The following is a 413,357-nucleotide window of genomic DNA, read 5'->3' on the forward strand; positions in this document are numbered from 1 at the left end:
CTTCTTTCTTTTAAGAGCAAATAATTACTCCTTTGTAATTTACATTTACAGTGTGCTGCAGGATAAATCAGTATAAGCCAAGGAAAAAGAAGTATAAATATATTTCTTAGTGTGAATGGGCTGTTTAATATTACCATGTGCGCTAATTAAGTTGCATGTAACACAGAGAGCACTTTGACACTATTAAACTTAATGACCCTCTGCTTAAAGAGGAAAGACACATTTACAGTGAAATTATAGTCTGAGCTGTAATGCCTAGCTGGAGGAATGCCTTCAAGGGGATTGTTCCCAAACGCCTCAGAGCACCAGCTTTGAAATAACAATAATGCGCAAGTGGCCACACTGTCCTTTAAGCAATTTCATTGTTTGCAAGGATATTTCTTCTACCCGTCCACACAGCAGAGTTAAAAGAGCAGCTCATAAGGTCTGGAGTTACCCTGCCGATCCTTGGAGCCCAGGATATATTCGGTAGCCAAGGAAGCCTTCAAATTCACTGTCTTGTATTGAGTTCCTACGAAGGTCATCACTTCCACACATGATCTCAATTAATCTTCCTGACAACCTCTAAGCTATTTTTATAGCCTTTGGATAGATGAGGAAACTTAAGCAACCTGATTCATTCCTCCATTCATTGCAACAAATCGGTTTCAAATGTCTGCTTTGTATCAGGCCCTGTTCTGAGCACTGGGGGGTCAGCAGGGAAAAAGACAGTCAAAGCCCCTGTCCTCATAACACTGACATTCTGCTGGGGGATCCACATAAACACAAAGACAACAGCCCAGGCTGGAATGTACTGGAAGAGAATAAAGCAGGGCACCAGTTACAAGGGAACTCACAGGGAAGGAGGCCTTTCTTGAGAGGGCGTTGGCAAGAAAGCCCTTCCAAGGAGACATTTGACCAGAGGTCTGAATGCTGAGGAGTGGGCCGCTCTGGGAAGCGGTTTCTGGGTAGGAAGGTACAGCTGGTGCAAAGGTCTGGAGACAGGGCTGTACTTGGCATGCTCGAGGGCAGGGAGGCCAGAGTGGAGGGGGAGTGTTCCGGGCGGTCTCTCTACCGGGATACAGACGTCAGGCAGCTCTGCCTGCTTCTAGAACCCACAGTCCTGACTGCTGTGGTTCACATCCTCGTACCCAGAAGATACAACACAGGGGAACCTGAGCTGATTCCAGCTCTTCTGGGAAGATATGAGCTTCCCAGGAATGTCATGGAGGAAAGAGGACTGGGTGGAAACAGGTTCTTCAGGCCCCAACCAGGTAAGATTTCATTTTATCAGAAGGTACTGCACACAGGGATGCCTGAAGGAGCACAGTGAAAAATCTGGGCAGAGCACAAGATCTTTCATGCCTGTGGGGTGAACTGTGTGCTAACAAGACTCATCCGTTCATTTAAATGATATTATAAGGCATCTATTGTGCACCAGTTGGGTGCTGAAGCTGGCCCACAAGCTCGATGCCGCCCCCATCTGCACAGAGCCGACAGCCTCCCAAGGCCCAGATAGATGTGCTAGAACTCTATTCACCGGGAACCTACTTTTGTCTCCCTAACTCGGGATACAAAGGCCGGTGGCAAAATAAGTTTGAATCCAGGAAGGAATCAAAAAAGCAGCTTTCCCAAGCCATGTTGGGAGCAGCGGCCCTGAGGCATTTCCAGCTTCGTCTGTCCACCTACAGGACGGTGACTGCAGAGTCCCCACTAGCAACTGCCAACAGAGGAAGAGGGAAAGGGAGAGCACTCAAACATTTTCTAAGAATTTTGCGTTACAATTCTGGAACAAAGCAGGAATTCAAGTTAATCCTTAGTTAGCCAGAGAATTAATCAAAACATTGTCCTCGGGGCGCCTGGGTGGCTCAGTCATTAAGCGTCTGCCTTCGGCTCAGGTCATGATTCCAGGGTCCTGGGATCGAGCCCCGCGTCGGGCTCCCTGCTCGATGGGAAGCCTGCTTCTCCCTCTGCCACTCCCCCTGCTTGTGTTCCCTCTCTCGCTGTGTCTCTCTCTTCAAATAAATAAATAAAATCTTTAAAAATAAAAAAAAAACATTGTCCTGCCTCCTTGTTTATAGATTGATTGAATTTTTATTAGAAGTAATTGTGCCAGGGCACCTGGGTGGCTCAGTCATTAAGCGTCTGCCTTCGGCTCAGGTCATGGTCCCAGGGTCCTGGGATCGAGCCCCGCATCGGGCTCCCTGCTCGGCCAGGAGCCTGCTTCTCCCTCTCCCACTCCCCCTGCTTGTGTTCCCTCTCTCGCTGTGTCTCTGTCTGTCAAATAAATAAATAAAATCTTTAAAAAAAAAAAAAAGAAGTAATTGTGCCGTGTCCAACACACCCATAAAAAGTTTCAGTTTCTAAGCATTAATTCTTTGAGTAATAGGGATGGTAGATGGCAAATAGCAAAGGAATGTCTTTTAATCCCCGTGCGTGCGCACACACACACACACACATGTCTAAATCCCGCTCCCTAGATCCTGGGTTTAGGTATCTTCATCTCACTGAAAATGCAAAAACTGATCCGAGCCTGCAGGCGAGGCTCTGCAGATAGAAGAGGCCGATATTTTTTTTTTAAGATTTTATTTATTTATTTGAGAGAGAGAAAGAGCACAAGAGGGGGGAGCGGGAGAGGGAGAAGCAGACTCCCTGCTAAGCAGGTAGCCCGATGCGGGACTCGATCCTGGGACTCCAGGATCATGACCTGAGCCGAAGGCAGTCGCTTAACCAACTGAGCCATCCAGGCGCCCGAGGCCGATATTTCTAATAAGATCTTCCTTACCAGACCAAGAGCAGGCCGGTGGATGGGACCAGAGTATTCCCACATTGCCAGCTTAGGGAGAAATGAGATGCAGGAGAAAAGCAGTGAGGCAGGCTACTGAGGAGTGGCAGAGGGAATGGATGGAGAGACTGGGGTGGAGCAGAGGGGCCTGAAGCAGGTGATGGCAGGAGGCTTGGCCACGTCACATTCACCACTCTGGGCGGGATCAGCTCCCAGGCTCACCTGCCCCAATCCACAGCCACTAGATGCAGCGGACTGGATACCTGGTGCAAACTGGAAGGCTGGGCAGGGCAGGAGTCTGGCTTCCCAAACCTTCCACCATTTTGGGGGACATACGGCAGGCCCCTGCTGTTTCCACATGCTCTGGGGTGGGTCCAACGGGGCATCTTGGCAGAGGCAGGTGAACTTCGAACAAACTGGATATTCAAACTGAAAAGAGACAGTTGAAACCATAAAAACCTGAGATATTATTAATTGACTCCTTTAAACTTGGTCCCTTGCCAGCAGAGGGAGGTTATGAGGGAGATCGGATGGGTTATGGGAAATAAAGAAGCTGCATTTCTTCACCTTCTGGGTGTGGCATTCATGGATTTGTAATCCCAATACATTTTCTATCATCTCTCTCCAAGAGAGCTCTAGATCATGGCTCTTTTTTTCAATATAGTTGATTCAGTGCCTAACCCAAACCTCCAATAAGCAGTGACTGAATGTATGAATGAATAAATGAATAAATGAGGCCAACCTTAATCCCTCCATAGCTAATCCAAATGGCAATGCTGGAAATCAGAAGCTTACGAGGAGAGAACTTGTCAAGAAGTCAGACAACAGTCATAGCCAACGTTGGTTGAGCTACCCTATATCCCCTCCCCTTTGTCTTACTAATATGACCTTAGTCTGGGCAGCAGTGTAGCCCATTAGAATACCCCCTCCCCAGATTCCCAAGTAGCTGGAGATGGCCAAGTCACCAGTTCTGTCAACTGAAGTAAAGAATGGGGCTTCCAGGAAAAATTATTGCTTTTCCGATAACAATGGACAAATTCAGCTGGTACATTCCTTTTTCCTCTTCCTCTTCCCTCTTCTTCCTAACTGAAATGCAGAAGCGATGCCTGGAGGTGCCACAGCCATTTTGTAACCATGAGGACATGAGGACAAAAGTCACATGCCAAGGATATCAGAACAAGGAACCAGAAGTCTGAACCCTTGATTCTTCCTTGAGCAGCTGCACCAGCCCTGGACTGCAACCTTCAGAACATATTCTCCATGAGAAGAATAAGCCTTTTTTTCTAGATCTACAGATCCCATATCATACTGAGAAAGAATTCAGGGTTTCATAAACTTGTGGGGGAAAAAGTTACATCTTTTTAACAAAGCTCTAACATTTTGTATTCCCTCCCGTAATGAATGTGGGCAACAGACCAGAATAGTATCAGTAATGCCTGTGACTTTGTCAATAAAAATCACAGCCATTTTCATTTAACATTACAATTGTTGCCTTTATTTTTATTTATCACTTATACTTACCCCTATGTTGAGATTCTGGTGGTCTATTTAAGTTATTTAATGCATCCATAGGGACACCTGGATGGCTCAGTTGGTTGAATGTCCGACTCTCGGTTTTGGCTCAGGTTGTGATCTCATAGGTTGTGAGATGGAGCCCTGAGTGGGGCTCCCCACTCACTGGGGAGTCTGCTTGAAGATTCTCTCCCTCTGACCCTCCCCCCACTCACACTCTCTCTCTCTCTCTCTCAAATAAATAAATAAATCTTTAGAAATAAATCAATAAATGGTGCACCTGGTGGCTCAGTGGGTTAAGTGTCTGCCTTCAGCTCAGGTCATGATCTCAGGTCCTGGGATTAAACCCAGTGTCAGGCTCCCTGTTCAGCAGGGAGTCTGCTTGTCCCCCTCCCTCTGCCCCTCCCCCCTGCTCGTGCACTCTCTCTCTCTCAAATAAATAAGTAAAATCTTAAAAATAAATAAGCAAACAAATAAAAGCACATATTTCACTATATCCCAGATTTGGATTTTGAAAATTATTTTGATAACTGTTTCAAGATAATTGGCTTTCTTCATAGTCTTACTTTTACTTTATTTTATTTCATTTCATTTCATTTCATTTTATGTATGTAAAAAATCATTCTTCCACAGGACTCCCCTGACTGCCAAAGAAGGTCATGGCTCAAAAAAAGGTTCAGAACCTCAATTCCATTGAACTAAGCACCGTGAGCAGGTTTCTTTGCATGGGGCACAACAGAAGTCCTAACCAATCCTTCCATTTCTCCTAGCTGATGCATGGGCAACTCTGAGGGATGGTAATTTCTAGAACCAAGAGTAGAGACACATGAATAGAGAACAACTTTTGCAGCTCATTTCCCTTCCACCTTAATGTTTTTCCTACCCCAAGAGTTCCCTGTTGAAATGCAGCTACCCTGGAAGATACAAGAGGAAGGTACCCAATGTCTCCGCCTCCTTTAGTAGTCTGTCTCCCTGCAGCTGGGCCTTCTTACTACTCACAGGATGACATCCAGCCGATGAGGTGGAAAATGACTTCCTTCCTATCCGTGCGTGATCCCCCAGGGCCAGAAAGTTTTAAAAATTAGTGGAGGCTTTAGCCTACCTGTGCTATCGTCCTTGGGCAAGCCTTCCCCTTTCTAGCCCACCTCCACCCTGTGTGAGCCTTACTGGTAGTTTCCATGCTTTACGGTGGTTGACGTTATGTCTTTCCGCTGTCATGATTTATACTCTGATGGTTATCTAGCTTGGCACACCCAACAACTGAATGACGTGCCCTTCTTCACAGCCACCAGTTTGCCAGAGCCATTTGTCCAGACTACAGCCCTTGGTTCCTTGTGACATGACTCCCATGGGCTGACTGGGAGGCCAAAAAAAATAATGTCTTATCTATGAGTTGAGCAAAGGTTGCCCCTTGTCTGTGGCAACAGAACATCTGTCCCAGAGAGATGAATTGATGACCACTTCCTCATTCATAATGATGAGAGCCAATCAACTTTCTTTTCCTATTGTGTTTGGCCATTAAAAAGAGCCAGAGCCCAAGATGGAAGAGCCAGTAGGTCTCAGACACCAGGAGAGGCCTAGCGTTGGCAGTGGCTGGGTGGCATCAGACGCCTGTGGAGTTAAGGTCATCTACAGCCCCCAGCCTGGGATCCCACGGCAGACACTGCTTTCATGCTTCTTAAGGACACTGAGTCTGCTGAGAATCCCTCTCAGAGGCTTCCTGGGCTTTTGTGTAGTATCTTGCACCTGGAGTTAGACTGTGAGTGTACTCATTATCTGTTCCTGTGTAAAATTATGCCAAAACTTGGTAGCTTAAGAACATAAGCATTCTTGTGGTTGGGAATCCAGGTACAGCTTAGCTAAGGGCCCCTGCCTCAAGGTCCACCACAAAGCTGTGACCACGGTGTCAGCTGGAATTCCTCATCTTATGGCTGAACTGAGGGAGGACCTGGTTCCAAGTTCGTTCACGTGATTGTTGCCAGAATTTAGTTCCTCGTGAGCCATCGGATGAGGGCCTCAGTTCTTCACAGACTGTTAGCCAGTTGTTGGCCACATGGGTGTCTCCATAGAGCAGCTCACAGCACGGCAGCCAGTGTCCATTAGAGAGAGCAAGTGAGAGAGGGTGAGCAAGAGGGAAGCCACAGTCTTTTTATAACCTGATCTCCAAAGTGACATCTCTTCACTCTTGTCAAATTCTGTGCATCAGAAGCAAGCCATTGGGTCCAGATGGTGCTCAAGCAGAGGAGACTATGTAAGAGCATGAGTACCAGGGAGCAAGGATCATTGGGGGCCAGCCAATAACTGCCTACCACAATGGGGAGTTTTGTGAAACTGTCCATACTTTAAGCATGCATTATATTTCTGAACCCAGTTTCCTGTGCTTCTATCTCCAAATTGCAAGTGTATTGTTGCCCAACCCCAGGGATTTTTAACCTAAAATCCATGGGCATTGGGGGAAGGTTCTACGATCTCCTGAAACTGTAGGCCAAATGTTGGATATACATAGATCTTTCTGGGAAGAGGATCTGTAGTTTTACATTAGATTAGATTCCCAAGTGGAATCAAGACTCCAAAAAGATAAAAAAGACACTGCCCATAATCTTTGTGATCTGTGTTTGCAAAATGCTCAGACTTGATCAGAAGTCCAATAGAAGAATTGGTAAGCCAAATAGCAGGTCAGAGTTGGCAGGACTGAGCTGGCCTCCCCAGAGGCTATCTCATCCAACAGGTAGAGAAAAGGAGCCCTGGGGAAGTGAGAGAGACAGGTAAAGACAGTGGGCCAGGGTCACAGATGATCTGTCAGGGTTGGAGGTCAGAGTTTGTTCTATTTTCCCTACACTACTGTTTTTGCTGCACGATCCAACCAAGGAGTGGCGCCATGCACTTTGATGGCCACCCAGCAAACATGGATCTTTGCTAACAAACCCATATAAATGTTGCCACACAACTCAGTGTGCTGGCCTATAAAATCCATTCTCAACTCTTTGCTTAGACCTTCCTTCTTTTTCCTTCAACTTGTTTGAAAACCCTTGCTTTTTACTTAGAACAACTATTCACTCTCCACAGAACAGGAAATGAAGAGGAAACTCATACTGTTTAATGACGGGAGGTAGAGGGCTGGAGGTGACAACGGGCACCCTGATGAAGCCACTTTTGCAAAGACAGCCCCTCTAATCAAGGGATCATAACCGGTGAGGAGTAGAGGCTGCATGGTGCTTTCACTCCAAAGTCTGAACTTTTAACCACTGAGAGACACAAGAACACCAGTGGAAAGCCCTGGAACCCCGGGACGCTGGTGTGAGTCTCTTCTCCCTACCACACCGGGTTATGACTTTTAGCAACTGCCTGCTCTCTCAAAGCCTCACATGAGCAAGACAGGCTTGCTCAAAGGGGCTCAGAGCCACACACCTGCTGCCCTCCGCCCCAAGCCCCTCCACACGCACCTGTGGCAGACACCGCTAGTCCATCATGGCACCTGGGAGGACATGTGAGCGAGGCCTGCGATCCATTCTTCCCTTTTCAAGGGATGCCTTGGGAAAGCAAGGAAAGTGACCCAGTCAAATCCCCTCATAAACATGCTGGTGACTGACCTTCTGGAAAACACAGATGATGTGTTTACTGGGAGAGAGTCCTCCCCCATGGAGTGCTTTCAGTGGGATGCACCTGAGGCGTCTGGGTTGCTTACAGCAAACAAATCTGAAATCCCTGGATTTATGGGGTGTACTTCCCCGGAAGATGTCACTTAACCTTAGTATTCACCGGAGTGTAAAGTAGAAATGCTTCGTGATCAAAATAGCTCTCAGATAAGTGTTGCCCCAAAGGCATTGCTTCATTTGTGAAATCTGGAGGAGGGAGCATTCTTATGTAGCAGGAGAGGTCCAGCCTCTCCCTGTTTCCCCTGTGCCTGACAATAACTTGTGTCCTTAAATTGTCAGTTAAGTTGCATACTAGGTAAGAGAGCCCTGATTCTCCGCAAGTCTGACTTGGCATTCTAGTCTTTGCGGTATCTCAGGGGGCTAAAGAGAGTTTGATCTGTAGAGACTCTGGGAGAGGACTGACGGTGACCTGCTTGGAGTCAGGACCCTCACTGCGTCTCTGTGTGGCGCACTGGACCTGATCATCAATGTTCACGGGATGACTGACGGTTGTTTCACCCCAAGAATTGACTTTTGGGCCCCTGGCTGTTCAATAGAAGCAATCAGTGATTACACCTGAGAGAGCAGGAAGAGGAATCGGATAAGGGGAAGAAGTCATGTGGAAAGCTGTGTATTTCCTCAAACCCATTTTGAAAACTTTAAGCCGCCACCCCGAAACCCCTGCCAAAGTGATACAGAGACTTGGTGCTAAACGCCCTTCTAAAGCAGTCCCACCAGCCCAACACATTTATTCTCTGCCACTACAATAAATAAAGGATGACTTTTAAAGGATTACATTGGTGACCGAAGCCATCATAATCCACCAGGTCGAACTTGGGAATTTTGTGGAAACAGCCAACATTTGATGCATGTGAGCCCCACAGAAATAAGCGCCCACAAAGCTCACCAAACTTCTTCTGTTAAGATACTTAATACTGTTGGGGCACCTGGGTGGCTCAGTCGTTAAGCATCTGCCTTCGGCTCAGGTCACGATCCCAGCATCCTGGGATCGAGCCCCGCATCGGGCTCCCTGCTCGGCGGGAAGCCTGCTTCTCCCTCTCCCACTCCCCCTGCTTGTGTTCCCTCTCTCGCTGCGTCTCTCTCTGTCAAATAAATAAAAATAAATCTTTAAAAAAAAAAAGATACTTAATACTGTTCCTTTTCCCCAAGGCAAACTAATCATTAACGTGGGATATTAAAAAAAAAGAGTCAGAAATGATAAAGAAAACACAGCAGGTTTTGTCAGCCCCATTTTTCTGGGCTTTGCACATCTTTAATGCAGAAGAAGAAAACAATGAACATGTGGCAAAGAGAGAGAGGCTCAAGGAAAAGAAAGAAATTTAACATTTATTGGGAAATAATTTTCCACAGCATTATAATAATCCATTAACCCCAGAACAAACCCAGAGTTAATGGTTATTATCATTATGCAGTGACATATCGCATTTTCCAAGGCAAAACCATCTAAAAACAAGGGTGTCTCCCTCAAAGCTCTTTGAATGCTCATTTTTGGTGAAATAAAATCCATTACCCAGAAAAGGAAATGCCCAGTGCCAACCACAAGATTGTGCTTGGGTCCAGGTCTGGGTGTCGTCGCACACCTATTTTAATAGGAGAAAAGCCCTGAAATTGAATTACTGCCTGGAGGTTTTGTGCAGAATAGGGAAAGGACCTTGTCAGATCACATTTTGTATGTTTTATAAGGCATCTCATAGTATACATTTAAATCTCACAGATTTTATGCTGGGGCACCAGAGGCCCCGGGCCGTGAGCACTGAGGTGTTAGAGGACAGAGACAACAGTTAAACAAAATGCCCACTCTTCAGTCTCTGTCATAATTCTCTCCACTTATAAAGTGACATTAGAAAAATAAAAGGCTGTGTGGGGGCACCTGGGTGGCTCAGTCATTCGAGCATCCAACTCTTGGTTTCGGCTTAGGTCATGACCTCGGGGTGGTGAGATGGAGCCCTGAGTCTGGCTCCGGCACTCAGTAGGGAGTCTGCAGGAGATTCTCTCCCACTCCCTCTGCTCATGCTCTCTCCCTCTCTCTCTCTCTCAAATAAATAAATCTTAAAAAGAAAAAAGACTGTATGAGAGACAGAGACAGAGAGGCAGAGACAGAAACAGGGAGAGTAAATGTCTCCTGTGAGGGAGGGTGGAAAGGCAAGCCTGGTTTTATTTCTCAGTTAATTATCTAGATCAGAATTTCTCAATTTTGACACTACTGATAACTCTTCGTTGGAGGTGGCTGTGGGGCTGTCCTGTGCACTGTAGGATGTTTAGCCACATGTCTGACCTCCACCCACTAGATACCAGTAGGGGAGCAAAAGATTTTACTTGCTGATAAAAACAAAAACAAAAAAACCTCATGAAAGAAACACTCCAGTTTTCTACCAAATACACATTTCTGTGTGTGAATGTTGATGTGTGAATGTTGATCCTTCATCTTATGAACCAGCTGAAGACCAGGTAAATGCAATGAGGATGGCAGAGCAGAAAGGAGAAAAGAACCAGGGTCTTTAAAGATGTCTTTGAGCCCCTGGGAACCACGCTTCTTGGACTTCTTGTTCCTTGGGAGATGAAATTTCTTATTTTTAAGTTAGGTGAGCCTGTGGCTTTTGTTACTCATAGCTAATGTCACTTCATCTACAATAGGGCAGAAAATAGAGTTCTCCAACCTAAGAAAGTGAGTAGTCTGAGAAATCCTGTGATGATGGATCACAGGAAATCCTGTGATGGCAGTGATGACAATTGTGATGATGGCCATGATGCTGTTGATGATTGTGGCATTGGCGATGGTAATGATGGTGATGGCCATGGTAATGGTGGCGATGGCCATGGTAATGATGGCGATGGTGATAATAGTCATGGTAATGATGGTGATGGTGATGGTAGTGATGGTGATGGCCATGGTTATGGTGGCGATGGCCATGGTAATGATGGTGATGGTGATAATAGTCATGGCAATGTTGATGGTAATGATGGTGATGGTGATGGTAGTGATGGTGATGGCCATGGTTATGGTGGCGATGGCGATGATAATGATGGCGATGGTGATAATAGTCATGGCAATGTTGACGGTAATGATGGTAATGGTGATGGTAGTGATGGTGATGGCCATGGTTATGGTGGCGATGGCGATGGTAATGATGGCAATGGTGATAATAGTCATGGCAATGTTGACGGTAATGATGGTGATGGTGATGGTAGTGATGGTGATGGCCATGGTTATGGTGGCGAAGGCGATGGTGATAATAGTCATGGCAATGTTGACGGTAATGATGGTGATGGTGATGGTAGTGATGGTGATGGCCATGGTTATGGTGGTGAAGGCGATGGTGATAATAGTCATGGCAATGTTGACGGTAATGATGGTGATGGTGATGGTAGTGATGGTGATGGCCATGGTTATGGTGGCGATGGCAATGGTAATGATGGCGATGGTGATAATAGTCATGGCAATGTTGACGGTAATGATGGTGATGGTGATGGTAGTGATGGTGATGGCCATGGTTATGGTGGCGATGGCCATGGTAATGATGGTGATGGTGATAACAGTCATGGCAATGGTGATGGTGATGGTAGTGATGGTGATGGCCATGGTTATGGTGGCGATGGCGATGGTAATGATGGTGATGGTGATAATAGTCATGGCAATGTTGACGGTAATGATGGTGATGGTAGTGATGGTGATGGTGATGGCAATGGTGGTAAGGCAGGCAAAGATCATGGGAATGGAGATAGTGAGGTCAGCAGCTACCATTTGTTGACCTTTGTACCAGATCTACTTCTGACTGGGTCTCTCGATTTCTTGGGTTGTTATAAAGAGGAAAAGAGATAGTAGATGCAAAAGCTTCTAAAAGGATTAAACCAATCATTGCATTCATAATCCATTTATTAAATACTTACTTAGCCCTACACTGTGCTCAGTGCTTTAAGCAGCTATTTTCTCACAACAATCCCATAATAGAGAGTCTGACTCCATTTTTTATGTCTGTCCACTGACAGCTCTCAGGCCCCCATCATAACAACTTCTCTTTGCTCCACACCTGGGTAAGTCAGTAAAAGCTCAGACACTCCTTCTCTTGGTCCAGTGGGGAAATTCAAGCCATGCAAACTCCTCCCCATTTATGGAAACTCTTACCCCAGCCCCATCCACTGACCACAGGGAGAGCCAGAAGAGGCACTGCCCCTTTCAGCCATTTTTAGACCAATTTAGGAGCTTGTCCTGCCCTCCCCCCAGAATGTCTCATGATGCAATAAATATTTCCATACCCTTTTGATGCATCTGTGACATCATCAGTCTCAACATCTGAACCAATTTCGGGTTGTGGAAGGTTGGTCTTACCCTCTGCACAAGGAAAAAACAAAATAAACCTAATGAGGTAGAGAATGTGATTATTCCCATTTTATTGATGAAGAAACAGAGGGTCAGAGAGGTAAGTTTACTTGCCTTGCATCACGTAACTAGTATATAGCAAAGAAAGGGATCTGTCTAACTCTAGGACCTGAGCTTCTAATCAACCAAGCTAAATTTTCTCCACTTCTGGGGCTGTTTTAAAACATGGAACAGGATACTTACTGTGGAGGATCCTTGAAAAACAGAAAGCATTTGTTCACTTTCTCATTCTTTCAGTCATTCTGTAAGTAGTGGTGCCCCTGCTACATGCCTTGCTGTGGTTAGGTTTTGGGGACAAATATTTGGACAATTAGAGGCACTTTGAGCCAACTAGAACCAAATGCTTTTCTAAATGAGGTTATAGGATCCTGAGGCAAAGTAGAGGTCAACTAGGCCAACCACCTGTGGAAGATGCTCAGAAAAAAGTTGGCCAAAATAGGCAAACAGATCAAGAACAAAGGACCAGGGAGGACCATAAGAAGGTAACCACAGACCCAAGCAAGCATCAGGCTCCTTGCTGGAGCAGGACACAAAACCTGGACCAGGAAAGAAATTCATTTGAATGAGTCATTGCCTAAAATTGCTGATGAGAAAGTCACAATAATCCTCAGCACCATAGCTTGGGTCAGGAGATTGCCTCACTACTCTAATTAATGAAATGAAGAATTAATTTATAAATCAAATATTCATATTAAAAATTCAGAGGGCAGCAATCAATATTTTTCTACTTATGCTACATTCATCTAATTTTCTGTAATAAATGACATTAGGAGATGATTATTGGTAAATTAACAGAATATCCAATTGAAACACTTCCCGAGAGTGTTTGCCAATTTGGAGGGCTCATTTATGGAAAATACAAGGCTTGGGTGGATCCTAAGGACTGTGGAGTAATTGACTCCTCATTGAGCAACAGAGAGCTTCAGTTTGAATGGCAGGGTGACAAATCAACCAGAGCCATTTAGAAAATTAGGGAATGTGTAGAAATATATACTTTTTTTTTTTTTACAAAATTGATCAACTCTTGTTTCTCCCCATCCCTGGAGCCTGGGTCCAGGATTGACTTTGGCCACGCCAAATGAATGCTATTTCCCAGGGTTTTGAGCCTTCGGCGGGTGAAGCAAGGACAGAAGGAGCAAACGGAGGTGCATTATCACCTCAGCCACACTGGCACACTGACCACATTGCCCCTGCCCCTTGGTTCTCATTCATTTCCTAAGCTTGGTTTTTAAGCCACCCATCAATTCTGAGAACTCAAATGTCCTTCTAATAAATTCCTTTATGCTGAAGGTGGCCAGGGTCCGTTTCTTGCTGGCAACCAAGAATTTTGACGGAGACATAAATAACCTGAGGGAAGAGATAAAGTGTGCATTAATCAAGTTTCCTCTTCAGGTTAGGCTCTCTGAGTAAGGTAAGAGGAGCTTGCTTTTAAAAAATATGGGAGAAGGCAGCAGAAAGCTATTTAGCTTTGATAAATGTGGGGAGTGTGGTTTGGAGGGCACCTGTCTCCAACTGAAATGGGAACAGAAAGAATTATGACGAGAGAGAGAGAGGAGGGAGAAGAGAGTCAATCCATTTAAGCAGAGCACGTGGAATGAAGTCATTATCCAACAAACAAAGGGTAGAAGTGCTATTCAGGCTGGTGCAATTCTTTGAGGCCCCTACTTAAAAGAATGATTAGGATGAATGGCAAATATATAGGTTGGGGCAAGAATCAATGCAGTACTTCTGCCTGAGCTTGAACATCTGACAAGTGCTGACTTTGCTCATGGGATATGCTTCTCTAGCAGGGCTCCCTTTGCAAAGGTCCCTAGCAAACTGATGACACACAGTAGGTGTTCAATAAATATCTGTTGACACAAACAATGAATCATGGAACACTTCATCTAAAACTAATGATGTAATATATGGGGATTAACATAAGAATAAAAAAAATAAAAAAAATATCTGTTGAAAGAATGGGCAAATTGTGATCCCAGAATTATGCCTCTTCTTTGGAAAGGATGAGAGGTACCACCTCCAGAAAATGGTCATGCACCATTCAAGAACACTTACCATCCGTTTAAGGATATTCATTCAATAATTTCTTTCTTTTATAGGTTTTTATAGCCAACCTTCAAGATGGCCCCTAACGATTCCTTCATGCTGGAATTCAAGCCATGTCTGCTTCCCTCCCACACTGAATAGAGCTGAATAGGGCTGATGTGTATAATCAATTGGACATTGCAGAAATGATGGCATGTGACATCCAAGACTACATCATAAAAGACACTGCAGCTTCCACCTTGCTCTCTCTTGGGTCACTTGTTCTGGAAGAAGCCAGCAGCCATGACGTAAGAATACTCAAGCAGCCTTATGAGAGGTCCTCATGGTGAGGAACTCAGATTTCTTGCCAACACCCAGCCAGCTATATTAGTGAGCCATCTTGGAATCAGATTCTCCAGCCCCAAACAAAACTTCAGAAGACTATAGCATCATGAGGGGCCATGACCCAGAATGACTTAGGTCACTCCTAAATTTTTTACCAATAGACACTGTGTGAGGTAATAAATCTTATTACTGCTTTGTTTGACCAATTTTTTAAAATTTATTATTGAAGTATCATTGACATACAATGTTATATTAGCTTCAGGTGTACAACAGAGTGATTCAACAATTTCATACGTTACTCAATTTTCACAGTGATAAATGTAGTCATTTTATTGCTGTTTTAACTGTTTAGTTTGAGGGTAATGTGTTATGCTGTAAGAGATAACTAATGTACTAGATACGTTACAATCCATATAAGAGAGTGCACAGAAAGGAAGAGATATGGCATGACTTTTTTGGTCTACTCAAAGTGTCTCATCCATCCCCAAGTTTCATTCCTCATGAGCAGGTGTCTTGAGAAACAGGGTTTTACCATATGGCCAACTCTGTAATCACCAGAAAATGCCCCTCCTGGGGGTGCTTGGGTGGCTCAGTCAGTAAGGCGTCTGCCTTTGTCTCAGGTCATGATCCCAGGGTCCTAGGACCGAGCCCCATGTCGGGCTACCTGCTCAGCAGGGAGTCTGCTTCTCCCTCTCCGTCTCCCTCTCCCTCTGCCACTCCCCCTGCTTGTGCTCGCTCGCTCTCTCTCTCTCTCTCTCTCTCACTGTTCACTCTCTGTCAAATAAATAGATGAAGTCTAGGAAGAAAGAAAGGAAGAAAGGAAGGAAGGAAGGAAGGAAGGAAGGAAGGAAGGAAGGAAGGAAGGAAGGAAGGAAGAGAAAGAAAGAAAAAAAAATCTTTCCCCTCCTAGATCTGCTTCCTTATGTCCTTCTATCCCACTTTCCCAAAGGCACATTTCCTCATGTTTGGCTTCCTGGGTGAATTGTTAGCCATTCTTTATCCATCTAGTTCCACTGTCAGATGGGGAATGGGACCTCCAACCCTAAAAGTGGAGAAGAGGAGGAAGCATTTTCCCCAAAGTCTCTACTCCAAGTGGAGAATCAAAAACTAAAACTCAGACCTTTCACACAATGAAGATTGACCCTCTTTCTTTCCAACATGTCTCCTCTAGGTTACTATACTCACTATGTGGCAAAAGGCTTGAGAGTATCCCGTGCCTGAAGCCAAACACCTGGTTCCACAGTGAAAATGATGCCATACTCCTTGCTTTCCTCTTCTCTGATTAATTCTTTAGCTCAGTATTTCTCAAGCATGTGGATCCCTAGGCTCTTGGGATTCCCAGGGGAAAAAAATATATATATAATTTCTGCAGACAAAAAGTTAGAGAACTGCTGTATTCTGTGGCCCCCTCGTGGAGATCCACAACATATGTTCCTGCCCTCCAAAGCAGTGTTTCATGAAGAAACCTCGTTAACCCAGGAATTCCCAAATGTGCCTGGACACAGAATATTTCTTCTTGTGTAACATGAGAGGCTGTGGAATTAGCATTCAACAGAACCTTTTGGGAAAAGACTGTTTTAGCCAAAATGTTGGCTTATTCTCCTTTTTCAGTTCAGATTTCATGGCGAAGGCAAATAATGAACATTGGATGAGGAGCATCACTTGCCAGGTAGATGGATTTCAGGTGTGCAATGAGAAGACTTGGGGTGTTTTATTTTAGAGTTTTACTTATTTGCTTACTTTTTTTGGTAAAAAAACTTAATATTCACGAGAAATTGTAAAAATAGTACAGAGCTCCCATGTATACCTTACATAACTTAATGATAATATCTAACATAGCCATGTCATCAAAAAACTGACATTGGTGCATTACTAACGAAGCTATTACTCAGATTCCACTCGTTTTTACATACACTTTTTTTGGCAAATAGATTTATGACATTTTATCACATGTAGAGGTTCATGCAACCACCCCCACAATCAGGATTCAGAACCACAAAAAAAATCCCTCATGCACTCCTTCTATAATCACACCCTGTACCATTCCTAGCCCCTGGCAACCGTCACTAAAATTTTGTCATACAAATGATGACAGAAGTGTGACAAAGGAGTCTATGGCAAAATTATGACAAAAGAGTGTTAAATAAGGTAAATATATGTAACTCTTGTGGATGGTTTTTTTTTCGCTCAGCATAATATCCTTGAGATCTATCCAAGCTGTTGCCTGGATCAACAGTTCATTCCTTTTCATTGCTGAATACTATTCTGTTGTATGGATTTAAAACCATTTGCATAATCATTCACCTGTTAAAGGATATGTAGGTGACTTCCACTTATTGGATATTACCAATAAAGCTGCTATGAACGTTTGTGTATAGGTTTTTGTGTGAATATATGTTTTCATTTTCCTGGGATAAATACCCAACATGTAATTCCTGGTTTAGATGGTAAATATATACTTAACTTTATAAGGAACAGCCAAATTGTTTTCCAGAGTGGCTGTCTCATTTTTCATTCCCACCAGGAATGTGTGTGTGATTCACTTTCTCTGTAACCCTTCTCATCCCTTGGCATACTGTCAGTGTTTTTTATTTTAGCCATTCTAGTAAGTGTGTCATAATATCTCATTATGATTTTAATTTGCATTTGAATGATGGAAAATTAGGTTGAACACATATTCATGTGTCTATTTGATATTTGTATCCCCATTTGGTGAAATGTTTGTTCAAGTCCTTTGTCTATATATAATGGGATGATTTGTTTTCCTTACTTTTGAGTTTAGAGAGTTCTCTATACATTTCAGATACAAGTCCTCTAGCAGATATGTGACTTGCAAATATTTCTTCTCCTTCTCTTGTCTTTTCATCTCTTACCAGGGACTTTCACAAAGCAAAGCCTTTCATTCTGATGAAATCCAATTTTTCAAATTCTTTTTTCTTTAATGGATTTTGCTTTTGGTGTCATGTCTAAGACCTCTTTGCTTAGCCTACGTCACAAAGATTTTCTTCTAAAAGTTTTATGATTTTACATTTAGATCCAGGATCCATTCTAAATTTTTATACAAGGCATGAGATTTAGGTCAAGATTTTTTTTTTTTTTGCCTAAGGATGTCCAATTGTATCGACACCATTTATAGAAAAGACTATTCTGCCATTTTGCACCTTGGTCAAAAATCAATTGGCCATACTTGTGTGAGTCTATTTCTGGAATCTATTATGTTCAATCAATTTATGTGTCTGTTCCTCCTTCCATACCACAGTGCCCGAGGACTGTATTTGTATAATAAATTTTAACATGGACACAGCCCACTTTTAGTCCCAACTCCTTCTCTTACCATGATGATAGACGAAGTAATATCTTCCAAAAGATGTCCACATCCGGATCCCCACAAGCTGTGAGTATGTTACTTTGACAGCAAATGGGACTTGAAAATGTGATTAAGGTGAGGAACTTTAAGATTGGAGATTATCTCCGATTATCTGGGTGGGCCCAAATCTAGTCACATGAGTCCTTAAATAGAGAACCTTTCCCAGCTGTGGTCAGAGAAAAACATGAGAACCCGGAAAGGGGTCAGCCAGATGCTACATTTCTGGCTTTGAAGATGGAGGAAGGAGACCATGAACCAAGGTGGCCTCCAGATGCTGGGAAAGCAAGGAAGCAGATCTCCCCTAGAGCCTCCAGGAAGGGATGCAGCCCTGCCAACACCTTCACTTTAGACCTGTGTTGTACCTCTGAGCTACATAACTGTAAGATCATAAATTTATGTTGTTTTAAGCCACCACATTTGTGGTAATTTATTATAGCAGCAATTAGGAAACTCATACACTTATCCAAATGTGGGACCTCGGCCACGTCACAGAATGTCACTTTCTGTTTCTTCATCAGCGAATGGAGATAATATGGCCCAAATTTAGTACTGATGTGAGAATTGGAAATGTAACGTCTAAAGTGCCAGGCACACTGTAGGCACTTATATATGACAGGTCTCTTCCTTCCCCTATTTCAGGAAGAAAGAAAGAAGGAAAGAAACCATACAAAAGAAGAGATCGCTGTGACAATAAGAGCTAAATTAAAATGGAAAGAGTCCATTTACATTTTCTGGACATCAGTCTCTTCATCTATCAAATGAGGATAATAATACACTAAAAAACTCCGGTCACTGACCCACCTCGCCCAGCCCACCCAATTAACTCGCACCCTCAGGCTCACAGTGATGGCTGCCCATGGCATTCCGAACATTCTCAGCAGCATTTAGGGTGCTGTCTGACCCCTCCAACCAATTCCCCACTTGAACTGATGTTCTGATTAACCTCCAACCGCAGGTCTCAATTATACCGGGTGAGAAGCCTCCTACTCTAGCATGAGCCATCCCGGGGCATTATAAACCCCATTCGATGGTCATTAATTAATGAACTGTTCTTAGTCACCGCAGGACCGGTATTCCAGCTGTGAGCACTTACAGCTGCTGCACGCGCTGGAAGCTCAGGGCAGGTGGAAGCCAGTACTTGAGCCTCTCCAGGCTCACCTGAAGCGTCCTAAGTGGGGCTTCTTTCCGCAGAAGATGAGGGACAGGTGCTTCTTCACTGAGATGTGAAGGGCCTTTCCTAACTCTCCTACCTCGCGGCCCTTTTATCTTCCTCTTTCCCACTGACTGTGACCCTGGCCTTGCCAAGGTCAAGCAGGAGAGAAAATATATTTAAATGAGCACATGCCAACAGTGCTTTGAAAGAAATGATGCCCATCCCTCATGCCAAAAGATCCCATTCAAGGTGTGCATCAGCCCTCAGGTGCACGAACGCACCAGAATGTGGCTGAGCGCTGTGCTTGTTAAAATTCTGAACTTTGCCCGTTTTTTGTTTCGTGTGTGTGTGTGTGTGTGTGTGTGTAATAAAAGCCCAGATGAGGAGAAACAGTTTGGGCGTGTTTACAGTTTTTGTTTTTGTTTTTCTGGAGGACAGGGCCATGTAGCTTTTAATTCTCCTCTATCTGTTTACATTCCCACTTTCTGCAGTAAGTATGCCTTGCTTTATGAAGAGAAAAAAAGGAGATAAAAAATAGTTTTCTTTAGAAATAGTTCAGGAAAAAAATAAAAATAAATAAAAATAGTTCAGGATGGGGGCGCCTGGGTGGCTCAGTCGCTTAAGTGTCCAACTTTTGGTTTCGGCCTGAGCCAAAACCAAAATCATGATCTCACGTTGTGGAATCGAGCCGGGCGTGGGGCTTCACACTGGGCGTGGAGTCTGCTTAAGATTCTCTTCCTCTGCCCCTCCCCACCTCCCTCTCTAAAAAAATAAATAAATAAATAGTTCAGGATTGCGGGAACTATTTTCCAGAAGCCCATTTGTACAGTGTAAAACATATTGGGCACGTGAAGAGCCCCCCGGTTTGAGCTAGGTTTTGTAAAGATGGAAGCCTGATTTGCAGGTACCACCACCGTGTGTAGGGCTGAAGGAGCGCTTGCCCAGCCTTTTCCTAACCAGTGGCAAACATACCTGAAGTTTCCCAAACTGCTTTCAGCCAGAACACCTGGCTTTTAAGGCTTCCCATCCCCCAAGAGGAGTCCAGCCTGTTTTAAAAAAAAAAAAAAAAACGCCTGGGTGGCTCAGTTGTTAAGCATCTGCCTTTGGCTCAGGTCATGATCTCGGGGTCTTGGGATCGAGCCCCACGTCAGGGCTCCTTGCTCCACAGGGGAGTCTGTTTCTTCCTCTCCCTGCTCATGCTCTCTCTCTCTCTCTCTCACTCTCTCTTTCTCTCTCAAATAAATGGATAAAGTCTTAAAGAAAAAAAAAAGCTACCTGAAAACCTCCCCTTGTCCAAACATCGCTGGTTTCCTCCTGCCTCGTTCTGCTTCAGTTCCTTGAACAGAAGAGCACGTTGGCAGCCGGGGCGGAAAGCTAAGCCCTTGTGAACACCTGGATAGCCGCTAAATCTGATAAAGGGGGGCTGTGTGTGAAGAAAATAAACCCAGCAATAAAACATGTGTTTGACAGAAGGAAATTGTAACAGAAACGGCTTTGGTAATAATTACTCCCAACACTTGAAACCATCCAGTGCTGTGAGCAAGCATCCTCTCAAATATTTGTTCTTTTTTTTATTTATTTATTTATTTTTTATTCTTATGTTAATCCCCATACATTACATCATTAGTTTTAGATGAAGTGTTCCATGATTCATTGTTTGTGCACAACACCCAGTGCTCCATGCAGAATGTGCCCTCCTCAATACCCACCACCAGGCTAACCCATCCTCCCACCCCCCTCCCCTCTAGAACCCTGTTTGTTTTTCAGAGTCCATGGTTCGTCTACCCCTCCGATTCCCTCCGCTTCATTCTTCCCCTCCCGCTACCTTCTTCTTTTTTTTTTCTTAACATATATTGCATTATTTGTTTCAGAGGTACAGATCTGAGATTCAACAGTCTTGCACAATTCACAGTGCTTACCAGAGCACATAACCTCCCCAGTGTCTATCACCCAGTCACCCCATCCCTCCCACCCCACCCCCACTCCAGCAACCCTCAGTTTGTTTCCTGAGATTAAGAATTCCTCATATCAGTGAGGTCATATGATACATGTCTTTCTCTGATTGACTTATTTCACTCAACATAACACCCTCCAGTTCCATCCACGTCGTTGCAAATGGCAAGATCTCATTCCTTTTGATGGCTGCATAATATTCCATTGTATATATATATACCACATCTTCTTTATCCAGTCATCTGTCGATGGACATCTTGGCTCTTTCCACAGTTTGGCTATTGTGGACATTGCTGCTATAAACATCAGGGTGCACGTAACCCTTCGGATCCCTACTTTTGTATCTTTGGGGTAAATACCCAGTAGTGCAATTGCTGGATCATATGGTAGCTCTATTTTCAACTTTTTGAGGAACCTCCATACAGTTTTGCAGAGTGGCTGCACCAGCTTGCATTCCCACCAACAGTGTAGGAGCGTTCCCCTTTCTCCGCATCCCCGCCAACATCTGTCATCAAACATTTGTTCTTAATGTTTGCACTTTGTAGGTGTGGGCAGAGATAGAAGAAGCAGAACAGGAAGCAAGAGAACTCGCTTCCATTAGTGGCATAAGGGACGGGATCCCCACTAAGCACTGGCTGGCCTTGGTCAGCTGACAGGAGATGGGGATAAACTAAACCACTGGCCAGGGGCTGGGAAAGCGAAATCTATGCATCACCTCATGCATTTCATCCCACTGGGGAACGTGGAAAGATAACCCCCCCAAAGCATGGGTGAGTCTTGACCTCATCCCTTGAGCGGGATTTCAACGTCAGGATACACTGGTGCCCGTCTCCAGGGAGGAACATCAGGTAGCCTCATGGGGAGGAAAGAACCCCTAACTGGGAGTGTGTGACTTTGGGCAAGTCCTTTAATTTTTCTCCCTCACCTGTAAAACAGAAACAATGAGCTAGGAATTTCCTGTATGTTGAGCATCAACCATGCACCAGGCAGCAGGTTAATATCTAATCCCCCAAGCCCTAAAGGCCGGTGAGGAGGTTAAACAGCTTGCTCTGGATCCCACCGTCAGCCAATAGTCAAGCCAGGATTTGGTCTCAGGTCTCTCCAACCCCAAAATCTATGCTCCTGAATACCAGGTGACAATGTCTCCTGCTTCATGGGGGTCAAGTTGAGTTAATGCCAGTGAACTGCTGTGCCAACCATAAAGTGATAATCAGGTATCAGGGCTGCCTGTTGTTATTATCAATGGCCAACAGAATTACAGAGGCTAAGGCCATTGCTTCTAGCAAATGACAGTCCAAAGCAGACCAGTGTTGGATACACCTGTTTGTAATATCAACCAAAATATTGACAGGTGAGGGAAAACTTCAGAGAAATGGAAAGGGAAAGTGGAGCCCAAAGAGACAGCTGACACACCCACTTATTTAGGTCCTGTCTGCCCATCTGCTGAGATCTCTGCGCTTTGGCTGGTCCCTAAGAGATTAAGACTCACGAGTGAGCGTTGGCCAATTATATACATGGAAGCCTTCTAATGGGGACAAAACCTGTCAATATTTTCTCTGAACAACCATTTCTCATCAAGATACTGAGACTTAGTTAAACTATTATCCTTCAACAGAAACTCTAAACAGGACCCAAGGTGAAGAGTTTACTTAGCTCTCTATGGATTTAGGTCAAGGTTGGCGTGGGCAGTAGATTTCAAGCATTGTGCTGGTGGCCAAGGGCTCGCAGAGAAGCAGCGGAGAGTGAAGACAGGGTTGGGACAAAGATCAGAAATGGAGCCAGAGCAATGGGTCGACCGCAGTGAGTTTTCACTCTGGGAACATTTATTCACTCTGTCGGTGACAGGGACCCTCCTGAAGGCAACTGGACTTTGGGTCAGAACCTCTGCAGAGCCCAGACTCATCCTAAGAGAGAGAAGAGGGGATGCAGAGTGCTTTCTCCCAGAAATTCTGCTCCCTGGCTCTAAGTGCTAGAAATGTACTACCCAGCCCAGCTGGGGGAATTTTAGAGAATTTCAGCAAAATGGAATTCTGAAATCTTAGAATCTTGGAATCATAGCCTCTTAGAATGAATGAATTCCAAAAATTCCTCCAGGGCATGGATCAGTTCTTATTTTTGCTCCCTGGGCACCTGGCGCAGACTTGAGCACAGTAGAGCTAATGAAATTTTTTTGTAACCTTCATATATTCAGGGGCCTCCCTGGCCAGTCTGCATAGTCATATGCAAATAAGCATGGTCCAGCTTCTAAATGAAAATTTTTAAAGAACTCTTCTTATTTGTGTTTCTCAGGAAATCTGAGAGGGCCACCAGTTAGTCATCCCCAAGTACTTGTGCCTCTTCTCCCCAGTTTCTCACACCCAACAACCTCTCCAGACATTATCTCCCCAACTCCTCCACACCCAAGCCTCGAGGATATTTTTTCCTCTCTCCCTCCTTTACCGTCATCCCCAGCCCTTTATACCATGTTTCAACTCAGCATCTCCCCTAAATCCTTCTCCCCTTCTTCTCAGGCAATCTCTCCCTACTTTTTCTTGAGATTATATAAGCTGTGAGAGCTGGGATGGCAACCACTGAACCCATCTTGGACAGGCAAGGGGAAGGTTTCAAAAGTTAAGGAGGCAAATCAGGGTGGCCAGGTAAATGTAGCAGGAAAGACAAAGCAGAAAACACTCATCTCCACCATAGTTTGATGAAATACCATCCCGCAGGTTGATAAACAAGTGGATAACTAGGACGTCAGAGTCTGGAAGGATGCAGACCTCACCTCCTTATTTCCTCACCCTCTACCAGCGTCAGGAGTCTTCTCTGTATTATCCAGAGTTTATCCAGCTTCCAAGGCTCAGTCTGGGGAGGGAAGCCTCGGGCAAAGCCAAACCCACAAATGCCCCAAGTGGGCCTGACCTTCTCCTCTACAGAAGAGTCCTGAAGAAAGGGCGAAGGAAGACCAAGAAGCACGTAAGGGAAAGGAAGGAGGAAGAGGAGAAGGTAGGTGCAGTGTTGCCCCCGCCTGCGCCTGGAGCCTCGGCCCATGAGGCACAACGCCGCAGCCTGTTTGGGCAACAGGTCATCCAGGGTTTGTGACCGCGTCCTGAGCCTGTGGCCTTCAGCGCCTTCACCGCCCTGCTGCCACCATGAAAGGCAAGGGTACCTGTGGATGCTCGTCCTCTTTATTTCCCTCCTTTCCCGAGACCTCGCCTGTGTGCACCAGAGCCGCGGGCCTGCAAGCGGGCTTCACTTGAGGTGTGCGGGAGTCCCCTGAGACTCGCCCCGGAAGGCCGTTTTTTAATAAGGGCGCCAACACCTCTCTATTGTCCCTGCTCCCCGAGGAGAGAATCTGGCATCATCTCTCAGTTCCGTAAGCACCTTCTTGCTGCTCACGGGCAAAGATTGGTTTTCTGTGCCCAGAAGAGCATGTCAAGAGGTCACAGATTTTTTTTTTTTAAGATTTTATTTATTTATTTGAGAGAGAGCACATGAGAGGGGGGAGGGTCAGAGGGAGAAGCAGACTCCCTGCCGAGCAGGGAGCCTGATGTGGGACTCGATCCCAGGACTCCAGGATCATGACCTGAGCCGAAGGCAGTCGCTTAAACAACTGAGCTATCCAGGCGCCCCCACAGATTTTTTTTTTTTAAGCCTCTCCAGCAGCTCTAGGGGCTGGAGTGATCTGGCTCTCAGAGGCGGCCACGGGCAAGCGCTGGGGAGGGGAGTGAGTGGTACCGCTAAGCGTCTCGGGGACTGGAAGTATGCTCTTCCTTCACTGGGCTCTTGGGCAGCCGTCCAGTAGCACCAGCTGCTGCTGGGGAGACGCTGCCCTAGCAGGGAGAGGTAGCGTGATTGCGCTGGGTACCGGTGGGGGCGATTCAAAAGGGAACAATGGGAACACTTGATCCAATGGCTTTGGGAAGGGCAACGGCTGCAAAAAAAAAAAAAAAAAATAGAATGTTTCTCTTTGGGGCAAAGGTTAGAGGAATTCATAGGTTTTGATACAGAGAACTGAGGTCTTATCTTGTTAAGTGTACTAAGGTGCAAATTCGAGATGACCTCCACGGCTCCCTAGCAGGTAATATGGTTCGAGTACCTGCTGTGTCATGGTCCCTGTACTTTGTGCCATGGGCCGTGGACCACCCAGGGATGGATCAGGCATAAATGAGAAGCTGCTTAGTGGTGTCTCTCATCAGACAGGGCTCCGTTAAGCATGCTCCGCCATTCACTGGCTGTGTGTCTTTTTGTACATTACCAAACCTCTCTGTGCTTCAATTTTCTCATCTTAGACATAATGCCTGTCTTCCTGGTTAGTACTTGGATGGGAGACATAATGCCTGTCTCATACTTTCTGGGGATTCAGTAAGGAAGTACATTGTATAGAGCATAGCTCAAAAAGTCAGTGCTTAAAAAATAGGCGTGACTAATTTTAGTAAGTTAATTTTTAATGAAGTCCAAGGCAGACTCTACTTAGTACTACACTGTGAGAAACACGAAAGGAAGAGAGACAATTGCATGCGAGAGGGGCAGGGAGGCCTCCCAGATGGGGAGAGGCCTCAGCTGCAAAACTTACCACGCCTGTTCCACTAGAAGGTCCTGATAAGAAGGTATGCGCTCCAATTTTCACACTCATTTTTTTTTTTAAAGATTTTATTTATTTGACAGAGAGAGAGACAGCGAGTGAGGGAACACAAGCAGGGGGAGTGGGAGAGGGAGAAGCAGGCTTCCCGCGGAGCAGGGAGCCCGATGCGGGCTCGATCCCAGGACCCTGAGATCATGACCTGAGCCGAAGGCAGTCGCTTAACCGACTGAGCCACCCAGGCGCCCCTTCACACTCATTTTAATCAAAAGCGTTGGAAGGATGAGAGAAACGGCCACAGATTTACCAAAAAAAAAAAAAAAAAGATTACCAGAGATGGAGATCATTTTAAGAGGCAAAAAGAATCGTTTATAAAGATCAATTATTAACTCTCATCTATCATGGGATCTAAGATACACCATATTTCACGGAATCTAAGACACACCACCGAGAAAGAGCAAAAGCTGGGAACTGAACAATAACACAGTGTTTTCATAACAGCAATTGTTAAGATGTATCTGATTTCAGATGTTTTAAAAGGTTAAAAAAAAAAAAGCTCCTGAGAATCAGTGAAGTATCATATTTGCCATAGTCTATACTAGTGAGGATGCATTTTAAAAGCATTTTTCCAGGGAATCCCCGAAAAATAGGTATCATGAAGTCCATTTGACAGATGAGGACCCTGAGGCACAGAGCAGTGAAGTGATTTGTCTAGGGTCCCGTACCAGGAAATACTAGAGCTGGCAATCAGATTCAGAGCTGCCTGACAGAAAGGCCAAGGGTTTATGCACTATACTATACACGAAAGACCTAAAACCCACTATACTATGCACGAAAGACCTAAAACCCAGAGCAGCTGGGTGAGAGGGACAGAGAGAAGTACGTGGACCAGGTCAGAACTGAGAGAGCCCTGAATGCTGGGGTTAGGACTGGCCATCCCCTCCAGGATCATGCACTGAGCCTTGCCGTATGGCAGACACTATGTTGAGCACTGGGGGGGAGGGAGCCCCAAGTAAGGAACAGACCAGATCTCTGCCTTGCAGAGCTCACAGCTGAGCAAGGGATCGGCATCTGACTGGCCCATTCAGGGTGACAGGTGCCAGGATCAAGGTGTACAAGGGGCGCACATAGGAGGAAACTTTGACCCAGTGCTGGGGGATCAGGGAGGGCTTCCCAGAGAAAGTGACACGATGATCTGAATAATGGGTCAGAAAAGGAGAAGGGTATGGCACCAAGCATCCTATGTGCTCACCTACATTTCCCAGCCTCCCTTGCAGTTAGGTTGGAGCCACGTGACCTATTGTGGACCAAAGAGGGGAAGGAAAGATGACCTGTGGCACTTCCAGGCTGGGTTAGTTAAAAGACAGGTGCCTCCTCCAACTTCTTTTCCTTTGTGCCAGTGACTTGGGGGCCACCTCTCCGAAGGGAAAAGGACCACCCAATCCATACTGCACTTCACAGGAGTGAGACGTAAACGTTAAAGTGTTAAGTGACTGAAATGTAGGGGTTAATTCATTATCACCGCATAACCTAACTGATCCTGATTAATCCAATAGGAGAGAGATTTCCATGCAGGGAAAACAGAATGTGCAAAGGCCAGAACGTGGGGACTTGGAGGAATTGGACATTTCCTCCAGCTGCAGCACGCGCGCCAGGGGCCGGTGGCAGGAGATGAAGCTAGAGAGGAAGGACTGACTGCCTCCCAGGGCCCTGCAGGCCACATAGGAAGTCTGGGCAGCTGTGGTTCAGAGAATGGATTAAAAGTGGATAGAGACCAGGCAGCAAAAGCTGCAGAGCACGACTCTAAAGAAACAGACATGAGAAATACAACATGGAATCCATGCAGGGGGCAAGAGAGACAGCTGGGTCAAAGTTACCTCCAAGCTCTTGAGCTTGAGACACCAGGACGATGGTGGTGTGCTCAAAAGAACGGGGAAATCCAAAGACAAACTGAGCTGTGGAGGATGCTGACAGGCATTAAAGGATCATCGTCCAAGGGAATTCAAGGAGCAGGGCTTTTCGGGGCAGAATCAGATTCGGGAGCTACCCTCTGCTTGCTCACTCCTGGGCTGCGATTCCTTCCTGCTTCTCTCCATTCACAACAGGTTCAGCTAGACTTACTCTCTACATGAAGGCTTCTTATGACGGCCTGGGTTCTCCTAAATGCTCCGTAAAGACCAGTTAATTGCACTAATTTATCTATCAGGTTTTCTGGAATGAGCATCTAAGACATAATTAGACAATTGTCGTTAAACCTATGGAACAGCTCCCTGAGAGCAGTCAGCAAGGAGACGGTGTGTTTTCCTTTGTGGTTGCCACCTCAGATGGCTTTGGGAAAATATAAAGAAACAGGTACAGAGGTGTCGGAGAAGGGCAGGCGTGCTTGCAGGCCTCAAAGCTACCACCTGGTGAATTGTTCCCTAGAGAAGAATGTGCTGCGACCTGGGGGTGGTTTGGTGTGCTGGAGCGGACTCCTACCAGCTCTAAAATTAAATATTCAGGATTCCCGCAAACTGGCTGGTAGCTCAAAGTTGGCCGTGGTGAGAGTACTTACAGCACAGAAATCAGCAAATGCTACAAGTCAGGGCTCTTCATGGAAGGAGCGGGGAGCCTGTTAACCAGCATGCCACTGGTTTATCCTGAAGGAAGGTTGCAGGAATGTGGGAATTGGAAAGCTATGTCAGTATCTGACTCCCCTCACTTCTTATAGGAATATCCACGAGCCATATTCCAGTTCCAATCCATCAAATGCTCTCAGTCCTGTCTCCCAAATATATCTTCATTATCTGGCACCTGCTCCCTCACCTAGCACTCCTCTCCTTCTCACTCACTATGCTCAGAACATTTCCAGTCTGGAACTTTGCATACTCTGGTCTGCCCTCCTAGAAAGTTCTTCCCCCCATAAGGAGTGACTGAGCTCTTCTCATCTTCATACCTCAACTGTAAAGTCACTTCTCCTCAAGACCTCCCCAGACCACACCTTCTAGAACAGCACTCCCTATGTTATTTTTCTTTTTTTCACTTTGTCTCTTTCAAAGCACTTGTCACACTTTATCTTGTTGTATAACTCTTTCATTGACTTTCTACCAGACCACAAACTCCAGGAGGGCAAGCTTGTTTTCTACCCTATTACTCATGCCTCCCATGGAGCCTGGCACAGAATTGGGGACCAAAAAGTATTTACTGCAGAAACACTGGATAAAGATGCACACACCCCAAATTTTATAGTTGTGAGTGATACCAACACCCCCTTTTTCAAGGTCTGGTCCTCCTTAAGGTTGGAGGGTATTGCTGTTAAAAATTCAAACCAATGGAACTTACAAGATGGATAATTTCACTGATGCCATAAGCCCTCTCTAGTGGCCAGATGGAAGTAAGGTGGTGATGTTTCCTCCCCACCCCTCCTGTATTGGAGGGCATTTTAATGGAGTTACTGAGCCCACCTCTTGCATGGCATTATTTCACAATTTTCTCTCTTCTCCATGACAGCCCAAGGTAAAATCAAGGGGAAGAGTTTTCCTGCCACTGTGACCTTCACTCCTAAACCTGAGGTGTTTGTTTTGACAATCTCTTCTTTCTCTGAGGCCTCCTAACATCATAGAACACTCGGGACCTGCCTCAGAGGTACAGAAGGATTTGGGTTTACTAGACTTGGCACCAAGGAAACCACTTGGCTCCTCCCATGTGTCCCACATGAGCACAGATAAATACCAAAATTACATACATCAACCACCTCAACAAGGGAAATGTTTTAAGGCAGGAGAATGCAGGGATTACTGGCTGACTCTTCTCAAGACCTAAAGCCAAACCTCACAGTGGGGTTGGGGACAGGGATATGAAGCAGTGTGGCAGACAGAGCCTCTGGTGACCTCCAATGACCTCCACCTCCTGGTATTCATGTCTTATATAATCCCATCCCCTGAGTGTGGATGGAAACCGTGACTTGCTTCTAGCCAAAAGAATATGGCAGATATGAAGGAATTTTGCTGACTTAAGGTCCTAAATCAGTTTGAGTTCATCAAAAGATAGATTATCCTCAGTGGGTCTAATTTAACTGGGCAAATGGCCTTAAAACAGAGATTTCACCCTCCTTGGGGCAAGAGATTCTCCTTGCTGGCTTGATGAAGTACTATGGTGAGGAAGCCCATGTAGCAAGGAACTGTGGGCATTCCCTAGGACCTGAGGACAGCTTCCAATCCACAGCCAGCAAAGCCCTGGGGCCTTTTGTCACACAACCTCAAGGAAATATGTGACAACCTTAGTCACATCACAACATGAATGAGCTTGGAAGTGGATTCTTCCCCAGCGGAGCATCCAGATGAGAATGCAACCCACATAACACCTTGATTACAGTCTTGTAAGACACTGAGCAGAAGACCCAGTTAAAATGTGCCCACACTCCTAACACACAGAAACTTTGAGATAGTAACTATTTGTTGTTTTAAGCCATTAAATAGGTGGCAATTTGTTATGCAGCAATAGATAACTAACACAGGCAGTGAAATGAGATTCATTAATACCCACCCTCTGTAATGCCCTGCTTGTTAACCCTGCTGTGGGTCATTTCTGCTCCCAGATGAAACATTTCAGGTGCTCCCTAGGGTGTAAACTTGGACATTCATCTGAGTACCCACGATGTACCAGGAACTGTGTTGGGGACTGAGGATTCAAAGTGACTATAATATTGTCTTTCTTTCAAGGAGCTCACAAACTAGGTAGACAGATAATGCAAGTCACTCCTCCATCAACACATGCTTACAGAGGGCTGACACTGTGTCAGGGACTGTGCTAAAAGCTGTGGCCAGAGAAGGATAAGGATCTGCTCAGCTTGAAGTGTCAGTCAGATTATGGAGAGCTGGAGGCAGCTTATATTGGCTCACAAGAGCCAATTATTAAATTTTCAGTAATCTTGTGACCCAATTGTTAAACACAGCCATTATGAGAAGTTAAATTATTTAAACTTACAAACTAAATAAATTATATTTTAAAAAGGTGATACATACTCAAAACTCATCAGTTCCTATTTTTCTACATTTCACTTCTATCTGTGATCTTGAAGTTGTAGGCCAGTATTGTCTATGTAGGGTTGAAATGCTCTATAGTTGGGTGCTACCGTGCATGTCCTCCCAACTCCACACTTAGTGATTTTGCAATGGCAACTTCAAATTGGCCATAGTGTTTGTTTATTCCACAGAAACTGGCACGCATTACAAATTTGAGCTTGATTTACTGCTTTGTTGATAGTCTAGACCCTAGACTTAAGGAAGTGATGGAGAAATGTTCACAATGCAGCAAACATTAAGTGTGCCATGTGCTGTAGCTATTGCATTTAAATTGAACCAAAAAATCAGGAGATATTCTTCCAGTATTCAAAAACTGTTATGTAATTCAGCAAAGGGGTCACTCGTGTCATTGACAATCAAGTGAAGTTTTGACATACATCTTCAAAGTCACTTTTATCTTACTTATTAATGTAAATGAAAATATCAACCAAAGTTCATGACAGAACTACACTTACTTATCCAAGGACATGAAAGACCTCTTTGCTGAATCAGAAAGTGATCAAATATATATTCATAATCTAATGGTATCAAATCATGGTTGAATTGCAACCAAAAATTGGCTAAAACAAGAGTCGGCAAAAATGGAGGAAAGCTTTCTGTGAGAGTCAATAACCACATGAAATTTATAAGAAAGAGTATTGTGGGGGCGCCTGGGTGGCTCAGTCGTTACACGTCTGCCTTCGGCTCAGGTCATGATCCCAGGGTCCTGGGATCGAGCCCTGCATCGGGCTCCCTGCTCAGCGGGAAGCCTGCCTCTCCCTCTCCCACTCCCCCTGCTTGTGTTCCCTCTCTCGTTGTGTCTCTCTCTGTCAAATAAAATCTTTAAAAAAAAAAAAAGAAAGAGTATCGTGTGTTATTTTTATGTAATAATAAGTGTGTTTGATACACATCATTTATACCAGTGCAATATAATAAACCTAGTTATGTATAGGTGTGCCTACATTTTTTTCTGAAGAGCTAGTTGTGAAATGTCATTCAGCACATCGGCTGGTAGAGACAAACACAGATGACTATCAGTGAGTTGAAAGCAATTGTAAAAGTATGAATGAAGATGTGATGCAGTAGCAGGGAGTGATTTCTCTTTCTAACTGAAAGGGTATGAGGGGTGATTTTTTGACCCAAGTCACTATTCTCAACTACGTTGGGAGGGTGTGGTTCAAAGACTAAGGTGAGACACCAACTCTCCACATTACCCTCTCCCCAGCCTGGGCACAGGCTGGCCCAACATTGTGTCTCCTTCTGGCTCAATAAGGAAAAAGGCATTTGGAAAGTTGTCAACCAAGTAGTTCCCTTTGCTGCTCCCTGTCTGAGTCCCAATTCCAGACCTCTTTGTGACCTGGGAGATGGGGTCATGAAGCAAGTCCTCAGCATCCATCAGGAAGGACCTCCTGCAAAGAAGAAGGACAATGGAGTCAAGGGTTACAAAGAAAGACATCACAGCTTACAGTGAAGGGGGAGGCTGGATCTTTCCCAGCCATCTTAGTGAAGACAATATGTGAGCAGGTTGGGAAAGCATGGAGAACATAAGGCCTCATCCATATCCATGATGATGATGATGATGAAACATCTGTAAGAACTGGGGGCGGGGTGGGGGGGGATTCTTCCATTTCATTTTACTTTCAGATTTTTTTTGCTATTAGATTGTTTCCGCTGACTAACAAGAAACAAATTTTTCATTGTTTTCACGAATTTTTATTGAGTTTCTACTATATTCTAGGGGTGAGAATTACAGCAAAGGACAAGAAAGACAGTGATAAACAAATGGCAGAGCCCCTCTTTTGGCACCCACCCCAGACTGTGTCAGGAAGCAGATCTATTTTTGCTTTTCATTGTACTCAGGGGTTCCAGCCTGGTGTCTAGCCCAGAGAAGGTACTTATTGAGTATTTATGGGTGAACAGCTGAATGGATGAATGCCACAAGGGGGAATCCTACCACCTTCCCTTCCCCATTCCAAAGGTGCCTGGAGACAATCAGAATGAAGAAACTCCCAAATGTGCTCAGCGTCTGCTTTCCTGCAGGCTGGCCCTGAGAGAAGACCCACCAGTCCACATCCTGACTGGCCCACCCACTCAGAGCCCACTCCCTGGGAGGGAAGCTCCAGGTCACACCCCACCCATGCCATGGCTCCCTGGACTTCTGCAACCTCCACCTCCTCCACAGTCACTGGTGAAAACAGACCCCATGGCAGAAGGGCAGGTTGGAGCCAGCATGGCTGCCTGGAAGCTGGGAAGGGTGAGCCCTCCCCTCTGGAGTGAAAGGACAGTAGCTGTGAGCCCCAATAAAAAAGTGATGACATGGCCATGAAGGCCAGCGGCTTCCTCTACAGACCAGCAGGCTCCTTGCTCCACCTGAGCCCTCCCCCGCTGCGTAAAAAAGCAGGGCAGCCTCCTACTTTTTAAACCTATGCCCCCACCCAAAGAAGACACCATCCAAGGAGAACTCCACCCAAGGAGGAACCACCCAAGGAGGAACCACCCAACGAAGATTCCACCATCTTGGGGAATGGGGCACTCAGCTGGAAGGAAAGGCCAGCGGAGAGGGACACAGAGTATTGATAATGAACTTTATTGTGATGATTATAAAGTGATATCTACTAGGTGTAGAAAATGTAGGGGGAAAGAGAATTGTGTCAAGAAGAAAATTAAAATTGCCGTAATCCCACTTGTGAGAGACAACATTGTTGGTACTTTGCTGCATTTCTTGCAACCTTTCATCTATATGTGTCCATGTCTTCACAGTGTTTAATTGAAATCCTTCACAGAATACTGTTTAGAAATCTGTGAGCACGTGGGAAGAAAAGGACATGCCAGATCCTATTTCCGCAACATCACTAAGCCCCTCCCCACCTCCATTTTTTGGCAACCAGGAAAGATGAAGGGAGCTCCAGAATTATGGCTGGTACTGAAGTTGAATTATGGTTAATACTGAAGTTCTCCTCCACCCTGACAAGTGGTTTGGAGTGAGATTTAACTTGATTTAGAAAAATAAAGAAATATGACATTTCTTACACCTGTGGTGTGGAATAAAATTCATACCAGCTGAATGGATGAGTGGATTGACGGATGGCTGCCTGGATAGCAGGCAAAAAAGAGAAGTAATAGAGAAATGGAAAGAAAAAGAGAGAACAAAGGAGACACACACATATATGCTTGTATGTGCATAGAATATTCTAGAAGGATACTTAGAAATTGTGAACAGTAGATCCATCTTGGAGAGTAGGTAAAAGTGGGCCTTTAAATGGTTCTTTTATTATCTCTGCACTGCTTTGAATATTTTACCATGAGTAAGCATGACTTTTCTAATTCCTAAAACATTTGAAGTGATTTTCCCACCTCAGATATTATGAATACGTTAGGTTACATGGCAAAGAGGATTGAGGCTGCAGATGGTATTAAGGTTGCTCACCAGCTGACCTTAAAATAGGGAAATTATCCTGGATTATCCAGGTGGGCCCAGTGTAATCACAAGGGTCCTTAAAAGTGGGAGAGGGGTGAGCAGAGGAGAGAGAGAAAGATATGTGAAGATGGAGGAAGGGGTCCCAAGCCAAGAAAGTAGCCTCTAGAAACTGGAGAAGAGAGAAAAGCAAATTCCCCCCCAGGAGCCTCCAGATAGGGATGCAGCTCTGTGACACCCTGATTTTAGCTCCGTGGGAGCCGTGCCAGACTTCTAACCTGATCCTGCTGCCCTCCCCCTCCCCCACGCAGAGTGACCCACGCAGTGCACAGTGTGGCCGGGCTGCCCGTGGACCAGGCCTCCGAGCCCAGGAGCTTCTGCGCCAGCCGCCCACACGGGTCCTGGCATGGACAGAAAGACTTCCATCGCCACAGCTCATTGCTACAGCTGTTCAAAGGAACAGCGGCCGCACTAAAAGAAACGAACGGAGGCATGAATTATTAATGCTTGCCAACAGCCTCTCTAACGCTATTAGTATTCTGTCCTTCGCTGGGCCTCTCATGCCAAGGCGCTGATTTTATTACATAGCAGATCAAGGCACAAGGCGCACGTGGCCACACTGGATTTGGTCAATTAACGAGGGCGAGGAAAACTATAAATTATTCGTCGTTTCCGGTGGCACCACGTGGCATAGTCATGTTTGTGCCTTTCCCCCTTGGTTTCGACCCACACCTGGCTTCCTTTTGTTACCGAGGCCCGTGGTGATTGTGAAAAATGCTGGCGCGATCTGATGCTGAAGGGAGTATACAGAAATCCCAGCCTAGGTCCTGACCCAGTTTCTTCTCAAAGATTAGAACTAGAAAGATCGTAAAGCACCTCTTTTGTCTTTGGGCACCCAGCAGGTTAAATACAGCCCACGCAAACACACACACACCCCTGTGTACCCCTGGGCACACAGGCACACATGCTGACGGGTACCCAAGAAACAGACACGTTCACACCTTTTGGGCACCCACATTTGGATACACACACAGTGAGGCAGCTCTGCCGCTTTATCTCAGACATGTGGGGAGTGTTGGGGGGCAGGTTCTGTTCCTTTGGGCTTTTCTCTCTGAGTGAAGCATTCTAAATCAGAAACTACCCCAGCTCTGGGGAAATAATCTTCAGATTAGTTTCTCTGCCTGCCAGGAACAGAGGGCCAGGCTCGATTTTTATAAAAAGTGCCTTATTTCAGGAAGTGCTGGAGGGGCCCTGGGTGTTCCGGAGCCCCTAAGAAGGTCCCAGCTGGTGACCCTGCAGCTCTCAGAGGTGCGGGTGGGTGGGTGGTGTGTGTCCCTTCCCAATTTCCCACTGAGCTGTGAGCTGTGTCAACAGGGGCAAATTACTTAAACTCTCTATGCCTCAGTTTCCTCAATTTTAAGTTGTAGGTAAAAACAGTACTTCCCTTGGAGGGTTGTGTTAGGATGAATTCTGGTTATGCATGTACCTTGTTTAACGGAGTGCCGTGCAGATAGTAAATGGTCCATAAATGCTGATTCTGTGGCTATTTTCCCTAGAGCCACACTCATCTAATCCCCCTATGTTTTTTTTTTTTAAAGATTACATTTGGGGCGCCTGGGTGGCTCAGTCGTTAAGTGCCTGCCTTCAGCTTGGGTCGTGATCCCGGTGTCCTGGGATCGAGCCCCACATCGGCTCCCTGCTTGGCGGGAAGCCTGCTTCTCCCTCTCCCACTCCCCCTGCTTGTGTTCCCTCTCTCGCTGTGTCTCTCTCTGTCAAATAAATAAAATCTTAAAAAAAAAAAAAAGAGTACATTTACTTATTTGAGAGAGAGAGAGAAAGGATGAGCAGGGGGAGAGAGAGAAGCAGACTCCCCACCAAGCAGAGAGTCTGACACGGGGCTTGATCCCGGGACCCTGAGACCATGACCTGAGCCGAAGGCAGATACTTAACTGACTGAGCTGCCCAGGATCCCCTAATGCCCCTAGTCTTTAGGAACACAAACATACCCCTTAAAGAGAGAGTGCCTGAAGAGGCGGTGCTCAGAACTTGGCTTTCTATTTGAACAGCTCTTTTCCCCATGGTTTTGAAAGCCCCTTGATATTCATGTTCTCCTTTTTGCCTCAAGAAACTTTGTGGGGTAGAAAGGCTGGAATTACTGGTTCTATTATTTAAAAAATGGAAGAAATAAAGGTGTACAAAGGTCACAAGATATACCTGTAAAATTTCATTGCAGTGTATTTATAACTGCACCCACACACCCATACACACACCCACACACCCATACACACACACACACACACAGAAATCATCAAACACCCAGCAGTTGCGGAGGGTAAATAAAGGTGGTGCTTTGTAAAATGCAATAGTGTGCAATCATGAAGAAATCAACCTTCAAGTTTCCAATGACGTGGGCAACGCCTCGGCTCTAATGCCAAGTGAAAAAGAAGGGTCCAAACCCGGATGCACAGGAAGAGTTCCATTCAACAATCAGGAGGAGGAAATAGGCCAAAATATTAACATCACTCCCACGAGAGGTTATACTTGCCTGATGTTTTTTCCTTGATACTGTTCGGTGTTTTCCAAAATTTCCATGACAGGACTGTATTATTTTTCTAATTAAATTTAAAAAATAAGCTATGGAGTTCCAGTTGCTCCCCTGGGGACGTGCGGCTGGCTGGCAGCTGAGCCAGTGCCCTGAACCTGTCAGCAATGGGAGGGATGGTGACCATTCCCTCCTGGTCACTGGGTCAGCCTTCGGCACCAACACTCCCCAAGGAAATGAATCAACCATCACACACCAATAATTGCACTTCTAAGACCTATTACCGAACCCTGAATCCAGACTTGACACTGACCCCCACTCCTGCAGCGTCATCATCTGAGAGACAGAGAAGGCTTCCCGGCCCTTTCAGCAAGAAAAGTCAAACTCACAGATGATATTACGCTAAAAATCCTGTGGTGCACACAGGAACCAGCGCCAGTGCTGAGGCCCTGCTGGTCCCTCTCTGAGTGAACGCTGGAGAGTGTCCCCTGGGAGGCCTGCCCAGGCTGAGGCTTCAGTGAGGGATTTGCCATTGGAAGGAAAATGAAGCAATGATTTCATGATGGTTATTGACTTCTCCAAGACCTGAAGTCCTTGGGGAGACTGTCCCGGGCCTTCTCTTCCTCCCAGGGCTATTGCAAGGTTGCCTTTGACCCAGAGTGGGGGAGGGAAGGCCTGGGGTCTCACAACTGCTCCTCGTAGAGTAGGGGTCACAGCTTCTGGGCCCTGGACCGGGGCTGTCCCTATTGACACCAATGCAGAAATGAGCCGGCACTCATTCATTCAGCAAACCTTTACTGAGCATGTGCTGGGGGCACCAGGCATTGTTGTAGTGAGCAGAACCAACGAGGCCCCTGCCCTCATGGGACTCACTTTCCAGTAAAGCAAGACCGGTGACAAGTGAACAAATACTTTGTATTTGTACTTTGTAAGGGCTTTGCACTTTGCACTTTGAAAGGGCTACAAAGAAACTGAAAGAGGATGCCTGGGTGGCTCAGATGGTTAAGCGTCTGCCTTCGGCTCAGGTCATGATCTGGGGTCCCGGGATCAAGCCCCGCATCGGCTTCCCTGCTCAGCAGGGAGCCTGTTTCTCTCTCTGTCTCTGCCTCTCTCTCTTTTTTTCTGTCTCTCATGAATAAATAAATAAAATCTTTAAAAAAAAAAAAAAAAGAAAGAAACTGGAAGAGGATTGCCCCTGATGTTAGCAGAATAGCGGCCTTGGAAGATGCCCCCGTCCTCAAACCCAGAGCCCCGCCAACACGCGCCATTAGTTACACAGCAAAGGGAATTAAAAGTTGCGGATGGAATTAGGGTTGCTAACCAGGAGACCTTGAGACACGGAGAGTATCCTGGAGGATCTGGGTGGGCCCAGTGTCTTCCCGGATCCTTAAGAGTAGAAGAGGGACATAAGAGAGGGAGGAGGTGGGACACAATAAGGATCATTGATCAGACACTGCTGGCTTTGAAGATGGAAGAAGGGCAGGGGCGGGGGTGTTGGGGGGTGTCCGGGAGGCTCAGTGGGTGACGTGTCTGCCTTTGGCTCAGGTCATGGTCTCAGGGCCCTGGGATCGAGCCCCACATGGAGCCCCCCGCCTGAGCGGGGAGTCTGCTTCTCCCTCAGCCTGCCGCTTCCCCTGCTTGTGCACGCGAGCTCTCTCTCTCTGTGAAGTAAATAAATACAATCTTAAAATATATATATATATATGGAGAAAGGGGTCATGAGCCAGAGAAAGCAGGCAGCCTCCAGAACCTGGAAAAGAATTCTCCCTGGAGCCTCCAAAAAGAACACAGTCCTACCTACACCTGGATCTTAACCCAGGGAGACCGGTCAGACTTGTGACCTCCAGAACTGTAAGATGATAAACATGTGTTGTATGAAGCCCCTCGGTTTCTGGTTGTTTGTTAGGACGGCGCCTCACAGCTGCCTCCTCAGAGAGGCCTTGCCCGATCACCTGCTGCAGGGCGTCCTCCTGCTCTCTGCTACCCGCTGCTGTTCCCTCGCAGAACTCAGTGCAGCTTGCATCAGTGACTCGCTTGTTTACTTGGGGAAGCAAGGCCGAGAACCTTGACATGGAGGTCAGGCCTGAAGGATGAACACACACCAGCCGCGGGCAGAGCTGTGTAAGCCGGGGACAGGGGTAGAAAGAAGGCAGCAGCGGACTGGGTTTAAGCAGCCAGGCCTAAACCCAGTCAGGATGCAGGGAAGGGCACCCCCACTTCGCTTCCTGGGAACCCACCGGGCACCAGAGCTGCAGGCCCGGGGGCTCCCCACTGGGCAGCAGCCACTGCTCTCCCCTCACGCCAGCTCCTGGGCACTTGTCCTGGTCTCCTGACCGGCTGTCTGACCTCAGGTGCTTGGATAGTCATTGCAAGGGGGCGGCACGTCCTTTCTGGAAGCAGTCAGGGCGGAAATCACCAACTCCAGCAGCACCCTCTGCCAACGAAGAGGAAGACCCCCCCCCCCAGCCCCCAGGACCCTACGTGGAACGCGGTGCCTGCTGGGAAAGAACTCACCCTAAGGAACAGAGTTCTCTGGAATGAGAACCATGAGTAGTAGCAAAGCCTGGGGGTGCTGGGTGTGGAGCGGGGGACACCGAGTCCTAGGGAGAGAGAGAGGCAATCAACACTACATTCACTGTTGTGCTAATATTCTCCCACCTACTGGCCCTTCTCTCTTCCCCTTCCTCCCTCCTTCTTTCTCCAGCTTCAACCTCTAACTCGTGCCCCAAACGAAATCCAGATTCTTTGACTCAGACCACTTCCTGTGCCACGTCAAGGGGGTCCGTTGTCCATCGTCCAGGCTCCCTGTCTTTAGCTGCCTTGACCTCCCCCACCCACAGTGTGCGTCTCCTCCCCAGGCTCACCTCCCGCCTGCTTCCTCCAGCAGGAGCCACCCTGGCCTAGAACCTCCGAGCAGGTGACGGGCACTTCATTAACTCACGCTGATTGTCCCCTCTTCACCCCCAGGGCCAGGAAAGTGTGTCAGCAGGGGTTGGTTTGTTTTGGGAGTGGTGTCATCTTGCGTTCTGTTTTCCTTTCTCAGGCAAGCGATTGTGGCATTTCATTCCTGGTTAAAATGTTCAAACCCCCACCCAGACCTTCCTCTGCGAAGGCTGGGAGCTCCGTGGGGAAGAGACTCTCACAGCCCAGGCCTAAGCCAGGGCTCCAGCGGCTCTTCAGCCAGACAAGACTGTGAACTCATTTCCTCCTTTGGATGAATTTCCTCCTTCCTGGGAAGATTGTTTAACAGGGCAGGGAGAGTTTATAGCAGGCTTCTTTGCAGGTGGGGCAGAGCCAGGGCAGAACCAAGAGGAGCCGGCCCACACAAGGTACCCACGAGCCACTTGGTGCCTGTCTCTGGGCCTGCTGCAGCTAGAGAACCGGCCTGCGAGGACCCAGCCCCTCCGAGATCCTGCCTCGCTCAGCAGCTGGCCCAGGGGGGTGGCTGGCTAGGTCAGGGATCCAAAGCACCAGTGGGAACATCTGGCCTTCTCCATCAAAGCAGGGAAGTGGGAGCCCTGAGCCCTCAGGTATGTTTCCACCAGCATGGAAAGAGCTATACTTCTGGGTCCACATTATTGAGAGAAAGGAAGATAGAAGCGGGGTGGGTGGAAGATGAAGGAGCGAAGGAATGGGACAGGCAAGTCAGGGATCAATCCCCTGCATTGCAGGCTTTTTTCCTCCACCACAGGGGCCCCTTGGCATTCATTCATTCATTCATCTCTTCATTCAAAAAACATGGTTGAGCATCAATCAGGAGCCACAGCGATATTTTTTTTTTTAAGATTTTATTTATTTGACAGAGAGAGCACAAGCAGGAGAGAGAAGGAGAAGCAGGTTCCCTGCTGAGCAAGGAGCCCGATGTGGGACTTGATCCCAGGACTCTGGGATCATGACCTGGGCCGAAGGCAGCCACTTAACCAAGCGAGCCACCCAGGCGTCCCAGGAGCCACACCGATATTTAAAGGATGAATGAAAAAGGCCCCAAACTTCATTCTTCTCTGAACATAATGATCTGAAAAGTCACAACAAAGGTGCGTGGTCTCAAGAGATTTTCCAGCTGTGTGATTTCAGGCGAGTCCCTACCCTTCACTAAACCTCAGTTTTCTGATCTATAAGATGGGAGTGAAAGTCTGGCTATCCCCCATTGATCCCTATAGTTCTCCATCTAGGATGGCAATCACAGAAACACATAAAATAGCCCCTATTATGTGCCAGGCTCTGGGCTAAGTGCTCTCTATGTAAAAACACACTGAATCTTCACATCACCTCTCTGAGGTAGGCACCGTTATCATTCCCAGTTTGCAGATGGGGCACTAAGGCACAGAGAGATTATAGAACTTGCCTGAGCAAGTGGCTGCAAAATGTATGCCCCCGACACTAGGCAGCACCGCCTCCCTAGTGCAGTCGCTTCGAAGTCCGTGGCTGGAAGAGAGATGGTGGAAGACTACCCTTCCGGATGATTCATTCAGTGAGCATTAACTGAGCACTTCCTGTATGTCAGTTAAACAAGGATACAATGATCAACCAGACAGGATTTTTAAAAAAACAGGTATGGGGGCTCCTGGGTGGCTCAGTTGGCTTCGGTTCAGGTCATGATCTCAGGGTCCTGAGAACCTCAGCGAGGAGTCTGCTTGTCTCTCTCCCTCTGCTCCTCCCCCCACCCCCCACTCTGTCTCTGTCTCTGTCTCTCTCATAAATAAAATCTTAAAAACAAAACAAAACAGGGCGCCTGGGTGGCTCAGTTGGTTAAGCGACTGCCTTCAGCTCAGGTCATGATCCTGGAGTCCCGGGATCGAGTCCCGCGTCGGGCTCCCTGCTCAGCAGGGAGCCTGCTTCTCTCTCTGACCCTCCTCCCTCTCATGTGCTCTCTCTCTCTATCTCATTCTCTCTCTCAAATAAATAAAAAAAAAAAAAAAAAAAAAAACAAGTATGGCTCTAGCCATCAAGTGAAAAACAATTTGCACAGTCATTTCAGAACACTTTGGACATGTACCATAAAGGAGGTAGGAGTAAGGACAGACTTCTCGGAGATTAAATTTGTGGAGGAACGCCAGTGGGAGGAGGAGGGCCGGGGAGGTAAGCATTCGGCACACTGCAGACTCTAAGAGAAGGGGGAGAGGGAGGAAGAGCGGGCAGTCCCGCTGGGAGAGGGCGGGAGGTGGCAATGGGAGATGAGGGCAGCAAGGTGCTCACGCCCACCCAGGCCGAGCAAGTTGTGGAGTTCAGCTCTACCCAGTGTTTGCTCTAGTTTCTCTGTCTGTCGGTCCGCTCCAGGGCATCTGCCAGCTCCCGGTTCAGGCTGGCCACGGCCTACCTGATGCCACGCCAGGCCCACCAATATTAGATGGGCGGGTCTCCTGTGAGGAGGGGCGGCTGCCACTGGGGCTCTGTCCTATGGTCATCGTTTACACCCCTCTCTCTGAGCTCTCCTCCACGTTCACACACGGCCCCCGCCACTGCATTCCAATAGGAATTTGGAAGGCTGCAGAGCCGAGGGTTATTTCCTGGGGTGCAGGATGCCGCAAGCCACGGTTTGCCAACGCGTGCTTGGGCTGGGTAGTCCTCCTCGGGTGAGACCAGCCTGGCTACTGCTGGGCAGGCCTGGCACAGCTCCAGGCCAGCCTGGAGTCCCGCAGCATAGGCCCTGTGGAGAGGGCAGACTCTTCTTACAGTTGGTACCAATCTCTTGCTTTGGGAGGGCCCGGGAAACAGAGGTGGGAAGGCCAAGGTCTGCTCCCCAAGGGCATAGCCTGGGGAGACAAAGATGTAGAAGTCATGGAAAGAGCACCACCTTTGGAGTTTGAATCCTAGCTCTGCCTTTTTCTTGCTGTGTTACCTTGGGCAAGTTCCCTCACCTGTTTGTGGATGTAACTGTGGTTGAAAATGAGAAAATCCTTGTGTATCAGGTGGTACTCTGCTGGGTGCAAGTGACCAAAAAAAAAAAAAAAAAAATTCAAACCAGCCCAACAAATAAAGGACCTATATTGGCTCACATAATGGAAAAGTCCAGTGATCCGCTGGCAGGCAAGGCTGGATCTAGGGGCTCGATGACATCCCCAGGACTCTGACTCCATCTCTGGGATCCTTTCCTCCATGTTGCTTTATTCTCAGGCAAGCTCTCCCCACACAGTGGTAGATACCATTCGACATCTGTAGTTCTAAGTCATCTCAAGCCAGCAACCCCAGCAGAGAGGCAGATCCTCTTCCCTGGCAAGTCCATCAAGAGCCCTGGGAGGGCTGTGATCTTCTCAGCATGGGTTGCCTGCCCATCTCTGTGACCAAGAAATGGAGTTAGGCCTGGGCCACGTGGCCACACTTGGAACCAGGAATGGGACCATCCCTAGCCAGTTGCATGGCAGGGAGCAGAGGAAGGGAGTTTGGCGCCTGACGGAAAATCAGGGTGAGCCCCAGGAAAAGGGGGAATGGGTGCTGGAAAGATGACCCAAGCAGCGGGTGTCCACCACAGTCTGGCTCTAAGCATCCCTACTCCATTTAATCACAGCTACTAAAGTAATGGATGGCAATATTGCATCAGCCAATTCACTTGTGTGACCTTGGGCAAATCACTTAATCTCTTTAAGCCCCTCGCGGGTAACATGAAGTCAATAAAAGAATCTGCCTCACAGTTCTGTTGGGAAGATTAAGTGGAAGGACACGGGGCTCAAAACTGGCCAACTAACAGTATTAAGACTTACTAGAACCATCACTATGATTATGATTAAGATTATTTCTCCTTCAGAGATGTCTGGATCCCACACGTCCCTGGGGAAGATTTATCTCCTAAAGCCTATTCAAAACCCCATTGACGTCATTGTGGAGACTGCCATCTTGTTAAGAGGCCAAGACCCAGCTCTCTCTGATGGAAAGGAATAGAATCGCCCACTGGGTCTGAGGGGAATTTCGTCATGCTTGACCTGCTGAAGTGATTCAGATAGGCCAACGGCAGGCCATGGCTCAGGGGCTGAACCCAGACGCTCCAGGCAGTCCTGTCACGATACAGAAGCCCTCTCTGGTGACACACAGCCAGACTCTCGGCAAAGAGAAATTCTCATGGCACAAACTGTCCTCTCAGGCTAATGTACCCAAAGCTGCCTAGCAGCCTGAGATTACCCCATCCCGTTGGGGAGGGAAAGGGCTGCATGTTTGGCCAGACACCTCCTCCTTACTCTCGTTGCTCTGTCAGGGCCTGGAGGAACCCATTCCCAATCCAGAGCATACTTTTCTCTCATTCTGGAGGGATTTCTGCCTCCTTGGGGGGTAGGGTGGAGGGCACAGGGGCATCCCCAAGCAGAGAACAAGGGGGCCTACTTGCTTAACAACTGTCGCTTACAGAACATTTCCTCCATAGCAGGTATTGTGTGTGCGGTGTATTCTCCAGTTTAATGTTTACTAAAGTAGGGATTGTGATGGCCACATACAGATAAGGAAACAAGCTGAGAGGACTGTATCCACAGCTCCATGACAGGACCCAGATGGGGCACCAAAGCCCGCCCCCCACCAGTCAGCCACCATATTAGATAGACTCGAAATCCCCAGGCCAGATGAGGCCTCTGCAAACCTGAAGGTGCAAATATGGCTAGAGCTGCCATTGACTGGGAGCCTCCCGAGTGCCGGGCACTGAGCAAGTCACCTTCAGATGATAATCCAGTCCGCTGAATTTGGAGCAAAGTCCAAGGACAGGCGGCTGAGCCGTGCTAAGCAAGCAAGGGGCTGGTAGATCCGCCCCTGGGGAGCGCATTGGCTGCTGGGTGGGAAGAGGGACAGAATGATAGGAACTCTCTCCTATCCTACAGAAGCCTTCCTTCTCCACCACCAACAGTCGAGCCAAACCCAGGCAGGCTGAAGCTCAGGAAAGGGAGCACCGGAAATCATGTCCACCTTGGGCTGAGAGGAGCAATACCCAAATCAGGGTTGGACAAACTAAGGCCTAGGGCCAAATTCAGAGCCACCTGTTTATATAAATAAAGTTTTATTAGAACGTAGCCACATTCAGGGGCGCCTGGGTGGCTCAGTCGTTAAGCGTCTGCCTTCGGCTCGGGTCATGATCCCGGGGTCCTGGGATCGAGCCCCGCATCAGGCTCCCTGCTCGGTGGGAAGTCCACTTCTCCCTCTCCCACTCCCCCTGCTTGTGTTCCCTCTCTCGCTGTGTCTCTCTGTCATATAAATAAATAAAATCTTTAAAAAAAAAAAAAAAAGAACGTAGCCACATTCATTCATTTACATACTGCTGCTCCTGCCTTTCCACCGCAAGGGCTGAGTTGAAGAGCTGCCGCTGAGAACATACGGCCCAGAAAACCCAAAATACGTCCTCTGGTCCTTTGCAGAAAACCGCCCGGCCCCAGGCTAGAGGAGTCAGACCCGTGGTTAAGAATGTGGGCTCCTGGGCTCCTCCCTGGGATCCTTTTCTTCCTCTGCCTCTCACCAGCTGTGACCTGACACTCTGTGCCTCAGTTTCCCCAAATTCCTCATTAAGCTGCTGAGGATTAAAGTACTTAAAATAAGGAAGTCTTGGAGAAGCAGCTGGTACGTGTGTTTTTTTGTCTTGTTCTGGGAAGCATCCCAGGAATGTGGGGAATAAGAAACCTCAGAATCCCGGGCCTCCCACCCCTCCTTGCCTGTCCTGCTGTGCGGCCTCACGTGGCCCAGTAATTCTACCACTGGCCAGAGCTGGACAAACCATTAAAACCATAAATAAAATTAAAACAGGGCATAATGGAAATAATGGGCTTATTTCCTTCTGAAATAAATGTCATTGGCACAAAGTGGTCAAGCCACTGTCCTTATTTGCAGTTTCTGTCTGTCTGTGTTGGTGACATGATCAGTAATTGCCAATAAATACCAGGGGTTTACAAGAAGGACCATTTAGAGAATGAAAGGCAGCCTCTGGTTCCGCTGTTTGCGGCACACGGTCAGGATTCAGGGTGGCCTTCGGGGACGACTGGAAACTCAGGGCAAGTGGCAACCGGGTCTGGGCAGGACCACACATGTCCCCTGGTCCCAGGTAGGACTGTTAGCAGCACCTGACTCCCGTGTGTATGTGCACGTGCCTGCACACATGCGTGGCCTCGTGCTAGTGCATGTGTGTGTCTGTCAATGTGTCTGCCACTCTCAGTCTTTCAGGGTCTCTGCTTCTTTTTCGTTCTGTCCTGTCCCTCTCCCTCGGTCTCCTTTATGTGCTGAGTGTCTCCCTCAGGCCCTGTGGCCCCCTCTGCAGCCTCCACCTCCCACCCCGGTGCATGCAGAATTCATCCCTGTCCCTTGCGGGGAATCCTGCCTGGGGGCAGGGGGTGGGACAGAAAGAAGCCCATGGACGAGCAGATAGTGCCCCATGGCCTTTGGAGACAACATTTAGTCCGCAGAATTTCCAGGGATGATGAGGAAAATGGCCTGAGGTTGCATTTAGCCAGAAGAGGCTACTTAGATTCTAAAGTCTGAGCTTGTCCTCTGGACAGAGTTCACTTTGGAGAACACTGTGCGGCGTGGGGTAAAGGAAGAAACCACTTAGATGGAGGGAGCATCCGTGGTGTGTTTGGGGTCTTTTCTCCCTTAGTTTCTTTTTTTTTTTTTTTAAGATTTATTTATTTATTTATTTGAGACAGAGAGAATGAGAGAGAGAGAGCACATGAGAGGGGGGAGGGTCAGAGGGAGAAGCAGACCCCCCGCTGAGCAGGGAGCCCGATGCGGGACTCGATCCCGGGACTCCAGGATCATGACCTGAGCCGAAGGCAGTCACTCAACCAACTGAGCCACCCAGGCGCCCTCTCCCTTAGTTTCTTTCCCAAACAGAAAGCCACTCGCTTCCCTCTAAGGACACGTACTGCACACCTACTATGTGCCTTGGAGCTAGCATCAGGGACATGCATGAAGAGGGCCCTCAGGAGCCACTGCCTCGAGAGGAAGCTGGCCCCCAAATTAGGCTGACATGAAGCATGACCATGAAGCATGAAGGAGGGATTCCTTAATGGAGGAGCCAGGGGTCAGGGAAGGCTTCTTGGAGGAGGTGCTACCTTCTCCACACTGAGCTGAGGTTTTATCACTGGCCTGGTTTAATTCTTCCTGTGACTCCCTCATCACCCTCAGAACAAAGCCCAAGATCATTATATGTGCCCAGCCCTTAAGGGCTAATGTATAATTAGCCTAATGTATAATTAGTCTAATGAACAGTCCCCTTCTCCCTTCACTTTGGTCTCTACAGTCAGAGTTTTGGGTTCTGCCTCTCCTCTGAGCATCTGCACATGCTGTTCCCTCTGCCTGGAACACTTTCCAAGAGAACTCCATCTGCCAAGATGCCACTTCCTCCTGGAAGTCTTCTCTGACAGCCCCCTGGCCAGGAGGTTCCCTGAAGGAACCCTACCTGAGCACCCACTCCCCTGCACCATCCACATACCTGTCCCTCCCACCTGACGCTGTGTGTTTCCAGAAGGTGAGAACCTTATCAGTTCTCTGCTCTGTCCCAGGCCCTCAGCATTATGATGGCACAGAGGAGCGTCTCAGGAAATGTAGGGTGAATTATTGAGTTGGATTTTTTTTAAAAAAGATGTCACAGAGGGGCACCTGGGTGGCTCAGTCGTTAAGCATCTGCCTTCGGCTGAGGTCATGATCCCGGGGTCCTGGGATCGAGCCCCGCATCGGGCTCCCTGCTCAGCGGGAAGCCTGCTTCTCTCTCTCCCCCTCTCCCTCCCCCTCCCCGTCTTTGTGTTCCCTCTCTCGCTGTGTCTCTCTGTCAAATAAATAAATAATCTTATAAAAAAAAAAAAGATGTCACAGAGATCCCCCAATAACTCCTGACCAAGCAGAATCGGAGGCCTCAGACCTGCTCAGCTTATGACCTTGTGCTGTCTCAGACTTGTCTATGAGGAGAGAGAGGCTTCCTCACATCCAGCAGGTTTCCTCTGGTTCCAGAAGGCCAATGCTGTGCAGAGGACCCCGCTCCCAGTCCACCTGGCCCTTGCCCCACACTGAGAAGTCCCCACTCTTAGGATGACGCAGCTCACGTACCAGTCCCTGGACTCCGGTGGGAAAGAGTCCGAGCCCTCCTCTGCTCCTCGCCAGAAAAGGCACTGTGCTGGCTTCATTAGGTCTGCCGTGGATAGGGGTCACGGAGTAGCTGCCCAAATGCTCATCTGGGCCGTCCCTGCCCCAAAAGTTCCATTGCTCAAATGAAGGGAAATGTGAGCCTTCATGGCCTGGGGATAGGACCTGTCCTTGATACAGAATTATCCTTTGAGTTCCAGTTAAAGTACCGACTTTTTCAAGAGTCAAACCTTACTCCTAGGCACACGGAGCTCCCTTGGACCCAGTGCCCTTCCTTGTTGGAATCTGGTGAGCGTGGGTCAGCCTCAGGCCTGCCAGATGCTAGTGTGGTCCCCCATCTGCTGACCGCAGCTGAGGGTGTGACTCTCAGCTCTGCCCCCATAGCTGAGACTGTTCACTCACCCCCTCCAGGCCTCGGCTTCCTCCTCGGAGAAGAGGAGACAGTAGGATCCAACTCACGGGGTTGCCGCGGGGATTCGGCAAGACATATATGTAAAATTCTTAGCCTAACTCCAGCCGCACGGTAAGCACTCAATACGTGGTAGCTAGTTTTATTATTTTCTTGATAATTTATTATTTTGATTATTAGCTAAAAAGTGAGTTTGGGTGTCTTTCTGCTCTGGAACTCAGGCAGTCATTTGAGGTATGGGTCCGGGCAGAGTGGGAAACCTGATTGCCAGCAGGGGCTGGGAAGGCTGAAGGGCCAAAGCTAATAGGAGGGCAGCCCGCGAGCTACAGTTGTTGCTAATTGCAACCTGATTTCTCCAAGCTCCGGATCAGGCCTCCAGCTCACGCCTCCTTAGAAATGACCTGCTACATGGAGAACACAGTTGAACCTGTGGCTAATGCCCATGTCAGGGAAAATGCAGAGCATGTTCATGGAGCTCTTTCCATTTTGCCTGTGGCTTAGGGCTGATTCAGAAGTGACTGTTGGCTGAGCCTGGATCCTTATGATGAGCTAGGAAATAGCTTCTGAATTCTGTCTTTCCAATGACAAAGGGCTGCTTGGGTGAGGACCTGAGGCCGAGGAGGAGTTGCCCGAGTGGGTGAGTCAGGGAAGGGCAGTCCACATAGAGAACAGCATGTGCAAAGCTGGTGAGGGAGAGAGCCTCATTCAGGGCAGCTCTGGGCATCTAGAGCAGAAAGTGAAGTGGGGACAGCAGATGATGAGGTGGGCAAGGAATCTTGTGCCAGGGTGTAAATCATGCAAGGCCTTATAAGCCACGTGAAATACATTGGCCTTTATCCTAAGGGCCTTAGGGACCAGAGACCAGACTTAAGCAGGAGAAATACCCATTTATTTCTCCATCAGGGTGCTTTCCTCAACCCTCCTAGCCTGGACAGAGAGTAATCCTTTCTCCATTCATCTTGGCTCTGGGACAGGTCATGGCTGAGCTCAAAGGCACCTGAGTATAGAGGACTCCAGGAAACAGGAAGAAACTGATGTCCCAGCTCTTATAGGACCATTAAGAAATGTCACAAACAAGCAGGCTGTGATGGCATTTTGGTTCCGTAGGAAGAGCAAACATCCGGATAGGAATCCTGCCAAGGAGGTGTTCTAGCAGGAAGCGGCAGGGTGAATGGGGCCTGCCAACAGGGAGGAGGGATGGGAGGGATGTCATCAGGCCAGCAAAGCCCTCATAGGCAGGCGGCCTCCCTGCCTGACACCCCTTTCAAGACAGGTAGATGGCAGCACCCTCATTTTACACGGGAGGAAACCAGGGCCCAGAGAGATGTGCCCCAAAACACACAAGTACCAAGTGACAAACGCAGGTCTGTCTGATGGACCCAAAGTGCATCCTCTTTCCTGATGTCACACGCTTCTTCCTCCCTGGTCCTCTCAAGACCAAGGCCACAAGCACTGCCCCATGCTCAGCCTGGTATCTGCATCTTCTGGCAGGACGTTGGAGTAGCTGAGAAAGGGGCTCCAGCAGCCTCAGATTCACAGACGTCCAGCTTAGAGTCATCAGGGAAAAAATAGCTTCTCTCTCCCCAGTTTCCAAGATCCGTCCCAGGAAAAACTCTGATTGGCCTTCCTTGGGTCACATGCCCCCTTATGACCCAACCCCAGAGAAATCACAGTGCACTGACTGACCAGCTGCTCTTGACAGGATGGGGGGGCTGTGATGGATTTCCCCTCATCCAGGACCACAGGTAGGTGTTTAATCTTGATTTGGGGGGGGGGTGTCAGGAAAGGCTTCCCAGAGGAAGTGACTTCTCCACTGAGACCTGAAGTCTAAGTAGGAGTGTTCTAGGCAAAGAGACAGACAGGGACTAGCAGTACAAAGGCTCAGGGATGCTTCAGAGCATGTCTTGCTCATAGCCATACCCCCTGCCTAATGCACAGCCTGCCTTCCCGTGACTGCTCAGAAACTGCTTCAGAAATGAAATCCACAAGTGGCTGTGTGGCCTTAGACAAGTCACTTGCCCTCTCTGAACTTCAGCTTCCTTCTCTACACAGTGGTTTCATTGTCCTAATGTTTCAGGACTATGCAAGACAGTTCATTCAGGCCCCAAATATTCATGGAGCACTTCCTCTGTGTTCAGCGTTGTACAGGGCCTGCAGAAGACCAGGCCTGCCCTAGAAAAGGAAAGCCTGCTCGTGGCTTATGTACACGGCCAGACCTGCTGCCAGAAATCCAATGGGGTCCAAGGGGAGGGACAGGACAAAGGGAGAGGCTCGGGGCAATGAGGGTGGGCCATGGGTTCTGCCTTCCCCCTCCCCACCCCTCCACCTCCATCCCCTCCTTCCCACCCTCCACCCTCCCACCCCACCAGCCCTGTGACCACATACCACCCTGGGGCCACCATATCTGTGCAAGGGCAGTCAGACCTTTCTCCCCTTGCCTTTGCCCCACAGCTCTGTAACCTGAATAACAGGTTGCAACAGACATTCTTGCAGGAACAAGAAGAAACTTTTCGGTTTGAGTGGCTACGGAGGCAATTCTTGCCCCACCCTGCGTACCAGTCCCAAGCGCCTTTTTCCCTCCCTCCCCACCCCCAGCAGACCGGGTCCTGGAAGCCAGGACGCTGGAGCTAAAGCCTCCAGAGCACCTACGGGCTGGCAGGGTGAGCCGGGTGGGGACTCAGGAGACTGGAGAGCCCTGCAGGTGCTGAGGGGACAGTTGGGGACTCAGCCAGGAGGGACACTGAGCTGGAAGAGCCCTCACCACCCCTGCCCCTCCCCCCCCGCCTCCCCCCCCCCCCCCCCCCGCCGCCCTGAAGCCAGAGTCCCTGCTTGACATGGGCAGGACAGCGCGAAGCTAGCCCCTTACCCAGGTATGTATCCCAGCCTCTATCTCTGTCCTCTCTCGTCTCTCTCTGAATGGCACTGTCTTTTTCTCCCTCTGAATCTGGGTGAATGCATGTCCTAAGTATTTGCTCTTTACCTCTGCCCCTTTATCTGTTTTCCTCCTCTGTCCCTGCCTTGTTCTTTCTCTGTGTGTTCCTCTGTATCTCTGCCATCCCCGCTTCCCCTTGTCCTTTGTCTCTCCAAGTTCTGTCTCTGGCATGCTCTCTGTCAATATCAATGTCTGTCTAGTCATCTGTGCACCCTCATCCACCTGACCCTGTTCCCATCCTTCCATCCTGTCTGGCCCCCAGCTCCACGGGACATCCTTCCAATGTCATCCATGGGCCTGGGCTCCCAGACTCTAGGTCAGATCCCATGAACATTCAAAAGCATACTCTTGTATCTGAACAAAAGTGGGGGGGTGATAATTTGAATTTCAGGAAGTTAAAGTTCTATAAAATCTCTGTGGGTGGGGTCAGGCACCAGCTCACCTTTCTTTCCTGGAAGGACCTAGACAGCAGGCCAGAGTGGGTGGGGACATTTTCATACTTATCAAAAGGAAATGTAGATTTGCTCTTGCTTTTGTTTAAATATCAAGGACTGACTCAGCCCAACTGTTTCAGTGGCAGGTATTAAGCCTCGGGTCTCTTATCTGGGTCCTTGGTGGTTGGGCTTTGGAGGCCATGTCTGTTGAGATGGATTCTCAGGATAAAGAAGATTCTCGAGTGGGGAGTGGAAGAGTAGTGGGAGCAAGTCCTTGCAGTCAGAGCTGCTCCAGCTGGCTAGAGACTTGAAACAGTTGCCACCAGCCTTACCCTCCCCTCCCCTAGGTTTCTAGAGACCTACTGGGGGTCTTCACAGCTGCTGAATCACTGGTAACTGCCCAGCACTTCGGGGGTGGCACAGGTGAAAGGTGGGACCTAGGGCTCGAGAAGGGATGAAACTCCAGTTTCAACTCTCCTCTGGGACAAAAGGCCCTGGCAGTGGGACCCTGTGGGGATTGGGCAGTGGAGACCTGCATCCAAATCCTGGCTGTGACCCTTACAAGCTGAATAACCCTGGGCTTAACCATGGTGAGTCCTGGCTTACCTACCCCTAAAATGGGGAAGCATGAGGATTAAAAGAGGTATATGCATATATAGCACCCCACGCAAACTCACCTGTAATGTGAGCATTCTCATTACTCTTCATGTTGGCACTTCAGCAGAAATCACTTGAGCTTTTGTTTCCTGATGTTTTACTGGAGTTAGCCAGCTCAATGTCTCTCAGCTGGCTGGAGGGATGGAGGGATGGACGGATGGAAGGGTGGAAGGGTAGAAGTATGGACGGGTGGAAGGATGGAAGGATGGATGGATGGATGGGTGGATGAATGAATAAATCAATCCTCCAAGAGACAGTGGCTGGCAGACTACACCTTCCTCTACCTGCCAATCTCTGTACCCAAGAAAGACATGTTGAATTGAATATAAGATTCTAGGAGCAAAAGTGAAGGAAAGGTGGAGGCAGAGAGTGAACAGATGGCAGATGGTGAGGAACCAAACTGAAAGGTCTGTGATCTCCTCAGTCAAGGTACCTGTCCCTAATCGTGCATCTTATTCATTTTCAGACCCCAGGTGCCAGTTTCCAATTTGATTTCCTTCTCTCCACGGGCTAACGCTGACCCCAAGCCGCTCCTCACCTGGACAAGATGAGAGTGTCAGGTAGGGGCCATGTTCCGAGGATTCAAAGTCTCAACGTTGAGGTCTGATATGGGTTTAGGAATCATTTTTTCTATCAGGAATGCAGTCAGTCCCTAGACTCAGAGGTTGTTTGACTGTCTATGCTCTCAAATGTTCAGACCAGACTAACTCCAGAAGGAAACCCATCCAGGGGGAGCCTGGAAGAGGGGAAAAGGCAACTTGCTGCCCCTAGGCTGAAGGGCTGGAGAAGCTTTGGCATCATGGGGACTGACCCAGTTCAGAGCACAAGTTTTAGAGTCAGCACACGTTCCTGGGTTCAAACGCTGCCTCTGTCACTTACCAGCCAAGTGACCGCCTCCCTGAGCCTATTTCCTTATCTGCAAAATGGGAATGATCAGTAGTACCTGACGGAGATTTACCATGAGGATGAACTGAGATAATGTGAACGGATACCCAGGGAGAATTCTGGGTGCCTCCCACCACACTGTCCCCCAGAAGATGAGGGACCCCCCCAAAGACCTGAGCCCTGCCCCACAGGATTCAGGGGGCCTTCTCCCCCACCCCAAGTAGCCAGAGGCCAGCATAAGACCCCAGAGCTGAATTCAGGGCCACGCAGAGGTCAGGGGCGGAGCTAGAGAACATGGCTTGATGGCAGTGGGGCCACCGAAGTCCCTGAGCTGGGAGGCATAGTGGAGCCCGCTTCTGGCCCTCTTGGGAGAGTGAGGGAAGGGAGCGAGACCGGGAGCTCTGGGAGCTCTGGAGACCAGGAGTCTGTCCTGTGTGGGGTCGCTCCCCATTGATGCAGAAGCAGTCAGGCTGTGAGGCCAGGGAAGCCACCTCAGCAAGGCCAGCGTGTGTTCCTATAGACAGCATTGTGTGGTTATTTGTGGCTGCTTTCAGGGGGAGCAATGGAAAATGTGAGGGACCAGCCCCTGCCCCAAGCCACTCTGGAGGCTGCCTACTAGTGACAACTGTCACCTCCCTCCCAACAAGCTGTGGGTTCAGAAGCGAGGCTGTTGAACCATGTCCACTCTGTGACTGAGGCACTCCTGCCCAGAGAGGCTGAGCGTCTGCCCGAGGTCCCACAGTGGCACTGGCTGCCTGGAGCGCTGGACGCAGCCTTCCCAACTTCTGTGGCGGGGCTCACCCCTCGGGCTGTCAGCAGCAGAACCTGCCTCCTGTTTTGCTGCCACACACTCAGGCCTCACCACAGGGTGCTGGATAAAAGTGCAGATTCCCAGGCCTCACCCCTAAGGAGTCTGTCTCTGGATGGCTAAGTGGAGCCCAGAAAGGAGCATTTCTAACCTTTTCTCCCAGTGGACCCACTTTGGGAAATGTGGCCACGTAATCCTGCAGCATGATCTCACCATTTGGTCATTGCATGGATTCACACATGGTCTCACCCCGTGGTCTCCTGACCTGGTCCAAGGTGTGGGCTACAACACGGGGTCTCCTGCTGGGGTCTCATGACATGGTCTCACTGTGGGGATTTGGTAAGGACTCACAAGTGAACTTGCTATGTGGCCTTGTGATGTGGCTTCATGGCAGGATCTCCTTGCGCTACAGGTATGCTTCGCCTCCTGGCCCTTATCTTTGCCCTGGTCGCCACATGGATCTTTATTAGCAGCTACATCAGCTTCAACATGAAAACTCTCCGTCTGCCCCGCTGGCTAGGTGAGTGGGGATCACTGCTGGGTGCAGGGACTGTGGACCAGGACGGGGCCAAGGATATTCCTCCCTCCATCTATGGGTGACCCAGGAGACAGCCAGACATGGCAGGGTGTGCACAGCCTTTGGGACTCCAGCCTTTGTGGGGGTGGAGGCTTCCAGGAAGGCTGGAGCCCATGGGGAGCAGAGAAGTGTTCCAAGGCCCTGGCTATAACATGTGCCTGCATCAAGGGCCATTTTGGAAATGTGATTCCAAGAAAGAAGAAGGACAGAGGGAGGAAGAAAAGAAGGAAGGAGAGGGGAGGAAAAGAAGGGAGTCAAGAGAGACAAAACTGAGCACTGAGTGGCATCCAACTGCAGCTGCTATCACCTCTTCCTGAAACACTCTTCACACAGATGTTCCTGTAGGCAGCTCTTCTCCAACTTCAGGTCTCTGCTCAAATGTGACCTCCTCAGAGAAGCCTTACCCAAGAACCCCAGCTGCAGCCATGCCCCCTCCCTCTACTTTAGCCCCTATATCAGCCTATTTCCTTCAGAGCTTCACCATCAGCCATCATTAGGGTGTTTATTTATTTGTCTATTTGGTTGTTGTCGATCACCATTCCCTAGAATGTAAGCTTCTTGAAGGCAAGGATTTTATCTTGTGTACCTCCATTTCTCTAGCCTCAGTGCAGGGCAGATGCTCAGTAAACATTTGATGAATGAAAGAAAAATGAATGGATGGATGGATTAATGATGGATGGGTGGATTGATGGATGGTGGATGGAAGGGTGGGTGAATGGATGGATGGATAGGTGGGTGGATAGATGATGGGTGGATGGATGGGTGGATGGATGGTGAATGGATGGGTGGGTGGGTAGATAATGGATGAATGATGAATGCATGAATAGATGAATGGGTAGATGGATGGTTGGGTGATGGATGGATGAGTAGATGATGGATGGGTGAATGAATGATGTATGGATGGATGATGGATGAGTAATGGATACCAGTTACTTAATGCATAATCTCACATAATCTGCACAAACGGCCCCATGAAGTGATCCATGGTGTGGTTGTGGAGTGGGTTCCTACATGACCTCATGGTGTGGTTTTATGTGTAGTCTAAGAAAAGAGAAGCTCAGGGAGCTTCAGGGAGATGAAGAAAGTTGCCCAAATTTCCCTTATAGATGTCAGCAGGAATGGAAACCCAAGTCTCTCAGGTCCAAATCCTTTCAAAGGAAGGAAAGAAAGGGAAGGGATTTATGTCTCTGCATTTGTCCTCCTTGGATTTAGAGAACGACCTCCACTGACATAGTCAAACTTAATAACCTCTAGTGGCCCAGGCTAGCTCACAGCTTCACAGCAGTGAGAAGCCAGTCACCCCATAAGAGGAGTCTCCGAGATCCCACACCTCATCCACTTCTTGTCAAGCATGGCTCACATCAGGATGAATTATACAGACCCATGGTGGCCACCCTGTCCCCAGCCCCAGGGCACTGCTCTTACAGAGATGGACTTGGCTGTGCTGACAGCCTGGGAAGAGATGGGCCCAGGTCAGTGTAGGAGGCTCAGAGCAGAAGTGGAACTCAGGGGCATCCTATAGAAGAGAGAGTCCCAGCCTGAAGTGAGAGAGAGGACAGTGTTTGAAAGTACACCCCAGAACTCAGCTACCTGAAGTCTGATGAATCAGTACCTCCAACCAACAGTCATGGAGCAACAATTCTGTATTAGGTCCCACGGACCGCAAAATGAGAAACATGTGGCTCACGTTCATGGTCTGAGTCGGGCACACAAACAGGCTTGATTACAGGATATACAAAAACAAAAGTGATGATCCAGAGTCTTGAGAAATGCTTACAGTGACAGGACAGATAACCAATGGGAAAAGTGGCCTTGGAAAACCATGAATGTTCAGCCACGGAAAGGAGTAATACTCATTTTCTTCAGAGGTTCCTAGCCTGGCTGCACAGACCCCCCACCTTATTATTTAATGCATTAATATAGGAGCACATATATTACTGTAGCACAAATTTATGTTTTAATATTTTATTATTATATTGATATATAGTTGGTTTCCATTCTAATCTATTTTATTTTATGCATTTAATAACATGCTCTGTTAGAGTAGGTAGTGCTGTGTGCACGCACGTGGGCGCGAAGGGGGGTGGCAGCAGTGAGGGAGGACTCCCTGACAGGATGGGACTTTTAGAGCTCAATTTAACATCCTCCACGGGAGGAGAATGCTTGGCCCAGCCAATGCCACTTCCCCAGCCTTCAGCAGGGGGCGCCCAAAGCACCTTCTCGCTAACCAGATTGTGTCCTCTGTCCAGCAGGTTTGGAATCCCAGGCAATCCGTGAGTATCACCCCAACCCTGCCTTTGCCTTAGGGTGAGACTTCCCAGGGCTGCTCCTCCCGGCCCTGCAGGCCCCAGAGAAATCCTGGTGTCCAGAATATGCCCAGCTCTCTCCTCCCATGGCCCCATGGTACCTTCTGAAGCCCCCAAGCCCTGTAGCAGTAGAGGCCTCCTCTCAGCCATTCAGACTGATGGAGATGGTTCAACTCTCCCTTCCCCAGCACCCCCCACCCTGCCATGCAGGCTAGATTGCCTCCCTAGTCACAGCACCTGGCCCTGCACAGCCACCTCCCCACTCTGACCCCCACTGAGCCCGAGTCCTGAAGATGGGCTCTTTGCTTATTATCATCATGCAGACCCCAGGCTTGGTTCACAGTTCCTGTTCCAGAGTACCAAGGGCCATGTGAGGCATCCAGGCACTCCCAGAGGCATACAGAAGGGGGTGCTGATTGTCTGTTGGGGTAGAAGTACCCAATGTGCCAGGAGAGATGGGCAAAGTGTTCTGGGCTCCGGGAGGGCTACCCCCTTCCAGTGGAATGAGGTCAGAGAAGGCATCGGGGAGGGACTGGCAAAGACCTAGAGGCACGAATGTGTGGGGCTGCAGGGGAGATGGTGGCTGGAGAGTCAGGCACTGGGAAGTGGGAATGCTGATGCCTCCAGTGCTGGATACTGCAGACGTCCGAGCAGGGCTTCAGCAAAGACCCCAGCTCCCAAAGCGTGGAGAAGGTGGAAAGGAGGGACAGTTATGATGATGATAATAGTACAATGATGGAGGGCCTACTATGTGCCAGACACCATATTCAGAGCTTTACAGGCATCTCATGCAATCCTCACCACTGCCTTGTGTAGGTGCTCAGACTATCCCCATTTCATAGGTGGGCAAACTGAAGCTCAGAGTAGAAATCTCTTGGCCAAGGCAACACAGTGGTACATAGTGGAGCAGGAGTTCACCTCCAGGCTAGCCCAGAGCCCACCCTCTCCACACCTCCTTTCAAGAGGCAACATCTCCGAGTCCCCCTTCTCCCACCCCAACATAATAGTGACTGAAGAAGGTCATAGTTCCAGGAACAGAATTTTGCCTGAGAAGGGCATGGGAGCCCCTGTGCACTGTGGGATTACAGAGAGCAAAGACCATAATGGATGAACGCAAACCATCCGCCCCACACCTGCGACTCCATTGACCTGAAGCCTCCTGAGTCATATTCTGAAGTAGACACAGAGTGTCACAGCATCTCGGTGCAAACACTCAGGCATCATCTGCTAGGGGCATGGCAAAGCCAGGCACACGTGCTGCCTCCCGCCCTGCCCGCTCTCCTGGTCGACACTGCCAGTCCCAGCCCTTGCCCTCCAGGCCCACAGGTAGCCTCTACAGCTCTATCATTAAGCCTCTAATAGCAGATCCACTGACAGTTCAGAGAAAAGCTATTTGACAGCCCTTATCCTAACCAACTCCCTCGTTTTACACCTGGCAAAGGTAAAGGGAGAGATTCCTGGCGAGTCACGCCTCAGATAACTGAAGAGCAGCCCACATTTCCTGACTGCTCCCCATCCAATGCTCAGCTTCACATCCTCAGCAACAGCACTAGGGGTTCCCAGAGGGCTTGGGTCTCAGGGTTTGAGGCAGCTGGTGGGGGCAGCCCCCCAGCTCGAACCCAGAGAGCAAATCCCCTGCCTCCCAGTGGTTGAGCCCCCTGGACATCAACCCCTTCAACCAGTAGCTGGACCGTGAAGGCTGGATGGTCAGAAAATCCATTCTGGAAAAGCCTGCTTAAGCCAGCCTGTTGACATCAGGTTTATCAGACTTAGCTGCAGTTGATTAGGCTCTGAGCAAACTCTAGGATGGTGTCCAGGGCCTGGAACAATCCCTCTATCATAGGTGAGAACGTCTGGTCTCAAGAGTAAACTGGCCTCTCCATGAGGGGACAGGGGACCAGAGGTTAGGGCCCAAGGCTCATAGGAGAAGAGGACCTCTCCGCACCCTCACCCTCAGCCTTCATCCTCACCTTCGGGCAGGTGCTGGGCCTCCTGAGAAGGGCCCTCTCCAGACGGTGGGGAAGGGGAGTCAGGTCCCCACGTCTCCAGCCCTCTCTGTCCTGAGCCACAGGCCTAGACACCCACTCTCCCCTTAACAGCCCCTTGCGGGTGTCTCAGCTCTTGGCCATCACTCTGGTGACAGTGTCCTGGTTTGAGCTCTGGTTATACCTGAAACTCGGGGGGGGAGGGCGGGGGGGGGCACAGGGCAGAGAGCCTAGGATAGGCATTCCACTCAGGCCTCCCGGGCTACCCACTTGGTGAGGGTACCCTGGCCGGAGTGGCATTCACTCCCAGGAAGGAGCACCTTTACCAAGTCTTGCACCAGTGGACTGTGTCCCCCAGGAGGGGCACTTTTCCCTGGTGCACATAAAGGCTCCCTAGAGGCTGGCAAGATCCTCATCACCCTGACCACATCGTTTCTCCCAGCCTGGAGCCCGGCCCTGCCCAATGCTCTATGCGTTCATTCCGTGAATATTTAGTGAGTGCCTACTATGTGCCAGGCACAGGAGTTCCCGGCACGATTTAACAAGATAATAAATGTAAAGTGCTTGCCACGTGCTCAGCACACAGCAAGCCCTCGGCGTCCGCCAGCTTCTGTCAGGAAGGCTGTGCGTTTGCTCCAAGCCCGGGCTGCCATAGCCCAGCCAGATGCGTGGCCCGGGGCTGGAGCAGAGACGCTGCCCGCTCATGGCTTTCCCTTTGCAGGTGAACTTTCTCTAATTCCATGTTTACCCAGTCCTCCCTAATGGTACTTTCCAAACTGTCAGGTGGTGGTAAAACACACACACAACACGCATTAATATAAATTAGAACCTGCCAGGCTGTAAGCGCTGGTGACGGATATCCCAGCTCACAAGGAGTCCACGGAGGGCCGAGCATCGGCAGCTGTGTTTGGGGGTCTTTCATACATCCCCCGCCTTTCTCGGGCCTCCGGGTCCGCCCTGTGAGGGCCACGTGGAGAGGACGCGGGACTTAATTAGAACCAGGCTCTGCGCGGGAGCTAGAGCTGCAGTGGAAACCCTGAAAAACTCGAGGGCGGTCAGACACACAGCCGGTGTCCTGCGTCTTCGACGGGGATGGCTGGAGGCCCCATGTGCGCCCAGAAAGGGGCAAATCCCCCGCCACCGCCACCCCACCCCCCACCCCCGCCCACTCAGGCGGTCTGCAAAGGCGCCTTGGGGAGGTAGGCCTCTGCGCTAGGTCCGGAGCCTGCCCCGGCCCCTCGCCTGCTGAGCCTGCCCCCCCCCCCAGCCCCTCGCCTGCTGAGCCTGCCCCCGCACCGGCCCCTCGCCTGCTCAACACCCCCCCCACCCCCGGCCCCTCGCCTGCTGAGCCTGCCCCCGCACCGGCCCCTCGCCTGCTCAACACCCCCCCACCCCCGGCCCCTCGCCTGCTGAGCCTGCCCCCCCCCTCCAGCCCCTCGCCTGCTGAGCCTGCCCCCGCACCGGCCCCTCGCCTGCTCAACACCCCCCCACCCCCGGCCCCTCGCCTGCTGAGCCTGCCCCCCCCCCTCCAGCCCCTCGCCTGCTGAGCCTGCCCCCGCACCGGCCCCTCGCCTGCTCAACACCCCCCCACCCCCGGCCCCTCGCCTGCTGAGCCTGCCCCCGCACCGGCCCCTCGCCTGCTCAACACCCCCCCACCCCCGGCCCCTCGCCTGCTGAGCCTGCCCCCGCACCGGCCCCTCGCCTGCTCAACACCCCCCCACCCCCGGCCCCTCGCCTGCTGAGCCTGCCCCCCCCCTCCAGCCCCTCGCCTGCTGAGCCTGCCCCCGCACCGGCCCCTCGCCTGCTCAACACCCCCCCACCCCCGGCCCCTCGCCTGCTGAGCCTGCTCCCCGGCTGGCCGCTCCCCTGACTCCTCCCGAGCCCCTTCCCCAGCTGCCTCCACCAAGGGTTGGTCTGTTCCCTCCACAGCGGTCGTGAGGACCAAGTGTGGTCTCAGCAAGCCCTGCCCGGACAACTTCTTTGCCTTTAAAATCAGCAGCGGAGCCGCTAACGTCGTGGGCCCCAAGATGTGCTTCGAAAACCTTGTGTACGTTTCTTGCGTTTCCTTTCTTTTCATGGTTCATTCGGAAATTCGGAGGCTGCAAGGGCAGGCCCTGTGAGCGGCCCACACCTTCCACTCGCGTCCTTTTCCTCTGGGTGGAGGAGGCACAAATAACAATTACCCGGACAGCTTCCTCATCCGCCAGCACCTCCCTAAATGCTTCCCGGCTTCCTCTCATTCAATCCCCCAACCCTCCCAGAGGTGGGGCTACAATTATCCCCTTTGCAAAATGAGGAAATGGAGGCTCAGACAGCATTACCCAGCTGAATGGTGGCAGAGTTAGGATTTTGAACTGGTCTGCCTGACAGCCAAGCTCCTGGGCTTCTATAAAGGGGAATGCCTCTGGGGAGAGTTCAAAATCAAGACCCAGGCATCAAATTCAGATGCAGCAGATGCCAGGGCTTCCATCCAGGTACAAGACAAAGACTACCCATTATCCAAACCAGATGGTAAAGGCCCTGGGGCAGTAAGTTTATCCTACAAAAGGAGCCAGAGACTGATGGGGTTTTTTATTTCTTTATTTAAATTCAGTTTAATTAACATACACTGTATTATTAGTTTCAGAGGTAGAATTTAGTGATTCATCAATAGCACACAACACCCAGTGCTCATCACATCACGTGCCCTCAATGCCCATCACCCAGTTACCCCCTCCCCCCCTCCCACCTCCCCTCCAGCAACCCTCAGTTTGTTTCCTATGATTAAGACTCTTATGGTTTGCCTCCCTCTCTATTTTCATCTTATTTTTCCTTCCCTTCCCCTGTGTTATCTGTTTTGTTTCTTAAATTCCACATGTGAGTAAAAATCATATGGTATTTGTATTTGACTTATTTCGCTTAGCATAATACACTCTAGTTCCATCCACCTCCTTGCAAATGGCAAGATTTCATTCTTTTTTATGGCTGAGTAATACTCCTTTGTAGATATATACCACATCTTCTTCATTCATTGTCAGCGGGTATCTGGGCTCTTTCCATAGTTTGGCTTTTGTGGACATTGCTGCTATAAACATTGGGGTGCAGGTGCCCCTTCAGACCACTATGTTTGTATCCTTTGGATAAATACCTAGTAATGCAATTGCTGGGTCGTAGGATAGCTCTATTTTTGACTTCTTGAGGAACTTCCATACTGTTTTCCAGAGTGACTGCACCAGCTTGCATTCCCACCATCAGTGTGGGAGGGTTCCCCTTTCTCCGCATCCCCGCCAACACCTGTTGTTTCTGGAGTTGTTAATTTTAGCCATTCTGACTGGTGTGAGGTGGTATCTCATTGAGGTATTGATTTGCATTTCCCTGATGCTGGGTGATGTTGAGCATTTTTTCATGTATCTGTTGGCCATTTGTATGTTGTCTTTGGAGAAATGGCTGTTCATGTCTTCTGCCCATTTCTTGATTGGATCATTTGTTTTTTGGGTGTTGAGTTTGATAAGTTCTTTATAGATTTTGGATACTAGCCCTTTATCTGATATGTCATTTGCAAATACCTTCTTCCATCCTGTAGGTTGTCTTTTGGTTTGTCATCTGTCTCCTTTGCTATGCAAAAGCTTTTTATCTTGATGAATTCCCAATAGTTCATTTTTGCCCTTGCTTCCCTTGCCTCTGGAGATGTGTCTAGCAAAAAGTTGCTGCGGCTGAGGTCACAGAGGTTGCTGCCTGTGTTCTCCTCTAGGATTTTGATGGATTCCTGTCTTTTAGGTCTTTAATCCATTTTTAGTTTATTTTTGTGTGTGGTGTAAGGAAATGGTCCAGTTTCATTCTCTTGCATGTGGCTGTCCAGTTTTCCCGACACCATTTGTTAAAGAGACTGTCTTTTTTCCACTGGATATGCTTTCCTGCTCTGTTGAAGACGAGTTGACCATAGAGTTGAGGGTCCATTTCTGGGTTCTCAATTGTGTTCCATTGATCTATGTGCCTGTTTTTGTGCCAGTACCATACTGTCTTGATGATGATAGCTTTGTAATAGAGCTGGAAGTCTGGAATTGTGATGCTGCCGGCTTTGCTTTTCTTTTTCAACATTCCTCTGGCTATTCGGGGTCTTTTCTGGTTCCATACAAATTTTAGGATTATTTGTTCCACTTTGTGAAAAAAGTTGATGGTATTTTGATAGAGATTGCACTGAATGTATAGATTGCTGTAGGTAGCACAGACATTTTAACAATATTCTTCTAGTCCATGAGCATGGAAAGTTTTTCCATTTCTTTCTGTCTTAATTTCTTTCATGAGTGTTCTATTGTTTCCAGAGTACAGATCCTTTGCCTCTTTGATTAGGTTTATTCCTAGGTAGCTTATGGTTTTGGTGCAGTTGTAAATGGGATCAATTCCTTAATTTCTTTCTTCTGTCTCATTTTTAGTGTATAGAAATGCAACTGATTTCTGTGCATTGATTTTATATCCTGCCACTTTGCTGAATTCCTGTATGAGTTCTAGCAATTTTGGGGTGGAGTCTTTTGGGTTTTCCACATAGAGTATCGTGTCATCTGCAAAGAATGAGAGTTTGACTACTTCTTTGCTGATTCGGATGCCTTTTCTTTCTTTTTGTTGTCTGATTGCCGAAGCTAGGACTTCTAGTACTCTGTTGAACAACAGTGGTGATAGTTGACATCCGTGTCCTGTTCCTGACTTTAGGGTAAAACCTCTGTTTTTCCCCATTGAGTGTTGTTCGCTGTGGGCTTTTCATACATGGCTTTTATGATACTGAGGTATGTTCCCTCTGTCCCTACACTGTGAAGAGTTTTAATCAAGAAAGGATGCTGTACTTTGTCAAATGCTTTTTCTGCATCTATTGAGGATCATATGGATCTTGTTCTTTCTTTTATTCATGTGGTGTATCACATTGATTGATTTATGGGTGTTGAATCACCGTTGCAGCCCAGGGATAAATCCCACTTGGTCGGAGTAAATAATCCTTTTAATGTATTATTGTTGGGTCCTGTTGGCAAGTGTCATGGTGAGAATTTTTACATCCATGTCTATCAGGGATATTGGTCTGTAATTCTTTTTGGTGGGGTCTTTGGTTTTGGGATCAAGGTAATGCTGGCCTCATAGAATGAGTTTGGAAGTTTTCCTTACATTTCTATTCTTTGAAACAGCTTCAGAAGAATAGGTATTAATTCTTCTTTAAATGTTTGGTAGAATTCCCGTGGGAAGCCATCCGGCCCTGGACTCTTGTTTGTTGGGAGATTTTTGATGACTGCTTCAATTTCCTTGCTGGTTATGGGTCTGTTCAGGTTTTCTAGTTCTTCTAGTAGTTTATAAGTGTCCAGGAATGCATCCATTTCTCCCAGATTGCCTAATTTGTTGGCATATAGTTGCTTATAGTATGTTACCATTTTTTGTATTTGGTGTTGGTTGTGATCTCTCCTCCTTCATTCGTGATTTTATTTGCTTGGGTCCTTTCTCTTTTCTTTTTGATAAGTCTGGCTAGGGGTTTATGGATCTTATTAATTCTTTCAAAGAACCAGCTCCTAATTTTGTTGATCTGTTCCACTATTCTTTTGGTTTCTATTTCATTGATTTCTGCTCTAATCTTTTTTTAAATTTTATTTTATTATGTTAGTCACCATACATTACATCATTAGTTTTTGATGTAGTGTTCCATGATTCATTGTTTGCCTATAACACCCAGTGCTCCATTCAATACATGCCCTCCTTAATCTGCTGTAATCTTTATTAATTCTCTTCTGCTGGGTTTAGTGTTTATTTGCTGTTCTTTCTCCAGCTCTTTTAGGTGTAAGATTAGGTTGTGTACTTGAGACTTCTCTTGTTTCTTGAGAAAAGCCTGTATTACTATATACTTCCCTCTTAGGACCACCTTTGCTGCATCCCAAAAGTTTACAACAGTTGTGTTTTCATTTTCATTTCTTTCCATGAATTTCTTAAATTCTTTAATTTCCTGGTTGACCCATTCATTTTTAGTAAGATGCTCTTTTAACCTCCATGTATTTGTGTTCTTTCCAAATTTCCTCTTGTGATTGAGTTCAAGTTTTAAAGCATTGTGGTCTAAAAATATGCAGGGAATAATCCCAGTCTTTTGGTACTGGTTGAGACCTAATTTGTGACTCAGTATGTGATCTATCCTGGAGAATGTTCCATGTGCACTTGAGAAAAATGTATATTCTGTTGCTTTAGGATGGAATGCTCTGAATGTATCTGTGAAGTCAATCTGGTCCAGTGTGTCATTCAAAGCCCTTGTGTCCTTGTTGATCTTCTGCTTAGACAATCTGTCCATTGCTGTGAGTGGAGTGTTAAAGTCCTCTACTATTAGTATATTATCAGTGTGTTTCTTTAATTTTGTTATTAATTGGTTTATATACAGCTGCTCCCATGTTAGGGGCATAAATATTTACAATTGTTAGATTTTCTTGTTGGATAGACCCTTTAATTATGATATAGTGTCCTTCCTCATCTCTTATTACAGTCTTTGGTTTAAAATCTAATTTGTCTGATATAAGGATTGCCAACCCAGCTTTCTTTTGATGTCCATTAGCATGATAAATTGTTCTCCACCCCCTCACTTTCCAACCTGGAGGTGTCTTTGGGTCTAAAATGAGTCTCTTGCAGACAGCATATTGATGGGTCTTGTATTTTTATCCAATATGATACCCTATGTCTTTTGAATGGGGCATTTAGCCCATTTACATTCAGGGTAACTATTAAAAGATATGAATTTAGTGCCATTGTATTGCCTGTAAGGTGACTGTTACTGTATATTGTCTGTGTTCCTTTCTGGTCTATGTTACTTTTGGGCTCTCTCTTTGCTTAAAGGATCCCTTTTAATATTTCCTGTAGGGCTGGTTTAGTGATCACAGATTGTTTTAGTTTCTGTTTGTCCTGAAAGCTCTTTATCTCTTCTTCTATTCTGAATGACAGCCTTGCTGGATAAGGTATTCTTGGCTGCATATTTTTCTCATTTAGCACCCTGAATAAATCATGCCAGTCCTTTCTGGCCTGCCAGGTCTCTGTGGACAGGTCTGCTGCCAGCCTTATTGTCTACCCTTGTAGGATAAGGACCTCTTGTCCTGAGCTGCTTTCAGGATTTTCTCTTGAAACAGGTGTTTTAATAGGGATTCTGGGGTGCCTGGGTGGCTCAGTCAGTTAGACGTCTGCCTTTAGCTCAGGTCATGATCCCAGAGTCCTGGGATCAGATCCCACATCGGGCTCCCTGCTCTGCATGGAGTCTGCTTCTCCCTCCATGCCTCCTCCCACTCGTGTTCTCTCTCTCTCTCTCTCTCAAATAAATAAATGAAATCTTAGGTTCAAAATCCCTATTTTTTTTTTTAACTCCAACTCACTTGAGCAAAAGAAAGAACTTAGTGATTCCCATATACAAAATGCACAGATAGCAGGCTTCAGGATCAGCTGGATCCAGAGGTTTAAACCATGTCATCAGGGGTCCCTCTCACACCATCTTTAGCTCTGTTCTCTTTTGTTAGACTCAGTTTTCTCAACATGAAAATGGGTTGCTTTCTGTGAAGGAGGGAGGCCACTGGCTGGCTGACATATCAGCCGAAGCTGGCACCCCACTGGGAAGAGAACTTTCCCATCCAAATTATCCCTATAAAAGTCCCAAGACTGAGTTTCATTGGCTGACCTGGGTCACATGACCATACCTGGCTCAGTCACCGTGAGCAGGGACACAGGATGCTCTACTTGTCCGGGCCTGGAAGACCCGAGGTCAGTCCCAAGAACTACCTAGTCTGAGAGTAGAGAAGGACGGTTTTCCCAAGAAACACCAGAAGACCGGGCTGTGGATGCTAGGCAGGCAGCAACACAGCCGGACCCCACCCAGCAGTCCCAGCCTCTGCGGGATGGCAGCAACGCTCTGGTTTCTGCCTTCTTCCCAGCAGCTGGGCCTCACTGCTTGGGGGAGGTGGGCCGGTCCCACCTCCAACACCTCAGAGCCCCCGGCAGGACCTTGCCTCTTTTCCAAGCAGACTGTTCTCGTCCAAACATGCCATGAGCATTCCTCAGAGAATCCAGCCCACCGCTCGTTTCCAGGAGAAAACAGATGGCCCAAATTATTCTGTGTGTTTCCTAATGCTTCTGCATAGCGCCATGTGGGCCCCCTCAGAGTTCCAGAGTCACAAAAGCAGAGTGTTCGCTCCACACTTGGGACCAACTGTTGTATTTTGTTTTTCTTCTTCTTGTTCAGGATCATGAGTCCTGTGAAAAACAACGTGGGCAGGGGCCTGAACATTGCCCTGGTGAACGGTGAGCTGTTGATCCACCCCCCAGATAGCCCCCACCATGCTCTTAGTACTGCAGACGGGGGCTATGGGAAGGTAGTTAACATTCATTCAACCAGTACTGGCTCAGCTCCTACCACGTGCCTGGGGCCATCCTCTAGTGCATGGGAGGGGAAGCTTGTGGGGACAAAGAGTCTAAAAGACCTGGTCCTACTCTCCAGAGTCCTGACCAGGCCTCTGCTGTGTGCAGCTATCCCAGGAGGATATGCTTCTCCTGTGAAGCATGACCCCATCCTCAAGGCCATGCAGCCTAAACCAACACACATGAAACCATGGGGGGACAACCACCAACAATGTGAGGTGATGAGGTGATTGCACACGTTCATTCATTCATTCAACAAATATTGACAGCAGCTACCCTGTGGTCTCCATGAAGTTGACTGCCAATCCAATGGGGTGAGCATCTATGAAGGAGAAGGAAGCACAGCCCCGAGAACTGGGACACAGAGCTGGGGATGGGGGTCATCAGGGGAGGCTTCCAGAGAGAGGTGTTGGTCAGCTGAGCCCTGAAGGATAGTAGGGGTTGGCCAGAAAAAAAGTAGGGGAGGCTCCTTTGAGGCTGGGGCAACACTGTGCAGGGAGCAGAGAAGGAAGGAGTGGGGAGAGGGATTGGGGGCCACACAGGGTCTTTCTGGATGCACCAGAGAAGGAGGGATGACAGGTGCAGCAGGGAAGGGGGGCAGGCAGGATGGCAGGGTGAGGGGCTAAGCATCTTGCTAAGAAGTATGGGCTTGAAGCTAAGGACAATAGGGAGCCTCAGAAAGGCTGTGAGCAGGGTGTGAGGGCCTAGCCCTGCATTCCAGAAACTTCCTTCCAGCTTGGAGTAGGGAGGCTGGAGGCAGGGAGATGTGGAGGGAGGCCCACAGCCTCACTACCTTGCATGTCTTACAGGGAGCAACTACAGGCCAAGCCTGAAACAGGGACACATTTCAGGAGGGGGTGGGTTTACAGGGACAGAGTCAGGACCAGGTGCTCTGCCCTGGCCAAGACCCTCCTCTCTGCCTTTGGAGAGGCATGGATGAGATGGAGAGCAAAGGCCAATTCCCTGAATCTAAGAGCCACTTCCTGGGACAGAGGTCAGGGCAGGTGGACAAAGGGCACAGCAGACACTCAGGACGGGAAAGGCCAAGTGTGTGTGTGTGTGTGGCGTGACCATGTGAACACACTTAGGAAGTGACAGGGATTGGATTGGTTGCTCCTAGGGGAGCCATCTCCCTTCTGCCAAGAAATCCTGCTGAGTCGGGGGAAAGGTCAAAGCCTGGAGCAAAAATGGAGCCTTACCCAGAGCAGGAGGTGAGAAGGCAGCCCTGGCCAATTTCCGGGGAGCTCGAGAAAGGTGGGGCCTGGGAGGGGCAGGAGGCTGAGCAGGGCATGCCCCCTCCAAAGTCTTGAGAAGGAGGGTGAGGCCTGATTCACTCCATTGGCAGGTCCTTCCTCCCGGGAGGGCACAGCAGCTGTTCTACCTAATCCCCACTCACCTCCCATCCCCGAACCCTCCCCATTGGGCAGGAGGTGGCCCTGGCCACAGCCCATCTGGCTGAAACCTGCTGGTTCTCTCCTCCCTGAAATGGGCCACTGCAGAAGAAGACCTCTTTGAATAGTCTCCCAGGAGACAGGCTCAGACTAGGGCCTCCTCCTCTTCCCCTCATAAAGCACAGACAAAAACAAGCATCAGTAACACCAAAAGCTAACATTTATTGAGCCTTCGCTCTGTACTATTTCATTCAACCTCCTCCCCATGCCAGAGTGGAGTTGTGCATAGTATCCCCATGTTCCAGGTAAGAAAGTGGAGGCTCAGAGAGGTTAGGCCACGTGCCCAAGGTTACCCAGCCGATAGAATCATCTAGATTTGAACCTGGATCTGATTGACTCCAGGTGTAATCACTCAGCTGAACTAACTTCCCTAGACTAAAAACCTCTCGAAGCATCTACTGCATGCTAGCTGAGAAGTCCAAGGAATCCTCCTCAGGGCCTCAGGGTCTCGTCTGTATATTAAGCCAGCAAGGATTGCTAAAGATTGGTGGTTTTCGGTCTTTTAGGGGGCAGAGATTCCTTTAAGAAACTGTTCAAACTATACCTCCTCCCCCTAATTCCAGAAAAATATACAAATGAACATGATCACAGTTTGATGTGTGCATAGACCCCCACCCCTTTCCAAGGACCCTACACTGGTGGCTCTGAGAATCCAGGAAGGGCTGCAGTGTAAACCCCACCCACCCACCCAGCAGGAGAGCCTCCACTATCTAGACCCCTGTCCCTACCCTCTTCAGGGATCCACAAACTGGCTTGGGGGGAAGGGACCCGGGGAGAAAATATAGAGCTGCCATCCCCTCTGCAACACCCCCATCTAGTGGCAGAGAGTGAGAACTGCAACTTCCCCCAAACACCTGGTTCCCTGTAGGACTTGGACCCTTTGCAAAATACACAAACACAATCCACATGACTGGACTCAGAGCTTTGAGTACATTCAGCCCACTGCAAATCCCTTTGCCTTCAAGAGTTGGAGGATTCAGATGTCCTATTTAGGAAGGAATAATGATAATGATTGCAGTTATTCTTATTACTGTTTTCCAGCTAAAATTTGTCTTGTATATTTACTACCTAGTTTAAATACATCTCCCTTAGTTCCCATAGCCCATTGTTCAGATGCAACAATTGAGGTCAGAATACTAAGCGGTGCGTTAGGAAGTGGCAAGGCAGAACACAGATCCAGATTGGTTGGATACCGTTCAATTCCAGAGATCCTTCACCATTTTGTCCTTGTACCTCTCAGATCAGCCCAGAAGTTACTGGGCCCCTACTCAGTCCTGCATGCTTTCTATAGGAGCTGACTTGACTCCGTTATTATTCCATTTTTAGATCTTAGACTAAAGAGTAGCCATTTTCTGCAAAACAATAGACAGGATGACCTGTTTCAGGAAATCACAGTTTTGCGCTCTCATCCGCAGGAACCACAGGACTAGTGCTGACGCAGAACTGTTTCGACATGTACTCTGGAGGTAGGCACCTCTGTTAGCACTGAGGGCACAGGGTGGGCTGAGCTCCTATGGCGAAAGAGCCATCAGAGTGCTGGGATGCTCAGCTCTCGTCTCCAGAGGAGATGACCAGAAAGAAGCATGGTAGGGGTGGAGGACCATCCTGCTGTCTTTGAAGCTCCTTTCTGCTGTCTTATTTAGTTGGGCTCTCCTGGCTGCCAATCCTGAGACCAGGAGTCAGGTGCAACGGTTTATTTGGGAATAGGTGATCTCAGGAAATGCCAGCAGGAAGCGAGATGGAGAGGGAGACAGCCAGAACAGTGTGTTACCAGGCTGAATGCTGCAGGCAATTGGAACTCGGGAGCTGGTGTCAGGTACATGCCTCAGATCTCAGAGGGGCAAGGGAGCTGGGGCACTCCCACCCCTAATTCCTTGGCACTTCCCACATGCCTGGCTTGCCCCAGGGCACAGAGGAGGATCTGGAGGTCAGAGAGGACCTTAAGGCAAAGAAACACTGGTGCTGGCAGTTGGAGGCCAAGCAGGTGCGCACTCAAGTGCTAAGGACAAGGACACACGGCCCAGTTTGCTAGGTAAAAGGTATTTTAAGGCCACAGGGGTGTCTCTTGGGCCCAAGGACAGGACAAGACCTCCGAAGGCCTGGAAGGGATCGCTCTGAGGCTCCAAGCTCTCTGCGTCTTTCTGCAGACCTCTTTTCTTCTCTGTCTGCATGCACGGCCACGCTTGCTGCGCTCTGGGCACGTGACCACCCCACTGTCCTCCCCGCCCTTAGCACAGCCTGGGGACCGGACCCTGCCCTACCTGGGCTGGACATTCCCACCAGCAGCAGCTTCAGCCCCAGGCTGCCTGGCCAAGCCGTGCTGGGGGCGGGAGTCTCACCCAACAATCCTGCCATCTAAAACACAGTGGAATCCGTCCCAAACTCAGTATGCCACCCACTGCCTAGCTGGCAACCTGCCTCCCTCCCTCTGGCCCGGGAGCCTCACCCAGGGGTAAAGAAGCAGCAGGGTGGCCCTTGCAGGCAGCAGACGTCTTGGTCCTGCAAGGACAGGCTTCCATGGGGACGGATGAACTGAGCTCAGCCCCCTTCTGAGTTCAGCTCAGCTCTGTTTCCCTCCCCTGTGCCGTGATCTCAAGGCCAGCTCTGGGCTCGGGCATCACTACGTTCCTGTGCCCACCTAAACACAGCCCCAGAGGGGACAAAGCCAGGCAGTAAGAAAGGGAGAAGCGCTCTTGGCTTTGCAAACAAAGGAGGGGGAGCTGAAAGGTGGGCAGTGGGAATCGGGTGCCCAGCAGTCACAGCTGGGAACGTTGGGAAGGTGATCTGCAGCACTGACTGGGCTTGGAGAGAGCAGCTGGTGCCCTGTCCTGGGCCCAGGGCTTCAGAGGGTCCCCTGGATCCCCTGATGGCCATCCTCCAGTGAGTCCCACCTTACAGGTAGGGTCTGCAGGGCCCGAGGATGTGCCAACTGGCAGCCTGCATCAGGGCCCATGCAGACCAAGGGCTGGCCAGGGCTTGGCAGTGGCTGGGGTGGTGGGGGGAGGACGGAGCTTGGACGGGCAGGCTGAGGGTGTCCACATGCAGGCACGCGAGGGCCCTCCTGGTGCAGGACAGAGCTGGAGACAGGTGAGGAGACTGGGGCAGGCTGTGGGCTGAGGGCTAGAGACCGTCATGTGTCCTCTGTCCAGGACCCTGCACGTGTTCGGGGTGGCCCGGGGCCAGGTTTATGGAAAAGGTCCAGTCTCTGGAATCAAAGACTTCAGGCTGAGGCAGGTGTCATCTTGTGAACTTCAGTTTTGTCATCTGTAAAATAGAGGTAAACCACTGTCCGCTTCAGGAGACGGATCTAGGGGATTGGGTAGGAACTGGCACCAATCAGTGGGAGGGGCCCAGGGTGCATTCAGCCTTCTCCCTTCCCTTCCGTCCTCCCTCCCTCCATCCACATGACTCAGAAGCAAGGAGGACACTGGCAGAATGAAAAGGGTTAAAAAATTTATTTTTATTTTTATTGTTTTAATTTAAATTCAACTAACATATAGTGTATTGTTAGTTTCAAAGGTAGAGTTCAGTGATTCATCAGTCTTCTATGACACCCAGTGCTCATTACATCACCCAGTTACCCCATCCACCAACCCCCCCCCCCCCCCCCCCCCGCCCTCAGCAACCCTCAGTTTGTTTCCTGGAGTTAAGCCTCTCTTATGGTATGTCTCCCTCTCTGATTTTTGTCTTGTTTTATTTTTTCTTCCCTTCCCCTATGATTCTCTGTTTTGTTTCTTAAATTCCACATATGAGTGAGATCATATGATAATTGTCTTTCTCTGATTCACTTATTTTGCTTAGCATAATACCCTCTAGTTCCATCCACATCGTTGCAAATGCAAGATTTTTTTTTTTGATGGCTGAGTAGTATTCCCTTGTATGTATATATACCACATCTTCTTTATTCATCTGTTGGACATCTAGACTCTTTCCATAGTTTGGCTATTGTGGACATTGCTGCTATAAATATTGGGGTGCATGTGCCCCTTCAGGTCACTACATTTGTATCTTTGTGGTAAATACCTAGTAGTGCAATTGTTGGGTCCTAGGGTAGCTCTATTTTCAACTTTTTGAGGAACCTAGATACTGTTTTCCAGAGTGGCTGCACCAGCTTGCATTCCCACCAACCGTGTAGGTGGGTTCCCCTTTCTCTGCATCCTCGCCAACACCTGTTGTTTCTAGAGTTGTTACTTTTAGCCATTCTGACTGGTGTGAGGTGGTATCTCATTGTGGTATTGATTTGTATTTCCCTGATGCTGGGTGATGTGGAGCATTTTTTCATGTATTTGTTGGCCATTTGTATGTCTTCTTTGGAGAAATGGCTGTTCATGTCTTCTGCCCATTTCTTGATTGGATTATTTGTTCTTTGGGTGTCGAGTTTGATTAAGTTCTTTAAAGATTTTGGATACTAGCCCTTTATCTGATGTCATTTGCAAATATCTTCTCCCATTTTGTAGGTTGTCAAAAAGGGTAAAAAATAATTTAAATTTTGTATTGCTCTATTATGAACATGGATGTAACTATGGCTGATGGGGACCCAGAAACAGAAGCATTTGAGGACAAGTTGCCCCTTCCCACAAGAGATAAAAGAAGGCAATGACCTCTTAAAGTGAGAGGATAATTAATAGAAGGCACACTTCATTTTTTTTCCAAACATTACTGTCCATCCCAGACAAGAACAGATCTTGATATCTGGAGCTAATGGCTCCAACTGATTTTCAGAGTTCCCTCTTTTATCTCAAGAGTTCAAGGGCCATTTCCCTAACAGAGCCTCTGTGGTCACTGACTACAGGCCTCTGTGTTACTGAGCTAGTTGGCAGCTGGCCTTGCTTTCAGGATTTGATTCTTCCCCTAGGTCCAAGGGATCACTGGGGAATACTAAGAACTGGCTCATCTTCATGGGTGTGGGCCTGTGGGCAGGGCAGCCATACAGTCCTGCGCCTAGAGCAAACTCAGGTTTGGTGATGCTCTGCCTTCACCTGTCTTGAAATTCTTAATAATTTTTTAACAAAAGGCTCCACATTTTCATTTTTCACTGGGCTCTGAAAATTATGTCACTGATCCTGCTGATAATTACAATTCCATTATAGTGCACTTTCTGTATGCCCAGAGTCGTCATCACATTTGCTGTCTACAAAAATGCTATGGGCAGGGCTACGAATCATCCTAGTGTGACAGATGTGGCCCCTACTTTTCCCACTAGGCCAATCTTGCCCATACTTCCTCAACCATTCAAGAGCCCCCTGCACAAGTTACACCATATTCAGAGTATCATCTGAATTATTAGTATTTTCCTTTGAATAAACTTATTTTTTTTAACCTAAATAAATATCTTAAAAGGAAATTATATCACTGCCCTAAGTTACCAGTTTTTATGCAGGAAAAGTGACCATAAAAATAAGCACAATGGAAACAAACCCATGTCCTTGAAGCAAGCTGGGTGCTGATGCCTCTGCCAGGCGCTGCACCTAGGCCTGCTCTCTGGTAAGTGCAGAGATTTCACAAGTGCAAGGAGGTGTTAAAAATGCAAAGGGAGGTTTGCTCCTTGGCATAAGCTGGAGAACTGTAGGACACTGATGTTCTCGCTCAGTGACCTGAGTTGCCTGTGGTGCGGTGGATCTCCTCTAAAGTCAGCACAGACAGGTTCTTAACCAGTGTAGAAGGAGGTAGCAGGGGGTGTGCAAAGAGCCTAGAGTTCCTGAGACATGACTGCACTCCATTCCTCAGGTACAGGTCCCCAAGGGCCCTTAGAACAATGTCTCTCAGTCCTGGCTGCACATCAGAATCTCCTGTGGAACTTTTGAATTCCCAGTGTCCACCCCTGACCACCTGCATGAGGGCACCTTTGCTTCATGCACTTTTCTCTCCCCTGGACAAGGGCTGCAGGGAGCTTCACCCAAGGTGTCGCCTCCTGCTGGCCCCTGAGCTTCAGGTGGACCTCCGTGTCAGCCTGCCCCCGGTCACTCCTGGATCTTCAGGGCAGTAGCAGAGAATGAGAATGACCAGTGGTCATTTCCCGTAAATGACCAGCACCCCATTTTTCTTCCTCCCCCAGATGTTAACCTCCTGGTAAAATTCCTTAAAAAAATCCCAGAGGGCACGCTGGTGCTAATGGCCTCCTATGATGACCCAGGAACCAAGTAAGTGGGAACGTCCACCTGCCCGGCCAAGGGTTGAAGGGAACCAAATGCTTTCAAGTCCTAAGTGCCTTTTCCCTGCTCTCCCGTTGGCTCTGTCTTCTGGCAGCTTCTCCTAGGGAAATAACCAGACCAGTGCATGACGACATGTTCATGGAGGCTCATCACAGCCTCGGTTACAACATTGGAAAGCTGGACACACTGTCCCTGTCCAGTAAAGACCAACTAGTTACAGAAATTATGACACATGTTGATATGTGACATTATATGTACATAGAAGAGGATCTACATCAAAAATGATGTAGAAAATAATTTAAGGATATGGAAGAATGCTCACCCTTCAGTATTAAGTGAAAACAAAACATTATAAAAGCATTGGTATGATCCCCTAGTGCGTGGGGAACAAAGATACTAAGGAAATACATTAAAACGTTACAGTGATTATGTCAAGTGGGGTGAGACTGTAATTTCTAGTTCCTCTGTGATGTTCCATATTTTCCAAATAAACATGTATATTTGTAAACAGAAGCAAACCCAGACTAGTGGCCACTCGGCCCTGTTCCTTCTGAGCACAACCCTGCACAGCCCAGCTGCTGCATCTGGAGGCAGGTGGGGCAGAGGGTAGGCCAAGTGCTTGAGAACCTTGCCCCTCTCCCACCCCTCCACCTCACTGTCCTCTCTGGTCCTCTGCAGAATGAATGATGAGACCAGGAAGCTCCTCTCCAGCTTGGGCAGTTCCTATGCAAACCAGCTGGGCTTCAGAGATAGCTGGGTCTTCTTAGGGGCCAAAGACCTCAAGGATAAAAGCCCTTTTGAGCAGGTGAGTTCCTGGCGGCCTCCCCGTCCCAGTGAGTCAGGTGGGGGTAAGGTGCCAGGGATGGATGGTCAAGGACTAGGGTGGCTTGGGAGGGACAGTGTGGGGACCTCAGAGGTCAGGGTGGCCCAACTGGCTAATCCCCCAGCAGGAAGTAGCCTTGACCATTTTGCAAAGATCTGGGTCATATATAAATGGATAAGTACCAGAAAGGAGAAGGAAAAGGAGAAAAGAAGGATGAGGGAAGTGAGGAATGGGAAAAGAGAAAGGAATGTAGAGATGAAGCCTGCATGATGGGTAGAGCATGGGGCGGGATGTCTGGCTTCTGGTCCCAACGGAAACCTAAGCCAAGCCTCTTCTCTCTCTCTCCACACCCCTGCCCCGGGCCTCAGGCTCCCCACCAGAGGGGAGAGGATAAATTTGCATCAAGAGGACGACACAAGGGGCACCTGGGTGGCACCTGACATCTGCCTTCGGCTCAGGTCATGACCCCAGGGTCTGGGATCAAGTCCCACATGGGGTTCCCTGCTCAGCAGGAGACCTCCTTTTCCCATTCCCCCTGCTTGTGTTCCCTCTCTCACTGTCTCTCTCTCTCTCAAATAAATAGATAAAAATCTTAAAAACAAAAAAAACACAGGAGAGCCCACCTGAGTACATGGAAGGGGTCAGGAGTGGTCCATGACATGTGGTTCCACAGTCACTACCCAGGCCCCAAGTAGAGTCTGGAGTCTCAGGAGTGCTCAGGGGAGGAAAGGGGAGTTGATGATGGGGTGGAGCCTCCAGGGAAATGCTGCACGTTCTCTCCCTGTCCCCCATCTGTGCATCCCCAGCTCAGAGCAATTCCCAAATGTGGGAGAACTAGCCAGATCTTCCCTGGCCTGATGTAGTCCATTGTCTAGTGGTGAGAATATTCAGCTCTGCCCAGATTCCAAGGCAGGCAGCTAAGAGTCGATGATTCTGACATACAGGACTACGGAGGAGAGTGAACTCTATCCTGAAGGCAGTGGGGACCCATGGAAGGCTTAAGCGGAAAAGCAATAAGAGCAGATTGATATATAAGAAACACTAGCATTCAGCAAGCACTTGCTGCGTGCAGGCTCGGCTGAGCAAGTTACCTGCAGTGCTTTCTTTAATTCCCGCGATGAAGTAGGTACAATTCTGCTCCCACCCCACAGTCGAGGATCTGGAGCCAAGGAGAGGTTTTAACCAGCTTGTTTGGATCTGATGCGGATGTAGCTCTCATCCAGGTCTGGCGGCCTCCACACAGATTCCCGTCCTGATGCTTTTAGCACAGCCTCCCTGGCCCAGCACAGGGAGAAGGCAGGGAGGAGGCCCAGGCAGTAATCAGACCTGAGGCACAGCAGCCTGCAGGGGAGGGGCTGTGGGAGGCAGGGGAGTGACCGCCTCAAGACGCTAGACTCCAGGTGCGGGGACCACAATGGGCTGCAAGGGTTTTTGCCTTGTCTGGAAAATGCTGGCTTGATTTGTATGTGTGAGTTTCTAAGAGAATGAATTCAGGTGGTTAGAAATTCCTTTTTTTAAATGGTGATACAAAGTAGCTTGTGCTGGAGTAGACAAGGAGGGAGCCCTCTGTTTATAGCCTCCAGGTGAAGAACACAGGCAGCAGAGTGGGGTTCCAGAGCATCCCTGTGCAAGGAGGGGATGGGGAGACCCATCACCCAGAATGAACTGGAGACCACGATGTGAGCGGAACCATTAGGTCCTTTGTTCTCACACATGTGGTTCTGGGTTTTAGAGACATAGCATCTAGAATTACTTTTATCCCTAAGGGTTAGCCCCAATTATTCCTTTTATCCCTAAGGGTTAGCCCGGGTAGATTTTGCTATTTACATTTTTTTCCTCCATAAACTAAGCCTAGGCACTTTAAACACCATCTTAACTGATTTTATTCTCTCTATATTTATTATTAATATTACACAGCGGTTCTGCCCCAGGGTTACTTTAGCCCTCTGTGCCTCAGTTTCCCCATCTGCAGAATGGGATGGTAATGGTATGCCCTTCTTAGGGCTATTGTAAGGAATAAATACATAAGGCACTTTGTACCTGGCATAGAGCAAGTGTTCACGAATTGCCTCTTTTCATTGTTGTGCTGGTTGGTTGGGGGTGTCCTAGAAAGGCTGATGGAGAATTTGGCAGAGGAGCTAACGTTCTGCAAGCCTGCCCCCCAATGCTTGGTACCCCACCCCCCCAGGGCAGGAGGCGAGAACTGAGCTCTGATCTCCTCTGTAAAACCCTGGGCACGTGGCCGTCCCTCTGCACCTCAGTTTCCCCACCTGTGAAAGGGGCTGGTCCTATCCCACACCGCCGCCTCCGCATGGGGCTGAAGCAAGGGCGAAGTGAGTGAAGGCAGGAGGTCTTAAAGCGCAGTGAAAACTCAGGTCTGACTCCTGAACAGCCTCCCCCATGGTCCGCGTTACTCTTTCTCTCTCTCTTCTCTCTCTCTAGTTCTTGAAGAACAATCCAGACACGAACAAATATGATGGCTGGCCGGAGCTGCTGGAGCTGGAGGGCTGTGTTCCCCAGAAGGTATTTTAGGGCGGCTGCAGGACCCAAGAAGCCTCTAGCTGTCCTAACATCAGCTGCAGCGGGGAGAAGGAAGCCAGGTGGCCTGTGGAAAGTTCCCTGGTGGGGAGGGAGGTCCGCGCCCTCTGCACACCTCCCTTCTCCGGAAGCAGCGCCCTCCCAGCCAAGGTGGCCAGCCATCAGGGGTCCTTCTGGAGCCTGTCTGCTTTCCCTCGAAGCCACGGTCGCGCCCAAGGAAGGACGTACTGCCCGCACCTGCGGCACACCATTAAATTTTATTTTTGCTGATTTTGAATGAACTCTCTGACCTTCTGATGTGCCGCGTTTCTCCCTGGGATCGAACTGGCCCAGGCCGGGTTGGCTCGGGCGCAAGCTGGGACGAGTCGGTGACAGCTTCAGGCACCAGGTTAGGCTGCTGGAAGACAGGCTGATGTCCTAGGGATTTTGCCAAAGGGTGAATGAACGAATCATTGGCTCCCAGCATGAGATGTAAGACCCCCAGGAGCAGAGAGAACTGGAGGACGGGACACGGAGCATGTTTTCTTCCTCTGCTGCTTGCATGAGAGCTGGAGGCTCCAGAGCCAGAAGGGCGTGGGGCGGGCACCATGTGAGGAAGGCTGGGAGGAAGAGGCAGGCTGCTGGGCAGGCTTCAGGGAGGACGTCCTGGCCAGCTTCGTCTTCGAGTGGTTCCCCAGGAGCTGCCCCTGAGATTTATTCGGGAGGTGATTCTGGAAAACAGTGGGGGTGGGGAAGGGAAGGCAGCCAGTAAAGGCTGTGTGGTCGACTCTCCTAGGGCCGTGGGTGAGTGGAGCTCAGTTCCTGGAGGACCCCCAGGAATCAGTGTAGAATACACACATCAGAGATTTCTGAGCCAGGGTGAGGGAGCTGAGCTGCTTGTGCTGGGGGGCTGCTAGTGTTGGGGCTGATGGGAATTCCTGGGCACCTCTTGTCTGCCCTACAGAGGAAAGCGTGGCCGTCCGTGGCTGCACAGTGAGTCCTTAGCCAAGAGACGTTGATACCAGCCACTGGAGCCCACGGAGGTGGTAAGGCCCAAAGGATATGGTATAAATACCCTGCCGGGGGTCTCTGAGAAGGGCCATGGGTGGGGTGCCTAGACTAAATCCTGGGAGGGGGACATGGAAGCAGACAGGACTGGTACCTGGGCTCCTGGAGTGTGGGCCAGTAAGACTGCAAAGCTCCCGCAGAAGTGCAAATGCCCTGAGCCGTGGGCCAGCAGATGGGTCCTGTGCACACCAGTGAGGTGGGGCCCTGGGCACAGTCAGGGCTTCCAATGTGCCAAGAGGGTCTGGGGTAGAGAGGAGGACAAGAGTGTGGGACCCTGCGGGCAGAGGACACGATGGGCTGGGACTTGGGCTACAGTTGCAATGGGGTTGAGATCAGTGTTCAAAGCCCGATAGGACAACTTGGAGCAGGCTGGGCTGAGGAAGTAATTCCATTACCCATTTTTCCCAGTGCAGATCACTCTCAGGGATTAAAGGGGGAGTTTGCTGGCAGCCCCCACTAACTCCTATACAGACACTCCATTTGTGTGGTGTAGGATGCCTGGCGGCTACATAAGCAAATGAATGTGCTTCATTCCTGCCCTTTTGTTCCCAGTGGCAGGGTCCTCTGTTCACACCTGACCATCCGTGCTAAACAGGGCCGCCACTGAACCCGGTCACTCTCCCTTCCCAGTCCCTGGGACTGAATGGTGGTTTTCTGCAGGCCCTGGACCCTGATGGTGCCACTCCTTTTCTCTCGGCTGACTCACTTCTTGTTCTACTCTGTTGCAGGTAGTGTGGTGGACAGAAGGCCGAGCCTGGGTCTGAGTACTGGCTCTCCACTGGCTAGCTGGGTGAGCAGATGCCACCTCTCTGAGCCAGAGAGCTCCCCTGTGAGAAATGGGGGATTCGATCCATCTCGGGGGCGTAGGGGCAGGAAATAGGATAAAATATCCACAATGCCAAAAGTTGTCAAAGAGAAAAAATATATATATTTGTATGTATATGTATGTATGTTTGGGAAAACATCTGGCCAGATACCCACCCTGGGAATGAAGAAGGGGACAAGAAATTTCCATTACTACCATAAACACCTTTGTATGTTTGGGATCTTTCTTTACAACAAGGAAGAATACCTTATAAAATTAAAAGAACCAATAAGGACTTCTAAAGTGAGTTCAGGGCCAGAAGTAGGGGTAGGCAGAGCTCTGGGCAGTGGCCGCTATTTTAAAAGGACATGGGGTGGCCTGCTGGTTGTAAGAGAAGACTCGTGGTACTTTTCCAGAAGCTGTCTTGCATAGCACTTTAAAGAAGATTGAGAAAATGTCAACAGGATGAATCAGAATTGGGGAAAGGGTCTCCTGGAGTGGGGGAGCACAGCGGAACGGCTGGTGCCCACCCAGGCCCCCTCACCCAGTTTTTGCCTCTAGGAGTGCGTCTATGAGCCTCTTTGGAGAACTGCCCTCGGGCTACTCGTTCTTAGCTCCCAGAGGCAGAAAAGAGAGGCCAGGAGGTGCCAGAGTAGAGTAGAGCTGCTGACTGCCCAGCTGGAGTGTGCAAGCCCAGCTCCCTCTCCTGGGGCTGGACAACCAGGAGCTACAATCTACACTCCACGGTTCCCGTGGGATCAAGCTGGGAGTGGACCTGAAAGTGTCCCTTTGCTTGGTTGTGTCCCCTTCCCTATCCTCCCCTACCACTCCCCTACCTGCATCCTTAATCACCTGCATGAGAACACTCACCCGCAAGTCGGCTTCTTGGGGAATCCATCCTAAGAGAGGCAGCGACCATGGCCAGCCAGATGGAACTGAGCTTGGGCGAGGAGACAAGACCACCTGATATGCAGGAATTGTCATAAAGAGAGTTCCCGGTGAAGAAAGGCTCAGAGTGAGGAAGCCGCACTTGCCCCTGCCACACGGGACCTGTAGGAGAAGCCACCTGCTGTGCATGCTTGAGAACACGAAGTGGGTCACGCCCCCTCCCCTCCTCAACCAGGGGCAGGCCTCAGTTGGCACATCCTCCACATGATGGCAGGGAGCCCAAATGACCATCAGTGGTACCACCAAAACCTACCAAGGAGATGGCACTCTAGAGCCAGCCCCTTCTAGGTCCTCCCCCCCGCCCCACAGGGTGGGCGTCACAAAGTGGCAAATACCCATCAGATGCTCAACACCATTTTCAGGGCACTGTGGCCACTACGGAGACCCCCTCCCCCCCCCCCCGCCGACCCCCTCCAGCTCAGAGTTAGGCAAGACAGTCCAAGAAAATGGCTGTAGAGAGTTGGGTCTACAGCCCCCTTATGAGACTGTTTCCTAGTCAGTCATTACCTGCTACACAAGAACTGGGTAGGCACTGGGGATACCATAGTGAAGAAAACCAGACACAGTCCCTGCTCATAGTCCAGGGGGACGAAGATCAAGAGGCAGTAGGACTTGATAAAGGCTATGTTTGGGGGCGGGGGGCAGGAACTGCAGGATCAAGGGAGGCATCCTGGAGGAAGCAGCATCTACACTGAGCCTGCAGGAGGCACAGGAGTTCACCAGGCAAAGAGGGGATCCCGGAGGCCAGGCCAGGGAGCAGCATGAACCAGGCCTTCAAGCTGGAGAGGCCTGGAAGGGGCAGAGGTGGGTAACAAGGGCTGAGCGGGCAGGGGTGACAGGCTTAAGGGTCCTGTGGGCTGGGTGCAGGGGCTTGGACTTTGTCTAGGGGCTGTGGGGACACATGGAGAGATTGAAATTGGGGAATGAGCCAATCAGGTTTGTAGTTTTTGAAAATTCCTCCCGGCTGCTGTATGGAGAAGGGAGTGGAGAAAGGGAGGCCAGGGGAGTAGGCTGCTGCCTCAGCCAGAGCGGTGCCCTGGGGATGGAAAAAAGAGGACCAGTCCCAGGGATATTCAGGAAGTAAACCGGACAAGACTTGAGGACGGATTTTTCTCACCATCGGGGTGGACAAGACTTCAGGAGTCTCTGCAATCTACTCATGGGCCTCAGAATTTGGGACTCCTATTTCCCTATCCTCTCCGCATCAGCCCACCACTCCTCTTTCCCGAGACTGAGGATGGGGAGGCAAAGGGGGGCGGGTGTGCCTCTGTTCGCGCAGCCCCTTTGGGGCTTTCCAGCAACTGTAATTCTGGTCCTCACCAGTAGGTGGCAGCCCAAGATAGAAAGGGAAAGGTAGCAAGGTTACCCCTGCCCACCCAGTTTGGGGAAGGGTGCTGTGCTTAATGGACAGGATGCCTGGGACTTACGAATGGGCGATGGATTTACTATCACATTATTAACAGCATCACAACATCAGCACCTGGCTTCTAGGGGGAATTGTGGTTATATGCTCTGTGCAGGGCTTTATATGCATTTCATCCTCAGCCCCATGTGGTGGCCCATTGTTGTCTCCTTTTACACGGGAGGAGAATGAGGCTCAGAGAGGCCAAGAGACTTGTGCAAAGTCACACAGCTAAGAAGCCTCAGATTAAGGGTTGGAATCCCAGCCGATCTACATCACTACAGGAAACACCCTTCAGAAATACTTGCCCTGAAACCACTCAGGGGTGAACAATGTTTTCTCCCTCCTCCTCCTCTTCCCCTTCCTCTCCCACATCCACTCCTCCTCCACCTCTTCCTCCTCCTCCTGAATGCCTCTGGAGACCTTTGAAAATTGCTCAGAACCTCTGAGTCAACATTCTCAAAACCTTCCCCCATTTTGTAAGCCTTGCTTCCCTCTACAAGATTGTGGGTCAAGAAGGAGCAGGTGTTTATGTCCATTTCACAGATGGAGAAAGAGAGGCTACAAGCTGTGCCCAGGCCACACAGTGAGACAAGGCAAAGCTGGATCTTGACCCCGCCCGCCCAACTGTCTTTTCATAAATCCTCTGTGTCTGCATCCCAATCACCTCCTTGGTGGCAGGCCCTGTGCTGGGCTCTGGAGCCACCACCCCCACTCCTGCCTAGGGCATGGGGTCCAATTCTTGCATTGCAGACCCACATCCTGCCGGGAGCTGGGCTTCGGACCTTCAGCCAGTCGAGGGCTCCAGTCAACTAGGCTTTTAGTGAAGCTCATAAGTCATATTTCAGCAGGACTCCAAGCAGATGGGGAAAAATTAATAAACGGGTAAAATTCCTTTTCTCTCCTCCCATCCCACCAAGAGCCAAGCTGGTGGATAATTATGGGATGGCTGCCAAAGGAGTTTGATCTTCAAGGTTGACGTATGGCATTTTTACTGCTCTGGCTGACAGCCAACTTAGTCACTGCCCTTTACAATTTTGTGGGTGCTCTCCTTACTGCAGGAAATCAGAAGCTGTACCCCAGCCATGACTAAAACGGAGAAAGGGAATGGGGGGGTGGCGCTGAGGCAGGGGCTGGACCCAGGAGAAGGAGCAAAGGAAGAAGCCACATTTTTGCTTGCCCGGAGGAGACAGGACTAATATTTGCCATGCAGGGAGCTCTTGCAATGAGCTAGGGCTGTGTTAGACACTCTACATACTTAGACTATTTCATTTCATCCCCCATCATGTACTCACCCACTCCACCAATATTTGTTGTGTGACTGCAATGTGCCAAGCTCTATTTTACACCAAGGGGCTACACTGATGAACAAGACAGACCAGGTCTCAGCCTTTGTGGAGCTGCCATTCAGGTGCAGGAGCTGAACAATAAACACAGATAAAACATCATTCCAGTTGCTGATAAATGCTATGAAAAAAATAATTAGCCCAGGAGGCTGGTTTGCATAGAGTCAGGGCAGGCTTCTCTGAGGAGGTGATAATGGAGCCTGATGGATAAAAAGGAAAGAATCATGCAAGATTAAAAAATGGAGTTGAGGGAGAGAGATGGGAAACATTCCAGGCAGCAAGAACAGCAAGTGCAAAGGCCCTGGGGTGAGGAGGAAGGGGGTATGAAAGAATTGTCAGGGAGAGAAGGAAATGGGAAGTGAGGTCTGAGAGGCAAGCAAGACTTGATGGAACAGAACTTTGGACCATGGGGAATTTGATGCTATGGGCAAAGCTGGATCTAGAATACCTCATCCTGACCCTTCACTACCAACTGCCATTTCATAAATCATCGGTGTCAGAAATCATCACCACCTCCTAGCCAGGCAATGTGCTAGAGGAAAGGGAGGGCTGCAAGGTTCCCCCTGCCCAGCCATCTCTTAAGAAAGGGTGTTCTGCTTAGACCAGTTACTGGGGACTTGCCAGTGGGCAGTGGTTTCATCCTGAGTAGCCTTGACCGCATTTTAACTACAGCCCCTAACTTCTCTGGAGAATTGCTGTTGTCCAAATCCTCTGCTCAGAGCTTTACTCAAGTCACCTCATTTCACCCTCAGGCCCCCATGGGGTTGGGGCCCACTATTTCCCCCCTTTGGTCAAGTGGGGGAGTATAAAACGGAATGACATCATCGGATTTAGGCTCTAACAGAACCGTGGCCCCAGCAGTATGCACCTACCTCTTTCAGCCGCAGAGCAACCCCGCACTGTGTGATTATAGCAACACACACGCACAGATGAAGAAACTGAGGCTCCCAGGGGATCATGCCCTACCCCCGGGTCACACAACTGTGAGGAAAGAGCTGGGATTCAAGCCCAGCCTGGTTTCAGCCTTAACCTCGTCCCATGCTGGCGATAAAATGAAGGAAGGAGGGGTAGCAACTGAGGAGGAGGGTAACTGCTGGGGGAACTTTGAGAACTTGGCTCTGAGCCTGGAATCCGGCCTCCAGATATTTTCCTGGCCCAAGCCCAGCCCAGCCCTCCCTGCCGGGACTACTGTCCTGGTGAATGAAGTACTTGGCTCTCAGAGTCTCTGCTCTGGGAGAGCCCTTGCCCCCAAGTGTCTTAAAAGATCTAGTATTAATGGGGGCTGTCCCGCCAGAGGTTCACATCCCCACACAAGCCTGCCCCGAGCCCCACGGCCCGGCTGTCCCACGCAGCCTCCCCTGTCTGGGACCTGTCTGTGGATCAGTGCCCAGCCTGGCAAGAAGGCCAAGTCCTGCCTGCTGGGCCAGCCAGAGGTCATCCGCTGTACCCAAGCTGCCGGCCGCATGGTGAGAGGACCGCTTTGCTTCTCTCCCCCCTCCAACCTTGGATGCCTCAGTTTCCCCTCCTGAGAGAGGCAGGGGTATAAGAAGTGAGCAGCTACAGGGACCACAGGACGTGTGAGCCATCTGGAGACACCGTGCCCCTCTGACAGGATGAATCACCCTAAGCCTGTCTGAGGAGCTCTGGGCTTAGGAGCAGCTGTGAAAGCCTCCTTTGTGCCTGAGGAGAATGAGCCGCAAGAGCACGGGGGACCCTGGCCTGGGGAACCCCCTGGGCCCCGGCTCCTGAGAACAGCATCAGCAGGGAGGACCCCCAGCCTGGCCCCCGAGGCCCACGCAGGCCTGGTGCCCACTCCATGCCATGGGAGCGGTCCATGGGAAGAAGGTAAGAGCCCCCGAGGGTCCTGCCGGGTCCGTGAACGTGGGGAGGGAGGCTGCATCTGGCAAGTGGGAGCCCTCCCCCACCCACCTGCAGGCTGCATGGGGCCTCAGCCAGGCACTGCCCACCCGCCTCCCTCCTTGAGCTCACAGCCAAGATTTGCATCGAGAAACCTGCCTGGGCTAAGGACAAAGCCTTCTGATCTCTCCATCTCAACAGACCTGGGGGCTGTCCACTCTCACAGGCTGGTCTGACAAACACACACACCTCTCTACTTCCGCACATACAGGCTCCGTGGCCGCCCCTTCCCCGTGTGCCACAGGAGTGTCTGTGGGCAAGTTACTGAGGCTTTCTGTGACTCATTTCCCCATCTGTAAAATGGGGGCAAGAGTCACTACCTCAGAGGCTTTTGGTGAGAATTAAATGAATTAAAATGCATGTAAAGTGTTTCGAATGGTGCCCGGCACACAGTGGGCTATATATAAGCTATGCTCTGTTATTAGAATTCTCTTCCTCTCCCTCTGCATCACCTTCTTCATCTGGACTCTCAGTTGGGGATTTGTATGTATAGCCTATGCGGTGTTTCTGAAAATGTGGTCTGTAGACCCCCTGTGTCTGCCTTAGAGAGGGGGCATGGGAGGGGGCTGGCTCAACAGTCTCCTTGGGGCCCCCCCAGACCTCTGGGATCAGGGGAAAGGGGAGGCAGGGCTCCCCAGGGATTCTTAAACAAGCTCTCAGCCCACATCGCCCGGGACTGTGATCCCAGAGGTGTGGTCAGGCTGCCTGGGGCCCTGCTCCTTACTGTGCCAAGGAGCTGAACCCCTCTGGATCTCAGCTCCTCCCCTGTAGAGTAGGGCTGGTCCCCACCTCCCGGGAGGTGCCATGACATGATGCTGAGGACGTGCGTAAAACGCTGCCTGACACCCAATAAACAGGGGCTCTAATGCGCAGACGGCTCGTGGTTCTGCTCGACTCTACATTTTCTGCCAACCCTGCCCATCCCACAGTTTTCAGATTTTAAGTAAGACGCATCATGGACCCCCATGGAGGAAGCTTTCTGGACCTCAGTTTCCCCATGTGGAAAATGAGTGTTGGGTGAGATAACCCCTGGGGTCTCCTTGCGCTGGCTTCTGCTTCCCACCACCTCTGTTTCAGGTACAATCAGGTCTGGGATCTCCTGCCTGCCCTCAGCAGCCCCAGCAGCATTATCCTAAAAGGTTGATGTCCTGGGGCTGTCCTTCTCCCTCCCGCAGTGGCCAGCGTGGGTCACCTGCAGTTAGGGCAGGTAGATGATCTTTGCGCCCTGGCCCCACCCAACCCTTTGCAGGAACTCTCTTCCAGCTCCTCTGCTCTCCCAACGGAGAGTGAGCTCAGCCTATAGATCCTGCCTGAAATGTAGACATGCAGAGAGTCACCTTGGAGAACAGCTTCCCAGGCCTAGAAAAGACCCTGACAAGGTCTGGCCTAGGAAACGCAGACAGCTCATGGACTGCCTCTCCCTCTTCTCTCACCCACGACAAGCATCACAAATCAATCCCTGCACCCTTTCCCACTAGGCCCAGATGGCCTCAGAATCCTCCTCAGCACAGCAGCTTAGGAGGCCCCCTCCAGTCAGAACGAGCCCCCAGACTGGCAGCCAGGCCTATCCTGGCCCAGCCCCTCCTCCCACCCTTCAGTGGGGGGAAGGTCCCAGAGCAGAGCGAATGGGAACATGAGCTCTGGGGTCAGAGTCAGTTCCTCCTCACATACCCTGTGACCTTGGACAAGACAAGGCACCTTTCTGAGCCTCAGGTTCTGCCTCAATAAACTAAAGATAATAATCCTTCTCACACTGTCGTAAAAGCTAAATGATATCATGCCTGGGGCCAAATAAATGCTCAGTGAACACTGACTCCGTCTGGGTTTGATCCTCTCATACCTGCGGCCTCTTCTGGGCTTCACACCCTCCGTTTGAGCCACCCAGGGCACCTACTATCACACCCCACGGCCGATGAAAACCCTGAGTCGGGAGCAAACACGATTTCCCCCAGTTGCTCAGGGGTGGAGCCAGCCCGGAGATAGGCTGTGAGCATGTCCAGGCCAGGCCCTTTGTGGGGCTCCCTATCTGTGGATCACCCCCCACCCAACTCCCCACATGCCTACTGCTCTGTTTCTGGAGGCAAGAGCCCAGCTGGTCTCTGTGGGATGTCCGTGACACGCACTGGCCTGTCCTAGAAAGGTCACAGTGCTGTCCTTGGGGGCTTCTCAGACCCCCTCCCACACTTAGGGCTTAATCATAGTTCTAGTAAAAAGGTCTGGAAAGCCCCTGATGATATGGTCCAATCCCCTCCCTATTGTACAGCCAGGAAGACTGAGGCCCAGGGCGCCTGGGTGGCTCAGTTGGTTAAGCGACTGCCTTCAGCTCAGGTCATGATCCCAGGGTCCTGGGATTGAGTCCCACATCAGGCTCCCTGCTCTGCGGGGAGCCTGCTTCTCCCTCTCCCACTCCCCCTGCTTGTGTTCCCTCTCTCGCTGTGTCTCTCTCTGTCAAATAAATAAATAAAATCTTTAAAAAAAAAAAAAAAAAAAAAGACTGAGGCCCAGAGAGCAGAAGGACTTGCCAGGGCCATGCAGCCAGGGTCAGACCATTTCCACAAGGCCCGGCAACTCCAGGCCCAACTCTGGAGGCACACAGGAAGGCAGTGGGTCTCCTTCCCCAGCGCCATGAACGGTGGGACCGAGCCACCCTCAGAGAATGCACTGAATGCACAAACGTCCGCCCTTCATTTGCTCAAGCCCACATTTGTCCATAAGCCTTCATTTGCTCCCACCCCAGCCTCCCATTAACAAACATTAACTGGGTACCTGTGCTGGGAGCTGGGCCAAGGAGGGAAAGGCATCCCTGCCCTCAAAGCAACTCTCATGGACCTCAGACCCCAGCTGACGATCCACGGAGACCAGGGGTCAGGGCCCTCCGTCCTCAGTCCCCCGTCAGCAGCCAGTGTCCCTCCCTCAGGAAGGGGACAGGCCCACAAGCTGTTCCAGGCAATGCCTACCCAAGTCCAGCTCCCCAGACGTGATCCCGAGTCTACCGCTAAGGCTGCCAATACTAAAAACAGATACTAAATGATATCCTGGTATCAGAAAACGTTACTAGTAATAGCACACAATGCACCACAAGCTTCCGCAAAGATTCTCTCAGTCAGTATTCCCACAGCTCGCTGAGGTGGATACTTGCATTACCCAAACAACCAGAGGCACAGGGAGATTAAACGAGAGCTCAAGGCCACCCGGCTAGTAAGCAGTGGAGTCGAGATTTGAACCAGGCAGTCTGAAGAGCCTGGACCCCTCGGCCAATGAACTGCTCTGCTGGCGTGTGTGAAGGTGGGCTCTGGAGCAGGAAGCACAGGGTTCAGTCCCACCCGGGTCCCCAGTCAGGGCCACCTGCTCATCCTCTCGGAGCCTCAGCCTCCTCATCTGCTACATGGGATCGTGATTTCCCCACGCACACTAGGATGAGCTGAAGCACCTGGCACAGAGTCGGTGTCAGGGAATGGTGGGTCAAGCTCTTAACCCCGCTCTGGAAGCTGAAGGGGGAGCTCCAGCAGAGAGGGGGCTGGCTGTGCCCCCCAGATCCCCACTGGAACCCCTTGAAGGTTGGACACTTAGCATGCTCTAAGACATCTCTCTCTCCAAACTCCGCACCACCTGGGTTTTTCACTTCACTGAATGAATCCTGTATTCTGACTCTGGGCATTTGCCAAGTCACTCATCGCTCTGCATTCGTCTTCATTAGAAGAAAGTCTCCTTGACGGAAACAAACGGAAAAAAAGATGAGAGATCCAGCTAAATTTGATAAATGGTCTGAAAGGGAGTGTTCGTTCTTTCCAAGTCCAAAAGGCGCCCATCTGGCTGGGCCCCACTGGCTCCCTGAACAATTATCCCTGCCGATGATGGATGGCTCCCGCTCAGCGGCACCCACTCAGCGGGGCGTGAGCACCTCGTTAGGAGGCTTCCGTGCCCCTGCCATGCCGCAGCCCCCACTCTGCCCACCGCCTCTGACTGCTTCTCTGAGGACAGCTGGGGGCCAGCGCCCCCACTGCTCCCCTCATCCACACATGCAGGGCACACTCCTGGGGGTTCTGGGAGGAGAGATGAGCACACATGCTGTAATCGTGAGCACAGACTTTGTCATTCAGGTCCAGGCTCCCTCTTTTGACTCCATCTGTTCACCCCCTGCATGATCTCCCTGGCCTAAGCAAACTGCTAAACACACTGTCCGCCCCTTCACGGTGAGCTAGCCTCTCCACCTCCTTCCCCACCCTCACAATAGCCTGGCCTGGAACCCTGCAAAATGTTGGAGCTGAAATTTCTTCCCCGGGAAAGCCCAGGGACAGAGGGTGAGGTCTAGGAGCTGTGGAGCTATGTACTGGCAGCAACTGAAAGGGGCATTTGAAAGCAGGCAAAGAGACCTTGAGAAACAGGGAAAGGGCGCTTTTCCTGTTCCCTGAGGCCTCCCAGTGGGGCTTTCCTTCTCCTCTGCCCTTGGCTTCCCCAAGCTGGGTTCAGAAGCTGAATGCCCTGGGCTGCCCCAAACAGATGCACAGGCTGGGCACTGCACAAAGGTTAGCAGGGGTGGAATCCGGTCCACTCTCTACCAGTGGAGCCTGGTACCCAGGCATTAGCTAGGTCTGCCCAGAGGAAAAAATGCTGCTTTTTTATTTCACAGTGCCATCACTCTCAGCACTGCAATCACCTCTTCTAGGACTAAAACTTCTCCTGTCCATCCTTATGGCTGGAAGTCCAGCTTAGGAGGGAAAGAAATTGAAGGAGAAAGAAAGGAAGAAAAATGCCAGCTCAGCTGACCCTTCTTCTAGGAAGTCTTGCCTGAGTGGATCTCAAATGTCTACTCAGGGCAAGAGGCTGAGGTGGGGGTGAGGGAGAGCAAGCTTGTCTCAGGGCTGTATTTGCATGAATAGGCTACAAGTTTTCCTAAGCCTGGAGGATCACCAGGGATAGCTGGGAAGGGGCCGGAGAGATTAGAAGGGGATAAAGCTCCTTCAGACACCCCATGGCACCACCACTCCCCCCCACTCCGAGTTCCCCAGACTAGGGCAAATCCCATTATGCTCTCAGCACTCTCCCCACCACACTGATCATGGCTGTAATTTCATCTTTAGTTCTGTGATTTATCCAAGAAGGAAGGGAGAAGGGGTTTGGCCTGTGGCTCACCATGTCCCCAGCACCTAGCATATCATCAGTACCCAATAAATTGAGGAGGGAAGGGAAAGAGAGACAGACAGCAACTGGGTCTCTGGGGGGATAACTCGAGGGTAGAGATGAAGGCCAAGCTCACGGAAGGATCCACGCAGAACTCAGGCTGCAAGGAAGGACATAGGCTGGACCCCTCAGTTTCTCCCACACATCCCCTCCTTTCCTTCCAATAGCTTTAAGACTCTGACCCAAATTCCCACATTCTCCACCTCACCTCCGGCTGCCCACCACACACACACACACACACACACACACACACACATTTTCCACCAGTACGACTTCCTGGCCAAATGCAAACCTCATGGATTGATTGTTCATCATTCATTCAAAAAGCATTGGCTGGGCACTATGGGTACCAGGATCCCAAGCACAGGAGACAGAGCAGTGGACAGGACTCAGGCCCTGTCTTTGGGGTGCACAGCCCAGCAAGAGAGAACTAAGTCACTGGGGATGACGGGGCAGGGGCCAGGTGCTCTGATGAGGGAAACACAGAGGAGCCGGGACACAGGAGGTCCACAAAGCAAGAAGAGCAGTCAGGAAGCTCCCAGACGCCCAAGCTGTGATCTGAGGAACAAAGGGTTAATGAGGTCAGGGGACTAGGAGAGGCTTCCAGGGGACACAACAGGACCTGCCAAGGCCGGGAGGTATGAGGGGCATAGCACGTCCCAGGAACTGAAAGAATCTCTTGGTCTGCAGCAAGTCTTCCTGGCCTGGTAGGGCCTCCTGATTCCTGGTTCTGGGCTTGGGATCTGCTGTGGGGCTGGTTCAAGCGGGGCCCTAACTCCCCATTCCCCCCTCCACCTACCCTTCCACTCACCTTGCCACAACACTCTCCCCCCCAAAAAACCAACTATGTATCTGCTTTAGACTCTTTGGTCAAGGAGAACATTCTCTTTTTTTCTCGCTTTTGTTCAAGTATTCAAAAACAGCTGAGAACCAAGCAAGAGAGAGATGGAGAGGGAGAAAGAGACAGAGACTCAAGACACAGAAGCCACCAACAAAGTCCCTGGGAGCAGAATGAGGAGACCCCACGACTATCTTCCTGACCTCCGCCCCTCTGCTCCCCACACCCTTTGGGTGCCCCTCTGGGCCTCTTTTCCACTCCCATGTGTTTTAATGCCTCCAGACAGGAACAGGGGAGAAGGATCCAAGATGGCAGGCTTTACCTCATGCTCAGGCCATGAGGGGCAAAACTTTTCTGGGTAATAGATGGAGGACATTATTTTCATTCCTTCCTTATGTCACCCACCTCCTTTCAGTCCTATCTTCCCCCTCCACTAACAAGAAAACGTCTTTACCTCTGAGGCCTTGAGTGACCCTGGGCAAGATGGTCTCCCTCTCTGGGCTCGTCTCCCCCCCTGTCAATGCAGGGTTGGTGGCTGTGCTATACGCATGGGGTTAGGGGCAAAATGAGGCAGTGAGAAGAGGGGAGGCGGGAGGATGACGTGCCAGGCCCCCACGCACACGCGGGCAGTAGCCCCTCTCTGCCGCCTGGCCTGGGTTGTCTCCCCCATTTCACTGAGTTGAGGCAAGGTGGCCTTCAGATTCCTCCCGCACATGCCAGAAGGCATGCCCTTGACTTGGTCTCTTGCAGTGACCTTGTTGCACAACACAGCTCTACCCTGGCCTGCACCCAGAAGCTGGACTGAACCCACCCCACATGGTTCTGCAGCCTAAGGGGTCACAGGCCTCTCAAGCCTCCTTCCTTCTCATCTGTAAAATGAATACTTCTTGAAGGTAAAAAATGAATGCTTTCCAACCATTGAACTCCTCACCACAGGCCTAGCCACATACACATCGATGTTCCCACTTCACCAAGGCAGAAACCCAGACTCAGAGAGGTTGAGTTCACCGCTCAAGATCACACAGCAAGCCACTGCCAGAACCAGGACTTGAATCCAGATACATCTGGCTCCCCAGCTCACGGACTTATTTTTCAAGTGTCTGGATGAAACTCTGCCTCTCAAGCCAAAAGAAAGCTTCACCTTGCTGTGTAGAGTTACTAGCAGGTGGTGGCTCCCGTATCATGGGGAGCCATGCTGAGAAGGGACCTTAAAGTTCAGGAGAATTTAATTTCCTTCATGAAAGGGCTTGGAGGTGGAGTAGGATGGGCCAAATCAAAAGCTGGCTTTGGGGAAGGCAAGAATCCAAAAACGCAGCTCCCTCCCCGGGCCCCAAGGATCTGCTTTCAGAACACTGTGTCTCCTGAGCTGACGTGAACGAGGGGCTTTGTTTAAGTGAGAGATCAGATCTCAGGGCCTGGGGCACAGGGAAAGGGCGGAGGAGCTGGAACTTTCCTTTTGTCTTCTAAAATCTAAGCGGAGGCCAATGAAAACAGCAAGACGGCCAAGGAAGCTGGGAGAGCTAGGCTTGGTCTTGGTGACACCTTGCTCCCATAGAAACTCAGGATAGGGCATGGGGTGTCCCACAAGGGATGTCATACCCAGAACCTGCAGAACTCAGCTAGAAACTGGGCAGTGGTGTTTTGGGGGACCACCCAGGAGTTTTTCCTTATGCGCTGGAGCTTTGGGGAATACTTTGGGGTCATTTGGGGGTTTATGATGTGGCAGATGTCTGTGGAGAGTCCTGCTGTCTGGACCTGCAGACCCCAAAGCAGCCAGTTTGTGAAGGGCCCATGGTGACTCTGTGTTCACAGCTGGGCAGCGCGGAGGGACGTACTGGTTTCCCAGGGCTGCCTAACCAGCCACCACAAAGCAGGTGGCCAAAAACAACAGAAATCTATTCTTGTACAGCTCCAGAGGGTAGAAGCCCAAAATCAAGGTGTTGACAGGGCTGTGCTCCTGCGAAGCCTTGAGGGGAGAATCTTTCTCTGCCTCTCCTTTAGCCTCTGGTGTCGCCAGCCACCCTTGTTCCGTGGCTTGCAAATGTGTCCCTCCAGTCTCTGCCACAGCCACTGGGTTAAGTGGCATTCTCCTGTGTCTCGTCTCCTCTACAGATAAGGACACTGGGCATACTAGCTTAGCGCCCGCCCTAATGACCTCGTTTTAACTTGATTACAAACAACTTCAAAGACCCTGCTTCTAAGTAAGGTGACATTCACAGCTATGGGGGGCTAGGATTTCAACATACCTTTTGGGGGCACAATTTAACCCATAACTGTGACCCTCACCCCACTAGACCTCTACTCTTCTTTTTAAGATTTATTTATTTATTTGAGAGAGAGAGCAGGGGGAGGGCAGAGGGAGAGAGAGAATCTCAAGCAGACTCCCCGCTGAGCACGGAGCCCGATCTCACAACCCTGAGATCATGACCTGAGCTGAAACCAAGAGTTGGAGCTTAACCGACTGAGCCACCCAGGCGCCCCATGGAATTTTCTCTTCCCAGGCACCTACAGGTATACGTTCGTGTAGCTGGAACCCAGTCGTCCACTACCAGCCGCTCTCCAGGGACCTGGAGTTCACTCTAGCTCCTGTCTGCTGCGGTGACTTCCCACACGGCAGAGCCAGCGCAAGCTATTTGGATTCAGAATCTAATCGTCTATTCTCCTGGGTAAAACCCTTGGGGAACAGATACATGGAAGTCCACAACCACCAGGCCCTCCGTGATCCCCCATCCGGCCTGGCCTCCTAGGAGGCTGGCTCTCACTCACTCTGCTTCTCCGCTGGGCCAAGCTCTTCCCCACCTCGGAGCCTTTGCCTCTGCTGTTCCCTCTGCCTGGTGCTCTCTTCCCTGGCTCTTCCCACAGCTGACCCATGCAGGGCTCAGCTCAGAGAGGCCTTCCCCACCACCCACCCCCCGCAGCTAAAGGATCCCCATTTTAGTCCCCAGTCTTGCAGTTGCTCACAGAACTTACCACCATCCGAAATTACCTTCTTTGGTTATTTAACTGTTTCCTATCTGGCTTTCCCAGCCAGCATGCCAGCTCTCCAAGGGCAGGGACCTTACCTGTCGCTCACTGTGGATGCTCCGTGCCTAGCGCACCTTGATATACAACAGGTACGAGTGGATGCATGAATCCAAGGCCGGCATCGAGGGAGCTCACTCCTTCATTCCATAAACATTTCCTGAGCATCTGCTCCAAGCCAGAGGCTGCATCAGGCCTGAGGAAGTCATCACCTGCTCAGGGAGACAGACAGCACGGGCCACAGCGACTGACAGGAATTAGGAAACACCACCCTTCCTCACAGGCCTTCCCCATCAGCTCCCAGAAAATCAGAAATTCAAATTCTGCTCTCTACAAATGACTCCGCTAAGATGGCAGGGTGGAGATGTCCCCAAGGACCAGCGGTCCCCTTCCTGATGTCCCAACACCCCCCCCCCAGAAGCCCTCTACCCCCCGCCCCCCGCACACAGCCCTGGAGCAGAGGAAGAAAAAACAAGATCTCCAAACGATAGGGATATAGTTTCTGCCAACCAACAGGTTCAGAAGTGGATGGCTAAGTCCGAGGGCACGTGCGGGCTCACCCGCAGGGGAGGCAGATTTCCTCTCTACTCTCTTCGGGTCTCCGGCTGAGCCTGAGAATCCAGTCAACCTGAGACAGATTACTAGGTGAAAAGCTTATGGATTTTTACAGGTACCTGAGAGTCCCCACGGGAAAACAAAGCCCCTGAAAGCAGGTTAGGCCCAACTACTTACATCCCAGGCTGAACAAAGAATAGCAATGGCGGGAAAAACACATGAAACACATGGAGAGATTAAAGGAAGACAAGGGTTATTCTAACTCTCGAGATTTGTTCGTGTAGATTTCTCTCTGCTCAAATCCCCATCTCTGGTGCTAAGAATGTTTCTCTCCTCCTGGGAAGGGGAGAGCATCTTTCACATGGGAGTTTTATCTCCTGCTTTTGGGGAGACAAGGGGAGATCAGAGCACCTCTTCTGTACCTGCCGCTTTTCAAGTGTCTTTAGCTCAAAATCATCCTTATGCCAAAGTGGCATATGTTGGGGTGGCCTACGCTGCCACCCTCCACACCTTTACTGGATAAAGCCAGACTGGTTACAGCAACTTACATGCCCAGGGGCAGTGTGTAAGTGTTCGAAGCCCCACAGCCTCACTGACACTTTCTACTTTTCAAGCTTTTTATGTGAAACTGACAGATATATACTGGTGTCTCATTGTGGTTTTCACTTAAAAAAAAAAAAAAAAAAACCAGCAGACTTGATTTAAAAGGTATCTTTAGATACCTATGAAATGTTTTCAAGCACTCATGGAGTATTTACAAATGTTGACCACATTGTAGGTTACAAAACAAATCCAGATACCCTACACATCATAGTGTAGGTCTACCACATAACTAAAGGACGGTAACAAACAAATAAAAAAGAAACTAAAATATATTTGGAAGACAGGGAACACTTCTAAATTGATCAAAGGTATCAGGAAATCCTCAGACCTGAATGGGGGTAAAGATACGGTTTATCAAAACACAGCTAACCCAGCATCTAAAGAGAAGTTTGCAGCCTTAAAAGCAGATAGAAAATAAGGCTGAGATATAATGAGCCAAATGTGAAAGTTAAGAAGTTGGTAAAAGAGGGGCGCCTCATGGCTCAGCTGGTTAGGTGACTGCCTTCGGCTCAGGTCATGATCCCAGGGTCCTGGGATCGAGCCCCGCATCGGGCTCCCTGCTCCGCAGGAAGCCTGCTTCTCCCTCTCCCACTCCCCCTGCTTGTGTTCCCTCTCTCATTGTGTGTGTGTTTCTCTCTCTCTGTCAATTAAATAAATAAATAAAATCTTTAAAAAAAAAAAAAAAGAGGTTGGTAAAAGAATAGCAGAACCAACTGAAAAAAAAATGTAGAAGTACCAAGAAAATAAAAATAAGAGCAGAAACAAAAGAAGGGGATACAAAGGGCCTTTGTATCTATGTGATACAAAGATCAATATGGCTCAAAGTTGGTTCTTTAAAGAAGATAGCAGATATGACTATGATATGGCCTGTAAGATTTTAAACTCTCTAGAAACATCTAGAAAATACTGTTGAACAACTGGCTCGAGGAGAAATAAGCAACCTGAATAGCTAGTAACACTTAAAGAAATTGAGCCATGGGTTAATCTTCCCATAGAAAAACCATGAGACCATCAGTTTTATAGGTGAGCTCTATTGAACTTTAAAGGAATTCATCAGTTTGGTTTTATACTCTGTCTTCGGAACAACAGAAAATAAGAGAACACTTCCCACCTCGTTTTATGATAAAATAAATTTGATATTGGGGCACCTGCATGGCTCAGTGGGTTAAGCATCTGACTTTTGATCCCGGCTCAGGTCTTGATCTCAGGGTTGTGAGTTCAAACCCCACATTGGGCTCCACTCTGGGTGTGGAGCCTACTTAAAATAATTAATAATAATTTTGATATCAAAATTAAACAAGCACAGTGAAAGAAAAGTAAATTACAGTCCAATCCACTCATGAATATTGATGCAAAAAAGTCCTAAGCAGGACTCCCAGACCCCCACAGCCAGGCCCTGGTGGCACCAGGATTATTTTTAGCCCACGGACTACACACATCTCCTCTCGGTGAGTCTAGTCTGACTCACAGCCAGCCAGCCAAGCAGCTCAGGCCTGAAATGGCCATGGGCTCCCTCACCTCTGAATCCTGCTATTCCAGAGCCAGGCCAGAGTAAGTGGAAAGTTCCAGTGGCAGTTTTTCCAGGGATGTCTCATCCAGGCTCAGCCAGGTTAACACTGGAGAGAGGGAGAGACGTCCCGGGGTGACTGCACTGGTCCAGTGCTGCCCCCTGGCACTGTGGTCTGCGGGCACCCCTCTGCCCCTGGCGGGCTCTGCCTGCAGCCGGGAGCCTCCGGGCAGTGGACCCCTGGCCTGCCTCCCTGGGAGCTGAGCCAGAGGCTGTCTGCGGCAGATGTGACACATACACCTCAGACTGGCCATAAGGGCTAAAGTTTCCTGCCTTTGCCTCCTGCCTGGCAAAGGCTCCACCATCTCAGAGCTCCTTGGCAGGGCTGGGTAGAGAGAGACTCCTTCAAAGAGCAGGGCCTCCAAGCTCACCCCTCACAGGGAGGTAATGGCCCTGGGGCTCAGGGAGGGGGGCATGCTTTCCCGTCAGTCCCTTCTTCATGGGCACATAGCATTCCCCTGATATAGACACACCACAATTTGCTTGAACAATCCTTGACTGGAGAGTGTTTTTTATTCTTCCACATCCTGGTAGATATATTTGGATGCACATCCTTTGTCCTTTCCTTGAGATAAATTCCACTTTAACGCTCATGGGTGGGTTTCTATGAAGTTGGGTGCAAAATGCAGTGTGCACCTGGGGATGGACAGACTTTCCAACAAGAGGGAACTCAGCCATCAGACCCTTAAGGGAACTTGTTTCCAAAGTCAAGAACCTCTGCTGCAGAAAACTCAACCTGCACAGTGTGACTTGTCTCCCCACTGCCTTCATCCTCACCCAGAGCAGTTTGACAACTTGGACCACAGGGCTTCCAACTTCATTTCAAGGAAATGATAATTTCCCATTTAGTTAATCATGATCACGTGACAGGCACCACCCAAGTACTTTACACGCACCATCCCACAACAACTCCACAAGGTTGGTACTGCTGTTATCCCCATTTTACGGAGGGGAAACTGAGCTCAGAGAGGTTAGGTAACTTGTCTAAGGTCACACAGCAGGTCAGTGGTGAACCCAGGAATCAGACTCAGGTGGCTGTCTCAGAGCTCACTCTCTGAGCCACGCACTTGCCCGAGCATCATCGCCCAGGGCTGGGGGGATGGCATGGCGGGGGCAGGGGGGCATCCCAGAGCCCAGGAAGCCAGCCCTGAAAGCAGCAGTCCCCTTGCTCCTCGCAGTCAAGCTGTCAAGGCACTCTGGGCTGAGTTTCTGTCAGAGTCCTGCCTATAGACAGATGCTGCAAAAAATCAAGAGTATCTGCCTGATAGAAGGAGCCATCCAGGGTGGGCGAACCTCAAGTTCTGGCTGGTCCTGCTGGAGCTCTGCCTGCTCAGGACAGCCCCGTCGCTGGGAGGACAAGTGTGGCTGTCAGAATTCTGCTGCTCTCAGACTGGGAGGAGGAAGTAGAGTGGAGGGAGAGGATGTTGGGGGCTTTTGGGCAGGACCCACTCTTTCCGCCACCTCCCTTCACACTGGGGCGCTTGTCTGCAGCAGCCCAAACCAAAGGCAGCACTATCCGACAGGAAGGAGCCAACTCCAAGGGCTCGGGGAAGGCCGGGGTTTCCTTGAGCGAAACCAGCCACAGCCCTGCCCACCACCCAGGTGGAAGGGAAGGTGGCCTTTGGAGATTCAGTAAGTCCTCTGGGAATCACATCAGTGATAAAGTTATTAACAGCTGTATTTATTGAGCAATTCCATCCGCTCGCCACCACTTTGATTATCCCCATTTTTGAGAGGGGAAACTGAGGCTGGGAGAAGCTAGGCAGGTGACAGAGCTAGGAGGTGTCAGAGTAGGAATCTACACCAAGGCGGTCCAACCCCAGAGCCTGCAGCCTTCTCCCTCGACCCCTCAGCAAACCCAGGGAACTTGGAGGAAAGTTCTAAATTAGGGCATCTGCCACCAGAGGGTGAGCTCCCCAGGGGCAGGGATCAGGCCTTCCTCCCCGGGACAGGCTGAACCTCAGGGATGAGGGATCCTGCACAGGACAAACCTGGGATCAAGTCCCTGTTGGCCACGTGCCAGCCGTGTGGCCTTGGGAGAGCCACTTGAAATCCCTGAGCCTCAGTTTCTTCACCTGTGAGTGACAACTAACGACACGATTTACTTTGGTGGCTGTAAGCAGCGAAAAGAATGATCTGGTGCAGTGCTGCCCAGATAAACGGACGTACGTGGTCATCATTAATGCTGTTATTTCCATCCTGCAAGTGACTCAGCTCTCTCCTCATGTTCATTACCAATCAGAGTCTCCGAGAGGGAATGGCCTCAGGTTGCCTAGCCCCCACCAAGACTACTAATGATGTCACAGTCCTATCAGCAGCTAAGATGAATCGACTGGACGCTGTGTGCCAGGCACTGGTTCTAATCTCTTTACCCGTGAACTGGACAACACGCAGCCCTGGGGGAGGGCAGCAGGGAGGAGAGGCAGAGGTGGCACGGGAAGGTCACACATGTCCCCACCAGCAGATTCCAGGCCCCAGTTTTGGCCCCACATCCATGTCTGAGACCCGCAAAATGACTTCTTCTCCTCACCAACCCCTCAGGTGGTTCTGAGTGAGGACCCAGTGTTGGGGTTGCTGCCAGAGGGCTAGAGAAACAGAAAGAGGATGCGGGGGGTGGGTATTGGGAGAAAGCTGCCTCCAAGCCACCCAGGCCTAGAGCAGGGCTCAATACTGTTTGTTGACTGATTAATATTTGCTGACTATAACGTAAATGAGGGCTCCCTCTTCAGAGCACAATGGCTCAGGGATTAGGCTCTACCAGCCATTTTTTATGTATACATGGAAAGAAAGACTGGAAGGATATATACCAAAGGTTAATCCTGATTATATTAATTGGGGAGGAACAATGAAGGGATATAATGGTCATTTTTCTGTAGGTTGTTTGTTGTTGTTGTTGTTGTTTGCACTTGCTTCATTTTCTATAATGAGCAAGTATTAATTTTATGCCAGAAGAAAATAAACATTTCTGTGAGCTTAGGACTCATTCAATTGTACAGAAGAAGAAATGGAGGCCCAGAAGAGTTAAGCCATTTGCCCAAGGCCACACAGCAAGACGGGGATGGCTGGGACAGACCCATGTATGCTATCTCAACCCCTATACCCTCTGGGAACTCAAGCCCTAGGACCGGGACATCTTCAGCTCCTGTGTGGTGAGGCCTCATTTGTCTTTTTTTCACCACCGTACCCTGAAAACACCCCACCCCAATCCTGGCAACTCCTGAGAAAGTCCCCTGAAAGAACCAGAGATCTCTGCAGATCTCAGGAAAGTGATCAACGGAAAGAAATACATATAAGCCCCCATTCCAGCTTCACGGACTTGCCGCTTATTCATAAATAAAAGAATGCCCAGGCTATTTTGGGCACCTGTAATTTTCTACTTGAATAACCAGGGAAGTGGCCGCCTGCCCGCCTCTCTGCCCTGCTCATGGTGCCGGAACAGAGGAAACGTGATCTCCATTGGCGTAATGGGATCTGCAGCCAGGTCTCACTGCTGATTTCCTTGCCTTTGCCCCGTTCCAGAAAGCCCAGGTGTCCCCCATACCACGGCCACAAGAGTCTGGGGAGGGAGGTTCCAGGCCAGATTTGGATGCTATGGACTTGGTGGTTCCTTCCAGGTGCAGGAGGCAAATCTCAGCTCTGCCATCAGCCAGATGTGGGACTTGGGCAAGTGACTCAACTTCCCTGAGCCCCAGTTTCTTCATCTGTAAAATGGGGATACTTATATCACTTTGCAGGTTTGGTATAGATGAGGTGCCTGGCTCTTAGGGTAATTGTTACTTAACGTATGAGGAAGGAGCTGTTCTGGAAAGAGCCCCACAGAGGATTCCCAGGCTGCTGTTTACTCTTTTGGTTGCAGCTAAGGGGGAAGGAAAGATAATTTACCAGTTCTTGTAGCTGAAAGTCTAGGAGTAATGGCTTCAGGCAAGGCTGGATCCAGGGTCTTAAATGAAGTCTTCAAGACCTGGTCCCCCTCTTCCTCATGGCTCCACTTTCCTCTGGTCAACCTCATTCCTGGGCCAGTCCCCCCTCATGGAAACTCCCAACAGGTACAGGCTTATATCATTCTTACAGCTAGAAGGGCTTGAAGGCTGGAGGGGGAAACAGGTATGGGGGGGAAGGGTGACTTGTGATAAGTCATTGGAAATGAAATTGAAAGAGTAGGTTGAAATGTAGGACTGGAATGCAGACAGAAAATACTAGCCTGAAAAGAAAAATACAAGAAAAGACAAGACTAGCCTTTACTCTGTGGTCCAACGTTCTCTAGTATGTTCCCCAAGATTTTAATAGGTGTTAGATGAGCCAAGGGTTTCAGGGCCAAAGACTGGGTCAAGCCCAATTAAACAGGTTTCTTTCCTATAGAGCCTCTGCATGGTCACACTTGCAGCTGTGAATCTCCAAGAAGAGATCTGTGGGTTATAGCATTCCCTAAGTTCTTAATTCTACCCTTTGGGAAGGGCCACTCTGGGTCACAGGGAGCCCCCGAAGTCAGTGGAGCAAGAGAATAAGACAGCAAAAGTGTTCTGGGAAGAATACAACAGAGGCCCCATAGGCGACAACTATAATCCTCCACACAAAGGGTGACAACAGCCAGAACAGGGGGTCAGTGGCAGAAACAGGAATAAAGTAGACAGGGAGGGATGGGATGTAGGAAGATATGGGAGCTGGCTCAGAAAATGCTGCCATTTTGCTGATGGTAACAGTGAAATTTAGTTTTGATTTTAGCTTTTCCAATGACAGCAGGACAGGGACAAAACATGGGCTCTGGCGTCCAGCAAACTCTTCAGCAACTTGCCCCATTTTGCTGGTGGGGCAACTTACTGTACCCCTCTGAACCTGTTTCCTTGCTTCTTCAATGGGGATAGTAAGCCCTTCTTCCCAGGGTCCTTGTAAACTTTCCAAGACAAATGGAGAGAGAGAGAGAGCCCAGCTAGGAGTTGGACTTCCCCTTCCGGCCATAACGAAGGACTTGGTACCAGCCCAGCCCTCCCACCAAAAATAACGTAACACTTGACAAAATCAGAGATCAGGCAGCAGACAATACGCACTGTGATTCTGAGGGAGGGAAACCTCACAAGGTGAGCCCCTCATCACCTGGGCTCTTGTCCTAGGAACAATTTCCTGAGCATGGCACAGGGCATTGGAGCTTAAGCAGAGCACCTCAGTCCCTCTGAGCTCAGGAGGCAGGGACCAGAGTTTGGGCAACTGAGACAACAGAAACAGAAGGAATCTGCAGGACAGGACACTGGAGAGGAGAGAGCTGCATAGCCAGGGGGCCCCAGAAGTCTGTGTGGGGGAGCCCCAAGACCCACAAGTCCTTGCCCAAAGGCTGGGCTCTGCTTGCACAGGGTGAAACTACCCAAGGCTTACCAGAGAGCAGCTGTTTTGAGGGTGGAGAGCAAATAGATCCTGTGGGGCAAGCAGGCTGGGAGACGTTGGAGAAACCTTCATCACAGGCTTCAAACTGAGACGCCAGAAAGCCTGCACCCTAGAAGTGAGGACCACGCTCTGGTGTAGGTGCTGCTCGAGACCAGCCCCAACAAAGCCCGAAGCCAAATCCTTCTATATCCTCAGAGGACAGAGTGTAAAGGCGAGTCCTGCCAAGTTCGGGAGGCTTAGGAGATAGCTCCAGCTTTGCATGAATCCTCCCTAACAAAGTGTAAAATGAGGCACATGGGATTTCAAAAGGATCAGCCAGTAATCACGCTGTCTGCTAAAATAAAACTTAACACTCTTCAGAAGAAAACAGAACCCAGATTCTATAACACATCACACACACACAACATTTAGTACAAGATCAAGATTTTCTAGACATGCAAAGAAACAGGAAAATGTGATCTTTAGTCAAGAAAAAAACAACCAGTAGAAATGGACCCCAAGATGGTCCAGAGGTCAGATTTAGCAGACGAAGACCCTAAAACACCTACTCCAGTTTGGGCACCTGGCAGATGCCCAATTAATACCAGCTGCTCATCTCCACTTGAGCAAAGTAATCATTCGTCCCCCAGAAGGCTTTGAAACCCAAGGATTCATAAAGGGGAATGCATGGTCCTCATATACTGAGGAATATGAGGAATCCTGTTTTACCCACACAGGATTCAGAGAGTTGGGGGGGCAGGGGCTGCCTCGTGCATTAATGACACACAAGCCATGACCCTGCCACCAGCTCACTACGTGAGTTCCTCAACTCCCCGTGCCTCAGTTTCCCTGTTTACCTAATGGTAATTAGATAATGATTACCTAATGGTTCTGAGTTTATCTGGCCCAGGAGCTGTTTTCAGCTGGGATACACTCTGAGCTGGAGGCCTGGAAGAACCAGTAGAAGGAATTGGATCCACATCTAATACCTTGGGGGAAACACAGGCTGGGATGTCTCTCTCCCAGTTATAATGATGTGAGGCTATGGGCAGAGCCTGAGCTCATTTTCCAAAGGAACCTTTCTTGAGAAATGTCTCCTGGCAACCAGCTCCGCCAATATACAATCTTCAGGGCCCTCTGCAGAAACACAAAGGCCTTTTGTGGCTCCCTTCTTCAACAGCCCAGGTTAGAAGTGCTTCTCAACCCAAGGTGCTAATGTGAAGCACAGAGAGCAGGTGGAGGGGGCACATGGTGGGGTAGGGGATGTTGGGAGGGCATCCACCCACAGCCTCAGTCTCCTTCCTCTCTGAAATTGCCAGCAGTCTGGCTTTAGGGCTCAATACAAGAGCTTCAGACCTGAGTTCAAAACCAGGCTCCGTCTCTTACCAGCTGAGTAGCCTTGGGCAAGTCACTGAACCTCTCCGAGCCACAGTTTTCCCATCTGTAAAATGGGGATAATAACATGGAGGAGGTTAGTGCTCCACCCAGATCCCCTGTACTCGTCCAGCACACCCAGCTGCCAGGTGCTATGAGCGTTGGCAGCTAACAGATACACTCTTCTTAGAACGATTAGCTGATGGGATGTGACTCACCCAGAGGTACTTGGGAGGTTGACCCGATCTGCCTGGTTATCCCTTCCCATGTCCTACAGCCAATGACCAACTAATGTAGAGGGATAAAAGACCAGTCCTCTTGCCTCAAAGCAGGACAACCCGGTACCATGTAGAGTCCAGACTTCCCCATGGGGTCAGGCTGAGACCAGACTTCAGCTGAACCCCCCCCTTTGCTGAATTTCTCCTTCCCCATCCTGCTTTCCTCTCTTACTCCTTCACAGACTTCCTATGAATGCCCTCCCCCAGTAAATCACTTGCACGGAGTCCCCATTTCAGGCCCTCCTAGGAAATCCAAAGACATGAGAGTATCTACGTCTCAGGCCACTATGAGGATCTGATGAAAGAATGTGCATCAAGTACCAGCCAATGCCTGGCTTGCAGTGTGTGCTTAATACATTGACATCATTATCCTCCTCCTCCTCATTATTATTATTGTAATTACAGACAGCCCTGGGATCAGAGGGGGCTTCTAAAGTGGACAAGAGTTGGGGACAGTCTTGGTGTGAGGGGACAGTTGCACTTAGACTGGCTAACATAGTTGAGACAGAGTTATCAGCTTTCTTTGCTTCCTAAATAAATATTAATATATTATTTTTCCTATTATAAAAATAATACAAGCTCATTGCCAAAAAATGAATAAATAAACCCCTCAGCAATGCAAAAAATGACAAAAATGAATGAATGAATGAATGAATGAATGAATGAATGAATAAAATTTCCCACCACTTGAGTATAATCACTGGAGACATTTTCCTTCTACCCTTCCAAACATTTCCCACAAAAATTCACATAATATACATATGTAGACACACATACACACACATATACATGCAGACATATAATTGATATATGTAACATATGTATATGTATATATATAATATGTCCTATCTATAGCATAACACTATATATGTAATAATATACATATAGCTAATTTTGTTACTGATAAAAATGGAATCACAAATACTATTTTGTAACCTGGTTTTTTTTTTCCACTTGATTTTCATATACAGATAGTGGGCATCTTCCATGTTAGTAAACATGAGTCTACAATATCAGTTTTAGCCAAAGATTGTTACCTTCTATGGAGATAACACAGTTTATTTTAATCAATTCTCTACCTCTGGATATATACCTAGTTTCAATCCTCTTACTATCATGAACAACGCTGGTTAATGCAAATCCTCGAGCATGTATCCTTATGCATATGTTTGGCTGTTTCCTGAAAACAAATTCCTAGAAATGGAAGAGTATAGATATCAGAGTACACACGTTTCCCTGCAGGATGACTGTCCTCTCAACACTCCCTCCAGGAGGACTGGCGTGTCCATTTCCCCGCACGAGGTATCCAACGGTCTCCAATACTAGGTACCATTTTTGTTTTAATTTTTGCCAATCTGATAGGTGACAAATAATACTGCATTGTTCCTTCAGTGTTCATTTCTTTGGTTTCTGGGGAGGCCAACCATCTTTTCTTACACTTGTGGGCTGTTTGGATTTCGCCTGCTGAGAATCGCCATTGTCCAGTCCTTGGCAAGGCCCTTCTAGATATCTCCTCTCCTCCCCCTTCCCCACCCAGATCCACAGGCTCAGTGGCTCCCCTAGAGTGTTTCCTACAGGATTTTTCTCCCAAGAAGGCAGAGTTTTTGCCCTCAGACTCCAGCAGCCAGCCAGAGCTGGGATTAGTAGGGATCCAGGTCCCTGACTCCCGGGTGCCCTCTTGCCAAGTCCCCTCTCCTGCCCTCCCCTCCCCGTCCATGTCCCTACACCAAGGAGACCTTAGAAACCAGATCTGCTTAAAGAGAAACTTTCTCCAAAATTCCAAACCCACCCAGCAAATGCATTCCGGAGGTGATTATTAGCAATGGTTTGAGGAATCTTGTCAGAAGAACCTACTAGAACATTCCTTTAAAGTCCAGTGATCCTGAGAGGTTTAAAAGGAGATTTTACATATGCCAAGATCTTTCACAGTTGAAAATACCCCAACCATTACCCCAGCGATACCACTGGTAAGATTTTTCCCTCTGGCGGGTGAACTTACCCATATACAGAAAGACGTGTGTTAAGTGCTCATGGAAACATTGCTGACCCTTGAGACAGCCTTGAGATATCATAAAGTGACAAAAGCAAGTTATGGAATAGTGCATTTAGTCTGACCCCTTTCCCACTTTTCAAAAGGATAGATCAGAATGGTCTGAGATGTTTAATGAAAGTGGAACCAATTCCTGTGTGGGCACATAAGAAACTTCCCACAACGGTGTCACTGGGAGGAGGATTGGGGTTTAAAGTATTTGGAGATTTTTAGGTCCCACTTTATACCCATCTTCATTATTTAAATTTTAGCATGAATATGTTTTATCACTATGTAATGAAAAACCTTGAAAGTTTAAAAGTGAGCCTACGACGCATCATTGTGGTAACAGTCTGACTGTCGACTAGCTTACTGAATGTCAAATATGTGCTGCCACTGTACATTCTCTTATTTAGTCTTTTTTTTTAAGATTTTATTTATTTATTTGAAAGAGAGAGAGAATGGGGGGAGGGGCAGGAGAGGGATAAGCAGGCTCCCTGCTAAGCAGGGAGCCTGACACAAGGCTCGATTCCAGGACCCCGGGATCATGACCTGAGCCGAAGGCAGATGCTTAACTGACTGAGCCACCCAGGCACCCCTTCTCTCATTTAGTCTTAAAACAAGTCATATTTTGGGGTGCCTGGGTAGCTTCATTGGTTAAGCACTTGCCTTTGACTCAGGTCATGATCACGGGGTCCTGGAATCGAGCCCTGTGTCAGGCTCCCCGCTCAGCAGGGAGCCTGCTTATCCCTCTCCTTCTGCCCCTCCCCCATTCTCTCTCTCTTTCAAAAGATAAATAAAATCTTAAAAAAAAAAAAAGCCCTATTCTGATACCCGTTTTATGCATGAGGAAACTGAGTTAAGAGGTTTGTTAAGACCACATCTGATTATAATAGTTGTGGTTCTTGCTGCAGAGCTTGGTTCCGGTGCCCGAAAAGAGAGCCAGCTGTGTGTGGGCTGTGTGAGAACTGCTGGGAGTGGGTCCCTCCTGGTGAGCTGGCTGGTTTCCCACTGGGACAGCCGCTCTGTCACCTGCACCCGTAACCCTGCAGTTTCTCTCCTTCTCGTGACCCGACTGTTTAAAGTCGCACTGTCCAATACAGGCCACCTAAATTAATTAAAATTAAATAAGACTAAAATTTCGGTTCCACAGAAGGACTAGCCACATTTCAAGGGTAGAACAGCTGCATGTGGCCAGGGGCTACCATACTGTCAGCACAGATACCAAACATGTCCATCACTGCGGAACATTCTGTTGGATAGAACTGCCTTATCACAGCATTAAAGCCAGGCTGACCTGGGCTCACCCTGCTCTTCCGCTTACCAACGGGGTGCACTGCACAGGTTATTTGACCTTTCTGAGCTCCAGTGTTCTCATCGGTAAAACAGGATGACCATACAGCTACCTCACTGGGCTGTTGCAGGGGGTTACTTGCAATCATGCCTATTGCATGGTTGGCCCAATGCCTGCCACATGAGCAGCTCAAAGGGTAACAAGGAGGGTAGGACTCTGCAGTCAGACAATTGTATCACCTTGGGCATGTCACCTCACTGCTCTGAGCCCCAGCCTCGTGGGGTGAATGGCACCTACCCTGAATGAGTGCTGTGAGCATGAGAGCATATGATTGGTGCTCAGGGAGGGTCAAGTACCTTTTCCCCTTTCTGAAAGGGGGTTTCCTCTGTCAGACAAACCATTTCCATAAGACCCAGAAGTAAAATACTCCAGAAGAAGGAACCCAGAAAGCCAATTTACCAACAAAAGAAGGCTCAACCAAGGCACCTGGGTGGCTCAGTCAGTTAAGCTTCTACCTTTGGCTCAGGTCATGATCCTGGGGTCCTGAGATCGAGACGCGTATCGGGCTCCCTGCTCAGTGGGGAGTCTGCTTGTCCCTCTGCCCCTCCTCCCCCACTTGATCCCGGGGTCCTGAGATCGAGACCCATATCGGGCTCCCCTCCCCAGTGGGGAGTCTGCTTGTCCCTCTGCCCCTCCCCCCCACAGAGAACATGCATGCATGCTCTCTCTCTCGCTCACTCTCTCTCTCAAATAAGTAAATAAAATCTTTAAAAAAAAAAAAAAAGAAGGCTCAACCTCCAAAATAAAATGATCATGGGATATTGTTTGTCATCCACCAGATTGGGGGAGGAAGGAAATAGTTTGAACATTTTATTGAAGAATAACATACATACAGAAAAGTGCACCTATCCTAAGCATGACACTCAATGAATTTTGAGAAACTGAAAATATTTGTGTAGCCACTACTGAGATCAAAAAACACACATCAACAGCATCCCAAAAGCCCCCTCATGCCTCTTCCCATCCCACTATCACCCCCCACTATCCTGACTCGTAATACCATAGACTCATTTTCAGTAGACAAACCTAAAGATTCATAACACCCAGAGTTAGTGAGAGTGTAGACAATCCAGTAATCTCAGACACTGAGGGTGGGTGTGTGAAATGGTACAGCCATTCTGGACGGTAATTTGGTAGCATCTGCTAAAATTTAGCATTGGCCCGGCATTTCTACTTCATAGTGTCTGCCCTAGAGAATCGCCCACATCCACGCACAGACAGGCAAGCACATGGATGTTTGGAGCAGAATTATTTGTAATAGCGACAAATTGGAAAAAAAACCTACATGTCCAGCTAAAAGGGATCGGTTGGGGAAAAAAAACAACTATGGGCATCACACTATATTTTACACAGCAGTAGATCAAAATAGTGAAGAGGATGCCCATGTATTGCATGGAAATATCTAGAAGACATATTATAGAGTTTAGAAAGCAAGCTGCAGACAAATAACCAAAACATTCACACACACAGCATCAACAACAAGTGGTAAGTCTGGGGCAGGGGCGCGATGGGGTTGAGAGGGGGCAGTAAGGAGAAATGTTACTCTTCAATTTATATGCGCTTAGGTTTTCCAAATGTTTAAAGCAGCAGGTTTACATTTATATATCTAGTACTTGTGTGAAATACTTTAAGAGCTTTCAAGGATAATGAAACAACCACAAAGTCCAGGCCAGGAGAGGAAGGTTGCCCCTCTGGCTCCTGGGGGAGGGGGGGTGGCTCCTGGCCCCGTGCCCCAGCTTGGGTTGCGGGAGGGTAGAGTTCCGGGTCTCTGAGGCCCGAGGGGCTGAAATGAATGGAGCTGTCAGAAGACCCTGGAGACCAGAACCACGGAGTCTTCCTTTGATGGAAGACGGTGCCCTGGTTACCGCACTCAGCTGAGAACCCAACACCAGTGTGACTAAGTGGACCCCTGGGAAGGAGCAAGTCCCGGAGTCTGGCCCTCTCCAAACAGTACCCAGCACTTTAAAGGAAGGATTGCTGGGTTTGATTCTCTCCACTCCTGGGCGATGGAGGACAGGGAGGCGGCTTTGTGAGTGTGAGGTGCTAAGGCAGAGGTTCAGGAAACACCCGGTGACACCCGGTGGCCATGCGCTCAGGAGTGGGGAGCAGGATTTGGGGAGCAGCAACCAAGGGTCCATATTAAAAATATTCCACCTTTAAGAATTAGCTTTGGGGGCGCCTGGGTGGCTCAGTCGGTTAAGCGGCTGCCTTTGGCTCAGGTCATTATCCCAGGATCCTGGGATCGAGCCCCGCATCAGGCTCCTTCTTCAGCGGGGAGCCTGCTTCTCCCTCTCCCTCTGCCTGCCACTCCACCTGCTTGTGCTCTCCCTCTCTCTCTCTGTCAAATAAAAAAAAAAAAATCTTTAAAAAAAAAAAAAAGAATTAGCTTTGCAGGGGCACCTGGGTGGATCAGTCAGTTCAGCTCAAGTGGTGATCCTGGGGTCCTGGGATAGAGAGCCCCCCGACGCCCTGTCACAGAAGGGCTCCCTGCCCTTCCCCCAGCTCCTGCAGGCACTCTCTCTCTCAAATAAATAAAATCTTTAAAATAAAAAAAAGAATTAGCTTTGCAGGGAGGCTGGCCCAGCTGACTCCATAGAGAAGGGTTCCTTAACGTCTCTGAGCCTCAGCTTCCTCCTCTGTAAAATGGGGTGCAGGTTCTTGCCAACACACACACACACACACACACACTCAATTCGTGAATGTGGCAAAGACTGCAGACTCCCGAGTCAGACTGCCTCCAGTCTCACTGCAGAGCTGCTACTTGCAAGCTGTGTATCCTAACCTGCTCAGGCCCGCAGCTTCCTTCCTCATCCATACGGCAGGAGCCCCCCTCTCCCCTGAGTTCAAAGGACTATCGTGCAGCTTCAGTGCGACCACATTGGTAAAGTCTTTTCACAGAGTTCGGCTCTAGGATGTGCTCAGTAAATATGTGCGACAATTTTAAACTGCTTTTCCATGCTAAGCACCTATCTAAGTGCCAGGAACCATGCCAGACATTGAAGACACAGACCTGAATAAGTCACAGCACCTGTGCTCGGGGTGTTTCCAGTTTAATCGTGGAGGGGGATAAATGAGGACACCCAGAGACACACTTCCGTCTGACACGCTCTAGGTTACGAGGACAAATACTCTGAGGTCCTACCCTCATCTCTTCCAAGGTCAGAACTCAGGCCCCTCTCTGTTCATCCAAGATGCAATTTTGCTAATACCTCCTTTCCCTCCCCCACCAGTCCAAAGGATTGGGCACAGAAGTGACCTGTATGTGTTTAAAACAAAATTGATGTTGTGAAGATGTCAAAAGCACAACACACAAACTGATAAAATCACTGGTGACAGTATCTAGTAGTGGTAAATAGTCACCTATCTTACGACCTGCAATTCCACAGCTGGGTATTTCCCCAACAGAAACCAGCGCTGTGTGTACCCAAAAAGTCATAGAAAGTTGTTCATAGCAGCTTTATTAGTCATAGTCTAAACTGGAAACCACGCAAATGTCCAACCACAGGGGAACTGCTGATACAGATAACAACATCAATGAATCTCAAACATGCTCTCGAGTAAAAGAAGTCAGACCCCAATGAGTAAATGTTCCATTCATATGAAGTTCTAGAACAAGAGAAACAAATCTATGGTGGCATCATTTAGAATTAGTGCTTACGCGGGGAAATGGTGGCCAATGACTGAGAAGGGGAACAAGGGAGCCTTCTGGGGTGCAAGGGGTATTTTATATCTCGATCTTGGAGGTGGTTGTTTGGGTGAATACATATGTAAAACTTTGTTGAGCTACACACTTAAAATTAGTGCATTTTATGTATATGTGTTATATTTCAATTTTTAAAATATTTTCAGACAAACAAAGCAAGGTCCCTTAAGTGTAACTTGGTGCATGCATCCTGTGGGGAAGACTAAGAAGGACGTGTGATGGGTCCATAGTCTCCTTGACACTTCTAAAATACGTGCATCAGTCTCCAGGGGAAGCAGCAGAGCAAAGTGGAGGACACAAAACTTTGTGGGATAGGCTCATTGAAGGTCACCAAGGACCAACCCCGAAAAACTTTCTCAACAATCAGGGCATGAAAAAGAAGCAGGTGGTGGCCACAGTAAGGTCAGGAGAAATGCAAATGCAAACACACGGAGTTGTGTTCAGCCATAGTTGGGTATGTTGTTCCCTACACAATAGTATTTCCTCTGGAAAGTGTGTGTGTTAACTTTCACTAACCAAAATTATAACTAAGTAGCATATTCCAACCCTGAAAGTGTGTGAGCAAATGAGAATTGGTTTATTTATGAGCACAGTCCTTGAAAAAGACTATCAATGACCAGTAATGTGTCAGCAAATTCAATTCAGCTTTGCCTTTGCAAGGGGTTGCATGCAAGTGGGGTGTTTTTTCACTCACCAAACTCCAGTCATTGAAGGGAGAGAAGAATCTGTCTCAATCACTGATGTGTTACTGGACACGGGATGGCCTGATTTTCCAACAAGTCTTTCATGCAAGGGGGGTTGGCGAGCGTGCAAGGGACAATTCTTTGAACTCCAGATCTGGGAGCTGCTCCTTATGAAATTCTGGCTTTGTAATGCTAATCTTGCCCTTGGGCCCCAGCCCCACTTCCCAGGTCTGTAGGGAGATGTGAGAAGAAGCTCAGATCCCCTTCGAGCCCTCCGGAGCAGGTTCTTTTTCTATGTCCTGGAATTTTGTTCCAGAGATGAAGTTACTTGTCTTCTTAATCCCTTTGTCAAAAACCACAAAAGAGGCTTGGCCAAATCCCAAACACCCTCCCTTTCTATGCCCCCCAGGGTGGCAGAGTTCAAGATGGGAACACCCTGGGGAAATGTCAACACCCCAGGCCCTTCTGTGCACCTGAATAATCCCTGGGCAGACAGCAGGGTCCTCCCTGGGTTCTGACCCTGGCTTGCTCTTTGGAATTGCCCGCTTCCCCATACAGTCCAGAGCTCCCTGTGTGGGTGCACACACTCATTCACTCATTCACTGCATTCCTTCTTTCAACAAATCCTTATCAGACATCCAGGCCAAGCCCAGCTCTGGAGTGCGCCCTGGGGAGACAGCTGCGAACCCGGTCCCCCCCACTCAAGACTTGTACAGTCTGATGGGGGAAATGGGGCTCAAACAATAACTCAGTGGTGAAGAGTCATATAAGGGAAATTTGGGGTGCTGGAGCACATGATTGAGGGGGACCTCCTTGGGGAAGTGGCATTTCAGCTGAGACTTAATGGATAAGCAGGAGGAGCCGGGCAGGGCTGGGGAATACACAAGGGTTGAGGGACCAGCTAGTGCAAAAGTAGGAGGTGAGAAACAGCACGGCTTTGGAGAACCCAACAGAACTCTTAGTGGCTGGAGTGTGAGGTGTGAAGGAAGGTGGCCCCTGTTTCCTGCTGACTTTCCCTCATGTGACTGCCCCTGCGTCCCTTCCATTCCAGCCACCTGGCAGCCTTGCTCTTCCCTGAGCCTTCTGGCACACTCCAGCCTCAGGACCTTTGCTCTAGCTGTTCCCTCTGTCTGCAACACTCTTGCCCAAAATATCTGTCTGGCTAATTCTCCCACTTCCTGCAAGTTTGTGTTCACATCCCACCTTCTCAATGAGACCCTCCGGGCAGCCAGTTATTACTACATACGGCCCCCACTTACCACTAACCTTCTCCCCCCTCCTCTAATTTCCCTCTTTTCCATAGTACCTGTCACCTTCTAACATACTATCTACTTTACTTATTCATTCATTATGCTTATTGTCTAGCTCCCCCACTAGAAAGCCAGGTCCACAAGGCCAAGACCTTTGTCTGTTTTCTTCACTAAGGCATCCCAAATCCTTGAACATATGAAGGAACAGATAGGTGGTATTTGAGAGGGTGGCAGGTAGGGTCTGGGTTGCAAGGCCTTAAAAGCCAGGGTAAGTCATGTGAGTTTGATCCCAAGTGCAAAGAGAAGGTACCAGAGGGTTTTCAGTAGGGCAAGAGTGGAGTCTGAGTTACATTTTAAAAGCTTGCTCTGGAGTCTGTGTGAAGAAAAACTTGAAAGAGGGCAAGCTACTGCAGGCGTCCAGGCACAGTGGTGCCTGGGCTAGGGTTGGGGCATTGGAAGAAATGGATGGATGGAAAAGATGGCAGGAAGTGGACTCATCATGCCTTGGTGATCTAAGCACTGTGGGCTTATGACAGGGCAAAGAAGAGCCCCAGGCTCCTGTCTGAGCCACAGGGCCAGAGTGGAGTCATTTGACAAAATGGGGGGACAGGGGAGGAACAGGTTGGGGGGCTGGAGTGATCAATAGTTCTGTCTGGACCATGGTGAGTAGGGCCTATTAGACTTTCAAGTGGACATGTCAAGCAGCCTGTTGGCCAAAGTTTAAGCTCAGAGTGAAAGTCTGGATTGGAACTATGCATTTGGGGATCATTGGCTTAGAGTTGTTTTTAAAGTCATGACAGTATTGGGGCATCTGAGTGGCTCAGTCATTAAGCGTCTGCCTTTGGCTCAGATCATGATCCCAGAGTCCTGGGATTGAGCCCCTCATTGGTCTCCCTGCTCTGCGGGAAACCTGCTGCTCCCTTTCCCACTCCCTCTGCTTGTGTTCCCTCTTTTGCTGTGTCTCTCTCTGTCAAATAAATAAATAAAATCTTTAAAAAATAAAATAAAATAAAGTCATGACAGTATATAGAGAGAAGAGGTCTAAGAACTGATTTTGAGGACCAAACCTGGAAGCCTTCTGAGTTGGCCCTTGAAGGATGAAGAGTTTGCCAGGAAGGTAAGGAGAAGGTAGTTCAGGTAAAAGCAACAGCAAGGATAAGAACTCAACATAAAAGAATATGGATCTCAGTGCTCTTTGAAACTGTCAAGGTCATCAAAAACAAAGAAGGTCTGAAAAACTATTACAGCCAAGAGGAGCTCAAGGAGACCTGACAACTAATGTAACCTGGTATCTTGGATAGGATTCTGGAACAGAAAAAGGACATTAGGTAAAAACTAAGGAAACCTAAGTAAGGTATGGACGTTAGTTAATAATAACGTGTCAATATTAGCTCATTAATTGTAACAAATGTGCCATACTACATACATCTACATCTACATACATATAAGATGCTCACAGAAAAACTGGATGCAGAGTATAAGGAACTCTCTGTACTATCTTCTCAATTTTTCTCTAAATCTAAAACTGTTCTTAAAAATCTATTTTTTTAAAAGAGCATGTCTCATAAATGGCCACAACATGCACGTGTGCATGCATATACATACACACATATTCTAAGGATGATAGTAATTTGTTTCCCTGGAGAGGAATTTGACCCTGATCAGTCCCTCCTGTGGGAACTCAGGGACATTATGAATATCTCTTCAGTCCTCCCCTGCCAAGGAACAGGGGGTCCTCACTCCACCTACTTTCCTTCTGTTCACAGAAAGAATACTCTCCTCAGGCCATATTCCATAATGAAAATGAGAAGCAGAGACTAAATGGCTCAGGTAAGTCAGACCCACCTAGAATTCCTCAGGAGTGCAGCCAGAGTTAATCCTTTTCAAATGTTCTGTAAAAGCTCATTACTTAGTCACAATTTTCCTGAACACCCCACCTTGTTCAACAGCTAGCTTTGTTTCCCCCCTGCAGCAAAAGCTTTGGCACCATCTGAGTTCCAATTTCAGCTCCATTACTAACTAGTTATGTGATTGTGGGCAAGTCACTTGAACCTTATTTTCCGTCTCTCTAAAAGGGGCATAATCATACTTGATCAAAGAATGGATTAAATGAGATTAATAATAAATTATATATAATTTCATCCTCTAAAGAATGGCTATGAAATAGTCAATGTCAAATGTCTGTGATTTTGCCTGGCACTCATGATGGTTGGTTGTTGATGAGACATGATCATCTGACCAATCAGTGACGTCCCCAAAGATCAAAGTGTGTCACTTGGGTCCTTGGGACTGGGGGTGGTAACTGAAGAGCAGAGAAGTATAGAGATCTCTGAGTCACAGCAGAAGCTGGGCCTGGAAAGTGGCAAAGGACCAACTAGAGAGGACTTGGCTGACAGCTGGCCTAGGGGGCACCAAGGCTGGAGAGGACACAGAGGCACAGGGAGACAGTACTGATTTGCCAAAACTCCAACAGCCCGCTCAAGATTCTCTGGCGCACATAGGCACAGCCTTGAACAGAGGCCATCCAGTACCCTGGACAGCTCCAGAGGGTCTATAGATTTCAGGGGCACTAGTTTCGTGAGTGGAGAACTGGATTAAGTCTTGGATCTTTCAACTAGCTATGTAAGCATGGGTAAGCCACCTCACCTCCCTGAGTCTCAATGACTTCATCTCTCAACTGGAGATAATACCTACCCTTCAGCACTTCCGTGCAGCGTAAATGAGATAATAGAGGGGCAGCAGAGCAGAGTGACCCAAGTCTGAGGTTGGACTACCAGAGTGTGTCCCAGATCCATACTGTGTGATCCCAGGTAAATTGCTGACCCTCTCTGAGCCTCAGTTTCTTCATCTGCAAAATTGGAAGGCTAATAGACACTAATTCATAAGATTGTGAAGTTAAAATGAGATAGGACATAAAGTACACAATGAATGTTAGTTTTTATATTAGAAGAAACAGCACAGCACCAAACAGAGTAGATAATCAAAATTGTCAGTTTCTTATATCTTCCAAATCTGCCTGGTTGACTTTGCTTCTCCACCTTTAGACTCTTTTGGTTGGTCCTCCCATCTCTGGCTATTAAAGGAATTGTACAAACTGGGAGAAATCAGTCTAGTGGAGTCCCACCACATCTTGCCTCCTACAGTAAAGCTCCCTGCTTCTCAGTGCCACCTCACCCCAAGACACTTTTTTTAATACCAGTATATAGTGTTTGTTCTGCCCTAGCCACTGTTCTAAGATTATATATAATGCATATACTGACTATATATAATATAGTCGACTATATATATAGTCAGTATATAGAATACATATAGTCAGTATATAGAATACATATACTACATATACATACATATTACCCTCATAACTCTGTGGAAATAATAAGTACTGTGGTTATCCCCATTTTACAGATGAGAAAACTGTGGCTCTGAGAGGTTAGGTAATTAAATCGTGGGATCACACAGTTATTAACTGGTGGCACTGGGACGTGATCCCAGAGATGCCACTTCAGAATCCCACACCTGCTTGTAGCATTCAACGAGGCCAGCGGCCAGGGAAATGAAGAAATGGAGAAGAGTAGGTGGGAGACCAAGGCCAGAAATCAGGACATCGGGTTCTCCCCTGGCCCTGGAACCCGGGGGTCAGGAGTCTTCACACCGGACCCTGCTGTGCGGGCAGGCTACCTGCCCTTGTCCCTGCCCTCTATCCCTCCCCCGCGGCGCCTCCTCGCCGGGCGCTCCCGCCTCGGTGGTAACTCGATCTGCAGCAGGGTTTGGGCCTCGGTTCGCGCGTCACCGCTGCGGAGGCGCTCCGGCTCCAGAGTACTATCCTCCGGTGCGCTCCCGGTCGGCAGTGCCGGCTCCACAGTCGGGCGCACAGGCGCATGGCGCAGAGGCTGGGCGAGCGGCCACGGGACCCCGCCGAGGCCACGGGTCTCTACCGGGCCGTGTTGCTCCGGTCCGGTAAGTGAGGGCAAGGCCTCCCCGCCCCTACGTCGTGGAGAGCTCGAGAGGGCAGGGCGGGCACCCCGCGCTCAGGCTGACCAGCCCGCCGCGCCGAGCACCTCGGTCCCCCCTTCATTGCTCTGCTTTCCTCCCTTCTTTCATTCTTTTAAATTACTTTTCCACGTTCTCCTTTCATTCCTTCTTTCCCTCCTACATTCTTCCTTTGGGGGACCTATCATTAGATATATCGCTTTATTCCAGTGTGCGAGCGTGCCCCCCCAAATACACACATACACACTCACCCCGTTTCGTAACTACTGAAAGTGCGGCAAGGTTCCATCTCCTGGCGGGTCTCCAATGCGCGCGAAGGCGTTTGTGAGCGTGGCAGAGGGGCAAATGGGTAAGACCGGAGTTGCTTGCAGTGGGGCACGAAGAAGCACAGACGCATAGCCGCTGGTCATGTCCAGCGAGGTATTACATTAGCGGCGGAAGGGCAAGAGAGCAAGTTAGAGGAAGGGGAGAAACCATTTTTCTATATATTATGCATGTAAAGAGAAAAAGATTTAGAAGGAAACATACGGTGGTTATTTTCAAGGATGAGAGTTGGATGACAAGGTGTTTCTTTTTTTCTCTCCTATTTGCCTTTTTGTTTACTTCTTTGCAGTAAGCACATACTACTTTTCTACTCAGGACAATAAGAGATGTTTTCTTTAGGAAAATGAAACAAACATGGTATATAGTCCGTGTAAAAATAATTGGGAAAACCGAAGATGTAGAAAGAAGAAAAGGAAGGTGTGCAGTAAGCGTTTGGGGCGGCTCCCTCTGGACCTTGTGCTTGGAAAGAGAGGTTTAGGGAAGGTGAAAATCCTTCTCAAGCGAGGTCCCTGCCAGTTGGGGTAAGTGATTAGAAAGTGTCAGGGGACTTGGGCTCACGGGGCAGCTACGATCTGCCGATCTGCCGTGGGCAAAGAGCCCGCCCCACCCAGTGGTCCTGCGGCCGGACCCCTGGAGCCAAAGGCGCGAGGGGAGTCATTGGCAGCACGTCTGCACGGGCCCCGACCCACCAACTCCCCTGACCCTCCCCCGCCCCCCGCGACGTCCGTTCTGGGACCGACTGCCTCTCTTACTTAGACTGGCTCCGCCCTGCGGAGATCCCCACACGGAGCTACTGCTTGGGAACATTGAAACAACGGTTTTCTTAAGTCCAAAAGCAAGAACTGGCGAAGACTTCAGGACTCCCGGCGCCTTCCTGGGGGAGGGTCTTAAATCTGGCTGAGCTGGGGCAGGCAGAAAGGGAGGAGCTCTATAATTCCATGAATCCGATTTCAAACCCCAGCTCCAGCGATTTTCTCGCAAAGCACTCTTAAGTGTTCCCATCCAGTTCCTATCTTCTCACAAAGATGAGGAAGGGCTATCTAATCTGAAAACGCTGTGCTCCGCCTAGCCCGGAGCTGCAGCGATGAGCCTCATTCAAAAGGCAACATTTTTCACTAGCAACCTATTCAGAATAGCAGACGTATCAGAGTCATCCCACGGGCCCTACTTGCCTGCCCTGTATCTGTACCACTCGCAGCTACAAGCCAGGGAGGGGGCAAGGCCTTTGACTTTGTGCTAGGCACTGCTGGCTCATTCATTCTTAAGTACCCTACAAGGTCACTGCTAATTGTCATCCCCATTTAACAGATGAGGAGACTGGGCTTTAAAGAGCTTAGCTGCTCGCCCATGGTCCTGCTAAGAGAAAGCTTCTATCCCACTATGGGGTAGAAAACACTTAGTGGCAACTTAGGTCCATCCAGGCCAACTTCTGCACACCTCCTGAGACTAGTAATAATAATGGCCAATAATGCTGATCACCTGTTATTGCCACTCGCTTTGCCAAATGCTGTACATCTGTCAACTCATCAATGTAATTCCGTTATTCCTCCCACCAATATATACTGACCACCAGTATGCACTACCCCCATACAAGGCACATGGATGTATTCATAAATATAACAGATATGTCCCTCCTCTCAGGGAGGTAAGAAGTATTAACCTCCTTTTTTTTTTTTTATGTTATGTTAGTCACCATACAGTACTTCATTAGTTTTTGATGTAGTGTTTCATGATTCATTGTTTGCATATAACACCCAGTGCTCCATGCAGTACGTGCCCTCCTTAATACCCATCACTGGGCTAACCCACCCCCCCAACCCTCTCACCTCTAGAACCCTCAGTTTGTTTCCTGGAGTCCATAGTCTCTCATGGTTCATCTCCCCCTCTGATTGCCCCCCCTTCATTTTTCCCTTCCTTCTCCTAATGTCCTCCATGCTATTCTGTATGTTCCACATATAAGTGAAACCATATGATAATTGTCTTTCTCTGCTTGATTTATTTCACTTAGCATAATCTCCTCCAGTCCCATCCATGTTGATGTAAAAGTTGGGTATTCATCCTTTCTGATGGCTGAGTAATATTTCATTGTATATATGGACCACCTCTTTATCCATTCATCTGTTGAAGGGCATCTCGGCTCCTTCCACAGTTCGGCTATTGTGGACATTGCTGCTATGAACATTGGGGTGCATGTGCATGTGCATGTGCCTAACCCCTATTTTAAACATGAGGAAATTTAGGCTCAGAAGATAACATGGCTTGTCTAAAGCCACACAGCACATCAGGGGTGGAGCTGAGATTCAAACCCAGGGCCACGTACCTCTAGAAGCACTACTTGGTTGTCTCACACATGGAAGAGCAGGAAGTAAGAGTCAGGGTGAGGATCCAACTGGGCTATTTAGTGAAGAGGCAAGAGAGCACCCCTCCTTTAGGAGCCCCCAAGGATGGGGTTATGGAGTCAAATCCAAGGTGGTAGCCATCCGTTTTCATTTACAGTAGTCTCAAGTCATGCACCAAGTAATAGAACACTTCTAGAAAATTGTTCACCACAAATTATTTTTAAATAATTTTTTTAATATTAAAGTATTACATGTTCACCATGAATATTTTGGGAAATTGAGAATAAAGAAGGGGAAGACTTACCCACAATCCCACTAACTGTAAGCAGCTACTGGTAACATTTGGGGCTATCTCCTCAAAGTCTTTGCTATGCATAGCTTGTGTGTGTGGTTGTGTTTGTTTTACATTGTTTCACATTGCTGAGGTCCTATCAACTCTGGTCTTTAATCCCACTTTTTTCATGTGGATGAAAATTTTTATTGCTTTTAAATGGGTTATCAAAATAACAGCGACCACTTTGGAGCCCAGACTCTGCAACAGGCAGTGTGAAGACATCCCATGTGGTATCTCCTTTATTCCTCAAAAGAATGTCTGCCCCATACAGAGATGAGGAAACGAGGAGTTGAAGGTCACCTAGCGGTCTAGCAGTGGATCAAGGAGTGGTATCTGCACTGACACCACAGTCCATGCTCTTAACCACGGAGCTAGAAGGGAGTAACTCATGCTTGGCCATACCCGGGAAGCTACGCAGCGCTGTAGTAAAGGTCCCCCTGAGGTTCATTACCTACATCCTACCTGGAGCTCAGGCTGGGTGTTCAGGAGGGAGGGAGGCATCTCTCTGCAGTGTGGACAGAGGAACCGCTCCAGGTGCCCGTGGATATCAGCAGTAGCGGGGGCGGGGGGGGGGAGGAAGGGGGCAGCCATAGCCTCCATCCCTGCCTGCAAGTCAGGGTTGCCAGATAAAATGCAGGATACCCAGTTAAATTTGAAGCTCGGATACACAACAAATAATAGTTTAGTGTACATATAATCCAACTATTGTATGGCTATGCTTATACTAAAAACATATTCATTGCTTATCTGAAACTCAGATTTAAATGGAGCGTGCTGCATTTTTATTTGCTATATCTGGGAACTCCACTGTCAGCAATCACGGAAGTTTGCTTGGCTTGACAAGCTATGGTCTGCCCAGGTTCCCCACTCTCTCTCGCTCTCTCTCCCCATCCTTAGCTCCACTGTCCATCTTTGGCCTGGCTATGAGTTAAAATGTGCTGGGGCTAGGGGGCACCCCAGGGCCCCTCTGCAGCTAAGAGACCAGATTCGCCAGGCTTCACTGCCGCTGAGTGGAGAGCCAGCTTTCTGAAACAAAACTTAGTTCTTCCCCTATCCCGGATACTTTCCCGTTTGCACACTTGAAATCCCTCCACCGGGTAAATTCTTCCTGGTTCAAATCTGTTGTAAAGGCAACTCTCATTCCTTTTATAATCTCTCCACAGATCCCATGACAAGTTTTTCTGCCAATACAGTTTCTACCCCCCTCCGCGTCCTTTCAACTGAGCATGCTGGGGGTGGGGAGGAGGTTGGATCCTAAGGCTGTTTTGTGGGTGGCTTCTCAGAAACCTCATTGAGGCCTTGAAAAGGGACCCTGGAGATTTAGACTGAATACAGTGCTGAGGAGGAAGTTTTGAGTTGCCATGGGAACTTCTTGTCTGATGTTTGTGCACCCAGATAAGCTGCTCCAGGCGCCTGTGAGCTTGGATAAAGGGGAGCAAAAATGAAAGGAAAGATGTTTTTGGAAGTTTGTTGTTTTTTTTACTGCAAGCTGCAGCCCCAGCCCACAATGGAAGCAGGAAAATTCCCCAGCTCTCACTCCTGACTGCCTCTCCTGGTCTTCACTACCCCTCTTCCTTTTGGAGCCTAAGTTCCCAAGAAAACAAACTTCAAAGGGACAAGAAGGGAGTGTGGGAGGAGTGTGCTGAACGTATGGGATTCCCCTTCAGCTCTTCTGGGGCTGAGCAAGAGGTCTGATCTCCAGGCCCCTGGTATTCCGGAGTCCTTCCTTTAGGGAGAATGGGAAGGCCTCCAGGGAAAGCTCCACCCACCAAGGCAGGAAGCAGCAACTGGAACTGAATTCCACGGTAACCTGGAGTAAACTCCTAAAAGGCTCATTTGCCTGGAAGGCCTCTATTTTCCAATATGCAAAACGGACATGACTGAACCAGATGTGAATCATAACTATAGGTGGTCAGAAAAGGTTGCTCTTTCTCATATTTTTAATCTTTATTGTTTCCTGAGAGCAAAAGCAATGTATGCTTGGTTTTCTGTTTAAACCACAAACATGAGAGAAATATTGTGACTAAGGAGAAGGGCCTGTAATTTCATGCCATAGAATAGTGGTTCTCAAACTCCCAGAGATAAACAAATCCCCAGGGGGATGTGTTAAAAATCCAAATTTATGGGCCCCTCCCTCATAAGTTCTAATACAGCAATCCGGGAGATGGCCCATTTTAATTCCATTTTAACACTCATCTCACAAATGATGGCTAGTCATGACATTTGAGATACATTGATCTAGAACATTGATCTTCATGGCCTTGCAGCCAACCAAGACCTTCACCAAAGGGGCTGGTGCCCAGAGACACAGCTGAGAAGTAAGACCATTTCTCTTTTGTTTCCCTTGCTGTGGAGCTAGGGGCCATGTGGGAGGAGGTGCAAGGGCCAGAGGGCCATGGAGCCCCGGGGCAGGGGAGCTGAGCTTTTGGAGTTGGGGGACCCAGGCTCTGTCCCCCACCCAAGTCCACTTTAGCAGTTCATTATATATGCCTCCAGACTGGTCCTCTAGGTACTATACGTACTAACTTCTGAATCTTGAAAATTAAATAAATAGGAGTGTCAATGTCTTTGGTGTGTATAAGTCAACAATAGTTATTGAGCACCTTGGTACTGGGACAGGGAATACTAAGAAGGATAAGGTAAAGTCCCAGCCCGGCAGTCTGGTGGGTGAGCCTGACGGGTTTGTACACAGGTTGGACTGTGAGAAGAGCTTTAATGGAAGAGACATAGTGAGTCCCAGCTGCCTGGGGAAAATGGCGCCCAAGCTTGGGGGATGCCTGCCCACCCTCCTTGGCTCTCCATTGCTCTGGGGCTGCCATCAGAGTCTTCCAATAAAGAGAATACAAAGTAGAGATGAAGGTCATTGCTGGCATGGGGACTCTCAGAGTCTGCTCCCCTGGAGTAAGCTGGAGTAGGGGGCTCTGTCTTCTCCAGGTGGGGAACGGAAGCTGTCAGTTCCCCAGGCTCCCTCCTCTTCCCCCTGCTGCTGGAGGGCACCTGGATTGGTTCAGATCAGCCGCTATGGGCCCTGGGAAATGCCTAGAAGAACCATTTGCACAGTGAGACAACATGTGGCAACAAAGAGTGGCTTGACAAGAATTTAATGGCAGTCTTTCACCACCAGAATTTAGTAAATTAAGCCACAGCAGGATAGGAAGTCTGGGGAGGATACCATTCAAAGTACTTCAAGAGAGGCAGAATTTAGGAAGAAGGAACAAAATGGAACATGTGTTGTTTCTGGAAAATTGTTTTATACCCAAGAATTCATGACCCTCTAGGTTTATTTAAGCGGCTCCAGAATGGCCGGCTTGGTCAAGCCTCTCAGGCCATGCACTACCTGCCCCCTACTTCCCTGTTCAACCCCAAGCCCCACCTCCCCCTCATGCCAACACTCCGGCCCCACTGGCCTTCTTCCACCATATCAAACTCACTCCCACCCCGGGGCCTTTCCACTGGCTCTGCCCACTCCCTGGAATGCTCTCGTATGGGAACGGACATCACAGTGCTGACTCCTTCTCACCACCCAGGCCTCCCTAAAAGGTCAGCGCCTCTGTGTGCACCCTTCCGGAGCTCAGCCCCTCCCCTCCACCTCACCCAGCCTTACTTTCAGCCCGACTTTCATCACAGGTCAAAGTTTCTGGTTTGTCTCCTTTTTAGTCTGACCCCCCCTACCCATGAATACAGGTTCCCTGAGCCCGAGGCTGTCATTCACACTGTACCTCCAGCACTGGGAACAGGGCCAGGAACACAGTAGGTGCTCAACAAATGTCAGTCAAATTAATGACATAGGCCAAAGAGGGCACAATGCCCCTATTCATGGTTGATGTACATCCTGGGCTCCACGGCCTTGCAGCCAAACAAGACTCTTCACCAAAGGGGCTGGTGCCTGAGCCCCGCTGGGCAGACTCCAGGGCCTGCTCCGGCCCAGATCCCACCAGCTTCTACCTTCCTCACACTCTCAACTGTGCAAACTCCCGTTGCTCCTCTCTGAAGTTCATTTGAAGTTCAGAGTGTGGAGTAAATAAGATGTATGGAGATCCTGACCCAGTGGATGACCAAGAACTGAACCCATGTCTGTTCGCCCTCCCTTCCCACCTCAGAGCCCGGTTTCCTCCCAAAGCCTTGGGCACTGCGGGGGGGGGGGCCGGATGCTCGGCTCCCCCTCTCCTGGGGAGGCTCTGGAATGCACTCTCACTGACCCTCCCATTGGAAACAAGGGAAATGCCTCTGTGCGAGCCACCCAGCTCAGATAAAGCTTGGCAGGGTTCTCCGTCTCCACAAGCGGACCAAATAGGTATTTACTTGTGCCTCTCGGGCATGTGGCTTGGACGCGGTGTTCCGCATTGTGGAAGTGGCCGCGCACCAAGTGAAATATCTGTTACTATAGTAACAGTTCCTTTTTATTGATACCAGAATAAACAGGAATGCAGAGCTGCCTCACTCACTGGCACACTGCAGCCGCCCGCCATCCCCAGGGTTGTAAGAACCGCCCTTCAGAGGCGGCCCTCCTTGCTCGCCTGGGACTTCCCAGCGGAGTGAGGGACCCAGCCGCGGCTCCCGAGTTCCCTGCCCTGCCCGGAGACGCAGCTGAGAAGTAAGACCATTTCTCTTCTGTTTCCCTTGCTGTGGAGCTAGGGGCCGTGTGGGAGGAGGTGCGAGGGCCAAAGGGCTGTGGAGCCCCAGGGCAGGGGAGCTGAGCTGTTGGAGCTGGGGGACCTGGGCTCTGTCCCCCACCCAAGTCCTTTATCACACAGAGTAGCGGGTTTAATCCTCATTACTAGACAGACAATAGGCCGGGGTGCCGCAGGGCTGAAGTCAGAGACCCCAGGTCTTGGCATGAGACAGAGCTCCCTGCTTCAATTCGAGCTCCTTCCTTCACTGGCTGTGTGATCTGGGGAAGTTAGATGACCCCTCAGAGCCTCCCTTCCTTCATCTGTGGAATGGGGTGGCCAACAGTAGCCACCTCCCCAGTCTGTGGGGCCAACTTCCCCAGCTCTGGCTGCAAGGGGCTTCGCACACAGGCAGCCCACGTGCGTGGTAACGTGGTAACCGCCTGGTGAATGTGGCTCTAGCCCCTTGCAGGAGAGGCAAGCCTGGGACTGAGATGGAAATCAGGGGTTTGGTGTGTCACTTTTTGGAACTGCTGCCAAACCTGGCTGGTTCCCCCGGCTGTGAGCAGCCCCAAGAGCTCCGTCCCCAGGGGCTGGGATCCTGAGTGGCACTTAGCTCCGCTAGTGGTAAGTACCTGCCAGGATCGATCCCCTGGAGGCATATTCCCGAGTAGAATGGCTGGCATCATGCCACTGGTGGGCCGGCAGGAATACCTGGCCTGCTGACACTTGCCCTCCACTCTGCACCAGCCTGGCTAAGGGCCTTCCGTGTCCAGCTCCGGACTCTACTATGGAATTGATTCAAACCCCTGAATGCCCACCCAGACCTTCTCCTCACAAGCTGGGAGGTCACGGTGGACTCAAGGCAAAATGGTTAGGACTTTTGAACCATTTCCCATGGGGTGGGCGGGGGGGGGGCGGGGAGCTGCCTCCAAATGAACAAGGAGCTCTGATTCCAGGCAGGGGCCACCAAGAACATTGTTCTTCGGTCTCCGGTCAGTGAAACACAAAAGGGCACATTCCCTACTGGGAGGAAAAAAAGCAAGAAGGGGCTGGGAAATCTGGTGGCCGAGGCTGTGCTTGTCATTTGCATTGAACATCTCTCTCTCCTTTGCCAGTGGTTATTTAAAAAGCCTCTCTCCTCCTCTACCCTTCCCACCTCTTGAAGTGTTGAGGCAAGAAGGTCCCAGGTGTGTTCTGAACCCGCAGCTTGAATGGTAATAAGGAACAAGGGTGCAGGGAGGGAGAACAGGGAAGACTCTGACCAACACCCGGGGAGGGAAGGCCACCAGCTGGCCCCGTCCTAAACAAAGGCCAGCCCCTGGGCAGACAGGCCTGTGGATTCTGGCTCAAGCCCAAGGCAGTGAGGGCTGGGCTGGGGCTCCCCGGTGAGTCTGGATTTCCCTTGAGCTAGGAGTTCTCCAGCTGCCAGACCTCCGGCACAGCTTTCTCATCTACAAAACAGGCATAATAAAACAGTACAGCTGACAGCCTCCCAGGGCAACTGTGAGATCCAGAAGCAGGTGAGTGAGCCTTCACCGAATGCTGAATGCTCACCACAGGTCCCCTCAGGAAAGGAGGGAAGTTTGCCTTCTGTGAGCATCACTGTGCCAGGCACTGGACTAACCACGACATGCACATTTTATCGTTTCACCCTCTAAACAGCCCCTCAAGTAGGTATGGCCATTATCCCCATTGAACAGAGGCTCAGAGACGTGAAGCTATTTGCCCAAGGTGACACAGCAAGTAAGGAGCAACCTACCATGTTCCAAACCCAGTCTGTCTCCTCCAAAACATTTGCCTTAACCTTGCAGCTTGACTGGCTCATGTGTCATGTGTTATAACTGATGCCATCAAAGACAGAACCAGAGCCACCAGGGCAGAGAGGCAGATGAAGGGGACATGAAGGCCTTAGACAGCTCAAGATCCACTGGGACCTGGGTCTCCACCACTGCCACTTCCCTTCAGTCTCTCCTCATTGCTCTCCTGTGGCCAGGGTGGTTTGCTCAGTTTCAAAGCCACCACTCTAACATCAGTCATACATGCCCCAGCGGCGGGTGGGCTCAGCCTGGGAGCACTTACTGGTTACTGATCCCAGCTGAGCCTTGCCTGGCATGGGGCTGGTGTCTGCAGGGCCCCTGGGGAGGAACTGTGGGACTTCTTGGGTTATCAGCAGAAACAGGGAAGAACCAAGGGAGAAGCTGCCAATCTCTCCCCTGACCTTTTACTACCCACCCCACCCTACCCCCAAAGATGCCATCCCACCGTCTGCAGAGTAGGCGAGATTTGCCCATCTCGCAGTCATGCAAGACATTCAATTTAGCTGTCACCTACTGGCTGTGCCTGCCCCTCTCAGCTCATCCCGTCTTCACAGCATCATGATTTTACACAGGAAGCGAGTCCTCGAGATTAAGACCCATCCAAGGTCACCCAGTGGCTAAGAACTATGACCTTAACCACACCTGCCCACCATAACCGGTCAATCAGGCAGCTGAAATCACTCAGCAAAGATTGATTTTTTTTTTTTTAATAACGCCATGGTTTACAAAGCTGCCTGACTATTGGAATCATTGGGGGAGCTTTTTAAAATCCCAAAGTCCAGGCTGCCCTCCCAGGCCAATGACATCAGAATCCCTGGGGTACCACTCAGGCATTGGTATTTTTAAAACTTCCTCTGGTGATGCCAATACGTAGCTAGGGTTAAGAGCCACTGATGAAATCAGTGCTGTTTTTAAAGAGGATAAGAAAGCTCTAAGACTAGGACTGGAATTTATTAGTAATTGTTAATAAGAGCTAATAGGGTGGCCACACTGTGTAATTCCAGGGGCTGCACTCATAGTTCAATTTACAGGAGTGAGGCCCTACAGTTGTGCAGTGCACAACCTGCCTTGCTGTATTTGGCTGCCCAGCTAAGTAGCTCTATTGAGCTTCAGCTCTGTGCTATGTCCCCTCGTTTATTTGGCAGCAATGTCATGAAGAAGGACGCTGAACAAGGGCAGCTGTTGCACCTTTTGGACTCTGCTGTTCTCGCAAAAGCAGCCATGTAGACCGGAAGTAATGAGTGGGCGAGGCTGTGTTCCAAAGCGGTTGAATTTGGTCCAGAGGTTTAGTTTGTGGACTCCTGCTGCAGAGGAGAGGTAAACTTGCCCGAGGCTAAGAAGGGACAGAGCCAACATTCAAATCCAGGTCCCTAGGGCTCCGGTGTCTATATACCTAAGCTTCATTCCGCATTTCTTTGACAAGCAGTGAAGGATCTTCACTAGCCTTTTAACTTTCCCCTCCATTGGCCTGTTCCTCTTCTCTGCCACCTCTTCCCTTGGGCCTTCATCTCTGTCTTTTCAGAGGCGACCTCACACTCTGCCCCCATCATCAGATCTGAGGGCCTCTGATCTCTCAGGACACCCCAGCTGCCTGCCAGACCTGGCCAGAGCAGCCCGGGGATTGGACCCCAGCTCTGCTCAGGAGGCCCACCTGCCCCCTCCCCCCAAGGGCAGCCCGGATTTTCTTGGCCTAGCATCTGGGCTTTGTTGAGCAGCCCCTGTGGTTGCAGCACCTGTGTGAGGCCCTTCTAAACGGGGGAGGGGGGCTCTTAATTAAACTAAAAGGCAGGAAGGCTGGCTTAGTGGCTCTCTGAGCCCTGGAGGGCCCCCACACGCGTGTCCACAGACCTCACACCTGTCACTTCTGGAGCTGGCAAAGGCAGCGGTTTTCCCAGCCTGCAGTTTTGGCCGGAAGAACCAACACATCCTTCAGGATCCCTGCCTGAACCACCTCACCGCCCAAGGCTCAGGAGGACACCAACCCCACAACTACACGCTGATTTCATTTAAAAAATAAAATAAACAAACAGGCTTGGAGCCAGAGCTGGTCACTGGTTGGACCTGGGTGCAGGACTGGCTGCACACATAGAGGGTCCCTCTTCCAAGCAGGACTCAGCGGAAAGGGTCCCGCAGCCACGGTGCAGCCTGGCCCCAGTGGGCTGGCTGGTGACGTATGGGGTGAAGAGTCTCAGCCACGCCAATCAGAGGCTTTTCCTCTGAAATTTAACAGGAAGGAGAGACAGCGAGTGCCCCGTGGAAGTCAAAGAAACCAGAGTCCTATAAAAATTTCCCAAAACCTGCTGACAGTGTTTCCCCCACACACCAGAGAGAATGACCTTTTTAAAAAATCAAATGAGACGCGCTCTTTCCCCAACTTGAACCCACCATCCACCCTCACACCAAACACTCTTCCCGTCACTCACTCACGCCACTCCAGACACACTGTGCTTTTTTGTTCCCTGAACAGACTAAGCTTGTTCAAGGTACATGAGTCACACAGGCTGTTCCTTCCCTCTGCCCCAAACAGCCTCCCCTCCTTCTTCTCAATCCTCAGATCTGAAATGTCACCTCCTCAGAGCGACCCTCCCAGTGCACCTGGCTGAAGGTGGGCCCTCCTGTTAGTCTCTATCCCAGGCCCCCGGTTCCTTCAGTGGGCTCGTGGCAATTTGCAATCATTTGTTTTGATTGGTATGTGTACATGTTTACTGTCTGCCTCCCTAATAGAATGTCAGCTCTGTGAGAGCAGGAACCTTGTTTGCTTAGTTCACCTCTGTGCGTCCGGTATCTACCATGAAACCTAGCAAATTGTAGGAACTCAAAACATATTGTAGAATGAACGAAAAATTTTATTGTGTACTTCCTCAATGGTCATTCCTGTTATGCAGGAGCTCTTGGTTTTGTGTACTTACTTTGTATCTGGCCACGCCACTGAATTGTCTCATTAGTTCCAAGTGTTTTTCTATTAATCCACTTGGGAATTCTGGGTATGTAGTTGATATCTTAAGCAAATTAATTCTGCCCTCCCTTTTCCTAAAGTTATACAATGTATTTGTTTCCTGCCTTATGGCTCTGGTAACATACAATATAGTTAGTTACTTCAAAGATGGTGTGACTCATGAAAATTATGACGTTCTGGAAGGTTGGGGGACACAAAAGGACTACAGGAAGGATTAGTAACCAAGGAGCTGCAGCAGTTACTTAAGTATGGTGTGATAATGGGCTGGATAGGATGAGAGCTGAGCACTTAGGAAGTAAAGAGGATAGCTGAAAATTGCTCAGATAAAGGTTTGGTGGGAACTGGTAATGGGAATAGGCAGCAGAAGGGGGGGAAATTCCCCAAACTCCAGTCTGAATCAGGGTATTCTATTGCCCGTTGGTCCCGGACAACGTAAGCCCCCAGACTAAGAAAGTATGCACATTTTTAGGGGCACCTGGCTGGCTCAGTTGGTAGAGCATGCGACTCTTGATCTTGGGGTCATGAGCTCAAGCCCCACGTTGGGTGTAGAGTTTACTTTAAAAAAAAAAAAAAGATGAGGGAGCTGATATAGCCAATTGTTTATTTTGTCAAGTGCCCATTTTTAACTATCAAATACTACCACAATCTCTAAAAACCAAAGAGTTGGGAAGGATAGAACCTGAAAACAAACAGCCTTATGAAGAAAGAGAAGAAAGATAATTAATTAGAATTCATCATTTTAGAAAAAGTTCTGAGGATGTGAATTCAAGAAAAAAAAATTAGCAGATATGTTTTATGCTCTGACACTTCATCTGGCTACTTCCAAAATATCTTGTAATAATTAACACTTTTTCCAGTTTACACAGCACCTTTACAAATGTGATCTCACTTAATCCTCCAAACAGCACCCTGCAATGGGTAATAATAGAAATGCCAAACATGTGTCTGGTAAGCCACCATTTACAAAACATAATCTCCCCTTTGATGCCGACATTCCCTGACATGTCACCTTGCAATTTACACCCTACCGCCCCCCTCCTCCTGCATTTTCCAACCCCACCGAGCTATTACCTACTTGCAGGTTTTTGTGCACACCACCATCCCTAGCTAGTTTACTTGGAGAACTCCTATTTATGCCGCTGCTTGGCATATAGTAGAGGTTCAAACTCAGAAAAGCAGGTTCTGTTCATGAAGGGAACAGAACCAGTGCCTCAATTTTCACTTGAATTACTAAAAGAAGCTGATGGCCAGGCTGTGTCATCCCCTGGAGACTTCTTCTTAAGAAGTCTTCCTTTCTCTGTCTCTGTCTCTGTCTTACACACACACACACACACACACACACACACAAGCTTGCTTTGAGGCATTGCAAGAATACAGAGCCAACTTGTAGGGGAGGGAGCCCTTCGCCTGAATTTCAAGTAAATTGACAAATTTCAAGCTGCTGTGGGGGAAGTGAGGCCATCAAGAAGCCCGATATCTGCATTAAAGATGACAACCATCACTTTGTAATTAGAGACATAGCCATTCTGGGATTTCATACTTTCCTCTTTGATCTGGAGAAACTGAAAAGCTGGATGCTTCCACAGAGAATTTGGAATGATGGAAAAGGAAACTGGACAATACGGGGTGAAGATTCCTTTTGATCACTATGTTCATCCAAATTTAACAAGTGCATACTGCTCTTTTTAAGTATCTTTTCTTTTTTTGATTAAAGCCCACTGAAAAACAGAAACTCAAACATAATTCTTTTAAAAGGATATCATTTTCTCCAGTCAGGCCAAAAACATATGCATGTGTCAACCCATATTTTGTACCCCAGTATCATTTCACCCCCACACCCCACTTTACAGACAGCATCTCCAATCCTTACAACAACCCTGTACACAGGTTCAATTATTTCCATCTCACAAATGAGACCAAGGCTCAGAAGGTCAGGTAGTCAGCCCAGGACTGTACAGCAGCAGATGGCCAAAGTCCATCTAACATCAAAAGCCTTCATCTGTGCCCCACAGGGGTGGGTGAGATTGTAGACCCCGCTCTGACCAACCTCCACCCCCACCTGTCTCTACAGCCTCAATGTACTCAGAGATCCAGAGGGAGCGGGCAGACATCGGGGGACTGATGGCCCGGCCCGAATACAGAGAAAGGAACCCAGAGCTCATCAAGCCCAAGAAGCTGCTGAACCCTGTGAAGGCCTCCCGGAGCCACCAGGAGCTGCACCGAGAGCTGCTCATGAACCATAGAAGGTGGGAATGGAGCTCGGTTGCCTCCGCCTGGCAAGCATCTCCTCAAGCCTGCTGGGCCTTGCAGAGGTGTTCCTTGTAGAAGGCCCCCATGGTCATGCTGGGTCTCCCGGAGGCTGAGGAGGGCTGAGGGTACCCCACATAGTCACCCACACAAACTGTGAAGGTCTAGTCACTGGTGGTCCCCAAGAGCCCTGCTCTCCCTCCCAGCTACCCACTCATGCCTGCCCTCCACATACATTTACTGAGCACCTACTATGTGCCAGGCACTGTGTCCAGACCTGGGGTACAAGAAGGAATGGGACCCAGTTCCTGCCCTCACAGTGGGGATGGATGCATAATCACATGCTATAATGAGGGTATAAATGGGCCTGGGAGCTCAGAGGACGCACCTGGGAGTGGTCCAAGGTGACCTCACGGAGGAGAGGATGCCTCAGCTGAAGCCTGAAGGGTGGGCAGGAGTCAGCCAGACTAGGGGTGGGCATCAGCTGGTGGAAGCAAGTATGTTCCCAGCAAAGGGAAGAGCATGTGCAAAGAGACAGGAAACACAAGTAGCTCAGGGTGTTTGCAGCATTGACTTTGAGGTTGGCCAGAGGAGATGTGTTGACCAGGAAAGGGTCTCAAGCAGGGGTGTTACAATCACGGGGAGAGGGTGGAGGATGAGTGGACCAGGGAGACCAGGGTGCAATGAAAGAGTCAGGCTTGAGGTGGCAGGTCTGGGACTCAGTAATGTAGGGAATGGGGAGGAGGCCTGGGAAATACCGCCCAGCTGGCTAGCACCAGGAGGAAGGCAGCGGCGCCCCTGAAGCTCCCTCTACTGGCATGTTCTGGTATTGGCGGGGGCTAGGACTCCTTCAATTTTCAGCTTTGTGCAAGACCTTCCAGCAGGTGTCATTTTCTATCTTCCGTGGGCTCTTTTTTTCTTGCTTAGTATATCATGTGCATTTTCTCCAAACGTTTTTTAGTGTCATCCCTTTTAATGTCAAAAGACATCACCACCGTAGAAAAGACAAAAGCCTAAAGACAAATCAGGGAAACATTTGCAATATAAAACCCACAAAAAATATGTACATATCACTTAAAAATCCATATGGAACAAAAAATGAACAAAGATAGGTATAGTCAGTTCATAAAAGAAGAAATGCAAATGACTGGTGCACATCTCAAAGGCTGTTGTTCCACGTAACTAAGAGAACACACACATGAAAACCAGATCTTATTTCTTGCCTACCAGATTCTCAAATATAAAAAGACTGGATGGTGATGGCGGGGAGAAATAGATGCTCTTGTACACTGATACAGAGTATAAGTTGGAGAACCTTTCCTAAGGGGCAGATGGAAATATGTATCCAAAATCTTTTAAAAGAGCCTGACCCAGCAATCCCACCTCTAGAAACTTATCCTGGGCACATAACCAGAAATGACATAAAATCTGGTCTCTGCCATCAGACAGCCTGAGTACAAAGCCTCCTCACTCAGCCCCTTCGCAGCTGTGACTTGGGCTGGTGTCTTAAGTCCTAGGAGCCTCCATATAAGGGGTCAGGAATGGGACCCCTTCCCGGGGCTGCCAGGGGGCTGTACAACACAAGGGCATAGGTTGGTGTCACTACAGGGTGCGGCCCTGAGGCTGGGGTGGGGGGAAGTTGGGGTCTCCTGACGGCTCCCCCCACCCAGGGGCCTGGGCGTGGACAGCAAGCCGGAGCTGCAGCGTGTCCTGGAGCACCGCAGGCGGAACCAGCTCATCAAGAAGAAGAAGGAAGAGCTAGAGGCCAAGCGGCTGCAGTGCCCCTTTGAGCAGGAGTTGCTGAGACGGCAGCAGAGGCTGAACCAGGTGGGTGGGAGTGCCCAGCCCTGGCCCCAGCCTCCTCCGGGACTGTCTCCCGGCCCCGGGGCAGGAGCCTGCGTGTGGCCGCGGCTGGCAAGAGGGAGGAGATGACGCAAAACGAGGACTCAACCAGCAGTCCACCACCGGCCCAAGTCCTCACACTGCCACTCCCTCTGCTGTGTGACTTTGAGCCAGTGGCCTCCCCTCTCTGAGCCTCAGTTCCCTTATCAGCCCAATCTATCGCATGCTGATCCTGATTTCATTCTCACTACCACCCCACGAGCCAGGTGGCTTTCCCATTTTAGAGACGAGGAACCTGAGGCCCAGCCGAAGCTAGCGATTTGCACCAGGCTTCACAGGGAAAACTTAGTCTCATGCTCTGTCACCCCAGCTACCAGGCTGGTGGCAAAGCTGATCCCCAGTTCTGTTTCCCCAGGGAGGATCCCTGGTGCAAATACTGTGGTTTGGGGAATAGGAATTCCACCCCCCAACCCACTTTACACCTCTGCTTCTTCTCTCCATTAGCTGGAAAAACCACCAGAAAAGGAAGAGGACCATGCCCCCGAATTTATCAAAGTCAGGGAAAACCTGCGGAGAATCGCCACGCTAACCAGTGAAGAGAGAGCACTGTAGAGCAGGGTCGTTGAAGCCCCAGCCTGAGCAGCCCACCCCTGGCCCCCATGCCCTCCTCCAGCCCTTCTGCATCTGGCAGCCCTGGGCCCCCAGCCTGGGGACATCTGTGATATTCATGCTTGCTCTTGTGAAAATGTCCCAGAGGGCCTGGGCCCTCTTTCCCACCCACCAAGAAGCTGGGAGGCCCCTAAGCTCCCAGGCTTTTCCCTCTGAGCACTCACCGAAGCTGCTGCCGAGAAAACGTTCCCAAGGTACCTCTCCCTGAAGGAGCTTCTGAGCTCTGCTGAGATTTTTCTGGCAGAATTGGGAAGGCGAGAAAGGCCCCTCTTTGGCCTGACCAGCCCTCCCTTTTGCCCAGGCCCCACGGGGCCCAGCTCCCTGCTCTCAGAAAACTTCCCCGACTGTGGTTTTCCCGGCGGCCAAGTGTGGGGCAGCTAAGCAGAGCATCTCTGAACACCTGCTCTGAAAGCCAGCAGAGGGGATTGTGGTTCAAGTGCCGCTCGGGAGGAAGGGCGGGGCAGCTCACGAGGCAGCCTCAGGGCTCACATCCTGCCAGGCTGCAAGAGTACTAACAAGGACAGCTTCTTGGAGTTTGCCCGCTTCCCCCACACCCACGCTTTTGCTTGCTCCTCTCCACAGCCTCCCTGTCTGGGCCTGGCAACCACATCTAATGAGGACCGTGGCCTTCCTGCTCCCAGAAGTCCAGAACAGTGCTTCTCAAACTTGATTGTGCCTACGAATCACTGGGGATCTTGTTAGAGGACCACTTCTGATTCAGTAGATCTGGGGTGGGGGCTGAGATTCTGCATTTCTAACCAGCTCCTGGGCTGCTGGTCTGAGGACCACACTGTAAGCAGCCAGGGACAGTAAATACTGGAAACATCATCCCCGAAGCCGCCTCTGCCCCCCAACTGCCATGAACCTCTGCCCTGGGGGTTCCCCACCCTGCCTCTGCGGCCCCAAGGGCTCTCCATTATCCACCCCATTCCAGGGCCCCCAGGCCTGGGAAGACATTTGCCCAGCAAATTATGTCGGTTATGTAATTGCCATTGTCACTGGAGAGGTATATCGTTGCCAACCTGCATTTTCTTACCCCACCGTTCTGATGCACTTCTGGCCAAAAATATATATATATATTTTACCTTCTCCTGAAACCTATGGAGAACAAATATACAGTGATTTCCGGTGGGCTTCTGGAAATACTAACAGTGGTCTGAAGACCCCACCGCTACCCTGATAGACAGGCTCCTTTGAGTCCCCATTTCCAGCCCCTGCACCCACTCCCTGCTTGGTTTCCACCACCTGAGCCAGCTCCAGTGAATTCACTCATTCTTCCTCAAAAATCCCTCCCCACATGCGACTACATGTTTCAACCTTTTGCCTCTAGCCCATTGTTAAAGATTTAGAGAATAAACCAGGCTGGTTTCTTCTCCCTGCCCCCACCCCGTGAAGAATAAAATCCCTGCCTCTGGTTTTGCAAACCCATCATTTAAGGTGATAGGGAAGTTCTAGAAAAGCATCTCCTTACACTGCCCCCCCACCCCCACCAAAACTGCCAGAAAAAGCTACTGCTGGGATGCTATTTTATTCTTGGACTAAAAGTGGGATGTTCAGGAGGAGAGGGGTCATCCTGGTCTTAACTCCTAACTAAGTGGTTTGAGGATGACCAAAGACGTGCCCTTTTCCGGGGTGGGGTGCCTGCCAGTGTAAATAGACATACTGTCTGCGTGTGCGCATGTGTGTGTGCACAAGCATGCGCGTGTATGTGTGTAAATCAGGCTCTAAAAGGCTCTTGAACGTGTCTTGGTGAGAATGTGGTAATGCTATTTTAGATGTCTGCCAGGTGAGCGCAATCCTAAAGCCCAGTCCCCAAATAAAGACCACCATTTCCCCCAAAGAAGTCTCCCCCCTCAGTCTACATGTTGTTCCGACGTACAAAAAGAAGCAAGACAGAGCATCCAGGATGGAGGAGGCCCCTCAGAGAGGATGGCTGAGATTGCACTCAGTGGTCCCCAGAGCTGCTCCATGGAGGCGGCAAGCCATGGAGATGACACTCCACATCGTCCGGTGGAGCTGTGGCAGCCACCCGCGTGCACTCCCCTTCTCTCTAGCTGCCTCCCACTGTGGAGGCTGTAAATCCCAATTCCCACGGTTCCAGCCTCCTTTGCAGCTTGGTGGGGGGGAATGTGACCAGGTATGGCCAGTGAAATTTAAGAGGAAGTCTACAGGGGCTTCTGGGAAAGTTTATGCTTTTCTGATGAAAGAGGCAGATGTGGGTAACACCTCCCTGCCCCTCCATTCTTCCTGCCTTGATGGAGGATGTGATGCCTGGAGCCACAACAATTATCTTGCTAACATGAGGAAAAGGCCAAGAGAATCTCAGAGCACTGTCCCTGTCATCATTTGACCAAGCCCAATGCCAGTAGCCATCATCCAGAATTCTTGTAAATAAAAAGAAAACCCTCTTTGTTTAAGCCACTGTTGGTCAGTCTCTGTTACTTGCAGCCAGAGTATTCCTGACACAGAAGGCCAGCCCCAATGCCTAGAATTACCAGCAGACTGTACTGAACATCCAGATTCCTCTTTCCCATTAGAAACCAATTGGAGGGGCACCCTGGTGGCTCAGTCGGTTAAGCATCATCTGACTTTTGACTTCAGCTCAGGTCATGATCTCAGGGTCATGGGATCGAGCCCCACATTGAGCTCTACACTCAGTGGGGAGTCTGCTTGAGGATTCTCTCTCCCTCTGCCCCTCCCCTACCCCTTGCACACTCGCACTCACACACACTCCCTCTCGCAAATAAATAAATAAATCTTAAAAATAATTAATTAGTTAGTTAAAAAAAAAGGGGGGGGAAGGAAGAAAGAAAGAAACCATTTGGATTCGGATCCCCGGCAGCAATGCCTAAGATCTGTTTTTCTGCATCTTCTCCACATAGCCCACGCACCAGTCTGAGAACTGGTGTTTGGGCATCCTTAATTCACACATCATTCAGTACGGATGTGCTGAGGGCCTGCTCCGTGCCAGGAAGCATGCCGTGTGCTGACGGCACAGTGGGAAACAAAACGTCTTGATGATTGCCGAGGCCGCCTCCTCCGTGGTCTCCCTGCTTCTGCCCTGCCCCCTACAGCCTATTCTCAAGAGAGCCGCCAAAATGAGCCTGTGAACATCGAAGGCAGGTCTTGCCACTCCTCTGCCCAGAGCCCTCCCTTGCCCCCCCCTCCCCATAGCGGCCTTCCCACCACCCCGAGGGCCCCGCCTGTCCCGCTCCCTCTTCATCTCTGGCCTTCTGCCTCCTGCCCACCTCCTCACTCACACAGCTCTGGCCGCTGGCCTGGCCTCCTCACGCCCCACGTCCCACAAGGTGCCTTTTCATCTTCTTCCCTCAGAGAAGCATACAGGCCTCTCCCCCCACATTCTCCAGGTGTTTTTCCTATGCTCTTTCTAAATGAGGCCCTCCGTGGTCAACCCATCTGAATCCCAGCATCTCCTACACATTTCCTATCCCTTGCTTCTCTGTCTCACCATTTGCCACCATCAAACACGTATCTTACTTGTCTACCTTGTGTGTCTCCCTTAGCGATAATGTCCGCTCCATGAGGGCAGAGATGTCTGTCTGTCTCGTTTCCTGCTGAATCCCAAGTGGCCGTCCTCCCTGCTCCTTCCCTGCCAGCAGGTGGCCTGGCCTGGGCGAACCTCTGGCAGACTGGGACCCAGGCACAAGAATCCAGCTTTGAGAAAAGGCAGTGGCCAGATAGTGCATGGGACTCCAGGCACAGAGCAGGTGCTCAATTCATGTTTGTTGAATGAACGAATAAGTGAGAAAGCCCTTCTCCGGCTGCAGCACCCCCAATCTCCCCCAAGGTTCGGCCCCTCCCACCACCATCGCCTACCTACCTCCTTCCTCCACAATTTCCCCTGGGGCCCAGAGATATCAGTCTGGTCCAGAAGCTTTCCTCCGGCCTCTTGGGCTATTGTCAGTACACCTGGGCCCGACCAGACCGGCATTTGTGCCTACAAGACCAACATTGAAACTGTGTGGCTCCTCAGTGTCACCCTGTGCGCATCCAGGGAGTTAGAACATCCCTGAGGGCAGAGGTCGGGTCATCACCGAGTCCTGGGGACCCTGCAGAATGAAAGGAGCCCTGACATCAGACTCTGCCCTACATGGGGAACCAAGAGCAGCAAGCCCATTCTCACTGAGCCCCCCCTGCCCCTCACACCTGCCAGACCACAAGTCCTAGTCTGGATTTGGGGAGAACCCTCTTCAATGGCAGATGGGCCCTAAATACGCACCTGGGAGACAGACAGAAGACCTCATGAGGCGAAGGGACCCTCCCTCCCTGATTCTGCATATGTAGCCCAGGGGAGCCCTCAGAACCCAGGAGCTTTTGTGGGGCAGCCTCATCCCACTAGGGATGGTACAAATGCCAAGCTCCGTGAGGGCAGGGACCCCGGCTGATTCTGCTTCCCTTTGCCAAGGCCAACCCAGGTGTTCCAAAAGTTGTGAGTGGGTGTCAGTTATGATCATTGCTTTTATGGAAGTCCACCAGCATCACCACCCATGATAACTCGATGTCATTCTCACTATTTTGCAGACTAACCAATGTTTAGGTAAATTAAAAGACTTGCCTGAAGTCACAAAACAATGCTTGGGGAAGGACGAGATTCCCACAGAGCCGTCCGTCTGCAAAGCGCACATTTTCTCCACGACAGCGAGTCCTTGCTCCTAGGAAGGGCTCAGGAGGGCCCTGTGCCATTCTGACCCTTTGTCATGAGATTAGATGACCTATTTAACCTTCTCATTGTCTGTCTGAACTTGAGGGATCTGGCCTCCACCCATAAAAATAGACTCCAGCCAATACAGCCTGATGGGAGTTCTGGGGTGAGGAACGTTATGCACCTGCCCCCCCAAACTAGCCATCAAAGTGGGATTCCTGCCCCTTGCAGGACTGGACCTTTAGCCGAGCAGTAACCTAAACCATCTGGTGTTTTACTGCCCCCACCTCCAGACCTGTCAACCCCCAGCCACCCGGCTCCCACCAGGGCCCTGCCTCATAAATGCCCTTTTTGCTGGGCCTCACAAGAACAGAATCCATACCTCCCCATGGCCACTTGCCCTCATCTCAGCCACCAGACGATTATCTGAGTTGATGATGGGCAGGCGCTCACCTAGAGAGGACACTGAGTGCCCATCTACTTCTCAGAAAGGACTCCTAGAGAGATGAGCAGGATTTCCCAGTGAAGGACCCTAACAACTCCTCTGGGCTGCCTAGCAATAGCTAAGTGAGCTGGAGCTCCCCCTTCCTAGGGAGGGGCTTCACATGGGACCAGGACACTTAAGCTCACCCCTTTGGGAGCCTGACTTAAGATGTGCATCCCCCACTGCAAGGCTTACTTTAGGCTTACCCCATAAAGATAGTTAATCCTGTGCCCAGACCTGTATTCAAGCCCCAGCTCTGACAATCACTACTTGTTTTGTGTTTTTTTTTAAGATTTTATTTATTTATCCAACAGAGAGAGACACAGCAAGAGAGGGAACACAGGCAGGGGGAGAGGGTGAGGGAGAAGCAGGCTGCCCACTGAGCAGGGAGCCCGACGCGGGGCTCGATCCCAGGACCCTGGGATCATGACCTGAGCCAAAGGCAGACGCTTAATGACTGAGCCACCCAGGCGCCCCGACAATAACTACTTGTCAGAAGCCTGGAAAACTTGCTGGACCACATTTTCCACATCTGTGACCAGGTAATGGTATCTATACTTTAATATTTGGCATCTGCTCCGGGGACTGGGCTATTCATACTTCCCATGAATTCTCTCATTGAATCCCCCAGGACTGGCATTACCTCCATTTTATGGGTGAAGAATCCAAAGTTTAGAGAGGCCAAGCCACTTCCCGAAGGCACACAATCAGCAGGTGGTGGGAGCGAGATGCAAACCCACGTCTGCCTGACTGGAGCCAGCACATTTGTCCTCGCAGCATTTGCTGGTGGAGGCTGCAGGGATTGTTTTGCAAAGCACCCACATTCGGAGTTTTCCCATCTGTCGCCAGAAACATCCTGCAAGCTTGCAGAGGCCCTGTGGCCTTCCTCCTTCCTTCTTCCCCGACAGCAGGTGGCCCAGCCCTCACCAATCTGCCAGACTGGGCCCCAGGGACAAGAATCGAGGCCCATCTCACTCACCACTTTAAGAAAAGACAGTGGCCAGTGGGATACCAGGGTTCACATGCCTGCCCTTGGCCCAAGACATTCCGGGAAGGAGCAAGAAGGAGAGAAATACGCATTGAGCATCTACTGTATACCTGTCAGGTCCTACCATGTGAGAAACCAGACACAAAATGCCTGGCCCTGGGGCCTAGCTCATTTCAAAGGATGGAATTTCCTTCTTTCTCTCTCTCTCTCTCTCTCTCTCTCTCTCTCCCCCACTCTCCCTTTTAAGGAGATCCTGACAGGTGGCCCAGCATGACTATGAGGAGTCCAGGCTACAAAGTCAGACTTCAGATTGGGAGGCGGGGTGGCGGGGGTCCAGCTCTGCCACTTGCCAGGTAGGTATCCTCCGACAAATTATTTAACATCTCTGAGTTTCTCGTCTGTTAACTGAGGGTTCCAATAGTGCCAGCCTCATGGGTAGCTGAGAGGACAGTGTTTTTTGTTGTTGTTGTTTTATTTTTTTTTAAAGATTTTACTTATTTATTTGACAGAGAGAGAGAGGGAACACAAGCAGGGGGAGTGGAGGAGGGAGAAGCAGGCTTCCCGCCGAACAGGGAGCCCGATGCGGGGCTCAATCCCAGGACGCTGGGATCATGACCCGAGCCGAAGGCAGACGCCCAACAACTGAGCCACTCAGGCGCCCTGAGGACAGTGTTAACGAACATAAAATATCTGGCAGGGTGCCTGGCTGGCTTAGTCAGAAGAGCATGTGACTCTTGATCTCGGGGTCATGAGTTCGAGCCCCACGTTGGGTGCAGAGATTACTTAAATAATTAAATTTTTTTTAATTTTTTAAAGAGATTTAAGGCATGATGCTACCATGGGGACATGGGGGGGAGGTGTGAGGCGCCTTAGTGAGCAGATACCCATCATCACAGATGGGGAGACCAAGACCTAGGGGAAGGGGGCACCTGCCCAGAGTCACCACATCTCAGAAGTCCTGCCAAAACAAGTGCTCTGGCTCTCTTGACTTCTTTCCCAACATTGTACACATGGGGAAAGAGCAAGAAAACCAGGTTCAAATTCCAGCTTTGCATCATACGTATTGTGTGAACACCTCTCTGGGCTTGTTTCCTCTTCTGCAAAATGAGGAGGGGCATCCTACTTTCCGGTGTTGTTATGCAGGGGAGGTGAGGGGACCTATAAACATCCCTGCCCCCCACTCACAGAGACCTGGTTCCACGCTGGGTCCCACCCCGAGCAGGGCCCAATGCCCTACGGGTGCTCTAAAATATTCACTCTGGGAATGATGGTTAGAGGCATACGGGTACTAATGCTAAGCCTAAGACAAGCCAAATTTTATTTTATTTCAAGATTGTATTTATTTATTTACTTACTTATTTTAGAGAGAGACAAAGGGAGAAGCAGACTCCCCACTGAGCAGGGAGCCCGACGCGGGGCTCGATCGCAGGACTCTGGGATCATGAGCTGAGCCAAAGGCAGACGTTTAACCGACTGAGCCACCTGGGTGCCCCAAGACAAGCCAAATTTTAGCACAGAAACATAGGGAAAGAGAAAAATCATTCACCTTGCAGAGCAACCCTTTCATAGAAGGACCACCTGTGGGGAGCCTTTTAAGCTCAGATCAGGAAAGGCTGCAGAAAGACCAGGATCACTTTGGAAACCCAGCTGGGTACACAGCTTTTTGGTACAAGTAGGCCCAAAGGAATCCCCAGCTTTGAGACTGAAGGTCTGGGTCTCATGTCGAGGTATACAAGTGTGTGCAAACAGAGAGGACACACAAACACACCCACTCCCACCTTTTAAAACAATGCCAAAGCTCCAAAGTCTTCACTGTCAGCCCGTGTTTATTCACTCATCCACCAAATATTTGTTGAGCACCTACCCTGGGCCTGACCCTAGTTTGGGAATGGGACTGTATTGGTGACCAAGAGCGACACAGTCCTTACTTTCATTGGTGATTTACACAAAAACCAAGAGTTAAAGAAAAAATACCCACCACTATAGTGAGTGTGCCAAGGGTGTGGTGTCTTATTCTAACACAATCAATGTGTGGTTTTTCCACACCAACCACCAATTCCCCAACACCAATTGGGTGTTCAACAATTCAGTTCAATTCTGACACCAGCTCTTGGGGTTAGTGTAGATCCCACAGGCTTAAGGATCAGTCCCACGAGAACTGCCCCCACCTCAGACCACAGCTGCACAACCCAGGGGCCACCTCTACCTCCGACATACCGGCTATAAATTCAGGGGTTCCCACAACCCCCACCCTGGGTTCAGTAATAGGCTAGAATGACTCACAGAACTCAGGAAAGCACTTTACTTACGTTTATCGGTTAACTATAAAGGATACAACTTGGGAACAGCCAATTGGAAGGGATGCAGAGGACAAGGTCTTGGGTTGGGGGAGGGACTAGAGGCAACATGGAGCTTCCCATGCTGCCCTCCCACCAGCACCTCCCTGTTTGCCAACTCTCCCTAAACCCCGTTGTTGAGGGATTTTCCCAAGGTTTCACTACATAGGCATAATTGATTAAATCACTGGCCACTGGTAATTAGCTCAAACTGCAGCCCCTCTCCCCTCCCTGGAGGTTGGGTGGCGAGGGCATACCGGGGAGAACTGAGATTTCCAACTGCTCTAATTAAGGCTTGATCTTTCCAGCAAGCAGTCCCCATCCTGAAGCTATCTACGGGCTCCTGGCCATAGATAAAAAAGGATATAGTCTTACCTCTTAGGAGCTTGCAAAGGTTCTTAGGGGTCCTGGGCCAGGAACTGGGGACAAAGACCAAATAGATGAGTTTTGTAATATACCACAAGGGACCAAAACTTGGAGCCAAGAAAGCAGGTCCTGGAGCTTCTGATCCAGACTGCAATGAATTCCCAAAACAGTGTGGTGAGATGAAAAGATAAAAAGGATCTGGACAGGTAGGGCCTGGGAGGCCTGGGAACAGCGGGGGCAGGAAGAGAGGGCAAGGAAGTTTTAAGTTCCAAAAAGTTATAAATTCATTAGAAGTGATTGTGAGTATCCCATCCAGGTTTTCCTGCTCATTCCTCCTGTGATGATTGTCTCCCCAGAAGCCCCCAACCCCAGCCTGGATGCTTCCCAGGGTCAGAGGTTTTTCTTTTGTTTTTTGCTTCCTGCTTAACAATATGGATTGATAACAAAGCAAATCAATGCTTCCCATACAACCTAAACCCTCACACACCTGCCCATAAATACCTCCCCAGCAGACTGCCAATGAGAATCCGAAATGCCACCATTAAATGTCCCTCTGGGGAATTACGAAACTCTGTCATGGGGCACTCAGAAAACAGTCATAATCTCGTTACAAATACCAGGTGCTTCACAGTTTACCGAGAGCTTTCCTCTATAGCCCGTGAAATTACAGACAAGAGAAGGGAAGCTCAGAGAGGCAAAGTAACTCTGAGTCACATCTGGAAGTTCTGAGCCCCGGGCCTCTGGACACCAGGTGGGGGCTGTGGTGTTTGCTCGTGCTCAGGGAACCGGGTAAGCATGTTCTGGGGACCTGGGTCAGGCCCAGACAGGCGGAGAGAGGAAGAGCCAGACGAGTCTCAGCAGTTGACACTCCCAAAGCAGTACCCCCCCAACCCCACCCCCAACCCCGGGAAGGCCTGGGCACTGGCCCAGCAGGTCACACCCACCTGAGGGAGAAGGGGCACACGAGAGAAAAGCAGGGAGCTCAGCCAGGGGCACCTGAGAGCTGAGAGCTTGCCAGGCACTGCCTTCAATTTTCCATGTTGTTCCAGCCCATTCGAGGGGAGGAGAAATGGGCTGGGCCACCCACAAGAAACCTAGTGCGCAGCCCCAGAGGCCTACAGGCAGACACCACACCAGTGGGACAGGTGAGCTGGGCCCGGGGACAGGGGAGGGAGTGGGAGGCCGCTGAGGACCGCACCACCTCAGGCCTGACCCTCCCCGTGCTCCTAATGACTCTGAGCACTGCTTTCTTTCATTGCATGTCATTTCAACCCCTATTTACCAGACCCTGCCCGTGGGCTAGGCCCTGTGCTAAGTGTTAGCATAACTTGACAAAGGCCCCTGCGCCCTTGGAGTTTACCCTGTAGTTGGGGAGACATCAATAAACAAGAACGTAAGTGAGTAAATTATCTTGTACGTTAGGACAAAAAGTAGAGCAGAGTGAGGGGGATTGGGAAGGCCAAGGGAGGGGCGCTTGGGGTTTTAAAGAGGGCAGTCAGGTGGGCCTCACTGAGAAGGTGATACTGAGCAGCAAAGACTTGAAGGAGGTAATAAGGGAGCCAAGAGGACACCCGGGGAAAGAGTGTTCCAGAAGAAGAGTTTGAGTCAGAGGATACAACCTGGCAGAGGTGGGGGGCGGGGGAGGCCTGGCACGTCCAGGCACAGCAAACAGGCAGCAGCAGTCGGGGGGAGTGGGGCAGGAAGACAGGAGGCCAGCTAGGTGGCCTTGCAGGGGTCCAGGGGGCAGACAAGAGGGGCTCCTTAAACGTGCCAGGCCCCTTGTCAGCACCCCCATGGCCCTGCCACCCACTCAGGGGGTATCGGTTTGCAAGCCTGCATAGAAACCCCACTCGCCGCGTGCAGCTACACGACCTTACAGAGTCTCCTTCCTTCCGTTCCTGGGCTCCCCGTAAAACGGATAGTAAGAGTAGATATCTGTAGGGCCGCGGTGGCTGCCGGCGGGAAAGACAGACCAGGTGCCTCCTGACAGCTAGATGCGTGGGATCCAAGGGACAGTGGCGCTGGCCACCCAGGCACTTGGGAGGGGCACGTTCGAGCAAATAAGGCATTGCTCCTATTGTCTACTCTAACAGCACCCAGTGGGGCAGCAAAAAGGGCACTCTGTTCCTGGGGTGGGGGGTGCTGCCGTCAGGAAGTCTCCTTGGAGGAGGTGTCCCTGGAGGCTGGGTCTCACTAGGAACGCGGGGGGAAAGCCGCAGAGGCAAAAGGGAGGAGGAGAGGGAGGGGAGGCCCCAACCTGGTGCTGGAGTAGCTGATCCAGGGCAAGGGGCAGGTGGGCAGGAGGCGGTGGATGGCGGGAAGCATGGACTCTCTCCCACAAACAGTGGGCGCCAAGGGGCAAATTCCAAGCCGGGGTGGGGACACACTGTGACTGCAGTTGAAGGGCTCGGCCTGGCAGCCAGGAGAACAGACAAGTGAGACACTGAGGCCCAGTGAGAGATGGTGGTGGCCTGGGAACAGACATGGGGATGGAACAAATGGATTTGAGATACTCAACAAATAGACGAGGCAACCTGGTAGTTGCCTTGCTGTGGGGGAACAGGAGCTTCTGAGAGTCTGAGGGTTTGCTGAAGGACACGGGTCCACTCTGGCTGCAGGGGGGCACACAGGGGTCCCAGGGGGAACACTGCCCAGGCCAGAAGCAAGCTTCCTCCCCCCAGCTCTGCGGTACCCCTCAAGGCTCACAGAAATGGGCTGAATGAGCCCAGGACTCAGGGGACCAGGTGAATGGGACCACAGGTCCCTACAGTGAGGCCCCCTGGCAGGGCCGTAACATGAGAGAGCATGTGCTCTGTGGTCAGACCCTGTCCACCTCCTGGCCGCCTCCAGCTGTGTGGCTAGAGGCCAGACATGCTCAAGGTCACCAGATATTTTTGCATGTGTGACTTGAATTGACTTTGTGAGAATTTCCCCAGGTAACCCTTGTAAGACAGGTTGCAGTGGACAGAGCTCGAGCCCTGTGATTGGATCCCATCCAAATCTCGACAAACAGGTACTGCGCTACCATTTACCGAGCAATTCCTGCATTTGTGGCCAGCCGAGTGCCCGCAGAGAAGGGGGTGGGGGTGCAGAGGCACACAAATCTTTCAGGGGAGCTGCTTTCCTACCCGCAGCAGCCCCTGGAGGATGCTCAGCTCTGGGCACTTCCTCCTGCACACAGGTTCTTAGCACCACCCAAGGCTCCGAGCAGCTAGGCCAGAAGTACCTCTCCTCCGGCAGCAGGCAGCTCCAGGCTAGGATGGGCAGCCCAGTGCACCGAGTGTCCCTGGGGGATACCTGGAGCAGGCAAGTGCACCCCAACATAGAGAGTGAGAGGTACATACAGTCCTTCAATGTGGAAAGGCTCATCAACATCCTGGATGGAGGTGCCCAGAACACTGCACTCCGGAGGAAAGTTGGTAAGAGGAAGCTGGGGAATGGAGCCTCTGCTTTGTGCCCACATGCCTTTCTTGGAAGAAGAGTCTTTCACTAGCAGTCCCACCTCAAATGACAAATCTTGCTTTCAAAATTCCACTGTTAGAGATTCATTCCTTTGGACCGTAAGGACATCTTTAACAAGTCCGTATTTCCTGAGCCCATCTGAAGGATAGAAGAGTCTTAGGCAGCAGAAGACCTAGATGCTGGTCCTTATTCTGCCACTGCATGACTTTGTAACCTTGAGCAAGTCACCTTCCCACCTCAGGTGCTCAGTCATTACATCTGTAAAATGACAATAATGTCTGACTTCCTTTCCACGTCCACAAGGCAAGAGGGTAAAAAGATCTGAAGGTGCCAGGAGCCTCATTCCAGTCTCTAAGCTCTCTGTTCTCTGTCTTTGGAAGAGAGCATCATCCACAGTGACCCGGAGTTTAGCCTCAAGGATAATTATTTCATGACCCAGAATGAACGTTATGTGGCCGCCGTTCAGAGGAAATTTCACCTCCAGATAACAGCAAAGCGCCTGGGCTGGTCGGAAAACAGTCCTGAATTCTATTACGTTTACAGGTACTCACTCCCAGGGCAGCCCCACCAGAGAGGAATTCACCTGGGATCATTTGGAAAGCCTTAACGCCATGAGCGATTTTCCCCACCTTTAAAGGCAATAGCTGTTGGGAAGCCAGGATGGCAGATGCCCCTTCCCTCCTGCACCCTGCCAGACTGACGGTACTGGGGTCCCCATCTCCGGTGGGCTACTCAAGCACCGTGTCCTTTCCCCCCCAGAGCCCTTTCTGGAGAACTGGCCTTAAATCTACACCACGTGTTCCTGAAATCCCTCAGGAGCCTGGGCTCAGAGGAGCAGATTGCCAAATGGACCCCACTCTGCAATAAATTCCAGATCATTGCATCATATGCCCAGACAGAATTGGGACACGGTGAGCCAGGGTTTCTGCGTGCACGGTTCCAGAAAGCCCACTCACAGCCGAGGAGTCAGAGATTGTGTATTTCATATGGAAACATTCCAGCAGGTGGCAGTCAAGGGTCTCGAAGGAGGGGGTTCCTTTTTCTAATTTATACAAACACACCGTGTGAACTAGCATGCGTGGGGCAAGGCGTTCCTTCTGGAAATGTCAGCAAGCATTCCTTGTCACGGGCTGGCCATGTGTCCCCCACACAGCCCACGGGTGAAAGACAAGAAACGCCTGTGCGTACAGCTGGGAGCTCCCCCGACTGCAGACGGGGCTGGTGCCTGGCAGCTCCAGGCCCACCAGGATGCTGCTCCCCAGGTGAGATTCCTATCCTGACCTCTTGCCTCACAAGCTCCCCTCAATTCCCAGGGACGAATCTTCGGGGCCTGGAGACTGAAGCCACCTATGATGCGGCCACCCAGGAGTTTGTGGTGCATAGCCCCACGTTGACGGCCACCAAATGGTGGCCTGGGGACCGTGAGTATCCGTCCGTCCCCCCAGCCCTATCTGTCCCCAAAGAGATCAGAGTTGGACAGCAGAACAGCACCAGCTCTGAGGTCCACCAGACCTCAGACTGATTCCCTGTTCTAGGCTGGTGACCTTGAGCAAATCAGTGCAGGTTCTTGAAGTTCAGGGTCTCACTCTGTCAACAGCGGGGGATGGGAAGAATTTCATCCGTGAGTGGCTGAGAGGCCCCAACTTTGGAGTAGCTGAGGAAACCACCCAACCTGTGGGTGATGAGGGCCAAGGCCTCGCTCACAGGCACCCTGCCCCCACACAGATACACGCGTGCACACACACATCACATACGCACAGCCTAGTCCCAGGCACTCTCACCTCCCAAGTTAGTGATTAAGCTTGCCAATCCATCACCCAGTTCACCGATCACCGCCCCTGCTCCAGACACCCAGAAAGGCTCAGCCTCGGTCTGGCCACCGGCGCCACATTGCCTTCTGTGGCCACCAGGTGGCGACCGCACCGTGCTTCCCCCAGGCTCCGTCTTTGCCCAAGAGGGGGTCATGCCAAGGCCCTATTCCTGGGATGTGACAACATACCTGTGAGGGCATGTCTGTGGCACTTGAGGACCCATTTGCTGAATGCTTCCACAGGGGGAGAAAATACAGTGAATGTCAGGAGTACAACTAAGCAGAGAGAAACAGAGAGGCCAGGGACAAGCAGAGAGGGAAAAAGATTCAGACAAAAGTCAGAGAAATAAGGGATGGACAGGAGAGACAACGAGAGAGGAGAGGAAGGGAATGGATGACCGCAGTCAGAACTGCAGAGAAAAGAAACCAGCCTTGGCAATCAGACAGACTTGAAATCCCAGCTCTGCCCCCTCCAGACCGGTGACCTTGAGGGCCTCATTCTCCTCTCTGAGGCTCAGTTTCCTTATCTGGGAAATGGGGCTCATCATACCCGCCCTACAAGAACTGGAAAGCACCAGCACAGGGTCCAGCACCACCTGGATTTAGATAAATGATAATTATCTGTATTCATTATTATTAAGTGGACGATAGAGTGATTCATTTATAGATTTTTGAGGACAGAAAAAAAAAAAAAAAAACCCTGCTCATTTTACAGTGCCTTTTGCAAAACACTGCTAGATTTGTTTGGTTCTTTGGGAGCTGTTCCCCCTCTCTGGGATCAGTGACTCTTCGAGGCCCCTGGGTTGGGGAGCAGCAATGCACACCTTTCCCTGTGATCAGGGACCGGTTTTCTCACCACGGATCCTAACATACATACCCCAGCAGCTCTGACATAAAGATCCTGTCTCCCTGATTCCAAAGAAAATGACTCAAGGGCACACACTTCAGTCAGAAGACTTGCAGAAGAACCAAATTTTTAAAGATGCCAAGCTTTCCCAGATTGTTTAATTTAGGCTATTTTCATTAAAATCCATAACCTTTGTCAGCTTTGCCTTTGAAAGGGGGAGCATCTAGAGCGTGTGGAGGGCTTTGCACCCCTCCAGATCTCCAGCCGGCTCCTTGAGCCTCCCTACCCCCTGCCTGTGTGTTATAGGCTGGTTGCTCCACATATGTGACATTTAGACAGAAACCCCTGCACCTCCAGCCACCAAATGGCTGTCCATAAAGCTCTCCAACCCAGACACTCATACTAAAGCTCTCAAGACTGTTCCAGTCATTTCCAAGGATGAGTCAAGGCCATGTGAGCCACGGGGTATCCTGAAAAAGCATCGCTTTGTTGCCCAGGATGTTACCTCTCCTCTGCCTGGCCCTCCCTGCCCTGGGTAAACCCCCTGGGAAATAGCTGTACCCTTCAGGCTCCTTGTGCATCCTCCCCTGACCCGACCATTTGAGGCAGATCAAACAATCCCCATCCTGGCTTCACGGGGTGCCCTGCCCTTCCCCGTGCCACCACGCTGGTCCTCCTCACCCATTTCAGACTGGACCCACATGCAGGTTCCTGATAGGGAGAGTTAGCCTGCCTGCTCCATACACCAGGGTCTCCTACACCAGAGATCATGCTGGGTCTCTCCTCTCTCTGCCTTCAGTGGGACGGTCAGCCACCCACACCTTGGTCCAGGCCCAGCTGATCTGCTCAGGAGCCCGACAGGGCATGCACGCCTTCATTGTGCCCATCCGGAGCCTCCAGGACCACACCCCACTGCCAGGTAAGCCCACGTGGCTCCTAGGACCACTGCCAGGAAGAGAGCCCACCAGGCCTCCCTATCCTGAGGCCCCAAGGTAATGGGAGAAGCTGGGACATGTCTCCCTTGGGCAGGGATGAGTCCAGTTGGGTAGACCTGGTGCTAACTGGCTGGGTGAACTTGAGCAAGATTCAGCACCTGTCTGACCTCAGCTGAAAAACAGGTGTAATAATCCCACGTGACAGGCTGCTGTGAGGCTTGGGGGAGCTAGAACGTGGGTGGAGGGTACCCGGCACACGAAAGCACTTGGCTCACAGACGTTCCCATCTCCATCTCCTTCTAGGAGTCACCGTTGGAGACATCGGGCCCAAGATGGGCTTTGACCACACAGACCACGGCTTCCTGCGACTGGACCACGTGCGGGTCCCTAGGGAGAACATGCTGAGTCGCTTTGCACAGGTGGGAGTCCTGGGAAGGCTTGCTAGCCTACGCTGCCTGGAGAGGGGCAGTGGCCTCCTGCAGACTGCTGCTGGCTCTGGGTCTTCCCCCAAAGAGCAGAGTTTGGGGCACTCCACCCCCACCCCAAAGAGCCTCTGGTATCCCACAGATCTGGGTAAAGCCCCAGTTTGGGAGCTGTGTGACCTTGGGCAAGTCACTTGATCTCTCTGAGCCTCAGAGTTCTCAGGGGTAAATGCTCAGAGCTTCGTGGGATGGTAGAGCAGTCATAGGGTAGGGGGGCAAAGCGATGTGAGAGAAGGGAAGGGCTGAGGGTGACATGCATATTCACCTACAGTGAGGCCTAGACAAGCAGTCACTGACCAGACACCAGCCGAGTGCTGGAGGAAGGTCTGGAGGTCCCCAGGCATTCCCTCTAGCTATGGATTTGGAGGAGGTCCTGGGTGTCTCCGGAGAGGAGCTGTGAACCCAGGCACTTGAGAAGTGACTGTTCAGCAGAAAGCACAGGTGTGTTAAGAGCCAGTGTGCTCTGGCGGGCGGTCAGCCACCTGCTCCCGGTGAGTGGTCTGAGGGCCGTGTGCCTGGAGGGGATGGAAGCCCACAGTCATGAGTGTAGGACAGGCTGGGGAGCCCTGGCTCAGGCCCGGCACACCCTTCTCTGGTCCACCAGGTCTTGCCAGACGGCACCTACGTCAAGCTCGGAACGTTGCAGACCAACTACTTTTCCATGGTGGTGCTGCGGGTGGATCTGCTCCTGGGCGAGATCATCCCCCTGCTGCAGAAGGCCTGTGTCATCGCCATCCGCTACTCGGTCATCCGCTGCCAATCCAGCATCCGGCCCAGGCAAGGGGCACCCGCCGGCTGACCACGACAGACAGGGCTCCCTCTCCATCCCACAGTGCCTGTCCCCTGATGCCACCCCTTTGCCCGAGTGGGCCCTGTCTATGGGGTCTCCGTCAGGCTCCCTCGAGCCCTGGCTGGTCTACCGCCTGACCTGTGTCGGTCAGGGCCTGGGTTTCTGTGTGATCATGGGTCTTTGACCCTGTACCATCAGATCTGTCTGTCCGAGTCCAGCTGGGCTGTGACTGGCTGGGTGTGTCTGGGTCGTCAGCTGGTTGCCAAAAGGTGGGTGACTGTGGCTCTTGAGCTCGGTCAGGGCGTGAGCGATCGTGTCTGGGAAAGCCCAGCCGTCACACTGGACGGTGCACGGCTGAAGCTGGTTCTGTCCGGCTGTGGCTGTCAGCATCCCCACGTGGGGCATGTCCAAGTCTGGACCATTTTGTTCACATGTGGCTGCATCCAGCGGATGCTCCCTCTGCTCCATGGGACTGAATAGCTGACTGTACTCTCTGTTGTTGTTTGAATATTTATTTAAGTAATCTTCACACCCAATGTGGGGCTTGGACTCATGACCCTGAGATCAAGTTCCACATGCTCCTCCCACCGAGCCCGCCAGGCACCGCCATACTCTGTTTTTTACTGTGTGTTATGTGCACCCACTCGTGTGCGTGCCTGTGTAAACACACGCGCGGTTTCCAGCAAATGAAAATACAGGCTACCAGTTAAATTTGAATTTTGGGTAAACAGCAAATAATATTTTAGGATAAATATGCCCCCAATGGAGACATGCAGCCAGGATGTCGCAGCGAGGAGCTGAGCATAAGGTGCTAGTGTGGGAAGAGAGGGTCGAGTCCTGACTGACTGAGGGATGGGCTTCAGCCCGGCAGTTCTTGTCCCAACTCTGCTTAAGTGACCCTGGGCAAGTCTTTTGCCCGCTCAGGGCCTCTGTTTCCTCCCCTGGAATGTGAAGAGAGAACTTCCAGTCTAAGAATCCGGTGATGCTTTATGCCGTGGGCTCAAGGATCCAGGAGTCTAATGCAAAATGGACTGAGGGTCAGATGCCGGACAGACCTGGGGGACACACAGCTGGGCCGCGTGCCAGCCATGGGAGCTTAGGCAAGTCGCACCACCTCTTTGTCCCTCAGTGTCCTCACCCACAACACAGGCATGACAGGAGCACTCTTTCAGGGCAGTGTGGAGAGTGAAATGCAACGAAGCAAGCCAGGCCCAGAGCCCGGGGTCCCTTTCCTCTGGCAAACCCAGGGCACCGCCACTGGCCTGGGCTTCAGATTCCCCCTGCTGAGGGACTCTTCTCCGGAGGACAGGGGTGCTGGGGAAAAGGTGCTGCTGCTGAAGTCCCATCCAGAGCCCAGTTTTCTGGGTTCCACAAGTGTCCCAAGGATGGTTATGATAGTGTGTGTCTGAGGCACCTTGGTGTCTCAGTCGGTTAAGCATCCAACTCTTGGTCCCGGCTCAGGTCATGATCTCAGGGTCATGGGGTTGAGCCCCGTGTTGGGCTCTGCACTCAGCGGGGAGTCTGCTTGGGATTCTCTCTCCTCTCCCTCTGCCCCTTCCCCCACCAATAATAAATAAATGAGGGACTGCTGACCTAAGATTCTCCCCAACAGCCATGGGAGGCTTCTCACAGTCACGCTTTCTTTTAATCCACAAATTGTTACTCTGGTCCCCTTCGTGCTGGACACAGTCTCAGGCACTGCAGACATAGCAATGGACAAGGCCGTCCCTGCCTTGGGATTCCGTCAGACCCAAGTTCACATCCTCAGAATTACTGATTAGACTTGATGTACCCCCCAGCACATACTATGTGCACCTGGACAGTGACAGGTCCGGTTTCAAATCATCAGGGGTACAAGACCACAAGCCCTCACTTGAAATCCTTGGGACCAAATGTGTTGGAATTCAGAACTTTCCAGATGTCGGTAGGATAATATGGTGCACAGGCTGTGATTTTGTACACGTCCCCCGTAAGGGGCAGCACCTATCGGCAAACCTGTCAATATTTCTATAGAGAAATGTGTGGATATTCATGTTAGATGGAATTTTAAGATTATTACTAACCTCATGTCAGTTCAGGTCAAGTTTTGCAGTGAGTTATAAAAAACGATCAGTTTTTAAGTCTTTTTTTGGTCCTGGGGATATGGGAAGGTGGAGGGGGCAGGTAGCAATCTTCTAAACCTTCTGCTTTTCCTCCCCTCAGCGACCCAGAGGCAAAAATCCTGGACTACCAGACACAGCAGCAGAAACTCTTCCCTCAGCTGGCCACAGCCTATGCATTCCATTTCCTGGCGAGCAGCCTCCTAGAGTTCTTACGTAGCTCCTACAATGCCATTCTCAACAAAGACTTCAGCCACCTGCCGGAGGTATCTGCTGTCTGGGGGGCAGTGGGGGGGGTGGCCGGAGCTGGGAAGGTGGCTGAGATTGTTCTGCCCACTGGGAAGCAGCCCCACTCCTGTTCCCAAGGACTCCTTTTACTCCCTCCCCCCAGCCTTCCAATATCCCCGGGGCACCCAGGGCGAACTGTACCCCCACATATAAATCCACCTACATCTGGCCTCCAGAAAGCTCCAAAAATGCTAGAGGGAATAATCACACATTATACATAGAACACAGGAGCACAATCCCTGGTGTGTATGTGAAACCTAAAAAGCTCTGAAATATTACAGAAAAATTACAAATTACACATTTGGTGGCATGGTAGGACCTGAAGTGATCTGATTTATCCCACTGGATGTGTATACATTTTGCAGCAGAAATACTAATGAGTTTGATCACTAAGGCTGCCCCAGACTTTTCTGGCTATTATATATAATCTGCCTTCAATGCCCTGCTTTAGCTTTCTAAAATTCAAAAAAATACTGATTCTGAAACACATCTGGCACAAGGGTCTCAGATGAAGGATTATGCACTTAGATATACACTAAGGTTTCGTCCACCAGACCCTGTGCTTTATAAGTAAGCACTGCTTCATCAATCCCCAATTGTGCCACTGGCCTCATTTATATTCCCATTTTACAGATTAGGAAAGTGAAGCACAGAGAGATTAAGGAACATGACCTTCCTCCCAAGGACTCAAGAGTCTGAAAGATGGGTAAGGGCTTTCAAGAACCGAAAGCTCTAACCAGGTCTGCTGCCTGGCAGCCCCTCCTGCAGCCCAGGCCAGTGGGTTGATGGTGGACCTCCACGGTCACAGGCCAGCTCTCCAAAAACTCCACTTGCCAGCAAAGTCCGTAACTCCTAAATGATGGTGAGCCCAATCCAGGAAGCACCCTCTTCCCGAGATCCTGGAGACACTGGCCTGGTCAGTTTTCCTTTGTTTTTACTGCCCTGCAGCTACGTTGCCTCATCGTATGACCTTGGGCAGGTCACGTAACATCTCTGAATCTCAGCCTTCTGGTTCGTAAAGTTGCAAGCCGAGGAGATCATTCTTACTCACAGGGTTGTCATGGGCATACAGCAGGTGCTCAATGAGCGGGAAGCATGGTTGCTCCTGGAGGGACTCCTTACTCATCCTGATGCCCTGTTCTTGCAGCTTCATGCACTGAGTGCAGGCATCAAGGCCATGACGTCAGACTTGTGCCTCCAGGGGACTGAGCTGTGCCGCCAAGCCTGTGGCGGCCATGGCTACTCGAAGCTGAGCGGCCTGCCCTCACTGGTCAGCAGAGTGACAGCCTCCTGCACCTATGAGGGTGACAACACCGTGCTCTACCTTCAGACAGCCAGGTAAGGCCCCTGCGTGGGCTGAAGCAGCGCCCGATGCCCACGGCCGGAACAGGCACCAGGCAACGCCACACGGAGACCAACTGACTCGCACAGTCTGTCTCCAGTCCATCCGGAGCTTTTCGCGGGCGGGACAAGAGCACAGCTTTCCCTTGCTTCACATTCTTCAGGGGCTCCCCACAGCTCATGGGAAAACCACTGCACCTGCCCTGCGGAGTCCTTGCGGCTTGCCCCACCCCCCTCCCCGTCTCCCTTCCCATCGTGCTCTCCCTTCCCCTGGGGCTGGACACGGTTCCTCTTTCCCATCACTGGCTCCCGCTAGCTTCCCTCCCCTGAATGCTCTGTCCCAGCCTGCGGGGCCGGCTGTAGGCAGCTCCTCTCATCCCTCAGGTCCCCACTTAGATGCCCACCCTGACTGAACACGCCATCTCCAGTTGCTCCAGCCCTCCCACTCAACCCAATCTGAGAGGCTCTTCTCTGTGAGCCAGAGTGTTGAGGGCCTTGCTCACCGCCTGTCCCTGGGCTCAGCACGGGGCCTGCACGCAGAGGTTCCCACCTGAGAGGCAGGCAGGCAGGCAGGCAGGGATGCAACTGCAGGCTTCTGTTCACTCTCTTCTGTGTGTGGGGGCTTGACTGGCAAGGCCTTTCACGTTCATAATAATATTATGGGAAGTCTTTTCAAATGATAAGGAGGATACAGTATCCTGTATTAGACACTCTGTACCCCACCATTATAGGAGCATTACAGTATTTTCTCGGTTTTCACAAACCTTCTATCAGGTGACTATTATTATCCCCATCCAGAGATGGAGACACTGAGGCCAAGGGAGGTGAAATAATATGTACACGTGTCACAGAGGTCTCAGCAGAGCTGCCCGGGGAATCCAAGGATGGCTGAGCCCAGAGCCTATAACCACTGGGTCATCAGAGGAAAGAAGCAGAGAGTCACCTGTAACTCTCCACTCATGTTAGCATTCTTACACCTATCCTTCCTCAAGTACAAAAATTTAATTTCCGCCGTCACTGTACAATTCAGCACGAATCCCCAAATCCCAAGATCCTAACCAGAAGAAAAGATTGTTTGCTCAGATACCAAAAGGGTTTATGTTCAGGATCTGAGTGTCTATCAGGAGGGGCCAGGCAAGAGCCTGCATGGCCCTGGTTCTCCCGTAGGGAGTATAAGAGTGCATGTTCCTGGGCAACAGGGGTGCTGGGCGGTCCCACAGGGCTCCCCCCTGCTTACCTCTTCTACCGCCCCCCCACCCCCGCCCAGGTTTCTGGTGAAAAACTACCTGCAAGCTCAAGCTCAGGCAACCCCAGGTTCCACACTGCAGAAGTCTCTGCCTCAGTCTATTGCATACCTGACCACAACTGACTTGGCCAGATGCCCAGCCCAGAAAGCAGCCGACTTCCTCCACCCAAAACTCTACACCACGGCCTGGGCACACGTAGCAACCAGGTGAGCAAGAAATTAGCCATTCCACCTGGGGGCAGGCTCTTTCCCACACTAGGGCCTTTGGGGCGGGCGGGGTGAGCATTTGTGGATACTCCTCTGAAAAGCACCCCCTTCCCCAACCTCAGTCCTCTCAGTTCCTGCCACCATGAGCAGAGAAGGGGAAGCCACATCCATGAGCCACCATCACTTCCCCATCCTGGCCGAGCTAGTAGAAGGACATCACCCCTCTTGCCAGTGCAAGGAAATTTTTCTTTTTTTTTTTTAAGTTGTTTTTTTTTTTTTTTTAATTTGAGAGAGAGATAGAGAGAGCATGAGACCACGAGCAGGGGACAGGCAGAGAGAGAAGCAGACTTTTCGCTGAGCAGGGGCTTGCTCTCAGGACCCTGAGACCATGACCTGAGCCCAAGGCAGCTGCTCAACCAACTGAGCCACCCAGGTGCCCTGAACTTTTTCTATCTTTAGGTTCTTACTGTGATTTGCAATGCAGTGAATGTGCCCCATTTGTAAATACCACAAATGTATCAGTATGTGAATAATGGTAAATAATAAAGTAAATACCAATACTGTATTTAAAATAGCCCACAAACTAAAAGTAATTTTCAAAAAAAAACCAACTACATCAAGGGATAGGATTAGTTTATTGCCAGGGTCTATCTAGTGGACTCCAGGGAACACAAACAGGACCAGGGACTCAGGCATTCTGTCATTCAACAAATACTGTTGGGTACCTCCTGTGCGTCAGAAATGTCCAAACATGCCAAGGGCTGGGAATAAAAAGAGGTCCTGGCCAAACACAAACACCATCACAGAATAGATAGAGAGATGGAAGTACCTAAGAAATAAACCTTCTGAACTTCTACCCAACTAAAACACCAAAACAACCCGGAAGAAATAATTTCAGCATATAAAAAGGTCTTATACCCCAACCTGTGGTCCAAGGGATGGTTAATAATTATTTTAAGATCACAAGCAACTTTGGGGGCGCCTGGGTGGCTCAGTCGTTAGGCGTCTGCCTTCGGCTCAGGTCATGATCCCAGGGTCCTGGGATCGAGCCCCACATCGGGCTCCCTGCTCCGCGGGAAGCCTGCTTCTCCCTCTCCCACTCCCCCTGCTTGTGTTCCCTCTCTCGCTGTCTATCTGTCAGGTAAATAAATAAAATCTTAAAAAAAAAAAAAAGATCACAAGCAACTTTGGACATTCATGTATTTATTCCACAAATACTAAGTGCCCACAGTGTGCCAGGCACAATTCTAGGCACTGCAGATCTATCAATAAACCAGTTATAAAAAGCCCAGGCCTCAGAGAACGAACATTTGAGTTGGGGGAGGTGTCGAGAGCCCGATAAGGCTGCTCAGGGTAATTAAAATGCCATTATATTGATTTTTGCTTGGAACTCAAGGTGACATCTGCTTATCTACTCCCTGATGCAAAAAAATAAGTATTGCTTAATAAATAGTGTGTTTTGCAACAGAAATCCCAAGGGTCATGAGTGGATGGGCAGGGAACAGAAAATAAAAGAATAAAGGTTAAGTAAATAGCCAATGACCAATTTAGTGGTTTGGAGAACAAGGGTTATTTTTCTTTTCTAGCCTTTTAAGGTCCCTTTGGTAGAACATGGAACTGGCTGGGGTGACTGACAGGCGTCACTAGCCTTTCCGGGAAAACCATTGTCCTTGCTCAGCTACAGAAGTCGGTCAACAGAATGGCCTGAAAACACTGACATCAGGATGGTGTCTGTATTAGAAAGGAGGGTCAGTGCCTGGCCTAGAGCCCCGAGGCTTTACAGCTCATAGGTTAAGATGGCTCCACCCCTCACTAGCTGTGTGACCACCCCCCCCCCCCGCCCCCGGACAGGTTAAGTGAGCCAGTCTGGGACTCAGTTTTCCCCATTGTAAATTGGTTAAAGCCTACCCTTAAAAGGGTTAAAGAGAGGGGCATCTGGGTGGCTCAGTTGTTAAGCATCTGCCTTCGGCTCAAGTCATGATCCCAGGGTCCTGGGATCAAGCCCCACATCAGGAAGCCTGCTTCTCCCTCTCCCACTCCCCCTGCTGTGTTCCTTCTCTCGCTGTGTCTCTCTCCCCGTCAAATAAGTAAATAAAATCTTAAAAAATAAAGGGGGGGGATTAAAGAAATAATGTATAGTCAACATTTAGCTTTGCAATACAAAGCAAAGGTCAATGAATGGACATTACTGCACTTCTACTTCTGAGGGATCCCCAGGCAGCCTGAGACCAGGCTCCATCAGTCTGTTTCCCACTCAGTCAGGAAGTTGAACCTTTTTTTCTTTGGCCGTCAGGCTCATAAAGGACTCAGTGCATCACTTAGAGACTGTGATGCAATCCGGGGCTGACTGGGATGAGGCATGGAACCAGACCACTGTCATACACCTCCAGGCTGCTAAGGTGAGCTGCCCGTCAGCTGAAGCTCCAGCTGAAAGGGGCCCGTTTTGTTTCCCCCGCAGGCCACCATGCGGAGAAAATCTGAGCGCTGCCATTATTCCCCAGCCCTGCTCAGTGGCTGCCCTCATTTCACTTCCAAGGCTTTCGTCCAGGCTATTTTAATTAAAGGACTTAACTCCAAAGCAATCTTGCTGACAGCTCTTAGGGAAAAATGTAATGAGGCAGTGTTACTGGATTTGCTTCAGGTTGTTCAAATATTTCCTCCCACACCGAAAAGCAGGTCAAGTCTCCTCTTAGCCCCGCAGGCAATCCTTAGATGTCTGATTCAGTTCTACTCTGTTTTGTGTTTGTGCGTAATTCACATTCAGTCAGCAAATATTTGAGCACCCGCTCGACACCAGGCATCGGGCTAGGGACTGGGGGCTCCATGGTGCCCGTACCCGTTGCAGTCAAGGCAGCACAGTGACGGAGACACAGGCTGCCCGGGATCCCAGAGAAGTGCAGCTCTACCCGGCATGAGGACCAGAAAGGCTTCCCAGAAAGGGCACAGAGGCCAAGACTTCAAGGATGAGCTGAAATTAGCCAGGTAAAGGGTAGAGGCTGTGGTTTGGGAAACGAAGGTTTCCTGGCAAAGGGAATAGCAGGTGGAAAAGGAAGAGGCAAGAAAAGGGGAGGTGCTTGAGGAAGTACAAATTTGGGTGCTAAAGGAGGAAGACTGAACCCAGGAGAGGTAAGCAGGTAGGGGAGGAGAAAAGATGGGCAAGGCCTGGGACCTTCTGCATCACTGTGAGCAGTTTGGTTTCGTTCTCCTTGCAGACTTTGTACCACGGGAGTGAGGTGATCAGAGTTTCATTGTCGAAGAATCATACAGGCTGCCTGGGGAGCAATGGACTGGAGGCTGGAGGCCAGTTAGGAGCAGGCAGCAGCAGTCTGGGCAAGGGCTGAGGATGGTCCTGACCATGAACTTGGCAGAGGGCATAGAGACAAGTGGGAGGATGCAGACATATTAAGGGCATAGAAGATAGCAAGAGCCTTCAGAGAGTAATGGGGTGGGGAAGAGGTTGACTCCTGAGCTCCAGCTTAGGCACCTGGGACTCTGGTCCTACCTACAGCTGCAAAACCAAGGTGAACACTTCGATCCTCAGGCATCAGGCCCAGGAATTGGCCGGAAAGCCTGAGGAATGTTTTCTAGCAGCCCTCACGGGGCAGGCTGGGCGTGAGCGCCACCTGGTGACCCGCCCCCTCTACCACATCAGCTGGTGCTGGTCTTAACGCAGCCACCATCCACGGGGCTGTCTCCCGCAGGAGCACGCCCTGCTGTGCTAAATGTCCTATCAACACAGAGGGGGGTGAGCCAAGGCTGTGTTCTCACCAGACTACCACAAAAGGAATCACAGCTGCCCATTATGCATCCATTTTCTAAACCTATGCTCTGCCTTCCAGTGGACCAGACACTGCATGCCAGGTTACCTCATTTAATACATACCACCCTGGGGGTGAGAGTAGCATAATCTCTATTTTAAGGATGAGGACATAGAACTCAAAGGAATTAAGTCCCAGAGGTAGAAAATAGTTAAGATGCTTTGCTTTCCTTTCCCCCACAGATGCAAGCTGTGTCCTCAGAGAGCCACTGTGTGTGAGGGAGGGAGGTGTTCCCCAAGTTCTACAGGCACCAAGGGTGGGAAGCTCTGCCAGCCTAGAGGAGAAAAGCAAGTCCCTTCTCCTCTGGCCATTGTAAGCTGAAGAAGAGTGGCTTCCTGGGGAGATGGTGCCCTAGCTGACTCACCAAAGTCATAAGGGGCAGGGAGAGCTGCAATTTCCGAGCTTCATGCTTTGGAAAAACCATCTACTCTACAGAAACCTTAAGCACCCACCAAGTCCCATCTAGAAACCATAAATATGCAGGTAAAGAGTGACAGCAACACAGGGGAGTGGGGAACAGTGGCCTAAGTTCTGTTTCCAGCTCTGTGCATGACCTGCCTCTCTGAGTGACCTCAGGTGTCCTTCCTTCTCTGGGCTGTAACTTCCCGGTCTGTAAAATAAAGGGGCATGGAAAAGACCTTAAGGCTCTGATGGGCTCTGGTCCTATAATCTGAGACCCTGCTCAGGAGAGAGGTCCGTCCCCTAGGAACACAGGAGCAAATGCTGGTACCCATTCTAATACAGCCTCAGTCCAGGTCTGTCAACACCTGATTATGCCTCACGGGGGCAGCCTCAGCAGGCTGGTGCAGCTCCTGCAAGTACAGCTCTGTGCACATGCAATAACCCCTCCTGGCCCCCCTGAGGAAACTTCTTTGAACCCTCAAAACAGTCTAAGCCTTGCTACTTCAGGCATTACTAGGAAATCTGCATTTTCACAAGATGCCCAGCTGATCTGTATGCATGTAAACATTTGAGAAGAGTTTTATTTGCTGTCCTTCCCTCCCCGCCCCCATGGAATTCATATACCTAACCTGATAACAATAAAACAATAATGCGCATTTATCTTGGGGAGAAGGGGAATATTCAGAATACTCAACAACCAGTAGGGCAGAGGCACAGGCCAATCAGAAAGGACTTCAGGCCTAACGGAAGCAGGAGCCTGAAAGCCTCCTGCTGGGTCAGGCATTCGTCCTTTATTTGCCGAACTGTGGGGAGGAGGGGGTCCCAGGGAAGGATCCTGGCTGACAGAGATGGGGGTCTCACTCAGTTGAGCGCAGTGGTCACTTACCAAATGGTACCAAAAGTTTTATAATTTTTTTTAAAGTAAGCTCTACCCCCAACATGGGCCTTGAACTCATGACCTTGAGATCAAGAGTCATATGCTCCACTGAGCCGACCAGGTGCCCAAAAGTTTTATTTTAACTAGTGACAAAGCCAGACTGTTGGATATGGGCTAAATAACAGCCCTGCTTACCTTGCAGAGTTTACTCTCTAGCTGGGATAAACTTTTTTTTTTTCTTTTAAAGATTTTATTTATTTATTCATGAGAGAGAGAGAGAGGCAGAGCGAGAAGCAGGCTCCCAAGGAGCAGGGAGCCCGATGTGGGACTCGATCCCAGGACCCTGAGATCATGACCTGAGCCGAAGGCAGACGCTTAACCATCTGAGCCACCCAGGCGCCCTAGCTGGGATAAACTTTATGTCCATCGTGTACCTCTGCTTTCTCACCCCAAGACACACACAAGCACACACACACACACCACTGCCTTAAACATGGCAAACAATAAACAGCTGTTTTCTTAAGAAAAGTGGTGCAGTCCTCCACTGTCTCCAGGCCAGGCTCCAATACCCCTGTATTCTTTCTACTTACAAACCTCCTTGAAATTTCCCCCAAACAAAATGAGTAAGCCAAGGGCCAAGTCCCAGAGCCCACAAGCCCCCAGCAGGGGCACACACGCACGCACACACAAGCATCGAGACCCACGGTGAGCTCGGAGCACAGGCAGCTGCTCGTCGGCCCGCAGGGAAACACTTGGCCACAGCGAGCTTACTCCAGCAGTCTTGCCCAGCCTCCAGGATAACTTCTGAAGTCAGAAACCAGAAGCTGATGGATCTTCGTGTCTTTTAGGCACACTGCTTCTATCTCAGTGTGAAGAGTTTTACAGAAACTCTGGAGAAACTAGAAAACCAACCGGCAGTTCAGCAGGTGCTCAAACGCCTCTGTGACCTCTATGCTCTACACGGCATCCTGACTAATGCCGGTGACTTTCTCCACGATGGCTTCCTGTCTGGGGCCCAAGTAGATGCGGTGAGAACTGCCTACCTGGACCTGCTCCGCCTCATCCGGTGAGTGGCTGCCCTCAAACCATGGTAATCTTCAGAGAATAGCCCGAGACCCTTTGTTCACTTCCCACTCCAAAACCTTGCTAAATGGGGTCCGGCAAAAGCAGCAACCACCCTGGAGAGGTTGACACTGTAGCGTGATTCCATCCACATAAAGCATGATGGATTAATGAAAGAAAAAACAATTAGAAATAAAAATGCTTAAAAACAAATGATCTCAACTGAATACTCTTCAACATTGTAAATAGGAAGAGTATCTAAATGAAGCATCCTACCATATTCATAAGATGTACTAATAATATCAATGAGTCTTAATCATAGCTAATATTTAAGGAACACTTATATGTGCCAGGCATTATGCCAAAAGCTTTCACATACATCATCTCATTTAATCCTTATAGTCTTTTGAAATGAATACTATTTTTTTTTAAAGATTTTATTTATTTATTTGAGACAGAGAGAATGAGATACAGAGAGCATGAGAGGGAGGAGGGTCAGAGGGAGAAGCAGACTCCCCGCGGAGCAGGGAGCCCGATGCGGGACTCAATTCCGGACTCGATCCCGGGACTCCAAGATCATGACCTGAGCCGAAGGCAGTCGCTTAACCAACTGAGCCACCCAGGCGCCCGAAATGAATACTATTAATCTCCCCTATCTTACTGGGGAGGAAATTCAGGCTGAGGGGAGTAAGTAACTTGCCCAAAGTCTCACAATCAGCCAGGGGAGGAGCTGGGTGCAATCTGGGGCCTGTCTGACCCCTGAGCATATGCTCTTAAACTGTATTAAAGTTAAGGTGGGGGCGATTGTTTATTTCAAATATATCCTTCTCTTTGTTGGATGTGCTTAGGCAAACTCTTACTAAGTGGACTAAACTTATTTTAATTCTCCCTCAGCTTCAAGATTAATTTTTTTTTAAAACCCGGGAATTCATACACAGATTCATAAAGCAATAATACAAATAGTTCTTAAATGCAACATAATGCAGTACAGTTAAGGGTCATGACATACTAATGCAATGCTTTCATTCTGTTACATCATATATAATCTAAATGATCACTTTAAAAACATCGAAATTGGGCGCCTGGGTGGCTCAGTTGGTTAAGCGTCTGCCTTCAGCTCAGGTCATGATCCTGGAGTCCCGGGATCAAGTCCCACATCGGGCTCCCTGCTCAGCAGGGGGTCTGCTTCTCCCTCTGATCCCCTTCCCTCTCGTGCTGTCTCTTATTCTCTCTCTCTCAAATAAATAAAATCTAAATAAATAAATACATACATACATACATACATACATACATACATACATACATACAAACATCGAAATCAAAGCCCCAACCACAACAGGGCACTGGAAGAAAAACAAAACAGGGTAGTCACCATTGTCGATAAGATAAAAATGGGCTACTTGAGAATGCAACCTTTTCTGAGAAAATAGGATGACTGTTTTATGTGGGGTGGTGTGACATGTGTATGTGTGTGTGTGTGTGTCTTTTCCCCTAGAATCTCCAATAGTTCATATTATCTGTAAGACTAAGATAAAAAGGCAAAAGATTTGAAATTTAAAAAATAAACTACTTGTGACAAAATTCAAAAAAAAACTAGATCAAATTATTTTTATTTCTAACAACATGCAACATGTTACAAACCATTTAGGACTCCATATAAGCACCTAACAGATATTCAGTGGTCAGTAAATGTTCAATTAAATCATCAAAAACTGTCAAAAATACATTTTATACAAGTATGCCCTAGGTATTAAACTTTCCCTAATATAGAGAATCCAGTGGTGGGAACCATTAATAGCAGAACTGAGTATTGCACAGTTCAAGCCCAAGTGTATCTTAATCCTGAAATGCTCGGCATTTTATTTTATTTTTAAGATTGATTTATTTGAGAGAGAGAGCCTGAGCAGGGGGAGGGACTGAGGGAAAAGGAAAGGGAGAGAATCTTCACGCAGACTCCCCGTGAGCACAGAGCCCAGTGCACAGGCTCCATCCCAGGACCCTAAGATCATGACCTGAGTCAAAATCAAGAGTCAGCTTAACCGCTTAACCTTAACCAACTAAGCCACCAGGCACCCCTGAAATGCTCCGCATTTTAAAGCACATGAAGACAATAGGATACAAGCCTTGACTGACAGAGATGATAAAACACAAAAGATCACCCTAACACCTCATAAGCATGATTTTTTTTTATCTGCAATGCCATTTCTAAGTGCTTGCCTTGGCGCCAGAGACTTACAACTTAAGACCAACAGCACTGACACAGATAGGCAACTTATGCATGCATCTAACCCACAACACTTGATTTACTCAGTTATGGTTCTTAAGTAACAATCTTCCTATCACTGCAAGGGAGTTAGGTCTGTAACAGACTCCATGCTTGTAACAATTCTGTGTCATAAGTCCCTCCCTTGATTACTTAGTATCACCCTCTGATTTCTAGATGACAAATGAAGGATGGCACACTATTACATGTGACACTAAGAACCAGCTCTCTGTGTAATGGTAATTGACCCAAATAGTTTATAGTTGTTTAAGGGGTTGCAAAATCTCAGGTGGGGGACATACAGGTGAAGATGGCAGATTGATCATATGCATTTACTTTTGTTCCCTCCTGAAACCCCATGAACACACCAGCTAATGGTTGAAATTTTTAAAAAGGTATAAACCCACAAAAAGAAAAAGAACAGGGGAGGAAACATGAAAATAAGAAAGTAGATGGACAGTGACTTAGCAGATCTGAGAAAACTGGATCATAAACCAAGAGTGGGAAACAAGTTATACCAAAGAACCCCAAGAACTAGCAGCACTGTGTACCTCTGGCAAGAGGGGTGAAGGTAAGTCCCACAGGATGGGCCAAAAGTCTGTTTCTAGAAGGAGCTTAACTCCCAGCTCCCCTCCTTCTCTGCAAGAGATTTGAGATTCTCCTTGGGGTGCCTGGGTTGCTCAGTCGTTAAGCATCTGCTTCGGCTCAGGTCATGATCCCAGGGTCCTGAGATCGAGCCCCACATGGGGCTCCCCGCTCAGCGGGAAGCCTGCCTCTCCCTCTCCCACTCCCCCTGCTTGTGTTCCCTCTCTCGCTGTGTCTCTCTCTGTCAAATAAATAAAACCTTAAAAAAAAAAAAAAAGATTAAAAAAGAGATTTGAGATTCTCCTGACTCCACCCTGGCAGAAGGGTACACAGACGGCCTGTGGGCCAGGGAACATCAGGCATAGTTGAGAATGAGGCTACCCTACAGAAAACAGGGGACTGAATAAATGTTTATAGGCTAAGTGCTAACCTAAGCCCCCTCCACCAGCCCTCTTTCCCCCGGTTCCCAGAAAACTGGCAGCCAGGCGAGTACGCTACAGGAACATGACAGCGTGCTCCTTCTCTGGAGAATCTGACCAGCCCAAAGGAGAGAGAACTGGAGATACTGACACCATGGTCCCCCCAGTTCACTCCAGAGTGAATCCCACACATTGGCAAGCATGCCCAGACTTGTAATCAGATAGCTAGTGCCCCATTCTTAGCTACGATCAGAGACTCAAGATCCCCAGACACCTGGGGGAAGCCCCAACATAAAACAGAGACCCAAACAAGCAAGAATGAAACAAGTTGGAGGGAATCTTCAGGGTGAAGGAATCTGTTTTAAAAGATCAGTAATATCCTCAAAGAGTTAAGAGGAGATATAGCAACGACAAAACAAGAATGTCATTTCTTAAAAAGCAATATTCAGAAAAAAAAAAAGTTCTATGAAACTAAAAAATGATAGTGGAAATGAAAAACTCAGTGGAAGGACTGAAAGAGAAAGTTACATAAATCTCACAGAAAAGAAGGCAAAAAGACAAAAAGATAAAAATTAGGAGAAAAGATAAAAATAGTAAGAAGACTGATCCTAACTGCCCATCGTCTGAAAAAGAGGTCTAGGAAGAGCAGACAGAGAAAATCGAAGGGAACAAACCATTAAAATAATTCAAGAAAATACTCCTCAAATGAAGAACACGAGTTTCAGACTGAAAAGGCCATAGATGTTTACAGACTAAAGGAGACACACACAGAAAAAATAAGTCAAGTATCATACAGTGTGCAAAATGGTAAATAAATGCTATGAAGAAAAGGAAAGCAGGGAAGGGGTCAGGAATGCCAGGAGTGCAATGCTGGGGCGGGGGGGGGGGGGGCGGGGGGGGAGGAACTGTGGTTTTATTTTATTTTTTAAAGATTTTACTTTTAAGTAATCTACACCGAACATGGGGCCCAAACTCACAAACCCAAGATCAAGAGTTGCACCTTCCACTGACTGAGCCGACTGAGCCAGCCAGGCACCCCAGGGAATGTAGTTTTAAATAAGTCAGAGAAGGCCTCCCAGGGAGGGTGATGTTTGAGGAAAGATCTCAAGGGCTGGGGACAGGAGAGGAGCCATGGGGTTGGCTGGGAAAGGAGCACCACAGGCAGAGAAGTCCAAACATTGGAGGCCAGAGCATGCTTGGCACATCCATCCAGAGAACAGAGAAGAGAACAGTGACTGAGGTGGGGAATGAGAGCAGAAGTCAGAGTTAGGGGTGTACTGGGGCAGGGGCGAAGCGGGGTGGAGATCATTGCAAAGACTTAAGATGTTGGCTTTTACTTTGTGTGAGAGTGGGAGGGTTTTCAGCGTTTCAATCGCCTGATGAATTTTTCTAACGGATCATTCCAGCTGCCATATTAAGAACTGACTGGGCAAGGGGGATGACTACAAAGCAGGGAGCCCAGCTAGGAGGTTACCTCAAAAACCCAAGTGAAAGATGATGTTGGGTTAGACTGGGTGATAGCACCGGAGGTAGTAGGAAGTGGCTGAAGTTTGGATATATTTTGAAGGTAGAACAGGATTTGCTGACAGATGTGGGGTGTAAGTGACAAAGAGGAGCTCAGGTTTTTGGCCAGGACAGAGTTGCCATTTGCTATAAATGCACCAGATTTGGGCAGGATGCACAGGAGAAGGTGTAGAAGATCAGGAGTCTGGCTTTGAACATGTTAACTTTGAAGGGCCTGTTAGAAATCAAGATGTTAATAAGCAGGTAAGTGAGACTGGAGAGAGAAATTTGGAAGTCATTAGCATATGGCTGGTATTTAAAGCCATCAGAAGGATATCACATGGAGTGACTGTATAAAGAGAAGAGGCCCCAGTACTGAGTCTTGGGACCCTCCAAAGAGGATGAGAGGAGGTGGCCTTGACAAGAACTATTTCAGTGGTGCTGTGAAAGTGAAAACCTAAACGGATCTCATAAGAGCAATCTAAAGAGGTGGAGAAGAAAAAACAGCAAAGCATAAACAAGCACAACACTTTTAAGGAGTTTTATCATAAAGGGGATCCAAGATCTAGAGTAGATGATGGAGAGGGAAACAGACTCAAAAGTTTGTTTTTAAGATGGGAGATAGGACAGCCTGTTTGTATATGAAAATGATCCAGTAGAGAAAGGGGATTCTGACATTGTAGAGAAAAGGCAAGAGAATTTCTAGAACGTTGTTCTCTAGTAGGCAAGAGGGGAAGGCATCTAATGGTCGAGGAGGGACTGGAGTGAGCTGGGACCCTGGACAGCGTACCTGTACTAAAAACAGAGAAAGCACGCATAAATGCATGGGTGGGAACTTGTGGATGTGCTCTTACCGCTTCTATTTTATCAGTGAAATGGGGCGAAAAGTCATCTAAGTAAGAGAGATGGGGAGGTGGGTAGTGTGGGTTTAACGATCAGAGAGAATGTGTGAAATAATCATCTAAGAGAATGAGAGAGTAAAGGAATTAGAGCAACGTCATATGATCGCTAGGCAGCAGGAAGGGCCCACCTGAGCCCCTTTTACACCAGTCAGTACTGGTTTCCCAGCCACCTATAGCTACAAAGGTGGTGGCAGAGAGTCGATGAAAAACTGCTGAATGTGTTCTTGAGGGAGTGAATATAACAGACCATGAAATTTCAGCTGAATAAGGAAGAAAGGGAGGCCACCAGGAGGATGAGGGACGTGAAGTAAGTGGTGGGTGCGGGTAGGGTCAAAGAAGTGTGAACAGCCCTAAATGGAAATCCTCTTGCAGTGATGATGAAGGGTTGCCCAGAGAAGATGAAAGCTGATAGGTACAATATCCCCATCAGCTCAACTGCTTTGTAAAAGGAGGGCTAGGGAAAAGCAGAACCAATCACAATGTTATGCTTTATATTCTTTGCTAAAAAAAAGGAAGAGAAGCATGTGAACAATTTTTTAAAATATTTCATTCAATAGGCTAAAACACATTTTGTTGTTTGGAAAAGAAAAAAAGGGGGGGCTATCAGAGTCAGAACTCTAGAGGGAGTAAGCTAACAGGGCAGGAGCCAGTGAAAGGAACACACCTCACATCACGGAGAAGGTACAGATGTGGAGGACGGCGTCCTGGGGTGGGATCTCGGCGGAGACTGACAGAGGGAGGCTGCAGAACAAGGTCAGCAGGGAAGATCCCAGAACCGAGAAGCCACATTTTAGAGGAATGAAATCACTGAGGATGATGACAGAAGTGTTGTCGAGAGAAACAGTGGACAAGCAGGTAGATCACTAATGGGAAGGACATGGTAGGGACACAGCTCAGCTGTGGGCAGAATACATAAAGTCACAATAATATACACACATACAGCCATCACAGTGCAGGCAGCGAATGTAAGTCTGACCGAAATCGTAACTATACTGGGAGCAGGAAGGCCGAGGAGAAGAAGCTGGGGTGGGCGGGGGGGATGACACAGGGGTGAGGGTAGGGGACCAAAAACATATCCTTATCTTTTTGTAATGGAGAGCTGACAGATAATATCTAAAACAGAACAATCAAGAAATAGCAATCCAAACAAGATAGAGACATTCAAAAAATATCAGCTAAAAGACTGAAACTGATTCCAGGGGTGGGGGAAGTAGAGGTGCGACAGGGAGGTGCTGATTTTAAATAACAAGCCTTGAAGACTACTGGACTCTTTATACTTGTATATAGAACAGATCAAAAATTAAAACTTCTAAAAAATTAAAGCTGAGTTGTTCAAAAGTGAATAATGAAGCAACCTCTAATGAGGTGTTGTTATTCACCATCCCTGATTAATTAGATTCATAAGAGCAATCTAAAATACTCACAAACTCTTGTTTTCTCTCACAGGAAGGATGCCATCTTGTTAACTGATGCTTTTGACTTCACGGATCAGTGTTTAAATTCAGCACTTGGCTGTTACGATGGAAATGTCTATGAACGTCTGTTCCACTGGGCTCAGAAGTCACCAACCAATACTCAGGTAGTTAAGTAGAACACATTATAAATTATGTAAGAGAGCAGAGAACAAGCAGTGAATACACCTCCATGTTTTCTCATTTTAATTGATTCCTATTAGGTTGGAAATCGATTGGCATAGCATGTCTGTTGAAAATATTTTGAGAATACATAAAAGAAGCCAGGAGTGGGGATGTGGCCTGGCAGGAACTCTGAGTCTGGACTGTAATCAGCAGAAGGCATTGCTCAGAATCTGGTAAAGGGAATCAGGAGGAAGGTCCAAGCTCTAAATTATGGCTTGACATACCCAAGGGCACACACACATAGTGGCAAACTAGCTTTTAAGTAACAAATATAAGAAGATAAATCATTGCTGTGATTTAACCATCTTATTTTCAGCCTTTTAACTCTCAGTTTTGTGTTGATAAAAATGGGTATTCAGAGGGGATAGGATTCAGGGGATGGGGGATCACTCTCAGATGTGACTGTCTGCTGGAGATGCCTCCTTCCTCTGCACTCTGAGGAACACAGTCCCAGGAACAAAGAAGGCTGCTGACGGGCCATCGGCAGCCCAGGAAAGCCGTATAAATGACAACTACAAAGGTTATGGCAAAAAGATCCCCAGCTGTCCTAAGAGAGAACACCAGAACTCTATGTCATTGACAGAAGAGGGGAGGACTCATAAAATCCTAATGATCTAGAGCCAGCGTCCCAGACTCTCTGCTGTAAGCCTCACTGGGAAAGGTTATGAATGTCAATGACTACAATAACTGGATTAATGAAATAAACCCTATATTTAGAATTTGATAACCAATATTTAATAGAAGATTTGATACAGATAATCAAAACAAAGATAATCTATAGATACACAACAGATTACTTTAAGCTCTATAGTGCAAATACGTTACTCAGATAGTGAAGCTTACTTTTTTACCCCTTAGGTCAAATTTCAGAAAAGGTGTCTTAACACCTCATAAAATTGGCAACTCTCAGGCTTTCATTCACACTTAGCATGGTGTTAGACTTGGTCTTCACATTTTGCATCCTGTCATACCTCATAGCTTAATTTAACATGATTATCTAAAATTACAACGCAACTGGTCACCTACAAGATGCTTGTCAGATAGAAGGCCAATCCATTTTGGTCATTCCCTGTCTGCAGGGAGGCATCCTTTTAACTTGACAAGAAAATATAAAGAACTTATCCAGAGAAAGTATGATACATTTATTGCTTAATACAGTGAAGCTACTTCTGGCATGTTACTTTTTCTAATAATTAGATCTCCCTACTTTCTATTATTTAAATCCTGGCATAAAACGACAGCAGTCCTCCTAATCCAGATGCGCTCCTGTGGTCTAAGGATAAACATATGACGCTTCATCGAAAACCCGACCCTGTTGTTAACAGGGGCCAGCAAATGCTGACATATCTAGCTCAAACCTGCTTACCTAGCAATACAAGGAAATATGCCAGTTCTGATCCCTCATCTTCACTAAAGAACACAGGGAGTTTTCTTGCGGTTTTGTTTTGTTTTTTTTTTTTACTTTGTTTCTAATCTTCACTTTAAAAGCATTGACTCTGGATACTATATGAGGGCAGGCTTATGTAAATGAGGGGCATGACTGGTCCACAGCATCAACAGAGCTGGTAAAATGTTGATGCACTTCATCCCATTCACTCTTCTATTTTTCCCTATCTCCTGCTACTTGACTGTGAACAAGGATGGAGTCTTCCTCTTCCTAACACCAGGATCTGTCTTGGAGTAGACACTTTGCAGTTATGGAATAAATGAACATAGTTTTATGACCCACACAGTGAGATGAAGAAGCCGCTGCAGACACAGAGCTGCAGACTCTGACCATCTTGGCTTACGTCACCTTGCTAAGAAGGGGACAGGTATAGCAATGTGGCTCTTCCATGCACAGCAATTTGGGAATGTGAGATTATCAATAACCTTGGAGAAGTGTTGCCAGTTAGTTAAAATGACAGTCGGTTGACTACTGATATACAGCCACATAATCTTACATTACTGACTCCTTGAGAGCCTACCAAAATAGCACTTTTAAGGTGTATATATATATATATATATATATATATATATATATATATATATATATATATATATTTTAAAGATTTTATTTATTTGACAGAGAGAGACAGTAAGAGAGGGAACACAAACAGGGGGAGTGGGAGAGGGAGAAGCAGGCTTCCCGCTGAGCAGGGAGCCCGATGCGGGACTCGATCCCAGGATCCTGGGATCATGACCTGAGCCAAAGGCAGATGCTTAACCGACTGAGCCACCCAGGCACCCCAAGGTATATATTTCTAATCTGCTATAATCTTGAAGCTGCAGTAAGAGACATTTTTTCCCTCATTTGCACTAGTAGAAGAAGGCACACGGCAGGTATTTCAAATAAATTAAAACAACAGTTACGTTAAAACATGCCTTGGAGACACAAAATTACAAACAGGAATATATTTCACTGACATTTTCTACCAAGAGAAAAGTGCAATGCTGTTAAATGTCTTAGAATCATAAGGCAGTCTCTCTTCTGTCTGGGGCAGGTGAGTGTTGAGCTTTATCCCTAGATAGGATGATGTGCTCTCTCATAGTTTACTCTAGCCATGGTGTGTTTTTTGGCATTTTTCCTGAGCTGGATGCTATTTCAAGCCAGATTCTCCAAAGTGAATTGCAAAAGGCTGTTTCCGCTCCCCATGTGAATTCATATTTACGTGATTCCCTATAGATGCAAGCAGTGCAGGAACCACTGGGGATAATTTCAAAACAAGAATCCTATTTCCCCCAATTATTCTACTGTAAAAATTTGTCCAAGTAGTTGCTAGATGCATTAAACATACCTACTGATTCATTCATTCAGTCATTCAATAAATATTTATTGAGCATATGCTATATGCCAGAAACTATTCTAGGTACTAAGGCTACAGTGGAGAAAAAAAAGAGTCGCAGACCCTGTCTTCAATGAGGAGCTTAAAGTTTTAGCCTAGACAGGCAAAAAAGTAAATAAACAAGTAAATATTAAAAGATGAGGCTAGAGCTGTAAAGGAAAGAATCAAGATATACATTAATGAACAATGGGAAATAACCTACTCTGACACAGAATCTTGCTTACCTTACTCCACCCTCTGGTTCCTTGCTTTGTGGTTAATGTTCAATTTCAAAGAACCTCAAAAAAGTCAAGCATTTTATTTGTATTAAATTCCAAAAGCAAATGATAAGCTGTTTCTTAACTGGCCACCAGCATCCACAATTTAAAATCTGCATGAGAAAAGGAAGGATGCCCTTTGGAAAAAATGTTTCTCCATATGTTCAGACAAATGGATTTAAAAAATAATTTTTAAAATTAAGACTCTTATGTAATGTTACTTTTTTAAAACTAAAAACTTAATTTGAAGGTAAAGGTCATTAATGCTGGCAGAAATACTATCTTAACAATGCACTTTTTTCTACAAATAGGGGAACCCTGCCTATGAGAAATACTTAAGACCACTATTACAAAGTTGGAGATCCAAGCTGTGAAGTAATCAACAGCATTCAAGAGACACCACCATGTGATAATGGTACTATGGCATTAAACTTTAAAGTATGCTTCATATACACTTCATATATTTCAAAGTGTGTGTGTATGTGTATAAATATGTGTGTGTGTGTGTGTGTGTGTATGGTTGTTTTTAAAGTAAGCTGTAGGGGCGCCTGGCTGGCTCAGTCAGATAAGCGTCTGCTTTCGGCTCAGGTCATGATCCCGGGGTGCTGGGGTTCTGGGATGGAGTCCTGCATTAGGCTCCCAGCTCAGCAAGGAGTCTGCTTCTCCCTCTCCCTCTGCCCCCGACTCATGCTCTCTCTCTAATGAATAAATAAAATCTTAAAAAAAAAACAATAAAGTAAGCTCTATACCCAACGTGGGGCTTGAACTCATGATCCCAAGATCAAGAGTCGCATACTCTACCGACTCAGCCAGCCAGGCACCCCTTAAAGTATGTATTTTTTAAAGAGTGTCATTATCTGGATGGATGGATGGATGAAACATCTGTGATTTACTTCAAGATAATCCATGAAATGAAAAAGGGAGAGCGAACAACTAAAGACGGTTGGTCAATGGGCCCATGAGTGTTTGCACTATTCTACTTCTGAATATGTTTGAAATTTCCCACAATAAAAAACAGTAGTGCTATCCATTTGTAGCATCTATTTAGTAAAACTAAAGAGTTTTACTTTAGATCTAAAGTCAATAGACTCATCAGTTATCACTTACGTCTAATTTAGCACACATTTAGCCAAGGGTTTAAAAGGACATACACAATTCTCCTCCAAAAGTGTCTGTACTTGGAGTAATCTAAATAAAATGTAGGGCCCTCAGAATACCACTGAGTATCAATTTTTGAAAATCAACTATTTCACAGTGAAAATGATTTAAAATTTTCTTAAAAAGGCATAACTGTCTCAAATTACCCAAATATAATCAAACTACATTTTTCATATTGTGCAAGGGAATAAAACACTCAAAATTAAATTCCACCAGACAAATTAAATTGCAAAAAATCTCAGCTGGCTACTTTTCCTAATTTACTCATAAAAATAACCATTTAGTTGTTAATACTTTTTTCTTTCTTTTTTTTTTTAAGTAGGCTCCACACCCAGCATGGAACCCAATGCAGGGCTCAAACTTACGACCCTGAGATCAAGACCTGAGCTGAGATCAAGAGTCAGATGCTCAACAACCAACTGAGCCACCCAGGGGCCCCTTAGTTGTTAATAATTAATAAATCTGAGAAAATTTGCCAAAACAAACTTCTCTCCAGTAAACTGGGCAAGGAAGAGACCCCATAAGATTTTACCTTTTAAAATGCTAGAAGTATTACTCCCATTTCCACATCAATTTTCAACCCAAATCACTCTGTCTTGCATCTACCTCTGCCAACTCAACAACACATAAGTGGCTGGATAGTTTTTTTGGGGGGGGGGTAACCTCTAATCAATTTTAAGTATGAGACAATTTTCTAAAAAGATAACGTCACACTAGCACGTTTACTGAAACCACGGCAACCTGCCAATAGCATGAAGGGGTTTTAGTTTGAAGACGGCTGAAGACGGTTTAGTTGAAGATGGTGAAAACGGGGTAATTATAGGTTTCTAGATGTTGGTCACTTGTCACATCTTAAAATAAATTTTCAGAGACATGGGCAAAAATGGATGTAAGTAAGTGTTCTCATCCTCCTTTCAGAGAGAGAATCTCAGAATCTTCTCATGAAGAGGAGAAAAGGAGTGACCCACCCAAGGGCACACAGCCTCTGAACTCTACTCTTCCCTTAGAAAACAGGGAAGAAATTACATGACTTCCTTTTATACGGTGTTCTAGCAAACTAGTCTCACTATAGCTAACATAATCTTCCTGTAACTTCCAAGAAAGAGAATCAAATCAACTATCCAAAATAAGACCACAGTGAAGTAAAGTATATACACATCTCCTGTTCCAGAGCCTTCACTCACTGCAGTTTAGTTTTTCTCCTCAGGAACAGACTTAACTGTAATAATAAAATATATTTGTGGGCCACCATAATATTGTGAGAAAAAAAGTGGCTGAAGAGGCAGTTTGTCCCTGTGCTCAGTACAAAGCTAGAGTAAGGGTCATATTCAGTGCTGACAACTGGTGGCTTACTGAGAAAATATCTGTAATCTTAAGCCCTATTTGAAAAAATGTATCAAACTCTATGTTCACTGTTCAAATATGCACTCTTTTAGACAAAACAATTAATTCCATCCATTCCTGCTTCCAGCAACACAGGAGATTCTATAAACTGCATCCTAAGGTTCTACTGAGTCCTCTTGAGTCAAATACAAAGATGCGACAGGCAGTATACATGGGGACATAAACAGAACAATGCACACTTGAGGCAAGAAATATGATTTCCCCTTTAAGTAATAATAATCAACAAATACAAACCTAATTTTCAGATTTCATTTTTTATTAGTTTTTTTTTTTCTTCTGGTAGACAGTACACTTGGGAATCATACTGCACCAGGCATAAGAAGTAAGAGTTCTACCACAGGGACATTTTGTATTCAGAATCCAATATAAATATTTCTAGTCAGACATTTCCATGGCTACAGATATTTGGTTGCTTGATTTATATGCATAGAAAGAAACAGTTGTCATAACTGTAAAAAGCAGTACTTAACAAGTACTTTTAAATGATTGGAACAGTTTTCCTTTAATATTACAATACTGCTTATTGGTTTGGAAACTAGGTCACCCTACATGATGTTTTGGTTTTTCTCAAAGGCATCATGAGTACTCTGTTCATTCTTTCATTCCTGCATTTTTAGCCTTCTAGTTGAGTTAGGGACCATTTAATCAGAAATCATTGTAGCACTGTAATAAAAAAAGCTCTGTTAAGAGATTATATACCATAATGATTTTTATACTTCTTTTTATAAAAAAGGTATCTGGAGGCTCCGAACAGGCACATGCATACTCAAGGTAAAGGGAACAAAACATATAGGAGTCTGCTAAAGCACAAAACTTCCTTCTGGTCGTCAATGCCTTCGAATAAATACAAATATTAAAAAAAAAAAAAAAAATCCCACACTGTGATTTAAAAAAAAAAAAAAAAGTCTCTTCCATGTCCTGGAGAGTCAGTTTCCAGGAACTTCTCCCAGGCTTCGAGATCAGTCATCGGTCTTCCGAGCCAGCCTACAGAAAGTCCAGTTGTGCTCCACTGTGTTCTCGTTGGCCCGCTCGCTCATGTGATGCACTCGGGTGTTGCGGATCGTGAAACCTTGTTTTGTAATGTATTCCATCAGGTGGACCCGGAGAGAAACTTCCTGGTGATAATCACAGGGTCCGAAAGTAAAGGAAACCTGGCAATCTCTGGTGTCCATCATGTGCTTATTCCACTTCGTGAAATAGTTTGAGATACCTTCTAGTAAGGAATGGACTTTGGTGGTGATGGTTAATTGGGTTATGATGACAGCTACTGGATTGGAGTACTTAGAAAGCTTCCGAGTACTAGATAATTCCACAACTTCTTCAAAAGTATCCATAGGATACAGAGGCTTAGGGTCATTGAGACATTGAATCAAGGGCTCAATCTGATAAAAATCTGCTTCTTTCCGAAGCAGATCAAATTCCTTAAAATCCAGGGGTAAGGTCAACTCTGAAGTTCTTAAGAAGTTGAGGACATATCGGAAAAGAGGTCCATCTCGATCAATGAAGTAATTGCCTTGAGGGTCTCGAGCTGTGGGGAAGTCCCCCCCAAACATAGCTCCAAGCATGGAATCCGGGTAACGCGTCAATGTGGTGAGAGACGTTGTATACAAGTGTCCACCTACATTTAACGTGACTGGGTCAGTCATCTGAAATTTTTAAAAAATGATAAGTCATCTGAAATTTCTTAAATCCTAACTTTGACAAATTAAGAAAATTAATGGTAACAACAAGCAAGGCAAAAGATTCCTTCAGGCTATAATGTATTTAGCAATCCTATAATGTAAAACAGCTTTACTGTCAATGATAAACCTACCCAGATGAAGGGATCTAACATTTTCTTTCAATAAGAAAAGGATAAATCTACTTCATTAAAGCCTTACACTAAAAAAGGAGAGCATGACTTCCAAAGCCACTTAATTTCAGGCCCAGTATCTACAGAGAAGTTTTTAGGTCAGAGTACACTATTGAAGAGAAAAGCCAAGCTAAAATATACTCACATAAGTTTTTTCTGATTAAAAAAAGAGAGACCTTCTTTTTTCTTAACTCAATTTAACACAAAATAGAATAAAAATGATTTGATAGTATAAAGATATCTACTTTCAACACTTTTGTTTTTCCCACTCAAAAAGGGGAACAAATCGTGAAATTTATTTTAAAAATAAAAATTTGTGCAGACCTAATCTTTATAACTTCTCCATGGAAATAGCAGTGGCAAATACTAAATTAGAATACATAGATCGTCAACACAATCTTATATACCCAAAAGCTAACAGCAGCTTTCAAATTTTATAATCCGATCATGTATTCACTTTTGTAATAATGTTGCAATCTGGCCTTTAATTTTGAAAAGCAAGCTTCTCTAAATAATACACCATAAATATACCTTCCCTTTTAGAGGTTATATGTAAGAAAAAAAAAATAAAGACAGAGAGACTTCTGGTACTAAACAAGTGAAATATTTCCCACCAAAGGAAAAGGAAAATAAGAAGACATGCACACTCAAAAAAAGTACAGGTGGGAGAAGTGGCGGCTTCTCAACCCTTTAACCTCCCTAACACAAGAAAATATCCTCTGTACCATCACCTACAAGACCATTTTAATAGTCACTACTCTATAAGTTTTAAGAGCAACATACTTTAAAGACTAAAAAAATAGTATGCTCTCAAGTAAGTGATTATAACAAGTTACTTAGTTCATACTGACTTTGCTTACATAAAAACACCACACTAGACCCCAAAAATAAACTAATTAAGCGGGTAGGATGATGTACTAATCTATAATTTTCATTCTTATGAGACATATTATACCTAAGAATACAGAAGAAGCAGGAAAAGACACACACAAATTATTTGCCAGCCTTCAAAATGCATCTGCAAAAGCATCTCACCATATAGCCCCAGTCTCCATTATCCATCTGCTCCAGCGCTGCTGTCTCGGGAGCCCAGGGTCCAGGGAAACTTGAGGAGAAGAAAAAGACACGTAACAGCGCATGTAACTACGAAAACAGACAAGGATTTTCCCAACCAACAAAACAGACAGCTACTCATCTTTGCTTAGCCAAAACCGGCTACAGGGCAAAGATGTGGAGAAGAAAGCATTCCTCTAGAACCGTCCACACATACCTAAGAGACTGACAATCTTCAGAGAAAAAATTTATCCTATGCTTAGGGAAGGAAGAAGAGCCTAGTAAGTAAACCAGTCATTCAAATTCTACCTACCCTCTCTGAAAATTCAATTTTTACAATTTCTACAGGAGAACATTATGATTCACTGTACAACCCTATCCTGGTGCAAACCTGTAATAATCCTTATCAAAAAGGTGGTTTAAGGAAAGGGAGAGAGGGAAAACTCTTTTTTATCCATTTCAGCTATAGAAACTAAACATCTCAGGAAAAGCATCAGAAGCCATAAACCTCCAAGACACCAGTATCACTTTCCAAGAGAAATACATCAGAACGGTATTTCTTTTATAACATAAAAAAGCACTAATTATACTTTTAATAATGATATATTTCATTTTGTACAATAATCAAAACAAATAGAAAACAATTTAAATGCCAAATCATCAGAGCACAATTTGGGACAACCTTACAAATCTGGTTGCAAGTCACTCAGCCGGCACTTATGGAGAACCAGCCTGAAGACACTGATAAACACCCAGATACTAATGATGCCAGTTTGAATTTACTTTTATCTACAATTCAAAAGCACTTAAACACTTTCCCAGCTACAGAAATGCTTTAGTCAGTCCCCTCTCACACGTATCATTCTCCAAATCAACCGGCAAGGCAAACTGCAGAGCAAATTTCAAAAGCTCTGGCAAGAGACAGTAAGAAACATGAACTTATCGGTATTTATCCAGGAAAAGCACTGGCTTTTTTATATGGTCTTTGAACAGATTCACTTTTCCCACTTTTAGAGAAATCTGGCACACTATTCCCAGAACAGGCCCTGGCTACAGAAGATCACAAAGGCTCTTTCTCAAAAAGGTCACTCAGGCATGTCGAGAACATTTGCATAGCACAGCATGGGCTGAAATCAGAGCCTGAAGCATCTATTTTTCTACCTTGCACATTCTTCAAAGAAAACAAGCTAAAATGTGGACCAGACAGCGTGCAGTCAGGTTTAATTCTCCATACTCAGCAGTTGGATATAGATAGACCCCCATATGCTATAGGGTGAGAAACAGAACAAATGTCAAATTCAGGGGGGTTGTGACAACCTTTCATTCCTCTGACTTGCTTCTCAGTATTGGAGGTAAACAGAACCAAGAAAACAGGCTTTACCAATTTATATTATGAGCATCTGATTCAGTTACTGATAACAGACAGACAAATAACTGACTGATTTAAAAGGCCAGTCATCCAAAAGTTCTGATACTAGGCTCATCTTTGGCATCTTCCTATCACCCAAAGTTTTCATTCCTGACAGCCTCAAAAATAATTCAACCAACATTTATTATACGTCAACTTGGTGTGTGTGGCGGGTGCGATGTGCAATGTGGAGACACAGAAATAGGAAAGATACAATCCTTGCCCTCATGGAGCTTTCTATCTGTGAAGAAAGGCAACATGCAACAACTGTACAGAATAGTGCTACATAATGCATGGACTAGCAGAGGCCTTTGGGAAGAAAAAGCTCGCTCAGGAGAACTCTGCAGGAATATTTGGACAACCTGAGAGGAGGGATTCCAAAATGAAGAAACAATTTAAATAAAAAAAGATGGGCCTTTTTCTCCCACAATATTCCTGATACAATAAGCAATGCATGAATTACTGTCCCCATTTCAGAGATACAAAATAGAGAAACAGCAGATTAAACGACTTGCTCAAGTTCCTACAGCTAGAAAGTGACTGATTAAGAACTTGGATTTTCTGACTCCTAGTCTAGATCTTTCTATAAATCCCCTCTTTGGGTGGAAACTCAAAGAACAGAATCCAAGAAATAAGAAACTGAAAGGATTGACTTGAGACCCCCCATCAGGTGGATTTTATTTACAAATTTAATAGTAACTCAGTCTAAGTGAACAGTCACAATGGGTTTGTAAAAATTCCCCTGAGGCAAAATAGCAAGACCCTCCCTACTCACTAGGGTGACTGAAGGCTGGTGTCCTCTGTCTTAAGTGAAGAACTCCAATCCATGAACATCCGAATGATTAAATGAGAAATGGGAGACCAAAGACAAAGGAAAAAACCAAACATCATCAATGTTACAGCTGTTACGCAAGGTCTGTCCACTATTAATCCTTTTTACCCCTTTTTTACTGCTAAACCAAAACAAACTAACTTCTTGAACAATCATAAAAAGAAAATTAGATGATGCCTTTGAATCTGTTCCACAGCAAAAGCCCAGGTTCTGTTCAGATACAAAGATGTAAAGAAACCTCAAGCTTAATAATTCAAGAAAGCAATTATGGGAATCTATATGAGCCCATGTTTCTTAAAAAGCACCCAAAAGCCTCCCTACATTTGTGTAGAAGATACAGATATTAATAATAAAATGAAGTTACGATTAGTCGGTCACTTCCAATAACAATGACTAAACTGTCCAAAAAAAAATCAAATTGTTCACTAAGGAGCTCTAAGGCGGAAAAAATAGTATTGATCAGTTTAAATTTTATCCCTACTCCTTACTTCTAAACATCCTCTGTGGAGATGCTTAATGCTTAGATACAGCAAGAAACAAAAAAGCAGTTAGATTCCTGGCCATCCAATAGCTGGATAATCAGCCTCTAAATTGATGACTATTAGGAACATCTCAGAGACAATACAGATGAATGAAATAAAACATAATCCAAAAGAATTTCTGGGATAGTGTCAATCTCTCCTACTAAATCATTTTTCAGAGCTGCTAACAATTAGAAAATGATTCATTTGCTTTTCATCTTCTCTCTCTTCTGGAACAGTCTCTAGTGGAGGGCTTAATGAGAAGTTAAATGACCACAAGATAGGCAGCAGAAGGAAGATCTTAAAATGGGCATCAAATGGGTCTGTTTTACTTGATGAAGACAAAGAAAAATCTAATATCCCAGAAAATTTGCCAGGAATAGAGATTATGAGGGTAACGTGAAAAACTTTTTTCTTTAAAGTGACTCTCCTTACTAAAGATCATTTTAAACAGCAGTGAATGCAACCAAGCACAAACAATTATAAAGTTCAAAGAAAGGCTTCCAGCCCTTGAAAATCAGTCCTACCTGAAAATATCTGACCTTTGGTGCAAATAAAATTCTTGTGGAAACAAGTGGCTGACCATTCCCAAAGAATATAAAGCAGTACTGAAGATTCACCCACACTTAAGCTTCAAAGGTTTAATTATGACTAATGTGTAAATTCTGACAGTGTAATGTTAGCAGATAATTAAGCTAAGGAAAACCCATACTAAAGAATTTGTAAAAGCCTTAAAAGAAATTGCTAACAATTTTCTAAAGTGGCAAATCTGAAAAATGCACAACCCAACAAGTTAATAACTTAAAGAATAACCTAAGAACCCGGGGCCATTCTCATCACTGCAGAGCTACAATCAAGCTTTTGGTTATGATCAGCTAATTCTACATAAATATTCTGGATTTGCCATTTCTGCTACAGACTAAAACTAAGCATTCTCCCAGGCAAAAGTCCTACTCCTATGTAACAGCTTATCCATCAGAATACACACCTCCAAACTCGGATAAATAGTAAAAACCTGTAACTATTGCCTTCCCAAAGTTTCCAGGTAGCCCTTGTAAAATGCCGTTCTCCTGAAATCTTTGTGTCTGGCATTCAGAAAAGAAGACTCAATAAATTCCATCTATACATACCTTCAAAATGACCTATTGTACGGAATTCCTCAGTTCTTGAAACATGGGAGTTTGAAAATGAAATACTTTTTATAGTAACTAGTTCAGCGACATCTAAAGGGACCTTTTGGGTTAACATTCACATATAGGCTGACACTAGTAGCCAGGCACACAAGGAGAACACGATTATGGTGTTAGGGTATCCTTAACCATACCAACGCAGAAATAGATTGTTTTTCACTAAAATTATTTTTTTCTCTCTCCTCTCTCCATGTAGTCTAGAGGAAAGGAGGTCTAGATTGAAAAAATGACCTTAATGCTAAAGAGCTGTCACAAATAGTCGCAAAATCAGAAGATTCCTCTTACCCTCAGTTTCTACAAAATAAAATAGGATAATACCACCTTCCCCAAAATAATGATACCATTTAGGCATAACACAAAGGCAACAACCAACCTACAGGGTAACAACAGATCGGGACTAGGGTTCTGAAGTCACATGCAGGCCAGTGCAGAGGAAAAGAGAACTGGTTACTCGTGAGGATCTGTATCCCCCTTCCGTTCTTTTACTAATTATGAGACCCTGAGGAAATCTCTCTTTAAGCCCAGCTTCTTTGCAGAAAAGGAAAAAATAAACAAGATCATGAATAGAAAAGCATTTATAAACTGGCAAGTATTAAACAAACGTGAAAATACTATTGGCAGTAGCATAAACAAAATTTCTGTGGTAAATTGAGAAACTTGAAAGTGTGAACACAAGTAATTTAGAACCCTGGCATGGAAACAAGACAAATATGGAAGAAAAGCCTCTTAATTTGCTTCCAATCTCCCCAGGCCCTCCTTTCTCCAGACCTCCACAAGGCAGAATTACAGGTAAAGGGGAGCAGCCAGCTTGTATAGAGACCACCAGACATCTGAGCTCTTGATCACAGAAGGAACTTCTCTAAAGCATGACTCAGGATTATCTCTAAGGTAAAGCAAAACCCAAATAAATACGTGTGTTCCGTTTTAAATAGACTCTAAATATCAAAATTCAAGACACACTGAGGGATCCATAGAAGGATTCACCCTAGGATTCCTTTATGTAGGAATGCTTTGGGTAAAATATGATTTATGAAAATTTCAATCATACAAATCTTAGGAATGAGCATCTATGGCAGTCCTCATCACTCAATCCTTAATATCTACAGTATTACATAAAATGAAATATTAGTAAGGACTGATAGTTCTCAACCACAGACCAAGTTCTCTCAAACTACCAACCCTGCAGATAAGAAGATTTTTCCTTTTCCTAGCCACACATTTGTTTATTTGAAAACATCAGTCTTGGGCTCGGGCCTGTACTAAATGCTGTCCTCTAGCTTTTCTCCTATTCTGAGCTCGCACTTGGACATTTGCGACGGAAGAAAATAAATATGCCAAAGAGAAATGGTAAGAGATAACCTGGGCTACCCCAAACATTCCTGGCCAAACCAGGTCACCCCGGGTCGGCTTGCCACTCAAACCTCTTCTGTCGCCAAGTCCTAAAATTGGGTTTATCAACTTGCTCCAGAGCAGCTATACTTAAACATGATAACTTCAGCAGAATATCCAAAGAGGCTGCGTTTCGTTTCTCCCGTCCCACCCTCAGACACAACCTCCACAACTGTCAGCCCAGCAGGTGCTTCGGGGGCTCCCCACTACCACGGTCATTTATCACCTCCGACATCAACCATTAAAAATGCCAAGATACACAAATCTGAGCATAAAGAACTCAGCTGCACTCACAGTGTGTCTCTGAGGGCAGAAAATGCCCTAAGGCAGAGCTCAGAAGCCCTGTCACAGCCTTAAATTAGGGCAGACGGTGGCTAATAAGCGCCACCCCCTAAAACAATCATTTTTGAGCAAAACTCGAGGTGTCCCCGTCCGGGCCGTGCCTCGCTGCTGCCCTGTAGCCACAGTCTCCCCACCCACCCCACCCGGCTCGGCGTGGGACACGAGATGCTCCGGGCCCGGGCGGGGTGCGCCCCGGCGTCGCGAGCCCGGGTCCGCCGAAGCCGCACGTCCCCGCGGGGCGGGCCCCGGGACCGCCCCAGCCCGGCCGCTCGGCTCGTGCCTGCCCCGGAGCGCGCCGCGCCGGCTCCCCACGGTCCCCCCAGCGCGGCCCACCACCGCCCGGATTCTCCCTAACCCCGCTGCCCCGGCCGCTCCGCGCGGGCTTCTCCTTGTGCCTGGCCCTCCCGAGCCCCAGGCCCCCAAGCCCTGGGCCCGCCCCCACTCACTGCGCGGCGGCGGCGGCGGCGGCGGCGGCGGCCCGGCCGGGAGACGCCGGCGGCCGGAGAGCGGGAGCGCGAGGACGAGCGAGCCTGCGCCCAGCGGCGGCGGCGGCGGCGGCAGAGCGGACGACTGAGCCCGCGCCCGGAGTTGCGGCTCCTGCCGCCCGCCGCGGGCGGCGCCTTCCCAGCGGAGCCGCGGCGCCACGAGCGCGGGCGCCCCCTAGCGGCGGCGCGGGCGGGAGGCCAGAGGGCCAAGAGGCCGGAGGAGCTCAGCGGGGCGCAGCCTGGGCCGAGCGGTCAGGCGGGCTCCGCCGCAGTCCCGAAGGCCCGCCCCCGAGGCTCCGCCCCCGACCGCAGTTTGGAATCCACCCAGCCCCTGGCAGTTTTCCCTGCGTCCTCGGACTCGGGTCCTCACAGCTGTTTCTCTTGTTTCACCAACACGTACAGGGCCCCGACCGTGTACAGCGGCTACCAAGACGGAAAGGGGGCCTAATGAGAGGAGAAAAGAGACAAGACCCAAGGAAACTGCAAAATAATGACAAGTTGTGATTCTAAGTCCTAAGAATCGCCGCCTGGGATTCTAAGTACAGGGCTGGAGGAATCGGGGAATAAGGGGAGGGGCCACACGCGGTGGTGGCCAAGAAGACCTGGACACCCGGCCTGTGGCCAGAACACCTTCTGGCCTTGCCCTCCTTGAGGGGAAGCCACCCTCTGATAAGGCCACCCGTCCGGCCCGGTGGGCAGGGGAGGGAAGGGCAGTCAGGCCCAAAGGGTCGACATGGGCAGCCAGGTGGAGAGAAGGGGAGAACTGACTTCCGCAGAGAAAATGACCCGTGCAAAGGCCCTGAGGCCCGAAGAAGCTGGCCCCAGGTGAGCCTGGCGCCGGTATCGTCCTCAGTCTACCACTACGGAAGCCAAAGCTGCAGAGCCTAGGGAATTACCTAAAGTCTCAGAGCTAACTGGTCGGCAAGCATAGAGTCCTTCCAAATCCCATTCTCTTCCTGCTTCCTGCTCACCAGATCTCTGTCCTCTTTCAGGCGGGACCAGGTAAATGATGTTGGTTTTGTCCTTTCCCCTCTCCACCAGGATAACCCCTGGCCTTAGGAACTCACCTGTTTTTCATGTCTGCATGTGCCTGAGTTGGCTCTGGGGTTTAACTTTTATCCGCATGATCATCACAGTCAAATCTGATAATTTGGTTTTTCTCTGAAAACTCAAATCGATAGGTTGAATGAATGGCATATGCTTCATCAACATGATTGAGTGCTGTATTATCATATTCGAAAGGACTAGATGAGGCTACAGGGAAATGTGTGTGAAAATAAGCCATGCACAAAATGGTATACGTGGTATAATTCTAATCTTATGTTTAAAAAACACAAATATACAGGGAGCCTGGGTGGCTCAGTTGGTTGAGCGACTGCCTTCCGCTCGGGTCATGATCCCGGAGTCCCGGAATCGAGTCCTACATCGGGGGGGGGGGGGGGGTCCCTGCTCAGCGGGGAGTCTGCTTCTCCCTCTGACCCTACCCCTCTTGTGCTCTCTCTCTCTCAAATAAATAAAATAAAATCTTTAAAAAAAACCACACACAAATATACATAGACAAAAATTTTGAAGAAAATATGTCAAGTCATTGGTCACAGTTCTCTAGGTAATAGGATGGGAATGTTAGTGGTTTATTCTTAACGTACTTCTGAATTTTCTGTATTTTCTAGAATGCATAGATATTGAATTTACAATCAGAAAATCTAATGAGTTTTAGTTTTTACAAAAGAAAAACACTACCAGAATTACCCAATACTCAGATCTTCAGGATTTGATGCCACTGAAAATTCAGCACTGCCCCCTGGCTTGCTGGTGTCCTTCAAAGAGTTATTTCCCTTTTCCTCAACCAAAAACAGAGGAATTAATTTTGTCAGTTGTTTTCTCAGAACTATTCCTATATATCTCTTGAAATATTTATTGCTATTATAAATTATATTTTCAAATATGCATTTTACAATATATTGATGATTACTGAAATGTGGATAATAACCTTGTATCCAGCAAACTTGGACTCTTTTTTAGTTCCAATAAGTTTATAGCCTCTCTTGAATTTTCTGTTAAATAATCATAGAGTCTGCAAGTAATTACATTTAGTATCTCCCTGTCCAGCCTTTATTTCCTGTTCCTTGTTTTACTGAACTAAAATCTTCAGCACAATGTGGAATAGCAGTGATGACAGTGGGCATTTCTATCTTGTTCTTGACTGTTTCGAATATGTTACCCTTAAAAATAGTGTTTGTCGTAGATTTTTGATAGATACCTTTTATGAGGGTAAGGAAGCCCTATTCTGCTTTATTAGGAATGGCTGCTGAATTTTATCGACGTGAGATTTTTTTTCCCCCTTATCCATCGGTGGATTTTATTATATTAAACCGTCCATGCATTCATGGAATAAACACACCTTTGATGATGTGTTACTTTTTTCGATATAGTGCTGGATTGCATTTGCCAATATTTCATTTAGGGTTTTTGCATCCATATCTACGATGAGATGTGCCTGCTAATTTCCTCCCCTCTTCTCTCCTTGTCTGGTTTTGCTATCAAAGCTACATGAGCTCATAAAATCAATTAAGGAATGGGTGTCTGTTCACTATACAGCTTATATAAGAGTGCGATTTTCTGTAGTTTAGATTTTCTATAGGATTCTCCTGCAAACCATCTTGGTTTGGGAGTTGGGGGTGGAAAGTGTTTATACTGACACCCCAACCCACAATATTCAATCTGGCCTCAATCTCTCCACCTAAATAGCTCTTGTGGGGCCACCAGGAATCTTTGTTGCTGAATCCAAAAGAACCTCCTTAGACCCCCCGCACTCAGGCCTCCCTGTAGGGATGCTGTTGACCACACCCTCCAGGACACAGCCTCTTCCTGGGCCCTGTCCTAGTTTCCCTGCTTCCTCTGCAGCCCCTCCCCTCAGACTCCTGGAGATGCGCCTCTTCTTGCTCTACCCACCCCTTCTGTCCAGGTTTCTGGCCAAGACCATCCTCTCCTGTCTACCCATCTCTGTGGACTGGCTCAGCCACCTCCACGGATTCCATTATTGTCTCTAAGCCAAAAGATTCCCAGATCCATACCTCCAGCCCAAGCCTCTCTCCTGAACTCGACCCACAGATGCTGCATATTCTGTGCCAGGCACTGTGCTAAGTGTTTGTGCCCTCTGGACCAGTTCTCTATTGCCACATAATAAACCATCCCCAAATGTAGGGGCTCAAAACATAAACATTTCTTACCTTACAGTTTCTATGGGTCAAGAATTTAGAAGCAGATTGGGTAGAGAGCAGATCTTACAGTCTAGATGTCAGCTGGAGCTGCAGTCCACGGAAGGCTGGGCTGTGGCTGGAGAAGCCACTTCCAAGATCACTCGGGTAGTTTTTAGCAAGAAGCAGTGGTTTCTCTTCACCTGAGCTTCTCCGACAACATGGCAGCTGGGGTGTCCCCCAGCGCCAGTGATCTAAGAAAGAAGACAGAAGCCACGATGTCTTTTTTTTTTTTAAGATTTTATTTATTTGAGAGAGAGAGCACAAGCAGGGGGAGGGGCTGAGAGAGAGGGAGAAGCAGGCTCCCTGCTGAGCAAGGAGCCTGACATGGGACTCAATCCCAGGACCCTGAGATCATGACCTGAGCCGAAGGCAGATGCTTAATCCACTGAGCCACCCAGGCACCCCGAGAAGCCACAATGTTTTTTATAACGTAGCCTTCAAAGTGACATACATGTAGTCCCTTGGTCTCACAAACTGACCCTATTACAGTGTGGGAGGGCACCACACAAGCACGTGGGTCCCAGGAGGACGGGATCACTGGGGTATCTTGGAGGCTGCTCACCACACCCTTTCAACTCTGAGGACAGACTGCCCACATCATCCCAGGGTACATATGAGAAAACTAAGGCAAGGAGAGGTAAAGTCCTTGACCAAGGCCACACAGCCAAGTGTGAGAGGAGAGCTTTGAACGCGACTCTGCTGGGCACCCCTGGGTCTCTCCTCCTGTACACCCTCCTCCGATGGCCCACCACCAGCTTCTTCACCTTCTCCACGTGCAAACCTGAACCCTGTCAATCTGCCACCCCCAAACCTCTCAAGTCCCCAGCTCAGCTCAGCAAGTGGTGCCACCGTCCTCCCATCTGTCCAAACCAGAAGCTTTGAGTCACGCCTGCTCCTCCCGCCCCCTCACTTCCCAGTGCCGGGTAACCCAGCCCTGCCAAGTCTTCCGTCTCAGTGCAGCCTGGACCCATCTCTCCTTCTCTCTCTTCCTCTCCAAGCCACTGACTTGTCTGCCCCGCACATCTGCAGGGGCCCCATCCCTCACCACCCTCATTCTCTCTGCCCTCACACTACCCACCCGTCCTCTTCTCTCCGGCATGAGTCACCTTTAAGAACACAAAGCTGGTCGTGTCACCCTGCCTGCTTTAAACTCCTTCAGTGTTTCCCATTGCTTTCAGGATTGAGCCTAAATTCCCTCCCATGTGATCTGACCCCTGCTCACTTCTCCAGACTCTTCCTCTGCCCCTCTTCTCCTCAGGGCCCCCGCCCCTCTGGCCACATTTCACTATCCAGGACCCACTGTGGATTTTTTTACTTTACACGCTCCATTATGCTATTCCCTTAGTCTAGAACATTCTTCCCCCAGCCCTCAGCATGCCTGTCTCCTCATCCTTCAGTGTATCATCATCTCCTGACCTCCCAGCCAAGCTGATGTTGCCCAGCTGTAACTTCCACAGTGTCCACCTCTCTCACCACCTCTCTGCCTCTCAGCTGAACCGTGAGCTCCCTGAGAGCAGAGGCTGTGTCCATCTGTCTTAGAAGAGCACCCTGTGTGAGCACAGTGTGCCTGGCACTTAGTACCTACTCAACAACTATGTGCCAGTTTGGTGCATTCTCTCCACTCCCTCCCTCCCCGCTTGCACTCCATATTCTGGCCCCTAGACAATGTTCAGTTCCTCCAGTGAAGCATGGGATCCCTCACCTCCAAGTCTTTGCACATGCTGTTCCCTCTGCAGGAATGCTCTGGCGTCCTGTCCCTCTATTTATTCCGCTAACTCCTATATCTTCATCAGGAAACTAGGCTTGCCAGATTTAGCAAATGAAAATACACCATGCCCAGTTAACTCTGCATCTCAGATAAATAACAAATAATTGCTTCAGGAAAATTATGTCATAAATATTGCATTAAATACAAGGGTCCTTCCTGTATTTCATCTGACAACTCCGAGCAGGAACCAGCATGAGTTCCCTCCTCCTTTGGGAGATTTCCCTGATCTCTATCCCTATCCACTTAGGTCCACTCACCCCTCAACACCTGGGCTCCCAAACCACACCCCTGCCTGCCCCCACTGAGCATAAAGCTCACTCTGTTTCGAAACTGACCTAGAATGTGACCTCCGTGACAGAGAAGACGGTGTCTCAGTCTTCAAAGTGAGTTTTCATCTGGGACAACCCTGGCCACAGGAAATGGTCAGTAAGGTTTACTGAGTGGAGAAATGAAAGAGCACAGAAGAGATGAAAGTAAACAAGATGGTAGAAGGAACAAGCAAATGAAACTCAGCCCAAAACACAGGATGGATCTCTCAGATGATGACTGCAGAGAGGAGCTCCTTTTTCCACCCCACCTCTATCCCCTGCCCTGTCTCTGTCACTTAGAGCCCCTACCCACCCACCCCCAGCTTCAGGGAGCCTTAGGATTGGTGGAGCAGAAATGCAAAAAAGAAAGTCTGTCCCTTCAGGGGTTTTTCCAAAACAGTCTCCTGAGCATTCAAATGGGAGGGCCTATAGGGTACAATAAAGGGGGGAGTAGGGGGGAGTGTATGCCTCAACTTTAAATTAGAAGATGCTGTGAGGATCCCCTGGGTGGGGAGGTGCCCCCAAAGGTTGTGGGGTGCTGCTCCACTGCTCAGAGAGCTACTGAAGTCTAGCCAGACCACCTGGGGGCTAAACCTACACTCAGCCCACGTGTGGCATTCCAATGACCTCCCACACGGCTCCCAAGCTGAGGACAGTCCCTAGGGATCCCAGGAGGTAAGGGACCCTATAGCAACCAATTGCAAAGATTATCTGGACCCAAAACATTCCTGAGCTCTTTCCAACTACCCCTCCTGGAGAATTCTGAATAGCCAAGGAATTGGCCAGGGGAGAAGTCCACTCCATCCACCTGTCTTGCTGGTGGGCTCCTTCTCTTCTGTGTATGTGTCTCTCCCTTTCTTGCCCTTGGTCCCCTTTGGTCCTTGTACCTCTGGTTTCACCGGCTGAGGTTCTCCTGGGGCTGCTGAAAGACATTCCTTAGCCTTTGTCTCACTGGCTGCCCCAACTGAGAAATACATTTCCAAACTACCTCCCCACTCCACCCCTGGGGACCAGCCCCAGTCTCTCTGCACACGTGCCCCAGGCTCTAGGCCAGCCCTTCGGCACAAGTGAGCCTTGCAGCCAGTACTTTCCAATGCCTCCCCCACTGCCAGCCATGGAGATGCTTTGGCAAGTTTGATGAGAGCGTTTTTCCTTTTTATAAGTTTCCTAATTACCTGTTATTTCTGATCTTCTCTTTAATCAGCTTCCAGAACTCTGCTGGGAGCTACAGAACCAGCGGGGAGGAATCTGGTTCTCACCGGGGTTGAGACAGAGGCCCTGTGGTTGTCCTTGGATGTCACCATCCTCTTCACCATTATGACTCTGTAATTAGAGAGAATGGATCTGCCATTAGACCAGGAATCAGAAGCTCTGGCTTCTGGCTTCAGTCCCATGGGTGTCTCAGCGTGCCCCCTCTGAGAATGTCATGGGCCTTGAGAGTCCAGAGGGAATAAAGCTGCCTGACCATCGCTTGGGCAGCAGGCAACCCCAGATTCTGAGTTATCCTCCCTGACAGCTCAGTGCTCTAAACGCCTGTCAGTAACACATTTCAGGCCTTGGTTGTCTTCCCACCTCATTCCTAATCCAAACCACTTCCTTGCATATGTTTGTTAGTTGAGCAAGAGCCTACCCACTTGCAAAGCACAGCTCCTGCCTCTTCTGCTGGCCCTCCCAGGCTGGGTCCCTCCAGGTCTTACAGCCTCTCCTTCCTACCATATCCAAGGCCCCTCTTGCCATACATCTTGCTGCCCGCATGCCCACCCCCACCCTCAACCTAGTGAGGGGGCATCCATGCACCCCCCCCACTCATCCAATTGCATCACTTTTGTCAAGGAGTTTTTTTGGGTCTCTGTCTGAAATAGGGCTGTGTTACCTTTAGAGAGCTCCTACGTTTTACACAAGGTGCAAAAAACAATATTGGTAGAGCTGCCATAGTATGGGATCTGTTAACGTTCCAGGAGCTTCTGAAATAAAAGGTCTGATTAAAAGGCAGGAAAGCTATTTTAAACCTATTAAAATGTCCCTCGGGTTTCGTGAGGTAGGTAAGGGTTCAAACACCTCAATGGCTAACAGTGGGTTCATTGTTATCCCAGCAAAAATGTGAGCATCGTGTAGAGAAGTAACTATAGTAACCACGTGAAGAGCCATGATTCGGGCTTCAGAATTCTGTTACACATGTCACTCATCTCCTGTCACTGACGTCAGGTCCCGAGACCTAGCAAAGCACATGGGGTGGGACCCCAGCTTGCTCTCCGGCTGTCACTCCCCAGCAGCGTGGGCTTGGACCCACTCAGGAGCCCCCAGCCTCAGTTTCCTCAACTGTAGAATGGTATAAGACAACTTCTTGGCATGGTTGTTGAGACAATGAAATTAAAGGATGAAAAGATCTGATAACGCAGTGCCTGGTGTGAAGTCGGCACACAATAAATTGGTAGCTCCTATTATAATAACTAATTGCTATACTGCTGATCTGGAAAGATATATATAGAATTGAAACTCTGGCAGGCGGCAGGACCAGGCTGAGAGAGGGGACATTTTGAGACTGATGATTTGATTGTTCCACTAAGGCCTCTTCAAACATCCATTTATTTTGGTTGCAAGTTGAATATTGTCCACATTGATAATTGCTATGAATAATTAAGAAACAAGAGCTTCCGCTGACATTCTTATAGCACTTGTGCGATTAGCTAAATATCTTTTTATAACCTTTTCTCTGTCCTAAGACACATAAAACCTAAACCCCCTCACATCATAAAACTACGTTGGCAGGATGATGTCATTATACAAAATAATAAACAGGAAAGTAACTCTTTATTGGGAAGTTATGGTGCCCCCCCCAATCTTGGCTGATTTTTTTTTTTCTTTTCTCTCTCTCTTTTTAGTAAATTTTGTTACTGGGGTATAATGTTCATATAGGAATGTACACAAAGCATAAATGAATGGCTTGAATAATTTTCACAAAGCGAACATACACTTGTGACCAACACCCAAACCAAGAAACAAAACATCACCAGGACTCCAGAAGCCCCCCCTCAGGTCCCCTCCTGGTTGATCATTTCTTTTTTTTTTTTCCTCCTCCTCCTCCTTCTTTGAGATATAATTTACAAACCATAGGATGTATCCATTTGAAATATACAGGTTGATGGATTTGTTTCTATTCATACAGATGTACAACCATTACCACCATCCAGTCTCAGAATTCTTCCAGCATTCCCAAAACTTCCCTGTTTCCTGTTCAAGGTCAGTCCCACTTCGGTCCCGAGCCCCAGGCAACCACTGATCTGCCTCCTGTCTCTAGTTTTGCCTTTCTTAAATGTTCATCTAAGGAGAAGAATGCAATAGTAAACATACCAGAGTAGTTTTTGACTGTTTTTTTTTAATCCTAAAATATATAGATGTAAATATGGCAAGATTAGTGTTTCCCAAGTGTGCCCCATGAAATAACTTCAGGCAGCACACAGACAACTATCTGATACCTTAATTGTGTATGTTTTCTAAGATATATGAAAATAACTAGCACATCAAACCACTGGTGTCAGAGACACCATTCCTTAGATCTAGAACAGATTTAAAAACTAATCAATTTAAGGAACCGTATTAGTAATAACACAGATAGTAAACAGATAACACAGAAATTGTAAAGGTATATGTAAATGATGGAAGCCAGTAAAATAGTGACCTAGATAAAGAAAATCATTTCTGTGAGCCCTGAAATTCTCTGCATGTTAATCAATATATAGCTTTTTAAAAATATTATTCAGAATTTTAAGACCATTCAGGTGTTTTATTGACCATTCCAACATTTTTTTTTTAAAGTAATCTCTACACCCAGCATGGGGCTTGAACTCATGACCCAGAGACCAAAAGTCACATGTTCTACGGACTGAGCCAGCCAGCAACACCTATCCTAACACTTTTTATTGCATGCCTTCTATGTGCTAGATGCTAGATAAATGTTCATTTAGAGATTCTAGTCAAGCTGCTTTTTGTATTTACATCATAAATATTTTTTAAAGGAATTTGATGATTTAAACACAGTAACACACAGGAGAGTATGGTTATGCGCTCGCACGCAGGCGTTGCCCCTAAGAACCAGAATTCAGAAAAGGGAGAGAAGTCATGATTGGATGATGAGGGATTTGGCCACATGGGGGGGGGGGGGGTTTAGATAGGCAGAGAAGATGGGAGGATGGTTCTAGCAAAAGCAGAGCAGAGGCCAAGAAACAACTGGAAAACCTGCATCCTTACCACCACTAGCGAGCCACTGAATCAACTCTCATGCCTTTGGATACATTTTCTCACTATTTGTGTCAATTTGGGTGAACATTTTCCTTGCAACTGAAAATATCCTATTGATACATTGTCATTAAGCTGCATTGTAAACATGAATTCCTAAATCCACCTAAAAAGAATGGGGCACCTGCCTGGCTCAGTCAGTAGAGCATGTTAACTCTGGATCTCAGGGTCATGAGTTCAAGCCCTGTGTTAGGTGTAGAGCTTACTTTAAAAATAACAATAAGTAGGTGCCTGGGTGGCTCAGTTGGTTAAGCGACTACCTTCGGCTCAGGTCATGATCCTGGAGTCCCAGGATTGAGTCCCACATCGGGCTCCCCACTCAGTGGAGAGTCTGCTTCTCCCTCTGACCCTCTCCCCTCTCATGCTCTCTCTCTCTCTCTCAAATAAATAAAATCTTTAAAAAAAAATAAATAACAATAAGTAAATCAAATAAAGGGATGGCATCCTTAAGAGAGTTTTCAGAAGGATCTTAAGTTTAAATTGACTAGAATACTCTGCTGTGGTTGATTTCATTAGCAAAGATGGGAACTAGAATTTGAGTGCCTACAATTATGTACACTCTCAATATCCCAGAAGTGGCTTTTATTATTGCTCTCTTTTTATGGACATTTTGTGGAGACTCAGAGAGGCATGCAGACCAGCTCAGGTCACACAAATAGCAAGTGTCCGAGCCAGGATTTAAAAGCCAGGTCTGATTTAAAAGCCAGGTCCGACTTCCAAAACCCTACAGGGCATCCCATCCTGAGTGAATGTGGATGGGAGCTGGGAAGTCAAAACAAAGGAAGAGTTGAAGGAGTCTCAGTAGGCAAACAAACAGAAATTTAAGCAGAACTAGAAGGGATTTTTCTCTCTTTCTTTTTCTTTTAAGTAAACTCTACCCCCAGCATGGGGCTCGAACTCACAATCCCAAGATCAGGAGTAACATGCTCTACCAACTGAGCCAGCCAGGGGCCCCTGAAAGGTTCTTTTTACTTTTTATATAAGACAATGCTGTCAGCAACCTCTCACTTTTTCTGCCACATCCAAACCAGACACAAAAGTATTTGAAAATGCGAAACTGCTCATGAGATGTACAATCCCAACAAGTATTTATTGAGCTGGAGTAACTACGGGTGCTGTTTTATAGTCCCACTGAGAGAAGAACTGGACTATCGTACAAACTCTATGAAAACAGAATTTTCAAATGCCACACTAGACTTACAGGTCTGACATTTTTTTTTCAAAAGCATCTAAGACGCACTGCTTAGAAGTAAGGATTTGGACTCTAGTGTCAGAAGACCGAGATTCAAATCCCAGCTCTCCTACTACTTGCCATGTGACCTTGAGCAGTTTTCTTATCTCGCTGAGCCTCAGTTTTCTGATCTTTAAAATGGAAATAATAATAGTACTTAGTTCAGGGGCGCCTGGGTGGCTCAGTCGGTTAAGCATCTGCCTTTGACTCAGGTCATGATCTCAGGGTCTGGGATGGAGCCCCACATGGGGCTCCCCACTCAGCTTCTCCCTCTTCCTTTGCCCCTCCCCCTCCCCACTCTTGCGCACTCTCTCTTCTAAATAAATAAATTTTAAAAATAGTACTTTGTTCAGGGGCGCCTGGGTGGCTCAGTCGGTTAAGCGTCTGCCTTCGGCTCAGGTCATGATCCCAGGGTCCTGGGATAGAGCCCCGCATCTGACTCCCTGCTCCGCGGGAAGCCTGCTTCTCCCTCTCCCACTCCCCCTGCTTGTGTTCCCTCTCTCGCTTTGTCTCTCTCTGTCAAATACATAAATAAAATCTTATAAAAAAAAAACAGTACTTAGTTCAAAAGGCAAGTATGCTGATTATATCAGATAATGCTGGGTTCAGAACTTACTCAATAGAGGTTAGAGAATATTACTTTTTGTCATTTTACTATTCCTCTTGAAAAAATAAATGCCTATAATCTTTCATGTACCAACACAGAACTGGAGCAAAGGGAGAGCTGGCTGGCAGCCTGGATTATGCAGGAGGGTGTTAATCCACACTGTTGGTTCTTCCTGTATCTTCCTTCTCCCTTCCTCCTATTCAAGAAGGGAGCTGATTCTAGGAATACTGACTGGAGTCTGGAAGCCTGTGGAAGGTGGTGCAGCCAGCCACGGGGACACCCTCAGAAAGATTCCTGGGGCCCAATAATGTCGAGAAGAGAGCAGAGGACCCTGGAGCCACGGGGGCCAGGTGGACAGGCCCACCCTTGGCCCACCATGTGACTGATGACCCAGAGCCAGAGTCATCCCTGTCCCTCACCCTGGCCTTCCTTAAATCCTCAGCACGGTGTGATATTCAGTATGTGTGGCTGAGGAGTGGGGAGTAAATGCCCAGGGAAGACTTCAGTTAGAGGTTTGACACCAGCTAAGAAAGGGGGAGGCCTGCACTGAGGGGAGTTCTAGGAAAGAAAGCCTTACTCCTTGTCCACCTGACCTGGAGACTGAGAGTCATACGAGCTACAGCAAGAAGAATTCAGAGTTGCTTGCTCCTAGGACTTTGGGGTGGATACAAGGTCCACAGATTCTAGCAAGGAATAGAAAAGAAGGCAAACCTGTAATCGAGCCTATGAACCCATCATCTGTTGGCCAGCATGGTGGCCGCAGCTGTCCAGAGGCCTCCGGTCTGGGTTTGAGCACAAACAAGGAAGCAAATGAGGTAGGAGAGGAACATATAAACACACCTGGCCGAAAACTGCCGCCATTCACAGTCTTTCCCACCCGGTTCTTACTATGTCCCGAGATTGGGGTTTGCAGCTAGGGTTTAGCAATTAAAGCTGAGATGTTGCAACACCTTTCCAGTTTGAAGTGGTGAAGGCATAAGGCCTATGAATTTGTGGATTTGATACCACAGCCTTCTGTGCAAACAGGTGACTCATTCTGCCCCTCCAAGGCGGGGGGTGTGGAGGGGAGCCAGCTCTGGTTTCACTATTATCCCCCCAAGCCCCACTATGAATGTCAGTTCTTTCCCAGAAGCAAATTGAACCACCAAATCTCTTTAAATCAGTGCTGACAGCCTAACCCCGAGTTTATGAAGCTGCAGGCCACAGAGGAGGCCCTCGGCTCCAGGGCTGCACCATGTGGGGTGAGTGTCTCTGACTTGAATGAACCAGAGCCTAGATTTCACTATTTTCATCACCTTAACATTTACATTTGGAGAGCCTGGGGAAACAGATCTTTGAGACAGAACATTAACCTTTGCTATAGCAAAGTCTTGGCTGTCTTTAAGCCTCCAACAAAAAAATGCTACTCCTTATATCCATTCTAGCCTCGAGTCTCCTGGAAAGGTCAAAACACGGGAGGAGCCCGTACAGCAGTGAAATCTCAGGAAATCTTAGAGCTTACAGGGACTGTAGTGACCATCTAAAGTCCACTCTAGCACTTTATGCATGAATAAACTCAAGCTGAGGAGGTGGGGGCAGTTACAGAACTTTTTGCAAAGTCACATTACTGGATAGTCAATGAACTGTGACTAGAAATCATGTTACCTGACCATTCACTATAATGAACATCTGTTGGTTACTACACTTGACCCTTGAGCAATGCATGGGTTAGGGGCACTGCCCCTGTGCAGTTGAAAATCTGAGTATAACTTTTGACTCCCCCCATAATTTAACTCCTAATAGCCTACTGTTGACAGAAGCCTTACTGGTAACATAAAGTCAATCAACACATTATGTTATATAAATATATATATATAACATATGTACACTGCATTCTTACAATAAAGTACAGAAAATGTTAAGAAAATCATAAGAGAAGATAGATTTATAGTATTGTGCTGTATTTATAGGAAAAAAAGTCTACTTATAAGTGAAATTGAACCTACACACGCAGTTCATGCCCCATGTTGTTCAAGGGTCAACTGTATATGGAGACCTCTGTAGTTGTGTGTCTCACAGGGGGAACAGGCTTCAACTTCTCCTATGGAAGTCAGAGAGGTCCCAAATCCCTCTCCCACTTCCTGGAAGCAGGGAGATAACCTAAGCTCAGCCACCAGGACACTCTCACCTAGCCCTGTGATAATATCCAACCTGCCTATGGCCACCATATTGCTCTGCCCTAGGAACAGACTACTCTGAGCAGAGCCATATGTCCTAATGATAAATTTACCTGGTGATCAGTTCACTCATTGACCAGTTTGCATTATGAACAGTTTATCTAAAATTCAAGCCTCTTTTGAGTATTTTTGCATTCATCCGGCTGCCATGTTTTTGTTTTTGTTTTTGCCACGTTTTCGGGCATTTTTATGGATTTAAAAATTTAATTTCCTCTAAGGGTTTTTTTTCCTCTGCTAAATTTTGTATCTGTGTGTGGGTGTGTGTCTGTGTGAGCTCTGCACCCAATGTGGGGCTTGAGCTCATGACCCCAAGATCAAGAGTCGCATACTCTACCGACTGAGCCAGCCAGGTGCCCTGTAAATCTTGTATTTCTGATTAAGTGTTTATGAAATGTGTCACCTTTTATAAACAATAAAATTGTTTACTGTTGTGGGAGTCTTTTAATAGTATTTGAACCTTCCAACACACTGTAAGGGACTTTTTTTACAAGTTTGTATAGACTCTTTTTTCAAAGTTTTGTGCTCACAGCAAGAGACCCTTACTGAATCTGATATTCAAGGTATTAAATTCAGAATAATCCTAAGTTTTAAGCACAAAATGGAGTGCCCTTGGTCAGCACTTGATTTTACTTTAGCAATGAGATGAGAACAGCACAGCTCCTAACAATTAATGATAACTAATGTCTGGTTACAATGAATAAGAAAATACTAGAGCAAATGTATAATACTGGGTTCATATTCCATTCAAGTCCATAAACAAGTATTGAGTTTGACTATAATAATAAAACAATTAACATTTCTCAAAGGCCAACTACACGCCAAAGGCCAGGTTGAACACTGTACTATTTTTTTTTTTTTTTACTGTCCACAGTATTTATTACTTGTTTTTTTTTATCAAGAGAAACTATTCCATAACCCAGTATTCATGTTTCATAGCTCAGGAACACAGGTCAGTGACAAACTTCCATGGAACCCAACCCAAAGAAATTCTTTACATTCCAAAATCACTTTGTACTCTGAAAGATACCGACCTTCATCTCTTCAAAATCTTTCATGGAATCATAATTTCTGTAGAAATCTGCATATGCCTTCTTTCTTGGTTCAGCCACAGCAAACTTATAGAAAGCTGCAACCCCCAGGGATACAGCAAATGCTCCAACAAAATGAAATCGCAGACGCTTGGCCAGAAAGCCTTGCATCGGAGGTTTTGTCAAAACACTGAAGTTATAGTGGTCATTCTCCTCAACACCAGCCTCAAACCCAACGTCCTTCCTAACTGATACTTGAACACTGTACTTACGTTTTCTCTTTGAATCGTGCTCTCTCAGGGCAGGGCTTCCTCTTTGTTCACTACTATATCCCCAGCCAGCCTAGAGCAGACACCCAATGGCCCTGTTGGCTGGTCCTGCTTATTATTTATCATCTCAAATGTAAAGGTGAGTAAATTCAGGCTCAAGAGTTATCATTTGTCCAAGGACGTCAGGAAGGGCAGCATGACCCTGAAGCCTGGACTCCTTACACAAAGGAATGTGACCTCACCTGTGTACTCTCACAACGAAAGCCTGAAGGGTAGGGTGAATGTGGATAGACCACTCAAAAGTTTTAATGCTGTTTAGTGCTGGGGAGCTGGGGACAGGGTATATGGGTACAGAGGTCCCTGGGAGGGTATGGTTCTGACATGACTCTCTAAAGTCTCTACAGGAATGTTACTGGGGGTAAGAACATTCCAGAATAAGCCCAAGGTTCCTGGGGAGCCTTGGGACAGAATTCAAGCTGGGGTCAGAGGTCAGGGGTATACCCATGTGGCCTGTGCAAAGTGTTGTAGCTTTCCAAAAAAAGGTTAGCTTGATGGCAAAGGAAGAGTCATTCTGAAAACCTGACACAATAAACATGGGATTTTATGGGCCAGCAAAGAGATTAGTTTTCACCTCTCTTCTTTTCTTCACCTAATAGATACTAAATTTATTTTCTCTAGAAATTGAAAGTGTCTCAGATTCTCCTGTGCCTTTGGCCTAGTGCCATGGGCTAACAGTAGTCAATAACATTTTGTATAACAAGAAAACTGTAGTTGGGAATGTAAAATGGTACAGCACTGTGGAAAATGATTTGGCAGTTTCTAGAAAACTAAGCATACACTTATTCTACAACCCAGCAGTTGCAGTCCTGGGCATTTATCCCAGAGGAATGAAAACTTATGTTCACACAAAAACCTGTACATGATGGTACATAGTAGCTTTATTTGTAATAACCCCAAACTGGAAACAGCCGAAATGTCCTACAACAGGTGAATGATTAAACCAACTGTGGTACACCCATACTGCATGGAATAATATTTAACCATAAAAAGAACAAACTACTGATACAGGCAACAACTTGGATGGATCTCAAGGACATTGTGCTAAGTGGGGAAAAAAAAAAAAAAAAACTCTCCGATCTCCTGCTGTATGATTCCATTTATATAAAATTCTCAAAATGAGAAAAGGAGACCTGATTAGTAGTTACCAGGGGTAGGGAAGGATGGGTGTGAGTGTAATAGGGTAGCACTAGGGAGCTCTTTGTAGAGACACAACAGTTCCTGTGGTTACTCCGATATACAGAGGTGATAAAATAGCATACAAACACATCATACCAAGGCCAGTGTCCTGGTTTTACTATAGTTCCCGGAGCCATAATCACTGGCAAAACTAGATGAAGGGTTCAAGGACCTCTCCGTACTATCTTTGCAACTTCCTGTGAATACATAATTATTTCAAAAGAGAAAGTTTTTAAAAAAGAAAAGAAAATTGTAGTTGAAAGCATCGCCTGATTTCTCAAATTTCCCTTCTACACCATTCTGAAGAAATTCTAGTCAAGTGGAAGGATGCTCATGCCTCTCATATAGAGAAGTCTTCTTTATTCCTTTTACAGCTTCATAATATTCCGTTTCATGTCTGTATCATATATATTTTTTCATCTAAACCCTGAATGTTTATTTCCATCTTTTGCTATTGTAAAGTCATTATATTATTATAAATAGCTACCACGAACACCTCATGCATAAATTTCACCCATTTCTTCTATGACTATGTTTGCAGTACAAATTCTTTGAAGTGGCAAAACTTGTTTTCTTAACAACTATGCTGTATTGCTATATTTATTCTATATTTTAAGCAACATATAAACTTTTTTCAAGGAGCCTCATTTCTGAAAATAGATATTTATGCACACATTCTTAATGGCAAAAGTTTTTAGTCTACTTCAAGTTATACATATTCAACATTAATAAAACATTTCTATTTAACTTAAACTAGTCATTTATCTATTGGAGTTGATTTAAATTTTTTTTAATTTTTTAAAAAATATTCATTTATTAGGGAGAGAGAGAGCACAAGTGGGAGGAAGGGCAGAGGGAGAAGGCAAATCAGGCTCTCCACTGAGCAGGGAGCCCCCAGTGCCTGGAAGGGCCAGATCCCAGGACTCTGGGATCACAACCTGAGCCGAAGGCAGCCACTTAACTGACTGAGCCACCCAGGTGCCCCTCAAATACATTTTTTAAAAAGATTTTATTTATTTATTTATTTATTTATTTATTTATTTATTTATTTATTTGAGAGACAGAGCGAGAGCGAGAGAGAGCACACGCAGGGGGAGGGGCAGAGGAAGAGGGAGAAGCAGACCCCCAGCTGAGTAGGGAGCCCCACATGGGGCTCTAGACCAGGACCTCTGAGATCATGACCTGGAGGAAGGCAGTCACTTAACCAACTGAGCCACCCAGCTGCCCCTTAAATACATATTTTTAAAGATTTTCTTTTAAGTAATCTCTACACCAATGTGGAGCTTGAACCGACAACCCCCAGATCAAGAGTCCCATGCTCTAGGGACTGAGCCAGTCAGGTGTCCCAATTTAAATGCATTTTTATTTATTTTTATTATTATTATTTTTTAAAGATTTTATTTATTTATTTGAAAGAGAGAATGAGATAGAGAGAGCATGAGAAGGGGGAGAGTCAGAGGGAGAAGCAGACTCCCTGCTGAGCAGGGAGCCCCATGCGGGACTCGATCCCAGGACTCCAGGATCATGACCTGAGCCTAAGGCAGTTGCTTAACCAACTGAGCCACCCAGGCGCCCTAAATGCATTTTTAAAGTTATACATTCACTATTATGATACAGTTCATTTTTACACAGATCCAGAGAAAATGTGAAATCCTGTCTACCTAAATATAACAACTACACATAGAATAAGACTGGTGTTATTAATTCAGAGACATCTCTTCCAACCCAGTATTATAAATAGGTTCTAATATATTAAACAACATAGTTTTCCTTCAGCTAAAAAAAAACATTTTTTTAAATCTAGTCAAGTAATCAGCATCAAAATGTTTGGGATGCTATGCCGCGCCTGGAAATGGGGAGTTGTATCCATCCTTTAAAAGTTCACGGTACAACGTGTGGGTGAAGCTTTCTGGGCAACCTTTCCCTCTTTCAGCCTTTGCTGCTGCGAAGCCAAAATCTGGGCTCTTAGGCTGTTTTGCAACCCACAGAAAATGTGGCTAAGGCCAGAGAACAGACGTATTTATACTTTCGGAGGCCCCACTTTTCACGAGTCACGTGGCTGCCCTGACACGGGCTTCTGCGCCTCCTGCAGTTTGCCGCCGCCAGTCAAGTGGAGCGGGCGCCCTCTAGGGCTGAGCCTCGGGAATAAAACAGTCACCGCCACGTGGGAAAGGGATTGGGGGAATTCACCTGGATGGCTTTTCCTCAACAGCTACGCTTCTAAAACTTCCAGAAACTAAATTCTATCAGGGCAGTACCAGAAATAACCCAATGGACCAATGCGTGTGCGTACGAGTGCGTGCATGCGGACACACCCATAATATCCCCCTTTAAGACCCCTAAAAGTTTGTCCCATTCAAACAAGGTTCATTACAGCATTGTTTGTAATGGAGAAACTGGAAATATCAATTTTTTAAAAAAGAAATATTTAAATCACCTTTTGTTTCTTTCCCTTGCTGATCACTAATCCAGATATTCCAGTTTTGCTGATTGCTATTTCAATCAAAATTCTATCAAGATTTTTTTTTGTAGATGCAGATAAGCTGATTGTAAAATAATTTTGAAAAAGAAGAGTAACGTTGGAGGACTTACACTGTTCGATTTTAAAAACGATTACACAGCTTCAGTAATTAAGACTATAATATTGAAGGGATAAACATAGAGATCAATGGAACAGAATAGATAGTCCCAACTACAGACCCACACAAAACAGTTAATTGATTTATGTACAAAGGTGCAAAGTCAACTCAATGGAGAAAAGATGGTCTTTTTACCAAATGACGTTGAAACAAATGGACACCGTCTGCAAAAAAAGAAAACTTGAGACCTAAACCTCACACCTTAAACAAAAATTAACTCAAAATGGGTCATTGATCTAAATGTAAAACTATAAAACCTTAAAGGTTTTTTTTTAAGATTTTATTTATTTTTTTTGACAGAGAGATAGCACAAGCAGGCAGAAAGGCAGGAAGAGGGAGAGGGAGAAGCAGACTCCCCGCTGAGCAGGGAGCCTGACATGGGGCTCGATCCCAGGACCCTGAGATCATGACCTGAGCCGAAGGCAGCCACTTAACTGACTGAGCCACCCAGGAGCCCCTAAAACTATAAAACTTTAGAAGGAAACATCAGAGAAAACCTTTACAATCTGGCGTTAGGCAAGGAGTTCTTAGATAAGATACCAAAATGTGACCCATAAAAGAAAAATTTGGTAAATTGAATTTCATCAAAATTTAAACCTTTTTCTCTACAAAAGACACTGTTAAGAAAATGAAGAGATACGCCAGACTGTGAGAAAATATTTGCAAGTTAGTTATCCAACAAAGAACTTGTATCCAGAATATATATGTAACTCAACTGTAAGAAAATTTCAAATGACCTAATAAAAAATGGGCAAAGGATTTAAACAGGTATTTCATCAAAGATGACATACAAATGGCCAATAAGTCTTTGAAGAGATGTTCAACATCATTAGCCATTAGGGAATGCAAATTAAAACCATGATGATATCACTACACACCTAACAGAAAGGCAAAAAAGCAAAAAGAACAAACAAATGATACTACCAAGTGTTGGTGAGGATATGGAGTGGCTGGAACTCTCATACACTGGTGGTGAGAATACAAAATGGTACAGCCACTCCAGAAAGCAGTTTGACAATTTCTTAAAAGTTAAATACGCACACCATATGACCCAGTAATCCCAATCTCACACCATAGAGAAATACCAACATATGTTTACACAAAACTCCATTAAAAAATTTTTGTATTAGCTCTATCCAGCATTGCCAAAAACTGGGAACAATTCAAAAGTCCCTCAACAAGTAAATGGATAAACCAACTGTGGTACATGCATACAACAGAATACTACTCAGCAAGAACAAAGAATGAACTATTTTTTTTTTTAAAGATTTTATTTATTTATTTGACAGAGAGAGACACAGCGAGAGAGGGAACACAAGCAGGGGGAGTGGGAGAGGAAGAAGCAGGCTTCCAGCGGAGCAGGGAGCCCGATGCGGGGCTCGATCCCAGGACTCTGGGATCATGACCTGAGCCGAAGGCAGATGCCCAACGACTGAGCCACCCAGGCGCCCCCAAAGAATGAACTATTAATACACATGGCAACTTGGATGAATCTCAAAGGTATTATGTGAGTGAAAGAAGTCCGTCTCAGAAAGTTATATACTGTATGATTTCATTTATATAACATTCTGGAAAAGGGAATAGTATGGCAACAAACACAGATTAGTGGTTATTAGGGATGGGAGGAAGGAGTGGGCTTCGTGAGGACGGTAGGAGGGAGTTTTGGGGGTCATAGGACTGTTCTGTATCCTCATTGTGGTTGTCAGCTTCAAAACTCATAGAGCTGGACACACACACACACAATTTTACTGTATGCTCACTTAAAAAATATATTTTTAAAAAGCTAATCTTCATGTAAACAAAGGGAGATACAGTCTTACATGCTTATACGCAAGTGGTCCTTCTTGTAAATACACAGAAGAAATGAGTCATAGTGGCTGTTGAGGTGGGGAGAGGAAGCAAGGTATCCAAGGTGGGGGAGGGGAGGTCAATTACTTTATACCTTCCTCTACTTGAGTTTTTTTTCCTATAATGAAATAAATTTCCTACTCAAAAATATTTTTGAAATTCAAAATAAAATATAAAACATAAAGGCATATGGATATATGGGAAAGAAATACATAAAAATAATAAATAGTATTTTGATCACAATTGAGATTTATTATAAATCTTCCTTTTATTTTTAAATCTCATGTTAAGCTACTACATTCTCCTTTCCAGGCATTTTTCTAACCACATACATACTTTTAGATAAAATTGGGATTATATTTCAAACTATTATTATTCTGCTTTTTTCATTTAATATTATTTCATAAATACTTTTGCATACTATTTAATTCTTTAAAGATAGAATTTCAGGTATTATGTAATATTTCAACATCTGGATATACCCTAATTTATCTAAGTATTTTCCCAGATATTTAAATAGTTGAAAAATTGTCCTACTATATGAATATTTTCACATAAATTAATCAAAAGCAACCAAGAGTTAAGAGGATAAATCCTTACAAGTAGAATAACTAGGCCAAAGGAATATGGATATATTATAATATGTAAACACCTTTATTTGTATGTATGAACATATTTATTTGAAGGTTCTTGAGATCGACTAACAAACTGTTTTCCAGAAACACTGGAACAATTATTACTGTGTATGAGTGTCCATTTCCCTGAACCCTTACAAGTATTAGATAAACTTTGTTAAATCTTTAGTAATTTGAAGGGCCAAGAAATGAGGTCTCATCGATGCTTTGATTTCTATTCCTTTGGGTATGAGTGAAGTCAGACATAATTCATGGTTTTGTTTTATTTTTTTGACATAATTCATGTTTGCTAGTCATTTCTACTACTTTGTGAAGTGTCTCTTCACGCTCTTTGCCCATTTTCCATTGGGATATTAGTGTTTTCTCCTTATTTCTTAGGAATTCTTCATGTATTAAATATTTATATAAATTTATGCCGTTTCTGTGACAAAGATTTTCCCAGTATGTTATTTGGCTTGTAATTTTATGAACTATGTGTGTTAATTAACAATCAACTAAAGTAATGTATTCTCATTATTTAAAAAAATCATACTACATAAAAGGTATAAAAAGTAAAACATTCCTTGATCTCTATTAGTCAAATTCTACCCTTCCACCATTTAGCTTCTCTTCACAATTTCTCATGAATTCTTTCAAAACTTTTTTTTTATGAGTATATATATTTACTCCTGTATTTTATTTAGACAAATGGGATTCCATTTTCTTAGTTCATATCTAACCTTGCTTGGAGATTGTTCCCAATAAGAACATATGATATATACGTATGGATCCATACATGTAGGTCTGCCTCATTCTCCTATTTTTATTCTTTTAACAGAAGAATGATATTCCATGGAGGAGATGTAACATGCTTCATTAAACCAGTTCCCAACTGATGGATATGTGAATGCTTCTAGTTTTTCACTATTTCTGCTTTTTAAAAATTTCTTTATCCAATATTCATTTGTATATTATATTTTGGTACAGGGTTTCCCAGTTTTTGTAACCTGTGAGGAAAGATAAGATCAGTTTCATAAAAATGTATTTATAAGATATCATAGAAACCGGAGACATTGCTGTTGATAAAATAGTAATAATCACTAATATGCCACCTGTCCCTGGAGACAAAGCATGTCTTCTCTGCTTCATCCTGAGGGAACAGAAGGAGACTTTCATTCACTGAGACCTTACATGTGAAGTTTGAATTCTGCTGTGATCACTTTCCTAAAAGAGGTTGACAGACGATAAGCCCATGGAAAGGTGTTCAACATTGTTGGTAATCAAGGAAATAAAAATTAAAACCACATGATATATAAACCCACAACCAACAGGATAGCAAAATCTTAAAAACTGCTATCATCAAATGTTGGTAAAGATTTGGAGCAACTTAGTTGGTTAAGAGGCTGCCTTCGGCTCAGGTCATGATCCTGGAGTCCCAGGATCGAGTCCCTCATCGGGCTCCCTGCTCAGCAGGAAGCCTGCTTCTCCCTCTCCCACTCCCCCGGCTTGTGTTCCCTCTCTCTGTCTAAAAAAAAAAAAAAAAAAAAAAAAAAAAGAATAATGTTATAGGAATCACACTACCTGATTTTAAGAATTACAATACAGCTACAGTTATCAAGACAGTATGGTATTGGAGGAGGAGGAGGGACAGAGATATAGATCAATGGAACAGGACAGACTCCAGAAATACACCTACACAAATTTGGTCAAATGATTTTTTTACAAACATGCAAAAACAATTCAATGGAGAAAGTAGTTCTCTCAACAAATGGTATTGGAATAATTGGACATACTTAAGGAAAAAAAAATCAAAGATCTCAATCTAAATTTAAATCTTATACAAATTTTAACTCAAAATAGATCATAGATCTAAGTGGAAAACACAAAACCATAACACTTTTATAAAAAAGGAGAAAATCTTTGTATGCTGGTGTTAGGTAAAAATTTCTCATATATGATACCAAAAAGCATAATCCATAAAAGGAAAAAGTTGAAAAATTGGACTTCATCAAAATTAAAAACTTTTGCCCTGTGAAGTAACCTTACAGGATGAAAAGACAACCCATAAACTGAAGAACATATTTGCATATCACGTATCTGACAAAGGACTTGCATACAGAATCCATAAACAGTGCTCTGAACACAACAGTAAGAAAATAATCTCAATATGCAAAAATCAGTCAATGAAATAGACCACATAAACAGAATGAAGGGGGGAAACTGTGTGGCTACAGAAAAAGCGTATGCCAAAATTCAACACCCTTTCATGTTAAAAACATTTGACAAACTAGGAGTAGAAGGAAACCACTTCAACATAATAAAGGCCATATATGAAAAACCTACACCTAACATCAGCTAACTCAATGGTGAAAAACTGAAAATTTTCCCTCTAAGATCAGGAAGAAGACAAGGATGCCTGCTTTTGCCACTTCTACTCAACATAGTATTAGAAGCTCTAGTCAGAGCAATTAGACAAGGAAAAAAAAAGGCATCCAAATTAGAAAGGAAGACATAAAATCATTTCTTTTTACAGATGGCATGATCTTATGCATAGGAAATCCTAAAGATTACACACACACACCTGTTAGAACTAATAAACAAATTTAGCAAATTTGCAGGATATGAAATCAGGACTCAAAAGTCACAGTTGCATTTCTATACACTGACAATGGACAATATGAAAAGGATATTAAGAAAACCATTCCACTCATAATAGCCTCCAAAAGAATAAAATAATTAGGAATTAATTTAACCAAGGAGGCTAAAGATTTAAACACTGAAAACTACAAGACATTGCTAAAGGAAATTAAAGAAGATACAAATAGGGTACCTGGGTGGCTCAGATGGTTGGGCATCTGGCCTTCGGCTCGGGTCGTGATCTCAGGGTCCTGGGATCGAGTCCTGCATCGGGCTCCTTGCTTAGCAGGGAGCCTGCTTCTCCCTCTGCCTGCCACTCCCCCTGCTTGTACTCTCCCTCTCTCTCTCTCTCTGGCAAATAAATAAATAAAATCTTTAAAAATAAATAAAGAAAGAAGATACAAATAAATGAAAGATATCCCGTGTTCATAGATTGGAAGGTTTAATATTGTTAAGATGTCAATAGCACCTGAAGCAATTTACAGATCCAGTGCAGTCCCTATCAAAATCCCAATGACAGTGTTAGCAGAAATAGTAAAACCCATCCTAAAGTTCATATGGAATCTCAAAGAACTCCAAGTAGCCAAAACAACCTTGAAAAAGAATAACAAAGCTGGAGGACTCAACTTCTGATTTCAAACTTACTACCAAGCTACACTAATCAAAACAGTGTGGGGGCGCCCGGGTGGCTCAGTTGGTTAAGCGACTGCCTTTGGCTCAGGTCATGATCCTGGAGTCCCAGGATCGAGTCCCGCATCGGGCTCCCTGCTCGGCAGGGAGTCTGCTTCTCCCTCTCCCACTCCCCGTTTGTGTTCCCTCTCTCGCTGTGTCTTTCTCTGTCAAATAAATAAATAAAATCTTTAAACAAAAACAAAAACAAAAAAACAGTGTGGTACTGGGGCGCCTGGGTGGATCAGCTGGACGTCCGACTCCTGGTTTTGGCTCTGGCTGTGCTCTCAGGGTCCTGGGATTAAGCCCTGCATTGGGCTCCCTACTCAGCAGGGAATCTGCTTGTCCCTTTCCCTCTGCTTCTCCTCCTCCTCCTCCTCTCTCTCTCTCTCAAATAAATAGATACAATCTTAAAAAAAAAAAGTGCAAAAGAATGAAATTGGACCCACCATTATATCATATATAAAAATTAACTCAAAATCGACCAAAGACCTAAACATAAGAGCTAATACTATAAAACTCTTAGAAGAAAATATAGGAGAAATGCTTCATGATATTGAATTTAGCAATGATTTCTTAGATATGTTAAATCAGAAGCAAACGGAGACCAATCTTGAAAATTCCCTGAACTGACAAAACCAGCTTCGTCATACAAACAAAGCTTCATTTAGTTTATTTTGCAAGGCTAACTTGATCTGGATAATTTCTTGCTTGCGTCCCTATAAATGAAAAGCAAAACTTGAACTGTTTCCCAAGGTTAATATGAAAATATTAACTGAAATATCACTGAAAATTGTAATATTATAACCAATCACCATGAAGAATAAACTCACTGCTTTCTCACTATATAAACTGCTTTATAACAATATACTCCCTAAGACTCATGTCACGTTTTGGTTTGAGGGCTCCCAGTTTATAAACTGTCTTTTTGGTGTGTGCACAGTAAGTTTTTACTAATTACTACTTCAGTGATTCATTGGTTTTACTTGGGCTATTTTGAATCTTTGACAGATATAATACCAAACGCACAGGCAATAAGAGAAAAAATAAGTTGGACTTTATCAAAATTAAACACTTTTGTGTAACAAGGGACACTGTCACCAGAGTGAAAAGGCAACCCAAGGAATGGGAGAAAATATTTGTAAATCATATATCTGATAAGGGATTAATATCCAGGTTATATAGAGAATTCCTGTAACTCAACAACAACAAAACAACAACTCAGTTGAGAAATAGGCAAAAGACTTGGATAGCCATTTCTCCAAGACATACAGATGGCCAATAAGCACATGAAAAGATGATCAGTATCACTAATCATTAGGGAAATGCAAATAAAAACCATGATGAGATACTACTTCATACATATTAGGATGGCTATTAACAATTAAGTAGAAAATAATAAATGTTGGTGAGAATGTAGAGAAATTGGAACCCTTGTGCATTGCTGGTGGGAATATACACTGGTTAATTTACAATGGAAAACAGAATGGTCATTCCTCAAAAAAATTAATCATACTATTAACATATGATCTAGCAACACCACTTTTAGGTATATACCCCAAAGAATTAAAAGCAGGGACTCAAATAGATATTTGTACACTAATGTTCATAGCAGCATTATTCACAAATCTAAACGTTGAAAACAACCAAAATGTCCATCAACAGAAGAATGGATAAACAAAATGTGATATATGCATACACTGGAATATTATTTAACCTTAGAAAAGAATGAAATTCTGAGACAGGCTACAATATGGATAAACTTTGAAGACATTACGCTAACTGAAATGAGCTAGTCACACACACACACACACACACACAGTATGATTTCACTTATATGAGGTAGAGTAGTCCAATTTATAGAGATGGAATGGTGGTTGCCAGTGGCTAGGGGAAGAGGGGAATGGAGAGTTACTGTTTAACGACTAGAGAGTCTCCTTTTGGGAAAATGAAGAAGTTCTGGAGGGGTGTCTGGCTGGCTCAGCGGGTAGAGCATGCGACTCTTTTTTTTTTTAAAGATTTTATTTATTTATTTATTAGAGAGCGAGCGAGAGAGAAACAGCATGGGAGAGGAGAGGGTCAGAGGGAGAAGCAGGCTCCCCGCTGAGCAGGGAGCCCGATGTGGGACTCGATCCCAGGACTCTGGGATCATGACCTGAGCCGAAGGCAGTCGCTTAACCAACTGAGCCACCCAGGCACCCGAGCATGCGACTCTTGATCTCAGGGTTGTAAGTTCAAGCCCCACGTTGGGTATAGACATTACTTAAAAATTAAAAAAAGAAAGAAAAAGAAAAAGTTCTGGAGATGGATGATGGTGGGGTAACTGAACAACAATATGAACATATTAAATGCCAATGAACTATATGCTTAAGATGGTAAATTTTATGCATGTTTTACTAAAATAAAAAACAAATAATCTAGTTAGAATATGAGCAAAAGACTTGGACACTTCGCCAAGGATGGACAGCAAGTAAGCATGTGAAAAGATGTTCAATAATCATTAACCATTAGGGAAATGCAAATTAAGTCATGAGGGACACTGCTACACATCTATTACAATGGCTAAAATAGAAAATATTGGTAATATCACATGCAGGCAAGGATCCAGAGCAACTGGATGTCTCATACATGGCTGGAGGTAATGTAAAATGGTATATCCACTTTGGAAAAACACTTCGATATAATCATACTGCTCAGTATTTACCTGAAGAAATGAAAAGTAATGTTTACACAAAAACCTATGAGCCAATGTTCATTGCAGCTCTACTGGTAATTGCTAAAACTGGATATAACCCAAATGTCCTTCAAGGGGTGAATGGATAAACATACAATTACTTAGCAATAAAAAGGAATGAAATGTTGATACATGCAACAACTTGAATGGATCTCAAGAGCATTAGGCTGAGTGACAATAGCTGATCCCAAAGAGTTACATATTTTATGATTCCATGTATAAAACATTCTTGAAATAATAAATTATAGTGACTGAGAACAGATTAGTGGTTGCCAGGAGTTAGGGGTTGGGGAGGGTATGACTATGAGGTAACATGAGGGAGGTACTTTGTGGTGATGGAACAATTCTGTATTCTGATTGTGGGAGGAGTTACATGATCTGTACATGTAATACACCTCTATAGTATTATACACCCCCACAAGAATGCATATGAAAACTGATGAAAGCTGGATAAAGTCTCTAAATGAGTTAATAGCATTGTATCAGTATCGATTCAGGGGATTTGACAAGGTACTATGGTTATACGAGACAGTGGGCAAAGATAGGTGAAGGGTACATGGAAACTCTTTGTACTAGTTTCACAATTTCTTGTGACACTTAAAGTCTTCCAAAAGAAAAAACTAAAAGAAAGAGGAGGGGCGTCTGGCTGGCTCAGTCAGAAGAGCTTGTGGCTCTTGATCCCCGGGTCATGAGTTCCAGCCCCATGTTGGGTGTAAAGATTATTAAAAACATAATAAAATTAAAAAAAGAAAGAGTAAAAAACTATTGCTATGCTCAACAACATGGATGAATATCCAAAACATTTTGCTGAGCCAGACACAAGAGTACACATCATATAATTCCTTTTATTTCAAGTTCTAACACAGGCGAATTAAGTTACAGTGATGGAAATCAGATCTGTGGTTGCTTGTGGGGTGATGTGTGGGGAATGACTGGGAGGAAACATTGAGGGAACTTTCTGAGATGATGGGAATGTGCATTTTACTGTGTCTAAATTACACCTAAAAAGGAAGGGGGAGTGAAAAGCCCTCTTAATAAATCTCGTTTGAAATGACCAAGCAAAAAAAAAAAAAAAGATTGGTCAAGCCCATAGACGCTGAAAATTTTGGATGAAGGACTTTCTGACGACTGACAACCCAAACTGACTTGAGGACAGCTGGAGATTTTAACAGTAGCCACCTGAGAGGGTTCCTGTGAGAACTAAATGAGCTGTAAAGCACTCATCACAGTGCCTGGCACACTGCAGGCGCTTAATGCGTCAATGAAAGCTCTGGTTCGCGTTCTAGGCAACGGACTGTGCGCGGTCCCGGGAAGACCGGGCTCATTCATAGGGTGGTTAAGTTCCTATCATTAGAGTGTGCGCAAGCGACACCTGGTGCCCTTAGGGTTTCAGTGCCCTCAAAAGGCTGACCTAACTCTTAAGGTCCCTGCAGCCTTAAGTCGTGTTCCAAAGAGGCTGACTTTCGGGCCCCCTGCTTCAAGCACCAGCACTTACGGAGGCGTCCCCGGCGCGCAGCGCGCACTGCAGCAGCCGCCCGCTCCCAAGGAAAGACAGCGGTAGCACCACCCAACGCGCCACCTCAGCCCCGCCCCTCGGCCCCTCACCCCTGAGGGAATGGGCGGGGCACGCAGGCGCCGCGCCCCGCCATTGGCCCGAGCTGGCGGCGGAGGTGGGGCCTAATTCGACTGCCGCCCGGCGACGGCTAGAGGACACAGTCAAGATGGCGGCAGTGTCTGGCCTGATGCGGAGACCCCTTGAACAGGTAGGCGGCGGCACGCGTGCCTCCGCGCGATCCCTGCCCACCTTGCGTCCCCTCTCAGTGTCCTCTCTCTCTCCGCCAGGTCTCCGGGCTGCTGAGGAGGCGCTTCCACCGGACGGCGCCGGCGGCGCTGCAGGTCGGTGGCCTGGACCCTAGCCGGGGCAGGGAGGGGCCGTCGATCCCGCGGCGGAGGCCGGGGGCGCGCCTGCGCCGTGGGGAGAGGGACGGCAGCGGGCCCTGGAGTCGGCGGATTCCCCTCTGCTGCGACCCAGCGCTGGACACACCACCAGATCAGCCCCGCCAGGCTCACTGGCATCTGTGGGCGGTCTGAGTACACTGGACGCGACGCTGCTTCCCTCACCCTCCTTTTAAATTTTTTACTGTACTAAAATACACATAACCAAATTTACCATTTTAAAGTGTATATTCGGCGGCGCTAAGTCCGTTTACTATGTTGTGAGACCATCGCCACCATCCGTCTTCAGAACTTTATCACCATCACAGTCGGAAACTCTACGCCTTAAACAGGAACGTCCCGTTTCCCCCTAGCTCCTGGTAACCTCTGTTGCACTTTCTGTGCCTGTGAATTTATCTATTCCTGGTACATCCCGTAAATGGAATCCTACAGTGTTTGTCCTTTTAGGTCTGGCTTATTTCACTTAGCATGATGTTCTCAAGGTTCACTCATGTTGTAGCATGTGTCAGAATTTCATTTCTTTTTTTAAGGCTAATACTCCATCTTATGCATATACCACATCTTGTTCATCCATTCATCTGTTGATGGACATTTGGGTGTTTTCATCTTTTGGATTTGTGAATAATGCTGCTAAGAACATTGGTGTGCAAGTAGCCGAGTCCATGCTTTTATTTCTTTTGAGCATCTACCTAGAAGTGCAATTGTTGGATCATATGGTAATTCTGTGTTCAACCCTTTGAGGAATTTCCCACCCCTTTTATTTTACTAGAGGATTCTTCCAATCTGTCTAGTAAAATAACTTGTAGATTCTGAAGGTAGTGTTTGGAAGTGCCTGGTACCTAGTGAGTGCCCCAAACATAGTCTTATATAGGCTTCCTTAACAGTTCTCTGTCCCACACTAAACCAAGTGCGGAAATAAAACAACCCAGTATAATTTCTACTTAGGGAACTACTTATGAGCTGGTCTGCTTAGCAAACAGATTTTGTTAAGTTTAGATGCACATCAAGAAAAGTGTTCAGTAAACTTCTCATTAACAAATCCAGTCAGGCTGTATGATAAAAATGTTACTTTTGGAATTCTTTTAACTTTTTTTTTTTTTTTAAGATTTTATTTATTTATTTGACAGAGAAAGACAGCGAGAGAGGGAACACAAACGGGGAGTGGGAGAGGGAGAAGCAGACTCCCTGCCGAGCAGGGAGCCCGATGCGGGACTCGATCCCGGGACTCCAGGATCATGACCTGAGCCGAAGGCAGTCGCTTAACCAACTGAGCCACCCAGGCGCCCTTCTTTTAACTTTTAAAGAGAAGCCTGTTCTAGTGATAGTTTTTATATTGTATGCTGTAGGCAGCCTAGGTAATTATAAAAGGAGAGAATCTCAGTAGTATCTGAAATAATTCTGTAGTAATCTTTGTTGATTGTTTTCTCCATACCTGTGACAGGTGACAGTTCGTGAGGCTATAAACCAAGGTATGGATGAGGAGCTGGAAAGAGATGAGAAGGTATTTCTGCTTGGGGAAGAAGTTGCCCAGTATGATGGGGCATATAAGGTAACCCAGGATACATGAAAGCAATATAAATTGAGGTGGCTGTTAGCCCCCATATACATTTAAAAGTAATGAGATCATTGTGTAATTTTAGGTTAGTCGAGGCCTGTGGAAGAAATATGGAGATAAGAGGATCATAGACACTCCCATATCTGAGGTAAGCCTTCCGTCAGGAAGCATACCTTTCAGGGGCATGTTAAAGTGTACACTGTTCTGATTTTTATGGATTTTCACTTGTGTTTATGTTTTACTTATAGATGGGCTTTGCTGGAATTGCTGTGGGTGCAGCTATGGTATGTAATCCTCTTTATGAATCTCATCCAAAGAGATTTAACATGACCTTTTAAAAACACTGAATTTTGGAATGGTTGCCACTTTTTATTGCTTTTTAGTTTTTTTAAGATCTTTGTTTTTGATTTGACAGGCTGGGTTGAGGCCCATTTGTGAATTTATGACCTTCAATTTCTCTATGCAAGCCATTGACCAGGTTATAAACTCAGCTGCCAAGACCTACTACATGTCGGGGGGCCATCAGCCTGTGCCCATAGTCTTCAGGGGGCCCAATGGTGCCTCAGCAGGCGTGGCTGCCCAACACTCACAGTGCTTTGCTGCCTGGTATGGGCACTGCCCAGGCTTAAAGGTGGTCAGCCCCTGGAATTCAGAGGATGCAAAAGGACTTATTAAATCAGCCATTCGGGATAATAATCCAGGTCAGTAGAGTGACCCTTAGGTCTCTTTTGAACCTTAAAGAACTAAGTTGAAATCTTTGCCTGGAAGGAAGCCGTTAAAGGCTTCTAGTTAGGCTTAGATATATCATATAAAATGTTAATTAATGATTTACAGATACAGTAAAGACCGTTTTAAAAAAGGTGTTTTTGTTTTTGCTTTTCTGAGTACAAAGGGGCCTGTTAGGTATCTACAACGCTGGTTTAACTACAGTAGATAAAATGAGGACTGACCAGACAATAAATGCCAGCACCTAAATCATCCTCTCAAGGCTACTGGACACAATAGATGTGAGGCTTCCTAATCGGCATGGTGAAACTTTTCACAAAATGAATGATAGTGTTGTATATCCATTTGGTCATGTAGTCACTTCTGTTAAATATTTGTATTTTGCAGTGGTGGTGCTAGAGAATGAACTGATGTATGGAGTTCCTTTTGAATTTCCCTCAGAAGCTCAGTCAAAAGATTTTCTGATTCCCATTGGAAAAGCCAAAATAGAAAGGCAAGGTAAGAGCGCTTATACATGCTTAAATATTATTTGTAATCTAGCCCCTGTATTTATGTTGGTGAAATTCATTCCTTTTTTTCTTTTTTAAGAGGTGGGGGAGGGTTGGATGGAGAGGGAGAGAGAATCTTAAGCAGGCTCCAAGCCCAGCGCGGAGCCCAACTCGGGCTCCATCTCACGACTCTGAGATCGTGACTTGAGCTGAAATCAAGAGTCAGAAACTTAACCGACTGAGCCACCTAGGCACCCCTGATCAAATTCATTCTTGAGGTTACTACCCTTTACTTTGATTAGGAAATTAGAGAAGGAGTTCAAGTTAAGAAATGTGTCATGCTTTGCTCCTACACTTGTGCTTTCCTAATTCTCAGTCCAGTAGATTTGAGTTTCATCTCTAGGAAGGCTGCCACGTTCCTCACCTCCCTGGAACAGAGCTGAGTTGAAGATTTTACAAATGAACAAGAGCCACAGTGGCTGCAGAGCAGTACAACATCTTCAGTTTCAACCTGGCCTCTGATCTGTGACCACTTTGTTTCAGGGACACACATAACCGTAGTTTCCCATTCAAGACCTGTGGGCCACTGCTTAGAAGCTGCGACAGTGCTATCTAAAGAGGGAATTGAATGTGAGGTATGTGGACATTCACTTCTTAAAGAATCAGAAAGTTTCCTTTTAAATCTAAAACCCAGAAACAGGAGTTTGAATTCTGTAACAGGTTAACTAAGTGTAAAATCTTGCTTTGACACTCAGTTCTGCCTCTGCTTGAAACTGGGAAGCTTCTTGCTTTTCAAATACCTAGCTTTTTACCATGTAGGTTCTAGCTCTGTTAGAGTAGTACCTGCTTTCTCAAGTTGGGATCCCGCCTTGGAGCTGGAGGTCGGGAGAGGGGCAAACTAGAAATCAGGGTCTAACTCTTTCAGGTCCAGGACCTACCGCTCGCAGGTTACACTTGGGCAAGATCCGTACCGTGAATCTCAGCCGCATCAGCCGTAAACCAAGGAGAATACGTTTACTGTCCCATCAGGGTGGTTGTGGGAATTACATGTAGTGTAGCACCTGGTGCACGGTGAGCAGTCAGTTGGTAGTTATTAGTTGTTTTGACGAGAAGGAAGTTAAAGCCCAAGAGGATGAGTGAATTCTTAACAGAACCACTTGTGGTAGAAGTAAAGACTTACGTTTTAATTACAATTTCCCATTTTACATTTTGTTCTTGAATAGGCAGATTTGATTTTCCCAGACCCAGAGATGAACAGGAGACAAAGAGGGGGTGGGTACTATGGGCATGAGACGGTATCTGTGCCACGGTGACTCTGTGAAGCGTATCTGTATTGTCTGCTCAGGTGATAAATATGCGAACCATCAGACCAATGGACATTGAAACAATAGAAGCCAGTGTCATGAAGACCAATCATCTCATAACTGTGGAAGGAGGCTGGCCACAGTTTGGAGTAGGAGCTGAAGTTTGTGCCAGGATCATGGAAGGTATTTCAGAGAAAATGGTTCTGGAATGCTCAAGCTGTAATAAACAGTGTGTACCTGGATACTGGATAGAGATCAAAAGCTAGGGGTGGCCAACAGTCTTAACTTTCAACTTGTCACCTTGGCATTTTTCCTTTGGCTAAATATTCTTAAAAAGCCAGAAGGAGTCCCGGTAATTAGTACTCCTTTAGATTTTCTCTCCTTTGGAGAGCCATACCTCCTGTGGGAAGGTGGTGGTGCTAAGTGGCTTTTCTTGCCTCTCTCAGTTGCGCCTCCTTCTCTTCTAGGCCCTGCATTCAATTTCCTGGATGCTCCTGCAGTTCGTGTCACTGGTGCTGATGTCCCTATGCCTTATGCAAAGATTCTGGAAGACAACTCTGTACCTCAGGTTAAAGACATCATATTTGCAATAAAGAAAACATTAAATATTTAGTTTGGACTTGAATTTCAAGTCATTGGGATTTACTTAAAATACTTGCTGTCACTTCACCTGGATCGTACTGTAAGACCTTAGGATTCATAAAGTTATCCCTAAAGCAACAACACAAATGTTTTTGTACTTGGAAGAAGTTTAAATGTGCTTGTATGTGGAAAAATTCTTCTCTCCTGCCCTAGACTCCATGGGGGTTTTTTTGGTCTATTACAGTTACCATGTTCTTTGAATAAGGCTAATATAAAATTTTACCCTCTCACAAGGACAAGGTATGAATGTGGCAGAGTTCTACAGAAAGATGTATCCAAAAATGACAACTTGTATGTAAAGATGAAAGCTATTATCTACATTTGCTGTTAAGATTGTTTTGATACGGAATAAAGGAATTCCTAACTATGACTAATTGTATTTTTATTTTTTTAAAGATGTTTATTTATTTACTTGACAGAGAGAGACACAGCAAGAGAGGGAACACAAGCAGGGGGAGTGGGAGAGGGAGAAGCAGGCTTCCCCCTGAGCAGGGAGCCCGATGCGGGGCTCCATCCCAGGACCCTCGGATCATGACCTGAGCCGAAGGCAGACGCTGAACAACGGAGCCACCCAGGCGCCCCTAATTGTATTTTTATATTCTTGAGGTAATAAATGTGGGATGGATGGAGGTCTTAAAATTCTGCTAAGAATTTCTGTTAAGAAATTAGTGACACTAAATCACCTAAACTGCCATCACACTTGTAATAGGAACTTGTCCACAGACTCTTCAAATGCCCAACTGTAATAGGGTTCCCTTCCAAATTAAACCAAAATTCATGTCAGGTATTTTTCCTATTGCCGAAAAATAGACATTCTGCCATATGCTGCCTTCTTTAGAAGTTGAGACAGAAAAGACAGGTTTAAATTAGTTATAGAAGCAAACAAGGGGTGCCTAATTTAAATAGCAAGACAGGATTGTTAGCTTTTAGTAATTAAGAGAGAAAAGATGACACAAAAGAACTACTCCATGGATCTATTCTTTATAAAAATTCCCACTTCAAAGGCCTAGCCAAGCTACAGACAACACATTTTCTTCACATGGTTTATTTTAATAAAAAATACAGCTGAACATTTATCACAGATTAAATGAAACTATACACAATGACATTCTCTCTGCATAGTAACCAACACTGATGTGTGTACTTGAATTTTTAAATGGATTACTGATAATCCTTTAAAGTGCAATTTATTAAAGAGGGTTTAAGCAAATCATAGGATAAAGGATCTAATAAATGAGTAACATTAAAAAGATATATTTGGATAAATTTTTCAAAAATCAGAATTGATTTCTATAGATGCCAAATTTACTTGTGTTGTAATAATAACTCCCCACAAACCACAAACTTGACTTTATTGCTGAGGATTAAGGAGATCCTCTGATCGGCAAGAGCTTTTCCTGATGTTTACATTTTCTGTCCAATACACTCTAACTAAAAGGAACTAGGAGTCTAGAGTGGTTGCTTTCACAGCCCTGAGTTCTATAACCACAATGGTATTCCCGTTAGAACCTAGAGAAGGTTCCGGACTAGACTTGCCCCTGTCTATCTGAATGGGAAAGGAAGAACTCAGTTGCTTCTCTCACTCCGCGACATAACTATGCTTTGGACTAGAGTGTTAATAATGTCCAAGACAAAATTAGGTAGCAAAAATGGGAGTTATCTAAGAACCAGAAAATGCTTTATAGAGAAATGAGAGGAACATTTCTGGGAGCTGACAGGTTGGGAGGGATTGCAACCCAAAGGTCATTCACTGCTGTGACTGAACATTGTCACTGTTTTTCTGTCCGTTTCCTTCAGCTGGTGACAAGGTTGACTCCAGTATGCTGCTATCCCCAAAAGAAGCCCATTAGAGGATGAACCAGACTCCTTTAAAATGGTAATAAAGGAGCAAAATATTTCTTAAGGCAGAAACGCCAGCCTGACTTTATTCTACTTGAATATTTCCCTCTTGAGAAGCCTCTTGCCTGAGCATCTGCAAAAGAGTCTGCGGCTGTCCTGGCTCAGCAATCATTCATCTGGAAAGAGTACTTCAGGGATTGGAGGTGGGAGGAAAAAACAAAGAACTTTTCCCTCCAAGTGTAAACACGAAGCTTTAGCCGATCTTAGGAGCACTATGATCACAGGTTTCGGCTTTCCTCAAAGTTCCCTTTTGGAAATTCTGGATGGAGCTGAGTAAGGCCCCGCGGCTCACACCGTTCACAGCCTGGGGCAGGAGCTGTGTAGGCACCTCTGGGCTCGCAGGAAGCAAGGGAGCTGCTGGTGGTGGAGGTGGAGGCGGAGGCGGAGGCGGAGGAGGTAAAGCGGACGTCCCTGGGAGGTGGGGGGAGGAGAGGGGACAGTGAGTATCATCTCTCCCAACACCCCACACACATGCTACTGCTCTGTCTCGGGTAGAAGAGACTTGGATGAGACTGCAAATGTGTTCCCCCAGAGGGACCAAGCTACGGTACTGTACAGTTTTTAAAATGCTGAACAAGAAAGCTAGAAGCATCAAAGGGGAATTAATTCAAGGTTGCCATTTTCCCCAGATAATAGTCATCTAAGACTGAATATCACAGATTACATGAAACTATACACAGTGACCTTCTCCCTACGTAGATGAGACTCTAACTCCATTTCCAAATTTTAGCAATGGTCCCAAAAGAAAAGTTCCATCAGCTACTTTAGGCAGGTCCAGGGCACCTACTGAGCTAGCAAGTAAAGACAGACATTTGTATGCACAGAGTTGGACTACCTGAGTATCAATTACTGATAAAGGATGAACATTTCTTTAGCTGCCCCAACACACACAATATTTGAAGGATGTGATTTAATAGAAAATGACAAAGCACTCAGGATTCTAGGCAAGGAACCAGTGCCCGCTGGGTTAAGGGTTCCCCAGGGGCGCGTGTCTCAAATAATTTTCTATTAGGCTGCATTAGAGAAATATAAGATGCTAATAACTGTTAACAGTGCAAGATGGGGGGCAGAGGGCTCTCTCCCTAGCAATGGTATTCTCAGGGAGGAGTCTTCCTCAGCACCTTCTTTCCACTGGGGCCTAACCCAGGAACAGAATCGAGCTACAATAACCCTACATCTTTGCTGAAGCATCAGGAGAGACTCTACCCTGGTGGGCAAGGAGAAGGAAACTGGACACGTATCTAAAACTTCCCTTAGCTTCCAGGCACACGAACATGTGGCAGTTGAATGTTATAATTTTGAATCGACGAATGAATTACTCTCCTAGGACAAAATAAAAACTGAGTACAGCCAAAGACCTGCTTTAAAGAACTTGCTGGTGCCACAGAGTTACCTGCCCCATTACCTATGAACCTTGCAGCTCTCGGTGACTCCTGTGTCTGTTTCTAGCCTTAGCCTCGGCCCCTCCTAGGGCTACATAGCGAGACATTCTGTTAGGCGTTCTTCCCCTCTAACCTGCTACTGAGCTGTGGTGGTGGTAACAAGTAAACATACCAATCACCACTTGAGTTTCTGTGGATGAGTGGTTCAGGGTCACCAATCAAATACTTAGGTAAGAGCATCCTTTTTACCAAGGGTGACACATAACAGTTCGAAGTCTTGTATTTCATAGAAAACCACTTACCTTCCTTACATCTTTTACTCAAACCTAAGGCAGCTGAAATTAAAAAATCACATAGATACACACATTCATGCTCTGCAATCTCAGAATTCTCAAATGATGAAAATATAGCAATATGAATAAACATTAAATACAGACAAATGAACAAAATGTAATTCTCACTGGTTCTATAGAGTAACAACTAATGAATGAAGTTCTATTGCATTTTCTGCCAGGCTGGCTTATGGAAAAATGTTCCCAGCTTTATGTTACAGGGTTACTAAGATAAAAAGGACTTTAAACCCACAATGATTGCTAAGGTGAGAAGAGCAGGGAGAATAAGCGTGCTAGAAGGGGGTTTTGGAGAGTGGCCAGTGAAATCCCAGGAGGAGGGGGGTGTCTCTGAAGGCTCTTGGGACTCAACAGCAGCACCAAGAGCTCCCAGAGGAGCCGCAGGTGCTGATACCCCGCAGCGCCACCCAATGGCCAGCATCTGGGTTTGACATTCCGTACCAGAAGGGGCTTCAGTTTCTGCCTGCCAGCTTTGTGCTTTGACCTTGGAGAAAAGTCACTGCAGGTTACAAGAAAGAAGACAGGCTCTGGGCTGCAAGTGCTAAAGGCACACAGCAAGCCATCCAGAGACCCGTTACCCCTCCAGCCCGGGATTCTGGGTGGCTAGAGGTGGGTCTCAGCGGCTGGACCTGGATAGAGAACGAATCTGCTTGGTCCTCATGAGGAGCCGACCCTCGACTTCGGCTGCGTTACCAGCCACTCAAAAATTAAAAGTGCAAATTGACAATCTCAGAGTTTGGGAGGTGGGGGTGGTGCTCAGTACATGGATCTTTATTTTTCCGAGTAAAGGCTGAGACTGTTTTGGCTTTAAAAATGAATCTCCTTGAATATGTAGGTAGCATAAATAAATACATGGTCCCAAGTGTCACCGAGTAACCCATGCTTATGAAGCAAATGAGAAGTGGGGGTCTGTGCAAAAGGAGACGCTGCTCATCCAAGGGTAAGGAGCAAGGTCACCCTGATGTCTGCCCCCAGAGGGCCGGACCAGACCCAAAGGGCCTATCTGTCCCATGAGGCCCAATTTCCTCACTGGGCCTGCGACAACTAGGGCAGATCTTCATGTGTACAACCAGGGCAAGACAAGACCTCATCTTGCCAGCTCAGAACACTCTGGAAGTAGGGAGGAAGTCCCACAGTCAGAAGGTCAGGAGTGGAGGAAGCAAGAACACAGACCCAGGGACTCAGCCTCTGACTATAGGCCCCATCAGGGTTTTTTGGCCTTTTCATTTTACATTCTCTATAGTCCACAAGCTTCCTTTGAAGATTCGCTGGGGCTTAAGCTACAACATGTTCTAACAGTTGGCAATATTGATAGGGGCCCAGTGCAGAGTTGGCTATTGTGCCCGAGGCCAGCATGAGTGCCACCGACTCGTCCCTGCCAGCAGGTACCCAAGCCCTTATCTCTAGGCCCCAGATAAGACCAGACAGATTCCATTGCTAACTAACTAGAATTTAAATAAAAATTTGAAGGGAAAAAAAAAAAAAGGTTGGTCGCTAACTGAATTCTCCCTGCTTTGAAAAATATTGGCCTGCAAACCCAGGATGAGGGATGTTCCAAAACAGTTCTCTCCCATCCTACCTACTCTTAGACAAAAATCCCAAAAGCCAACTACTTTACCCTCCCCAGAATCCCATCCACCAAACTAAGGAGAACCTGGCAATCCAGCAGAGGCCCTGGAATGGACCACAGACCGCTGCAGGAAGAGCAAAGGTTCGATCTAGGGTGGAATGCCTTGCTAGAAACATCCTCACCAGCCTCAGCAAAAGGACACCTGGGGGGGGGGGGGGGTGCCCTTTCTTTGGGGCCAGTTTTAGCAGTGGGCCATCTACAAGTCTCTGTAGGTCTGAGTTCCTTTGTGGTCCGTGAACGGAAGTGGGGAGACCATGGGGCCACCAGACCAACACCAGGACCTGCTAGCCACCCTCGAGAGGGAACAGAGAGCAGTGACCTCAGGAAGCAGGCAGCCCCCCCAGCTCTTGCCAACTGCCTTTGTATTTTGTAGATGAGAAGGCTGCACTCATGTCCCAACTCAAGAATTATTAGGGATGCTTTAAAGAAAACTGTTTTCCCCAACAGTTATAAAAGCCAGTGAATTATCTTCCTGAAACCAAGAACTCAATCGGCTAACACTCTTTCCCTTCGTCAGAGTCATAGGGAACCAATATGTTTGCTGCATTAAGACTCTGGGATCCTGTTTTCCAAAACTGAAATATACCAAAATGCCATGTGGTTGATTTGCAGTTTTAGAGCTGTATTTTAAAACTACAATCAGAGTGGAAATGAAGATTTTGAAGGTCATGGTGAAAATGAAATGAATGTAAATGAAGTCACTTGGGTGCTTTTTAAAGATGCTGTATTTCATTTAAATGTTCAGATAAGGAAATTGTCCCAAATCTGCTTTCCCATTTGTTCATCACTTCAGTGATCTAGATGCACTGGGGCCCATTTCACATCCAGAAACAGAGCATCTTTAAAGTTAGAGAAATTAGTATAGCTTACTTTACCGAAAATTCACGTTCAAAATGGTGCATGCTCTACTGAAAACAGCAAAGAGAGAGAAAGAGAAAGAGAGGGGACATAAGTCATTATTCGATTTTAGTGTCATTTAATCAAATAGTAAAAGAGAGCAAAATATTAGTCTGAATCACCTGCTGATTATTCTCACTGCCAAACTAGGATCTACTTCACCGCAAAATGCATTGGTTTCTAAACACAACTGTGACCCTTTTAGAACAGGGCAAATATGCTAATACAGTAATCAGAGAGTCAATATGCTAATAGAGTTGCCAGAGAGTCACTTTCCTCTTCATACTTTTTTCTATCCCTCCCCCCTGCCACTTGGGTAGGATTTTTATTTGTTTACAAGCACAATACTCACTTCAGAAGACCAGTGAAGGTTTTAGTTCTCCCCCAGCCCCCGAAAAGTGGAATGGGTACAGGAAGTGTAATTAGTTCTATTGCTAAATAAGGACAGTTTATCAAGAAGGGAGAAAAATTAGAACCCATCACTTTTCTCAATCGAGTCTTCTATAATGTACAATGGAGACGGGTCTTTTTAAAGCTGGGAAGAGCAAGAGCACAGGGTAAGTCTAAGGTGAAACAGCGGCACGTGGCCCCTCCCTGAAGGCCACTGGGATCTACAGGCTGAATTTCCCCAGTGAGTGACATTTGCTTACTTGTGACTATAAAACCATTAAAAAGAAAACAAGCAAGGCAAACCTTGTTCTTGTCTTCCTTTTAACTGACTAGATTCCAGGTTAAATGTGAAGGATAATGCTTTCCCTGACAGTGAATCCCAGAGCTCCTGATGAACGAAGAGAATCACTTCATCTGGGGAGGGGCTGAGAAATGAGGCCCACAAGGTGCTGGGCGGGCTGACCACTCACAAGGGGCAGATCTGGAAGGATGCTGAGGACACTGCCCTGAGCCACCTCCCACACCAGCCTTACCCCCTTGGGCTTGGATGTGGGGAAGGAGGGCTGAAAGAGGGCAGGAGAGCAGAGCCAAAATACTCTTCAGAGAAGCACTGAAGGCAGACCTGTTTGTCCCAAAGATGGCAACTGGTTTGTGTGTGTGTAGGTTTCAAGAAAAAGAGGCAATTCTTATGGCCAGAGACACGGATTTTGAGCCAAGAATGGGTTTCAGACTTTCACCCGGCCAGACACATTCTGGAAACTCCCAACATTCTAAATAAATCTCTCTCTTTTTTGTGCCTTATTTATTCTTAACCATCCTTCCTATTATTCAAGCTTTCGGTCACTCTGTGCCCATAAGGCTGTTTTCCCTCCTCCATCTCTCTAGATCTGAAACGTTCCTCTCTCTCCACTCATCCTTACACACTGAGTTTTCTTATAACTTTTTTTTTTTTTAGATTTTATTTATTCATTTGAGACACAGAGATAGAGAGAGAGAGCATGAGCAGGGGGAGAGGCAGAGGGAGAGGGAGAAGCAGGATCCCTGCTGAGAGCCAGGAGCCCGATGCGGGACTCGATCCCAGGACCCCGGGATCATGACCTGAGCCAAAGGCAGATGCTCAACCATCTGAGCCACCCAGGTGCCCCTACACACTTGAGTTTTCTATAAATTGCCAGCTCGCTCTCTCCAAAATGACTGCTTTAAATTATAAGCTGCGAGCCAAAGGGCTAGAATTCTCTTGCAGGGCATTCATAGCTTATACTTAATAGCACGTTACTGCTTATAAAGCTTTGTGATGACCTAATAAAGACCAGAAATTCTTTTAGAAGACAGCTTCAAAGGATGGAAATTACTTGTCCAAGGTCTTAGCTGCAAAGTGGCAGGGCTAGGACCCACGCCCAGGGTGTTCCAACTCTACTTTCAGGGTTCTTTTCAGGCCACTGACCAATACTTAACAGCACACACCCTGCAGTGTACCCAAGAGAACGGGCACTCGATCAAAACCGGCGGGGTAAATGGGCAAGGTCAGAACCAAGTTCGGATCCTGGCTCTAGCGTCCCCCACTTGTGTGACCTTGGTCAAAGTCCTTTAACCGTTTCTTTGCCTTTAAAATGGAGCTTTAGTAGAAACTACTCTCATTGAATAGGAAGGAATTCGTGAGGATTAAATCAAATAACGCCTATAAATCAAATAGAACAGTGCCTCGCACAAAGTAAGTGCCTAAAATATGTTATCTAATTATTAAGAACAATAATAATTTAGGGTCTCCTCTTACTTAGCTTTCCCAAAACACTCTTTTGCAAACCTGTTTTAAAAAGAAACCACACACAGGCGCCTGGGTGGCTCAGTCGTTAAGCATCTGCCTTCGGCTCAGGTCATGATCCCGGGGTCCTGGGATCGAGCCCCGCATCGGGCTCCCTGCTTCATGGGAAGCCTGCTTCTCCCTCTCTCCCTGCTTGTGTTCCCTCTCTCGCTGTCTTTCTCTCTGTGTCAAATAAATAAATAAAATCTTTAAAAAAAAAAAGAAACCACACACACACAATAATTGCAAGACAACAGGCCTGTCTGCTCTGAAAGAGAGAGTGGAAGGGCGTACTTGTGGGACCTTCTAAACCACTCAGTTCTAGGAATACAAATGTAAACATGAGCTAGTGATATTTACCATGAAATAAGTCAGGATAAATAATTTTAAAGCTCTTGAAAGAGTGACCTTCCAGAAGTAGGAAGCATAACCTTTAACAGAAAAGAAAGGAATGTTCTCACTGAAAATAGAAGGATTGCAGCAAAAGTTTTAGAGAATCCCACCCCTCCCAAAGGAATCACCAGCGGACTTAGGGAAATGATATTTCCCCCAACTATCTGGTAAGGACTTCAAGAAGAGGTGCCATGGCACGAGGTGCAGTAAGAAATGGGAGAGACCCCAGCCCTCACCCAATTGCTGGAAAGAGCTCCTGAGAGTGAGACCCCTTCCCTTAGAAACATCTGTTACTTCTCCCATACTGAGAGTCACGGAGCCTAAGACCACTGTCAGCTATCACGAATGTGGTTAAAGCTGATGCTTTCAGGAAGGAAGACAATGCGGTCCAACTGAACTTGCCTAAGTTGATCTGTTGCTGAGCAAACAGGGTCCCCAGTGGATTTACAGTATGCTTGATTAGAAGAGACTGTGAGATGGTCTCCCCTTGATTCTGACCTTTTTGCCTTTGACAGAGGAGGTAGCCAATCCCCGGACACGTCAACTGACTCATCCAAGGTCTCCCAGTAAGGAACAGTGTAGCAAGGGCTTACTGTACGCCAGGTGCTGTTCTAACCCCATACACATGGAATGTGCTGGATCCTCTAATAACGCCCGTAGGCAGGCACTGTTATCATCCTCACTGACAAAGGGGAAACCGGAAGCAACAGGGAGGCCAATAGCCTTGTCCAAGGTCCCAGAACTAGCAAGTGTTCGTCCTCGAGTTTAGGTTCCCCGGCCCAAGGTGTAGTTCCCAAGAGCTCCCAGATTGAGTTGTGTTTGAGATGCTACCTTGAGCAGGAATTGTTTTTTGAATCCTAGTCCTTAAAAGTGAAGACTTTTCCTTCCTTTCTTGAGAAAACTGCTTTCATCATGAAGCTGTAAGACACTATTCTTGACTTGATTCCCAGATAAGCACACCTCTTTTTTTTTTAATTATAAACTTGGCCTAGAAATAAAGACATAAATTGGAGTAAATGTGATTCCAGCAACAAGATGGGCAGCGTGCAGTGAAGCAGCGAGAAAGATGAGCCCATTGAGAAGCCTGGCCTCCTGTCCTGGAAGGAGGGACCAGTCTAAGCAGGGGCCGACCAGCCAGAAGATGCCACCCCTAGGCTGGGAGTCTGCTCTCACCCAGCAGAGGCCTTGAAGGCATAGCAAGCCCAAGCAAACCTGCAACAAGGATTTACCGAGCAGCAACCACGGCCACAGTAGCATGAAGCTGCTACCTCTTTGTGGCTCCCTCATGCCTTGCACAGAACCGAAGCTGGGGGACTAGTTTTTCAGGTGGAGATTCTCTACTGAAAGAGGGGAAATAGTGGGAGGAAAAAAAAAATTACCACGGTTGGACCCCAAGGAAAGCATTTGCTTAATTATATCTACCATTTTGGAGCTCTTGAGAGGCACTGGCAATGTGACTCCACACGAGCTAGGGCCCTGTCTGTCTGTTCATCCCCGTAGTCCAGGACCAACCACAGTGCCCAGCACATTACAGGCTCTCACTAAACGCATCCTGAATAACCGAATGACCGTTTAGGGCCCGAAATGCTGGGTCGACAGGCAAATGCTAGATATCATTTTTAAGAGATGCATTACAGTAAGTGCCCAGCAGAGGTCAGAGTAGAGTCTTCAGGGCTGAGACACCACTTTCATCAACAAATAGAGGAGATAAAGGAAAGGCGCTAATATTTGCTGCCAGGCTTTGTGCTTGGGGCTTCACATATGTTTTCCCTCTCAACTCCCTTTCAGAATAGGTACAATCAAATTCACAGTAACACCCCCTTCCGCTCCCACCCACCTCAACGTTTTTCCAACGTTGCCTCTAATTAACAAAATATTCCCCTTTTTCTTCTCTCATTCTAAAAATTTTCTCATCTCATGCAAACCTGCTATAGTAGAGATAGCTCCCATTCAAAACACAGGTAAATCACGAAAAAATCCAAATAGATTGAGAGAATTCCCCAAGGCATTTAAAAATGAGAACTGGCAGTTAACTTCCCAGGACCACATCTAACGCACACAGTAGGTGCTCTGTATGACTAAAGACACACCTCGTGTATTAAAGAAGGGTTTATGGATTCTCACTATTCATTCTCTCAATTTCCTTCAAATGTCTAAGTGGTGTGAAATTAATATCCTTTCTTCCAGAAAATGGCTGAAACATGATCTGGGCAGTGGAGTTCCAGAAATTTCTGACCAGCCTATAAACAAGTCACCCCTGCACAAGAGAGAGAAGACTATATTCTCTCTTGAACAATATTTGAGGGCTTTCTTGTAAAAGCTGCTCACAAAGTCAGGCAGGGAAAAGAATATCATTCCCATGAACCAGGTACTTTGTTTCTCAAAACGGGTCCTGGCCCAGAACACTCGGCAGCACGCCATCAGTAAGAGGAGACACCACCAGCCAGGAGTAAGCTGTGCAAACTATTCCCTTTACACTTGCTTGTCATTTTGTCAGGAAGGTCAGTTAGAAGATTTGAGAGCAGGTGGGTGAGGTTCTTGGTAGCTCCTGGGTGCTGCCTTAAGCCTTGACGAATATGGAATTGTCAACTCATAAGTCAACCCCAGGCAATGACCCTCCCTTCAGATAGCTGCAGCAACTCTTCCAAGCACAGCTGACAAGCTCTGAATGGCAGAACCAGCCCCTCTGACGTCTAGAACATCTGGGTCCCTTAAGAAGTGAAAAGAAATACTGGTCCCCCAATGTGATTTTATGAGGCTTGCAAAATGGTCAGAAAAGAGAGAACTAGTTCAAAAAGGACAGAGGGAACGAACATGATGAGGCCATCCCACAGAATTAGAGGTTATTCTTATAAATATTCCCCAAGATCAATTCCTTCTACATTTTTTCAAACAAAACTCATAGTGAGTAATGTGATATAACTCGCGAAGGCCAAACGAAGGCTAGCCACAGAGAACTCTTCTGACGGGTGCAGGCGCCACAGAGCAGAAGAGAGCGCGGGCCGCTCACGGGAAATCAGAAGCTCGGTGGTCCCAGCGCTCTCACACGGGTGCTGCTCGCTGACCCAGCAGACACTGTGCCTGGGCTCCCCGAGGAGAGAGCACTGGCAGGACAAGGCGCCCAAGCAGCAGAGCAACTGTCTTGTTCAGCTCAGCAGGTACCGAGGCAGGATCTGATCTGAGGAGCCCTGCGTGAGGCTTTTCAGCAAGAGAGCAGGCCGGAGGTCGAGGGTGGCGCTGCCTCTGAGACCAACTATTGCTCCCCGTGAAGTCTGACTTGGGACGTCTAGAGCCTGCCTCCATGACTCACCTGCCATAGAGGGTGGGGTCGGTGACGACGGGGATGTGAGAGGTGAGCTGGCCCCAGATCCTGCTAAGAGAAAACATAGAGAAACCCTCCTGGGGACCAAAGACGCACATTTGGAATCTGGCCTGAGCGGGGGACCTGCCGTTGTCTGAGAATCTGCACTTGGCTGAGTGGGTGGGCCTTGTGGTAAAGGGTGGGGAGGGACAGAGAATGCAGAGCCTGGACCCAGTGACCACAGCCTTCCCCCAGAGTGCAGGGTACGCTTTGTCCCCAGGCCACTAAGGGCTCCGTGCCGCCTGCCGCTCCCCACCCCCTGCCTGGTTTGAAACCAACCCTGAGCTGTCAACGGCTTGTGCAGTCGGCTACGGTATCTCTTCCTGACCCAGCCTCTGTTCCTGCATAATGAATGACAAATGACAGTGGCCACAAGCAGTACAGGGGACAGAGAGGGACAGAGCTGTCCAGTGCAGGCCTCTCCAAAGGAAGCGAGAGTTCCCCACAACGTCCAACTAGCAGTGCTCTCTGCAGAAGTTCCATTTTATCAGCAGCTACATTCAATTAGACAGGGTCAGCCTGTTCGGTTTGTGGCTCTCCCAGGCCTCTTAGAAGAAATCCAGTAAGTACTTTTATTTCCATTAAAACAACGTGCATATTCCCATAGTCTCAAGTTCTCAGCATCTCCCCTTTGCTCAGGAGTTCCCAGAGAACATCCTCCTGGCCTGACATGAAGGTGGCCCAATGAGCAGACAGAGGTTCCTACATAAGCCCTTCTGTGGCAACAGGAAGCCCCCTCCCTGCCACAGAGGTCCTATGGAGGAGGTGACGGAAGCTCCAGGGAGAGCCACAATCATGCCCCTGAGAAGCCTCCGACCATCACCTCACCTACCACCCGCAGGATAGCTTGGGCATGGCATGGACACTGGGCGTGAGGAGAAACGTCCCAATGAAACCACATCTCCCTCAAATGGAGGAGCTTTTCACTATTCGCAACATTCTCTCACCTCCTATAAAATAGGAGAGGCGTTTTACTGAAAAAGGAGGTAAAACCCAATGCATCCTGTCTTCCCAGTGCTTCGCAGTGCTAACGTAGGTTTTTAAAGGGGAGAAGATTACACTTGTGATTCCAGTGGGGTCTGGAGATGTTCTGTCCATTTCCCCCAATGGCTACGTGGCTTTCCTGAACTTCTTGAGGGCGTAGTGGGGTGTCTTGGGAGTCCGTGGAGTCTCATCTGGCTGCTTGGGGCCCAGAGCCTTGCAAGCAGGCAGGGCCTCGGGAGGGTGGAGAACACTGAGCCAGGCTTTCTCTGCTTTATAGAGAATTAGCCGCTGGACAGAGTACCTGTCAGACATGCTGGCTGGAGACATGAGTCTCAGCCTAACGATGACGATGACTGGCCCAGGTCCATTGCATCAACCATGGAGAAGAGAGACCTCCAACTCGAATCACCCGCTGGCCACAGCAGCCTCTGTCCCTGAGGAGCCGGCCTGGGCCCTCATTGGGGCCTCCAGGGCCTGGGGCCTCCCCGCCTCTCTTCCCTCTGTGGCTGAAGTCTGCAGGCAGCGGTGTCAGCACACTCCCCCCTCTTCCTGGAGTCCACGACCTTCCTCCACAGCCCCTCTTCCGCCTTCCAGCCCCACCCGCCCTGCCTGCGATCTCTGGCTGCGGCTGGTCCAGGCCGCACGTCCTGTGAGCCCTGGCAGGCATCTCCTCACTGACTGCACAGAGAAGACCTGAGAAGGCACGAGGTGTGAACACCCTCCGGGTCCTCCCTTCCTTCCACTTTTAAGTGCCTCTGCCTCTTCACCCAGCTCTCCTGGCTTCTAGCTCCAGGAAGAGATGGATGGGCTTCCTCCACGGTCACTCTCTCTTGTACATCTTCAGCTTCTCCCTCTCTGCTCAGCCCTTCTCCTGCCTGAAAGTACACGCAGCTATCCCTCAACCTAACAAAACCTCCCCTTTCCTTGGCCCTCCGGGCTAAGTCGAAGCTGCCCGCGGTCGGATGAAGCTGCCCCTTCTCTATGTGGAACTCTACCTCACAGATTCATAAGGTGGAAGAAAAAAAAAAAGATTCATAAGGTGTATAAGGTGGAAGAACTGGAAGTCCCCAGAGGATCATTCAATCTGGCCCTGATTTCTAAAGATGGAGATATTAAGGTCCAAAGCCAGCAGGGCCAGGCAAGGGGCAACCAGGAGTGACAGCGAGGACTGCCAACTCAGGATGGTGCTCTGTGCCACCCCAGCCCTCCTGGAATGATGCTCTCCGCCTCCCCCCCCTCCCCCGCCGCTGACACACCGTTGAGTGCTTTCCTTAACCCACGTATGAGGGCACTTCCTCCCGCCACATGGGGACTGGAATAGAGGGCAGGATTCAGGGTGGTTTCTGTTTGAATAGGTTTTACTAGCTAACAGGAGGCCTCGTGTTGTAAGTTGGGTTGGTTTTTCATCCATGCCTAATGCTCATCTTTGGCTGACCAAGTCCCACAATCAGTGCAGAGGCTGAGTCACCCCATAACCTCTGAGGATTCTTCTAGCACTTGAGTCCTGTGAGCCCGTGAATGTTGTCACAATTCTTTACTAGGGGCAGGGTTCTTTTGTTCCCTACACTGCTCAGTCTCAGTCTCTGGCCACCAGAAGCCAAAAACTCTTGACTCCTAGTCCTGACCTTTGGGCCCGGAGGCCCCACTACAATCTATAACCAGTTACCTGAATTATTGGAGTTGCTGTATTTTGCTGAATGCTCTTCATTATTTTCAACAGCAGATCGTTTTGACTTCTTTAAAAATAAAAGAGAGATGGGGAATAGCAAAGAATAAACACACTGACGCTGAGAGTTAGAATACAAGTATTTTCCAGGCACACAGTTAAACTAGCTACATACAAGGTCATATTTGGCCTCATAACTTAATACAGTTAAGAAGCCACAAGCCACAACCAGAAAGGGGAATAAAACTAAGAATGCTGAGTTTACTGTCTCAGGCCAGTCATTCTCGCCAATTACATTGGCCTGTAATCATCCCAGCAAGCCAGGAAACTACATGGTCCATTTCTCTGCTGATATTATGTGACTTTTTTAAAAGCTGCAAAACAGTCATCTGGAAATAGTTTTAGCTTTCAAGGAGATATAGCACAAAATCTTGTCATTAACTAAATGTGCACTATTAACCTACAACTTTCTTCACATGTAGTCAAGAATTCACAGAGAGAGGGCGCCTGGGTGACTCAGTTGTTAAGTGTCTGCCTTCAGCTCAGGTCATGATCTCAGGGTCCTGGGATGGAGCCTGGCGTCTGGCTCCCCGCTCAGTGGGGAGCCTGCTTCTTCCTCTCCCCCTACCCATGCTTTCTCTCTCTCTCTCTCATAAATAAATAAAATCTTAAAAAAAAAAAAAAAAAAGAATTCACAGGAGGCTTACCTTTCGAGCTAAAATCTTTCTCTTTTTCCTTTCTTCTTCAGATCCATGGTGAGACTGAGCTCTTGTCAGTCTTCGATGCTGGTGAATCTTTGAGAGACCACAATTTACCACAAATGTAAGTGTATCCTGTTAATGAAAATCTCTAACATGTTTTGCCAAATCAAATTATTCTGGATGAAAATTCTGTCCTTGCTCAGCCTGTCTGCCTCCAAGCTTGGGTCTGGATGTCTGGGAGAAGAGTCTGCCAGAAGATGAAGACCTTTCTCATTTCCCCCTGTTCCTTCCTGCCCTTCTCTCTTCTGTGGAAGACAAGTGTGGCTCCCAGCACCTTCAGAGCAAGGACCACATGTGCCCGCCACCACTACCCCACCTGCCCCAATCATAAAGGAAGACCACGCGTTATGGATGTGCTTGTTTCCCCCACAGGCTGAGCACCTTGAGGGCAGGACTGTGAAGTAACAGGCTATTTCACAATACTGAGCATGGAGGCCGGTTCAGAGCAAGGATGCAAGAAATGTTTATGGAACGAACAACCAGCCAAAAGTAAGTCACTGTGAATACCACGGCAAAGGATGCGAAAGCTAAAAGATCAAAAGGCAATAAGGAGGGGGCGCCTGGGTGGCTCAGATGGTTAAGCGTCTGCCTTTGGCTTAGGTCATGATCCCAGGGTCCTGGGATTGAGCCCCGCCTTGGGCTCCCTACTTGGCGGGGAGCCTGCTTCTCCCTCTCCCTCTCCCTCTACTGTTCCCCCTGCTTGTGCTCTCTCCCTCTGTCAAATAAATAAATAAAATCTTAAAAAAAAAAAAAAGGCAATAAGGAGCTACTAGCAATTTACCTGTTTCTGTTCTTCAATTAGTCTTTTTTCTATACATTCTTTGGCAATTCTCAATGCCTCTTTTAACTTTGTGGGGATCTGAAAGAAGAGAACGTACATGACCCATGGAGTAAAATGGCCAGAGATTCTCTTAAGTCCTGGTTTTAATAAAGGAGCGGTTGGTTATCATGAAGGAGGGAATCTGCAATAGAATCAGTTACAAGATATCCACTCAATTGACTACTATCCATCCCCAACATGCTCACCTCATTACCATTTTTTAGTAATGAATACATAAAACACATAAATAAACATGGTATGTTTCATGTAATTCAAGTAATACTGAAGGGGCCCCAAAATGCCAAAACAATCTTGAAAAAGAAGATCAAAATTGGAAGCATCACACTTCTTGATTTCAAAATATATTACAAAACTACAGTAATCAAAATAATGTTATATTGGCATACAGACAGACACACAGAACAACAGGATAGAATAGAGAGCCTAGAAATAAACCCTCATGCATATGGTGAAGTGATATTTGAATAGGGTGCCAAAAAGTATATATATAGTAGAGAAAGGACAGTGTCTTCAATAAATGGTGCTGGGAAAATTGAGTATCTCTACATGTGAAAAAATGAAGCTGGACCTTCACCTTATACTATATGCAAAAATTAACTCAAAATTGGACTGAAGACCCAAAACTAGAAAACTCCTAGAACAAAACAAAAGCTTTAAGATATTGTATCTGACAATGATTTTGGATAAGACACCAAAAGCACAGGCCAGAAAAGCAAAAAGAGATGGAACTTTTTAGAAACTTCTGTGTATCAAAGGAAACAATCAAGAGAGTAAAAAGGAACCTATGGAATGGGAGAAAATAATTGGAAATCATATATTTAATAAGGGATTAATAGCCAAAATATATAAAGAACTCTCATAACCCCACAAAAGAAAAATAAGTAACCTGATGGAAAAACGGATGTGTCACAAAAAATAGATTATACCAGAATAAAGCTGGAAAAAAAAAAAAAAAGATCAGAAAATCTAAGGGGAAAAAAAAAAAGGGCAAAGGACCTGAAGAGACATTTCTCCAAAGATTTACAAATGGGCAACAAGTGTATGAAAAGATTAATCAACATCTCTCATCATTAGAGGAATGTAAATCACAACCATGCTGAGATAGCACCTCACACCCACTAGGATGGTCACTACTGAAAAAGCAGAAAATAACAAGTGTTGGCGAAGATGTGGAGAAACTGGAGCCCTCGTGCACTGACGGTGGGAACGAGAAATGGTGCAGCTGTGGTGGAAGACAGCACGGAGTTCCTCAAAAGGCTAAAAACAGAAATACCACACGACCCAGCTATGCCACTTCTGGGTACGCACCCGGAAGAATTGAAAGCAGGGTCCTGAAGAGATATGTGCACACACTGCAGCATTATTCACAATAGCCAAGAGGCGAAAACAGCTCAAATGTCCATCCACAGAGGAAAGGATAAACAAAATGTGGTATATGCATACAGTAGAATAGTATTCAGCCTTCAAAAAAAAAAAGAAATCCTGGGGCGCCTGGGTGGCTCAGTCGTTAGGCATCTGCCTTCAGCTCGGGTCATGATCCCAGGGTCCTGGGATCGAGTCCTGCATCGGGCTCCTTGCTCGGTGGGGAACCTGCTTCTCCCTCTCTCTCTGCTCCTCTCCCCTCACTCGTGCTCTCTCTCTTTCTCAAATAAATAAATAAAATCTTAGGAAAAAAAAAAGGAAATCCTGTCACATGCTGTAACACCAATAAACACAGAAGACACTACGCTAAGTGAAATAAGCCAGTCACGAAAGAACAAATACTGTATGTTCCCGTTTGTATGAGATATCTGAACTAGTCAAAGTCATGGAAGCAGAAAGTAGAACTGTATTTGCCAAGGGCTGGGGATGGGTTAACGGGGAGTTGTTTGATGGGTCTCTAGTTTCAGTTACCAAGATAAAAATGTTCTGGGGGGGGGGGCACCTGGGTGACTCAGTCGTTAAACGTCTGCCTTCGGCTCAGGCCATGGTCCCAGGGTCCTGGGATCGAGCCCCGCATTGGGCTCCCTGTTCCGCGGGAAGCCTGCTTCTCCCTCTCCCACTCCCCCTGCTTGTGTTCCCTCTCTCGCTATTTGTTTGTCAAATAAATAAATAAAATCTTATTATTATTTTTTTTAAGATTTTATTTATTTGACAGAGAGAGCACAAGCAGAGGGAGAGAGAGGGAGAAGCAGGCTCCCTGTTCAGCAAGGAGCCCGATGTGGGATTCAATCCCAAGACCCTGGGATCACGACCTGGGCTGAAGGCAGCCTCTCAACCGACTCAGCCACCCAGGCGTCCCATAAATAAATAAAATCTTAAAAAAAAAGTTCTAGGGATCTGTTACACAACAAATGTGAACACAGTTAACACTCCTGAAGTGTACACTTAAAAATGGTTAAGAGGATAATTTATGTTTTTTATCATAATTAAAATAAAAATATACTGGAACACACACACAAATTCAAATAACTGTAATATTTTATAACTTCAGAAAAATTTTCTCTGTGAAAAATTAAAACTTCCTGAATTTCACAAGCTTAAGCTTTTTCCTGCCAGAAGACAGTTTTTTTTGAGAGAGAGGGTGTGGCAGGGCAGGGGGTGGGGGAGGGGGGGTGAAGCAGAGGGAGAGAGAGAATCTTCAGCAGGCTCCAGCACAGAGCCCAACGGAAGGAGGGCTCAATCCCACAACCCTGAGATCATGACCTGAGCTACCAACTGAGCCTGCCGGAAGGTCTGGTACCTGGTATGCTGTGCCTGTCATTTCTTAATTTATTAGTTTCTCAAGCCACAAGGAGCTCAGGCCTGGGAAACAGATGCCTGGATCATGTTGAACTTTCTGTCTCTATTATTCTTTAAAAAATTTAAATTTAAAAACCTTTGAGTAGGTAATATGGTTCAAAATTCAAAGATATGAAAGGGTACAGACACAGTAAAAAGTCTGCCAACTAGTTCTCTTCCATGGAGGCAACCAATGTCACCAGTTTCTTATCTATCTCTCCAGAAAGAAAGTACATACACAAGAAATTAACCTTGGTTTTTAAAATCACGTTGTCATTGTTGCACAGACTCTCTGGTTCAGAGAAAGAACAAGGTCTAATAAGGACTTTCAGGGTTGGGGAGAGCATATTTATTTACAAGACTGAATATATTTACTGGGGACTTCCAATGAAGAAGAGATGGATTTAAATGTTTTTCTTTCCTACTTCAGATCCAAACAAGCTATTTTTGTCAGAACTCCTCTGACTGGGGCGCCTGGGTGGCTTAGTCGTTAAGCGTCTGCCTTCGGCTCAGATCATGATCTCAGGGTCCTGGGATCGAGCCCCGTCGGGCTCCCTGCTCAGCGGGAAGCCTGCTTCTCCCTCTCCCACTCCCCCTGCTTGTGTTCCCTCTCTCACTGTGTCTCTCTCTGTCAAATCAATAAATAAAATCTTAAAAAAAAAAAAAAAAGAACTCCTCTGACTGGCAAAACAGGACAGAGGAAAATGTCTTCCTCTCCTGTACAATCTTCTGACCCCACCTTGTTTTTGTTTTTCCTAAAAGGAATTTCATCATAATAGTATTACATGTTCCTTTGGAATATGGAGAGGAGGAAGAATCACCCTTCATTCTACTGCCCAGACCAAAACTAACTGCGAGCCCTGAGGAGAGCCACCCCTGCCCCCAGGTGCTCATGTGGACCATCTCAGTTGATCAAGGACAATAAACAGGCGTTACTCACCAATTGTACATACTGAGTAAACAGCAACTCAAAGATCAGACCCATAGATGAGTGGATCTCAGATAGCGGTGGTTTTGCCCCCTTCTCTCTCTAGGGGACATTTGGCAATTTGGGGAGACATTTTTTATCGTCACAATGTGTGGGGCAGAAGGGAAGCACTGCTCACATCTAGAGGGGACAGGCCAGGGATGTCGCTTAACCTCCGACAATGCACAGGACAGTCCCCACAACAAACAACCATCTGATCCAAAATGTCAACTGTCATGTCTGATGGGGCGCCTGGGTAGTTCAGTCAGTTAAGTGTCTGCCTTTGGCTCAGGTCATGATCCTGGGGTCCTGGGATCGAGCCCTGCGTCGGGCTCCCTGCTCAGCGGGGAGTCTGCTTCTCCCTCTCCCTCTGCCTGCCACTCCCCCTGCTCATGCTCTCTCTCTCTCTTGCTCTGACAAGTAAATAAATAAAATCTTTATAAAAAAAAATGTTTTGTCTGAGAAAGCAGCCGTAGATAAATGGCTGGTATTAAAAAAGCAAAGTAAGGCATCATCCTGGGTTTTTTGGGTTCCAAAGCTCCTGTACTTCCCACAATACCACACAATGCTGCTACTTACCAGGATGCTTCCTTCCTGCCTTTCTGCTAGATACAGGTGAATACATTTTTACACATTGTATTTTATATCCTGCTTCTTCTTCCCCTTAGCCCAAATAATTGCTTTCCATGCTACTACAATGTCTTTATAAATTTTACTTCTATTAGATAAAAAATATTTTATCAAACAGATGTACCATAAATTATTAAGCTAGTCCCTAATTGTAGAACATTTAGATTGTTTTCAAATTTTTGCTATTATAAATACTGTACCTAAACTTCCAGTTATAAAATAAATAAGCCATGTTCATTGCAGCATACAGAATACAGTCAATATTTTAACGACTTTGTGTGATGATAGATGGTGACTAGACTTATTGTGGGGATCATTTCATAATGTATAAAAAATATCAAATTACTTTGATGTACGCAAACTAAGAGGATATTGTATGTTAACTATACGTCAATAAAAAAATTATTGTACCTTCTCGTTTGATTAAAAAAAGCACTAACTTGACACACAGATGGCCAACAAGTAATGAGAAGGAGCTCAACATCACTAACCATGGAAATGCAAATCAAAACCACAAGAGATACCGCCTAACATCTGCTACAATGGCTGGTATCAGAAGGACAACATAACAACTGTTGGCGAGGATGTGGAGAAAAAAACCTTTACACTATCGGTGGAATGTAAATTGGGAAAATAGTATGGAGGTTCCTCAAAAAATTAAAAATACCATATGATCCAGAATTCCACTTCTGGGTATGTATCTAAAGGAAATGAAAACACTAAATCAAAAAGATATGCACTCCCATGTTCACTGCAGCATTATTTACACCAAGACATGGAAACAACCTAAGTGTCTATCAATGGATGAATGGATAAAGAAAATGTGGGTATATATGATGGAATATTACTCAGCCACTTAAAAAAAAGGAAATCCTTCCATTTGCAACAACATGAATGGAGCTTAGGGGCATTATGCTAAGTGAAATAAGACAGAGAGAGAAAGACAAATACCATATGATCTCATTTCATGTGGGATCTAAAAACAAAACAAAACCTGAACTCATACAGAACAGATTGCTCACAGAGAACAGAACGGAACAGAATGGTGGTTTGCAAGGGTCGGGGTGAGGGGACAGATGAAACAGGTGAAGGGGGCAAAAGGTACAAACTTCCAGTTCCAAAATAATAAGTCATAGGCATATAATGTACAGCATGGTGACTATTATTAATATACTGTATTGTATACTTGAAAGTCGCTAAGAAAGTAAATCTTAGAAGTTCTCACCACAAGAAGAAAAGAATTAGAACCATATATAGTGATAGACGTTAACTAGACTTACTGTGGTGATTACCACATTATAGTTATAATGTTGTTTTACACCTGAAACTAATATAATGTTGTATGTCAGTTCTACTTCAGTCATTTTTTTAAAAGCACTAAGTTTCAAAATCAACTTATATATGTCACAAACCAAAAAAAGATATGATTTGCTTTACCTTAAACTGTGGCTTTTCAGAAGTGGTTAGTAAAACATCACTGAATAATCTGTTAAGAAAAGAAACAAACAAAATCTTTCTTAAGCCCAGGTGTCCTCTCAGAACAGGATCAAAACAAAATGAGACATTTTTAGCCCATGAGGTTCCCACATGCCCCAGCCCTGGCCCAGTCCACCATTTCATGCTTATCGACAAACTCCAAGTTTACAGGCCACCCGATGTGACTGCAGAAAAACCTCAGCACCTCCCCCCTGCCCCCCGGTATCAGAGGTGCTACCAGGGAGAGACTGGGTCAACCCTGTACTGAAGGTTATTTCCCCACACTGCAGGGCAACAGTCCTCTCATGCTATATAGTAAAGTAATACACACTTTAAAAAATTAGTTTTGCAAATTATTATTTTATTATAGTTATATTTATTATACTGCAAATAATTTATGCAGTAGGTATTTCTAAACAGAATAACCAATATCCCCCCTTTTTTGTTAAATCCCAGAAGAGGATAAAATTTATTCTAGGGGTGGCGCAGTCAGTTAAGTGTCTGACTCTTGGGTTTCAGCTCAGCTCATAATCTTAGGGTGGTGAGATTAAGCCTTATATTGGGCTCTGCGCTCAGTGCGGAGTCTGCTTAAGATTCTTTCTCTCGGGCGCCTGGGTGGCTCAGTTGGTTAAGCGACTGCCTTCGGCTCGGGTCATGATCCCAGGGTCCTGGGATCGAGTCCCACATCGGGCTCCCGGCTCAGCGGGAGGCCTGCTTCTCCCTCTCCCACTCCCCCGCTTGTGTTCCTGCTCTCACTGTCTCTGTCTCTGTCAAATAAATAAATAAAATCTTTAAAAAAAAAAAAAAAAAAAAAAAAAAAAAAAGATTCTTTCTCTCTCCTTCGCCCTCTGCCCCTCCCCCTGCTCTCACTCTCTCTCTAAAATAAATAAATAAATCTTTAAAAAATTTTTTCTAGAGCTCAGTAAAATAAAAATGTCTAAGTAGAAAGAAACTATTCTGATTGGAATCTAACAAGAAAATAATTTTTTTCTAAGAAGTGTTTCTTGTATTCCCTTAAAAAAAAAAAGGCAGCTTTTAGAGTATGTCAATTCTCTCTTCAAAAATTATGTGACTAAAAACAACAGCATGAGGAATTCTGAACTACTTTGGCTAAGACAGTTTGGAGAATTTAAATGGTTGCTTGGGCAGTGCCCATATGGCTATGTGGGAGTCTTGCCTTGAGGAGTCCCCCTTTTTAAAAAACAGGAAATACTTCACAAGTAGAAATGACACAGTTAACTTTTCCCCACAGTGTTCCCTGGGCGGCTCTGGAGGTGGAAACAGAACTCTCCCTGTCAAGGGCACAGGCCTATTTACTTCCAGAAAACGTGTTTTAACTGAACATAGTTCACGCCTCTTCAAGTATTCTTCTCAAGGCTGAAGGCCACAGGGTAGAAAGACCTCAGTGAGGAAAAAACAATGTGGATTCCCTTTAGACTTGGAAGGCTGGGAGGAGAATGGAAGAGCTCTGGAACGTGGGGGCTGCAAATGCAAACCCAAGTAAATTAACATGAATCCAGGCTGTTCCCTAACTACAAATGCATGCTGTTTTAAAAATTTGTATGAAAATTATTTCATTTCCCTAATTGGGTCTATTTTTCCATATTTACACTGTTGTTAATGGTGGCTGCTTGCGACAGGGACGCGCTAGTGTCAATTGTACTTTAAATATGTCACATCCATGGGCAGGGGCTGGGGCGGGGCCTGGGGTGGCTCGGCACAGCTTCCACAGGGCCTAGGACAGCGCCTGGGCTACAGCAGACCTTCTCTAAACACAGGGACCTCCGCTGAGCTCTGGCCGTATGCATTCAAGCTGAGCCCTGTCCTGTGTCCCCACATCACTGTTTCCTGAGTACATCTGTTATACAACAAGCTGGAACAGACAACGCACTGGGTGCGCCGCATGGCACGTGATGCTCACAAAATATAGGCTGAATCAATACTCATCACAAGTAACACTCGATAGGCACTTGTTAAGTACCTGGCGCTTCACCAGGAATCGTCTCATTCAATCCTGCCCACAACCCTCTCCGGTGGGGCTTATTCCCATCCCCGTTTCCCAGATAAGGAGCCTCCGCTTCCAGATGCAGGAAACCTGCCCAAGGTCACCCAGGTCGAAGTGGTGAGGCTGGGTCCACCCCCAGGCTGTCTAACCTCAGACCCACCCTTCTTAACCACGCTGCTGCCCTCTCCAAGAAGGGACAGAGAACATAGCTGGAGGCAAGGCCCTGCAGCACTATTTCCAGGGTCCTGATGAACTAGTCACAACCCGGTTTAAGGGAGACTGTCTTCTGCGCTCCAAGCCCCTTGCACAATGCCTGGTACCTGTTAGATGTGTGATCGATGTTACCCAGAGAGCAAAGGAACAAACGAGTGCACTGCGGGTCAGAAACACGCTGCTCTCCTCTGAGAGGGCAGAACCAGCCACGGCTGAGGGCCAGCTGGTGTGAGGAAACAGGACCACGGACAGCGCACGAGCAGGCCCTCCGTCAGAATGTCCTAAGCAGGGGCGGGGGGCACGTGTACATGCACAGGACACTAACTAACATCGACAGCAAGAGACACGTGTGAAGATGCGGACATGAAGGGAGAGCAATCAGACCACAGTAGTGGAGAGGTCATGATATCATGCTGCACATGACCGACAGCAAGCACGTCACTTCGACTCTGCAAGGACCACACCTGAGTCTCGACCACGGCGCCAGGCACCTGGCTTAGCGGTCCAGCGTTCTACACAGTTAGGAAGGTGACAACCAAGGCGTGTGATTGACTTACGGCATCTGTAAGAGCCGGGAGACGGTAGGCATGCCATTTTTACAGGCTTCACAAGACAGCGTAGACTCCAACACGGCCACTTGAAATGAACAGATACACATTTTAGTTCCACAGAACATGCTGGCAAATCCACTTGGTGACAAAAAGTCTGACACCACTTTGCAACAACTGTCTGCAGACTGATCAGGACGGTGTCAAAACTCTCCACGCACAGACAGATGGCATACGTCGGGAAGGGGAATGCTGGCAATACTATGTTACCGATGACTCAGAATAAATGGTGCAGAAACCACATGCTGACAGAAAGCTAAACATACTTCAAAGAGAACTGGAGGAAGGATTCCAGATATCATTCATTAAAGTGTTTGCTCCCTTAGAGGAGAAGGAAACACTACGCAGAAAACTCTGAACTCGAAAGACGTTTTGCTGCTTGCTTGCTTTTCAATCAGAACCAGCACACGAGATGCCAGTTGTTGCTATCTCATCATCCAACACCCCGGATGATATAAACCAAAGCAGCCGGATTTTTCTTCTCACAGGTCACTGTTCAGTTTCAGCTGTTCGAACTCGACACAAAGTGGTCTCAGGGCCTGTGCTCTTGAAGCACCTCATTGGACACAAAACCAGCACTTGGCGGAGGGTTAGCTTGCCCACCTCGAAGGCCCGGTGGTCCAAGAGCTACCCTGCCCTCCCCTCTTAGTGCTCTAGCGGTGAGTTCTAAGCTGGCTGGGGACGGGATGAAAGGGTCCCCGGATGAGTCTGCATCAGTCCCCACGTCTCTCTCCCAAGGGTGTCTCCCGCCTGTCCTCTGGCCCTCCTCGGTCCCCTAAGCAAGGCTGGAGGAATGCCTGGATCCAATTTGCCAGGCGTCTGTATTCCCGCCGACCTTTCCCTGCTCTCGGCCTGCCAACCTTTTATCTACCAGATGTCCGGCCCGTGGCTCTCTTGTTCCTTGCAGGTCCCACTCCAGCCTTGGTCTGGCCCTTGACACCTGTCCATGTTGAAAGGCTGGCTTCAATTTGCCTGCTCCTAGCTTCTGCTTCTATATCAGACTCGGTCTGGCCAGACTGCTCTACAACCTCCTGCTTCCAAAATTCGAACACAGTTACAATATGTCTCCTGAGGTTTCAGATAGCCTGACAAATGGACAAGCCATCTGAATTTTTAGTGAAGTGAATTTAAATAAATCACTCAGACCTGGTTTACTTTTAAATGGGATTTGGCTGGCTATGGAGCATGGCAACTTCCTCTGGGTCCTTCCTGGACTCTGGAAAGGGGGTGAGTAGCTCTGCAGACTACCAGGGCTCAGAAGACTCCTCCAAACCCCATACTGACCCACAGCCATAGACGGTGCTGGAGGGAAGGAATCTACAGGCACTGAGTCTGGCGGTCGTCCGTAAGTCATTTCATACAGTAAGTGGCCAAAGCAGTGGACGTCCATGCTTTCCAACGTCTGTGGAAGACAAGAGGGCAGCAGCATGGTTATCCTTCAGTTTGGCTTTGTGAATCCCAATGCTCCTTCCCTAGGCTTCCACTGAGAGAAACATGGCCCAGGGCCAACCCCACTCATAATTGGTAGGGAAAACACAACTCTAAGGCCTTGTGCAAAAGCTCCAAAGGCATTGCTCTGACCCAAGGTCTTGGGTCTACTCTCCACTGTTTTCCAGTCAGTGATTCTATGTCCCTCATCGTCCTGTCTACCATTTCAACGAGGCTCTTAAAGATAGAGTGATGCTCTGTGAGAGAACACAGCCAACAGGCATGGCCTACCCTGCCTGTACCTTTCACCGCCTGGTGCATATTTCTTACACGGGCAGGTCATGGGTCCTGCCATGGAGAACATTTATACCTAAAAATGAAATTGCTGTTTTTGTTACTTCTAGCAACTTACGTTGATTTTCCTGAATTGTGAGAAATAGGATCGGTAGAAGGAAGGAAGGCCCAATAAGGAATTCTCAAGGTCTAGCAGCCGGCAAGTGTCACCATCTAGCATCACATTGGAAGCATGAAGATGCCCATAAGGGAATCCCTTGTCATGTAGAAACTTTAGTACCTATTAAAAAATACACATAGGTTACATTTTCCCCCCAACTCATTCAGCTATGAGATAGGCTGAACTTTGTTTTTAAGTCAATGTATTTTGAAACAAAACCAAACAGGTCACTGAGGAGATTCCTAAAGACAAATGCCACCTCCATCCATTTCTTTGGAAAAGGGGGTGATGCTGAATGCTTTCCAGATGTGAGATGCAAGGCCAAGCTCCCTCATATCCAAAGAACAGAGGAGCAGCCTGAATCCGCTTGGGGTTAACAGCTTTGATGCCAGAAAGCTTGACTTCAAGCACTTTCTGATCTCAACAGGCCCGCAGCTTTCGGGCCAAAGTCTTGACCCTCCCACACAGATGAGTAAAGCTATCATGTCAGGGCATCGGCCAGTTGTCCAGGAAAAGGGGTTGAGCTAAAAACATCCCTAGGCCAACCTCTTCTCAGAATATATTACGCTATTAATAGGACACATGACAGGCTCCTACAGAAAGAAGCAAACTTTTCAGCTGCCATTTCATAAACAGTGGCTCACCCAGCAAGAGAGATGCCTGGAGGGCGCCTGGGTGGCTCAGTTAGTTGAGCGACTGCCTTCAGCTCCGGTCATGATCCTGGAGTCCCGGGATTGAGTCCCCCATCAGGCTCCCTGCTCAGCGGGGAGTCTGCTTCTCCCTCTCCCGCTCCCCCCTCTCGTGCGCTCTCTCTCTCTCATTCTCTCTCTCAAATAAATAAATAAAATCTTTAAAAAAAAAAAAAAAGAGAGATGCCTGAAGATACACCCATAATGACCTCATGAACTAGAGCAGTGCTAGCCAAAAGGGGTGCCCAGAACAATCTACTGAGGACTGGAAGAAAATATGACAACTTCTCTTTCTATTTGTTTGTTTTTAATCTCCTTCTTTCCGGGGTGCCTGGATGGCTCAGTCAGTTAACTGTCCAGCTCTTGATTTTAGCTCAGGTCTTGATCTCAGGGTCATGAGTTCAAGCCCCATGTTGGGCTCCGCACTGGGCGTGGAGCCTACTTGAAAAAAAAAAAACTCCTTCTTTCCTAACTTAACTTATAATATACAACATATATTAGTAGTAGTGCATGCATATAATAGTTATATATGTGTAATATTGAGGGGAGTTTTGTTTGTTTTCACTGATAGGGTCACACAATCCAAGAAGCCTGGAGAACACTGCTCTAGAGAGTGATACGGGAAAGGCTTTTCATGCTAGTTACACTTCTGCAAGGGAGCCATATGGTTATGTACTGATAAAAGAAAATCAACAATCTTGGCACAAAGATAAAGATCAACCAAATATAATACAAAAGTTGGTATCTGCACCGTGAAGTTCTTAAAAATCAGACCCTAAATGCCAATAGCTAAGATTTTGGAATTCTGTAGATCTGAATTGGCTGCCTTAGTCTCAAGTATTTGTTTTTTGGGATAAAATAGGACAATGCTATCAGTTTATAAGCAATCAGACAACTTAAACTATTTTGAATATTGCCTAAGAACTTTCCCAAAAGAATACTGTAATCTGGATGAAATTCCAATGCAACCTAAGCAAATATTAAATACCCCTTACCTCTAATATTTGCCGCCCATATGTTTTTATTTGCTGGAGTTCAAGGCCCTGAATCTTCTTAGGGTTGCAGTACTTCTTTAGGAATGGGTCTTTTGGTTTTGCCTTTAGAAAAGCACAAAGAGCATGTAAGAAAGCAGCAGAGGGTCTGAGTCCCACATGTAGCCTCCTGGACCAGGCAGGACTCTAAGCAGCTAGGGGTGCCAGATGAGGTCAGCTCATAGGATGTGGGTTTTTAAAGTACTAGAATCTGTACAGTTGATAGAAAGAGGCTGCCCTGAGTTCCATCCCTTCTCTGGTCCAGTGAAGCTGGGCCTGGTCTTGGCCTTAGCAGACTCCCAAGTTTTGTTTTCCAACTTTACTGAGATAGTTCAGTATTGCTTTGTTAAGTGAAAGACAAAAACTTTAAAACTGACCTAAATGAGCAGCCTACAATGTAATGGACATAATCATTACCTGTTCAACCTTATTTCATTTGGGGAAAGGAATGCTCTTTAACCAGACTGGGTAGTTTTACTGCTAAAATCAAAATAAATTCCAAATCAAATCAAACTTAAAATAAAACCCTCAGGGCCTAACTTCCAGAACCTTAGGGATCAAGTATCTGTAACAGGTTCTGAAGGGACTTGAGAATTTCTTTATGACCCTGAACTTGCACCACAAGTACCTTGTAGATCAGGTCCTTCAAAGTTCCTTTGTCATTAAACATCCTAATAAGCAATGCAGAGGATTCATTAGCTGTGGCAAAGGTGACCCGATAGATATAAGGGTGCTGCCAAAACAAAACAGACATTCACATTTATTCGCATCAGCATCTGGGTCCTTTGAGATCAAGAATCTGGTTACGTAGAGTTAAGTTCCATCTCAGCAGTTTAGTTGCACATAAATGTGGGGATGTTCCCTGAACATGTGGCATTTTCTTATCAGATGATCAACTAGCATGTCATTCTTTAGATGAGAGAAGGAACATAAACTATACTGACAAAGGGACATGGAGAAGTGGCACGGTGAGCTCTCCATATCTGCCTGGGGATGCACATGCTCCTAGCTCAGGCAGAAGTCTGGGGGATAATGGTTTTAATATTCTGCCTCTGTACACTGGTAGAGAGTACAGCCAAACCCTAGCACAGCCAAGTGAGGACCAGGATAAATGTGTCTTCATTCACAGCGTTGCCTAACATTTCACAGTGCTGTTTGGTGCCAAGCCAGCGAGCGTAAAAGCCAGAAAACAAGCGAAAAAGCAGCATCTTTTGGCATCTTGGCCCTTATCCAAAGCAGCTAGCATGAATCTTCCCGTCGTTCTTTTGCAGGGTGCAGTATGATGATTCACAGTGTCTTCCTGAGATGAGGCCATTGATGTCAAGCAAGTGGGGGTGGAGAGTAAGACAAAATTAATGACTGAAAGTCCTTGTATGACCTGGAATTTTGGTTACATGAACCAACTGGCTTCAGACAGGTATTACAATGTCCATTCGCTCAAACGAGCACCATTAGAATTTAAACCCATAGGAGCTGAGCTGTGCAAAGGTTTGGGAGGGCAGGGGTTGAGTAGGTTGGGGGATGGAAGGGTGTGCCCAGGAAAATATAGTCCTTGATCATGAAGTTTCTTCTGACCATCCCATCAAAATGATTGCTGTTGATATTGTTAACAGCTTTATTGAACTATAGTTCACGTACCATTATAATTCACCTATTTGTCGTGTACAATTCAATGGTTTTCAGTCTATTCAGAGCTGTACAAACTACCACACAATCTAATTTTAGAACACTTTCATCACCCCAAAAAGGAACCCAATGAATAAAATAAAAATCCTTGAGTCCATACGGATATAAATAGACAAAGAGGAGAGAATGGGAAGCTCTTCCTTACAGGACAATGCCAACTGATAAACGTAAGAGGAATGATGGAGTTGGAAAATCTCAATGAAGCTAAAACTAGTGGGGCTTTGATAAGAACAGGATATTTATACAGTCTCAAAATATCTCCCTTATTAATTCTTGTTATTTATTTGATGAAATAATTAAGGATGGGTACAAATATTTAGCCTGAATTGTTCACTGTGGCTTTTTTCTTTTTAAATAAGAACAAAAAACTGGAAGTGGTCCAAATGTCTTGTAGAAGATTAGTTGAATAAACTGAGGTAAAGATAATTCTACGCACCCAGTAATAATGATGTTATACTATATTTATTCAACATAAAAGATGTACATGGTATACCATTAACCAAAAAACCAGGTTTTAAAACAATACATGTATAATTTTTCAAAAATAACCATATAAAGTTCTAGAAAAGCAACAACTAAACGTTTTGGTTCATACTCCTGGTTGCTTGGGATTACAGGTGAGTTTTATGTTCTTATTTTTGCTCACCCATGTTTTCTGACTTTTCTATAATTAATATGCACCACTTATCTGCACCCCCTTCTTCTTTAAAAAGCACAGCCATTAAAGGAAATTTGGAATTGAATGCTGAGAGTCTGTGTCACACAACTAATCACACACAAAGACCACAGCATTTTTCTTGGCTATGCTGCACACCTCATTAAAAGCTTGGTTTTGCTAGCTTGACAAGACACTCTATCTTCAAAAATGAACCTGCCAACCCAACTGGATAGGTCAGCGTAACTGTGCTCATGAATGACTCATTCTAGGGTCCTACATCCTCATGCAGACCACAGATAAAGAACTCACTTTTCTGGCCAGATTAGTCTTTTCCTGAAGACATTCTGCACATATTCTGAAATATACTGATGTGGTTCTTTCCACTAAGGCCTTGGATCAGAACTGTACATTAGCAGGCATAATGCCAGGCACTCCCAAAGGCCAACTAGTTGGCCTGTAAGAATAGTGACTCGGACAGCAAAAGGGCTCTTCGTGCCTTCCCTCACCCAGCTTATCTAAATCCATATTAGTTCTGTTTTCTCAGGCTAGAAACAGATCTTTCAATTCCACTGAGAGAAACATCCTCACCGAGAACAAAGTAGGTGCTTTCCTACTCGGATATTTGCCTAAAACACACGTAAGCATTTAAATTATCAATTTCATGGGTTGTGCCAATGTCATGAATACCATTCAAATGGTCTCTGAACTATGGGAGTAGCCCTGAGCGATTTCAGTGTGAAATGAAATCCACTGTACCTCTCCATTCTGTTGAGCCTACAGAGCACTTCCAGCTCTTCTGTCCATGGTCACCTACAAGAAAACGCTCTGAATCTGTCATCAGTACCTAGAACAATAGAAGGGCTTGGGGCACCTGGCTGGCTCAGTCAGCACAGCATGCGACTCTTGATGTCGGGGTTGTGCTCATTTGAGCCTCATGTTGGGTGTAGAGATGACTTAAAAATAAAAGAGTAAAAAAAGAAAAAGAATAGAAGGGCTTGTACTCACCAAACAGGAAGGCAGAAGTTTGATTAGACACTGAAAATCTTTATCTGACAGATACTTGTCGGGACCAAGGTCAGCCTGAAAACATGGGGGAAAATATCAGGGTGTTGTCTTAAGTTATCAAAAGAAAAATTCCTTGTAAACCTTTCGCTTTTTTTCATTTGTCCAAATATATGACTGTAAACCAAAGATGAAAGCCACACAAAGTCTTGCTGCCTCAAGGCTTTTCTGGAGAGGTAGAATGCAAAACATATAAATACCAGGACTTAACGACACTCTTGGGTGATGGGTATTAAGGAGGGCACTTGTTATCATGAGCACTGGGTGTTGTGTATAAGTGATGAATCACTGAATGCTACTCCAGAAACCAAATTGCACTGTATGTTAACTACCTAAAATTAAAAAAACAGAACGATGAAAAAAACCCCCAAAATTATGCTTTTTATCAAATTCCATTAGCCAAATCACTAGAACTCCCGAAGTGAGAGATAACATAAAGCAATGCCTAAGTATTTCTTCTTTAAAATAAATTGCAAAATTGCCAATCCTAAAGAGGTTCCAGAACTATTTTAAGCTGTTCCTGTTTCTTTCCAGATGTTTACGAGTTGATCAAATACAATCACACGGATATAACCAAATGAATAAGCAAAGTGACTCAAAATGACTCTCCTTTGATGTGGGACTGAAGAGGCCTTTACAACATCACTCAGAAGCACAGTACAATTTCTTAATTATCTTTTTTCAATATCTGCTTTCATAAACCCATCTCAAGTCCATGAAAGGAGACTGAAGCAAAAAAACAGCTTACCCAGCTTAACACTAGCCGTTCCTTCGGCTGATTTTTAATTTTCATCAAGAAATATTTCTTCCTTATCCTCCAACCTGCCATAAAAGCAGAGATGTAGTCATAGCAAATAGTTTTTACACCAGTAGAGAGAAGTTTCATTAACTAAGTAATTCAAAAAATTAAGGTCGGCAATCTTATCCATAGCAATATAGGCACCAGTAAAACAACTACTTGGTAATATTGACACGGGAAAGACTGTACTTAAGCAAAACAAAACAAAACAGAACCCCAAACCAAAAAAAAACCCACAGAAAACACCAAAACAACTGCAAACAAAGAAATTCTTCACGGGAACAGGAAAATGGGCACTTCAGCTGAGGTGTCGTGAGAAAGAGAGATGAAGAATGACGGATGGCTCTGAGAGTACACATTACTACCCCCTGAATCTCCAGGTGGCACTTTACCCAAGATTCATTAAGCATACAAGTTACGGACTGCGTCTTCAAGCAGTAGGAAGGCAAAAAGAAAAAGAAATCACCTGCATTGAAGAGCTTTCTTGGGATACAGATAGGAAAGCGTGACAAAGAGTCCAGTTCTGTGATCTGTTTGAACAGACCAGGCATGTGCCAGTTTCTCACCTATGTCTTTCAATGGTTCTACCACCTCCCACTTTGGTTCTGACCGGAAGAACATGGAAACTTGCTGTAAGGCAATCTCTGCAAAGACATTTTAGAAACTCATCAGTCCAACCTATCAGGAAAGCACCACATGCTTAAGATGTTACTCTTGCAAATGAAATCTTAATAAGTTTATGACCTTCTTAAAAAACTTTACAAAAAAAAAAAAAAAAAAAAAGCCAGAGAGTAAATGCAATGTAGGATTCTAGACTGGATCCTGGAACAGAAAAAGGACAATAGTGGAAAAACAAGTGAAATCTGAATAAAATCTGTAGTTAATAGTAATGCACCAATGTTGATTTCTTAGTTTTGATAAATGTGTTACAGTTATGTAAGATGTTAACATTAGGGGAAATTTAGTGAGGGGTGGTATATGGAAACTCTTTGTACTATCACTGCTGTTTTTCTGTAAGTCTAAAATTATTCCAAAGTAAAAAGTTTATTAATAAGAGTAATTACTAATGATGTGAAAAATATATATATGTATCTTTTAAACTGAAAGATCTAAAATATGTAAACTAGGGAGCATAAGCCAAGAATTCAATATATGCATCAGGATACAACCCAAGCACAAAACTCAAAATGTGTTCTGAGGTCAGCTCAGAACAGTATTTATGTTGCTCCAAGTGATATTTATCCTGTCTTCATTCCTCATGGAATTACAGCTTTCACCAACAAAGAAGCGATTAGCCTTAATTATATATTGGAAATAAAAGCCAGTGTTTTAGAAAAACATCTATGTACAGCAACAACACAGTTCTACTGGGGGACGTTACCATACCCCTGTTTATTGGAAAAAATCCACCTCCCTTTTTGTGTTCATTTATCATAAGAATGTTTCCCCTTTTTAAGAAGACAATGAGAAGAGGAAGTTCTTTAAAGTTCACTGTATTAAGAAATTATCAGAATAACTGTGCCTTTACAGTTCCTGCAAAAACAAACATCTGTAATTTGCTATTTTCCCTCAACACAATGAGAAAAGGAAGCCACTCTAGATCCCTGAAAGCAAACAGCAATACTGCAAATTCACTGTGGAATTTCACCTCCGCTAGCATCCATGGCATTCCAGGCCAACTGGTGAGGAAAGAGAGATTCAGCAGAAATGCTCTCCATATGTCAGAATGACCTCGTCTGGAATTACCATGCCTGGTGCTTGGCAAACAATGTGATTTTGATATATTTTACAGTACATTGTGAGTTAAGACATTCAGGGAAGAAAACAATCTACAAACTATTGGTTTACTGACTCGATAGGTAAATTGTTGATGCTGTCCACACAGAAGAAAACATGAGATAACCAGATACAAACTGCCTCCATTGACATTTGTTCTAACTACCCAAAGTGACAAACCATTTGGAGGGATCAGGTGTGGCAGAAGCATATAAAATTTTCATAATCAACGCTGGGAACTCTGTTGAGTTAATGTTGATATAAATTTTTTTTTTTAATTAAAGATTTATTTATTTATTTGAGAGAGCGAGAATGAGAGAGAGTACATGAGAGGGGGGAGGGTCAGAGGGAGAAGCAGGCCCCTCGCCAAGCAGGGAGCCCGATGCGGGACTCGATCCCGGGACTCCAGGATCATGACCTGAGCCGAAGGCAGCTGCCCAACCAACTGAGCCACCCAGGCGCCCGATATAAAATGTTTTTAGCATTTTCCAAAACAACTTGAACAGAAACAATCTAAAAAAAAACTTGAAAATAAACAACTTAAAAAGGCATCATTTTCAGTTAAGATCATATCAACTTTGGGAAGGATCATGCAAAATAATTTTCTAAATACAGTACAATGTCATTCTAAAAGAGTGTAAAGGACAGTTGGTTCATAACTGTGACTCGTAATTCCCCACAAAATCATTATTCAACAGCATTTATCGTATGCTACTATGTACCATACATTGTTCTAGGAATGGGGGAAATAGCTGTCAACAAATGGAACATCCTAGATTTGTTACTGATAAATTGAGGACAAGGAAATAGCCTTTTTTTTTTTTTTTACCTTAGGGAATCAGGAAATTGTAGAAAGGACATTTTCTTTCCCTTGAACTATGATCTATTGTCAAGTAAATCACATGACTACCTATACTGTATCCAATATGAATCCCCTCCCTCCCCAGCTTCAGGTAACACACCTCAATCCTAAGCATCTGCTCCCTGCTTAGGAGCATTTACCAGTACCTCACTTCCTTACAAAATCAAGGCCAAGCTTTTAAAACTAGTGTTAACCCAGCTCTGGCTTTACCTTGACTTTCTGTCTTTACCCCTCCACACAAGTGGTGCGGTGCCTAGATTTACCTGCCTTGACCCCTGAAGACAGGCCCGACCCCACCCCTCTGCATTTTCCGTTCCTGTCCACCTATCCCGCAAGGCTCAGCTCAAAGCTGCCACTCCCCGAGCCAGGTCTCCCCCCACCTTCCATCCTCTCTACACTCCCAGAGCTCCGCGTGAACTTCTCCTATGGGACTCACCCAAGGTCTGTCCTGTGTTAGGGCTACTCTCTTCCACTAGACTGTGAACTCTGGCTGTGAAGGCTATGTCTTAATCTGGGTAAAAGCCCACAGCCACATGGAAATATTTTTTTCTCTCCTGGAGCACTGGCCCTGCCTCTTGGCCTGGCTAACTTCTACTTATCCTTAAATCTCCATGTAGGCATCAACTCTTCTGGAAGCCTTCCTCCACCTTCAAAACTGGATCACCTGCACCCCTACTCCCACCTTCAAGGTGCTGGGCCATGTCTACTCTGCCATAGTCTTCACCTGTCAATCCCCCTGCAGAAGTGTCTTGGGATGGGGGTAGGGGACTATGCTTTCCTTAATGCTGTATTTGCAGCACCTGACACAGAGTAAGCACTCAATAAATATTGACAAAGCAAGAACTAAGGGTTCAATACATGTTCAATGGATGCGGACACTCTCTCCCATCAGAACATGAAATCCAGGGCGCCTGGGTGGCTCAGTCATTAAGTGTCTGCCTTTGGCTCAGGTCATGGTCCCAGAGTCCCACATAGGGCTCCCTGCTTGGCAGGAAGACTGCTTCTCCCTCCCCCACTCCCCCTGCTTGTGTTCCCTCTCTCTGTCAAATAAATAAATAAAATCTTAAAAAAAAAAAAAAAGAACATGAAATCCATGAAAAGAAAGGCATCTGCCCTCTATTTCCTTAATACTGACAGACACATGGGGAAAAAACTGCATGCTCAGGAAATGCTGAGAAACAAGCCCAGACAGGAAATGCAGAGCGAGGCCTTCAGGCCCATCCTGTGCTTCCCACAGAGCTCTGACTTCTCAGCTCAGAATGTACCAGCTGCCCCCACTGTGTGCAGCCTTTGAGCTCCTAGGTCCCAGCCCCACGATCATTACAGAGAACAGACTCCTCCAGCCCGGAAACCGGGTTCCAGATCCCCGATCTGCTACGGCAGGTGGCGCCACCGAGGCCTGCACAGTGGACTTGGGCCTACCACCTCTCCAAAGCGCCCTGCCCTGGTTCTGAATATAATCCCCCGCCCCCATCCCTCCCTCCCTCCTTCTTCCTTGAGCCCACTACTACCTGACCTACTCGTAGGATTCCTGGGGTTTCAGGACTAGAAGAGGACCTGAGGCTCACAGAGGGGAAATGTTGCTGATGACAAAGCTGGGACCCAGGATCCATGCCTCGGTATTTCTGGTCCAAGTGACTTCTGCATGGACATTAAAAATCCCCTTATTCTGGGGCGCCTGGGTGGCTCAGTCGTTAAGCGTCTGCCTTTGGCTTGGGTCATGATCCCAGGGTCCTGGGATCGAGCCCCGCATCGGGCTCCCTGCTCCACCGGAAGCCTCCTTCTCCCTCTCTCGCTCCCCCTGCTTATGTTCCCTCTCTCACTGTGTGTGTCTCTGTCAAATAAATAAATAAAATCTTAAAAAAAAAAATCCCCTTATTCTAAGGGAGTTTGAGGTTGGAAGATAGCTACAGTGCACTGAGGCTTTTGAATGATAGCAGCACCTCGTTACTAAGATGAACAAGGTGAGGTGTGTGTGGAGTGGGGTATGTGTGCATGTGTGTCTTCCCATATAAGCCCCTCATGACTGGAGACACCTGCTCTCCCTGTAACAAAAGCTGGCCCTCAATTAGACTTGGTAATACAAATGGACTCCTCATAACTCCTCCACAGAGTACCAAGGACCTCTATTTCCTTGGTCATCTGGAGCACCCCAGGAAAAGAAAGAAAAGATCAGAAATCCCAGGCTGGAGAGCCAGGGAGAGAGAAGGCAGCCGCTGATGCCCTGCTCCTAGTTACCCACCCCCTGGGGACCGGGCTGGCATCACAGTCCCCCTCCGACTAGGCATCTTTAACCTCAGAGCAAGAGACAGGAAGAGTAGCCTTGGTGACTTCGGCCACATGAGCACGGAACTCAGATCCTGCTAAAGTGGAGCGAGGTGGTGACCACAGACCATTTGGAAGCAGATAAGAGGTGGAGACCTTATCCACATGAAGGGGGGAAGTGACCCTCCTTAAAGAAGAGCCACAGGTCGGCAGTATGCAGAGTGCCCTCGGGAACCAGAGGCCATGCTTTGAGTTTCGGGAAGCAGGACAAGTTTGTCCAGTTACCCGGTTTTCCGGGGATTGGCTCAGTCAAGCTGGTGCAGAGGAGACTGCCTGGGCTTCCCTTTCCTGAGGCTGCTAGTGAGTCAGCCTAGAGGCAAGACAAGTTCTGACGTTTCATTCAAAGGGGGCAATAAATCAGTATCTCTCTGAAAACAGCATCCATCCCCTATTGTTTCATTACAGGACTGTGTCGTCTAAATAGCAGTGGCTTCATGAGCATTTGGGTCCCGGTGGGAGTCTCGGCAGCCTTCTTAGATCTCTGCCCACATTTACTTTGGACTCCTGACTCTCTGCCATTGCGGGGGGGGGGGGGGGGGAGGAGGGAGAGGAGAAAGATCAAGAACAATAGCAGCGTGTGAGGGGGTACAGTAGAAGGAAATATAGGGATCAGATAATCTTTCAGGGGCAAAGCAGCATTTTAATTGGAAAACACGCAGATGTTGTACCCTTGTGCAGTCTAACAAACGTGCAGCCCTAGGTAAGGTCTTTCCTCTCAGGCGATGTCTCATCTATAAAATGAGAGGGCTGGTCTGGGCATGCCTGCTCCAAATCTCTTCTAGCTCTGAGCCCACACAACTCGCTGTACTCCCGGTACGAGCTCCCTGCAAGCAGGGAGCACACCTTCCTTGCCCCTGCACCCCCCACCAGGCCTGCACCCAGCAAACAGCATAGGCACAACTGACAGTGAAGGTCTACGGAACGAACAGCGTCATCCTGTGTGCACTGCACCTTGAGGCTTGCCCTCGGGAACACATTCGCACACACTCTCGGGAAATACGGAGACAAACCAATGAACTAGGTTAGGGCTGATTTGATACCAGTCACTATAGACGGCTCACCATCTGACAATGCGGGGAACAATGTAGGTGAAGCACGGTGACTGAAAGCCATGAGAGATGTTACTCTGGAAGAAGTTAAGCTGTCCTGGGAGCCCCTGTCCTGTGATGCCTTTTCTCCTAGATGAACCAAAAACCAACTGGGGGAAGAATGAAAGCCTTGTAATAACTTACACTCGATTTCATCACTTAGAGTAAATGTGTTTGAACTAAACTTTCCTTCACTTGGTTGCATTCTAGAAAGGCATTTTTCTTACCTCTGCAGGTACTTCCACTAGAGGATAGGAGGTACGTTCCATTGCAAGGCTTCTCAGACTGTAATGCACATGCAAATCACCTGGGGACTTTATTAAACTCAGATCCTGATCCATGGGTTTGGGATGGGGCCTGAATTCAGCATTTTTGACAAGCTCCCAGTGATGCCAATGCTGTGGGTCAGAGGACCACACTGTGATGTGAGGAGCAAGGTCCAAGGGCTGTGGTTTTCAAACTCTGGCTACGTACTGGAATCTCTTGGGGAGCTTTATAAACTAGGAGCCCCCCCGCCCCCGTAGAGATTTTCATTTAATTGGCATGAGTACCTGGGCATCAGGATTTTTTAAAGCTCCCTGGGTGAGTCTATTATGCAGAAAAATTTGGTACCTGACAAGAAGTCCTGTATTTCCCTCTCTCTGAAACAGGAATAAAGGTGCCTCCCTCTAATTACTTCAAAAGCAGTGTTTTGAGGACCTGAAATGTAATGTGTACACAATCTATTCTCTTAGCAAGGAAATCAGCTTATTAAAAATACCCAGAGTTCCACTAAGACTCTAAGCACAGCTCAGCTTTAACAAATCAGTCGAATTCTAGTCACTGGTTCAGTTCTACAATGGTTTCCATTGGTCTCCTCAAAGCCACCCAGGGAATACTGAATAGTTAATCACTCATTCTGCAGACAAGAAGCTTAGGTTACTGACGATAGCTTTGTGTGTAACTGGCACCCCTTCCACCTCAGTCCCCTGACTGATCCAGGGAAGGCGTCGAAGACAACTAGCTCCTCCTCAGGCTTTGCCTTGAGTGGGTCTCTGGGAGCAACTGGGAAGACACAGAAAGGACCCTTTTGAACCACTCTCAGTATAAAGTAACTCCCCGAAAAACCAGACATACTATATGTTGTAAATACAAGAAGAGATCCAAATAAAAATCAAATTGAGATTATGGTACAGATTATTGTGGATTATATACTTTCTTTTCTGTCAGGGAAGATAATAAAGACAAGACTCTAAGTACAAGACCCAATAACTTCTCTTTCATATTCTTCTGTGCAAACATCACATTTTAGAAGTAATTATTTTTTTCTTATACTTACAGTAAATTACAATTGGGTATAGTACTAATAAGCAAGTAATACCCTATAACAAATGTACACATGGCCCCGTCTGGAAATAACTCCTCCTACATGTTGTCTCCAGCAAAGAACAGTGTCTCTATGGTCATGCAACCGTAGCTCACAGATCCCTTTGCTTACCAGTGTAGTTTGCAGAATAGTTGTTTGGGTCTAAAAACTTCTTAACCAGCTCACAATTAGACAAGATATGATTTGTGGTGATAACGTTGAGATAGTTCTGAAGACCTTTCTGCCTCTCAGCTATGAATTCACGATCCATGTTACCAATCAATTTTTTGGGAGGAAGAGGTAGACTGAGGCCTGCAATCTTTAATTAAAAGAGAAAAAGTATTATACTCCTGTCATCTCCACATAAGATGTAATATCAGAATCCTGAGCCACCACATTTCATTAAGATGCACCCTGATTTCAGTGCTATGATAAAAACGTGAAAAATTGCAACTCAGAATTGGTAAAATGCTATATCAAGCATAGCAACTTTAAAACTTAATTTTTTTAAAAAAGTTTTTCTATCAAACTTATATATGAACATAATTTCGAGAGTCAAATAGTCTTTTTATTATTAGCAGTCCCGTGACACTCCCCCCCCCAACCACCTCTGCCAACAGGTGACCTAGCCATTATCCACTCCCCAGAGGCAGCCACATCAAATTCTCTCAGTTGGTCTTTTTGGCACAGGGTTCATTATGAATTGATTTTCATTTTTAGGCATTAATCTATTAATTTCCCGTTATGGATTAAGTTCTCTTTCACAATCCCGATCTCACCCCACATGCAACTTATTCCTAATCCCTCCAATATAGCTATAATTTTATCTAGTGCAATATTCCTGTTTACATTAGGTGATCTGCACCATTAAGCCAGAGAGCCATGCTTACAATTCCTTTTTTATCAACTGGTCTTTTTGGTTTGTTTGTTTTAGTTTTCTATTCAACTCCAAACTTTCCATCTAAGCATTTTCTCAACATATTCAGATACAAAGATGCATCAATTTCGTCCCTTGAGGAGTGCCTGCTCCAAGCAGCACTGGTGGTCCCTACACTTGCTGGGCTGGCATTTTGGGACATCACACTAGGGATGCTTTTTCCTTTCTCCTGCTGAACCCCATTTCTAGATCCATACCTTCCTTTTTTGTAGAAGAATCCCTGATTTTTGGTGGGGATACCCTCCGTCAGCTTCCTAAAAAGGGAGCTAGGGAGGGACGTCAAATTTTTGAAAAGTTTCATGTGTAAATGTCTTTAATCTATCCTCACACTTGAGTGATAGAGAATCTTGATGTGGAATTCTTTTTTTTTTTAAGATTTTATTCATTTATTTGACAGAGAGAGACACAGTGAAAGAGGGAACACAAGCAGGGGGAGTGGGAGAAGCAGGCTTCCTGCAGAGCAGGGAGCCCGATGTGGGGCTCCATCCCAGGACCCCAGGATCATGAACTGAGCCGAAGGCAGACGCTTAACGACTGAGCCACCCAGGCGCCCCTTGATGTGGAATTCTAAGTTGGAAATATTTGTTCTTCACAATTTTTAAGAACGACTTTATTGTCTTCTAGCTTCCGGCGCTGCTGTTTGCAGATTCTTGCTTCCGTTTTTGTTTTGTTTTGTTTCCCTCCCTGGAAGCTTCTAGGGTCTTCTCCTTGACCCCAGTTTGTGAAATCCATGTGCCTCTCTGCAGGTCTATCTTTACCCTCTGTGCTGAGTACGCAGCCATTTCTATCTGGAGATGAACATCCTTACATTCTTTGGTATTTTCTTGTATTAGGTCATTATTTCTTCCCCTCTGTGCCCTTTGCTCTCTTTCCTCTTATTCCAGTGTTGGGCCTTCTGGACTGGTCCTCTATTCTCATCTTTTCTCTCCTACTTTCCACCTTTGTTAAACAATATTTTTTCCTACTGAAAAAATTTTCTGGGATAGTTCCTTTATCATTCAGCTCTTCTAAAGAGTTCTCAATTCTACTATTATCTATTTTTTTATTTCTGAGTATGCTTTCTTTTCTTTAATAGCATCCTGAATGTAATGTAATTTATCTCTCTGAGATCATAAAAGATAATCTTTCTGAAGAGCCTGAAATGTTCCTCTTACTGCATATATTCTGCTTCCTGAAGGTTCTTTTTATTTTTTTTTCTGTTTGTTTTCATTGTTATCTTTTATGTTAAAAGTGTTCCTTGGGGAGGGGGGGGTGCCTGAGTGGCTCAGTTCGTTAAGCGTCTGCCTTTGGCTCAGGTCACGATCTCAGGGTCCTGGGATCCAGTCCCGAGTTGGGTTCCCTGCGCAGCGGGGAGTCTGCCTGTCTCTCTCCCTCTCCCTCTGCCTACTCATGCTTGCTCTCTCTCTCTCAAATAATAAATAAATAAATCTTAAAAACAACAAAAAAAAGCGTTCCTTAGGAATTTGGTGATCCTGGACTGTCTGCTCATACTAAAGAGCAGGACAACAAAAGCTGACTTAGAAGCACTTGGTGAGTGGCGGAGGCTTATCTGTTGTGGGTTTTATTTTAGCACAGGATTTGACTCAGCTATTTCATTGGGAAAACCTGTGATCTCAGTATCTTTAGCTCTTTTTTCTTAGGCTGGGCAGATTCCCCTTCCCCCAAATCTTCCAATCCCCTGCCTGGAGGGTCTAGGTCTGACTACCAATACTCTGGGAGCTGAAAGGAAGAAGGTTTGCAGAAGGGGGCAAAGGTCGGGGTGAGAGGCAGTGCTCACATGAATTACGTGATTCCTGTGTTCCCCAATCCAAAGACTATTCTTCCCTCTCCAGAGAATAAACTTCCAATTCTCTGCTAGAGGGAGAAGGGCAGGCATAACTTGCTAGATGGGGGAAGATCCGGGGATCTGACTGTTTCTTAAACATACTCTCAACTCCTGATTTCAGCTCGACCTTGCCCCACACTGGAGGCAGCACCTTGCGCTAAACCTTTTGGAGGTTCTGTGGTATCAAATGGGACCCAGTGGAGTTATCCACCCCCACCCCAGCTCAGAATTCTGCCTTCCTGTATCTCCTTAATTGGTTAACTCTCATCCAATGGATTTGCAGCTTCAAATATTTTGTTGTGATTTTATCTTTTCCTATTCTACTTACCCTTGAGGGTGTGTGTGTGTGTGTGTGTGTGTGTATAAGATCACCTTACTGTTGTTTTAGAGTGGTTTCAGGAGAAAGGAAAAGTAAATGCAGGTGCTCAACCTATCATTTTCCAGATCACTTAAAACTTTGTGAGTCTATTTTTTAAACTTAGAAAACAAAGCATCAGGGACACCTGGGTGGCTCAGTCATTAAGCGTCTGCCTTCGGCTCAGGTCATGATCCCAGGGTCCTGGGATCGAGTCCCGCATCGGGCTCCTTGCTCAGGGGGGAGCCTGCTTCTCCCTCTACCTGTTGTTCTCCCTGCTTGTATGCGCTCGCTCGCTCTCTGACAAATAAAATCTTTAAAAAAAAGCATCAGATTGGTATCTTAATTTAATGAGCAAAATCACTTTCAAAGAGCAGTTGTATTCCACACTTGTGCTTAGATTAGAACAGACCAAGTGACATGCATATTGATTGAGGGGAAGGTCTTAAGAGAAGGGCATCTTTAATTCAGGAAAGGATGTAATCTAAATCACCCATGTGGGAAAACCTAACTTAGCCTGTTCCACTCTGTATTTTTCAAACAACAGTGAAGACCTTAAACTCAACATTGGACAAGATGAAAAGGTTGGCTTACAATCCTAAATTGCCTATTTCTCCAACATAATTATGAAAATGTGTGGGGGCATACTTAGAATGAATTTTCTATCATGGCAGAATTCACAGCTAGATAAGACACATAAATTTCAGGTCATTTTCCTCATTTACACAATTAGGCTTTACCTAATAGCAGTTTCTTTATTAACTAAATAAAAAGCATACTTAAGAAGAAAGCACATCATTCAGCTAATACACATCCAAGTGAATCACTTTATTATTATTACTATTATTATTATTATTTCTGTTCCAGAGCATTAATATAGAGTAATCAAAAGTACTAAAAACACAACTGATATTTCTTTTTTTTAAAATATTTTATTTATGTATTTGACAGAGAGAGAGAGAGACAGCTAGAGAGGGAGCACAAGCAGGGGGAGTGGGAGAGGGAGAAGCAGACTCCCCGCTGAGCAGGGAGTCCGATGCGGGGCTCGATCCCAGGACTCTGGGATCATGACCTGAGCCAAAGGCAGATGCCTAACAACTGAGCCACCCAGGCGCCCCCACAACTGATATTTCTTTTAAAAAATTATTTTTTTGGAGTGCCTGGATGGCTCAGTCAGTTAACCGTCAACTGAATCAGGCTGAATCGGGCCCCCTGCTCAGCAGGGAGTCTGCCTGTCCCTCTTCCTCTGCCTCTTTCCCTTCCCCTCCCCTTGTGCTCAATCTCTCTCAAATAAATAAATAAAATCTTAAAAAAAAAAGTGTCCAACTCTTGGTATTGACTCAGGTCGTGATCTCAGGGTCCTGTGATCGAGCTCTACATCAGACTCTGTGCTCAGTGCAGCAGAGTCTGCTTGAGATTCTTTTTCCCTCTCTCTTTGTCCCTCCTCCCCATGCTGTCTCTCTCTTTAAAATAAATAAAATAAATATTAAAAATATATATATATATGTAAAATTACCATGTACCAATATCAGCCCATTTGCCTGCACTACCTGCCTGACAGCTGACCCAGATGAATCCTACATGACTCAGAATGGAGTCACATCTACATCATCAGATTCAAACCCCAACAGAGCTATTTTTCATTCATGGTGAGGATATGAAAATGAGTTTGATAAGGTATTTGTTTTGAACTCTGTGGCCTCCAAGCTTCTACCAATCTATTTGTGCAAGCTTCATTTCACTTTAGGAAAATGTATTGATCTGCCAGACATCCCATCAGCTCTTCCAAATCATCAGGTAAAACAAAGTGTTCTTTGCCAACAGCTGCAATTACAGATTCTTTGCTAGGCCAGTCCACTAGACAGACTGGAGGCTGTTTCCTGCTCTGCCTTAAGATCTCACAATAAATACTTCTACAAGTATTACTAGTATGTAATATGTGTGTTATTTTAAAATCTTGCCTTTTAAAAAAGATTAGCATTCAAGAGACACTTTCTCTTTTAGCTTTCTCCCAGAATTTCTAAAATGTTTGCCAATTATAGAATATAAAATTTAGGGGGCGCCTGGGTGGCTCAGTTGGTTAAGCGACTGCCTTCGGCTCAGGTCATGATCCTGGAGTCCCGGGATCGAGTCCCACATCAGGCTCCCTGCTCGGCAGGGAGTCTGCTTCTCCCTCTGCCCTCTTCCCTCTTGTGCTCTCTGTCTCTCATTCTCTCTCTCTCTCAAATAAATAAATAAAATCTTTAAAAAAATAAAATAAAATAAAAATAATAAATTTAAAAAAAAAGAATATATAGGGGCGCCTGGGTGGCTCAGTTGGTTGGGCGACTGCCTTCAGCTCGGGTCATGATCCTGGAGTCCCGGGATCGAGTCCCGCATCGGGCTCCCTGCTCGGCGGGGAGCCTGCTTCTCCCTCCGACCCTCCCCCATCTCATGCTCTCTCTCTATCTCATTCTCTCTCTCAAATAAATAAATAAAATCTTTAAAAAAAAAAAGAATATAAAATTTAGAAGTCCAATGACTCATTAGGAGGGAGGGAAAGAGAATATTAGCACAGAGAGCAATCAAGTCTCTCCACAGTGATTTCCTAGACACCTACACAATGATGGCTTCAAGCCATGGCACCTCCCCATCCCATTTTCGAGAGCTTTCCTCTTTAACATGCCCTACAGATTCCCTTCTTGAGTTCCTTATATATGAGGAAGAGAACGAGAAAGCCAGTGGAGAAGTCCCCAAAGACCCATCCATAACACCTGCAGAATGATAAGGCGAAGGGGGAATAATCTCCAAAGTGAGGTCTAGAGCCCATAATCTGAGCCGCTAGTAGAGGCCTCTAAATTAAATTACATGACAAACTATATCGCAGTTTCAAGAAAACTAGTTCTATCTGGAGGAGGAACCAACAAACTCTGAATCTGTTCATCTTTCATTTTCATGATCAGAGCTCAGTGGTCTTCAACCATATTCCAGTGAGTATTCTAGGGAGTTCTGAGCTCTCAAAAGACCCTTAATTTGTGCCAATCTCTACGTAACAGTAGAGTCTCTCCTATGTCAACAGTGAGCAATAAAATTCAAATCACGAAGCATCCGTGCTACAACAGACCTGAGAAGTCATCTAGTTCAACCCCTTGTTTCAGATGGGGAAAGGGGGGGATGGAGAGGGAAAAGAAATGACCCAAGGTCTCCCTGCTGTAAGGGGCAGAGTCTGGGCTCCTTCCCAACCTGAGCGTTCCTGACTCAGTCCCCACCATTTCAGCTCCTACGCCTTTCTTTTGTTTTGTTGTATGTGGTCTCCCTAGATGGTTACTGATTTGATGTTGCCTTTAAAATAAGGTAATGAGGGCGCCTGGGTGGCTCAGATGGTTAAGCGTCTGCCTTCGGCTCAGGTCATGATCCCAGGGTCCTGGGATCGAGTCCCACATCGGGCTCCCTGCTTCTTGGGAGCCTGCTTCTCCCTCTGCCTCTCTGTCTCTCTCTCTGTCTCTCATGAATAAATAAATAAAAATCTTAAAAATAAAATAAAATAAAATAAAATAAGGTAATGATTCGGGACACCTGGGTGGCTCAGTCGGTTGGGGAGCTGACTCTTAGTTTCTGCTCAGAGCATGATCTCAGGGTCGTGGGATCAAGCCCTGCCTGGGGGCTCCCCGCTCAGTAGGGAGTCTGCTTGTCCCCCTCTCTCTACCCCCCCACTCACATGCACCCTCTCTCTAAAATAAATAAATCTTTAAAATAAGGTAGTGACTCTTCTTTACCACAAAATATGCTCATTATAGAAAGTTATGAAAATGCACCTTTCTTTTTCGATTTCTTTGCTTATTTAGCTTATCTCTGCTTGTTTATAGAGAACTTGGAAAGTACAAAACAGTGTAAAGAGCCAGAAAAAAAAAAACATAAAACCCATGATCCTGCCACCTGGGGATCACCATTGTTAACAGCTTGGCATATTTCCCTCCAATCTTTTTTTCTAAACATTTCATGTAATTATATTATATTGCATGTATAATTTTACATCCTGCTTTTTTTTTTTTTTTTTCAGTTTGGCCTCTTTCCTATTGGAGTCAGACAACTCTGCCTATGTATTATGTTTCTCTTTCTTTAGCGGGAACTCATCTAACCATCAGAAAGGGTAATCAGACACTAAAAATCATGGTCACAGTTTTATTCTGTGGTTTTTAGAGTCTTTTTGGTCTTTTTTATGGAGGTTGTTTTGAAATTATTTTCTTGCCAAAAAGCTGTATGTACTTTCTTCTGTTTGTTTACTTGGATCTAGAAAAACCTCCCACTGAAATGATGTCTGGCCATATCCTGCCCAGCATAAGCCAACATCAATACACATGGATATTTGCATTTGAAATAAAATGCACACTGAAAGTGCCTATTTTAAAAGGGAAAATTACACTGAAGCAAAAATAAAATTCTATTATATTAAAAAGGCCATAATTGAATAGTCATAGAGATTCAAACTTACATGCCCTAAGCAAGAACAAACAGGAGATAAAACCCTCTCCACTGTCCCCCACTCATTCTTGGGAGCTGGGCCTAGACAATTTCAATTTCAGAAACCTTCCTCCCATGAGTCTTACTCAGTCCTGGCTGAATGACACCGTACGAAGACCACTGGGCAAAGGTTCACTTGTGCATCAACGTGAAAACACATAGTAGGCTCAGTGTTAACTCCCAGATGCTCACGCCATTGTGGAAATGCTGCCTGGGAACGTCGGGAGAGACTTGTGGAGAAAATCCACTGCTGGAATAAACTATACATCAGTGCCTTATCCACAATGTCATCACAGACCCAGCTTTTGTCTAAGCGGAAAGAATATGCTATAAAAATCCATACATGAAACCAATTAAGCTCATCAATGAGGAGAATTTGATCTCTGCCAATATTTTATCTGGAGATTTAAATCGGTCATACTGCAATTAAAATTTAAAAAGACAACATTTGTCAAATGCACGACCATCTGTCAGTTACATAAAGGTCTGCAGACACTCAGGCCAATTCTATCAGAGAGCAAGTTAGGCATTCATGTTTTCAGCTGGGTTGTAAATAATGTTACAGTTTGGACTCTCTACTATGCTGTTTTCCAAAGCCTGATCAGTAACTGTGGTCTTCTGAAGGAAAGGAAGCATGTTGCTCGCTCTCACCAGCAGTCCTCCTGACCTTTGTGGACAGGACCAGAGGTCACTCAGAATAGGTAATAAGTGATGGCTAGCTCACCAATGAACAGGGCGCAGTGCTTCACCTCCCGGCTGGACTGGTCATAAGCCAAGCACTCCGGCTCAGGGTTTATGTTACCATTCAAGTCTGAGATGTGAGCCAAGCCCAGTGGTCTGCAGTAACCAATCTGCTAAATGGGTACATGGGTAGTACTGCCAGTACTTACTATGGTGTGAAAGCCCCTCTAGGACCCTTCCATCATGACCAGCACAGCTCTTTCCAGAAAAAGACTCTGCAGCTCATCCCTCTTTCCATTATGGCCACCAAGTTAGGAACATTTAAGTCAAAGGGATTTAGAAATAGGTGTTTAAGAGAAAAAAGTTACACTGAGAAAAGCTGTCTCTAGTTACTGCTGAGTATTGATCTGCAACGCTGACTATGCAGTCTAGCTCAGTGGTGAGGGTCTGAGTCCCAGCTCTAAGTGAACGACTCCAGCAATCCAGCTAGTCATTCCTCATATGTGCAAAGGACTGTGGTTAGGATGCAGTCTCGCAAACAGGTACTCACTTGCCAGGTGACTATAAATCACATGTTTGTTCCCAAAAGTTTATTTTTAGAGCCACACATTATCTGTATAACGTATAAGTCTATCTCCTCCACCAGGAAAATTTGCTAATTTTTTGTTCCTGATATTGCCATTTCCAACCAGTTTCTAGGACACCCCAAGCAATGACCATGTGTCATTAGTGTTTTCGAATATTTACCTGCAAGCTGTTGTTCAGCAAATCAAAGTCACTGTATCTCCTAACGATCTGTAAGACAAGACAGTGGTGTTTTCATTCGGCAAAGACCATCTCTTTTCATTTCCTTATTTAATATTTATTGGCATTCTAGGGCCGAGGCACTTGAACTAAGGAAGTAGGGCTTATATCTGGTGCTTAACTTGCTTAACTGGACAGGCCCAGAAAACAGACCTAGCAGTGCCCAGAGTTGGCTGGGCCATGGGAAACTGGTTAACGCCAGTCAAACACACAAGATGCCAATAGGTAAGAGAGAATGATGATGTATTTGCTTTTAGGGTGAATAGCCCTTTAAATATCTTTCTCATTAACCAGGCACCTGGAAAGATGAATTGATGATTTACTCCCTCAAAAAAAAAAAAAGTTTTACCGAACATGAAATCAAAGTAAAAGGAAGCAGACAAAGCGCTTTGAGGCCCTTTCATCCTTGCCCTGGATAAAATTTCCCCCAGTTGAGAGCCCACCATTCTAGAGACAGGACTGTACCTGCAGGCAGAGAGGCCACACCTCTCCCGGATACCCCATATTTCCCCTCTTGGCAGACAGTCCACTTCCCATTGTCTATACATCCTTTGTTAGGTATGTTGATGCCACTGATTAGGCCAGAGTCAAATTCCACTAGCTCTTCAGGCTCTGGGCAAGGAAATTATTTTGATTTAGAATGGCTGACTTGAACCTTTATTGATGACTCTCAAATGTTAGTGAGCAGAACTACCTACCAATCTTCTAGGACTCGCCCTCAGAGGATCTCCTACAATAGGCGCACAGTGGGGCCCAAGAGTCTACTTTTTTGTGAAGTATCCCGGGAATTCTAATGCACTGTATCTGGAAAACTATACCAAGGATTGATTTCTCTGGTAGGACAATGCAATTGCCCTGCTTGTCAACTACACATGCAAGAGTTAAACGGAAGGCCATCCCTCGTAAGTGCAAAGGAGCAAAAGGCAGCACTGCGGCTAATCACAGAGAATACACAGATTCCAGCCCTGTTCTGTCACTGATTTGAGTGTGACCATGGCCTCGTTACGAACCCCTTGAACGTAAAACGGGGAGCTGCAATCATGCAGAACTGTTTTTAAAGGGTTAAGTGAATTAATGTGCTTGAACCAGTGCCTGACAACAAATGCTCAACAGATGTTAAATGGTGTAACCATTCACACAAAAAGCAGTTTGAAATTTGGGGCAAAGAAAAGACCAAGTGTGGACCACTGTGGTCCAAGACTGCTTAGGGTGAGAGGTAAGATTCAGGCCTGAAGGACAAGGTAAGATGTTTTGTAGTGGAGACGGGGAGGGTAATTATAATTATGAAAGCAAGAAAGAAATGGCCCTGGGCGTGTGGGTGGCTCAGTCATTAAGTGTCTGCCTTTGGCTCAGGTCATGATCCCAGGGTCCCACATCGGGCTCCCTGCTCAGCGGGAAGCCTGCTTTCTCCCTCTCCCACTCCCCCTGCTTGTGTTCCCTCTCTCGCTGTGTCTCTCTGTCAAATAAATAAATAAAATCTTGAAAGAAAGAAAAGAAAGAGAGAGAGAGAGAAAGAAAGAAGAAAGAAAGAAAGAAAGAAAGAAAGAAAGAAAGAAAGAAAGAAAAAAAGAAAGAAAGAAAGAAAAGAAAGAAAGAAAGAAAAGAAAAGAAAAGAAAAGAAAAGAAAGAAAGAAAGAAAGAAAGAAAGAAATGGCCCCTAGAGAGAAGTCAGCCACCCTCTGCAAAGTCAACTAACAGAGGAAGCACCTCTGGATCCAAGTAGGAAATTTTTTCTCTCCGAGGACTGCAGACCCTAGGGCCATAAGGTTACCCTCACCTACAGTCAGCGGGGGACCTGGCAGTAGCGTTTTGCCCGTGAGTGGACTGGGAGTCCATGAAATACACAGGGTCCGAGCTGTACAATGTCCAGGGTCCTGTCTAGCCTTTCCACCCCGTGGACTTAACTCTAACCGGCCCCACCTACACCATGGCTTCAGGGGAGGAGGTGTGCTAAGAACAAAACAAGTAATCTGCCTACTATCTATCTATCCTACTCTGGGTCAAACTAGAGAACAAATTCCTAGATACTCTCTGTGGTAACATCATACACAAATTAAACCAAACAAATGGGAACAGAAAAGCCTTTGGAAATAAATATCTTTTTTTTAATTTTTTTTTTTTTAAAGATTTTATTTATTTATTTGAGACAGAGAGAATGAGAAAGAGAGCACATGAGAGGGGGGAGGGTCTGAGGGAGAAGCAGACTCCCGGCTGAGCAGGGAGCCCGATGCGGGACTCGATCCCGGGACTCCAGGATCATGACCTGAGCCGAAGGCAGTCGCTTAACCAACTGAGCCACCCAGGCGCCCCTCTTAATTTTTTTTTAAAGATTTTATTTATTTATTTGACAGAGAGAGACACAGCGAGAGAGGGAACACAAGCAGGGGGAGTGGAGAGGGAGAAGCAGGCTTCCTGCCAAGCAGGGAGCCCGATGTGGGGCTTGATCCCAAGACCCTGGGATCTTGACCTGAGCCGAAGGTAGACGCCTAATGACTGAGCCACCCAGGCGCCCCTGGAAATAAATATCCTAAAGCTGAAGGTTTATCTCTAAAAGAAACAGGATTCATATATATGCATGTTTTGGTTTTTCCACATTTTTGGCTGCCCCAGTCAGACTTTTAAACACTTAAACATTTTTCTAGGGACAAAAAAAAAAAAATGCTTACCTGCCAACTGTTTTCTATAGAAATTCCTCTTTGCACCCGAATGATGTACTCCTAAAAAAGAGGGGGAGAGCCTCAGTTATAAGACACCCAAATCAGAGAATCAAAACTAAGTGAAAATATCAGATAAAGTAGACTTCAGAGCAAAGAAAAGTACTAGAGACAGAGGCTATTACATTGAGATAAAACAGTAATCTACCAGCAAGACAAAGCAATCTTAAATGTGTATATACCAAATACCAGAACTGTAAAATATGAGAGGCAAAAACTGATGGAACTGAAAGAAGAAATGGGCAAACCCATGGTTACAGTTGGAGACTTCCAAACCCTTCTCTCAGCAATTGATAGAACAATAAGAAAAACAGGAAGGACACAGAAGAACTCAATAATACATCAACCGACAAATTTAATGAGCATTTTTGGACACTCCATCTAACAACAGCAGAATACACATTCTTTTCAAGAGGATATATAGATGGCAATAAGCACATAAAAAGATGTTCAACATTCCTAGTCATCAAGCAAATGCATAAGAAGACCACAATGAGATAGTACTATACACCTACCACAATGACTAAAACAAATAAACAAAAAATAATACCAAATGCTGGCTAGGATACAGAGAAACTAGATCACACATATATTGCCAGAGGGAATGTAAAATGGTACAGTCACTCTGGAATACAGCTTAACAGTTTCTTAAAAGATTAAACATGCAGCTATCATATGACCCAGCAATTGTACTCCTGGGCATTACCCCAGAGAAATGAGCATTTATGTTCACACAAAACTTGTACACGAACTCAGAGCAGCTTTATTAGTAACAGTCCAAAATTAGAAACAAGCCAGATGTCCATAAACAGGTGAATGGTTAAACTTTGCTACATCCATATCATGGAACAACACTCAGAAACAAAAAGGAATAAACTACTGGTTCACACAACAACTTGGATGAATCTCCACAGTTATGCTGAGTGAAAAAGCCAATCCCAAAAGATTATAAACTATATGACTCCATTTATATGACATTCATGAAATGACAAAATGATAGCTATGGAGAACAAATTAGTGGTTGTAAGAGTTAAGGCTGGATTAGGAGGGTGTGGGGGGGAGGGAAGCAGGTGTGGCTATAGAAAGGCAAAGTGAGGTGCTATGCTTTGAATGTTTGTGTCCCCCCAAAATTCATGTTGAATACTAACGGCCAAAGATGATGGTATTGGGAAGTAGGACCTGTGGGAAGTTCTTAGGTCATGGGAATGAAACTCTCATGAATGGGATTACTGCCAAATAAAGGAGGCCCCAGAAGGATCCCTTGCCCCTTCCACCACGAGGATACTCTGAGAAGGTACCAGCTATGAACCAGGAAGAGGACCCTCCCCAGAAGGCAACCATGCTGGCACCCTGATCTCGGACTCTCATCATCTGGAACTGTGAAAAATAAATTTCTGTAGTGCATCAGCCATCCACCCCAGCCTGAGGGATGCTTGCATTGATGGGAATGTTCTGTATCTTGACTGTATCAATGTCAATGTACTGGTTGTGCTACTGAACTACAGTTTTACAAGATAGTACCATTGAAACAAACTGGGTGATGGACATATAGGATCTCTCTGCATTATTTCTTACAACTGCATGTAAATCTATAATTACCTAAAATAAAAATTTTGAACTTAGGCATTCAAAACAAGGTGTGGTAGCAATCAGAAGACTAAGATCCACGATTTTCAGTGTTCAGAGTTTGCATTCTATATGCATCATCAGCTAGAGAAGGCCAAGATTAAGAAAACAAGTGAAAGGGTAGAATAGAGAGGCAGTGATGGCATTTTCCAGAGAAACCAAATCCAGAGACAGCCCCCCCCCCACCTGCCTGATCATTAACATCTCTCTGTTCCTAAGGAGGAGGGAGAGGAGAGGGTATTAAAAATACACATTCTCAGGCTTTGTACCAGACATGCTGAATCAGAATCTCTAGGATAGAACCCTAGGAATTAGATGTGTTAACAGCCTCCCCAGGTAATTCTTACTAACAGGTAAGCAGGAAACACAGACCCAGTCCAGCCTTCTGGACTATATACACAGGGAGTCATGATGAAGGTATAGATTAAATCATATAAGAATGTTGACATTCTTGGGGCGCCTGGGTGGCTCAGTTGGTTAAGCGACTGCCTTCGGCTCAGGTCATGATCCTGGAGTCCCCGGATAGAGTCCCGCATCGGGCTCCCTGCTCAGCGGGGAGTCTGCTTCTCCCTCTGATCCTCCCCCCTCTCATGCTCTCTCTCTCTGTCTCATTCTCTCTCTCAGATAAATAAAATCTTAAAAAAAAAAAAAAAAAGAATGTTGACATTCTTTCCTCAAATGCTCAGAATGGTTTTAATATCTTTGGGTGGTATGATTTAGGCATTACCGACAGTCACTACTCAACAAATGCTTATCAACACAGTATTCAACAAATCCTTTCTACTGAATTCTCATTTAAATAGGGGATTTAGAAAACAAAGCCAAATAAGTATTGTTAACCTGGAGACTAGATTTTAAAATAGATCTAGTGCACTATCATTCATTTTCATTCTGTTTATTTAAGAAAGGTTGATAAAGTTCTCATAGCAGGAGTTCCTGCCTCCTTAGGAAAATGTTAAGGATGGTAATTCAACAATATCCACTCAATTATGAGTGAATCAACTGTGTACCTGGCGCTATGCTTAGTTGGGTTCATATGGGGTTATAAAATAAATATTTTAAGACTGATTTGTGTAGTGTGGTAAATCTCTTTTTTTTTTTTTTAAAGATTTTATTTATTTATTTGAGAGAGAGAGAGCACATGAGAGGGGGGGAGGGTCAGAGGGAGAAGCAGACTCCCTGCTGAGCAGGGAGCCCGATGCGGGACTCGATCCCGGGACTCCAGGATCATGACCTGAGCCGAAGGCAGTCGCTTAACCAACTGAGCCACCCAGGCGCCCTAGTGTGGTAAATCTCTTAAGCAATATGCTAATGCAATTATTTCTGAATACATACAGATAAAATGCTAAAAACTTCTGACATTCTTAAATTTGCGGGAGCAATCCTTTAGGTTGGAAATTTTTTTTCCAGGGTTGTCTTACTGGCAAATTTTCTGGGCTGTTACATTCTCAGAGGCAAGCTGAAATTAGCACATATAATTGAGTACTTCAAACAACTACACATCAACAAGCTTTTTTGATGCCTAAAATTGGGGGAAAATGTTAATTCTCAAAAATCACTTCTAGCGTCTATTAGTTCACTATGATTTATGAGAGGAATAACATTAATTTCAAAAATTCCGGTTCAGTGTTGGGCACTTGGTAGGTACTGAATAAACACGGCTGTCTCGCTTTACATACGTTGAGTTTAAAGTTCAGAACTGTGCTTTCCGAAGACGTTGCTACCAGTAGTAAACATCCGCTAAAGCACCCATAACGTTCCAATCCCTGTACTTCTTCCACGCTGCGGTGTAAGTTTGAACAAGAAAGGTACAGTCTGACTCCATTCCTTCCTTCTGTAGACACACAATTTAGATTTTTTTAAAAAACTTGTCTATAAACATGTGACTCTTGATCTCAGGGTCGTGAGTTTAGACCCACACTGAGGGTAGAGTTTACTTAATAAAATTCAGAACTTCCTGAACATATATTTGTGCCAGAATAGGTTATGTCTACACTATTCAGTCAATTGGCAAACATCTTCTCATTGTATTCCTTCATATATGCTCTTCACCCTTTATTCCTCTCCCCTCCCCCCAACTGACAGTAATCATTATGTGTTCTAGTCTTCCATATGCCTCTAGAGTTGTCCCTACTCCAGGATCCCAGCACTATCAGGCTAATAGTCTTGCTAAGGTATTCCTGAAGTCCCTTCACTGATACCCTATAAAGTTGGCTATTATTGATTATGATTATTATATTGTCTTGAAAAAAAATCTTGTCTATAAAATGGCACACAATAATGACTGGGAAAAGCATTTGGCAGAGGGAAGCAGTAACTACAAGATAATACCTGGGTCATGATGTCAGACTGTGATAGCCAAAATGACGTCCTCATTAAAGTTTGTGCCAAGACACTCTTTAAATTTAGGCCAGTGAGGGGCGCCTGGGTGGCTCAGATGGTTAAGCGTCTGCCTTCGGCTCAGGTCATGATCCCGGGGTCCTGGGATCGAGTCCCGCATCGGGCTCCCCACTCTGCAGGGAGCCTGCTTCTCCCTCTGCCTCTCTCTCTCTCTCTCTCATGAATAAATAAATAAAATCTTTAAAAAAAAAAAATTTAGGCCAGTGATTTCCAAAGAGGGTGATTCTGACCCAAATGACATTTAGCAATGTCTGGAGACATCTTTGGTTGTCACAAGGGGTAGGGGAGTGCTACTGGCATCCAGTAGATAGAGGTCAGGGATGATGCTAAACACCTACAGTGCACAGCACAGCCCACCCCCACCCCCCAACAAAGAACTACCTGGCACCGAATGTCATTAGTGCCAAGGTTGAGAAACCCAGGTTCAGGTGCATCGAGAAACCAGTCATCCCAGTCCATGGAGGCTTGGGTTACAGGGTGGTGCTGGGGGTTACCTCTGTCATCATCTGCCCTTGGCCGTAGCCCACTGGTACCTCGTATACAACACCATTTGTAACACACTTGTGTCCACCTAGACTTTGCTTAGTTACAGGGGCCTGAAAGCACCACCCATTGTGTAAAAACACATTAGGACCCATTAAGGCTTCCCTGTGGTCCCCAAGTCCCATCTGCCATCAGGTAACAGATACAGAAAGACACTGGGGAATATAAGGTGATTTCACTTGAAAATATTTTAAGTAAACTCTACCCCCAACCTGGGGCTCAGACTCACAACCCCAAGATCAAGAGTTGCTCTACCGACTGAGCCAGCCAGGCACCCCGGCTCAGAAATATTTTTATTCCAGTTCAATAAGGCAAGTTGGTCCCTAACTATAAAACATTTGAATTTTTTTTAGTTTGCTTGATACCACCTTCCACTTGACCAAAAGGAAATACTTTCACCTCAAATTTGTACAGTAAACACAGCACAGCTGTCCATTGCTGGCAACCGGTGGTAGCTCTTATTAAAACAGAGAGAAGCGTGCCCTAGGGACTAGCAGAAACCCAACATTTGAAGTCAGGCCTCCTCCTCCCGAGCTGCAGTCAGCAGCCCAGGATCCTCCAGCGAACCATTCCCATCTGCCCCACCATCTCTGATGTGCAATGGAAACTGCAGTGTGTATCGAAGAGACGACAAACCAGCAAGGCCCGTCAGGCAACAAAGGGAAAGCTAAGAGCTCTGTAGCGCAGCCTGAGTCACACAGATCTACACCTGCCGCCAAAACCCACCATCTGCCGCCACTTCCCCAAAGGGCCTTCTTCTTGCTCCTCCTCACGCCACCACACCCTTTATCTTGGTGGGGCAGGGTGGCCACCCTGTCAAGCCCTAGTGTTTTGGCTAGTCAGTGTGGTCTGGCGCAGTTCTTCCAACTGGAAAGGCCCCAGGACCACAGAATTTCTGACTTAAGTGAGGTTAGAGAAGAGAAGTGAGCACCAATCCTGTGCCAGGAACTTTGCTAAGCCCTTTACTCAACGTTTCTCTTTCAATGTTCACATTAGCCTAGAGGGTAGATCTCAGCTCAGCTAAATTGAGTGAGCTGTCCAAGGTGGCACGACTAGGAAGCAGCTGAGTGGGAAGTGCAACCCAAGTACCTGATTCCCCAGACCTTCCCACCTGCCACGCATGACTGGCAACCCTCGGGGACCTGGGGCACCCTGAGCTCTTTCTGCAGCCCTGAAAGATGAGAGTCCTCACTAGTTGGTGGAACTCAGGTGGTTCATTTCTAATGACGTTGACCTATTGACTCCAATCCTGGGGGGCGGGGGGCGGGGTTGGGGTTGTCATTTCCACAACTGTTGCTTAATGCTTCCAACACAGGCCATTTTCCAAGTAAGCATCCTCACTAGCATTTTGTTTCCTGAGTTTTCAGAGAGGTATTTAAGATTTCCCTGCACAACAGCTGATATTCAAAAATGCCTTCGGTGATGAAATTGTAGGAAAAACTAAGGAGGAAAACTTATTTTGAATCTGTCTGGCCCCAAATGACATTAATGAGGCTATAAACACAGATCACTTTGGGAGGAAAAGATGTGTTAAAGGAGCTAAAACCAAAACTTAAGCAAACCTTCAAACTAGGTTAACCCACATAATTCTTCTTCCTTCCCTTTTGGCAGAGAGATCAGATTTACTCAGAGACTCAAAGTACAGAGAGATGAGAGCAACTGTTTGGAGATATTTTACCTGTCCATGTTCCCACATCATCAGCTCTAAAGCAGAGGGTGCCAACCCTGCTGCATTCTATAATCACCTAGAGAACTTAAAAAAAAAAAAAAAAGGATACTAATGGTTTGACCCTCCCTCCTGGAGATTCTGATTTAACTTGTCTGGCTGAAACACAGGCATTAGTAGGTCCTAAAAGCTCCCCAGGTGATTCTAATGTGCAGCCAGGGGCAAGAACCACGGTTCTAAACCTCTTGAAAAGGAAACAGCTTTACACTGTAAAAATAAAAACCCTCTCAAGAGAGGAAGGAAACAAATGAGCCAAGCACCCACCAAACCTCACAGCCTCCTCCATCCCTACCCTCACCCCTCCTTGTCGATGGGAACCATTACCCTCATTTTGCAGCTGGGGACAAGGAGTCTCTGAAAGGGCAAATGCCTTGACTAGAAAGTGGTAGCTCCGGGGTAGGAGGCCCGGTCTCCAGCTAGCCACACCACTCTCTTGAGTTCATTCCCAAACCCACTTCCTCCTGGCACTTTCCCTTCATAGGAAGGCCTGCAAAGAACACTGAGCATGCGTGAACTTGCTGGACATCCAACATCATCCTACTTCCCTACTCAGGAACCTTCCAGGGCTCCCACTGGCCACAGAATAAAACCCAACTCCTTAGCCTAGCTTCCATGTTCTGCTATCACCCAACCAAAGTGTTCTAACCCTTCCTTCTCCTCAAACCCTCCTCTCCTCAGTCAGACTCTGTGTATCCTAAACATCCCTTACTGACTCCCCTCTTTCTCTGTTCTAGAGTCAACACCTGGCAAGGTCAGCTGTTTAATCATGTTACTGCTATTTCTGTCCTATGTCTACCTATGTCTGGGGAGAGAAGGGACTCTCTCCAACTGAATTAAGTTCTTCAAGGGCTAGAATCACATATTTCTTTGTATTGCAAACACAGCACCCAGCACAAGGTCAGGCCCGTAGTAGAAGTGCAACAAATACTCATTGTGGGAATTTGTTAACTGACTGCTCGCTCCTTTGGGAAGGAAGAAGCATGTTGCTTTTTCATGTGTACGTACATCTAGGAAAAGTCAAACAGCATGCTCAAGAAAATCTCCATGGGGGTGGGGGCATGGGTGAAATAGGTGAAGGGGATTAAGATGTACAAACTTCCAGTTATGAAATAACTAGGTCACAGGGCACCTGGGTGGCTCAGTCTGTTAAGTGTCTGCCTTCAGCTCAGGTCATGATCCCAGGGTCCTGAGATCGAGCCCTGCATCGGGCTCCCTGCTCCGCGGGGAGTCTACTTCTCTCTCTACCTCTGCTCCTCCACCCCCCTCTCATGCTCTCAGAGTTCTGTGTCAACTCTACTTAAATAATAAAAAATAATTAAAAAAAAAAAGTCTCCATGGATCTTCCAAGCCCTGATTTATCATCCCGTTATAAACTCAATATTCAAACCCCTGGTATCACACAGCACAAGAGCCACAGCTCACGGGTAGTGGGCAACATCACCCTGAAGGACAACAAGGTCTCCGAGGAAATTCTCAGTTGCAGGACTTCTGCTCAGCTCACCAGCAACCTGCCTGGCTGCTTACAATTCTTAATATTTCACCTAGAATTAATGATTACTCCTTACTCTGCTAAATATTCATTACTTGTTGTTGTTTCATTTGCAGATTTTCAGTGCTGAAATGTACCTGTGTTATATTCTCATTGCTGTGCACTCCAATAATGTGCAAAACCTGCCACCAAAGCAATGAAAACATTAGGGTTTTAAAAGGCATTTGAAGGGGGGAGCCTGGGTGGCTCAGTCGGTTAAGTGTTTGCCTTCAGCTTGGGTCATGATCTCTAGGTCCTGGGATCAAGCCTTGCATCAGGCTCCCTGCTCCGTGGGGAGCCGGCTTCTCCCTCTCCCTCGCCCACCCACCATCTGTTTGCGCCAGCACGTTCTCTCTCTCTCAAATAAATAAATAAAATCTTCAAAAAAAAAAGGCATATGAAGAATCACCACTATCTTAACCTAAATTTGGGCAGGTGAGTAAAGCCAACTGAATCTAAACTGAATCATAGAACTGTGTGCTTCACCTTTATGCAAAGCAAGTTCTCCAGTTTCTACTCTGTGTTCCCAGAAGGGGCAAGGAACACATCATAAACGTGCTTTGATGCCTGCAGTGAGGTGCCACCGCCTTACTGAGCATGCTTCTTCCTTCTCCAGGCCTTTTGAAGTCCAAGCTCTCCTCTGCGGGACAGTCTCCTGCCCTGCTGCGGGAGCTGGTCTCCACACCGACTTCAAAGATAGCCAGCCGATGTTTCAGCTAGGAGAAACACTGCAAAGCAGGGCTCAAAAATCCTTTCAGCCGCAGACATGACTAGAGAATGAACGTGGCATTTAAACAGTAGTTACTATGGCATTCTGTAGTACAAGGACCCTTAAATGACGCCAAAGCAAATTATATAATTTGCTAAGATGGGAATCCATCTTACGTCAAAGCAAAGGGGAAAAAACCCTCAAAAATCTCGGGCTCAAATAGTAATTAAAAATGAAATATGACCTCCAATAATCCTCAAATTTCTTGGGCCGACGCCCTAAAAGTGTAGAAACAGACGCAGTGAACATAACCTCCCAGAACCACTATTTAGCTGGCTGGCTAGAAAAGACAGTAAACACACAAACTCCGATCTGGTTGGAAATAATGATGTTTATGGGGACTCTGGTCTCTGAGGGTGGCCAACTCCTCAACCCTCCCGCCCTCAGCTGGTACCAACCTGAGTACCAGCTAGGAAGGAAGTGTTCCTCCTCCTGGGGCCACTTCTCTGCCTACCGCCGTGCTAGGTAGGGCCCCAGAGCCTTCTGGAGGCTGATGTGCTGATCAGCCACACTGTGCGCCCCTCCCCCATGCCACCACAGAAAGTCCCCAGGGGGAGAGGGCCTGGCTTTCCAGTCACAGAGACCCAATTCAAAGCCCAGCTGCCACTTACTAGTTTTGTGACTTAACTCTGCTGAGCCTCTGAGCCTCAGTTTATTATCTGCAAAATCATACCTTTCCAACAGGATGGCAGTAAGTATTAGATGAGATTGTATACTTACCCAGCACCAAGCACAGAGGCCAGCTTTGGAACTTAGTTTTTTTTTCTGCTAAGAAATAGCAAACACAAGGTGTGTACGGGTGAATACACCAGGGCCCTAATCAGCAAGCACATGAGATGGTCACAGCACTATCAGGAGCACCAAGGGAACAACAAAAGGCAGCCATTCCCTTTGAACACAGGAAATAATTTTATCAGTCTCTGACTTCTGACAGCAAACACCATTACTCCAGCTCCTCTTGTCCCAGCTTCTATGCCCACATTTATTTATTTACCTATTTATTTGTTTTTAAGATTTTATTTTTAAAGGGCGCCTGAGTGGCTCAGTCAGTTAAGCACCTTCCTTTGGCTCAGGTCATGATCCCAGGGTCCTAGGATTGAGCCCTGCGTCGGGCTCCCTACTCAGCTTTGAGCCTGCTTCTCCCTCTCCCTCTGCCTGGCGCTCCCCCTGCTTGTGCTCTCTATCTTTCTGTCAAAATAAATAAATAAAATCTCTAAAAAAAAAAAAATTATTTTTAAGTAATCTCTACACCCAACGTGGGGCTCAAACCCACAACCCAAGATCAAGAGTCAATGCTCCACCAACTGAGCCAGCCAGGAACCCCTTCTATATCCACTTTTAAGGAAGCTAAGTAAAAAGCCTCACCCTAAAAAAACCCGGATATCAACAATAAGAGAATGGTTATGTTGTTTATGGTATAATCATGTAGTGGAAGAATACGCAAGCCTTTAGAATGATGTATTAAAAGAATTTTTCATTACACAGGACAATGTGTATGCTGTAATGTCAAATATTCTAAAAGGATAAAAAACAATGATAACATTGATAAGAAGAGGGAACTACAACAAATGTTAACAGCAGTTATCTCTGGGGTGAAATTATGTGTGGTTTAAATTCTCTTAGCTATTTTTTTCATATTTTTTAGGTTATCCTCAATGAGCATATTTTACTTTCCTAACCAGGAAAAACAATTCTTCCAAAAGTTCCTTGGTTTGCTACACACGTAATTTAAAACATTCTACTTTCAAACGAAGAGTCTTGAGTGATAAGGACTGAGATGATCTGAGCTCGGATAAGAGCACAGTACATTATCAATGATAAATGCAAGCTCTCATCTTTTTTCCTTTGGCGAGGGAACTTATAGTCATTTTATGACTCACCAGCACTTTCACTGTGCTGGAGAGATTGAAAAAACAGAAGATGAAGGTCAAACAAATTAATTCTATTAGTATCCGGGGTGGTAAAATATTTGGTGGGAAAGGAGCTTGAAACTATGGGGAAGTCAAGCTAGGGAAGTCCCTAGTGCTTTCAACGGAGTAGAACTGCTCAGCATCACGAAGGATGAGGGAGGGCTGACTGCACATAAATTTACTCTGCCTCTCCTAAAAGAATCCCTGTGTCCTCCTGAGATGCTAGTCCCAATCACAACCATGTCAGTGACTCTACACACCACGCTGCCGTCGACCTCTTCAGAGCTGAAGGTAGTAACCGCTACGTTCGTGGAGCACTTAACTCTTCTGTTCCTCAGCTTATCCCAACTCCCCACAGTGCTTGGAGGTACATGTCACTGTATCTCTTTCACAAGAACCCCACTTCTCAGAGAGGGCAGGTGCTCTAAACAAGGGCACTCAGCTAGGAAGTCAGGAGAATGGACTCCACCCAAGGCCTGTCTGACCCAGGGCACAGCTCTTCCTACCCCCTGCGGCCTGAGACAGGACGCTTACACATCATACACCCCTCATTTTGCTGGAGAGGTCAGCTACACAGGCAGAACCAGTCCCTCAAGTGAGGAAGAGCCCAGAGAGAGTGAGGGGCAGACTGCGGACCACGGGGACCCAGGCCTGGGTAAGAGGAGTAAGAAACAGCCGCAGAGCTCTCGACACACCTCCCGGCCCAGTCTCCTGACTCGGAGACCTCTGCGCTCAGCAAGCTGCCCACTCCTGCACGCTCACAAACTGCGGGTGAATGTCATCTGGCACCACACAGAAGCTGTGTACAAGTGGGAAAGTTCTTTTCTCTTCCCAAGGTTAAATAAGCTCCCCCATGAACATGAGGCAGGTTCTGAAGCAGCAGAGGGGAACATTTTTAGATGAACGTGCCTCAAGTGGACATCAGGCTTCTGGAGTGGCACCCAGCAATGTGAATGGTGGTTAACTTCAGTTGTCCCAGAAGGGAACAGAGTCTTTGACTAGGCTGTTCTGTTTCCACACTATGCTCCTGTTAAAACTCCAACAACAGCTGCACCTCTGTCCTGTGCTTTACTCTGTCAGAAACCATGAAGGCTCTGGGTCTCAATGGTCACAAAGCCCAACTGGCTGCAGGACGGGCAGGTCCCGCTCAGCTCTTCTCACTCGGCTCAGCAGTCTGGAGAGAGTACTGACCTAAGGCTGTGACGTCCACCACAGTGGCCACTGACTGAGAGACTGAAGTTTAAGTTTTATTTAATTTTATTAAATGTAAGTAGTCTAAGTGGCTAACTGTAGCCACTGGCCAGTAGAGTTATAGGTTGTTTGCAGATATAAACATTAGATATTTATGAAAACACGAGCACACTAAACATAGTATGTTATGACTTGCTTTTTTGCCCTCACTTAAAATAAGATGAATCTCTTTCCATATTAGCAACCGCACATCTGGATATTATTGTTCATGTCTGCATCTGGGCTGTCCAGTACAGTAGGCACAAGCAGGATGGAGCTATCATGCACCTGAAATGTGCCTAGTCCCAACTGAGGTATGTTGTAATTGTAAAACGCACACCAGGTTTAAAAACTTTGTATGATGTAAAGAACATAAAACACATTAATAGTTTTTATAGTGATTATCTACTGAAATAATATTCTGGATATATTGGGTTAGGAACAGATTATTTAAATTCATTTCACCTGTTCCTTTTTACTTTTCTAATGTGGCTACGAGAAAACTTAAAATTACATACGTGGTTTGCATTCTATTTCCGTTGGACTGCATTGCTCTAAAGCCTCCGCTGCATGTAATGAACTAAGTCCACCCCTCTGCAGCCAGGATGGGAGGACTGAGAAAATGGCAACCCAAATTAGTGTCTGGTTCTGTGGCTCAGGAGAGGACCCCTAACTCATCCTCGTCCAGGCCTGGGCTTCATGGGGCCATCAAACAGGTCCACTACTCTGCGGGCCCTAATAATAGATCAGGCCAGGGATGGCTCAATGTCCACTGGCCTACAAACCATTCTGCCGCCCCCAGCCCTATGGCCTGGAGCAAGTTACTTACCCTCTCTGCACCTCATTTTCTTCCAATTGAAAAATGGAGATAATAGTGAACTCAATCCAGAGTTGCCACGAGAATCAGGTAAGAATCTAGAAGAGTTCGGGCAATTTCGTTTTTAAAGTTAAATATACGCTTACCATATAACTAAGCAATTCCATTCCTAGGTATTTGCCCAGGAGAAATGAAAGTACGTCCACACAAAGACTGGTACCCAATGCTCACAGAAGCTCTATTCACAATAGCCCCAAAGTGGAAACAACCCAAATGTCAACCAGCTAATGAATGCATAACAAACGGTGAAATACTACTGGGCAATAAAAAGAAACATGCGACAACATGAAAGAATCTCAAAGCTTTATGCTAAGTGAAAGAAGGCAGACACAAACCATTATACCCTATAAGATGCCATTTATATATAACACTCTAGAAAAGGTGAAATGACAGTAACGGAAAGCAGACCAGCAGCTGCCAGGGATCAGAGGAAGGATACTGACTGCAAAGAGGCCTCAAGGAAGTATCTGGAGATGAAAACGTTACAGTGGTTACATGGGGGCCCGAATTTGTCCAACTCAGGAAATGAGGTAAGTAACATAGAGAACTTAGCACAGGGCTGGGCCCTGCCCGTATTAAGTGCTTAAACAATGCTAGCTGTTATCATGGCAAGTGCCACTGCCTCTTCAGTATTGCCTGAACTTTCTAGAACCAAACTCAGACTCACGATCTTCCTGGGAAGACCAGGACTGTTTCTCTAATCATTTCTGGTGCCTTTGTTTCCCTCACGGCCTCTACCTAGCAGACTTCTCTGTTGCATTCCTCCCTCTCTCCAGTCCTTCTCTCCCCTGTGCCACTGACCTGATGTGGCCTTTCTTTTTTTTTTTTTTTTTAACTTACTTGACAGAGAGAGAGAGAGATCACAAGTAGGCAGAGTGGCAGGCAGAGGGAGAGAAAGAAGCAGGCTCTCTGCTGAGCAGAGAGCCCGATGCAGGACTCAATCCCAGGACCCTGGGCTCATGACCTGAGCCAAAAGCAGACACTTAACCGACTAAGCCACCCAGGGACCCCTGATGTGGCCTTTCTAAGCCCACTGCTTCACTACCACTCTGGACTCTCCTTTCCCCTCCCTTCATGATTTTCACGGACCCCTACTCACCACCAGCAAATTAAGTTTCCTAAAATACCACTTCCACATGCTACATATCCGCTTAAGTCCCTCACTGCTATTCAGAAACTTGAGCCTGGCCTCTAAGGGGCCCCACAGCTGGCCCCAATCTCCCTTTCCCATCTTTTACCCCACACCAGAATCCTCCATGACAGATCCTTTTGGAATAAACAAACAAAGGCAGGGCCCACATCTGTCTTGCTCCGATGTGCACCCCAAGTGCCTAGCACAGTGCCAAGAACAAGGGGCATGCTCACAGCAGTATCTGCTGAATGAACTGAAGTCTGCAAATGCAACCTAGCCTCAGAGAACATAGCTAGTCATTCTTTAGTATTTTAAACTGAGATCCTTATGGTGGGTTAGTAACGGTTTAGAATAGGATGAACAACTAGAGTCTCTGGAAGGATTTACGTGTTAAAGGCTACAAGGCTTCCGTTTGTATTTCTACTTTTAAAAAAATACATCAATAAATGAGGAATTCTTAATCACAGGAAACAAACTGAGTGTTGTTGGAGTGGGGGGTGGGGTGGGAGGGATGGGGTGACTGGGTGATAGATACTGGGGAGGGTATGTGCTCTGGTAAGCACTGTGAATTGTGCAAGACTGTTGAATCTCAGATCTGTACCTCTGAAACAAATAATGCAATATATGTTAAGAAAAAAAAAAAGAAGAAGAAGGTAGCGGGAGGGGAAGAATGAAGCGGGGGAAATCGGAGGGGTAGACGAACCATGAGAGACGATGGACTCTGAAAAACAAACAGGGTTCTAGAGGGGAGGGGGGTGGGAGGATGGGTTAGCCTGGTGGTGGGTATTGAGGAGGGCACATTCTGCATGGAGCACTGGGTGTTATGCACAAACAATGAATCATGGAACACTTCATCTAGAACTAATGATGTAATGTATGGGGATAAAAAAATAAATAAATAAATAAATAAATACATCAATAAAACAATTATTTAAATATTTTCTCCGGGGTGCCTGGGTGGCTCAATTGGTTAAGCATTTGCCTTCAGCTCAGTCATGATCCCAGAGTCCTAGGATCGAGTCCCACATCAGGCTCCCTGCTCAGCGGGAAGCCTGCTTCTCCCTCTTCCTGCCGCTCCCCCTGCTTGTGCGCGCTCTGACAACTAAATAAAATCTTTAAAATATATATATAAATTTTCTCCCTTTAACCCAGAACAGACTAAGAGCCTCCAAGTGAACACACAAGAAACATGGGGCCAGTCATAGAAATCAGATGAGTGTGTTCATGGTTTATTTGGTTTATCATGGTTTGGGCCACTACGTAGCTTTTTAATTGATTTTGCTCTGAGTCATACATGGTTTCATTTACACCCATTAATGTACCATGACTAAAGATAGGCTTTATTAGGAATGCCAATGGTAAAATATGAGTTAAGTGAGAAGTTCGTGAGAAATACAAGAAGTGAGAACTATCATAAAATTGGTAATTCTGCAAATTGTCTGAAGACGCTCATTATCAGTGCTGTAAGCTGTATTCACCTTATCACAATTCTCACTGCCTCTCATATTTCAAAAAACAGTGTAATTCAGATCCCAAACATTAATATAATTTTTAATAATGTACTAATCTGAATAAAATATTTTTTTAATTCAAAATCACTTCCAGAGGGTTTTGGGTTTTTTTACAATTCAGAAGTACTATGAAAGGAGTTTGCAAGTTCAAGCCTGGGGAGTGCTGATCTAGAAGCTGTTCTCTGAGAGGCTGTTCAGCCCAAAGCCCCAGGAAGGACCTGGGTGGCTGGAGCCACTCCCACTGCCCCTCTTGGCTCCCAGGCGGGCTGGCACTCTCAACACCTTACTTCACCCTTAGTTTATACGTCTGCCACCTCTACTGGGATATAAGCTCCTTGCTTCATTCGTCTTTTAATCTTAATACACGGCCCAGTGCCCAGCTCACAGGAGACTCCTCAGGTGCTTGCTAAGGTTCCCAACACCATAGAGGCTGCTTTCGGATAAGGAAGAAGTTCTGTGCTTCAGAGTGAAAGGCACCCAAACTTGGTGTCTGTGCCCACAGCCTGCCTACTGGTGCGTGGCACTTAAGGGAAAGGAACTCAGCAGGGCTCTCCGGAATAGAAGAGCATTTCTCAGGAAGCAGCGTTCTGAAGATGTCAGCTGCCCCCCAGCCCACCCCCTCACAAATGTCAGTTGGCATGGTCTACTTGTCAGGGGAAAGAACAAAGCAGAGGGCTTTCTATTTTACTTTCTCACCCCACTGCTGGAGGTCAAATGTGCCTACACCAATGTTGGTGACGAACAAAAGCTGGGATGTGAAGAGCTGAAACGGGCATTTGCCAGGGGCCCGCCTCCCTTCAGGCCTGGCCTCTGGGAGCCCATCTGCCAGTTCAGTGGCCGGCCCCGGGGACTCCGTGCTGCAGCCCCCAGGCCTGGCTATCAAAACAGGTTCCTTCAGAGCGAAAGAGAAAAAGGCGGCAGGGGAGTTGCTCTTTGACATGTCACTGGTCTCTTTTTTGCCATTTGTTAGCAAAGCAGTCACGGCTGACAGTGAGACAAACTTTTAAATAAACAATCTCCTTTTTCCGCTGAGCATACCTGAGTGCCCAGCAAGTACTAGTACCTAAAAACTTACTAGTGTTCTGGCAAATACAGAGGTAATACACTACATCAAAACAGCTGATACTTACGTGTTGAGCTCTGGTTAGAATGTTCCATGTGTGAGCTCGGTTAATCCTCACAGCAGCACTAACATACTCTTACCATCCACACTTTACAAAGAAACGGGCTGGAGAGATTAAACCATTTGTCCAATGTCACTAAGGTATTGTCCCTCTGTTCCTGCCTTACACTTTCACATGTGTGGGAGGGAGAGATTATTAAATAGAAAACAAAGTGGTAAGAAATAACAGGTATGGGGGCACCTGGTTGGCACAGTCAGTTAAGCATCGACTCTTGGTTTCGGCTCAGGTCATGATCTCAGGGTCATGAGATCGAGCCCTGCGTCAGGCTCCACGCTCAGCACTGGGTCTGCTTGAGATTCTCTCTCCCTCTGCCCCTCCCCTGACCCCCCGCATGTGCGCACTCTCTCTCTCTCTAAAATAAATAAATAAATATTTAAAAAAAAAGAAGAAGAAGAAAGAACAGGTATGTACGTTTGGAACCAATAAAGCTGAATGGGAATTTCAGAGGAAGGAAAAGCATATCCAGCTTCATGGGGCGCCTGGGTGGCTCAGTCAGTTAAGCGCCTGCCTTCGGCTCAGGTCATGATCTCCAGGTCCTGGGATCGAGCCCCACGTTGGGCTCCCTGCTCAGCAGGGAGTCTGCTTTTCCCTCTGCCTGCAGCTCCCCTTGCTTGTGCTCTCTCTGTCTCTCTCGAATAAATAAAATCCTTAAAAAAAAATTTTTTTTTTTAAATAAAGAAAAGCAAATGCAGCTTGGTAAAGTGGTTGTCCACAGGAAGGATTCCGAGTTGCAGCTCAGATAACTGTAATCATACAACAAATCCACTTACACAACAAACATTTATTGAATGCTTACTATCTATACTGTATACGCTAGAGAATGAGCTAGTTTGAAATGGAATCAAAGTAACAATACATAGACAGGAAGGGCTGGATTTGCGGTGGGGGGACTTCAAAGAGAAAGACACGGACAGAGGCAGAACAAGCTGCCCATATGCCCCTTAGCATTTAAGGAGTGGGAAGGGACAGAGGTGTGTCCTGCTTGCTCAGACGCTCAGCAGCCTCAGAGCTCCTGGAGTCGGGCCTGCTCACCACCGCATCCCCAGCACCGACCACAGTGCCCGTCGGAGCTCGAGAAGCAGCATGGAGTGAAGAACGGAGGAAGGCTGTTACAGAGTGTGGTATCTACAAGGTCACACGCAGCGATGCCTAGAGCACGGCAATGTGTCAGCCAGCCCTCCCCTGTGCTCTAGTGGGACGGTGAGAGCGGTCATGCCCGCCAGGCTAGCGGTGTGGTGTGAGCAGGCCCGCTTCAGGCTCCATTTCCCTCTGCAGGACTGAAGTGCACCGCATCCCTGCCCACCAGTCACCTGTCACCTGGGCAAAGGGCAGGCTCTAAGGAAGGCCTGCAGAACAACACTACTTTCCCTTTCCACCTCCGAATGGTTCCAGCATTTTAGACCCAGGTTTGTCCCATACCAACACTCTATTCACTGCCTCCTCCCTTTACCCCAAAACAGCCTCGACTGAACTGAGGAGAAATGACCAGTTTCTGAGGAGCCACACCAAAGAAATGCGGGCAGCCTTGTTGAGATGTCATAAACAGAGAGCTGGCCAGGGCGCAAACACCCTGCTCTCCAGCACAGAGCCCTCTGCCCTCCCACTGGGCTCCTCTAATAAGTCATCTTGGCACCTACAGCTCAATGCGCTTGGCAAGGTGCAACCCAGAGTAACTCTTTCATACCAACAAGACAGAATTCATCTATTGTTCCAAATCCACGGCTTCCTGAAAGCAGGGTTCACATGGCAGCAAGGTGAACTGTTTAGATGCATGCTTCTTCTCCAAGTTTGCAGTCTGAAAAACCTTCAGCAGTGATTCTTACCCTAAGATTCACTGCCTAAGAGCAGGCTTCAGGCCGGGGAGGTTCTGGGAGGTTATCTAAACATGTGTATGAGCATTTATGGAGAACCTGTCTCTCTGATAAGATTGTGAAAGGAGGTAAATCCAGAGAGGTAAAGAACTTGTGCTAAGAGTATGTCCTGAGTTTAGCATATTGCAATGTTATAAACTTCCCAGGGTGATGGCTAAACAGTATGGGGCTTCCTTTCAGGGTAATGAAAATGTTTTAAAATTGATTATGATAAATAAATTAATCTTAAAAAGGTGGGGGGGGGGGCTGAGTGGCTCAGTCAGTTAAGCAGCCAGCTCCTGAGTCAGGCTCAGGTCATGATCTCAGGGTCCTGGGATTGAGCCCCAGGTTAGGCTCTGGGCTGAGCGGGGAGTCTGCTTGAGGATTCTCTCTCCCTCTCCTGCTGCCCTTCCCCCCCTGCTCTTTCTCTCTCTCTCTCTCTAAAATAAATACATAAAATTTTAAAACTGATTATGGAGATAGGTACACAACTCTGTGAATATATTTATACTGACTTGTTTAGTCAATGGGTAAATTGTACAGTATGTGAATTATATATAAAGCTGTTACTAAAAAAAAAAAATTTCTAGAAGACTCCTCTTGCAATGGGTTCCCCAAACTAATATTATACTAATAGGAATACCTTCTTAACCACCAAAAAATAACTACTCAATTATTTGAAGACAACAGTAAAAATGTACTCTTGGTAAGCAGGAGAAAGTACCTGACAGTTTGATCTTCAGCTGGAAATGAACAGACTCACCCCAAATTTGGTAGTCAGCAAGATCAGCTGGAGACTAAATGGTCAATTCTTCCCCTCCAGAGGTCCACGTATTTACCCCAGATAAAGTGCTTGTCCCTTAGTCCTTAGTCAAAATTTTCAAAGTGAAAATGAAGGGCTCTGTCATCTCCTCCGATGACAGTCATACCTTAATTTCCCCTACTATGTGCACCTTACTTGTAAAAGAAGTCACTGACAAGGATGACTTCCAATATCAGGGGAAAAACAACGGAAAAAAACTATTACTCTCTCTTCTACAACACCCGCAAGCACTCAAGCACTTCTGAGTTCTAAAACAATATTCGAGTTCAGCTCTCCTGTTTTCAGGATGCCAAAAGCTGGGACATAAAGGAGCCTCATTTCATGTGAAGCCACTTAGAAACCTCCAGCAGCTTGAAAAGGAACCACTACCTGCCTCAGTAGAAAACAGGTTTGTTCTAGTTGGCCCAAATGAACCCACTTAGACCACCAATCAACAATCCATATTTTGAACAATCTTATTAAGATCACAAATATATGGAAGCTGTGTACACATAGGTGAATATTTACGATATTCCCCTAGGGAGCAAAACACATAAGATCTTTTCTCCTAAAATAAACTTCAGCCCCAGAATCCCATGTTTCTTCCAAGTAACTATAGCCAGCTTCTTATTTGTATTCCTACTACAAGAAATCTTCCTAGTGGGATAATCCTCAAAAGAGGTGATAAATGAGGATTAAGAATCACCAGCCCCTAGGGGCACCTGGGTGGCTCACTCGGTTGAGCATCTAATTCTTGATTTCGGCTAAAGTCATAATCTCGGGGTTGTGAGATCAGGCTGTGTGCTGGGTGTGAAGCCTGCTTAAGGTTCTCTCTCTCTCTGCCTCTACCCCTCCCCACTTGCACGCTCTTTTTCTCAAAAAAAAAATCACCAGCCCCTAAATCAGTCTGCAAAAAAATTGACTTCAATAGGTACAGTTTACTTACAATCTCTATATTACTAATTACCATTATCTAAAACGTTCCAACTCAGACTTTTGTAACTGCATCCATTACAGGTTTCAAAAACAAGTGGGGAAAAATACGTAAGTAGAAGACAAGTGATAAGATTTCAAGAAAACTTGGGGTGCTAGGTGCTCAGTTGGTTAAGCATCTGCCTTCGACTGAGGTCCTGATCCCAGGGTCCTGGGATCAAGCCCCGCATCGGGCTCCCTGATCAGTGGGGAGCCTACTTCTCCCTCTGTGTGTGCTCTCTCATCTCTCTCTCAAATAAATAAATAAAATCTTTAAAAAAAGCAGATTTCAAGAAAACTTATTATCTTATTATAAAATGAGGAACTATCATTTGGTCTGCATTTGCCTATGCAAATATCTTCAAGGAATTTTCTAAAGTAGTCAGTATAACCTGGAATTCTAAAGAAACTTCCAAATAGCATCCCAAAAGGAAGCCCAGATAGATCCTGATATTGAGCACTGGGTTGCCTAAAATGTCAGGCCCTGAAGGCAATGAGGTCTGCTAATTTGACATCACATTTGAATAGGTATTCTGATGATATATGAATAGAGTTTAAAAGACTATATAAAAAAGGCCACTGATTAAAAAGCTGAGGCTCAATAATCCAAGCCACAAAAGGAACTTCAAAACCACCTGTGTTATGACAGGTAAAGACTCTGACTTGTCAACACCTTGGGAAATGGAAGATCTCAGAATCCCATAGAACAAAAGCTCAATGAAAGCAGGTGCTATCTAGCAGACCACCAGATCTCCAGCATGTGTCTGGCACACAGTAGGTACACAACACATTTTTCTCGAATTAATGAGTACTGTTGAATAAATAAACTGTGCAGGAATACAGTTTCCAAAAATCAAAGGTCAAAGAGAGACCCATTTTCAGTAAAGATCTCAACATGTAATATTATCTTTCCCAGATTTAAAAAATGTTGTTATGCCTCAAATATCACTAAAATTATCTTTTGTTTCTCAAGAACAAAATGCACCAAATGCAGAGTAAATGGGCCTTGATTCAGATGAACCTCACAGAAGAGTATTTTAAAAGGAGAAAACCGAGATGAAGTGTTAGCACACTACAGCACACTGACCAGCAAAAATCTGATACGCATATTTGATAACAACCCTCTCCCAAACTGTCGGTTTCCTCTGGTTTCTATTTCAGCTAGGTAAGCATTTTTTCAGTCTATCGATTTTTAGAAGTTTTCCCTTTCACATCGCCAAGAACGTCCATATTTCCCTTGTTTTCTCTTCGTTCCCCCCAAACTTTCCCACAATTCACCTGTACGGCTTTTTATTCAAATTCCTTTTGTTTGGAAAATCCTTCCCTTTCCTCCCACCCCAGGCTGAAAGCATCCTCCCTAACTATGGTCCCTTCTGATTTTATGGAAGTTTCATTTCCTTGCAGCAGAGGCCTGGTGTATTTCCTGAAGCCAAATTCATTGTGCTCCATAAAAGTGAAAATAAAATCATTCAGACCACAGTCAGGAACAGAATCATCTACCAATCTGTGCCCTCTCTGCCAGTTTCTCATCTAAATATGCCTTTCTGGTGGTGACCTCGTGTTCCCTTCATCCTGGCACCTGTATTTTCCAACCCACAGAATTTCCCCCCCTCCAAGTCCCTAAATTTTAAATCCTATGTAACCTAAAATTTTCTGCTGTAAATTCTGTTTCCCAAAGCTAAACAACCTTGATAAGGGGAAGGAACTCTGGATAGAAATTAGCTATTTTCGATAATCACACTTTACCCTGTTTAACGCTTTGGAAGTTATTTCACCAGGGAGTGAATAGATGGAAGAAGAAAGAAATGCCCTTTACGAATACTTCATAAAGACTAGTTCATTTGATCTTTGTAACAACCTTGGAAGGCAGGCAGAGCAGGCTTTTATTACCCTCTTTACAACATAAAACTACACATCAAAAAGTTAACCTCTTTGTGACTTGCCCAACCAACGTCACAGACTAGCAAGTGTCTGCCCAAAACTGTATTAATGTCTTGCCTCTTCCAACTCAAAGGCTGTCTACTATATACTCTCTCTGTATGTTTCTATCCTACAGCCAAGGAGCTCAGTATTTCAGAGGGAGGACTGCCCTCTGACTTTTGGGACACCATTTCCCTTCGGCTAACAAGTAGAAAAGCCACCTTCAGTTTTCCCAATAGAAAACAATGCTCTTTTCTTCCATTTGCCACCATTAACAACTACTTCTTTCCAAAATAATTTCCAACAGTTCCTGTTTTAAAGGGACTTACTCATAAGGGGCTAATAATCCAGAAAGTCTGCATCAGCATATGATTTTCTCAATAAAGTTCAGGGCTGATGCAACATTTCCCAGTCTCCAATTCTACAGCTAAAATGACAAGAACATAGAACAGTCAAAAATTGCGCAAGACAATGCTACAGTGTTTTTTACTCATTCACATCTGCCTCTATGGGTCTCCTGTGAGTCACTGTCTTTTGTGATCAGTCATCATTATAGGGACTCCCATTCTCTACTCTAAATTATGTTATTTCTTAAAGAAAAGCTCTGCAGTAAAAATAGAATCCTATTACATCTTTCACTACCTTGCTGAAGCGCTGACCCCCTTAACTTAGCACCTCAGATGCCACGTTGTTCCAATTCTCACCACTACTGTTTTACACAAACAAAAAAGAGGCAAAGTAAGGTTGCAATTTATTTGTTTATATTCATTCAACAAACACATATGAAATCCTATCAGACACCAGGGACTGGGACCCAAAATTAAGCACCTGTCCTCCTCTCATAACCTGGGGGAGAGGAAAACTAAAGAAATAATTTCAGAATAAACTGATCTAGGTTAAGGTGGAAGTGAGCATGGACTTGGGGCAGTGGCCATCATGGAATGCTTCCTTCATAAACTGATCTAGGTTAAGGTGGAAGTGAGCACAGGGCATGGGGCAGTGGCCATCATGGAATGCTTCCTGGAAGAAGTGATCTGTGAGCATTTATAAGCATCTCTCTACCTTCAGCAAAAAATAAACCTAAAAGACTCAACCCCTCTCCCCCCGAATTTGCCAAAAGTCAAGTCAAAAATCTAGTTTAATAGCAGAATTTATTCTTGAACACCTGCCCTAAATTTCAACCTTTAACCCATACTCCCATAGGTATACATTACAGAGGGTAAAGATTCTGTCCAACACAGTGCCTTCTCCCAAGTCTGTAAAACAGGATTAAAGATAAACGAAAACATAAAATACATTTTTAAAAAATATAATCATTTTCCTAACTGGAAATGAACACTTTGAACAATCCAAACCCTACAAGGCACGGCTGTCGGAAGAGGAAACTGAGGTTCAAAAAAGTCCCACTTTAATACAACAGAATAAAAGATCTCTTTGAAGTCACCAGAACAGCTTGAACAAAAAGAGAAACAGAAGGCTATTGTGGGGCTTTAGCCTCCAGATGATGAACCCTAAACACACTGCAATGGTAAACAAACAAGCCTCTGAGCCAAAATCTGATTTGGTGACCTGACAAAACATTACAATTTAAGGAATCTCTCTCTCCCCATTCATTATTTCCCAAAGTCCCCCTGGCTGGCAGCTCCTGTTTTTCTGCTGGTTCCTAGGTTTATTGCTTGTAAATTACAATGCACAGTATGCTTTTCAAAAAAAAAAAGGTACAGGCAAATGAAAACAACCTTGGTTTTAAAGACCCATAAAAGACAGTATAGGTAACAGAAATGAATTCTGCCTGTGTTTACTATGAGGACCTATTACTCTTTTATGCTACTCCAGTGGATTTTAAACTCAAATGAATGCTACCACTGCCCACTAAAGAACAGGTTAGAGGAGGGAAGGAGCACACTCACATACCTGCCTCAGCAGGACCCCAGACTGCCTCCCTCACCATTTCCCTGCGCCTAGGCCAAGCAGCTGCCCAGCAACTGGGGCTGCAGACCCCAGCCGCTTACACTCTGCCATCCCAACAAGTAGGCTCTAAAGTCACACTTCCATTTGGCCCGGCACATCCACATCGCCGCCACTCAGGTCCCCAGCGGAAGGGAGTAAAACTCAGCGGCCCCAAAGAGAAGGCTGGCGGCGGGCAGAAGCGGAGGAGAGGGTCCCAAGCGCTCCCTTTACTCCGCCTGGCCAAGGTGGGCCCGGGAATCCAACACCCCCTACAACTCGGAGCCGCACCGCCGAGCCCCTCCTCCAGCTTGGCCCACGGGGCTGCGATCCCCACCCCCGGCCCTTGCAGACCTGAGTTCACCTGGGCCCCGGGGCCCCTGTCCCAGAGCCACGGCCACCGCACTACCCTCCCGGCCTGGGCCGCCGACCCCCGGCCCCGCTCCCCGCCCCGGCGACCCAGCCCGGCCAGCGCCGGGCCGCCCGAAGCCCTCTCGCGGCCCGGGGCCGCCCCGCGCCGCCCGCCCAAGCGGCGGGCCGCGCACCGTGTGGGACTGCAGGCTCTGGCTCGCCTCGATGGCTGCTGTCAGCGGCACCGTGTCGTCCAGCAGCACCTTGCCGGCCGGCGGCTTCTCCATGAAGGCCATCCCCGGACGCCCGTCCGCCACCGCCTCGACACCAGGGGCAGGAACCCGGGGCGCCGACTCCCGCCGCCGCCCGGCTCCGCCGCCGCCGCCGCCGCTGTCAACACGCGCCGCCCCACACGCCGCCGCCACCCGCCGCGCCCGCAGGGTCCTAGCGCCGGCTTCCCCGCCGCCGTCGCTGTCAATACTGGCCGCCCTTCCCGCTGCCGCCTCCCGCGGGGTCCTAGCGCCACACTGCCGCGTTCGCCGCTGCCCCGGACCCGCGTTTCCAAGCTCCTCGCAGCCGCCCGCAGGCCCGGTACCCTCAGCATCCAGCCTCAGACCCGGGACATTGCACCCTAAGCCACCACGTCCAGAGAGCCTCAGATCCGAAGACATGGCGTCCTGAGCCCTGCGATCCAGGAACCCTCAGGCCTAAAGATTACCAAACCAAGCCTTGCGATGTTGGGCTTTTCACTTTCGGCCGGGACTGCCAGACTTGAGACTTTTACAGCTGGACCTTTCCCACCCAGGCCTCCCGGGCCCAAGGACCCTAAGACCCAGAAAAGGGACCTTCAAGATGAGACCCTCAGTCCGACCCCTGCAGACCCAGAAACTTTCTAAAACCAGCCCGTAAGATTCAGGTTTTTCTGAACCCTTAATCCTGGCTTTTCAGACCCAAGAATCTAAGAGCTGGGTCCTCAGAATTGAACCCCACAGCTGGAGCCTTTGGACTCCAGGACCCTCAGACCCAAGCTCTTGGAACTGGGGATCCTAAAAACTGGGCCTCAGTCCAGGACTCCAACCTCCACCCTTGGCCCCAGCCACAAGGCCTTGTCAAAAAGAAAACCATTGGGGCGCCTGGGTGGCTCAGTCCTTAAGCGACTGCCTTCGGCTCAGGTCCTGATGCCGGATCGAGCCCGGCATCGGGCTCCCTGCTCGGCGGGAAGCCTGCTTCTCCCTCTCCCACTCCCCCTGCTTGTGTTCCCTCTCTCGCTGTGTCTCTCTCTGTCAAATAAATAAAATCTTTAAAAAATAAAATAAATTAAAAAAAAAAAAAAAAAAGAAAATCATAGACCCAAAATGGAGTCACTTATCCTATGTTACATCGCCAAACCAGGGCTTACAACGAACCTAACTATGGTTTCAACCTCCCCCAGAAATGTAGTTTTAACCGTCAGTCAGGAATATTCAGTGAGGTAATCTGACACGCAGACTATCCATCCCTCCTCCCCCGCCAAAGGAAGATGAGGTAATTTGCATGGTAAGACCCCCTGCTCTTTCCCCTAAGGGAAAGTGACCTTGCCTGAAATAATCCTTTCTTTTGCTAGTAACTTCCTTGCCCCACCCTCCTTCCTATAAAAACCTCCCTTTTTGTACAGTTCCTTAGAGCTCCTTTCTACTTGCTAGATGGGTTGCTACCTGAATTACGAATCACTTAATAATGCCTGTTAGATCTTCAAATTTACTTGGCTGAATTCTTTTAACAGCCTTCACCCCAAGAACCCTCAACTAAGATCCTGCAGACTTGGGGTCTTCAGTCCCACTGTACTGGCTCCAAGAACCTCAAACCCAGAGGTTTGAAATAACTTCCCAGCTCCACATTTGCCCCCCCAGTCTTTCTGAAACCAAGGTCACAATTCTGGCACTCCCCCTGCCACCCAGTTCTCTCCACCCCACCACACCCCTGCAATCCCACCCACACTGCTCTTTCCAAGGGCTGCATCCCAAGACAGTGGAGTTAGACTTTGAATCAGATGACCAGGATCTCTGGGGCTCTGGTATTTACCAGCTGTATGACCTTGAATAAGTTACCCAACCTCTCTAAGCCCCAGCTCCCTATCTGCGAAATAGAGATACTACTACCTGTTTGGAAAGGTTAGGATGTGGAATGCAGTAGGACAGGAAGGGGCTTGGTACATTTTGCTCAATAATATTAGTTAACTTCCTTCCCCTACAATTCACAGAATGGAGAGTTTCTAACTCTTAAATTTGTCTCCCCTAAATTTCTACACATTTCAGACAAGAGAGTAAAGTTTCTTGGGAACAACCCCCACCCCCCCCCGACCCATGCCACCACCACTATTAGACATGATGCAAAGGCCTAGACAGTATCTAAAGAATACCCTCTCTAGGGGTACCTGGGTGGCTCAGTCGTTAAGCGTCTGCCTTCGGCTCAGGTCATGATCCCGGGGTCCTGGGATCGAGTCCCGCATCGGGCTCCCTGCTCCGTGGGAAGCCTGCTTCTCCCTCTCCCACTCCCCGTGCTTGTGTTCCTTCTCTGTCAAATAAATAAAAAATAAAAAAAAAATTTTTTAAGATTTTATTTATTTATTTGACAGAGAGAGAGAGAGAGAGCGACAGCAGGAACACAAGCAGGGGGAGTGGGAGAGGGAGAAGCAGGCTTCCACGGAGCAGGGAGCCCGATGCGGGGCTTGATCCCAGGACCCCGGGATCATGACCTGAGCCGAAGGCAGATGCTTAATGACTGAACCACCCAGGTGCCCCAATAAAATCCTTAAAAAAAAAAAAAAAAAAAGAATACCCTCTCCAAATCTTGAGTTTATAGCAATTGTTGAGCGAGTAGCCACGACAGACTGACATGTGAAAAAGGAAACAAGGAACTTCATGATTCAGTCCTATAATCAGAATTCTTCCTGCATTCCATTTTTTGTCTCCACATGTTTAAAAGCAGCAGTCTATTAAAATGCAACCATATATCATTTAGGGATGATTCAACTTCTTACTTCTTTTTTTGTTTTTATTTTTTATTTTCATTTTTTTGAGGGGGAGGGGCAGGAACAGAGGGAGAAGAAGAGAGAGAATCTTAAGCAGGCTCCACGCCCAGCGCAAAACCTGCAATGGGGCCCAGTCTAACAAACCTGAGATCGTGACCTGAGCCAAAATCAAGAGTCAGATGCTCAACCAACCGAGCCACCCAGAGCTTTTTACTTCCATTTCTTTAAAGTAAATGGATTATTTCATTGCCAGAATCACAGAAACCAAAATTCTGCTTTAATCATTATTCCTGTCATGATGTGGACTGACCAAGATAAGGGTCTTCTCAAATACTGCTGCTGGTGGGAGTATAAATTGGTCCACCTTTCTGAAAGGCATTTATTCATTCAACAATAATTTACAGAGTACTTACCATGTAATAGGTACTTTACCTGGTGCTAGGATCTGAGATTTGACAATACATATCAAGGGCTTTGAAAATGTTCTCACCCATCATCAAGGGTGATCCTTATCAAAGGATATTTAATGATGTTGGGAAATGCTCTTGATGTAATAGTGAGTGAAAAAAAAGCAATATATGCATTTGTATGATCCCAAGTTTTAAAAATGTTTATATAGAAAAACAAGGGAAAACACCAAAATATTAATTGAGGGTCTCTAGGAAGGACTGCCTTCCATTTTTATGCTTTTCTGTATTTTCCAAAATGTCTCTAATGAAGATATTTTACTTGTATGATTATGAAAAAATAACATGTAATCGAGTGCAAAATTTGTAAAATAACAACCTTATCTAAGTTTTCCTCACTGGGGAAAAGAAACTGAAAGCAAGAAATCAGATATATGATGGAATGAAGCCAGAGACTAACTCTCAATCAGACTTTCCCTTTCTCTGGAAATTCTTGCCTGAAGTAAGCCCCTCAGAATAAATGCTACGGTGAGCCTTATAATTTCATTTTCTTTTTTTTTTTTAAGATTTTATTTATTTATTCATTTGGCAGAGAGAGACACAGCGAGAGAGGGAACACAAGCAGGGGGAGTGTGAGAGGGAGAAGCAGGCTTCCCGCAGAGCAGGGAGCCCAATTCGGGGCTCGATCCCAAGACCCTGGGATTTGCTATCATGTCACAGAGGAATTTTGCCCAGGGTTTATAAGAAGGTCATATACAACTAAAAGCCACCCTAGAAATTGATTGTGGCCTAGAAATTGACTGTTAGTGGGGCCTATTAATCCTGTTCTATTTATATAGTGTCAACATCATTCTTGGGTTCTTTTAGGATTTTGAACTTAAATGGTTTCTTGGAGTTGATTTTACTTCAACCCAACATTTCTCTGAAGATGTTGAGAATTCTTATCTCTGCTGTGTTTGTAATCCAAATGAAGGCAAGCCAAGAACAAAGAAAGTGAAACATTTGGGACCCCAGAGATACTGAAGTGCAACCTAAGAGTAACTTCACAGCACTCCCAGTCTGCTCAGATAGAGCCAGTTAATAAATTATGCCAACACATGAGGCATTCAGAGGGGCACAGCTGCTCAGAGTGACAGTCAACCCTTGCTAGAGTTATGTTTTAATATAAAAACTTAATAGATATAATTTAATAACAATTTTCTTTGGGAGTAAATTGGTCTCTGAATCATACTCAAAGAAGATAAAAGAAAAATGACTAATAATTCAGCACCAAATGAAGACCTGTGGTTACCTAAGAGGTACCAGTGTGCATGTAGCAATTTCTTCTTTTTCTAGATGAATACGCAAATCAGGTCCACCAGATGAATGGAGGCTGTGGTGAGGCTTTCTTCCTGCCGCTACTCAAGATTTGCTGCTCAGAATAAATGAGCGGCATCTCACCAGTATGGAAATGTTTCTAATAGAATATAAAAATCTGTTAAGCAATTTTCCAGTACATTAGGCTGAAATTGCTTAAGATGGGTCTTTCTGTAGCAATCAAACATGACATAAATTGCAGTCTTAGAATGCCCCTATGTGGAAAGTGCTAGTACAATTTGGCCTGCTATTTTAGTCAGTACTTTTGTACTCACTTCCACCTGTGACCTAGTACAATCAAGGCTTCCTCTCAACTATCCCAGAGAGAAGTTCCTAATTTGAGGGTCACCCCTGCTTTCATCAGAAGAGCCACATTCTTTTTGGCATCTCTTACAGGGCTCAACATGAAAACAACCATCAGCCAGTTTCCCTTAGAGCCAGCTTTCACAAAGCAAGAGTGGCTGCAGCATCTCTGAGTAAAAGTAAGAAGTTACCATTGACAGAGAAGTATCCCTTCTTGCCTACTTCTCTAGTCCAACCTTTTATTGATTTATGGAGATCAAAGAAGACCATGGCACTCAGGGACCATTTAAAAAATGAAAATGCTCATATTGAGAAGCTACTTTTGAATTACACAGTATCAGTGACCAGCCAGGCCTGGCTGGTCCCCACCATACTTGGCCTACACATAACTTGTCACCTTTAGAATAACCCTTTTGGTAATTCTGCTCTAAAGACAAGTAATCACTGAGAAAAAGGGTAGGTGATGGTTACCTACATCAACTAATAATATATAGGAAAATGCTGCAACTGTAGCAGGAAGTAAGATCTAGCACATTCTGAATATAAAGAAAATTCTATAAAATGGTGGTTCTGAATACTTTAATGCCACATAACGGGATACTATTACAGAAACTGACAGTGCTCCAGTAATGGGAACATTGTAAGACCCCCAGGGAGATAGAGAAAAGAAATACTTTGGAGCCAGGCAGGTCCCCTTGGCAGAGAGAGACACAGCGAGAGAGGGAACACAAGCAGGGGGAGTGTGAGAGGGAGAAGCAGGCTTCCCAATGAGCAAGGAGCCCAATTTGGGGCTCGATCCCAAGACCCTGGGATTTGCTATCATGTCACAGAGGAATTTTGCCCAGGGTTTATAAGAAGGTCATATACAACTAAAAGCCACCCTAGAAATTGATTGTGGCCTAGAAATGGCACACAGCATCAGTCTATTTCCTTGCCTATAAAATGGGACATTAACTTTAATTCACAACGTTCTCAAAGATTGGAGTGAATGTAGAAAACTGGCTCATTGGGGCGCCTGGCTGGCTCAGTTGGTGGAGCATGTGACTCTTGATCTTGGGGTTATAAGTTTGAGCCCCACACTGGGTGTAGAGTACTTAAAAATAAAATCTTAGGATCGCTGGGGTGGCTCAGTCATGAGGACCCATGAGGGTCCTGGGATCCAGCCCTGCATCGGGCTCTCTGCTCAGCGGGAAGCCTGCTTCTCCCTCTTCCTGCCACTCTGCCTACTTGTGCTGTCAAATAAATAAAATTTAAAAAATAAATAAAATCTTCAATTAAAAAAAAAGAAAATGGGGTGCCTAGATGGCTCAGTTGGTTAAGTGTCTGACTCTTGGTTTCCGCTTCAGCTCAGGTCATGATCTCAGGATTATGAGATCAAGCCCTGCATCAGGCTCTGTGCTCAGTGCACAGCCTGTTTGAGATTTTCTCTCCCTCTGCCCCTCCCCGACTCGCACTCTCTCTCAAAAATAAAATCTTTTAAAAAAGGGGGGGATTGGCTCATAGACAGTGCAAAAATGGTAGCTACTAGTATTAATAATCACATTACACTCCACTTATGGACCCCCACTTCAAGAGTGCTACTAGTCCCAGAGAATGAGTTCTACAGGAAGAGGCAGTCTTGGCTCTGAGTTTATATTTTGTGCTCCAAGTTTGTTTTTCCAATGTTGTATCAAAGTTTTAGCTTGTGTAGCCTTCCCCTATGAATAAGTCTTCTTCATGTGCATCTGAGCCCCCAGAGCAGCCCCTTCTGAAACTCAGGAGGGCATCCTTGCTTCTCATGTTGATTTTAGTATTTTCATCTCACCATCTGACTAGGGTATGGTGGTACAATATTCAACAGTTTAAAAATATTATTTATACACATCATTGCCCTCTAGTGCCCAGAATGATTTTTTTCCTAGTAATCTGCTTATCTCTTTGATGTTTAAAAAAAAAAAAAAATCTAGTTACTGATCCACCAGGAGGAAAAACCTTTTCCCGGGAAATGGGGGTTGATCCCACCAATGACACTTGATCTATCTTCCTGATCAAAGCATCTAGTTGTAATCAGAACCACCATCTAAAGCCACAGAGCAGAGATGGATGTTCTGTTATAGATTATCTTAAAAGTGTTGGCTGTGTTGGGATGACCAGTACAAACGCATTAGGCGCATTTCCTCTTCAGTATCCTTTTTTTTTCAATACTGATTTTCAATATCCCTCAACTCTTAAGAACTTGGCCTCCACAGGGTTCCTTATACTTTTTATTTATAAATCTTTACAATAAGCATATATTATTTGTAAAGGGGAGAATCCACAGTGTTTTCAAGAGAGGGAGAAAATAATCTGGATTACTAAAATAGAAATTTTGCATTCCAATTCTATTCCAGGTTTAGATTGATTGACATCCTGAAAAATGAAGTCTATTACCTCTTTTAATTGTGGGCTAGTTTGCTTTAAACTCAGGAAAACCTCTAACCTCATTCACAGGGGAGAATGGATGACCGGTTGGACTTCGTGCTTAGCTATTTGTATCTAGCATCTCCAACAGTCCTGTGTGGTAGGTGTTGTTATCCCTGTTGTATACCTGAGATTGAGAGAGTTTACATAAATGAGTCCAAACGTGCACATAAGCCCTTCTCCAATCACAGGAAAGCCATGTGAAAAGCAAATGCCACTGAAGATGGAACAAGGTGCCACTGTGGTGTAAACAGTAACAAATTACAATAAACTCTGACTCAGAAACTGCTGAAGGACAGGATCTAAGTACCCTGACTGGTAGAAGGTAGGTGTTCAAAGATGACCTGAATTCTGTTGTTGCCTTCAGTAATTAAAGGCTAGTTATAAATTCAGTGACAAACTTACTCTGCACAGACAGAGGCAGGCTTCTGTTATTCAAATGCAAATCTGACTAGATGTGAAATCCTAAAAGAACCTTTAGCTAAGTAACTTTCTTGGTATTTCTTCAGTTTTAAAAATCTAGACAGAGGAGGAATATACTCAGGTCTGTGTGAAGCATAAAGCCAAATTGGACAGTGGACCTTTGGACACCCCTCTACCTGCGACCCTCCCCCAACCTGGGCTTCTAGGTGTACAGGCCATCCCTCGGTGAAGAGCAGCGTTCCTTTTTCCTCAGAGGCTCTTCAAGAACAGTACCACTGGCACTTGAATGTGCATCTTTAAACACATTGCAGGACTGGGGAGTTTCTGGGACCATAACTTTAACCCAGCCTTCCATAACAGTCTTTTTACTTTCTCTTACAAAACATGACACTGCAATAACAGCAATGAACCGCTTTAGCCTTTTCACCTCTGCGGAAGCTACAACAACTTCTCCAGCATATAAAGGGGCTGGAAAGCTAATTTCCTGTGAAAGTAATACACAGCCTGGCCCTGGCATTTTAGTTCCCAGGAGAGCCGAAATAAGTCCATTGACCAAAACTCCATGCACAACTGTCTTTCCAAACTTGGTGTTTTTTGCAAAATCTTCATTTAAATGCAAAGGATTGACATCCCCCGTTAATTCTGAGAAGGCAGCCACGTCCCTCTGTGTGAAGGCCCTGCTGAGTTCAGCGCGGTCTCCAACTCTGGTGTGCATCTGCTCACTGTGCTGCCTGCTCACCACTGGCTGGCTCAGGAGGATTCTACTCTGAAGCCCACCCGACCACAGATGATGGCGGGAAATTATGGGGAACATCTTCTGCAATCAGAGCTTTTAGACTGCTTCAGTCTTCAGACAGCATATTGTCACCAAAACATGCTTTTGAGAGCAGAAGGATGTTTCTGCAATTGAAGACTGTTCAATCCAATACTAGTTCCCTGCTATTCCCAGATAAGGCAAGGAGAAATGGAGAAACCTGTAAGAGAAAGAAAACAGTTAAAGAAATCTGGGGAGAAGACTGCACTGAAACACAGGGTGTGTGGAAACATGCCTAGTTTTCTCGGGTAAGCGAAGCTGATGCAATGGCATCTTAAAGAGCATCCTTAGAGGTAGCCTCAGATACACAAGTGATCACAGGAGGTTTAGAAAGAGTGTTCTAATATTTAAGGCACCAGGCATTAAGCAACAAATGAAAAGTTAAGACTTTTCCACAAGAGTTCCAAGTTTCATCCCTAAACATCTCCCATACAATCTAAAATCTAAGTGCTTTCTCTCACATTTCCAGAAGCAATGTAGTCCTTATTCCTCCCTACTGCCCCCAGTGGATAGTGTTAACCACACTAGATTTATGCAAGCAAAAAATGGGACATGTACTAAAAAGCAGTTTGAGGGGTACCTGGGTGGCTCAGTCGGTTGGGTGTCTGACTCTTGATTTTGGCTCAGGTCATAACCTTGGGGTCATGGGATTGAGTCCTGTGTTGGGCTCCTTGCTCAGCATGGAGTCTGCTTGAGATTCTTTCCCTCTCCTCTCCCTCAGCCCCTCCCCCCGCCCCGAACACTCGCTCGCTCCCTCTCATAAATAAATCTTAAAAAAAAAAAAAAAAAAAAGAAAAAGCTGCTTGACCCCTACTCAGCCTTGTTTGGAATATGTGAAGGAACGGTCTTTACCTGAATCACTCTGAAGGCACATTTCTTGCCTTTATAGGATCCTAACAGAGTCAAAGAGCTCCACAATTTGACAAGACCACTGTAGAGAGATCAAGAATGAATGCATAAAGATTTGTCTCTGTGACATCTCCCTAGTACTTTTGTGATGGGCCAGATAGTTAAATTAGGTCCAGAAAACCTAATTTAAATGAGAAAACTTGAGTAGATGTGCTGCCAAAGAGAGCACTAAATGAGAAAACTTTAAAAGTAAAAGCACATTATGTCATAGCAGAGAATAAAATGCACCTCAATTAGGAATGTTTCTAAAATACACATTTTTGAGTTTGCAACCATGGCCACCAATTGGGAAACACTACAGCTGTAAGCAAATCATGAGTTTTGCTCTGTATAGTCTAAGCTCCTGGTGGATAAAAGGTCGTATCTTTCCCAGTTTAAACTTCCAAAAACTACTCAGAGCTCACAATGCCAAGCCCCTTCTTAGAGAAGAGCATTTTTGCTCTATTTCTCCAACCACCTCTCTGCTGTTATACTACAAAGGGGCCTCTGTCGTACCTGCTACATATCCTCAAGATGGCTGACAGGGTCTTCTCTTCGTAAGTTAGGATGTCCAAGGGTAATGCTGCATCAACCTAGGTATGGAAAAATACTATTAGCAGACTATTATTATCACTATTCTTTTTTCTTTTTATTTTCTTTTTATTTATTTATTTTTAAAGATTTTATTTATTTGACAGAGAGACACAGCGAGAGAGGGAACACAAGCAGGGGGAGTGGGAGAGGGAGAAGCAGGCTTCCCGCCGAGCAGGGAGCCCGATGCGGGGCTCGATCCCAGGACCTTGGATCATGACCTGAGCCGAAGGCAGACGCTTAACGACTGAGCCACCCAGGCGCCCCTATTCTTTTTTTTTTTTTTTAAAGTAATCTCTACACCCAACGTGGGGCCCGAACTCACAACCCTGAGATCAAGAGTTGCATGCTCCAATGACTGAGGCAACAGGGTGCCCCTATCAGGACTATCCTTTTTTTTAAGATTTTATTTATTTGAGAGAGAGCAAGCTAGAGAGAGAGAGAGAGAGAGAGAGAGTGCACAAGCAGGGGGAGGGGCAGAGGGAGAAGCAGACTCCCTGCTGAGCAGGGAGCCCAACACAGGGCTCCATCCCCAGATTCTGGGATCATGACCCAAGCTGAAGGCAGACGCTTAACCAACTGAGCCACCCAGGCACCCCTATCATCACTATTCTTAAAGTCTAATAACTAATCGTGTCAACTGCTTTTCTCCTCCAAAAAAGCAGTATTTTATTTAGTGGTGCTGTAGTACTGGGACTGCTTATTTACTGTCTAGAATGTTCTTCCTGTAACTCTTCATATTGCTAATGACTCTTCATCCTTCAAGTCTTTGTTTAAATTGTTCCATCCCTGGGGGCGCCTGGCTGGCTCAGTTAGTAGAGCAAGAGACTTTCGATCTCAGGGTTAAAAAAGAAAAAGTTCCATCCCTGATCCCCAAAATTAAGCTCAATTGCTTTCTATGCTGTTTCACATATAGAAACCATACACTTCCTCTTTCATAATACCCATCATTCTGGAACCAGGTTTTATACCCGACGGAGAAGGTACACACTTTTTTCTTAAACTTTTTATTTTGAAAAATTAGAATCACAGGAGGTTACAATGAAATTTACAAGAAGGTTCTATGCACCCTTCATGAAGCCTCCCCCAGTAATACAATATCAAAACCAAAAACCTAAAATTGATAAACCAGTTTATTCAGATTTTACCAGTTATATACGTACTCCTATTTGTCCGTGTGTGCGCGTGCGTGTGGTGTGTGTGTGCATACTTCGATGCAATCTTACCACATAGGTAGTTTCATGCAACCACTACCATCATCAAGATAGAATTACACCATCGCCACAGGGCGCTCTCCTCCTCCCAATCCCTAACCACGAACCTTTCTCCAGATTATATAATTACATTATTTCAGGAGCATGATACAAATGGGATTACCCAAAATGTTACCTTTTGGGATTAGCTTTTTCACTTAGCATAATTCTCTGGAGATTCAGTTAAGTTTTTATATGTATCTATAGTTTGTTCCTTTTTATTATTGACTATATGCTATGGTATCAATATATCATGAATGTTTAAGTACTCACTCACTGAAGGACATCTGGTTGATTTCTGCTTTTGAGCTCTTACAAATAAAGCTGCTATGAACACTCACATACAAGTTTTGTATGAACATTAAGTTTTTACTTCTCGGGGCACCTGGGTGGCTCAGTCATTAAGCGTCTGCCTTCGGCTCAGGTCATGATCCCGGGGTCCTGGGATCGAGCCCCACATGGGGCTCCCCGCTCAGCGGGGAGCCTGCTTCTCCCTCTCCCACTCCCCCGCTTGTGTTCCCTCTCTCGCTGTGTCTCTGTCAAATAAATAAAATCTTAAAAAAAAAAATAAGTACCCAACATATTAAAAAAAAAAAAAATTTACTTCTCTGGGACAAATGCCTAGGTGTGTTAACTGCTGGGTAGAATAGCAGATGCATGTTTAGTTGTTTTTAGAAACTGTCAAATGGTATTCCAAAGTGGCTGTACCATTTTTTTTTTTTTAAGATTTTATTTATTTATTTGAGACACAGAGATAGAGAGAGAGAGGAAACACAACCAGGAGCAGTGGGAGAAGCAGGCTTCCCACTGAGCAGGGAGCCCCATGCGGGGCTCGATCCCAGGACCCTGTGATCATGACTTGAGCCAAAGGCATACGCCCAACGACTGAGCCATCCAGGCGCCCGTGACTGTCCCATTTTGCATTTCCATTAGCAATGAATGAATGATCCAGTTTCTCCACATCCTCACCAGCACTTAGTATTATCACTATTTTTTTTTTTATTTTCGGTTGTTCTGTTACGTGTGTAGTGATAGCTCACTGTGTTTTTATTTTTTATTTACTTATTTTTTTTTTTTTAAAGATTTTATTTATTTATTTGACAGAGAGAGACATAGTGAGAGCAGGAACACAAGCAGGGGGAGTGGGAGAGGGAGAAGCAGGCCTCCCGCGGAGCAGGGAGCGCAACGTGGGGTTCGACCCCAGGACCCTGGGATCATGACCCGAGCCAAAGGCAGACGCCCAATGACTGAGCCACCCAGGCGCCCTATTTACTTATTTTTTAAAGATTTTATTTTTAAATAATCTTGACACCCAGCATGGGGCTCGAGCTCACAACCAAGAGTCAAGAGTCAAAAGATCAAGAGTCGCATGCTCCACCAATTGAGCCAGCCAGGCGCCCACACCCATTGTTTTGTTGTTGTTCTTTTTTGGAGCTTATTGTGTTTTTAATGTGCATTTCCCCAATGGCTAATAATGTTGAACATCTCTTCATTCATGTGCTTCTTTGTCAACAGTACATCATTTTTAGTGAAATGTCTATTTGTGTCTTTTACACATTTTCAAGTTGAAAAGTTTGGTTTTCTTTATTATTGAGTTTTTAGAGTTCTTTTTATTTTTTAAAAGATTATTTATTTATTTTTTATTATTATTTTTTAAGATTTTATTTATTTATTTGAGAGAGAGAGAATGAGAGACAGAGAGCACGGGAAGGAAGAGGTCAGAGGGCAGAGGGAGAAGCAGACCCCCCGCTGAGCAGGGAGCCTGATGCGGGACGCGATCTCGGGACTCCAGGATCATGACCTGAGCCGAAGGCAGTCGCTTAACCAACTGAGCCACCCAGGCGCCCTATTTATTTATTTTTGAGAGAGAGAGAGTGTGCGACCATGCACACGGGGAAGCAGAGGGAGAAGCAGACTCCCACTGAGCAGGGAGCCCAATGCAGGACTCAATCCCAGGACCCTGGGATCATGACCTGAGCCCAAGGCAGACGCCTAACCGACTGAGCCACACAGATGCCTGAGAGTTCTTTTTATATTTTAGATATGTGGTTTGCAACCAGTTTCCCCCAGTCTGTAATTTGTCTTTTCATCCTCTTAACGGAGTCTGCTGTGGAGTATATGTTTTTAATTTTAATGAGATGCTTACCAGATTTTGACTTGATAAAACATATGAATCAGGAAATAATTTCCTGAATCGTCTTTGTTCCCTCTCAAAATTCTACTTATTTTCAAGTAAATGCTAAAATAGGACTACTCAATGTGGTCTGTGATAAAATAAGAGGCTGTAACACAATGCAAATCAACAATATCCCTAAGTACATTGTTTAGTTCAGCTCAGTTTTTTTAAAGTTTATTTATTTATTTACTTTTGGTAATCTCTACACCAACATGGGGCTCTAATTCACAATCCCAAGATCAAGCATTGCATTGCAAGCTCTTCTGATAGCTCATCTCAATTTTTGATTACGGGGACTTTTTTAGTAAAGGAAGTAGTGTGCTGATTCTGGTGTAAATCTTCACAATGGGCAAAAAAACTGTCTGCACGGGGTGCCTGGGTGGCTCAGGCAGTTATGCATCTGACTCTTGATTTTGGATTGGGTTGTGATCTCAGGTCCTGAGGCTGAGCCCTGGTTGGACTCTGCGCTCAATGTGGGGTCTGCTTGGGGTTCTCTTTCCCTCTCCCTCTGCCCCTCCCCTTGTTCGCACACACTCTCTAAATAGATAAAATCTTAGAAAACAAAACAAAACAAAACAAAACAAAAAACCCAAAAAACTGTTTGCAGGTTGCCAGTCTGGACCATACTGGGAGTAGCACGGCACTAAAACATTTGTCTAACAAGTTCTTTGTCAAATAGAAGGCATATTAGAACAAACCTACCCAAAATTCATCATTTCTGAAAGTCTGCTTCTGCAATTTCAAATATGTTTTTAAAGTTTTAAAATCATTATTTGGAAAAGCATTGTTTTAGTATGTATTACAAAGATCTTAGGAGTGTTCAATCTACCAAGTGATTCATACCTCCCCAAAGAGGTCCTTCAAGGCTGAAATAAGCAGCTGTTTGAACTGTGCAGCATTCAGTCCAACCCCACGATCTTGAAATTCTCTATAAAAACATTAAAAAGAAAAAAAAGTATCAAATTTCATACTATTCAGATTCATAAAAATATAATCACAAATAGAACTTAGGAGAACTCACAGGCAGACTTTCATATAATGGTGCTCAGAGGGATTTTTGTAAACTATTCTTTCATATGTGGTGGCTGGAGCTGGCATCTTTTCCAAAGCTGACCACATCTAGAAATGAAAAATCAAGAGGGCTACAAATTAGCAAGGTACAAGCTATTTTTCACTTTTTTCCCATTTTTTAAATGAGAATTTAACCCATTTTGATTTTTTTTTAAAGTAAGCTCTACACCCACTGTGTAGCTTGAACTCACAACCCTGAGATCAAGTCTCTTCAAGCCTTTTGAACACATTGTTCTAAATTAGATTCACTTGTTAATACTATTTGTTCAATATCTGGTTCCCCACTAAAGGAACCAGAAAACTGAGGTCCAACCAAGGAAAGGGAATTAGCCAAGGTCACATAGCTATAAACTGGCATTTACAAAAACCTCTGCGTCAGGTCCAGTTCCAAGCACTCCTAGATGATGCCCTCAGAGAAAATGAGAAGTTAAGGTCAAGGAGCTACATCCAAGCATCCACTTAAAAACACGAATAGTTCCTGTGTCTGGCACAGAGTATGTATTCAATAAACACTTACTGAATGGTGAGAAGTATTAGGCCTATATGTTCAAGACTGCAGAAATAATCACCTGATGATTCTTTCCCAATCATTACAGTTGTCCCTGACTAGAAGGGCAGGGAGAATAGGACCCTCAATCACTTCATTCGTTGTCTGGCACATGATAGGTGTTTTTTAAGAGTTACCATCAGCCTTGATGGAGTTGGCTGCTTGAGCTAGGAGCTAGATTGTGCCTGGGGCTCAGGACGCCAATAACGATGAAGACTTAGGGGGTATTCTGGAAATGGATAGTGATAATGGTTTCATAGCAGTGTTAATATACTTTACATCAATAGGCTGTACCCTTAAAAATGGTAAATTTTATGTTAGGTATATTTTACCAAACAAGACTTAAGGATCAAGTGTTTACTGAGCAGTCACCGCCACATAGGCCTCAGCCTCAGAGGCAGTGACAGTATTGCCCTCTGCAGGCTGTCCCGAGATTAAAGGAGAGGATGCCTGGGTACCCTTCGTACAGCCTGGCAAATCTGCCAGGCTCTCCACAACAATGGAAGCACTTCCCTAGCTCTTGTTATCATCTTTAAAGCCAGCCTTTGTAATGGCTGCAGGGATGCTCATTAAGTGACCTATTAGTAATAGGTGTCCCTGCTTCCACCTGCTCCCCACCCGCCACCCCCCAATCTAGTCTCTACAGCAGCCAGAGCGAGCCAGTTAAAACCTATTCAAGGCCCCGCCACTCCTCTGCTCAAAACCTTGCAATGGTTCCGTTTTATTCAGAGTAAACACAAAGGACCTACCAGCCCTGCAAGGCCTTACCTGAATTGTACCGCTGCCTCCAACAGCTCTGACCATGCTCCCTTGCTCAACTCCCTCCACCAGACTCCTCCTAGCTCTTCCTCACACACCGTTTCCCTCCCGTCTCTGCGCCTCGCTCCTAGCTTTTCCGCATGTTGGGAATATTCTTCCTCCAGGTAGCTTCATGGCTTTGATCAACTCTCACCCCTCGATTTGGTCCGGTGGCTGTTCTATCTAATACGGCAGCCCCTCCATTCCCCTCTTCTCGTTTTTCCCCATAGCACTTACCACCTTCTAACACAACTACGTAATTCATTTATTCTCTATTTGTACTTCCCTCCCCCACCACAACAGAATGTACACTCTGCAAGAAACGGGGTTCTATCTTGTTCACTGTTTCCTAGGAATCTAAAAGTGCACACAGTATACATTCAACATGTAAGTTTTGGGACAAATCAATCATTAAAAAAAAAAAAAGCCCAGTCCCCTACTATTGGGTACTTCAGTTGTTTTCAACTTTTTTTTGACTAACGTCCCCCATTTACTTAGCGCCCACCTGGCGCCGGGCGCATGCGCTCTGCACACGTGGTCCCGCTCACTCCTCGCACCCACCATGTGCTACCGAGACCCCGTAGTACAGGTGCCCGGGGAGGTGCGCGTCCGGGCCTCGCCGGCCGCCCGCGGCATCCTGGGCCGGAAAGGATTGGTACCTCAGATGGCCGCGCGCCGCCCGCCGTAACTCCCACCTTGCGCATGCGCACCTGGCGCGCAGGCCATGCGTCATCAGCGTGGCCGACTGAGCTCACTCCCGGCAAAAGCCGCTCTGTTATGGGCTTCCGCTTACCTGCTTTCGGTCGCACTAACCTGGCGCCTCCCTGACTCCTGTTCACTGCAAGAATCCGCCAAAGCTTGGCGTTCCCCCGCAAAGGCCAGACCCCGGGCCCAGAAAACTCCGGGGTTATTTACGTTTGGCTCCTATCTGTTTCACCCCCCCCCGGAAGCGTGACGCCTAGGGGCGGATATGACGTCACCGCGCGGCCTCCGCCTAAGAACCTGGGCGTGAATCCTGATCAGGAGCTGAGACTGGCCGAGCTCAGTGCCCCCTGGTGCCCACTCCACAGAAAGCTCTGTGAGCGAATGTGTGTATGGGGTACGGGGCTCCGGACGTGTTTATTCGGCACAGGAGCTCGCTTTCATAGTCATTCATTTATCCATGCGTTCATTCATTCAACTTTATATCTAGCATCTCTTCTGCTGAGCATCTTCTGTCAAGCACCCCAAGGACGGGAGCCACTCTTAATGCCCCTTGTGGCTCCCAGCACATAGTAGGTTATCTATCTGGGTTGACATAAGATCCAGAATGGCGTATCTTCAAATGTAAGCCAGGTTTCATCTATGCATTTACTAATGCTAAGTCCCAATTATGTGCTAGGTACTGGGAACTCAGCGGAGGGCAAGAAGATACGGCCCTGTATTCGTGAAACAGGTAGTGTTTGTGTTTAATAATAGTAGTAGTAGTAGTAGTGGTAATAACAGCAGCTAATATTTATCAAGTACTTTCTTTGGGCCAGGCGCCATGAAAAAAATTTTTTCGTATGTTATCTCGTGGAACTCACACAATCCTAAGGTAGCTATTACTATGATCACCCCCATCTTACAGGGGTGGAGACTGAGGCCCAAGAGGCTGTTACTTGCCCAAGATCACACAGTTGTAAGTGGTGGAGCAGGCGGTCTGACTCTAGATGGTGCTCTCCATCCTGCACCATACTACCACCAGTTGTGTGGCATCCGTCAGGGGTGTGTATGGGAGAGGGGCTGGGGCTGCCAAAACTGGAGTGTAAGCCCCATGAGCATGGGGGCCTTGTCTGTGTTGGCTCACCATTGCACTCCAGTGCCTGGCACTCAACACACAGTTAGGGAATGCAGTAGTTCATAGATGGGTGTGCTGATTCGGCCTGGGTTGGGGCAGATGTTGCCGTGCACAGGCATGCACGGAGTCAGCTGGGACCTTCTCATGTCTTTTCTCAAAATTCCACTTCCTGCTGTTTCCTGCAACTTCAGTCCTTGGCTATAGTCATGTTCTCCGGTTCTGCAGCTCTGCTTCCCTTCCTTCTCTCCTCAGAGGAGACAGGACTTGTTCCAGATTGGGGGAGAGGTAGAGGAAATCAACACAGACCCCACAGACAGTGGCATTTTCTTTCTTAAAAGTGGTTGGATTTCAGAAACTGCCAAAACTCACTCCAAATACATCCTCTGCCACTTATTCATCCTCCTCATCTGTCACCTGGAGAGATTAGTAGTATCTACCTCAGAGTTGTGAGGAAAAAATAGTTGGTGTAAAGTATCTGGCTCAGGAAACACTCTGTAGTGGGAGAGGGTTCCCAAAACCAGCCACCTGGCAAACCCATCCTGCCAGGCTGCAGCCCAGAAAAACCAGAGCAGCTCATGTATTTTAGACTTCAAAGAACTTGGATAATTTTCACTTTTCTGCACCAAACCCTGAAAATGAAGTGCCTTCCAAGCTGCCTGAATTTTCTGTGTTGCCTCATTAATTCAGAGTTTAGAATAAAAGAGATACCTTTGAATGATCATGACAGTAGTTTTTTAGTTAAATTGTATCTATTTTCTTAATAGATACTGTTGGCATGTGGCCTACATTTCAGATAGTATAAAGGGATAAACAATGTAAAGTAAGTCTCCCTCCTACCCCTTATCCAGCCAGCCTTTCTCCCCAGGGGCATCCACGGGTAGGAGTTTCTTAAGTGTCCTTCCAGAGATACGGTAGGGGCACTTTCCCTTCTTAACAATATTTCTTTTTTTTTTTTTTTTAAGATTTTATTTATTTGACAGAGAGAGAGCAAGCAGAAGGGGGGGGAGGAGCAGCAGGCAGAGGGAGAGGGAGAAGCAGACTCCCCGCTGAGAGGGGAGCCCCATGTGGGGCTTGATGCGGGGCTTGATCCCTGGACCTGGGATCATGACCTGAGCTGAAGGCAGATGCTTAACGACTGAGCCACCCAGGCGCCCCTCTTAAGAATATATCTTAACATCACTCTAAAACATAACACACAAACCTGCCTCAGTTTTCATAAAAGTTGCCCAGCATTGCATTGGTGGAGTCATTTGGCTCAAGATGGCCATTCCAGACACTGTGTTTCTGACATTTCAGAGCAAAGCTGCTGGGGCAGATCGGCGAGTATTTTATGGTCCTGGAAGCTATGGCAGCCAAGAAAGAGTTGAGTCCACACTTCCTCCCCACTGCTGTGTTGAGCTTCCCCCCGACCCCCTTGTGAACTGGTGCCAAATGGCTTTTGCTAAAACTGAGGTGCTTTCGCTTGGGAAGAAAGGGCAAGAGAGAGGTCCAAGTAGGATTACAGCCACAAATCTCCATCAGACTCATGGGAATCATATCCACTCATGTAAGAAGATTGAGAAGATAGGACAAAGGGAGTGAAAATGACCAGAAGCTAAAAGCTATGGAATGACGGCTGTTGTTTCCATTTAGAGAGACTTGCCAAGTGCCAGAGCACTTGCTCACATTATCCCAGCTACCCTGCAATGTCACATTATTGCCTTTCACAGATGAAAAAAAAAAGGAGTTTAGAGAGGGTAAATTCTTTGTCTAAGGTGGCGAGAAGTCCCAGAACCCATGGGATGGATGACAAGGCCAGAAGTTGCTCTTTGAGGCAACCCTGAGTATCCTCTCCAAACAGGAAATTGAAAAGTAGGCATGTTTTTGAGTCCCCAGCGGCTGAGCCTGAGACAGGGATCCTCGTGGAAGTAATTGACTGGGGGCAGCTCTCATGGGAAACCTGCAAGGGAGGAGGAAAGCAGGATGGGCCGGGGAAGGAGCTAAGCAAAGATGTGGGTTCAGCTGAAGCCCAGCCTCAGGCTGATCCCACACAGAGCCCTGGACATAAATGACACCAGCAATCTTCCAGCCTTGCAGGCAAGGGGGCCAAGCCTTCATCATACCCGCCCCACCCTCCCACCCCCAGTCATTGACTGCCAGCTGTAGGATTGCCAGATTTAGCAAATACAGTTGCCCAGTTTGAGTTTCAGATAAACAGTGAATAGGATATCCTTATGCTAAGAAAGTGTTCATTGTCTGAAATTAAATTTAGCTGGGCATCCTGTGTTTTGTCTGGCAACCCCAGGAGGTGAGAGGAAGAGGATGGGGCACCACCTCTCAGGCATCTCCTGCTGTCGGAGGGTGGTTCTCTGGGAGAAGGGCAGGTGTGTTTCCTCAGCAGCCAGTCTTCACAGCAGGTGTGTGGGGGCGGGCAGCAGTCAGTAACAGGGATCTGGGAAGGGGACATTAGCAGCACGTGCTGCAGGCAAGGACTCTGGGGGGCAGCTCACCAGTCAATGGTAAAAAAGACCAGAAGCTCCTGCCCAAAATGATCCAGGGGAGTAGCACATTGGCCTGGTCCCTGCTTCAGCCCCTGCCCGGCCTCATCCCTGGCTGCCTTCTGAGGATGTTTTTGCTTCTTCCCAGTCTCTGCTTGTGTTGGGGGCTGGAGTGGGAGCCAGGCTATTTAACTTTGTTTCATCCAGCATTTATGAAATGTATTTAAATGATGGAGGAAGCTTTCCTTACAAGTGACCTTAGAAACTTCTCCCCTAAAAAAAGGCTCTAAGACCCTAGGAAGGGAGAATTTGAGGAGGGGATAACAACCCTGTAATTAAGCAGCCTGTTTCTGGAGGGGCCCAAGAACCTTTCTCAAAATTCAGAGATCCTTTCTGAGGGATTCAGCAGGTTCCTACAAAGAAGTCCACCCTCACTGTACCCCCGCCCCTCCTCTGGAGGCCTCTGCATCTCTGTTATAGGAACCTGGGGGATCTGTGGGTTCTGACCTATAAGAGGCCCAAGACATAGACGTAAGTGAAAAGAGCAAGCAAGGGGTGAGGGGTGGGCAACAGTAATGCCCAGCATGACCCCATTTATGTAAAACACACACAAACATACACATGCACACAGCAATAAGCCAGCTGTAGGGGCCTCTCTGTTGATGCATATGTATGTATAAGCATAATTTTTAAACATCATCTTGTTTGATTTGTTTTAAAGTGACAGGGCACTATTTGTATAATTTAATAATTGTCAAGTAAAAAATTGTCACACAAAAATCAAGACTTGCTCCTAATAGTCACAAGAGGGAGCCATGGACTACACCCATCTGTATGCCTCTCTTCCCACTTGGAAGAACAGACTCTTCCTCAAGGTGCCCCCTCCTGCCCCCCAACTCTCCCCCCAACCCCCAACTCCAAGGCAGGAGAGAGGAAACAGGGAGTGGAGGCCTGCCATCCCTTATCTGCAATTCTGAAATCCAAGAAAAACATGGAAACCAAATCTTTCTTCATGTGGCACCCAACGCTTAATCTGAACAGAGATGAAGATTTTTATAGATTTTGTCCCATTTACTGTGGCTATTCATACATCGCACAGCAGAAATGTCAATGCATTTGATCATATAAGGCAGCCCCAGCCCCACTGGGGATGTTACATAATCTGTGGTGCACACCCCCTAATACCTTTCTAAAATGGGAAACTTTCTGAATTCGGAATCACATCTGGCTCTTGGAGGCTTGGTTAGGGATTGTAGACCTATACTCATGTTAATAGTTGCCCCTTTCTTGCCCCTAAGAATCCTTCCTTCTCTTTCCATCCCCTGCTGGAGCTTGGACACCCCCTAGGTGTGCCCTAAAGTTCCTAGTCATTGCCTGGAGGGTAGAGAGACCAAAGATCCAGCAAGCCATGAAGGAAAAGTTCCTCTAGGAGCCAAGGGAGAAGGGCCTTCCTGTTGCTAAAAGGAGCCATCTGATATCCTGTCCCTGACTAGGCTAGTGATGGTCATGCAAGACTTTCATCCCATCACAGGAAACCACAGGCCCACTTGCTGGTGACCTCCAGTCCAGAGCCCCAGGGTAGCTGGCCCCGACTTCAGCAGGTAATGTGAGCACATCTCCACTGCCCCATCTGTGACCACTCCCACCCCCTCTCTACTTTTTTGCCTCCTTTCAGGGATGGAGGGGTTGTATGAACATCATCCAACTTTGGCGGGGGGAGAGAGAAGCGGCTGGTGAGAAAGCCCAGTCTGCACGGTTCGAGGAGTGGTGTTGAAGACATACAAAATGAAGGATCAGAAGAGCCAGGCTCCCACCTGTCAGGGAGGGTGTGTCTCTGTGTGCCTGTGGGCATGGGTAAAAGAGACAGACAGATGGATAGGAGACAGATAAACTGATGAAACAGATGGGGTGAAGGTGGAGTGGAGGAGAGACAGAGACAGACTAAGAGTTAAAAACAAAAACAAAATCCCAAACCTGGCCAAAGAGTATTTCAGCAAACATTTTTGGAACAGATCCAGTGAACTGCCACTTTTAATAAAAGACTTCTTGATCTAAGACAGGAAGTCCCCAAAGCAGAAGGCTGGTACATGCGGATGTTAAAATTTGCATCCATCATTTTAGAACAATGTTTATTTCACGAACCAATTAATGATTGTCCTGAGATCGATATATCCAGGGCTTGGGAAGTAAATGAGGGAGCTAAAATCAGCATTTCGCGTGACAGCAGAGGAGGCGGGGTCTGCATCCCGCCGCTGCAGACCCCGCCCACTGTCCTCCTGGTGGGACGGGCAGCCCACACCAATGCCTGGATGGGCCGGTGTGGGCGCAATACAGCAGCGACCGTGGATACGATCCTTAGCTGCCGTTCACCCAGGGCGTAACAATTCCTGCACCTAGTACGCTTTCCAATTTGCAGGACTTACCCCAGGCTGGAGGCGTCTTCAGCTACCCTGGGCACCGGCCCTCATCACCCAAACCCACCCAGACTGACCCCCATCCCCAGGACCGCATCAAACTCAGAATTCTTGAGAAACATGAAAGACTGGAACAAGCAGTGTGTCTAGTATCTACTCTTTTCTCCATGCCATTGATTTTTGCTCTCACCTGTATTATTTCCTTCTATTTTTTTCTAGGTTTATTTTTGATTTATGATTTTTCTTTTTTTTTTTTTTTAAGATTTTATTTTTAAGGGGCACTTGGGTGGCTCAGTTGGTTAAGCATCTGCCTTTAGGTCAGGTCATGATCCTGGGGTCCTGGGATCGAGCCCCACATTGGTCTCCCTGCTCACGGGAAGCGGGGAGTCTGCTTCTCCCTCTCCTGCTCCCCCTGCTTGTGTGCTCTTTCTCTAATAAATAGACTCTTTAAAAAAGAAGATTTTATTTTTAAGTAGTCTTTACACCCAACGTGGGGCTCAAACTCACAACCCTGAGATCAAGAGTTGCACGCTCCACCGACTGAGCCAGCCAGCCACCCCTCTTCTTTGCTAATACATGTACTGAGGCCTCTAACGTTCCCTCTGAACACTGCGTTAGCTGCAGCCTGCCCGTATGAGACATCACATTTTCAAATCTTCTTGTTTTTAAGACCTGTGTTCTGTTCTTCTCTGATAAATTAAAATATAAAGTTTAAACGATAACTATAGTTTTTAATTTAAACTATAAAATTTATCTCACTTTATTTCCAGAACTACTTGGCTGCAGATTCTGTAAAAAGATTCGGTGGATTCAAGCTCCGAGGATTTTTTTTTTTTTTTTTTTAAGTAGGCTCCATGCCCAGCATGAAGCCCAGCGCACGGCTCAAATTCACAACCCCGAGATCAAGACCTGAGCTGGGATCAAGAGTCAGATGCTTAACCGAGTCACCCAGGCGCCCTGAAGCTCTGGGAATTTTAAGGGCTCCTCAGTACAACAGACAAGGGTCAAAAGGAACAGTCTCATGACTCTTGCCTTTTGTTCTGATATACAATTTCAGCTGAATAAAAATGACAAACATGATTTTCTTAAAAGAAAACTAATAACTCATCCAAATAAGGTCTTCCAGTGCCTTAGAAGAAGGCTTACTTGAAAAAATGCTTCTTGGGGCGCCTGGGTGGCTCAGTTGGTTAAGCGACTGCCTTCGGCTCAGGTCATGATCCTGGAGTCCCTGGATCGAGTCCCGCATTGGGGTCCCTGCTTGGCAGGGAGTCTGCTTCTCCCTCTGACCCTCCCCCCTCTCATGTGCTCGCTCTCTCTCATTCTCTCTGTCTCAAATAAATAAATAAAATCTTAAAAAAAAAAAAAAAAAGAAAAAATGCTTCTTTTAAGTTAACAGGAAATCTGCCAACGTTGTACTTAAATAGGAGCTTAGGAACAGAAACCATCTGCATGTTGCTGATCTAGATTTATTAAATTTATTTCATGTCATTGTGGTCACTTTTACAGCTGTTTAGACTTATTTTCAATCACATGACTGTTCACAGAATTCACAGAATTCATTAACAAACTAGTATTTTACACCCAAAGGTCTTCAGTAGCACAGCAAGATAGAAAAGATGCCCAACGAGGTGCTTGTGTGTGGAATCCGAGTCTGATTATAGAACATTATTGCTTCATTAGTCCTATTTTAAAAAATAATCAATGATTCCCAGGAAACCCACCCTGTTCTTTGTACGGCGACCGTTCCGGGCTCCCTCATGACAGGGCTGACGTGCAGGGGCCCATCGACCCCCCGACCCGTGTTCTCCACTGCTCTGGCAGCTAGGGGGGCCGCGGACATGGGACCGCACCCCTCCTCATGTGCTAAAATCATTTATAGCTTGCATCTTGCTCCCTGGTCTTGCAGCTGACGGACTTGCATTCACATAGGGCCTCTACATAAAACTTAAACTAGACATAAACAAGAAGGGCTCAGCAGATGGAGACTAATGCTCCTAAAACAGCCACTGACCATGCAGGGGAGAACATCGAAGCAGCAGAAAAACCTCGAGTCTCAGTCTGTGAAGGATGTTTTAAAGAAAATGGCCTCGGTGATTATGGTCCCAGGGCAGCCGCTTTGCGACACGACTTGAAGACTTCTGGGTAGATTTCATGGCTAGGTTTTCTTAATTTTTTCCCATGTGAGTTTCTATATTGTGAAAAATATCTTGGAGATTTCCTCGTGGCCCCCAAAGCTCTGTGGATCTGTTGAGACCGGGGACACGGGACTGGCCTCCTCAGGGACGCCGGCACTCTGACTGCGTCTGGGGCAGGATCCCTGAGAAATGGTGGCCGTGTCCGATTCTGGAGATGGGGGTGGATGCTGTGTGCGAGTGCAGGCTGCAGGCGGGGCCTCAGTCCAGCTTCTTGGTGTTGCCTGTGCTGTGCACAGAAGCTAAGAAGTCGACGATGAGCTTGGCCGTCTTCCTGGGCCTCTCCATCACCACTGAGTGCCCACAGTTTTCCAGAAGTTCTACCTGGCAGTTGGCGATCGACTTGGCCAACATGTCGGCCCCAGACACGTCGAGCACCTGCAGGACAAGAGAGGACGCTAGGTAGAAAAGCCTCAGATGCCCGTGTGTGCTCAGGGGACCGGACGCCGGCCCAGGCCTGGCAGAGGTGATTTTTAGGACCAAGTCACTTCAGTGTCAGGGCATGTAGCTTGCTGACAGGAGTGACTGCATGCCTTGCTCTGCAATTTGGTGTCCAGACTTATGTTGTTGCCAGCATTACTGAAGTGGAAACACACAGTCCCTGCCCAGGAGGAAGTTTTTTGGTCTGGCAGGGAAGCCAGACTGGTCAGCAGATGAGGGCTCTGAGGGTGGGGAACATACTGGGAGCTGAGAGTGCACAGGGGCGGAGGATTTGTGAAGAGGGGGGCAGGTCACGGAGAGGCAGGGGATGGCAGTTAGCTTGACACTGAGAGACAGTACGCAGGGAGCAAGGACGGCATGGTGGAGAGATGGGGGGTCAGGCCTCCATCTGAGGGCAGTGGGGAGCCGTGGGGCTGTGTTAGGGACGGACACAATCAGGCTGGACTAGAGAAGGCCAGCTCTAGGAAGGGCACACAGGGAAGACACAGGAGGTGAAGGCTAATTATCCCAAGCTGGGAGAGGTGGGAGTGTCTCTTTGAGGGTCTTCTGGGGGTCCCCAGAGCTGTGTGACCACGGGCCCTGGAGTTTGTGAATAATGGGGAATGCTCTTTTGATAAGAAAGGCACCGCTCTCAAGGGCTGACCCTTTCCTAACAATGCCCTCAATCTCACTGTCACCTGGGTTACCTTGCTTATTTACACACATCCAAGATTTTCTCCCCAACACCGTCCTATAGCATCAGATCTGCATCTGTTCCCCGTTTGTCATCGCTTTCCCCTTCAACTCATCCCGCACAAGAGGACCCCTCCTCTCATCCTCAATGCAAAAGCAAGACCCCCAACAAACTCACGTGCTGTCTGTGTTTGAGCTCCATTCTGGTCAACCCGGACCATTAAAACCAAGATTTTCCACCTGGGAAGTTGGGGGTCGGGGGCAGCACGCCTCAGCCAAGACATGGAGCGTGGAGCATAGCAAAGCACCTCCCGGGGCCACAAACAGGAGCAGTTAATGGGGAGAGGGGCACCCCGTGAAGGAATCAGACACCTCTGCCTGCCCCACACTCACAGGGAAGGAAGGCTGCTGCGGCAAGTGGGCAGAAATAAAGCCCAGCTTCTGTAGAAAAATCCCCACGGGAAATGCAGGTGGACGAACACTGAATGTCTATCCTGCAGAGAGGTCAGAACCCATAGCTCAAGAATACCCACATGAGCCTCTAGCTGTGACACTGTTACACTGGTCAAACCCAGCATTCCCCACGGTCACTCAGACGTATGGGAAATAGCCAGATGGACCCTCATGAGGTATGCACGTCTATGGGAACCACATCAGCTATTTCTTGGGCAAGACATTCATGTAGATGGTCAAATGATTCTCCTCCATCTCATTTCGGGCCAGGGCCAAGACTAGGGTGACGGAAGTGAGGCATCTGCCTTCCGGGCACAAAACTTAAGCAGCCTCCAAAAAACTCACGAATTAAGATGAAGATTTTAATGCAGTATTTAAAAAAATAGACATTAATGCAAAAAGATCCACCATGAACAAAATATAAAAATTATAAAGACAGGATCCAACCCTGCACTCACATGATCGACCTCACACTAGTTTGGGCTCCGCCAGGCGTTATAATGGCAGATAAACTAGAAGTTGCTGGAGCTCAGGAATCCTGTCTGTCTCGGTGCCTTCTGTATCCTCAGGGCCTAACACGGTGTCAGGCACATACCAGGTGCTCAGTATAAATCTGTTAGCTGACTTAAATGTATAGGCCATAAGTTGGTTTGTCCCTTTGCTAGTGTATTTACTTTCTTGCTTGCTTGCTCACTCACTCATACTCTGGGTCTCCTGCATCCTAGGCACTGTGGGGGCAGGATGAAGGGACCTTGTATATCTGCACAAGGCCCTCCCATTCTGGTGGACTAAACACAGAGGGGAAATACTTGAACTGATGTGCAGAAATCTCAGGAAGGGCTGCCAGGTTCAGTTGTGCAGGCTGCATACTGCCCAAATCCAGTGGGCATGATTCATGTAGACAACAATGGGCACAGCTATCCTGCAGTTGTACAGCACGGTGGCTGACCTACAGGGGTCCAAAGAAGAGGGAGGCTGAATTCAGCCTGGAAGGCACGGGGTTGGTGATCCCAAATGCTGACAACAGAGCAGAAAAAGAGCCAGATGCTTGGGAAGCAAAAGGCCATAAAATAAAGGGCCCCCAAAGCCTTTGCTATTTTGATTCTGCACTGGGGATGGTCCATAGAACACAGCGAATATCTGATCATATTTATAGTAGGCCCATGGAATGTTAGGCTCTTTTTTCAGAACAAAATGGACCTCAGTGACCTGGAAAAATTCTGGATCATAGGCAGAGGCCAACTCTCAGAGGCAAAGGACATGATTAATAAGTAACTTATTTTCTTGTCACTGGAGAAAGATCACCCTCATGTGTGTTACTTCACGTGAACCTCACATCACCCCAGTAGGAGAAGAGAAACCCAGGATTGGGAGCAGCTGAGTGGTTTGCTCAGAGTCATGGCCTGATGTAGGGCAAAGGCAGGGCTGGAACCCAGACTTTCAGAGTCCGAGCCCAGAGATCTTGCTTCTGCACTGTCTCTGCAGGGCAGGGCGATGGGTCCTTGCCTCTCCTTGCTGGTCCCTGAGAGCCCCAAATCACCTTTGGGATTTTTAGACTAGAGAAAGGCCTTCATTGTTCTAACTTGATTTCTGATCAAATAACTGCCTGCTGGCCTACTCCGTGTCCGCTTCCCCACTCAGGTGCACACAAAGCTCCTTCTAGTCCCTTGGCTGCTGCAGAGGGGAGCAAAGAGCCCTCCCTCCTCTCCATGCCCACATCCCTGCACTCTGTATCCTCAGCTGTACCTGCCGGTTTGGGAGAGCTGTACACTGTCGCGATCATCAGCACCCCCACGTGCACTGGGGCACAGTCCTGCCTGCTTCTCCCCACGGGTCATCCTGGGCCTTATAAAGACTCCATTTCTCATTGCCTCTTCTTGCTTTTTTATTTTATTTTATTTTATTTTATTTATTTATTCGAGAGAGCGAGAGACAGAGAGCATGAGCAGGGGGGAGGAGGCAGAGGGAGAGGCAGAAGCAGGCTCCCCGCTGAGCAAGGAGCCCAATACGGGACTCGATCTCAGGACCCAGGGATCAGGACCTGAGCCGAAGGCAGACGCCTAACGACTGAGCCACCCAGGAGCCCCTCTTCTTGCTTTAAACTTCAGAAGAACTTTGGGGCGCCTTCGGCTCAGGTCATGATCCCAGGGTCTTGGGATCGAGTCCCATGTTGGGCTCCCTGCTTAGCAAGGAGTCTGCTTCTCCCTCTCCCTCTCCCTCTGTACTCTCCCTCTCTCTCTCAAATAAAGAACATCTTTTAAAAAAAGAAGAAGAAGAACTTTGAGAGTAAGATATGACTTCTAAAGAACAACTGCAGGCAAGAAAGGAGCTTCTAGGGTATAAATCAGTCTCTCTTTGGAGGGTCTGTTACTGCTGTGTCCCCCCTCTAAAATTCGTAGTTTGAAGTTCTAACCTCCAATACCTTAAAAGGTGACTTTATTTGGAAATAGGGTAGCTGCAACTGTAATTAGCTAAGATGAGGTCATACTGGTGCAGGGTGGGCCCCTCACCCAATATGACTGCCACCCTTACAAAGATTTAAACACAGAAAAAAAAATTTAAACACAGAGACACACAGGTACAGGGAGAACGCTGTGTGCGGATGAAGGCAGATGGTAGCATGACACATCTATTAGCCAAGGAACACGGATTGTCAGTAAACCGCCAGAAGCTGGGGAAGAGGCATGGTACAGATTCTCCGACAGCCCCCAGGAGGAACTAAATTGCGGACAACTCGATCTTGGACTTCTAACCTATAGAACTTTAAGATGATCAATTTCTGTTGTGTAGGCCACCCAGTTTGTGGTACTTTGCTATGACCGCCCCAGCAAACTAATACAGAGCCACCTAATCAAACCTATTAAAATTTTATTATTTAAAAAAATTTTTTTTCTAAGTGAGCTCTATACCCAACGTGGGGCTTGAACTCATGACCCCGAGATCAAGAGTTGCATGCTCTACCGAATGAGCCAGCCAGGTGCCCCCGAAACCTATTACAGTTTTATTTTTTTTTAAAGATTTTATTTATTTATTTGAGACAGAATGAGAGAGAGAGAGAGCACATGAGAGGGGGGAGGGTCAGAGGGAGAAGCAGACTCCCTGCAGAGCAGGGAGCCCGATGCGGGACTCGATCCAGGGACTCCAGGATCATGACCTGAGCCGAAAGCAGTCGCTTAACCAACTGAGCCACCCAGGCGCCCCCTATTACAGTTTTAAAATGCACCTGCTCTTTGACCCAGTGAGTCCACAATGAAGAATTTACTCTTCAGGAATGCTCTCACACTCCCCAAACACACGTCTATGCTGGTGTTCACTGAGGTATTGTTTAACGGCAAAAAACTGGAAATGACCTAAATGACCATCAGTAGGACACTAATGAAATACACTGTGGCAGAGCCACACAATGGACTACTACGCGGCTATTATAGAGGATAATGTAAACTTTGGGGCAAGAATCATTCACAGATGGTCAATCTAGGGGGGAATGTTTGGTAAGGAGCAGGATATTTCAAAGTGTCTCCCACAGACTGCTTATCAGTCACCAAGGGACATAATACCTCTACAAGGAAGAGTGAGACAACGCCCTGACCAGGCAATCAACATGAATCTCACCAGGGAGGGGCAGAAGGACACTGTGTGTCCCAGGATGGGCTACCTTATCACTTATGAGCTATTCTGGCGGTGGTCTATAATCTGAGTTTAATCATGAGGAAACAGCAGACAAAGTCAAATTAGCAACATTTCATAAAATGACTGAGCTGTACTCTTCAAATATCTCAACATCATGAATGACAAAGCAGACTGGGGTCTCAGTCCCCAGTAAAGGAGACTACAGGGCCGTGACATGTAATATGGGACCCCAGATTAGATCCTGCTTCAGGGAGGCAGGAACATTCTACGTAGCTCCTTACTGAAATAACCTATGAATTTTATTTTATTTTATTTTTTTAAAGTAGTCTCCATGCCCAGTGTGGAGTCCAACGTGGGGTTTAAACTCACAGCCTTGAGGTTAAGACCTGTGCTGAGATCAAGAGTCAGATGCTCAACCGACTGAGCCACCCAGGTCCCCCGCCCATGAATTTGGAATATGGGCGTCAGATTAGACAAAAACATTGCACCAGCGTTAAAATTCCTGAATATGACCACGCACTGTGGTTAAGTGAGAGAATATTCTTGCTCTCAGTAAATATACCCTGAAGTATTGGGGGTAAAAGGGCATAATGTAAGCAACCTACTTCAATGGTCAGAAAATAGATAGATGAGAATGTTTAAAAAAGCCAATGCAGCGGGGCGCCTGGGGGCTCAGATGGTTAAGCATCTGCCTTCGGCTCAGGTCATGATCCCAGGATCCTGGGATGGAGCCCCGCATCGGGCTCCCTGCTTGGTGGGGAGCCTGCTTCTCCCTCTCCCTCTACTGTTCCCCCTGCTTGTGCTCTCGCTCTCTCTGTCAAATAAAAGAAAATCTTAAAAAAAAAAAAAAAAAAAGCCAATGCAACAAATGTTAAAAAATTGGTAGTAAATAAAACATGGTACATGTATACCATGGAATGACACTCAGCTATAAAAGGAACAAAGCACTGACACGAAGGAACCTCAAGAACATTATGCATGAGCAAAGAGAGCCAGATACCAAAGACTACCTATTATATGATACCATTTATGTGAAAATTCAGGAAAAGTTGTAAAACTGTAGAAATAGAAAACAGATCTGTGGTTGTGTGGGGCTGGGACTAACTGCAAATGGGCGGGAGGGAACTTTGGGGAGTGAAATGTTCTACAACTGGGTTGTGATGGGGCACCCAAGTAGGTGAATTTGATGGTAGGTAGATGATACCTCAATAAAGCAGTTAAAATGAATGGAGTTAGGGAAAGTGTATGTAAGAGTATTCTGTACTCATTATTTTTCTATAGTTTTGAAATTATTTCAAAATAAAATATTAAGAATGGGAAAAGATATGTGCAAATGACATATTTGATAAAGGGTTGGTATCCAAAATATATAAAGAACTGATGCAAGTCAACATCCAAAATTGGGGCCCCTGATTGGCTCAGTTGGTTAAATGTCAGACTCTTAGCTCAGCTCACGTCTTGATCTCAGGGTTGTGAGTTCGAGGCCTGCACTGGGCTCCACATTGGGCATGGAGCCTGCTCAAAAAAAAAATCCAATTAAAAAATGGGCAGAAGACATGAACAGACATTCTCCAAAGAAGACATACAATGGCCAACAGACACATGAAAAGATGCTCAACATCACTTATCATCAGGGAAATGCAAATCAAAACCACAATGAGATATCACCTCACACCTGTCAGAATGACTAAAATAAAAAACACAAGGAATAGGATGTGGAGAAAGGGGAACACTCTTACACTGTGGGTGGGAATTCAAACTGGTACAACCACTGTGGAAAACAGTTTGGAGGTTCCTCAAGCAGTTAAAAATAGAACTACACTACGATCTAGTAATGGCACTACTGGATGTTTACCCAAAGAATACAAAAATACTAATTCCAAGGGATACATGCACCCATATGTTTATAGCAGCATTATCTACAATAGTCAAATTATGGAAACAGGCCAAGTGTCCATTGACTGATAAATGGATAAAGAAGATGTGGCAGATATATACAATATTACTCAGCCATTAAGAAGAATGAAATCTTGCCACTGGCAATGACGTGGATGGAGCTAGAGAGTATCACGCTAAGTGAAATAAGTCAGTTGGAAAAAGACAAACACCATATGATTTGACTCATGTGGAATTTAAGAAACAAAACAAATGAACAAAGGAAAAAAGACAAGCCAAAAAAACCAGACCCTAAACTATAGAGAACAAACTGATGGTTACCAGAGGGAAGGGGGGGATGGGTGAAATAGGTGATGGGGATGAAGGAGGGCACTTGTCCTGATGAGCACTGGGTGATGTATGGAAGTGTTGAATCACTGTATTGTTCACCTGAAACTCATATAACACTGTATGTTAACTTACTGGAATTAAAATTTAAAAAAATCTTGTGGCTCCTGGGTGGCTCAGTCAGTTTAGCATCTGACTCTTGATTTCGGCTCACGTCATCATCTCAGGGTCGTGAGATCGAGCCCCGCATCAGGCTCTTGCTGGGTGTGGAGCCTGCTTAAGATTCTCTCTCTCTCTCCCTCTGCCCCTCCTCTCTCTCTAATTAAAAAAAAAAAAAATTTTTTTTAAATCTTTTAAAAAAGCAGGATTTAACCATTGGTCCTGTCATTTTTGTGTATGACTATAAAAGCTTACCCAAACGTATTAATAAAAGTCAGTAAAATTAAAAAAACATATATAAAAAATAGACTGAGTAAATCTACATGGGCTGGTATGAAATGATTTCCAAGATACAGACATCCCTACATATATGAAGTACTGTGAACAGTGTCGTTACGCACGTTTGAAAAACTTACAGATGTGACTACCTCTGCAGATACGCATATGCTCAGAACGGCAGTAAGCAGGCAGTGGCCAACTGCCTGTCTGTGGGAATAGAGGTTCGCTGGCACTCTGCCACGCCACTTTCTGAGTACTGTCTGTAGCTACTCTGCACAACAGCAGAGCTCGGGAGTTGCGACAGAAGTGTACGACCCACAGAGTCGGAAATACTTGCTATCTGGCCCTTCACAGAAAACATGTCAATCCCTGCCTTAGGAAACGGAAGAAACGTATGCAAGACAGTGAGAGCTACCCTGGGATGGAAAATAGATCAAATTTTCGTTACAACCCTTTTTGTACTCTTTAAAGTTTTTTTTTACGATTTTGTTTATTTATTTGAGAGCGGGAGAGAGACAGAGAAAGCGAGCATGAGCAGGGGGAGGGGCTGACGGAGAGGGAGAAGCAGACTCCCTACTGAGCAGGGAGCCCGACATGGGGCTGGATCCCAGGACCTCGGGATCATGACCTGAGCTGAAGGTAGACGTTTAACGACTGAGCCACCCAGGCGCCCCTCTTTAAAGTTTTTTGTACTATGAGACTACATGGCTTTGATAAAAGTAATTTGTAAAAATGATTTAAGATTGCCTTTCGTTTTATTTATTTTATTTTTTTAAGATTTTTAAAACTTTTTTTTTTAAAGATTTTATTTATTTATTTGAGGGAGACAGAGAGAGAGAGAGCATGAGAGTGGGAAGGGTCAGAGGGAGAAGGAGACTCTCCGCTGGGCGGGGAGCCCAATGCGGACTCCATGCTGGGACTCCAGGATCATGATGTGAGCTGAGGGTAGATGCTTAACTGACTGAGCCACCCAGGCGCCCTTAAGATTTTTAGTTATTTATTTGAGAGAGAAAGAGAGAGCAAGCATGAGGGGGAGAGGCAGAGGGAGAAGCAGGCTCCCCACTGAGCAGGGAGCCCGATGTGGGGCTGGATCCCCCGACCCCGGGATCATGACCTGAGCCAAAGGCAGATGCTTAACCGACTGAACCACCCAGGCGCCCTGATTTCCTTTCATTTTAAAAGATCAACATCTTTGCTCTCAACTCAAGAGAACAATGCCCCCCATAAATATCAGCACCTGACCCAGGTGTGTTCTATCTCCTCCTGGTATCAGAAACCAGCCAGTGAGGCTCACTCGATAAATGACCTCTTGCTTTTCCTCAGAGGCCGGTGTAACTGGCAAAGGGGCCCCAGGGACGCGCTACATACCTGGTCTTGTTTCCCCCAAATGATCTGCGTTGGGACCTTGATCTTGTCCATGTTCTGATGGAGGGAGTATCTTGACTTCTCACTGACGATTTCCAAAAACACTTTTCAGAAAAGGAAAACAAAGTGAGTGCGTGCCGGGCTGTGCCTGTGGGCACCAGAACTCTACAGAGTTCAGGGACGGTCATGGACTCAGGGCTGCCACTTTGTCCTTAGGGGCCCCAGAAAATGATCAAAATCTCGGAAATGTCAAATACAAAAGCCAACCACCCATACAGCTTCACTCGTCACAAGCACCAAGCTTAACCACAGCTACTTACGCTTTCTGTAGAAGTTGTTATGAGGAATACGGACGTCAACAAGGCCTTGCAGGATCTACAGAGAAGTGAGCCACGGTTAGAAGGCAAGAGACAGGTTGTTTCCTCAGGCCCCCCGTGGCTCCGGGACAGCGAAGGAAATAAAGTCTGGCAATGTATGGCAGTGTCTAGGTTTTAGGGCCCAGGGTTTTAAATTCCCACCACGGAGTATGCATTGTAATTGGGAGTTAGGGTCATCTGACGCTTTTTCCTTTGTAATTAGGAAGGAACCCGGGTAATGCTGGGAAGCCAAAGCATGTAAAAACACCTGACATGGGCTCACAGCCACTTTATCTTGAGATATTCTCTGCTTAGCCTAAAATACAATCAAGGCTGGAAATAATATCAAGGAATTGTTTAGTAATATCCAAATGCAGAATAAGGTCTATTAAAAAAAAATCAAACTATTGGGGATGATGGGCCTCTTGAACAATAAAGAGATAAACCATTTAAAAAATTCTGGGATCGGTTCCATAGTCCTTTGTTTATTATTCAGTGTTATCCTTGCTTTCCTCGTGGAGGGCTGGTGAAGGCTGCAGTCAACGTGGGCACGCCAGATCTCCTGGACCTGGGATCCTGACCCCAGAGGCTGGCTGTGGGAAGAAGGAACACAGCCCTCCTCTTCCTCCTGCTGCAGGATCCCTGAAGTAGGGTACAGCGTTCACATTAGCACCAGCACTCCTCTCCTCTACCTGGGAATGGTTTGAGCCCCTCAGATGCACCCTGAGGAGTCCTGTGCACTGACTGAAGGGGGAAAATGCAGCCAGAACTGCTCTGAACCAGCCCTCTGGAGCATGACTAGAATCTGAACATTCTGGAAGTGAAAGCCTAGACACCAATGGCAAGTTGTCTAACACACTGCACTCGGCATCAGCCATGTTGTTTGCTCTACTATGATCTTGCACCCGCACATCTATCCATCTTGCATCCTCTACCTCTGCTCTACCCACCCAGCCACCCACCTTGCTTGCATCTGACTCATGTGTGCATATATCTGTGCATCCACCTACCCTGCACCTACCTATCCATCCATCCATCCTCCATCCCTGCTTCATGCAGACATCCATCCACCCATCCATCCCCCCACACTACATCTCTGAATCATACATGCATGTCTACTGATGTATCCCTCTACCCTATATCCGCCAATCCATCCACCTTCCATCCCGGCATTCTCCAGGCCTCCTCATCCAACCAAGTACTCAGCCATTCATCTCTCCTGCATCCCTAAATCACCTACTCATGTACATGCAACAATTCATGTGCGCATCTACTCTGCACCTACTCACACATCCATTCTCCATCTCTGCATTATCCTCCCTCCCTCTGACCCACCCAATCTATACCAAGGACCTACTTCACGCAAGCACTGTGTTAATAAAGGCTGCCAGTTAAGACAAAATCCTTGATCTTACTGAGGTTAGAGTGGAAGACGCAGACAAGTTAACAGACAAACATAACATGACATAGAGTGCTCGGGTGCTCCTTGTCTCCTAGGAGGGAAGACTTCTAGAGCTGCCACTTACTCTCTCCCCATGTTTTCATATCCCTGACGACTCAAAGCATGGAATTTCCTAAAGCACTGTTTGGCCACTCTCTTCTGGGTAGAGAGCATGGCTGGGAGGGGATCAGTGCAATTTCACAACTAAAAAGGGGATTTCAGGGATAGAATGTACCACAGAATCGGATTCTGGGTGCTTCTATACCCCTTGACTGAGTCATGTTCACACCTTCTGAATACAGCCCATACCCTCAACTTGTGGGAGGACCCACCCCACTGCGAGGCAGGGTCCAGTTCCTACACTAGAAAGAGATTAGTTGCAGTTATGAGACTTAGCCATGCGTTCTCGTCTCTTGGTTTCCACAGTGCCTCCCATTCAGACCGTGACCGGTAACATCGTCCTGGTGGACGGCTCTAACTGGACAGCTCCGGGCCAGACGTCCCTCAGCTCCGCCTGCATATGCAACCGGCTGCTCAGCAGCTGCACCCGGAGGCCTCACAGACAACCTGAACACGTCCGAAATGGAGCCCTTCGCTTGTCCCCAAGACCTCTTCTCCCGCTCTCCTTCCCTCACTCAGAAACTGCTGCCTTTGTCCAACTCAAGTACCAGAAGCCCCCTGTGAGTCCTCACTGTCCCTCATCCTCCACTGCCAATTTGCCAGTAAGTCCTGCCCATCCTTCCTCCCAAAGCAGCTCGAGTCTCTAGTCTCCACTGCCACTGCCCTCGTCTACACCACTGTCATTGCCAGGCCACATGAGCACCCCCCTGGTCTCTGCTTCTGTTTGTGCCCCCCACAGTCCTCTTAGGGGAACTGCAGGCTCCTTCCCATAACCTGTAGGGTCCTACGTGATCTAGCCTAGTGGTTCTCCAAGTGGCTCCTGGGAACTCGTGAGGTCAAACGATCTCCCCCGTAACGGCTAAATGTTACTTGCCTGCTTCACGTCCATGCTCTCAGAAGCATTGTGTGTCTCAGAGCCTGCTTGTGGAGGGGCAGCGTCATCATGCTGACAGCTAATGGAATGAGCGCCTGTATGTTCTTGTGTTTTACCTTTGAGTTTTACTTTCTGATATGGTAAATATCAGTAGTCAGAACCTCCACAAACAAAAGCTCTTTAGGATTCTTAGCAATTTTTTTTTTTTTAAGATTTTATTTATTTATTTGAGAGACAGAGAGCATGAGAAGGAGGAAGGTCAGAGGGAGAAGCAGACTCCCTGCCGAGCAGGAAGCCCGATGCGGGACTCGATCCCGGGACTCCAGGATCATGACCTGAGCCGAAGGCAGTCGCTTAACCAACTGAGCCACCCAGGCGCCCGGTTCTTAGCAATTTTTAAGTGTGTAAAGCAGTCCTGAAATTTAAAAAAAAAGAAAGAAGAAAGAAAGAAGAAAGAAAGAAAGAAAGACAGAAAGAAAGAAAGAAAGAAGAGAAAAGAAAAAAGAAAAGAAAAGAAAAGAAAAGAAGCAAGTCTCTCCTGCAGCCCTTGCCTCCCTCCCCCGCTCTCCCTCTACATAGATGCCAGGCCCCCCAGCCTCCTTCCAGTGTCTTGAACTTATCTATGTTTTCCCCACCTCTGCCCACATTATTTCCTCAGAGAGGCTTATCAAAGACTCCCCCAACTCCCTGCTTTCAATCACTATACCATCTTCATTTCCGCCATAGGACTTATCACCATGCGTACGTATTTACTTGTGAACTGTCTGCCTCCCGCACTGGCCTGTGTCTGCCCAGGTACCCTCTCTGTCTTCTTTCCTCACAACTGTGTCTAAACACCATGCCTGACCCGTCACAGGCCCAGGACAGACAGCCGTCGAATGACTACATAGAGGAGCACAAGAGGGAAGGGGTGCGTGAGGAGGCTGGCTGAACCTCTGGCAGGGGGCAGGCATATTGCTGCTGAGAGCACGGTACCTGCTGGGGCACCTTGAAGCGGACATAGGAGCAGAGCTGGAGCATTTCACTCATCTCCTCTGGGGTGGATGGGATCAAGGGGATCTTCTCCACGGCGGCCGAGTTCTGCAGTTCTTTGAGCCGCTGTACAAATTGATTATCAGTTGAGTACTGCAAGCCTGCGGGATTCAAACCAGAACAGCTTGGCAACGTACCTACCTTCTTACCAACTCTCATTTTATATAGGAAACTTCCAATATCAGCCCAGAGGCTAATATATTTCAGGTGTTTTTCACCAGAATTCTTTTTCATTGGTACTACCATCCTGGCTCAGTCAAAACCCCACTCTGAGAAACATAGAAAAAGACTCCTTCAGGATGGTTTAGGGACTGGTTACTCAAACTGTGGTCCATAGACCAGCAGCATTGGAAGCCCATAGGAAATGCAGAATCTCGGTCCCTCTCCTAAGTCTCTTGACTCTGAATCTGCACTCGAACAAGCTGCCAGGGTGGCATGTGTATGAAAGAGTTTAAGAAGCATCAGTCTAGAAGACAACTTGCCTGAGCCCCTTCACATCCGTTATCATTGAGAGGAGAGCTGATAAAATACATGATGGGAAGAGAACACAGGACTGGAGTGACTGACGCCTCCTTCCCTTGGCCTGGAGCCACTTAGTAGTCTCTTTTTTGGGGTCAATACATAACCACAGGGAGAGAGAGAATAGCTGCCCTCCACACAGCCCCTCTTCCTCCAGGAGAGCATTAGGTGCTCACTGAGACCAGATGCCTTTGAGATTGACCATCATTTCCTATCTCCCTGGAGCAAGACATGAGAGAATTCGTTCACATGAGCTGATGTGCACGGGAGGGCAGAAGTAATTTTCACTTCCAACACGGAGCGAAGGTCTAGGTGTTTAACTCAGCTGATGAGCTACGTTTCACAAAGAAAGGCAGTGACATCGATACTACGCTGCAGAAATCCACACTTTATAAATTTCCTATATTCAGCAGTTCCTTTAAAGCCAGCGCAAGCATCGTGTGGCTTCTGTGATGTCATGGGGCAGGTTACACGATCTATTTCCTTTTACTTTAAAAATAATCCTAGATTGGGGAGCCTGGGTGGCTCAGTCGTTAAGCGTCTGCCTTCGGCTCAGGTCACGATCCCAGGGTCCTGGGATCGAGCCCCGAGTCGGGCTCCATGCTCGGCGGGGAAGCCTGCTTCTCCCTTTCCCACTCCCCCTGCTCGTGTTCCCTCTCTCGCTGTGTCTCTCTCTGTCAAATAAATGAAATCTTTAAAAATAAATAAATACATAAAAATAATCCTAGACTAAATGTCAGGTGGTATCCTGGATTGGATCCTGGAACAGAAAAAGGACATTAGCGGAAAAACGAATGAAATCCAAATTCATCCCAGAGTTCAGTTAATAGTGCTGTTACCAGTGTTGGTTTCTTAGCTGTGACAAATTTACTGTGATAAGGTAAGCCATTAACAATGGGAGAAGCTGGGTGAAGGGTTATATGGGACTCTCTGTACTATCTCTGCAACATTTCTGTAAATTTAAAATTATTCCAAAGTAAAAAAGCTTATCTTTTCATTTCCACACACAAATAATTTTAATTTTATTTATTTTTAATCACTCAATCAATTAGTTAAGAGCATGAGTGGGGAGGAGGGGCAAGGGGAGAGGGAGAGAGAGAATCATAAGCAAGCTCCACACTCAGTGCAGAGCCAGCCACGGGGCTCGATCTCGAGACCCTGAGATCATGACCCGAGCCGAAATAAAGAGGCGGATGCTTAACTGACTGAGCCACCCAGTTGCCCGCAAATAATCTTAATTTTAAATGCCCAATTGAAACTTAGGTGTGAAACTCTTCTCTGAGCAAATGAACATACATTCAAAAAAGCCAGTTAGATTTGACCTTCTATAAACGATTAAAAATCTGATAATTTCCATAGGAGCTGTTTCTCCGATTCCCAAACTTTATTACCAAAAGACCAAATGAATTCAGACATAGTGCTTGGAAAAAGGAGAAAAGAAAACCCTTTGGGAGTTTCAATTTCAATGTTCCTAACAGACCTGAAAGCGATTTTGTGACTAAAAGATTTTAAAATGTCAGTTTAGTTATGTTTCAGTAGAAGGTGTGACTCACGGCAGGTTCTAGCAGATAAAGGAGGTCGTGGGTAAGAGTGACATATAAGAGGTAGTGGACATCAAAGGATTTCCAAAAAAGCCACAGTTTGCGTTCTAGGGTCAGACAACCTAGGATCCCTTCCTATTGTAGCTCCAGCAGTAACGTAATTTTTTCGTGCCTCAATGTTCCCACCTATAAAATGGCTGTACTATCTTGATCTGGATAGTAATTACCCATGTAAAAAGTCATTGAGATGTACACTTAAAATTTGGGCAATTTACTATGTGTAAATCATAATCTAATAAAGTATGAGAGAGAGGGAGCAGGAGAAGGAAAAAAAAATTAAGATTTTCTCACTAACACATTATAAATCCTAATTTGAAGATTTATAGAAGAAAATGAATTCTAAAAATCCAACTTCAGGGGCGCCTGGCTGGCTCAGTCAGTGAATATGTGACTCTTGATCTTGGGGTTAAGTTTGAGCCCCACAATGGATGTAGAAATTACTTAAAAAAATAAAATCTTTTTTTCCCCAATAAAATCCTTAAAAAAAAATCCGACTTCAAATTGTCATTTCTGGGGACATATTACAGTTCAAGTTGACATGTATACACATAAAAACACAGAAACTAAAGTTTGTTGATTTTTTTAAAAAAAGATCTTGTCATGTATCAAGATTTCTGAGTTTTCAGCAAAAAAGGAGAGAGGCATAATAATAGTACTTTCACCTTAGAAGGATATGGCAAGAATTAAATCCATATAAAGACCTTAGCTCGTAAGAGCTCAATAAATTTTAGATGTTAGGTGGCTTAGTCAGTTGAGCATCTGACTAGGTTTCAGCACGGGTCATGACCTCAGAGTCATGGGACTGGACCCTGCACTGGGCTCCGTGCTGATCGCGGAGTTTGCATGTCCCTCTCCCTAGGCTCCTCCCCCTGCTCACTCTCTCTCTCAAATAAATAAATAAAATCTTAGAAAAAATGTTGGCTGTTAATATTATCATTACATTTCGAAGTATTTATATGCTGCAACGTACTAGGACACACTTAAATTAACCACCTTGGATCCTTTGTGGAACAAGGCTGGCTCTAGATTTTCAAAGTTAGTATGGTTATGATTACGGTTATACAAGTACTGTTGGTTAGTTATCACTGAAGCATTGCATATCTCTAAAGTAGATATTGAAAAAAAGATTCTACAAGATAGCGCAGACCCTGCCATTTGCTCAAGTCACGCACAGGACTTATTTTAGCCTCGTAACTTACCAGCAGGGCACACGAGACTAAGACTGCAGATATCTGATGGGTAGTAAGCAGCATATACCCCAGCCACGTGGCCACCCATGGAGGTGCCTATGAGGTGGAAGGGTTTTTTGTTCAGCTTGAGGCATTCTACAAACTAGGGAGGGAAATGAGAAGGAGGTTTGGTTATATAGCTGTAGACAATAACAAGACTGATTACATAGCAGAAAACCTCTGACATCTACTGGATCCATTATCCAGACAAACCCTGTGGCATATAATCCTCTTTACCTGGCAAGGTGACTGAAGGGTCATTTTTAAGTATAAAACCAACAAGGATTCCCCTAACTCATGAGCCAGCAAACTTTTTTTTTTTTTTACAAAGGTCCCAAGAGAAATATATTTCTTGCTTTGTGGGTCGTATGTTCTCTGCTGCTGTTGTAGCACAAAAGTGGCCAGAGCTAACATGTAAATGAACGAACATGGTTATATTCCAAGAAAACCTCGCTGACAGAAAGCCAACGATGGCTTGCTGATTCTTACCCTACATTTAAAGCCCTTCCCATCCATCCATTCATTTCATATAATGATTCACCTGTCTATTCAACCATCTAACCGTTCATCCAACCATTCCACCAACCATCCACCAATCTAAAAAAAATATTTATAGGATATCGATTATGTACAAGGAACTATGGTCAGCTCCTGAGGATACAGCAAGGACCCCAAAAGACAAGGTTCCTGACCTCATCAGAATACACACTTTAAAGGTAAGGGTTAGGCTGGAGTGTCAGAAACCTTCCCTAAGAATATTCATATGGTGAATATTCATATATTCATATGGTGAAATGATTTCTAAGGTGCAGATTTTATAAATAATACTGAACTCAGTAACTTCTGTCTTAAATAAACAACCTCATCTGGGGAAAATTCATAATGTCAGTTTGTAACTTAGAGATTACTAAATTCTGAAGTGATTCATGAGCCCCATGACCTTGAAAGCCCTGCCAGAGAGAGGCTGAAGCTAGATGCTAAGAAAGAACAAAATGCAAAGAGCACCCTCCCCATCCTCCACAACTAGGCAGAGGGGCCATCATTATGTTGTGTCATGTAGGTGGTAAGCAAAAAAAATAGACTCTAGGGAAATGGTCTTGAGAATTCTAAACTCCTTTTTTAAAGAGCTAAAAAAAATGTATCATATTTCTTGAGAAATAACTAAATAAAGTAGGCTTAAAGGAGAACCGTCTGCAATAGGTCCTGGTCTTCCACAGCTGACCAATGATACCACTGGGATGCCATTTTTGTTTGCAAATATTTACAGACAGAATGAACTGGATGCTGGTTACAAGTCAGCATGGGACTCTCTTTCGTGCTCCCCAGACTTGGGCACGCAAGGTGGGTAACACACAGTCTGAGCAATTTTTGGTGGAGCCTCCTGCTTACCTGGTGTATCCTCTTCACTTGCCCATCTATGGACAGATCATCCAGGGAGGATCGGGTGGTGCCCTCATGCCCTGGCATGTCCACGCAGACCAAGTGCAGGTTCTTTGGAAGGAACTAGGGACACACAGGTGCAGAGAGTCAGGATGTGGTGTGCAGGACATGTCTGCCCACTCTTCTAGGGAGGTCACCCCCACTTACCAAGTGACCTGGACAGCCATCCCTGAGGATGTCTGGGCCTGGGCCACCCAGTGTCTTATCCTAGTTATATCTGATGTGAGTAAGCACTGCTAGTAGCCTCCTAGGGAGCAGAGACCCTCAAAGACCAACACAGAGATGGGAGGGGACTCAGGAGATGTGTGGAAAGGGGGGGGGAAGAGGGGAACAAAGGTTGGGGTAGCAGGCCTGAGTCTCGCTCTTTCTCGATACCAGTTGGTAGGTACTATCTCCTTTCCTTTCACCCCCTCCACACTTACTCCAGTCATGCAGCCACTGACTTGGGGAGACTTGGAGCTAGGAAAGAAGACTCTGTTCTCCCAGAACCCTGGGCGGCTCCAGAGCCAACAGGAGCAAAGCTCAGAACCATGTCTGATCACTCTGATTCTGGTTTCAACCCACGCCCCCATTTTTTTTTTTTTGCATTAAGGTCTAATTCCTGGGGTGATTATTATCCAAAAACACCTTCCATTTATATTTGTGCCACTTTTAACCAGAAGCTGAGAAACATCAGTTATCAATACACAAAATACCAGTTATACCAAAAATATCTGAGGTGGGTCAGGAAGTGAGAGGTTCGTTAAGGCATGAGGATGACTGTCCTTATAGTGGAATTTGGGAATGAGAACAGAAGTGACTATAGGATGTGTGAGCCTTTTCCCCCTGGTGTAGATCCTATTTGGAATCATCCAGGTATGGTTCTGCTTGAGGTGGGAGTCTGGAGCACGTCCCTCCCAAGACCTCTCCCAGGCCCAACCTATAGCAGCTGGTCACTCTTACCAAGTAGAGCAAGTTGCCACACCCAAGGAAACCAGGACAGGAAGTGAGTGATTTGGAAAACTATCTCAGAAAGCTGTTGTCAGATCAAGACAGTTTCTCTAAATGGCTCAGGAAAATTAAAAAACAAAAACAAAAGCAAAAAAACAGAAGTAGAAGGAGGAAGGGAGAAGGAGAAGAAGACAAAAGGGGGGCTGAGGGGAAAGAAGAGGAGACACCCAGGGCGCCTGGGTGGCTCAGTCGTTAAGCGTCTGCCTTCGGCTCGGGTCATGATCCCAGGGTCCTGGGATCGAGTCCCACATCGGGTTCCCTGCTCCGCGGGAAGCCTGCTTCTCCCTCTCCCACTCCCCCTGCTTGTGTTCCTGCTCTCACTATGTCTCTCTCTGTCAAATAAATAAATAAAATCTTAAAAAAAAAAAAAAAAAAAAGAAGAGGAGACACCTGGAGTATAAAAGAATAAATGATTTTGTTCAACCTGATCTTGACAGTCATGACAAGTTCTGAGAGGAAGCGGAGTGTCAGAAACCTTCCCTAAGAATATTCATATGGTGAATATTCATATATTCATATGGTGAAATGATTTCTAAGGTGCAGATTTTACAAATAATACTGAACTCAGTAACTTCTGTCTGACAAAAGGATTTGAGAAACACAGCTGACTCTCAAACAACATGGGTTTGAACCGTGCAGGTCCACTGAGACATGGATTTTTCCGATACGATGCAGTACATGTATTTTCTCTTCCTTACGATTTTCTTAATAACATTTTCTTTTCTCTAGCTTATTTTAAGAATACAATCTATAATACATATGACATACAAAATATGTGTTAACTGACCATTTATGTTATTGGTAAGGCTTCCAGTTAACAGATTATTCGTAGTCAAAGTTGGGGAGAGCAAAAAAGTTATACGTGAGTTTTTGACTGCATCATGGGTGGGCTCCCTTAATTCCCAAGTTGTTCAAGGGTTAACTGTATACTGAATTAGTTTTTTTGTGTGTGGGGTTTTTTTAAAATAGGTTCCATGCCCAACACGGGGCTTGAACTCACAACCCCTGAGATCTAGAGTCGCATGCTCTACCGACTAAGCCAGCCAGGTGCCCCTCTACTGAATTAGTTTTAAGATGATTTGAACCACAGTTCTGGGTTCCCTTGGCTTTCCAACATTGCTGATGACATCACATGCAAGTGGACACCCTTTTCTTTACTGAGTGCCACCCTGCGGAGAGAGAAGAACCTAGAACCGCACCTTGACCACGCTGAGCCACATATCCTTGTGTGCAGAGAACCCATGGAGCATGAGGATGGACGGTTTGTGCCCAGGCCTGCCCCGGAAGGAATAACAGAACTGATACTCTTCGTGGTAAACGTAGCGGACCTGCATACCCAACGTTCTCCGCCAGTACCTGGGAGGAAAAATAGAGGCGAGACAAAATCAGCAAGCTCCAGAGAAGTGGCTTTGGGAGGGGCATGTGCCCTGTTCACAGTCCTACTTCATGGGAAGACAAACCCTTCTGCCAGCTCCCCTCCTCCTCCTCCCCAGAAGTCTCTAGAGTCCCCCTGAGCTTCACCCTCAGGGCGCACTAAGTGAAACCGTTCCAGGAAGCACCTTAAATAAATATTCTGGTATGTACTTTTCTAATACTTCTAACTAGGAGGAGAAAAGAAGAGTAGTTTCTGAAGGAGCATGACACGTCATAGCCTTTTGTTAATCTATATATTTGTATCTCTATTTTTAGCAGTTTGAATGGTGGTGTGATGAAGGAGTAGGTGGTGGGATCTCTCCAGCTGTCTGACTGGCCTTTCTCTGCCTCGCTTGCTTGAGCTGCAGCTGAATTCAAAGTGGCTGGCGGTAAGGATGGGAAGAACTCCAGAAAGGCCAAGACGAAGGCAGTTTCCCCTTGCAGAGAGCCGGCTTGCATTTCCTGGCGGGCCATATTCACGGACACCTGAAATCTAGGACGAAGAGCCACGAATGCTATTCGTGTAGCGCCATCCCAAAGTAAGTACCTCACTGCAGAGGGACTCTGACAGGCAGGAAATGCATCCCAAGACTTAAGGTAAAGCAACCTGCTCTCTGTGGAGAGGAAGAACCAGCCTCTCTCATCAAGGCTACGATTGCTGGCGGTGGTGTCACTCCACACATCCACAAATCTCTGACTGGGGAGAAAGGACAACACACGACTGTCTAAAGGGTGCCTGGATTCCTGACGATCTCAGGACGAAACCCTCGGAGACAGCTGTCCAGCGTTGGTGAGTCCAGGGGACTCTTATCTCTGTGAAAAACACAATTTGGTCCTTCTGTAATTCTATTTGAGCAAGTGGGAAGTTTAATTCGCTTTCCAGCCAACCAAATTTCTGCTTTTGAGTCTTAACATTTTTTAAGAGCGACTGTGGCTTTAAAGAAGCTATTGATTTTGAACTAGTGGATTTTGATTGAGTGGACTGGATTTTGATTGTGATGTAGAAGTCATAGTAACAAACATTTGTTTTTATACAGACATTATTTCCACTCTGGTGGATAAGCTCAATAAGGGCCATATGCCACCTCCCAAACACATATGCATATATACGTATTTAAAAATATATATTAATTAGGGCGCCTGGGTGGCTCAGTCGTTAAGCGTCTGCCTTCGGCTCAGGTCATGATCCCGGGTCCTGGGATCGAGCCCCACATCGGGCTCCCTGCTCTGCGGAGAGCCTGTTTCTCCTCTTCCACTCCCCCTGCTTGTGTTCCTGCTCTCTCTGCGTCTCTCTCTGTCAAATAAATAAGTAAAATCTTTAAATATATATATATATATTAATTATATATATATTCATATATGCTGGTTTCTTTCCCCTAGAGATTTTGAGAGTGAGAACTTGACTTTTTTTTAAGACTTTATTTATTGATCTGAAAGAGAGAGGGAGATAGTGAGAGAGAGCACGAGTCGGGGGTGGGGAGGGGCAGAGGGAGAAGGAGAAGCAGGCTCCCCACTGAGCAGGGCTTCTCAGGACCCTGGGATCATGACCTGAGCCAAAGGCAGATGCTTAACCGACTGAGCCACCAGGCACCTGAGAACTTGACTCTTAGGAACTATCTGCATCAGTCCTCTGGCTTTATTCCTCACAACATACGGCAGCTGGTTGAAAGTTCAGCTTCTGTCGGTTACGTAAGACTTGGCAGTGCTGGAGTTTGGCCCGGATTCGATTTCAATATGGAATTACCATCAAACAAATTGAACTCTCTGCATGAAGAATCTCTCTAAGACGAAAGATAATTAATTCAGGGGCGCCTGGGTAGCTCAGTCGTTAAGCATCTGCCTTCGTCTTGGGTCATGATCTCAGGGTCCTGGGATCGAGCCCCGCATCGGGCTCCCTGCTCCGCGGTAAGCCTGCTTCTCCCTCTCCCACTCCCCCTGCTTGTGTTCCCTTTCTCACTGTCTCTCTCTCTGTCAAATAAATAAATAAAATCTTAAAAAAAAAAACAAAACTGAATACCATTCCATTGTATATAGGTGCCACATTTTGTTTACCATTCATCTTTTTTTTTAAAGATTTTATTTATTTATTTGACACAGAGAGAGCAGGAGAGCACAAGCAGGGGGAGCAGCAGAGGGAGAGGGAGAAGCAGAGCCCTGGGTTCATGACCTGAGCTGAAGGCAGTTGCTTAACCAACACAGCCACCCAGGTGACCTTTCATTCATCTATTAATGAATATTTGGGAAGTTTCACCTTTTTCGCTATTGTAAGTAATGCTGCTACGAACATCAGTATATAAATGCCGGTTTGAGTTCCTGCTTTCAAGTCTTTGGGGTATGTATGCAGAAGTAGGGTCGTTGGATCCTAAGGTAATTCTAAGCATAACTTTTGTTTTGAGGAACCACTAAATTTGTCCACAGCAGTTATACTATTTCACGTTTCTACCAGCGATACACAAGGGTTTCTCTATGTCCTCACCAACACTTGGTATTTTCTGTTTTTGTTTTTTTTTAAATAGGAACCCTAAAAAAATACATAATAATAGCCACCCTAATTTGTGTAGTATCTCACTGTGGTTTTGATTTGCATTTCCCTAATGACTAGGCTGTTGAGTACAGCTTTCTTTTTATTGAGATATAATTGACATACCATAAAAGTCACCCTTTTAAATACAATTGAGGATTTTTTTTTTTTTAAGTATATTCACAAAGTAGTGCAACCATCCACTATCTATCTGGAACATTTTCATCAAAAAGAAACAAGACTGAACTGTATACTTTAAAACGGGTAAAATGGTAAATTTTATGTTAGATATATTTTACCGCAATTAAAAAAAAAGGGGGGGGGTGCCTGGGTGGCTCAGTTGTTAAGCGTCTGCCTTCGGCTCAGGTCACGATCCCAGGGTCTTGGGGTCAAGCCCCCATCGGGCTCCCTGCTTGGTGGAGAGCCTGCTTCTCCCTCTCCCTCTGCTGTTCCCCCTGCTTGTGTTCTCTCTCTGTCAAATAAATAAATAAAATCTTAAAAAAAAAAAAAAGAAATCCACACTGATTAGCACTCACTCCCCATCACCCTCTCCCTATAGATCCTGGCAACCACTAATTTCCTTCACGTCTCTTTGTGTTTACTTTATGGATTTGCTTATTCTGGATATCTCATATAAATGGGGTCACATTTGGTATGTGGCTTTTTGTGTCTGGCTTATTTCACTTAGCATAATGCTTTTCAAGTTAGTCTATGTTATAGGATGTATTAGTACTCCCTTCTTTTTTAAGGCTAAATCGTATTCCATCATATGGATACGCACACTTGTTTATCCAGTCATCAGTTCATGGACATTTGGGTTGTTTTTCCTTTTTAGCTCTTAGGAATAATGCCACACATTCATGTACAACTTTTTCTGTGGACATATGTTTTCAGTTCTCTTGGTGTTCTCAACTCACCTAGGAGTGAAATTGCTGGATCATATGGTAGCTTTTTTTAAAAAAGGGCATGAATTTTAAGTGTACAGCCTGATGAATTTGTACAAAACGAATGAATCCGGCATCTGCCACCCAGATTAGGATCTAGAAAATGACCAGCATCCCAGTTGCCTATCTTGTGTCTTTCCCCATCACTACCCCCCAAAGGTAACCCCGGCCTCCCTTTACGTCTCCAGGACAGTTCTCCTGTTTCAGAACTTTATCATACGATAAGTATTTGTGTGTATCTGACTTCCTTCACTCAATATTATGTTTGTGTTGTACAATATAGCACAAGTTCTTTCCTTTCCATTGAATACCATACGAATAGTGGCACAACTATACCTTTATTTATCTATTATGGTATTAATAGACACTGGTGTTTCCAGTTCAGAGGTATAATAAACGAAGCTGCTATGGAACATTCTTTTTTTTTTTTTATATAGCTTTTTTTTTTTAAGATTTTATTTATTTATTTGACAGAGAGAGACACAGCGAGAGAGGGAACACAAGCAGGGGGAGTGGGAGAGGGAGAAGCAGGCTTACCGCGGAGCAGGGAGCCCGATGCGGGGCTCGATCCCAGGACCCTGGGATCATGACCTGAGCCGAAGGCAGATGCTTAACGACTGAGCCACCCAGGCGGCCCCATCATTAATTTTTGATATAATGTTCAATAATTCATTAGTTGATAAAGAACTCTTGAATATCTTTTTTTTTTTTAAAGATTTTTTATTTATTTATTTGACAGAGATAGAGAGCACAAGTAGGCAGAGAGGCAGCAGTGGGAGAGGGAGAAGCAGACTCTCCACTGAGCAGGGAGCCTGACGCGGGGCTCGATCCCAGGACCCTGGGATCATGACCTGAGTCAAAGGCAGACGCTTAACCAACTGAGCCACCCAGGCGCCCCTGAATATCTCTTCTGTAAGTATAGTTGAAAAGATGTTCAAATTGTAATATTTTTTTTAATTTATTTTATTTTTTTAAAAGATTTTTTATTTATTTATTTGAGAGAGAGAGAATGAGAGAGAGCACATGAGAGGCGGGAGGGTCAGAGGCAGAAGCAGACTCCCCGCTGAGTAGGGAGCCCGATGCGGGACTCGATCCCGGGACTCCAGGATCATGACCTGAGCCGAAGGCAGTCGCCCAACCAACTGAGCCACCCAGGCGCCCCAAATTGTAATATTTTATTATGACGATTATTATTTAAGTAAACTTTACCCCCAGTGTGGGGCTTGAACTCATGAGATTGAGTTTAAGAGTTGCACGCTTCACTGACTCAGCCAGCCGGGCACCCCCAAATTGTAATTTTTTTTCAAATATTTATTTATTTGAGAGAGAGAAAAAGCACGCAAGCGTGAGGGGGAGAGGGAGAAGTAGGCTCCCCGTGAGCAGGAAGCCCCATGTGGGGCTCGATCCCAGGACTCTGGGATCATGACCTGAGCAGAAGGCAGACGCTTGACGACTGAGCCATCCAGGCACCCCGGAACATTCTTTTATACGTCTTTTGATCTCTCTCTTTCCATATATATGTGTGTGTGTGTATATACGTATATATGTATATACACACACAGACATACTTCTATTGTGTGAAATGAGGGGGTCATATTGACAAAAAGTTTTCCAAACCAATTTACACTTTCATCAACAATATGCCGGAGTCTAGTTGCTCCACATCCATACTGGGTTGAATAGTATTTCCCCCAAATTCATGTCTATCTGGAACCTGGGGATACGACCTTATTTGGAAACAGTGTCCAAAAAACAAAACAAAACAGCGTCTTTCCAGATATAATCGAGTTGAGTTGAGGTCATACTGGATTAGGGTTGTCCCCAAATCCAATATGGCTGGTGCCGTTATAATAAAGGGGAAATGTGGACCCAGAAACACACCAAAGGAACACCATTGTGTGACATATAGCGGCAGACAGTGAAGTGACACATCTACATATGAAGGACATACCTACAACTCAAAGAATGCCCAGGATAGTTCACAGTCACCGGAAGCTAGGGAAGAGCCACTGAACAGATTGTCCCTCAGAGACGCCAGAAGGAACCGACCTTGCCAAAACCTTGATTTGGTATTTCCAACCTCCAGAACTATGAGAGAATAAATATCTGTTGTTTTAAGTCACCCACATTGTGGTCATTTATCACAGCAGCTCTAGGATATGAATACAACATCCTTGCCCATACTTGGAATTGTTGGCCTGTTTCACGTAAGCCATCCTGGTGGGTGGGAAATAGCCTCTCATTGTGGTTTTCATTTATTAAATGTCCTGTATGGGCAATGAAGTTGAGCGCCATTACATATGTTTACTGGCCATTTGGATAACCTCTGTTGTGAGGATTTTCTGTTTTCTTACAAAAGCTTTATTGTTTCATTTAGATCTATAATCCACCTGGATTTGATTTTTGTGCATGGTACAAGGTTGTAGATGAGGCTGTATTCTTTTTTATGGCTGCGTTACAAATTACCAAGCTTAGCAGCTTCAAACAACACTCATTTATTAACTCAAGGTTCTGTAGGTCAGGAGTGAGCTTAGCCGAGTTCTCTTCTGAAGGTATCACAAAGCTGAAATCAAGGCACCCGCCGGCTCTGATCTGGAAGCTCCGGGAACGAATCCACTTCTAAGCTTTTTAGGTTATCAGCAGAATTCAAGTCCTTAAGGTCTAGGACTGAGATCCCTGCTGTCTTGCTGGTTGTCAGGCCAGGGGCCATCTGCTCCTAGAGCCCACTAGCATTCCCTCTCATGGGGTCCTCTCTGACTTCAAACTAGCCATAGCACGGAGTCTTTCTCGTCCTTCAAACCCCTCCACTTTTAAGAGCTAATATGACTAGATCAGGCCTCCTGGGATAATCCTGTCTTTAGGTCAACTGTATATAATATAACGACTGTGGGAGTGATTTGTTGTCATATTCACAGGTTATCGGGATTAGAGAGATAGATCTTTGTGGGGGTGTTTTAGTAATTCTGACTACCAAACAGGTCATGGTGAACTTTTTCCCACATGGATTATCTAGCTGACACAGCTCCCTTCCCCCGCTGCAAAGCAGTGCTACCGTTGTCATAATTCAAGGGACTGTATCTATGTACATCCGTTCCTGGGCTCTCCTGTCCCATTGGTTTGCCCTTCCTTATGCCAATTTTATACTGCCTTGATTTACTGTTGCTTTATAATTAGGTTTGACAGCTGGTCATGTAAATCGTCTCGCATTGTTCCTCTTCAAGACTGTCAGGCTTTTCTTTATAAATTTAAAAAGCAGTTTATTAGATTCCATTAAAAAAAACTGGCTGGGGGGGGCGCCTGGGTGGCTCAGTGGGTTAAGCATCTGCCTTTGGCTCAGTTCATGATCCCAGGGTCCTGGGATTAAGCCCCGCATGGGGCTCCCTGCTCAACGGGGAGCCTGCTTCTCTCTTTCCCTCTGCCAATCCCTCCTACTTGTGCAAGTTCTCTCTCTCTCTCTGTCTCTCAAATAAATGAATAAAATCTTTAAAAAAAAAAAAAACCTGCTGGGATTTTAAATGAGTGTACATTGAACTATATATCATTTTAGGGAAATCTAACATCGCAGTGATAAGAAAGTCTTCCAACTCACAATATTGTCTGTAACTCCACTACTTTAGGTCTTTCAAAATTTCTCTAATACTTCATAGTTTTCTGTCCAGAGGACTTCCATACTGTTCTTTAGATTTATTCTTAGGTATTCTGTATTTGTTGATACAGCAGTAAATAGTATCATTAAATTTTTTTTCGTTTTCTATTTTTTGTCGCTGTCATATAAGACTATAAGTGCTTTTGTTTACTTATCTTGTATTTAGCAATCTTGCCTAAGTCACTTATTAATTCCAAAAAATTATCTATAGATTCCTTTGGCTTTCTATGAACACAATCATCTGCAAACAACGCTAGTTTTCTTTTTCAATTCTTGTCCATCTTTTTCTCTTATATTTATGATTTCTTACCTTTAGGTCACAACTGAGTTTCTTCAGGGAAAATAAAAATCTTTTTAAAATCCCAGTCTCTTTCATCCTGTGAGCTGCCTTTGATGTCACCCACAGCGGCCCCAGCACCTCCAACTGTGGTTCTCTGTTGACTCACAGCAAAGCGTTTGGTGCCTCCTACAGGGGCAACCATGGTCCACATTGCTGCGGAGAGAGGCTGGCCATGCTCCAGGGACACTGAGCCTTGGTCTACTGGGCACACCTGTTCTTCTTCCCTCAGAACAGGCTCAGAAGATCCCAGAGAGATGTCCAGGAGAGAGCCTGCTGTGATGATTACAGCACACCCTTCTGGGCATGCGGTGAGCAGCTTGGGGTGTTCGCGATGCCCAGCCCAGCTAGCTCTACTGTCTATTGCTGTTCACATAGCAACCCTGAAAATTAACCTGCCCCACCTAGCTCTGCAGAGTGAACCCAATGGTGATCATTACGGGTAGTTGAGCAAATAAAGGTGTTTGGAGGAGTAGCTGTGGTTAAGGGACGTAAGTGACTCATCCCAGAACCCTCACTGGGTAAATGTCACTTGCAGTGAGGGACATGAAGGAAACAGGCTGTGCCTTTCGAAGGGGGCGGGGGGAGGAGGAAATCACAGGATTTCTGACAGCCCTCCGCAATGGCATCATGGGTTCTAGTACCATAATCACAACCCCTCATGCCTCAATTTGACCTGGCATGAACCAAAAGGTTTTCTAGGATTTACATTCTCTCCAACCAGCTGGGTTTCTTCTTGGCTTGTGTGCCTGAGTTCATGAAATCAAGAACACTGTGTTTGTCCTCTGGCTACAGCTCTGAGCAGAGTGACAGGCATGGCCAGGCTTTAAGATCACATGCATCTATACTGTCATTTATGTTTTTAAGATTTTATTTATTTATTTATAAAGAATAAGAGGGAGACTGAGCGAGAGTGCACAGAGGAAGAGTAAGAGGGAGAAGCAGACTCCCCGTTGAGGAGGGAGCCTGACGTGGGGCTGGATCCCAGGATCTTGAGATCATGACCTGAGCCGAAGGCAGATGCTTAATCCACTGAGCCACCCAGGCATCCCTATACTGTCATTTAAATAAGGGACTGAATGCTCTGCTCTGTGGGACCTCACAGGATTTTAGTGGTATTATTTGTTAATAAAAGTGAATTATTTGCTATGTGGCATTATTCACAATAGGCAAAAAGTGGAAACAATACAAATGTCCTTTTAAATACATAGTATGGGGGCGCCTGGGTGGCTCAGTCGTTGAGCGTCTGCCTTCGGCTCAGGTCATGATCCCAGGGTCCTGGGATTGAGCCCCGCATTGGGCTCCCTGCTCAGGGGGAAGCCTGCTTCTCCCTCTCCCACTCCCCTTGCTTGTGTCCCCTCTCTCACTGTCTCTCTTTCTCTGTCAAATAAATAAATAAAATCTTTAAAAAATAAATACATAGTATGTTGTATGACCACACAATGGACTAGAATTCAGCCATAATAATGAAATACTGACATGCTACAGCAGATGCACCTTGAAAACATGCTAAGTCAAAGAAATCACACATTAAATGCCAAAAATTGTATGATCTCATTTATATGAAATGGCCAAAATAGGCAAATCCAAAGAGACAGAAGATGTAGTTAAAGCTGCCAGGGGATGAAGGGACAGAGAAACTGCGAGTGACTACAAACAGGTGCGGGGGCTCCTTTTGGGAAGATGGAAATGTTTTGGAATTAGTGGTAATGGTTGCACAACACTGTGTGTGTGTGTGTGTGTGTGTGTACACACGTTTTTTGTTTTTGTTTTTGTTTTAAAGATTTTATTTATTTATTTGACAGAGAGAGACACAGCGAGAGAGGGAACACAAGCAGGGGGAGTGGGAGAGGGAAAAGCAGGCTCTCCGCAGAGCAGGGAGCCCGGTGTGGGGCTCGATCCCAGCACCCCGGGATCATGACCTGAGCCGAAGGCAGACATTTAACGACTGAGCCACCCAGGCGCCCTGTATGGTTTTTTTTTAAGTTTTTATTTTTACTTTTTATTTAGTAATCTTTTTTTAAAATTTTATTTTATTATGTTATGTTAGTCACCATACAATACATCATTAGTTTTTGGTGCAGTGATCCACGATTCATTGTTTTCATTTTTAGTAATCTCTACACCCAACTTGGGACTCAAACTCACGATCCCGAGATCAAGAGTCACATGTTCTTCTGACTGAGCCAGCAAGGCGCTCCAACACCATGAATGTACTAAAACTACTGAATTAATGCACTTTAAAACGGTGAATTTTATGTTATGTGAATTTTAACTCAATAAAAAGGTGAATTATTTGCTATGAGGTTATTTTTCTTTTCAAAGCTCAAATGTCAAAATTATTCTGACACTCTGGACCCTGAAAGCCTTCTCCTTGACAGCCCAAGTAGGCTGAGGGTGGAAGGGATTATGCAGCCTGGAGGCCGGTTTCCGCATGTGGTGGGTGGAATCGGCCTTTATATAATCACACCTCTGTCTGCAGCCATATCCATGGTGATGGGCCCCATCACCGAACTGCATTCTCTGCCTTGACTGGAGTTAAGAAAGATGGCATTCATGTGTGGAGAGCCATGGTGCCTCTGCCGAGCCACAAGGGGCCCACGACTCTGGGCTCTCCATGGCAGGGGCCACAGGGGGGCCTGGGTCCCCAAGTTCTCTGGCTGCCAGCGCTGCAGGGGAATCACATGGACGCAGCCAGAATCTCAGAGGTGGGTCCTGGGTGACCCTCTGAAAGGGTCACCACTGCCACCCCCCTCCAAGAGGGAGCGGGAGAGTGAGGATGAAAAGCTCCCTTCTGTTCAATTAGCTTCTTTTCAAGGCTCAGAGCCTGGCTGGCAGGCGGAAAATTCCACACTCTAATGAAACAAAAGGGAGCAAGAAAGGAGAGCAGATAAAGGGCACAAGCTGAACACAACCTCTCTGCGTTCTTTCCTCCGTGCATAGAAGGTGGTTCTAACTGCCAGAGTCCCAGTTAAATCTCAACGTGCTTCCCTTCTCCCTGGGGCACAGAGAGGAACCAGGGCTATTTTGGGATTGCCTTCCCCAGGGGACACACACCATGGGGCATGAGGGGTGATTTCTGTTCGGGGCTGCTACATCTTTCACACCTCTCTGGACTTTGTAACAAAGAGAAAGGAGACACAGAGTCTTTGGTAAGCTAGAATTTAAGAACACCGCTGAATGACATTGTGCTCATTTTTACTTTTTAATATTAATTTACTATTTATGGCAAGTACGGCAAACAAATTTTCTGCTTAAGGTAGTAATATTTATTATCACTCTTAAATCGATTTAAGGTAAAAAGAGTGACTTACTCTAAAGAAAATACAAAAGGAAAGTAGAGCTGTTCTACAGCTACAGCAAGACTCATAAAGATGGTACAAGAATAACAATTTTGGAAACTTCTTTTTCTTTCCGTCACTTTACTAATGAACACATTTAGAACAAATCTAAAACCCATTCTGTCCTACCCATGCCATCTCCTTGGCCCTGATCTTTCTAGTTCATTTTTCAGTGCACATCACTGCCCCTGTCACGACATCACTGAGTCAGAATTCAACAACCAAGAAAATACCAAAGGAGCTCCCGTAACCATGCACAATCCTTGCCTGAAGACAGAATCAGTGACTCTGGGAGTGAGGGTGGCCTCCCCGGCAAAGAAGCGATCAGAAACCAGAAAGAAATTTACCCAGTGAGGAGCGACCACCAATTCTTCAAGAACACTCCCCAGACTCAAGACAGGATGTCTTCCAACTTTTCTGTATGTTTGAAATATTTCACAATAAAATGTTGAAAAACCGCCATCAAAAGGACAAGCAGAGAAGACGACACTGCTGTTATGACGCTCTTGAATACTTCAAGTATAAAATTAACTTACCAGTAATAGATTTTTATCAGCGCTGAAGGCCACAGGAGAAACGAGGCTACAAATGCCAGGATTGGGATAGCCAACGTGCCGCCCGCGATCACAAACATGTTAACCACGTCAAGATCCATCCTGCTCTTTAAGACTGGCCGACACCTGCAGGGCTGAAGAGAGTAAATACTGAAACTCTGTCTCAAGAGAAGAGGCAGAGAAGCAAAGTGGGAGACAGAAGGACCCAGAATGAGAGTAAAGGTCAGGAGGGAATAAAGGCTGACAAGTGCTTAAAAAATCTAAATTGGCACAACAACTAACTACAACAAAGAATCCTTGAGAGGATCCTGGAATTTTTTTGAGCTATAAAGGACACTGTTTAAGCCAATGGAGGGGTGCGCCTGGGTGGCTCAGTCGTTAAGCGTCTGCCTTCGGCTCAGGTCATGATCCTGGGGTCCTGGGATCATGCCCCGCATCGGGCTTCCTGATCAGTGGGAAGCCTGCCTCTCCCTCTCCCACTCCCCCTGCTTGTGTTCCCTCTCTTGCTGTGTCTCTCTCTGTCAAATAAATAAAATCTTAAAAAAAAAAAAAAAAAAAAGCCAATGGGGAAATCTGAGTAAGGACCGGATATGAGATAATATTACTGTATCAGAGACACAATTCTTGAGCGGGGGCGGGGGGGGGCATGAAATTGTGGTTACATTTGTACGTAGGAGGATATCTTTCCTCCTAGGAGATGCCTGCTGAAGCATTAAGGAGTGAAGAATAGTGATATCTGCTACTCAATGTTTGTTTCTGCCGCTCACTTAAAAATTGAGGAAAAAAATGTGGCGAGGAGGGGAGAAGAGAGAACATTAAAACAAATATGATTAACGTTAACCACTGGTGAATCCAGGTGAAGGTTACAAGGTAGTAGTAAGTATTCTTTCAACTTTTTTGTAAGTTTGCAATTTTTAAAAATTAAAAGTTAGAGAGGACAGGGGCGCCTAGGTGGCTCAGTTGGTTGGGAATGTGACTCTTAATTTCGGTTCAGGTCATGATTTCAGTTGAATCAGTATAGCCCCCACTCTGTCCTGTCTTAGGTGTTCACAACACGGTTCATTTTCTCATGGAATGAGAAATACTGCAAGTCCCATCATCCTCTCTAATCAAGAAAATAAGGCCTGCAAGGACCTGTGCAGCGGGGGGTGAGGGGGGTGGGGGGGGTGCTTTGCAACCTGAAGATTCCCAGATGCCTAAGAACAAACCAACATTTCACCAAACAAAACAAAGACTTCTTCAAGAAAATGCATTAATATCCAGCAAATCCTGCCCTTCCTTATATTTCTTGTGAAATGAAGAGATCTCTCCCATATATCTCTGTCAACTGATACATACTTCAATTTTATAATGAATTCATGATGCTGATGATATGACCTCACTGATGTGACTGAACACAGGGGCCAGATGATAAATATTTTGGCACTGGGAGAGCTATAGGGTCTGTCACAACCACTCGATCTGTCACTGTACTGAGAAAGCAGTCACACCCAGCATGTAATAGATGGGAGTGACCGTATTCCAATAAGACTTTATTAGAAATAGGCTGCAGGCTGAATTTGGCCAGCAGGCTGTAAGTGATCGACGTTCGGTATAGCACACCAGAGTCCTGTCCAACAGGCAAGGTGGGTGTTTTATGCTGTTCCATAGGCTGAGAAAACTAAGGCACAAAGAGGTTAAGTAACTTGCTCAAGGTTACTCAGTTGGAAGAGTCGTGATTACGAAACAGGTTTCTGCTTGGACCCACTCCCTTTGCATCAAGTTCTACTTTGTCTAAATTTTTTTTCAAATAGCCTTTTTTCAATCTTTGTAAGCTCTTTGCTGTTAAATACTCACACTCATTGTCATTCCTGATTTCTCCATGAAGATAGGACATTTGCATTTACAATTTTTTAAATTTAAATTTTGTTAGTTAACATATAATGCAATATTGGTTTCTCGCATTGACATGTTTTCTCCCCTACAAAGCGGTTGGTGAACAAGCCCCTCACAGCCTTGGTAGGGGGCAGGGGGATACAGATGCACGTATAGGTGGGTCAGATAGCGCTTTTCAGTCACGTACACACACTCTATCTGGGAACAGTGTTGAATCTGTAGGAATGAAAGTCTTCTCAGGGGCAGAAGCACTGTGTGTGCTTCTGATTTAACTGTCCTCTCAATATCTCAGTCACCATAAGCACGTTCCGGTGCACTTAAGCCATTGCTGGCTTAAGAAAGCTCCTTGCTGGTAGGGCCAATAGTCTATATTCTTTCTCAGTGCCAAGAGGAACCAAGGACAAAAAGCAAAGTTACAAGATGGGCTCAATCTTCTTTGTTTTAGGGACAACCCCAACTATTCCCAATGATGTTGTAAGAGGGTTTTTTCTTTCAGTAATTACAAAACTCCCTGGAGGAATCGCTAGCCTCAGGGTCAAGGGGTAAGCAAATTACTTTCGGAGTGAAGAGAATTTTACAAATCTGTTTGAACACTGTAGGTCACAAAAGAGTCAACGAGAATAGGACCTGTCAGCTTCAAGAGGACTGTTCCACATTACACAAAGTCCTTAAAAACTGCTGAGGGTTACCATGAATTCCCATGTCTGAGCTGCAGTTAATTACATGATGCTGCTTTGGACGAGGAACTAGAGCATTTTATGCCCAAGGCCAGGACATCACAGGCCATGACATCACAGGCCCTGACACTGAAGATGGTGGCCCCAAGGTGAAGGTATGATCATCAAAAAGAGATGTAACGGCTTTGTCAACACCTGCTATGGATGTCCCAATCGGTCTGGGGGAAGGTGTCATCTGGAGCCACCCTCCGTTTCATTGCAGAATGAAGTCTTCGATGAGGAGCTTTTGCACAGCATGATTGATTTAGCAAGGCTGGGACGTATGACAGAGAAGCCTGCACACTTTCCCTGACCAGGTCAAATGTAGACCGGCCATGGATGAAGAAACTAATGCTTTCAAAGTTTTCCTTTGTCTTCTTTAAGATTTTATTTTTAAGTAATCTCTACATCCAACGTGGGGCTCAAACTCAGAACCTCGAGATCAAGAGGTGCACGCTCTACTGAGTGAGCCAGCCAGGCGCCCCCTGAGTTTTCTGTATGCATAAGGAGTAGGAGACTATCCCTACCTCTGCATCATCCTTCATTTTACTTATTTAAAGATTTCGTTTTAAAGATTTTATTTATTTATTTATTTATTGGTCAGAGAGAGAAGACAGCACAAGCAGGGGAAGCAGCAGGTAGAGGGAGAAGCAGACCACCCGCTGAGCAGGGAGCCCAAAGCGGGGCTCGATCCCAGGACCCTGGGATCATGACCCAAGCCGAAGGCAGACGCTTAACCGACTAAGCCACCCAGGCGTCCCATAATCCTTCATGTGAAAAAGGAGTTGCCCTAGCTTTCCTTTAAAAAGGCAGCTCTCGGGGCGCCTGGGTGGCTCAGTCGTTGAGCGTCTGCCTTCGGCTCAGGTCATGATCCCAGGGTCCTGGGATCGAGCCCCGCGTCGGGCTCCCTGCTCCGCGGGAAGCCTGCTTCTCCCTCTCCCCCTGCTTGTGTTCCCTCTCGCTGTCTCTCTCTGTCAAATAAAATAAAATAAAATAAAATAAAATAAAATAAAATAAAATAAAATAACATAAAATAAAATAACATAAAATAAAATAAATAAATAAAACTCTTTCAAAAAAATAAAATAAAAATAAAAAGGCAGCTCTCCTACCCCGCTGAGGTTTGTTTATAGGATACTCTGTGTACCCAGAGGAGAGGTTGGAGATAGGAAAACAGAACCCTTGTGAACCTGGAGCCACCAACGATGGAAAATCAACTACAGGGTGGAAAATGGAGTTGGCCAAAGGACGGGGCCCATACAGCCAATGCCCTGCAAGATGACGTTAGGGAGCAGGAGGATGCTAAATAATGCTCAGGGCTCCCCAGCACTAACCGGGTAACATCACACTGACAACCATACTGAGAAGTCGGCTTCCGGTTCTTTGTCCGTTCTGCCTCGGTCAACGGAACTCTCAGTACGGTGTTATTAGATACCTCTCTAAGCCTTCGCCTCCCGGGAGCAACAGTCCCTAGCTATTTAATAACATGGTTTCTTTGTGTTGATTTTTACAGTTTCTTCCTTCCTTCCTTTCTTTTTTGAAGATCTAATTGTCTTTATTAAGCCATTCATGAATGGGGCAGCATCCCATCTAGCAAGTAGAGAGAGATTTCCAATTTATAGTAGGGATGCAAATTAATTTTTAAAATTAAGTTAAAAGGAGTCAATTTCAAGAACAATGCGAACTAGGCTAAGTATCGGTCTTGCGACAATCATAATTGTGAAACACCAACGGCTGCCCCTGGGGTGGATCCACATGAGTGAGGGCTGGGCCCCAACCGGGCTGGGGGTGGAACATTCCAGCTGGTTCTCTCCTACCAGGCTCTTCCACACACCAGCTGCGAGGGCTTGGTTTCCTCAACCCATTAAATAAGAACATTCATCCAAATCACCTCTTTGGTCTTTTCCTACTCTGAAGACTTAAAATGTTTCTGAAATGATACCAGGCAATTAAAGAGGAGGATCTGGTTTGCACCCCTCGAGAATCTTATTCCTTGTTGCCTGTTCCCACAACCTAAAACAGTACCAGGCAAATATCTGTGGCTTGACAATGTATATTGCCCCACTTATTGAAAAAGATTGAAAAAGAGGGGGAAAAAATGCACTCACTTTACGTCTCTGCTGAGTAAAAGCGAGGCATCCCAGGGTTAAGGACAATGATCTCCGTGGCCTCGTGGCACAGTGTGAAGAGAAACTACTTTAGGAAGAAGAGAGCTGGCTGTTAGGACACCAGGGAGAATAACACACTCTCACATCCCAGATTGGAGCCTGCCACCCAGCCTCCTCCCGTTAGCGTCCAAGCTGTGCATTTGGGGCCATTGTCTCTGAATACAAGGGTGAAGACTAATTGGATAGAGGATACACCAGTGGATCCACATACACATGGCATCTCCAAGTCCCTAGTCTGGGTGGGGGAGTAAGGCATAATGAGTCACAATGGTCCTTCCATGTACTCACTGATTTTGGAAAACTGGGAATCCTGAGTTCCAATACCTTCATCTTAGGGTATAATGCAAAATTCTAAGAAAAAATAGAATGTGAAACATTTTCAAAGAATCTTGCCTTTCCCTAGATATCTTACCCATATACCATCATATCTGACAGACTAAAGTCCTGGTCTCTTCAAAATAATGATTACTATAACAATGGTAGCAACGGTAATAACCAGGACCACCACCACCACAGCCAAAGATGTGAGAGCCACAACCTCTATCTATGGAATAACTACTGGATGCCGAAAATTGTTCCTACAATGTTTTCCACAAGGAAAACGCTAAGTCCCTAAAATCTGAGTATAATATCCAAGCCCTTAAATATTATAAATATTGTTGCATCCACCTAACACTGCTTTTTGAAACTAGGTTCTTATCAAGATAAACCAATCCCTCAAAACTATCACTAACGATTAACAGCTAGAAAAAATACAAAGATGGTAAGATTCTCGTATGTGGAAGCCCCAGGACTTGATGAGACAATAATTCAAGAAATGGTAAGTTCTTTTTTTTTTTTTAATTTGTAATCTCTACACCCAACGTAGGGCTCGAACTCATGACCGCACAATCAACAGTCAAATGCTCTTCTGACTGAGTCAGCCAGGCACCCCAAGAAATGTGCAGTTCTAACTTCTTTTTTTTTTTTTTTTAAGATTTTTATTTATTTATTCATGAGAGACAGAGAGAGAGAGGCAGAGGGAGAAGCAGGCTCCCAAGGAGCAGAGAGCCCGATGCGGGACTCGATCCCAGGATCCTGGGATCATGACCTGAGCCGAAGGCAGACGCTTAACCATCTGAGCCACCCAGGCGCCCAGCAGTTCTAACTTCTTATCATATATATCATCTCCATCATGGAAGAAAATCACACTGAAATTTCCAAATAAGCAGTTAAGCTTGCTCAGTCATCACTGAAAGTGTGGCATGGCCCCCAGGATTACCACCACGAGGTGCCCAACTCTATGCCCTCCTTGTCTTATTGTCCCCACCTCAGTCTGGCTGAGCCCTTTCCTCCTCTGTGCTTTGCAGCTCTGACAGCCCTATTAGTGATTAATTTTTTAATTAATTTCATTTTTAATTAATTAATTAAAAAAATTTTTAAAGCCCCATGCTCAGTGTGGGGCTTGAACTATGACCCTGAGATCAAGAGTTACACACTCTACTGACTGAGCCAGCCAAGTGCCCCTGACAGCCCTGCTGTTGAAACGAGCACACCTGACCTGGATCCTGAGATGCTATCCTCTCTCTCCCCACCGATATTCCCATCATGCGCTCCTCACTCTCTCCCCCTCGATATTCCCATGATGCTCTCCTCTCTCTCCTGATCTTCCTATCATGCTCTCCTCACAGTCTTCCTTGGAAAGCTCTCCATCCCTACATCCTCCACCATTCCCTCCTTCAGGAAATTCAGAACTCAACATGCCTGGCCAGAACCCCCTTCCAGACTTTTCTAAAAGCCTGCCTGACCACCTGCATGACTCAACAGTCTTACCACGTCCCAGACACATCTCTCCCCCTTCTCATTCATTTCTGCTGACAGTCTCCCCATCAATCTAGCCTCCCAGAGGCCAATACATCTTTCACTCTTCCCACTCCTCTTATGCAAAAGTGGAGAGGCGCCAGCGCTGGAGCCAACTTGTGTGAGTCTAGACAAACGAGGCCGTTCAATACATGACTATTTAAATGTAATTAAATAAAATTCAGAGTTCAGTGCTTCAGTCACACCTGTCACATTTTAAGTGCATGGTAGGGCCACACAGGAAGAGGAGCACAGTTTTAGGGGGTTTATACCCCTGAAAGCCTCATGCCACCAATTCCTGAGGCTGATGCTGTCCAACACATCCTAGGAATGTCGGGAAGGAAGACAAATTCCCAGCAAGTGTGAGTCAGACTACAGCTACCTCAGCCACCACACTGGGTCCAGGTCCTCATTTCTTCTTGTTCCCATTCTGTCTCAGCCCGAACACTAGTTGCCAGGGGAACCTTCACAACTCCCACCCATACATTAGGCTGCCCTGGTCGAATGTGAACTCGAACCACTCAATACGATCCCAACCCAGCTTCCTGGACCAACTCCCACATCTCTGCCTGCACCCCGAATAACCACCTCCTGTCCCCACGCCACCCTGCACAGCCTCACGCTCTGTCTCTCCTCAGGCTGTTCCTTTCTGTGGAGCACAACCATGTCCTGGCTGTTAGATGAACTCCTCTCCGCCTCTGGGCTAATTCAAGCATCACACTCCCCAGGAAAGCATCCTGTTTCCTTCCCAGAGGCTCAGATCTTCCAGACTCCCTTCAAACTCAGAGTCTTTCTCCTGGCACAGGCTTTGAGAACTGTCCATAGGGGGCTTTGGGGCATGTAGCTGACCTTCAGGTGCCCACACCCTTCCCCACCAAACCAACTGAACCAGAGAAATCACCCACCACAAGTTGGCCCGGAGAGGGGTTTGGGGGAAGCTTACAGAGGAGCCCCAAGCTCATTGAGGGCTGCTTGTTTTTTGTTTTTTGGGTTTTTTTGTAATCAACAGTGTTGAAAATCCATACTCACTCTTCAAAGAACACAGCCTTCTTTCCCAACTGCTACTGGCTCTGGCAGAAGCTGAAAATGAGATTCTGGAATCACAAGAAAGAAAATGACAAAGCATTAAATCATATTAGAGAATATGAATGAAGTGCTAACAGCCACAAAATTGCTGGCTTCGCTGGAGGCGGAGTGCTCTCCTCCTCCGCACAGGCAGAGTACAAATATCCTGCGGCTTTATTGCCCACCTCTTGTTCAAGTCACCCCTCCCAATTAAGCAACCGGCACAAAGGGCAGGGTATGTCAGATAATGAGCAGGGCCTAGGAAGGCATGCAGAAGGTCATAGAAGAGATCTGCAGTGAGAGGACAAAACAGGGAGGGACCTGGTGATTCCGGGGCTGGGGTGGGGAGAAAGGCGGGGGGGGGTGGGGGGTAGGGGTTGTCAGGCATACTGAGGCAAAAGGGGACTCTGGGACCTACAAATGTAACTAAGACCCCCAAATAAAGATTGAATCTCACCTTCTCCATTCGGGATTAGGGTTTACCTCAAAGTTGTACTCAGAAAGGAATGAGAAGGGGCGCCTGGCTGGCTCAGCGAGTAGAGCATGCAACTCTTGATCTCAGGGTTGTGAGTTTGAGCCCCATGTTGGGTGTAGAGATTACTTAAAAAAATTTTTTTAAATTAAAAAAAAAGAGAGAGAAAGGAATGAGAAGAAGGTGGCAACCAGTGGACAAATGAGGATCATGTTTCTCCCCGAGTGGCCAGTGAGAGGGCACCCCACAGCTCAAAACCAGGGCTGGACAGAAAGCCCTGGCAAAGGCATCACGGCGGGAGAATGAGGGGCCAGGCAAGGGAAGGTAAAATCCACAAAACCCCTGAACTATTTCAGAGGAGTCAGTGAGGAACCATGGGACCATGGAGGTTCTAGAAGAAAACACGAGACCTGTTTGAAAATACCTCCACGGGGAAAGTCTAAGTCAGATACAAGACGCAGAGGCCATAACAAAAAGATGAATACATTCACCGCATAAAATATTTTCAAATGTCCACAGGGAAAGAGAGACCACGAACAAGATTAAGATTTGTCAATATAAATCAGAGGCAAGAGACTAATTTCCTGAATGTATAAAAGGTTCCTACAAATCAATTAAAACAACAACGAAATCCAATAGAAAAATGGGCAAATGATCTGAGTAGCCGATTTACCAGAAAGGAAATGACTCTTGAACATATAAAAAGACCCTCAATCTCATTTATAATAAGAGAAATGCAGATTAAACCTACAAGGTAATGGCAATCTTCATTTATCCCACTGGCAAAGAACAAAAAGTTCACTAACAGACTGTCGCTGAGGCTGGAACAGGCACCAACTTCCAGTCCCATCAACAAGTTCTATCTATGGATGGCAATCTGGTAACAATCTGAGGCAATGTAAACCATACATTCCTTCGACTTGACCGTCTCACTTCTCAGAGTTTGTGTTTATACCTAACGTGAAATCATGCTTGCGCAAGTTATTTGTTACAGTAGTATTTATCATGGCAAAAGACTGGAATTAACTCATACGCTCACTTTTAAGGGGGCCTGTTAAGTAAATGATGGTATAACTTTATAAAGGACTATTATGTACAGCCATTAAATACAAATAAAATTAAATGTAAGCCATAAAATAATGACCTCCAAGGATTGTTGTTAACTCAAAAAACCAAGGAACGGGGCCACCTGCGTGGCTCAGTCGGTTGAGCGTCCAACTCTTGATTTCGGCTCAGGTCATGATCTCAAGGTCGTGAGCTCCACTGCTGGTTCTGAGCTCGGTGCTGGTGTGGGGACTGCTTAAGATTCTCTCCCTCTACCCCTCCCTGCCTCTAAAACAAACAAACAAAACCCCAGGAACAGTAGAGAGTGGATAGAATAACACCTCTTGCATTAAAGGAAGAGAGGAGAGAAAGAGGGGAGGAATGGAGAAAGAGAAAGAAATATGTTTATATATGTATGAAATGTTTCCGGACCATAAGATAACCACAAGAAACTGGTTATCAGGGCTGCCACTGGGAAGGGAAACAGGGGGACCAGAGAAGGAGATGAGGGAGACTTGTCACTTGATATCCTTTTGTATCTTTTGAATTGCTACTATGTGCGTGTATAAGGTTTTCTATACTTAATTACAAAATATAATATAAAATCCTCAAATAGAAATGGTCTATCCCCATTGTCCAATACAGTAGCTGCTAGCCACATGTGACTGTTTAAATTGATTGAAATTAAATAAAATGTAAAATTCAGTTCCTCAGCTGCACTAGCCACATTTCACATGGTCAAGAGCCACAGGTAGCTAGTGGCTACCAGACTGGGCAGTGGACATAGAGCTCATTTTCATCATCACAAAGAGTTCTACTGGCTAGTCCTGGACTCTATGTTAGTTAAAATGGCCCACGTGAGCAAGCAACCAAACCTTAATTGTTTCGCATGATCAGCGAAGAACTACAAATGTGAAGGCTATTAGCCTACAAATCCTTCTCCCTCTACACAAGCTAAAAGGCCAGGCCACCTACTAGAATAACAAAGACCAGGGAGGGTTCCTGCCCTGTGTGACTACCCAAAGGTTATGTCAGTTTGACATAAACTTCAATCCTCAAAGGTCAAAGTCCAGCACTCTAAGAAGATAAGGATTTCCATTCTGCAACCATACATGTGCATAAACTGGAAATGCATAATCTGGGAGAGGTACTGATAAGAGGATCCCTTGGTCCCACTTGGTGCCAAAGTGCTAGCAACTGGTACCCCCTAGGGATTCTTACTTAAGAACCAGCCAACCCCGAGCCCCTCTCCTTTGCTTCTACCACCTGGGGCAGCTCTGTGGGCAAGGAAACTCAGCTTAGCCAGGCTGGTCCTGTAGGCAGGGAATTAGAGAACCAGATAATCCTGCTACCCGATTCGCTGGAGAAAGGACACGGTGGGGGTGGGGGTGGGGGGAAGGCAGCTGAATCAGGGGCTCAGCTGGAAGGTAAGTGGCTTATATATCTGGCAGCATATCTTCTAAAAAATTGTACTGGCCAAGAAACAAGGCAATAAAATACACAACATGTGACCTGACCTAGATGAGCACCTTCAAAATATCAGCCTTGGGGGGGGGGTGTCAAGATCTAGGTTGATGATAGTCTGACCTAACTGCCTGCTTGAAAACATGTTGAAAACAAGAAAACCCTCCAGAAATACGAGCCAGTCTTCCTGCTGGATCAAAGAAGCGCCAAAGTCACTTGACCTTTCACTTCAGAAGACCCCACCGTCTTCAGGCTCTCGGGGAGCCCAGACGTAGCTTTGATCCCAGCATTTGGCCCGCGGATTACTGCGGATGCATGCACTGTCATCAGCTGAGGTCACCTCTCAAAGGTAAAGTGCTAGAAAGAGCATCATTTAAGTGATTATTTTCCACATGACTGAAAGGAATTAAAATAGCCCTCTATATGGGTACGCAATGGCACAGGGCCTAAAATAGAACCTCAGCACCCAAAACACAGTCTCCCATTGCTGAATCTGTGCTTCACCAATAAAAGGAAAAGCAAGGAGATTAAAGAGGGTTTTGTCATTTCTAAAGGAGGTGAAGTTGGTCGGTAGCATTTTCTAACTGCAGGAACAAAGTCGGCCTTAGACAGAAGGGAGTTCTGTTTGTAAGAGCCCGGAGGTTTTTTATCAGGACAAGATTTCTGGCTCCCAGCAGAGGCTCAGCATTCAGGGCCCTTTGTGAGCTGGTCCCCACCTTCTATCTAGCAGAATCTCCTCCCAGAGGAGATCTCTGTGACCCTGGAGAATTAGCATCCAAAAAAGGGACCTGCGGTGAAGCCACACGGGAAAGTTCACAGTTAAGAAAAAAAAAACACAGGGCGCCTGGGTGGCTCAGATGGTTAAGCGTCTGCCTTCGGCTCAGGTCATGATCCCAGGGTCCTGGGATCGAGTCCCACATCGGGCTCCCGGCTCAGCGGGGAGCCTGCTTGACCCTCTCCCCTCTCATGCTGTTTCTCTCTCACTCGCTCTCTAAAAAATAAATAAAATCTTTAAAAAAAAAAAAAAAGAAGAAAACAAAACACAGTTTGGTTTAGAACTTAATCCAAATAAAAAACCCCCCAAAATCAAATGTATTTTTTTTTTAAGATTTTATTTATTTATCTGACAGAGAGACAGCGAGAGAGGGAACACAAGCAGGGGGAGAGGGAGAGGGAGAAGCAGGCCTCCCGCTGAGCAGGGAGCCCGATGCAGGGCTCGATCCCAGGACCCTGGGATCATGACCTGAGCCGAAGGAGACGCTTAACGACTGAGCCACCCGGGCGCCCCCAAAATCAAATGTATTTTAAAAGCAAGAGTAAATATTGAACAAAATGAAAATGAGGTCATAACTGCAATCCTGTGCTAAGTCTTAGAACAAAGAATTAAAGTCTCACGTGGACTGTCTTAGAGTATGATGAATCTTTCCGGTTAGTATTTGGTTATCACAGTGCTATCCCAAAGAGGACATTTTTTTTTTTTTAAGATTTTATTTATTTATTCATGAGAGACAGAGAGAGAGACAGAGGCAGAGGGAGAAGCAGGCTCCCCGCGGAGCAGGGAGCCCGATGCGGGACTCGATCCCAGGACCCTGGGATCATGACCTGAGCCGAAGGCAGACGCTTAACCGACTGAGCCACCCAGGCGTCCCCAAAGAGGACATTTTTACAAACATAACTTATTGATCTCTCAAGGGCTTAATTCTTTGATTTTCAAAGAATTGATTTTTTAATTCATTTCTCCCCCTTCTCTTCATCGGGTCTCACGTTGCCAGATCCTCATCTGTTACTGCCTTGACATGTCATTTAAGCAGTTCTCCAACATCGCTTGCTTTGATTTCATGAAATCCTGCCTCTCTCACAAGAGTTACAATTTCACTTTCCACTCTTTGTCCTGTACCTATTTGCAAACATCCTAGGAGCTGGGAGAGACAGATGACCCAGACATGGATGCTCCTGGAGCCCGGCTAGACAACAGGGTTGAAAACAGAGGGAGGGATGATGGCATCAGACCTCAGTTTGTAAGTGGCAAGCCCATTACTGAATATCTTCCTGCAATGATGACTTCTGCTTCCCCTCTGTGACCTGGAAACTGTGGGGAGTCAGATACCAGAGATGCTGATAGTCTGACCCTCTGGGGACTGTACCTGAACTGGCTTTTTATTTCTCTCCATTTCCCCCACTCTCTCTCCCCGGAGGATACCCTTGACCTACCCCTATATTCTCCTTTACAAGTCTTTCTGGCAGAGCTAGGAGTTATCTCCTTCAATGTACCTTCCCTCAGCACCGCCACACCCCCATTTGTAACCTCCATGCCTCAGATATTTTGTAGGGATGCTTCTCTCTCATGGCACTGGTGATTCGTGCCTTTAAGCATGGGACCCGTGAGAACACCAGCTGTACCCTCCACTAGGCGGCAAGTCTCCAAGACGAGTCTTACTACATCTCTGCATCTGCCACAGCACTTCAGGACCGTGCCTTGCCCTCAGAGGGCACTTAGTCAATATCAAATGATAAGCTAGGAGGTCAGGAATCAACAGGGCTGCCCACTAGGGCCACCGCAGGCCATTCCTTCACTTTGTTATGATGGGCACCAACAAAATGAACATTCATCAGAGCGCTGAGTTTTAGAGGCCTTCTCCAGATGGGCAGTTGGGACCCAGAGAAGTTAAGCAGGCTGTCCAATGTCACACAGCTCTTCTCTGCTTCCAATCCACCAGCGGCTCACAGTGGCCCTCAGCATGATTTACAAGGCTATGGAGGATAGGATTTACCTGCCTGTCTCTCAAGCATTATCCTCTTCTATCACCCACCTCTTTCCTTCAATGAGCCACAATCCCTGATATGTCATACTCTTTCACACCTCCGAGCCTTTGGCACACATGGTATTCTCCCTCGCCTGCCTTTTCTCCCTTCTGCCTGGTGAGCTCCAGCTCATTCCACAAGTCTTGGCCATGAAGCGCAGCCCCAGTCTGTAAATGCTCCGCTGAGGATTCAGTTTTGCAGCTCTATAAACCGGGTTCAAATCTCTGCTCTGCTACTGACCTGCTGTGTGACCTTGGCAAAGTCACTTCACCTCTTAGGGCCTCGGTAAAAGGACGAAATGAGAGGGTGCACGGAGACTGCTCAACGCAGTGACTGGCGCACACCAAGCGCTCACTCTGGACAGCTGGGAAGATCTCACCAGCCCTCGCAGGCCCAGGGAGGGAGCCCTGCCACACCCCCACCCCTCCCTCCCCTGCAGTGCCACCGTGCCTGGGGCTCTCAGACGCTTGAGGCTACGGGCATGTCTGTGTTGCTATCTTTATACTCCCAGAGTCTGGCCCCTAGCTCCATTACCAAATTTCATCACATAGAAGGCTTAAATCTTGCTCTGCGTATATATCACAAGGCCAACACCCAACACCAAGAGCCACAGCCTCGGGAAAACAGCCTAAGGCAAAGGCTGCTGCTACTTCAGATAATTAACAAAAAGAATAGGATCCCAACCTGTGGGCAGTAAGAACCTCTGCCCACACCTTTCACAGGCTGCCCCGTACCCCTGAATCAGCAGTTTCCTTGGTGCAGCCCCAAACACATCCAAATACAGGCGGAGACCCCCTCCGTGGCTTCTGGGTTTGGAAAGCCTGGAAGATGGTCAAGAGGGTTTCGGAGGGCCCAGTGTAGGAGAATATCTTGATCTTCTTTGAAGAGACAACTACATCCAAGGTCAGAGAGGACTTGGGTTTGCGGAAATTGCATCTAGATCAGGGTTTCTCAACTGTGGCACAACGGACATTCTGGGCTGCCTAGTTCTTTGTTGTGGGGGGCTATCCTATACACTGTAGGATATTTGGCAGCATCCGGGGGCCCCTACCCACTCGATGCCACCCCTAAGTTGTGACAAGCAAAAATGTCTCTAGACGTTGCCAAATGCACCCGGGGGGCAAAGCTGCCCTCAGTTGAGAGCCCTTCTGGAGGAAGTGAGCCCACTCGACTCCAACCCTGGATTTATGTCTGCAGTAAATCAGTGAGGAGCATTCTTAGCCACTCACCGTATCTGCCTTAAAACGATGTCTTCCAGTCCTCAGGGATTTTTTTTTTCTAAGTTCACAGTCTAGAAGGCAGTTGTTCTCAACCCTGGCCATGCAGAATCTCCCAGGGAGCGTTTTAAAAATATAGATTCCGGGATACCACCCCCAGAGATTCAGATTCACTGGGCTTGGGGCAGAGGCAGGACATGGGTATTTTTTAAAAATTCCCTAGGCGGTTCTAACATGCAGCCAGGATGGAGAAGCATTGCCGGAAGACATTCCATGTGCTTCCATCTCCCCCATCCTTTGAATCTGGCAGTGTTAAAAGCCAGTGAACCAGAAAACCAAAATGAAGCTAAGGGGATTTAAGTAACAACCTCATTCTTGACAACAAAACATCCTCGGCACACTCCATTTCTTGGCCTCCAGATGACTTGCTAGAAAGAATGGAACTTAACCCCGTAATCATGCAGTTTGCCCGTGGCTTTATTGATCTAAACAGTGCCTTCCCATAAAACTTTCTGGGAAGATGGAAATGTTCTCTATCTGCTCTCCCTAATATAGTAGCCACTGGCCACCCATGGCTATCGACCACTTGAAATATGGCCCGTGTGACTTAAGAAGAGAATTTTAAATTTTATTTAATTTGAATTTGATGGCCACCATATTAATAGCATGAAAAATATTTGTGTCCCTGCAGGGTCACAAAAATAAAGTCCCGTAGGCTGCTAAATGCTACGGAACCGTGAAAATTTACAAAAATATATGCCTTAGAATATCTAAACTCAACAGTCTTAAAATGATCAAATGGGAACCTAACTTACCCTAATGATCAAATTAGGAGACATTTTAAAATATATTTTTTTTCAACCAGCAGAGCCGGCTTCCCCACATATTCCAAACACTTAGCTTTGAGGGACACATTCCTGGCCCTTTACTTTTGGAGCATTCATCACTGTAAAAAGTGATCTAATCATCAAAATAACCAGGAGTTGGTAAAGAATATGACACAGGGAAGTTGATTTCTACTCTGAGCTGCTTACTAGCGTACTAGGGAAAAACACTCACCCCAGCTTTCCTTCCCTCCAAATCCAAAGTAAACCTTTGATTCAAACCTCTCGCCCCCAAGACAAGCCTGAAACAACACACAGTGCAAACCAAGGTCACCTCTAAGAATCAGCTTTTTTTTCCCTCGTATCAGTAAGTTTCACAATTACTTACAATTTCATGAACTGCATTCACACTCATTCTAGGTGTGTGGAGCCTCACAGAACTCAAAGCTCACAGATTTTTAAAGCTAAAAAACAGAAAGGCGATTGTTTTCGCCAAGGCAATGGATGGTTTAGAGTCTAAGAAAGCACCACAGGCCTTTCTGAGTACACACACAAAATGCCTACCTCAGGGAACCTAGCTGGCTCAGCTGGTGGAGCGTGCGACTCTTGATCGAGGGGTTGTGGGTTCAATCCCCACGCTGGGTGTAGAGATTACTTAAAATCTTTTTTAAAAAATGCTTTCCTCTCCTTGGCTGGGATTCCTTTGGCCCACCTCTAAGCAGAGTCAGTGTGAGTCATTTAGTAATGATTTAATATGTCTCCAGTAATTCAAAGAAGGGGTCAACACTAACTCTTCCTAATAGCTGGTGCTTACTGAGTGCTCACCACCTGCTGGGCCTTGTACTCTATTTTATCTAAATCTTATCACTGCCTTCTGAAGCAGTTGCCATTACCAGAAGTTAAGGCTCAGAGAGGTCAGGTAAAAGGCCCATGGCCACACAGCTAGCAGTGGCAGCAGTGGGATTAGGACCCAAGCCTCTCTGATTTTCTGGTGGGAATCCTCTGGGTTATGAGCAAAAACAAACATGTAGTTATAATGTTAGGTACCATGCTGAGCCATTCTCCCATGACCAGGCCGTAGCTCAATGAAGGGAGTCTGGTGTTGCGGCATTCAGAAATTCTGAGCCTATTCTTACTTCAGAATCCACACCATACCCCCATGGACCCTTTCTCTCTCTCTCTCTCTCTCTCCCTTTGTCCTGGGGCTTCATCAGGCAGATGGTTAGAGGGGTCTTGGGGAGTGCTTCTGATTCTGCCAGCACAGTTGCACCAGAAAGCATAAGCAGATACATGCAGATAGAACTTTCCAAATGCCATCATGTGGGTGGAAGGTAAGGATCCCAGGGGAGAAAGGAATCGCTTTCAGTTGGGGGCAGGGGAACAATCAGAGGGGCATTCCTGGAGGGGACCGCTGAGCTGGAGCTAAAGGGTAGGTTAGGTTGAGACATCAGAGATTCCAGGGAGGGCATTCCTAAAGGAGAAGACAGCCTAAGCAAAGGCAGCAGCTCACCTCCTGGGTTATAGCAAAGGAAGCAGATGGGGAAGGGGAAGATCAGGATGCAAACGGGGAGGGGGAGGGAAAGAATCTCCAGGGGCCTAGGCTGATGGGTTGGGGCAGAACTGGGAGCCCAGGAAGTAACGACTGAGCATCCCAGGCCATGTTTAGCATACCAACCCTGGTACTTCTTAGCTGTGTGGCCTCCAGCACATCCCTTCTCTCTGGGCATCAGTCTCCTTGAGGAGGACACCCAGTTCCCTCTGTTGGTCTGAGTACCTACTTTTAGAAAAATTGGTGCTAAGAACATAGGTTATTGATCTTATTTCTAACTTCCTATATTATAAAAATGTTGATAAGAATTTATTAGTTACAATTGGGTAAAAATTAAGTCTAGTGATTCAGAATCGGGGGCTTTGAGGTCAGATTCCCTGTGTGTCCTGGGAAGGGGACACATTCTTCCTCTGAGAAATGGGCGTGGGCGCCTGGGTGGCTCAGTTGGTTAAGCGACTGCCTTCGGCTCAGGTCATGATCCTGGAGTCCCGGGATCGAGTCCCGCATCGGGCTCCCTGCTCGGCAGGGAGTCTGCTTCTCCCTCTGACCCTCCTCCCTCTCATGCTCTCTGTCTCTCTCTCTGTCTCAAATAAATAAATAAATAAATAAAATCTTTAAAAAAAAAAAAAAAAAAAAAAAAAAAAAGAAATGGGCGTAACATCGGTACCTACCTCATGCATGGAGCTGTTGGGAGAAGTAAAGCAGGTAATCTAAAGGTGCTAGGACTGGATCTGGCAGCCAGTACTTGCTTCTTCTATGTCAGCTATTACTTATAATAAACTCTTAGCTCCCAGCCAGGTAGACTAGCCATGAGGGAGAGGTGAGGCAAATGCCGACCTCCAGTCCAAGTTGAGACCTCTTCTTAATCAATCAGACTCTGAGGCAAAAGAAGGTCTCCAGATACATATCCCAGATTGCACAGGCTCTAGACCCTCCCCTCAACCTCTTCCTCCTTCCCTATTTCATTCACTCTGTCAACTTGGCCTCCTCCACTCGAATGCGGATACAGGGGTGCAAATCTTGCATGTGCTCTGCCCTGCAGCCTGCGTTACACAATCCCAGTTTCCAAGGCTGCCAGGAAGGCAGCGAAGGTGTAGGCGGAGGATGCTGGCGGTCGTGGGGCAGCACCTGGCTGTCGGGGTGGTTGGACCAGCAACCTAACTCAAGGAGGAGGGAGAAGAGGGCCGGGAGGAAAGGGCATGAGGCTGAGAAAATTGGGGCCGAGGTGAGCTAAAAGGCTGCTGGGGGTAGGTACTGGCCGGGGGAGGTCCCGAGGGGCGAAGATATCTGGGGCGGGACGGGGGTCGGTGCCATTAGCTGGGAGGTCGAACTCAGTAAGTGGTTAGAACGGGGGTACAGGAGCCTCCAAACCATCCAGGCACCAGGAGGGGCGCACAGGGGCTGGTGCCGGAGCCAGCGGTGGGAGGCGGAATAGAAAGAGGGTGCAGGTCCCCGACCCACCCTCACCTTGTCCCTGGGCTTAGGGCGGTAGGCAAGCTCGGGGAGTGAGGGCACCTGGGATTCGGGAATGTCGAACGTGTCCAGGCACTGCAGGGGAGCGCGCAAGGGCTGATGCCGGAGGGAGGGAACCGAGTAGAAAGAGAGGCGCAGGTCCCCGACCCATTTCGCCCCGTGTGCCGCTTGCGGGGAGGCCAGGCAGCCCTGACTCGAGAAGTGGAGGGTGGGTCACGGGGCCATAAGGGAGAGACCCCAGACCGCCCCCCCTTCAGGTGCGCATCCCCCGCCCCGGCCCGCCCCAGCCCGCCCCGCCGGCGCACACTCCATCTGACCTCAGGCGCCTGGGTCGCGCCGCCGGATCCGGACGCCCGTCTTCTGGCCCCAGCCCCGCTCGCGTCCGGCAGCAGCGCTCGTGCCCGCGCCGCTCAGTTCCCGGCGCCGGGCTCTGCTGGACGCCTTAAAGGCGCGGCGCGCCGGCCTGCGTCAGCCGACAGAAAAGCCGGCTCCGCCCGCGCCGGCTCCTCGCGCCGCTCCGCTGCTGCCTGGTCCGGTCTACGCCGAGCCCGCACGGGAACCCTCAGCTCCTCGGCTGCGCCGCTCACAGCGTTACACCCAGAGGGGCAAGTTAGCGCCTCGCACATCCCGACCTCGGCAACCTGTCTCCCAGCATCCGAGAGTTCAGGCCGGAGGGCCAACACCTACTGCGTTCGCGCGCAGCGCCAAGTGCAGGGGGCGGAACCGGCCGCCCCGCCCCGCCCCTAAAGGGCGCTCTCGGCGAGGGGAAGGGCTGGGGACCCAGGGAGCCACAGTTCCACGGCGCGATGCCAGCGTTCGTCGAGGCACTGGTTCCTTGTTTACTGAGCACCTACTATGTGCCTGGTGCTGTTGGGCCCGCGCCGTCAAAGTGACTCTGGCTGGATCTCTGCTCTCAAAGGGCTCAGAGGGACAGGCCCAGGTTCACAGGCAAGCTTAGCAACGCTGTCTTACACATGTTGTCTCTTAATCCTATGAGGTGGGCATTGGGATTGGCTTCCTTTCTCAGAAGAAAGGTGAGGAGCTTGCCCATGGATTCAGCCTATAAAGGACAGAACTGGGGATTTAGACCCAGCACCTGGCTCCAAACTCTGGGGGCAAAATGGCAGTGTTGAAAGACTTTCAGCCACCACTGGTTAAATCCCCACTATGGTCATTTCTAATTTTTAAGGACAGTTAAACCTCATTAGGCAAAAAGGTCAGGAGCGGAGCATAAAAGTTATTACCCAGTAAATTCAAACGGTGTTGTCTGACTAGCTTATCTGTCACAAAGCCTGGATTTTTGAGCATCTGGCCTCAGTTTCCCATTCCAGCCTCATCTACTATTCAGGGCACCACCGAGGCTGAATTCTACCACTTTGGCCTTTGCATGGGCTGTTCCCTCCACCAGGAACTCTTCCTTTTCTGCTTGGCCTGACTACTTCCTCTTTTCCATGCCTCAATTTAAATGTCACTTCCTCCAGGAAACCTTCCTTAAGTCCCCTTTGGGCCCACAGTGCTCTATGGACTTATTCCATCAAAGTGTTTATTCATTCATTTAACAAATATTTACTGAGCACTTACTATGTGCTGGACACTGTATGTGGGGTGGGGTATTGGGGCTTGATATCTTCTGCTACCCTAAATCCATGGCTTCCTTTTCTGCCCTTATTCTACACCTAGGTGGGACCAGTGCCCAGCAGGACTCTCTTGGTATTTAAATCCACCCCAAAGGCAGCTTGCTGCCTGCCAAACCCTCCAGACTGGTAGAACCTGGCTGAGTTGGGTGGGTCCTGAATTTTAAGAATGGGTCATGGACAAGAAGCCTCAGAGATGTGGCAAAGAGAACATCTTTGAGGTCACCTTGTAAAACCAGCCTCTGTCAGGGCTGCTGGAATCCATCCAGAGTTAAGGACAATCTCCCTGGCTTGGACTGGAGCATCTTTCTCTAAGATGTTGGCTACCTCATCATTCAGATTACAAGAGTTGCATTTGACATGCTTCATCGAATTGTTCTCAGAGCTTCAGGGACAATGTACTCATCAAAGAGAAAGTTGTTCAGGATTCTTATAGATCATAATTAACCAAATAGGGTGATTTGGTAGACCTATCTGAAGAAATTAATCAGAATGCAACAAAGAGTGATATGACATGAAAAATATGAAAAGAAAGATCTTACAAATGTGTAGAATAGACTGAGAATATCTACAATCCAATTAAGCAGCATCAAAGAAGGAAAGAAGAAAGGAGAGGCTATATTTGAGGTAGTAATATGTGAGAATTTCCAGAGCAGAAAAAAGATATAATTCTGCAGATTTAGGAAGCATAATATATCCCAAGCAGGAAAAATAATAGGAAATCCATACCAAGAAATATTGCAGTGAAACTGCAGAATACTAAAAACAAAGAAAATATCTTAAAAGCAGCTAGAGATTAAAAAAAAAAAAAAAAAAAAAGACAGCTTATTCCCAAAGGAAGGAATTAGATTGCCAGCAAATTTCTGAATGGCAACATAGGAAGCTAAAAGATTTAAAGAGTATCTCCAAAGACCTGAAAATTGGATCCCCAGCCTTTCAGGAATGAGGGTGACATACAGATAAAGTGAATTTACAACTGGAAAATTTGACTAACTGAACTTTTAAGATATACCTCAGAAAGAAGAAAAACAACCCTATTAAGAACTGCAGTGAAAGGAAGAATAATGAGTGAAGAAATGGGCAAATAGAGTGAATCTAAACAAAATTGTCAGTACAAAACAATAATGATGACAAGAATAATCATAATTTATAGGTTTAAACAAGGTCAGAACAAAAATAGGGGACAACAGTAAATTAGGAATGAGATGGTCAAAATTAAAGGGTTCCAATGCCTTTGCATTTGGGGTGGGAAGGGAATTAAGATATTAACTTTGGTCTTTGCTAATTATGCATGGCACAATGCCAATGGTATTCATTAAAATAGTACAAATAACATATATAACTTTCAAACCAGTAGAACGGGGGAAATGACGTAAGTCAATAAAAAACCCAAATGCTAATCAATCCAAAGACATGTAGAAAAAGTGAGACTCCTCCCCCTAAGAAAGAGAGTAAAAAAAAGTCCTGATATACTAATAATCATAGTAATTTAACTAAACTCATCAGTTAAAAGTCAGAAATTGTTAAATGGGGGGCGCCTGGGTGGCTCAGTCGTTAAGCATCTGCCTTCGGCTCAGGTCATGATCCCAGGGTCCTGGGATTGAGCCCCGCATCTGGCTCCCTGCTCCATGGGAAGCCTGCTTCTCCCTCTCCCACTCCCCCTGCTTGTGTTCCCTCTCTTGCTGTGTCTCTCTCTGTCAAATAAATAAATAAAATCTTAAAAAAAAAATTGTCAAATGGGATGTTAAAAGAATCTAAGAGGCACTGTCTCAAGAGGTATTCCTAAAACATAGGAATTTGGAAAGGTTAAAAGTAAAAGTGTGGAAAATGATATACCTCAAAAATAGTATCCAAAAGGGAGCTGGTGTAGCTATATTAATATTAGATAACAGACTAACAAAAATCATTAAGGATGGAGAGGATCACTACATAATGATAACAAGTTTGATTTGCCAGCAAATTATATCAGTTGTCAACTATAGAAAATGTAAATTTTATAATTATTAGAGAAATTGTTAAAATTTTTAGTCAAAGGAAACATTAAGCCTGATGGTTCTAGAAGCAAGTCTAAACGTTCAAGGAATAGATCATACTATTCTCTCGTAAGCCCTTCTGGAAAATAGAAAAAGAGAGAGCAGATCCCAACTCACTCTATGATGCCAGTCTAAATTCCATACCAAGCAATATCAGATCAATATTATTCCTGAATCGCTCAGAAACATGGAAGTAAAAATCCTAAATAAAATATTAGTACATTGAGTCCGGCAATACATAAAAAGGATGATGCATCTTTCCCAAGACAGGTTTATCCCAGGAGTGCCAAGATAGTTTAACGTTAGGAAATATATTCTTTTTTTTTGTTATTCTTATGTTAATCCCCATACATTACATCATTAGTTTTAGATGTAGTGTTCCATGATTCATTGTTTGTGCATAACACCCAGTGCTCCATGCAGAATGTGCCCTCCTCAATACCCACCACCAGGCTAACCCATCCTCCCACCCCCCTCCCCTCTAGAACCCTCAGTTTGCTTTTCAGAGTCCATCATCTCTCATGGTTCGTCTACCCCTCCGATTTCCCCCGCTTCATTCTTCCCCTCCCGCTACCTTCTTCTTCTTTTTTTTTCTTAACATATATTGCATTATTTGTTTCAGAGGTACAGATCTGAGATTCAACAGTCTTGCACAATTCACAGCGCTTACCAGAGCACATACCCTCTCCAGTGTCTATCACCCAGTCACCCCATCCCTCCCACCCCAACCCCCACTCCAGCAACCCTCAGTTTGTTTCCTGCAATTAAGAATTCCTCATATCAGTGAGATCATATGATACATGTCTTTCTCTGTTTGACTTATTTCACTCAACATAATACCCTCCAGTTCCATCCACGTCGTTGCAAATGGCAAGATCTCATCAGGGCTGACTTCTTAAGATCGTGTATTATGAATGACACCGGCCTGCATCTAAATCTGGTTCTGGGATGACTTTGGAGCAGGCTCGGCCTGTGGAGGGGAAATCTTATCCTACAGTGGGATTCCTGCCTCAAGAATCATTCATGAGTCACTGTTTGGTTAAGGCTCGACACCCACTCGTAACTGCACTCCTCGCCCTGTCTTTGGGACTGATAGAGTTTTCAATGGAGGGATATCTGCCCCTGGAGAACACCACACAACCTACTGAGGTCCCCTACTCACAGCATGGGGTATCTGCCAAGTTCTCATGCTCCTTACGTGTGGGGTAAGCAGGAGAGTTCAGATTATGCGGAGAAAACATCCCCACTTGCCTGGAGTCTAGGGGGTGAGACATGGATTGTTCTCAGTGTTCTCAGCTGGAATACTGACGGGGCTTTTGTCACTGCTACGTGCCAGAGAAGAAATGGTATGGGGGACTAACCAGGTATTCATACTCCAGTGTCAAGCAGCCCTAGCCTCTAGGTAGCTGTGAGACCTGGTGCAAGAGACCCCCTCTCTGACCTCGTCCATGAAAAGAAGATGTGTAATATGAGGCTGAATACAGCTCAATACCCATAGCTGCTATTATTGTTTAATTACTGTTCTCCAACATCAGTACCCCATACAAGAGAGAATAGTGCTCAAATCAACAAATACAGAAGGGAGTGTCAAACAGCAAGCACTCAATAAATGTTAGCAATTGTTATTAAGAGCTTTTAAATCATCATCTACTTCCTGTGTCTGAGTCACCTAGCTTCTCTGTGAATACCAGGAGAAGCTTGTTTAAGAACTTCCGTGAGGGGCACCTGGGTGGCTCAGTCGTTAAGCGTCTGCCTTCAGCTCAGGTCATGATCCCAGGGTCCTGGGATCGAGCCCCGGGTCGGGCTCCCTGCTCAGCGGGGAGTCTGCTTCTCCCTCTCCCATTCCCCCTGCTTGTATTTCCTCTCTCGCTGTGTCTCTCTCTGTCAAATAAATAAATAAAATCTTAAAAAAAAAAAAAAAAGAACTTCCGTGAAACACATAAGTAGTATTCCCACTCAAAATGCATCCCCTGAATCTAATCATGAGGAAGTCCCAGACAAACCCGAACTGAGGGAAATTTAGGAAAATAACCAGCCTGTACACTTCAAAAATATCAAGGGTATGGAAAACAAAGGCTGAGGGACTGCTCGGATTAGAGGGGGTCGAGGACACAGGACCGCTAAGGATGATGCGTAAGCATGGATTGGATCCTGAACCAGAAGAAAAAAAGAACTGCTGTAAAGGACATTATTAGAGTAATTGGTAAAAATTTGAATAAGGTCTGTAGATTAGGTAATAATATTTTGTCATTGCTAAACCTTCTGGTTTTGATAATTGTCCTGTGGTTATATAGGCGAATTACTTGTCCTTGAGAAATCACTTGGAAGTATTTAGGGATAAAGTGTCCTAATGCCTCCAACTTACTCTTGAGCCGTTCAGGGAAAAAAAATCTGTATGTATGAAAACTAATGAAAAAGCAAATGTGCCTAAATGTTCACTGGTGAATCTGGGTGAAGGGTATATATGAGTTTTCAAACTATTTTTGCAACTTTTATGCACATTTGAAATTATTTAAAAATAAAAATTAAAACATAAGTAAAATAAAATAAACTACCAAACCTTTAGAAGAAGAAGAAACATTGCAGTTAGGCAAACGGTCAGCAGCTGTCAGAAGCCTTCCACCTCCTGGTCCTGTTTCCTCACCGTCCCCTCTCATGGTCAGCCTGGAAAGGCCAGCTGTATACTAACAGGGAGCTTTAGAATCCGCCGTAGAGGCAGGGACAAGTGCCGGGCTTGTTTGCACGCGTGGTAAGGAGAGAAAGGCGATGGAATCCAGCACAGTGCAGTGGCCAGGGGGAAGGGGTGGGGTGAGGGGGCTCCAGTGACCTCATTTGGCCTGCCTGCAGCTTTTTTTTTTTTTAAGATTTTATTTATTTATTTGAGAGACTGAATGAGAGAGAGAAAGAGCACATGAGAGGGGGGAGGGTTAGAGGGAGAAGCAGACTCCCCGCTGAGCAGGGAGCCCGATGCGGGACTCGATCCCGGGACTCCAGGATCATGACCTGAGCCGAAGGCAGTCGCTCAACCAACTGAGCCACCCAGGCACCCCCTGCCTGCAGCTTTTTAACCTAGGTGTCTCGGGAAGGGCAGGGTGAAGCACTGTGATGCTAGAAGAGACTGTTCTAGCACTGAGATGCTGCTTGATCCCAGGAAGAAGGTGAACTTGGCTCCCCAGGAGAGGAGCAGTGCCCACTATCAGCCAGGAGAGGGCGCTCTCTTCCCCCCCATCATGCTGGGAGCCAACAGACTTTTCTGGGTGTGCTCACAGTGCTTTCATGGATCTGCAGATCCCAGGGCAGGATTAGGGTCAGGTGAATCAGGCGGCAGCCTGAAAGTGAGGGTTGGCTTCTGTCTTCATTTAAGATGTGATAGTTTGTTCATTGTGGATGTTCTGCATTAATTTTGATTAATTACTCAATTAATCATTAATTAATGATTGAAAATATTGCAATAAAATATTATTGATCTTGATTAGTGAGTTGTTTGTCACCCGCTTAAATGTTCCACCTGAGGCCAGTGCCTCCTAGTCCCACCCAGTGCCTCCTAGTCCCAAACCCATGAACTGCAACACCAGCAGCTCAGTTTGCAATTGGTCAGATAAGGTCTGGAGTTAATGGGCCCTTTTGTACCATAAAGAAAGGACTGGCTAAGAGAATTAGTCCTGAAAACCTGAATTCCTGCCTTTAAATGTCGCTTTACAGTCAGTGGCTGGGGCCTGACATTATTATCTCTAAGTCTCAATTTTCTCATCTGTAAAATGGAGATCACAATCCCTTTGCAGTTCATTCTGCAGGCAGACTATCACCCAACTGAGTACTTCCTGAGGGCCAGACACTGTGCTGAGTCTGCCCTTTATTTATAAAGTCACAAAATGGTCACAGCTTTACCATATAAGAGCTATTATTATCCCCATTTTTGAGGATGAGGAAATGAGCACAGAGAGCTTTAGCGTCTTGCCCAAGGTTGAACAGCCTGTAAGTAGAAGTGCATATGCTTTAACCTCCACACCAGCATTCTCAACAGGGAGGGGGCGATCTCCATCCCCGTGGAGACAGTTGGCAATGTCTGGAGATATTTTTCGTTGTCATGATGATGGGGGGTACTATTAGCATCCGGTGGGTGAAGGCCAAGAATGCTGCTAACCATCACGCAATGCATGGGGCAGCCCCTACAACACAGAATTATCTGGACCAAAATGTCAGCAGTGCTGAGGTGGAGAAGCCCGCTCCCTGCTCTGCTGTTGAGATCGGGGAGCTATATGAGGACTTCACACTCGGGGCTCCCTGAAAGGCAGATGCTATGTGGAGGTGGTTGCTATAGTTCTTTTGTCTCAGTGACCTGGATTCTCTTGATAATTCAGGGACCTGAGTTCCCCTGGCTCAGCCCCCCCACACGATGGTTGAGGAGATGGGCTCCGGGGGCAGTCAGAGCACCATATCATGCTTTCAGCAATGATTTACCTGCTATGTGCTGGCTTGTCCCAGGCCGTGCAGACACACATAGGTGTCCCTGTCCCCACAGAGGTGTCTAGGGGGGTGTCTCTGACACAGACGTCAGAGAACACACTGACATTATTATCTCTAAGTCTCATACATAATTATACATTGTGCTACATGCCACGAAGCAAAAGACATAGGCCCCATGGAAGAGAATAAAAGGGAAGACACTGATGGGCTGGGGTGTGCAGCAAGGCTTTCCTGTGAAAGTGACATTTAAGCTGAGACCTGGAGGTGGGAGGGAGGAAGGGCACTGCAGGTGGAGGTGGAGGGACAGCTGTGCTAAGGCCCTGAGGTAGGCATTGAAAGCCGCTCAGTGTGAGGAGAGGCCGGTGGGGGAGGAAGAAGGGAAAGGAGAGATGTTCCTTTGAAGAGGTAGGTAGGTAGAGGCCACAGGAAGGAGCTTGGTCTTCATGTCAAATGAAGGGCTCTGAAGGGTTCTAATCAGAGCAGTGACGTGCCGAGGCCAGTCCTTCAGAACGTGACCTGCTTGAGGTCCTGCTGGAAGATGCTGTGTGAGGCCAAAACCCAGAGCCTGCTTCATCATCTGGAAACCATCACACAACGGTGAGGTTGGTCTCAATTAAGCAACCTTAGATAAGTCACCTCGCCTCATGGCTGGGGTGAGGGAGGCTGGCTCTGAACCGTGATAACCAGAGCGATTTGCATATATTGTATGATTATTGTTATAGCTCTATTTGTTACTAGACAAAGAGTGACATCGGTCACTGGAAACACCTGTTTGGGTCAGGCGGCTTGTCCCTCCATCAGTAGCGGGGATTTTCCCACAAGCCCTTTGTTTCCTTTTGCTACTTTTGCTACTCAGCCTGTGCACTTTCACTCCCCCTGAAATCCCCATCGTGGCTTTCTCCAATTCTGAGATACCCTTTGTCCCAGTGTATTGCCCCCACTGACTCCTGTCCCCCCAGGGCCCATGGTGGCTGGCTGTGGCTCGCAGTGATGTTTGGGACCATGTGTCTGAACACCTGCTCCTCATTTCTGCCCATTCCTATGACATTCTGGGAGTTCTTCCGTGGGGGTTTAGTGAGGCTTTGAGGGACCTGACTGTCCCTGCCCAACTGGGACAGTATTTCTCAAGGTGGATGTTGCTCAAGATATTGAAAGGACTTATAGGAAGAAAAGGGTTCTATGGACAATAAAGTCCGGACACCCTATTTCAACACACTGAAGCAGCTTTCTTTATTGCAGGACTTTTCAGAGCATTTAATGTGCTAATGTGCTTTATCAATCTCCAGGGAGTGACATAAATTTATCTTTTTTTCTAGGAGCATCTTACAGACTAGTGTTCGGAAGTACATGCCCCAGGAAACATCATCCATAGCCACTAAGTGGCAGAAGGAAGGACACTCCAAAGTGATCACTGTGGGTCAGGCTAGTGTCTGCCTTTCCTTCCTGGCTCCGGACTCTGGGCTCCTGGAAGGAACTGTCTCAAACCCCCAGTTCCCAGCACAGGGTGGATGAGTGTGGGCTTTCTGCTTTCCTTGAGCCTGCGGTATAGCCTCGTGTCCCTGACCCCCTCTGTGTTATCAGTGACTCCTGGAGCTGGTTGAAAGCTGTGCTTGGCTCATTCGAAGAAAACATGTTGGCAGGGGTATTGTTTAATCTGCTTTAAAAAATAAAAAGCTTTTTAGTACTTTTATCTTCCTTTTCAATTACTAAACAAGTACATATTTTTGTAAAAACAAACAAATTAAAAAATCCAACAATACCCAAATGTTTAACAGTAAAAAGTCAAAGTCTCCTTTGGTCTCCTTCCCGTCCCCCACCTACAGTGTCTGTTCCTTATTAAGGTTTGCTATGCCTGGTTTGGCAGGCAAGAAGGCTGGTCTGGGGTCCGAGGGACTGGGTTCAGGCCCCAGCTGAGACGGGCTAGCTGTGTATCCTTGGGTGCCAACCTCAGTTTGCTCATCCATAAAATGGAGGAAGCATAGGAAGGACCTAAGGGAGTCCTGAGTGATATTAAACACAGAAAGCACTCAGCAAAGCCCCTGCACCTAGCTGACTTGAGTTAAATTTGAGGCGTAGCATTTTCTTTCTGGAATCCAGAAACTTTTTTTTTCTCGAAGTCCAATTCCATGCAGTTGAATGTGCTAATTACAGAATGGGGTCAGTCTCTTCAGACTGTTTATGTGATTTTTTTTTTAAGTCCTCAAGGGCAGTTTCTATATGCAGAAACCACTATACAGAGGTTTACTTTATTTTTCAAATTAATATTCAAATGATCAAAGTTAAAAATTCAAAAACAGAGTAGTCGACTCTCATCCTACAGGTTAGCTTTTTTTTTTTTTTTTCAAAATTACAAAAGGAAACTTATTTCAAAAGCATAAGGGAACATTTACATTTGAACAAGGTGATAACAGCTGTCTTGCAAAAGAAAAAAAAATTCACGGCATGAAGTTCTTTCACATTTTTAAAAAAAATTTTTAAAGATTTTATTTATTTATTCATGAAAGACAGGGAGAGAGGCAGAGGGAGAAGCAGGCTCCCGGCAGAGCAGGGAAGCAGACTCCCTGCAGAGCCCCATGGGGGGACTCAATCCCAGGACCCTGAGATCATGACCTCAGCTGAAGGCAGAGGCTTAACCTACTTAGCCACCCAAGCACCCTCTTTCACATTTTTGAAGGAAAAATAACTTAAGTTGTTCACTTTTGCCTTACGGAAGGTGAGGGGAACAACGAGGTGGAAAAGGAAGGAACGCAGTCAACTCAGTATCGAACTTGAGAAAGTAAAGTCACTTCTGCTCAGCTTTGAGTTTACAAATATGCTTTGAAAAAGAAAAAGAGGAAAAGTTACACTTAATTTTCAAATTTATATAACTGCAGTCCCAATATAGTTTCTATACTTGAAATGGCTTTTAGGCCGCCGGCTGATGCCTCTGAGGTCCAGACTATCTGGTCACAGTTGTCAAATGGCAATTCCATGTTCCTATGTCTGTTCAGATGCCAGGGGAGCTTAGGTTCAGCTCACAGTCTTTTGGAAAGTTTCAGAGAGTATTGCCACCACTCCATAGTCAAGCTGACCAACTTCTTTTGCTCACTTGTATCATTCTAGTCTTTAAAAAATATTTTTCTCATAAACATGTGCAGTAATTCTAACAAAGTGGTTTTGCTTTTTCCCCAATGTAGGAGGTTAGCTTTTTTTTTTTTTTTTTTTTGGTAAGATTTTAAGTCATCTCTACACCCAGCGTGGGGCTTGAACCCACAACTCGAGGTCAAGAGTCGCATGTTCTGCCAACTGAGCCAGCCAGGTGTCCCCAGGTTAGCTTACTTTTGATGCTGGGAACTAAACCGTATTCCAGGACCCTGACAGGATTGTTACTGCCTTAGAAAATGTCATGCTTCTAAACTCAGCTTATAAAAGTGTTTATTCTTTTTATAAATCCAGGTAGGATTGCCAGATAAAACACAGGATAGGATGCCAAATTAAATTTGAATTATCTAAAGTCAAATTTACCTAGGGTGCCTGGGTGGCTCAGTCAATTAAGCATCTGACTCCTGATTTTGGCTCAGGTCATGATCTCAGGGTCCTGGGATTGAGCCCCCCATGGGGCTCTGCAGGGAGTCTGCTTCAGATTCTCTATCTCTCTCCCCCTGCTTGCTCTCTATCTCTAAAATAAAAAAATTAAAAATTTTTTAAAAAGTCAAGTTTACCTAGAGCTCTGTATTTTTATTTGCTAAACCTAACCAACCCTACATTCAGCAAACTTAAATAATTACTTTTAAGGGGTGATAGGCCCATTTACAAACATCTTAAACTACTTTTATACATTTAATATACCCCATTTCCTTGTAAATGTCTTTAGTTATCTGAACTAATAAAAAAGCCACCTTTTAAAATACTAAGTAATTCTTTTTTTTAAATAATTTTTTAAAAAGATTTTATTTATTTATTTGAGAGAGAGAGTGAGAGAGAGAGCACAAGAGGGGAGGAGCGGGAGAGGGAGAAGCAGACTCCCTGCTGAGCAGGGAGCCCAATGCGGGACTCGATCCGGGGACTCCAGGATCATGACCTGAGCCGAAGGCAGTCGCTTAACCAACTGAGCCACCCAGGCGCCCCAATAATTTTTTTGTTTTTAAGTAATCTCTACACCCAACATGGGGCTTGAACCCACAACCCTGATATCAAGAGTCCCATGCTCTACTGACTGAGCCTGCCAGGCACCAGTAAACACTAAGTAATTTTAATAAATTAAACTTCTAAAACACTGTTAACCCAAAATTCTTATAAATGTTCCAGAACTGTGCATGAATTTAGAAAGGTTTCAACGTAAAGTCACAAATCTAAATCAATCTCCCTAACTACACAGTTAATGTTGGAGTTACAAGATTGTCAGTTAAATAGGCCAAAATCTCTCGTATATTACTAGTTCATAAAATGCGCATATGTACAAATTCCTTCTTAAAGGTCATGAAAAGCATGTACCACACTCAATTCTAAATTATCCTCCGGTTGGGAGATGCCGATTTGCCAAGGAAGACGATCATCACCCTTTTCCCCGGAGATTCAGAGAGGCCTGTTGTCGACACCAGGGAGCTGCATCTCATAGGAACTCAGGAAACCATTATTTCCTTCCCTGTGTTATTTGGGGTTATCTCCTTAGGACACCTGAGCGTGCTTGGCCAGAGATTTTGGCCAGGATGCTGCCTGGACGTGTTAGTGATGTATGTGTGGTCTTCCCTTTTCCTGCCCATCGCTTCAAGAGGGGGTGGCCCAGAGATCCCAATGCTGGCTTCCAGTTATTCTCATTACCCACCTTCTTCACAGAAGAATTTTCCTTGCCAAAGTCTGCAAATCTCACCAAGGGCTTATGACTTGACTGGATTTTGCATTTCAGATAGTCCCATCTCCATGCCCACCTCTCTAGAACTCACTTCACTTGGGTTGAAATCCTACAGTTCTTGAAAAACCTTCCTTTCTTGGGGTCATTCATCTCTCACAAACATTAAGATAGTATCTGGTTGAACCGTGGATCTCTCCAGGGGCTTTCATTGGCTCTTTGTCCATCGAGTGCAAGGACATTTGACCGACCCGTTCCAGCAGACTAGAAATTGCGCTCCCTGGCAACACATCGCTAGCGTCTGGAGTGTTAAACTGCAAATGGTAAAATTGCCTAAAACATGATGTAACTCAAACCAGAGTTGACCTTAATTATGTCCACCAGGGCGATTAGAGAGTTGGAGTCTGGGTGTGTCCAGCGAGCGGACAGCTGGTGGCTAAATCCCAGTAAGGACAGAAAACCTGGCAGGATTTCCCACTGACCCCTGCCCCACCATCACCCTCGCCCCCAGAAGGCGCCCTCAGCCCAACTGCCCTCCGGGGTGGACCGCTTCCGAGTCATCCATTCTCAGGAAAAGGCACATGGCATGCCACCTCAGGGTTGATGAACAGATGTCACAGCTGGTTCCTGGTTGGGATCTGAGAGACTTTGCAGGGGATGGTCCCTCGATCAAGCAGGCCGATTTCCTCACCAGAGTGACAAAATAAGGGGCTCCTAAAAGGGGCTCCCTTTTCTGCATTTCCTTGGGGAATGAAACCCATGATCTTCAGTTCCTCAGAGAAGTGAAAGTAGCAACACGGAATCCAGTCATTCCTGTTATCTGCAGCCTTTATAAGTCAGCTGAGCCCGAGGAGGTGGCCCAGAGCCTGTGCACGCCAGACATCGCTGTCCTCTCGTGAAGCCCGAGCCAAGCCAGGATGGCTCAGCCACTGGCCTGCCTTCTGCTTCTCTTCCTGTCCATCACCAGTGCCCTGGCCCTGAGGCTCTGCTCCTTTAACGTGAGGTCCTTTGGGGAAGCCAAGAAAGAAAACAAGAATGCCATGGATATCATCATGAAGGTGAGACCCCCCTCCTGTCAGAAAGAGTGCTGGACACCCCTCACGCCATCTCTCTGCTTTCAGATTTGAAGAGACTCAGGAGAAATGTCACTGAAGTTGTCTCTAGGTAGCAGCTGACTTGGCATTCGGTCACAACCCTGACAGCAATAATCCCAATAGCCACATCCCCTCTCTGGGCTTCATGTCACCCTCCGAACATGAGGGGTGTTCAGGAGCTATGACGGTACCCCCCTGTGGGACTGTTTGGGGGGAATATGTGAGTTGGTAAATGTAAAGCTCCTAAAACAGTATCTGGCTTCTAGTAAGCTCCAGGGAGGGGCTGGCTATTACTATCATGTTGATCACCATTTACTGAATGCCCCTGCCGGGCACTACAAATACACAATTTCATTTCATCACCCTTGAGAAGGAGGGTCATTATCCCCCAGGAAGAGATGAACAACAAAAGGTGTAGTGACCTCACGTAGGTGGTGGGTGGGTGGGTGGAGGGGAGCTGGGATGCCAGCCCAGCCTGGTCCTTTTATCCATCAATACAGCACAGACTTTTTCGCTTTCTCTTCTTTCACTTTTCTTTTTCTTCTCTTCTTTTCTTTCTTTCTTTCCTTCCTTCCTTCCTTCCTCTCTCTCTTTCTCTCTCCCTCTTCCCCCTCTCTCCCTCCTTCTGCACCTTCCACCCCATCAACCTTTTCCCAACTACCAATTCTAATCTTTCTCTCCACTTAGATAAAACTTCCCTTGGGCAACATGACTAAGGTCTGGAGTCACTGCTCACGTTTCTTTCTTTTTTTTTTTTTTTTAAAGATTTTATTTATTTATTTGAGACAGAGAGAATGAGAGAGAGAGAGCACATGAGAGGGGGGAGGGTCGGAGGGAGAAGCAGACTCCCTGCTGAGCAGGGAGCCCGATGCGGGACTTGATCCGGGGACTCCAGGATCATGACCTGAGCCGAAAGCAGTCGCTTAACCAACTGAGCCACCCAGGCGCCCGCTGCTCACGTTTCTCTGGAGTCAGTTGACTCTCTTTACCCAACAGGTTAATTTATCTTTGATGATGCTGGGAGCTGAAACCTTTCCCGGGCTCTGTCTGGGTATTATCACCTTAGAAAACCGTGGGGGCACCGTGGTATGGTGGGAACCCCAGGAGCCCTGGGTTCAGATCCTGCCCAGCAGCTGTGTGAGCGAGCTCAGGAATTCCCTTCTCCTCCCTTCTCCTCTGGGCCTTTCAGAAAGTGGGCCTTACACAACCTGTAGCGCCAGTTGGCAGAGAGAACTCAAGGTGTGGAAGGGCCCCAGGAGAGCCTGGGACCAGGCAGATGATTACAGAGCCACCACTGTTGGTATTAATACACGAAATGGATTAGAGCAAGGACTACATGTTCTGTTCCCATTCAGACTGCCCTCCCCCTGGCTGGCCTGCCCTTTGGATGGTACCCAAGGCCTTCCAGCACTGGTCGTTTAACCAAAACAGCCATGCCCAACCTGTGGGAGCCGAGACTCCCTGACTCAACAGGGAGCTCTGATGCACCAGGAAACTATTTTCCCTGCTTCCTCACACAAGGGCGCATGGAGCCTGGGTACCTCCGAGTTCCCAGGTGCCCATCACCTTCCTCACTTATTCTACCCAGGAAAAGTCATCACAGTCTTAAGAGGCTATCTTTTGGTTCTTGGAGATTCCATCATTGGGGCCCTACACTCACACCTCCCCTGAGCTGCTGTGTCCTAGAGGGCCGACTGACGGACGGCCCATCACCCCAAGCACCAAGCATGTGGGAAGTCTCTGTCAAGGACTCCTTACCGAACCCTGTTGCTGCAAAACCATCCCGTAAACAGAGGCCATCCCCAAACACTGCCAGAGCCACCGAGGGCACTTACAGGGAAACCTGAACCCAGACATTCAGGGCAGTAATATTCACAGGGCCTTATGTCTGAGCACCTGCTCTAGGCCAGGGATTTTATATTCTTCTTTACTTATTTATTTATGTGAGAGAGAGAGCAAGAGAGAGGAGCAGAGGGAGAAGCAGGCTCCATGCTGAGCGGGGAGCCTGATGTGGGGCTCAGTCCCAGGACACCGGGATCATGACCTGAGCTGAAGGCAAACGCTTAACCGACCGAGCCCCCCAGGCGCCCCTCTGTTCTTATTTAATATTATGGCATAGATGGCACTGCCCCCACTTTGTAACTGAGAAGGCAGACTCAGAATGCTGAAGTGCCTTACCCAGGATTCCCTAGCGGGTAAGCGGAAGAACCAGGATCGAATCCAGCCATACGACCCAACCCTATTAGAGAAGATGCCTTGTCCACCCTTCCATACTGGCTTGATCACTTTGGAGACGAGCCCAGCTTCATCATGCTGTTGTCATTATGACCTTCACTGGGGAGGTTGGAGAGTGAGGGAGGCCTGTCTTCTCCATCTTGGGTTTGCTGGCCGGCACCACAAGCAGTTCTCCAGATGCCAAACCCTGCCTGGGCAAGGCTGCTTCTGTCCCCTCCCTCAGTTTGTGTCCTTAAAGTGCAAAGTTCGTTCATCCCCCAGATACTCACTGAAGGTAGGCCATGTGCCAGATGCCCCGAGGCACCGGGGATGAGACGGTGGACGTGGTAAGCATAGTCTCCCACAGCACATTGTACTTATAATTTCAGGAGTGCTTACTGTGGGCCAGGTCCTTAATGTGCAGCATCCAAGTTCAGCCTCACAACCCCTCGGATTGCCTTTTGCAGATGGGCAAGTGGAGTTCAGAGAGGAGAAGGACATAGTTCCGGGTCATGGAGCCAGTAAGTGTGAGAGTAAGGATGGGGACCCAGGCCTAACTGACCCTATCTGGGCTCTTTCCCCTCCCATGCTGTGCTGCCCCCTGTTTAGAGGCACAAAAGAGGGCTTCATAGGCCACTCTTGGCCCCAAAGTCTTCATAAGACTTCTCTAGACTGTCCCTCTGCTCTCCCCAGGCCCACTCACAACACAACGCCGCTTGCTGGGAACCCCTCACTGTTGGCCGTGCTCAACCTCTACTCCCTCCCTCTGTGAACAGTCAGGAAAATCTTGAGTTTCAGGTCTGGGAGGGCCTTCTGGGGGCCCCCCATCTTTGGAGCTTCATTCTGCAGACATAGAGTCAGGGGAGATATATTTTTCCTGGCCTGAAACTGGGGCAGGGAAAACATGTATCAGTTATAGATCTAAAAAATGAGTATTTAATCACTGTGGGGAAAATGCTCACAACATCACATGAGGCTGGAAACAAACAAACAAAACAACAAGACCCATCCTGTGTGATAAACATTGCCACTGTTTGCGGAGCATCTTTTCCGTGCCAGGAACTGGACTGAATGTTTTACATCCATCATATCCTTTAATGCCCATGACAACCCCATGAAGAGGATATTGCCTCAGTTTACAGATAAGGAGTCTGGCGGGTTCGGGGAGCTTAAGTGACTTGCTCAGGGTCACACAGCTGGTGAGCAATAGTCAAGATATGAATCTAAGGCCATTTGATTCAGTTAACAGGCTAGTTATTTTGATGTCATTTTGTAAATATGTGTAAGTAGAGAAATCATGTGAAAAGTGTCTCAGTGTTGGGTTTACAGGTCATCAGATGATTTTTTATAGTCTTTTCTGTATTTTTCAAATTTTCTATAATAAGCAACATTATTTTTATAATTTGGAAACTGTAGGGGCGCCTGGGTGGCTCAGTCGTTAACCATCTGCCTTCGGCTCAGGTCATGATCCCAGGGTCCTGGGATCGAGCCCCGCATCCCTGCTCCTCGGGAGGCCTGCTTCTCCCTCTCCCACTCCCCCTGCTTGTGTTCCTGCTCTCGCTATCTCTCTCTCTGTCAAATAAATAAATAAAATCTTAAAAAAAAAAAAAAAGAAAACTGTAACAAAATTATTTTTTAAAGGACTGGCTAGGAAATTTATTCCCATTTTTCTTTACAATGCCATAAAGAAGAGTTAAATACACAGGAAGGTATTTGTGCTTTATAAACTTGGCTCAACTGGTTCCAGTATGGCTCCCTGTCCCTCCCTCCCTCCCCCTCCCTCCCCTTGCTCCTTGACTCATGCCAGATGCTGTACAGTTGGGAGTAAAGCAAGGCCTAGCACGTTGCCTGGTACGTAGCACGCCCCTGATAAAATTTTGTTGGATGGATAAGCAAATGAATGGATAGATGGGTGGGAGGATGGATGGCTAGATAAGGGCCAACCAGTTAAGTTACAGGTTTCATCCCAAGGAGAATGCTGACGATGAGATCTTGAGCCATTGCTCACCACAGTGTAGATTCCAGTCTATAGGAAATGTTCCCAGAGGTTCAGAGGCAAGTACCCAAGGGAAGTGGAAATCTGCTAGAGTAACTGCTGGAGGTGTGGGGCTCTGGAGTGTTCGTTGTGTGGGCAAAAGGGTTGTAAGCAGGGAATCTAAAAGCTCAACGCTTCAGCTCAGGAAAGGGAGTCTGAACCCTCGTCCATTTTTGCCCTCCACCTATGGATTACATTGAAAAGGGAGAAGGAACAATTGCGGGAATATGATTTCCTTGGTGGTTGAGCATAGTGGTCAAGAGGGGCTGTGTAGTAGAGGATCCCATTATTCATATCCACACGATGTTCAGATTACTTAGCCACGCTGAGCCTGAGTCCCAACGACACAATGGGGATAATAAGAGGATCTGCATCAAAGGTTTATTATAAAAATTCAATAAGTTGATGATAAGAGCTAACTTTTTTTTTTTTAAGATTTTATTTATTTATTTGACACAGAGAGCACAACCAGGGGGAGCGGCAGGCAGTGAAACCCGAACCCAGACATTCACGGCAGTGATATTTACAGAGCCCCGTGTATGAGCACCTGCTCTAGGCCAGGGATTTTATATTCTTTACTTATTTATTTACGTGAAAGAGAGAGCAAGAGAGAGGAGCAGAGGGAGAAGCAGGCTTCCCGCTGAGCAGGGAGCCCGATGTGGGGCTCGATCCCAGGACCCGGGATCATGACCTGAGCTGAAGGCAGATGTTTAACCGACTGAGCCATGCAGGCGCCCTGCAGTCTTCTTTTTTAAATAACACTTTAATATTTTTTAATTAGAAAGGTATAATTTTTTAAAATTATAAATTTATAATTTCTAAATTAATTTTATTAAGTAAAAAATAGTCATTAGGGACTATTTTGAAAATATAGAAACATATAAAGAAGTGTTATCCCATCACTGGAAGATAAGAGCTATTGGCATTTAGGGCATTATGGGCATCTTTCTATGCAAAAATAAATACATAAATTTGTATCTGTTTTTCAGCATGGAGACTACCCTATATCATCAGTTTTGTATCCTGCTTTTATATCAGAACCATTTCACATGTTGTTAATATTCTTTATTTATTTTAATATTCTTTATTTATTTTGTTAATATTCTTTTTTTTTATTCTTATGTTAATCCCCATACATTACATCATTAGTTTTAGATGAAGTGTTCCATGATTCATTGTTTGTGCACAACACCCAGTGCTCCATGCAGAATGTGCCCTCCTCAATACCCACCACCAGGCCAACCCATCCTCCCACCCCCTCCCCTCTAGAACCCTCAGTTTGTTTTTCTTTTTCTTTTTATATATATATATATTTTTATTCTTATGTTAATCCCCATACATTACATCATTAGTTTTAGATGAAGTGTTCCATGATTCATTGTTTGTGCACAACACCCAGTGCTCCATGCAGAATGTGCCCTCCCCAATACCCACCACCAGGCCAACCCATCCTCCCATCCTTCTCCCCTCTAGAACCCTCCGTTTGTTTTTCAGAGTCCATCGTCTCTCATGGTTCGTTTCCCCCTCCGATTTCCCCCGCTTCATTCTTCCCCTCCCGCTACCTTCTTCTTCTTTTTTTTTCTTAACATATTATTTTGTTAATATTCCTTTAAAACATTACTTTTTTTAAAGGGGGAGGGGCAGAAGGAGAGAGAATCTTAAGCAGGCTCCACGCCCAGCGCAGAGCCCGACATGGGGCTCGATCTCACAACCCTGAGATCATCACTTGAGCTGAAATCGAGAGACAGGCGCTGAACGGACTGAGCCACTGAGGTGCCCATAAACGTGGCTTTTAATGCTACATAATGCCCTATGCTATCTTTCATTTTAATGCTTTCCTATTTGGGGTTACTTAGGTTGTTTCCAATTTTGTGGTGGTTGTTGTTAAAATGCATCTTCCTCTTTGATCTGTACAAGTAATAATAATAGCAATAATAGGGCGCCTGGGTGGCTCAGTCGGTTGGGCGACTGCCTTCGGCTCAGGTCATGATCCTGGAGTCCCAGGATCGAGTCCCGCATCGGGCTCCCTGCTCAGCGGGGGGTCTGCTTCTCCCTCTGACCCTCCTCCCTCTCATGCTCTCTGTCTCTCATTCTCTCTCTCAAATAAACAAATAAAATCTTAAAAAGAAAAGAAAAGTAGGGCGCCTGGGTGGCTCAGTTGGTTGAGCGACTGCCTTCGGCTCAGGTCATGATCCTGGAGTCCCCGGATCGAGTCCCGCATCAGGCTCCCTGCTCGGCGGGGAGTCTGCTTCTCCCTCTGACCCTCCCCCCTCTCGTGCTCTCTCGATCTCATTCTCTCTCTCAAATAAATAAATAAAATCTTTAAAAAATAATAATAATAGCAATAATAATTTATTGTGTGCCTCTTACATGGCACTGCTCGAAGTTACCATTTAATCCCCCAGCAACCCTGTAAGGGAATAACTATCATCATTCCAGTCTATAGATGAGGACACTGAGAGGCAGAGAAATAGTAGATATCTCATTACAATAGAAGACCTTCCACGAGGTAGGAAAACTAGGCCAAAGGGTAAGTATATTCTCTAAGGCTTTTGATAGATACTTTAAAGAGTATTTTTTAAAAAGATTTTACTTATTTTTAAGTACTCTCTAAACCCAGCGTGGGGCTCAAACTCACAACTCTGAGATCAAGAGTCACGCGCTCCACCAACCGAGCCAGCCCGGCGCCCCTAGGTATATATGTGAAGGTGCCTTCCAGAAAGGTCTGACAGTGACAAGTGACTAAATCAGCAGGCTGGCTTGGTGGCCAGACCCAGCTCTCCCTGGTATTTTAACAGCGTGGTGGGCTTTGTAGTCACACGAACCTGAGTTTAAATCCTGACTCTACTATCTATACACTGGCTGTGTGAATTCAAACTTTTCACTCAATCACTCTGAGCCTGGTTTCCTCCTATGTTTAGCGAGCTAATAATCATAGTCATGTCGCAGAGTTGGTGAGGCTCAGAGTAGGCTCACGTTAGCCCTTAGAGATTTTATTATTATAATTTTGTTGCCAGGTGAACTGGGGAGACCCATATCCAGCCGTATACCTCTCACTAAGAGCTTAATAAATATTTATTATTGTTATTGTGATTATTCAAGCAAAGCCAAGATATAGGATGTGTGGTCATGTGATCATAGGCTCTGGATTCGGATTGCCTGGATTTGCATTCTGTCTCAGCCACTTTCTAGCTGAGTGACTTTGGGTAGTTTACTTGACTTCCCTGGAGCCCCCAGGCTCCTCGTCTTTACGATGGACATAACTGGGGTGCCTGGCTGCCTCAGTTGGCGGAGCTTTCAACTCTTGATCTCACGATTGTGAGTTCGATCTCTACTTTGAGTGTAGAGGTTAAAAATAAAATCTTTAATAAAATAAAAAGGACATAACGATATTACCTACTTCAGGAAGTTCCTCACTTGTTTCAGCAATGAAGTTAATTACTTTAACAAAACACCAATCCTATACTTAAAACACAGTGCCCAGTAAAAGATTTTATTATCTGTAGATTATTTACCTGAAACATCTGGGAATTCTGTCTCTACAGGTCATCAGACGCTGTGATATCATACTCCTGATGGAAATCAAGGACAGCAACAACATGATCTGTCCCACACTGATGGAGAGACTAAATGGGTAAAGATGGGGCGGGGGGAGGGCTGGACCCCCTGCAGGCTCAAGGTCAAGTGCAAGGGCACCTGAAAAGCCCAGGGAACTGAAACTAGCATGAAAGCCAGCAGTCGCCCTGACCACCAGGTCACATGGCCAACACTGCCCAGGCTTCCAACTCCACTAACTGCAGTCCTGAGAACTTTTGACTGGCTAGTTTTAATATGATAAAGCAAAATAGAGGAAACAGATGAGGAGCCAGGACAGAGAAAGAAACGAAAGAGACAAGAGGCTGAAATGAGAACTACTGTCATAAGGAAAAGATTGAGTACAAATATGAAGTTATGATACGCCCACAGGCTGGAATATTATGTAGCCATTAAAAAGCATGTTCACTACAGAATAGGTTCGAGCTAAATATTCCAGCATGGAAAGACAGCTGCAGTATATTGAAAAAAGCAGGTTCAGAACTGTAGGTAGAGTAGCCCATTTCAGTGATCACATTACACTATGCATGAATAAGAGTGTGTTTGAGTTTGCATGGGCATAGAGGAAAGAATGGGAGGATGCACTCCACACCGTTAACAGTGGTTACTTCTGGGCCAGGGGGTGGGTGTGATTGTAAGACCACTGTGGACAGGGTCAGTGAAGAAATGGGGAACATTTACTTTTTACTTTATATATTTCTAAATGACTTGAATATTTCACAAAAAGTCTGAATTGATTTTATAACTTCAAAAAACCCCAAAAGATAATGTCCTCAAATAATCTTTGATTACACTGGATTATATTTATGATTTATATTCGTTCTCAAAGAATAATCAGCAAAGCCACCCACCTGAAAATCACCCCAAAGTGAGTCAAAAAGGCACATTCAAGAACCGCCAGTCTATTGAATGAGAATGTCTGTGGGATCCCTGAGAATAATCTTCATCTAAATAACCTTCCCGGGTGATTCTGATGCACTCCAATTTTTAAAAACTTCTAATATAATGTTTCTTTTGTACATGCACAGTAAGATTACACCACAAACTAGTGTATACAATAATATGTACCAAGTAACTCACTTATGTCAAAAGAAAAACAAAACAAAAAACATTTAAAAGATTCAAAAGCAGTGAACCAAACGGTTGACCAAGGCTCTCTCAGAGTAAAAATTACAAGGAATTTAAATGTGATGTCTTCTATATATTTTCTGTATTTTCCAGGTTTTCTACAATGAGAATGTTATACCTCTTTTCCTTTTTCTTATGAAACATTTTAAACATCCTTAAAAGCACAGAGAAAATGCTAACAACCAACCATGTAATCTACCATCCGGTACATCTGGTCATCATTATACTTTTATAATTAAGAAAACTCGCATTTTTTAAAAAAATAAATGAATGGTCAATCCAGCCTCATTAGTGTCCAGCCTTGGACACTCTCATTTACACGGAGGCCTCTGCGGCTGGCCTCGCCCCTCTCTGGGCCTCAGTTTCTCATCTAAAAATATGTTTTCGCTTCAGTGGTTGTAGATCTGATCTTCGACAATAGAAAAGGGAGTTTAGGGGCGCCTGGGTGGCTCAGTTGGTTAAGCGACTGCCTTCGGCTCAGGTCATGATCCTGGAGTCCCTGGATCGAGTCCCGCATCGGGCTCCTTGCTCCGCAGGGAGTCTGCTTCTCCCTCTGACCCTCCCGACCCTCCCCCCCTCCTGCTCTCTCTCTCTCAGTCTCTCTCTCAAATAAATAAATAAAATCTTAAAAAAAAAAAAAGAAAAGAAAAGAAAAGGGAGTTTAGCACAAGGGCTAGGCACCTACACTTGTCTCATACCACTTGTGTTTGGATCTTGGCCCTGCTATGCCTTTGAGCACGTTACTCAACCTCTTTGTACCTCATTTTCCCTGGCTAATAATGGAACCCATCTTCCTGGGATGTGGCAGTGATTAAATCCTGCAGATAACTGGTTGGATTGTGCCTGGCACATAGTAGGGATCAGTAAGTGCTGGTGGTGTCTATTACTAGTAAAAGGAGGAAAATTATGATGGCAGATGGTGGTCCAGAGGGCCACGTGTAACGGCTACCATCGATACCCTAACTACATGCCAGGCATCCTGTTAATCAATTTATGTGTGCTATTTCATTTACTCCCACAACAACTTTGTAAGGTCGGTACTATTAATGCTTCCCTTATAGCTGAGGGAACTGAGGCACAGAGAGGAGGGACCTGCCCAAGTTCCCCCAGCCGGTAAATGGTGGAGCTCACCTTTGGACCTGGGTCATGTCTGACTTCAAAGCCGTTGCTCTATTCTGAGCCTCCTCAGTCCTCCATAGAGGGGCTCTGGTCAGTTTTCAGAAGATGGGAGAGCAGGGGGCTCTAAGCCCCTCCCCACAGCCAGCCTGGATTGGGTCTTCCCACCCTCACTGCTCTCACTTCTCCCCAACCTCCCTAGACTGTGCCAAGGACTCCAGGCAGACGCAGGCCTGTTTGTCCCCTTATCCCCCGTAAGCCAGGAGGGGCCTTAGTCGCCTCACAGCTGAGTCACTGTAAGCAGTTTGCCAACCCAAAATTTGGCAGGCGAGATTTGGAACAAGGCCAGCTTTCCCAAACTGGAAGCCTAGTAGAATCCACTGTCCATACTTCTCGGGCCCCAGTGGCCGGATCTGCCTTAGAAGATGTATCTGCACTCCCAGGAATTTCTGCAGGGCCTCAGTTGGCTCCTAAAGACCCCTTCTGCTATTTTTCAACCGAACCTGAGAACATGCCACAGCTTAGATATGCCCTAGATCTTCATGTGTGAATGGAGTAAAACCGTGTCAGGCTCTGCCCGGGGTGGAGTTACCAGCAGGCTTGGCAAGCACACGGAGAGTCCATTTCCCTGGTATAAATGAGGGATACAGTTAATGGGACTTCACAGCTGTATCTCTAGCCCCCAGGACATAAACCATAGCTGATTTGAAGATTTTATTTATTTACTTGACAGAGAGAGACACAGCGAGATAGGGAACATAAGCAGGGGGAGTGGGAGAGGGAGAAGCAGGCCTCCCGCTGAGCAGAGAGCCCGATGTGGGGCTTGATCCCAGGACCCTGGGATCATCACCTGAGCCGAAGGCAGACGCCCAACGACTGAGCCACCCAGGCGCCCCCATAGCTGATTTGAAATCATAGTTCCAGGACTTGTGAGAAAATGTTTGGGGGTTTTCAGAGCAGGAGTGAATGTCCAATGAAAATGGTACTAGGGATCCTGCCTATGAGAAATGTTCAGGGGTAATGCAGGAACAGGGTAACCTGAGTATGAGGTCAGCCCCAGCCATGAGCCAGAGTGGGATTTGGGGCTGATTCTGACTGAATCTTCTATGGTCTCAATAATGTCCCACAGGTGCAGGCCAAAGCATGTGGATTTGGGGTATGTAGGATCTGAGCTCAAATCTCAGCTTTGCACCTGCAAACTATAAAAAATGGGTAACAATACTACCTACCTCCTAAGGGCAAGAGATAATGGCTGTAAAGATCCTGAGAGATGTCACATTCATAGTCAATGGTGGCCCTTCTCATTAGACTCTAAGGTTATGATGAATGGCAGCCTTTCTCCATGATGCCATTGGCAATATGGACACAGATTGGAGAGAGGGGAGCATGCAGCAGGGGAATGCTTATTTTTTTAAGATGCAATGTAAAATCTTTATGTTTTCTAGAAACTCAAGAAGAAGCATAAAGTACAACTATGTGATTAGCTCTCGGCTTGGAAGAAACACATATAAGGAACAGTATGCCTTTCTCTACAAGTAAGTATAATCTCTGTTTCCTGGGACATGATTCACTTATAAATGATGACTATGAATTGAATCAAAATGCATCTTTTTTTTAAGATTTTATTTATTTTTTTGACAGAGACACAGAGAGAGAGAGGGAACACAAGCAGGGGGAGTGGGAGAGGGAGAAGCAGGCTCTCTGCTGAGCAGGGAGCCCGATGCGGGGCTCGATCCCAGGACCCTGGGATCATGACCTGAGCCGAAGGCAGACGCTTAACGACCGAGCCACCCAGGCGCCCCGCATCTCTTTTCTTCAAAACCAAATTTGGATCTCTCATGATCTCTAACCAGTTCTCAATATTGATCAAAATAATTGCTGTCAAATTGAGGCCGAAGCAAAGCATTATCTCCTCAAACTAAAAAGTGCAAGCAGCTTCCTGACACCGAATTTGTTGGTTGACTCAGGGGCTGCCTCGTCTGCAGGGTCAGTTCTTTATCCTTCACAGTCAAGTCCTAGCCCAGGGATAGAGACCTGAGCTGCCCAGCATGGTTGACTCTGAAACTTCATAGTCTTGTCGTCTTCCTACCAGTAATTTGTTCTAAGTCTGAACATTAACTTGTGGGTGCCCCAGATAACTGGGACTGTTCAGATCACCAGCTTTCAAAGGGCTCTGGCCATTGAGAAGAATTGACAGAAACTTGTTCTCGAGCGAAAGATCCCTTGCAGGGCAAGAGCCTGCCTGGGGGGCTAATAAAGACATGTGCTATGTCTCTGCTTCCTGAATGAAGTAAGAAGGCAACTGACTCAACTGGAAGGGCTTCCTTTTTTTTATTTCTAGGGAAAAGCTAGTGTCTGTGAAGAAACGCTACCTCTACCATGACTATCAGGCTGGAGACTCAGACGTGTTTTCCAGGGAACCCTTTGTGGTCTGGTTCCAGTCACCCCACACCGGTGAGACCCACAGGCCCCTCTTGCACATGATCTTCCTGTGATCGCACGAATGGACAGTAGCCCCGAGTGTGAGCTGGGGTCCCAGGGTTTGCACAGCATCGTTAGGGAGGCATTAGACTTGAGATGGCATTAAGAACGTCTAATATTTGAATGCTGAGGATGTAGCCTGGCTTCTCAAAATGCCATGACTCAAGACCTCCTCAACCTGGAACCCACGTTCTGAAATCAGTGATAACTCCACTCTCTTTGGAGCATTTAGGCTGATGGAAATTATTTACCACAATTCTTCAGTCCCAATCAAATACAACGTCATTAAAAAAAAATCCCAGTGATGGCTAGCAGAGATGAACCCCCAACCTAGAGTCTCCTTCTCCCTCCCCAACCTAGAGCCTCCCTGTCCCTCCACCCCTCCCTCCCCCTCCAATCTCCTCCACAGACTGGGTGTAGAGAGGAAATCCAAATGATTGCACCTTTGAACTTAGACAACTACACTTCCATAAGCCACCAATAATTATTGATCCCTGATTAGTGCTAGGTTCCTGTAATCCTTGCAACACCCTGCAGGGGAGGACCTAGGATTATCTACACTTTACATTTGAGGAAGCTGAGGTTCAAACAAGTGGAGTCACTTGCCCAAGGTCACTCAGTAGCTCTTGAAATGAATGAGCGGGGTTGTAACCCAAGCCACTATCTTGGGCGCCCACACTCTTAAGCACTGTGCATCTCTAAATGGAAAGTCAAGAATTAATTTGATTTACAGATTGGAGCTATATGGAATCAAATATTTTTTTCAGTACCTACCACATGCCAGGCTCTGTTCCAGGCACTGGACAAGACAGACAAGGTCCCTGTCCTAGGGAAGTTATGTTGTAGTGGGCAAGACAGATACTGACCAAATAAATATATGCAGAGCTGTACATAATGCACACCCACATATATATTACACAGATATAAACAGCCTGAACGAGGAAGGTAACTATTTCCGCCCTGGCTTAATTAGTACTTCAGGAAAACAAACATGGAAGAATGGTGGAGGAAATTTCCAGTAGAAAAAGAGAAGGAGGTGGGGGCTGTTTAGGGCAGAAATGCCCTTCAAAGAGCATGTGTAATAATCACCTTTGTCGTGCACATGATTCTCACTTGGCTAACCAGACAGTATTTGGAGAGCACCCCACACCTTCTCGAAGAGAGTCTTCAGCTACGCATAGCTAAACATTGCTAAACAAACCTGTTTGTCTTGAGCATCCACCTTTTCACCCTTCTCCTCCCCTCCTCCCTGAGGATGGCACCGCAGCCATGCCCTGTTTGGAATTTTCTCTCTTGTACAAGGAAACATCCTTACGTCCCCTCTATTTGAGTTAGCCATTCATTTATCATTTCTTTCCTTTATTCATTCATTCAATCAATCATGTATTCAATCAACAAACATTTTTGAGTCCCTCCCATGGGCCAGGTGCTATGCTAAGTGCTGGAGCCAAGAGGGTGAGCAAGACAGAGCTCTGGTTCCAGTGGGCCAAACTAAGAAGCACAGCAAGTAATTTCAGAACACGAAGGAAGTAAAAGCAGGGTGCATTCCATGGTGGGGTGAGGGGCCCGCCTTAGATGGGGTAGGCCACAGATGGCCTCTTCAGGGTGACATTGGGCTGTGACTTGAAGAAGCCAATCACAGAGAGCTGCGCGAAGGGACATTCCAGGGGGAGATCCCAGTGAGCACACACAAGCTCACAGGTGGGGAAGGGGTGGGGGTGTTTAGGGGGACCAAAGAGAAGATGGGGAGTGGAGTAGAGGCCTGAGGAGGAGAGGGGGGAGATAAGGCTGGTGGGTAAGTGTGGGGTCCTGAGACAGGCTTCCTGATCTGAGTCCTGACTCTCCACTGTGTGACTTGAGCAGTGACCCCCACCAGCCTTCAGCTCCTGAGTAGGAGCGGGGACCCAGGCACTGGGCGAGGAAAAGCCCAGGGAAGAGGCGTTCAGAACACGTCAGCTGCCCCTGGCAGGTGGGCAAGGCATGGTTCCCAGGCTCACCACATTCCCTGATGCAGCTTTCTCAGTCCCTCCTGGTGGGGGAAGGTTTTCAGATATTTCACAAAAAGCTGCTTTTAAAAAACCCGTAATTTTAGAAGGGCTTTTTTTCCAGATTATAAAAGAAGCATAAACTGACAAGCCTCCATATTTTTTATATCAGAAAAAACATTTTTCTTTAGTACAAAAGCCGAAGAGGCTTCTCATTTTTTTAAAAAGTAGAAAATACCATTTTTCAAAAAACGAGAAAATAAAAACACCCACAATGTCAGCAAGGAGGCCTGTCTACCAGCTTTCTCTTAGCCAGGCAGTTGAGTGGGTGAAAAGAAGCTTTCATGTGCTGAAAACAGTGGCCCAATGGTCCCCAAAACATTCACATCTCAGCCACCGGCTGGACCCTCTAGAAATGAGGAGACCCAGACAGCGCAGTCCCGTTTCCCAGGAGCAGTGTTCATGGAACCTGCTCCTGTTCAGGGAAGTGTGCATGTGACCTCCGCCTCTTTCCTGTTCCTCAGCTGTCAAGGACTTTGTGATTGTCCCCCTGCACACCACCCCTGAGACCTCCGTGAAAGAGATTGATAAGCTGGCTGATGTCTACTGGGACGTGAAACGCCGTTGGAAGGCGGAGGTGATGACCTTCTCTGTCTGTTGAACTCCCATCTAGCTGAGGCAGAATCCAGTTCTGGGAAGGGATGAGCGACTCCCCGGGAGGGCGAGTGGGGGAGGACCTGTGCAGCCAACCACCCTGTTAGAGCCTCATTTTAGGCCTTACCTCAGCCCTAAATATCCTTCTTGCTAAACCTGCCTGGGTACCACCCACGTGGGTCTCGGCAATTCATACAATGCTCCAAGTCACCGAGTGAATAGCTGGTGCGAGGCCCTATGCTGAGGCTGGACACGGACAAGTTCGTTTAATGCTCCCAATAACCCCACGACTAACTACCTTTATCATTCTCTCTTTGCAATGGTAACAGTGAGACACACAGAGGTCAGGAGTCCTTCATGGCAAGGGACAGACTCTCAAATTGGTTCCTGAAAAGGGAGGTGCAATTTATTGGTTCATGTAACTAAAATGTCCAGGAGTAGGTCCAGCATAGCTGGATGCAGGGCTCAGGCAAGGTAATCAGGGCTTGTCTTGTCTCTTTCTTTCTTTTTTTTTTTTTTTAAGATTTTATTTATTTGCGAGAGAGAGAATGAGAGACAGAGAGCATGAGAGGGAGGAGGGTCAGAGGGAGAAGCAGACTCCCTGCTGAGCAGGGAGCCCGATGCGGGACTCGATCCCGAGACTCCAGGATCATGACCTGAGCCGAAGGCAGTCGCTTAACCAACTGAGCCACCCAGGCGCCCTGGCTTGTCTCTTTCTTTCCATCTCTTAGCCCTCGTTTCCTCTGGGTGGCCTCCACCTTTGGGATGGCAAGATAGCCACCAGCAGCTTCCAGCCCACCCACATGGGCTTCCAGCCCACCCAATGCAGCAAGTGCCCCAGAGTGGAGTCCCATTGGCCCTGATTGGGTCACATGTCCATCCCTGAACCAACCACAGTGTTCAAGGGGGTTGAGAAACTCTGATTCCTTAAATCTGTGTGAGCTTCAGCCCAACCTCACAGACTGAGGTGAAGGAGGGAAGTCGTTTCCCCAAGAATCTAGGGGTGCTATCTAGGGGACTATATCCACCGTCCTTTTTTTTTTTTTTTAATTTTTTTTTTTTTTTATTTATTTGAGACAGAGAGAATGAGAGACAGAGAGCATGAGAGGGAGGAGGGTCAGAGGGAGAAGCAGACTCCCTGCCAAGCAGGGAGCCGGATATGGGACTCGATCCCGGGACTCCAAGATCATGACCTGAGCCGAAGGCAGTCGCTTAACCAACTGAGCCACCCAGGCGCCCTCCACCGTCCTTCTTGACCTCAATTATTTCCTCATCTGGAAAACAGCGATGCCACCCCTCCGTGGGTCTGAGGGTCTGTGAAAGCTCTTGGCAAATAAGGAAGTGTTCCCCAGGGCTCTTCCTCCTCTTTCCTCCTTTTGGGATGTGACTCCAGTGACAGCCCCCCCCCTTCAGTCCCACCATCCAGAGTGCAACATGAGTCAAGTAAAGTGGGGACGCAGAGCTAGGACATGGAGAGCACGAGGTGTGTGATTCATTGCTTATTTGTAAAAAGCCAGGCAAGAGAAAGACTCATTCATTCCTAAAATTTTGATTTCTTTGACATTTAACAAGAATTTATTGAGCATTTCTTAAATGTCAGGCACTAGGGAGGCATTGATGGCACAAGAGTGAATAAGAGGGTCTACTCTTGTGCTGAGGGCCTTCAGGGAGGCAGATCAGCATTGAATTCTTGACTTTACCACTTGAGCCAACAAGTGGAGTGGTCTAGAGCGGGTCGCTTTATCCCTCTATCCTGTTTCCACAGGGATTAAACGTCCATTCTACCTCCTAGTGTTTATCATGAAATTTAACTTAAACTTTTTGAAACATTTTTTTAAGATTTATTTATTTATTTGAGAGAAAGAGGGAGCATGGGGGAGGGGAGGAGCAGAGGGGGAGGGACAAGCAGACTCCACGGTGAGCACAGAGCCAGACGTGGGGCTCCATCCCTGGACCCCGAGATCATGACTTGAGCTGAAATCAAGAGTTGGATGCATAACCTACTGCGCCACCTAGGCGCCTCAACTTTATGAAACATATAACGCTTGGCCTGACACATAATGCATGCTCAGTAAATCGTGCCTATAACAATAGGAGCTGGTGGCCCCTCGGGTTAAGGATGACCTCTGTCCTCAGCCGCACCCGTCAATCTCAGGGAAAACCATGATCTCTGAGGTCAAAATAAAATGTTTTTGAAGAAAACTCCAAAGTCAACAACAGCCCCAAACAATAACACTAACAAGGAAATCTGACACTTCCTCTGGATTGAGGAATATTAAAATTTTGTTCCAAAAGCTCTGTAGGGAAAAACACTTTTAAGATAGAAGGTTCTGTTGGTGGCCTCAGGGCAGGGGTAGACAACTCATTCTATCACCCCCTCCCTTTCAGGCTCTTCCCACTTCCTCAGTAGAGAGAATTTCCACAGGAGTAAGTTCCCAACCTCTAAACAATAGAAGAGAAAGCATGGCGCCAAAGCTGTCATACCACCCGAATTCATCTTTCCTGCTTGGAAACAAAAGGCGTTGATTCATTCATATATTTATACCCTACAGTAGTTTGAGCCAGAAAGATTTGAGGGAATAAGTGAGCTGGATTCTTTTATCTCCACCTAACTCAGCATGCTGAATAATATGGACGCGGTGACTAAGAACAGGAGGGAAGGGTTATGGCAAATGTCCTCCTGCCCAGTGACACCACCTTCCCTTGTACGTCCTCACCTGTCAAATACTTATCCAAACTGTGACTCCATTTTCAACTTTAAAAACCAAGAAGAAATCCGGGCACCTGGGTGGCTCAGTTGATGAAGCGTCTGCATTCGGCTCAGGTCATGACCCCGGGGTGCTCGCTTTCCCTCTGCCCTTAGCCCTGTTTGTGCTGGTGTGCGCTCGCTCTCTCTCAAATAAATAAATAAAATCTTAAAAAAAAAAAAAAAAGAAATGAAGAAAGATCTTGTATTAATTTGCCAGGGCTGCCAAAGACTGGGTCATTAAAACAACAGAAATGTATTCTTCACAGCTCTGGAAGCTGGATGTCCAATGTCAAGGTGTCAGCAGGATTGGTTTCTCCTGAAGCCTCTGTCCTTGGTCTTCCCTCTGTGTCTCTCTGTGTCCAATCTCTTTTTATGAGGACACCGGTCATATTGGATTAGGGGCCACCCATATAACCTCATTTTACCTTGGCCACCTCTTTAAAGGCCCTCTCTCCAATACAGTCACATAAGGTATTGTGCGTTAGGACTTCAGTATATGAATTTGGGGGTGGGGGTGGGGAGGACACAATTTAGCCCGTCACAGAACCCCTGTTTACTGGGCATGGCAGGTGGAGTCATTGCTAGCAGTTCTAAGGAAAAGTATTTGGCAATAATACCCAGAAGGTGACGATCCCAAATAACTCTTTCAGAATTTCATTTTCATGGGTGACTTCAACGCCGGCTGTAGCTATGTCCCCAAGAAGGCCTGGAAGAACATCCGCTTGAGGACTGACCCCAGGTTTGTTTGGCTGATAAGGGACCAAGAGGACACCACGGTCAAGGGGAGCACCAGCTGTGCATATGACAGGTAAGACTCATCTGCCCGACTCAGGCTAGCCCATGCAGTGCTTGATATGCCTCAGGAAAGGCGCACCCCTCAGGGCGGAGGAAGAATCTGGTTGCAGTGCTGAGTCAATTAGACTTCAGGCCCACGTATCGGGTACTTGTGCAGTGTGCAACATGCACGACCACGACTGGGAGCCCTGAGCATTGTGGCTTAGCAGTGGCTAGTGCAGGCCTAACTTCAAATCCTGCCTCTACCACCCCAGGTCTGTGACCGAGAGACTTAAGCTCTGTGTGTCTTTGCTTCTTGGCCTGTAAAACGGAGACTGTAGTCGAGCCTCATTCATGGAACCATGAGGAGGAGGAGATGAAGTAGTATATGTCTTCTCACACAATGCCTGGCAGATGATAAGTGTTCCACACCTTCACCAGCTGTTAATTATTTCATCACAAAGACATACCAGAATTTAGTCACTCAAGTCCCCTGTCACTGAGCTTAGGTTATTGCCAAGAGTTTGCGAGCATGAGCACTGCTGAAATGGACATTCCATATGAGACCAGTAGAAGAGTATTTATACTTTTAAAGCTTTTGCTGTACATTCCTAAATGCAAATACATACCTTTAAATAACAGCATTCTCGGGGCACCCGGCTGGCTCAATGAGCGGAGCACGCGGCTCTTGATCTCGGGGTGTGAGTTCAAGCCTCATGGTGGCTGTAGAGCTTACATTAAAAAAAACAGTATTGTAAAATCTCCCTGGGGATTTTCAGTCAGCTTTCACTTTTGCTCCTTAAACCGGGAGGTGTGGGAGGCACTCGAAGCATGTGAATGTTCCTGATCTTCCCATCTGTAGCAGAACCTGCGGCGGCTGCGGTTCCCAGACCTCGGCCTTCCTCCAAGGAAGCACCAGATGGCTTCTGCCAGAAGACAGTTGTTCTCACTTCTCTAGTTTTGAGGTCAGGCTTTCACTTCCATCCCATGACCTCCTTTGTTCCTCTTTGGAGCTTTCAGGGCTGGTGTGTTCTTTGCAGAAGTCTCTGCTCCGGCTCCTGAGAGTGGAAAGCGCCCTAGCATTGGGGAAAGCAGACAGAGGCAGGAAGGCAGGAGCCTGGGCTCCCCGGTGCCTGCGCTCCCCCTCTGGCTTTGAGGGCTTGTCAGCAGAGCGGGTTGGAGACAGCCACTCGCCCACTAGCCTGCTCGCACATGCCATGTGTGCGGCCTTGGGCAGGTCAAGTCCCTTCTGCGGCCCCATTCTCCCCTGGCCAACAAGGGAGAGGTGATTGAAAATAATGAAGCAGTCGGGCTTCTCCCTCTGACCCTCCTCCCTCTCATGCTGTCTCTCATTCTCTCTCTCTCAAATAAATAAATAAAAATCTTTAAAAAAAAAAAAAAAGAAAAAGGGCGCCTGGGTGGCTCAGTTGGTTAAGCGACTGCCTTCGGCTCAGGTCATGATCCTGGAGTCCTGGGATCGAGTCCCGCGTTGGGCTCCCTGCTCGGCAGGGAGTTTGCTTCTCCCTCTGACCCTCCTCCCTCTCATGCTCTCTGTCTCTCATTCTCTCTCTCTCAAATAAATAAATAAAAATCTTTAAAAAAAAAAAAAAGAGAAAATAACGAAGCAGAAGAACAGTGCATCACGGGGAAGGATGCTCACAGTAGATTAGGTGGGGTGGGGGAACAGGTTAAAAGAGGTATTCACTAAAAGAACCTCAGGTTTAGACACATATGCCAAAGGATGGCAGGATTACCTGTGATTTTTTCAAAGATTAATTTTTCATTTGTTCCTCTGGATTTTCTATGTTTTCCAGACCAGCATATATCTTTTATTTTTTTTTAAAGATATTTATTTATTTATTTGACAGAGACAGAGAAAGAGAGAGCACAAGCAGTGGGAGTGGCAAGCAGAGGGAGAAGCAGGCTCCCCTCTGAGCAAGGAGCCTGACACGGGGCTCCATCCCAGGACCCCAGGATCATGACCTGAGCCAAAGGCAGACGCTTAACCGACTGAGCCACCCAAGCATCCCTCCTTTATGTTTTTTTAAAGGGGATATAAATTTCTGGGGCGCCAGCCTGGCTCAGTTGGTAGAACATGTGACTCTTGATCGCGGGGTCTGAGTTCGAGCATGGAGCCCATTTAAAAAATAAAAAAAAAATTTTTTTTAAATAAAAGGGATAGGGGCACCTGGGTGGCTCAGTCGGTTAAGCCGCTGCCTTCGGCTTGGGTCATGGTCCCAGGGTCCTGGGATCGAGCCCCGCATCGGGCTCCCTGCTCGGCGGGGAGCCTGCTTCTCCCTCTGCCTCTGCCTGCCTCTCTGCCTACTTGTTCTCTCTCTCTCTCTGTCAAATAAATAAATAAAATCTTAAAAAAAAATAAAAGGGATATACATTTCTAGTAAGGGGAGTAAGATGAAGTGGTCTCAATTCCAGTCTTTGTTCTGTGTTCAAATATTTATTTACCTCCCATGAGCTGTTCGCTGTTGGACACAAAAGATGGCAAGAACTGGCCTGTGCATGGAGCTGCCTCGGGAAAGCCTTCAACCATCAGCTGAGCTGCCCACACACGTCCCTGGAAGTCAGAAACGGGGGAGCCTTAACTATGTAGCTCTTGAGTCTCTGGGTCTGAAGGATGGCTTGAAGAAATCTCCAAGCGAATGTGAAGAGTTTACTTGTGGACTGAGTTCAGAGTTAACCACGGTGGGATTGGTAGCAAACACAGGAAACCAAATCAGCCCAGTTGGAATCAGGAAAAGCTCAGTGGATAGTCATGACCTGGCAGTTTGACTCACCTTGTCCTTCCTCACTCAGTCCGTTGGGGCCATGCAGATCCCAAATGCGTCACTCCACTTGGGATAGGTTAGAGTCCATGGTTCCAAAACTCATTTAACTACCATGTTCCCCGTCTTTGCTGTCACTACATAGCACTGTACTATGGTTTTTCCTGTATTTGTCTATAAATTCATTCATTTCTAATGAAGTAAATTAATTTTCAAAGGAAATTTCATGCTAAGGTAAGAAAATAGCATCATTAGTCATAAATCGAAAATAACTAAAAAAAAATAAGCCCAGTGAAAACCGAACAATGTTAAATTCTGCCTTAATTATCTTGCTTGCAGAGTGCTTGGTGATTGTAGCCTGCCCTGTCTTGGTCAAAATGGGAGCCTAGGGGGTTATTAAAGATAATCCAGGGGCACCTGGGTGGCTCAGTGGGTTAAGTGTCTGCCTTCAGCTCATGATCCCAGGGTTCCTGGGATCGTGCCCTGCATCGGGCTCCCTGCTAAGCAGTGAGTCTGCTTCTCCCTCTCCCTCTGCCCTCCACCCACCCCGCCCCATGCACACTCCCAAACTCTCTCTAGTAAATAAATAAAACCTTAAAAAAAAAAAAAAAAGATAAACCAGCACCTTTCTCCATAATAAAAGTGAAAAATAATTGCAAAGGGAACAACATTCTCAGTATGTAAGTCATTGCTCCACGGTGTGGTGTCCATATTTCATATAAAATCTTCTCTTCCACCTTCAGGGCTACTGTCCACACAGGGAAATGCTGTGTGGGGGCCCACAGGGCTCCAGGAGGGGATGATCCAATTTCCCCAGTCTTAGATACTGTCCTAAGGATCACAGAACCAGGCCTGGGCTTTGAACATCACACGAAAGGGCCAGGCTGCTCAGTCAATTCCAGATGTCAAACAGGAAACTTGCTTTGTTTCAGAAATCAACAAGGTGGATTAACGGGACGGTCTTCTCTCCCTTTCTCTAGGATCGTGCTTAGAGGACAAGAGATCATCAGCTCTGTTGTTCCCAAATCAAACAGCACCTTTAACTTTCAGAAAGTTTATGAATTGACCGAAGACGAGGTACAGCTGCCCTCTTTGTCTTTCTGTGCCACTGTCCTGGGAAGATGGGCTGGTGTCATCCTTTGAGGCCGCCACTGGAGATACATCGGGCCATTGGTCCCCGAGTCTCAAAGTCAATGACTCTGTGGCTTGAAGACCTGTCTAAATTTCTGATTGAGCTGGTCCAAGGATGATGCTCACTAGTGTGTGTTCTGTTGCATGACTTTAGGGGTTTCATCTTCCCACCTTGAGCCTGAATTTGTTCATCACTAAAATGACAGTGTCCTAACTCCCAAATTCATCTCCCTTTTCTCTTGATAGGCCTTGGATGTCAGTGACCACTTTCCAGTTGAGTTTAAACTACAATCTTCAAGGGCCTTCACCAATAGCAAGAAATCTATCTCTCCAAAGAAGAAAAAGGTCTGTCACTCCTAGATACAAGGGTGCCATTATATTGTTTCTTGCCTCTAAATGAAACAGCTCTAAGAGGTATGAGCTGCTGCCTGCACTCAGGAAACAAGACTGGTCCAACTGCTTTCATTTTCAACTTGAATTTAATCTGTCTTGAGTTGGGGGTGCCTGGGTGGCTTAGTTGGTTAAGCGTCTGCCTTTGGCTCAGCTCATGATCCCAGGGTCCTGGGATGGAGTCCCGCGTGGGGCTCCCTGCTCATTGGGGAGCCTGCTTCTCCCTCTCCCTTTGCCCCTCCCCTTGCTTGTGTTTTCTCTCTCTCAAATAAATAAATAAAATCTTTAAAAAATTCTGTCCTGAGTCAAATTGGGAGGAGAGTCTTCTATTATCCTACTTGGGCCCATACTTCCCCTGAATTACCTAAAAGGAAACGGGGGGCTTTTGCAGTCCTAAAGGATCATCTTCATGTCCCAAGCTAGAGCCCCATCAGCTGTCACTGCCCCTGCTCAGCCCTGCCATGAAAGACGCCACAGGAGGAGGAAGAATGTCAGCCTTCAGTCTTCACAGAGGGGATCCTAGTTCACAGGAAATGACCAGAAAGGCCAAGGCCTCCTCTGCACCCCACTAGGAAATCCCCTAGTTTCCTGTGTCAGAAGCAACCCCTCTTATCAGCTATGCATTCTTCCAAGAGAGTCTATGCATGAATCAGCACCATATGTCAAATAGAGCAGTGGCCTCCTATACGCAGAGTCCCACTCCTTGTTTTTCTTAATATATCAAGGATGAGGTGACTTTTGATATGAGACCAAAAGCTTAATTTTTGAAATTTGGTTACATCTGACCAAGGGAATAAGATCCAAAGGGCCCTGCTTAAATGCGGAAGCCGTTTCCCTCCAAAGAGCCAATGAACCTCAGAGGTCTTGTTGGAGTTGGTGGGGGAGGTGGCTAGGCTGTAAAGCTTCTGTCCCCCTTCTTCTGAGCAGGGCTCACTGGCCCAGGAAAAACGTCCAGTTTCCAAGGTCCAAAATGGTCAAGCAGGCAATTCCCAAATGAACTTATTCTGGAGGAAAGGATCGTCCTTTTGCACTAAAGGCCAGCAGCATGGTGGGGACAAGAGCCCTGTGCTCGGTGGGGGAGGCACGTGGACCAGACACTAAGTGAGCTTGTCAATGGCTCTGAGCTGGTCTGGGCCACCCTGTGGCCTCCTTGGTGACAAGACATCCTTCTGTCCCTGTCCTGGAGCAGCTTCCTGGGGCCAAGGGCACTGGCCAGCTCTCATTCCCAGCAAACTTTGCCAGGCAAAAAGACACAGAGTGAGGCTGCTTCTTTCTGGTCACAACCTAACAGAGCCACAGACATGCTCCCATCCCTCTGGGTCACCTGTCTGCCTGGGACAAGCAAGCCTTGTACCTTTTTGGGGAAGGAGGGTACACCTGGTTGTACACACCCTTTCAGCCTTGGCTTTGTCCAGAGGGTTTGAAACTTGCGTGCACCAGAATCCCAGGGGACCTGTTACCATGCTGATGCCCAGGCCCCAGGCTCCCAGAGTCTGTCTCAGAAGCCTGGGGGGATGGGGCCCAGGAGCCTGCATTTTTTAAAAAGATTTTATTTATTAGAGAGAGAGAGAAAGCATGCACATGAGCAGGTGGGGGGCAGACGGAAAGGGACAAGCAGACGCCCCACCCAGCAGGGAGCCCAACATGGGACTCAATCCCAAGACCCTGAGATCATGACCCGAGTGGAAGGCAGATGCTTAACCGCCCGAGCCACCCAGGTTCCCCAGGAGCCTGCATTTTTAACAAGCTCTCCGGTGACCTGAGGATGAGCCTTTTCTTTCGTTATTTATTGAGGGACCAGATCTTGAACTCACTCTCCCAGCTCCGCTTAGCGTGATGCAGGACTCGGGCTCACTTTGGGGCCATACTCTTCACCACCTCTGAGCCCTGGGATGCTGAGCAGCCCGCTTGCCTTCAGTCCCCTTATGTGTAAAAGGAGGATATGGGGCACCTGGGTGGCTCAGTTGGTTGGGCGACTGCCTTCGGCTCAGGTCATGATCCTGGAGTCCTGGGATCGAGTCCCATATCGGGCTCCCTACTCGGCGGGGGGTCTGTTTCTCCCTCTGACCCTCCTCCCTCTCGTGCTCTCTCTCTCTCAAATAAATAAATAAAAATCTTAAAAAAAATAAAAGGAGGATAATAAGAGAAGCAACCTCAGAGGTAAAGTTTAAGTAAGGTGATGAATGTAAAACACCGAATATGTGCCTCACACTTAGTAAGCCCTCCACAAATAGCGGCTCTATTTTTAATAGGACTTGCTCCTTCAAGGGATGGCCCACCTTTACTCTTTGGGTACATAGGTCTCTCATTTAACTGCTCTGAATTGTTGCAATAGGAGGAATCAAACCAAGGTTTCATTTCTTTATCTTTGACCACAAGAAGTCGTTCAGCAAGTGAGTCTTGAGACATGGAGATGCCCCTCTGTCCAGGCCCTGTTATTATCTCTTTCTATTCAACACCCTTTTCCTGCCTCAAACACAAACACCTCCTTAGTGTTCTGTGTTAGTGTTTAGTGTTCCTCATCCTGTCCCTGTGGGTGGGGGCTGGGGGGTCCAGGGAGCTTCTCTAATTCAGCAGCCCTGGCTCCTATCTTTCCCTTGGGTTGGAGAAGGCAAGTATAAAGGACAGTGCCAAACCAGGAAAGGAAAAGGTGACAGACTAGAGGCCACATCTTTCTTGCCTCCTGGAGGGAGCAAAGGGACCTGGCCAAGGCAGGTGTGCGGGTGAGAGACGTTTCCACCTCCATCAGCTGTCGAGTCTCCCCATCAAGGCATCCACCCCAGTGGTCCTGAGGGCAGAGGCACAGCGAGGAGCCGCGTTCCCCTGTCACTTACCTGCAGCTCACATCTTGGAGGAGGAAGGGGTAACCATGCTCCATGGGATTCTGGCACCAGTGGTTTGAAGCTTTAGGATTCAGGAAAGCTACTGAATTCGATAGAACTAAGGGAATCTCGAGGAAACAAGGATGTGTGCATGTAGTTCCGTGCACATATTTACACGCGTGTGCACACACATGCACGACTCTTCTGAGAAAATGGGCTGGGAAACAGCGCTTGCCCCACATGGAACGCTGGAACACGGAACATTTTCTAGCCGAACGATCGCTTGGTTCCCAAAGTCTCCATGTAGCTGACACTGAGCTGCAGACAAACACCAGGCCTCATGGGGCCAAGGGCGGAGGGGGCTGCCGTAGTCCAAGCCATCAACTCTCCTTGGATGGCATCAGCGGCCCCCTCACAGGTCCCACCACTCCCACCCTAGCCCCCCTACGATCCGATCTTCTCCCAACAACCAGAATATACTTCCTAAAGTGCAAATCTCCTGCTATTGCCCCCCTGCTAAAACCCTCTATGGCTCCTCATTTCTCTCTGGGTAAATACTCTAGTCCTTAATCATGACCTACAAAGCCCTGTATTTCTTGGCCTTCACTTACCTCTCCAACTCCATTTTCAACCATCCGTACCTTCTAGCCATGTTTAGTTCCTCAGTGCTTCATGCTCTCCCCAGCTTCAGGCTTTTGCACAGGCCCATCACTCTTCTCCCCCATCTGCTGAGCTAACTTCTTCTCATTCCTCAAAACTCAGCTTAAATCTCAGTCAGGGAGGCCTTTTCTGACTAGCTTCCCCCAGTCTTTCTGGACCCTCCGCTACATCTTCCCATGATGCTCTCCACGTCCCTTTCTTAACCCTCATCACCTGTGTAGCTAGTCGTTCAAGGTCTGCCCCCCACCCCCAAACTACAGCCTCTATGACAGCAAAGCTGTGTCTTCTTAGTCACTGCTCACAAAGTTTTTGTGGAGTTAATGAAACTCAGGGGACACTACTGTGCCATCTTGGAGAAGGCAAAAGCCTTTACATAGTTATCCTTTAAAAAAAATTTTTTTGGAGCCAAAAGTAGTAGACATCAGGTGGTAGAATTATTATAATTTTTCTTTTAGAAACGCTTCCAGGGGTGCCTGGGTGGCTCAGTTGGTTAAGTGTCTGCCTTCAGCTCAGGTCATGATTTCAGGGTCCCGGGATCGAGCCCCCCATTGGGCTCTTTGGTCCACGGGGAGTCTGCTTCTCCCTCCCCCCCTGCTTGTGCTCACTCTTTCTCTCGCTGTCAAATAAAAAAAAAAAAGGAAGACTTCCAGATGGAAACACCTAACTTACAGAGTTAGGGAGTGATTTCAGCTGGTACAAATTGGGGATTAAAAAGTTGCAGTGAAAAAAAAATTGCAGTGCTGGAGCACCTGGGGGGCTCAGTCAGTTAAGCATCCAACTCTTGATCTCAGCTCAGGGCTTGATCTCAGCGTCGTGAGTTCAAGCCCCATGCTGTGCTCCACATTGGGCGTGGCACCTCCTTAAAAAAAAAACTGAGGGGCGCCTGGGGGGCTCAGTCAGTTAAGTGTCTGCCTTCGGCTCGGGTCATGATCCCAGGGTCCTGGGATCAAGAGCTCCCTGCTCGGCCGGGAGCTTGCTTCTCCCTCTGCCTGCCGCACCCCTGCTCATGCTCTCTCTCTGTCAAATAAATAAATAAAATTTTAGGGGCGCCTGGGTGGCTCAGTTGGTAAAGCGACTGCCTTCGGCTCAGGTCATGATCCTGGAGTCCTGGGATCGAGTCCCGCATCGGGCTCCCTGCTTGGCAGGGAGTCTGCTTCTCCCTCTGACCCTCCCCCCTCTCATGTGCTCTCTCTCTCTCTCTCTCATTCTCTCTCTCAAATAAATAAATAAAATCTTTAAAAAAAATAAAAATAAATAAAATTTTAAAACACACACACACACACAAAAAACAAAACCAAAACAACAACAACAAAAAATTGATAGTGCTTTCTAGTGTATTCAAGTTTATCAAAGAATATTTCATGGATATAAAATGGGACGGCACCAGGGATACAAGAACTAAAATTCAGCTAAAGAAAGGTAAACCTCACCTTGAACTTGCCTCCAACTTTTGCACATACTGTTCCCTCAGCCTAATGTGCCCCCCCCTTTGCCCCTCTTCCCTGCAGACACGATGTCCCTGTCCCCATAGGCTTGAGGCTTCCATAGCCTTCAAAACTCCATGAACATCTCTGTTTCTCTAAGGTGAATGCTACAGACCTTCAGACAGACACACACACACACACACCCCTTTCCCAAGTACCTGCCCACCTGACGCATATTGTCCAGCTGGCCCAGGCTCCAGCTGATGAGTGCAAGCCCATGTTCCTACCTCATGAGTTCCCTAATGGCAGGAGAAAAAAATCTGTGTTTGCCATTTGCAAAAACTCCTTCTGCTGACACACTCTTCTCCAGGAAACTCTTCTACTTCCCCCATCAAGGAGCCTGGAAATTTCAATTTTTTTTTTTTACGTATTTTGAGATTCTTACTTTTTTAAAAATATTTTAATAGTTTCACAGAGGTTAGACATAAAAATATCCTTAAAGATGATAAATAATAATAAGAAGAAATAAGAAAGCCATTTGTAGGGCTTGCTCTAAGAAGTCATGGCCTAGGTTCTCTCACTAAATTCCAACCACGGCACTAAAAAGGTGGGGTCTGTTGTCATCTCCATTTTATAAGTGAGGAAACTGAGGCCCAGAGAAGTTAAATAACCTGCCCATGGTCACACAGCTGGTGAGTAGTGGAGCCCCGCGTGACTCTTCCATGAGGCCCAGGAGGCACGGGGCTTAGGGCTCATGATACTTTTAAGGGCCACAGAAATGTTTCTTTAAGAATAAGAAGGAATAAGATGAAGTTTTAGGTTGAAGAAAAAATTTTAATATATAATATTAAGATATTTGTGTTTATACCAACAGAGTTGTAAAATATAACTTTTAATATTTTTTTTATGGAAGAAGGGTTGTGTGAAGACAAAATGCCTGGGGACC

General features: G+C 46.6%; 11 protein-coding genes and 2 long non-coding RNA genes across 62 annotated transcripts; 6 read left to right on the plus strand and 7 right to left on the minus strand.

The window, feature by feature from the left end:
- Positions 1–49,827: 49,827 nt before the first annotated feature.
- FAM3D (FAM3 metabolism regulating signaling molecule D) lies at positions 49,828–85,488 on the plus strand. 7 transcript variants are annotated; one of them, XR_010412398.1, is made up of 13 exons: positions 50,736–51,029; positions 52,649–52,742; positions 54,288–54,395; positions 56,702–56,725; positions 60,673–60,790; positions 66,956–67,014; positions 69,998–70,048; positions 74,638–74,722; positions 75,413–75,539; positions 75,926–76,015; positions 78,000–78,483; positions 79,039–79,120; positions 79,871–85,488. XR_010412398.1 is itself a non-coding variant. In XM_064594527.1 (12 exons), the coding sequence occupies exons 2-11, from the start codon at positions 52,730–52,732 to the stop codon at positions 79,069–79,071; spliced, it is 699 nt and encodes a 232-aa protein (XP_064450597.1). In that variant the 5' UTR covers positions 49,828–49,904; positions 52,649–52,729; the 3' UTR covers positions 79,072–79,120; positions 79,871–85,488. The 7 variants fall into 7 exon arrangements, 5 of the variants coding, with proteins under 5 accessions (XP_064450597.1, XP_064450629.1, XP_064450591.1 ...); XM_064594527.1 differs by lacking the exons at positions 50,736–51,029; positions 75,926–76,015 and adding an exon at positions 49,828–49,904 and having other exon boundaries at positions 78,000–78,080; XM_064594521.1 differs by lacking the exon at positions 75,926–76,015 and having other exon boundaries at positions 50,737–51,029; positions 78,000–78,080.
- Positions 78,479–95,039, minus strand: LOC135364752 (uncharacterized). 2 transcript variants are annotated; one of them, XR_010412418.1, is made up of 5 exons: positions 94,642–95,039; positions 83,593–83,717; positions 80,818–80,997; positions 79,237–79,383; positions 78,479–78,805 (listed from the first exon to the last, which is right to left on the minus strand). It is a non-coding gene; the product is annotated as an uncharacterized LOC135364752 (long non-coding RNA). The 2 variants fall into 2 exon arrangements; XR_010412413.1 differs by lacking the exon at positions 94,642–95,039 and adding an exon at positions 84,516–84,653.
- On the plus strand, positions 85,350–136,903 carry FAM107A (family with sequence similarity 107 member A). 3 transcript variants are annotated; one of them, XM_045862048.3, is made up of 5 exons: positions 85,350–85,488; positions 115,118–115,181; positions 131,796–131,970; positions 133,642–133,798; positions 134,318–136,314. In XM_045862048.3, exons 1-5 carry the CDS (start codon positions 85,465–85,467, stop codon positions 134,423–134,425), a joined length of 528 nt encoding a protein of 175 aa, XP_045718004.1. In that variant the 5' UTR covers positions 85,350–85,464; the 3' UTR covers positions 134,426–136,314. The 3 variants fall into 3 exon arrangements, with proteins under 3 accessions (XP_045718004.1, XP_045718005.1, XP_045718006.1); XM_045862049.3 differs by lacking the exons at positions 85,350–85,488; positions 115,118–115,181 and adding an exon at positions 117,187–117,308 and having other exon boundaries at positions 134,318–136,903; XM_045862050.3 differs by lacking the exons at positions 85,350–85,488; positions 115,118–115,181 and adding an exon at positions 124,659–124,932.
- A 130-nt stretch (positions 136,904–137,033) lies between these two features.
- ACOX2 (acyl-CoA oxidase 2) lies at positions 137,034–175,910 on the plus strand. 7 transcript variants are annotated; one of them, XM_054504657.2, is made up of 17 exons: positions 137,034–144,464; positions 146,256–146,332; positions 146,501–146,738; positions 147,162–147,324; positions 147,541–147,692; positions 148,095–148,202; positions 150,238–150,357; positions 150,677–150,792; positions 151,460–151,632; positions 153,848–154,010; positions 155,180–155,370; positions 156,641–156,826; positions 159,120–159,225; positions 162,772–162,989; positions 170,104–170,236; positions 173,688–173,791; positions 174,854–175,910. In XM_054504657.2, the coding sequence occupies exons 1-16, from the start codon at positions 144,389–144,391 to the stop codon at positions 173,748–173,750; spliced, it is 2,283 nt and encodes a 760-aa protein (XP_054360632.1). In that variant the 5' UTR covers positions 137,034–144,388; the 3' UTR covers positions 173,751–173,791; positions 174,854–175,910. The 7 variants fall into 7 exon arrangements, 5 of the variants coding, with proteins under 5 accessions (XP_054360632.1, XP_045718008.1, XP_054360630.1 ...); XM_045862052.3 differs by having other exon boundaries at positions 137,034–144,108; positions 144,369–144,464; positions 146,256–146,738; XM_054504655.2 differs by having other exon boundaries at positions 146,256–146,738.
- Positions 175,911–176,173: 263 nt separating this feature from the next.
- On the minus strand, positions 176,174–188,350 carry KCTD6 (potassium channel tetramerization domain containing 6). Of its 8 annotated transcripts, XM_064594494.1 has the most exons (5): positions 188,241–188,277; positions 186,760–186,851; positions 186,078–186,171; positions 178,826–178,895; positions 176,174–177,584 (listed from the first exon to the last, which is right to left on the minus strand). In XM_064594494.1, the coding sequence occupies exons 3-5, from the start codon at positions 186,086–186,088 to the stop codon at positions 176,898–176,900; spliced, it is 768 nt and encodes a 255-aa protein (XP_064450564.1). In that variant the 5' UTR covers positions 186,089–186,171; positions 186,760–186,851; positions 188,241–188,277; the 3' UTR covers positions 176,174–176,897. The 8 variants fall into 8 exon arrangements, with proteins under 8 accessions (XP_064450564.1, XP_045718022.1, XP_045718021.1 ...); XM_045862066.3 differs by lacking the exon at positions 188,241–188,277 and having other exon boundaries at positions 186,078–186,178; XM_045862065.3 differs by lacking the exons at positions 186,078–186,171; positions 186,760–186,851; positions 188,241–188,277 and adding exons at positions 181,027–183,319; positions 184,478–184,794.
- Positions 186,657–200,924, minus strand: LOC123834381 (cytochrome c oxidase subunit 6C-like). The gene is made up of 5 exons (XM_064577136.1): positions 200,913–200,924; positions 192,220–200,066; positions 191,522–191,669; positions 188,241–188,461; positions 186,657–186,851 (listed from the first exon to the last, which is right to left on the minus strand). The coding sequence occupies exons 1-2, from the start codon at positions 200,922–200,924 to the stop codon at positions 199,701–199,703; spliced, it is 378 nt and encodes a 125-aa protein (XP_064433206.1). The 3' UTR covers positions 186,657–186,851; positions 188,241–188,461; positions 191,522–191,669; positions 192,220–199,700.
- PXK (PX domain containing serine/threonine kinase like) lies at positions 186,657–295,762 on the minus strand. Of its 20 annotated transcripts, XR_010412377.1 has the most exons (21): positions 295,547–295,762; positions 271,027–271,077; positions 268,304–268,351; positions 259,391–259,577; positions 252,429–252,506; positions 251,812–251,885; positions 251,007–251,081; positions 248,286–248,390; positions 247,622–247,723; positions 245,896–246,057; positions 245,340–245,457; positions 244,005–244,083; positions 241,191–241,239; positions 235,337–235,414; positions 234,502–234,588; positions 233,795–233,864; positions 231,094–231,156; positions 191,606–191,669; positions 190,374–190,444; positions 188,241–188,461; positions 186,657–186,851 (listed from the first exon to the last, which is right to left on the minus strand). XR_010412377.1 is itself a non-coding variant. In XM_045862062.3 (19 exons), exons 1-19 carry the CDS (start codon positions 295,646–295,648, stop codon positions 221,159–221,161), a joined length of 1,755 nt encoding a protein of 584 aa, XP_045718018.2. In that variant the 5' UTR covers positions 295,649–295,762; the 3' UTR covers positions 220,324–221,158. The 20 variants fall into 20 exon arrangements, 16 of the variants coding, with proteins under 16 accessions (XP_045718018.2, XP_045718017.2, XP_045718013.1 ...); XR_010412380.1 differs by lacking the exon at positions 190,374–190,444 and having other exon boundaries at positions 191,522–191,669; positions 231,094–231,153; XR_010412376.1 differs by lacking the exon at positions 190,374–190,444 and having other exon boundaries at positions 191,522–191,669.
- PDHB (pyruvate dehydrogenase E1 subunit beta) lies at positions 214,020–219,411 on the plus strand. Of its 2 annotated transcripts, XM_054504674.2 has the most exons (11): positions 214,020–214,133; positions 214,213–214,266; positions 214,857–215,042; positions 215,768–215,875; positions 215,967–216,029; positions 216,130–216,165; positions 216,297–216,582; positions 216,995–217,105; positions 217,639–217,730; positions 218,441–218,582; positions 218,867–219,411. In XM_054504674.2, exons 1-11 carry the CDS (start codon positions 214,092–214,094, stop codon positions 219,010–219,012), a joined length of 1,266 nt encoding a protein of 421 aa, XP_054360649.1. In that variant the 5' UTR covers positions 214,020–214,091; the 3' UTR covers positions 219,013–219,411. The 2 variants fall into 2 exon arrangements, with proteins under 2 accessions (XP_054360649.1, XP_045718020.1); XM_045862064.3 differs by lacking the exon at positions 214,857–215,042.
- LOC135364753 (uncharacterized) lies at positions 234,541–239,253 on the plus strand. The gene is made up of 3 exons (XR_010412419.1): positions 234,541–234,616; positions 234,928–235,044; positions 238,919–239,253. It is a non-coding gene; the product is annotated as an uncharacterized LOC135364753 (long non-coding RNA).
- Positions 295,763–302,658: 6,896 nt separating the features above from the next.
- HTD2 (hydroxyacyl-thioester dehydratase type 2) lies at positions 302,659–304,104 on the minus strand. Its single transcript, XM_045862072.2, has one exon. The coding sequence runs from the start codon at positions 304,102–304,104 to the stop codon at positions 303,493–303,495; it is 612 nt and encodes a 203-aa protein (XP_045718028.1). The 3' UTR covers positions 302,659–303,492.
- Positions 303,698–312,399, minus strand: RPP14 (ribonuclease P/MRP subunit p14). Of its 5 annotated transcripts, none has more exons than XM_045862076.3 (6): positions 312,344–312,399; positions 310,034–310,131; positions 309,856–309,940; positions 305,509–305,585; positions 304,957–305,035; positions 303,698–304,264 (listed from the first exon to the last, which is right to left on the minus strand). In XM_045862076.3, exons 2-6 carry the CDS (start codon positions 310,129–310,131, stop codon positions 304,208–304,210), a joined length of 396 nt encoding a protein of 131 aa, XP_045718032.1. In that variant the 5' UTR covers positions 312,344–312,399; the 3' UTR covers positions 303,698–304,207. The 5 variants fall into 5 exon arrangements, with proteins under 5 accessions (XP_045718032.1, XP_064450667.1, XP_064450678.1 ...); XM_064594597.1 differs by having other exon boundaries at positions 312,242–312,391; XM_064594608.1 differs by having other exon boundaries at positions 312,222–312,361.
- Positions 312,400–319,594: 7,195 nt separating this feature from the next.
- On the minus strand, positions 319,595–371,136 carry ABHD6 (abhydrolase domain containing 6, acylglycerol lipase). 4 transcript variants are annotated; one of them, XM_064594617.1, is made up of 11 exons: positions 370,736–371,135; positions 359,538–359,602; positions 356,610–356,697; positions 351,893–352,044; positions 340,354–340,510; positions 338,114–338,227; positions 336,695–336,827; positions 333,319–333,476; positions 329,873–329,927; positions 329,556–329,656; positions 319,595–320,708 (listed from the first exon to the last, which is right to left on the minus strand). In XM_064594617.1, exons 4-11 carry the CDS (start codon positions 352,009–352,011, stop codon positions 320,532–320,534), a joined length of 1,014 nt encoding a protein of 337 aa, XP_064450687.1. In that variant the 5' UTR covers positions 352,012–352,044; positions 356,610–356,697; positions 359,538–359,602; positions 370,736–371,135; the 3' UTR covers positions 319,595–320,531. The 4 variants fall into 4 exon arrangements, with proteins under 4 accessions (XP_064450687.1, XP_045718034.1, XP_045718033.1 ...); XM_045862078.3 differs by lacking the exon at positions 356,610–356,697 and having other exon boundaries at positions 351,893–352,036; XM_045862077.3 differs by lacking the exon at positions 356,610–356,697.
- A 12,857-nt stretch (positions 371,137–383,993) lies between these two features.
- DNASE1L3 (deoxyribonuclease 1L3) lies at positions 383,994–407,676 on the plus strand. Its single transcript, XM_045863797.3, has 8 exons — positions 383,994–384,438; positions 392,269–392,357; positions 396,007–396,096; positions 396,903–397,015; positions 399,552–399,664; positions 403,081–403,238; positions 406,965–407,061; positions 407,362–407,676. Exons 1-8 carry the CDS (start codon positions 384,298–384,300, stop codon positions 407,473–407,475), a joined length of 915 nt encoding a protein of 304 aa, XP_045719753.1. The 5' UTR covers positions 383,994–384,297; the 3' UTR covers positions 407,476–407,676.
- The last annotated feature ends 5,681 nt before the right edge of the window (positions 407,677–413,357 follow it).

This window comes from Mirounga angustirostris, unplaced genomic scaffold (genome assembly GCF_029215605.1).
Source record: "Mirounga angustirostris isolate CCGP_5_RB_7025 unplaced genomic scaffold, mMirAng1.0.hap1 SCAF_1, whole genome shotgun sequence".
Lineage (NCBI taxonomy): Eukaryota > Metazoa > Chordata > Mammalia > Carnivora > Phocidae > Mirounga > Mirounga angustirostris.

Coding starts and splice junctions, on each gene's coding strand:
- ABHD6 (XM_045862078.3), bottom strand. CDS start 352,011: ATGGATCTTGACGTGGTTAACATGTTTGTGATCGCGGGCGGCACGTTG. Junction 338,228..340,353: donor TGTGGCTCAGCGTGGTCAAG/GTGCGGTTCTAG, acceptor GTGTGTCCCTAG/TTCCTTCCAAAGAACCTGCA. Junction 333,477..336,694: donor TAGTCTCGTGTGCCCTGCTG/GTAAGTTACGAG, acceptor TGAATCCCGCAG/GCTTGCAGTACTCAACTGAT.
- HTD2 (XM_045862072.2), bottom strand. CDS start 304,104: ATGTTCCCCATAATTTCCCGCCATCATCTGTGGTCGGGTGGGCTTCAG.
- DNASE1L3 (XM_045863797.3), top strand. CDS start 384,298: ATGGCTCAGCCACTGGCCTGCCTTCTGCTTCTCTTCCTGTCCATCACC. Junction 392,358..396,006: donor CTGATGGAGAGACTAAATGG/GTAAAGATGGGG, acceptor TATGTTTTCTAG/AAACTCAAGAAGAAGCATAA. Junction 396,097..396,902: donor CAGTATGCCTTTCTCTACAA/GTAAGTATAATC, acceptor TTTTATTTCTAG/GGAAAAGCTAGTGTCTGTGA.
- PXK (XM_045862061.3), bottom strand. CDS start 295,648: ATGGCCTTCATGGAGAAGCCGCCGGCCGGCAAGGTGCTGCTGGACGAC. Junction 271,078..295,546: donor AGAGCCTGCAGTCCCACACG/GTGCGCGGCCCG, acceptor CCTCTTTTTTAG/GAGTACATCATTCGGGTGCA. Junction 233,865..234,501: donor GAAAGATTTTAGCTCGAAAG/GTAAGCCTCCTG, acceptor TTATTTTTAAAG/AAGTCAAAACGATCTGCTGT.
- RPP14 (XM_045862073.3), bottom strand. Junction 305,036..305,508: donor ATCTTGAGGATATGTAGCAG/GTACGACAGAGG, acceptor ATCTCTCTACAG/TGGTCTTGTCAAATTGTGGA. Junction 304,265..304,956: donor GTGCCTTCAGAGTGATTCAG/GTAAAGACCGTT, acceptor TTTCTCTTACAG/GTTTCTCCATTTCTCCTTGC.
- FAM3D (XM_064594527.1), top strand. Junction 56,726..60,672: donor TTTGGAATCCCAGGCAATCC/GTGAGTATCACC, acceptor TTCCCTCCACAG/CGGTCGTGAGGACCAAGTGT. Junction 74,723..75,412: donor TATGATGACCCAGGAACCAA/GTAAGTGGGAAC, acceptor GGTCCTCTGCAG/AATGAATGATGAGACCAGGA.
- PDHB (XM_054504674.2), top strand. CDS start 214,092: ATGGCGGCAGTGTCTGGCCTGATGCGGAGACCCCTTGAACAG. Junction 214,267..214,856: donor CGGCGCCGGCGGCGCTGCAG/GTCGGTGGCCTG, acceptor TCTTTTTTTAAG/GCTAATACTCCATCTTATGC. Junction 215,043..215,767: donor TGCAATTGTTGGATCATATG/GTAATTCTGTGT, acceptor TACCTGTGACAG/GTGACAGTTCGTGAGGCTAT.
- ACOX2 (XM_054504655.2), top strand. CDS start 144,389: ATGGGCTGGGCCACCCACAAGAAACCTAGTGCGCAGCCCCAGAGGCCT. Junction 146,739..147,161: donor TGCACTCCGGAGGAAAGTTG/GTAAGAGGAAGC, acceptor TGTCTTTGGAAG/AGAGCATCATCCACAGTGAC. Junction 150,793..151,459: donor TGCTGAGTCGCTTTGCACAG/GTGGGAGTCCTG, acceptor CTGGTCCACCAG/GTCTTGCCAGACGGCACCTA.
- KCTD6 (XM_045862065.3), bottom strand. CDS start 181,142: ATGATGTTTGGTTTTTTCCTTTGTCTTTGGTCTCCCATTTCTCATTTA. Junction 178,896..181,026: donor ACCAGCCTTCAGTCACCCTA/GTGAGTAGGGAG, acceptor CTTCTCCTCAAG/TTTCCCTGGACCCTGGGCTC. Junction 177,585..178,825: donor ATGGAGACTGGGGCTATATG/GTGAGATGCTTT, acceptor TAAAAATTTCAG/ATGACTGACCCAGTCACGTT.
- FAM107A (XM_045862048.3), top strand. CDS start 85,465: ATGGGAGCGGTCCATGGGAAGAAG. Junction 85,489..115,117: donor GAGCGGTCCATGGGAAGAAG/GTAAGAGCCCCC, acceptor TTCTGTTCACAG/AAAGAATACTCTCCTCAGGC. Junction 131,971..133,641: donor CTGCTCATGAACCATAGAAG/GTGGGAATGGAG, acceptor CCCCCCACCCAG/GGGCCTGGGCGTGGACAGCA.